The sequence below is a fragment of the Camelus ferus genome, chromosome 17, assembly GCF_009834535.1.
Source record: "Camelus ferus isolate YT-003-E chromosome 17, BCGSAC_Cfer_1.0, whole genome shotgun sequence".
In the NCBI taxonomy this organism is placed as follows: Eukaryota; Metazoa; Chordata; class Mammalia; order Artiodactyla; family Camelidae; genus Camelus; species Camelus ferus.
Genome location: NC_045712.1, coordinates 5707148 through 6264703, shown reverse-complemented (window position 1 = coordinate 6264703; position 557556 = coordinate 5707148). Strand labels below are relative to the sequence as shown.

The following is a 557556-nucleotide window of genomic DNA, read 5'->3' as shown; positions in this document are numbered from 1 at the left end:
TACAAGAACACATGGTGGTCAACGCATTGTGAACACTTGGCTGGACTATTCCCCAAACCTCGTGAGGGGCCCTGCACACAGAGTCCTGCAGCTGAGTTCAGCCTCCTTCGCATCATAGCAGGTTCGACGCTGCACATCCACTGGTGCGTCTCAGCTGCGTACTGGCAGCCACCGGTGGAGGCAAAAATAGTGCAGGTCAGTGTGGTGTAAGTGCCTGACATTAAGTTTTTGGATGCTGAGGTATTCATTTCAAAGATAATCCATCTCAAATAGACGTACTTGCCAAGTGTATAAAACAGTTACTAGCACAACAGCCAGATAAGGAACCAGGCCGCTGCCAACCACAAAGTTCTCCTTTTAGGAAGCCCTGCCCTTGGGTGACCTAGCTAACTGACCACTTGAGTGAGTGACCCTGCTTTTCACATCTTGTGCTCCAATTTCCCTCTCTATTGTTTTAAATTTGCCAAAAAAAAAAAAAAAAAAGTGAATCCACAAAATCTTAGGCACTTCACCTTCAGACCCCAGCAAAGGCAGAACCTCAGGTTCTCTCTTTCTCTTTCTCTCCCTTTCCCTCCCGCCCTCTCCCCTCGCCCCAAACCCATAACCATGCTATGTGACCCCTGATGTGTCCTGACGCCCCAGGACTTGTGAGTAGTCAATCTTGCTCTTTTAAGTCTCCCTGATGGTTGTTGCTGAGCTGTCTTGCAATCATAATAAGAATCATAAGGGCTGGTCCAGTCACAACACTGGCTTCTGTTGGGAAACGAGTGTGGGGCTGACCACAGGTAGCACGGGTCCAGGTGAGTGCCTTAGGCATTGCTAGCCAATAGCATCTCTATCATCTCTATCGCAGGCTGTGATGGACACAAACCAGCCAGACACTAAGCTTTCATAAAAATGATGAGCAAGATGCAACAGAATTTACTTTCAACTACTCTGCTTCTACTTTATAGTTGTAAAACTTACCCCAAATGAGAACACTACCAAATCCTTAAAAATATTTAAAGAAAAATTTTGCTTCTTTGAAGAGCCCAGATTCTTTCACAGGAAAGATTTTTCTGCTCAGGAAAAATCCACCCAGGAAGAGGATGAAACCTCTCTCTCGGACACTCATCATTGTAGAATACAAGATAACGATTCAAAGCCATCCCTCCATCAAAATTTAAATTCTTCTCTAGCACAGACTAAGAAATTTTGCCACATTATTAGCCCTCATGAACAATCAGTACATTGTATCAGAGAATCACCAACGATGTGTCCCAAAGAACATTACCCAGGAAAGCTGTGTTCCGAAGGTGTAAGGAAGAACAGAAGTAATGAATTTGGACAGAAAATGCTCCCTTCCAGGGAGGGTGTCTGCTTCTGGAAGACAAGCCATAAGTGGATTTTCAGTAAAGGGTGGACAAGGGAAGCTAGAATTTTTGAAGAGGTAAGAAAAATGGAGAAGGAAGAGGCAGAGTGATGGATGCTGAAATTAAATAATTTTTCTGTTGTGTAGTTGTGTCAATAGCCTGCTTTGCCCTTAGTGCCTGACAGAGACCAAGGCTACTCATGTAACACTGTGGGATCAAAGCTGTGTGTGTAACTGGAGAGGTCAACAGTCAACTTCAGTGAGTGAGCAGATGACCCCTTTTCATGCCAGAACTTTCATCAGGGGAGGTTTGATAGAGGTTTCTTTCAGGTGACAATCTCATGCCAGCATTTCCCACAAGGAAGCACAGGTACCACCTCCGGTGCGCCAGGTGATGTAAGTTGAGTGGCCATAGCTACTAGATGCTTTCATTTCACACTTCATTTACCTTAATGTGGTAAAGAGAAAATATACATATGTACCCAATGAGTTTACAGAAACCATTAAGTTTCCTTTATACATTAATCACTTAACAAGAAAAAGTGGATCAATTCAGAATAAGTAATATTATTTTAATTAGATGGTACTTAGATGTGACAAGAATTATAAGGGTGGAATGAGATTAAAGGCATCTAGAAAACAGTCGTGTCTAAGTGTCTCCTTTCTTAGGAATCTAGAGAAGAGGCCATGTGGCAAAAGACTAAAAAGAGACAAAACACATTTTTACACTAAGGAGGCCCACCCCTCAAATACCTAAAATTTTACCAAACAGAAATGGATATAGTTAGAAAACCCCAAATACAGCTAAGTTCTTTGAAATTTTTATTTGAGCAGGGGTCATGCTCCCCATTTTTCCCTACGAAGAGTTTGAGGTACAGAGTAAGTACCTTAATTCCAAAGGTGTGCAGCACTGAGTGAAGGTTGAACACAGGTTGTTACCTCCAGGTGACACAGTAACCATTACCCTAGCACTAGTTCCAGATGGCATTTTGGAAAAAATCTGATAAGGCAGAAAATCAGTGTGGATAGGAAAATGGTAAAGGTCTCAGGTACAACTAGAATATATTCTTCACTAGCTATTCCTAGCTGAAATTTAACCAATTCCTAGAGAATTGTTAACACCAAGTCTGCAGTCAAGATGTTCAACCAGAAAAATACAAGAATGATGCGTGAAAAAAATTATTTATATGTACATACGTATATGTATGCATAAATACATATACTTCCGTTACATGCATATGTGGCATGGGAGTTCACTGATAAAAATCAACATTCTATTATGCCTTAGTGGTTAAGAATGAGAGATCTGAAGCTTCATCTTTTTTTAACAATCAATAAAATTCATTAAACACTTATTATGCTAGGATAAGCAAGCAGTCTTCCCAGAAATATTAAGAGGCTGTTGCTAGTATTATACCCACTTTACAGAAGAGGAAACAAACAGATAAAATCTTTTTTTCCAAAACCACAAGTTGATAAGTGATGGAGTTGAAGCTTTATCTTCTGGACTCAAATCCTGTACCAATTATGTAACTGTGGGCAAGTTTTCCAACTTCTCTAAGCTTCAATTTCCTCAGAACAGAGATAATAATAGTAGTCACCTTACACAGCTGCTGGGAGGATTAAATGAGGAATATACAAAATGTGCTGAAAACCATCGTAGAACAAAATCAATGGTAAAATAATCATAACACTTAGCCATTTGATGATGCAATTTAAAATACACACAAATACGTAAATTGACTCTTAACTCCAGAGTTTATCTTTTTCAATCTCAGATTTACATATTAGATAGAATACTCAAATTATCTTCATACCAACATTTGACACAAAAACTGAAAAAAGTACTGAAATTGTTTTAACAATACAGGCACTTACTGTTTTTAAAGAAGACCCCGGCCTGGAAACTTGCTATCACTAGGGGTAAGTAAGGGAGTAAATGTTCTATGTGCCTGAGAACTTTCCTGCTACTTATGCACAATGATCCTCTGGTTTATTGGCTTTTTACCAGGATGTATGTAACAAGAGTTGGGGGTGCAGTGGAAGCCCAAGGAGGGGGGCAGCTAGCTCAGTCTGGGATGGAAGTGAGTCTGAATCCTAAAGGATGATTAAGAGTCCACAGGCAAAACGGCCAAGACCAAGACACAGCTCTTCCTGGCATGTGCCCACTGTGTGAAAATGCCCAGAGGTGAGAAGATGCTTCTCAGTCAGAGGACTGCGTGTGGTCCACAATGGTCTGAGCTTCAAGGACAAGACAGGGAAGCTGGAGAGCCTGAGCCTGCTCAGGTTACAATAGGGCCTGGGTGTCATGCTCAGGACTTCAGACTTTATCTCGAAGTTGGGAGCAAGGAGAGGGCTTCAAATGGGAGAATTACATGGTCACCTTTGCTAGAAGGCTACAAGCGTAGGATTTCTTAATCTGGAGTCCATGGACACCTCTAGAAATCCAGTGGGTCTGTGAACTGGGATAGTAAAAGTAAAAATAATAATAATAACAACAACAACAACATATTTTACAGTGTAATGAGTTATTCAAGAAGCACATATTTCTAAATCACAGATTTATTTATAACATACTGAAATTTTTAGTATCATGGGTTTGCTCTGTAGCCCTTTGCAGTTTACGCTTTAAGAAACTATTCTGAGAAGGGGTTTTTGGGCTTCCTCAGACTGCCAAAGGGGCCGATGGCATAAGAAAGGTTAAGAACCCCCAGAAAGGGTTACCCACATATATACAGAGACTCTGAAAGGTTCTTTCTGACACGTGCACAGGAGAAGCCAAGAGTTCAAGTAACAACCATCAATCCTAATAAGGTATTAATTAAACTGGCTTAATTAGAAACCCTAAATACTGATAGCTCTGGTACTTTGCTGTGTTTTCTAGCAAGAAAGCTCACAATATTAGCTTGTCTGTTTCAACACCCGTCACCTGGCAATCCTACATGCACTAACCCTGCACGCTGTTTCTCACTGCTTCTATACATACACAATGTCACAGTATGTGTTTACTGGAGTTTTCTCCCCGGATCCTTCCCCCTCCTTCTTGCAATAGCAACCAGTTAGTGGGTTCTCTCCAGAAGTAGGGTCTTAGGGATTTTCACATCCACCTATACACACACCAAATCTAAACCAATCACATTCCACCAACCACATAACCTAAACCTGCCCAATCAGAGTAACTCTCAAGATTTTGCAGGGACTAGCAGACAACATTCTAGCTGTTACCATCAGATTTGAACCCGAGGGGTTGTGAGAATGGAGCTCTGGTAACCACTTTTTCCTCAAAGTGGAGAGGCTGGCATCAGAGAAATTAGTTAGCATGCAGACAGCAGAGGCAGGAACTAGGGAGTCACAGTTCTGGTGGCATCATTTAACTGCTGAAGACAGAGCTTAACAGTGGATTTTAAAATTCATAAGCCAAGTGGTTTTTTTCATTAATAAAAATAAACTTGGAGTGATTTAAAATTTTATTACTAAAGAAAAAGAATCCTCACTGACATACCCAATGCTCATGTACTTCATGAGAAAATTCTATGTACTTCGTAGTGTAATGTGGAGTCATTTCTTCTCAATTCATTTGTGACTGTATGGAGTTATCACTGTTATAATCATGCTTTGGTGCCGAGGTTGTGCGGATGGCATTCCGTAAACAGAATTTTGTCAAGTGCACTCTGTGAACCCACGTGCAGCAGGACCATTCGGGTTGTAGGCTAACAGCAGACATTCCTGGGTACAAAGTCAAATGTATTAAATATCTGGGGAAAACGCTGAGGCCAGAGAACATGCATTTTGCTCAGACATCTGGTGATGGTCACACACAGAAGGGTCTAAGACCCTCTTCCTTCATGGTCACTAAGCTGCAGAGCAGACAGAGTCACACCATGAGGGTTTCTAGCATGACACTGTACTAATTCTTCACTAGATGTTCTCTGTAGTTTTTGTTCTAAAGTTTCATATTATTGATTGGATGTTTTGCCCTGTGATTTGTTGTGCTCAAACAGTATCATGTGTCATAATCTCTGAAGACCCTGGTATAAAAGTAGATTTCCAGGACTTATTCTGGATCCAGTTAAGAATGAATGGAAGGAGCCCTGGAAAACCTGTGCTTTTTTAAAACCAGGGTTCCCAGGTAATTCTGACACATCCTGATGTTTAAAAACCATTAAATTGGAAAGATCAAGCAAAAACTGAATTCTGAGCAGAAGAAAAGGAATATTAAGTTTGAAATCTTTGAATTCCCTTTTTACCTGATCAAGCCAGGAGACATGTTCACTTTTCTCTCTTTGCTGTAGGTTTTTCCTTTTTCAGCAGACCTCATCTTCACCTCTATAGAGATGTGGAACTCATGGTGATCTCTGTGTAGAACAATTCAAAGCACCTGCAGGCCCCTGCCAGTTTTTAATTAGGAATACCCCTAAGGAAAAGACTGAAGCACTCTCGGGAGCTCTGCTGTGCCCACATCTTGCTACTACCCAGCGGGGCTGAATGCTTGATGAACTTTTGGATATTTTTAAAGTAGGAAATTGAGCATACAATTGAAAATGTGGAAACGCTGCTGCATTCTTCAAATAAACTCACTGTGCGCTCTGAATTCCATATTTGGCCCTTAGTCAAATTGAGTTTGGGTTATGCACATATTTCAGGAATAGGAAAACTATTATTTATCTCTTTTTAGATATGGGTTTTGGCATCTTCTTCAAACTAGCTGTAGAAATTGAGTTGCACATAGGTGAGAAGAAATGTTGCCATTTCTTAGCGATTTTTTTTTAACAATGGTTTTAGGTAGAAATGAGAAATGAAAGTTCCTACATTATAAACTACCACTATTAGGAAGAGGAGGGGAGTGGGGGACTGCATTTATAAAAATTTTTTACCCTACCAAATGTACAGAATTGCCTTAATTTGTTAATTCAAGGGCTTTCCCCTATTTTTCTCTGTGTAGGAGATAATAGATTAGAGACTGGCGGGGAGAGAGAGAGCGCAACAGAGAAAGGTTTGCTTAATCAGATGCCTATCTCTATTAGGAAGCCATAAGGAAAACATTATAAGTGTATCTATTATTTCTTTTAATTAATAAATCAGAAGAGGAAGCATCCTTTAATGTAATATTTCTACTTCTTTTTTATGGCTGTTTTAAAAAGTTAATGCTTATACATTTTAGTACATGTTTCTCACATGTCACAACAAAAAGGCAAAAGGATCGGATCACTTCCCCTGCCTAAATAAAGGCATTTTAAAAATAAAGTCATTCTCTTGCAGCAACATGGATGGACCTGGAGACGGTCATTCTACGTGAAGTAAGCCAGAAAGAAAAAGAAAAATACCATATAATATCACCCTTATGGGGAATCTACAAAAATAACAAACTTATTTACAGAACAGAAACAGACTCACAGACATAGAAAACAAACTTATGGTTACCAGGGGGAGAAGTGGGTGGAAAGGGATAAATCGGGAGGTTTGAGATTTGCAGATACTAACTAATATATGTAAAACAGATAAACAAGATCATACTGTATAGCACAGGGAACTATATTCGATGTCTTGTAGTAACTTATGATGAAAAAGAATATGAAAACGAATATATGCATGTTCATGTATGACTGAAGCATTATGCTGTACACCAAAAATTGACACAATATTATAAACTGACTATACTTCAATAAAAATACATTTATTTTAAAAAATAAAGTCATTCTTAACACTGTATAGGGCACAGATATTATCCTTCAAAGGAACTTCCAAATCAAGTCTTGGAAAATAAAGCGGCACAAAGCATTTAACTTCCACTTAATCCAAGAAACAAGCAACATGGAACACAAGAAGTGCAGTGTTAGAATTTCCTCTTCCTAGTCACACAGCAGTAATCCATACTAAGATTTGACTCAACATTTGACTGAAGCAAGAGCCTATGTAAACCTCTGTGTTGCTTAACGACTTATTTTATATAGAGAACCATTAGGTGTTTGTTCTTATTAGGGACTATTACCCAATAGAAAATACTGTACACTTGGTTCAACCTTTCACATCTGTTCCCATCCTTGTGCATGAGTTTAGTCAAATATATCAGTGAGGGTTTGGTCACAGTAGGACCACTATGAGCGATGTACGAGGAGATGGCATTATGCAAATGTGGGAAGTAATAGGGAGGTCCATGCAAGGCCATGGCTTCTGCATCTGGTTTTGGGTCTCACAAGCTACCAGTCAGACAGGCTGGCCTCTGGCAGGGGAAGCTAGATATGAACTAGAGCATCAAGGCTGAAAGGATGAATTATAATCGACCAAGTAACTCTCTTAATTTCTTGCTGTGTGACATGTGTGTAACAAAGTGCTCTGCAAATGACAGACAATGCCCACCACGGTACTTTTTCCCTCATAATCAATGATTCTGCTTCAGAACTCTTGTTCTCACAGATATCTAGGTAGTCATTTCCAATGAAGTGGAGCTGAATGAAGAAACCTATTTGCCATCTCTAGCATCAACACAGCATTCAAAAAAGGGGTGCCCTCCCCAATGTTCATAGCAGCACTATTTACAATAGCCAAGACATGGAAACAGCTTAAATGTCCATCAACAGATGACTGAGTAAAGAAGATGCGGTATATTTATACAATGGAATACTATTCAGCCATAAAAACTGACAACATAACGCCATTAGCAGCAACATGGATGTTCCTGGAGAATGTCATTCTAAGTGAAGTAAGCCAGAAAGAGAAAGAAAAATACCATATGAGATCGCTCATATGAGGAATCTAAAAACAAAACATAAATACAAAACAGAAACAGACTCATAGACATAGAATACAAACTTGTGGTTAGCAGAGGGGTGGGGGGTGGGAAGGGACAGACTGGGATTTTAAAATGCAGAATAGATAAACAAGATTATACTGTATAGCACAGGGAAATATAAACAACATCTTGTTGTAGCTCATATTAAAAAAAATGTGACTGAATATATATATGTTCATATATAACTGAAATATTGTGCTCTACACTAGAATTTGACACAATATTGTAAAATGACTATTACTCAATAAAAGTTAAAAAAGAAAAAGAAAAAAAAAGGGGGTGCCCTTTTATAAGCGTCCCTTAACCTCTTGATCTCAATCTTCATTGATTTTATGATTTAGAGAGGCTGGGGAAATAATTAATCAAGATTTAAGACATGACATTTAAAGGAAAAATGAATTTCAAAGTTCACTGACCAACTTATGACTGCTATGCTTGGTAGATTCCCAAGAAAAGAGTTTTATTAGCAATAATAATAATAAAACCTACACTTTTAAAGATTATCCACATTTATTTTTATTTGTTTAAAACTTTTTGAGTCTATGTAAATTTTCTCAAAAAATGAGCCATCAGATCTTGACAAGTAAACCAAAGTCAAAAGGGGCCATGTTTTCAAAAGAAACAGACTGGGATGGACCTGGCCAGTGCCTTCATCCAGCCTCTGTGGGAACTCTTCTCTAGGGACCGAATTCATAAATTTCACAAGTGTGTGGACTTTAACTTCCTTCTGCTCTTATTCACATTTAGTTTAAATCTGCCTTTCCTTAGCTTCACTCATTTGATCTGAATTGCTGTCCAAACTACTTTCCTTCATACAATTTTTCACCTTTTATTTTCTCCTCGAATCTTCTCTGTATCTCAGATCTGGAAATTCCATAAAAACTCCTCTTTTACCATAAAGTGTTATTCTTCACCCATTCATACACTGATTGTTCTTCGCCAGAAGCATTCTGGTTTATTCATACTTCTTCCAGAGTTGTAAGAGTCATACTATATTTAACACAGAATGGAGCCAGATTATTACAACACTTGTTCTGGAATACACACTTCTACAATAGCCTCAGAATTTAAAAGAAATTCCTTCTTATTTTTTCTATCCTTATTATACTACTTCTCATACCAATCTTGTGGTTAACTACACTCCTTAAGGCTTCCCACACAGGGTGTTTTAAACCACAGTGCCATTCTAAATGTCACTGCACAGCTGGAATATTTAGACTCAGTATCTCTCCTCTCTCCCCCCTCCTCCCTTCAGATCAGATCATTGTATTTGTCACTGTTATAGTTTACTGGCCTCAAAAATATAAAGGGAATGAGTTGAGTCATCTGTGAAACTTTTCATTGAATCTACAATCACTTTAAGCAATTGTTACTACCTTTTCTACCCGCTCACAAGTCAACCTTATGCAACATGAGTTTGGATTTTATCTGGTCAAGTAGCAAGTTCACCTGTATACCCTGTACCATGTGTTCAACTAGTTAAGAGCCTACAAGTTACACAAGAGTAGGAATTTGTCAGCTGCTTTGTTCACTGATACATCTCTAGCAACAGGCATTCACTTGAATTTGTAGAATGAGTAAGTTAATGTAACTTTCCATACACTGAATTTCTTAATCTCTTTAGCAGCTCTAAGAGGTAAATACTATTTTTATTCCATTTTACAGATAAGGAAGTGATGCATTTACTTCCAAATTCAGAGAGGATATTGACTGGTAACTGGAAATCAGCTCTAACATGTATCTAGAAAATAAAAAACTATAGCCCAGGAAAGAGATGGCCAAACTTCCTACAACTAATTAGATTTTCTTTATATACAAAGTCTAGTTATTCATTCACTCAGGTAAATTTTGAGCATGCTTTTTGCACCAAAAACTTTGTTGGGTGCTAGGTGGAATAGGAGATGAAAGACAGCCCCTGGCCTCAAATAACTGTCAATCATGGTCAAAATAATAGAAAATGTGTACTAAGATGAGAAGAAACAGTGCAGAGATGAGGGACCACTCACATACTCATGTAAGTGTCTGAGTGGACTTGATCCAAACTCTCAAACAGGCAATTCAAAAAAAATGACCAAAGGCCCAAATGGGAATCACAAAAATGGAATCAGATTTCAAAATGAAGTATGACAGGAAGCCCTTCTGAACTGCATAAAAGCTGAGAGGATGGGTGCCATTGTAAGACCCAGACTAGGATTTATACGAAGATGTCATATTAGTAACAAAACCACTGATGCTTTATTGTCTCATAAGTAAGAGTGTGGCTGACTGTATATGTACAAAATGAAGGTTATTCCTTATTCATGTGGATGGAATTAATTAACTGAAGTCAAGCAAGGTTTTAAACTGGTCTAGCTTGACTAGTTACGATTGTATCTATTCTCCATTCTTGATCTCAGAAAAGTTCTTTTGTCACAGGACTTCCCAAATTATAAAGACCTTTTCTGGTTTTTTGTTTGTTTGTTTTGCATCCAGCCTATTGATTTTCTTTCATCACACATAGCAACAATGTACTCCAACAAATAATCAGTTTAAATAGTTTGGAGCCTGACAGATATAAAACTCTGAAATCGTAATAATCTATAAAGCCTGTGTCAAATGCTTAATACACATGGAATTCCAACAGAGCTGGCATCTGTCATTATATACTTATAAACTACTTGACTTAATTTGACATGTTATACTAAGAGTAAGCATATAATATGATAGATTAGACTTAATTTTGGACTAAAGAATACTGGGGATATGATTTATGAAATCATACAAGCCAGAAAAAATATTCTTTTAGATGATTCTATTTTTTAGATGGCATATTAATCTCACTCTCACTGCTACTTGTAATTACAGTCAGCAAAGTCATGGTAAAAGCCAATACTTCTTCTCTTAATTTCAGCCAGAAACCTGAATTTTACTCCATTTTTATTTCTATACTTTCTACTGACAGAAGCAGCAATTTGGGCTTCCTTGGTTTCTGATGAGAAGTCCACTATTAAACTTACTGAGAATCTCTTGTACTTCATGAATCCTTGCTGCTTTGATTTGTTTTGTTTTGCAATTTTTTTTAAGATTTTATTTTTTTAGAGCAGTTTTATGTTCACAGCAAAATGAAGAAGGTACAGAGATTTCTCATATACTTCTACACATGCATAGCTTCCCCCATTATCACTCTCCAGATGGTGTATCTGTTACAATCGATGAACCTACAGTGACACATAATTAATTACTCAAGGCCTATAGTTTACTTAGCATTTACTCTTGGTGTTGTATGTGGGTTTGGAGAAAGGTACAATGACATTTAGCCATCATTAAAATATCATAGAGTATTTTCACTGTCTTGTGCTTTGCCTATTAAATCCCCCTCCTAACCACCCCTAGGAAAAAGTGATCTTTTTACCATCCCCATAGTTCTGACTTTTCCAGAATGTCATAGAGCTGGAATCATACAGTACGTAGCCTTTTCTGATTGGTTTATTTAATGTAGTTATGTGTATTTAAGTTTCCGCCATGTGTTTTCATGGTTTTATAGCTCATTTCTTTTCAGTGCTGAATAATAATCTATTATCTGAATGCACCATTGTTAACTTATCCACTCATCTAATGAATGGCATTTGATTGCTTCCAAGTTTAGACAATTAAGAATAAATTTGCTATATACCTCTATGTGCAAGATTTTTGTGGACTTTGTTTTTGATTTTTGACAATTTCACTATGATGTGTCTAGCTGTTGATCTCTTTGAGTTTACTGCACTTGGAATGTCTTGAGTTTCCTGTATGAATACATTTATGTTCTTCATCAAACTTAGGATTTTTGAGCCATTATTTCTTCAAATTTTTTCTGCCTCCTTCTCTTTCTCATCTACTCTGGAACTCCAATAATGCATATGTTAGACCACTTGATGATACACCACAGGTCTCTGAGATACCGTTTTTTTTCATTTTTGTTTTGTTTTTTCTCAGACTGGATAATCTCAATTGATCTATCTTTAAGTTTGCTGATTCAGAACTTGCCGACTCAGATCTGCTGTTGAGCCTCTGTTGTATACGTTTCATTTCACTTAATGTAATTTTCAATTCCAGATTTCCTATTTCTTTAAAAAATAATTTTAAGCTCTTATTTGCTGAGGAATTATTTCCTGTAATTTTTTAGACATAGCTTCCTTTACTTCTTTGAACATATTTATGATATCTGATTAATGTCTTTGTTTATTCCAATGTCTAAACTTATAGATATTTTCTATTGACTGCTTTTTTCCTGTTTGGTGGACATATTTCCTTGTTTGTGTGTTCTGCAACCTTTTATTAAACAATGAATGATTCAAATAATTTAATGGGACAATTCTGGAAATTACATACTCTCCTCACCAGGGTTTGTTGTTGTTACTATTGCAGCAGCAAACTTACATAAAGTTTGTATTTTTTATCACATGCCACTGAAATCTCAGCTCAATTAGTTTTGTGGTCAGCTAATCAGTGGACAAAGACTTTCTTAACAGCTCTAAATGAGTAAGTCTCTCATCCTTTGCCAAATGACTCCGTGTGTGCTGGGACAAACCTTTAGAAGTTTGGCAGTTTTGTAATTCTGTTCTGTCTTAGCATTCACTTCCCCCTTGTGCAGAATTTCAATGTCAGACAGAGGTGCAAAATCACAGCTTTCTTTGGTCTTTCCTGGGCCTGTGAAAAGCTTAAACGTATGTATGGCCTTCTATATTATCCAGAATATATCAGAGCTTTTCAAAGCCTCCTCTGACATAACATTACTCAATTTTCCTTTTTAAGTCTTTTTGGCCATCTTCTTATTTGCCCTAACTAGTATCACTGCCTCAGTAAGCTTTAAAGTTAAACAATTGTTCCTAATTATTTTCAGCAAGCACCTTGAGGAAAAAGCTTTTTCTGTTGGGTAAGCTCTAAGTCAGTCCAATAAAGACAAATACTGAAAATGAAGCTTTTCTAGGAGCTGTCAGACAGATCAAATAGTGAAGGTTCTCTAGGTGTATGATTTTGGCAGGAGCTCTGAACCCATTCTGCCTGTCCAGTTACTGCTAGGCCACTACTTTCCACATATATTGTGTTTGCAAGGTTGCTGATTTTCAAGTCTACCAAAGACCTAGGGAAGAGGGGGTATAAACAGTGCAAACTTAAAAGTGTGCTGTTCTTAACAAGATTCAGCTATTTTTTTCTTGGATAAACTCATCCTGTTGTTGGAAGTCTTTGATTAATTTCCTGAGCACTGAAAAAGTTTTTTTTTTTTAACTATTTTTAAGGTATTTTTATTACCCTTCTGTAGGAACAAATTTTTAGAGGGCTTTATGGTGCTATTCTAGAAGTGACTTTACTGGTTTCCTTTTTCATTTTTGTATCAGATTAATTTTTTACATTGTTCTCAGAATATGGCTCTTTAGAAGCACCCTATTCTACTAATACTTTCACCATCACTTGATATAGAAGTCAATGAATTCAAACTATTAAAAAACACTCCCATGTATATGAATGCCATGAAATTTTTGTATGACTCTGATAGAGCTTATTATAAACAATTTTTCTACAGTGATAATGGTAAATACCCAAAAAAGTATTTACTTCACAAAAGAATAATGATAAATCACAGGGTTAAGAACTTTGAAATGTGCAAAATAAAGGTTAGAACATTTTGATCTATCTAAAAGGGTAATATTCATTTTAAAAGAATCATTTAGATACACAGGAAAAATCACAAAAAGATAAAATAATTACAATGATTCATCATTTTCTCTCAGGGAAATGCACATCAAATGTCATTTTAGTTAAATGGAATTAACCATGCACCAAAGAAAGTGGAAAAAAAAAACTGTGTGGGCAATTCTGCTCAACATGCATGAGTTGGGATTGTTAATATGAGTTGGTTCAGGTCTTACAGCTTATAATAATTTAAGTGTCTCATTATGTTGCATCTGATTCTAGTGTTTAAAGATACAGCGGTGGAAAACTACATCTGCGAGATCATTTTCTTTTGGGTGCACATCATACATGTAAATATTCCTTTTCTCATACAGAGTTATATTTAGCTATGATACCAGAAGTAGTGAGTTGAATAGAGTTCCCTCAAAATCATGCCCAAGAGAAACCTTAGAACGTGACCTTATTTGGAAATAGCATCTTTGCAAGTATAATTAGTTAATATGAGGTCATATAACATGAGGGTTGGCCCTAAATCCAGTGACTGTTATCCTCATAAGAAGAGGAAAGGACTTACAGAGATACACACAGAGAAGGCCATAGGAAGACAAAAGCAGAGTTTGGAGCCATGCAGCGGCAAGCTAAGAAACTCCACAGATTGTTGGAAGCCACTAGAAGCAAGCAAAGGGCCAGGAAAGATTCTTCTCCAGAACCTTCAGAAGGAATATGGCCTAGAGAAACGTTCATTTTGGACTTCTACCCTCCAGAACTGGGAAAGAATAAATTTCTATCATTTAAAGCCACCAGTTTGTGACACTTCGCCTTAGGAAACTATTACACTAAGTATCCCATACTTGGGGGGAAATATAAGGAATTTTCAATGGTAAACTGAACTAGACACAATTTGGCATTATTTTCACAGTAGGCACTGACTTAGAATTGCTCCCTCATATGAGTTATATGACTCTACAAAGAATGGCATAACTGTAAATGCACAATTTCTTTTGAAACTATTTAAAATATAATATATTTGTACTAAAATCCGATCTATGTTATTGCTGATATCATTCAAATGCTGTGGCCTTCAGTTTTTTCACTGGTAAAATTGGACTTCATATTTTAGTCTAATCTAATCTATTTTTCTATGGGTGCACAGAAATTTGTGTAAACACCTCTGATGAAATTTAGACTGTTAATTGAGTATGTAAACTCTCTAAGTCTTGGAATCTTATTTTATTGTCTTTTTACACAGAATAGTATCTTTCCTGTGTTTTCCAAGCACCCAGATATTGCCAATATCATATCAGGCATTCAAAACTTTGTAGAAAGGATACTATTTGCTTAATAGAAGAATAATACAAATTAAAAAATTTTTTTTCCTTTCTAGTTTTACTGAGCTATAATTGACATACTACACTGTAAGGGGAAGGTAATTAGGCTGTATTTACTTTAATGGAGGTACTGGGGATTGAACCCAGGACCCCTGGACCTTGATGCGCACTCTACCACTGAGCTATATCCTTCCCCCAGAGGAATACAATATTTTTTAACGAGTTATAGTTATTTTACAATGTTGTATCAAATTCCAGTGTAGAGCACAATTTTTCAGTTATACATGAACATATACATATTCATTGTCACATTTTTTTTTGCTGCTACCACAGGAGCTTGTATACATTTCCCTGTGCTATACAGTATAATCTTGTTTATCTAGTCTACATTTTGAAATCTCAGTCTGTCTCTTCCCATCCCCTGCCCCCTTGACAACCACAAGTTTGTATTCTATGTCTATGAGTCTGTTTCTGTTTTGTATTTGTTTTGTTTTGTTTTAGATTCCACATATGAGTGATCTCATATGGTATTTTTCTTCCTCTTTCTGGCTTACTTCATTTAGAATGACATTCTCCAGGAGCATCCATGTTGCTGCAAATGGCATTATGTTGTCGGTTTTTATGGCTGAGTAGTATTCCATTGTATAAATATACCACACCTTCTTTATCCAGTCACCTGTTGATGGACATTTAGGCTGTTTCCATATTTTGGCTATTGTAAATAGTGCTGCTATGAACATTGGGGTGCAGGTGTCATCCTGAAGTAGATTTCCTTCTGGATACAAGCCCAGGAGTGGGATTCCTGGGTCATATGGTAAGTCTATTCCTAGTCTTTTGAGGAATCTCCACACTGTTTTCCATAGTGGCTGCACCAAACTGCATTCCCACCAGCAGTGTAGGAGGGTTCCCCTTTCTCCACAGCCTCTCCAGCATTTGTCATTTGTGGACTTTTGAATGACGGCCATTCTGACTGGTGTGAGGTGATACCTCATTGTAGTTTTGATTTGCATTTCTCTGATAATTAGTGATACTTGAGCATTTTTTCATGTGCCTATTGATCATTTAGTTGTATGTCTTCTGCCCATTTTTGGATTGAGTTGTTTGGTTTTTTCTTACTAATTTTTTTAACATTTTTTATTGATTTATAATCATTTTACAACGTTGTGTCAAATTCCAGTGTTCAGCACAATTTTTCAGTTATTCATGGACATATACACACTCATTGTCACATTTTTTTCTCTGTGAGTTATCATAACATTTTGCGTATAATTCCCTGTGCTATACAGTGCAGTCTATTCTACAATTTTGAAATCCCAGTCTATCCCTTCCCACCCTCCACCCCCCTGGTAACCACAAGTCTGTATTCTCTGTCTGTGAGTCTATTTCTGTCCTTTATTTACACTTTGTTTTTGTTTGTTTGTTTTTGTTTTTTAGATTCCACATATGAGCGATCTCATACGGTATTTTTCTTTCTCTTTCTGGCTTACTTCACTTAGAATGACATTCTCCAGGAGCATCCATGTTGCTGCAAATGGCATTATGTTGTCGGTTTTTATGGCTGAGTAGTATTCCATTGTATAAATATACCACACCTTCTTTATCCAGTCACCTGTTGATGGACATTTAGGCTGTTTCCATATTTTGGCTATTGTAAATAGTGCTGCTATGAACATTGGGGTGCAGGTGTCATCCTGAAGTAGATTTCCTTCTGGATACAAGCCCAGGAGTGGGATTCCTGGGTCATATGGTAAGTCTATTCCTAGTCTTTTGAGGAATCTCCACACTGTTTTCCATAGTGGCTGCACCAAACTGCATTCCCACCAGCAGTGTAGGAGGGTTCCCCTTTCTCCACAGCCTCTCCAGCATTTGTCATTTGTGGACTTTTGAATGACGGCCATTCTGACTGGTGTGAGGTGATACCTCATTGTAGTTTTGATTTGCATTTCTCTGATAATTAGTGATATTGAGCATTTTTTCATGTGCCTATTGATCATTTAGTTGTATGTCTTCTGCCCATTTTTGGATTGAGTTGTTTGGTTTTTTCTTATTAAGTCGTATGAGCTGCTTATATATTCTGGAGATGAAGCCTTTGTCAGTTTCATTTGCAAAACTTTGCTCCCATTCTGCAGGTTGTCATTTTGTTTTACTTATAGTTTCCTTTATTGTACAGGAGCTTGTAAGTTTCATTAGGTTCCATTTGTTTATTCTTGCTTTTATTTCTGTTGCTTGAGTAGACTGCCCTAGGAAAACATTTTTGAGATATATGTGAGATGATGTTTTGCCTATATTTTCTTCTAGGAGGTTTATTGTCTCTTGTCTTATGTTTAAGTCTTTGATCCATTTTGAGTTTATTTTTGTGTATGGTGTAAGGGAGTGTTCTAGCTTCACTGATTTACATGCTGACATCCAGTTTTCCCAACACCATTTGCTGAAGAGACTGTCTTTATTCCATTGTATGTTCTTGCCTCCTTTGTCGAAGATTAGTTGACCAAAAGAAGAATACAATTTTTAAGCTAAAGAAGAACCTTAAAAGGACAGTACAATTGGCCAAATCTCAATCTCTGCTTTTGGAAGTTGAAGCTCAGAGATATTACAGCTACAGTGAAACTATAACCCAGATTCTCAAACTCCTCCTCTGATAAAAACTGCTGTTCTTATTAAGAGAGGTCGCAACAGGAACTCGCACCATGGTTAAGATGGTACACTTTTGAGGCTGACTTCCAGATACAAATTATGGCTCTACCTCATACTAACTTTGCAACTTCAACATAATTCCATCTCCCAGGAACTCAGTTTCCTCATCTGTGGAATAAATATAATCATCATACCCCCACATGACAGAGTTATATAGAGAATTAAATGAGTTAAGACATAAAGGCAGATAAGAGCACTATGGTCACAACCGAACCTTGTCTGGGCCTTTGTAAATAGCTGCTACATAACGTTAACGTACCTTGTGGCCTAATTCTGAGTGCATTTGCTTTATTCCCTCATGTAGCCCAGGGTTTCTCAACCTAGGCACTACTAGCATTTTGGGATGGATAATTTTGGGTTGTTGGTGGCTGTCTTTTGCACTGTAGAATGTTTATGGGCATTCCAGATTACTACACATCTGGAGCACATTCCCTCTCCTAGTGTGACAACCAAAAATGTCACCAAACATTGCTAAGTACCCATGGGGGAACATTACGTCTGATTAAGAACTACTGCTGTAGTCTTAAGTTCTTTGAGGGACAGGAGTAGGTCATAGGTCGTTTTTTAACTTCCAACTATCTGGCCTCAAGCCCTTCTATAAATACACACTTTATAATCAATTTGTTTTATTATGCAACAATTGATATACAGACTATAGAGAATTAACATATTACAGTCTATAATAAAAGAGTTTTTCCACTTTCAATATCCCTTCAACACATATATATCTGGTAGCTACCTCAGTGTTCGGAATATGAAAGGTTATTTCAGGAATGATAGATGAATGAATGTTGGTGGGAGAAATTGTTCCCTTCACTGAGAAGGGTAAACGTCTCTCTTAAGCAATGAAACTTTATCATGTATTAGGCACTGTACGTGATACCTTATACCTTATAACAATTAACCCTTAGTTACCATATGGTGGCAGAATCCCATTTTGTAGATGAGAAAACCAAGATTTGGTTCAAAGTCACACAACTTGGTAAAAGACAGAAGCAAAAATTCAGTGTCTATCTTCCTAAATTTTCATCCATACTTTTCATCCTTTTAATATCATGGAGTTAAAACTAAGAGTCCTAGAATGAATAGAAATATATTTACAGTATCAACCTTCTGAATTTGTTGCCTAAGATTATACAGACACAGTAGAAAATTTCATATCTAAATAAATGCAACAGAAACTAATAGAAGCATCTAAGGGTGGTTTTGAAAGAAAATTTTATAGCGTAAGGTTGAGGGAAAGCAAGTAGGCAACTTCCCCAAAGCACTTCTTCATCAGTCATGAGTCCAGACCAACTTATCTTATTTGACAGACATCTCATCACTGCTACTCATGCCTGTACCTCTCATTTCACGATGGTATGTTCACAGAGGAAAGTTAGTCTCAAAAAGATGTATTATGTCATTAATCCATACTGAGTGCCCCAGAGTAAATCAACTACAAACATGCTGAATCTGCCAGTTCCACTGTCTTTAATACTGTTGACCCAAAGTGACTGAGATCTGAGTCTGCTCATTCTGGGGCCTAGAGTGTGTACAAATGCAGGTACACCAGCAGAGGCCCACCTCAAAAAATTAAACACTACTGAGTAATGGCTTACCACCTTTCTCAGACATCTTGGATCTCACCATATTTTCATAAATTATAGCCAGTCATGTTATTTTTTAAATGGGGTAAAAAAAAATCACATGTAACCCCATGCTGTAGGAATATGAAGATTGATCAATGCATCTTAATGGATAATGCTCCCTTCAAACTTGTGAGGTCTGCAACAAGAGTCAAATAAATCAGGTAACAGGCATTTCTGTCTAATGACTGCTGGCCATTACATAAGTTTTATTGTTTTGTGAGCAGAGGGGGAATTTTGGTTCCTTCAGACATAATACTATAGGTGATGCACTAACAATCATGTATATCCAAGCTTGGTCATTTTAAACTCAGTCTTCAGCTATACTGTATAGGGAACTGCATAGCAGTCTTCATATATGTTTGTTGCTTTTTAGGAATATTTAAGAGTTGCTTAAAAGTATACAAAGTGCACAGTAATAAAACAGCTAATTTTTTCCACCTCTCCCCCTTTGAAAGGAAGAGGATTCCGGTTGTTCCTACACTAGTTAGAACCACAACAAAAAATGTGCCAGTAACTTGCAATTTAACTGTTGTAATATCTTAGTAACAATCTTTCAGGTTTATTTCTTAAATTGTATTTTCTTTTGATCAGTTTAGTGTACTGCACTAATTGTTTTAGGTATTTTCATTACATGAAATCTACTATGTGTCAGAGATGATTAATCTAGTTAAGTGTTGAACTGCTAGTGAAACTTGTACATTTATAGTAATTCAGAATTAGCAAGGAAAACAGTTCACCAGTTAGTTTTATATTAACGTGCTCAGGTTGAAATAAAGTGATATAAAAAGCAAAACCAATCAACAAGCAAAAACACTAACGTATATAAATTTATTCCCCAAATTCCATTCAAATTAAGATTATTTTCGGTCGCATACAGTCAATCAGAAATGGTTATAAATAAATTACATCCTAGATATTCAATTTTAAGGCAATTGTCTGTATGCTGAAATGCATTTTTCACTTTATCATTATAGGTTCTTTCTATAATCTATACAGCTCTAACTCATAATATATATTATATATAGCTAAACTACACAGCATTATTTCAACTATAATCAACCACTAATTGTATAATTTTTATCAAATGTATTTAAAATTTTTGGGAGAAAGACTTCAATTCCTTAACAGTGATAATTCAGTGGTAAAACTGGAATCAAGAATTTCACCAGTAACATAATGTAGAAAAAGATCATGCTACTGGATATTGAAAAGTTTTGTTACCTTTTTAATTCAGTTCAAACTTATTAAATACCTACTCTATTTTGAACACAGGGATACTACACTCTAGCTGATCACAGCTTAAAACAGGAAGCAAATAAAACTATAAATAATTGCAATAAAGTGAGATAAGAATAACAACAGACTGGATACAAGTTAGAGATTATGTAGAAAGAAGAAGTGGAAGTGGGGATGGGGGCCTAGGGTTTAACAAGGGATTCACTGAAGAGGAGATTTCCAAGATGCATATATAAGGTCACTTAGGTAGAACATACTAAGGAGATTTAATCCAGAAACAAAAGATATGATTTTACTTCCTCATCTGAAATTTGATTAACTCACCTGTAATTCTACCATTTCTCAGATATAACATAATTCTTAGAGAATTTGGTAATTAGATTATATCACACCATAATTATGAGTTATATTATAACTAAATTTTTTTGTTTTGTATTGTTTGAGTCTGAAGTTCTGAGAAATAACCTTTTGGAATTCACATTTATAATAAGAATAATGGCCAACATCTGAGCACTTACTACAACCCGAGAATTATTCCTACCACTTTACAGATGTTATCTTATTTAATCCTCACAACATGCTTATCAGGTAAACTCTAATTGTTTCCATTTTGTAAATAAGGAAAATGAAGCACAGAGTAATCAATAACTTTCCTAAACTTGGAGGGCCAAGATTTGAACCCAGTCAGTCTAATTCTAGACCTAATTTTACCAGAATCTCAGACTATTTCCCAACAATTGAAATAAACAATGTAACTACATTCTACTTTGATATTTTCCCAGTTGCCATTTTATATAAGTTCACACATCACATTGCCATTAAGGGGACTTAGCCCAGATGCTTCTGTTAAAGTTATCTCTGCTTTGTATCTACCACATAGCCCACAACTCAGGAATCCCACTTTTAGGATTACACCCATTATATCCACATGTTAACACGTTTAATAAAAGGATAGTCAAAAGTCCACAGCAACATCATTCACAACACCTTCATACTAGAAAACAGCAAAATGCCTTTCTGTACTAAAATGGATATATAATCTGTGGTAGACTCATATAATGGAATGGTATACAGCAAGGAGAATAAATGGTCTACAACTACACACAATGTGGATGAATCCACCATATGTTTGTAAAATAAATCAGACACAAAAGAGTATGTACTGTATGAATCCACATATAAATAGAAACAGAGGCAAACCAATCTAAGCTGTTCAGTTAGACTAGTGTTTATCCTTGGTCTGCCAGGTGACTAGAAGAGAGAATGAGAAGGCTTTTAAGGACACTGAAATGTTCTTTTTAAAAAAAACTATGGGTGTTGAACACACAGGTGTTTTTATTTTGAGAAAACTCATTGTGTTCTTAACTTATAATATGTACACTTTTTTGTAAAAAAATTTTTGAAAAAAATCGAATAATATAATGAACTGACCACTGAAGAGAGTAGCTATTCAACAAACATATATCAAAAGGATTCAACAATTCAACATTGTCTTATTTCATCAAAAACACTGGTTTGGACACCCAACTTTATATATTTAGCTCTCCAATTATTTAAGTTGACATTTTATAATCTTTAAGTAAAGTAAGCTAAGAATTGCACTTTTCTGGCTTGGATGTGGGAAAAGGGTAGAAAGTACACATGTGCCAGTCTTATCAGTAAACAGGACAATGTTTTGGGGGGATGGGAGCAGTGAGGTGCAGGAAACAGGTATACCAAATGAACATCTATAAGAAAATTCTGGAGCCCATTTACTTATCGGGCTCTCAAGAAATAAAGATAGCTCATTCAGGCATGAGTCTATAAAGGAGTGAAGGAGGCTGTCTTTGCTATGACTGTGGGGTCAAATTCAAGTGTGAAGGGCAGTGATAAAACGTGACACTTGCAGTAAACAGTGACACTTGCAGTAAACAGTGGTTCCAGGCACAAATCCACAGTAACCATCTTAAACATGTTCTGTTCCTGTTGGTCTTTACAACTGCACAAACTATAACTGCCTTTAAGGCCACTGCACAATCTCTAAATATTAAAAATTAGATATACGACTATCCAGAGCCCAGGAGTTATAGGGGTATTTGCTCTGTTCCCCCACTAATGGCTCATAACAAAGTGAGAAAGCACATTAGTCCTTCCATAGAATGGTAATGTAAAATATTTAGAAAGGTCACATGTTTGCAGCTGTTAAGTATGAAAATGTGAATAGTTGTCCTGAAGCACATAGAGCATTATTACAAGTTAGAAAATATTAATAAATTATCAGTTGAATTGTGCAGTTTGTGGTTCCCCTAGATGGTGAAAGTCAAAGGGCTCTTATGTTGGGCTGGCCAGTAACCTACTCACTGGTAGAAGATAAATAAGTAGACTAATCTCCTTTGTGTTTGTGCTCACTTATCTCCTTGTTAATCTGTAATTAATTAAGGGAGAAGCATATATGATTTGGGACTAGAATCAGTTTTATCTCCAACATTAGAATGGTAAATCCCTTCATTAACAGGAACAGGACATCGAACAGGTTCTACTGGATATTTGTTTCAGATTGCAGTTATGCTTGAATGGATATCATATGGTGCTTTGATGACCTTTAAAAATTCTTCTGATTAAATGCTGTTGTACTTCATTATGACATTTCTCTCTCCTTGTACTACCAGATTTGATGTGTACGGCTTAATAATGCAAGTAGACACGAATGTTAATAACTTCACAATTCATTGCTTTGCTATTTTTTAATGCACATGAAATTTAGTACAAGTTTCTCTGGCTGGAGGCTTACATGAATCATATAAATTAGAGGGTAACAAAAGAACATATTAGCATTTGTTAGCCTAGATGCACGAATTTTGTACTAACCATTTTAATATGTACTACAACTTTTCCACCCTCAAGGTAAAAAGCCTTTCAATTTTTCAACCAACATCATAACTGAATTGGCTCTCTTTCTGCCTAAGGATGACAATTTTATACTGATGGAATCTCTATTAGATTCTAAGGATTATACTGCTGGTACTGGTTTTTCTAGTTAAACAACTCCACCCAGGGAAAGGGGTATTTCAAAATCATGGTTGGGGGGGGTCAAATTTGTCTTTCAAGGGAAAAATGCCTGTTTAATTATTATTTCAAAATAAGCTGAACAGGCATCTGATAACTGATTCTCAGGAGAAATGGCCACACACTAGGAAGGCTGTAAACCTTAAAACTTCATAGAGTAAAACTGGCCCCAAACCATAACTGTATTTCACACTAGGTGGTAGTGTTATTTTCTGATGAGTGCATTTTTAAGTTAGTATCTGAAGTAGAATTTTAGAAGTCATAAGATAGAACTTTTCCTTTTATAGCTGAGAATTTTGGTTTGTGTCATCTTTATTTTTTTTTAAATAGGATTTAAATCAACAACTTCATACCGAGTTTTAAATATGTTGTACTTGATTTTCAAAGTCTGAATGGTGTATTGACAATGACCTGAAAGAAAAGCATCACGTGCTCCAAAATTTAAAAATCTAAATTTACACCTGAGACATCAGAGATGCCCTAGATAGGTCCTTGTATTTTTGAACAATGAATCTGAAATTTAGGAAAAAATACATATACAGTAAAACCAGGTCATTTTGATGGATCCCTGTGTATTTTATCAGACCTTTCTGTTGCCTTTGGTTTTTGACTTAAATGTAGAAGAGCAAAAACAAGGGTTGCTGATCATACAGGAAGAACTGAGGAATAAACAGTCACTGGAAGGAAAACAAATTCATGTGACTTACTTGACTGCAAACAACAGGAGACTCCAGCCAACAGGTGCATGGACATGTATACACACACACATATACATAAATTGGAAGAAAATAGGATGATTCACATAATCAAAAGAAGAATGACTTCTCCACACAAAGATAAATCAGGGCAATTCTGGGATTCCAAGTAGTACAAGCTAATGGGCATATGCTTCTCCTTTCCAGCTTTAATGCAATTTTCTTCTGGTAAGTGTACCTAGATTTTTCTCTCAGTATCCAACTCTTTCCTCACTTAGCGCAAGCATAGATCACGTGAGTCTGGCCTAAGCCAATCAGAGCATCACATTTTCTTAGCCTTGGCAACTGTCTAAGTATGTGCATGTAACCCAATAAGTAACACCCTTCTGAGACTTCTAAGAAATACTTTTATTCTTGCCACTACAAATATAAACCCTAGAAGATGAATTTTCAGGGTTACTGTAATAATTTATTACCACTGAAAGCAAATCACTGAAATTTAGCAAAAATTTGAGGGGAATATATAGACATATGGACAACAAAACCATTGTGCGATAAAGTAACTAATGTAGCAAAACTAAGTCAGACACTTGCTCATAAGCCTCATAACTAATACAATTTTAATAGAGTGAACGCTCAGTAAATGATGCCTGACACTGCTCAGAAATTAAATTCACAAAAGGTCTTCACTTAAAACCAAGCCCAAATCAGCTAGCTGAAGGCCTCCACTTCTACTACAATCTTGGTGATTCTCTGGAGAGGGTCTCTATTAAGCCTCTTAATTTTTTTATCTTTAGCAAAATTGTTGTTTAATTAAATCTAGGGATGAAATTTAACTAGAATATAAGTAACAAGTTGAGTTCTAAAACACAAGAATTATTAAAGAAGATTTAAATCCCTAAATAAAATAACTACCAATAATACATACAAATGTAAATTCTTCTACAATTGAACTTTGACAATAGGCCAGTCTCTGTTCTAGGCTTATTGCATAATTTTCTCACTAAATCTCCACAAGGACTTTTTCAGGTAGGCATAATCCAATCCCATTTTCAAGTCAATAGGCAGAGGTATAGCATTAATTTGCTAGGCTGGATTCAAATCTAAGTCATCTGAGTTAAACCAACATCTTTTTTTTCTACTGCCAGCCCTTGTCCTACCTATTGATATATCTTGATTATATTCATATTATTTCAGTTTTCATACTGAGGGTTTTTTAAAAATCTGTAAGCTCAAACTGAATCTGTTTCACATATTTAGAGTTTATTACTGACCTCTCTCATATCAGGTCCCCTCTCCAACAAACAAAAACAGTGTCTAGATTCTACTTTTCTAAAGCATGTGACAGTGTGTCACAAAGGTTTAAAAGTTCTTGTACTGTTTAAAAGAGCAAGGTTAATTCTAGGAATATTTTCTAGATGGCTGAATGTGATCAATTTGTTACATTTCAATGTAACTTAGAATAGTAAAACATTGGAATGCAACTGAATGTCCAAAGGAGAATTGGGTAAATCAATTATTGCTTCATTACACAATGCAATACTTAGAAGCCATTAAAAATGTTTTCACAGAATAATATATAACAAAATGAAAAATGTCTATAATATACAAAACAAAGCAAGACACTAAACATTGTGTATAATGTGACTCTTTAGTTCTATCTTAATATATACACAGGGAAATTTTCAGTTATCACCGAATAAAAGGATCCTGGGAATTTCTCTGCAAAGGCTGTTGTGATTGCAAGGAGTAGAAAACTACTGGATCTAGCTTAAGTGAAAAAGGTGAATTTATCATAAGGATCCAGGGGCGTCTAAATGAAACCAAGGGTAGAAGTACAGTTGGGCTTCAGGAGAGATGGGATTTGAGCACTGGAGAACTGTTGCAAAACAAGGCAATGGCTTGCTTGGAATCTCTCTTTTTCCTCAAGACTTCCTGGTCAATATCTTCTGCTTCGTTGAACATCTGTTTTATTTTCCTCTTTAGACTGGCTTTCTTTGCTTCTGTGTGCACATGGCAGAAGCTGAACACCCCACCTTATCCAAGTTCACATATTCTCACTTCAAGCAACTAGGGATGGCTGACTAGTACCCCTGAATTCAAAATAATATGAGCATCTCATTGGTCTACTATGGGTCACATATCTATCCTGGTGCAATGCATGGTAACCAAGGGGACCAGGTCTCAGAGTAGGAATCTGAGTGTTAGTGCCAACTCTAGGGGTTGGGAGTGGGAAGTCAAGGTCTGGGACATTATCCTACATCTTTTCTCTAAGAGGAAATGATATTCTTGATTTTGCGTTTTTATACTTTTCTTGATTTTTCAATGCAAAAGCATGCCTCTTTTGTGCTGAAAACAAAACAAAACAAAACACATGTTCTCTAGGTTGAAAGAGGCAATGAACATACCAGGTGAGTCTTCCCACGAGGGCAGCAGAACCATGGGTTACTTTCACCTTGCTAAAATTCTCATAAAGGGTAGGGGACACCCTAGCTAAGAACTCGATGCTAATCTTCCTTCATCACTACACTCTGCACCTTCAGGTTTCATCAAAGATCCTGAAGGTAAAATAACTAATGGCAGAGAGAAAGCTCAACACGAGTTCCAAGGGGCCAAGACTATTGAAGGCCTCAGCTTCATCTGAGGCTTGAGAGAAGGTGGGTAAGGAAAAGAAGATATGACGTAATGTTCACCTCTCCCTAGGAGAGAGGTGTTTCGAGCAGGGTTGTGGGGTGGGTGTCTGTCCCACCTTTAGAAAGTTACTCATACTCTACTGAGTTTTAATTTGGTAAAATGAATGGGCTTGAACTGGGTAATCTATAAATCTAAAAACATGCAGTTCTAAATATTTGGTAAGAGTAGTTCGCATAAAATAATGAGCTTCAGATGTTAACCTGGTTGTTTATGACAGCTAAAGTTTATCTTCAAGCTATTTTGGCCTGTAGACAGGAATTTTCAATATCTGGGGTCTTAGTCATTTATTACAGAATAGCCCTTGTCATTCAGGAGTCATCAGGTATGCAATACACTGAAACTTTAATGGGTTTTTAAACCTTCCTTCATGGTTCATTAACATGGATGGACATCACTTCAGAGGTCATAAAGCATAATAGCTTTCCTACACTTAGTTGATAAATAGGTCAATCAGCTTCCTTTACAGAGTCAACAACATCCAAGATAAGCACAAACTGAAACTCATACACAACTAATTGTATATGGGATGCCCAAAATGTCAACTCAAAAATAATGTCCACGCATTAAACTATTATCACCTATATGAGACTGTCTACATGTCACAATGTTCCCATTAAGAATGCTTTGACACTTCTGACATTTTGAGAGACAGAGGGTAAGAAGTCATAGTTTTGCATATCCAACCAGTTAAACCTTCCTCTCAAATATGTTTATTATGGGAGCTAATTCTCAATATGGAACACTCATTTTTCTGCACTGTTTTCCTACTGCCCCACAGCACAATATTATTTTGGTTTCAAGTTAATGTGGCTCTTTTTTAAAAAGATGTACTACACCACATAAACGTACTTGAATTCCTTCCCTGATAATCAAAAGTCTGTCAAGAGGTTTGCTGGCATTCGACTCTGATATTATACTGTTTGACATCATTCAATAACGTGTTGCACACTGAACAAACAAGTGTTACTCTTTAGTGTCTAACATATGTCAAAATGAATGGCTATTTCAGTTCTAGTTTTCACTGAGTGACATTTCTATATGGTGTCATGCTTTTACTTATCGACTTAGCTTCCTGGAATGATGACCCTCAAGACCGAATATTAGCTCCATTGTTCCCCTGCCTATTTTTAACAACTTGTCAAACCCAGAGATCCATTCCAAACAATTTCATAAGACAGACTGTCATGCCTCATCTACTAAATTGCTTTATTATCTTCTGCACCACTGGTACTAGACTAGACCCTGTCTTCAAGTTCCTGCTTTCATGAACCTCAGTTTATATTTCTATGTAACTTGTTTTTTTTTTTTTTCACCATAGCTACAGCTTTATGAATTGTTAATATACATTGACAAGATTATGTCTGGGGATAATTGAAAATAACTAGGGATTATTTAAAAGTTATCCTTGTAAACTGCTTTATAGACAGAGTGGGGGCTTATAAAGGAAGAGATTCAAAAACTGAATTATAGATGGATCTATGCCAGGCACTCAACTTCAATGCCAAAGCCTTACAGTGGGTAAGTCAAAACTACTTTACCAATTTAGTGTGAATATCTGTGTTCATTTATTCTCTCTTGGAGTGCACTTTGCAAAAGTTAATATGAAAGATACTCAGTTACATCAAAATTTCCCTTTTTTCCTTTAAGGATTTTATAGTCTCCCTTTTGTTAACATAGGGTCTTTTGGATATTTTAGGTAATGTCTTTGCCTTCCCCATATTTCTTATATATTATTTTTGCAAGTAGGTCAAGGTGTTAAGAAGAGAAAAAGCGGGTATATGAATTCTGGAGAACATTCTTTAAAAAATCATGTGAAAACAACTCACATGTTAAGAAATCAAAGTATTAAAAATGAAGCTGAGGTGTCCAGCTCTACCACATTCTCCACCCTATCTCCAACCACAAAATCAACCACTTCTAAACATTTGATATTAGGTATTTTAATGATTACTACCAAATCCTGAATAGTACACTTACAATGATATTTCTAGATTTATCGATGTGAGACACTATTAAATACCTAGTTAAAATATGAGGACTCCGTTCCTTTATTCTGCCATTCATCACCTTACCAACATGTAATCAATACTGTAATGAGCATCTCATCTTCACCATCAGGGCCAATAAATTCATTGGTTCATTCACCTGATAAACATGTGTTGAATAACTACTATGTGATCAGACCTTTTAAAAATGCTAGAAATACAGCAGTGCACATAACAAACCCTGCTCTCATTCAACTTCTATTTTAATGGGAAAAAGGAGAAAACAATCACATGATATATCAGATGCTTGCTGATAACAGATAAGAATAAAAAGTGAATGCAGAGATCTGTTTAATATGGGATCATTTGAGAAGGCCTTTTAGACCAGGTAACACTTCAGCAGAAACTGGGAAATAATGCAGAAGGGAGCCATGTCAATATCCAAGGGAATATTAGGAACAAGAGCAAATGAATAATAGAGTAACTGGCTTGGAAAGGACTCACAAGAAGCTCAATGCAGATGGAGACTGAGCATGGGGAGAGCAGTAGAAGAGGAGAAGGGAAGGCCAGTGGGCAGGGAAGAGGGTGTGCTGCAGTGCATGGAGAATGCTGTCAGCTGATAATAAGGAAATACAGGATGTATTGGGTGATCTGAGGTCCCAACAGCTTCATGCATCATGATGAACAGAAACAATGTCATCAGCCACTAGGTCTCAGGCCTGGGCCGTGCCAGCACAGCCTGTGTACAACAGAAGCACCTCTAGGTTCTTCTAATAATATAATACTATTCTTAACAATATTATGGAAAACCCACTGAAGGGACAAAGCAATATTAAGAATAAATGACAATGAACTTGTGTAAATCTATGTAAGGTGGAAAAAAGCCATGAATGAACACAGTGACGTTAGGTCAGAAAACAGTGGACACACTTGAAAGAAATTTCGTGAAAGAAATTGGTGGCTACTTAAATGTGAAGTTGAAAAGGAATTACAGGACAAGAGACTGATTCCAAAGTATCTATATTAGGAAATAAAGAGGTGTAGCTGAGAAATTCAAGAGAGGAGGCAGGTTGGCTGAGGTTTATGAAAGTTTCTTACTGGACATTTTAGGTTTTATGTATGGGTTGGGTATTTGTCTTCATAACTTTAATGTGACAACCATCATTTCAGGGAATGCTTTTTAAAGTTCTTCTTCAGAATTGAGTGTGTATTATTATTTGTTGGAATAATAATTCTCATTTAGCTTTCTGGCATTAAAACTGAGTCATGCATTTTGAAAAGGTGCTAAGGTTAAGGCCAAAGGTTACACACATCAACAAATTGACAGAAATTGGCAGAACTGTTCTGGTCATTTAAAACTCTCTACCCAGGAGGTAAACTGACCTTAATATTCCATATCTTGTTGCTGCATTTTACTCATTCAAAAAATATCTGAGGACCCACAAATATTCCAGATGCTACACCAGGGAGTAGGAAAAACATGAATAAGACACGGTTTCTACCCTATACTTTTATGACAGCATATTTCTATTAAAATATTACGGAAGGGCAATCACAGTCCTATTGGCTGCCAAAAAAGCACTTTTTAAGCAACACGAGGAGGCCAATTTTAAAATCATCTCAACTTTTTAGTATCACTGAATATGCTTTTCTAAAAATTTTAAATAATCTTTCAATGGGAAGTATTTTTTTATTATTATTTTTTTCTTCTTTCTTTTTAACAATCCATATTAACATTTGCAAACGCATGACATCTTCTCTCACCCACCCAAGAGCAGAAATCGCCTGTCTAATGTAGACCTCTTTCCAAATGAATCCTAGCAAAATCTCACAAATACATTCAATGATAGGGCACAAGAGAGGCGCAAACAAGGGTTTATTTTGAGGATATGAAATGTAAACTCATTGTCACCCAAGACTTGAGCAGGCACTTCACAAAAGAGGGTATGAAAATAGCCAACACACCTCTGCAACAAGACTCAACTTCATTAGCCATCAGGGTAGTACAAATTAAAACCACGATGAGAGACTAATGGCTAAAATGCAAAACTTTGACAAAACCAAATGTTGGTGAGGATGCAGAGCAACTGGATCTCTCACTGTAAATTGTTTAGATTGTAAATTTGTTCAACCACTCAGGAAAACTGCTTGACAGTATCAATGAGAGATGAATATATGTCCTCCTTTCTACCTAGGAATCCATACCTAGGGTCATACCTAAGCAAATGTGTCCATATGTTCTCCAAAAGATATGTGCAAGATTACTCATAGCAGCATTTTTCAGAACAGTCAAAAAACTGAAAACCCAAATACTCCCCATCATTAAATAAATAATACTTTACCTGTTTTATTATGCATCACATTTATGTAATACTATACAGTAGTGAGAACAAGCAAACTAAATAATGTGCGAGGATGAAACTCATAAACATAATACTAAATCAAAGAGGCCAGAAACAAAAGAGTATATGATACCAAATTTTGTTTATGCAAAGTTCAAAACACAAAGATCATCTATGGTGTTGGAGGTTAGAAGGGTAATTAGCATTGTGACTAGCAGAGTGTCAAGGTCACTAGCAGCTGATGATATATTCTAGGTGCTTGTTACATGGCTGGGCTCATTTTATGGAAAATAAACTGAACTGCAGGAGATAATCTGTGTACTTTATCTTATGTATGTTGTAATATATTAAAAATTATTTTTTAAAAAATGACAAGCTTTTGGCCATCCTTGAAAACTCAACAATTTTGAAGTTTCTACTGTTTCCAGTTTAAAAATCCACTAATTTTGGAATTTTCACCTCACAGGACCATCTATGATTCCACTGTTAGACACTGCTAAAATCAGTTACAAGGAAGTTGAAAAATAAAACTTTAGCTCCTGAAAAAATAACCCCAGGTTTCCAATAAAATTAATTTCCTTTCTTTCTCTAAATGAGCTTTGTTCATTGTTCTGTTCCCTTGATTTTGTCTTTATGTCAACAATTTATTGCAAATTTTTTTTCAAAATAAGCTAAGTAAAAAACTGGAATAAAATACTTTAAAAAAACATAAAATCATTAACAGTATGAGTCTGAGCATCTATTAAAGCACTTCATTTCATGAGTGAGCGAAGGGCAAACTAAAAAATAAAAAATACAATATTCAGGTGCTTTTTATTCTTATTATATAATCTGATCATTTCATACATGTTCCCTATGAGTCATCTAAAACATTTTCTATTTTTATTGATTACTACTTCTTTGGATGACAAATATAAGCCATGTGTTACATAATTTATTTGATAAAATCCCAAATATTTTTCCTTCTATAATTTTTGTACATAAACCCGTCAAGTCATCTCACTAGGTATATAACCACAAAGTTAAAAGCTATTAAAACAGAGAGCATCCCTGACATGATTTGTTTAATTCAGTTGTGGAAACTTCATTCTCTTTGATAATGATTGATGCAGAAAAATACTGGTGATCCCACTTTTGACTAAGGTAACATGTGGGGAGGGGCTAGTGGGGCTTGGGGAAAGGTTTTTCTCTGCTCAAAAAGAGGCACTAGGAAAGGTACAGGTTTCCTTTCTCTACCCCAGTATCTGGGCAGCAGCAGCAAATATGAGATCAGTGAAAGCCAAAACTCACAAACTTCATTTGACTATGATAAATAAACTTGTGATTATTCATGTGTTTACAATTAACTTAATCTGTATTACAGAACAGAGTTTACAGGATTAGAGTGATAAGCCTCATGAAAGAAAAGAAAGATGGAACAACCTAGGTCCTTGATGATGCTATTGATCTACTGAAACTGTTTTACTTGGAGCTGACATATCACTGGACATATCACTGGAGATGTGGTAATAAATGTCCTTATTTTTAACCAATTTTTATTAAAGTTATATAAGGAAAAATCAAAGCATGCTAAATAATTTAGAAGGACAAGTCTATTCTCTTTAAGACTTCCCCACGTACTCAATACACTACTCCAGACTTGACAGGTACCTAACAAATAACTTTCTAAATTTGCAATTTGCAATTTTAACTCACAATTTCAGCTCTTTAAACCTATTATCTACTAGAGCAGTGTTTCTAAATCTTTTTCACTATCAACTCCCCCCTCCACTTCAAGAGAAAAATTTTATCACATTTAAATTTATTTAAAATTGATTAACTTAATTGACTTCAATTTAATTTCTCCCTAAGGTGAGATTGTCCTTTTGAATGCAGTATCTTCACCATCTCCATTAAAAATACATACGCTAGCTAGCCCCCATGTTCACTGCAGTGTTATTCACAATATCCAAGACATGGAAGCAATCTAAGTGACCAACGAAGGATGAATGGATTAAAAAAAAAAACATGTGTATGTAGACAATGAGATATTATTGACCCATAAAAAAGAATGAAATTTTGTTATTTGTGACAACACAGATGGATGGACCTTGAAGGCATTATGCTAAGTGAAATCAGTCAAAGAAAGACAAATATTCTGTGATCTCACTTATATGTAGAAACAGAGTACAAAGAAGGTTGCCAGGGACTGAGGAGGCAATGAAATTGAGAGATGTTGGTCAAAGAGTGTAAGTTTCTAGTTGTAAGAGGACTAAGCTCAAGGCATATAAGGTACAGCAGTTAACAATGCTGTATTATACTCTTGAATATTGCTAAAAAAGTAAACATTAAATGTTCTCACCACACACACACAAACATACTATGTAACCTATATATATGGTAATCATGTGAGGTGATGGAAGTGTTAACTGAGCTTACGGTGGTAATCATTTTGCAATGTATGTGTATTGAATTATCATATTCTACCCCTTAAACTTACATGATGCAATTTGTATCTCATTTAAAAAAAGAATACATGTGCTAGAGGATAGCTAATTATGGCTGAATTTTTACCCAGGACAGTGTATGTGGTGGTGGTGTGTGGTGGTGTGTGTTTGGGAGGAAGCGGGGCAAGATGGAGACAGAGAGAGGATAATACCTCATTTAATTGCTCAGTCGTTTCTGACGTAAAAATGACAAGGACTATGGCTCATTCTCCTAATTCTATAAAGTACTGTTTTGCAATAGAGAGTAAATAGACTTGCACAAATATAAATATTTAACAAGTGTATTTTATCATATACAAGTAACTATGCCTAGATTATAAGCTTTTTAAAATATATATATATTTTATTTATGTGTTTACAAGAACACACATTTGTAGCATTTCCTCCTTGGGTGTAGTCATATTTTCTGAAACTTGTTTGAAACATTTTTATAAGATGCATTATACAACACAGCAGCAACTAATGAAGAAGAAATAATGATGACTGTGCAGTGGGAAATATATTAGAACAATAATTAGACTATTGCAGAAATGCTTACTGATGTCTTTTAAACACCTGCTTGGTAATTTCTAAGCCTGGGTGTTACTTCATTTAACAATACATGCTTAATTAGGAGACCAAGTTAAGATTAAATAATAAACCCAAGACAGCCCAGCATGCTCTATGCTTTTAACTTTCTACCTCATCCACAAAATTTAAGGAATGATAATTCTATTTACAGGGAAAGCCATAGAATAGATTTATCTGTTCCCTCAAGGCAGAGTCTAATGGCAATTATGAACTACATTTCAGACAATGGCAGAGCAGATTTAGGGATGAAGAGGGTGAACAGGGATATAGGAAAGACACTATGTGGAGTCGGGAGGGAAAAGCTGATAATTTCCAGGTATGATTTCTTCTGAGGTCTGAAAGCCCATTTCCCTGTGCTCAACAGAAACAAAGCATCTTTGGGGCTTCCGTCTTGGTGTCCTGCAGTGGGTACCTGGTATGTTATGCACATGCCAGCTCACCTGCATACAGACTTCATTTCCCTCTACCTGGACACATGAGTACAGTAGCAGCTTCCATGCTAATAAGCATGACAGCACCCAGCTGGCCATACTTGGTGAGTGGGCTCCTGCTGCTGGAGTGTTCCATGGACCAGGATATTGACTTCATTTGAGAGATCATTAGAAACCCACAATCTCTTACCCTACCGTAAATCAAAGTCTGAACTTCCAGAAAATCCTCAGATGATTTATTTAAATGCACAGTAATTTCTGACACACGGCCTTAGAGTACCCTATCGCTGACAGCCTATAAGTCAAAACTTTGATACCCAGCAATACTTTTCTGTCACTGTAACCTATACCCTTTGTCTTTTGTCTTTCAGCTAACCTGAGTGGACTTTCGCTACCTGCTACAAGCAGACCCCAGAAAGCCCTACTTTACCTATTCAATTTTATTTCTTAAAACAAACTTTAATTTCTAAACAATTTCCTTCCTTGAAGTAGAATGAAAATAAACAGTGAGGAATATTCACATTGGGAAACCCTGAAGAATCATTTGTGGAGGTTGAAAGAGTGATTCAGCATCTTAGAAAACAGGTCACTAGTCTTGTTTAGTGGCTGAATTTATTAGCAGGAAAAGCATGTCACTACCTGTAAAGGATGGCTTTAAAAATAATACTGTGCTGATAAAATGTAAGGGAGAAGGAGGACAGAGAGAGAACCCATAGATTAAGAGAGACTTATGGTATTAAAATAAAGAGGCAAGACTAACTGAAGTGTCTAGGCTGCCCATCTGAGTGATTAAAAAAAACCACTAAAAATGTTTACTGTGAAGTCAAGGTAATGGCTACTTATGAGAGAGGCAAGGAGTTGTGATTGGGAAGAAGTACAGGGAAGGAACTGGGGTTGATGGCAAAGTTCTATTTCTTAGCCTGGTGGTAGTTGCCATCAAATACTTCATCAAGGCATACACTTGCTTTGTGTGAATTTTCTGTAAATGTATTTTATTTTACTATAAAAATATATAAACAACAACAAGGAAAAGTCTGGTAGGAGACTTTGGTTCTACCCAAGAGCTGAAATATTAGCTTTATTACACACTAGCCTCTTTGCAAACATATCTAAGGCATCTGCTTTACCAGAAAAATATGAAAGTCAAATTAAAAAGAAAAATGAATACATTAATTTAAAAAACAAAGAAAAATAAGTATTGGGTATGTTTTTAGGACTCATCAGTTTGGACTCAACTGTTATTGACTCATTTTTTAAAGTGGTTCCATTTTCCAATTTTAGCATTGTAGTCACTGTTTAGTGCTTTAACACGGAAGCTCTGGATCCTTGAAGCCCAGATGCTAACGTGACCTCGATGTGTTAGTATTTTCCACTAACTCATCCTCATCTGGAGAAGGGGAGTGACCACAGGATCAAGTTTAGAGCTTTCATAAGGATGCAAGTGTTTGTGTTAAATCACTGAGCGCTGTGTCTGACTCATCTATGAGATTGAGACCTGTTAATTTCTAGAAGTTGTGAAAAGAGCAGGGCTTACGGAGTCTAATGATCTGGACTGAATCCAAATCATTTAAGCAGAGTAACTTTTCTGCCTGATTTCATAACTCGTATAAAGGTTCATTTAACAAAAGTACATTTGTATGCCATTTTTTGTTGATCTTAACATTTGAAAAATAAGTCATATTCAAATCCTAGGTTACTGTTTTAGAATACCTTACAGGCTGAAGTGCAGGGTTCAATTTTTGAACATTATAAGTCTTTTGATATGTACCATACACTTGTGTCATATCCAAGATTAGGTCATAAAATTTTTAAAAAATGTTTTTGATCAAAATTGCTTTCGAATCTTGATAAATGTTGAATATAGTTAATTGAATATAGAGAGATTCGCTGTATTCATCTCTGTATTTTTTATGCTTGAAAACTTTTATTAAAAGTTCTCAACAAGTTATCTACATTAAATAGGTACATCTTTTTGTATACTAATAATACCTTAATGGAGTAGTTAAAAATATACAGGTTGGAAAAAAGAAATAAAACTGTAAAATACGTATATTTATATATATATGTTTATATTTATATATTTATTTATACACACACACACACACACACACACACACACACACACAGCTGTTCTTAAAAATCTCTTCCGTTAGGAAGTATGCTGAAGAAAGTCTTAACACGTCATCTTTTTAGAAGTTCAAACCCAGTGAGTTTTTCCAACTGGGTTGAAATAGACCATCTTTTTCTTTAGTTAAGCACCAGGTGATGGAAAGAGCTTGCCAACTTGACAGGCAAAACACTGCATTTTTCTCTTTTAGTTTATATTTCTCAGAACAGTAGTGGAGTTGGCCTTGTTACTTTTACATTTATTAGTCCTGTGAAAATATTCTATTCATGTCTTTGGCTCATTTTTCAAGAGTCATTTGTTATTATTACTAAGAATTCTTTATACATTACAGATATTAACTTTATTGTACAATATATATGCCAAAGTTTTTCTGGTTTTGTCTAATATTTATCATATTAAAAGATGTTAACCTTTACTAAGATACATATATATTTTATATAGTTATATATATAACTTTTTCTTTTTTTGTCTTTCTACTTAGGAAAAACTCTTTCCATATATCTGTTACCTATTTACATACATTTCTCTCCTTATTCATGTATTATTAAATACTACATAGTTAAAGTATATATTTGATGATTTAGTATTTTTTCCATTTGGCACTTAGATACACTTCGTGAAGTAGAAATCTCAACTTGTTTTTTTCCCTCAAGTGGTCAAGTATTATTTATTCTAAAAATAAATCCATCTGTACTAATATACTTGAAGTATCGCCTTTATATTATAATAATTACACAAACAAGATGCTTTGTGCATACAGAATCTCTTTGTTACAATTGATCATTCAAAACTTGTAAACAGGCAGATTTAAGTCTCTATAGCTGGAAATATTATTCATTTTTCACAGAGATGTACTTTGAGAATATCAAAGAATGAACCTTCAATGTTCCCCCTTTTTTTTTTTTTTTTTAACCAGGACAAGTAGGAAGGAGAGAGGATTTCAACTTTTCTACAGGCAGTTCTGTGGCCCTTCTCTGGTGCCTGAAATGTAAGTTTAATGACACTACCATGTCATTATGGAGCACATAATCTGGAAATTCCCATGAGAGGGGCAAAATTTTTCATTTTTACTTTGAAGAGAAGACTTAAAATTTCAATAGCCTTGGAAGAGTTTACATCTTGACTTCAGTGAACTTTTGGTGTAGACTGTGATAGGCGTCAACCCTGAGAACAGGTACTGATGAGTGACTGGGGAGTCTTGTGCCTGATAGGACATACTGGAGATGAAAAGAAGTTAAAGAGAGAGTATGAAAAGTGGAGGCTTGATATCACCACATCCTCCGTTTCTAGAAAGCCAATCATATCCTAAGTACAGTCGAGCAATCCTTCTCTGGAAGACAGGAAAGTGAGTCCAAGGGAATTCTCTAGGTTGTTCATTTCATTTGACCCTTCTAATGAAAGCTCTAAACCACAGGTCGATGAGAAAGAAGAGATAAACAAGGAGACTTACAGACTCAAGATTCAAACGATGTACCATAAACACATATCACACCTATCAATCACCCCTGGGCTGTATGGGGAGCAACCTAAATTCCAAAGAGAGAAAAATAATTGTTCCTACAATCTGAGTGGGTGAAGCTTATAATGTCAGGGAGAGCAGGGATAACATTTGGTTGACATAGGTGGTAAGTTCTCCTGACCACAAGGGATGCAATGATTCAGTGGTAAGACATCATAATTTGGGTGTGTATGTAGAGGGAGGAGTTAACCCCTCCCAGAGACACAATGACCTGTACTGACACAAGTTTAATCTATCAATTCCACATAAAGCTAAGAGGTTAAAACACCTTCAATGCAACAAACTTAGTATTTAACTGAAAGAAATACACAAGAGTATGTTTATCCTTCAGCAACAAAATGATCAAGAGAATATATTTTCTATTACAGAGAAAGAGTACTTTTCTTTTCAATTTTATGTTTGCCCTCTTAAATCAACAAATTCCAAGCATTCTCCAATGTGAAATATTCTTTTACAAGACAGTGAAACATAGCCAGTCTGTAATATAACAGCTTGTTTTTCCCCCCTCTACCTGATTGTGCTTACTTCCAAATACTATGTTTTCTCATTGATATTGTCCTTCCTTGGAAATTGACTCTGTTTTAGGATGTAATAGCAAGTCAGATTTGCACATGACTCAAAGCCAAAATTAGAAACATATTTACAGTCTTTATCTAAGTGCACTGCTCTGTAGATTAAGTGTTAGTGTAGAATTCTTATGAAACAGTATCTCTATGATTGTCCCCATTATTACTGATATACTTCCACTTTTTATGTGGAGGTTAAATTGGACTGTATAGATACTTCCCCCTACTGATTTAATCTCTTTTTTTTGGTGGTGGTGGTTGTTTTATTGTGTGTGTTTACCAATTTAATGATACTCATTATATGGATAATCACCCATATCAACATCTCTGAACTGTCTTCTTAATTTGAACAAACACCTCAAACTGCCTGTTGGCTGTTTCCACCACTTCTCACTTTGACCTAAAATCTAGCATGCTGAATGCCAGCTGTGTAATCTCTATTTCCAGTGCATAGACTCCTTTCTTTGCTGGTTTCCATTATGCACAGCAATGACTGGTAGCAGAGTAAGAGTTCAACATTAACAGAATCAACATCTAGTTAAGATGAGGCTTGAAACCCTTCGTCTTTGCCTACCTCCCCACACTTCTTCCCCTCACATCCAACTATCTCCTTCATGTGGTTTTCTTTCTGTAACCTCCCCCTTAGTGTACAAAAGAAAGTAAAGACACTGGACAATACAAACTACATCTGTGTCTCCTTCTTAATGGCCAGCTCCGTAAGGTGTTTCACTACTAACAGGGTCTGATAATGTTCTTGTTCGCTCTGTGGATTCCTAACTTACAGCACAAGTAATGACACTTTTCTGTATAGCTTAGTGTTTCATCTAGCTTTCTTTTACTCCACTCTGAAATGTCAGCTTCTTCTTTTTTTTTTTTAAAGGAGTCATCTTTATTTAAGTCAACACATTTTTGGACCAGATAATGCACACCCAGCACAACAGCAGTAGCAGTGCTCACGTCCAACTAAGGAGCCTGGACAGCGCCTTCCTCTCAGAAACAGAGGAGGGCAGGTTCCTCACTGACACTACAACACAATAGGTTTATGCTGAGGTTATTCTCACAAAATACCAGCAGCCAAGACTGGAGCACAATCAATCGGCAAGATAAAAAAAAAAAAAAAAAAGGAATGTTTCGGTGATAACTGACAAAAAGGCTATCCTCCCTTAGGGAACGGGAAGATTCCCTAAAGAACACCTAAAATGAGGTAAGAATGAATTAAAATGAAAATTCAAGCGTGGCCCATCAGATTGCAGCTTTCAAGACGCATGACAGAATATTAAGGGGCAGGAAGAAGAGGACAGGATTAGCGAGGAGTCTGGCTCAAGGTTAAAAGCCCGAGTGTGATTTTTCAGGCCTGACTGGAGATTGCGAGGCTTCCGCTGGCCGATCTCAAGCAGAAAGCTGCCCTCTGGCAGCAGATCTGGGCAGAGCCAATGAGGTCTCCGAAGAGGTGCAGTCAAGGACTCAAGATCCCTGGGTGGTCATGCTCTTTACTTCTAGTCCCAGAGCCTTCATTCCTGGGTCTCTTCAGCTGAGGTCTCATGCACAAGCCTTCCTCAGGCACCTCGCCTGCCGAGGCCCCATTTTATGGACGGGTCAGCTCCCTGAGACTCAGTCCCCAGCATTTTTCTACTCCCAGATCTTCCCTCTCCCACTCCCCTCAACTGCAGGGTCCATAAAACTGCCAGAGCCTTCGGTTCCAGGCTCCCTCAGCAGGGAGAGGGCCCACGACCCCTCCTTGGTGCTGATCGCCTGACTTTTCAGGGGTACTCAGCTCCACAAGGAGAAATGGAACAGGGGGAGGGGCTGCTGCCTCTGGTTTTAGGCTTCCACTGTTACTATCACAGAAAGTGATTAAAGGCTTAACGTTTTCATTTTTGTCCTGTTGCTTTAACAGGGAGGAAGGCCCTGCCAAGTCCTTTGGTGCAAATAATAATAATAATTTTAAAAGCCCTCTCTATGGGCAGATAATTACAAGGAAGCTCCTTCTCTGGGCAAATGCCTTCAAAAGGTTGCTCTTCCTACAGGCCCATGGGGCCAGGGCTTGGAGCCAGGAGCTCAGGCTGCATTTCACCCTTGTCTAAACTGCAAATCCACAAGGGTGGGCCAGGCCCTCGAGTGACAGTGCTAGCAAAGCACATGGAAGGAGGAGGAGGTGATTTTCTGCAGACAGTAAGGGGGTGATTTTCTGCAGATAGTAAGGCTCTGGGCAGACAACATACAGAGTCCACATCCAATGCCACAGACTGAATTCAGCAATGGCTGCATCCAGGGCTGGAACTGGGCCTTTAGTTAAAAGCAGTAACAGAATCTACTCAAAAGTGAAGAAGGCAGAACACTCTTCAGTTTCCCTTCAGAAGGCAATAGTTGAACAGGCACGAAGATAGAAATTCACCAAGGCATAACACAATAGAGATGAATATAGTTATAGGTGAAAAGAAAATTGCTTAAAGGAACAAAGGCTCTTTAAAAACACTCCAGAGTTCTTACACCCATTGTGTAGTTGGACTGTGCGATTAATAGCTTGAGATGAGAGTATTTATCCAAAACTTGGTCCTTGCTTGTTTTTTCTCAACAAATAAAGGCTTGGATCTCTAGCCTTGAACTTTCTATTTCTATTGCTAAACCATAATTTCTATGCACATACTAAAGAACAGGTGAAATATAATCAGAATATCTTTCAAGAAGACAAAGGAATATGTAATAAGAGCTTTACATCAAAACAAAGTTTGAGCTTGAGCAGGGATCAATACCAAACACTCTGAACGTTTCTCTGCTGCTGCAAGTGTTGATGTTTGAATTGGGACCCCTCATTGGATAGAGATGGTTCAAGTCTCACTGAATTTAAAAAATGATCTGAAAAACTATATTTATCTTTCTTCTTTGAAAAGGATTTGGAATCTAATCTTTACCCTCTAAGTATAATTTTTCAAGTAAGCACCTTTTGAGGACAATATAATGACCCTGAGGTTTTTTTTTGTAGATATGTCCTTCCCAGGTAGAATAATAATCTGATTTCTAAAGTGCCTTTAAATAGAGCAGTACCATTTTATCTACTTTTAATAATTCAATATGAATGTAATCACAGATCTTATTCATTATTACACCTCTAAAATCCATTTTCACCATCCTAAATTTTAACAGTTACAGTGAATACAGTAGACCACTGGTATTCCCAGATTTGTATTTTATGATTTTGACAATTAGCAGTGACTATCAATGTCTATGACATGGAGTAATTTGTAATTTTCTGGAGTTCTGCATTTGAATTGCCTGCCAGGAGGTAGATGCTCAAGAACAAGTCACTTAGATAGTGACTCACTGCCCAGCAGCTGAGTACCTCACAAACATCTATCTGCGTTAATGTAAACCCTAATCCAAGCTGCTTAAAACTGCCAGAGGTGACCGCACTCTGACATGTGAGGAGTGGGCTTATGATCTCACACAATGACTCTCAAAACATCGGATGCGTAAGACTCATCCAGAGGACTTAAAACACAAATTTCTGGCCACCCCAGTATGTCTAAGTTGGCAACTGAAAATGTGCATTGTTAATGCATTCCAAGAGTTTCAAGGTGATGCCATTGATCTAAAGGATATTATCCATTTTATCACTAAGAAAAAAATGTTTAAATTGAATTTCCCCCCAATAGCAGTAGTTTTATAAATACAGTTTGTTATACCAGATAATTACAACTGAGTCAGAGCTGATATTTTGCTGGTAACACTATCTATACTGGTTGGCAAAATATAAAAACACTTCTGTACGGGGTGTTAAAGAGTCACTTCACTGAAGCAAGTGTAAGTTCTTCCCTTCCCTACACACACTATTCCCTTCAACCTACCCATGAACTTAGCAATCAGATGTTAATACCTAGCATCGCAGAAGACCTCCTCAAACCTTCCAATGGGTTATCACCCTTGGTTTTAGAAAACAAAACGTAACAGGAACCAGAACCTTTCCTTTGTCCAAAACCAATCAGACCTCACCTTCTCAGGAGATAGGTAGGCAACTTGGAGACATACAATGAATTCTTTTTGATTACAGAAGAGTTGGCAAGTTTGTTTATACTTGTTCTGTCATGGCGGCTTTTTACCATGGAATAATTTCAAGTATCTGTGAATTCTTGAAGTTCTCAAATAACCCAGGCTTGTTCAATTGTGTCAAAGACCAGAAAGGAATCTAAGAGAACTCCACCAGTAAGAGGAGTGCTTCACATTCCAGGGTGCTCTCTGTACCTTTAGAGAGCTGGAGTGGTGACAGATTAGGATTCTGATATGGGATGGAGCGATTCAACTAGATGAAAATGTCAATGATAATTTGAAAGTTGTCTCATACATAAACATACGACAAAATCATGAATGCATAAAAATTTATCATCACCATATGTTTTTATATAATCATTGAGTTTCAAGATGTTCTGAAGCAGCACTAAAACAGATATCCAGGGGAATGTCTTAGTCAAATCTTTGACATATTTTCCTCCTGTCTCTGTTGGCTAAGTTCTTCATGTGTAAACTACTCTAGTTTAAATTTAATCACTTTCTTCCTTTGGTCCTTAGAGCAACAACTGATGTACCTCAGAGAAAGCTTTCTAAATCTGAAGCTAGTAATCTACACATTTCTATCACCTTCTCTTTTCTTTCTCACTTATTCAAATCATTAAGCACCTATAGCAGGAACTAGGCTGGGAGCCAGGGCTATACATGAATGAAATATACCTCTTGTCCTCAGGACCAACACAAAATATGTGGGAAACGACAGGTATTCAGGAGAGGACATAAGAGTGGGTCAGATTTGAACTGTAGAATCATATGGGGGGAAAAAAAGCATGAGAAAACCTTGACTTGGGACACTATTTTGTGTAATGGAGGTGCGGGGCCGCGTGGCTGGGGGAGAGTGGGCAAGGTGGGGGAAGGGCATTGAAGGACACAGAATTCATGAGCTTGTGAAGATTTAAGAACAGTAGAAATAATCTGAAGACTTACACATTAGAGGTGTCATAAGCAGTTTCCATGTCAAAAAAGATATCTTGGGCAACAGTGTGGAGACAACCAACTTTTGAAGTTACTTCATGCCAGACAAGATGGTGGCCTAAGCTAAAATGATGTTAGTGAGTACAGGAAAATGTGCATAGATCTAATGTATATAAAAACGATAATTTTGTGACGATGTGAATATGAGGAATTATGGCAGAGGGAATTATAAGGGTTATGAACAGTGGTGGCCCTTCCTCCATGTTCAGTGACAGGGGAGACCAAGGGTTCATTCTCAGTTTGAGATGCCTATCAGCATTCTCAAGGAGATCTCACTGGTAAGCGGATCTAATTATATGTCTGGAGTTCAGAAAAATTAATCATGTTGGTCATTAATACCGGTAGAAGCAATATAGCATAGTGGTTAGTTTAGGCTTTGGGTTCAGAGGCTTGGGGGGGCAGAACCAAAGAGAACCTGAATTCCTAGAAAAAGACTTTGAGCTAGTCTAGGAACTGCATTTTTTTTTTAATGGCTTTCTGGCTCCAATCCATGATTATCCACACAATAATAGTAAATTTGATCTTATGGTTGACTTAGTCTTTATCTTGAAAACAAAAGAAACATAATGGATTTCCATTTGGCTCTGCTCCGACTGACCAGAGGCTGGCTAAAGAGGGTAAACTCAAAGGGATCAATAATCAAAACAAACAGTAGCTCTGTCTTGCTCTGGAAAATTCTTTATATATTTTGTTTTTTAACTCTAATTGCTTGGCACCCTAGTTAGTGATTTCTATGGGATTATAAACTCTATGACAAATAGCACTGATTCTAGCAACAATCAACTCTGTAATAATTCCTGCACCAATCTGTTTGCTCAGATGTCATCAGCAGAGCTGGTGAGTCCTGTTTCTGAAATATACATTTCATTTCAGGCTGAAGCAATAAGCAAAATTCTCAGAATATTAACTCAGCGCCCAAAAGTATCCATTCTAAGCAAAGAAAATCAATACACGTCTCATATTTGTAGATAGATCTTGCTTTCCCCTGTACCAGCCTGGGAAATTCTCTCCCTTTGCTAAAGGAGAGTATAATTTCATAGCAAAGTCACATTTAGAATAGAGTACCTTAATAGAAATTGCTAAATTGGCCATAATTAGTAAAAAAAAAAAAAAAAAAAAGTTTCTCTAACATGGTAATTTTTCTTCTACTTTAATCCCTGATTGGAAGAACTCACTCTGTCTTCTGCCTTGTCACTTGTCAGACCTACACTTTACTGAGAAATTACTTTATATTTACAACCCATTATGGTACATTCTTTGCAGTGCATTACAACTTAATCCTCAAACACTTGGGGAGGCAAGGTATATCTATATCTACATTTTATATCTACCTACATCTACAGATAGACATATATATTACTTTTATATTACAAACATACCCAATATACATTTACTTACTTAATTTATTTATTACACTCAAACAAGCTGTTAGTTTATGCTCAAGTGAAATGCTGCAGTTATCCAGCTTATTAGATAGCAATTCTAAGATTGAACCTTAGAAAGTGTGGTTCATGAGTTGTTCTTTTTTTTAAGCACTATTCATTTATTTCTACTGATGTACAGTCAGCTTACAATGTGTCAATTTCTGGTGTACAGCATAATAGTTCAGTCATACAAATATATACATGTTTTCATATTCTTTTTCATTATAGGTTACTACAAGATATTGAGTAAGTTCCCTGTGATATACAGTATAAACTTGTTTATCTATTTTATATATAGTAGTTAATTATCTGCAAATCTCAAACTTTCTTTTTTTTAAGATTCCACATATAAGTGCTATCATATGGTATTTTTCTTTCTCTTTTTGGCTTACTTAACTTAGAATGACAATCACCAGGTCCATCCATGTTGCTGCAAACAGCATTATTTTATTCTTTTTATGGCTGAGTAGTATTCCATTGTATAAATATACCACAGCTTCTTTATCTAGTCATCTGTTGATGGACAGTTAGGTTGTTTCCATGTCTTGGCTACTGTAAATACTGCTGCTATGAACATTGGAGTGCATGTATCTTTTCAAATTAGAGTTCCCTGTGGATATATGCCCAGGAGTGGGATTGCTGGATCATATGGTAAGTATATTTCTATTCTTTTGAGGAATCTCCATACTGTTTCCCCTAATGGCTGCACCAAACTACATTCCCACCAGCAGTGTAGGAGGGTTCCCTTTTCTCTACACTAGCAATATTCAGCATTTTTTATGTGCCTGTTTGCCATTTGTATGTCTTCATTGGAGAATTACTTGTTTAGGTCTCCTGCCCATTTTTGGATTGGGTTGTTTACTTTTTTCTTATTAAATTGTATGAGTTGTTTATATATTCTGGAAATTAAGCTGTTGTCAGTCTCTTGCAAAATTTTTTTCCCATTCTGTAGGTTGTTTTTGTTGTTCTGCTTATGGTTTCCTTTGCTGTGCAAAAGCTTATAAGTTTAAGTTCCATTTGTTTATTTTTGCTTTTATTTCTAATGTCTGGATAGACTGCTCTAGGAGAACATGGCTGAGATTTATGTAAGATAATGTTTTGCCTCTGTCTTCTTCTAAGAGGTTTATCGTGTCTTGTCTTATATTTAAGTCTTTAAGCCATTTAGAGTTTATTTTTGTGTATGGTGCGAGGGAGTGTTCTAATTTCATTGATTTACATGCAGCTGTCCTGTTTTCCCAACACCATTTGCTGAAGAGACTGAGTTCTTGACCACTAAAAAGCTCATACTTTCAGAATTCACTTATTTGTGTGATTTCACACTATTCATGGCACTGCATATCTCAATGAAATTAAAGATTTGAGTTAAATACCAAAAGCTGCAAGACCACCTTCACAAAAGCTTTTGTGTATGATCCTCAGTGTTTTGAGACATACACAGCTGAGTCTCCAAAGAAAGAATCATTTTCTCAGACTAAATCCAACGAAGAATTACAGCCACTTTTTCTGCAGCAGCATTTACTAGCAGTGAAATACTTGTCTTTAAAAATGATCAGTTCTCCCAGACATTCAGTTCATTTTCCAACTGTAAATTATTTAGGAAAGGTATCACCTATGCAGTTCTAATAAATCCTATGGACTGTTTCTCAAGACAGTACGTTGACATGAGAATGTGAAAAAATTTCCATCTTCTTCTTTTGAGCCAAAATATAGCAAAGCTGCTGAAAACTTACATTAAAGTACTGGAATTATATTTCCAAAAATAGGAAATATTCAAAAAGAAGTTTTTTTGGTATGTAAATGAAACTGATTAAGAGTCTAACTTACATATTTGTAAGCCAATGGGGATGTTAAACCAATGGTATAAAAGGTTTCAAGTAGGTGTCTACTTATTTTAATCTGAAAACCATACCACTCGCTGTATGTCTATTGTTTTAATGCACACGTCTTCCTTAATGAGTTCTAAGTAATAAAAAGAGAATTATACTAGAAACTTCAAGTAGAATTATGTAATGTAATGAACTGGGTTTGTATAAGGTTTCTTTTCTATCCAAGAAGTGAAGTATGTAATTCACTAAAACCCTGGATATTAACAGCTACTATATCTGGACTGAACAGCCTTGGCTACAAATGAAAATTTCACAGAAATACAGTCTAGTTTAAAATGTTGTTCTCAGAAGTTGGAAGAGGGAGAAGATAATATTTTTACTTAGATTTGTTTCTTACTTTATGTGGACAAGCTAAGGATGGTTAGATTTTTTTCTTTTTTATGTAAAACACCAGAAATATTCCTAAAGGGTATCATTTATTTTGTCTGACACACAGTGATTTCACCTTCTTCTTGGGAGTCACCTTCCTTTACTTAATCTTGATCCTATGTCCCAAAGTAAGTATGTTGAAACATTTTAAAAGTCCTTCCTTACACCACCTAGAATACTGTCCACTTAAGTTCTAAAGAGCTTCATCTTCAAAGCTCATTCTAGGGACATAGTCTAGCAAAATCTTAATTACTCACATAATCTTTAGATCTTAGGGTGTTGCTCAAGTGAAAAGTGTTATGAGGTAAATCATTTCTCAGATAAATAAGCCAGCAAATCTCAAGTATCAGTACTGTTAAGTGAACCCTATAATTCCACCTTGCAGTTCTTTCTAATAAGAAATTGTATATATCACTGAAGTGGAAATTAATTTTCAGAAATTTGGGATTTTAAGAGTGTGGTTTATGTGTATTTGTGTGAATGAACTCTGCACATCGTATTGTATTCACTTTTGTAAATTCTGACTTATACTAACATCCACAGAGACAAAGGAGACTTCAATACTCGGGCAATATTTGGGAAACTTAAACAGAAGATGGTATATTCTAGAATTCAAAATACAAAGGTCCTTTCATTTTGTTTCCAAGATCTGCTGAATGGTCTCACTTTTCTCATGTTTAAATGTTAACATGGTACTCCCTCCTCAAACAATTCAGGCCTAAACTCATTAGGTGGGGGTGAGCAGGCTAAGTGTCCAGGTGGGGTTCAGGGGATGGATGGGAGGTAACCAGAGAAAAGATGATCAGAGATGAGGAGGGGTCTTCATGAGTGAGTGTGGGATGGGATGGAGGAGGCAGCCTGCTGTAGTGTGTCAGAGTACAGGCAGGGTAATGGCAGGCTACCTGGTGTGGGGTGTGAGAGCCCAGGACAGGTTCAGAGGTCATCCACATGGAAGACTTTATCACAGAGTTTTATCTGAGCTCAAGCAGAGTGAAGGTGTCATGCATGTGGGAAAGAAGCTTGGCTCAGGGTGTCAGGGCCTTTTCTGGGTGACGAAGGCATCCTTGCAGGGGGAGAACAAGTGAGGTGGTGGAGGGGGGCGCTGCGCTCAGTACAAGGTACAGGGACACGGACGGGGAGAGGAGGTGCAGCGAGTGTTTTAGTTGGCAGTGCTCTCTTGGTTACACTCAGGGAGAGTGGTCAAATAAGTAAATCCTTTAAAGGACATGGAAGCTGGTGTTCTCCTTGTCAGAGAATGGAGACACCAAAATGCCATAGAGACGAAGAGGGTGTCCACGGAATCCCTTTTTTAAGAAGGCAATAAGGAAGCACTTGAGAAGTTCTGGTATCTGATTACTCGAGTCAGTGAAACAACACTGTTAGCTGACAGATGAGTCTCAGATGAATCCTTAGACTTTCCTGAGACCCAGTGCATAATTATGTATCATAGGCTTAAAGGCATGAATTAAGGGTCCAATTTACCCACCTAGAGACTGAGGAGCCTTAAACTTGATAATGGTGGGGACAGGAGATGCTTCTCATCCATAAGACATAGAAGAGCAAGTTACCGTGGGTCTCCTGGGACCAGCGCAGGAAAAGGAGGAATGGGTAATGCCGGAACCAAGACATTAGCATATGCTGAACTATGATCCATGCTTTGTAAGTTTCATCTCAATTCTCTCAACTCACTATGAATACTGGGACTATGAATATTGTACGACTATTTTGCAAATGAACAGCGCAAAGCTTCAAATTTAAATATACTGCTAGTTGGGACCTTGAGCAAGGATATTAATGGGTCAAAGATCTTAGTCCGATTTTGAGCCTGTATTTTTAGCTTTTTACTTCCACCTTAAAAAGAAAAGTCCTCTCCCAGATACAGTAGCCTTTCTGATGTTGCATCATTCCCAAACTTTAATAAATGTTACAATAAATACCTTATCAGTATACACTAGCCTTGTATATTCTAAAGGGAAAATTGTGATGAAATGTTTATGGCTGTAAGATAATTAAGTGTTTTCTAAGGTAATGATTTACTGATTTTATCCCAATGGTGACAATTTATACATTTTATATGAAAGGCGAGTTTAATTATTGTTTCTCTTATTTCTACTGGCCTTTACTCATGGTGCCTTATTTTCTTATGTGTTTATTGATTTTTTAACTGCTTGCTACCCATTTTATTTGTAAACTTACATATGAAACTTCTTTGAGCCACAGGTGGGTACCTCCTGGGAGGATCTGCCATCTGGTTCTGGCACAGGTCTTAAATGTTCTAGGACATGGGAAACACTTGTATCTAAACTCCTGGCTTGAAGTGTTTTGGGACTGACCACATAGTATGAATTTACATTGTGGACTTGTTCAAATGTCAGCTTCTGCTTACGTATTTTCAGGTGAGATAATTTACTCCTTCAGTCAGTACCAAGTCTGCAGATAGGAAACTTCCCCATTCTCATGTTGGTACACAGCTATTTCTAACTCACCTTTAGATGGCGAGTATAGCACTTGTGAGTCCCAGCTGTAAGAAAAGAGGACCCCTGCTTTGACTTTCCCATTTTGGCTCAGCCTTAGGATATTTCTGTCTGTACTAGCACCTACACCAGTCCTGGGAAATATCAAAAAATGGTACTCAGTAAAACTGTGGTTCTCATGTGCCCTCAAGGTCAAAGTGGGCAGCACTGTGCCAATTATTTTCAATTTCTTGCCTTATTTAGCTCTTGCTCTAAATTCTTCACTTTCTTGCTCGACTACATGTACATTTCTTTCTTCACCATTTTGTTTATTGTTCTCAGAAGAAAGATTGGTCTTAAATCCTCATCTGCTACATTGCTAGAAACAGAACCCAGAGAGCAAGGTTTTCATTATTTATTCAGTTATTTAAACTTCAGAGTTCAAGGATATGTACTGCTAAAATTCATCTGGGGGAAAAACCATTTCAGATGACATGGATTATCTCCCAACTTTAAATTTAAAGCAAAAAATTGACATATTTTAATCTTCCCCGTTACTGGATTGCTTTTCTTTTTATTGAAGATCAATAATTTTCTTTCAATATTTTAAGTGATAATGATTTACTGACACACCCACAGAGACTTGCACTAGCTTCCATACTAAAAAAGCTGCATTACTTGGTAAGTGACATAATCTCTCTAGACTACAGTTGCAAAGTTAGTAACCTCAAAAGGAAAGTTTTGTGTTTCCTGCAGTACTTAATCATGGACAAGAGTAATACCTGGATGTAAAGATTAAGTCACAAAGGGGCTGTTCTGGGACTAAAATCTCATTTGTAACCATAAGATCCCTGAGTGTGTTGATTTTAAATCAATGTATAATTTCATATCAGACACTCTCTACTTATAATTCTGGTGTCATACGGTCTCACAAGACCTGATCTAAAGTTGGTAATGCTTATTACATTAAAACTTGTTAATGCCACTTGGAAAAATTTAACTATGTTAGTTAATTAAAATATGCAGTATTTAATACGGTGCTTCCAATTATTACAGATTCTTGACAGGTGTACAAGGGCTTCAATGACTTGTCTTAGAATTCAGTGAGTGAAGCTGCTTCTTCTCATCTTATGTACAATCTCTTCACAAGCGAAGCACACTGGAATCTCAGTTTATTTTTATATCTACTTATTTTTTATGAAATATAGGTTTTTAATAATCACATAGGCAAATTCTCTTGTTTCAGTCCTGATAAAAGTCAGAAACAATTTTCCTCTTGTTAAGTTATGATAAAAACTAGAAGGGGTGATGCTTAGCGAATGCACAAATGTTTGCTTATGAATTTTATGACTGTTGAAGTAGGTTCAGCAAAGATGCTCGATTGATTGGTTTTACAACAAAACCCACATGTTAAGTAATCATATCAAAAAACATTGTTTTTAGAATAATAGTGTTTCCTGGCACAATGTCTGGTGCAAAGGAGCATTAGTATTTGGTAAAATATGTGTGGGATAAATCAATCACTGAATGAATAAACTGTATAATAGATTTATATATTCAAAATTGCTCATAAATATCTAATACCACGTTACCATTAATCCTATCAACTCGTCAAATAGCTGGTCTAAGTCAGGGCTCTTAGCTCCATGGATGGACTCAAGAGGGTCCCAGTGCTTTTGGAAATTATGTGCAAAATTATGAGTTAATGGCCTAAATGTATTGTTCCCTCCTGGGGAAAGGATCACTGCTTCCAGAAGATCCTTACACTGTCTAAAATGAAAAAAGGTTCAATATCACTATCTTATACAGAAGTGGATGTATTATTTTGGATCAAGGTATGTCTCTAATCAACACAATGCTCTTTTAATAGAACAGGAAAAAAAAATACTCTGATGTAGCCACATCTTGGGATTTTAAAAGAACAAAAGCATTATTAGGTTCAATCACTGCACTTCCTGATATAACAAAACCTCACAGGAGTGTAAACTCCTCAAGAGCAGGAATTTTTTTTTTTTTTTTTTTTTGCCTTGTGCACTGGATATATTTCTAGAGTGGCACTTGGATTACAAAAGATGGTCAAAGTTTGTTGAATAAATGAGTTAAAATTCAAATAAAAATTGCTTTCTTAAAAAAAGTAGAGCTAGACATTGGTTTTATTTCAACAATTAAGTGATCTATCATTATAATTATTAATAAACTCAAAGTAGAGAATGTATCCTCAAAAATACCAAGTTATATACATTTTAAATTTTATGTGAGAGTTCTTTTATGTGCTCAGATTTTGAAAAGGCCCTTACTAATTAAGTTCAGAAATACCTGAAGTTATTTTTAAATGACCTATCATAATTTTTGAAAATCTTGCTGGTGTTTAGTAAAAAATAGGAAGAATGTGGCCAAGTGAAAAATTATTTATAGTATCTGTGATATTATATTCAGATTTGAAATCAAAACTTAAATAATAATCTTCTGGTTTGCTCTATGAAATGGTTTCAGATGTGAGAGCCAAGCTGAGTCACACAATTTATTTCATTTATCCATCAAAACCTAGAGTGATAATGGAACATTACTCAGCTGTTAAAAAAATGAAAAAATGCCATTTGCAGCAACATGGATGGACCTAGTGATTATCATATTAAGTAAGGCAGACAGAGAAAGACAAATATTACATGATATTACTTATATGTGGAATCTAAAACAAAGATACAAATTTTATTTACAAAGCAAAAATAGATTCACAGACACAGAAAACAAACTGTGGTTACCAAAGGGGAAAGGGCAGGAGAAGGATAAATTGGGAGTTTGGGATTAACAGATACACATTACTATATAGAAAATAGATAAAACAACAAGGACCTACTGTAAAGCACAGGGAATTATACTCAATTTCTTGTGGTAACATATAATAGAAAAGAATCTGAAAAAATATTTATGTATGTGTATAACTGAATCACCTTGCTGTACATCTGAAACTAATGTAAATCAACTATACTTTAATAAAAAAAAAAAGAAAAAAGAAAAAGAAAAGAGGAAAAAAAAAACCTAGGGTGAACTGCAAGCACAATGTGTTGCTGAACAAGCTACATGCCCTTAAGAGCTTTCACTCAAGCAGGGGAAAATTAGAGATCCAGCCCTCTGATTAGTGTTTCCTTCTAAAAAGATTAAATCACAAATAATTAGATAATTAAACAAAATAAAACAAAGCAAAAAAAATTAAAAAGCTAACAGTGATTAATACATCATTCAGCATATCCATATTTACATATCAATGAAAACTTAAACCTAGAAGAGCACTTAGGGTTGACCTAATTTCAACATTCATTTGACAGATGAGACACCTAAGACCAAAGAAGTGAATTGGCTTGTCTGGGACTAAAAGAGGTAAGGCAAGAAGTCAGAAGTTGGAATAGACACCCACGTTTTCTGACAGCCATCTCAGAAGACAATTCCTCACAGAATGAGAACCTACCTGTCCCCCAATACGGTTACTGAATAAGTGTTAGCTGGATTCATTAATTAGCTACATTTTAATTTTGCATATAAAAGTACATATTATAACATGTTAAAACCATCCATGTAGTAAAGAACTAAGATGTAGGTCTTGCATGTACTGATGGGTGAAATATTTATTAACTGATATGCTAGTGATTCAAACTAAGGAACCCCCTAAGAAAAATTAAACTGTGGGTAAATGGCTATCCTGGTAAAATGTTACTGGGAACATTTTGATACACCATTTTGGTAGGTCATTTGGCAGTATCTTCTATTATTAAATATATTTATCTTTGGAACTTACACTTTCATTTCTACAAGACAAGCCTATAAACACGCACACAAATTAGCCAGGATACTTATAAAAGTGACACTTGTAATAAGGAGAAAAAAGCAAATGGCTAGCTTTACTCCATTTTTAGGATTACACTGAAGTGACCATTCAAAAAGTTTCTCTAAAAATTTTAGTTCCAGAATCTAGGACAGGTTTGATATTCAGCTGACACTTGAATAACACAAGGGTTGGGACGCCTACCCTCCACCCAGTTGAATATCCATGTATAACCTTTAACCAAATACGGAGGTACTTCTGGATCCTCAGTTTCTCCGAATTTTAGGTTCTGATTCAACCAACTGAGGATCGTGTAGTACTGTAGTATTTACTATCGAAAAAAATCCCTGTATAAATGGATCCCTGCAGTTCAAAACCACACTGACCTAGGGTCAACTGTATCTAGCAGGAGCAAAATAAAATTCAGTTTAACGAATTTTTCAAAAGCACAGAACCTGACACAACATCTTGTACAGAGAACTTCAATAAGTATCCTTGGTCAATTCATTCTACCCCAAATGTACTCACACAACCTGCTGGGAAGCACCACAATGTCGTGGTTGAGGGCCAGCACTGGTGGTTTGTGTCAAACGTTCAGATTCTCATCTAGGCTGCAAACTCTTAACCACGCCAAACCTGCTTTTCTTTTGTTTCTTTTTGTAAATCAGGGATAACAGCACTAACCTCATTCCACTGTTTTAAGCAATTATCCCAACATCAGAGGCATAGTGAATGGTCATCACCATCATCATCTCTATATGCACATAGGTGTTATATACTCCAAGCATCATATCCTCGTCTAAGAAGTAGTTAAAATAGTGTCTCCATTTTATTGGGTTGAAATGAAGCTCAAGGGAAATTTTGCAACAACAGCCTCTGTGTTTCACATAATTATAAAGTAGTATTATTTAATAATTGTATTTTAACAGAAATCCTGAAAATTTTTCATTGAGGTATGTGTCTAATATGATAATTACAGTGGACTGTGACAGGGCTATCTATTAAAGTAGAAAGTCTCTAGTAATAAATCTATTTTTAAAACTATACTAATATATCATGTGCTTATTACAGAAAAATTCTGAAATAATACAGTTAAAAGGTCAAAATTCCTTCCTTTCCTCCACAAGTATAACCATTTATTAAGCTTGGTGTATTTTTTGAAGTATATCCAACTGCTGACTAAGAGCAGGCTTTATATTTTTAAAAGGGACAGCAGTCCATGTTTTGCTTTGCAAGCTGTGCCTTCTACAACCCCTCAAATGATATGACAAACATCTTGAATTTAACAAAGTATATAAGGTCAACTAGTATATATTCTTGTGATTACATAGCTTCAAAAAGAGACAATTTTATTTATATCAGAAGTCAGCAATCTTCTCCCTATAGGGCCAGATGATATTTTTAACTTTGAGGGCCATATGGTCTCTGCGGCAATGACTCAGCTCTGCCACTGAAGCATGAAAGGAGCCCAAGGCAATATGTAAACAAACAGGAATGGATGTGTCCCAATAAAACTTTATTGACAAAAACGGGCTGTGGGTCAGACTTCACCCAAGGGTCCTGTCTGCTGAGCCCTGTTTCAGATCACTTTTTAGTATCCAATGCTAGTTCCCAGCCCCCTAACCCAGACAGCATTTACATGAATTTATATAACCTTGTGCAAACTCATGCCAATTGGAGATTTCAGGCAGACTTTTAATTTTTAAAGGCATACAACTGTCGAATGATGAGTTAAACACAGTTGTAGGGCAAATGAAAGGCATCTAGAATAGAACTGGTCCCCATGGATAGAAATCCACTGGAGAGAGTTTTAATTTATAAAGAGAGAATAGCACATTAGTTACTCTTCATTAAATGAAAAAACAAAAGCTACTCAGGAAATATTAAAAGCAAGGGGCAATTGAGTGAAAAGAGAAATAGATGAGGTATGGTAGCAAAAAGAACCATTTCAGTGCATTTTATTGATCATTAACATTTTGCTTTAGGAGACATTTGAAAACAACAGAGAAGTGTGTTATTGGTTTGGCACGAAACTTCTAATGATGCATGAGAAGATATGCTCAAAAATGTCAAAGGTCACTGGAATCACATATTGGCAGACAAAATGTTGTTGATATTGTGGTATGCAGAAGTAAAAGGGCAACAAGCTGACTTTTACTATAGCACCAGCTCTGGGAGCTTTTGTGGTATTTAGCCAAGTTAAAACTGAATGTAGTACAATATAAGCTGGCCTTCTTCCTAGACACCACCAGATAAAACTATTGCTAAAATGTCAATGTCATGGATATATTTCTTTTCAAGTATACATTAAAAATGTCAAGGATTTGACCAAAATTGTTATATATAATGGTGGTTCAACAATTAACCAGTGTAGATTTTCTGTCAAAAACTGGAGAACTGACTCATCTATAGACAATCTTAGATAAAGCTTTTCCTCCATTTTACTCTATGATTGCAGATGTCTAAAATATTTCCATGAGTGGCATCATTATTAGCTATTAATATTTTAGAATTAATTTGATGAAGCCTATCTTTTTCTAGAACAAAAATAATCTAAAGAAAACAACAGGGATTTGAAACATCTGCAGTTTTGTTAAATTACATATTTTTTATACATCACCAAATAAATATCAATATGCTAAAAAAATCCTACCATACTCAAAGCATTATATGTGTAGGCCCTCACTTGAGTTTATTAAGCTGTTTTGTCTGAAAAATAATTCAACACTATCTTTTAAAATAAACTCAATTTGCAAAATTAAGCTTTGCAGGTGTATTAATTTCACAGAGATTAAAATAAACTTTAGACCAAAAATATTAATGTGTTATAAGGGTAGGGTGGATTTCTTGATTTTTGTTGACAATGATATGCAATCCATCTGAAGAGAAGACAATATTTATAACGTGTGGCATAAATTAAAAGACCAGGTACACATTAAAAGAAAAAAAAGTTCATGTATTCTCCTGCAGGGAAATTTTTAATGATCTAAAAGGAGATGGCCTGAGAGTTTAGAAGTTGTTGTAGCTGAAATGGCCCAGAGAGGATGTGTAAGGGACATGAAGACTACTCAGAGCTGATCTCTGGGAAATACCGGCTTCTAGGAGACAGACTTCAAAAGAGGAAGTTCCCCCAAAAGATAGACAAGGAGCAGATAGAGTGGGAGGAGGAGAGGTAAGAGAGTCGAACCAGGACATCAGAAGAGAAGTTTCAGCAAAGATGGAGTGGTCAACAACACCCAATGTGACTAAATAAAAAAAAAGGCTAGAAAGTTCCCGGAGAGTTTGAGCATTCAAAAGTGGTGACCTTCCTTCCTGAGAATATCCTGTGGTGAAGGGCATCCGAGTTGAGGACGGGGGTGAAGTTCTTTAAGTAGTCTTTGCTTTCAGCAGAGCATTAGCTGTCCATTCTCCTTGCTTGGCTCTTGCAATAAAACTCCAAACTCTGACATTTTAGTTTCACCTCACATGAACCTGGATTCCACAACAGTCTCAACTCCTTTTATGGTTAGAAAATTCTCATCCTTTAGCTCTTGGCTGAAATATCCTCTGTCTCAAGTCTCCCTTTCCTCCCATTGCCATGGTAAGTCCACACACTGTATTTCCACACAGTCTGTAGTCATTCAGCTCATTTTTTGATCACTTGCCTAACGCCTGTTACTTACTACAGAATGGAAGCTTCATAAGGACAAAGGTATTGTTTTTCTTGTTAACACCTAGATCCCAGTATCTAAAAAGAAGGCCCACTCAGAACAGATAATCAGATACTAATTAATGAGACAAACATGAAACATGAACGTTCTGCAGCTTCAAGAATAAAATTATAACAATTTAAGTAAAACACACATACAAGATGTTTTATCATTAAAGCCTCAAGTCCTTACTAGGCATTTCTTGAAAACATTCTAATTACAATAGGAGATTAAATGTGGATAGACCAGGTAGGAAAATGTTACGGTCAGAACATTTTAAAAACCCTTTTGTTTATGCTGAAAAAGAACAAGAAAGCTTCAAAACAGAATGCTTTTGTTTATGCAACTGATTTTCTGTCCCAAAATTCAATAGGAGCCTGACCTGAAGCATCCCTCTATCAAAATGTCAAGTCTCAGTAAATGACAGGTACTTATCACATTCCTAACTGTACCAGACTATGCACTGAGCTTTAAGTGTGTCCTAGGTCAATCCTCACAACAACTTTATTGAGATGCTGGGACCACCATCCTCATTTTGCAAAGTAGGGAATCTCGAATCTCTTATCTCAACGGGCCACAGAAATAAGAATAGCAAGTCATCTGCAAGGCTTATAGGAAAAAAGGCACTACAGATTTTACCGCTGTGCTTAATCATTTATGAATCTTAGTTTAACTTCTGTCTCTTGCTGAAGAATCGAGAGATTGTGGAATGCTCAGTTAATTAAGAGAAAAGACATTTCATGTTTTCCCCCGTGGTTCATGCAGAAATGTCAGTTATCAGAGACTGGTAAAGGAAGCAACAGGAATGGGAAGATTACATCTGACTTTAAGACAAGAGAGAATGTTCCAGAACTCTTTTATTAAATTATTTCATGAATTCTTTTATTTATTGATTGTCTATCAATTACCCAGAAAAGTGCTATATGCCCGATATACAAAGACGAATAAACGCATTCCCTGCCTTAGACCCAGTTATTGTCATCTGAGTAGAGAAGTAAACCAGTAAAGAAACTACAGTGTGAAAACTTCTCTAATAGTTGGTATTTATGGAACCTCAAGAGTTAAATATATAGCTAACTTCTGAGTAAATGAAACTGCCAGACAAGCCAGTGTCAGATGCTTTTGAGACAGTAGAGAAACAATGAAATCAAAATTCATTAAATAAATAATTAACTGTATATACACATCTTAGTATATAGACACATAACAGAAAAAATTCTTTCAGGAGAAAATAGAAAAATTCATGTTACTGTGAAATAAGAGAATATATTTTCTTAATGTTTGTTTATAAACCTATCCCACTCCCCCAAATCATACTGTTCTTTATTTTAGACATAAAGCAGTCAAATTAATGCATGCTCTCATGCAAAACTTTATCCTTGATTGCCTGAAGTTAATTCCTAAGTGCCACTGCCCAACAGATGGTTTCAACTTTTCCATTCTCACAATGAAGAGACCTCAAGTTTACCCTTTTCAAGAAAACTATCTAAAGTTGATTTCCAATAATTCTTATGTATAAAATTAGTGTTTAGACGAGATAGCTGTAAAACATGCAGCTTATCTATGCAATATTTTTGACAGTCAATTGTCTTGCAATCCAAGTGATATCTGTACACCGACAAGTCAAATTGAAAGCATCTTTTCAAATTGACATTGCTGGAAGTATACACACATTATTGTAAACACAAATACTTGACAAAAGCATTTCCATTCATGAAATATTTTTTGTTTTTACTTAAGACATTTACAGTTTATTTCCTTTCTTACCCTTTATTCATATCTATTTCTCTTCTTTACATTTGTGTAACACTAATTATTATATACTCCCACACTTAAAAATTTTAGTCAAATTTTATTATAATCTCTATGTTCAGTTTGCAATATTCTCTTCTTTTCCAGCTATGCTATTTTTATGTTATTCTAGATTTTCAGAGATTAAAGTTCTAAAGGTTAAAGAATATACATATTATATAATACATACATGATAAGATATATACCATGTATATTATATAATATTATATGTATCTATATATTCTTTAGAGAAAGAAAAGTAAAACAGAAAGGTGTATCTACAACACCGAGATTTTGTAAAACACACCTAACCTCAGGCTCTATCTAGTAACCTTAATTTAATTTCAGAACCTCTTCCCAAGCAAGCAATTCACAAACTTCTCTCACTACTTCTGATTAATCACCCAATCTCTGCATGAGGAACTCCTCCATTCGCCACTTCCCTGCCCCAACTTTGCCTAGAGATGCAAATTTGGCCTGCACTTTATTGTTATTCAGATTCCAAGTCCATCACTGTCCTATTTATTTGGCTCCAAGAATGATTTAAGGTTAGAAAAGGAAAACTTTCCACTTACATCCTCAAACATTTGTCTGGGTGAATCAAGGAGGAAAACCTGCATTTTAAATCTTAGCTCAGTCCACCTTGCTGGCTCTCAGGACGAGAGAACAGTGGGCGTTCTCCCTTAAGACTCTCGCATGGATTTGCGTTATTGCACCCACTGCCAGTCCTGTAGCCCATAAAAGAATACACGCTCCAGCCACCCTTGATAAGACAATGCTACGGTAACCGAATCTGAAACATAAATCTGAGATGAGGCCTGAGGACAACAGAAGCCACATTCTAGAGTGTGGTGCTCAACCACCATATGAGACTTGCAAAACAGAATGGGGCAAAACAAGTTTCACGATTCAAACCCCTGACTCAAATACACATAGGAAGTTTAGAGGGGGAAGCAGAGAAAGATTTTTCACAAATAATTAAGTTTATTTATAGCTGACTTACAATGTAAGTTTCAGGTGTGCAAACAGTAATTCAGTATTTGTATAGAGTACATTCCATAAAAGTCCTTACAAGACTTTCTGAAGAGGGTTTAGGGTCTTACTATCATAACTACTCATTCCCATGAAGTGGGAAGAAAATGATTTCTTCCTCTTTATCTCAGTTTATGAGAGAGGCTCCAAGGAGACCTGGCAGTTGGGCCAGGGAAATGGTAAGAATTTAAACACTAAATTAGCCATAAGGCGTCACAGAATCTTTATTTCCTCCCTGAAATACACAGAGAACTGTATCTGATGCATACTCTTGAGTTGTTTTACTCAAGGCACTAAAATCCCAACCAAATGGAAGAAGTTAACTACTTGAGGACCATGAGCACATAGCCCCCAAACTGGCTGGAGCCAGATTATGTTAACCCCTGTGATACCACCTTGTTATATGACCATCAACCAATCAGAGAATTGTGCACAATTTACCCTATGACTCCTCTCCCTTCACCTTGCTTTTAAAAATGCTGCCCTGAAACCCAATGGGGAGTTCAGGTTTTTAGAGCATGAGCTGCCTGGACGCCTTGTATGGTACCTACCATAAACACTGCACTTTTCTTCACCACAACCTGGTGCTGGCAGATTGGCTTTACTGTGCATGGACAAGTGGACCAAGTTTGGTTCGGTAACATGTTTCCTATACACAACTATGTGAAGGGCAAGTTGTCCAGCCTGCCTTTCTGAGCTGGAATTAAATAAAAGACTTCACTGCTGCATTGGTATAGCTCATAAATCTGGAGTTTGTCAGGTCAGTCAATGCCCAAGTGTTCACAATTACTTGGATAAGATGTGCAGCATGTGAGAGAACACTTGGTGCCTTTAATCCTGTCCCCAGATGCCACCTGGGGAGCCAGCGTAGCTCAGCAAAAACAAGCTGGCAACAGATCCAAAATGTCTAGTGTTATGAGAAATATGGGGGCTTGAAGCTCCTTAGTCAAGGTATTTATTAAGGATTCCTGAGGATGGGGAGGTGGGTGGAAATAATGTCTCCCAAAAACCCAGGAAAGTGACCTCAATAAACTCTTCTTGGACCTTGGGATCCTCACAGCATGCTGCCTCTGAGGACAGTCATTTCTTAGATGGGAATACAAAGGTCCAGGAAACCACAGTGGAAAGTGCCAGTCCTCTTACAGTAAAGGCCCAGAATTGGCCCAGTGTCATGTCTGTTATATTCCACTGGTTAAAGCAGTTACCTGCCAATTCAGATGGAAGAGGAAGGGAAAGAGACCCCATCTCCTGATGGGGGTGTGTCACAAATTTGCAGCCATCTTTAATCTACCCACAGTCAAACTGAGGACATGAACGCCAAGTAGGTGGTGACACACCAAGTCCCTTCCTGCCTCCTTAGGTTTTTCTCTGATCAGAGGCCATGGTTCGTGAGAAAGCAGAGAAAGAAGTTCCAGGGAAAGGAAAGAGAGAAGCTGTGTCCACTTCTTCCTTTGAAGCCGATAGGCTGCAGTAGATAGGAGACAAGAAAGGGGACAATTTTATATTGTTTTGTTTGGATTGATTTAGGCAGGAAAGGTTAATTACTGAACAGAGAATTAAAAAAAAAAACATGAAAATGTCCTGACATGTCATTGGACCTGATATAAATCATATTCAGGAGTAGAGGAAAAAACAGCATCATAAGATACTTAAAAGGGTGATGAGCCTATTAGAACGGCTATCATCAGAAAGATAAGAGACAGCAAATGATGTGAGGATCTGGAGAAAAGGGAAACTGTGTTTCATTAGTGGGTTTCCAAACTGGTGCAGCCACTATAGGAAACAGTGCAGAATTTCTTCAAAGAAATAAAAATACGATTTACCATATGATTCAGCAATTTCAATTCTGGTAATAAATCTACAGGAAACAAAAACATCATGTTGCAGAGATGTTCACAGCAGTGTTACTCACAGTAGCCAAGATGTAGAAACAACCAAGTGTCCATCAACAGGTGAAAGGATAAAAATGTGGTATGTATATATATACACACACACACACAATGAAATATTCAGTTATAAAAAGCGAGGAAATCCTGCCATCTGCAACAACATGGGTGGATCGTGAGGGCATCATGCTATGTGCCGTAAGTCAGAGAAAGACAAATACTGTATGATCTCACTTATATGTAGAATCTAAGAAAAAAAGAAAGAGACCAGATTTGTGGTTAGAGAAGATGAAGTATGGGGGTGGGGGAGAGAAATTGGACAAAGGTGGTAAAAAGACACAAACTTCAGGTATAAGATAAATAAGTACTAGGGATGTAAAGTACCACATGATCACTATAGCTAACACTGCTCTATGGTATATATGAACGCTGTTTAGAGTAAATCCTAAGAGTACTCATCATAAGAAACAAATTTTTCTTTTTTTTTTTTTGGTATTTATATGAGATGATGAATGCTAACTAAACTTGTAATCATTTCATGGAATGAGTCAAATCATTGTGCTGTACCCCTTAAACATACACTGTGTTTTATGTCAATTGTATCTCAATAAAACTGGTAAAAAATACAAAGATGGTAAGACAAGAAGATCCTTTACAGTTGTAACCCCTGAGGCTTGCTCATCCACCACAACTTTACAACACAATTACACAATTTCACCACTTTGTTTTTCACATATACCTCAGCAAATTATAAAGTACGCAATGCATTACTTTAATTAAGGTGAGTATCTTAATAGAAATAGCATAGGAAAGGCTATATATACCTCTGACTACAACTCTTAATCCCAGCACTGCCATTTTATTCCAGAAGTAACGACTATCACGGATTCAATGCATTTTCTTCCAGTCCTAGGCTTTTAAAAATGAAGGTATACCCATTAAAAATATAATTTAAATTTTCAAATAAATAGAAACAAATTCATTTTCTCATGTTATATTTGCCTGTAACATTCAAAAACCCGTGTTGGAGGAGGTAATCAAGAAAGAGTGACTGCCAGTTAACTTTCAGCTAGATCCAGGCTGAGATGGATCCAGGCAATTGAAGGCTCCCGCCTGCCACCCTCTCACCTCCCTGTCCTTTGAGTATGTGTTCAGCTTGCGTTCCCTGCTCTGAGAAGCTGCACCAAGGATACAGCCTTGAAAGGGGATGTGGTGTTCAGGCTATCTGGACTGGGTACGTGACTAAGTCCAGTTAAGGGCTCTATATAAACATTTTCCCTTTGGCTGGTGGGAGTGGAGATACACTCCTCTTGCAGCAGCCCAAGACAACCTTCCTCTAAGCACATTCTCTTGCTCATTAAACCTGCAATCTAGCAATCTGGAGTCGTCTGCCCTTTCCTTAGATCTCTCCTGCCCTCCACTTACAGGAACCTGTTTCAGATCACACCCAGGAAGCTCTTGGGGAGGTTCTGAAGCAACAACCTGCCCTTCATATTTTTTACTTGCAAATTTCTTTTCAAGTACTGCATGCTAATCCCTAGCATCTATTTATCATATTTAATCTTTTCCTCTGGTGGACATTTAAATTGTTCTTAATATTTTTCTCCTTCACAGACAACAATTCCTTCTTACACTACGAACAAAGAATTTTGATGTAAATCTCAGTTTATAAATTCTTAAGTCTAAAAGATGGTGTTTTAATTAGATTCATTCTTTCATAGGTCTTAATCATGATGTCTGATTTTACTTTACACCTTATTTATCTTACTAAGAAATGGTTTTGTCCTGCAGCAGTTATTTTTTATTCTTTCATACTTTAGAACATTGGATACGAAATCTGATTGTTCGTTTTAATCAGTTCATCAGATGAAAATCTGTAGATTACTTGCCTCATCCCGAGAGACTGACTCAAGACAGCTGGGGAGAAGCCCAATTTTGATACTTTGGTTTGAAAACCTCTAATAGAGAAAGAAGACCTAAAAACAAACTCCTCCTTCTTCAATTAAATTTTTCTTAAAGAAAATTCTCAGGATACATTATTTCCATGCGTACCCCATGCTCTACCATGGCAGCAGCATCTAGAAAATAACCTCTGATGTTCCAGTACGGAAAACTGCGAGGCATGCTGGTATCTCTAAAACTCCGTATCAAGATTATCTACAAATCACAAACAGCTGTGCACAGCGTCTATCTCGGCCTAAGAAACACGATGTTTTCAAGAAAAAGCCAAGAAGAGAATCCCTAGTAGATACTGAAGTGAAGGCCCTCCAAGATTTTCTATCCCAAGTTTAGTGGCTGAAAAACTTCCTGGGATTTTTCTGCTCTGAGGAAAGTGACTAATCTTTTAGGAAGCGACAAGTGATTTGTCGATGAAAAAGAAAAATATCCATCTTAATAGGTTTAATTAAGAGACTTCTTAAAATCACCCAAACTCATTGGTTTTCATGTTAGAGTCTTATTCAAATTCTTAAAAACATCCCATAAATATGACTGAGGCCAAAGATAGTCCAGGATGTCACGCACGTTAAACTCACAAATATCTGAAGGTATCTAAGAGTCGGTTTTTTTGTTTTGTTTTATCTTGTTTTTGTTTGTTTGTTTGTTTTTTAAACTTGATAGTAAGGCTTTAAGACAACCAAAACACTGAGGTGGAAATACGCTATTAGAGAAGAGGGAAAAAAATTGATATTTTTGAGGTAATTTTTCCCTTAAAAATACCACTCAGTTTCAAGAAACATAATTGAAGTCGAATGCCTAGGGACACCGGGCCCTCAAATTATTTACATATTGGGAAAGTGTGCTGAACCAGTAGAGGAAAGAAGGCCACTCTTCCCTTTTGGGGCTTCCTTTTGAACGCAAGAAAACGCTACGGCATCTCCTTTCAACATGGCGTTTTCGTCGTCAGTTTTCGCCTTGGGCGGCAAACAAGCCTACAAACGGGATCCATGAACACTATAAACCATGGGATAAAATTTCAAGTATTAAGAAATGGCCACTCACCTCATTCCTGCCGTGCCTGGGACGGGAGAAGAGCAGAGTTTTGGAGTCTGGCGTGTTGAGGGCTTCCTTCCTGAGGTGGCGTCCTCACCACATACTATTACTATTTCGCTTAGTTCTCGCCCACGGGCGGAAGGCACGTCTCCCCTCAGCGCCTCAGCTCGCAGCGCTGCGTCGCTCCCTTCCAGCCAGCGGCCCGCGCAGCCTCGGGCTCCGCCCCCCGCCGCCCGAGCCACTTCCGGTTTCTCGGGAAGGTTCTAAGCTCCCGCCTGTTTCCTCAACAGCTGGGGCTCATGCGCATTGAAACGCAGCTGTTGCCTATTCCTCAGTACGGGCGCCGTAGGCAGAACGCTGGCCACAGAGCTTAACACGTCTCTGGGTGCAAGTATGGGTATGTGTCATTTTAAAGAAAATTCTCATTGAGGTATTGAACGATCTTTCAGGGAAAGGTGCATGTCCAAGTAAGTTAAAATGTTTTCAGTTGGCATTACATTGGAAAATATACCCACCACTGACTCTCTCCTTTGCCCTCTGTTTAGACTCAAATCTTGACCTACATCTACTGTTTTCTCTCTCTTAAAGATTATTTCATTACTACACGATGCATCTCCCGAGCTATGGCATGAGGCAAGTAGAATTTATTGTTTCCCGGTTCTGCATTGCTTAGCATCTGCTCTTAACAGAAGTGGGGAAACCCAGAGAGTGGCTTTCTTTCCTATTGAAAGGGCCCAGTCCCGGGTTACAAATGAAGAACAACGTGCTTCCTTCCTGGAGGAAGAAAGCTTTTCTTCACGTGTAGCAATAGCGAGAGAAATCTCCTTTGGTGCTTCCAGCCCCAGCAGGACTTGGATTGTCACTCAGAAGCAGCGGTCGTGGCAGTTGGTGGTAACCTGCTCTAGATAAGAACGCTAAACTAAGTACTGTTCTCGAAACGGGGCTCTTGGACACTCTTAACATGGTTTCTTTCCTTTTACTCAACACATTTCTCTGCCCAGGCGCTCTAAAAATTCCTCAGCCCCTCATGTTCTTCAGACTAACGTCTAGAACCTTCTCTGTAGCCCAGACGAGCTCTACCAAATCAAGGGACACTGGTTTCAACTTAATTACCGTTAATTCATGAGGAACAAGTGTGAAGTTATAAATAGGCTATACTGACTTATGGCAGAAGCTGTAAAGTTGTTAGTCTGAGATTTACTATCTTTCTGAATAACACCCTCTGAATAGTATTTCTGGCTTTGATTGCGGTGACGCTCTGAGCTATTTGCCATGTGGATGGATCTTGTTTTGAGAGAATAAGGATTGCAACCAGCAGAGGCTGAGGGCCTTGAGTGTGCCCAGTATTGTGCTGCAAGCTCTATAGGCGTGACCTTGGTTCTCACAGTTACTTGAGCATATATTCTAAAACATCTTTTTCATCCTCAAATTACTCTCTAGTCCCTTCCTCTGCTTCACTACTTGCCTCTCAGCTCCTTGAGAGGAGACATCTTGTCTTCTATCTCTTGCCCCAAGATCAGCATCTGAAACTGGATGAATTAATGAACGACCCTTTGAGGTTTAATACTATTATTATGTATGTGTATTTTACACATAACCCTTGAAGAATAATTCAGCATTTAAAACATAATAATAATAATAATAATTTATTAGACTCTGTTATTGAGTACCCATTAGCCAAACTATGATAAAAGCTTTCTATGATTATATCATGTCCTCTACCATGACAATCTTTCAAGACAGGTCCTTACATGGGTGCCTTGTTAGAGATAAGCACTGTGTCTTAGAAGGATTAACCTGCTTGTCCAAGGTTACACTGTTATTTAGGGATATGGCTAGAATTCCAACCCAGATCCATGACTGGGAACAAACATCCTTAACCACTACACTATACTGTCTTCTTCCCAATTTGGTGAACTTTCCCAATACAGATGACCTACTGCTTATGATTATTTCAAACACATTTTGAAATATCCATTATTCTCCTAACTATCATATCTTAAAATCTCTAGAGGCAGCACAGGAGCAAAAAGTAAGCAAGCAAAATAGGAGAGGGTAAGACAAAATGGTGAATAATTCATAGCTTTCTTTCGACAAATATGTACTGAACAGATACACAGGAGCCACACAGAGTAAGTGTACTTACTGTGCCAGAGTTTATGGTCCCAATGAGCATTTCCATATGTAATCTTGAAATGTAGTCTTGGAAGGGCAGCCATCCTTGGGATGCTTTGGAAAGGCTAATACCATGATCACCCTGAATGGACCTGTCACTTCCGTATTAGCCAGTCTAGATAGATATTTTACATCAGTATTGTCATTTACAGTAGTCTCTCCCATTCTACTGTCAGATGGCAAACTAACTGCTAATTTGCTGTTCTTATCATTCGTTCCTGTTTTGGGTTTTTTTTCCCCCTTTTTTTTCCCAGGTAACATCCAATTATACAGGATATAATTCTTTCTATTCCCCATAGTATTAATGATGATCAGGGTAGAATCATCAGGCTCTAAAATAATTTCAGCAGGCAGGTTAGGAGTAAAGAATAAGAATAAACATTGACAAATAATAGAAACACCCTTTCTTACAAATTTAAATCTGTATAATTGCATTTATTTCTTGTGTGAGCTCAAGAGGTAATTATCACCAGTATGTAAAGCAAGACATTAAATTAGGGCACAGGGTTCAAATGTAAACAACAGCAGAAAAACCTAACTATGTAAATGAATCATATTCCTATTTACATATTTTCTTCCAAAAGAATGGTACCATTTACTAATTGCCAAATTTGTAATTGCTGCTGTGATTTTTACCTACAATATTTACTGAAGTGTATCCAAATTATAATGAATATCAGTACAATTTTCATTTTTGAAAAGGGTAAAATACTTCTGAAAAAAATGAATTCAATTAAGATTAATTTTAAACTTAAAAAGAGATGGCATTATAAGAACATGAAATGGCAGGGGTGATTTTAATTGGAAAAAAGAACTAGTGATGTTCTAATCATTTTTCTTTTTTTAATTGAATTATACTGTTAGGTTTTCATTGAACGTGGTAAAATCACTGAAAATCAACAGAAACCTGGTAACATCACTGAAAATCAACAGAAACCATCTTCAAAGTTAAAAAAAAAAGGTATGGTGAAAATCAAGCATAAAGCCTAAAAAATATTTTCAAAACAAATACTTTTATAATTTTTACATAAAGAACTCTGAAGCTGGGTCAGTTTTAACTTAGAAAGCTTCCCATGTAAGAATTAGAGAGTATCAAAATTTACCATAGCCAAAGGCTTCTCAGGTGTTTGGTTCTCCAATTTGAATTATGACCAATAATAGAGGTAGAACAAATGATACTACAAATTGCCATTAGAGATGCTTATTCACAATCTCTAAGTCTAATGGATCTGATTTTGAGAGGGATTAAAAACCCAATCCTGCCTCAGACTCAGAAGCTGCATCCAGATTGCCTGTGTTAGAATACCCTTTGACTATACCCTTGCTAGGGTGACCTTGTATAGTGTCCTTATCTTCCTGAGCCTTGGTTTCCTCATCTGTAGAATGGGCTTGATAATAGTACCCAACTAATAATGACTGCTGTGAAGATTAATTTAGCAAAGGCAAAGTGCTTAACTCAGAGTCTGGCACATGGAGGGTAAAATTATGTTACTTTCCTATGAAACATAATCTGATACCAGGATCATTTTACCCTCTCCTCTAGGAACTTTGAGAATCATTTACCTTTCTTGTTAGTAGAATAAGATCAAAGTGGAGTTCTAAACATACAAAGCAAAGCCACCTTCAGATATTGTCTTCTGTTGTCCAGAGTCATATACTTACCTACTGATGGGAAGACTAATGCCAAGAGCAGAGTTCTATGCACTCACACACATCAGCTTATATACTAACTGCCAGTCCTTTAAGTGAGAAGCACCAATTACCTCAATGTCCATAGAAGAGGAAACTTCAGCACAGGGGAGTTTAGCAGTCACTGAAGATCTGACAGCTCTATGAGGGAAATACCACCATGGTCCCATTCCACAGACAGAGAAACAGAGACTTAAGAGAAGTTATGGAACTTGAGCAAGACCACATGACCACTAATTGGTGAAGGTGCTATTCAGATCAAGGCAGAGCGTCATGGCTGACCTGATTCTGCCATGTCAAACAGCCCTGGCTCTTGGGGAGAGGACACTGGGCTGGTTTGGGTGGTATAATCAGTTTCCGCGTATTTGCAGCTCTTTGTCCTTCATTAGGGCACACTGCTGCACCTCGTACGACTGTACTTAAATTTCACATTACCCCCCCACACACATTCACACCTGCTGGTGCAACCCCTACACACACTTTTCCCACTTAATTCTCCTGCCTCTAGATGTATCTGTGAATTTTCATGTAAGAAAATGAATTACTATTTTAGCTCTAATTTTCCTTACACCAACAATAACATTTAAAACTCTTTACAAATTAAAAACTAGTCTTTTTATAGCATATGTTTGCAAATATTTAGGCTATATCATACCACAAGGATTGTTTAAAAGCGAGTCTCTAACATTGGTACCAAGGAGAAAGTCAATGAAAGAGTTAAGTCGATATTAATCTTCAGAAAATACATGTCAAAAATGTGGGAGTAGCCAGAGCAACCAAATAAAGTCAGAAGAAACTAGATACCATAATTCTATAAAGGGAATTTTCTGCCCCTCTTTCCTGCCCCCCCCCACTCCCCAGACATGAAATATCTTTAATATAAAAGGACATTGCCTCAAACTGCTCATTTTACTCAGTCTTCAGTCAGTAGGGTATAAAAAAATCATAGGGTAAGAATTGGAAAGACTGAAAGTAGGCTGAAGTATATAAGAAATAATAGCATCAGGAAAACTATGATGGTGCCCTCTTATTTCCCCCTTAAAATATTCTTTTTGACCATAACACAATTAATCGTGCATAGGCATTTGATTTTTATACATTTTATTAGAATGATAAAAAATAATACATACAGATAACCATAGGATACACACACAGGAATTTAAAGATAAATTTTATACTTTTCAATATGAAACAAAGTACATATCTCATGGAGATATATTTTTAGAAATGCCATGAAACAATAGAGTAATTGTCTTGAAAATAAAAAGTATAGGAACATATTATAGGAATCACTAAATCATAAAAAGGTACCACTCCATTACATGTAGCATAAAATACAGGTTTTGGAGAAAATGTTTCTCCAATTTTTGACCAGAAATAACAATGGTCATATGAAATCTACTTGTCATTCAGAATTTTTCTATATATATATATACAGTATGTACAGTCCTTGCAGAGAAAGTTATAAATATTTTTCTCCTTTGTGTCTAATGACTTGATCTTAAAAGTAATCTCTCAATGTAAAGTAACACTTTATGGTGATTATCAGAATTTTGCTAATGTATTCTTCTTTGATATCTGAACTGTTGGTTTCAAATTCAGATATCTTGGCAAAGAAGAACAAGTTCCTGCAAAATGTGAAATTGGGAGGAAAGAGGTTAAAAAATGGATTTTGCAATGTCTGTAACACTCAATCTGCCAGTTTTCATACATTCTTTACATATTGCTATGAAGTCATGTCTTGGGCAACTCTTTGAACAGCACACACGGAGAGAATGAGTCATACATATCGAAGTCAGCAGCATCACCATGATTCTTCTCCAGATATAACTCAGGAATGGAAAAGCCTGCCAGCCTCACTCTGATTGACAGGTGGATTTCATTAAAAACCCATCTCCCCCATCCGAAAAAGAGCCAGTCACTTAATAGAATCAGAAATTGGAAATGAAGGATCATGTGAATTTGGGTTAAGATTCAGGTTGTTCTTTACTTTCTCCACCATGTCTTAATAAAACCTGAATGCTCGTTCATAGGTTTGAAGAAAACTATTCCTTTTTATGTTACTTTCCTTTTTAAAACTTTTGAGAAGGGATAAAACGTGATCGTTTCAATGATATAATATCATTGAATGAAAAAGAAAGCATTCCCTAGAATGGAGTGGAAACTTTAAAAACATGGTGATCCTCAGGACTTTTATATTAAATAAATCCATACTATTATTTTGTACAGATCGAGCACACTGGGGGTAACAAAGGACTTTCATGTTTCCTTCTTTAACTTTTAGCAAGTAATTCCTGGGGCTGAGGCAGATGAGACGGGTATTATTATGTCCACATTTTATGGACGAATAATTGAGAAGTAGAGGGAGCAAAGTGATTTGTCAAGAACCTCACAACGATTCAGCAGTTTGTCTGAACAAAACGGCCTCTTCCCAACTCCAGTGTAACATCTTCCAACAACACTCTTTTGAATCACATGCACTCTCTCTCAAACAGGGTAATTTTCAAAATGTATTTTTCACCCTTGAGGATTTCAAATGAACATTTCAAAATAATACTCCTTGCGTCTTCCAAACAGTGATGTTCTAATGGGAACACAGCATTTAGATTAAATGAGTTTTTCTGCATTAACAAAAAGAAAAGTACATGTGCACGTGTGTGTGAGTGTGTACATGTGGGACCATGTGAGTCTTTATCCATAGGCAGTGCTTAAAACCATAGCTTAAGAATGTCTATATCAAAAATCTGAAGTATGTAATATGTAAATTCCTTTGGTTTATCAAGTAAATATTAAGGCATTTCAGAGTCTCCTAAAAGGATTTATGGGTTTTTTAAATTCTATTCATATTTCACCTACGTAGAAAGTTAAAAATACAGAGTTGGAAAAAAACATGCATAATCACTGCATTTCATGAAAGCACTTTTTTTGTAACCCATTGATTTTCTAGTAAATAACAATAAAAAAAAAGTTAGTATCACCACAGGGCGTTTACAATAAAGAACAGTACTATAGAGATATAACTTGACACAGGGTGGACATTGGGGAGGGCGGAAGTGCAACCTCTTGCATCCACATCTGTCAAAGATGATAAACAGCTTGTTAGTAAGGATGGTACCACTTTCAGTAATCAGGGCAAAAGCAACGTTTCTTTATCACCATCAAATCATCTCATGAGCCTAACCCACTATCTCAAGTTACCATCAGCCCTCATTTTATTTATCAGTGTAGCATATATTATGTGCCAAGAGGGTCTATAAAAACTCTGATGTACTTAGGCTTCTTAAGTAATTCTGGGCCTTGTTCATCTAGTACTATTTAACATTAATTGAAATTGGAAAAACAACTTAATCATTCTCAGAACAATTATATTCCATTACAGAGAACTTTGAGATAATTCAATGGCTTAATTAAAGAAAGCTTCATTGGAGACAGACTCAGGAAATCTGTGTTTGTTTCTCTTTTGTGCATTTCTAGATACAAATTATTATGCATAATATAACACATCATCCTAAAAAAGCAATCAGTAAAAGCTCCATCTTCCTAGAGGTGGACTTGTCTGCAACAATCTTTGCAAGCTCAGCAAGACGACAGATGTCAGAGGAAAAGGCTACTCTAGATTCAGCAGCCCTCAAATATTAAAATTGTGTCTGCTTCCGCAAAAGCATAGAACTTACTCCTTTTAACAGCTCCATTTTGGCCATATTGTAATGTTAACTCTGTACCTTGCACTACCGTAGGAACAAGACAGCATGTCAATTTTAAAACCTAAATAATAATAATAATAATAATGTCTCAATTAACTCCTGGTTTTGCTTTATTTAAGTGCATACAGTTATGTCTGTAGCCCTGAATGGCTGTTATAGATTTTTACATTGTAGTACTCAGTTAGGAGATAACTATTTCCAATTTTCTCCATACAGATACTTTCTAAGTATTGCCATCTTGACGATTTTATGAAAAGATAAAATTCCCCCAAGTTTCCACATCTCCCCTTCTCTTTACTTGCTAATGATGTCCCTCATTTTGTTTCCCAAGATTACTGATAAAATGTTTAATCTTGACTGCCCAGGACTGTAGACTAGGCCAAGCTCAATGAAAAGAAACAGGAAACAAAGTTACTTAGGTTTTAAATAACCTAAACCAGACATTAGAATATGAAGACAAGATTGCTTTTGTAGTACTTAAATTGAGGCCCTAAAACTCCAGACTTGAGATTTAAAAGAAAAGATAAAGTTTTTTCTACCAGAGTCACTGATAAAATATGTATGAAAAATCTGTTTTCCTTAACTCTAAAAGTAAAATTTCTATCATGAAATAGGCTTCATTTGGATTTTGAAAGGAAAAGTTAGTGTGAACCTCCTTTGAAATCAGAAAATAAGATACATATATTTTACATTTTCTTTTAGTTTGGCCAATTGGGTTATGACCTTAATAGTGTTAAATTTTCTACTTGGTAAAGAATTGTTAAGATTCATCTAAAATTTCTAAGAGGCAAACAGCTGGAATAGTAGAGATCTTAAAAACAGTTTGTGGGTTCAATACTGCCCTTGAGAAATGCTTAAGGAATTCTGTTTTTATGACAATCTAAAGGCAAATTTATGCATAGCTCAGAAGGAGGAAAAAATAAAATTAATGAAGTTTGCTAAATATTTCTCCATGTCTTTTTGGTCTTTTCAGCTCTTACCAGTCTCCTTATTTTGCACCACTAGTGAGGAATCCCTCCTGCCCTCATATCTCAGACTCTAAAACCTTCTCAGCATTCAGATGAAAGATATGGTGGGAAAAAAACAGTGGAGAGGCGTCACTGATTGACTCCCTCTTGGGGGCTCATCACACCGATGCTGGGAATTAAGGAAAGTGTGGACTTCAACCAACTTACTGGTTATTCTTGGAATCCTGATCTGTTCACTACTGGTCCCATCCCCTCCATCCGTTGTGGCCTTAACTTCAATAATGTAGTCCTCTTTAATGGGCAGCAAAAGTTCAGCTGAAGTTTTATTTGTGTTCAGCACTTGCACATTATTTTGACTGCTAGTCCTATAAAAAACCTAAAATGCATGAACAAATAAATTTGTTTTATATCGCCCTTTTATTTTTTCATGGAACTTATTATTCTGATGTTACTTCATGTCTATCATTTGGTTTCCTGTACCCACTAGAATGTATGCTGCATGCATAGCTTTCTCATAGATCTGAGACTAGGCTGGGGATCAGCACATGGTACAATCGTCAGGTTCTTAAAATCAAGGACATGGGAAAGAGTGAACTTCTTCCATGGAAGGGTTCAGCTGGTTAGAAATTCATAAGGCTGGAGAAATGGGGCGAGGCCCTACTGTACGGATCTTGAACCAGACCAAAGAATCAGAGCCAATACTGTGAGTTGTTTTTTACGTGGTATACAGGTGAATATTGGAAATCAGAAACTAACATATAGAACAATTTACCAACATTTTGTCTAAAATTCTCACATGAGCAGAATTATTTCACTTCAATTTATATTTAAGGCATCAGACATTTTGGGAAAAAAACACCCTTTTTGTAAATAGCTTGATATCTGTATGTCAAATGTAGTTTATAGAAACCACGTCATCAGTGTTTAGAGAAGCTGTTCAAATCTAGCTTCCCTTGAAAAGTACTGCCAGAAGTAGGAAAAGAAAGCACTGCAAATGATACAACTTACTTTATATCCTGTTACTTCTGATTCATTCTCCATGGCTTTAACTTGCTCCCAATTAAGTAACACTTTCGTGTCTGTAGCATTCCAAACAACATTTCCTGGTGGCTGACTGGGAGCTTGAGATGCAAAATGAGAAATTAAAATAGATTTGAGCGTGGAGCGATATTTTACATAGAACAGATAAAGGAGGATCATAGAAAGCAGCAGAAATAGAAAAAGGAATCTCTTTGGTAACACGTAGTCTATAGGCTGAATTAGAAAAAATAACCCAGTAGCTAAATTTGCTTTGAAAAAGGCTTTTCCATTACATTGTGAGAATTTATCGTATTCATCACATACATTAGGGCATTTCTTACTTATTACAATGGTTTGGAAAACAAGTTGATAGTGGAGAGAAAGAAATTCCTTTCTCCACCACTAGAGGAATAACTGTTGATGGACCAGGAAAGGCTGGCAGCATGCCCTGTTTTGACACATACAGATAAATTGCCAACTGAGCAGATCAGAGTGGCAGGAAATGAAGTGTAGATGATTTTTAAGCCAGCCATGTATGATGAGATGAGCAAAATGGGAGGCAGTCAAAAATAAGGATTACTTTGATGTATTCCCATGAAGTAATAGCTACGCACATGAAAAATTGCAGCAGAGAGTCTATATTTTAGTCTTCGTTTTGCAAGTTTAAATCAATTTTTGAGAAAAATCAAGCAAAACACTAAAACGTTAATGAGAATTCCATTAGATAATTAATGAATCCCTCTGAGGTTTAAATACTTGGATTCATGGTTTACTTCTCATGAACACTGGATGCTGGAGGAAGGGGGTTCAATAGCATTTATCAGTAGCAACATCGGACACAGAAAATTCAGTTTCTCATCAATCCCAAAACAACAGACATAATACTATCCATTTGGCAACAGCATTACAATTGCCCAAAACAGTGCTGAAATATGTTGCACTTGCAGAGTTAGCCACAGAATGTGATGTGGCTAACTGAATTGGTAACGGGAAAATGATATTAAAGATTGGCTATGCTGCGAAATTTCTAAACATTATTGACTGACTGTTGCCATGAGGGAAAGACGGCTGGACTTACAGATGGGAAGAGCTCTCAGATAACACTTATGTGACTAATGACACTAAACAAGACTGTGTTCCCTGCAGATTCTTTTGCTCACTGTCTGGTCTTTAATACGATTCTACATTGCCTTTAACATTTGTGATCTGGTATTAACAACGAGTTTAGGTCAGCTCAAAGCCTTCAAGCTGCAATGCTTTGATAACCAAAAATATATAACAGCCATTGCTTAGGGGTGAAATACTAATGACCATGTGCTGGTGGCTCAATCCAAATGCTATAAATGCAAAATCGTTAGAACATTGTCCCAAAGTCTGTGATTTCCTGTGGCCTGGCAGCACTATAAAAGGACAGGTTCCATTTGATGCAGCTCAGATGACATACTTCAGCATGGTTTGTCCTGCCAAAAGATGTGCGCTTGTAGATTATAGAAAATTTGAGTGATTTTGGTTGAATCATTTATTCCAACATTAGTTCCACAGAAGCAGTGACTGCAAGTTTAACACTGGGGTTTATTTTGTATGAGTCCCAAAATAGATGAGTTGAATGAGTCCAGGCTGAATTGAATACTTTTAGAATGGAGAAAAAGAAAGAAAAAAAAAACTGGAAAAGAGAAAGAAGGGGAAAATAAAAGCTTTGTTCCAGGGGCTGATTACACTCATTTTCCTCATCGGTGTTTCCAAGCATCAGATAGTCACGTCCCATTTTCACCATTTTTCATATTAAAAACAAAATGAACTGGATTTAAAAACATATATATATGTTTTTATATATCTGTTTATATATATATACACACACACACACACACACAAACATCAACTTTAGTCTTGTCCTAAACACTAATATTCATACAGTCATGAGCTTGATGTGCTAGTTAACATTCTTATGATACTCTATAATAAACGAAGCATTAAAAATTAAAAATATATATATTTGTGGACCACTCTAAAATCATCCTTTACTACTACTGGTAAAAATAACATCTGGAAAATCCTAGACCAGATAAACCTTCCTTCCACATTCAAAATTCTATTATTGTTAGCAACAAATGCTTATTAAAACCTATAATATGTCAGGCATGGGAGAATGTGCTTTTATATAATAGAATTTACTTAATCCTCATTACACTTTATTTATAATGCCCATTTTGGTACATGGGTAATCTAGATACAGAACTTAAAAAAAAAGATTGTACACTCATATTCATAGCAGCATCATTCACAATAGACAAAAGGTGGAAGCAACTCAAGGGTCCATCAGCAGATGAATGGGTAATCAGAATGTGGTATATCCATACACTGGAACACTATTCAGCCTTAAATAGGAAGGAAATTCTGACACATGCTATACCATGGGTGTACCTTGAGGAAGTTATGCAAAGTGAAATAAGCTAGTCATAGAAAGAAAAATTTATATGATTCCACTTATATGAGGTAGCTAGAATAGTCAAAACCATAAAGATAGAAGGTAGAATGGTGGTTGCCAGGGGTAGGGGAGGGGGGATTGGGAAGATGTCATTTAATAGGTACAGAGTTTCAGTTCTGTAAGGTGGAAAGGGTTTGGTTGATTGGCTGCAGAATAATAAATCTTAACACTGTTGAATTTTACATTTAAAAATGGGTAAGATGGAAATATGTCATGTGTATTTTTATCACAATTAAAAATTAAAAGCAAAGAACGTGCTAAGATGCACAACTGGTAAGAGGTATCATGTGGATTCAAACCAGCTCCGGTTACATTGTGCTAACTACCTGTGACCTTATTTAACTCTTGAACAGTTGACAACAAATTTGTACATGTCATAAAAATGAGTAAGAAACATGTACATCTCAAAGTAAATTCAACTTTCACTTTCCCAGGAATGCTTTTCCTGACTTCTCAAACTAAAGTGCAACAGGGCCTCTTTCCATGTATGAGAGTGGCTGCTGCTTCATTCTGGGTCCTGGAGTGAAGACGGACTAGATCAAACCGAGTCTCACTCATGATGGACACGAAGTGTGAATGAGAAGGAAACACTCGTAGCTCTCTCCTCTGAGGTTTGGAGGTTTTGGATACTTTGGCCTCTACTCTACTCTAGCCCAAGCTGGCCCAATCTGACTGATACAGCTTTTAACCAGCAGCCTAAATAGCTCTTATGCAATACAATACATTTTTATAAAAGCACTGGGTCAAGTACTGGAGTGGAAATGGGCAGGAGAGAGTTGATAGCTTATCTCTTAGGATTTCCGATTTCATTTTTCATGTTCTATCCTGTTGGAAACCCAACAGGGAATGCTGACTGACTTCCACACTTTATTAGAACTAACTTAATATTTGGTCTACATTGTGAAGTTTTTTGTAAATCATATCTCAACTTTCATACCCTACAGATTTTTTTCTCTGTCAACTCAACTTCTGCTGTATTGACAGTATGCTAAAACAGAAAAAAAAAGATAAAAACTAATTTAATTCCAGTGGAATAGTGGTATATCACTGTATTAATGGCACAACACTAACTGACAGGCTATAACATTATTTCAACAATTTCAAATGTTATGTGGCAAAAATAATATTACATCAAAGGTTTTTATTATTATTATTGTTCTTTCAGCACCTATCCTGATATGCTCTGTGTATTTGATTATAAGACTCCTGAACATCAGCTTTATAGACTCTGTGAAGTCCACAGCCACTTGACTGCAAATAAGTGTTTACCCAAAGGCTGTTGATTGGACAAAGCTGGGACTATAAGACATGTCTACCGATAGGAAAATGGCTAAATTATGGTGCATTATCACAACAGAATGTTATATCTACACTAACACATTTATGAAAAATTATTAATAATATTTAATCATGATTAAATGTCATTAGGGAAAGTTTTGACATCAGGTAACTAAATATACGGCATAACCTCCACTGTCTAAGAGAAACATTTTATAGAACATAAATCTAGAAAGAAAGACCAACAATTTTAATGATGGCATTTCTGAATCATAGGATTATGGGCACTTTTTACTTTCTTCTATTTGCCCCCCAAAGTTTCAACAATAAATATATTTTCCTTTATATATAAAAAATAGAGATTGATAAAATTGAGAATATTACTGTCCAGAATTTTCAGTGATGATATCTTCAGAGTGGTGATGGTGAAACTTGGCATTTACTTTCAAAATACGGAATTTTAGGAATACAATCTTGCTGTGACTAATTATGCAAAACTCAACAGATTTCTTGACTACATGATGGTAATGAGATGACTCATGTGATAAGTGGTAGCATGAAGGTAGACTTTCCATCTGGACTTCACTTGAGTCAGACATCGGCATTTATAATTAAACTGCTTAAACATGTGACACTGTGTAGAAAACAAGTCACCAAAAGCCAGTTTCTCCCAAATAATGAGATATATATGTCTTGGTATCACTGTAATTATTATAAGTAAATTAATTCATTATAGGAAATTGACTCAAAGTTTTAAAAAACACAGCAAAAAAGCCTGCTTCTTAACTCATCAGAAACTCAGGAAAAGACTGTACTTGACAGTCTAATCTAGAATGTCAGTGAAAAAAGTCTTTCTTTGCTTTAAGTGCCTGGTAATTTCCTTGACCAAAATCTCTCCTACTTGGGGTAATAAAACTATGAAAATTCATAAACTATAATCAGAACACTTACAAGTTTCTAGAGAACTCATGGGCAAGTTGGACAGATTTTCAAAAAAGTGCCAAAGCTCCTACAAGTAAAGTTCATCAGAGTTATACATTTGGCAAGAGGAATTACTTGATTCTATATTAGCTGAAACTTCCTGATTGAATTCTGGTCAAATTTAATATTATATTGCTATCTTGCTTCAGAGCTTACAAAATCAGGAGTTACTTTGTTGAAGCCCATAGACAGGGAAAAAAAAAAAAACCCCTAAATCTAAGAAATGCACATTATTAATAAACAGTGTATTCCAGTGTTGATTGTGTGATTTGCGGCATATCATAGCCAGATAGGAGTAGGTGGCATACATAATGTGATATGTGACACACAGAAAAGGTAACAAATAACATTCAGTCACCTAGGAAGGAATTCCCTTTCAGTCTTCCCATTAGTTTGAAGCTATAGCTGGATACGGGGGCTACTAGGTCTTTAATATCCCTTCAATGCTAACAGCACGAAGAGGGAGCAGGTTCAGATGTTTGAACAGACAAGACTATGTTGGTAGTATTTAAAATGGAGAATAGCTTATTTTTTCATTGTATTTATTACTGTTGTCATTGTTAACTGTTTACTATTTTGTTAACAGCTATTTATCTCAATGATAATGGTTTCCATACTCTGAAAATCAGTTTCCATTTTTTCTAAGTTGATTTAAGTAGAAGTAGTAAGTTAGCTTTTAAGAAAAAAAATTAGGTATGTATTACTAGAGAAGGCTCACAGAGATGGCAAAAACTGAGAAGGCAGATCACATAAAATTTGGGAAACCATGCATTAGTATGTATCCTGAGTTATAAGTTAGAGTGGATGATAATTTAATTAAATTGTACATATGAAAAACCTAGAACTTCCAAATTATGTGTTTGAAGCAGGAATATTCATTTTATTGAAAACCTCTGAAATATTCTCTAGTGCTTATTTTACTCACATTTCCTTGTCTTTTCCGGAGGATATGCTTAACTGGTTTCCTTAAACTCAGGTAATTAATGTTGGCTCACCATACATGCATGAGCATTCAATTTGGAAAAGCAAATAATCCAGTGAGAAACTGATTTCACTGTTCAGTATTACTGTTTTCTCAACAGACACACATGTAAAATCATATGTGAAGGCACAAAAAAAATAGGATCCCTTGTTCTAGGGGAGAGTCTTGGCATGGGATTCAGGCCAGGCAAATCAACGTTTTCCACCAACTGGCCATAACAATTGGTTCTGGATGAGCCAAGAACCCTACTTGGCTCTGAGTGGAGTAATCAGGAAGGAGCAAGTTTTCCCAGCAAGTTTGGTTGAGAGAAGGAGGCCATGAGGTGCTTCATGGCAATACTGCTACTTGTGAAGACAGAAGCTGGTGAGCACAATGCTGCCAAGGACAGAGCCATGAGATGGCGAGAGTCTTGCTTGCTCAACAAATACTTGTATGGCACCAACTCTGATGACTCAGACACTGAAGACAGAGCTCTGGAGATAGAGTAATGATCAGAAGAGGCAACATCTCTGCCCTAAAGGAGTCTGTCCTCCAGTCAAAGCAGGCTGGTGAGACAACAATAAAATAAATAAGAACATGTTATATAAAGCATATGTGGTGGCTCCAAGTGCAAGGCCCCAGAATAAAGCAGGGAAGGAGACGGAGTGTAGGGGGATGAGGTGTTGTACTTTTAAATATGGCGGTCAGGTGGTGTTGAGGTCATATCTGAGCATGGGGGAGTGTGCCACATGGACGTCTGGAGGAAGACCCTTCTGTGTAGAAGGAACAGCCCAGGTACACACCCTAAAAGGAAAGTGGAATGAAAATAGTAGGAAAGTAGTCTAAGTGGGATTTGGAGGATGGATTGTATAGGCTTTGCTAGGCATTTTAAGGACTTAGCATTTATCTGGAGTGAAATGAGAAGTGACTGGAAGGTTCTGAGCAGAGAAGTGACATCATTAGAACCACTCTGGCCTAAGGGAGGCAAAGGCTGATGGGCTGAAGGATAAAAGGCCACTGACCTGACCCATGTGAGGGTTGTACCAGCTTGTACCAGGGCGACTGCAGTGAATGCTGCAAGAAGAGGGAGATTCTTGGAGAAGTCAGATTCTGGATCAGGTGGAGGGTATAAGAGAGAGGAGTTGAGGGTGACCCCAAGATTTTGGGGCCTAAGCAAGTGAAATAATGGGATTAAATTTACTGAGATGGGTTTTAAATGAGGTAGATAAGGCAATCAAGAACTTTAGTCTTAGAAATATTCAATTCAAGATGTTAGATGATTCTTGAGGATGTTGAGTGCTAAATCTATCTATATTGAAAGCCCGAATTACCACTTGACTTTTCAGTTATACAAAGCAGAATATTTGCCTTCTACATTCTTTTTTGCAGTCTCCGAACATAAACGTCTCAACATATTTCCTTTTAGAAGCCATCACATTTCGTCATTAAATGCCATCTGCAATTTTTCCTCATCAGTGCCTTTAGATAAAAGATGTTCTTAAGAATTAGCTCTCTTTGGGTTGAAAGTAACAAAAATCCATCTTAGATTATTTCAAGAGGCTAATTAGTGTTTAACTTCGAAATGCTTTAAAAAAAACACAAGTATTTAGATATCAAAAATTAAGTGTTTAATGGAAGCTACAGTACTTAACTTGAGAATCCTTGTATTATTTACATTAATCAAAAATATCACCCAAGATCTGTATGGATGCAAAGACTTGCATACAGAATTTCATGATTATAAGTACATGAAACTGGCGCATTTTAAGCAAGATGGTGAAGGACTACAGTAAGTGTTCTGAATTCACCATGTTCAGTCAAGAGGCAGTACACCTGATTAATACAGTTCTTCAGGCTGGCCTGCTCCTTTAGCTTTCATTCATCCATTTAGCTACCCTCTCAATATTTAATGAGGGGCTCCCAGTGCCATGCTGGGCACAGGGGCTGGGTGAACAAGACACAGAAGAACTTCTTCCCCATAAAGATTATAATCTAGAGGGGAAGAAAGATAGCAAGGAAGGATTCAGAGATGTTATTTTAGGTCTTTATGTCTGAGGCACGACAATAATTCTCTTTGAAGCTATAATCACAAAAGCCTTATCAAAATTCCTAAATAGGATTTGAAGCTAACACCACGTTAAAGGTTAGGATGACTATTAAGAGCTGCCAGGAAAAATATTAGAAATAGTCTTTAAAGACTATCTTACTTGTATTTTGGTATGTTTGAAAAACTATTAAAAATTTAAAAATTAACAATGTTCTTTATATACAATGTTTGAATAATTAGGGGTTTTAATTTTTTTTGTGAATTTTCCAATTAACGTAGGAAACCTTTCTTCAGTAACACGTACAGCCCCACATACAGACTCCAGTTAAATCATGGCAAAAGAAATGCATCATTTTCAGGGGGATTTTATTCAATTTTGGGGATTCCCATCACTCTGGCTCTCTGAGCACAGAGATCCTTTCCGTCTTGAACAACCTTACTTGGTTCCTAAACAAAGAGTAAAACCCAGTAAATACTGGTGTTAAATAAAACATGAATATTCTAATTATATGGGTGAAAGTGAGGCTAGTACAGTGGTTCAGACAATGTCTGGGTTTGTACAGCTCTCTTGCTACTTACTCTGTAATCTCAGGGAACTTCCATGTGCCTCAGCATTCTTGTCTCTAAAGTGAGACTACTAATAGCTTCCAAGTCATGGTGTTGCTGTGAGAATTAAGAATCAACCTAAATGTCCATGGACAGATGACTGGATAAAGAAGCTGTGGTATATTTATAAAATGGAATACTATTCAGCCATAAAAAAGAAAGTAATGCCATTTGCAGCAACATGGATGGCCCTGGAGATGGTCATACTAAGTGAAGTAAGCCAGAAAGAAAAAGAAAAATTCCATGTGATATCACTTATATGTGGAATCCAAAAAAAGAGGACAGAAATGAACTTATTTACAAAATAGAGACAAACTCAGACATAGAAAACAAACTTATGGTTACAGGGGGAAATAGGGTGTGAAGGGATAAATTGGGAGTTTGGGATTTGTAAATACTAACTACTATATATAAAACAGATAAACAACACGGTCCTACTGTACAGCACAGGGAACTATATTCAATACCTTGTAGTAACCTATAATGAAAAAGAATACAAAAAAACGTATATATAAATGAATCACTACGCTGTGCACCAGAAATTAACACATTGTAAATCAACTATGCCTCAATAAAATTTTTTTAAAAAAGAATCAATACATGAAACACACTTAGAACAGTGACTGGAAATTGCTCCATAAGTATGTTATCCATTAAAATCACCATCATCATCGTAACCTCAAATTTCTACTTTAGATTGGGCATTGATATGCTATCCCTAAATTATAAAGGGGTTTTGCTGCTTTTTAAAATTTTATTTTAGTTGACATTACTACAATACTCCTATTGACTTCTAATCAATCTCTCCCTTCCACTTAACCAATTCACTGAGTCCTTCACTGATTCCATGATGATGTCACAGGGGCTTCTACAATCATAACTTCCTAGCAAGTAATCACATCAATTATTAAGTCAGAGGAAAAAGCCAGATTCACGTTTGCATATACTTCTGCAATCAGAAATTTTGATTGATGCTGTGCTTTGAATATATAAATAATGATGCATAATTAAATCTTATTAATTCAGAATTGTTACTGGGAATACCAGAGACATTTAGTCAGAAGTTATAAATACAGAATATTTTCAGTTTATTGCCAAACCTACATGCTCCTTGGTCTAACCCCAAACAAGTGTTATGAAAAAGAGATTGGGTCAAGCTTCCTCTACTAATTAGTGAAGGATAAAATCTAATTACCACATTAGTTGGTTGCTTGTAAATGTGTACTACTAAAGGGATTAAAATAGTTCATTGTTAAAAGTTTGCTCCGCCAACTTATTACACTACTAAGTTGGTAACCAAACTCTCTTTTCTATAGATAATGAAAAGGTAAACATGGGAATTTCCCTGATCAAACTAACACTGGTTAATTAAAATCCAAAATGGTAGAATTATGTTTTATAGAGACTTTAACTTACCCACAACACTAGCCAACAATATTCAATTTTATACTATTGTTGTTCTTAGGAATTTTACACAGCCAATGTATGTTTTCATAAAAATTTGGGGATTATACACGGAAATAGAAAGGCATTAATGAAACTGGAAATCAAGCAAAATAACTGTCTCATTTCCATATAAAGCCAGTTAAGAAAACATTATTATTGAATTAATTTTGAAAATAAGAAGAAAAATTTTCTGCAAGTCAAAGTAATGCATCATTATATTAAAATTAAAGCTAATCCCTTCACGCTCCCACATTCTTCACTTTCAGAAAAGAAATAAGAATGGTACCTACGTCATGCAGAAGTTATGAAATTTGAATGTGGGAAAACACATACAGCATATGAGACAGGTATGCTACTAGCTATGATAATGACCATGACAATGCCAATTCAAATGACTGCACTGTAAGAAGGCAGCAACTCAACACAATGGCTAAATATATACTGGTCCTATCAGTTTCATGGAAATATACGTAAGAGACAACAAAATGGCAAATCACTGATTTTTCTTGTAGGCAAATTTAAAAGCCAAGTGAATGTATAGGAATGCTTAGCTCATAACTGGTGCTTGTGAATTTATTATTATTTATTTAAGCAAAGACTCTGCTTTGAAGGCAACACTGACTGACATCTCTGGTCAGATTTTTTAAAGTATCAATATATTCCTGTGGACAAACATCTTTGGATGGTAATGTTTTATTGCACATGGCCTTCTTTTGAATAATGTAGGAAATAAAAGAAGAAAAAAAACCCTCTTGATTCATTGGCCTGAACTTTAACTTTCTCATGCTTATCAAAAACTGTCAAGGTTTGGAGAACTAAAAATACACAAAATAAACCAATTAAGTTGATCACATTTAAAAGCCAAGTGGATAGAATTGACTTAAACACCCCACACTAAGATTTTTCAAATGGTGCCCATTTTCACATGGGGTTTCTACCTAAAAATTCAGAGACGTTGGGAAGACATGTATGTTTGCCTCTGAGTTTATGAGGGTTTGGAGTTGGATTTACGTCAATCGTGGGCTTAATGACTTGGGTTGCCCACTTAAAATGATAAAGAAGGCCATTATTTTCAATGCAAAGCTTTTTTTTTTCTTTTTGCCATTTAAAATATCAGAATATACATACGAGTTTTCTTGGTGGTTGCATTAACCGTGGCGCTAAAGGGACCAGCACCAGCGCTGTTGTAAGCCCGGACAGCAGTGAAATAGGCCAAGTTGCTCTTCAAGCTGCGGAGTCTGGCCGACGTCACATTTCCTGCCACTTTCACTTTGCTGGATGATTCCTCTTCTCCATTAGTCCAGTACCGTACCTGGTGGACAGAAAACATAAAAGATGCAAAGGGCTGACAAAATAGCATCCTCTACATTAAGTGATTTTCTTTGAGATGGGCACTGTAATTTTTATTTATCTGATTTCTTCAACAAGTAATTCTTAAGGACCCACTGTGTGCTGGGTGCTACATTAGGCTCTGTGCCACAGAGGTGAAAGAAAATGGACTCCAGGAAAAAAGAGATAATAGACAAGTATATAAATAAATCAGATGAACTCAAAGAGACTAAGTGCTAAATGCTACTAGACCATGGTCTTCTAAATGGGAAAATGAAGGAGAAATCTGCATATCTAATGAAGTGATCTGCTCCCTCCTTCTCAGATTCTAATCTCGCAGCCCAAGCTCAAATCCAGGAGGCTGGCAGCAATGCTCAAACACGGATGGATCGTGAAGATTCCTCCTGTGAAGAAAGTGAGCTGTCAGAGCAAGGACCATCAAAAAGCCAGCTAGCCACTGGGCTGTCCTACAGCGATGGCCAAGTGTCACCAAGCCCACCTGTGCACGCACAGCTGCTGCACAGAACAGGAAAGCAGGTAACATGGGTAAATATACCTACATATTGAAATGTTTTATTTGTATTTCATACAAATCGTGCAAAATGATCTGAGACTTCTTATAAAGATATATACATACACAGTTTAAAATATAAAAATAAGATAGTATTTGATAATAAAAAGAAATAAGGGTAGAAAAAATGCAATAATAAGACATGTTCACCAATGAACTCCAATTTACGGTATAAAGTTCTGCTACACTTCACTAGAAAGTTTGGATTGTTCATAAAGTAAAAACAGAAACAAAACCAACATGAGCAACAAAACAACCAAACAAAAATGGCTCATGAGAAGTCCAACTGTTTCTTGTGTTGGGACCAGGTATCACCATCTGACCATCCAAAACAGGAGTTAGACACTAACATAAATATGTAAAGGAGACTGAGTATATATTTTTTACTTTAATAAATAAATAGGCATTTTCCTGTTTTCCTGGTAACATGTGCCCTTTTAGTTTCACTTTCTTTTTTTTTTTTTTACTTTTAGCCTTTTTTTGGGGGGGTGGTATTTGGTTTATTTATTTTCAGAGGAAGTACTGGGGATTGAACCCCAGACCTTGTGCATGCTAAGCATATGCTCTACCACTTGAGCTATGCCCTCCCTCTCCACCCTGATTTGACTTTCATTTTTGTACTTTGATAGCAAAATACAAATCAGGAAACCATTTCTATAGTTTGTGTTAAGTAAATAGCTGCTTGAGCACAATGAAAATGGCAACCAGTCCTTAGCCTTCAGAGTCAGGAAGACCACAGAGACTTGTGGGGACTGCAGCAAAGTAGACGGCCAAGTTCCATCTTAGTAATGGCGCCTCTGTTCAGCTCTTGTTGACGGCGGGGAAGGTGGACCCAGCAATTACAGGTCTTTTTTAAGAAGAAAGAAGAAACCCTGATTTTAATGTGAAATGCCCCAAATTTAGAGTTGGTTTCATTTTTTAAAGACAATGTGTGGGCCAAACAAAATGTGTTCATGGGATGCACAAGGTCAACCTGCTTCAGTCGTCTGAGAAAAATACACTAGAAATTACTGTTTTTTGGGGAAAATGAGCAACTATAAAATTATTTCTTTAAAAAAAATAAGTAGCAAAATGTAAAATCTCAGATTTTTGCATAATGATCTGAAATTAGTGCACTAATATTATACCAGATCAATATTTTCCCTCTATATGTACATATATATGTGTATGCATGTACATTTACATATATTTATACTTACATATAGGCCCCTTTAAGTTCATGCAAAATGCTGGATTCATATATGTGTGGATGTGCATTTTTCCTGGAGGAGAGTTACTAATTTTTTATAAAAACGGATTGGTTTTTATAGAACCTCAAAAGGAGGATGTGAACTCAAATTATTAGGACAAATTAAATATGCAGGCCCTACAGCTTTAAAGCATCAAATTAACACTAAAACTTGATAACATTTTAGCAAAAAAAAAAAATCCATATAACCGACAGACTCCATTTAGTATTATCAAAAAAAACCACATAGATTTTATTCATTAACTAAAGATTAAAATGCCAAATTGTCCTTTTATAAAGCCACAGCTAAGCAAATTGTTACTGGATACTGAAAAACTCACATATATATTTTAAATTCACCAGTTGTAAACATGGAGGGGCAGTTGCTGCTAGGTTTAGATGACTCAAAAATGATGACACTCTCCCTGCCCTTGAAAGCACTGTCTAGGTATTAACAAAGAATGACACATAATCAATAATTACAATAAAATGTTATAGACAGCCTGAAAACTTGTGGCCTGGGATATAGCAGAGATTGGGGAAAAGATCACATCATTACAAGTTATAGTAACTGTCACTTAGCAGAGGGAGTGACAGAGGCAGGGGGTAGTTAAGTAACTCAGGATCATCTGTGATACACACTGGCCTCTTGCTAGGTTCCAATCCAGGTGTCATTCCTTTTGTATCCAAATCACCTCAATATAAGTTGCCTAAGAAATCATTCCTTAGGAGACTGATTTAAAGAAGAAATAAAAATAACTTTTGATTGGCATACGGATTATCTTGTATAAATCATTTCACAGAAGGTGCTTGAAGGTTCTTGCTAGCAGTTTGTTTCTGAAGTACTCTAATCAATCTCCATGTATCAGAATGAGAGATTTATTTTTAGCTATCCATTGCTCACAGATATTAAAAGTATGTAAACATAGAGAAAATTTGTGCCAAAATTGAGCATGATATTACTTAGAATGGATTGTGTAATCTTTTAAAATAACTTTCTTTAAAAAAATTGAATAAATATGCATATACCTAAAACATAAGGTAACAAAGCAGTGACATGAATAGTTCCAATTTTCTACAAGTAATGAATCAGTTATTTTCTATATGTAATATCAGTTATGTTCTATAAAATTTTGCTCAAAAATATTTACATAAGGATATTAAAAAAAATGATGGGAAAGTTAAGAATAAAAAGACACCATTTTTCCTCTCAGCTGTGCTCTGGGTTTAAATGGTAAAAGTTCCCCACCTGAGAGAACAGAATATAACTCCACACTAATTTGGATTTTATAGGCACAACCACAAAACAAGGATGAAGAAAGGAAATGTGTCTAGACAGAAGGAACAAACTCTGAAAGTATAATTGTGCAGAGAAGAGTTCATACCACATTGACAGAACATGAAGGCAGCATCTACACAAGGTGAGCAGAGAGAGAAATATTACAAAGCACAAGAAGAACCCCGCTAACAAGAAAGAGTCAGCAGACTGGACCACAGGAGACTAGGTAAAATACACTTATCTGCAATGGATCTTAAAATAAGTCTATTTAAAATGTCCACCTTTACTAAAGAAGGGACTGAATTTATAATGCGAGAATAGGAGATAAAGAAAAAAGATGGGGCGATTCTGAAAAATATCAAGCAGAATTCCGACACGTGAAAAATACAATATTAAAAAATAAGAAATCAGAGACAGAATTAAGGTGAAGGCTGGAAGGGAGAAGAGAGAATTAATAAATCCAGAACATGCAGGAAGACATAAAAATTATGGAAGCCAAGTTAAGAAACACTGAGGATGAAATGAAATTTTCCAACCAGTTCCAGAAGAAGAGGTAACAACACGATAATAAGAAAAAGGCAACAGTAAAAGTGAAAACGCCTGAGAATTTTCCAGTATGGAAGAAACACAGAAATGTTCATGTTGTAGATTCACTCTGAGGTTGGGGTGGGGGGGGGGATAAAATGCAAATCCAAAGGAGAGGGTGATTAAGACTAATTTGTGGCTCTCAACATTTTTTCATCTCCTGAAAGATACAGGCCACTCCCTCCATCAGTAGTGGGTCACTAGGCTTGGTTTGCTAGAGTGGTGGCGGGTGCACCTGTGAAATCAACTGCATTCATTGGCCCAGCAGAGAGCAGGAGGGGCAGATGCTAAGGTGGAATCACACCCCTGACGTGGGTCTGTCTTGGTCACCATCAGGGCTCTGCCACTCAGGACAAAGCCTGTACACACTAAGCACCCAGTGCTGCTGAATTCTTGAATGACTCAAACACACACTGTTTAAAAATGCCTCCCTCCTTCCCACCACAGAGGTTCCCTGTGACGTAATAAGACACAAATATTTGGTCTCTCCCAGGGTTTCCTAACATACAGCGCCTCCAAGACCCTGGAATCTTTTGCATGCTAATGAGACATCTGGTGGCATCTGCGTAGCTTCCGGATGGGGGCTGGTTGCCAGGGTAACCAACCAGGTGATTAGAGGGTTGGAATCTTCAGCTCCACCTTCTGACAAAAGGCTGGAGGTGGATTTAATCAATCCTGCCTATGCAATGAAACCTCCATAGAAAACTCCACCTGGAGAGGTCTGAAGGGCTTCCAAGTAGGTGATCAGGAGAGTGGGGGCGCCGGAGAGGGCATCGAAGCTCTGTGCCCCTTCTCATGTACTTTGCTCTATGCATCTCTTTTGCTTAGCTGCTCTTTAGTTGTATCCTTTATAACAAATGGATAATAGTAAGTAAAGTGCTTGCCTGAGTTTTGTGAGCCATTCTAGTAAATAATCAAAACCAAGAAGGGGGTTGTGGGAACTTCTGATGTACAGCCAATTGATCGGAGTACGGGAGGCCTGGACTTGTGACTGACATCTGAATTGTGTGTGAGTGTGTGTGTGTGCGCGTGCGTGTGGTAGGGAGGCAGTCTTGTGGGACTGAACACTTAATTTGTAGGATCTGAACTGAACTCCAGGTATAGAGTGTCAGAATTGAACTGAACTTTAGGACACCCACCTAGTGTCCGAGAACTGGTCCATGTAGAGAAAAAACCCCCACAAGTTTGATGTCAAAAGTGTTTTATGGATAGCATAGAGAGGAAGAAAAATTTTTTTTCCTTTTATTCACCAAGCTAGTTAATCAGGTCATAATATTCTATGTGTCTCTAAAACACTGGAACTCCAATTTCTTGATGAGGTAATATAATTTTTTTTTCCTTCAGAACCATAACACCATTTCACAAGCCAATATATTTTTTATCTTGGCAAGTAAACAGAAAACAAACTTGAGGAATGTCAGGATTTAAAATGCTATCTCCATTTCTGCCAGTAACTTGGTTATTCCAAAAACTAATGTCCCTGCTGTGAGGAGTCCTTAATATCACAGCTTCACAGATTTCACTTAACCTTAAAACGTAACGCAGTTTGTAAAAACAGCGTACTGAAAAATGGCACCTTTTTAAGCCATTAAAGTACAGGTATTAAGTCAGAAATGCTATTTTAATAGACGAAGATAATTTCATTTATACTTAGACGTTTTCAGGGAGGCAAATATTTCACCTTAGCTGCTAGACGAAACACATCTTAATAAACATCAGGCAAGCAAATGCATTCAACGGTGTTTTGGAAAACAACCAGATCTACCTTCTCCTCTTCTTTACTGGGCTCTCATCCCGGGAGGGCTGAGCCGTGTGAACTCCATGCCAGGCTCCCTGAGCCTCTGGCTTCACACTGGATGGAGAAGCCAGGAGATGTGCCAGTGGGTGGAGAGAGAGGCTGGGGTATGTCTTGCCCTGTATCCCTCAAAGCTGAGCCACGGTCTGGTGGGGACTATCTTTGCTTAACAACAAACGACATCTTTGTTTGGGCAACTCTCACTCACACACATACTCACTGCTGTCTCCAGCAGAACAGATGCTTCCACCTCTAAAAAGTCTGCATTTTATTCACTCAATTCATTTTTACCTGCTTTCTATGTATTTGCATGTGCCTGAACTGCCTCTATCCAATTTTCCTATGTATATGCGACTTGTGGTAGAATGAAGTTAATTCTTTGCCTGAGAGTAAGGATTTTGATTCTCTCTCTCCGTGTCTTTGTCTTTTTCCAGTAGAATTTTCATATTCTCAAAAACAGTATTCAAATATTTGACATCTTTTTCCATTCTAACTAAAATGTGAGAAACTACACACATGCTGTACAGCTGTTTAGAACAGGAGGCTGGAAGAAGATACCAATGAAGATGTAGTCTGGCCTCCTGTACACATTTTTTTCTGCTTTTTTTTTTTTAATTGAAGTACAGTCAGTTACAACGTGTCAATTTCTGGTGACTGGGACAGCATCATGTCCCAGTCATTCATATATATATATATATAGACACACACACATACACATATTCATTTTCATATCCTTCTTCCATACACATTTTTAGTTACGTTCCCCTGCCAAACATGAAAAAAAATCCAGAATCCCCCCATATGCTAATTGGTATTATTTCACAAGTACAGATTTTTGTTTCCATCACTTATCAAGGTCATTCTCCTAAGTTTAATTTTCTCAAGACACATAAAGACTTTAAAGAAACTGTATGTCCCATACTAGAACTTTGGAGCTTTAGACTCACTACCCACGAACTTAAGCCATCTGCAGCCTCTTCATCTTGTCTGTATCTCTTGTTCCTATTCAAAGGGCACAAGAAAAGATCTGAGCCTGAGCGTTAATGGCTGAGAAGATGAAATAAATTGGAGCCCAGGGACATGAGCTCCTTGACGACTCCTTGGTCAAATCAGAAAGGAAATTAGTCGAGATGCTAATGATGATGCGTGCTCAGCACGCCACGTGGCACCTGTTCAACCCTCACTGAGATAAGAGAAAAGCAGAAGCTATTAACAATTTTAAAGCCATGTTGGGGAAACTGCAACCCTGAAAGTTAGCCACAAGACTGCTAATTAAATTCTCTGCTCAGTCATTTATTCTTCCAGGTTAGTGTTTAAATCATGAAAACATGTATTTTTATTTTGGTATAATCATATAAATTATTTCTTAAGATTGCTCCAATTAGCACATCTTTTCTTAATGTTACCAAGGCAATTACCCCAGAATCATACTCCTGCCCCTCCCCTGAATGGAAACCAACTGCCCTTTTCTGAGTTTTAGGCTCAGTCACAGAAGGAGGAAGCTGCAAAGAGACAAGAACGGGTTAGAATTAGCTGAGTCCAAGGTGGCTGAGAACCTGACCTCCAGTAGACCTTGAGCCTTATTATAAGCTCACTTTAATACATTACCATGCTAAATGACACACCCACCGATGCCTGGTCCCTTGATAGTTGTCATGGCAACAACCAGAAGGGCCCTACAAGGACTGAAAAGGAGTGTTAACTTGTTCTAAGTCCAAACCACACTCTAGTTCTTGGATAAGCCATGAATATTCCTCCCTCTCTTTACTCTTTCCCTCCCTTGTACCTCCACCCTCTTATATATATGGTGTCTCAGCCAGAGGCAGGGTGAGAAGTTGGTTGGTGAACTGAGTTCCCACTTCTCCATTCTTTGGCCATTGAATAAAGCTTGTGCTGTTCCAGTCTGGGGCTCTGGGCTAGGACCCTGGTGTGGGGCCAGACTACCAAATCAGTAATATTCCCTTGTTTTCCTTCTCTTCATGCTTACGAAGCACTCGTGTAAGAAATTTTCACTAGCTGCTTCCTTTCAATACTGTATTCAGGCTCCCTTTGGATGTGAAGTTTGCCACTCCTTTCATAGATAGGCAAGATACCATGCATTCTAAACCACAATTAATTTCAAGGAAAGTCCCATTTGCTCACTGCCCCCTCATCTTTTTGCCTCTCACCTAATGGCAACATCAACAGCAACACAAACAAAATGCTGAGTCACATACTCAGATTGTGTTGTTTCTACATTTCTTCACTGGATTTCACAATTTTCCTTCCAACGAAATCTCTTCCCAACGACCAATATTCAAAATAGAGACAAATAGAAGCTCCCAAAGTCTCTCTGGGCCATTTTGACAATGGCTGCCTTATCTCACTTAATTCTCCAGTGATGCTGTGAGTTATTTACTGCTATCGTTTTTATTTTAACTGAGCCTTGGACAGCTTTCAGAACATGCTCAAGGCCACACAGCAGTAAGAAAATGGAGCCAAAGCTGCACTTATTCAATCATGTATTTTTGGCGTGCCTCCAGTGTGCCAGATACTGCTTTTGGCACTGGGGAGACATCAATAAACAAACAGGCAGAGTCCCTGTCCCTGGTGGAGCTTATATTCTATCCTAGTGGATTTGAGGACAGGTTTGTTTAATTCAAAAATGGTGTGGACTAAACTAGACATTATGCTGGCTTAATTCTACTTAGATTCTTTGGTTGTCTCTCTTATTCAATCAACGTCTCTTTCCCAGAGGGGTGTAATTCTACTTTCTTAAACAGTGTGCTTATGTGGATGACTCCTTATTGGCTTAAACTGGTACATTCTAAAATCAACATCTACCCACCCTCGTGTTTTCAAACAATCACCAGTGCAGTGACTGGCAATCTTCCTGTGGTACCTGGAACCCACAAAGCCCATTCGTACACAGCCTCTTGTTTATTTCTCTTACCTACGTCACAAGCTACAACCAGGCCAGGAATTATGATCCTGTCACATGGTTTGTAAAGGACCAAGTTATGAATGGGGGAGGAGCTGATCTCACTCTACTGTCTGAGGAATGCAAAATGTGTTCATTCATTTTTATTCAGCGAATTTGATTTAGCATTAAATTCCATATACTGCTCACCTAATGGGAAAATATGACTTGAGTCACTCCTGGGGCTCCCTTCCCAAAGCCCTGCTGAAGGAATTCACTTTGACACTGATCTAATCCCTTTGGTCTGGGCCGTTCTGCCACACTTGGGGAAGGAGACGTCACTGCTGAGCATAGGAAGCACTGCTGTCCCCATCTGCGGTCTTGCCCCCAACCTGGGCACTGCCAGGGAGAAAGGTGTGGGGTCCAGGAGAATTTTGTCAGCCTCAAATCTTTGTTTCCTCCAATGTCACCCGAAGTTTCTCTTTTATTTTTTCCTCTGTGGCCTTTTCTCTGTTCTTACCCTCCAGGATACATGGAACAAAGGCTTAAGTTTTGGAAACAAAATGAGGAAGGAAGGGATCCTGCAGATGACTCCCTTTGACTAGCTGTCACCAGCTCTTGTGAGGCAAAGGAGCTTGAAGATGAGGAAGTGCTTGAAAATATTTCCTAGGGAGAAATCTATAAACTAATATCTCAAAAATTCTTTGGAGACACGGCTCACCCTTATTCATTGCTTATTATTATGAGCCAGAAACTGTGAGAAGCACATTAAGTATCTAATCTCATTCAATCCTTTCAAAATCCTAATTCACTTAGCCCTCTAAGTGTTCCCACTCTGCAGGTGAGGAAAATGAGGCTCACAAAATTGATGTAACTTGTCCAGCATAGTGGGTGGCAGAGTTGAGATGTGGCCTAGGTTTGACTTCAGAACTAGGCTCCTTCACATCTGTGTTCCTCCTATCCCACCTGTGTTTCTCCAATGACTGGGAAACTACTATGGGTTGCCTACCATCTTTCATTGCTTTCATTCACTGGCATAGAATTAAAGGCATTTTCCATCCAAATGGGCTTGGCTTCCTTTGAGATGCTGATCAATTGGCTCTGCTTTATGTATGTGGTGTTTCACTCCTTCAATACCACTTCGCTTTCCTTATGTCTGGACAGCTCTGTCCATGATCAAGTGTCTCTGTGTCAAGACCAGTGCTACCTATACATCAGTGTGCAGGAAGACGTTTCTCTATAGGTACTCAGTGAAAACGTGTGTTAACAACACCCACATCTAGATGTTTGGGTTCAGTGGGTCCAGGGAGGATTCTGAGGGCTCATCTTTAGCAAAAATTCAGGTAATTGTGGGGAACGTGGCCCATGGTGCATCCTTTGAGCATCACTGCTCTATCTTATCCTTTCTTTATTTTGTCATTAATATTTATTCAAGTCTCTGCTTATTTGGTTACAAAGACCAGAAACACTCTTAAGTTCAAATGTAAAGAGAGTTGACTGAAAAGGAAGACAAGGTAACATAAAGAACATAGACAGTCCACTTGAGAATAGGGCAACAGTTGAAGAGCTGTTCTGTTTTGCTCGTTAAAGACTCCATGGCCTTGTCTCCTCCATTCTTCAGGGCTGCATGAGAGTATGTCCCCTCCATTCTCATCTCTGCAGACGAGCTTTGTCCTGTCCGCCCACAGCCTTTGCTTGCGAAGTCTGAAATAAATCCTACATTTGACATATAATGGCACTGCACTCACTAAATACACTCTCTATATTGCTTACTTCAACACAACAAACAAGAATCTGACTTGCTCAATTTAACTGTCCATGAGTCAGCTGCCTTTGCTCCAGTGGCCACCCTGGTGCAGTCACTGGAGGTTATGTTGACACGTGGCGGGGTACAGGGTCCCACATTGCAAATGTGCCTGTGCAAGCCTGCCACTGAGTCAGGAGGGGAGTTTCCTAAGAACATGGCTGTGGGTGGGGGTGAAATCACACCTCTGGCTACTACAATATCATCATCAGAGGAATCTTCTTAAGACTCTACTTTTTATCTTGTCAGTTCTCAGCTCAGCTGCTCCCAGTTCTCTCCGACTGCTCCCTATGAAACATGAGGTCCAGTCAAATGGTTCTTTGTAACATTCAAAGCTGCCTGTGACCTGCCCTGCTGTACCTTTCTGCCGTCACCTCTCCTACAGGAACCACCTTCTGCAGCTGGATTCTACTCCTTCTACTCCTCCAATGTACCATGTCCCATCTGCAATGTTTCCACGTTCTCTACATTTACGTACTTTTTATTTAAAGTCCTGTTAAGCCTTACTACCCTTATGACACCTTTCAAGATCGCTCATCCTTTAACCATTATCTGTGTGACCAATTTTGACCTTCGTTACATTTGGTCTTGTGTTATCCTGTTTTAGATCTTTCATCTTATGTCACCAAAGAGAATTCTTGGAAGGCAAGAATTACATTAGACACAGCTGACTTCTCCAGAGTCTCGAAGTAACAAGGCCACCAAAAAAATAAGACAAAGCAGGAAGAAAGTGATTTACTATTGGCACTACTGGCAGAAATATCCTAAGAACTGAAGTCAGACTTCAGCTAGGATATCATTGTTAAAAAGACTTTTAAGAGAAAAGGCATCACAGCAACATAGAAACATGAGTCAATTAATTGCAGAAGAAATCACCTCATAGCCAAGTAAACGTCCATTGCTCAACTTCCAAGGAACGGCGTTCCAGGAAACCTCAATTTCTGAGGAAGACAGGCTATTTGCGGAGACTTGAGATGGAGCTACTGTAGGCTCTATTTGGGAACAGAAAGTGAAATACAATTATAATTTTTACAGTTAATTAAAAAATTTTATTGTTTAAAAAAGCATTTTAACACATTTGAAAGTATTATAAGATATTCTGTAAAAGTATTTGACATCATGAACCATGTCTTGGTCACTTTCCATTTCTCAGGAAGAGACGGTATCACAGCCATGAGCGTTTACTTGTGAACAGTCAGAGCAACTCTACTTCCCTCTCCTGCACTTCCTTCTGGGACTCCCACTTTCCCTCTCTTTTTCCCTTTGTTCTTTCCTCCCTATCATTATTTCTCTCCTCTCCTTCCCACAGCCCCATGGGAAATCCTATGCCCACAAATGCTACTTTTTTTGTCTTGCCAAACAAAGGTCAAGGTCTACAGAGTTCATTTATTCAATAAGCATTTAGTGATTATCCTGTCTAGCTAGGGCCACAGGAGGGGCAAGGTTAAATGAGACCCTGTACTCTTGTGAAGTAGATAATCATGCACATAGCTTTCTGCACAGTAAAAAGATCCCCTTTGCCGGGGGAGGGTATAGCTCAGTGGTAGAGTGCATGCCTAGCATGTACGAGTCCTGGGTTCAGTCCCCAGTGCCTTCATTCAATCAATCAATAAATCAATCTAATTACCTCCCCCAACAACAACAACAACAACAACAACAACAACAACAAATTTTAAAAAGATCCCCTTTGTAATGGACAACTCTTGGGGCTCACAGTGATTCTCCCCTCTCAGGGCACTGCTCTGAGCAGAGATGCCTCCTCCCCTATTATCCATCTCTGTGATAAATGATGCCCTAGCCATGGCTGATTGACGCCAGCTCCAAGGATGGGTCTATTAGATTTTTTTTTCTCCTGAGAATTTGGCAATTGGTTTGGAGAAACAAGGAAGACTTGGGGCCAGTCAGTCCAGCTCTGCTGCCCTAGAGAGGCTCTAGGTTTCTGAGGGCCCAGAGCTTCTCTGACTAAGGCTCTTCATGAGGTTCGTTGTTTACTTCTCCTTTGATTCAACAAAAGGTCTGAGTATATTTCCAATAATGCCCTCACTTTTTTCAAAGACAAGTCAAATCATTTTTTGACATTTGGAACAGAAAGACCTTTAACCAACTCATCAGTGGAGGCAGGAATGGCAACAGGAGAAGGAAAGTGCAGGAGGCAAGAAGAGTAAAAGGCTCTGGCTGTCCCTCCCTCCCCCACTGCCGGTCCTCCGCATTCAGGATGCACAGTGAAGGCAGTGCCTGAAAACTCCTTGGTTAATTGCGATCACTCCCCAGACCCCTGAACTGCCTGTGTAATGAAAATCTGCCTGGCAACTCTTGCAAATGGCGTCTGGCTATGAATATAAAAGTTCTTTCTTTTGCAAAAATTTTTATAATGCCTGTTCCTTTTTCTCTCAGAACTCAGTGGAAAAAGAATAGAAATAGAGGGAGAGGGTAATAAGAAAAACTGAGTCTCGTTGTTTTTAGGAATGAGAATTGTATGCCAGTGTTTGCAATTTCCTGTAAGGTTTGGAGGGTAGAGGAGATACTGTGAGGTCATATTTCATGAGCTCAAATGTGTCAAGAGCAAAGGCCCTGCGTTAAAAATACTAGCTCAATATGAGTCTGTATGGATTTTGGCAAGTTCATTAATTTTTTTTCATCAAGCTTCCATTTTCTTTCCATTTGTGTAAATGGGAAATAACAATAGTATCTCTATGGCACTCCTCCTTGGAAGATTCATATTAGGTAATGTCTGGCTGATCGTAAGCATTCAATACATGTTAGCTCCTGCCATTCTAATTAGGTAGAACCACATGAGATAGCCGATATTCAGCTGCTCTTGAGCTAGAAAACGGCAGTTTCATAGGATTGTCCTAACGTTGTTATCTTATAAAGAAATGCAACATGGATGCACCTGGAGAATGTCATTCTAAGTGAAGTAAGCCAGAAAGAGAAAGAAAAATATATGAGATCGCTCATATGTGGAATCGAAAAACAAAAACAACAAAAACAAAGCATAAATACAAAACAGAAATAGACTCATAGACATAGAATACAAACTTGTGGTTGCCAAGGGGGTGGAGGGTGGGAAGGGATAGATGGGATTTCAAAATTGTAGAATAGATAAACAAGATTATACTGTATAGCACAGGGAAATATGCACAAGATCTTATGGTAGCTCACAGAGAAAAAAATGTCTCAGTGAATATATATATGATCATGTATGACTGAAAAATTGTGCTCTACACTGGAATTTGATACAACATTGTAAAATGATTATAAATCAATACAAATTTTTTAAAAATAAAATAAAATAAAGAAATACAATATCTGGGAGAGGTATAAAAAAAAAGGCAGAGAAATGGAGAGAGTCCAGAGTGGAGTTGGTACGAATTTACAGCATCTGGAACTGGGAAGACACATTCTCAAACATGCACATTCCACATTCTCCAGTGTCACACTTCTAGTCCTCCCTCTCCATCCTGTTACAACCATTTACTCAGGGATAGAAACCATGATAAAGCTTGAGACTAGGGCACTTCAAAGATATCTTAATCTTATCTCCAAGAAGAAAGCTGTGGAAGGCCATGTTGTCCCTGCTTCACAGGCTGGGACTCAATGTGTTCCTCACAAACAGCTTTTTAACTAATTGTTATGTCCTTCAACTATCCACTGAGTCTCAAGCAGGCATGGTTGATCTTCATTACCTGGACAAGGAATCTAACTATGACTTCATTCTTCTTTTGAAGAAATGTATCTGAAGTCACAAAGAACTTCCAAATTGGTTTTTGGAGCCCAATGGGCTTATTAGTTTGGAGCTGATATACAGATCTTCCTCAACTTATGAAGGGGTTACAGCTCGATAAGCCCATCATAAGTTGGAAATAGCATAAGTCAAAAATGCTAAAAAATCTAACTTACCAAAACAGCATAGCTTAGCCTAGCTTACCTTACACATGCTCTGAACATTGGCATTGGCCTACAGTGGGGTGAAATCATCCAATACAAGGTTTATTTTACAATAAAGTGTTGAATATCTCCTATAATTTACTGAATACTGTATTGAAGGTGAAAAGCAGAATAGCTGAATGGTACAGAATGGTCCTAAGTGTATCCATCATTTACCCTTGTGATTGCCTGCCTGACTCGGAGCTGTGGCTGCTGCTACCAGCATCACGAGAGATTATTTTACTACATGTCGCTAGGACAAGATTAAAATTCAAAACTCGAAGTACAGTTTCTTGTGAATGGGTGGGTCACGTGCGCGTCACTGTAAAGTTGAAAAATCTTAAGTCGAAGACCATCTGTATAATTGTAACGTTTCTGTACCTTCTTCTGCAGAGAATACTGTGGTCACTGGGCTAAACGGTCCTTCACCTTTGTTGTTATAAACACCCACTTTAACTTCATACAGTGAAAAGGGCAGGATGCTTTCATTCCTGAAGACATATCTCGGGGTCTCAGGAGATGTGACCACTGTCTGGATCCAGTTGGTAACTCCAAGTGGGCGGAAAGCAACAACATAACCAAAACCTTCACCATTCTGTAGTTCTTCAGGGACTGGCTGTAAAGCAAAGATACATTAAATCACGCTTACCCCTGAGGAAAGACCAAAATAAATGCAGCTGTAAAACAAAATCTTTTGTAAAAGCCATCGAATAACAGTCTATGTTTTATTAAGTGGTTAGATTAAAAAAAGAGAAAAAGGTCAGAGGAACAGTCAGCTGCTTTTAAATAGACACATGGCACTCTTTCATAGCCATCCAGATAACTAACTGAAATTCTCCAAAATTATTCAGATTTTTTGAGCGTCCTGCAGCCCCCATTTGAGTTGTGAGTAATAAAGATACACTTTCAGTTGAATATATTGCATCTCTAAATCAAATAAAAATCATCTAATCCCTAGTGTTGACTTCATGGGGCAAAAAATCACACATTGATATGATGATTAAGTGCAAAAGAGTGAAACTTAAAAAGAGGAAGTAAAAACAATGTATTAAACTCAAAACTGTATTTGCATCGTGTCAGAAATTACTACTGACCCACCATCATGATCTATTGATTTTTAAATTTTTTTCCTCGACATTTTCAGATAAAATAAATAAAACCAGTGCCTTCTGACTGTGTTAATTAACATTCTTCCTAATTATGATGTAAAGCAAGGGCTGAAACAATGGCCAGGAAACAGCACCTGCTGGAAAAGAGGGGTGTACACCATCAGCGGGGGTGCAGCTGCAGGGAGAGCCCTGAGGGCAGCTCCCGAGTAAAGAGCCAGGACTTGACTCTCACCCCACGTTTATTATTTACATGAACTTGGGTGAATTATTTAATATCTCTATGCCTTAACGTTTTCATCTAAAAAATGTTGCAAGAATGAAGTGAAAAAAATAAGCAAAATGCTGGGAACAGTGATTAACACAGAGTGAACGTTCCAAAATATTAGCCTCTGGTACCGCCACCACCGTCAGCACCACTAGCACCAACAGGAAGCCAAGACTGTGGGAAGAGCATCACCCTGAGGGGGAAGACTCTGCCCAGACACTTACATCCCAGGTTATCACCAGTTCAGACCGGCTTCCACCTCCTCCACTGACTTCTGAAGGAGGCACTTCTGGAACTGTATAGGTTAGAGAGAAGAGATGAAACCCGATTTGCATTTGGTAATGCTTGTCTGAAAGAAGACTCAGTGCGGCTTACTTTTAAAATCTGAAGTAATTTGATCATTGGCAGATTACACATGTGTTAAGTGTGTGTGTGCACAGGTACATATATATGCAATATATATGTGTGTGTATATATATATATATATCTTTTGGGGAGATCATCACATTTCTATTTGCATAAAATTTTTAAAGATTCAAAGTATCTCAAATAGTAAGAAAAAAATGACTCAGTACGAAGGTTAATAAAATAAGAAAAAGCGAGTCACCAGAAGTGATGGTAAATCAAGCCAGCATGAACATGTAACTTGTGATTATTCCAAGTAGAGATCTAAATCTCAGAACATTATTGACTGTATATAAAAATGACCCAGACTCAAATCTTCAAGTCCTGTTATGAGATATTCTCTATGAATCTTGCAGAGGCATCAGACTTCTCACTGACACTGAGAACTTTATGCTAGGTAAATCCCACGGCACACCTAGAAGACATGTTCCCTGAAGGCTGGTCTTTGTTGTATTCACAGCTGTATCCATCACACCTAGAAAGTGCTCAGCACACAGCAGATGCTCCCTAAATATGTGTTCTGTGAATAAATGAGCAAAGAACCAAGACAGACATGGTTCTCCAACTTCTCACAATACCTGACATAGGCATTATATGCATGGTCCTGAGTAAAAGCATCACTAAAGTTATTGAAATGTACTCCATAACTCTATCTTGGCTTCATTCCTAAAGTGACGTACTGGCTGTATTTCAAACACAATTCTAGTCACTTAGTTGATACTACAGATTCTGAAAAGGAAAGTCTTCAGATCTTCTCTGATACCTCAATAATGTGATAGCATGTATACTTTCTACTTTTCAGTTTTAACATTAGGATATTTTTAGCATTACAAAGACTCTAATGGTTAATATTAATAGTTGCCCCACACGGAAAGTTTCAACAATGATTCTCTCCTATTTTAATATGTGAGGGGCCAAAATATACCTATTCATCAATCGCTGAAGCTCGTTCACTGTGCTTGGTAGCAGAATGAGATTTCCTAGCAGTAGAACTCCCAAATGTCATTATCCTACCAATCTGTCAATGCTTGTTGTAAATGAAAACAACGCTTCCCCTGTTAACAGGGTGACTATGTCAGAGAGTAATTATAACCTTAAGTGACAAAAACATATTCACTCCACATGCACTAATGAATGCTGATGATACACTGAACTCCTGCAAATGTCCTGCTACATCAGAATCACTTACATATGAGTCTGTTGACAAATGCCAGATGGCCAGTCTGCCATTAGATGGGTCAGATAATTGCAACAGTGGGTCATTTGAGGCTGAACCCCTGCTGACCTGGAGACCAAGGCCAGGGGAAGTGGAAACACATACTCAGGAAAACCTATGAAACCATTACTCAGGAAACAAAAACACTAACCTGCCTCTTCAGTCCTTACTTTTTCTGAGGGTAAACTGGGTTCTCCACCTCCGATTTTGTTACTGGCCACAATTCGAAATTCATATTCCACCCACGGATTTAACTCGACCACCGTAGCTGTGTGCGTTTTCCCATCAATGACCTCAGGCACTACAAAGGAGTATTTCACAGAGGTGAAAGTCTGTATGTCTGAGCACTGACCTGAAATCCGCTTATAGTACTGGTGGCATCTGTATCTCCCCCTTTACCTGTTGAGGCCGTCTGCCAACCCACAGAGAAGGGTGTCCGCGCCTGGACAGAATAGGCGATAACCGGGCTATGGTTGTCTGTACCTTCTTTCCAAGATAGTTGAGCTGTTGTATCTGTAATTTCATCTACCTTCACGTTTTCCGGTGGTCCAGGTGAACCTGAGAAAGGTGATAATGCAAACCACGGTGAGCAATGCCATAAATGTCATCCTCTATCAAAGTGGAGAACAAGTCACGTGACACTTTAACATCGCCAATGGATCCCAATTTCAAAAACACTTAGGGAACAAATCCAGATTTAAAGCCAGAGCTCAAAGAAATAAAAAAGTGTGTCTGAAATAGTACAGAAAATAAAACCATAGCCTATAGTGTTTAATAAATTTTTTTTTGTACAATTTGATGAATTTTGATAGATGGATACCCCAGTGAAACCACCACCACAGTCAAGTTCTGACCTTGGTGAGGGCCACTGGGCACAGCTGTGCAGGGTGCCTGACACAGGGAAACCTGGCCAGCAGGTGAATGGAGGCTCTTTATCAACATGAGCCAAGAGGAAGAGACGAGGGGCAGCCCTTTCGTTAGGATTACACAATGACGTAAAAATAAATTTGAGATTTGTACAGTCTTACTTTTAGGCACTTGAATATAGTTAGAGGAGACTAAAACACAGGAAAAAAAACTTAGGAAAAAAAGGACATTTACCCTGCAAGAAAGCTACTACTTTTTAACTTTCACATTTCTGTTGTTAGATATTAAACCTGGATGTGAGTCAGGGATTCCAAAATCCTAATACTCCACAATTGCAAATGACATCTGCTTTTTGAGTCCTCTGTTCAGCAGGATTCCTGCACCTTTCCAAATTCAACATGCTTTACTTTTGGCTTGATGCCTTTTGCATTCATATACTGGTACATCTCTGTAGTTCCTAGTCTGTTATCTAAAGCTGTTTTATTCTATGATGCACTCTGGTCATTTTTCAGCCCAGCAGCAAATCAGTACTCTGGACAGGAGCTCAGATTGGCAAATTTTCTCAGGCATCCTGGATGATTCTGGTTTCTTTGGAAGGAGACACACACACACAATATCACAATTCTCCTTCATACTAAACATCGCTGAATTAATGGCATGCTCAAAAACACATGAGCTTGGCAGCAGCTGTGGGATGCTTATTACAGTGTGAGCTATTTGAATGGCAAAGTTGAGATTTTTATTTCTTTGAATTAGCCATCCGTATTGTCACGTCTTCTGGTCTATAGTGGGGGATGGGAATCAAAGCAATACTGTAACTCGCATGCTCATAAGCTATCTCATCATGGTCTTTCCTTCCGTAAGAAATGATCAGTTAAGATGCAAAATTAAAAAAAAAAACACATCAAGCCGTTAATATTTACCTCTAACTATGAGGTCGGCGGCAGATGAAACACTGTCTACCCCCGTCTGCACCATACAAACATATTTTCCACTGTGTTTCAACTGAATGTTTCTGATCATTAAATCGCCTGATGAACTCTGTTGGAAAAAACAGGTAATGAACATATCACTATATTGAAAATACAAAAAATCTTGAAGGCTATGGCCAATAACACCATTGGGATAAAAGCTATATTTAGAGAGAAGACCAAGGTGGTTATAAGGCAGAAGACTGCAACAATGGAAAGGACAGAAACAGAAACACATTAAAAGCCATACATGACTGCAGACACGGACTTCTGTAGCTAAATAAATGGCACGCTTTCCCCTGGGCATTTATGGTTTCAAAAATAAATAAGGGCAGAGATTACAGTCTCAGAGTCATTTACTTCCACCAGGGTGACAGTTCTTTTTATATCCGCTGCTCAGCACCAGCTCGACTTTTTTCTCTGGTTCCAACCTCCTTGCAATTATCTGCCTGAGAAGAGGAGGGAAGCATTTAGGTATCTGCTGGGAGATAAACGCGGCCCGACAAGGGGATTATCACGGTTGAAACACTTTTCTGAACACACTGGAGCATTTAAAAAGACTAATGCTATTTAATTCCTTTGCTATAGAATTTAGGGACAGTCAGTATGAACCCCTCAATAAAAAATAAATTAAAACATTTTAAACCAAAAAATAATAGCTGTCCATAAAGACATTGGTGGGTGCTCCACAAAGCCAATTAATGAAGCAAATGTATTTCTAAAAGCTCAACTTCAAATGGTCCTCGTTTTAAAAGAATGTAAAATCACACTCATAAAATGACTAACTGCAGGCCAGTGTCATGCATTAGTAAAAGTATGGATTGAAATAAAATGATTTGGAAAGCAAAGCCCTTGGGAAATGATCACTTACTGGAAAATCTCTAAACTGGTACAGCAGAGGAAGTGATCAGTGATTTGTTTTATTAATTAAAAGGATAGTTTTAGTCTTGGGTTTTCCAAGTATTTGTTGAAAGATAGATTCTCCTATCATGCTTTTAGGTCATTTCCTAAGATCTCCTATAGGGTAATTTCTTAAATATTGCTTCCCATCCATAGGATTCTTAATGGGGTATCTATTCTCTGTTGGTTGGATTGTATGGCTTTAGCTTAAACTTCCTGTGTACTGGGAAAAGGCAGATGTGAGGTGATTGATGGCTGTAATTAAATGATAATCCAGAAACTGTTAAGCTTGCACATTTTACTTTCATCAAGTTAAACTTTTTCCTTCCCCTCCCTCTCTCTCTTTTTCCTCAGGGCTATTTACAAATTTATCCCCAGGACAAAACCTTCAATGCTCGCTGACCTTTAGAAACTCTTCAGGTTTTATGAGCTCCATATACTCACAGGAGGTTGATTATCATTTCTATAGAAATCTCTTATTTTCAGTGAAGTAAGAATGGTTACTATTAAATTCCATCAAGGCAGTGGGGTGAGTTATTATCCTTCCCTGCATTTATTTGCTTATTCTGAAAGCAGTTGGGTAAAAAAGAGAATTGGAACCTGGACTTTCTTTATGTCCTTAGACACATGCATATAGCTTTTAGGCATATAAGCTGGTTTTTGCCTCCTGAAGGGGTGAGGAAGAGATTAATGTTGGACTTGTTACTTCTGTTCACTCTGGTATTGATGGGTGAAGAGAGACATAACTTAGCTACACTGTGTAATAACCAAACCATCTTCCTGAAGGAATGCAGCTAGGCTCACCATCAGGGGAAATATAATTTTTAATTATTTTTTACACTGTAGGGTGAAAAAGGAAGCAATGAACATGTAGACAGTAGGAACCACTGATTTTTTTTCTGTACCAACATGAAGTAGAGTGGATCAATACATTTAAGGAAAATAACAAAAATTAAGAAGGAACTTGTCCTTAATTATTGTCTCTCTCAATAGAATATATTCATGTTGTTTCTCTTCTAAGTGCTTTTTTGCTCTCACCCTATCTACTGCTGTTTAATGGAACAATATATAGAATCAAGATGCATCTTAACAAAAGGTCATTGAACACTTGCCGTATGAGATTCACTTGAGCGTAGAGAAGTGTTTTATACACGATCTCTGCTCTTTCGATGTATACCCGTCAGGGTAATAGATATACATGGGGAACAAGTTATTTTTACAAATTTAAAATAAGTTTATTTAATAAAGGTTAAATAAAATCACATGGCACACACCATATGTATACAATGAAAGAAGCAGGAAATTTCCAGTCCTGATGAGGACATGTAACAACCGAACTCTTATCATTCTAATGCCAGTGTAGACTGGCGCAACTACCTTAGAATCTTGTTTAAAAAATACCTACTAAGGCAGGATATGTATAATCTACAACCTGGCAATTCCATTCCTAAGTATATACTTTGCAGAGATATGTGCATGCATTTATCAAAGACATTTACAAGAACGTTTATAGCAGGACTGTCCATAATAGCTACTGAATGGAAACAGCCTAATGTCCATCACAATAGATTAATAAGTAGTGGAACACTCACTTAAGGAAATACTGTTAGGCCATGAAAATCAATGTACTATAACTACATATGTCAACATGGCTAAGTCGCAACATAAAAGATATAAATCAGATAGAAAACAGTACAATGATACTAATCGATTATACAACAAACCTAGACTGTAGCTACCTTTGGACGGACAGTGCCCTGCAATGAGGCACATTGGGGACTTCTGGAATATGGGTCATGTTGCTTCTGATTTAGTGTTGGTTACTTGAGTGTGTTCATTTTGTGAAAATTCACGGGGCTGTAGACTTATGATTTGTGTTGTTTGGTAGGATATAATGACTCTCAAAATGCAGTCATTATTCTTTACAACTATAGCTCTAACTGCTTCTCTTTAAATAGGACCGTAGGCTGAAGTGATCAAATAACGCGACTGTGGTTATAAACTTCAATTTCTTCCAGAAGAATTAAATGTTTAATAACAATAGAAGTGCTATTAATTAGAACATTCTATAATTTCTTATTAAGATGCAATTGATTAAGCCTAAGCATTTAATAAAAGTTAAAAAAATGAAAAGGAAATTCCAGAGGGAATTTTCACTTACATCAAACCAGTTTCTGTCCCCATCAATTTTCACTGTTAAAGGTTAGAAAATAGTTCATTACTGATTAATTATGATAAAGGGGATAGGACAGGAATGTCCAAAAAAAATACAAGTAAAATTAGTCTAAATGTGGTAAACAGTACTTGATAATTTTTCAATACATTTATCAGTAAAATTGCATCTATTATTTACATATAATTAGAGGCAAGCTTGTCATTGTTTACAGTATAAACAGAATTCACATAAAAAAATGTATGGACATTACCAACATGAATAATCTTCGAATAAATTCTTAGGAACACTAATAACTCTGAATAAAAATAGCTTCTACTTTATTGTCCATTAAACTAGTTAGTCTTTGTACTGTTTTCCTACATCCACCTTTCTCCCTGTTCCCTCAAATACAACAGACTAGAACTGGGAAGACGCAGAGGCAAAGCTTCGTTTTCTGTACTTCCCTGTCTCCCTTTCTCTTAAAAAGTCCCCCTCAAAGTGCAGCAGAGTAATTCCCAGTCTTTCCAGAAAGAAAGGCTTTCTTCTATTCTATTTCTATTCTATTCTATTTCTGTTCACAGAATTATTTGAAAATAGAGCTTTTGGCAGTGGGAGAAGCCTATTCCTATGACTTAAACACAGGTTTAAGAAGAGGAAGACATTCCCTATGTCGTATGAATTTTAGCTCTTTCTCAAAAGTAGTGCTATCTTTTTAAATAGGATCATTCATTCAAAATTATTTTTTTAAGCAACGGCTATATCTGGGGATACAATGGTGTTGGAAGAAAACCGTCTTTATGTTCATGGATCTTACAGCTGAAAGACAGCCATTAATCAAATGACTACAACAAATCAAAGTAAAATTACAATGTAATGCAAGTTCAGAGTACATAGAGGAATCTATGATTTTCTGGCATCTCAATGTATTGATAGTTGCGCTAAGATTTGCAATATGGGTATAAGCTACTGAGCAACAGAGGGTAAGAAGAAAATGGTCTACACTAGAGGTTCATATTCACATCTTCACAACAGTAATTTCTCTTATATTTGAAAATATTTTTAAGCTTTGCTAGAATTACTTAATTGTCTAATTATTTTTTCATCTAATCATATAGATTTCTCCTAGAAAAGATCACATTTCCAGACCATGTTACAGGTATAAACAGTATATGGATTTGTAAATCAAATCCAGATTTGAAAAAATGGCAAAGGAAAATCCAGTGTGCATGAAATGAAATAGAAGAGGAGCTTATTAGCTTTTCCCTGTATTTTCTTAGGTGATGATGCTAATAGAATTTTTGATGTAATTTAAAAACCGCTGTGCATTGAAAGAAAAACACTACACGATGTGCTAACCCAAGCCAGGTGAAAATCAGTAAGCAGATGGATCATTACTAATTACAGGTAAGAAGAAAGCACAAGTGATATCTACAATATGCTAAAAATCAAGGTATAACATAAACCCTGGAACCCACAGAAACTTCTTGAACAGTACAAATGCAGCATGAACGTTCAATATCACAAACCACTGGCAGAAACCAGTTTCCTAGGAAGCACTCTTGATGTAAATGCTACTGCTGGGCTGCCAAGAAGCATCATTTTTCCAGTTTAAGGGGGGGTGGAGACATTTTGACAACTATTTGGAAGGCAAGGTAGAACAGAAGGTTCTCCCCCCCTTTTTTTTAAAATCACTTTTCACAGCCTGTTATTGTATAGATTCCAATATTAATTATTCATCCCAACACCAGGTTGCCTTCCAAGCCCTGACACTGCATGTAAATCATACACAGCCTTGCAAACAGTCGAACACACAGGTAACTTCTGGAACCTGAGTGGTGTTTTTCTCTGTGAAGTTTCCTGAAGAAACTGGTGGTAGACATGACTCACCTCTGTATTTCTGACCAACCAAGTGAAACCTTGCCCCCCACCAAATGCAAATGGCTGCAACAAGACCACCTATGTTACAAATGTACACAGCGTGCCCAAGCAACAGAAATGACTGGCAACCGCTGAAACATGAAAATGGGACCTCACCCTGGGAACAGTTTTAATTTTTCTGACTGATCAATAATTTTATCAAAACTACAATGAGGTATCACCTCACACCAGTCAGAATGGCCATCATTCAAAAATCCACAAATGACAAATGCTGGAGAGGCTGTGGAGAAAAGGGAACCCTCCTGCACTGCTGGTGGGAATGCAGTTTGGTGCAGCCACTGTGGAAAACAGTATGGAGATTCCTCAAAAGACTAGGAATAGACTTACCGTATGACCCAGGAATCCCGCTCCTGGGCATATATCCAGAAGGAACCCTACTTCAGGATGACACCTGCACCCCAATGTTCATAGCAGCATTATTTACAATAGCCAAGATATGGAAACAGCCTAAATGCCCATCAACAGAAGACTAGATAAAGAAGATGTGGTATATTTATACAATGGAATACTACTCAGCCATAAAAACCAACAACATAATGCCATTTGCAGCAACATGGATGCTCCTGGAGAATGTCATTCTAAGTGAAGTAAGCCAGAAAGAGAAAGAAAAATACCACATGAGATCGCTCATATGTGGAATCTAAAAAAACAAACAAACAAAGCATAAATACAAAACAGAAATAGACTCACAGACATAGAACACGAACTTGTGGTTGCCAATGGGGTGGGGGGGTGGGAAGAGATAGATGGGATTTCAAAATTGTAGAATAGATAAACAAGATTATACTGTATAGCACAGGGAAATATATACAAGATCTTATGGTAGCTCACAGAGAAAAAAATGTGATAATGAATATATATATGTTCGTGTATAACTGAAAAATTGTGCTCTACACTGGAATTTGACACAACATTGTAAAATGATTATCAATCAATAAAAAATGTAAAAAAAATAATAATTTTATCTGAAACTGTCTGAGGCCTAGTTGTCCGAACAGGTGATGGCTAACACAGTTTATATGTAACCTGTTCACATCAAAAGTTTTTGACTTTCTTTGATCCCAACAAGCTGGAATAACTGTTCCACTACAAGATTTAGGGCCCAGCTTGTTTTGCCATAACTGTTTCGAAAGTGATGCATGAAAGATAAAAATTTGGTCAAAGATCCTTCATGCATATTTAAAATTGTATCAAATGCCCAAGTTACCTTAAAGGTATGAGCTTTTCTATTTTAACATCAAGTTCATATTAACAACTTTGGGATTTATTTTTTTCCAGCCAGTGCAGTGTTTGTGGAGCATCTTACTGGAAGCTGGTGATTTCAGGATACCCAGTGCTTGTTTCCACAGTGATGGGACCTCAGTGTTTTCTAAACATCAGTCATTAGAGATACACCTCTGTATTTTTTTTTTTTTTGCTATATTCCAGTACTAAATGCTCTATTATTTACTTAATTCTTTCCTAAGCTGATTAACTTTCTTAAACTTAAATTATATGTAAGTCAATACAGAAAATGTGTACTTTTACCTAGCACAGAAAACTGCTAACTGTTAACTGTCAGAATGAATACAGTGAGTAAAAAATAATGCAAATGGACACTGTCCAAAATAACATAAATGGACACTAGCTGGATGCTGTCAAAGTCTCTGAGACTGGAACCTTTGCCTTCTTTTAATTAAAAAAGGAGATTAGCAATAATTAGAGAATCATTAGTGATAAACCTAACACCATACTGAATTACTCTCCTTGATTTAACCTAAAAGACTGAAACAAAATTGGAAATAGAATAGGTCTCATTCTGCCTTATTTAATACTGCCTATTGAATACCTAGTCAGTGCTTTGAAAAACGCAAGGTGACCCAGTTCACTAAACCCAGTAGCTCTGAGTGTTCACTGTACAGCAAATTCAGCTGGAGAGTCTTTAAAAAAAACAAACAAACCAGAAATGCCTAGTTTGCTTCACAGAACAATTAAATCAGAATGGACTAGAAAGAGGAGACCCTTTAGCTGATACTAATGATCAATTAGGAATAAAAATCTTTAAACCTTCTGAGATTTTATATTCTTCATCTTCACTCTTGAAAATACAAGGTTCAAGATAATCACTCAGATCTTCCCTAACTCTAAAATTCTGCAGTTAATAAATGCATAACATTATCATTAAGTTAGGCTGTTTAGTGCTGGCTTTATAAGCTGAGAACAGCACTCCTGTGTATATTTTCATTCTCAAAGATGTGTAAGAAAACTAATATTTGGGAAACAGGTACTACATGTCAAGCACAAGGCTCATTTCCGTGATATTAGACGGCCCTGATGTACTTGTCATTTAAAAACAATAGTCATTGAAATAATTCAACATGGTGATAGATTTCTATAGGTTCATATAGATTCATCATTAGTCAATGTGAATCACCCAAGGGTTATTCTGAATTGATCTAACAATTCTGACATAGAATGAAACTATTTCAAGTCCCAAGAACCTATCCCGAGTAACAATTTAACTCATAGATCAAATGTAATTTTGTTTTGTTTTGTTTTTACCCTCATACTAGAGGTTTAAAATATAGCTGGGGTAGATTTGTCCCTTGTAGAATGATAAGGCTAGTATATGAAAAAGAAAGTCCACTGATACAAAGGAATAAAAAGCCTTGTTGAAACTTGACCAAGTTGTCCTAAATGTCTTATGTTTACTTTTAGTCCCAATTACTCTTGGTATGTAACAAATTACTCCAAGACTTCGTAGCTTAAAAAAATGATGATCATTTATTCTGCTCAGGAATGCACAATCTGAGCAGAGCTCAGGGAGAACAGCTCATCTCTGTTGTGAACGTCATCAGCTGGTGCAGCGTGATTTGGGACAAGCCAGCCAATCTACATGACTGGAGAGCAGTGTTGGCTACTGACTGGGAGTTCAGCCACACCTACGGGCTGGGGAACTTAGTTCCTCTGGAGGTAGACCTCTGCACAGTCTACTTGGGCTTCTTCATGTTATGGTGGCTGGATTCGAAGAGAAATTGCACCAGTGGAACAAGGTGGAAGTGCAGGCATTTTTATGAGCTAGCCTCAGCAATCACAGAGCATCACTCCTGCTGGTCTTCACTGGTCAGGGCCGTCACAAAGGCCTACTAGGGTCAAAGGGAGAGGCATACATTTTTCCACTTGATGGAGAAGAGTGTCAGTCATACTGAAAGAAGAGCATGTTGGGCAAAGCGTGTTGTTGCAGCCGTCTTTGGAAAACAGCAGGCGCCACAGCCCTCCAGATCCATCCTGTTCCTGTCACACTGTCTCTTTTGTGGGTAGCTGACCCATATGAACTATACACAATGGGTTTCCTTCCCTTCTATCTTTTCCTCGGGTTCCTCCCATCAGGAGGGAGAGAGGGAGAACAGTCTGCGGTATTTAGTAATCAAGATGCACCTTTGTAGGATTATTTTAAGCTGACTGTGCCAAGAACCCAATGTAGATTTTTAAAAACCCCAGTAACTCTGGTCTAGATCACCCTTTCTTTCATACCAGTAGTTTGTATGTGAACCAGAGAAGGGACACACAAGCAGTCTGAGAGAATAAAATTATACTCTCTCCCAGGAGAGTATAAGCTCCCAAGGAGATCACACTAACTTTATTACAGCTGCAGACCAATGTATTTCAACACTTTTCCTGACATTCCAGAAGCACAGATTTTTTTTTTTAAATCTCAAAATCTTATTAAAAGAAGTTGCCAAAAACAGTATGCTGGACGTCAAATGTGACTACCATTAGACTATTTTTCTGGTCAAGAGCATGATATAAAATTTTAAAGTCAGTGCTAAAAAATGGTTTATAAAATCAGAGTGTTTACTGTAATAATAATAAAAAATAATAATAGTAGTAATAATAATAATAAAAACAGCTGAAATTCGTGAGTTTCAGGTCTAAAATTTTAAATTGTCCTAAATGACCCATTTATTCTTCACTTACTTATTCATGTCCAGCTCAATTAAATGGTATAATTAAATATCATGTCTTGTAAAGTAGAATAATTTTCTTTCTGAAACTGGAGCATAAAATCTAAGTGACTATGGACAATTACAACTAATAATAAAAAGGCATATAACCAAGTTAAAAATGGGCCATTCACTCTGACTTCTGGTTTTTGGTCTGTGTTTAAGAATTTTAGCTGTCACCATTCCGTTCTGACAACAAGCAAAAAGCTGAACAAACTGAAAAATAAACGACTCTTCTTAGATCTGACAGAGAAGTGGGATCCCAGAGAAACCGACTGCTTCCAAAATTGGAGACACAAACAGGTAAATACAGAGGGCCACAGCTTACTAGAGCAGAAACCCACCTGCAGAAACTTCCAGGGGAGCCAGTCCAGGGGTAGAGAAACCTGAACCGTGAGTGATGAATTGTCGGAGGCTCAGAGTGGACAAGTCTGAGAGTGAACACTCCAGGGACTTCAGACATAGGTAGCCCCCCCACACTTTTGTGAGTTTCACATCCAGCACCTCTACCAGGCCCTCACTGTGAATGGTAGACGAAAATCCCCTCATTTTTCTGGCAGGGGACGAGAAAAGGAACCATTATGAAATAAGGCAGAGCATTCTTTTCTTTTTAACAAAGGTTGCCTTCAGGAGAAACTGTTTCACTATTGTCTAACCTGCTGGGGTTTTATAAGAGCCTAACACTTCTTCCAAGGAAAAATACCCCAATCCAGATCCCTCTAGCTTCACACATGGAGGAAGGAAAACTTACAGCTCCAGTACCTCCAGTCATCCTGTCTCACCAGACTGGTAAGGGGGAGACACGGAAGCATGGGTGAGTTTCACAGTCCAGAGGCAGAGGCTCACCACAACAACGAGACCTCGTTAGTGGACTAGAGAATACTCCCCGACCCCGACACCTTACCACCATACTAGTAAAGGCCCGTTCTTTTCACCTGGTATGTCCTGTCTGTCCTTCAGCAGAAGAATGATAAGGCATACTAAAAGGCAAAAAGCACAGTGTTAAGACGCTGAATACACATCAGAAAAGGCATCAGATATGACAAGAATTATCAGATCAGAAATTTGAAAGAACTACGATTAATAGGCTAAGGGATTTAATGGAAAATGTAGACAATTTACAAAAATAGAGGGTAATGTAAGCAGAGGGATGGAAATTCTAAAGGAAAAAAAAGGTAAATAATGGCTTTGATGGGCTCATTAGTAGACTAGACATGCTGAGAAAACAATCTCTAAGTGTGAACATATGACAATCAAAACTTCCGAAGGTGAAAATCAGAGATGAAAAGACTTAAAGAACAAAATACCTAAGAACTATGTAATAGTGATATGAGAACAAGGAGAAAGAGAAAAAGGGAACCGAAGTATTATCTGAAGCAGTAGTGACCAAGAATTTCTCCAAATTTATATCAGAAATGACACCACAGGTCCAATAAGCTCATAAAAAAGACAAGCAGAATAAATGCCATAAAAATTATACCCAGGTACATCACAGTCAAACTTCAAAAAATCTAAGGTAAAGAAAACCTCCTGAAATAAGCCAGAGGCAGGGGATAAAACACCTTACTTATAGAGGAACAAAGATCAGAATTACATTTGACTTTGCAGAAATCATGCAGGATAAAATATTTAAAGTGGTGTGAGAAAAAAATCCCACTAATCTAGAATTCTGTACCCTGAGAAACTGTCCTTCAAAAGTGAAGGAGAAATACACACATTCTTAAAACTATTAAGGAAATTTGTTTCCAGCAGACATGCCTTGCAAGACATGTTAGAAGTTCTCCAGAGAGAAGGAACATGATACAGGTCAGAAACATGGATTTGCATAAAGAAAGGAAGAGCATCAGAAAATAAATAAGTCAAAGTAAAATAAAAACTTTTATCTTTCTTATTCTTCTAATAAATTACAGTTTGTTTAAAACATTAACAATGTATTTTATTATGTGTGTGTGTGTGTGTGTGTGTGTGTATGGATACATGTAAATGAAATGAAAGACAACAATTATACAAAGGATGAGAGGGAGAAATTACTAATATTTTGTTATTATGTTGTACTCACACTACCTGTAAAACAGTACAGGGATATCTGAAAGTGGACTTGGATTAGCTGTAAAAATATACTGTGAACTCTAGGGTAACTACTAAAAAGCTTTAAAAAATGATATGCTAAGAAAGAAAGACAGAATTATAAAAAAAGGCTCAGTTAAAACCATAAAAGGCAAAATAATGTAGGGAAGCAAAAACAGGAACAAAGAAGGGCAACAAATAAAAAAGAGAAGAAATATGGTAGGTATTAATCCAACTACATCAGTAATCATCTTAAATGTCAATGGTAAATACACCAATTAAAAAGAGATTATCATTGTTGATCAGAAAATAAGAACTATATATAATCTACAAAAGACACACATAAATATAAGAGCATATATAGATTAAAAGTAAATGGATGGAGAAAGGTACCATGCTAACAAAAAACAAAAGAAAGTATGAGTAGCTATATTAATTTCAGACAGATCTGATTTTAAAATAAAGAAAACTATTGAGGATAAAGGAAGCATTATTCAATGATAAAGGGACCTTTTTAGGTCTAAGAAGACATAAAAATCCTTAATGTATACATACCTAACACAAAGTGGCAAAACATGCAAAAAGTAATGAAAGCAAAAATTAACAAGTGGAACTACATCCACGTAAAAAGTTTCCGCACAGCAAAGGAACCCATCAACAAAATGAAAAGGCAATTCACTAAATGGGAGCAAATAACTGCAAATCATATCTGATTAGGGGTTAATATCTAAAATATATAAAGAACTCATACAACTCAATAGCAAAAATAAATAAACCACCCAATTAAAAATTGGGCAGAAGATCTGAACAGACATTTTTCCAAAGACATAAAGATGGGCAATAAGTACATGAAAAGATGCTCAGAATCACTAATCATCAGGGAAATGCAAATACAACCACAACGCGATACAAGTTCACACCTGTTAGAATGGCTATGCTCAAAAAGACAATAAAAAACAGGTGTTGGTGAGGATGTGGAGAAAAGAGAACACTTGTACACTGTTGGTAGGAATGAAAATTGCTACAGCCACTATGGTAAACAGTATTGAGGTTCCTCAAAAAATTAAAAATAGAACTACCATATGATCCAGCAATTCCACTTCTGGGTATTTTCTCAAAGAAAACAAAAACACTAATTTAAAAAGATATACACACCCCCACCTTCGTTGCAGTATTATTTACAATAGCCAAGATATGTAAACAACCTAAGTGGTCACTGATGGGTAAATGGATACAAAGATGTGGTACACATACAATAGATATTACTCAGCCATAAAAAAAGAATGGAATCTTGCCATTTGTGGACAACATGGATGGATCTAGAGTGTATCATGCTAAGTGAAAGAAGTCAGATCGAGAAAGAAATCATATGATTTCTCTCATATGTGAAATTTAAAAAATAAAACAAATGAACAAACAGAACAAAATATAAATAGACTCATAAATACAGAGAACAAACAGGTGGTTGCCAGAGGGGAGGAGGGTAGTGTGTGGTGGTAAAGGAAATAGATGACAAAAATTAGAAGGTAAAAACTTCCAGTTATAAAATAAATGAGTCATGGGGATGAAATGTACAGCATGGGGAATATAGTCAAAAATATTGGAATAACTTTGTACATCAACAGATGGTAACTAGACTTATTATGGTTATCATCTCATAATGTATAGGAGTGTCAAATCACTACGTTGTGCACCTGGAACTAACACAGTGCTGTAGGTCAATTATACTACAATGGAAGAGAAAAGGAAATAAAACTGTCCTTTTTTTCTCAGACAATATGATCATCTACTTAGAAAATCTGAATCAACAAAATAGTTCCTAATAAATGATTATAGCAAGGTCGTAGAAGCCAATGGCTTTCCTATATGCCAGCCATAAACAAGTGGAATTTGAAATTCAAAACACATTGCTATTTACATTAACATCATCCAAAATGAAATAATTTGGTGTAAATCCAACAAAATACATATAAGAACTATGTGAAAAAACCCCACAAAACTCTGATGAAAGATATCAAAGAACTAAATAAATGGAGAGTCCATATTGACGGATATAATGACTCAGTACTGTCAAGATGTCAGTTCTTCCCAACATGATGTACAAGAGTCAATGCAATCCCAGTCAAAATCCCAGCAAGTTAGTTCATGAATACTGACAAACTGAATCTAAAATTTACAAAGAGAGGCAAAAGACCCAGAATATCTAACTCAATACTGAAGGAGAAGAACAAACTTAGACTGGCACTTTCTCACTGAAGATTTACTATAAAGGCATAGTAATCAAGACAGTGTGCTATTGACGAAAGGACAGACAAACAGGTCAGAATAGAGAAGCCAGAAACATGCAAATCAATATAGTCAACTGACAGTGATATAAAAATGATTCAATGGAACAAAGATGGACTTTTCTACAAATTTTCCTGGAACTAGTCATCACCAAACAAAAAAGAAAAAAAATCTAGACACAAACTTTACACCCTTCACAAATAATACTTCAAATGGATCATAGGCCAAAATGTACACAGCAAGATATAAAACTTCTAGAAGATAACATAGGAGAAAATCTGGATGGCCTTGGATACAGCAATGGCTTTTTAGATTACAACATCAAAGGTACATTCCATGAAAGAAACCATTAAAAATGTCTACTCTGTAAAAACCAAGGTCAAGAGACTGAGAAGACATGCCACAGGCTGGGAGAAAATATTTGCAAAAGACACAACTGATAAAGGATTATTATCCAAAATACATAAGGAACTTTTAAAACTCAACAGTAAGAAAATTAATAACCTGACTAGAAATCAGGTTATTAGAAAACAGGACAGAAGACCTGAACAGACACCTCGTGAAAGAAGATACATAGCTCACAAATAAGTAAATGAAAAATATGTTCAACATCATGTGTCATTAGAGCATTTCAAATTAAAACAATGATGAAATAACTTCACACCTACTAGACTGGCCAAAATCCAGAATAGTGACACCACCAAGTACTTACAAGGATGTGGAACACTAGGAATTCTCATTCACTGCTAGAGGAAAGCAAAATAGTACAATCACATTAGAAGACAGTTTGGTGGTTTCTTACAAAATTAAAAATACTCTAGCCATATGACCCAGCACCCTCACTCCTTGATATCTACTCAAATTAATTGAAAACATGTCCACACAAAACCTGCACATAGATGTTTACAGTAGCTTTAGTCATCATTGCAAAATATGGGAAATAACCAAAGTGGCCTTCAGTAGGTCAGTGGACAAATTATACTACATCTGGTCAACGGAACAGTTTTCAGTGCTTAAAAAAAAACTGAGCTATCAAGTCATTAAAAGATATGGAGGAAACGTAATTGTATAGTTCTAAGTGAAAGAAGCCAATCTGAAAAGGCTATATGGCAATGTACTACATGATTCCAACTATAGGACATTATGGGAAAAGGCAAAGCTATGCAGCTAGTAAAGATAACTGGCTCCCAAGGCTAGGGGGGGAGAAGAAATGAATAGGTGGGGTACAGAGGATTTTTAGGGCAGTAAAACTATTCTGTACGATACTGAAATGGTGGATACATGTCATCATACATTTGTCAAAACCCAATGAACGTACAACACCTAGAGAACCCTAATGTAAACTATGAACCCTGGGTGATAAAGTTGTGTCAGTGTAGGTTCATGGATTGTAACAAATCTACCACTGAGATGCAGGATGCTGATAAGGGGGTAGATTGTGCATGTGTGAAGACAGGGTTTGAATGGGAACAACTTTTTGTACTTTCCACTCAAATTTTCTGTGAGTGTAAAACTCCTCTAAACATAAAATGCATTAATAAAAATAAGTTAATTAAATACTTATTATGAATAATTAATAACAGATAAAAATAAATTAATATAAATTTTAAAAGTCACAAAGGACCACACACTGCATAATTCCATTATATAAAATGTCCAGGTTAAGCAAATACAGAGAGACAGAAAGTGGATTAGTGGTTGCCTATGGCTGGGAGTGGGGGAGGTAGAGGAGTTGGGGGATTATGGCTAGTGGGTATGAGGTCTCTGTTTGAAGTAATTAAAATATTTTAAAATTGATGATGTTGATGGATGCATATCTCTTTGAACATACTAAAAGCTATTTAATTTTACACTTGAAATAATTGAATTATGTAAATTATTTCACAATCAAGTTGTTAAAAATTAGCTGTCATGAGTAAAAATAATGCTATGATTAGCAGATACCATTTGCTTCATTTGGTTTGATTGGTTTGTTCATTTATTGGACTTATTAGATTTAAGCCTCTTTTTGACAAGTCCTCTTTTTCAGAATGTATTCATGAGCCTTAGCCCCACCCTCCTTTGCCAAACAAAACAAAACCGAAATTATAAGCTGCTAGTTCTTTCCTCCCCCTCCAGAGATGAGATGTTTCAAATCTGCAAATCACAGATGCAGGTAAGTATGTGTTATGGAAATTAATAGTGTGGAGGATCTGAAGGAATTGTAAGCAATACCGAATGAATTATTAGTGACTCTCAGAACTTTCTTTAGAGATTTTTTTTCAAGTATCTGTGCAAGTAACTGTGGATTTTCATGTGCCGGTATGCATACAAACATATTGTCAGGTACACAAACATACACGTTAATGTCTCTTTCGAGGTAGCTTACAGTTTTCAACTGGCTAACAGGAGGGTGGCTGCAATGGTGGAATCCCAGCATGTCCTAAGATCAACAGCAAACAACTGACACCCCCACCTCAGGAAAAAAGTCAACTCCTAAGAACTGGAGTGATGTAATTTTATGGAAGTTTTGTGGGAAAAGAAGATGAAATTCATGGCAAAATCTCCCTGAATTTCTCCTTAAATATCTGCATCTCTCCCAAAGTTTCTTTCCCAGTGGCACCAGCCTCTCTAACATTTCCAAATGTTCTTATGTAACCCCCTGGAACACTAGTTCTAAAATCTCCGTAACTCTCTTAAAATTCCCACAGCTTGAATATCCCATTCAACCAAAGTTATGAAAACTCTTAGGAAAAGAAGATAGATTTTTTTGACTATGTGAAAATGAAAACTTTTATTCTACGAATGATATAATAGACCAGTTAACACAAAAGTGACATATTAAAAGAAGATATTTCCAGCGAATTAACTAAGATATAATTAATAGCTTGACTACATAAAGATCTACTGTAAATCTGTAAAGCAATACAAAGTTCTGAATTCTGATGGAAGAAATGAGCAGAGAATACAAATTTGCATTTGCTGGATATGGCCAGTACACAATGTGAATTTGTATGTAAGTGATGGATTTCAAGTTGTGATCTTAAGGAGAATACTGTCCAACGGACACAAGAAATAGATGAGATGAAAATCTACTATACGTAAATGTAAATTTCATTACGTTGTTTCTAGAAAAAATAAAATAGGTCTTATCTGGCCAATGGCTGTCTTGAAGCTGTGTGTGCTTTGTCACTGAAGCTTTTTGAAGTCATTCTCTATTGGCAGATTTAAAATAATTTGTTGAATATCCTTCTGTACAACAATACAGGCAGCTGGGCTTTTGTGAATTTCTCTAGGTAGAAATTAGGCAATTTTTTTCTATTTTCTACAAAAGTAATCTTGCATTTCATAAGTCAGTATTAAGCCCCTAATTTTCTTGATTTGGAGGAGTCAGTTATAATTCTGACTCATTTCTTAAGTATCTAATTTATTAATAAGCAAAATGGAGAGATTGTCATTTTACTATTAATCTGAGAAATGAGAAACTGGTGATTATGAGATACCACTTCTCAACCATCTGTTTGACAAAGTATTTTAAAAAAAATAATGTGTGGAAAAGAATTTTCCAAAGAAACAGACGCCCTCCTGTTCTGTGGATGGGCACATAAATTGCTGCAGCTTTCCTGGAGAACACTTTAGAAACAACCCTACCACTAGTGACAGTAGGAGTAACCGTAATAATAATAACAACAAAAACAGCAGCAGCTAACATGTGCTGTTCTAATTATTTTATATATACCTCAGAATAAAGTACTATGATTGTGTCAGTTTTACAGATAAGAAAACTGAGACAAAGAGATAAACATCAACAGTGCATAAGAGAATGAAACAGCTTTCAAAAGCTGAAATTCTGAGTTCAGATGTTTTAATGCTGCAACTATATGTGTAATTGAAATCTTATCCAGCAATTCCATACCTGAGCAATATCCCCAGAAAACTCCCTCGGAATTATTGACAAGGTGTCATTATTCTTTTTTCAAAATACTTTTACCTAACCTTTTCCTTACCTGGTTTCTTACTCTAAGCACTCTCAGAACTGTTTGAAGTGGAATCAGATTGTGAGTCATTTTAAAACCATGGAAAAAATATAAGAAAAATTAAAAGTCTTACAATATACAGCTGTTTTATTTCATTTAGGAGTACTGAATTTTTATAATCTTTCCCCTTCTCTCTCTCCATCTACCCACCCTTCCATCCATCCATTCACCCATCCATCCTGAGAGTACTGTAGTTGTCTTTATTAAGCCATACGTACTTGTGCAAATTATTAACATGTATTTTACCTATCTTTTGAGGAATCTTTTTGCCCCATTATACTTTTCTATTGGTTACTTTTGATATATAAGTAAGTTATTACTTTATTTAAATTTATCTTGTACCCAAGCAGTTGCCTTAACACTGATATTTAAAAAAAAAATTTAGAGTTGATACTCCTGGGTTTTGAGTAGCCCTAATACCATTTCATCCTCAAGTAATGGTAATTCTGTTTCCCATTTCTAAAACTAGACTTTTTATTCTTGTTCATACCTTACTGAATTGGCTCAAACACCTCCAAATGGTTTTACCGTAATGGTACTTGTTTGTATCCTGTCTTGTTGCTGATTAAAAATATTCTTGGTATTCCCTTTAAAGATATTTTTGAGACATGGTGGAAGTAGTTTTCTGCTCCTGCAGTTGGTCATTAATTTTACCGAATGTTTTTTAAGTGCCCAGAGAGAATATAGTGGTCTATTTTATTATATTTATTGGTATGGCGCATGCATATTTCCCAGAATATCACCTAGTACTTATGAAAGGTTATCCTTTTAATATGATGTTCAGTCATTTTTGCTAAAATTTAATTTAGGTTTTCATACAATATTCATGATATCGATTTAGATTTACTAATTATTTGCTATCTTGCCAGGTTTTCTTCTCAGGAATATGTTAGACTTACAAAATAAGTTAAAATATTTTTAACTTTTTATATCATCAGATAGTTTATATAACAACTTATTTGTTTCCTAAAAACTTGAAAAAATTTACCAGTAAAATTCTAACCCTAGAATCCTCTTTTGGGGGAAGGTGGTTTGATTTATAGTTTCTCATACTTATGGATCTACTAAGGTTTCCTGATGCTTGTTAATCTTGATAATTTATTTTAACCCCCAAATTTTCATATATATGACTTAACATGGTATACTCTTATTTTTTTTTAATTCTTTGTTATCTGTTATACTCTCTTTCTCACTTCTAATTTTAGTTATTTTAACTTTTATTCTTGCTTAATAATTCCCAGAGCTTTTCTTTTACTTTTGGACATTCCATCCATCCATCTATTTCTTTTTCCATCTCCTTTCTATATCATGTTTTGTTATTTTTCTTTCCTAAAATTCATAAGAGTGTGAAAAGAATAAAAAAGAAAGGTAGTTTCTATTTTTAGGGCAAAATTTTTGTGTGTATCTTTTACTTCCATTACAATATAGTACTAAAATTGTCTTTTTCTAATTTTTGGTAAACTAATCTGTTGATGGTTGAAAGAGGAGGTCTCAGACTACATGACAATTTTGTTTCTCATTTTTCTCTGCTTTTGACTTAATATATTTTAATGGTACACCAATTAGAGTATTATATGATTGTTTTACCTTCATGGCAGAGCAAACTTTTCCAAAATAAATTTACCCTTTTTACTTTTGATGTTTGTCTTGAATTAAATTTTTTTAATTAACAATTGCCACTCTTTCTTTTTATTGAATTTGACTGATAAATACTTGCACATCTTTTCATTTACAGCCTCAGTTTTTATTGTAGCTCTGTTGTTTTATGGGTTTTAGTTCAAGTTATGTGTTACTTGGTTTGACTTCTGCTAGTCTTATAAATTTAAAGCTTACAGGGTTTCCATTAGGGGTGGATCTGGCCCATTTATCTTAATAAACATTGTATTTAATAAACACAGCCCTGGGATACCAATCATACTTTAAGTAGGAAATGAGCCTCTCTATGCCTGGCTGAGCAAATAATCAGTTAGGGAAATAAACTCTACTTCAACTACTTTGTGCATTTCCCTTTTTCCAACAGACATTGGAGTATCCTTGTTTTTTTAATCTCCAAATAGCTTTTGGGAGGGGCTGGGCTTCAGGGATGTAGGCACAAGATGAATAATAATTCTTCTGGTCTAATCCCTAATTTTTATGGGCTTATTACTGGATATACTCTCTTAATGATCCTTCGAAATCAGTTGATGTTTTGAATTTGGACAAGATATAACATTTATAAGACACTGTAAGTGGGAGCTGTTTAGAAAGGTGGCGTATCGCCGCATGTAGTGTTTGGAGACTGCTTTCACCCCAGATCTGTATTTAAAATGCACATAAAGAACTTTTACAGAATTTTGTGCTGTAAAAATAGCTGTTATTTTCAGACTTTTAGTCCTCATATCCAAATAATTCTACGAAATAAATCCAATCAAAGTGACCAGATTGTATTATTACACACAAACGATTTCTTTCAAAGATATTCTTTTCCACCACAAAGAGCTGGGAAAGACATCAAGCCTCAAGCTCACATGTAGCTGCTGTAGCTGGAGTGAGATTGTGGCCTGTGGGAGATAAATCATGCTGAAGTCAGCCAGTCCAATGAATAGCAGATTGGTTGTCACTGCTAAACCTCTTACTGCTTCCTGTGACTTTTATCCACACACATTCTAATTCATCATAGATCCAATTCCATAAAACGTCTGTGAAGCTGTTCAGCTTGGCTCTATACATGCTTCATTTCTAAAGTATCTGCCCCACATTAGGCTTATCAAAGCATATCCATTTAAACAACCTTACAATATACAGGGAACACCTGGTGTGTTTTGGTTCAAAAGTTTTTATCTACACTGACTCTCCATTATATAATATGTCTAAGTCCAAAAGTTAGCTCATCAAGGCAAGTCAAATTATTCCTGAATGTTCTTAAAAGCATACTTCAACTGCCAAGCCCTTAGATCCTCAGGTACCAAATCATAATGTTCTTTCATTTCTCTTGAATTTTGGGCTATTATCTCCTCTTTCCTGTCAGTGGAAGCTTAGGTATATTTAAAAGCAGAGAAAGATGTTATATTGGGTACCAGGTGAGTGATGCAATCTCTTTCTCTGTCTCTCTCTCTCTTTTTTTTTTTTTTTTGGCTGAGTGCATGGAGTGGAATTCTGTCGGTTAAATAAGGCTATGTTAGAATGCCACTGTATATGTATTATTGGGACTGTGTCACTTCCTATTACTGTGCATGTTTGAAATAAAAGTGCATACGTGTAAGTACATACATTCTTACCTACATATGCACAACTACATATGAAGATATCTAGACACAGGCCGAAAGGAAAGAGAATACTGTTCCTGGAAGAGGGACCAGTACGGGCAGAATCTTGTGGTGAGAGGGAACATGGCAAATACTAGAAACTGATGTGAAAAGAAACCAGAAAATGGGGAACAGAAAGTGCAGTGACTCACACGAGGACATCATCTAGCAAACAAGAGAATCTAGAGCTCATGTGTATCTGAACACAAATCCCCTGCTTCTCTGATTAAACCACACGGTGCCTATAAGCATGATTTGCTTGACAGTAGACCTAAGTGGAAGCCTTTTACTGCTGCCTTATTTAAACAACTTTGATTTGTCCCACGGAAACCGGCCTGTCTGACCCACACTTCGCCTCTGTGATGTGTCAATTTGCTTTAGACAGTTGGTTTAATAAGCTTTTCTGAATGTTACGCGTTCTGACTGGGCAGAAACCTGTAACTGCTGTTGAGACAGGAGGGAAAAGGGCAGGACACAACTGTCAGATAAATGAAGAAGGGGCTCAGCCGTGAGGATGTGATAAAAAATGGCTGGAACTGGCTGAAACCAAGAACACTGAGAACAGTCTGGTCATTGACCCTTAGCTCCTTACACCCTCATTATAATACTAAAAATCACTCCCCCTTATGCCATGACAGCTCCGGGGCGAACCATAAAAGGCCAAAAAGTGGGCAGTGGCCCAATTCCTGAAGACGCCCACCCTTTCCTGAAATAGCAAGAATATTCCTCCTACTCCTTAGCGTATGAAATTACTCAGCTCATTAAAACCAACAACCCCATGTCCTGGGGCCACGCCCACTTTATCTAAGAAGGTCCGCATTCACCCCACTTAATGTTTCTCTCTCTAAATAAACTTGCTCTCACTTTACCTTGGCTCGCTCTTGAATTCCTTCCTGTGTGAAGCCAAGGCCCCTGACTTGGTAGTGTGTCCCTTGGTAGCGGACTTGCACGGGTCCTGGGATGTGACATTTCCCCCTCCTGTAACACTGCCGCCACACTCCTGGCGTGATGTACAGGTCCTCACAATAGATCTGATCTAAATTGTTGGAGCTTCTTGAGCTTTTTGGATTTTCCCCCCAAAACGTTTTTTCAATGAATGAATGAGTACTGAATATGCAGAGTACTCTCAATGACAAGTGGCTGAAACAGCTGAAAGCTGTAAGTCGGATTTTCCATTTTCTGAACTACCCCTCCCCCTTTAAACCTGGCTCTTACACTACCCAGCTTTCTAGGCAACTTGCCCACTTCCTGGCTCCTCCTCACATTTTGCTGCTTTTGAAATCAGGGGCTACATCTATGAACATCCTGGGATAAAAGAAACGCAGACTCTCTAGGTATCAAGTGAATGCTGCAATGAATACACAATCAGAGGATAAGAGTTGTTCTAAGATTCCCTCCTTATGCAACAGAAAACCAATTTACTTAATTGCCTGTGCTTAAGGGTAATGTCATCTTGCATGGCTTACTGTTTCATACTGATGAGAGAATATTGTTACTCATGACACAAGTCAATAAAAAAATTCATAGGCCATGAAACAGCATGTTAGAAAAAGAACAGAATTGGCAAGTGACAGGGTTAATTCATGAAATTTCATGTTGCAATATGTGACTTCCGTAGAGATGACTGACCTTATGTAGAACCTATCAGTAGTGCAGAAGCAGTTAAGTTACATTATAATCCTGAATATTCTTAATTCCAAGATCCTCTTACAGAAAGCAGCCATCTAGCTCAGTTTTAACTAATGTTTCTTTAAGGATGTTTAATGCATACTAAAATCAAACTACTTTGGGTTTTCAGTCTTTCAACATATATTTCTTTAGCATTAGCTCAGAGTGAGGACATTGTATTGGATTAGATACTATGAAGAATTTAAAATCCAGGAGATCAATGAGATACAGTTATCTACATTTAACAGCAAAGGTAACTAATGTTTCAAATCAAATTCCTCATGGATTAAAGTTGGGACAAGAGCTGGGTTACAGAAGGAGTCTTTCCCCGATGGGATAAGAATCGTTTATGAAAGTAACGTTCTAGACTTTTCTGCCTTCCCTTGCTTTCTCTCCAAGGAAAGGCAAATGATAAACCCTAAGTATGGAGAAAAGAGTTGGCTGAGAATACTGGCATATGCCCTAGCCTGTTCTGATAGAAGAAATAAGTGACTTAAAAAAAACCCAAACATTTAAAGCAATAGTGAAAGAAATGTTAATGGGTTGTAGCAATTGGTGAAGTTCTTGAAAGCCTTCCATCAGTGAGAACAACACAGAAAACTAGAACTTTGAAAGTGGAATAAGCTAGATGACAGAAAATAGAGCTGGCACTGAAAGTGCACTTATTTGTGGCTAGGGATCCAAGTGCTTCTAAGTTGGGTGCATCACTCATCCAGCACGTAGATGTGTTCACCAAACCGAAAGCTCTCGTGATGAAAAGTTCTCTATTTTGGGGATTTTTATGGAAGATTCATCACAGAGGCCTCATCCGAGTTAACTCAGTCCCCAGTTGCTCTCCTCTTCCTGGAGGATGGGGTAGGATGGGCGGTGCTGAAGCCTCCAACCTCCTATCTTGGCTTGGTCATTCCCGTGAGCATCCTGAAGCTATCCAGGAGCCCATTAGAACAAAAGATATTTTATCACCCAGGAAACTCCAAGGGTTTTAGGAACGCTCTGCCAGGTACCAGAAGCAGAGACTAATAGAGTCTAATATTTCACAACTAGGCATTTGGATTTGAACATATCTTTTGAGGGGACATCATTCAAGTTCTGACACCACCCTTTTAAGCTGCACACATTCCTTGTACATTGATAGCCCTATGTATACACATACATACATTTAATAAGAAATATGTATCAAATGAATATAGCAGAGTTGACCATCACGCCACTGTGTCCTTAAGAAGAAAACCCAGACTCTCCTGTGATGCACCACTGACATCTTAGCCAAAATGAATGAAGCTAACTCTGCATCAGTGCAAACAGGCCTACAAGGGAAACTGGCCCTGTGATTCTGGGGTCACAGACATGTGACCAGGTCTGAGGCCTACTGTTAGTCTGTGTGGTCATTGAGTGTCACTTCTTAACAGTTCTCCTCAAGGTGTCCACTTTTCCTTCAAATATGTAATTCTTCCTCACGTGGAACCATCACTAATGAGGAGACAGAATGGAACAATAGGAAGTATTTATTTGAGGACTCACAGATCTCAGTTTGAATGTAAATTCCATCACTAACTAGCTCAGCAACCCTGGGCGAGTTAACAAACTCTACAAATCCTTAGTTTATGCACATGGAAAATGACAATTCTTACCACTAACATCCTGGGCAATTGTAAGGATTAACTAGGATGAAGGGCCTGGCCTGACACATAGGAGGCACTTAGCAAATGTGACTTCATTCAACTTCATTAACACGTCATGTTGAAAATAACCACCTGTAGAGAATATTTTCCTTCTATGGAATCCTAACAACAAAAATATTGTGCAAAATATTTAATATAAACACAGCAAACATCAATTTTAAATAAAATTGTAATTTATAGGTTGAAGTAAATGTGCTTTTTCTGGTAATTACGATAATAAAATTAGATCACAACAGAATCAAAAACCTCGATTCACTCATAGAACAAACTATTACTAGAGTATCACATACGTGCCAGATGTTTCTTTACGGGACAATATATCAAAGACACGTGTGAAAAGCATGAGGAAAGCGTCACAACTTACCCCACCGACTTTCTCAAAGTGAGATCCATCTTTCTTAAAATCTGTGAGGGCACCATTGAAGTACCAGGTAAACATGATGTCTAAAAGGGGGTCGTGTTGCACCTGACAGGGCAAAATGACACTTTCGCCCACCGATACATCCATATTAGATGGTGCCAAAGTTATTCTCGTTGGTTCTATTGGGGAAATAACAAAGTTTTAAGCACAACTTCAGCATTTTTTATTTCGATGAAAGCAATTTTCACAGATTGTTCATCTAAATTACAGTATTTTAAGTTTGTAGAGATATCTATATGTGTGTGTATATATATACCTCTACATAATTAAAGGCCTTCAAGATTAAAAAAGACATTTTGATGCAGACCCATAACATATTTCATTGGATCCACAAATTCTTGTTAAAAGAATTAGGTTATCTAAATTTATGGGATATATAAGTCTAAAACTTGAAGTCACCTGTAAACAAGAGTTATAATACCACTACAAAATCAATTTCATGTTAGTGTTACTGCATCATGAAATACAGGAGTAGAAATAGAAACCACCATATTTTCACCAACTTTGAATGACTGGAAAGTGCATCACTACCAAAATTTAAATAGACTCAGACTTCTGAAAGACTACATGGAAGACGTTTAGAATAGGTACAATGAGAGGAATGGTAAGTTAGAATGTAAATTGACTTGTTTTTTCCCCCAATGCAAATGTCCACATGCCCATTTCTTTCCCCATCATCACCACAGCCCTTCCATCCTTTGTGAGTTAAACTTCTCTTGATTCCTCTTCTCCATTGCTACTCCCCATTTCTTTGCTCCATGTTGCAACAAGGTCTTCAAAAAAAGTCATTTTTTATGTTGTCTACAGTTTCTCTACTTAATTTCTTCTTTAACTCATTCTTGGCAGACTTTAGTACCCACATCCCGTCTGCTTTCATCAAGGTCCTCAGTGATCACTTTGCTGCGAAATCCAGTGGTAAATGTTTTGACCTCCTCTTACTTTACTGACCTTTTAGCAGCATCTGCGACCGTTTTTCATTATCTTCTCCTTGGTACACTATCTTTGCTTGGTCTCTGGGACACCAAACTCTCTTCAATTTCTCCTACCATGCAGGACTCTCCATTTCTGTCTCTTCTTGAGTCCCTTTTCTTTTCCTAAATCTCTCAGTGTTGGACTGTCTCAAGCTCAGCCCTTGATTTTTCATATTCTTTAACTTCACTCACTGTCTTGGTGATGTTACCGAAGTCTCTTCAAGTCAAGTACCTAACCATATGCTAACAGCACCCAAATATATACATCCATCCTCCATCTCTCTCCCCAGATTCAGATTCATTTATCCAACTAGCTACTTGGCACCTTCACTCAGGTGTTATGATAGACCTTACTGTTCACCATTATTCCTTTCAGAGCACACAGTAGGATTAAATTCTCAATGCTTCTGAACTCAGGCATAGCCAAATGCTATGCTTTGGCCAATGAAATGTAAGTAGAGTGCTATTTGGCACTGGTAGGCAGAAGCCTGGAAGGACTAATGGGCAATTTGACACATCTTCTCTCCTCTTCCATGATGATGGGCAAGGTGCCAGATGGTGGAGGCACTGGGACACTTCTTTCCTGAATAAAGACAGCAGAGCTGATCCCCCATGGACTTGGAGCATTAGCAAAAAGTAAATCTTTGCTATTTTAACCCACTATCTTGGATTTATTTACTATTGCCGAATACTGTGGTCCGACTTACAGATAGAGGCTAATAAAAACTTTACATGCAACACATGCAGACAAATCTGACCCTCCTCCACCTCCCAAACCTGTACAACTTCGGCCTTGCCCATCTCAGTTGTTTTGACTGTTATTCTTCCCTGCAGGCATCCCTCTCTTTCAGTCTCTCTGACCTCACATCCAATTTGTTAGCAACTCCCACTGACTCTGCCTGCAGAACAGATGCAGGATCATATACCTTCCCAACAACTGCTCTGCTGCCACCCGCATTCACGCCATTAGCACTCCTGCCTGGGTTACTGTGATGGTCTCCTGAGATCGCCCTGCTTCCACCCTTGACTCTCCACAGTCTCTTCTAAACAGAGCAGCCAGAGCAATCCTTTAAAAATGTATTTCCCATCTTTTCACTCCTCTGCTTAAAACTTGGCACCAGCTTCTACTTCAGCTAAAACCTGAAGTCCTAATAAGGTCTACGAAACCTCTACAGGACTGTCCCCAAGGAATCTATTAACTCCTTCATGTCTGAGAAGTTTTTGTTCACACCTCTCCTTCTCAACAAGGCTGATTCTCATCACTCTGTTTCATGCTTATGTCTCCCATACACTCCTCTGTATTTTCTAATTATTGGCAACTTTTTCCCTCCTAATAGTTTCCTTGCTTTTTATTCCTACTGCTTATTTCCCTTCTACCTCTGGTAGAAGGTAAGCTTCACATAGACAGCATCTTTGTACCTCTGTTTACTGATTAACCCAAGTACCTGGCACGTGGTAGGTGCTCAATTTCTTTGAATGAACGAATGAACAAAATATATCCACAACTCTAAGTGACTCTTATAGTAGCAAGGATTATTCCATGGGCTTAAACATCTCCAGGAAATAGCAAAGACAAGAAATAAGAAAAAAGTGTACCCAAAAGATGTGACATAAAAGAATAGCATAAGCTAAAAGCAGACCAGCAGCATGTACTATTTGTAATTCTATTGCCCGTTAGGCCTGCAGAGGTTTAACTCGTGTGTTCCCTGGTGCACACTGTGGTATATAAAGAAATATCAAGAATCGTCTCTTGACTTTCACTTGTTAAAAATAACACAAGTGTAAATACAAGTCCTACCTTCTTGGTGCACTGCATGTTGTGAAAAATATTTTGCTTTGTGATGTTAGGAACATAGCACCCAGTGCATCCCTACGTAAGGCAATCTTTAAGAGCTGCACCTACCTGTAACCACCAGGTGTGTTGTACCATTTGCTTTCCCAAACTGGTTTTCTGCTATGCAGGTATAAATTCCAGCATCAGCTTTGGTCACATTGGTAATTTTGAATCCACCATCTTTTAAAAAAGAAATCCTAAAGGAAATACAAATGGGACTAATAAATGTAGAGTCATCACTTTTTTTTTTTCAAAATGCATAGAAAAAAATTAACAGAAGTATTGCCTTAAGCTTTTATTTTTAAGGCTAGATAAACCAGCCCTTAGACTTCTTGGGAATAGAGCAAATTAAAAGAAAACTTGTACACACATGCACATAGCTGACTTAAATAAGACGCTTTACCAATTTACTAATGCTTCTTGACATTTTCACACAGCTTTACTTCACAGCATTACTTAACAGTACACCTGATACGGGAGATGCCTTTATCAAATAACTGTGAAATGTCTTCCAAAAGCACATGGTGAAGTAGATTACTCATGGGTTAGCCTTATCAATTTGGAGGAAAAAAAAAAGCAGACATGACACTGTTTCCCCTAAATCTGAAACAGCATATGAGAAATAAGAAACTCACTGGCCTCTCATTATGAACCAGAGAGAGTCACATTTAACGTAGCATAAATCCAAAGTTTGCAACAGAACGTACGCATGGTCACCCATGAGCTACAGCAAAGAATCTGGGCAACACAAATGCACATCATATTAGAGTTTCTAAACATACATCAAAAGTACTTAAAGCTTTTGCATCTAACTAATTAACTAAGGGGAATACAAATGAGTGTCTTATATGTGCTAGACGCTAGTAGAGTCCTTGAGAGTACTGGGTGAGCAAGAAAGTCCCCACCTTCGTGAAAAGGATGGTGTAGTGAGTGGCACAGACAGTAAGTGATTAAGTAGGTAAATACAATAAGTTCAGATTTTTGAGAAGTAATTAGAAGGATACAGACAAGGTAATACAACAAAAGCAAAGGCTACAGGGAGTGCCTCCATGATGAGGTGCTTCAAAAAAGTTGCCTCTTAGAAAAGGTGCCATTTGAACTGAGAAAGAAGAATGAGAAAGAGTTGGCCTGTCCTTAGTCTGATACAGGAATCGTGACTGCCATTCTTGTCTACTCAGCATTATTTCTCTTTTCTTCGAATTCCTAAAATCTTCATTATCCATACCATGCATTTAATGCTTAGGATGCCTTTTATCTTTTATGGTTCATATGTTTGACAGGTGAGTTTAGCATCTATCTAAATGGATGGTAAACTTCTGAAAATGTTTGCAACTCCAGGGTCAGCATGACATGACATGTGTCAATAAATGCCTCCAACTTTTGGGCCGTATGGTAGAGGAGACAGAAAAGATGCTGAGGACATCAGAATAGACTTGGAGGATCTCGACTCAGTCTCTAAATACTATCCTATATGCTACAAGATTTTTAGGTGTGTGTCAAAAATGTGATTACTAGTACAAGTTTATGTATCAACAATACAGAAGATATGAATTTTATGTTACATGTATATGTGTGAATGTGTGTGTGTGTGTGTGTGCACGCGTGCGGGTTTTCCATAGCTTGTGATCCATCCACTTTCACATGCATCCTGGTTACGTTTCCTTGAGTGAGAAAGTTGCAGTGGAATGAGAGCTAGCACACAGGGACCTGTTCATGATGCTAGACAGAGCTATCCATGAATGTTAGCTGCTCATGTGTGTGTTTTTTTCTAACATGTCAAAGTATATTTAAAACACAAGGGTTTGAGAACAATGTCCTAGACAGCTAATAAGAAAACACACCACTGTATTTCAACTTGAGGAACTAAGCTGAAGGGTTAAAAAGCCTAAGAACTTTCCTAGGAAGATGTAAAAAAAAAAAAAGAAAAAAAGGTGTTATGCCTGGTTTCCTTCATGGAACCCTGACTACTTTGTTGGGTGTGAAATGTAATCTGATCACTTTTCACAAATAGATGATCAAAAAAAAAAAATCTCTTTAGATCTTACCTTATCAGAGAACAGAGATTTTTCTCTAATCGTGTGTGATGATAAACAAAAGAGGAAAGCCTGCAGAGAGGTGCACATGAATGAGAACTTAGGAGATGAAGACGCTTTTCAGAAACATGGGGAGTTAGTGTAAAGAAACAGAAATTTGATCACTAATCCTGCTCACTCCCTCCTGCCCATCCTGTGCTTAGACCCCCTTCCCTAGCACTACCTGGAGGACAAAGCCTGTATCCTAAGCCTTAGCCACATTCTCCCATCAGGACCTTGCCTCTCTAACTACACGAGGTCTCCTGAATTCTACCCTTCGTTTCCTTTTCTCTGATCATACAAGCCTTCTTTTAATTGCTTTTATGCTTCTTCCTATCTTAGGGCCTTTATTAAACCTGTTTTTCTATGTCTACTCCACTTTCAGATTTTGGTCACTTCCCTGAACCCATGGGTTGGATTATGTCTTCCTGAACTGATTTTACAAGATCTTTGCTTCTGTCATAGCATGTGCCAACTGGCTGATTATGTACCCTATTTTTGCTTATCTGATAATACTTTTTTCCTCTAGTAAGCTCAGAGACTGTGAGCTCTCTGGAAAGGCAGGGAGAGTGTCTGGATAGTGTCTGGATTACTCACCACTAAATTCCTGAAGCCTTCAACAGATCCTAGCATAGAGGAGATGCTAAAAAAAATAATGCTTGTTGAATGAGTAAATGATCGTACGCCCTAGAGAGTCACTATAGACGAGATCGGGTTGGTGAAGGAAGGTTGCAAGGCACTTTACAAATTATAAGGAAGTAAATTCAGAAAGTGTGCAGATCACTCTGTATTTCCACATATTTAAATACATATGTACATTAATATATATGTGGAACAAAGAAAGATGAGGCAGTAGAGGACTCGAAGAGAATTTAGAAATTCCTAGGATAAGAGGACTGCAAGTACATTCGTACTAGTAAGGAAGAAGTCAGTGATGGGGAGGAAATGAAGATAAGGGACAGAGAGAGGAGTGGAGGGAGGGAGGGAAAGAGACTAACAGAGAAAACTGGTTGAGGGAAGTCTCAGAGGAGGAAGGGTACAGACAAGGGCAGAGCTCCTGACCCATTCTGATTGCTAATACTACTTGTAAAATTTTTGGTCCTGATCCCCAAAGAACATAGTCCTTGACCCACAGCATTATTGCTCAGTAAATTTTACCTACCACTGCTGTTAAAAAGAAGTGCAGGTTTGCTGGGGGTTTTCATATGTAAAGAAAGCAAGCTGGAAGATGGTAACCAAAGGTCTTGAAGACATTTAAATGGTGAGGCAACCTTATCTGCTCTGCGTTATCAGGTGGAAATAGAATTGGAAACTCCAGGAGGCTGTGCAATCAGCCACTTCTGAGATTAGTAAGCAATAAAACACAGTGAAAATGTCTCTTGTTGACGGAACAAATACTCAGTTTAAGCTTAGAGCTTCTGATCTGGGGGCCACAAAGCAGAAGCAGGGCAATTTCAGATATCTTCCCAAGGTATGAATTAGTGTAACAGCTAACCTTTCACTAAAACATAAAACTATTAAGAATGTTGGAAGAACTAGAAATCCTTTAGTGCCTGAAGTTTAATGATTCTAAAAGAGCAGGCCTAACCTCATGACTAAGTTGAGATAAGGCATAAGGCATAGGATAAGTTTCAAAGGCAAAGCTAACACCTCAGGAATCACACAAAGACGCCAAAACAAACATAGTGACGCTCAAAGAATGCAAACTCTGTACACTGTAAAATTTTGAGCTAATTGGATATTTTCTTCCTAAATTGGTTCTTCCAGTAAGTTCTAAGATGCCCACAGGGCATTTCACACAACATAAAAATAAACAATATTCAGCAAATGGATGGAGTAATTGTTTCTCAACAGAAAACCTTCAATAACCTATGCTTCCCTACAGAGATCCGAAGTGAAAATTTTATACCACTTCACCATAAATGAAATTGCTTTCTGCACTTTCTGGGAACACGTTCTTCTGCAAATAGGTAGAGCTGAAAATGTAGATAACAATGGGTGACTTTAGTCTTGGCACAAAAAATTAAATGAAGATTTATGAGATTAGCATTCAGAAATGTGGTGCTCCATTTTGCTTTGAGAAATGTGCAATTTTAATCACTGTGGCATTTTAAACTCCTCGATTTGTTGTATAAATACACCTTTATATGTACCCTCTTACTGGTTTTGCCTTTTGTAGTAAAAGAGGTTAATTATTTCACTTAACTTTGTGCAGTCTATGGTTAGTTTGGGATAAATAACTTAATTGCTCTAAGCTGCTCTAATGGTCTATGCTGTAATTCAGAGATGGCATTGAATTTACAACTCTTTGCTCAGAAAGTAGACTGTTGTCTAGGCAACATTGACCTGTACTGTATGATGACATTTAAGCATCCATAATAACACACTGTGTTTTAGAATGGGGGAAGTGTGGAGTATTATGCATGCAAGGTAGAATTTCTGAAAACATTGTTTTTCCCCTGCCTATGCCCCGAATATCACAGTAATTTATTCAAGTTTGAATTTTAACAAACACACTGCCAACTCTACATTTTCTCAGGAAGCTCATCTCAGTGGAGATGAGATCACATGAGACTGTAATGATTAAACTGTTCTATAGAAAATAACAAGGCTATTTTGGACTTCACTTTCCGAGTACATATTGTAAGAGATGGATGCTCACAATTAGCTGTAAGAAAAAGTACTCACAATGCATATATTACAGGATAAATAATGATGGTGAAGAAAAGCAAATATAAATTGATGAAAATGCATGAGGAAATAAATGTCAGAGACAAAGAGCATATATTGTATGTTTTCATTTACAAGCAATCTCCCATATGCTTGGTGAAATAACTTCTCCCCCTTGAGTTCAAAGATAACCTACAAATAGTATTTGGGAAAATAATATTAGAATTTTCATTCTTTCAGCTTTATCATTTTGAACTTTCATCTTATAAATTCAACAGTGTTAGCTTAGTGATTTATTGGTTAGAAAATCTCCAAGGATAAGAGAGGCAGAGTTAGAGAAGATTCAGCAGTTAATTATCATATCTTTGACTAAGCACCAGGCTAATACTATGTGGCTCCATTATTTTGTTGGACACAGAATACATGAAACAGGCACCTGAGGTCCTAGTGAAATAGGGTGTGGCTCCACTTTACCGCCAAGATAAATACACATTTTTCATATCAATTTATATTTCCTCATATTCATAAGAAGAGAATCAACAATAAAGGAACATTTTCATCACATTTATAATACCTTTTCAAATGCATATCCACCATGACAAATATATCTAGAGCTACATTTACTGTTATGACGGGGACTCAACAGTCTTTCCTTCTAAAATAGACTCAAATCTATAGAACAAAAAGGCCCTTAAAAGTAGGTTTCCTGTTTGAACGATTATATAAAACTACTTAAGTAATTCATGAAGCCCAGACAAGCATCCATTTGAAACAGTTAAATCCTCATACAATACAGTATCTGCAAAAATTGTAAGTGTTCAGATGAGTGAGTCAGTAAAACAAACAAGTGAATATGACAAATCAACAATTCTCTGATGGCTCGTGGAGTCAAAGAACTCCTCGAAAGGAATACTTAATAAAATGCAAAGGGGCCTCGCACTTGACATTCTTCTCCTCTGCCTGAGACATAGACTCACGAGTCAAATCAGTGAAAATCAAGATGCCTGTTCTATTACTTATATTACAGGGAAAGGTGATGCAAAACTGCACAGGTGAAGCAATAATGATTTCCTGACACTTCATCCCAGAATTAGGCAGACCTAAGCCTCCTGGCACAGGTCGACAAGCACAAGCTCCCTTACTGAAAGGCAGAACAGCAGAACACATTCCTTCTCTGTAGGCGGGCAGACATTGAAGAGAAAAAGGGAGAGGGCTGAGCTACAATGCCAAGGTCTTCCAGCCAATTCCAGAGGTCAGACTCTTCCTCCGGGGAGGGGCTGAAGAGAGACACAGTGTTACCCAAATGGGCACCTTCTTCCTAGAGACTAACAGGCCTGGATTGGGGCTCACCTCCAACAATAGCGCTAAAGAGCCAGATACTTACTTTGTCTGCAAAAGGGAAATTTCATTCACTCAAGAGACGTAGAAGGTGCTGGATTTTTTAGCTGCCCACAATCTACCTCCATTTCTTCGGTACCCAACATTGACCTTCCTTTGGAGAATTCTCTTGCACTACTGGATGCGGTCTTGGTAAGCATATGAGTCTAGGCCCCCATCCTATCCTAGACGAGGAGGAAATACGGGACACAGGGCAGTGTTTCTCCAGCTGTTCTGTGCACCAGTTCCCGGGAGGACTCACTTCCTCAAATACCCGTTGCTGGGCCCACCACCAGATTACGTCTGGGATGGGGCCCAAGGACTTACAGTTCTAACAAGTTCCCAGGTGATTCTGATGCCGCTGATACAGAGATTACACTTCGAAAATCAGTAATTAAGCTACGTCCTTTGGATTCTCCCTCTTCAGACTTTGATCAGTGACACAAGGACGGAAATAATGGTTAGTTCATTCATTTCAGCACTTGCCCTGACAAGATGGTGCAATCCTGCTGCTGGGATTCCAGAAGCCCTCCAGTCCCGTCCTTTCCTAAGTCAGTTTCTGCAGCTCATGTAGTAAGTTTGTGCAATATCCTTGAATTTCTTCTCAACGAGAGGGCCCCAACCCCTATAGGATACAAGCTACTAAAAGCTGGTACCTTGTACATAGTATTTGTTCAATAAATATTTGTTGTCTCAATCAGTATGAAGGGTTCAGAGACAGTTTTCTATATAGAGAGGACAAGGTTTTACTGCAGATCAAGAATGGCCCAAAACACACCTGCCCTGATGGTAGAGTCTTGCAAAATAGAATGGTTTGGGGCCCACTACTCCAACCCCAGGTCATCCTCTTTGACAGATGTCTGTCAATATTTAAATGGCTCAACTGCAACCTTAGGCAGTGTTTCTAACTTTTCTGTGTCATGAAGCTCTTTGAATATTTGAAAAGTATGAGGACTATGTGTGCAGAACAAATACACACACAGACACCCATGACAATAACAAGAGATCTGATACGATTCAAGATGAATTATCTAAGGTTCTGTGGACACCAGGTTAGCAACTCCTGCTAGCAATTAACTCATCCGATGACACAGGAGTGCGTCTGGAATCTCACTGTCTTGGATGCTTCAGGATGAGCCTTTTCAGACATGCTTTATTGAGTTTTCTTTTATGATGACTGTGTACATTTGATGACTGGCTCCTTAAAAATTATTTTGCACAAAAATTGAGTGGTGATATTGCATAGCTCAAGAATGTAGAGTCTTAGTTGATACATTCATCCATACCCTGGAGTGAGTCCCATGGTTTTCTGAGAAAAAAACTCAGCCCCAATAATATGAACTTTCTTGTCCCATCTCCATGCAGACATGTAATTATCATCATCTATTCAGACACAGAGTCTGGTGATGCACCGCCCCTTTAATAAGATGATATATACTTAAACACTACTTCATTTGACTCTTTAAGCATTTGACTCTGCATTTTCATAACAGTGCCTTCTCTTTACCCCAAATTCTTGACACCGAACATAACCTCAAAATAGTTTCTATTTCCAAGCTTATTAAAACATACATGTGAGAAATGATATTCATGGAAGATTAGCTAAAAACAATGCCTATCTATTCCTCAAAAGTCTTAAGTCTTAAATTCAAAGTTACCCTTGGATTAAGGGAAAGAATAAAACATTAACACTCATACTTTATTTTAAGGACACTGACTGTTAGCCATCACAATCAATTGAATTTGGACATACCTATTTGCATACTTTTGCTCAGGAAGAGTTGCACAGCTCTTTATCAAATGGCTTCATTTAATCTTATAGGCAGTGTGGACTGTGTAATTAGCAGTATTTTTCTCTGCTCATTTGTTGAAAGCTCTGAACCAAAACTGTGGACAACTAAGTGAATGGATCTGTTGGTGTATATTTTGTAAAGTAACTTAAGACAATCATTCTACAAGTATTTATGGAACATGTACTATAAACCATGCTCTGTAATAAGCAAAAAGGATTCACTGGTAAGAATTTATTCTGTGCTAATGAAAATTACATTCTAGGCAATTGGAACTCTGGCGTATTTTTTTTTTGCTTCAGTGTTAACCTGGTGTGCCTTTGGTTAACTGTCTTCAAGTTCCTTTTGGAATGAGGCATGATGTAAGTAAATGAAATAAACTAAAAGATACAAAGTTATTAAAATGAGGCTAGAGTAATAAGAAAATAATAAATAATACATTTAGCGAGCTATATGGTGTTTCAAGGACTTAAACTAGGAAAATGTGTAATTTATATCAAGCTTCACAAACTACGATTTTCTCAGTTAAGTAAATTATAAATACTGCAGAAAATTAAACACCTAAGAAAATCTTTAAGTTAGAGGTACTTCCTTCTTTAGCATTTGAGTGTAAAAAATCAGAACATCCTTTTTCTCCCAAACAAGATAAGACTTTCATATATTCAACCTCCATTATAGATTTTTTTTTTCAGGATTACAAGACTCACAAAGGATCAAACACTCTCGTCCCCCAACAGAAACTGTTCTAGCAATGAAAATCTGCATTAAGTCAGAATGATAAAATATCACAAATAAGATTAGGAAGTAGAAAACAGGTGAAAGTACAAAATGATTTTTTTTTTAGTTTGTTAGGCAGAAAGAAATTTAATTCAGTGTACTGACTCATTAGAAAGAATATAACAGATCATAAATTATGAATAATTCCTTTCCACCATCACAATGTGGGAGGCAGCAATCATCAACAGCAATGCACATTTTTATTCCTTTTTCACAGAAGTTCAGTAGCACCTCACCTGATCACCCAGTCAACCATCCATCCATCCATCCACTCCTATTTCTGTTAAAGGCTTCAGGGAGGGTGAAGAATAAACTAAAATATAGCACTTTTCATATTTTAATAGGAAGCCTCAAGTAGAAATCTATAAAAAATCAATTTTATACATTTCTAAGAAATTGGTGCAATACATTACATAAGAAAATTATAGGTACTTGTAAGACATGGAAAACCATCCAAAAAAGAATGAAATTCACTTCCATAAAGATTTGTTGAGTACTTACTATGCACTAACAGTCTTGAAAAATATAAGTATGAGTAAGAACTAGCCCCCAGCCTTCAGAGACTTAACAGTCTAATGGCCAAGGGGGATTCATAAACTTCATGCACAACTCATGATAAAATGTGATGATCTGGTATGGAATTTTGTATCTGGGGTACAAATTCATCCAGCTCTACCTCAAAAGACACAGTATCCTTTTCTCCATTTTGTCCACTGTTGCTCTATGTCAAGCATCCAGCAAATCTGGCCCTAACAACTCCAAGCTGCCTCCTAACCAGATTCATTGTTTTCCTTCTTTCTCTCCTCCACCCACTAACCACATGACAGTCAAGAGTTATCTTTTAACCAGATTATGTCACACCCTTGCTTTAAAATACCCAATGACTTCTTATTCCATTTAAAAGAAAATCCAACATTTTTATCCCGATCTTCAAGGACCCCGTTTCTGGACTTGGCCCATCTCTAGGACCTCATATTTTATTATGGTCCCTTTCTAAGCATGACACTTCAGTCACATGGGCTTTGCTCCCGATTCTCAAATAAGTCAATTTTATCCCCATCTCCAAGACCTTGTTCTTATTGGGGCCAAATCCTGGAAGGCACATCTTCCCATTCTTGGCATGACCCACTGCTTCTTACTATTCAATTCTCTGTTCAAAAGTTACTTCCTTAATGAGGCCTTCCTTGAAATTCCTTATATAATTATCCTTTTTTTTCTTTTGTGGCTAAACAAATTATCTTTTCAATTTATTTGTATTCTGTCTCTCTCTTCTGCAAGCTCCACAAGGAAAGGACCACATCTGTCTGTTCACTGTGGTTTCTTCTGAGCCCAGCATAATGCAGGGCATGTGGAGTGGGGTGTCAGACCACATTTCCCAAGGGTGGCCACAATAAGATTTCCCATCCCAAATGCGCCCCTAGAACCTTGCCTCTCCCATTGAGACACAGAGTCAGACTCTCCTCCTCCTGAATCTGGTTGGGTGAGTGATTCACTGGTAAAAAAAGAATCCAAGGAAAGTAAGGTCTTGTGTCTTCTGAGTCTAGCATTTCAACTTACACCTTCCTTGCTTGAATATTTCCTCCTAAAGCCTTTAGCTGCCATATAAGCAATTCAACTCCCCCTGAGGCCACCATGTTTTAAGGGAACCCAAACCATCCCATATGGAGAGACCACATGGAGAGGTCATGGGACTGTCAAAGAGAAAGGAGTGACAGACAGCTCCCAGCTGCTCCAGCCCCAGCACCTGTCTGACTGCAATTACACAAGACACTCTGAGCAAATGGTGTCCAGCCAACCCTCTCCCCAATTCTGGACCCATGGAAACCATGAGAGATAATAAAGTGATTGGTTTGTTCTACACTGTTAAGTTTTAGGGATGATCTGTTATGCAGAATTGGTCAATGGGAAGAGTAGGTGCTGAATCAACATGTGATAAGTAAATGAATGGTGAAATAAATACCATGTCTGGAACAGAGACCAAGGCTGCAAAGATCAATATGGTGAGAATCCAGGTCAGATGGCCTTCTGCACAACTAGCCGGAATACTCTGTGTTAAATGATAAGAGTTGGGCCTAAAGAAACCACAAGGGCAAAGCAGAAGAAAGAGCAATTAATCTCGCCTGCTGGGCTTGGGGAAGGCTTCCCTCGGTGACTAACAATAAACTGGACCTTGAGTGATCAGTAGGGGTTTTCTTGGTTGAGAAGAAACGGTATTTCGGCCAGAGGAAATCACAAGAGAATAAATGCAGAGCGCAATGAGAATTTGGTTTCGTTCTCCTCTTTTTAAGGAATTACTCAAAAGGCAAAGGTACATACAGCAGATAATGCTAAGGGAATCAGTATTCTTACTTTGAGAGAAAGCTCCTGTTTTTTCCTACCTTCAACATTACTGCCAGAAGAAGTGCTAAGGCAGTGTGTAATGACGTTACAAAATCTATAATAGAATTTTTTTTCTTTGACTTTTCAATGAGAGCAGTGGTACAGAGCATTGATTGGGCTACATGATAATCCACATGGGTTTTTTGGGCTTGACTGAGAAATTCTATATGATCAAACGGGTGTGGTATGGGGAGCAACACCCAGTAAATAAAACAGTGATGTTGAGCGTGGATGTGAATTAATGTATCCAGTTCTAACATGGAACTGGCTTGAAGTGGATTCCAGTGCCCAGCACACTCAAATTCATTCACCTGGTTTCCCTACCAAAATCCTAACACTTAACAAATCATTTTTAAAGGGGTCTTAACTTTTATAACCCATAAAAAAATCAAATTTAAAATATGCATTTAAGAACCACATGGTCATTTGCAAAATCTAGTTGATTTAATTTTAGAAATCATTCAAAAGCTGCAAATTCTTTAATAATATTTGGGTAGAATTTATTGATTTAAGAAAGTTTAAATAAGGTAAAACTCAACTGATTATCGTAAGAAAGGTTTTTACTCACCTTTCTTTTTAACCCAGTAAAGAGTAAGCAGTCTTGTTACTCTTAATGTATATGAGCAACATCATGAAAGAAATTAACATTCAAAGCAGACAGCAGCAGGTACCTTCTTCTGAGAGGCTACGTAGAACCTCCCATAGTAAATGCTTCATACACTTTATTATTTTTACCTTTGCAACTCGGGGTCTACTGAGAGAAAGAAAGGCATTTCAGAAGGTGAGAGAAATGGGACAGGACAGAGATGGAAGGAATTTGTCCAAAGGAAACTTTGTGGCTTCTCTGCCTGTCAGGGAAGACCAGTTTTCTTTAGCCAACCTCTTTCTAAGAATTGGCTATGCCACTAACCAAATGCCACTTAACCCTGCAAGGTGAGAATTTCTGGCCCTGTTGCATAAATAAAGAATCCAAGATTCAGGGACTAAGTAACTTGCCTAACATCGCACCTAGATGGTAACTGGCAGAGCCAAGATTTAACCCATCTTTTTAACTTGGATGCTCTGCTCTTTCCATGTGCTAAGATTAAATCAAGAAGTAAATAAAACTCTCATTTAACTTCATCTGACACAGTGAATAAAGTGCACAGTAATGAGGATACTGCATGTCCATCCGGTGTAAGTGACACATGGAGATAATGATACAAATATGCAGAAACTTAAGTGGCCTGTGGTTAAGAGGGGAAGATCTGTACGTATGTGTTGGTGGCTAGAGAATGGAGAATGGAGGAGAAGTGATTATCATGATCTCCCATGAGCCCGTTCCAAACCTGAAGTCTTGAACTGCATTGACACCTCTCTTGATTATCTTCACTCTTCTCTTAAATATTAGCTGAATCCTCTCACAAGGTGTTGGGATTATGGGGCAAGTGCACCCTTTCCTCTTCTCTTTCCAGCCAGAAGCATGAGAGAAATGGAGGCACAGGTATGGGGGATGCAGATGGAGAAGGCGTCTGTTTTCTCTGAGATTCTTGAGTATTTATCTAGGTATCTCAATCTCCCCTTCAAGGAAAATGATCTTCCTCCAGTGTTCACCTCCTTTAAAGGGGAGAGATGGTTCTCTACCTGGGGAAGAACTCAGGTTAGACACTCTTATTTTCCTGATCATATGGGACCTTTACCATGGACACAACCAGAATACATAACCAGTTTCATCTCCTGTCTATGCAATCATTTTGCTTAGATGGTGCTTTCCCTACTTTTTTGCTTTGCTTGGTTTCACAGATTCTTCAAAATGCATCTTCTTCACCTCAGGGCTGAGACAGCATCACTTCTCTGTGCTTCTTACTGGTGTATAAACACTTCCATGATAGACAGGGCAGCAATGTCCCATTTCCTTGGGCTGGTCTTGGTTTATACGTGCTGTCTTGGTGGGAATTACTAACGGTGTCCCCTTTCTCTTTCAAAATATCTCAAATTATAGAATAAATTATATATGGTCACCTTAATCATACTGTCTATCCCAGAGTAATTGATGGCTAGGTTTTCCACATTCTAAACAGAATGTGTGGACTCCTTGAGGGCTCCTGCTGTTTCGTATTCATCTATGTATTCCTGGGCACAGCCCCCAGTGTGGAATAAAGATAATAAACCAGTGAACAGCCTGAGTACCTTCCCTGCAGCCAGAAAGCCAGGACATCAATCTCTATGCAACTAATATTCAGGTCCTGAATTTGGCAACATCATACTTATTAAATAAAATTCTCCTTTGTTCTTGTAAATATACCAGTGAGAGATTAATTTGGAGTGAAGGGTACAGGAGTAGAGGATTAGCTGAGATCTGGACTGTGTGCCCAAGGGGAGATGAACTGAAACTCTGAGCTTCCATGCCTATCCAATCGTGGCCAGGGGACAGTTGTGGAGACGCAGAGACCACGGAGGACGGGGAAGATAATCCAACCTGGCTTTTTGGTGAAAGGAACCAGGGTAGGCAGGGAGAGAGCAGCAGTTTGAACAGTATGAAGAAAAATCAACTTCACAGTGAGAAGAGAGAGAGGAGCCAAGAAATGTGAGGAAATGGGGAAGGGATGGAGACAGAAACATTTTGGCGAAGGAATCTTTGTTCTTCCTCTAAGAGCTCAAGCCAAGGGAAATACCACCTAACAGATTTGCCGGTTAGCAAGAGTTCCCAGACACATCTTTACAAAGCAAGACTGCGGAGGCTAGCAGCAGCAATGGCAGAAATGCCAAGTGGTTCCTGCTCAGACAGAGTTACCCTGTTCACTGGCCAAACTTTAGATTCTGCTTCAAAGTACTGTCGTCAAATTACTCAGTGCTCCAGAAGAGGCAAAAATGACCTGTTGGGGGGCATTTCTTGAGCTTTTGAACTCCTCTATGAAGCTACTCATGAAAGTAGGAGATGAATGTAACATTGCATGTAAAATTTTGTTTAAAAAGTTAAGGTATAATTCATAGACAGAATAATTCACATTTCTGGGTACAGTTCTTCAGGTTTTAGTAAGTAAATGTAGTCATGTAACCACTGTCATAATTATGATCTAGAACAATTCTCTCACCTTCCAGAACTCCTCCATGTCCCTAAATAGTCAACTTCTCCACCTACTCCCAGCCCCTAGCAAACAGCGATCAATGTTTTATGTCAGGAAAGCGTGCCTTTATCATGCATGTTGTTATTATAAATGGAATCTTTCAGCACACAATGCCTATTGCACTTTAAAGCCAGCTTCTAACTGTATGCAAAAAAAAATACATTAAGAATTGGTTACTACACTTTAAAAAGATCGTCTGGGTTATGACTATTAACATTTGGGGAAAAAATCTTTACTTCTTTAAAAAGCATTTAAATTTCTATAGCATTAAATGCTGCATAGAATCTCTGAAACAATTTTAATGTGTTTAATTAGAAGTAATGGGCCATTCTTTGACTCTCTTCTGAATTGAGGCTATTGTAATAAAATATTTACTATTACAAGCAGTAGCATTCCAGTGAAAGCCCCATTTTTAAAGATAATTGGCTAATGCATTTTAAGTACCACTAAGTGTTACAGAAAAGCTAAACATTCTTTAAAATATGCCAACTACCTTTTTTTTTTTTTTTTTGCATACCATGCCTGACTCCATTCTCTAGGATTTTAAAGAATTTTCCTTGGCTTAAAGGAGACAAAATATCTCACTTTAATTCAAGTCCTTTGAAAACATGTGGGTTTAAGTGAATGAATGCAACAGCACTAAAATGTTGACACTTAGTGAAATGCCATTGGATGCTCAAAAGGGTAGAGCATTTCTGTTGAAACAGAAACACCTAATTTCTGCAGGAGGGAAAGCACAATTGTTCTCTACATTCAGTGCCTGATACAAAGATAAAACAAAAAAAGGAAAAAAAAACCTTTACTCAACATGAATGCTAGTAATTTCAAAGGTTAAAGTATCTGTATTCCAGGTGACTTGAGTTGACTTTTACTTAATAAATCAATTACTTATTCATTGTGACTGTCAGTCACTTAAATGATACTGTACAAAAAGGCACCCTCTACTTACATTTAAGTTTCCATCAGCTTCAGAGATAAGATACAGACCTCTTTTTAATTCAGTGATTTGCCATTTAATGATATATACCTTTCTAGAGAATTTCATGCACTGTTACAGTTTCAGCTTCCATATATATATACTCATAACACCCACATTACATTTCTATCTGTAGCTCAGGCCTTTCTCCTGATTTCTAGATTCATAGAGTCAACCTCTATATATACACAGATATATCCAGTTGGTTTGTCAACAAGTTCTTCACACTGAAACAATTCCAAACGGAACTTAACATACGTGCCCTGATCCCTGCTCCTTCTGTAATGTTCCCCATCTCACAGGACAGGTCTACCACACTCCTGATGCCTGAACGGGAAATTTAGGATTCTGCCTTGACTTGCATCTTCTCTTCAAATCTTTAATCAACTCTGTCTTGCTGATTAAACTTTTTCACAAACCCCTCACTACTTCTCTCTATTCTCATTGCTATTTGTTTTGTTTGGACAATAACCCTCTCTTGTGCAGACTGGGGGTCTTGCCTCAAGTTCCGACCACTCCAATTCATGGGCTTGACAGTCACCATTATGATTTTTTTTGTTAAACATCAATTTGATCTTTTAACTCTGCTACTTTATTTTGTTGCTTTCCAGCGCCTGTAGAATTAAGTCCAAACTCTTCATTTAATTTGGCTTACCAAGTCATTCACAGTATACCTCTATGGCCCAACTCTCTTAGCAACCCTTCCTCCTAAGGTACTTTACACATGAAATGCACTGAACATTTAGTTACTCAAATGCCTGCACTGTCCTTGCCTCTGTGCCCTTGCACATGCTGTTCCTCTGCCTGGAGCTCTCTTTTCCAGTGAATCCTAGTCATCCTTCAAGTCTTGCTATAGATACTACATTCTCTAGGAAGCCTGCTCTGCACCCTAATCTGCAGATGGGGTCTGCTCAGGTAATCACGCAACATCCTGTACTTTGCCAGTTGGGTTTTATTATAACTGTCTTATGTTACCTGTCTGTATACCATGAAAAGTTACAAATAACGGGATGGGCTTCTCTGATGAAAATTAAATACCTAATGCCTAGCACATAGTAGGTGTACAAAATATTTTTAAATGAACGAATGAGCACGTCATTTTAAGAGCCCAGGAATACTATTTGCATTGGAAGCCCTTGTTATCTCTTCAGAGCAGCTTTCCTAAGACCTTTGTCGGAAAGTAATCCTTTTATTACCTTAGCTTGAAATGCTCTCTCTGCTTGAAAGCAGTAACACTGATGTCTTCAAAACTTTTCTGTAATTGAGGTGTCTCACTGACTTAGAGCCACATGACTATTGCTGATGCAAAATTACAAAACTGTAATTGTGCTGATATAAAAACTTACAAATCAGGTAGACTAAGACCACTCAAATGTACCGTGTGGTTTACATAGTAGACATATTTATCAACTTACGTAATTTTTAAAAGACATACTTAATTTTTGAATTTGTTTTTCTATTTTAGGCTTTGAATGACACTATATAATTTATGTAAATATATAAGATATCTATGTATTACATACAGATATCTATGTATTACATCTGTATCTATAGCCTACTATACATATAGGCTTAATCAAAAGTGCAACCATCAACAACCCCTATGCTAGGCTAGAGAAAGTTTTCCTGTTTGTCATGTTTCTTATTCAATGACAAACCCACATTGATCTACCAAAAACAAACAAAATAAAACAAAAACCAAAACACAAACAAAAAAAAACTAATGAAAAAAATTATAGATTTTAAATCTTGCCATAAATACCCCATGAAAAATGTTTGCCTTCTCTTATGTTTTCAAATGCATCAATGAATTCACTTGTCCCCAAGATGAGATTTGAATCTGCATGTTTTAAGTTGGAATAGCTGATGATTGAACAACCACAATAAATCTATCATTTAAAGTGCTTTCCCAATTTGGCTTAAGTCTGCAGACCGAGAGGGACAGACATGGGGCTTTTGTTGCCAAGTGATGGCTCAGACCCACTCTGATTTCACATGAACTTGGAGAAGATTCAACTCTGTAACTTGCTCTGTAATTGCTTCTAGCAGATTTTCCCCTAAGCATCAAGGCCCTGGCTCATCAGTGCTTTGACTGTCCAAAGAGATAAAAGCAAAATCCAAACCACCAGACTTGGTGCCATGTACTGAATATCTGAGCCCTCCCAAATTTATATGTGAAGTCCTAATCCCCCATGTGAAGGCATTTGGAGGAAGAGCCTTTAGGAAGTGATTAGGTCATGAGGGTAGGACCTTCATGAAGGGAATTAGTGCCTTACAGAAGAGACCCTGGAGAGCCATCTCTCTTTCTACCATGTAGAGAATATAATGAGAAGGCAGTTGTCTGCAACTCAGAAGAGGGCCTTAAGCAGAACTCAGCCATGCTGGCATCCTGATCCCAGGTTTCCACGATACAGAACAGCATGAAATAAATTTCTACTGGTTAAGCCACGCGGTTTATGGTATTTTGTTATAAAACCTTGAACTAAGATACCTAGGAAGGACTGTAACTCTGTGGACCCTCTCCTTAAATATGCTTTCTCTTCTTAACCCTATTTTTATACTCGAAAGCTTCCTTATTCATAGGGGAGATGCTAGAAATATTTAATACAAAGTAGAGGATCAGTAGGATTGAAAGGGTTAAAGAAATATCATTTATGAACATGAGACATTGCTGGAGTAACAACCATTTTTCCCCCTTTCTTCTTAAAACATAATCCCAATTTCTCATTGGGCGCATTTTCACCTACGAAAAAAGTCCATATTCCCAACCTCTCTTTCCGCTGAGTTGAGTGGGGAACTAACTAATTTCTGACCAGTAAGGTATAAGGAAAATCACTGTATAGGACTTCTGGGAAGTTTCTTAAAAGGGAGGAAGTGTACCCTGATTTTTACCTTCCTCCTTCCCGCAATCGGTAGATGACATTGCAGTCACATTGGGAAGGATGTCTTTGCGAGGCTGAAGCCCTAGCAATCATCCTGCTTCATAATGTGAGGACAGAGGAGCAGAAAGGTAAAAGGGGTCTGTGTCCCTGATGATTGTGGACTCCAGGCAACCTTGACTGCCTACCTTCAGAGAGACCAACCAGCCAATGAGCCACCCAACCAACAGACAAAAGGCTTCTGTCTCTTCTAGTCACTGTTACTTCCAACATTTTATTTATAACATAACCTCATTCTTACGGAACAGCACTTCTACAAATATCAGACATCATGTAAATTACTTCACTCATGTAAATTGCTTACTTCATAGCAACTGTAGAAGGTAGGAATTATTATCTCTGTTTCACAGATGAGGAAACTAATGTTCAGAGGGGTTACGTAACTGACCTAATGATAACAAGGTAGTATGTGGCCAAGTCAGAAATCCCGGGTGAGAATCTACAATTTAAATTTTTTTCCTGTATTACCCCAACCACTCTCTAATGTGGGAGTAAATCTCTCCTTGTGTGCCTTCACCTAATCTCTTAATCTTTTATTCCCTTTTAAAATTAAGATTAAAAACCTCTGCCTACTATAGGAACTACTGTGAGGCCAAGTGGGCTTATTATTGTGCAAAGCACTGAAGTCCTTGGAATATAATCACTGTTTAATTTACATATACAAACAAAACTACTTAAAATGTTTTTGACAACAAAGGAGTCAGCAGTTAAATAGGAAGATTTAACTTCCAGCATAGACAAAATTAACTATACTTCTTTAAACTGGCTTCCACAATTAAACTCCAAATCACTGATTTATTTCTTGTTCCAGAAACCTATTCTGTGTGGCCTAGCACTTGGTTGGATTGTGTTTTGCAACCACTCAGTCCACAACGTTGCGTTGTCACCTTGCTGTGGATGCCTTTTAAGGAGGTATCTCCTGTACAATTTTGGAGGAATAGATTGTGTTGTTATAAACAACTCATAAAAATAACTTTGGGCCTATAACCTAAAAGCAGTTCAACTGGTTGTCGATCTGCAATAAGACTTTGAAGTTTTGGAACAGGAAATCCACATTTCTTGGTCTAAGGTTTTATTGTTTGTTTTGTTTTCCCTCCACCTCCAAAAAGAATAATTTGAATTCCATGACTTCAAAGGCTGAGACCACCCTCAGATTCTAGGCTCCCTGTAAAATGTGGCATTGAAAAAGCTTCATGGTCATGCCCTCGCTATGTGACTAATTCTGGCTATGTGATTTTAGGCAAATTACATAATTCCTCTAAGCTTTAGTTTTCTCATTAGTAAAATGGAGATAATAATATGATCTAAACAACACAGAGTTGTGGAGACCTTTAAAGGAGATAATGCGTGTAGAGCCCTGTATTAGTTTAATTTTTCTTTAATAACAAATTACTATAAAATTAGTGGCCTAAAATAACACAAATGTATTATCTTACAAATCTGAAGGTCAGAAGTCCAGTATAGGTCTCAGTGGGTTGATACCAAGGTGTAGTCAGGCTTGTGTTCCTTTGGAAGGCTCTAGAATCATTTCCTGCTCCTTCAGGTTGTTGGAAGAATTAGTTCATTGCAGTTACGGGACTGATGTCTCTATTTCCTTGCTGACTGTCAGGTGAAGATTTTTCCACTGTGGAGAGGAGTCTGAAATTCCTTCGCTCACTGGCCCCCTTCCACCACCTTCAAAGCCAGCAATCCAGATCAGGGTCCCCCTCATGCTTGAAATCCCTCCTGCCTCCTCTTTCATTCTCAGACACCTTTCAAACACTTCTGTCCTCCTCTTTATCTTCCCCTTCCAAGTGCTCAGGTGATTCTTTCAGTCCCTCCAAATAATCCAGGATAATCTCCCTATTTCAGGGTTAGCTGGGTAGCAATCTCAGTTTCATCTCCAACTTTAATTACCTTCTGTCATGTAACATAACATGTCATATGTCTCCAGAACAAGGACAGGGACATCTTTGGGGCCATGATTCTGCTTACCACGAGCTCTCAGCACAGTGTCCCAGCACGTGGTAAGTACTCAATAAATAACAAGAACAGCCAATACTTATGTTTACTCTCTGCCAGGTACTGACCTACTGCTGTAGAAGCAGTTCTATGTTTTATCCACATACCAACCTTCATCACATGAAGCGTGTGCTAGTACCATCATCCTCATTAACAAATGAGGACAGGAAACACACAAAGAGTAAGTCACTTCATTGAGCTGTAGAAGAATAAAGATTTGAACCTAGGCAGCCTGGCTCCAGAATCTGCTGCTAGGCCCCATTCTACTGCTTCATTTTAAATGTTATTATAACAGCCAGGAAATCAAGAAAGCTTTTGCTTAAGCTAATACCAGTAATGCTAAATTATTTCAATAGAGGGCGACAGCAGTGTTGGTATTCATCTGGCAAATGCTGTCATCACATCTTCTCTCTGCACTGAGATGCTGGGCCACCAGGCGCTGACGAAGTCCAGGGCTGACTTTCCTTTATCATTCCAGTGGGAGGCTTACCAGGCAAGTGGGGAGGAAAATCTTTCCTCAAATAAAGTATTCTATGTTGGAAGAGGCGAAACATATCCCTATTTTTAATATCATTTTGAGAGTATTACAGAACAAAAACACTGCTATTGTGGTCTTTGAACACCTTGCATTTTATTGAAATGCAACTGCATTTTCATTTCATACCGAAAACCTACTTCGGCATCACTATAGAAAGCAAGAGCAAATAAATCACCACCTTTTTGGACAACACAGTACCTTTCATTCTCCTGAACGAGCATATCTCCTTTCTTCCAGGAAGAGAGCGCCCTGGGGGAGGCTCTGGGTTTACAATCCAAGCTGACGTTGCTGCCCACCTGCACCTGAATCAACCTTTTCATTGGAGTCTTTGAAAAATCCGGAGGAGAAGCTGAAAGGAAAGAAAGGATAAAGAATGAGAAACAGACATTTCATTTTCTTTAAATTCCCATAAATTTCAAAGGTTGACTTTATAATGATTTTTTTTTAAGTTTCTTGACACATAAGGTATCAGTATTTGATTTATTCCATTGACTGGGCACCACATACAGGACGACTTCAATGCCCAAAAAGTAATCCCTACTTACTGTGTTTTCTGCCAAGTTCTAATTCTCGAGACAATTTATACAGGGATTTAAAAAGTTTACTATGAAGTTTTAAAATAGCTCAATCATGAGATTATTAAAACTAAAAATATTTATCATAGAATGTTCTTGAAAGTTAGTTCCATGAAGGAATAGTAGAGCCAGTCTCTCTTGTGACTTCTAGGACACTGCAGCTGGCACGTGCCTGGCACTCAGTACGTGCTCAGTGACGTTTTTAGAATAAAGGCTGAGTATTGAATTCTTATTTGCTTGTATAAAAGTGATCAAGATCTATTATAAAATTTTCATGTGGTTAGGTTTAACTTCCAAGTTGGCCAAATATATTATAACATGCATTATTACACTGTTACAATATTACATAAAATATAATATGTAGAAAACACTATGTTTGCTAATAATGCATGGAACGCTGATCTTGAAACAGTAGTTGATATTCAAGATACGTAATAATGTATGCTTTGAATGAAACTATATATTAATCTGAAAATTATCCTTCTTTTCACTACAAATGTGGAAAAAAGGTAAGAATTGAGTGCATTTCCCCAAATATCTAATCCTCTGTCTTTTGGCATATCCCAGTGAATATAATTTTTTTTTATCAGTGGAGGTCGTACAATGAGTTAGACTACATATATAATTGAAGATAAAGAAGACACGGTGTCCAGAGGTTGCTGGTCTGAAGAATTAAGATCCTAAGAGAATAATTCTTACTAAAAGAAATATAAAAAAAGTTCATATATATGTATATTTTAATTTTTTAAGTTTTTTAATTGAAATGTAGTTAATTTACAATGTTAGTTTCAGGTGTACAGCAATGTGATTGATATATATATGTATATATGTATATATGTGTGTGTGTATGTGTATGTATATATATATATATATAAATATACATTTCAGATTATTTTCCATTATGTTATTACAAGAAATTGAATATAGTTCCCTGTGCTATACAGTAGGTCCTTGATGTTTATCTGTTGTCTATATAGTAAGGTGTATCTGTTAATCCCCAAAATAGGTTTATATTTGAACAAAAATTTTTTTAAATGTAAGTCAAATTTTCTTCCATACAAACACCCCATGAAACATGGGGTAGTGATCCATCCATTCTAAAAATTAATAATGGCTCGTAAGGGTAATTTAATACAAGTACAGCAGTGCTTTAACTTAATATATATGCAAATTCCACTCCTCTCGGTCAAAACACCCTACTACTCTGTCTTGGAAAATACTAATCAGATTTTCAGCCAATGATCTACCCTCCCAAAGGTTCAGTCTTCCTAGTGCAGATGATGTGTCTCTAACTTCCATGCACCAAGAGAGACCTGTTTTTCTTACATCAGTGTTTTCTGATTAGAACACTTGACATTTTGAGCTAGATGGTCATTTGTCCTGACAGGCTCTCTTTTGCACTGCAGGAAATTTAGCAGCTCCCTGGTATCTGCCCACAAGATGCCAGGAGCACATGCTGGCTTACTCCTTCCCCTTCCGCTCCTTAGACTATGACAGCCAAAAATGTTTCCAGACATTTCCCACTATTTCCTGGGGGCAAAATTGTCCTCAGTTGAGGAACACTGAGTTAGAACAATCACGGCCTTTCATCCTTCTGGCCATTTGGGTTGGATGAGCCATGGGTATGTGACCCAAATCAGGCTACATGGGACCAATGACATGTAGGACTGTGACTTCTATTTGAGCAAATAAGAAAGCCATCCTTCCTGCACTATGTTGACAGTGGTCATGAAAACTGAATGTGCTGGGACCATCATATCATGCCTCATGGTGGTGATAATGTTTGAACCCTGGGTCAGGTCAGACTGAAATCCAAATTTTCCATTTTAATTACATTGAGCAATAAATTTCCTCCCCTTCTCTCTTCTTTCCCTCTCTTCTTACATCCTTCCCTTCCTCCTTCCTTCCTTTCTTCCTTCCTTCCATCCTTCCTCTTTCTTTCTTTCTTCCTTCCTTCCTTCCTCCCTCCCTCCCTCTCTTTCTTTCTATATATTATGTTATACTCTGACAATTTTGGTTGGACTTTCAGTCACTTGCTCCTTAAAGTGTTTTTCTGGACAATTGCCCTGAACATGATATAACATTTTCTTTCTTCTCCTATACCTAAAGTACAAAAAGAAGAAGATAATTAATAATTTCAAGGAGTTGAGCCTTGGTTAATTAGAGCTTCAGTGTGTCCAGTGCTGGGTGCTTGCAGGGTTATTTAAGACAAAGACAACTCCTTTTGGATCAATAAACTATTGATTTGAATTCTGATATTCACTTTCATAGACCAGCAAAAGAGAACAGCAGAGTCACTTATTCTCTTAAATGGTATTGCTTGGTTTGTACTATTGGAGTTGGATGAGGATGTCTTAGGTCAACACTTTCTCCCTATGATTTCTCTACTTCAAACTCTGGGGCTGAATTCTGGCCATAATTCCTGCCTTTCCTTAGAAATCATTCATATGTATGCCTTGATTAGAAACCTTGCATGATTCTGCTGTAATACTGTAGATGTTATTAGATGTAGGAATCTAATATAAAAAGTAAATATTTCAGCTTCTGGAAAAAGTGGGGGATTTAAGAAAATAAAAAATTAAAAGGAGAAAGTGAGTCTTACCCACAACCTTGAGCTCAGCACTGGAATAGACAAGACCATGTTTGTTTTCTGCTATGCACTGGAACATGCCAGAATCAGTCACATTTAGGTTTGATATTGTAAGGGCTCCATTTTCTATCTGTATTCTCTCCTAGATGATAACAAAAACGTCTTGCATATAAACATACATACCATTTCAGAAGACAAGTGATAACCACTGAATGTTATTTCAAACATACACAAACCTTCTTAGTTTCCCTCCACATATTAGGCAATCTAACTTAAAATTTAAACTTTTCCCTTATTTGCAACTATGAGACTGATTCTACATAAAAGACATTGGAAATGCTAATAAACACCCTTCAGTCAAAAAGTATATCTGTAAAATAAATAACAAAGCAAGATGTACTTTCTGCAACCATTGCATTTTTTGCTGTAGATAAATTTGTAGACTTAAAAAAAGATGTACTATGCTTTCCCCACCATGAACTAGAAAGGGGTTTTCACCATTTCTAAAAATCATGTAAATTAAAGACATTATAAATTCTGTGTATTAAAAAGGGTTCTGGGAAACACACATTTATTAAGGGTTTGTAGATAGTACGAAAGGTTATGTGTAGAAATTTGAAGGAACATAATTGACTCAGTACACAATTTTTAAAAAGAGCCAAAATCACATGGCTGAAGAAGAGAAGTGATTGAGAAAATAAGTACTCAAATAACAAGGTAAACAGGTAATCAATACATGTATCCTCCAGAGGCCATCCAAGCTATCGAACAGGAAAAAGGAAATTATCTTTTAAAATTTAAATTAAAGTAAGGCCTTCTCTAATTTCGAAAAAAAAAAAAAAAAAAGTTCAGATGACCCTTACACAATACAGGTTCAGACTGCTGCTGGGGTACACTTATTTGCAGATAGTTTTTCAATAGCAAATACTAAAGTACTACACAGTCCCTGATTGGCAGCATCCAAGGATGCAGAGGAACCCAGGACACAGAGGACTGACTGTAAATTATATGACAATTAACTCCTGCATTGTTCAAGGGTTAATTGTATATAATTTTATGGACTAAATTCATAAAATCACCTTTTCCCAATGAAATTCAATGATGAAAATACTTCCTCCTTGGCAAACTTATGCCTTTTTCTTCCTTACCACTTCTTAGATGAATGTGGTATGAACTGTTCAGATGACTGTGTGCAAATGCAACAGTTTACTTTGGCTCTAGGTACTACGGAAGGCATTTATTTACCACAAAGTGGGGAGAGGGAGGCTAAATAAATCAGGCACACTATCTCACCTCCAGCACAAGGGCTTCTCCGTTTTTCAACCATCGGTAGGAGGGTTTGGGCTTACCGCTGGCCCGGCATTCCCAATAAAGATTGTCCTCCACTGCTATTTCCACATCTTTTATGAGTTGAACCCAATGAGGCTTTGCTACAATAAAAAAAAAAAAAAAAAATCAAACCACTCCACAAGTAAAAAACAAATACTTTATCCACATAAATATAAATGGATATGACTATGAGCAATAGATTAATATAAGCATAGTGGCTAAAATTGTATTTAATTCCCTAAACATTTACTAAGTGGATATATGAAACATTTCTAGATTTGAGGATGGATGTTGCAATCTGCCCTTTCCTAAGCCAAACTCATTACGTTTTCTCTGTTTTCAAATTTCTGGGCACTGTATTTCATTCTTCAGATGTCTATTAGTAGAGAGGAATGCAGGTACACAAAATAGGTTTTCTTGTCCAAGTGCATTTTTGAATTATAAGATCACAATTGATGATAACCTAATAAGTGAATGACAGCAAATACTAGTCTTAATTATGCACTAAAACTTACCATCCATAGAAGAGAAACTTCTATAGCAGAGGAAAAAAATATTTCCTTCAAGTTAGAAATAACTCTTAATTAAATACAAACCAGTGAGCATCTTATAAACCTCTGTGCGAATTAAAATGAAAGCAGCAAAAGATGGATAAATTGGTTCAATTTGAATCATATGATTTTTTATGAAAAAGAAGTAACTCAGGCAACCTTAAATTATGCATGCAAATCAGTTGCATCAAGTAGACTTACCATTTTCACTTACATTTTAGAAGATACTTGGAAAGTTCTTTTACAGATGAAAGCAACATACCACTTACAACGAAAGACACTCAAAGCTCGCAGTGTATTTGGCCGAGTCTCAGCTTGTGTTTTAGATCTGAGACTAAGAGGTGAGATGTCTTCCTAGCTTCACATTGCATTATGCATGTGATGTGTACCGCGGGGCTCACATTTGCATCCTCCATATGGAGAAACAGTTGATCTATTTCTATTTAATTTCAGCCATGGGAAGATTTGTCTCTCCCTTTCTATTTCACAAAATTGCTTTTTTTAAATAAATGAAATTGAAATGAAAATATAGCTATTTAGCTTTTAGAGAAAATACACCCAACTAAGTTTTACCTTATTTCGTTTTTTAAAAAAACATCAGCAACCTGCCCAGTCTGAAGTGTAGTTCAGTCCAAAATCACTTCTCTCTCTATCAAAACAGATTTTTTTCTTCTTTCAGTAATTATCAGCCTAGGTGCAATGAGACCGCAAACAGTCTCACACATGATCCCTTGACTGAGACTCAAGTTTCTAGCAAAAAGTGTCCACTGGCCGGGAAACTTCAACTTGGTGTTACGTATTCTAACCTAATAATGTAACCAGATGGGGAGAGTTACAACACAGAATGACTCATGCTATTAAGCCAGGCCTCCACTTTGTTCCTAACAGATCTTATAACCTTCCAACAAAGTAAGTGTTAATTTAATCAAAGGCAACGCATTCGTAAACTTCACCTTTTTTTGAGGGGGATCATAATAAGCTTTATAATTTTAATATTTGTCTTTGCAAACGTTTTCCTCCCTGCAACATTGATGTATGCTCTTCAAGTTTGCATTGCCAACTACTTCCATTTCCAGTTTCTAAAATAAATAGAATTATGTTGCAATTTGCCTTTCACAAGTGGCCAATTCCCACTTATCTTACAATGTTTCTCATGATGAAACTGCAAATATATATTTACTGGGCTTACATCTTGACATACTTTATAGTACATTTTGTAAAACCATTTATTTATACTTTCTAAATCATGCTTTAAAAACCTAATTTTTTAAATAAAAGGGATCTGAAAACAAATTTTGAAAGAAGAGATAACCTAAATTTCCTACAAATAGACTGTAAACAAAGGTAAAGTTATTAATCTCTCCTTATCCGAATTGAGCATCCATCAAATAAATATGATTACAAATTAGAGACAGCAGACACAGTACACTTACATTATTGGAAAGGAAGAATAACACTGAAGAAGTCAACTGAGCCTGAGTTTATGTGGTTTGTCTAATGAAGTAATTGCAAATTTTCCCAGTAGACAAGTTTCCTTCTGCTTAATAAAGATCATAAAGAAAGATACAAAATCCCATTTTCTAGAGGTGTGGGCAGACAGAAAGGAGATCTCTCCTTGATATGATTAAGTGGGTAAGTGCATTCTTAGAGGGGAAAAAAGTGAAATATTTCATTATCATATGAATCAGCTTAAAATGCAGGAAGAATAGATTATGCCTCCAACTTCATTGTAAAATTGTATTTTTTTATTCCTTTTATGATAATTATTTATCTTCATTTAACAAAATGTAGAACAGAACAAGTCAGACATTGGAATTCTGCTAAAAATCTTCTAACCACTTCCCCAACCCCAGTAACAATAATTTATAGAGAGCGTAACAATAATTTATTTTTTACTTTGTAAAAAAAGTAAGTAAAAAATCCAATATACCCAAAGTGAAGGCTCACCATAGTAGGTAAGACGCCCCCTGGCGACATTTCTTCCTCGTGAATTCTCAGCGATGCATTCATAGGAACCGGCATCTTCCTGTTGGAAGGTGGGGATTTCAAGCACACCACTGAACTTCCTCAATTTAATTTTACTGGAGAAAGGCAGTCCATCACTTCTTCTCCAATTAATCTGAGGTACAGGACTAAGAAGAAAACTGCCAAGTTATTTGCTCATGTAAACAGATGTCTGGAAGCCTTTTAGGCTTGAAAAAAAAATGAAACTTTTGTTAGGATGGAGCAAAAAGGGCACAAGTTTTCACATGCAGAACAATACCTCTACTTGTCTGTTTATTACATAAACCTGATGCAAAGATTCATCTCTTGAAGTTGGTATCTTAATAAAATAAACTATGCATTTTCTCGAGTTAATTCATGATTTAGAGAAAGAACTCTGAATCATACCCACCATATTATAGCACAACAAACGAACAAACAAAAGAATAGCACCAATTTAGTTTATGAAATTAGGCAGGCACAGTCATTTTCTGCAAATTGCCTTTAAAGTTTCAAACTAAATTATATATGTGCATTTCCCCTGTATTTTACTTTTCTTTTGCTTCTAACTGAAAGAAAATTTTAGAAAATAAGGAAAAGAAGAGTCTGTCAAAAGCTATCTTGATCTCTTACGGCAACCTAATATTTCAGCACATTGGAGTAAACGTTATGAAACGTACTTTCCAAGGGCAAAACATTCCAATTTCACAGTTGAACCTTTAGCTGCTGGAAGAGTTTCTGGAAACTGAACTTCTATTTTCGGTTCGTATTCACCCATCACACCTGTAAATCCACAATACAAAATTAATAATTTCAACGTTTCCTTTGGAATTGCTCCATTTTTTTTAAATAAAACTTTTTTTTCCTTTGTTCCATTTTGAACTAGCTCGTCCTAATGATTTAAATTACTAACTAGCCATTTGGTAGGTACTTTTAGGAGTAGTGCTACCTTGGGCCAAACATGCAACATTAATAAACATTCAAGAAATTTGGATTCCGGGATTCATAACTTACCGCTTACAGAGCAGTTCTGAGAAAACCACTAGGCCTTTTACATTATATAAAATGGGAGCCTTTTTTATTCTGTATTCAATTTGGACATTTCTAGTCATATTGAAATATACAATGTATTATGATTTCTTAAAATATCCTAAAGAGCAAAAATTATGGGAGGAAATTTACTTAATGGTATCCTGGTAGCACAGACACCAATCTCAAACTTATTAAATGGCTCCCTGGAGACAAGAAATGCTAACTTAATAAATGGGAGAGGACAAATTCAATTACAACTGACTGGAAAGCAGTGCTTAGATACTGTGCATTCATGGCATTGTGTTGTATCAGACATGGTTTTGTGTAAGTGGGACAGTTACCCTGGCTGACAAATATGCTTCCTCTGCAGTTCATGGGCTCCCTTGAAACAGCCATCAAGGGGCTGAAGAAACAGGTATTTTCCCTTTTTTTCCCCTTCCAGCTTTATTGAGATATGAGTGATAAATAAAAATTGCATATATTTAGGTTGTACAATGTGACTTTTTTAGGGTGAACAGTGTGATGATTAAACACGCACACACATTGTGAAATGATTACATTAGTCAAGTTAACATATCTGATATCTAATATTGTTACCATTTTTAATTTTTAAATTAAGTTTGTTTTGTAGCGTGGACACTTAAAATTTATTCTCTAAGCAAGTTTCAAGTATACAACATAGTGTTACTATAATTACCATGCTGGTGGGGGTAGGGGAAAAGGGGAGAATGTTGGTCAAATTACACAAGCTTTCAATTATAAGATGAATATTTTATTTAGAAATGCTTTATAGCCTATAACAAAATATCCAGAACTTTAATAACCTCAAGCTGGCAAAAGTCAGGACAGGTGACTTCATGGGAAGGCAACGAGAACCCCAGGGTCAGAGGGCTTCACGCTTGCTTTAATGGCCTATGGCCACCATCTTGAAATTCTGCATACTTTTTGAACAAGTGGCTCCTCATTTTCATTTTGCACTGGTTCCTACAAATTATGAAGCCGGTCTTGAGTAAGAATTATGTACATGGACCTATAGTTGATGGAATCATTTTAGTTACCATACTTATAAATATTTCTTGTTCTGAAAAAAAATGATAATTCTTCAGGATATACTTTTCACTTCCCCCTATTTCTTTCTTCTTGTATTCACAACACCATGTCCACTTAGAATTGCCCCTTGAAACATTTCCTACCATCAGAACGTAGCACCAAAGGAGTTGGGGAGCCCAGTACTCTGGCGTTTGTCACCGTACTTGTCACCACACAAGTGTAATTTCCCACATCAGATGGCTCCACCTTCGCTATGTAGAGGTGGCCGGTCTCTTGAGAGACAAATCTCCGACTATCTTCTTCCACAAAGGATGGATACTCATTGAAGATCCAAGCATATGATAGTTCTAATAAAATTTTTAGAGAAAAGAAATTCCATCATGAAGGAAAGTTTTCCACAGTATATTAAAATATACAAAATCACCTTCAGTGCAAAGCAATGCTGGGTGTTTTTATTGCAGGTCATGAAGAGAAATGGCTGTGTGAAATGACTCTGTGTTCATTCTGCATTATTATGGAGGACACTGCTGATTAGCCCTCTTGTGGGAGTAATATTATTACTGTCATCATTATCACTACTCCAGATACCTCCTAATAAGTCTCTCTGGTTTCAGTCTTGCTCCCTTTTAATTTGTATCTCCATACTACATGGTCTACGATCTTTCAAAATTACCAATCTCATCATGTCAACTCCCGACATAACACTTCCAGCAATTCTCCTGTAGCCTCTGGAATGATGCAAAACTGACTAACTTGAAAATGAAACCTTGCGTGGTTAAACCCCAGTTTAAAAGAGTTTTAGCATCTGAGAAGCCCAATCCTCTCTTTTGCATCTGGGACTTACCATATGCTGCTTTTAGAGCTTGCAATGTCCATTTTACTCTGTCCACTCATTGGTTCTTCCCCTTTCAACATCAAACCCCATTCTGTCATAATAACTTCCAAATGTTTCTCAAAGCTTGGTTTGAAAACCAGGAATTACCTCCTCAGAGAAGTCTTTCTTAACCCTGTCTACTGAGTAAGAGCTTCTATATAAGCAAGTCTACACTTACATTACTTAACATACTTAGCACTTTTTATGTAATGATCCATTTACTTACCTGTCCTCCCACCACTTGGTAAACAAGTGATGTCATTTTTTTTATCCTGCCTGTCTGCCCCTCCCTAAATTAGTAAACTGAAACATCCAAGAACATTTAATAGCCCTAGATAAATATTTATTGAGTTAATTAAGATAAAATTATGCTATCTTCTATGTAAATTCTAATATTAGTGTTTTCTTGAACTTTAGGATCCAAGGATCCAAGTAAATCAACTTTCCCCAAAGGAATTGTTGTTGTTCTCCTCTGTGATAATGATGGCTAAGTACGATTATGCTGCTTTGTTCTAGATGCATGTATTTTTCAGAAGCAACTTGTTATTTACATATAGTTACTGTGGTGTATTTGATTTCCTCTTTCTGTGGCTTTCTTATTTTTTTTTTTACATTTTCAATAATCTTATTGCACTGATTCATCTCATAATGCTTCTCCAAAAGAATTTTTAGAAAACATAGGTAATAAAGATCTATTTAATGAATAACAAGTTCAATATTATACTTAAGGCACAATTCCAATAGTGAAGGGTCTCTCCATTCAGTAGAGGGGGACAGTAAGTCAGTCTCCAAATAACAATGGACAATGTGTCAGGACTGGGTGAGAGTGACTACAGGTTTCAGAAGAAGGAGAGGGGATATTCTCATGACTGAAGAACAAGCCTTAAGGGACAGGAGGTCATTCTGACACACAGGGATGAGTACTCCAGGTGGAGTGAAGAGCATGCTAAGCACCTGGTGGAAATGAAACGTGACTCTTCCTTTCACCTTCAAAGCAAATGCGAATGTCTGATGATTCCAAGGTTAGCAAGTCCACGGCATATTGTGCAGACGTTCAAAAACATTGATTTGTAATGTCAAACTGATGTTTGTCATGCTTATAAAGGTAGAGCATTTCATGACATTCCAGTCAGTCATTTGATAGGTCGTGAAGTCTATAAAGTTGCTTGTTGGATGCTATGAAAAATATGTATCTCAAACATCCACTCCACATGTGGCCTCATGCCTACCCTGATGGTGCAACAGCACTAGTATTAAATAAAGCACACAGTTAAAGAATGCTGATATGGAAAGGTTACTTTGTTCTGCAGTTGTTAAAACTGACAGCTATTGAAACAATAGTCCTTCAGGCTAAGGATGACTAAAACTCTACAAACTCTTATCAGTGAGGAAGACAAGGTCTTAAATCTCCACAATCACCTTACCCTGGTTTACTGTACTTTTCCTGATCAGCTCCCACAACAGCCCTCGCACATGGGCCCCCTCCCTCAAACCCAACATTTTCTTGTCTTTAGCTGGAGATGTTATTTAAGGTGGTGCCTTGGGACATTTCAGGGAGTTAAGCTGTTTTCCTGGGTATCTGCTATGTATATATGAGATATAAATGTTATTCAAATTCTGTTTGTTTTTCTCCTGTTAATCTGTCTTTTATTACAGGAGAGGTCTCAGCCAAGAGCCTGGAAGGGTAGAGGGAACATTATTTTTCCTCCTCCATAGACTTCTGACCTGAAAACTGGAAGACAATATTTTTGTGTTGTTTTGAGGCACTAAATTTGAGGTGATTTGTCACAGTGGCAACAGGAAACTAATACAAATGATGATGACAGCTAACAGTGAAGGGTTCACTATATGTCAGGTACAAAACTGCAATCTAGCAGGACACTGTGCCTCCCCCCGCCCAAGTGAGTATAAATCCTTCCCACACTCCCCATTTCTTGTTTGTAGGAAATTGGCTTCATTCAGTCTCTTTGACCTTCCCTGAGTTCCAAAGAGCAGATTCAAACAGTGGGTAATCAGGGAAGGGAGGAAATGCATAAACAAAGGAGGAGCAGCCACAAAACAATAATGCAGCAATGGGACAGGGTCCTGGTTCCTCCTCAAGGAACATACATGACAATACTTTTGAGTTCTTCTGCAGGAACTAAGGCCTCCCATGCAGGTGGAGGATGGCAACTTCAGGCTGAGCACAAGATTCCTGTAGCACCACCCTGTTACCTCACCACCAGCCAATCAGAAGAAAGTCTGCACACAGTGGAAGATAAGGAAGACCCTGACTTTCCCCAAATGATTCTCCCTTTAAAAACTTTCGCCAGTGAGCAGAATCATTGGAGTTGGTTTTTAGACATGAGTTGGCTTTCTCCCCAGGTTGCTGGCCTCCTGAATAAAGCAACCTTTTCTTTCCAACCAACAGCAGCCTCTGGGGTATTGGCTTTTGAGTGGTGAGTAGGCAAACCTGAGTTCGGTAACAGTACTAAGTACTGTAGACACAATTTTCAAAGAAAAACAAACATCCAGAGACAGAAGTGGAGAAAGCCTGCACTTAGAATGCCTAAGGAAGAATCAGATTTTATATAATCTGTTTATAAGATCAATACAGTTTCAGGGAGGGGTAATTCCAAAAGAGATGTCAAACAACAACCAAAACCCCAAAGCAAATGAATCAGCGTTTGATTGTTTTGTACAAAAGACTCAAGGAAAGAAATCAAACTGTATTTACTATGGTATATGCTGTCATGAGGGGTACACAGAATTTTGTAGTACTGATCTAACTTTCTTTACAGACTTTCTCGTTGAGATGGAACAAAATATAACTTTTACGTCTTAGGGAGAGGAGAGAAAAGATTTGCATTATTTCATTTATTGCCTGCATGTCTATGTTAAAATATATACAGCATCACTCTGATTGAAAACATTAGAGAATTATGTGATTTATCACATTCTGAATAAAGTAAAAAATACCTGCTGTAATACTATCAGAGTTTCTTCACCATAAAAATCTGCATTTGCAATAAATGTTAATTGCATACTGCCAAGTAAAATATATATCAAATCAGCATTCTTTGGAGATTATTCAACATCATGTTATGCATGATGATAAATACAAAGCTATAATAAAATGATAATTTTATATACTCAAACGAGCTAGGCTTTACAAAACCTTTCACAGCCTCTTGTATAAATCACAAGCATATTATGCCAAAATTTCTTCGCTGTTGGGCTTTCTATTAACAATGCTATGTGAACATTAAGAATGTGAAATATTTTTTATTAAAGAACAAAGAGGTTTTGCCAATCAAAGCTATAAATTAACAAAATGGAGTCCTGAAACTCTGCTTTCTAAAAAATAATGTTTGATAAATGACATCACTCCTCCAGCCACATCCCTTTCCTGGGTCACTTCAGTGCAAGGCCAGTCAATTTAATATGAAATATGTCACTTTAGTGTTTACCTGGAGATACATTAATACACATACTACTGACATTTAAGGGTTTATTTCTAGTTCCAGTATAAAATTCTATTATGAGGGAGATTTAATCCTTTGTATAGGCTTTTTCTAGAAGAAATTCTGTCAAAGAAAATAGCAGTTGGGCAAATTTGTGCAAGTAACTTTGGTGACTTTCTGTGGTGCCAAGTGGAAAGTTTGATCTACTTTAAAATGAAACATATTTAAAAGGGTGTGAGAGCTTGCCTGATGTCACTCAAGATTTTTACCACTGATTCATACAGTTGGGAAGGAAGTTTTGCTATGGGGTTTACACATGACACCACGTTGATGGAGGGTCTGGGACACAGTACATATTCAAAAACCTAAAGTAATGTAGAAAACTGAAGACAATTTAAGTTTTCAAAGAATAACAGATCAATGGTTAAGATTGAAAAGTCTGTACCTCAGAGCAGAAGCATCTATCACCACCTCCAACATTTCAGCGTCTTGTCTTTCAAAAGCTATTTTGTAAGTTGTTGCTTTGGTGACAACATTACTTATGTAAGTTTCCTCGTTTAGCCCATACGTGTCTGCCTAATCTCTCCTGATGTGGAATCCTAACATGCCTGGCTTGTGAAGGTCCTAAGATTAAGAGACCAGTGATCAGGGAGGGAAAACACTAAAGAGGACATTTATTTCCTCCTTTTAGACTTGAAGGGCCAGGGATCAGCAAGGAATGGTTAAGGGGTCAAGCCCAGACTGCTGCCTGCTTTGCAAACTACATCTTTTGGAACAGACTCATGCCCACTCAACTGCTCTTGTCTTCGGCCATTTTCACGCTGTAAGAGCAGACTGAGCAGCTGCAACAAAGACTACAGGGCTCCAGAAACCTGAAATGTTTATCTGACCTTTTCAAGAAAAAGTTTGTTGACTCCTGGTCTAGGTTAGTATTATCTCTAGACCAAATTACAAGTTTGGTGATCCCTTAGCCATCTTACTTATTTAGACTCTTGTTTATAGGGCTGTCATGCTGTCCTGCCTTTGTGAAAAAATATTTCATAAAGCTTACACGAGCCCGTTAGCCTTCCATACTCCGCATTTCTTTGTTTCTCTCCCTTTATTCACTACCATTAGGGAGCACATGTGAGCCACTCCCATTGCCTAATAGAAGTGTCCAAGAAATAATGCAGCTCTGTGACCACCCCTTTTGGTTCTACTATTTTCTTTCAGAAACTGGACTATCTTTAGTGGGCACCTGCATCTTCCATCACATTCGGAATTGACTAGGCACTGCCATCCTTGTCTTCATTTTTAGTGCTTCTGCCAGGGCAGCCCCTCTCCTCACAAGTGCCTTCACCTCTTTCCTGGTACCTTGGCTGCTAAAACTGACATGGGGCCAAAGTGAAGTTCTTTCTTCCGTATTTGTTGATGCAGAAATGCAGAGCACCCTCTAGAGGTTATGTTGTATTTTCACTAGTATATATGCATTCTTCCTTCTTCTCAAGAAGAACTTTTATTTATTTTTCCAATGAACCTCCCCTCTCCCAATCTTAGTTTGAGTTATTTTAGTGGGATTGTCTCCTTGCTGCAAGGAAATCTCAGGATGAGGAAATACAGATGGGCGCTGATTTCAATGACACTCAATACCCGATGCCCTGCAATGATTTGGGGTAATGCAGGAGGCAGACTAGCAAAAACACTGGCAAGGCATTTATCGCCATACTTCCTTTGCAAGGGGGGTACAGAGCAGAACATTGCCACAGAAAGTGGTTCCGAATTTCACTAGAAAAGATGAGCTCTAATGAGGACAGAATGGAGTTACTGTGATGTTTTATGAAGACATGACAAGAACTTCATGCCACAGACCCAAATGGCAGTTACTCATCCCCCAGTATTGTATATGGACCTGCTGGTGTAGTGATGAGGCTCAGGAAGAGGGCCCCAAAATGGCAGAGTCAGAACTTAAGACAGAAGAGACTTTGGAAATACAACACATTTCTCCTAGGCTTCCTTGTTTTTATTATAAAGATGTACTTTTTCAAAGGAGTTCAGAGACCCTGAAAATGTTAGAAAGGAACTTTCAGATTAGCTCAAAACTCCAATGCAGCCAACACTAGAAGCTTCAATGCCAAGACCTGCATCTAGAAGAAAGTGCTTTGTAACAAGCACATTTTGCACAATGCTATGCTTGATACAATGTACATTTTGGTGCACAGATCTTAAATATATGCCAAATCCCTCTGGCCAGATTTGTACTTCCTTCATCACTTACACAGAATAATGGACCTTTTTTATGACTTCAGTGACAGTAAATAACATTTTCTTTTCAAGTGCAGTCAGGAGAAGATAGAGAATCCTATAGCTCATGGGAGTGCTAATTGGAGCCAATTATAATTTGATTGACCTGCCTTGCTTATTAAAATGATACGCAAAATTTACACTGCCCTTGCAAAATGGAAATTTTCTTCAGTATGAGCTAACTACAGGAGGCCCACCCTTTAATGAATCTAAAGGTGGTGCTTTTGGGTTATACTTCCCACATCAACTCTCAGAAGCTAATTCCAGAGAGGGACTTCACTGAGTTGCAAATGATACAAAAGAAGACTATGGATGGGGAAAACGTGCAATAAAATACATGAAATAATTAAGGGCTAGTGAATAAAGGAGCAGCATCACAATAAGTGTCCATTCCTCATTAGGTCTCATTTGCTTTTTTGAAAATTAAAATTATTTCCTTAAGGAAAGTCACTGGGGACTTGATATTTCTCTTCTTGCCACGTGGGTGATTTTCTAAAGCAGAATAAATGTTCATTTTCACTGGTAAATAGAAACGAGGTTATTAGCAGAAGATGAAGTCATCCTATCAAATCACAAGGGTATTCTTACTGGGGACAATAAATGAATTCTCAGGAAGCTGGAGAAATTAATGTTTCTCTCTCTCTGTCTCTCAAATACACACTCAAACTCACACTTAATCACATACACACACACACACACACACACACACACAGTACTATTACTTACCATTAGTAACAAATGTAACTGTTCATCAAAATAGAGTTAAACATCATTTAAAAACTTCTTTTAAAACAAATCTTTACCCTTTCTGATTTAGCTTTTCTGAACAACAGATTTTAAAAAGGGATGATTTTGTTATAAATTATACTATTAAAATAGCCTAACTCACCTGACTGAAAAAACAAATCAAATAAATCAAACCAAAATCAAATGAATCCAAATCAAATAAATATTTGGTTATGGCAGGATGTGCAGTTATGCCTGAATATCTGAAATAAACATGATAACAAAAAACAATGCCCAAAGAAACTAATCATCAAAAGTAATTCCCTTCCTTCAAATCTGAAGGGCTCTACACGTGCCGATTTCTTTAGGTGCTGAACGATATGCTCTGGAGATTTCATGGCAGCCTCAGGTTCAAGTCAAGTATAGAGAGTAGTTTGCAGGCTTTTTGAAAAGTGATAGATCATAGAGTCAGAAAAATAGCTTTTAGACTAACTCACATTGCCCTGCTTGCTATGCTAATAACACATATATAAAGGCATACATCATTTTATTTAGTTTCTCTTTATTTTGTTTCACAGATATTCCATTTTTTCCAAATTGAAAGTCTGTGGCAACCCTACCTTGAGTCTACTGGTGCCATTTTTCTAGTAGCATCTCTTCACTTCATGTCTCTGTGTCACATTTCAGTAATTCTTACAACATTTCAAACTTTTTATTACTATTATATTTACTATCATGATCTGTGATCATTGGTGTCATTACTATCATTGTTTTGGGGCACATATATAAGATGACAAACTGTTGGGGCCCAGGGCAGGTCATCCCAAAATACACCTCAATAGCATATTGATTATTTCCAGTTAAAGTTACCTAAATGGCCAAGGCAAGAGGTGTACTCTGGCCCTCCTTTCTTTCTCCTGAAAGCAAGAAATCAATTTCTCATGTGAAAGATACACCCCCTGCATCTGGAGGTAGAAGTACACCCTATCGCTGGAGAGAGGGAAGTCAGGCCAAGAAGCCTACATACAGAAACCGTGCAACTTCTTTATTTTACTACCCCAAGCCCAAACTTTGTTTAGATCCTTCATTAATTAACCATCCAAGCCAAAGTTTCTTTGTCCTGTCAATTCCTCACAAACGTATGGTTTCTTTTTCTAAAAAGTATGAAAGCTGCCCACTTTGGCCACTTCTTAGGTCCCATTTAGGTGAGGAGGCTGCAGAAGAAGTCTGAAGGTAGCACAGGTTGTTCCAGGAAGTTTAATAAAAGAAGGTGTCTCCATAGCACAAAAGTGCAAAGTGAAGCAGCAAGTGCTGATGTAAAAGTTGCAGCAAGTTCTCCAGAAGATCTCGCCAAGGTAACGAATGAAGGTGGCTCCACCAAAGAACAGATTTTCAGTGTAGATGAAACAGCCTTATATTAGAAGAACATGCCATCTAGGACTTTCACAGTTAGAGAGGAGAAGTCAACGCCTGGCTTCAAATTTTCATAGGACAAGCTGACCCTCTTGTGAGGGGCTAATGCATCTGGTGACATTAGGTTGAAGGCAGGGCTCATTTACCATTTTGAAATCCTACGGCCCTTAATAATTATACTCAGTCTACTCTGCTTATGCTTTATAAATGGGACAACAAAGCCTGGATGACAGCACATCTGTTTACAACATGGTTGACTGAATATTTCAAGCCCATGGTTGAGACCTACTGCTCAGAAACAAAGATTCCTTTCAAAATAGTACCACTCATCGACAATACATTCAGGAGATCTGATAGAGATGGACAACGAGATTCAGGTTGTTTTCATGCCTAATAACACAATGTTCATTCTGCAGCCCATGGATCAAGGAGTAATTTCAACTTTCAAGTTTTATTATTTCAGAAATATATTCTGTAATGCTACAGTTTCCATAATAGAGATGTCTCTGATGGATCTGGACAAAGTCCACTGAAAACTTTCTGTAAAGAATTCACCATTCTAGATGTCATTAAGAACACTCATGATTCATGTGAAGAGGTCAAAACATCAACATAAACAAAAGTTGGGAAGACGGGGATCCCAACCTCATGGATGACTTGGAGGGATTCAAGACTTCAGTGAAGGAAGTAAGCAGATGTGGTGCAAACAGCAAGAGAACTAGAATTAGAAGTGGAGCTGAACTGCTGTGATCTCATGATAAAGCTTTAACAGACGGGAAACTTTATCTTAGGGATGAGCAAAGAAAGTGGTTTCTTGAGATGAAATCTACTCCTGGTGAAGATACTGTGAAATTGTTGAAACAACAGCAAAAGATTTAGAATATTATATAAACTTAGTTGATAAAATAATCTTTGAGAAGATTGACTCTAATTTCGAAAGAAGTTCTACTGTGGGTAAAAATGCTATCAAACAGCATTGCATGCTACAGAGAAATCATCTTTGAAAGGAAAAGCCAATCGATGGGGCAAAAGTCATTGTTGCCTTATTTAAAGAAATTGCCACAGCCACCCCAACCCTTAGCAACCACCACTGTGATCAATCAGTAGCCATAAATATCAAGGCAAGGCACCCCACCAGCAAAAAGACTGCAGCTTGCTGAAGGTGATGTTGATGGTTAGTATTTTTTCAGCAGTAAAATATTTTAAAATTAAGGTTAAACTTTTTTTAAAGAAATAATGCTATTGCACACTTAATAAATGACAGTCTAGTGTAAACATAACTTTTATATGCACTGGGAAACCAAAAAAAATGGTGTGATTTGCTTTATTACAATAGCTGCTTTACTGTGGTGGTTTGGACCAAACCCACAATATCTCTGAGGTCTGCCTCTATGACAATCTACTGACTGACAGTTGTCCCTAAAATTTAGTAAATTTTATGTTTACTCCTTTAATTTCTTTCTTTCCTTTTGCATTTTTTCAAACAATAAACAGTTATAATGTAAACTTTAAGAGCACGGGCTCTTGTTTTTTGGCTCCAAATGTATTTATCCCCGAAATAATACAAAGAAATGCAAAACAAAGCCACCACCTGCTCACTCTTTCAACCATTTCTCTATAAAGCTCTATAATAAAGGAGATGGGTTTCCTTTTGAAAAGTAACAGCAATCACATGAGTATTCTTCAGTCAACATGATGAAAAGCTTTTCTTCCCAAGAAGCTAATATGTAGATCTGCAGTATGCAAGCACCAGATCGGGCCCTGATCAAAATCAAGAATAAACTTATGTAGAAATTTTAATCTGTCTGATATAAATGCTCATTGATCCTCTTTCAACAGGAGGGATACTGAACTTCGTTCCTTCAACTTCTAATTCAATATTACATCTTCTATTTATTCTCAGTAACACTATTGCACTTTTATTTTCAGAATAGATTCATATTAAACAAGTTGTCCTGCCGATTTACCCTGCTTATTTTGATTCTGTTCCCTTCACATTACCTGGGGTGATAGAAAGATCTCGTCTGTCAAATACATTTCAGCAGTTAATATTCTGTTATAAGCAAAAGTAATGCATCTATTTTAGCTACCCTGTGGGACTCTAGTCCTCCGTTTCTACACAGTTTTTCTGTCTTTTTTGAGGCCATATGTTGTATAAGGCTCTGGGAATTACTGAAACTGCTCAGATTTGTTTTATGCCACATTTTATTCCAACAACACATCTGGGAAATTTACAAGCATGTTTACTTTTTTCATCCCTTTATTTTATTAATTCAATTAGCTGAACTTCAGCAGGCATGCAAGGAAGGGATTTTCTAGCTTCCCATTTGAATGTGTTAAATCAAAGAGTGTTTAGCGTGCCATGTTTCAGATGGAGCAACCTCACAGCTATATTTTATTTCTGTCACTCACAGACACTATATTTGGGCTCTGGCAGAATTAATACATTTTATCACTTCTCTTTAGAGAAAGATGTTCGAATTCCAGTTAGAGAAGCTGTTTTTGCGCTACTTGTTCACCAAAGGGAATGCAAAAAGGCAGTGAGATCAGTCTTAGCATTAAAGATTTGGTCATTGACCCCTCGGTGCCAGATGACTTCTCACAGTGGCAGGTCAGACAGAACATGGAACCTGTTGCATCCTTTCTCCAAATTTCCTTTCAGCCTCTGATATATGAAGATACAAAGAGAAGCTTCTCTACCACTTAACAGGGAGAAACAGCAAAGATAATGTGGATAACAGAAACTAGGAGGGCTTGAAGTACTGTTTAAGGATAGAACAGTGTTGGACCAAGCTCTGACTGTAAAAACAACCTGGAATAAGCTTTTGGGGGCATCTTTGGAAAGAAGAAGGATTTCTGCACTGGACTCATGGGTTTTGAGATTTAAAGTTGACTCTGTCTCATTCTAGGTATGTGTTTTGGGTAAATTCACTTAAAGTGAATTTGAAAATCTCTGGTCACAGCTTCTCTTACCTGAAAAATAAGAGAATTGCATAAGATGGCCCTAGTTGCTGACCTGTGGGCTGTATGAGATTGCCCTGGTTGCTAATCTATAGGACTGTACATTCTCTGGGATTGTGAGATCGCCGTTAAGATTAGAATCCATCTGCAGGCTCTACTTGATGGAGAGACTGTATAATTTATGTTACAAAATGTATACACAGGTCCTACTATTTAAAATGTGAGCTACACTGTGATGAACAAAACTATATATTCAATTCAGAAGTGTTACTGAATTCACCGTGACTCTTGGACATCATGTATTTTCTCTCTCAAAAATACAAAAAGCAATCAAAACGACTGAGTTCGTACTGTGAGCCAGACACTGATCTCAGAAACTTAAACGTATTACCTGATTTAATCCTCACAAAAGTCTATGAGGCAGGTGCTATTTTCATACCTTTTACACAGACAAGACAACAAAGACAATTAAGGAAGTCCGAAGTAACAAAGAGTGTGCAAAGGATTGGAATGCAGGCAATGTGGAACAGAGCCTAACCCATGACACAGGGCTGCCTTCTCTGTGTAGCTTCTCAATTACGTGAGCGATAGTAAAATTTCGACAGTTAAGATGAATCCACAAATTCAAAAGCGTTGAAGAATACTGGTGGGTCAGATTCTTTTATCCCTAAAAATACTGACTCTCTTTTACAAGTTTCACTTCTTAACAAAAGACAGCCTCGGGTAGTGGTTAAAAACAAAAATGACTGGTAAAAAGGAAATAAACATCAACAATCAGCCTTGACTAGGATCCATCCCTGGTCCTGGTACCTACAGTTATGTAACCTCGGGCAAGGTTGTTTTCATGCCTCAGTTTCCTCATTTGTAAAATAAAGATATTAATAGTACCTTCCCCTTAGGTTTGGTGTGTGGATTACATAATACATACATGCAAAGTATTTACAGGCATGCATGACAATTAGTGAGTGTTCAGTAAATATTTGTGGTCTGGTCATTGTTTCTGTTGTTTTGCTCTTGTTTGATTGTCCTCTGTCCTCTGTGCTACAAAGACGTTAAATATGTGAAATGCAGATTTTGTGGAGGAAGCAGAAGCAGGGCTGCATGATACAGACACTGCAGTGAACCAGCCCACCTTGATTCAAGTAGTAAAGATACACTTTTCACTGGCTGATCTGCGGAGAAGACCAAACCAACTGGAGGAGCTTAAGATGCTGGTAGCGGAGGGCATGGCAAACAGGCGTCAAACAGGTTTCCATGCTTTGTTGACTGTGAGAAGGAATGATGTGCATGAAGACATTTGACTCCTAAAACCAGCTCAGCTGAGTGGTGGGCGATGCTTTTTGACAGGGTTTTGGTGTACTATCAGGAGATACTGAGATATATACTTCTGGATATATAATGACTATTATATATACAAAACAGAAGGGAAACTTGGCAAGAGTATGTTTTCCTTAAACAAAAACAACTGAGAGAACTGAACAGGGCAGAACAAAATCATTATATAGCACAACTAGGATTAAAGTTCTATTCTTATGAGAAAATGTAAGTCAAGAAAAGTGTTCTGAAACAAATCATCTGGTCTCACTTGAACAGAAAGCTAATAGGACCGAACAATGACTCTGAGAAATATTCAAAATGCGGGCATGACAAAACGCAGCATCCTTCTGGCTAAATTAATCAGATGAGCTGAAGTTTGCACAAAAGCAGGGGTTCACAGTACATGTGGTGCCAAGCATGCTGGGGAGTTGGGTATGAGGCTCCACACAGAGCTGAAAGCTAGCAATGATTTGGAGTTCTATTTCTAACTTGCTCTTGGAAATGTTTCCAAATTGGAATAATCATTTCTAAATGTCATTTGACTATCTGTGATCTTAAGGCACAGAAATAACTCCCATATCTCTATGAGTATATTGAGAGAAGGCATTGCCTTTAAAATCAGAAGGGCTGTTAATTAAATGCTCACCTCTGTGCCATTGTTTTGGGAGGTATACAGATATTAAACGAAAAGAAGAACAGATTCCCATCCCACTTAACTTCTGAACCTTAATGATGACATAATGACAAGAGGTAGGAAAAGAAACTTAATTTATATTCAACATTCTAATATCATACACATAAAATGGAACCCTGGTAATTAAGAATGTTCTCTACTTTTCTTTAGTTGATAAGTTGTCATCCTAGGGTTAAAAGGAGAATGTTTAAATGCAGATGATCAGCCCAAAGTAGCTGTCCTGGCTGATGGCTGAGTCAGAAAGGTTTATTCCAGGCTCCCTGAACAGCCAGAAAATAGTTCATCCCAGGGCCAGGAGTTTGTGATAAAAACCAATTCAGTGAATTAAAATTATCATTGTGTTTCTCAAAAGGTGGGCACCTAACAGACTGTAAAAACAAATAATACTGACAAATTTAAAAAGGAATATGAATCTAAATAAAAGTCGATGCTGCAAATATTTATGAAAACTTCACATGTTAGAAGTTTATTAAGTATATAAAGCACCTTGGAAGTATAATTCCATAATTTTTATGATCAGATACACTCAAATTCAGCAGCTGTCAAATCATTGATTTTAGAATTTCAAGTATTTTAAATATGACTCAAACAATCAGTGCCAGAAAAATTATAACATATGAATACTCAGAGATGTTTTGTAATTGTTAAAAAAAGAAGCAAAGGTACCCAGAAAATAGTTTTTACAGTTAATAAAAAGTTTATTAAAAACTTTCCTACTCCCCAAAAAGCTATAAAATAAATTTTAATCATCACACTCATTTTGACAAGTATTTCTTGATAAGTTACATTCTAAGGGGCAGCTAAAATCGTCTTTGGATACACAAAGACGTCTACCCATTTTTCCTCACAGAACATCTCACAAAATTGCCCACAGGCCCACAGGCAAGAGAAGAGTGTCCTTTCCAACTAAACAAAGAAAGCACTCTTGTAGGCCACATGGTATAAAGTCCTGGATAAAATCAGGGAAATCAGAGTTTATAAGGATTTATCCTTTACTTAGACTTACTTCAGAGAAAAGGATGGCAAGTCCAACTCATCTTCTTTTTTTCATCTCTTAGGTTGGTTACCAAGTTTTAATTCAATTACCAAAGCTAATTTCCACTGTTTTCCTTTTTAGAGATCACTATATGTACTCCAGACATTTGTCCCAAACAACCGAATAGTTTTTTACTTTGGATTCACTCTGTCAACATGCAGCTTCAACCAACTTTGTACGCAAGTTACTGACAGAAGAAATGAAGGCATTTAAAATATAATTTTAGTTATTAAAACTAAAGACCCTTATCACTCAAATCCTATAAGTTAGAGTAGATAATTTACAGACAAACTTACGCAGTTACACTGGCTTTCTGTATTTGTAGAAAGACTAAACGACAGCAAATCACCCTGATGCTGTCACTGAATTAACAGGTTAGATTAATTTTGGAAATTCACACACTGCTCAATAAAGTAAGGATTTGCAAGCTCCCTGAGAGAAAATAGGTATCACCCCTTTCTCATGGGAAGCATATGTCTGCCTCTTACAAAGTCTATTTAAAAACTTTTTACAAACTCACAGTTATAAATTTTTTAATAGATAAAAATAACTCACAAAAGGACCATGGCATTATTTCTGTGCTTTATGTTCACTTTGAGAAGTATGGTATCTGTGAGAAGAGTATCTTACAATAATTTCAGTCCCATTTTACTGATGGGAGTATTGAGGCCCATTAAGGTTAACTGAGATCTCACATATGTAGGAAGAGAGGAAGCAAAGCTGAATCTAGCCTAGTTCCTAAGTCCTGGCTCTGACTAAGCAGTTTCGACCCCACCAACTCAGACTTGCCATTATTACTGCCTCCCCACTCTTTAACACAAGATCTGTTCCATATGCTGGAGATAAAAGAGAGAAACTGAAGGCTTAAAATTTAGATCCCAGGCCTAACAACTTGGAAGGAAGCCTTATTATTCTCTCTGAAATAAATAATGAGCTGCTGACAGATATAATTAAGATTCTGGGGAATAAGCATGATAATAACTCGTAGGAGTCCACACCCACCCCTGCCTTTCTTCAATGTCTTCTTTTAAATGGATTCCCCAGCCCCATGTCTCCCTCACCTCTCCCTGTAGCCAAACAATGCTGGGAATTACATGCAATGATCTTCAAAAAGTACTCTGTGAGGTACTGAGAACAAAACTGTCATTTATTAGCCAAGCAATCTCATTAAGGGGCATTACTCCGACCGTGGGCTTCGAGCTCTAACAGAGCTGGATTCCCAAATCCTGCAGTATTTGACCTGGGGGGACTGAGACCCAGAACGCCCGCTTTTGTTAACGGCTTTGACTAAATAGAAAAATGTTAAACAGCCCTAAAAAGGTGCCGTTTTATACTTTATCTCTCTGCTGAGAGTCTGTTCTTTTTGAAGAAAAGGCTATTTCATGACAGAATAATTGTTTCTGATTCCACAGTTTTCTATGTCAATGTTCTTCCTTCCATGAGGCCCCAGAAAGCTTTGAGCTGCGTTGGGGAAAAAAAATAAAAATCAGGAAATAGACTCAGCCCATTCTAGGAGCCCCATAGCACCGTCTGAAAGTTAGGCACATGGGAAGCAAAGCAGAAGTCACAGAAGGAAAGGAGTCCTTCCTCAGAGAACTGCACAGGATCCTTGCAATGATCCAAGCAGCCTAAGCCTGACAGGAGGCCGGGTAAGCCCAGCCCAAAGCTTCTCCTCCTCATCTACAGCATCCACACACTCACACATTCTTCAGGTACTACTTAACACCGGCAGATGCTTTCCCAATACAAATTACACCATTATACAGGTGGTAATGGAATAACAATAAAAGTCAGATTTAGGTATTCAGACAAATGGGTAAACGTCACTAAGCAATCAGAGTTATGATACGAAGGTTAATTTAGGCGAAAAGGTAGAATTATAAAGGCACTGTGTATGCTCTGAAAGTATTTTCTCTCCCATTTATTAGTCTCTCTGCCACGACTCTATTTATCAAAGGATAATAAGAACCCATTCATGGTCATGAATTACCGGAGATGGGTCTTACCAGAGGAATTAAACACGTAACAGCCTGTGATATGAATGAAGGTGTTTTAATAACTTTGAGTTTGGCAGCCCAATAAAACATTATGATCATCTTGGGATTTACGCTGAAGTTAGCAGCCCTGCTTAATGGAAACAGGCTCCATGTGAGTAATCTACGCTTGCCTAACTGCATGCTTCCTCCTTACCATGATACGGGTTCAGATTAAAGAAGACAGGAAGGCAGGTCATATCATAGACATAAAACCGCTAAGAAGGCGGACATTCCGTAAACAGTAAATATTTGTTTCCTTGGATGGGAGGCAGTATTAAGTTGTGCTCAAGAGCATCAACGCTGGTCTGACTCTATTGCCCATCAACAACATGACCGTGAGCAAGTTACTTACAGCTCCACTGTCCTCACTGTGAAATGGAGAAAATAATACCCTTGACCTATATGAGGTCCTTGGAAAGATTAAATAACTTAATATGATCTCTGTGGCACATATTAAAAGCTCAATAAATGTTGGTTATCAGTATAGTTTGTTACTGTATTTTTTTGCATAATCTCATACTTAGATTCGTAAGACAGTGCCTTCTAATTTCAGTGAGGGTTGTTATGTGACTTTACTCATGTAAGTAGAGACTGGAGGTGAAATGACAAAGAAAGATGAGAAGGAATGGACAAGGAGATGAAGAGGCAGGAAGAGGAAGGGGGAAGTGAAGGAAGGAGAGGAGGGAGGAAAAAGGGCAGAGTCTAAACCAGGGTCTAGGAATAGAGAGTATTAATTAAGGGGGATTCACTAAAGACCATTACCCCAGTAGAGGGGCTATGCTTAGGCAAAGGAGGGTTATTGGTGGATAGAATTAGAGGTGACAAAGCGAGGGAGGAGGTCCAGGGCTCCACTTGTTCTCCTTCACTTTCCTTCTCCCCCTTCGCCCTCTGCTTCCTTTTCCTCCTTTCTTATTTGTTCTTTCCTTTTTTCCTTTCTGCTTCTATCCTACCCTCCCCCCCCACACTCCTTCTCTCCTTCCTTATCTCCTTCCTTCTTTCATCCAACAAACATTTATTCAGGAATCATTAAACACTTAGAACATCATAAAAGTGCATTCTACCATATAAACCCCAATGACAAAAGTCAAAAGATTAGATGTCAGGGAGAGAGGATACTGCACAGCTTATCAAGATAGAATTCAGCATGAACACGTGTGAGTGGACAGTCACTAACAAGTTAGAGGAATTCTCTGTTCTCAGTAACTCTGTCAGAATAATATCATTTGATGGGAGCTGCCATGAAGAAAGTGTTAGAAGGATGATGCAGTAGACATGGATTTGAGAGCACTCCATTGCGCAGGGTAGTCAGAAACAGGGCTTATTTCTCTAATTCTAGAATTAAATTGTGCAATTCATACACAGAGTGCAACATTTTAAGCACACAACTTGGTGAGTTCTGACATACGTCTATACCTGTGCAAATTATCACCCAGATGAAAGTCTAGAATGTTCCCAGAGATTTGGTTCATGCATTTTACTTTTTCCTAAATGACACTGTGTTATATATTTAATTCTCTTAATTTTTTTCACCAGGCACTAATTTAAAACATGGCTTCCAACCTCTGCACATACCCTGCAATGTGCATCACCCACATTTTTACTTATCCTCTAATCTAGCAAAGGCTCTAAGGTTGCTTCCAACATCCTAGAGGTCTAAAGAATGCTGAAACGAACATCCTCAAACATGAATCCTTACTGAGCTATATGACTTCTTTTTTTTTCAGTTCACATGTAGAAGCAGAAAGTCATCATTTGAGTCTATGAGAAAATTAATTTGACTTACAGACTGCTTTCCAGAACGTGCACCGCTCTGTGGTCCCCCCAGCAGTGCACTTCTGACTGTTGTTTAAATTCACATGCTCTGACATCTCATACTTCAGGAAATCTTTTCACACAATTCTAACTTCTGAATTTCTTTTTCTTATATTCACTGGTCCTTCCCTCGGCACATTTTTCAAAGTGAATGGCTGTCCCTTTCTTGATCACTTGCAAGAGGAGTGTTGTTAAGGAGGTAACAGAAGCTGAGATGTGATTAAGAGAAAGGAGCAGACCTTGCAAAGATCACGGAGTACCAGGCAGATGGAACAGCCAGGACAATGGCCCCCAGGCAGGATGGAGGCTGTGTGTAGACCACCAGTGTGGCTGCAACATGGTGTGAAAGAGGGCAAAAGTACAGATGAGGTCAGAGAGGGAGGAAGGGCTGGAAACAACTCTGTGGTTCAAAATCTGCCAGGCAGTGCAGAGTCTTCCTGTTCGATCTACAGAATTTTTAACGTTGAACCTGACCTCTTACCAGCCATCAATGAATGGAGAATGACAAGCACAATTGTAGCTGATATGCCTCTGAGAGTTTAACAGTAATGAAAGTAGATCAACAATTGTGATTCAAAGCACTTAGAATATCATAAAAGTACATTCTATAAAAAAATTCAATAACAAAGAGGTAAAAGATTACATACTAGAGGAGAATTTGTGCAGCAGAATAAGACACATCACTGAGAGAGCTCAGAAGATTGCTTACTCCTCATGGGAAAAACCAAAAAGGATAATAATAGTAATATACTTGTTTCATTAGACCAGTCTGTGGAGATGTTCATCCCAAATTACTATAGAAATGAGTCTACACAAGGTAAGGAATTTTACAATTTAAATTTAAGGACAAACTGTTCTCATTTATTAAGTAAATAGTCAAAAGGTAGTCAGTTAATAGCTATAAAATAGAAAGAAAGAAAAAAAAAAGCCTGCAGCTGATTAAAGGGAACATTATATAGAGAGTTTTAATAAAATACATAAACTTTTCAGATGTTAATTAAGTATGTAGCAATACAAAAATAATGTGATTCTAAAGCAATATATTTTAAGGCTCTTGGAGAACAGAAATAGAAGACGTAGTGTTTTAAACCAGTACAGAGCAAAATGACAAAGGATCTCTTGTTTGAGTGGCACCATGGTGTGCATTTGATTGTGACACATGATACCCAACTTCAATTTGTCTGTTTGGCCAACAGTAAAAAGTCATCAAGAAAATGATAATGAGTGTGGTTAAAAAAAAAAAAAAAAAGAACAGTAAACACTGAGGAAAGTGTATTTATATTTATCTAGAGATAAATAAGGTTTTTCAAACATTAAAAGGAAAATTAATCTCTTTTTTCAGTCATGATTTGAAAAGATGGTGTAGAATAACAAAGCAAGGGTGAAGCTAGTTTCCAAGCTTTTGCAAGAACTGTTAAAATAACCATCGCAATTAAGAAAACCTTTGATTCCCCTCTATTCTGTATCAGTGGCTTCTAATTTTAAAAGAAGTTCTCATTTAAATCACTCCTTGGTACTCGGCTGTGTTGATAAGAAATTTGATATGCATGGAAGGACTTTGAACTCATAGAAAGAAATAGTCTGTATATAAAGAACTCTCATTCTTTAAAATAAATAAATATATGGAAATGTTTAATGTGCAATGAAAATGAAATATATGTTAAAGTATTAAGATAAAAGTGCAAATAATAAAAATTGATACAATGATTAAAACAACTGTAATTCACTGAGTCACCTGAGAAGTCTCGATTAGACAGACTTGCTTGCACACACCTATAATGTTCACTGTTTCCCTGAAAACTGTTTATATTCTTTTTTGTTTCTCCTACTGGACTGTAAGCATCTCACAGCAGGAATATAATTTCACCTCTGTGTCTCCAGAGTGTGGGATGGTGTAATAGGTCAGGAAATGTATGAATCCATGTACCTGAACCACCACACCTAATCAGCAACCATGGGAAACCCACATGCTTCAGCGAATAAAAATCAAGCTTTGTAAGCAAAAGGGGTAGGGGGTCCCCAGAGAAAAAGAATCAGGCATGGCTTTCCTGACATAAGAGAAGCCAATTTTGGCCTCAGCAATTTTGTGATCTAAGTCTGGCAAAAATGCTTGTTCTTGAACAGGTCTCAGTAATAAATGATTTTAAGGGAACAAAAGAATGCAGAAACATTGTTATCAGGCAGGAAGAGTAAAAATAGCAAATAATACATCAGTTGTAAAGACCTCCAGTTCTGTATCAATGGTAAAGATTAGCTCAACCACTAGATCAAATGGAACCTAAAGGATGATGATGTTGACCTTTTCTGACCCTCGTGATGTCACTCAAGTAAAGCTTGGACTCTGTGGACCACCCAAGCCCCTTCATAACTGTGCGTGTACCCTTAGCTTAAAATTTTCCGTTTTGCTGATGGGGAGATATTGTTTTGGGAAAGAGCCCCAGCATTCCCCGTATTTGCTGCCAATAATAACTCCTCCTTCTCTTGATCATTGGCTTGGTTGTGTCTTTTGGCTCAACACCCACCAAGAGGGAAACCCAGCTTTTGGGTAATAGATTGGCTTGATTCAGGTCATCTGTAACCATCAGTGTGCTAAGCATTCACCATTGCCTGCTGTATCTTTACACACACACACACACACACACACACACACACACACACACACATACACACACACGTTAGAAAAACCGTGAAATTAGAGCAAGACAGACTTGAGTCTCAATCCTAATAAGTACATATTTATGAAACATTTATGACAGTGTCTGGCATTTACTAAGGGTTACGTAAGTGCTCGATTTATTAAAAACAAAACCCAAAAACCAATCTAGGTCATATCTATGCTGGCTATTACCTTGTCAATCCTGGAAAACTTACTTTACTGCTCTGAGCCTGGGTTTCTTTATCTGAAAAATAGAATACTTCCTGTTTCACAGGGTCTTTGTCAGGAGTAAATGTGAAAATGAATAGAAAAGTATTTAGCACGCAGGTGTTCAAAAAACCTTACTTCATTTTCTCCACGCTCTGGTCTACACATTTAAAACTGATTTAGCTCAACTGTTTTAATGTGTGTCTCAAACTTTATTCTTAAATAGCTTACTTTTGATATAGTAAGTTTTGATGATGCAAAGACATACAAAAAGAAAGGTGTGAGAGATTGTTAAGTAAAGGTGAAGTACCTTGCTAACCTGTGGTTCCCACCTGTTTACCCCCAGAGCAGTTTGTATAAGCCTCCATTTATTGCTTATCATATGGCTTATGGCCTATTATATGCTTCTCCCTCAACAGACCATGAGCAGTATCAATGCAACAGAGATGTCTTATTTATTTTAATATCCTTTGAGCACAGCATGGAGTAAAATAAACGCTTGCTGAGTTAAATGAACAAGTTTCACTGGAAGAATCTCAAAAACTCATGACCAGTCTGCTTGTGCCTGGCTGTGTCATATAAATCAAAAAGTTCAACCGCTTTGGATAGAGATGTATAACTGGGTCTTAAATGGTAAAAAAATAAATTTCTGAAAGATGTGTCTAATTAAAATTTGTCAGCAAATTTTACACAAAGAAAAGACTCTCCAAATTAACATAAGGCTCTTCTTTTCTCCTTCAAAGACCCCATTACTTTTTCTTTTAACTCTCCCATTTGTTTATCTTCAAACAGGAGGTGCTCATGATCATCTCCATTTAACAGATGGGAACACTGAAGTTCAGAGCTGCTGTGAAATTGCTTTCTCAAATAAGACCACCATCCCAGCTGGGGTCATGATAGAAGTCCTGCATCCTCCATTACTCTTTCAATTAGAATCTGCTTCCTAGTAATTAACACATTTTCTTTAGCCTGCAAAATAATCATCCTTTGTAGAGCTCCAGTGTGGAAAATTTCTATTTGAGAGAGACTTATTTTGGCAAGTTTTATACGAACTTGCAATTGCAGACCATTGTGAAAATCACCATGCCATTTCAGGTTTAAAAGTGTAATTGTGATCAACAATTCTCTGCAACCATGGCAACACAATGTGCCCCTTTCTAGCTGTTTACTTTTAAGGAATTAGAGAATTAAGATTACCAGGCAGCCTGTACTGGGTGACCTTTACAAAGGATAAGATAAAAGCTCTGGGTACTCAGCTTGGTTAATGAGTGCTGGTGATTACTTTGGGCTACGTGGGTGTACATGAACATTTCAGCTCCTGGGAACCATTTATGGGAATCCAGCAACAACTATGACATTTTAAGAACTGGTTTGCATACCCAAGGAAACTTTAATGCAGTATTTGTTTCCCTAAGTTTGTGGACCAGTGTTTAATATCAGTACTGAGATCAAAGTGAAGGATTCCCTCTAACTTGAATTTCCAAATAAAAAGACATTCATGACTTTCACTACTTCTTTCAAAGATAAATTAATGTTTATGTAAGAAGGGGAGGAAAGAAAAACTCAAGAGGGATTAACTGGTGACCTTGTAATAGAAAAATGCATCTTAACCGACAAGTTATACGTGCGGGAATACGAGGAGACTCAACTTAATTATTAATGAAAATATCAAAAAAACAGTTTAATACATTTGGCTTGTGAAATAAAATTCATATTTTATGACAAGGTAAGAAAAACTTAAACATAAAAAAATTCTCTCTGCCCTTTGGCCTACTTTGTCCCCTGACTGTGCAGTGTTTATCTGCATTATGCATCAACCAAACCTCCCTCATCAGCAGGGATACCTGCTCAGCCGTAAAGAGCATCATTCTCCCAGCAACCACAAAGCAACTCCTTAAAAGATAACAGTCCTTCTTGATCTCGTAAGGGGTCACATGGCCCACCAGGATGATGCTTAGATCTGGATTATGTAAACTGTCAATAATACTTCATTTGATGTACAGACCTCTGTCTCAAAAAACTTTGCCTTGATTTATAACCGGTGGAACAGTTCTCAGAGCTTTCTGAGAGGCTCTTTACGGGTTACAATCCTCAAATTTGGCTCAAATAGAAATTTCCATTTCTTTCTTACATTGATTAATTTTTCATCAACAAGTTCTACTATGTAAAAAGATTCAACTTAATTTACTCTTGAAGCTCAATCATTACACAAGACGAGTTTTTCTTTAACCACAACTTCTTAATTGTTCATACTAAAAAAGAAATTCAAACTGTCCTTACTGTAACCAAATTAGTTTTCATAAAAGCATGAACTCAAGATAAAAAAGATAATAGGAAGTCAGTATTTACAGAAACTTTTTTTTTTTTAGCCAATTCACTTCTAAACTGCAGGTCTTCAATCCCTCTAGGTGAATTTGAATGCTTTATTCATATTTTCATGCATCCTTCCCCCCACCACGCCCCTTCCCAGTTATCTGAAACAAGTTGATTTAGGGGTCTCGTTAAACATTAAAAAATGGTATTCATAAGAACCATTCTAAAATGTATGACACTTCTATCTCTTAATACATTGTATCTGAGAAACATAATTTAACATTTTCAGCATAAGCAGCATGAGGCAACGTAAGTTAATAAACTGATGCCAAGAGATATTCCAGGGAAGCCACAGGGATGAAGATGACGATTCTGTGATGACTGCTCCCCAATCCCTTCTCTCCCTCATTCTGTTCCCTCCACATACCCTAGGTCTCTGCTCCTCAGCGAGTCATTTTTCCAGAACAGCCCAGTCTTCCAACCACCCTCATCTCTCTCCAATAACTAAGCTTTTACAGCGGCAAGATTTTATACCTAGCTTTAAGCAATAGGCTTTGGCTGGGAAGCTCTTAGGAAAGAAGCCCATCTTCTCCTAAGAGTAAACTTTGTAAAAGATACCAGCTCTTTCATGTTTCTTGGACTGGAGGGTATGCTTCCCCAGAGCAGAAGCCTGGGTGCTGAGGATACGTGAGGCCCTGGGGTGCACAGCACACATCTTTCAAGGCCATTCATTTTACCACGTGCACGTGCTATGGGGTAGAAGGCGCCAACTGCAAGAATCTTCAAAGTAACATGTGAAAACTTCAAAGGGTTCTTGGGCTGATAGTTAGTCTCCCATGGTTATGTCCCAGAACCCCAGAGGTCTGTGATTTTTCTCTCCAATTCCCGGGAAAAAAAATACAGAGGCACTGCTGAAGGCATGGATACGGAATTGTATCAAGAATAGATGAAGTTTCTGGTAATCTAGCTGGGTGGGGTCTTTAATGATGACTTTTTACTTTTTTAAATAACAGCGCACCAAAGGAAGCCTCATCTAAGTTCAGAAAAATGTTTGGAACTGACCACTTTCTACCCTGCCTTATTTAGAGCCACGCTTGTTTCTCCTTCTTTTATATCACAAACTGTATCTGGTTAATCTGTGTGATACAAACTTCCTAGAGCACATGACCTTGAATTAGTAGGTGGTAAATAACATTTCCAGTGCCCCAGCAGTATTGGGTACCTGTTTATTGGGGGCGTGCTATATACTAAGTTTTATTCTTGGCTCTGAGGGTACAGGGTGAAAAAACTTAGCGAAGTCCTAACTCCCTTGGAAGTAGATTCTCACTGTTTTGGCAAAGGGGAAACAATTTTTTAAATATACAAAATAAATGAGCAGTAAAATGGAAGACAATGATAAATGTTATGAAGAAAATAAATCTGGGTGATATGAGAGTGACAGGGAGAGGAGGTTGCTTTAGATGCAGTGGTCAGGACAGAGGTCACCTCAGCAAAGTTGTCAATAGAAATAAGATGTCAGCCATGAAAAGATTCGGGGGGGAACACTTGAGGCAGACAGGACAGCAGTGCCACTGCCCTAAGTGCTAGGGCTTCTGGGAGGAGCAAGAGGACAACAAGTCTTGGGGAAGGAGAGGCTGGGAGAGTGGAATGAGGGGGGATCCTGAGCTGGGCTGATGCCAGATGCTCTGGGACTCGGGAGCAGGATCAGGAATTTGGATTTGATTTTATCTGTGATAAGCAACTGCTAAAGTGCTTTAAGCAAGGGAGTGAGGTGATGGAACATACATTTTAAAGCCATAACTGGCTAGGATGGGGACAATGATTGTAGGGAGAGGCTAGAGAGGAACTGGGAAAGCACCATGACCGGGACAAGATTTAGAGAATTGCAAAACTGTGGGAGAGTTTGCTGAGTGGAGCTGCTGACAGAAAACAAAGGAAAGCGAAGAACACAGCTTGCCTCACACGCATTCCCACCTGCGCTCTTCCTTACAGCCTGAGGACTCAGGGGCACACTTAGTATCAGGACGGAGACCAGAATCTGGACTCCACCCCACAAACTCTGCAATGTCAACTGATCGCTTAGGGAACTCCAGTACTTCAGAAAGGCAAGGCGAAACGTAAGAGGCTGAAGGTTGAATCTGATCTGCCTAACCGGGTGTTTGATGCCCCTCTACAACATCCCCCCACCACAATATTTTAAAATTTCAGTTTTTTGTTTGTTTGTTTTCAAGAGTATATACTCATAAAAATGCTACAGGAAACTGGGGCCTGTTCAAGGTGATCATGAAACCAAACAAAACTTTCTGGACGTGTAGAAACATTCTGACCTCCTTATCCATTGTGTGGCCATAAAACTCATTAATAAAGGGAGTTAAATTAGTTCTCCTCTGATTTTCTTTTCTCTAGATTTATTGATACTCCATACTCTGACTTTAGAGGTTTCCTCTGCCAGGAAACTCCTATTTATTATGTAAAACAATCTTTCACAAGCTGCCTCCTCCATGAAGTCTTCCCTTTTCTACGTTTATAATACTTTCATTCATTTGGCTCTTGTGGGATTCACCATTCTCTATTCTTTCCTTATTTAGATCAAAGTCTAGTCTTACACACCACAAACTGCTTCTGATTTACCTCTTTGATAGAACCCCCACCCCTAGTACAGCAGGTATAAAATAAATCTATACAAAATGAACAATTACCTAAACTGTGAGGCTAAGGTGAACATTCTACTTTAGAAAAGATGCCAAGGAATCAGGGATTTTCTTTTTAATTTCTATTTGGTGAAAGTGAAGTTATAAACATTTGTTAATTCAATAACTATTTATAAGCCTTTCCAAATGTGTTAGGGATGTTGTACACATTGGACAAATAGGAGAAAAAGAGGATGGCCAAGTCTTCTCAATGTCCGTTACTCAGGTTTCTCAAACTAGGAGGCCTTGAATATGATAAATCATTTCCACATCTGTCTTTCTTTGACTATAACCTCACCTCTTCTTCCCAACTGAAACTGAAGTCTGCTTCTTTTTAAGAAGAGCTTTAAAAAAGGATTTTCCTTGCAGAACTCAACATGTTCTTAAAATAACCTAGAAAATAGCATGCTCTAGTGAAAAGAAGGATTAGAGTCACTAGGAAACCTGGTCTCAGTACAGTCCTGCCGTATACCACATGATTTTGCTCAAATCAGACTTTGAGGTCTCAGTTTCCTCATCTGTAAAATAAAGAAATGAAATTAGATTTCTCCACAGTGTGTTTCATGCCCAGCACACTACTGCAAAACACTGACACAGTTATAAAACAATGGAGTTTGCCCAAGATACTGATTTTGTTTATTTTCTGTAGGAACATTTTTAAAGTAGGGGAAAACAACCGGAAAAAAGATGAGTTAGATAAAAGTGGTTCATATTCCAACTACAGAAATGTTATCAATAGTCCACACTACTTGTCTGTGCTCTTAAAAGAGATTTCAAACAGAGAAAAGCCTTTCACGATAACCCAGCAATGAACTGAACTCTACACTCAAAGATATTCATCATAGCATTTTAACAGCATTAGTCCAAGCAATCTAAACGACCAAAGGAAAAAATAATGAAGAATAAAGGGGTTCTTCCTTCAACATGATAATGATTATCTATCAGAACTACAGAGAATAGTAACTTTAGTTCCACGAGACCAATGAAATTCTCCTCAGGTGTATTTCAAAAATGGCTCTTGTGATTATATATCTTCTGGGAACACTTGAGTGTCACCCAAGAATCTACTGACACTAGAAAACTTGCAAATAAATGTAGAAAACTAGGTATTCTTGTATCTAATCACCATGTTTAAAAAATAATATGTAAATGGCTAAACAGCAACACAATTTAAAAAGATATGTGGAGTTCATTTGTGCAGAAAGAAACAGAAATATACTGCAAAACACTGTGATTTGCAATGCTGAAGATATATAACATATTTGTAAATGTGAAATCTCAATATTTTAAAGATATCAGTTTTCTCAAAATAACACGCAAATGTCAGATAATTTCAATCAAATTCTTAAATTTTTTTAAAATGTGGAGACTCTGAGATTTTGATGTGCATTCAGAAGAATGAGTGTATTTGAAAAAATACATACATTTTTCTTTTTTGGCAAAATGAGTTGTATAATGGGGGACTTGTCCTACAAATTGTTAAAACATTATGGAATTAAACTCGGTATAGCATTTAAAGTATCATAGTGGCACTGTAGGAATAGAAGAATAACACAAGATAAAGAGTTCATAAACTGACCCATGCGTGTATATATGTATGTATTTATGTTTATATGAATAAATCTGTATGATTAATATATGATTGAGGTGGCATTTCAAAGAAGTAGGGAAAGAATGGATTATCCACTCAAGAGTGTTGGGATAACTAGGTATCCATATGACAAAAATGATGTCATATCCCTATCTTGCATTTTACATCAAACTCCAGATGAATTAAAATTAAAATTTAAAAATATCACAGAGATACTAAAAGAAAAATACAGTTGAACATATTTTTAATTGAAGACTTTTTTAATAATGACCAGGCAGAAAAGTATATATAAAAATCAGAGATTTTACTATATAAAATTTTAATTCTCTAATAAGGCAAAATAAACTAACATAAATGAAGTCCACTAAATAAAGTAACAAAAGGTAACAAATTAGAAAAAAAATGTGCCATGTATAACAAACAAAATGCTAACCATCTTAAAAATATAAGGAATGATTTAAAGGCACTGTTTTTATAGTTAAAGTTCTTTTTTCTTACAAAAAAGATTATTTCTGGGGTCTTTATAACAGGGAGATGCTTACACTGTAACATTAATAGAAAAAAAAAGACAAATCTGTCTGTAGAGTAGCTATCAATTATGAAAAAAAAAAGAATGAGTAACCAAAAAATCGGGCAGAATACACAGACTAAAATGATGGCTAGTTTGGCAAAGTGGTACTATGGGTGATTCTACCTTTGTGAGTTAAACCAGCTAAGTTTTCTACATGCTCTATAATAAGCATCATTGCTTTTATCATATGTAAAAAAAAAAAAAAAAGCAAAACACCACAAATTCTTTTTTATTTTAAAGTACCTTCAAGGGAAAAGCTTGGCTTCATTTTGAAATCTTAACTTTTTATATGTTCCTCAGTTTAACTATATACGGAGACTGTGTGCCAATAAATACCTCCTTTCTCCATGTGTGCAATTCTCCTACGTCCAAACAGTTGTCTTCCTTAGTAAATCTATAATTTTGCCAAAAGCAAAAGAAGCTACACTTGTGCACATATGTGCATTGGAAATAAATTCCTAAAATACAACAGCTACATTATTCCTCATTGCTAATAATTATTTGTTTCTGCCAGAGGAAGAAGGCAATAAAGGAAAGATACACAGGAGACTTTCAGCTGTGAACATGTACTTATTCATTCTTTTCAGGGCTAAAATGACACCACCACCTCATTTGTTACACTGTATCTTTAAAACTATACAAAGGACTAAAAGAACAATGAAAGTTCTCTTTCTCAGCATCCAATTCTTAGACCAGAGGTTTGGAAGAGTGATGTGGCAGAATCGAAGGGGTCCTGTATTCTCCCTGACAAGTGAACACTGAAGTTGTCTTTTGGTTTTAGTATTCAACTGGGATTTGTTGTATTTTTCTATGTAATGTCCAAGAGAAAGCAATGTGGAACTTTAGAGACACAATGAACTGAGGAATACATAATCTTAGTGGTAGTAGAAGAATCATAACTGAGAAAATATAAAGGTGGGAGTGAAATATAAGTGTGGCAAATGTTCTTCGCAGAAGATCCAGCATTTTTTTTGTTTTGTTTTGTTTTTGCCCCTACAGAAGCATCTTAAACAGCAAGTTTAGAATGTACTGGTAAATAAATACTTGATGGTAAAACATCACACTACATTGCAGGCATGCAACGATACCTCAGTGTGATAAAATATAACACCTTGTTGACATTTAAAGAAACCATTTTCTCTGTCCTGTTTGGAGAAGGCGCATATCACAGAGGCCATACAAACATGGGATGTTCTCCAATGAAGGTTGATGGTCGTGAGCAACATGATGAGCCTCTAGCTAATCTTTCTTTGATCAGGTATTTTCCAGCTTAGCCAGAATGGTCCAGGCAATCACTGATTTCCTGCAGTCAACTTATAACTTGGGGTAGAAAGGACCTTAAGAGGTCATTAGAAATGCTTGAACAAATTCTGCTCCACGGTGGGAGGCTGCAAACTTCAAGCTCATGTGCTTCAAAGGAAATTAATTTCCCATTGGTCTTGCAACTCTGTGTTGTATAAATCCCTGGATTTAAGACTAGGAATATTTCTGATGTGCTTTTGAAAATCTGATCTAACTGGCGTTTAAACAAAGGAAAACAAAATTCTCCAGAACACAGCACTGTAGGCCTTTAATAAAAGGTTTGTGCTGAGTAAATCTTATCCCTGGATTATCTCCCTAGTACAGTAACTGGTTGGTTTTTAAAAGGTATCACGGAAATAAGAAAGACAAGAATAGGGCATACTCAGGGGGCAGTACATGTTTTGATTCCTTCAACTGCACTTGGATTTGGAAGTTGTCCCTGTTCTTGGAAAGGACATGACTGAGGCCTGAAGCTGGCTTGCAATTTGAATGTCTCTTGATGTATTTCCAAACTGGACCAGATTGCTGGAGACATTCTCATATTCATTCACACCCAACCCCCTCAATCTTAGCAGAGATTATGCTGAAACTTTGTAAACTGACTTGGAATTCTTCAGAAAATGTCCCCTGTTTTCCATGTGGAATCTTTATGCAACTTTGTTCAAGAATTCCTTTCTCTTCTTCAGGAAAATTACCCTGTAATTCCAAAAGAATGTTCATAGAATTCGCCTGCCCTTCTGTCTCCCAGTGAAGCCTCCCACTGTTCCAGAGATCATTTGAAGGTTGCTTCCTTAAGTCTTACTAGTATTCTGCTAGCACTAAAATAGAATAATGATTGTCTATACACTTATCAACTCTATTATATTTTATTCAATTCCAAATGGAAAGGTTCTCAAGTCCTTCTGCCAACATACTACACACAGCTTAGAAGCAGCAGTTTTCCATGACACAAATAGTTCAAGAATTTTGCATATGTGTAAGGGTTGTATGTTATGTCTCCTATCAGGATGTCTTATCAAAGCCCTAATAACCCCATTACTAGCTGTCCCAATTCCTATTAAAATAGATTCAAGGAATCAGTTTCTAATCATGCGCGTAAGACCTGGAGGTTCACAAATGTAACGAAAAGATATACGTAGATCCTGTTCTTTGGGCAGAACCCTCCCACATTTTCGGTTCCACATTTTCTCTACATAATCCTCTCAACTGAAATTTCCAGCCTGTCTGTTTAAGGCTTGCTTCCTTTGATGAGGAAGTCAATTCTAGACTTGTTTTCAAGTTCTCCCAACTTGGAGATATCTGCATATCCAGCAAGTCTTGCATTTCATCGACTCCTTTTACTTCCTGGAGATTTCCTTCACTGTATTATGATGTTCTGATCATAATGACTTGGTTTTAGCAAGCCAGCATTTCTTTCAATTTAGTTGAGAATTCTTAATGATGTCTCATAGCTTGGAATACATACCTCCAAATATAACTTCACTAAGAATCAGAAAGAAGTCATGGATGTTTTGATACCTTCCAACGCCTTTTGGAGATACGGGATTCTGCTTCTGCTATTCTTCAATAATAGAAAGATTAATAAAGCCTTAATTTTACCCTCTGGATGTTACAATTCTCCTTATGTGTTTGTATCTTGTTCTAATAGTCCTTTAACTTTCCTTATTCTCTACTCTGGTACTATAGAGGACAAAATCGTCTCACTGCGTGGCTAAGGACTGTTGAAACTTGATCTCCTGCCTAATCTATGGTGAGGAATCCAAGATTCACAACCACAGTTATGGAAAACCACAAAACAATTTATCCTGCTTACCTGCACTGGATTAAGAAAACTCATAAAGATTCTGTGTTATAGCCATGGGAAATACAAAATATATCACATGAGCATCTGTAAGGGGTTGGCAATATTAAGTATGTGCCAAGAATTAACATTTCATGTTTATACCAGATGTCAGGCATACCACTCCTCTCTCTGGGCTGTCAAAAAGCATAATACAGAGAGAAAAGGTCAAAGAATCCTGGGAGATGCTAGTGGTGCTTAAAGGTTATAATGATTGAAAAAGATTGCTTTAAGTCTACATATATCACCACTTCAGCTGTCATTTCACATCTCAAGTGGAAACAGAAGAGGCCTTCTTAAGAGATGTGTGGAATATGATATATTTTGGCAACAGTGTTGAAAGCATACTCTGGTTACTATAAGCCAGGCACCATGGGTCCCTTGTCTGAAGATCAATGATTGTAAGCTGACTGATGGACTAGTTTCCTTACCAGAAAACACCAGCCTGTTGTTATTACTATAACAGATGTAATGTGATCCACACATAATTAATTGAATTTATAAAATGCCAGAAGTATATTAACTAGTCAAAGCATCCCTTAATTTTCTTCCCCAGTTTTCATGGTGATATAATGAAGAAACCACTCCCTAACACATCCAGAATTCTACAGCCAAGATGAATCTGAGCAAATTCATGGAAATGACTCCACTTGTTCACTGACAAAATAAGATATACTTGTCCTCTATCTCTTCCCCTTCCTCCCTCCTTCCTTTCCTTCCTTTATCTTTATAATTTGTCAGTACAGAATCCTATCTTTAAAGAATATTCATATAGGATGACAACATTTAAATTATGTAAAAACAGAACTGTTCTACTTGAAGAGGAAGTTGGGGAAATTCAAGGTCTGTACACTAAGCTGTCCCCTATCACAAACTCTTGGACCATATGGTAGAGGATTTTTTGAAAATTACTGGTGTGCATGATTTTCAACCTAGGTTAGCATTTCCTGAAGTGTACTTCTCAGAACACTTGGTCCTGCAAGATGAGACAGAGACAAAGGGTCCTCTTGTCAGGTAAATTTGGGAGAAGCTGCACATTAGACCCCTCCTCTAGGATACATAAAACTAATACTGTACTAGTCAAAGCTCTGAGAAATTTAAAAAAAAAAAAAGATGCTTTTTTTGGCTTTACCCAGCATTTTTGAAAAAGTGTTTTGCTTAAAAAACAAAACAAAACAAAACAAAACAAAACAAAACAAAATCTAACTCTTTTGCATGATGCCTATTACTATTTCAAAAGAACACATAGTGAAAAATGTTGCTCAGTGTCACACAAATGGTCTGTGAGTAAAAGTAAAAGGGAAAATCAGGAGTCTGTGGTAGGAACACAGACTTTACCTTTACCAACTATATTTAATGTACTAACCCATGTATTAGCCGGTCTTGGCAGGGAGACAGTGCACAGTAAGGTCCCTTATTGGTGGACAGTGATCATTACTAGCCAGTGCAGAGAGTACGAGGCATGTTGTGTGAAAATCGAAGGGGAAATTAAAAGGAATAACAGCAGTGGGTTGCAAAATGCATAATACTTCCAAATATAATAATGTCACTGAACAAATTAAGATTATGTTAGGAAAATAAGAAAAAAAATCCTTGAATTTCTAGATTTACATAAAAATTTACATTAGGAACAACAAATTATTTACTTACAGCTACAATAAAAGAATCGGTTATGTTTCTGTCTAATTACTGCGCTTCCTTCCTCTTGGGAATGCAATGCTTCTTCATGGGAATCGGGCTTTAGCTGACACCTATCACTGACCTTCTGAGTCCATTCTTTTCCAGATAAAATCGAATGCGGTCTCAAAAATTAGGGAGTTTGTACTAACATATAATAAAATCTCACACGTGAGACACCCACATGACTTTGTTGTGTTTAGTTGATTGGTTTACTCTGGCTTTGGGGGCATAAAACATTTGCTAAGAAAAGTAATAATGTAAACTGGACGAGAAAGGGAGCATGCTTAATTACTTCAGAAAACAGATGTAAAATGTATTTGGAAAACTGTTTCCAGAAGGATTGAGATGCCACTTTCAAAAACTGCAGGCCTCCAGAAGCCCACAACTAGCGGTTTTAATTAGGTTTGATTAGAATTATTTTATGTATTCCTGAACTTAATAAACGTGAACTTTTAAAGGCTATAAACAATACTCTTAACTGTCTCTCAGATTTGTATTCACTTAGACTGTTGAGTGAATGAGGCTTTTTTTTTTCAGACTAGCATTAATTAAATGTCCTTGAAGAAGAAACTTCTAACTATGGCCCACAGGCTAAAGGTCACCCTCAAACCATGTTCTGTTTGACCCACATTGTTAACATTTTGGAAGATTTTGACAACACGTAGTTTCTAGCTTTTCTTGCTTTCTCCATGGTATAATCAGCAGGGACTGAGTAGCATTTGAACCCTTTAGGTGGTAGCACTTTGGGAGTACCATTTTTCATCATGATATATTGTCGTTCTCATGTTTTCTTGTTGGAAGAGTTGAGATAATGTAAACTACTTATTGCATCCAGATTTCTATCAAAATGGGGAAATCCAAAGAAAGACTACAAAGGCCAAATGGCTAAAGAGAAAAATGAGAGAGAATATAGAGTCAGTCATCTTAATTATTAAGATCCTTTGTTGCTCCTCTCCGTGACATAATGGTTTCTGGCCATCTGATCAGCGCTGGCTGTAAAGCATGCTTTGCAAAATAGAATGAAAGCAGAAATGATGTATATACCACCTGTGAAAAGACTGAATGGTTCCGACAATTTCCTTCCTGCCGTGCAAATGGCATATCCCAGAGAGGGGCTGCTTTTTCCCCAAATAAAGAAGTCATGTGGAATATAGCTGCAGCCAACCCATAGCCTAGAGCCTACCAAATTGGAAATAAATCCTCATTATTATAAGCCATTGAGACTTTGGAGTCATTTGTTACCGCAACAGAACCTAGTAAAATCTGACTGATAAGGAGCAAATTTCATATAAATAGTGAAAAATAGCTCTGTGTGTTTAATATGCAGAATGTGTCTGCATCTAATGAGTTTAACTTAAGAGGACAACAGGAAAAAAGCCACAGTAAGAACTGTAACCAGCAAATGGAAAATATGTGTGACAAAACTCTTAATAAACTCAGTAAAGAACTGTATTTTCTATGTTTTAAAAAATGCATACAAAGTAAATGATGCTGTTAAGCGCTTTAACTATGTTACTGGGAGAATAAATTGCCCGTCTCAAAACTGGCCCTGCTCATTTCTCTGAATCACTTGGCTGGCCTCTGCAGACCTCGGAGGAAATGGAAAGGTGATCACTGGGATGAATCCATGGATGCGTTTAGAAACTGATTCCTGTAATCTTACTGAAAACTTCAGATGATTCATTTCATAATGTCTTAGTTTTAAATCCTGGTATCATTTCAAAGCCCAACTTCCTAAAGTTAATAGGGAAAAGGAGATTTTAAACAAGAGCGAGGACTCAAAGGGAAAAGAGAAAGTGATGGGTTTTGAAACTCCCATCTACGCGATCCATCTGTGTTTTACTCCAGAGAGGCACACCCTCTTGAGATGAACACACACACAAGCACACAGACACAGTGACAACAATAAACAAGTCCAAACTACTCAGGGATGAGATGTCAAGCAGTGCCCGGAGGATTAAAAGCTGTACAAACGTAACCCGTGCTCAGTCCCTGTGATTATCCACAAGCCCAGCTGACTGCCAAGAACCCATCAAACTAACTACTCGACACCTGGGAGGGTGGGTGAGCACCAGGAACTGAGCTGTACACCTAGGAACACCAGCAACCATGCCCCCTAGGGCAGCTAATGTTAATGAAGAAAAAATTCAGTGGAGACAGGAACTGCCTGGCTTGTAAATAAATGAACATCAATGTCCCACAGAAGCTGAGTTCCACTTCCCTGTTACAGACCCAAATGTCCTACTTAATAAAATGCAACACTGAAATATTTGAACACTTATACTGGCTCCATAATAAGTGACATTTCTCTATTCCTTGAAACATTTCTTTAACACATTTAAATTTATATCACTTGATGACAGTGTGTATCAAAGTGTGGCTCGAGGCCCAGCTGGGTTGAAAATCCCCTGGTTCATCTATAAAGAGTGTGGATTCCCAGGAAAAACCCCACACTACAGAACCAGAGTCTCTGAGAGTGAGATTGTGGAATATACATTTCTAACAAGTCCAGTTGCTCACAAACATTGCCCCTTTAGACACACTGTCTTATGTCTCCGGTCCTAACGTGCTTGTGCTTATTTTCAAAAGCAAAGGTCTACCTAAGCATGGCAGAGCACGCCAGCTATACTCCCAGTCCATCCCCCCACTTCTCCCTTGGCACAGAGTGGACCTCCTCTGCTCTTGGTGTGACATGCGACTGATGACCAATCAGCAGAGTGTGCACAAAGGTGACAAGTCCATGAAAACCACCCAGGTGACTTCTCTCCCCCTTTTTTCTCGGCCAGCTTGACTAAGACAGAGGCAGTGACCATGGATTTTAGATGCTGAAATGAAGAGGCATTTTCATGGATGGAGCCAAGACCTATGATCAAAAACACTTAGTTTGGACTTTGAGCAAGAAACACAGTTTGGTTTAAGCTAATATATTTTCAGGTTTCTTTGTTACAGTAGCTCATGCAATCTTAATTAAAACTAAGAATACGTAAATGCATTTGTATGGCAAAGCAACGAATGTTTAACTGTTCCTCTTGCAAGCGGAGGAATTGATTCTTAGGTTTCACCTAGTGCTACTATGGTGTTTTGTTTTTTTCCCAAATAAAAAGCACCAACTAATAATCATCCTTAATTTCTGTTTAAGATGTTAGGAATCAAAGCCTTTACCACCCTTAATTTGTACTAAATTAACAATGCAATTTTTACTTACAGCAGAAAACATCAGTTAGAGCTCTGCTATGTTTAAGTCAACTCTTGTTGAAGTACTATTGCTGTAACAGTGGATTTAAACTTTCAGCTTACGCATATAAATGTTTTTTTTTTTTTGGATGAGCCTAAGGCTCCTTCTGACTTCTGTCTGTGGGTGGATGGAATCACAGCAAGGAAAACTCGGCGGTCTTTGAGTGGGAGAAAATGATTTTCTCACCAAACTACGGCAGACCATTTATGGGATCTGAGGAGAAAATGGGAGGGGTGAGCAGGAAGCCACACCGCTGGGATGAAATATTTGTGGGGTGGTCGGTGGTAGCCTTGAAATTCTGGAGTAACTCACACTCCCAGGCTGAATATGTAAGTAGTCATGAATGCACAGTTTCTTCAAATTGTCTTCTGTGACCCTACCTCCTTGCAGGGCTATTTGTGCCGTGTTCATTGCTGACTCCAATCATAAAAAGATGCCGGAACAGCCCAGGGACACTTGTTGAGACCTGCAGCCTCTGTTCCTTTACTTTTTTATATTAAATTTCCTATTCTCCTTACATCAGTTACGTTACTTTCCCCCTGACCCCACCACCCACCCCTACTGGTGTAGCTCTAACAATAAAGTCCTTTGCAGTAGCTATGAGGCTTTGGTTGTTGGAAACAGAAACCACCAGATTCAGTTTAAAATAAAGAAGGTTACAGAATATACATCCACATCCTAGGGCTGTTGCATAGCACCCAAGGGCAAGAAAGCAGCTGCCAAGGGAGAAGGGTGGAGAGCCTGCGGCCGGGCAGTCATCAGTCGTTACTCTCTGCCCGGTCTGTTTTCAGTCTCTGCAGGGCCATTTCTCTGCTCCACTGCGCACCAGCTTTCTTGGCATGACAGAAGGGGTCTACCTCAAACTCCCAAACTCGAAAATGTAGCCTGTCAGGTCAATTAGCAAATTTCCCGTAGAGAGCATCTCATTGGACCAGCTCATGTCAGGGGCCCTCCTTGGGCCAATCAGCTGAGGCCAGCTGGAACTGCCTACGTGTGTGGGTCCCGCCTGTGGAGGGGAGGGATTTTCCCAAGGACAGGCCATCACTGATGCTTGTACAGGACCGGCACCTCTATCTCTAAGGGTAACTGTTGTTAACTGTTGTTAAACAAAAAGTAGTCAAGTTCTTAAATCCCCAATCACAGATAATTCAACCATTATGGTTGGAGGAAGGAAACCCAAATGTTTTTTAGAACCATGTTTTCTAAAATGGGGTACAAATATTCCAGGCAAATGGACAAATTGTACCCTTGGGTACATGAAGAAAATATAATAAACCCTCCTTACAGATTTATTTATGTATTTAAAATTTTTCTACCTAGTAAACATATTAGGAACATATATTTTTATCTATATAAAAATCAAACATTTCAGACAATTCACATATATTACCTTCTTAAATCCTCACAACCATCCTTTAGGGATAAGTTCTGTGATATTCCCTATTTACACATAAGAAATAGAGATTCAGAGGTTAGGCAACTTGCCCAAAGTTTGCAGTACTGTCATTTAGAACTGGAACTCAGTCTAGTTCCTAGATGCCTGGCTTATACTCACTATGCCTCCCAGGTATGTTTGAGTGTGTGCACCTGGGTGTGTGTAGGGTGCTGGTGCTTAAAAATGTTTTAACTGTACCAGTGCATCTACCAGAGGATTTGGAGAACACTGTCCTAGAATGCAGAAAATGTGTAAATCAAAAAACTGAAGCCTATAATTTTTGTAAGCAAGAGAAAATTTTTCATCAAAAAGCAACAGATCTAGGTCTAAAGCCCAAGTTTACTGGTGCATGTGTGTCTTTGGACAAATTACCTAACCACTCTGAGCCTCAGCTTGTCAAGGCTGAATGAGAATGATACTCCCTTCCATGATGGTATGAGTAATAAACCCAGTGTCCAGATGAATAATGGCACATCACAGGGTTAACCACTCACCTGCAAGCCCTCCTTTCTCACTTCCTGTGGGACCACACCCCTGAGGACAGAGGGATTCCTATTTACCTTTCTATCTCCTGCACCCTGAGGGAAGTGCATTTCACTTGGGGAGCACTTTGGGTGGGGTTTAAAAAATAATGATTTGAATACATTCCTATCAAGTTTATCAGCAATGTTCTCAGTTTTTTCTCTATTAAATACTAAGATCATGCAAGTAAAGGGCCATGCTTATATTACAGTGAAATAGAATTATAAGATGTAAAACATCTTCTACAGCATCAACTGATATTTGATGGATGCATGAGTAAATCAAAACAGGAATAAAGTGGGTGGATCAAAGGATGGATGGATGGATGAAAGAAGAAAGCAAGGAAGGAAGGAGGGCAAACTCAACTCAGTAAATATTTTAAATTCATGGTTTCCACATTCAAGGACTTTGGAGAAACTTTGAATTCTTCATTTCCATTTCCAACTACAAAATGGATGTTCAACAATTAAGATTATTCACTCCAACAGATACTTCCTTTAGAGATCAAAATATTTTGATGTTATCCACACAGTAGCAGCTGAGGTGTATGTGTCAATTGATTCAGAACATACCTGTCTGAATGCTACTATGAATCTGTTAATATTCTGGAGTCTTGTAAATGTCAACAGTCATATCAGCACCGGCATGTATTCAAAAAAAAAGTTTTACAATTGTGATATATTATTCATTGAGTCTGTAGATGGATTCTCTAACTCTCTGCCACGACATGTTAACATACCCCCGACTCCTAAGGTCAGGAGCAATAAATTAGGAGCGATAAATTAGGAGCAAAATCCTGTAGTGCAGAGGGATGCTTATTCCTCAGCAACCCACCCGCTTTACCTTTATCTTACAATTTGTGATGATATAAACTCCTGCTACGATGCAAATTTCAGATACTCTGCTTTAGGGAAGGGGAAACCAGTGGTGCAAGTATCATGAGAGCCATAAAGCACATTCTGCCCATGAACACATTACGTATTCTTTACTTTGAAGTATTGTAAAAAGCTACTGTTTTAGGTTTGACCAAATTACAAACGTGAACAGGAGAGGAGTGTAGTTCAAGTAAAAATGAGTGCCTAAGACAAGACGGTACTAAGCTTATACATTATTTGGGGAAATTATTGTTTTGAGTCAAAACCACATCCAAGAACACTAGCTAATGTCTCGTCACCTTGACGAAAGGTCTAGCAACTGGACAAGTCTTTCTAGAACATTCCTACTTAGCACCTTTTCTTCAGGTTCCCCCATCTTGGCTACCTGAGATGACTTTTGTTTTTTGGTCTTACGGAAAGGAAAAAAAACAAACAAAAAAGATGTTGATACAGTGGGTGTAAATCCCATGCCATCTGGTTATGATGCTAACAGTTCTCACCTTTGTCACACCGGGATTTACAAAGCAATTTTTAGCATGAAGTCGCTTCCTCCTCTACTACCTGCTGTTTGGCCTCTCACATTCTCCTTTCCACATCCCAAAGGCTATGTTGTTCTAAGTGGATGGCCGTGTCCAGGGCTGTCATTGCCAGAAGAGTATGCACAGGAGCTGAGACTAAAGTTGTTGGCTTATGAGGCACTGGGAAACACTCAGGACCATTCTTACTCAGAGTGAATCTCAGCAGCCATCCTTGGACAAAAACCAATTCTATTATCATGTGTGTCTTCAATAACCTGATTCATTTACGAATCCCTATCTAATTAGTATCTATCACGCAGGGCCCACAGACTAGTCTTGTGTCCTTATTTATATGCGGTAATTTTTCTTGTGCACCTTGATTTCTAACGATCTTGTAGTGATGTCACCAACTGTGTGGTAATTACTACAAATTCCCAGATTTCCACACTACTGGTAATTCGATTAATAATTAAGCTACAGAGAATCCGTGCCTGGTACCTTATTTTTGGCTTGTCAATTTCTGGTTTTCCAGCTAATTTTCAAGAGGATGCTAATTCCTTTTGCCTTAGAGAGGTGCTGGATTATTCTGCAGGGAAGACGATGAAAAGGAAGAGGCAGAAAATGTCACAGAATGAGTGGGAGACAAGACTGCTCTCCGATGACAACAACCTGTTTTGCTTAGGAGTTATTGGGACTCCCAGGAAACATTTCTAATTGTCACCCATCCATGAAACAATTTTTCTATTTTACAGCATCAAATAAATGGCGACTGCTCTTAAGCAAAGCAGCCCCAGGTTGCTGCTACTTCCTTATAAATAATCTGCATAGACAAGTTAGTTAAGGGAGTATGGATAACATAGGCAGTTTTCATGCTTGGGACTTCTATATAGACTCTTTCCTTGCACGTCCCCCTTGTCACTTATCAGTTCCCTCCCATACTTTTAATTGAAAGAATCTCCTAGCAGATGATTTATTTCTGCCAGCACACTGCTTAGCATCTAAGCAACACTCAATAAATAGAAGGCACTATTATTATTATTTGCTATTATTATTATTATTTTGCCCTTGTGTCTACTCTGTGACTTTGTTCAAAAATATGCTGGATGAATGACACATGATGGTGTCTTCAATAATCAGAAAATAAAAACAAAATTAAAAATTTCCAACCACTGAGAAGGGACGAAGTAGAACTGGAGAAACGTGACAAAGTGAATAAAAGAAATACAGTGGTGAAGATAGAGAAGGACAGGTCATGTCCTGCAGGGATGGTGGGACTTTGTGAGAAGAGGACAAAACGGATCACAGCGTGGGTTGGGAGTGCCACATATCGCACGTACCAATAAACCCTGCAGTCACGGCTTCACCTGCTCTGTGACCCACATCCTCCACTGATTTAAAAGTTCTTCAGTCAACAAGGGGTTGAAGCAGGGTTGGTACCAGCTGCTGTGGTCAGAGTTCGCTGTGATCTGTCAGTATCTGCACCTGTTTGCTTGGCATCCAGGGCATACTGGCTGTTAAATGCTTCTACCTCCAGAAACAGAGTTTGCAGTGCATTCTCAAAAAGCATTTATAACTGGTCAAATCTAAAAAGGATTCCTTTATTCACTTCATAAATGTGTTCATTTGTTCAACTGATATTTACCGACTGCTTGCTACAAATCAGCTTTGTGCTGGGCACTTGGGTGCAGAGCAAACAGGGACCTAGGCTCTATCCTCAAGAAGCTCCCAAGCCAAGGAGTCAGGGCAGAGGATGTAAATTTTGACTCTCTCTAGGTAGACTTGGATCAATGAGAATCATATCTTCAGCATCTCAGCCTGATGTTCTGGCCCTGATCATTTTCTTGCACAATCTGGCACTAAGGAAAGGATGCTTTTGTTCAGTTATTTGCTCTCCGGTGCATGCACCACGTTCTTAAAAGCTAACGTGCCATATCTGGGGCGATTTCTTCCCTTCTTCACCTATAATTCTACTTGACTTCCATGGTCAACCCATACTATGAGCTTTAAAAATGAAAAGAGAACTATATGAAGTCCCCAAGGGCAGAGGTAGATCAGGATGTCATTACTTAGGAAAGCTGTGATTGGCCAACAGTTCTCCAATTTCATGAGAATAGAAAAGATTAATCTTTTGGAACATGTTTTATCTGACAGCTTTTTAAGCATTCTCACTGTGTGCATGTCCAGTCAACTAAAAGGTCCAGTGAATAAATCTAATCATAAAAATGTTTAAAGAAGATCCCTTAGTCAGACTCTTAAATTGGATCAACATTTTCAAAACTCATCATAGACAAGACTGTCCAGCTATTATTTTATGTTGATTTGTAAAATATTAGTTATTTTGATGCCTCCTACTAGGTGTAGTTCTAACCATTATTAGTTTCTATCTAATATATCACTCCCTCTTTTTTTCCCTCATAATAAAAACCCTTCTTTTCTTTTGGAAACTCCGTCTTTCTCATCCCAGTGCTTGTCTGTAGATGGAGCTGACTCTCGTCCTTTGCTGCAGGGAAAACCTCATAAGCAAAGCTGATCCAATTAAAATCAGGAGCCACTAAGCAACAGGTCCATTAGGATCTTTAGGACTAAGGACCATAAGAGCCTGGAGTTGCCAGGGGCCACCTGTGCCACCACAGGAGTCCACAAGACAGTGGAATCAACAAGGTGGGAAGCAGAGCCAAGAAACACCAAGAAAGACCAGTTGCTTATGAAATTGGTTGAACCACTGAGTCCAGTAGACAGGGTTCTCAGGGAGAAAATATTAGAGTTTAGAATCAAAGATTTTATCAATGATTATGATCAAAACCTGTGAAAGCAAGGAGGCAGAAGCAGGATTTGAGACAAAAAAGAAGTCAAAATGTGATGTGATCCAACAAAGCCTTGGTCATCCTGGCAGGAAGCTCTGGACTGAGTACTGTCCACCAGAACTGTCCAGTGTTGGAGAAAAAGGGCTGGTCCCTTATGTCACCACCTTGCTCAGTCACCAGATGTGGGCAGCCCCTGGAAGGGTAAGACCACAGGCAAGTGGCTCTCCTGCAGCCAAGGCAAATGGGGAACGAGTTGGGGGCTGCAGGCCACCTTCTGACCCTGTACCCACAGTGAGGTGGCGAGTCCCCCTGGGTGGCACATCTCTGTGTCCACCATACAGCTCTACGTAGAAACCACGTGATCACCCCAGCTATGTGAGCCTAGAAACTCCCTGTTTTCTTCAAGCCAGTTTGAGCTCAGTTATTTTAATTTCTAATCAAGAGAGTCTATGGTTCCCTTCAAAGTGAAAGTTCCTCTGGAACTTTAAGATTTCAGCAACACATGCACTACTGAAGTAGACTGGGGATCCCAATTTATACCCATACCCACCAACACAAGGGCAATCATGGCTGATGATCCAGTCCCAAATCTGCAGTGTGCAGCTGGCTCAGACATTCCAAGTGATCAGATACTGAAGATGGGAAATGTTGATTTTACTGGGCTGAGGGCTTTGTGATTAAAACTACCAAGTCTCTGGGGGAAAAGGATTCTGGTTGTCCAGAGAACAAATAAAGTCCAGCACATTTTCATCTGAATAAACTTTACTATGGTGGGAAGAAAACTCAGTTTTGCCTCTGGTCAGAAGGATCCTCTCTAACCTACTTATCTCTCAGTAATTCTCATCCTCTCCATAACAGAATGATTTTGCTTCTCTGAGAACAGTGATTCGTACACTAATAACGCCCCTCTTTGTTCCTACAAGTGATGAAGTTCACAATACTGAGCATGAGAGGAAAATCAAACCAGCACTCCAGGCTCTTCCTGGGGAGTGGCGCTTATTAAATTATTTTCATGTGTGCAGAAGTTCATTTTCACTCTTAGTAGCTATTTTGTTAAGCTTCTGAATTTCCAGCCATATTTCAATTTATACCAATGAGGCACAAAATTTGCAATTCCAAAAACTCAATAAAAATGATGGAATATACATACATATATAATTTTCAATATATATTATACATATATCAAGGGGTCCAACAGCATATAGCAATAAGCATGTGTAAGATTGTGTGTATGAGAGAGGGAGGGGGAGAGAGAGTGAGAGAGAAGCCACAAAGACTCCATCCTATGTCATAGCCTACAACTAAATGATAAATGATAACAATGTAAGGATAAAGCATTGTTTAGCACCATTAGGTAATTGAAATGAACTTGAACTTGCCTGCCTTTAGAACCTTCCTTGTTGGAATGGGTAAATTATGTTTATATATTTCTCTGGATAGACTATTTTTTGTAGAGTTTCTCATATTGCAGCTCAGCTGACAGAATCCAATGCTTGGGTTATCAAGTTTCTCGGGGTAATTTATGGAAGCAATAACAGTATATATGCTGTGGCTCTTGCCCTGAAACTAATTTAATAAATACAAAAAGCCAAAACAGAGCACTTTTTACCTCCAGAGTGTGGTGGGGGGCCGCAGAGCAGGACGACTCCCTGGCCTTCACGGACTGACACTGTACTTCTCATTTTGGTCTTAAAATTTTCAAGATCTGATTCAAAAACAAAACAAAACAGAATTTCAGAAAGGACCATACATTTAAAATGTTCACACAGAGACATTATTTTGTAGAACAATTTTCTTAAAATCCCTTCTCAGGAACTTCAGGGGGAGAATATTCAACATTTGTTTTGAGAAGGAAAAGTAGAATTTTGACTTCTTTATGAAGGCTTCTAGAAATTCAGCAATAGAATTAAAATACACACACACTAATCTGGTAAATTAAATCTACATATTCTTTTTTATCTGTAGCTGTGAAAAAATACAAACTGCTTTTATTTTTGCCCCCCAAATTTTTTCAAGTGTTTGATAAAGTAATCAAGGCAAACACGATTTTGATCACCGATACTTACTTAAAAAAAATTTAATTTCTTCCAATAACAATCCCAGGACAGCTAATTACAATTCACACTCTCCAGCTTAAATTTAGCATGGGGAAAATTCTATTGGCTTCATTTTGAACAAAGCTTAAGACTATGGGGAAAGAAAAAAGAAAAATCTACTGTTTCTCTGAACTCTGATTTTAAAAAAAATACTGTAAATTCCATAGTTAAAATACTGAGTGGTGTCACTTTCCATATCAGAACAATTGCACTGTCATTTTGTGAAAGGATATACTCATTTCATAGCTTTTAAGGGTTGATACAAATTGCCTGTAAAAAGCGAAGGCAGTGTATGCATTTTAGAAGACAACTTGAAAAATTTCAAGTTTGCTTTGAAAAATGCAAAAACCAAAATCATCATCTTCAGATTCATAAAACTACAAACTGCAGACACAAGAACATTCTAAGCACCATAAATCAATACATCAGAGGGAAATAAGAAGGTCTACATGTTTCATTTTATAGTTACTGAAAAATAGTATTAAATTGTTAGGTTATAAGCATGGAGTAAAAGCAAATCAGCAAAACTCACAAATGTGCAACTGCAAAAGAAAAAAAAGTTGTGCTTATTATTTTATCCACAAGTTACCCGACCAAAATGATACAACATAGCATTATATCATCTTAAATCTGTAACCAAAATGAACATTATCAAAACATTAAGGCCCTTGAAGGGCAACTGAGTTGGAACTGCAAACTATATTATCCAAATGTTTCCCAAAGACTAAATGGAGGAGTACATTATATCAGAATGTAGCCCATCCATGGAAAAATTAATTTGAAATTAGTATTTTTTGACAACCAAGTACATATCATAATTACTGATTTCCTATCCAATTCCTTGTTTTCTCCCATTACATAACTTCACACCATAGAAGATACTTATCATTGATTTTACCTAGAATATGCAAAAAAAGGATAAAAATAATTTCTAAGGAAACTAATAATGTCTCCTCTCTTCCAGAGATGCAAATCTCTTTTGTCCAAACACTAATATTGTCGGTCACAGGTTTGCCCACTGCTCAAGACACTTGCATTGATACTGTCTCTACAGTATATAAGGGCAAGGAACATTCTTTTTTGGATATACAATGTGGCCAGTTTATAGAACATACGAATCAGGAATAGCAAAGAAAAATCACTGTAGTGGACTTAAGTGTTTTTCAGGGCTTTTTCTGTTGAACACTAAGGACAACAGAGATGAAAGTAGTATCAATATCTAAAAAGTTTCAGATTACCGACATACCCTGGCAGATTATACATGTAACCCAAATCCAAGTCAACACTGCACATGGTCCAATCTTGGTAAGAACTATATTAGAACAAGCCCTGTTTAGGAGTCAAAATAATTAAGAAGTCATTCCAGGTATTATTTGGTAGAAACTTCTCAGATTTTTCTGTCTCCTCTCTGATTCTTGCAAGCTCTGATATTATTCTGGAACCTCTAATTAGTCAGACGTTAGGAAAAAAAAAAAACAATGTGATGAAGAGCATCTACAAAGAACTACAACTAGTATCGTTTGATGGTGAAAGACTGACTGCATCCCCCAACATCAGGAATACAGCGATGTTCATTCCTGCCACTGATACTCAACATCACAACAGAAGTTCTAATCACTGCAATAATGAAAGAAAACAAAATAAGAAGCATACAGTTCTGAAAGGAAGAAAATAAGACTACCCATATATCATTGTTTGCTGATGATATGATTGTTTAAATAGAAAATCAGAGAGAATCTACAAAAAACAAAAAGCAAAGAAAGAACTTCCACTACAAAGTGAGTTAAAAAGGTCACAGGATACAATTTCTAGATAGCAACAACACATGCAGAAACCAAAATTAAAAACACAAAAGGGGAGGTGCCAAGATGACGGAGTAGAGACACTCACAGCTCGCCCTCTCCCACAAGTACACCAAGAATTACATCTACAAACCCAATGAATTGCACAGAACACCTACTGAACTCTGGCAGGGTGTCTCTTGCTTCAAAATGCAGGAGGGTCCTCACAAAACCCGGTAAGAGAAAAAAAAGGAAAGAAAGAAAGAAAAAAGAAAAAATCGGTGCGGGATTGGTCCTGTAGGGAGAGAGCAGCGGGTTTTTTGTTCTGTTTCGTTTTTTGGTTTTTTGTAGATACAGACAGGCTTATCCGAAAATTTATAAATAAAAGCACAGACCCTAGAATAGCTAAGATAATCTTGACTAAGAAGAAAAAAGTGGGAGAATCACTCTGCCTAATATTAAGGCTTATTATGTAGTCACAGTGAGTGAGACAGCGTGGGACTGGTAGAAGGACAGACACAGAGATCAGTGGAACAAAACAGAGAACCCAGAAACAGCCCTACACAAAAATGCTCAACTGGTCTTTGACAGATGTGCAAAAAGCAATTCAATAGAAGAAAGACAGTCTTTCAAGAAATGGTACCAGAGCAGTTGGGCAACCATAGGCAAAAAAAAAAAAAAAAAAAAAGGAACCCTGTCCTCAACCTCACTCCTATATGAAAATTAACTCAGAAATGGATCATGAACTTAAGTGCAAAACATAAAAATAAAGAAATATTATAGAACTTTAAGAGAAAAAGATAGGAGCACATCTTTGGGATCTAGGGTTAGGCAAAAAGTTATTAGGCTTAACAATAATAAATTGGACCTCATCAAAATTTAAAACTTTTGCCTTATGAAAGTCCATGGAAGACAATGTAAAGACAGGCAACAGATCAGGAGAAAATATTTTCAATCCACCTACCCAGTAAAGGAAGAGAATCTGGAATAAGTACTCTTAAAACTCAATAGTAAAAACCAAAACTATCCATTTTGAAATTGGGCAAAAAAACAAACAAACAAACAAAAAAAAACCAGGCATTTCACTTAAGAAGATACAGAGATGGCAAATAAAGACATAAAAAGATGTTGAATGTCATTAGCCAATAGGGAAATGCAAATTAAAACTGCAACCAGGTATCAATGTACCCCCATTAGAGTAGTTTTTAAAGTAAAATACAGGGACAACACTAAAGCCGGGAAAGGAAGGATATGGAGAAACATGGTCACTCACACCTTGTTGGTGGCTGTGGGAGTGTACAGCATTTTACAGCCACTCTGGAAACCAGTTGAGCAGTTTCTTTAAAAGCTAAACACACAAATACCATCCGTCCCAGCAACTGCATGCTTGGGTATGCATCCCAGGGAAATGAAAACATATACTGTCAAGAAAACCTGTACAAAAAGTCTGTACAGCTTTATTCGTAATAGCCCTGGACTGGGAACAACCAAGCTGTCCTTCAGTGGATGAACAGTTAACCAACAGTGGAGTTTATATACTGTTGAATGCCACTCAGCAATCAAAAGCAGTGGACTAGTGATACACCTCACAACCTGAGGAAACTTCAGGAAATGATGCTACATGAAAAAAGCAATCCTGGAAGCTTCCATGCTTCATGACTCCATGTATATAATAGATTTTAAATTACAGAATTTCAGAAATAGAGAATAAATTAGTGGTTGCCAGTGTTTAGGGAATTTGGCAGCAGGCATAGAGGTGTGGTTATAAAAGGGCACTTGGAGGGGTCTTGACCATAGGGTGGATACACGTAATACACTTGTATAGAACTAAATACACACACACACACACACACACACACACACACACACAAATAAGTACATATACAACTGGGGAAATCTGAATTAAAAAACAAAGATAAAATCCAGCTCTCCACACGCTTTTACTTTCCTTCCTCTTCCTCCACACCCCCTACTGCCCTTCTGGCCACCAGCTATGCTGTGATCCTCTAAGATATCCCAGAACACTAGCCACATCTGGGGGACAGGATTTCCCAAAGTGACATCAAAGAGAGGCATAAAGAGCTAAGAGAGAAATACATTACTTATTCTGACTGTTTTCCCTGTGAACATAAACATGGACCATTCCTGGTGTATAAAACACTACCTTGACACTTGTCTGTTGATTTTTCCATATTGGGCCAAGTTTCTATGGGCTGTTCAAGCACATCACTTTCAGGTATCAATATCTTGAAAGTCTCACATTACTGAAATATCCTGGCAGATTATGTATGTAACCCAAATCCAAGCATGTAACCCCACAGATGGGAAGACTGTCCTTATAAGTAAATAAGAGTGCAGCACTATTACCTCCCCCAGGGGGAAGAATGAGGATAAGAATGTAGCACTGCACACAGAGTAAAGAGACAGGAGACTGATTCCCTCTGACGCTCACGTGCTCAGTTGGGAATCTGATTCCACTGGCTACATATTGCTGGCATTGGTTTCTCCATGTGGATTGATCCAGGTAGGCTATCAAGCAGGGGGTGTGAAATGTCACGCAGTATAGCTGCAGAGCTGTCACGCACAAGTCTACTCTGTATGACTTAAAATCAGCCAAAGAACGACTACTATTTCCCAACAAGTCAGTTTGGGAAACACTGTGTTAAGCTAAGCAAAGTGAGAGTCTTTATGTAGAATAGGCCAGAGACCCAAAATATAACACATGCTGATAAGGTCTACTAAGGTGGGATGGATGTTCCAAAATGGCCTGAACATTTTTGACCAAAGAATTCTGTGTAGGTCATTTTATAAGAAATGCTGGCAATGGGCATATGTTGGATTTGGTACACATGTGCAATTGGGTATGTCATAAATATAAAAAAGATGACAATAAGAGTTTGCAAAGTAAAATAAAAATATACCCCTAAGAGAATTAAAATGGCACACAAAAGTGGCAATAGGTCTGAAATTGTGGTCAGCTGACTAAATGGTCCCAAAGTTTAAAAATTTAGAGCTCAGTCTAAAAACACCTTGAGATCACTTACAATTCGACTGAGGAACTAATAAAATCATTATCACTGAAAATTGCATGTAAGCTTTACTACTTTGGTAACACAACCCTGTTTCATGCTGTGAGGTGATGTGCTACCTTTTCAGTTAAAATGCAAAGTATTGCCCACTAGTGATAGTAAATATACTGTAAATGGACCCAGAAATAAGCAATGTAATAGTCTCCCATGCATCATGCCTTAAGTGTCTTTAATGTTTAATGTTAAAATGCTTAGTGGTTTGTAGTTAGCAAATTAAATCATTATCCAAATAGTGTAAATGACAAGACTGACTCTGAACAAATCAGAGAGCTTCCAGTAACAGAAACTTGTGCACTTCTATAAAAAAAAGGTTAGAAGAAAACCCCAATGAACACACCCAAAAAGACCATAAAAATCAAGACTGCAGTTTGGTTAAGGTTTTCATCTGAATCTCCCTCAGACCAGATGTTATTAAAAAAAAAAGAATCCCACACAGTGATCCAGCTACCATGATCAAGAGGTAAAATTTCAATTAGTTGCACATTAAAGCATGTCCTACTACAAAAAGAAAACAAAAACAAAACTTTGGTTCAGTGGATGATCATAGCTTTTCCTTTTTTCTGACACAGCTGAAGCTTCTGGAAGGTTATCTCGAATTGGAATATAACACATAGCCAGTTGAGTCTTAATCATCTTCAGTATCAGCAAGACTTAAATTTAACTATCATTTCCTGCTCTATATTCCAACCCCCAAATTCAAACTGTCTCCTCTTATTTTGTTCCTTTTCCTACTTAACATGTCAGTCCAGTTCTCAAAACATTTAATCAACAATGTAGTTTCTAACGGAAAGTTCTACCATGGCAGGCAATAGGTGCATCTTAGGAAAATTAGAATGTCCCCTTATGTAAAAACAACGGCTTGTTCAACAAAGGTCAACGGTATCTTAGTTTTTTTTCCCCAAAAGCAGAGCCTCAGAAAGGACTTGGGTGACTTAGTTTATACGGCAGGTGATCTCAGGAGGTAGGAGGGAGGGGCTGAGGCAAGTAAAAGAGGGATGGAAGAAAAACCATCATCTGTGTGCATTACTGAAGCTGCTACTGTGGCCAATGAGGGCTAGACTCTGCATGAACCTCCGATAAGTGTACAGAATCAGCAAAGATGGGACTCTGGGGCATTTGTATCCAGGCTCCCAACCTTAACAGTGGAGGGTTTTCCCTGGAGGCAACAATACCTCCATACTCACCAGTGCCCTGACTGTGAACTTTCCTGGAACTGTGTACCCTCCACTGCACATCAATCAGAGGTGGGCAGAGGGGATATAATAAATTTGGGGGGTACCAAAAATGTCTACTGCAAACAGATATCCTACTTAAAACCTGGTCTTTTTCAAGGTTTTAAAACAGGTTTGTATTGGAAGCTTCCAAGCAGAGTTAAGTATTCTGTATTTTCTAAAATTATTTAGGAAACAGGGAAGCATTTAGTATGTTAACATCTACAGGAACTGTTTTTGTTTTTGTTCTTTAAACACATTTGAAATATGGGTGCAATAGGTGACCTCTGAGCATCTAAGCATACTTGACAAGGCCCTTCCACATGAGTAACCCACAGTTCTGCTTCCTCCCTGTCTCCCATCACCCTGTTGCTCTAGCACCCCCAACTCTCAGCCACACACACTCAAACAATAACAAACACTTGGATTCCCTCCAGCTGGTCCAATCATGCAACAGTGTTCCCACTCCTTCAATGACACTGCACACTCTTATTCATCTTCCAAACCAGCTCCATCCACAGCTCCTTCTTAAAATTCTTGAAATTACCTCCATCCTTTCACGTCTGTGTTTTCTATACTTTCATATTTTTCCATTTTTCTTCTAATCTGAGGGCTCCACCAAGATTACAGCATTGTCATTTCCATCTTTATATTTCTATATTATAACATATTTTTTGGCATTGCAGGGGTCATCAATAGACGTCTGAAATGAGTTAAATTATCTTTGCAACCATCCTATCATTTTCCTTGGAATTTCTATAGTGGGTTTCCCCACCAAAGTTAAATCCTCTGTGCCTGGGTTGCAGATTTCCTAACTTCCTACCAGTGAGATTTAGGAAAAGAACACAGGAATGGGCATACCAGGAGTCCCATCTTTGCTCCACAATAATCCAGACCTGCACGAGTGGAGGAGATACCACTTGATTGGTTTGTGCCTCCCTGCTTTTCATTTGGAAAGTGAGGACAACCCCTGCCCTCTGAGCCTCACAGGAGTTTCTGAGAGAGGAGCTCTAGCATCACAGATCTACAAGCCCTTTGAAAAATAAGAATTATAGGCGCACAAGGTCCTTTATTTCTTCTGAATCTCTGATTTTACAACTCTCCTTCAGTCTCTCTCATCTGTCCTTTATGGTTTGAAACATGCAGAGATCACCTCATCTAAAAAGTAAAACACAACTTCCAATAACTTGCAGGCTCCACTTTTCTTAAACCAGCATCCCCTCCCCCCGACCACCTCTGTTTCACTCCACTTTTTAACCTGGGTTGAGCTCATGTCTCTGTCCTCTGGAGTCAGACAAACCCAGCTACAAATCCCCTTCATGACACTAACTATCAGACCCAGGGCAGATACTTCACTTGTTGATCCACAGTTTCATCATCTGTCAATTCAGGATAATAATATCAATTATCTTTGCTACTGTTGTGAGGAAGAAATAAGATAATCTACACCATTACTTAAAACAGTGTCTAATCTATAAGTGTTCAATAAACACAGTTATCATTTTTCTTTACATTCTCTAAGAAACCTCGCCAAGTCTGGAGCTTCTACCACTGTGTCTATACCAATGATGTATCCATCAAAATTCTGATTCAATATATGCATTTTCTGCATGCCTTCTGAACGTATTTTGGATTTCCAGTTGCCATCTCATACTCAGTATTTCATTTTCGTACGCTTACAGTGGCCCTTACAAAGCCCTACCACTTCCATTGTTGTGATGTTCATCTCCAAGATTCCCATGTCTAATCTGTCACTTCTCATTCCTGCATTTGTTCATTTCATTCAATTGTATCATGTTAATTGCTTTGCGAAGTTCAGCCTCTCTCTCTCCATTTCTCTCTGATTTCTCACTACCACCATTTTAATTTTACTGGAACAATTTTATGATGCAAATTCATCTGGCATGTATTAAGCATATGGCTCCAGTATGCTTGTCTGTCTTTATATCTCAGCATCCCCAGTGTCATAAGAATATGCTTTATCAACACTGACTAAATTGATATATGCAGGACTTAATGGATGAATGGATTTGCTAGGCTCTGTGATAGAATTTCCTGGAATTTATCTCATTTAATGTTCATAAAAGCTCTCTTATAGAGGTAATATTTTTTCCATTTTCCAAGAAAGCTGTGGCTCAATGCAATTATGGACTTTGATAAAAGTGACACAGTAAGTGATGGTGTCAGTTCCACTGATTTCAAGTCCAGCTCTTTTTATCTTTATACTATGTGCTAAGTCCATCCAGCCTTTGGGCTGGTCTCTCCACCTGTGGTCTCCCCACTCCCATCCAATCCATCTATTCTGTACCCATAAAGTTGAGTTCAGTTTTTTTTCCCCATAAAACACACTTCTAGTTTTCAATGCCTGATCAAAAATTTACAAGAATTTCTCATTTTCTAGATGATGAAGTCCACTTTCTTGTCCTAACATTAAGTCATTCATTCAACAGCTGTGTATGTATTTGTACATGCACATGCACATGCATATATGTGTGATATATGTACCTCTGGTTCCAAGTATTGGGACAAGAGAGTATGGACTGTCATTTTGAGTATTTCTGCTTCTAAAACTTTACTTACGCTTCACCCTTCCCCTTTCAACTTAAGTTCACATATCTCAAGGACTAGTTAAAAACGGTCATCTTTTTTGAAGGAAAAATTCTCCGATAATTCTGAACTGTATGGTCACTGTGTTTTAGATTAGGCTGTATCACAAGACCAAGGCTGAGAGCTGGGCCCACCTCCATCTCCTCTTTTTGCCCTCCACAGACCTCAAAAAACACCTCTCCAGTACAAATGGCTTCAACTCAAGCAATATGATTCATTCCTCTATAAAAGATGCCGTAAGCTTCCAGAGCACCCAGAAAGCTTGTGCCTCCTGGCCACTCTCCAGCACCTCCTTCAGCTTCCATCAGTTGAATTCCTTGTGTTTGTTAACAGAACTGAACACTCCTGTTACATGTTTTTGTTAAAATTAAATTACTAGAGAAATACTAAAAAAGTTGATGAAATATGTGTATGATAAGAAAGGGAACAGTTGTTTATAAAAGATAAATTTGAAGATTTTTGAAAACCTCAATAAAGGAAATTCACTCTTTCCCCAAAACTAAGGCTAAAATAGGTGGGACAGACAGGGCAACATATCATAAAGGCTTACAAACACAAAAATAAAAATCTCTAGACTATTTCTGTACCCAGGTTGCTCCAGAAATATTTTCAAATTATCATTCAAATTTAAAAAAAATATATAATAACCTTCCCTCAAAAAAGAGTGCTTGGCCCTACACTGAAAAACAACAACAACAAAAAAAACACAAAAAGCAGAAGACACATACAGTTTCATATCTGAAGCAAAAATAAAATTTTTAGAATACATAGGTACTTTTTTAAAAAATTATTACCTGTTTTTAGAAAATTTTTCAGTTATTATTGCTGGTCCAGACTATTTCAAAAAAAAAATTCCCTTACATATTTGGAAAAAATAAATACAGGATTCAAACAAGGTAAATTAAGAATAAGGTTTCTGATACTGGCAGATTTGCTCTCCTAGCATGTTAAATCTAGGAAAAAGAAACGAACACAAAATCTTCCCATTTGATAATTTCATCTGTAACATTAAATTTCAAAACATGAACAGTTTAATGTAAACTGAAGAGTAATATAAATCTTTCTGAGAACTTTTTCCTCTTATACTTCATGTATATTTTAAAAAAGCTAGTTTTGTCATTAAAACCACATTTAAAAAAATGGATGTGGCAATACTACAAATCATTTTCCTTTTCTTTGAAATTAGGATCTCCAGGTATACCAGAAGTTTGAGATAATTCAGCAAATCTGCATGAAAACCAAATTTTAAAAGTCAATTTGATTAAATACGGCCATGGAAAGAGCAAGCATTCTTATACCAAATATTACCAAATATAGAAAATCTTTTTCAAGACTATTTAAGGACATTATATTTCAAAAACTAACCTTCACTAGGTATGTCACAAAGTTCTAATGATGAATTATACAAAGATATACTTAAGTCTTTTTACTTAGAAACATCTACTTGCCAATTTGGAAATAAAAAGATCACACAAACTGACAATATTCTGGATATGTTAACAAATCATACCACTTCAATGCAGTTATCTTAATTATACTCTCAAACATTTTAAAAAAGCTTTTAAAAATCTAGATTAAAATGTCCCAGTGGCTTCTTGAGCAAAGAATCTGAAGTTAGATTGTAGTGAGAGTACCTGCTTCTAAAACTAGCTCTATGGTTTTAGACAATTTTCTCCGACTCTTTGATATGCAGATTCTTCTGAAAAATGCACATAATATGACTTGCGTCAGAAACCCGCTGACAGGATTCCACGAGAATATAAATGCAGCATTCTTGACGGTATTAGGTGCTCAGTAAGTATTGGGAAGCTTTCCCCTCTCCCGGGCAAGGATAAGCTCACATGTCTCTCTATCTTCATCTATCTGGAGCTGTGTCATTCAAGACCAGCTGAGTTTTCTTTCTCCTTCGAAGCCTTCAATAACTACTCCAGTTTATTTATATTTAGCCTCTTGCTTTTTATAGACATGTCTCTCTTCCCAGGAACATCATAATTCCTCTTGTTTTCCCCCTGCAATTAGTAGAGTAGTTGCTAAGTAACATTTGTTGAAATTCAACACATGAAGGGAGTTTTCAAAGCCCCTGATATTTGCTACACTGGTTGAGTGTATCAGTCACTGAGGCTGTTTATAAATTTCATAGAAGAGTTGTCACTAAGACACATAATTTTAGCAATGAATATATGGTGTTAACTATATGCTTACTTCTATCTAACATAGAAATAATGAAAAATAAAAATAAATTAGCATAATGCAATAATCCTCCACACTACAAAAAGAAATACCAAATATTGAATCCTTATCCTTACTTACAAATAGTTTAATTTTAATGACTCACTCAGCAGCACACTTGTAGACTAACAGCCTGGCTCACAGGTGATGAGAACTCCTATGGTCTGGCATTCAAAGATCACCCTTGTCACACAGAAAGAAGCAAATTAGTTTTATTTTTCTTTAATTACATGACCACTTCATACTGAAAATTTTCATCAAAATATGTGTGTGAAAGACAAAGACAGATATCAAAGATTATTTATGGATTGCATGAAAAAAATACTTACCTAATGCAAGTTAAATGGAGGTTACTTTCTAAAGCATCAAAATAATTTATATATGTAAGAACATCTTGAGATTGTCATATTTTATCTCATATGATTCTCAAAAACAATCTGTGAGATAGGCTATATATATTAGTAGATATATATTATTATTATTCGTAATTTTAACAAGAGCAAAACAGGTTCACGAGAGGTTATATTTTGCCCAAAATCACACTGTTAATTAAGTGTCAGAGCCAGGTTGATGACATTCTTTGATTTCTAACTTGGAGAAAAAGGAAAAACATCACATCCAAATTAAAGTTTAAGCTTCTGACACCTTCTCAGTCTTTAGACATTCTACCTTAGAAAACTGAAACGAATAATTTGCAAGTCATATTTAAGGTATCTGTTCATTCTTTCAATCATTCATTCAATTATTCAACAAATGTTACTAAGTGCCAACAAGCCTGAGTGAGAGGATGTGTTTGCCCTTCTGAAATTTGCCTATGCGTTCCTTAACCACACGGTGCCTTGGCTTCCTCTTTCTCAACCAGGAAGGATAACACCTGCCCAGGAATCCCTTAGGATTTGATATAACGATCAAAGGCAATGATCAGTGAAACAGAGCTTTCAAAGTATACACGACAATACCACATTTAGTCATGAAGGCTCCTATTTGTCATCATTCTCTACAGTCTTATGCAGTTTTATGTTTCTTCCTAGTCATGATACAATATTGCAGAATGTGTTTACTGTTTATTGATTTAGTACCCACCCACACCCCATCCTCACTAGAAGTAAGCTTCATAAGATTATAGTCTTTCTTCTGCTTCACTCTTACATCCTGGGAACACAGAACAGTGTTTTACATACATTATCTGTTAAGTATATAAACAGATGTTACCATGATTTCAGTAAAAGATCACTCTCTTCTGCCCCTATATTAACAACACAAAACAACTAATTTCTGTCTTTTGGTGGAAGATTGGTAATATCTTAGATCACTACCTTGTGCACAGTTGATTTCTGTAGTTCTGCTGCAGATCTCTTGAATTATGAACTTAAAGCTTACAAAGCAAAACAGCTATAGAAAAAAAAATCTCCCACAAAATATAATTGTGAAATCTAAAGAAATGTGTATGAGTGTATTTCTCCCCAATTTAATACTTGGTGAGACTTACTGTGTCATGTACATCAATTTCAAAACTTTTATAAACAAACAAACACATGTAAATAACTTAAAACCAATGGAGAACAATAAAAGTCTACATTTTATGAGGTCTTTAAAAATATTTAACCCAGAAAAAAAATCAACCTAAGGTAAAATTATTTAAGAAGATAAACGTGTATATTATTTTGTCATTTTAACACCATACCCTAAAATAAACTAACATGTAATAGATGGTTATAAATGTTATGATAGCCTGTTTGTTGCCATGGAAACATCACCATCAGTAGACCTCTGAACATGTATTTGCCTGTGTTTCTCTGGCTAAGAAAATAAGCACAAATTCACACTACTTGTTTTCTTTATAAGTTATATCTGAGTTCCTGAATAAGCAAAGAACAAGAGTGCGATTTTGTGCTACGGAAATGCATTACACATGATGCTAGGTGACACGCGGCTCCATTAGTCTTGTAGACTCCCCACACTCCAGTACTTAAAGAGCCTTTGTAAAATGTTTCTTGGTTTAAATTTTTTAAGCACAAGCATGTATACAAATTAGAAAGCAATTAGGGCAAATGTTCTGAGGCAAAGGGTAAAATAAAGTGAAAATGGAACAAATGTAAATATATTATTGTTAGAATAAATGTGCCAACTTATCAAATGGGTTATATTATCCTTTGGACCTGTTTATTCAAAGTGGCAGAACTCATGAAGCTGGTAGGAGACATACTCCATCAACTCTGCGTATTACACACAACATTGTAAACTGACTATAACGCAATAAAAAAATGTTAAAAAAAAAAACCCACGTATGATGTTTCTTTCCATAAATACATTCTCTTTTGCTTTTAACTGACACAGTAAATTAGGCTACTGTTCTCACAGAAAATACTTCCCCTAAGTATATATTCTATAAGCTTGAATTTTTCAACACAAGACTTCGATACTCCTATTCAATTGCATTTCTTGCTTCATGATTACATAAGCAGGTAGGAGGCTGTGACAGTAAAACAGATGAGTTGGCAAACAGGTCCAAATTAAGACTGTAGAAACTAGATAGAAAGAGAAATTTCAGGAACACCTCTGAGAGGTAAAGTTAGATAATTGATACTGTGTGGAAATACTGAAACCAAAAAAAAGTGCTAGAGGAAAACCCAAATTCCTCTGCGTGGCTTCTGTGGGCCAGGGGCACCTGAACCCTGTTGGTCTCCTGCACCGCCGCCCCACTGCCCGCGGCCCACTCCACACTTTAGACAGATGGAATTCCTTTCTCTAAGTGGAAGGCACATGACTTCCTCCTGATCAAGCCTTCCTTCTACTCCCTCCCCGTGGCTAACTACCATTCACCCCCTCAGTCTCCGCTGAGACACTGTGCCCCACCCAGGAGGTCTTTGTTACAGGTTCCTTATCATAAGGGTTTGACCTACTATGTACCATGTCAGCTTCAGGAGGGAGGGAACTCTTGGTCAAGACTCAGCACTTAATAGGTGCTGTATTCGTTTCCCAGGGCTGTCCTAAAAAATACCACCAATTGGGTGGCTTAAAACCACAGAAACTTATTGTCTCACAGTTGTGGAGGTTTGAAGTCTAAGATCAAAGTGTTGGCAGGGCCATGTTCCCTTTGACATCTGTAGGGGAGTCCTCCCTTGCCTCTTCCTAGCTCTGGCGGCTTGCTGGCAATATTTCTTTTTAAAAAGAATTTTTTTTTATTGAAGTATAGTTGACCTACAGTGTTTCAGTTGTACAGCAAAGTGACTCACTTACACACACACACACACACACACACACACACACACACAGTCACAAATATGTTCTTTTCTAGATTCTTTTCCATTATTGGTTATTATAAGAGAATGAATATAGTTCCCTGTGCTATACAGTAGGTCCTTGTTTATTGTCTATTTTATATATAGTAGTGTGTATCTGTTAATACCAAATTCCAAATTTATCCCTCCCACCCCTCTTTCCACTTTGGTAAATATAAGTTTATTTTCTATGTCTGTGAGTCTGTTTCTATTTTGTAAATAAACTCATTTGTGTCATTTTTTTAGATTCCACATATAAGTGATATCATATGCTATGTGTCTTTCTCTGTCTGACTTATTTCACTTAGTATGATAATCCCTAGGTCCATCCATGTTGCAGTACATGGCATTATTTAATTCTTTTTAATGGCTGAGTAGTATTCCTTTGTATATATATACCACATCTTCTTTACTGAGTCATCTGTTGGTGGACATTTAGGCTGCTTCCACGTTTTGGCTATCATAAATAGTGCTGCTATGAACTCTGGGGTGCATATATCTTTAAAATCAGAGTTTTCTCCAGAGGTATGCCCAGGAGTGGGATTGCTGGATCATAGAGTAATTCTATTTTTAGTTTTTAAAGAAACATCCATATTGTTCTTCACAGTTGCTGCACAAGTTTACATTCGCACCAACAGTGTAGGAGGTTTCCTTTCCTCCACATTCTCTCTAGCATTTATTATTTGTGGACTTTTTGATAATGGATATTCTGACTGGTATGAAGTGATACCTCATTGTGGATTTGATTTGCATTTCTTTAATAATTAGTGATGCTGAGCATCTTTTCATGTTCCTAATGGCCATCTGTGGCATTTCTTGGCTTGTACACACATCACTCCAATCTCTACCTTTGTTGTCACATGCACTCTCCCTGTGTGTCTCCATCTTTATATGGACGTCTTCTTATAAGTACACTGCTCACATTGGATTAGGGGCCTACTCTACTCCAACATGACCTCATCTTAACTATTTACACCTACAACGACCCTATTTCCACAAAAGGGCATATTCTGAAGTACTGGGTTAGGACTTTCACATGTCATTTTTGGGAGGACACAATTCAACCCACAACAGGTAGCGAATAATAGTATGAATAAAGCAAGTGAAAGTGTCATGTCTGGGGCAAAAGGCAAATTTAAGAATACAAACTCAAGCATTTCTCACACTACCTACATGGGTGACAGAATGCTGAGCAGCATCCTACTGAAAGTCACACTTCCTACATCTTGTCCCAGAAATTTTCACCTGCAGACAACTGAGCCTGTTTATTCACATGCAAGATCATGACATATTTCTTTAGATTCTTCTTACATCCAGCAGAGGTATATCTGAGTTTTCAGTAAATATTCTTTTTCTTGGTGTCACCTACTACCAACCCAATGGGCATTTTAAAACTAAATGCGTCATATCTTCTCTTAAATTATTTTTAATTACCACTTTAACTAAATTTTGATATACTTCTAAGAAAACCATTTTAATTCAGGTACTTTTAGCAAAAAAATAAATTTTCTCAATTATAATATATATATATATATATTCATATATATAAAACCTGTGAAGAACTAGCTGAATATGACCTGTTTCTTTACTGCTCAATTAAGGGACACTGCCAACATAAAAAATTAATCTTAATTGAAATCCACAAATGGTTAAAACTAGGTAATGTCGAACATAAATGATTCTGAATATTTTTACATACTACCAAGATATCTTACTCATGATGCCACATAGGCTAACACAGAAAGATGATAGAAAACTACACACAGAAGGAATTAAATAGTTATCTTTCCTGAAGTCGGCAAACAGAATAGCTTCAATAAAGTATGTAGTGTTTAAATGTCTACTGCATTATTACTCCATGATAAATACTGCCTTTCAGCATGCTTGATGCCACAAATGGCATTCATAATATTTAATGCACTAATGATTTATGTTAGTTACGAGGTTAACTGATGTTTGCAATGCAACACTTTATAGAATGTCACAGTCTTCTGACAGTAACGTACGGGAACATTAAAAACTACTCTTGTTTTATGAGTGCCTTCTACTAGGCTCAATGAAATTAAAGAGAAATGCTTTAATAAGATATGTATTTAACTATGACAGCAAGCAAAAGTAGCGCTAGTAAGGCATGCACTTGGAAAGCAGTACATTTTATGCAGCTTCTTAATGTGTACTGCCAAAGCAAGGGTACCAAAAATGAGCAAAGCTCGTGGAGAAAGATGTGCTCCCTGCCATTAGGAATCACAGGACAAGACAGGGCCTCTGTGATGGCATCAGCATATATTCTTCACGTAGGTTAGAAAAAAGCAGGAGAGAGTTTAGTAATTTGCCTGTGCTTACTGGTCTGGGGCCCACATGGACCTGAGGTCAGGGCTGCCACCTATGCCACCTATGGTTGTGTACTGTGTAACTCAAGTGAGCATCTTTCACATGGATATGATGTGACTGGCGCCCTGAGGCTGTGTGCTGGGCTCAACTGTCAATCACACAAAGAAGTTCTGCTTAAATGCCAAGTCTCCACGGTCCTGATCTTTACACCACACTGCACCAACTCACAGTGCTGTGGCCTAGGGCAAAGGCAAGTAAATGCCAGATCTGAATTTCTCTCCTTCCTACCGTCAACCCCTAAGGGTCAACCCCCGCCCCTCCCTGTCAGACCGATAGGACTCATCTCTGACTTCTAGTGCATTGGTTTTAGAGCCAGAAGGACTGGATATGAGTCCATGATCTGTTACTTAACAGCTCTGTACCTCTGGGCTAGCTGCTTATTCTTTCTGTGACTCAGTTTCCTCATCTGTAGAATAGGAATTCTCACCTGGACTACTTCAGAAAGTCTGTATGACAACCAGCAACAAAAATAACATATGTGAAGTTTTACCATGCACCAGGCACTGCTCTAAGTGTTTCACAAGCATGAACTAATGCAATCCAATACCATAGCCACTCCCCACATGTGGCTACTGCGCCTTAGAAATGTGACTGCTCTGGATCGGGATGTGGTGCAACTGGATTTCAAAGACTTGGTGTAAAAAATGTAAAATATTTCACTAATAATTTTTATACTGAAGACATGTTGAAAACAAAACTTAGGATATCCCGTGTTAAATAAAATATGTTATTAAAATTAATTTCACCTTTTTTTTTGTTTTTATAAATGTGGCTATCAGAACATTTTAAACTACAAATGTGACATAAGTTATATTTTTACTGGATGGTGTTGTCTTAAGAGTATTTTGCCTCTGGAAGCCAAAATTCTAGTACATACCTTTCCAGAGACTGGGGGTCAGAAGGTATGGTTTTGACCTTTAGACAGAAAGATTTGCATTATAGGGCATGCTGATAAATTTCACTCTAATATCTTCTGTACAAATATTCCATACCAGGTCATACTATAAGTGAATATAATTCAAGGAGTTAGAAAGTTCCAAAGACATTTTTTTCTTCATTTGTTCCATTTACAATTATTTCATAAATGTGTATTTACAAGGCTTCTAGCAGGACGCAGGCGGCACACCTCAGTGGGGTAACTGGAGGAGAGAATGACAAAGAGCAGGGGACAAGGAAGCCAACAAAGGATGGAGCAGGACTGCGGGGCTAGTGACAGTGGGGAACCAGAATGTACTTGGGCCTGAAGGGTGAGGGGACAGGAGGTTTCCAGAACCCAGAGAAGGGAGCTATTAAGGAGAGGGTGCTGTCAGGAGTGGTGGCCTGTGGTAGGAGGACTCCCAGACAACATCGTGACCTGGAAGGCAGAGAGCTGGGCAAGTAAATTCCCTGACCTTTCCTCTTCCCACTCCACAACCGCCTACCATTGCCTCTCATTGCCAAAACCACCCAAAAGCCAGACGGCAAGAGAACCCTCGGACGCACTCTATGTGGGTCTCCGGGGGCCGACCAACATGGTGGAAGGCAGATCTGGAAGGACAGATGGAAGACATCGAGCACAGCTTATCTTTTTCATTGTTTTCTTGTCAGTGAAGTGAATAAAGGGATCAGTAATTACATGGAAAAGAAGACATACTAAGAAACTTCCCCATTTTTAACTGAATTTAGTTGAAGAAACTGGCACTTTTGTCTCCAGTGATGTCATAATATTCTCACCATCTGTCCTATGTTCAAGTTCCAGATTTACCATCGACTTTCTCTTTCAGAATGAATGATCTGGTGTTATGGATGTTATTATCCCTTAGGTGAAGATTTCATAAGACATTACACAGCTCCAAGTTTCTCAAAGCAAGAGAATGGATGTTTTGGACCCCAAATTAAATTGCTCTATTTGAAAAACATGAACCCTTTTAAAATGAAGAGGTGAAAATAATCTCTATCGGTGAATTTTTTCAGCTCCCTGGGGAATAACTCATTCTGGCAGATCGGTCAGGACACAGCCCAGCTTAAAACTCAATGATCCACTATAGCCGGCTGCCTGATCTCATTTTAGGGACAAGGCGCTCAGCTGGGAATACCTGCATTAAGCCTTGTCTTTGATGCTACATGGGACAGAACTCTAGAGTTTTTAACCAACTTCATTAACCACATGCTTAATATGATTCATGGATCTTCTATGGACAGAGAACCTTTGTATGCTATTTCAGGAATTCCATCATACACATCCACACTGACGTGCGATAGCCCAGTATCTAGGTGAGAATAAGAGGAAACTTCGTCTTCCTTCCTTGTTGTTTATATGCCTTCCAAACCCACATTTTTGCTGTGTACATGGCCATGTAAGACAAATAAGCAGACAGGCTTCTTTTAACCAACAACACAGAATAACCACACAACCACTAGATACTAGTTTCATCTCAAGACACTAGATAAACAGATTAAGACATTTGCCTTGACCTAGAAAATTAAAGACTGCGATAATGTAACTGCTAACTCTCTAGTCATCCTTTTTGTCCCTTCTGTGCAATTTATCATGTTAGTTTAGGGCATCAGCAAGCAAACCACGTGGACGAATCCGACAAGTATGAAAGTATAAAATGTAATAACAGGCTCTGAAGTCAAGGTGCCACTTGCTGACCTGAGCAACGCAAGTTGCTTAACTTTCCTATACACACTTAAGGTTCTCAGCTGTAAAACAAGGAATACATTTCTGGATTTTCTGGTGAAGATTAAATGAGATACCAAATACAGGGGCAGGACAAACATAAATACTACCGGTTATTATAAGGTATCAGCCCAACCAGAAGTGTCTTTCATGGCTACATTTAATGAAAGGCCCTCAGAGTCTACCAGAATGGTACACAAACATTTTTCTCTATCTTTGGCAAAACATTCCTCATTTTCTTTGTTTTGCAATATCCATCCACTAGACATCCCACATTCATCCTTGCTTACTTAGTTCAAGGAAAAAATGTAGCCTCTTCTGATCATCATATGTAAATTCTATATCAAAGATGAAAAATTTATAAACCAACATGCTTCATTTGGTTGTAGCTATCAGGATACTTCCCAGCTGTTAGAATCAACATCTCCCCGGTGCCTCTAATTCTTTTAAATGGCCTCCTTCAATTTTGATCTGTGACTGACCTATATTATATTAATTTCCTTCTGTAAGCCAATTCAAGTCTTTTCAGAAGCCATTAAGTATAAATCATAAAGAAATATCTATGTATTATATAATAAAATCTAATGGAGATTCACTGTGGCTTCTTACTGTGCCTGCTCTGGGGCCATTTCGCTGCCAGCTGACATCCTACCACAAGAAAGACAAAGTAAGAGAAAAGGGCTGAAAATTAAATTAATCATTTCAGATGAGGTTCTGAGTCTTAAGTAAATCACACCATTATAGTAAAGAGTTTAAATCTGAATTATTTATATGCTCTTTTAGAACACTAATCTCTTTAGTCATCTTTGCTCAATTAAAAAGAAAGCCAGCCATCATTTTTAATAGCGAGAAGAATAAAATCCACTTTGGTTTGTAAATCAGCAGGGAAGCACATTTAAAGTGAACATTTCTACGCCCCAACTCTAAAGATTCTGATTCTGCAGGTGGGGGAAGGGCTTTGGATTTATTAGATATGAAACACACATAAAATACAAATATAGAATAGATAAGTCTGGCTAATGATCTGAGGCCTACACATTTTAATATTTCGCACCAAGGGGTAGTCTACCTGATAGGCTGTAAAACCATCTGACATACTTTATCCTTCATTAAAAGGTAAGCTTGTGTTGACTGAAGTCATTTTGATTCTAACATTTACCAAAAGCCATTTAGCATTAATTGGTCTTTTCCCAAATATTCAGGAGAATAGCTGCCCACTCCATTACAGAGTAAGTAAAAAACATATTTACCCAGGACCCTAAGATCCAGAGGAATATCCTTGGAAAACTGTCATTAAACAAGAGAAGTAGTTTGAAAATTCTGGACATAAGGCAATATAATTTCATGTTTCTGAAAAGAGCATGTTAAAGTACATTTGCTATTTTTATAATAATTTTTTGTGATCATATGTAGTTACATAATCATTTAGTGCCAAGAGAATGAATTACACTGAGTCTATTCCCCTCACCCCTTATCTAAAAGATGAAAATAGTCCTTTGCTTGCAAGCTCATGAAAATTGAGTGACCCAAGTTTCTAAAACATAGTACAGACTTTTAGTAAATAGTAGCTATAAGCATCTTGTGCTTTGGTAGGGAGGGTTTTATATTATGCTTTGTAATTATTTGAAATACAGTTTACATATATACAGTTTTTTGAAACAGTTAAAAAAGAAAGGCTTTGAATCTTTCAGTTATAAGAATATAGACATACCCCAGGTATTCAATTTTCTGAGCACACCAGGGACTTAATATTTTAGACTAATTACACACATGTGCAGTCTATAAATTATCCTGAATGTGAGGACTTGCTCATTCTAAGTAGCTCAGTTCCCAGTTGGTTTGACTGGAGAACTCAGAACACAAAATACTTAACTTTAAACTTATTATTCTTAAGCAACTGTCTCTACCTCCACTGCTTTGCGAGTGCTAGATGCCTAATAGATCTTGATCAGCCCTTGTTTTAGTTGTCCACTTCTGCGTAACAACCAACCCCAATAAATTAATGGCTTAAAATTAAAACAATATATTTTTCTTCACAAATATGCAATGCAGACAGAGCTCAGCAGGGAAATCTAATCTCTGCTCCAGGTGACATCAGGTGGAGCGGCTACTTGGGACTGGAAGGTTTTCTTCCAAGAGAGTAAGTTGAGGCCAACTGTCAGCAGGGAGTACAGCCAGACCTGAGAGCCAGCAGCCTTGGTTCTCTCAATGGGTGGCTTAGGCTTCCTCTTGCCATAGTTGCTGGGTTCCAAGAGGGGGTTTCAAACGAAGATCAGGAGTGTTGCCTTTCCTGACCTCATCTTTGGAAATCATATCGAGTCCCTTCTGCCATAGTTATGGGCCTGCCCAGATTCAAGAAGGGAGCACAGACCCCAACCTCTCTATGGGAGGATTCTCAACATCACATTGTACGATGGCCATCCTGAAAAACACAACCTACCACAGCCCCCTTTTAATTCTCTCCTACTGTAATCACCTACCTACCTCTAGGATCATTTCTGCCCAGTCTTTTTTGAAGGTTTTTTTCTCCCTCACAGATCCTCAATCTAGTCTTCTTTGCCATCCACTTCTTACAAACATTAATTTTTAAAAGCTACAAAAAATAGAAGAAATCAAGAAACATTACTTCAGGAATACTACAGAAAATCTCACATATCACTGATGGAACTGTTAAATTGGTATAACTTGAGAAAGCAGTTTGACAAATTTCCATCAATCTCTTTATAAGGTCTACATACAAAGATCTTCATTGTAGCACTACTTATAAAAGAAAAAGGTTAGAAGAAAATATAAATGATTCTTAACAGACATGATTATAAAGAAGATGGTTTCATCTGAAGTCCTGATTCTCAAGCTATAGTGGACATCAGAATCACCTAAGATCTTTGTTTAAACACTGGTTCTTAGGTCCCACCCAAAAGTGTATGATGCAGTAGGTCTGAGGTAGGGCCTAAGAATCTGGATTTGTAATAAGTTCCCAGGTGAAGCTGATGCTACTGATTTTAAGTAACCACCCTTGGAATCTTCTGGTCTAGGGTATGGACACACACAGCTGTGGGGGAGAGAAAAGAGCTATATATTCTGATATGGAACAATGTCCAAAATATAATGAATGGGAATTGTAAGGTGCTGAACAGCCTGTTTGGTGTTACTGCTTTAAAGACTCTATATACCTATATATGCTTGAATAGTAAATAGGAATTGCTGCCTGGCAACCAAGTGAATGGGGGTGGGAAGGAAGCATCCTCTTCATTATGTATCTTTAAAGATTTACATGCACATATACTATTTTTTACATTGGTCTTAGTAACATTTTTTCTTCAATCAATTATTTTTTTATTTTTTATTTACATATAATCAGTTTAAAAATGTATAAATTTCTGGTGTACAGCATAATGTTTCAGTCATACATATACATACATATATTTATTTTCATATTCTTTTTCATTATAAGTTACTACAAGATATTGAATACATTCCCTGTGCTATACAGTATAAACTTGTTGTTTAACTATTTTATATATATATATATTAGTATTTGTAAATCTTGAACTCCCAATTTATCCCTTACCATCCCCTTCACCCTCCCCTGTAACCATAAGTTTGTCTTCCTTGTCTGTGAGTCAGTTTCCATTTTTATATGCATATATATTATTTTTTAAATGAAAATCTATTTACTGAACAAAAAGCGACTTAACAATGTTCAACTTTAATTACTTCTCAACTGACTTACAAAACCCCATATCACCTTCCCTGCCCAGGAGCGTCTTACTTCAAAAGTACTGCAGTAGCATAAAATTTGAAATCTAGAGAATCCTAAAGCTAGCTCCACTTATACATTTTCTTGGCAACGTATTAGAATCATGTTGCATTAATGGGCTCAGAATGAGGGGTACGAATATGAAAAATGATGTGTTTCTTTTAGAGCAGTAAAGCACAATACTAAAATAGTAACACAATGTCAGCATGTAGGAACAGATGAAAACACAGAAAGAGATAATCTGCTCATTTACCATTAGGCGGTATGTGCTGGTAAAAGCACCTGATATTCATACAGGTTTCAGAGGTGGAAAGTAAATTGTCAAAAACAGTTGGGTTATTGAACATTTCTCTAAAAGGAAGCCAACGACTGGTAGGAAGTTTCATTGCAGGTAATTTTGCATTGGCAATTTAAAGAAACACAAAACTTTCCGAATTTTCCTTGTTATGACTTAGGTTAAACTTTTCTGGCAGATGAACATGTGGTGTTCATTTCTAGCTGAGAGTTTAAAATGTTCCTTTTGTGTTGAAATAGCAAATTACTCAGAGTACATGCAAAGGAAAAATAAAATGTACCAAGAAATTTTTTTATGTACTTTGCATACTACATAAATAGAGCAAATAATTGTTAGGGCCAATAAACACTAAAGTTTTAAAACTCCTTCTACAAACATGTTACATGTTAGTGACAGAATTTGTTTTAATGTTATTAAATACTATATTTTGTAAATTTCTATGATGACATTAATATTCCAGGAGGTAATAATCTATTTAATTTTATGATTATTAAAATCTGATTATTTTGTAGAAGTCTGTGATAAACAAGATTATATAATTCACTTAGGTGGGAAAAAAGTCACCATTTAACGTAAGAGTGAAAAAATTAAAAAGTGTTTTGATTGTTTGCAAATGTTTAATGTATTCCAAATGGGTAATAGTTTTCAGAAAATAACTCGGCATTAGGACAGAATTTTACAAGTCAGATATGCATAGATTAACAGGCTTTCATTTACAGGTAAGTAGCCAAGGTTTGCATTTCTACTTCATCATCAACTGTGTGCCTAAGGCAGATCACCTAAACTCTTTTGAGTCTCGGTATTCTCATCAGTAAAACAGGAATAATAGAATAATATCATTTATTTCAACCAAATTAAGTAAGATACCCCTCCCAGAAACAACCCCAACCAAAAACAACAACAACAACAAAAAACACCTACTACTCAAATTTAAAACATTATTTGCAGCATAGAGGGTAAGAGATGTTGTGGAATTATTCCTATTGCCCTTTTAAAATAATTAGGTTAATTAAAAAACATTGCTCCTTTTACTCATTATTAAAAACAATAAATCTTTTACTTTCAATGTTTATAAAGAAAGTCTGATAGAACATAAAATTCATTAACTTTTTAATGACTTGCCTTGTTTAAGAAAACATTTTGCAAGACTCAGAAGGGCAGATAAAGCATGACAACATGCAAACCAGAAGGATCTAAGAAACTTAAAAAGTAAAAGCAGTGATATACAACATATAAAATAGAGCCAGGAACTGCTATAAAGTCCCACTTCCTTAAACTAGAGTCTTAAATTTCATTCTGAGCTTTCTAAAAATCATCAAGAAGACAAACATTTGGCTGGACACACTCAATAGACACTCAATGCACACTCAATAGAGCACAGCTTTGTCTCTTACCAGTGCTGTTTTCTACCAGCTGGAAGCTACTGACCAGCTGAAAATCTCCTGTCTCAATTCAGGTATCTTTCAATACAGGAGCTGTATTTTATTCAGTTCAAGATTGCTAAACTCATCTGCCTTGTGTGAAGATGAGCCAAAGCCTTTCTCCACTTGACTGATCTAATGCTCCATAAATCCTACACTGACTGGACTCCTCAGGGCTCCTTGGATCGTCAGCTTGTATCAGGATGTTTGTGCAAAGTTTCCTCCAGGGTGCTGGCTGTCTTTACTCCCTGTTACCTCTTCATGCTCTCCTCGTTCTCCCAGACCCAGGGGGATCTCACTAGCACTGCTGACTCATCCTTCTAACAATCTATCAAAAAGTTGTGATACTTCTATCTCTAAATACCTCCTGAGCCTTTCCTCTTCATTTCCAGGGCTAAGATCCTTATGTAGGCCACCATGATCAATGCATTCTACCAAAGAGTCCCCACAATCATCCAAGGGCAAATCTCGCTCCCCTAATGCCCGGCTTAAATCTTTCCAATTTCTTCTCACTGACCTGACTTCTTGACAAGGCTTGCAAGATTTCTACCTGCCTGCTTCCTCAGCCTCATCTTTTCCACTAATCTCTGTAAATAATAGGGTTCAACCATCAAACTTCCCTCATGTCCTTGAATGTCCTATGCTTGCCGCTTTCACAACCACTAAACCTTTACACGTGCTGCTCCCTCTGCTTGACTCTTCCTCACCTTTTCACTTTGCTCTTCCAGCCCCTACTCATCCATGAGTTCTCACTTTAAAGCTGTCTTAAACTTGAAAGTAGCTTCCCTGAATGTTCCCAAACATAATTATACCTGTCTTTCACTACTTCCAATCAGACTTTTAGTAGGTTTTATAAATTCTACTTTTATATTTTTCCTGTAGTACTTTAAAGCAAATCCAAACAGCTCATTATTTTACTTTAAATAAAGTCAGCTCTCTGTATCCATGGGATCTGCATCCTGGGATACAACCAAGCACAGATGAAGAATATTAAAAAAAAAAAAAGAAGGTCTACAAAGTTCCAAAAAGCAAAACTTGAAGTTGCCTCGAGCTGGCAACTATTTACATAGCATTTTATACTGTATTAGGTATTATAAGTAATCTAGAGGTGATTTAAAGTATACAAGAGGGTGTGCATAGGTTATACCCAAATACTACCCTGTTTTATATAAGAGACTTGAGCATTTGGGTTGGAAAGGGGGTATTTTGTTGGGGTAGTGTCTTGGAAACAGTCCCCTTGGGATACAGAGGGACAATTGAACTGCAGTGTTATTTCTGATAGCTAGGACCTTTTTTAAATTCACTTAACAAAACAGCTTTGCCACTACCACACAGTGTTTGCAATGTTCTCTTCCAGTCTGTAGGATATCTTTTCATCCTCTTCCCATGTTGTTTCATGGAGCAAAAAAAACCAAATTTTTTTTCTTAATTTTGATGAGGCCGAATTTATAGATTTTTCCCTTTTATGAATAATACTTCTGGGGTCCAGTCTAGGGACACTTTATCTAGTCTTAGTTCTCATGAATTTTTTCCTAGTTTTTAGAAGTTTTACAGTTTCATATTTCACATTTAAGTTCATGATTAATTTTGAGTCAACTTTTGTATGAAGTACGAGGTTCAGGTCAAGATTCATTGTTTTTCTTATGCATATCCAATTGCTCTAACACCATTTGTTGAAAAAGCTATCCTCTCTCTCTTGAATTGCCTCTGCATCTTGGTCAAAAATCAGTTTAGAATATATGTGTGGGTCTATATCTGGATCTTCTATTCTATTCCTTGATCTTTGTGTCTATCCATCCTCCAATGTAACAGTCTTCATTACTATAGCTAAATAGTAATCCTTAATATCAGGTACAGTGATTCCTCACACTTTATTCTTCTATGTCAAGATTACTTTACATATTTTAGAGTCTGTGCCTAGTATAACAAAACAAACCAAAGTAAACCTTGTTGGGATTTTGTTTGGAATTACATTAAACTTATCAATTTGAGGAGAACTGACATCTTCATAATGTTGGTATTCCAGTTTATGAACATGGTAAGTCACTCCATTAATTTAGATATTCTTTGTTTTCTTTCATCAACTTTCACCATAAAGGTGATGAATATATTTTGTAAAGTGTATACCGTAGGATTTCATTTTCTTTGGGGCACTTGCAACTGATATTGTGTTTGTAATTTTGGTTTCAGTGAGTTCACTTGTTATCATGTAAAAACATTATTATTTTTGGGGCAGACTTGTTTTCTCTGATCTTGCTGAACTTAGTTCTAAGATTTTTAGAGATTCCTTCAGATTTTAGATATATCTGCAAATACAGTTTTTCTTTTTACTTTCCAATATGTATACTTTTTATTTCTTTTCCATGCCTTATTGCAGTGGCTACATTTCCAGTACTATGTTGAATAAGAAAGGTGAGAATGGACATCTTTGCCTTATTTCTGATTTTATGGGGAAAGCATAGAGTCTCACCATTAAATATAATGTTACCTACTAGTGAGGTAATAATACCCTTGTATCCTTGAGATTTTTATTATGCATGACTTGAGATTTTATCATGTATAAGTGCTATATTTGTTTTAAATGCTTTTTCTGTGTCAATTGACAAGGCCATATGATTTTTCTTCTGTAGCATGTAGGTATGATGTACTATACTGATTGGTTTCACCCCTTCCCCCATATAAGGATGTAAGGAGAAGTCTGTGACCCAGAAATGAGCCCTCATCTTACCATGCCAGCTCTCAGATCTTCAACTTTCAGCCACCAGAACTGTGAGAAATAAATATCTGTTGTTTACAAGCTCCCAGTCTGTGATATTTGCTATAGCAACCCAAATTGACCCAAATGGACCAAGACAACAAGCTTTTTGTTTCCAAAAAAAAACCAAAAAACAAAAACTGATGTTTTTTTTCCTACTCTTCCTACTCCTTCTCTTTTTTCATGTCATTTATTTGCTGAATAAAATCAGTCATTTGTGCTGTTGAACTGATTACAATATGAACTAACCACATCTCTGTGGTTTTTTAAATTTGAACTTTTATCTCCTAAACTGGAGTTTGCCTTATATACTTGATTAAAGTTATTATTTATTTATTTATTTACATTAACCATTGTTCATAGGTGTTGCTGTATATTTTCTATGGCATCAAATCAAGAGGCATCTAATTCTGGTTGCCTCTTTCTTGGTGATGTTAAAATTGACTACCAGGTTGAAGTATTATGTTTCCCCACCTGGGCACATTAAGCTCCATTAATTTGGAGTTTTGGTAAAGTTGCAATTTCACTTTTCAATTTATTTGCATCTAACTTGCATCATATTATTGGATACTTAAATTATCAATCACTGAGATGGCTTGACAAAAAAAATTAGGAGTGGACATAGTTGACACTAGGGATATTACTAAGGAGGGATATTTCAATGTGAAATGCTTTTATAAATGGTCAATTCATTAATGAATATTTTCTTGTCAAAAATCACTTTGTTACCCAATTGTACTTCACAACTATAAGGAATCAGGTAATGACTACTTGTATATTAAGAAGGCATCTTATCCCTTAAATGACCTATCTCCCATGCTCCTCCATTATAATTCATCCTTCTAATTTAGAATATACTGAGGCAGGCAACAACGTGTCCTTTCCTTATACTACATGTAAACTTTTCTCTCCCCTAGTACATAACAACTAAAATATTGGCTGTTGAATTATATAGTAAACTTCTCAAAGAACAAAACCCTTTTTAACCCAGTCTTCTCTATCACAGCACTATTCAATATTACAGAAAGCTAAGAATTAAAATTAAAAAAAAGCTAAGAATCATTTTCAGAGTCATCTTGCTTATTTATTCATTACCCAAGTCTACTCAAGACTATGTTGAACATGTTTATTCTTTTCCTATTGCCTCTATCCACATCCTCTAATTAGCTTTTCTTTTTCTAATTACTTCACATCCAAACCATCATACAATCCTGCCAGATTAAACATCCTAAAACACAAATCTGGTCACCATGTCAACTCTGACTTTTAATATCTCTCCATATCCCAGAAGGTAGGTTTCTAATTCCACACAATATCATATGAGACCTATGTCATCCAATCTTATTTCTCACCACTCTCCTTTGTGTACTCAACAAAAAAACTATTCCTTTGTGGCCATACGTCTTTATTTTGTTTAAAAGGATGACTGCCTAGAATATCATCTCTAAAAATTGAAAACAGTGTCAATATTCAAAGTTTTTGATGAGCTATATGACATGGGTACCAACAAATAGACTATCAGCCGATAAATCTTACTAGTTGGTACAGGTTTTACAGCAGTCCTATTACAAAGCCTTAGCTTTCTTTAGAAAAGTATGTGCTAGGCTCCTTCCTTTGCAATATTTCTATTGATTCCTCTGCACTCCAGTAGTCCTGTTTAGATGTTAAAGTAAGGATCAAATCAGTTCCTTTTCAATAGTAATAGCATATGTCATTTCCCCTTTTAGTCTGTAAACTTCCTGAGGTCCAGAGCTCCCAGGTTCATCTTTAATGTCCTTACTCTACCTAGAATAAAGCCATTCTTTTATTTATCTAAGTAAGACCTATAAGTTTTTGAAGTTCAAGAGTAATTGGCATCTCCAAAGTACAATTTTTTCATATCCTTCCTGAAGTTGTTAATCTAATCTCTCCCTACCTTGCACTTCAATGATTTCTTCAAATTGTTATCTGTAAATCAGTCTGTCTTTCCTGGTAAGCTATGGGTCAATTAAAGGCATGGGAGTATGTCTTTATATCCCCCATATTTAGCATAAAGACTGGCACATAGAACTTGCTAATAAAGAATATTAATTTAAATAAAGCATTAAATGTGCTCAAGTAATCACTGGTTCAATGAAGGTCTGTAAAAGCTTTGATCCATTAAGTGTTTGATTCTACGATGTCTAGACTCAGCTAGTTTGCATTTTGTGTATGTCTCTTTTCTGCAAAAGACTGGAAACCACATGAGCCTGTCCCTCTTTTCTCTCCCATAATGCTTAATAGCTACGAATATCTGCAAATAATCGATAACATCAATATGAATAGACACAAATTTAGTTAGTAAGTAAAAGTAGATGGTTAAAAGCTTGCTATGCAGGATTCTGGGCAGCCTGGAGAGGGAGTGAGGCATACCTACTCTAGTCTCCTGCTGTTAGAATCCATGGTTCTTTCTCTCATTATGAAGCCGACTCCCTTCGTGAATGCCACGATGAGGAACTAATTGGTTTTCTGGATTCCAGATTTCCTCCACAAGATGTCAAATGAGTTTGCACCTCGTGCAGACATATCTCACAGCAGGGACCAGACTACCTCAGAAACATTACATGTTTTCAGTTTAAAACTGTTCTGGCTGGTTTCCTGGTCAGTCATTTAGGGAAACCTGAAAAACATGTCTGTGTTGTTGTTCTGTTCTCAGGTCAACATCTCCTGGGGGGCCAGGGCATCTTACTCACAGCCTTCACTTTCTCTCAAATGAAATGATGCTGTTGTCTAAATAATCTTCTGTCGTGTCCACCAGCATCTTTAAATCATTCCATATTACACAACTGTTGAGTCTAAAACCAAAAATCCACAGGGACATGAAAGAGTGGTTCCCAGACAAGGGTGGAGATGCCTGTTTTTTTTTTTTGTTTGTTTTTATTACATTTGATCCAATTGAAATTTGTAAATAAACGTTCTCTAAGAATCCCTTGACAATGTCAGTTTCCCATTAAATCTACCTGGGCCTTAAATGTTTTCCATAATTCTTTTCCTCTAGAGTCAAAATCTAAGTAGTGGTTAAAGCATGGACTTTGGATGAAAAATATTATGCTTCAGTGTGGGTGAAGCTGTGTGACTTCATGGAACTGTTATAAAGATTAAATGAGATGACTACATATATGACTTTATTAGCACTGTGCAGGGCCATAATAAATGCTTAACAGATAGTATTTATCATTTCTAGATCTCAAATATATACATGCAAAAAATCATAAAATCTGTGCTTCTTTTAAGCAGCACTTAAAATTCTCAGGTGAATGTATTGACCTCCAGATAAACTTGGTTATAGGACCCAAGCTGATGTAGTCTGATTTCTTCTTTGCTGAAATACTTGACAGTATATGCAGATATAAGAGCAAGAGTGTAGAAAAACAGTGCTAAGACAGACCTAAGAAGAGGGATTTAAAGGAGAGAATGACAGTAGAACATGCTGACAGCTTAAAAACTAGCTGCCAAAGACCATAGTACTTACATCCCAGTCCAGAGGAGGCCTATCAAAAACACTTACTGAAGAGCTACTGAACCCAGGGGACAGCATGTGAAATGTGCCAACTCAGGTAAAAAAAACTATTTTATATAGTAAATCCATATTAAACAAAATCCACAAAGAAAAGAAATGGTGATTTCCAGCCAAGACTATAGGTAACAGGTTTTACTGTTTTTATTATATGTGATTCTATAATTCACATGAAATTAGTAAACAGATATTCTCTAAGAATCCCCTGACAATCTCAGTTACCTATTAAACCCAGCTGATCCTTAAATGCTTTCCAAAATACTCAGGAAAGCAGCTGGTATATAGGAGGCTGTAGGTAACAGCTAGCTACCAAAAATATTTTCTGTCACGCACTGTGTACCATTCTGGGGACAGAAAGTATATAAAATGATCCCACAAAGGGTGCTAGGTATTGTACATATAGACAAAAAGCACAAAAAATAAAGGTCATTAACATTATTATTAGGCTCACAAGTCAGTTAAGGGGGATGGTGATTGGTACACCATTTAATAAAGAAAAAAATATAACCAGATAGTAAAAAGTTGTAATAGTAAAAAAATAAAAGCAAACAGTTGGACCACAACCTCAATTAGCCAACTACCTCTGAAATGGTTTCCCCTGCTGCTTCTCTAAAAGAAAGAATCTAGAAAGCACTGTAAAGTAGCGCTTGTTTCCAAGGGCATTAAATACTTCCTTATCCTTGTCCAGGAGTCATCTTTGCACACACAAAATATATCTCTCTGGCCAAGAAAATGGTTACGGTGGAATACTTATTTTTGTTCAGGTAGGATCCATCACTTTTGGTAACAGAAACTTTAATTTCCTTTCAGGTCATTTAACCCTGCCCAACATCCCTCAGTGTAAAAAGACTGAATGAAGCTTACCAATTGCTGTATTCCAGCTACTTGGTCAGAGTTGGTCCAGGAAAGGTAGGTCTCCTATTCCAGGTGGTAAGGCTTACACCTGGGAGCCATGTCTGAGCCCTAAAGGAGAAGCAAGTTCCTTTCTCCTGAGATTGCTAAGCTTGGGATTTTGGCAGTGATCCTGATAAGGAGCAGACAGAGGATGACCCAGAGTAAGGCCGACAGAGAGGAAAATAGGGATCAGAGAAACCAAGGCCTGGGGCATCACTGGAACCCTTGGATACAGTCTTGACTATAGCCAGTTTACCTAGGACCTTTCAGCTGCAGGAGCTAAAAATTCTCTTTGGCGCTTAAGCCAGTTCTTACTTGAGTTTCTATCACTTGTCACTGAAAGAGTCTAAACTAAAAGAAGTGGCGCCTGCACAAATCCGGAAAGATGCTACCAGCAGGAAAGAAAGATGAACACCAGGGAGCTTGGTGGGAGGGCGAGTGACTCCCAGCTGGAGCAGAGGCCAGGTAGGAGGTAGTAATAGAAATGGGAGAAGATAAAAATGTTAGGTGGCATAATACTAGTCTTACTGGACACTGAATTCCTTGCAAAGGAACTCAGGGCATGGTCGAGACAAAAGGATTTTGAATTGCTGACAGCAACAAAACAGTCTTAGAAAAAAAAATGATTAAAATATTAATAACAAAGCTATTCATAGTCAAAAAAGAAAGAAAAATAATGAAATTGAGATCAATTCCTAAAACTTATGCTGTAAAAACTACTATTATGCATTAGGAGACATAACTATTTTGATAGTAAGAAAAATAAGAATATGTATAATTATATGCCTTATCATTAATATCTATTCTAATAGGAGCTTGAAGACTAGTTGTCACGGAGGAAAATTTGTCTACAAACTCTGGGTTGAGTGAGACATTTTATTAATAAATTGTCTACTAGACAACCTGGAGCTAAAGATAGATTTTTAGGAAACATTTCCAGTGTACACATTAAAACAAACTTAATAATTTGAGAAGGCAGTTACCACAAAAAATGTGAATTTGATCATCAAAGTCATAATCAAGATATTAGGATAAAAAAAGAAATGTGAAAGAAATAAATGTTGTCTATTGATTTAAAATCATTATGTAAGTGTATTTGAGAAGAAAGGAATACAAATTTAGTGGGAAAGTGACAACATTGTTAGTTATAGTCTGTACATATATAGAAGAAAAACTGATTAGTGTTCATGGTACAAAATTTTTATCATTAAGTTTACCAAATCAAATAACCAAAGTAATGAAATATTCTATTTTATAAAGCACTGTCCTTTGAGATTTTGAAATTGAAGTTCTGAAGAATAATTTATAGTAAAAAAGAATTTTTTTAAAAAGACATACTGTACTCTTGAGTAGCAAATTCTTGGCTTTATCACAGAAGGATCAGGGCAGACAATTCACAAAAGGAAAAGAAAAGGTAGTATTCATATGTCTTTTGCAAATCACATCATTCTAAAACTGACAAACAAAACATACCTTGCCAAATGTAGAACTATGAAAAGATGTACAGTGTATATGTGAAAAGATGTAAAGCATATAAAAGCTATTTTGATTTTTAAAGCCATAACTCCAAATTGAACACAAATAAGGGAGAGGGGGAAGAAGAGAGAGAGAGAAAAAAATCCTCTGAAAGAGATCATTACTCTGAAAGTTATAGGATTTCAGGTATGATTTTAAAGACATTTTCCAACATTTGCAAAATGGAATCACTGCAATATAATGGATGAGCTTTAAACCAGGACTCAATTAAATAGATGCTCCCGTAGAAGAAATTACAGAATATTTTTAGCATGCTGCAGCAGGAGAACACAACAGCCTAAAAATTATGGTACATGATACACTATAAAATACCATACGTATAATAGTGCCTTAGCCTAAATTAAAGGGTTGAGTTCAATTCCAGCCTTTTCACAGGCCATTTGGTTTTAACTTTAAATATACCACCCAAGCAGCTGCTTCCTTCACCAGGCAACACTTTCTTTCACAGACAAGCCATAACAGTTCTCCTATAGACAAGAAATTGCTTTTAGAGTTCTTAAGAAGAAATGATAAAAAAGAAAAAAATCCCAGGAGAGCATCAATAAAGGAACACTCCTACAGTGACCAAAGAGGGAAAGTAAAACAAAACAACAGGCAGATGATTTCGAGGCAAGAACTTTTCTGAGGTTCAAGGAAATAAAACTGATCTATCCTGAGAAGTATCCAATCTACTACTGTAATGGCATTGTATTGGAACAGAAGAAAATCCATATGGAAGAACGCCAGTTAATCAAAGGGCCAAAAAAGGCTGATGATGTTGCCAACTTTGGGAAATTTTCAAGTCTCAGACACTGGATTTTGATTAGACAGGATTTCATGTGCATTATATATGTATATAATTGCATTCAATTTGAAAGCAGTCAGAATCAGTTTCATAAAAGAATAAGCAGCATTTTTTTACTTTTTTTGGGGGGGGGCAGGTAATTACGTTTATTTATTTATTTTTAGAGGAGGTACTGGGGGTTGAACCTAGGACCTCGTGTATGCTAAGCATGTGCTCTACCACTTGAGCTATATCTTCCCCCAGCACTTTTCTTTGATCCCTACAGTGATATGCACATGTTTTGTATTAAAGAATATTTATAGAAGTTAATAAGATATTATTACTGCTCAAGTGAAATCTTGGGTCTAGAAGTTTCCCATGACTGCTAACTGACAGAAAAGGGGAGGGAGCTAAAATCCAGCCAAGGTTTAACATCAAAGGAGATCTAATTTTTTTTTTAATGAAATGGAGTAAACACTAAAATGTACATGTAATTAAGAGATCAGAAATCTTTTAGATGCTCAGACCTGAGACATACTGTCATCATTACCAAAGAGTCTAACTTAATGAATTTCATATAATACCCTGTGTTTGGCCCATATTGATGGAGGCGATTCCATTCTAATACCAACATGTCTGAGTGAGATGCCCTAATTGAATTCTTAAAATTAATCAATTTTAATGATAGAATTAGCCAAGCCTAATTGGATAACACAAACTACAGCCAGATAAAAAGCAAAATAAATAAATACATAAATAAACAAAACAACCTCAAAAAACCAAAAACAAACAAACACATTAACAATTAACTGGGTTTCCATGAATGCTACCACATTTCAACACTGGAATAAGGAGGCTTCTAGACTCTCCAGAGTAACAACCGTGTGGTTATAGCAAATGAGAGCCACTTTCAGTGATCACCATCCATGTGACAGATGAACCTCTTTCAGATGAGATTTTTGAGGAGTTTTTACTCTCCAAACTGAATTACATCATTTTCTAGAAACAGAATTTATAAACCTGCCATTTAGTTGTTAGTTTCAACAAGTACTCCCTTGAAGAGAAAAAGGTGAGAGGATTCTAAGGACCATTGTACTCTGATATCTGGAGAATTTTCAGCAAAAACAAAAGGGGAAATATTCCATCCAAAGCTCTTAGTTGTTTCAAAGTCTTGAAGTTAGGATCTTTGCCTTGAAAGGAAACCTAGGTTCATTCAATTCAGCTTTATTTTTAAACTTAGAATAATACAATGGTAAAAAGGAGAGTATTTTCATTTTAACCCTGCTAATTGACTCTCAGCCTTTTCAGCCTACTAATCACAGATTTCTACCACTGACCCCACAGATTTAAAGAGGTGATTCAAAAACTCATCTGACAGAATGTTAGGAAACATTTGCATGTATCTGGCAAAGGACTTGTATCTATACTGTATAAAGAATTCTTACAACTTAATCAAAAAAAGACAAATAACCTAAATAGAAAATGAGCAAAGGATATAAATAGACCTTTCTCCCAAGCAGAGAGAAAAATAGTCGATAAATACTTCAAAGCATGTTCAACATCATTAGCCATCAGGGAGATGCAAATCAAAACCACAATGAGATATCACTGCATACCCACTAGGATGGTTGTAATCAAAAGGACAAATAATAACAAATGTTGTCTAACAAGGGAAAAATTTGAACCCTCATGTACTGCTGGTGGAACTGTTAAGTGCTGCAGTGACTTTGTAAAACAGTATGGCATTTCCTCAAAAAGTTAAATATAGAGTTCTCACATAACCCAGCAATTTCAGTCTTAGGTATAAACCGAGCAGAAATGAAAACCTAGGTCTACGTGAACACTTGTACACAAATGTTTATAGCAGCATTATTCATAATAGTCAAAAAGTGAAAACAACCCTAATGACCATCAACTAATGAAGAAATAAACAGCACTTGGTATAACCATATAATGGAATATTATTCAGCAATAAAAAAGTAATGAAATATTGATATATGACAATATAGATGAATCTCCAAAACATTATGCATAATAAGTCAATCAAAAATGGCTATATATTATCTTATTCCACTTATATGAAAAGTTCAAAACAGAAAAAACCATGGAGATAGAAACTGTATTACTGATTTCCAGTAGCTGAGGTGAGGGGACGCTTGGGAGGAAATGGAGAATGACTGCTAATGGGGTAGAGTTTCTTCGGGGGATGATGAAAATGTTCTAAAATTGGCTGCGCTGGTGGTGGAGTTGTAAATTATATGCAATATACAAGAGTGCATTAGTATACTTACAACTCTGTGAATATACTATAAATCACTTTACATGGGGAATCATATGGTAATGTGCATTATATCTCAATCAAGCTGTCATAAAAGAATATCATCTGAACCTGTCCCTTGTCTCGACTCACTATGCCCCTAGTTATTGGCAGAACCATTGTTAGCACATATAGTGCCTGTGTGAAAATTATACAAAGCTGCTTTCTCTGGGCAAGACAATTAGAAAGTCACCTCCTTCTCCATGCCGACCCAGCTAGAACCAGGGCAGGCAGAAAAAGAACTCTTGGCTGGAACTCATCAAGGAGCCTGAACAAACACACATGGTGGTGCTGACTGATATATCCCTCTGTTATTAACAAACCAGATGGAAGAGATGCTTTTCAGGTTACTTATATATGATGTCATCAGATTAGTCTGCTTAATAACAAATACATGATTTCCACGGAGCCGACAACTCCTCCTATCAACCCCTACCCCACAAAATATACTGGTCCTCTAATGTTGCTTATCTTCATGAACTGTTCCACCCTCCATTCACATCTATGAGAAAAATATTCCACAGTCCCCATGTCCAACTGCTTACCAAGTTATATCATTTTTGTCTCAAGCTTTCAAAATGTTATCTCCCCTTTAATACTCATCAGCTGTCTAAACACAGGGACTCGTTTCCTATGGGTCTCCTTGTTTGCATTCTTGATACCCTTTGATCTACTGCCACAGAACAGCCAGCAATTTGATCCTTATAAATCAAAACATGTCACCCTGTTTATCAGCCTCTAATGCTTGGACTAGGATAGTTTACGTGAACTTGAACGATCTAGCCTGTGAATACTTCTGTGCATCATCTCATGCCATTCTTCCCTTCACTGGCTACACTGAACTGACCTTCATTCAAGTCTAGATCATACTGAGCTCTTTCCCACCTTATGTTCTTTGAAGCTAAAGAATGAAGACTGAAGTGGAGAATTTCAGGTAACAAACAAAGATTATGGGAAAAGGTAGGCTTTTGTTTTCCTTCATATTAGGTGGTTAGTACGTATTTTTGCATTAATTTGATGACATTCTATTCTCCACGAGACCCTCAGTTCCATGAAAATAAGATCTTTCCCTGAATGCCCAGCTTCCTGTAAAATGTCTCATTAACAGCAAATACTCAATAAATGCTTACTGAATAAATGAAGAACTCCAGCTGTGGAGTCTGTTACTTCCTTTGGTGACTGACTCTTACCATGATAAACTTTACAGTGAAAAAGCTTTGTTTATATTTGGAAACTATGTTATCATGATTGGGCCAACTAATTGAATCATGGTATGCTTATACAATGCAGATCTTGATGATGAAGATTTCAACTGCAACTCAACCTCAAAGGTGTAGATAATACTGTACTCTCCAGTATTCCAACACAATGGAATGTCCTGGGATGGAAATTCATATCAATATGTTTTTAGGAGAAAATGGACAGGGCAACATTTTGATTAAATCAGGTATGTTTGTCATATGTGTTCCGCCAGCTCCATCCCACTCATTCACATATAAACATTTCAAAAACAAGAAAATCAGTGGGTAAACACAGCAAACTCAATGGAAATTTAGACTAAGATACTTGTCAATGGAATCTCCACCATCAACTTTTTCCCCAAAAGGCAGAGCTAAAATAATATTGTCATATAATGAATATCTTAAGATAATTGCAGACATTTTACAAACTAAAACATTTTTATGATTCAAAAGGCAAGCAACAAATATATTCCACTTATACTGAAAAGCAAAAAAAAACACATACTGAGAAGTTACTAAAACAATGTTGTCTTCTATAGAATCTTAGCTTTAAATATCACAACCTTCTTATGTGACTGGGTTAAAAAAGTATTGTGTTTGACTGAAAAGTTTGGTTTTGTTTTTCAAATTTATATGGAATGAATAGTGTACTGATAAAGTTATAACCTTTTGTTTGAAAGTCAACTTGTTTTTAGACCATCAGAGCAAAGCAGCTTTGAACTTCATCAAAGTCATTATATTCAAAGATGAAATTTGTGGTTTTAGCTGTATTATTTAGTTATGAGAAACAGGACTGCCTATAACTCATAGCAAACTAAGCTCCTACTAATTATAACACAACAATTTTAGTTAATTAGTCTTTAACATTTTTATTTTCAGATACAACCAGCCACTCCGGGATTCATCCAAAGAAATTTCTGTATTTCTTTAATCTTTCGTCAAACTTATTTTTCTAAGTCTCTATGTTCTTTTAAAGATTATAATCTAATTAAAGTGAATAATGTTCTACCCCCTCTGCTGGTAAAGGAGGGAGTAACCCTTTGTAGGGGCAACATGGTCAACTTCTGCTTTACATGAAGATTGCAAATGGACAGCAGCAAAAAAGGAAGGAACAAAAAAAGAAAAAGCAACTTTGGGCTCAACAGATGTGCTGCCTTACATATCTTTTTTGAGAGAAGGAGGTAGGACCATTCATATCCAATGAAATCCTTTTAAATTCATAGTCTATGTGCTCTCAACATCTAGGTTAGAGGTCACTAATGATGACCCATGGGCGATACCTGGCCTTCAGACTTGTTTGATGCCAACAGGGTTGGCCCACACAGTGTTTTCATAAAAATTAAATTTAGTAAAAACGTCAAGACATTGCATGTAAAGAATGGATTTTGGTTTATCCTGAAAGTGATTAGCTTTAGCTTTGGTAACACTACTCCTGAATTTTCTCATTCATCATTTCACTCATTGAATAACTATTGAAACAGTGAACAACACAATCTATCAGTTGCATAAGAGAGACACAAGTAAAAATACACAAGTAAAAAGATGTAAAATGTCAGGTAAGGACCAAGGCTACGGGAAAGATATAGAGGATAGTGATCTGCTTCTCACTTGTCTTTTTTAGGACTTCATTAAAGCAGTGACCTGGATGAAGTAAGCAAGCTGTACAGATCTGACAGAAGGCCCCGAGGTGAAGGCCTTCCTCGCAGAGTGAGAAAAGGCTAGGTCAGTGGGGCTGGTGGTGAGGAAAGAGGAAGGGGAAGTGTGAGGAGACCATGTACGGGAGGCAGGACAGGTTGAGAACCAGAAGCGAATGTAATGAGTGAGATTTGTTCTTATTCTTATGGAAACCACTGGAGGTTTTGAGCAGAAAGGGACTGATCTGGCAAGTATAAAATTCAAGGAATCATTCTGCTTGTTGAGTGGAGAACAGAAAATTGTGGGCAGTGCCAGGGAGAGGAGGAGAAAGGTGGGGAGTGGTACTAGGAAAAGAGAAGAATTAAAAGTCTATGTTATAGAAAACAAACTTATGGTTACCAAAGGGGATAAGGGGGGAAGGGTAAATTAGGAATTTGGGATTAGCATATACGAACTACTGTATATAAATAGAGACATAACAAGGGCCTCCTGTATAGTGCAAGGAACTATATTCAGTATCTTATAATAACCTATAGTGAAAAAGAATATGAAAAATAATCTATATATGTATAATTGAATCACTACGCTATACATCAGAAACTAACAGAACATTGTAAATCAATTACACTTCAACACAAATAAAAAATAAAAGAAATAAATTTTAAAAAGACTATGTTGGGGAGAGGGTATAGCTCAGTGGTAGAGTGCATGCTTAGCATGCGTGAGGTCCTGGGTTCCATCCCTAGTACCTCCCATTAAAAAAAAAAAAAGGCTACATTAGGCTGTTGCAGTATGTGAGATGAGGCTTGAATGCGATTCCCATTCAAATGGTAGCAGTGGAGGGGCTGAGAACGGATCTGCTTCTTGGTACATTTTGAAGGTGGAACGAACAGGACTGACTGGTGGATAGACGTGGGGAGTGAATATGAGAGAGACTGCGTTCAAGGATGCCTCTGGAGAGAAGCAGATTTACGGGGAAAATTAAGATCATGGTTTCGAAATCTAAGTGTGAGATGTCTACTGATATCCAGAGGAGAACTGGCAGGTGGTTATTTGAACCTTAAGTTTCGGGGATAGCTCAAAGCTGCAAGAGTGACTTCTAGGAGTAAATATTGGGCAGCTGAGAGTGGGTGCCCCCTACAGGAAGATCATGCCATCTGGTCCACCCCAGATCTCATTGCTCCTTACGGCTTACACAGAGTGGCTTTGCTTATTAACGTTATCTTCCTAAGTAATCAAACCAAATAGAAATATAAAGAAGCACAAGAAATGGTAGAAGACTTCTAGTGCTACAAATTGTTCTGCAATGTTGGTTAAAATACAAATTAAGTTGAATGCATAGCTAAGCAAGCAAAGTAGGCTGAAAAGCAGAGCAATAATTCTAGAGCTGGTGCTGCAGCTGCTGGGGTAGCAGAATGAGGGCATAGGGAATGGGAGAATCAGTCTTGGCAATCTGGTAGCTGAGGCTGAATTGTCCACGTGGAAACAGTAGATGATGAGGAACTCAGGAACTGGCCATTTAGAAATGAGCCCTTTTGCACCCAGCTGCATGCTTGAAGGGCTGCACTCACATTTAAACCCACCCATGGACCCAGGGAGAGGACTAGGGAGTAACCTGTCCATCTTTTCCTCCTTGGACTGAGGTTGTGGTGAAGTCAGAGGGCTTGGAGGGAGCAGATATTCTAATAAAGGATTCACTAGGTGGGGTCTATACTTCACAGGATTTGGGGCTTCACATGTATTTAACAGATAATTGATCTTCATTATTTGTGAATTTATTTGTGAATTTACCTACTCCCTAAACTATTTGTAAAGCACCTAATCCATATATGGGGCAGATAAAAGGTCATTTTCAGATACGCTCAAATTGGTGAAAAATTTGACTCAATCCACGCACATGTTCCCAGCAGAAGTTGAATAAAGCAATGCTCTGCCTTCTTGTTTCAGCTCTCAGACTGCAAATTAGGGACCTTTTTGCTATGTATTTAGTGCTTTTTGTTGCTGTTGCATTTTTGTGCTTTTTGTGAACTTCGCTATTTAAAGCAGACCCCAAGCATAGAAATGCTATCTAATTTTCTCAGGCACCAGGAAGCTGTGCCTTCTGAAGAAAACATGTGTTAGATAAGCTTCGTTCAGGTATAATTTTGAGAGCTCTTGACTATTAGTTTAATGTTAGTGAATCAACAATGTATATTACATAAGATGCCTTTAAATAGAAACATTCATAAAACAAGGTTATGTACCAACTGGTTGACGAAGACGTTACGACCAAGGTTTGTAGGAATCTAACCCTGTATTTTCTAGAAGTGATGGTGCAGTATTTGCTAATTCAGGTTTATCAGTGACTTTATAGAAGATAATGACCATGAATAATAAAAATTGACTATACACAGTGGGCTACATTAAGCCAATACATTAACACAAAACAGCTCCCAAGTTGGGTATATCCCTGAGATTCCAGGCAAAAGCAATGAAAACTGCTGGGTATGGGCATTTCTTAAACCAAGGCTAACAAGAATCTTATGTTGGCATGGGAGGGGGAAATTCTCCAAAAGATCAAATTCACCTGAAAAATTACCCCCCAAAAAAGGTAATACTTACTACAAATGAGAGCCAACAGACCAACAAATGATAGGTTAACATCAACAATATCCTGAGCTAACAGAACAGCATTATGAAAGAATATCTCAATACTGAAGACTTTAAACAATTAAATTTTTTTTTAAATGTGGTTGGTGTCAAACCACCAGAAAAAATAGGATGCTCTGAAGTGAGAACAGGAATACATGAAAAAAGAGCCAGCGAGAATGTCTAGACATGAAAAAATAGTCAATGGAATTAACAATGTAAAGGATAGTTTAATAGTAAATGAGACGGAGATGAAACGAAATTAGTGAATTACAGACTAGAACTAAGTAAGTGGAGACAGAAAACATGACAGACAGGTTGACAGAGATCGTGAGAATGAGACATTTAAAAATACATGCAGAAGGAGTAAACAGCAGGCATGGGGATAAACAACCCTGGAAGAGGTAATAGCTGTAAAATTTTCAGAATTTCCATAAGATGTATATTTCAAGACTTAGGAATCATATTCTAGAATGGTTTAATAAAAGATAACAGCTTACCCTTGCACAGCACACACTGTGTACCAGGCACTGGTCCAGATGCTTGACGTGTTTTAGCTCATTTGATTCTCACACCTGATGAAGTAAGTTCTACTGTTATCTTTGATTTACAGATGAAGAGTTGGAAACAAAGAGAGGTTCAGGATTTGTCCAAAGTCACATGGCTGCTAAGTGGTGGAGGTGGGGTTCAAACCCAGGCAGCCTGGCTCGAGTCTCTGTGTCTTGAACAGTACATTTTACAGCAGAATTATTTTTTGAAGAATAAGGGCAAGTAACACACTCTCAGACCAAAGGAGAAAAGAGAAGAAAAACAAAACAGTACTGACTGTAAAGAAAAACTTACTAAATGGATTTCTAAAAGATGCAGATCTCCAACCCCCGACAGGATTCAAGAAGGAGGGTGCACAAAGGAAACAGTAAACATGTAGGTAAATCTGAAAAAATACTGATTATATGAAATAAGAGTAAATCTCCTAGGCAAAACACACACATATACTTTTTCTCTTTCTATGAGATGTTCCCCAAACTAAGACTTGCTTGCAGTAAACAGATACTTTTTGAGACACAAACCCATGAAGACAGGAAAACAGAAAAAGCCAAGTGCAATAAAATTTTGGAAGCTAGAAAACTTGAGGACATGGTTCTTTAAAACAACGAACATCAAGATCGAGGAAGAGGTGGAGGTGGAATACTGCTGAAGGGAGATCCTGGGAAGACAGTTTTGCCCCCGATGTTCAGGAAAATCAGTGTAAACTGAAACATACAAAAACTTTCAAGACAGATTTCTCCCCGAAGGTAAAACTGACAGAACATCTGACACCTCTCACAATCTGAGAGGACATCAAGAAAACTGGCCAAAACTTTGGCTGACATAAGATCACAGAAAATTAAGAAATCAAAAAATAAGATTACTGAATTGCAGGAAAAGAAAAATTAGGCAAAGAAGGAAAAAACAATCATTATTATGGTCTGCCACAAAGTCAGCTCTGAATATCATTTACAAAGTCATAATAATGTAAACACTGAATGTTGACCTAATTCAAATTTTGACCCAATAAAATCCTGCAATAACATGCCCAGAATTAATGCATATTCAAATATTAATCAATTGGCAACTGGCTTCTTCCCAGCCCCCCAGTGTCAAACAGAGGCAGGTGAAAATGTTTACTCTCTGTGGAGGTTTGGATGGGGACAGGGTTGGGAAACTAACTGGCTTGTGATCACTTGGACTCTATCCAGAGTACAAGAAGTGAAAATATAGTGTGGACTTCCCTATTTTTAATTTTATGCTTTTGTAAGAGCTATGACTAAAAATGCTTTTTTTTTCCCATAAACCTCATAAAAAGGCAACCTCACATTTCTGAGGGGCCAAGGGTACCAGAATGTTTGATGGCCAACAGTAATGCTTAAAACAGAAAAAATCAAGCAGCAGCAGTATAAGCAAGTAATTAAAAAAAAAAACACAAAAAATGCTGAGATAAATATCAAGAGCCAGTCCAAAAGTTGGAAGTTGGTTCCTCTAGGAAAGGAGAAATAAAAAGGATTGGGCAGAAGTCTTGAAAACTTTTTCTAAAAACAAACAAAAAACCCCAAAACTATGTAGAACTTTGCATATGTTTACATTATTTTATACATAAAAGGAAAACTAGAAAATTAAAGGAACAGTGGCAATAATACCTAATACATGGTGTTAAAAAATTCAACAAAATTACTGGACAACAATAACACAGTATCCTGGAGGAGGGAAAAAAGTTTAAAATATTGCCAAGTCCTCTACTGTTGGAGATACTAACTTTAGACTTTGTTAAAGATGTGTACTAAAATTTCTAGGGCAATTAATATAAGAAAATAAATAGAGTGTATAACTTTCAATGTTACTGAGGTGGAAATAAATTTTCAATCAGTCCAAAGAGAAGAACACAAATACGAACATTTTTATATTACTATATTAATATCCAAACAGTAAGGCAAAATGCTTTATTAGAGACAGGGTGTCACCTCATATTGACCAAAAGTATACCCATTATCAATTCTTAGATATCAATAATTTACTAATTATAAATAATTTGTAATTGGTAAATTAATAAAGAAAATTAGTCAAAAATACCAGGATAAACTGAGAAATTCACCATCACCATGACAGAAATTGATAGGTTAATTGGACAAAGTATCATTAATGAAAATATATGATGTGAGCAACACAATTACCAACCTTGACCCAAAGAACATATGGAGGAAACCTCTCTGGTCATTGGACCACTAGGTTAGAAATCAGTAACCAAAGATGACTAGAAAAATTCCTATGTTTGGAAATTTTAGAAACATATTTTGATAACTCATGGGTCCAAGAGAAAATTATGATGAAATCATAACATTTATAGAACTGAACCATAATAAATATGCTCTATGTCAAAACCCTGGTTTACAGCTAAAACTGTGCTTTTGAGGAAATTTAAATCCATACATATTTAAATTAGAACAGAAGAAAGGTCGAAAGGTAATGAGTTGACCATACAACTAAGTGGTTAAAAACAGAACAAGAAAATAATCCAAGAAGCTGGAAAGAACAATAAACGTAAGAGTAAAATGAATGAAATATAATATAAAGATTCAAAAGTAAGGAATAACAACATCAAGTTCTGACAAGTTTGATACTAAAATAAAACTTTGAATGAAATAGGAATGTACGTGTAGATAAAGCACAGACAAGAAGGATAATAAAAGAAAATGTTCTGAAACAACTTTCTGCTAATGCATTAGAAAACATAAACAAAATGGATGGAATTCCTAAAAAAAATAAAATTGACCATAAAGAAGGAGTCAATATGGTTAGTCCTATAATGATTCAAATTATTCAATCAATATTTAAAATACTTCCCTACTGAAAACTCCAGGTCCAGACAGTTTTATTTATAAGTGTTACTTCTTATTCAAGGAGTAGATAATTCCAATATTTCTCAAAATTTTATAGATTTTATAGGGAATATAAAAATAAAGAGTACTCTCCATCTTATTTATAGAGATGAATATAACTTTGATACTAAAGTCAAAAAAAGGATAGTATGAGAACAGAAAATAAAATCTTCTATATTGATATACATGCAAAATGCTAAAAAACTGACAGATAACATCTAAGTATTAAAAAACTTACATAAAAGCCAAGTTGAAACTAATTCAGGACTAGAAAGTTGGCTAATACTAAAAATTGTTCACGGCATTAACAGGTTCAAGGAGAAAAACAGCATGACCATCCCAGGAAAAGTACAAAAATAAAGTATTCGTGATACAAACTAACTTAGAGAAGAACTACCTTAACTTGTTTAAAAGTATCTATAAAATCTACAGAAAACATCATATCAAATGGTGAAATGTTAATCTTATTCATTCTTTAAAATCAGGAGCAAGATAGGGATGAAGTTATCCAAGCTCAAAACACCTATTCAACACTGTATTGGACAAGAGAAAGTGCGCTCATATAGAAGACACTAAAGGAGCAAACAAAACTCTCATTGTTTGCAGATAATACGATTCTCCAAACACAAAAGCCCAGAGAAACCAGAGGTGATGATCAGACACTGCATTTTGGCTGCTTGATAATTGGCCTCCATATAATTGAACTAGTAGAATTGACTTCCCATCCTGGGATAAAATAAATGGGTACCTCTACCTCACATGATATACAAAGTCAACTCCAGGTAATTAGAGACTTACATGTAAACAGGAGAATATTAAGTTTTTATAAGTACATTTAGGAGAATGTCTTTACCATTCAGGACAAGGAAGAAAAAAACTTTAAACAACTCATGAGAGAACATAAGCTACAAGAAAAATCAATACTTTATGTAAAATTAAGAACATCTGTTCATCATTTGACAGCATCAGGAAAAAAAGTAGCCACTAAAAAGAAAATATTCTTATATCTGACAGGATTAATTCAGAGTATACAAAGAACTGTAAGTTTAAAAAAAAAAAAAAGACTACCATACAGTGAAAAGTATCTAGATAACAGAAACATAAATGGTCAACAAATATATGAAAAAGAAAAAAGAGCTTAATTTCACTATAATTATAGAAATGCAAATTAAAACCAAAATTAAATTTTAAGTTAAAAATGAACATGCAAATTAAAAAGTAAAATACAACTTGAAATTCACCAGATTTGCACAAATTAAAATACAGAACAATAACAAGGGTTGGCAAGTATGCAGATCAACAGATACAAATATAATGTTGAGGGAAAAAAAGTTGTAGATGTAGGAGTACAGTATGATGCCGTTATATAAAAGTTTAAGAAATTAAGAAGGTAAACCATGTTTCCACATTGTATAGAAGCACATACATATGTATTCAAAGGATAAAGAAAACACATTCAATTCCAAACAGTGAATACCTAATGCAGAGGGGGCTTAAGAGAGAAGGAAAAGTCATCAGGTGACTTATCAGGTAGGTTTAATTATACTTTGAATCTTTAAATCTTAAGTTGTGGCTACACAGACAGACTTTCCTCCAAAACCACTTGTATGTCTAATTTATGATGAAAAATATACTGTACCTCAAAAATGGTTAAAAGAAAAAATTTTTATAAAGACTGACAAGAAATTCAAGAATAAGTAAAACTAAGTATTAATTAAGCAAAAATATTTGGGGTTTTGGAGGTACTATCCTGACCTTTTGGGGTTAGAATTAAGAATCTAAAAAAAAGATTTTCAAATGTATTAAACAAGCTTCAAGAATTATACACATATAACATAACAGCAAATAATTGTGAAAATGTCTGCAACTCAAACACTGCATCGTTTTAGGTATTTTTTCCCCTCCCTAAGTTTTGTGACTGCTCCACAAAGAATCTATTAAAAAAAATAGAGAATACCTACCGAAAGCAGGCTTCTTAAACTACAAATAGGCTTTTCATTTTCATTTTATTACAAATATTATTTTTAACCAACTTGAAAATTAACAAAATTTCATTGTGTTTTCACTAGTGTTAAAAGTGGTGCGCTTGGGAGTTTGAGATTTACAAATGTTAGTTAGCCACGATATATAAAAATAGATTTAAAAAAAAGTGGTGCATTGAGAATACTATCATTTACTCATTTCTCCAGGAAGCACATTTTTAGTACTTTCTGCATGGCTGACAGAAACAAGTATTACTAAGCATGCAAACATACAATATAGTCAAGAGGAGATGTAACTATAGTGTAACTAACTATAGAATAATCAGAACATTTTTCAGTGACACTTTACTGACCGTTTACCTGCGGCAAAGGCAGTCACGATTCCCCTGAACTGGAGTCAAGAGGATCATAGGACTTGCATGTAGTAGTACAAGGGTCTCCTTATTAGCTAACCCCTTCTTTCAGTTACTGTATTACTTCCCTTCACGGCTGTCAAGTAAAAGCAATGCTCTCTTATACCTAGTAATTTGGAATCCCTGATGTATTAAATATCCTCCACTTCTGTCAACTTCTTTGGTTTCTTTACCAGAAACCTTTATCTCAACCATATGAATTCAAAAGTTCATTTTTTACCTTTCTAGTCCAATGTGGCATCAAGTTAAGAATACCCCATATTGCTTTTTGTAACTTCCAAAAACCACTTAAGACAACACCAAAAAAAAAAAAAAAAATGACAAACAAAACAATAGAATCTCACTGTCATCAAGACTGCAAAAGCAATCTAACAGCAAGCACAGGAGTAAATAAAACTTATCAGGCCGATGTGGATAGACTGTGGGGAAACCCAAGGGACTAAATGGTACACTCTAGGTTTTCCTTATGAAAGAGAAAATTTACAGCAAAGGTAGGAAGACATTGTGTACCTTACCCACCACATGTATCCTCATAGGGTGCACCCAATGTAGAAACTCAAGGATAGTACCAAAAAAAAAAAAAAAAAAAAAAAAAAAAACTTGTTGGGAGAGGCAATCCACTCACTATGTGCTCTTAGCTTCTTTGAAAGTTTTTTGGGTGTGCCAAGAATGAAAGGCCCAGTGACTCTCAGGGATGTGTTTTCAGAGAGCAACCAGGAGGAGTAAGACAAACTCTCCCACTAGGACAAAGAGCAGGCTTGCTTACTGCTTGCTAGAAAAGAGGTGGATTCTCTAATCTCAGTGTTCCTCAGCTGCACTTGCAGCATCTGTCCTGCCCAAATCGTATCACCTCCATGGGACTCGGGGTTGACAGCAAGAGCACACTGCTTGCTATGCTGTGAATAATAATTTGTTACTGACCCAGGAATATCACATCATCTGCCACCATCCATTGAATAGTAGCAGGCTAGCTTATTAGTTTGAAAGTACGGTACAATAAAATCTCAGACTCAATAATTTTATCCTAGTTTGCTGATAAAGTACTGGCCAGGGAGTAGAGGCAGACTGCAAGAGACATGATATAATTTTAGAAGTGTTTCCAAACAAGCCACACTCTTTAGGAAGGATAGACTGTACAGGGGGAAAAACTTGTAAGTCAATAATACTTCTTCAGTTATTATGGGGTATCAAGAACCTGCAGTAGAAAAATATTAAGAGGAATAATGTGTTTTGTGAAAGATTCCTGGAAATAGGGAATTAGACTGGGAACTGCGTATTCCCCTGTGGATCAGAGAAGAGAATCTGGTCACTGCATGTGGCAAAGACAGCAGAGCCAGGGCAGTCCATTAACATCTGTTGATAAAGCCTTAGATTGGACAAAATTTGCTTCACAACCTATTCAAGATATTAAACCTAAGAATGGAAACATCAAATGGAAGTACAAGAGAAGACTGCCTCTAAGATCCAAAACAGCATTTCAGAACACTGACTCTATCCTCAGAATAATATAATAAATCAGAAACAGAAATTCATAGGAAAGCACAGCCTGAAATAAAAAGTATTTCAAGAAATGGGACAAAAAAATAAATCCTTTAAAAATATAATCAAATCAAACATACAACTAAAAGATATAGGAAAATTTCCTGAATTGTGTATAAGATGTGTAAGAATAATAATAATTTTTTCAAGTTCTAAGTAAAGTAAATTAAGAGATCTAAACCTAGCTATATGCTGGAGATATATATACACACACACACATACACAAACACATATATGTATTTCCATATATGTATTTGTTTTTTAACTAAAAGGATGGAGAAAAAATTATCTCATTGATAAAACCAATTGAAACAAAAAATACAACCAGCTGAAACAAACAAACAAAATAACAACAAAAAAGGAGATAGCAGTAAGTTCCCAAGAAACAGAAATTAGTCCTGGACTTCTGTTCAGTAACACAAATTCCAGAAGGCAACAGAACAACACACTTAGGATTCTCTGATAAACAGTTTTTACATCCAACATTTGTACCAATCAGGTGTCTTCATATTTAAAGCAATATAATAAAATTCTTTAAAATGCAATACGATGAAATATAGTTATGTTTTTCAATGTAATTTATGAAATATTCCAAATATCTAAAAATTGAGAAATTCTGAAAAGACAGGAAAATCTTGTGGCTGACACTGCAGCCAGGTAAAACATAGATGTATCATAAATTTTGGCAAAATCCTAGTTAAAGATAATATATACATATAAAATTATTTGTAAGGAGAATATCATTTATATTTACTATATATAAACACATATTTGCATATATAAATAGTATCATATATGTTCACACAGATTTTATATATATATTAAAATGACATCATACCAATGTAAATCACTAATATGTGAGTCACTATGAATGTAAAGTGTACAGTAGGACAAAAAAAGGAGCTAAACTCATTGTTCAAAAGGAGGAGACTTTGAAAAAATAATTTAAATTTAAAATTCTGGCTACTAGAAAAGCAAACTTTTATAAACTAAAAGGTACTTCCATAAATTAAAAGGTAAACTTAACCTTATGTAATATAAATATGATATATAGCTTTTAAAATACTCAGGGAAAATTCAGGGTAAAAAAAAATGTTCATAGAGGGGGGAAAAAAGAAAAAAAACAGAGAATCAAAAGGAAGAGCAAGGAAGTATGAAAGGCAGAACACACAGAATATAATGGCAGGAATAAAACCAACCATTGCCATTATCAAAAACAGAAAGCAATAGAATAAGCCATGCATTAAATGACACCTCATCAATTTATAAATGGTTTGTGGCAATGGCGGGGGGGGAGACTGCTACCATTATAAGAACACATGCAATCTAATTTTAGAATTATTGAGGTGTAAAGAACTAAAAGAAACTGCAGAACCAAGGTAACGCTGATATTCACTGTATATGAAATACGCACCAAAAAATAAAGGAAGAGAGACTAGAGAGAAGAAACAAAACGTACAAAATAGGAAGACAAACACTAAATGCAATCTCTGGTCCCAATTCTAAATTCCCTGCTGAAAGCATGTGATTTTCTCAGGTTGGGACATGGATTCACCCTGCTCCAATTAATACAAACTTGGCTCCCAGAGCCAGGCCTCCATGAGGGTTGTGCTGAAGGTCATCCTGAGCCAGGCAATGGAGGTCAAAGGTATGTCACATTCTTTTCTTTCTCACACTCTTTGTGCCTTAATATTTTCAGATTTGTTAGATGTAATACTCTAATCTTCATGCTCTTCCTGAGCAAAGGTCATGCCTGACAATTCGTTCGTATTCTTTTCAGTTCCAACACAGAACAAAGCACAGAGTAACTAATGAATAAACACATCCTTAACTATATTCTTCCTCCTCCCCTCAACAGAATCCTTACAAAATAGTAAAACAGAAAACATGCACACACACATACACCCACCCGCACATACATACACACATTTTAAGCTCTGATTTGCACAGTCGTTAGAGTTCCAAAAAATCATACTGAATTGTTTTCTCAACTTACTTAATAAAATCTATGTCTAGTTTCTGAAATCCAAAATGACTATAAAATCAGTAATATATTTTTAAATCTTGGACTGGCTAGATGTGTGAACATAACACTTACAGGCAAACTGGAGTTTAGCTTCTCTGCTGACAATTGTTCCAAGTGAATTTGTTGCAAAACATTGATAACTTCCTGTATCCCAATTTCTGTTGGGGTTAATGACCACAAGATTTCCTCCGTTTAACTTGTAACGATACTCCATACTCAGGTTAATATCGCTTCCATTCAGCTGCCATCTGTAAAACAAATATCCAGGATTTTTCCCCTTTTCAGTATATTAAAAAATTTTTATCCATTTTAAACATCAGCTCTCTTATCAATGAAAGGCAACGAATATATCACTGAATTGTTACATAACTGAAGATCAAATATGCCCAAGTTTTTTTTAACAGAAACAAAAGGTTAAATTATACTAGAAAGCAGAACAGAAGAGCATCTAAAAGTTAAAGATTTTGTGAAGAGGTGAGAATAATTCAGTTTGTTCACTAGGGGAAAAATTAGGCTAGGTCTGTATAGGCGAAGTAGAAAATTGAGGTAATTATCTCATGCACTTCAGGCCAATCTCATATTGCCGATCAAGGTGAGAAAAACCTCATTTCTTTGATTTATCCAGACTGACTGAGCACATTTAATAAATTAATTGGCAAAGTGCTCAACTATCCATTTCAATTTGTCTGGGTAAATACCTGTCCCAGAGGCTCTCTCCACTCTTCCAAGCCATCACAGTGTTATTTCCTAAATGGTACACTGTGGTAAAAGACCCTAAATGCCACCTAGGGGGTCTGAAACAGTAAAGACACTAACCCCAGAGCCATATTTATCACTGGGAAGCCAAAAGAAAAAGAAGAAAAAAAAAAAAGAAAGCTGGTTTTTAAATGGAAAAATCAGAATATTTTTAATAGAAAGTACACCTGACATCAAAGTAGGTATCGCCTTTAAAAACTTATTAAATATCCCAAAATATCAAGAACACATCCACTGTATAAATCAAGCCAGCTACCTCCCAGAAGATTTGGTTTTTATATTAAAATTACACTGCTATCAGTTCTATAAACTTTAGGGTATTGTGACTTCTCTTTATAGTAAGTTTGAGAAAATGAGTAATAAAATGCCCATTTTATAGATGAGGATGTCAACTCTTCCCAAACTATTAATTGCTGGATCAGAAACAGTATCCATTTGAATTCTAGTCCAGAGATCTTTCATCCTGTCATGGGCCATATAAAAATTGTTGTATTCATATGTCAAATATTTAACCTGGAAATGGTATACACTGTGAAAGCATACAAAGAGAGGAAATGTGAGCATTATCACAAATGAAAGTGCGTAAAGTTAAATGAAATACTATACAGCTGTGAAAATGTATGGACTTTTGTAAACATGGAAAAATCTTGCCAATAATGATAAAAACATTTTTAAATGCAGTTTGATACCATGTATAAAAGTTTAAAACACATAAAGCAGTATTAGGAATGTATTAAACATCTTTTAAAATGTATGAAAATAAAAAAACCTCAAGTTTAAGAGACTTTAAAGCTCGCATGGAGAGGAAAGAGGGATACATTTTGGGGCAAACATTGGGAAATTTAGCTTTCTTGGTTTTATTAAAGTGAGTAGTGGGTATATGGATGTTCGTCATTATACTTGATTGTATGTTTACTTCATTTTCTATATTTGAAATAATGAATAACATAATTGTAATGACAGAGGCCACAGAAAACGAATAAATTTAGAAGTCCAGTTCCTATTGCTTAAAGTAATATTTTATCATTTGCTCATTTTCAAAATCAAGACTTTATTGAGTTTTTTCCATCTTCCCACACAAGTCTCCCAGGTCTAAAGCAACATTTCTTCTGAAAAACCAAAATAAAATTAAGAGGAAAAACTGGAGGCCTCATGTCTTTTCTTTTGAACTTAAAAGAGCAAAATTACAAAGAAATAGAAAAGGCTGTAACTGTTTTCTCACTTGGGGCAGATTTCAGCTATTGGTTTGATTTTGCTTTGTTTGTAGAGTAACCTTTTTTTGATCCTTCTCAGGGCAAGTGCATATTTGCATGTGCAGTTGAGGTCACTTTCTTCTGTTCAGACTTTAATCTTGCCCTTGGAGTTTGTTAAGTCAAAACATGAACACTTATTAAGACTCCTTCATCCTATTCCTGCTCAAATCCTAGAACTACAGAAGTTCACAAAAGGCAATGAAATCAAGGACAACTGTCCATCAACATCCTGTTTGAATACTCTGCACTCCTGATACACGAGGTGGTCTGCAGACCAAGATCATCCTCCTCATCATCTGAGAGTTCGCTGGGAATGCAGAATCCTGGGCTCTAGCCAAGATCTACTGAACCAGAATCAGCATCTTAAAATAGATCTGCAAGTGCTTAATATGCACATTTAAATTTGAGAAGAACTGGTCTATATACTATCCCCAAGAAGCAACCATAGAGGCATAGCAGATAAGAATTCCTTGCTATTGATTTAGCATATTTTATATTCAACAATTAGAATTAGAAAAGTCAACCTACTTTCCTTCCTTCCTTCCTTCCTTCCTTCCTCCCTTCCTCTCTTCCTGCCTTCCTTGTGGGGAAAAAAAAATTTATTAAGTCCCTAAATGTCAAGCAATTTTCTAGGTTCTAAGGATATGGAGAAAAAGGTTCCTGCCTTCATGGACCTTACTTTTTTGTGGAGACATTTTTACTGTTTCCTAGGTCTTGTCTCTGCATCCTTGTCTAGTCTCCGGGTCCTAGCCGATCCTACCATGTAACAGCAGAATGAACAGAAATGAGATTCAGAACCAAGTGCTCCTTGGTGAGTGGGTTGGACTCATCTCTCACCAGCAGTGTGACCAGGGGCCAACTGTTTAACTCCTTTAGACCTAAGTTTTTAACATGCAAAATAAAGAGAATGCCATCTTTCCCACTGGGCTTTTCTATCAAGTTATTCAGACACTGTATGGAAAGCTTGCAGCTTGCAGCTTATGGCAGCCATCAAACAAATGGGTGAGCGCCACTGTTAGTGTGGGAAGAGACTCCATAAAGGCTGCAGACCTGTCTGCTTTGTTTTCCTTCCATCCTCTTCAAGTAGATGTTGGTTATACGTAACCTATTTGACTCAGTGCTTTTGGTCATCTCTCATGTGGAACGGACTGTGTCTTCCACAAATGGTCTGTCTGCATTTGTACCTGCCTGAGAAGTCAGTGGAACATGGGACGAGACACATGCTGGGCTTGATCTTCAAAGGATGAATCTGACAGTAATTCACAAGTGGGTGGATTGAATTTTTAAGCTGCAAAGGGTTTGTCAGTTACTAAGTGACTTAATGCTTGCCTGGGGGGAAAACACCTCTAAATGCAAAGGAGGAAAGATGCTGTGACTTTCACGTTCTTTTTGAATAGAAGACTCTCATGACAAAGGGTCCTTGTGGCTTTGTTACCTACAAAGAACAGTTCATATGGGAAGAAAAGATTTCAGTTCTGGAATCTGGAATGTTTATGGCCTGACAAGGCATGACTGATGGTTTCATTTGAAAATTCTGTTTTTGTATTTAACTGATGAATAATACAGGTACAATGGCTATCTGGAAAATTGTAAAGATAAATAAAAATATGGAGAAGCACTTCTTCTTGCCTATTTAATAGTTGGAGATATTTAAGAGACCATAAAGTATGTGGGAAAATCCCTTATTTCAGTAAGCATCTAAGATCTAAAAGCTTTCATCTCAAAGTTCTGACTGAAGACTCAAAAGTGGAAAAGATTTCTATCATGCATAAATGTTTCTTATTTCTTTTAGCTCAGTCTTTGTCATACAGACACAATCTCGAGATTATTTCACTATGCGAAGAAGCAAAAATTATTCTCTTTTACACTTGTCTGCTACACCAAAAGTATGAGAGCATTTGTTTTAGCAAACTCTTCAGAGCGAAGATACACTTGAGATACAGTGAAGAATGTTTTGTCAAAGCAATATAATTATTTCTCTCCTTCTTAACACTATTCATCATTAAATGGAACTCATCCCCAAGTGATATAAAGTTTCTTAATATCTTACTAAATATTGATTGTTCTCCCTTTTGCTGAAAATACGTGAATTCAGAAGAGTTGTCTTGGTTTATACTCAGCAATGTGTAAGCAATATCTGGGCCTAAGCATCCAAACGTGATTTTACCCTGAGAAAAGTGTGTAGTTAAGCTCCTAATGCAAAATATTCATGTTTGGGCCTGATTTCTAAATATTTACAATATTTTCTTCAGTGTAAGAAATATTCAGGGAAACTGAAGGCACACACACATACTCCTTCCAGTAAATTTACAAATTAGACTAATTTCCTTTGCAGTAACTTGTAATCCCACTATTCAGAGTTCATGAACAGACTGCATAGTAGTATGACTGTGACATGAAAATGGCACATTCAGGTCATAAATTCAGGAAGCTTTTAGAAGTAGACACTGCCTTTTAGTTTTGCACATTTACAATCCTTTGTAAAAGTTACAGATGTCTACTCTTATGAAGAAATTCTGAAATTTTTGAGGAACTCTCATGTCTCAGGATGAAATCTTTTTGCAATATGGAAATTATTGAAAACTTCATAAAAGTAACATTTGCATACCCAAATTCCATTCCAAAAAGGCTTAATGCAGTGATCTGGAGCAAAAGACGACAGCCCTGTGGCTCTTGGGGCTACATACACCAGCATTTCAATCATATAACATTTACATTGCACTCTAGAAACAGACTAAGCTTGTAGCTTTAGGTTAGTGGTAAATGTCGCAAGATTAAGCACCTCTGCATAATCACCATCTTCTAACACTCTTGAATGATCTTGTAAGTTCAGTGTCAGCTTTCAGTGTTCAAACGTTCATTCTACATGAATTAGGATTTGCTTTCAGAATCCCCAAGTGAGAAACGGTTCATTATTCACATTTTACAAGTCACATTCTCCAGCAATGAGCTCTCATCCTCTCTAACTGCTTGGTGTGGAGGCTATATGTGAATTGGTTTGTAGGCCAATAACTAGAGGATGGGGTGTAGGAAGCAGTCCTGGGCTGCTCAGCCTGCTGGGTGACCCAAGGCAGCAATCTGATCAATCCACTTCTAAACCTCCTTTACACCTTCTACAGAACAGGACACTGGTTTGAACCTCACTGGAGAGAGGCTAGGCAGGTAAAGTGACTGAGAAAAACAAGGCCAACCCCACCACAACAGAATGGTGAAGTCTATGGCAATTTTCCGCTAAAAAATTTGAATACAGTTTCTTTAAAATATTGTGCAGGCCCTCAGGTTAACAGTTTTTGAATCTTGAACAGAAAATATAAGGTGTCTGACATGAGAGATATTTCAACTGGTAGTTATTACTTCTAAATGATGAAAACTATCATTGTTTTCAATAATTAAGAGTATATGCATCACTGCCTTCCAATACAAAGAACAAACTCTGTATATGATTGTGTGTGTGTGTCTCTGGGTAAACACAAATTTATATAATAATGAGTTAAATCCATTTTAAAAGCCTATATCCTCAGTGTTGAAAGGTGCTTTTTAAAACATAAAAAGCATTGGATGATGACTGTTTCAATCACTGTTGAATTCCCACCATCAGCTATAATACAGGATGCATGGTAGGTACTCATAGAAGTTTCCTGAATAATTTTACTTTAGCCTCTTACCTAGCTATTATTAACCTCCATATAGTCATCCCTAACCCTAACCCCAACTCTCCATGTTATTAACAAGCGTCTCAAAGATGGGGAATAAATGCATAGATATTTTCATTTACCATACCAGCTATAATTTATCGACCATATTAGCTATTACTGGATATGATGATCTCTCACGCAAAACGGCACTACAATGGAATGAGAATAATGAAGATAAACATAGATATATCGTGTTGTCAGTATAATTAAGGCACCCAGTCCTAAACTGGTCTTCCACTAGAATTCTTTAACAAGGTTAGGGAGTGTCACCTTTTGAAGTTGAAACTAACAAAACTGAGTGACAATAAATTGAGTGACATCAGGTTGTCTCAAAATAATCCCAGGATGTAATTCACTTCATGGTTGATTGTACAAAGTTATTTTCCTTCAAGATAGCTAAAATCTGGTCAGGAAAATGGAAATATAAACAATATTCTGAAGAAAAACAAATGTCATGTGTTAGACTTTGATACAAAACCAAGCAAAAAGAACAAAATAATTTACTAAAATCTTAAGGGGGATGGGCCAGGGTTTGGAAAATATGCTCATACTAAATATTTGTTAAATCAATAGGCAATACTTTACTTGGGGTCTGACAGGAAAATTAGGAATTTAATCACAGAAGCAATTTGTGGTTTTAGATGCAGCTTTCAAGTTAATAAGCAAATACATTTGTGTTCAAATGCAATGTTTGTTAATATGTTTACTGAAGTGATGAGAATAATTGCAGCCCTTGAAAGAATGAATGTCTGAATTTGCATATTCAATACTTTATCCAAAAATAACTAGTTAGGCTTCAGCAATAATTGCTGAAGATACAAATGAGTTAAATTGTGATGCTATGTTTTTAGAAATCAAGTTTTTTTAATGTGTTTTATTACACAGATTCCCATTTTTCACTCACTGATGAATTTTAAGCATATATATTAAAAAAAAAAAAAGCAACAGAGAATAGAGCTACACTGGCATTAAAAACAACTGTTCAGTTTACATTGTTATAGCCTAGTCCAGATTGATCTGTGATTGTCTCAAAATCATTCTGAGGAGCATCATAGAAGACGGCTACTATTTCTGCCTTCCCTGCACCCATTTTAGCTTTTTCTGGTACCGTCTTTCTCATCCTCCTTTGAACAGGGCACCCCTCCCAGGACCCAGGCCTGGCCACTGAGAACAGTCCATGTCTCAGGGCTTAGTGATTGGTTAAGAGCACAACTGTGACCCAATTTATTTATCTTGTGTCTGATCAGTATGTGTTCTCCTTCCTCCTTACCCCACTGCAAAAATATTAGAAGGACAACAACAACCAAAAGATGTTCATTTTTTTTAAACTGCCATCTTTAATATCTCAACTCTAACCTCCACATTTCACCTGGGTTTTGATTGCTGGCAGTATTCGCTATGTTTTCATTTCATGTTTTTCTGACACCATTTGGAGCTTTTGATGACATGAATAGGAAAGATGCCCTCTTTCTCCAGGTAATATTCTGGGGAGGATATAAGTGGACCTGGCATTCTAAGCAGTCATCTTTGTCACCTCAAGGGCAATCTGTCTTGAAATAAGAGCCAAAAAAGGGGACTCAATCCAAACTCAATAATATCTTATAGAATAAACTCTGGATCACTTCTGATCCCAAGATCCTTCATGACACTCCTGACTCCCGAATCATGATCTAATACCAGATTTCCTCTGTTTGATTTTCCCCTCTGTTAACTTCAGTCCATTTTTTTTTCATGTCACCAATTCAGCTTTCACTAAGCATTTAGCTTTTTGCTAAGCATTTTGAATGTATCCTTTATGGGACTTACATCTAACCAGGGCAGTCACGCTTCACTGTGAGAAGCATTCAGGAAGGCATGGGTGCAATGAGCAGTAAGTACATGGTTGGAGGACGGAACCAGCACTGAGAATACAAAGAAGCCTCTGGGAGAGACAGCAGTGCAGCCAAGTCTAAAATGCCCTGTAAGAGATGTTGTCTGCCTCTACTTGCCTCAGGCACTATAGATATTCTTTCTTTTTTATAGTTTGCAATGATTCCAACTATGTAAACATTTCATTGCTCTCAATGGCTGACTGTGGGAGTGGGGACCACAGCTCATCAGCTAGAAAAGTCAGGGTGTTAAAAGGAGTTGAATTTGAGGATAAACAGAGAGAATTGGGCCTAGTAATGTAGCATAATGGACTATATTTCCTTAGGGCCAAGAGAATTTTGCTCCTTGAATAAATGGTGAGCAGAAATTGGTCCATTATTTTTTCCTCTTTCTTATACTGAATGAATTTAGTGAACTTTGAGTAAATTAAACATGTAGGATGTAACTCCATGATAGGAAAGCATACTTAAAAGGGAGAATAGTCACCAGGAGAGAGCTGCATTTTGCAAAGATACGTAGTCCTTACAATGTGTATATCCAAGATGCCAGACACTGAACTTTATTAAAATTGTTTACTTGTTATATAAAGCTGGGAGAGAATGATGTTCTGCTTGCTTCCTTGTAATGAGAAAAACAAAAAAACAGAAAAACAGAAGAGCATTTATAGAAAAGAGCATTATAGAAAAGAGTTGTGGATCCAAGGGTCAGAGTAGAGCAGTGCTGTCCAAGAGAATTTCCTGCAAGCACAGAACTGTTCATCTGTGCTGTCCAATGTGGTAGCTGCCAGCTACATGCGGCTATGAGCACTTGAAATGAGGCCGCTTTGACGGCGGAAGTGAAGTTTTAATTGAACTCATTTAAACGTACATGGTCACATTTGGCTATTGGCTACCATACTGGACAAGCACAAGTAAATCTGGAGCCAGACGAAACGTTGAAAACCCAAAGCCCACATGGGCCACATGCACCTTTAAGATTTATCTCCTTTAGCCTACATTACGTTTAAAAAAAAACAAAAAACAAAAACAGAGTCAACCCGAGAAATAGAGAGATTCCAAAAAGAAAATTTCTCAGCTTTAAACATCTCTTGAAAAGGTTTTGTAATATGAGACCAGGAGTCCTGGCTGGTGACAACTGGCCAGTGCTGAGATGCAGTCGTGATCACTGGATGTACCTACAGCTGCATGTGGGACAGTTTTCAGGAATTATTGAATGTGCCCACATGTTTGTAAGGGCCACCTTTTTCAGTTTTGTTATTTGCCCAGTGCCCACTGGTATTTGCATATTATGCCCCAGGCTAGTCCAAACATGTGGTCTCTTGTAAGGCTGAACAGCAGCAGTAGAAGCGACCAGGGAACCTCCGATTTGGGGGTCTTTCATCTTAGCAAATGCTGGGTATTTCTAACCCTACGAAAAGTCAGAGGAAATCCTTCCCATTTAAAAAAAGTTATTAATACTTCCTCAGGGTAACCTCTTTTAGCATTGTCAGCAATTACGATGAGACCGAATATTAATTAACCTTTAAATACAGGCTTTGGGGCTCAGGCAGGGAGATGCAAAAGAAAGAATAAAATTCTCAGTTAAATCCTAAGACGTGTTATTTCTCTTGAGAATTTCTGAACTTTTGGATTTCTAATATGGCCAATTAAGAGTTCTTTTTACCCAGTGGGATAATAACAAAGACAAGATCTCTCATCAGACGAGTTTGCCTCAGTCTACAAGACAGGCCCCGGGCTTTCAAAGAACATACTTTTACAAGACTCTTCAACTTTAATCTGTATCTTGAGAAATATGTTTGGGTTGCTTTTAACTTACAGATTCACATGGACTGTTAATTTTTCTCCTTGTTGTTTTCTTTTCTTTCTTTCTTTCTTTCACCTGCTTAACTATTTATCTGTCCACTTATGTTTAAAAATACTGATAAAAACCTATTCTTCCTCAGACTTAATTTTTTTAATTATGTTATTTTTTATGTCAGCAATGTAACTACATACTTACACTATTTGTAATTTTTAAGTGAGAGCAAGACAAATAAGAATAAACAAGCATAGTTTCTTCTAGAACATTAAAAGAATAATATGGAATATTACCTGGTTGACTATTAAAGTCAAAAGCTATGGGAAAAAATCAGGCCATAGATGAAGATGTTGTCTAAGTAGGTAGTTATGGTCACAACTTACATGAGTCTATACCCTCACTTACTCCATCACCATCATCCATCACTTACACAGATAACACGTACAATGGGGAGTTGTTTCTTATTATAGGAAAGCCTAATATTTTCACAATGAAAAGAGGTTCCCTCGTGCTTTTACAAGGTCTCAATTTCCAGTCACTATAAAGTGACATTTTACGCTAGTTAGGAGTCTCAACTTTAGAAAATCTTTGGAGCTATAGTGAAAGCATCTGCTCTGTTTGGCTACAAACCAAATACTTTGAAACAATACCTAGCGTGTTAAATTTTTTCATTTATCAGAACTAAAAGGAGTAAATCAACTTAATTCACACAACTCTCAGTCTCAGGTACAGATTTTTGTAAAAATTGCAACATATACTATGTCAGGACACAAAATAAAACATAGGAACTACTCTACAAATTGCAGAACTTTATCAAAATGTTATACAGGTTATCAGTATGTTTAAACACATACATTGTGTTTATAAAATGGTATTGTGTAAATATCTGGTATTATTTTAAATGTATTACTCTAGTATTAAAATAAGTACCTGATATATAAAGAAATAATTACAACAAAAAGCTATTTCTGGATTTCTAAGCTCAAGACTTCTTGCTGTTTGATTAAACCTTACAAACGTAATTAATCTATTCATTTAGACACACACTCCTGTATGACTGTATCTTGTATCTTGATAGTTTTTCAGCTAAACACATTTATCACCAAATTATTCACAAGATAAATGCCAGGAAATAAATTTACTGACAGCAACAACAAAAAAAGCAGCCCACCCATGAGTCATTCACATGGATTCTTTATAATATTTACAGTAATATGTAAAAGGATGATTTTCCATTTCAGGGAGAAACAAACAGATGCACTAAGAAAGTGTGAGAAAGTCCTACAAAAATGCTGGGAAAATAAATGTTTACAAAATAATATCTTAAGTTTATCTGTTCCTCTTTCCCCAAAAGGAGAAAATATTTCCAAATGTTGTATGTGCTAATATCTGATTAATTTGAACAGGCTCATAAAACGTAGGTTTTAGTTTTTTTTTTTTTTAATCATGTTATAGTTCTCTTATTTCTATGGGGTGAGGAAGAGGCAGAGAGAAAACTTCCTATCACCTGTGCCAATTCTGACCAGTAACCTGGAATCATTACATTTATTTTGCTGAAAACACACAGCAGGTGTTCAATAAATATGTTGTTGAACAATGTTGAAAGAGATAGACCTTGATGACTTCTAGATGCAAAAATACAAAGGTCTACCTTCTTACCTAACACTGACTCAATTTAACTGACTGTTGGCCTGTTGGCTTCTATTATCTGCACGGGTTAAGAGAACAACAGAAGTTCAGTAAGATCTACATCGCTACATCAAAAAATTTAGAATGTCATTAATAACAGGCTAAAGTCGGCTTGTTCTGCGAGTTATAGAGAAGGTTTTGCCAAGCGAACTAATATTGTAAACAGAGTTTTCGAGACAAATGCTCACAGTACTCAATAGAGCATGTTGCCTTCAAGGTGCTTCAAGTACCTTCTCATCACCATTTATATGAAAGCAGCATATGCTATTTATAAATAATTCATCTCTTCATTTAAGTGGGTCTCCTAAGCACCCCTAAGAGTAAAAAAAATTGTTAATCTTGTATTATTTAATAAAGTAAATATCCATCCTATCCAAATAATCCACCATCCTCCTCCAAATGCTAATTTTTTTTTAAGGTGATGGAAGTCGAGGTATTTTTTTTTCTTTCTTCCTTATACCTCTCTGTGTTGTTTGAAGGTTTTCAGTGAACAAGTATTATTTATATAACCTGAAAATTACATACCTTTACGTGAAAAAAATCTAATACATTTATTTTCTCTTCAAGAATAATTAAAATGACTTTAGTAAGAATGTATTTTATTCTTCTATATTTAATGAACCTTCTAACATGTACCCAGTAAAATAAAAAAGGAAGGACAGATGCTGAAGTATCTTTTTCTAAAACTATGATTGCTACATACCTTTACAACAAATGTAATTTCATCCCCACAATGGATATGTTCTCAATGAATGCATGTAAATCCAAGTTTATACATTAAGTTCTACCACAAAACAATGAAAAAACATTGCTTAAGAGACTCTACTATGTTTTTCATTAATCAATAAACCTTCCTGTAAAGTGAATAATCAAACATACACAATATGGATCCAAATGTGTACAGATTAGCTCTGTTGAATATAGCAGACAACTTTAGCTTCATGTATTATTCCTTACTGATGGTATAAATACACTGAAGCAAAAAAAAAAATTCACAATTGCCACATCATTTTTTCTTAATTTGGATTTTCAAACTTTCCACTGTACCTGTAATGAGGTGAAGGGTTGCCTCGTGCTTCACAATTTAAAGTTATTTTTTTATCCTCTGAATCAACAGGAAAAATGCTGTTGCTGGGCTCTTTGATAAACACTGGGCCTTGTAAGAGCAGCTCACCTATATGGGTGGGAGACATCCAAAAAATAACCATCATAAGTGAAAGGTACTGCATAAGCTGTACTCTAGAATTGAAGAATAAAAGCAAGCAACTAGTGTCTGCTCTTTAAAAAAAAAAAAAAAAAAAGGAAAGAAAAAGCAGCATTGCTTCTTCCCTTGTCCACAAAGATGCTCTGTAGATCCTGCTTTGTTTATGAGCATCAATTAAGCTGTCCTTAACAGCCTAGTAACACTTCTCAGAGAATGAAAATTACTATCAAAACCACTGCCATATTAATAAGATTACTTAAAAGAACAAATAAGGCTGTACTAATTACATTTTATAACATAAGCTCTACCAAAATTATCACTGGTGAATTATCTACTCCAGGAAGTCCTTCTGTCCTAAGTCTCTTTACAAAACCAAAGCTGTAAAATCAGTGGAAACCCTGAGTACTGTCTTTCTCATGAAATCTGCCATGTCTACAAATCTGAAGGCTGACAATGTTATTTTGTCTTTTGACCCCAAAACGCTCAATAGTTGGTGGGATTTCTATTTTACTACTAGCAAATTGAAGAGAAGGATACAGCACTGAATAAATGTCTTTTAGAAAGTGTTTGCAATTTGGTTAAGAGAACTTGAACGTTCTGAGAATTTCCACATATGCACACAAAAAACTAAAAACTGTGTCTTTGTACTATGAATGTAAAAAGGAATGAGATAATGCCATCACCAACTGCTTAAGCTACTGCAATTGTATAATCATTGCCAGAGCATTTCGGAAAACAAACATATTCACAGGGGGAAAAAAAAAACACCTCTTTACTCTCCCATCTTGAAATGCTGAGTAAAACTTCATGAATAACCAGACTAAGACACAAAGAGGAACCACGGACAGATGACAAAGAAAATGACATGGAAAAGCACCCCAAAAGCCCAGAAACTAACCTGCTACTGAAGTAGTAATAACATTATAACATTAATAAAAAATATTTCCCATAGTAATAGGGCAGACACAATACTGAGAATAATCATTGAAATGATGAGAAATGCAACAGCTAAAGCCACCATGTGAATCCTACGTGCCCACATCTGTTCTCTAATCTTCACTGCCCTGAGAGGTAAGTACCATAACTATTCCCAATGTGCAGAAGTGAAGTGTTGAGTCTAAGAGCTGTGAGGTGACGTGAACAAGTTCACAGAGCATTTTAGAATGCTGTCCATTCTGAAATGGATACGCTGTAGATGATTTGGCTCTAGGGGCCAGACACCCTACGACCTTTTGCCCAATGAACTTGGCCTTGCCACTGGATCTGGCCTTCGACAGGTAATCTGTGTCCAGACTGACAGGTAATTTGTTTACTGTGAGGACTGCCACCCTGGGTCTGATGGTGGGACTGTCAACACCTGATCAGCTTGGATGGGGGCTGTCCACACCAGAAAGACCAACCACCTGACTGACAGTGGGAGATCTGGGTCACATGGTACGAGCTGACTTGGAAACTGAGCTCAGCCACGTGTGCACTCAGTCCACCATGACTGATAATAAAGCATCAAGAAAACTCTGGACGCTGAGGCGTGATGAGCTTTCGGGTTGGCGACACTACTCATGTATCATCACATGTCAACACCAGAAGGGAAGTACATCCAAAGAACAATAAAAGCTTAGCATTTAGGACTCTTCCAGATTCTGCCCTATGCTTCTCTTCCTTTGGATGATTTTAATATGGCTCTTTTCCCTGTAATAAGCCATCATCATGAGTATAACAGCTTCCAGTGACTACTGTCAGTCCTTCCAGTGAATTGTCAAACCCAGAACTTGCAGTTCGTGTTAGAAATGAGGGCAGTCTGGGAATGTGCACTCAAACTTCAATGTTTGGCTAACTCTGGGCACTTTCCACTAACACATCACCACTCAATTAACCCTTATACTGCCGATCATGATTTAAGAAAGCAGCGTGATATCCTCCATCATCCCTGGTTTTTATTTACCTACAAGGGGAAAATGTCACAAGGAAAAAAATCTCACTTTTCCTTTGCTAAAAAGGACAACCTCTGGGAGAAAGGGATTTTGAAATAGCTACTAATCAAACAGCCTCTAATCAAAAAGAACCAATTTTGTCATTTTCTTGAATTTTTTCCCTTCAAATAGTTTACTGCATAAAAATAAATACAAAAACAGCAGTGTTTCATTAATCAAATTTATTGTCTTAGAAATTTGAATATACTTCTAATGTCTGTTTGTAAACACTGGCTAAGAGGGTGGATATTTCATAGCATTCTTCCTAGTGCTATGGCTTCTGATTTATTTTGAGTGACTTAAACACATTTCACTCATTTATGAGATGGTATAGCATCACTGTCCTGACAAACTGATGTATGTAGCGCTTGAAAGCAATAATATAATAACATAATGGTATATGTTTGAAAATAACAGGTAAGTTGGAGAAGGAAACAACAGAAGAAAATTAGGTCTAGATTAGAAGAGAATGATTTCAATAAAAAAGACTCAGAGAGGTGTTTTGAAAACTTTCTTACAAGTGACCACCATGAAAAGTCAAATATCCATCATCATCTAAGAAAAGTCAAATCCCAAATGCTGTTCTAACTCTTCTCTAGAGACCACTATTAATTTCAGATGCCGGTATTAAAAAGCTAGAAGCACATTTTTCTGAGACCCTTTTGAGTGATGATAATAGCTAATTTGCTAACATTTATGTACCAGGCACTATAGTTAGCCATTTACAAGCCTTTCTTCCCTTATTCCCAAGCTGCCTCTGACCCAGCCCCTACCTTCTGAGGTCCAGCTGCACCACTGTCCTTGACTCTCAGACATGCTGAGTTTTGGGCTGACTTCTTTGATATTCTTGTGCTCTTGTTTCCTTTTGTCATTCAGAACTCAGCATAAATGCCACCTTCTCAGCTTAAATGTGACTTCCCCTCCCACCATCTAAAATCATTACCCCTCACTTTCACAAGTCACAGATATATCAAAGCACATCTCACTGTAACTTGCTATCAATAAACATTATACATGTTTATATATATGTTTGTTATTTATTTCTACCTAATTCATTGCTGCATCCTCAACTCCTGGAACAAGGCAGATATTCAATATCTGTCTGCTGAATGGATGATTAAGATGAATGAAAAAATTCTCACAATAATTCAATATAAAGGCAGATACTACTCTACAGCTGGTGATTGATAAAGGTATGATTTTAATTTCAGAGCTTATATTATTACCTTGTAGTTGTCTGGCCTCCCCAGAAGAAATGAGACCCAGAGAAGTTAAATAACCAATCATACTAAAACCGTTTTTTGGTGAGAGACCAAAAACTTTTAGGATCAGACCCTGTTGCTCATATTCTTGGTTTGTTTCCCTTTCCATTAAACCACACTGTTCTAAATATGATCAAAGGTGAAAATTAACCATCAGCTTGTTTTTTTCAACTTCAGTATTTCCTGATGACACTGGAGTTAACAGCCTGTGAGACATATACCCACCATTTCTGAAATTTAAGGCTCCTAAAGGCTTTTCAGAACATCAGCAGCCCTACGACTCTTAAAATATAAGTACGAATTAATAATCAAACATGACAGGTTGATCCATGCTTCCTCCTCAGAAAAAGGGACAAAGGCCACTCAATCTTGTTTCCCTGGAATGAAACAGGTGATGAGAGATTCTAGGGTATAAAATTCTAGTCTCCTGCTAGCAATATAAGCTTAAAAGGAAAAAAATTCTGAAGTCTTCACTAATCTAAAGGAAATTATCCAACAGTTTCTTCAAAACACATTTTGATCCTCCAAAGGACAAAACCTTTACTATTCACAAAGATATTCATAACTAGTGAAAAAGCAGCTTGGCAGAAAACAGAAGGGGATACGCTTAACTAAATGGATTCAATGTAACATTTAGATTGATGCTAAACTTTACTTTTTGTGACAGGGGTATTTTTTTGATATGCTGGCCTGGCTCCTGAGCTCAATTTTAAGTTTACAACCTAAAATAAAGGGCATATAACATTTCCGAACAGGATTAATAAGTCCAAAAGTCCAATCCTGAGGTGATTTTCCCCCTCCAAACACCCAGAGGCTACTAGGAGTAACTGCCTTGGAATGTAAGTACAAGCTTTATGAGCTCCTAAGGTAATGTCACTAAAAGATCAAACTGTGGCCAATCAATTCTAATGGTCGTACTCTATACAATTTTTATGAAGAATGACAAAGAGAAACAGACAAAGGATTACAGGCAGTTGTGTTACTTTTACTAAAATAAATGAAATTCCTAAAAGACAACGTTATCTCTGAAATTCCTACAGTAAAGGAAAGCATATCCCATTTTCCCTTGCTGATTTACATCCTATCTACAAGACACAAAACAGGAGCAGATTTTAAAACGAAGAATGTAAATCCCAAAAGACAGCTAAGGTGGGCAGCACTATTTCAGGCAGAACTGAAGAGAAGGTGAAATCTAGAAAGATACTCAACGTTCTCTTAATGTATTTAATTAAGAGATATCCAATCCAAACAGAATGATCTCTATCTCAGGGCCAGAGAATGTAAAATAGCATGTCGCTGATGAGGTGAGATCTGTATTCTAGGCTGTATTACTCCACAGGAAAGACAATTTAAGATGGAAACATTTTGAAGCAGTGGGACGTCATCTTTTTTTTTTTTTTCTTCTTTTTTGGCATTGACGGTTTACAGCTAGAAAATGCTAAAAGAGACAAGGAACAGCTAAAATAAAATTCCATTTATATTCCTCCAAAGTCAGGAGAGGCTGAAGAATTCAATCTTAAGATAATTCATTTCTTTAACAGATATTTGAATGCCAGACACATGCAGCATGTGAAAAATAAGCCCTGGCAGACACTGCTGGTTGTCTGCTCAACAGTTCTTCTGATTGTTCGCCTTGCCTTCAGAACTTGCCTCTCACCAGAGGTACTGAAAGCACCAGATGTATTACCCTTCGAGAACTCTTTGTTAAAGGGTTTTTACTGGGCAATAGTGTAGACAGGGGAGCCTGGGTTATGAGACCAACCACACCCAAAGACAAGTGTTTTAGTTTGCTAGCTCTGCCATAATAGAGTACCACAAACTGGGCTGTTTAAGCAACAGAACCTAACTTGTCTCACAGTTTGGGAGCTAGAATTCTCAAAACAAGGTGTGGGCATGGCTGATTTCTCCTGAGGGCTCTGAGGTAAGGATCTATTCCAGGCTTGTCTCCCTAACTTGTAAATGGCTGTCTTCTCCCTATGTCTCTTCACCTTATCCACCTTATACGTGCGTCTTTATGTCCAAGTTTCCCCTTTTAATGAGGACACCGCCCTAATGACCTCATCTGAACTAATTACATCTGCAATGACCCTATGTCCAAACAAGGTCACAATCTGAGGTCCTGGGGATTGGGACACTGAAACACAAATATCGAGGAGATACAATTCAACTCATTACAAGAAGCATGGGAAAATCTGCTAGGAGCTTCTGGGAAAGAGCCTCTACCTGGATTTTAGGGGGAAAATGAAGGAAATGTTGATCTTGCTTCTCTTCCTTTATGATATGGAAATTGTCATGTGAAGAAGGAAGGAATGCTGGGACATACTGGGGTCATCTAGACACCATGAGATGGAATAAATATACAGGTATACATACACACACATATATACACACACACATGTCACAGAAAAGCAAGCCCAGAGCCCTCACATCTTTGAGTTCTTAAATCAACATGAACTACATTAACTCTAAACATCGTATGTTAGAAAAATACCCTCTAATACATTGTTGTTACCTGCAGCTGAATCTACTGTAACCTACATGCTAAAAAAGGGAAAAGACAATATAGCATACTTTAGATGAGAAAAAAATAAAATGCTTACCAGGAATAACTAATTTATCCATTTCCCGCATTTGGAAATCTTATCAAGCCATGAGGTTAAAAGAAAAAGTGTTGAAGTGTGACAAACACCTCTGTCAAAGCATGACAAAGGCCCATAAAAAGTGATAAAAATTCTTTAAATTGCTAAATTGATAGTCCACTACATGATTTGCTCCATCTTTACTTCATACTTTGTCCATAAATAGAAATAGAGTAACTTCATAGAAAGAAATATTCAATAGCTAGGGAATTAGACCAGAAAGGGTCTGTTTAAGTTTTCCCTGGAGTGGCCAAGCTCTTTCAAAGCATGATAATTTTTTTTTTTAACCAAGAATTCTATTTTTCCTCTCATTGTAACCTGCTTAAAAAAAGCACAAGAATGCTCACACCCATACACACGTTATGTACACAACATTCGTGTCTATGGTTGTATCTCTGGATTTTAGCACTTTGGTAAACCGATTACAGATTTTGATAAAAGTTATCATTTACTTAACTGGATTGATTAATATTTAATTTGTACTATAGCTGAGTAAAATAAGAAAACTTGGGAGTAATTCTGAGGGTGCCTAATATATCGTCTTGGTGTGTTTAATCCAACAGCTGTACTTCTTATTTGTGAAATATTCTTTACAATTGAATGTGTTCAACCAATTTACATATTGCAGGAAATAATGTACTGGAGGGAAAACAAGCTGAGAGGAGATGGGATGAAGTTTTGTAGATTAAAACATTTTCATAATACCTTGTCAATTTCTTTATTTAAACCCATGTTATTGTCTTTTTATGAAGGTGAGTTCTATCTAGTGCTTTTGAACCTGCCTGACATCTTTCCATACCATAATTCCCAGCCCGTAACGTTACCTTTCTTGCTAGATGGTTTAATAGCAACTCCACATGATTAAAAAAATATTACAATGCTATTGTTAGATGCAGTGTGCAGTGCTACAATACAATCCAACCCATGACATTTATTTGAAAAGAAAAAACACCTAACATCCTCACTTTCCATTCTACCAACTTTCACTGAACATCTTTGAAGGGTGTAAATTCACAAGGTTCTCACCAATGATATTGAATTGAAAAGACTTCATTAATCAACTCTTTTAAAAACATTTCTTTAGCATTTCTTCTCTCAAAGATTTTAATAGAGTTGATTATATTTGTGGTTTCTATTCTTTACCAGAGAGACTTGGTCAAGGTTTTCTGGGGCTCAGGCATGATTCCCTTCGTGTATTTTCATAAGAGTATTTTCTATCAAACTCTAGTTGAAGGCTATTGTTTCTATGAAAAAAAATTATACAATAAAGAATTCCTATTATAAAATGGTTGTAATGGAGAAGCTATTAAGAAATAATGTGAACTGGTGATAGCATTTTGTCGTATTTTTGTAGCTGTAATCTCATAATGTAGAAGAGAGCATAATCTTTCCCACCTGCACCTCGGTAAGCAGAAGCCAGCATTGTGTTTGTAGATACCTGAGTATGTAAGATACCATCTAGCTCCCTCTTCCCACTTTTCCCAAACAAGGATCCTGCTTTTATATCTCTAGACCATTGAGGGGAACTAAGCTGGGTTGTGGGGTAGGTATGCAGGTCAGAGGAAATAGGACAAAGAACAACCACTCCCCAAACTGTATCTGGAACTATGATTTGTGGATGGGGGAGTTTCAGAGTTGCAGAAACTTGAATAGTTAAAAAATTTTTTTAATTATTTTTCATTTGATCCACAATTAAGATTTATTTTTCCCCATGATCTATTATAGACACAGTGTGCACACTCACACATACAACTGATTAAAAATTCTTACAGCATGCTGAATCATAATATTTTTCTTTTCTATTCTATTCTATTTATTCTATTCTATTCCATTCCATTCAATCTGTTTTGTCCTACTCATTTTTGCATATGTAAGCATAAACTATTCTATTAATATCATTACCCATCAATGATTTTCTACCTCTAATTTGATAATCCATGGTCTAGTAGCATCCTTCCTTGATCCCGATGTCTTAGATTATTATTTTTTGAAGAGGGGTAGAACTGCAAGGAATGTAAGGTATTTCTTTCATTTCCTTCACTTAGCAATAATACCAACCTTGGCAATGAAGGAGAAGAACCAACCATATTCAAAATAGAAAGAGTATTTGTGGTCCCAAGATCTACTGATGACAAGAGAGCCATCCCCAAATCAGATGAACTGCTATATCCTCTGTAGTCTTGGGGAGAACAAATAATATTGTGTACTACTTGTAGCTTTGGCAATTAAGGAAACATTTTCTTCTATTCTGAAAAACATTGTTCCCCAGTTCTGTACAGTATGGAGCAACATCACTCATTATACATACTTTACAAACACATGCACAGTCTCAAATGTCAACTCAGAAAAAATAAACATTCACTACCAGGCCCTGTACTAGATGCTATGCATCCACCAAGTCACTTAGTTCTAAGTGAATATTAAAACTGAATAAAAAATGGTACTCATTTGAATGGTACTGCTTTAGCTAATACTGGCACATGTTAAAAATAATAATCCTCAGGACTGGTGAGGATGAGTTACAGTGGATGCTCTCTCTCTCTGTTTGGTACCACCATTCTGGAGAACTTTTTGGTGGTATATAAGAGAAGCTATAGTCATGCTGGAAGTCTAAAGAAACTCTGATAGATTATTTCATTAGTTCTCCCTCTATATAACCATTTAGTAGCAATCTTACCCCATTCTGAATTCTTAAAACAATTTTTGTATATTATACATTATCTTTACTTGTTTTTAACTGATACCTCCTTCATCCCCAGTCTTTAAACTTATAGAAGATAGTGACTACATGTAACACACATTTCTACCACCTAGGCATACCTCTCTTACTGTATATACTAGAAAACTTGGTACATTAACATTTGAATGGAAATGCATGCATTCATGCTTCACTGTAAATGATTTTAATTCACAAAATCTTACAGCTGATCAAAAGAAAAAAATTGGTCATTTCAGAACACCATAAGCAGATATTCTATCTCCAACTGGAATATGTATGTCCAATGACAAAATCATTTATTATATGAACATATGAACTTATAGAAGCTAACTGAATAACTGCATCGATGACTAACAATACCCTGCTGTGTTCTCACAGTAGAGGTATTTGCTATTATTTGGGGGCTTTTTCTATCTGGGTAATTTGCAGGAGCTTGGCCACTACACTTCAGCCACACTCTCTGGCCACTGAAAATACAGGTACTATACAGGAGTTGCTTCCCTAAAGCCACATATGAACAGCACTTTTGAAAAGCAACAGTGCTTTATTAGTAGTCTCTTGCATAACTATGAGCGCTGAAGCCAAGCCCCATTTCTGGATTTTAATGACTTGCCTGAATGTAACAGCCACCAAAGTCATTTAAAAAAAAAAGTTGCGCTTTTGGTGGGCTGCTTACTAAACAGACCTCTAAGAAAGTTGACTGGGCTCAAAGTTATCTTCGAGAGGGTTTTCAAGAGGGTTTCAAAACATCAGGTCTTATCATTACATGGAATGGCTCTCTTTGCAAAATATCCCCAAATCATGATAAATCATTTATGTGAACCATGAATTTACTTACCAATGTAACCAGCGTGCAATTCTTACTTTAGTCTAAATCTTTTAAGGTTAGGCTGTAATGTTAGGATGTGTCAGGCACCTGTTGACTGCCTGAACTCTTTACCACAGGATTTGAGCTCTACTTAGGACGCTGTGTTCACTTTTCAGATAGAACCTGAACTAGGCTGTCTTTCTAGGACTGTGAAAAGAGATTCTTAAATTATATGAAACGTGTATGACGTGACCTATCATATATATTTGGAAACTCTGGGTTGGCCTCGTTTAAAAATCCAAATGTACTAGGCATCAAGTGAAACTTCACCTTTAAAAATCACTAAGTCTAGCAATACTGAGCTTTCTTTCCCTCTGGCAATCCTTCATCTGGGCACCGTCATACAGAGAGAGCACATTCTTAGTTTTCCCAGAAGGCAGCCCTACAGGGAGTGAGACTGCTGGGCTGTCAGTAAGAACTTCACCTGTAATTATGTACGAAATAACTGTTTGCCAGAGAAGTTCCCTCAAACTGACTGATGCCATTCTTCTTCCTGGAAGGCTTTCCCAGTTGATCTTTCAAGACATTGAGTCTCTTTTGATAGTCTAGCCAAAATGAATTCCCACTTTCTCAGCAATTCAGTTTAGTGTATGGATTATACCTCTCCCAAAGCATCTGTATTTCAGTAATTTGTGTGTATGTTTCCTCTTTTTCCTTCAACCTCTGGCCTTTTTTGATTCCCATACAGCACACTGAAAAAGACCTTGCACATGATAGCATGATAAGGGTTTGATAAAACATGATCTAAAAAAACCCTTATTTATGCTGTAGGACAGGAATCAGAGAACTATGGCCCATGGGCCAAATTCGACTGACACCTGTTTTTGCATGACCCATGAATCAAAAACATATTATTCTATGACACATGAAAATTACATGAAATTCAAATTCAGTGTCCATGAATAAAGTTCCATTAGAACACAGTCAATCTCACTTGTTAATGTACTGTCCATGGCTGCTTTAGCATCACAATGGCAGAGATGGGTAGTTATGACAGAGACCATATGGGGGGGCCAAGCAAAAAACATTTACTATCTGAATACTTTATGGAAAAGTTTGCTGATTGCTGCTTTAGGAAGAAGCATGCCTACTAGCAGAACAATGACTCTGCCTTGTGATGAAGAAGATTTTTTCTCTAATACCTTCATCAAGCTTTAGGCAAGTCATTTAGGCTCTCAGAGCCCCTGAGTTCTCTACTGTTATATGGAAATGATACCAACACTATATATACAGTTTTGATACAAGGATAGGCAAAAAAATTTTAATACAGCAGCAGTGCCACAAATGGCATTATTATTGCATATTTTTGCTTTGCCCTTGTATCAAACTTTTAATTACATGTGACTGAGGACTACTAATTTATGAGAAGGTAGTCTAATTAATGACTTCATTCATTAGAACCTCATATCTACATGGCATGACAAATAGGATGGAACTGTCCTAATCTTCATAGTGGTTGTGAACACTGACACCTGTGTTCACTTATCTGGTTTGAGCAAATAATTTCAAGTATTATGTCTAAGACAAAAGGTGCTTATTAATCTGTGGAGAGTGATAACTTCAAATAGCTAAAAAAAAAGGGGGGGGTCTTCTCTACGGCCCACTCAGCTCTTTAAGGAAACAATTCTCCAAGTATTTACTCTCCACTCTCTCTTCCAATAATTACTCACCAAAGCAGTATCAATGGAAAACTCAAAATAAGCAGCAAAGAGCTTTCAAAAACCCCATGAAGCAGAAAAAACATGAGATTCTTTTATACTGTCATTAGCTGAATGTTTATTTTCCCTATTCTCCCGTAATAGGAATAATAGCCAGAGCACTGAGGATTCTCAATTTACTCTGCTGTGTAATCAAGCACACACAAAAAGGCATTTGCAGCATTGTGTATGCTGCAGTAAATATTATTTCTTAACTAAAAGATGGATGGTCACCCAGAAACACATGTGGTACATCATTCAACAGCCAATACTTCATAATTATCTACACAATTATGCTCTGAATATGACTTCTCTATATTTCCAGTACATATGTTCCAGTTTAAATACCATGCACAAGTATGTGTGGGAGTGCACACAAACACGCACACACATACTCGTGGGATTAGAATGAAAAGCTGTTTTCCTATGGTCTAAAATCATACAAAGTATTTTAAAATCCTACAAAAGAACACTTAGTAGTGAAAAATCTTACTCAGAGACTAAAATTCCAGGAGCCCTGCTACAAAAACCTAAGGCTAATATAAAAACACACAAAAGACATGCAAATTGCCATCTGTCCTAAAAATCCCTGGGTGGCACATCAGATTGGCCCTTAAGTTGTACAGGTTCTCAGAACAAGAGAGTGTATGATGCCACCATGAACAAGGTAGAACAGGGAAACCCTATTCATGAACCAGAATTCAAGTGTCCCTTGAATAGCTGCTGAAACTTGCTAGTGTCAGGTTCATGGGTGACACCAATCAATGTCACAATGGCAACACCCGATCCCAGAGTTGCCTGGAGGTGTTAAGTCCAGGCAATGGCAGCCTTCACCACCCCTCTGTGGTTGGAATAAACAATGAATAATTCACCAGAACCATTGAAAATGGCAGCCTACAAATTCTACTCTCTCAGGTCAACAGATACCACAAAGATGTTTATGTTAAAAAAAAAAAACTGAATAATTATAGATTTAAAGAACATGGATTTGTGAGTCACTACACCATCACACACCATCCCTTGAGTTTTCTTTCTTGACTATCTTCCACAACCAATGATAGATTTTCCATGACTACTCAATAGGTCCAAGAAAAGAGCTGCTTCTTCCTTGAAACAGTCTCCCAAGGTCACTTGTCACAAGCTGGGTCTCAGGTCTACCTGAAGCAGTACTCCTTTTTTTGTTTTTTAAACTGTTTTTTTTAGTTAAAAGGAACAAATTGCCTCCTGTTTAAGTGACAGGTGGGAATATTACCTTTGTCTCCAGCAGTCTTATAAATAAGACAAGTAAACCCAAGTTGTATAAAGAGATAGTAGTAAGTCAAATACCAAGATAAGAGCTTACTCAGCTGCCAAGCAGAAGTTGAAAGAGGAAGCACATGGATAAATCCAGTGGCCAGGTAGGGGTACAGGTTTTTGTCTTTTTTTTGCCGAGATAAAGTTTGTTGTTTTTCTTCTTTTTAAGCAATAATTGCCAATGATGCAGCATGGCCAAAAAGCAGTGTTCACACTCAAAAGATGCTTTTCACAATGAGCACAATGTTGAGTAAACATTCTATTATCAGCGATATTTGAATCTTAACCATCTAACATGGAATTTTATAAGTAGTAGTATCACCATGATGCAAAATTGCACAATTGAATTTCTAATGCAGTGGTGGTTATTTCAGGCTCCAAATATCATGTCATTGATTTGAAAGACAAAAAATATAATAAATAAAATGTTGGATAATTTTCATTTATGTATTTATTTACTGATAGACAAATGAATTCTAACATTTCATCTCTTTCTAGAAGTCATGTGCCTTTTCATTTTCTCTGACACACTTCAAAGAAATTAATATGGAGTTTCTTGTGGGCATTATTAGTTAGGCTTCAGAAGAAAACAAAAGAAAACTGCCAATCACTGGACAACTAATAACCATAGTAAAATACCTTGGTTAAATCCCTCCTTGCCACGGTTAGCAAATAAAAACTCTGAAAGTTGTTCAATAATGTGATACTGCTTTAAAATTAAGGAAAGCCATATCACAACAGAGAAAATGACTATCTTCTCCTAGTTTCTTCAAATTAGACACACAGATACTTAAATATGTAATGATGCATACATAATTTGATTATTCCCTATTGCATGTTATTCTCATAAAATAATTTTAAATTTAAAATATCTTTCTCTAAAATAGCATCCAGTGTTGCGTATCTAATCTCAGAGTTCTGTCACTTGTCATTGTCTCAACCTTAAAGGCTGGGTTAATGTTCAAAAAAAGGAACATGCAGAAGTGAACACAATTGTACCTGCATGTCTCACTTATGTGGAAGAAAAAGGCATGTGGCACCTTCGGGCTCACTAGCAAAACAAGAAGAGGGAGCCCTGCCACTTCTCAAATTAACATACGCAGCCATTCTCAAGTAAGAGTTTCCCTTTGAAAGTCATATGGATGCTGAAATGGCCCTTGTGAATGGACATTTTTCTATGTCTCAGCTGTGAATTTGCAGAAATGGAGACCAGGGGTAGGGAATGAGAGAGGCTTGAAACACACAATTCCTTCCAGGAAAGCACTTTTCAGTCCTCAAGAGGGAAAGACAAAGCAGATAAACACAGATGCTAGGACTAGAATTTACCAAACACCAAGCCCATTGTACTATGAATGGAAATCTGATCCCTAAGCCACTTGGTTCACCAAGGTAATTTCGAGTCACTTAATACCAACTGAACCTCACGTTTTCTGACTTAGAGGCGGCTCTATCTCACAGGAACCATTTTCCTTGCAGGAGTCCAGCCTCCCTGGGACAATGGTTTATGCACATTCACTTGAGGCTATTCACCTGGAGAGCAAGTAGAAGAAGCTGAAAACACATGAAGATGTTCTCAGGACACAACTCCTGTCAGTGCACACCCAGCCTCATACACATCTGTCTCTCAAACATTGGGGTAAGGATCAAAATTGTCCCTTACCCAGCCTCAAGGAGGAACCATCTGGTTCTTTTCTTAAAAGGATCTACAACCCATCATACTCAGCAAAGTCTCAGTTCAGCTGGAGGCTCCACAGACAGAAATTCAGGCACTCCCTCGGCCAGTAACTCAATAACCGGCTGTGTGACAGTGAGCAAGTCCCAGAAATGCTCTAAACCACCCTGTTCTCATTTATAGTGTGAGGAAAGTCTGAAATACACAAAAATATGTACAAAAGCATATGGATGTGCATGTGCATAAAATACAACTCAGTTTTACCAAAGATGACTGTTACCAGTGTATTTTCTTCCTTTCTTACCAAAGATTACTTCCTTCACAATTTGCACTTCCTGTTCACAAGCCTCAGGAGTTTTTCCTCAGACCACATCTGCTTCCCCATCTCCTTTTCCCTGAAATGCTTCCTCAATGTTCACCATATCCTGCTGGCTTGGAGAACCTTACACATCTCCGCTCTGCCTTCACCTGTCACACCCCGGCCCTGGGTGCAGGTCTACCCCCTTGCATTGAACTCTCCACGTTTTATCCTTGAACAGTCTCACTGGGTGGTATCACTCTGAAGACACCTCCCCTTAATCTTGATCTCTTGCTCTGAAACCTACCTCAGCCCCACACACTGAGTTCTTATCCTTTGGTTTCAACAGACTACCGGCTCATACCACCCAGACGCTCTTCAAACACCTCAAAACTCCATATGCCCCAAACACCAAAATCCCTGCCTCCTTCTATGTTTCTTATTTCTGTTAATTGCCTCATTATCTTCCCACTCAAATTCAGAAGCCTGAAAGTCCCTGTTCACAATCTCCTCTCTCTCACCTGTCACACCCACCATCCTTTCAATCATGGATCTGTCATTTCTCTTATCTCCAATCTTTCTTTTGGGGGGTAGGGGTAGGTAATTAGATTTTTATTTATTTATTTATTTTTAGAAGAGGTACTGGGGATTGAACCCAGGACCTTGGGCATGCTAAGTACGTGCTCTACCACTGAACTATATCTGCCCCTCTTCTCATCTCCAATCTTATCTTTTTTTTACTCCCATTGTCCTAGTTTGAGCATAAGTTACCCCTCACTTGATGTATTACAATATCCTCCAAGCAGATCTTCTTTCTTTGTTTTTATTCCTTCCAATCTACCCTACAAACCTCCTATGGGCTCAAAGGTCTTATACAGCAAAACTAAGATGCCAACATTCCTCACTTGACAACCTCTAGACACAACCTTTTTTTCCCCTAGTCTTCTCCCTACCACTTGTCTTCAAGTGTGTGACAGGCATATAGTTTAGACCTGTAATTTCCAATGGAACTAAAACTATAGTTTATAACACTGTATTGTACAAGGGAAGTCTGCTAAGAGAGCAGAACTTACATGTTCTCACAAAATAAAGATACACAACACATACATAAGTCTACATTTTCTAGTAATAAAAAAGGAAGATGAAGCAGGTAAAATTAATCTATTCATATATTGTGTATATCCCAATATATCAAAATATTATTCTAATATGCAATAAATATAACTATAAATGGAATATTTTCTGTCCTTTCTTATGCCTTTGTAATCCAGTGTATATTTTAAACTTACGACAACTCTTGCCTTGGATTAGCCATGCTTCAAGCGATCCACAGGCACATGTAGCCACCAGATTGGATAGTGCACATCTAGAGAAATACAGTCTGGGTTTGAAACCTGGCTCCACTTAACTGCCTGTGACTTTAAGCAAAGTAATAATCTCTCTGTACCTCAGTTTCCTCATGTAAATTAATATCTAAAGTTACTGGGAGAATTATATTAAATAAATTAACACAAATAGATTGCTCAAGCTGGGGTTGACATTATCAAAGCTATTCCATGCATGCCATATAAATATAAATATAAATATAAATATAAATATAAATATAAATATAAATATAAATATAAATATAAATATAAAACTAGGAACCAACTCTATGTTACAGTTTTCTCTAAACTTGAATGACTGCTCCTGTCTGTTATAGACTGAATGTCTGTGTCCCCCACAAAACTCGTATGTTAAAGCTTCAACCCCCAACATGATGAGAATAAGAGGAAGGGCCTTTGGGAGGTAATTAGGATTAAATGAAATCATGAAGGTGCAGTCCTCATGTTGGGATTAGAGCCCTTAAAGAAGGGACCAGACAGCTTGCTTTTCCTCTTTTCCTGCCACATGAGGACACAGCAAGAAGACAGCCATCTGAAAATTACGAAGGGTGTCCCCACCAGGAACCGAATCAGTCAGCACCTTGACCTTGGACTTTTCAGTCTCCAGAATTATGAGAAGTAAATTTCTGTTGTTTAAGCCACCCAGTCAATGGTATTTTGTTATAGCAATCTGAGCAGACTAAAACCTGCTTCTCTTGATTATGTTCTCTTAGATTATGTCCAATTTTAACAAAATGGTTATTTCCATGGGCAGTGGAGTGAGGCTGTTTTAAATACTGCTGTTTGAATTCCCTTATTAACTGTGTGAATTTTAGAAAAGTCCTTAACCTGTCAGGACCTCCAGCCCTCATTTATAAAATAGGGGTCACAATAACACAAGGCTCAGAGGACAGAATTCAGGCAAGGCCCTTAGCTCTGTGCTTGGTATAAAGTAAGCACTCACTGCATGTTCACTTTAATTATTATTATTTTAAGACCCGGCTCAAATGTGCTTCTTGCCACAAATATTTTCTATCTTCCTTTCTATAAGATCTCTCTTAGAACTTAATGCCAGTCTTTTCATATTTTTCTTACATAGGATCTTAAATCTTAGCCTTTTTCTTCCTGCCATTGTTTGCACATGCCCTCTTTCCTTCCTAGACAGACAGCTGATTCATCTTGGACTCCTCCATGGCACTTATGACAATGCCTCACACAAAGCAGATGCTCTGTAAATGCCTGCTGAATGGCTGCTCAAAAAGAGAACTCCGGTTGCAACATATAAGATGCACTGCAGAGAGGAAGGAAGAGCAGGCAGAGGGAGGAGGAGCAAGGCTGGGGCACGAGTGAAGATAAGAGATACTAAAGACCTGAGCTGCCTATGGAATGGTATCCTGGAAGTGGGAACAGGGATGGGGTGAGAATAGGGGACAATGATGAGGAAGTATAAACCATAACAGTGTAACTACTGCCTTCTCCTTGCTTACAAGAGTATTTGCAAAATACATGTTAGCATGTATTAAATATACATTGCATGCAAAACACATGTAAAATATATGTTGATGACTAGCATCAAGGTTCCTTTTGTTGTGGCTTGAATAAATGCATGCATAAATGTGTGTGTATGTATCTTATACTCAAAGTTCACCACGAGTCATGAGTTAATACTTAGGAATGCACCCTTACATACCAAGAACCCAGTCCATTTAGCTCTGCTACCACAATTCGTGGGAAAACATAATTGCACAGGGGTACTTAAAAACACTTTTATATGATGAGTGCTTTAAGACCGCTGAACACTTAGGCAATAGTCTATGAAACTGGTTTGAATGAGCACCTTATTTGCAGGAGTCAGTGAACTGATCAACAGATACTTTTGAGACAATAATAGCTATTTAAAGAGCTAAATAAAATTGTGGGTTTTATTTAGCCTTCTATTTTTGTTGAACTCTAACAGCATTTCCAATACATATTATTTTTTAAGTCCCCCAAAAGCCTTTTTAGTCACCATCAAGCTTAGAAAAATCAGATATGAGGAGATCAAGGTTATAGGAACAAAACACACTAACAATGTTTGCTTTTTCCCCCCCCTGAGTTTTACATGCATACTCTGATAAACTGTCAAGATTTAAATGGAATAAATGAAAAGCAATTCAAGATTTAGGGTGTTGCAATTGAGGAAATGATTTGAAATAAGTTTACTGGTAAAAACATGGAGGATGTCAAGATTTATAAGGAGAGATCAGCGACATCTCCATTTCACCAGTACGAATGTTATCAAGTCATATCACACTGCACACAAATACCACAGAAAAAATGACAGTCATTTGAGTTTATAGCAACCATTTACTTCAAGTGCCACATCCAATGCCACAAACTCATTTTCTCAGTGATTACAAGGGTGGCAGGATTAAAACCAATTGAAAAATATTCCTCAATTATCTCAGGGAGAACTTGGAAAGTTTATTTTGCTTTCAAAGCTTTCCTTAATCACTATTTGGATGAAAGCCTAGCATGGAAAGTTATTCACATTAAGATGACAAAATATAGGACAGAGGCTATAATGGAAGGCACTCGAAGGTGCATTAGTAGGTTTGGTTCTATTCGCACACAAACTAATGGCTTTAAAACAAGCAGAGTTTATGATTTGCAAATGCAGCCCAAGCAAGTGATTCTGTTTGTCCATGTTGTCTATCACTAAATCTACACTGTTAAAGGAAGCCAAGGTTCATGTTTGGTGATCACACATTTTATCCTTAATTATAATACTAAGAATTTTTAAATGATTTTATCAAGGTGATCTAAATCATCTCCTAAAGCTGACCTGTGGTCACGGTTATAATACATTTAGAGATACCTATGAGAGGACACAGGCCTTTACTGCCTTGGTAACTCCCCAAAGAGGCAAAGGTAAATTTCATAGGTCACTGAAGCTCTGTGGAATAAGGATGACAGGTCACAGGATCTACAGGTGGGGTATTTACTGCTTTTGAAGAGTTTAAGCCAGAAGGGGGCATGTCAACATGACATCAGGGAGGAGCTGGTGTCTTCTTATTTCTCTGACCTGAATGCACTGAATCAGCTTTTCCCTCAGGCTAGCTTCCCTGATGATTGTAGGCTGGCCACCTACAGCAACCAGGGTTCTGAGATTCCTCATTCAGATGCACTAGGAGAAAGGACATTTTCCACAAAGTTTGAACAAAAGTCTTTGAATCAATTAAATCTTAAGGCCAAAAAAAAAAAAAAAAAAAAAAAAGGAAAAAAGCCATGAGCTCACTGGCTTAGACCAATCACTGGGACAAAGGAGATGAATCCATCTGTGGAGCTCTGCCCAGGGTCAGCCTCTCTCAGGCCTCATGGCTGCTTCATGGCTGCGGTAAACAGTAGACACTGGAGATACCAACACAATATACATAAAAAGAAAGTTAAGGACAACTAAGAATCATCTTCCCTCTGAGGACTAATCCCTTCCAAAATCAATGGCTACCTACATTCACAAGTAATTTCTGGGTACTACCAAAATAACAATAGATTCCAATATGTTGATTGTTCACTACAACTTTAAGAAAATAATTTGATAAAATAAGAAAACTTTAGAACTTTTACAGAAGTAGGATATTTTCCATGATGATGTTTTTAACTAGGCTTTGACAACCATTTTAGCTATCCAAAGAAATTTCTCTTTCCAAAAGACTTACATTTACCTTGCTGGTACCACCAAAAGATTAAAACTAAAACCAAAACACTTGCATTGATTGAGAATTTGTCAACATTCATTAAGCAATGATGCCTGAAACATGAACTCATCTGACAGAGGAGTCAGGATTTGCTGCTAATACACATTCAGGAAATATTTACAAATTTTCATATGAAATCAAAAAGTTCTCATTAGCTTCCACAATTTGGATCCCCTTTGGGCTATTAAATATTAGAAAACCTCTGCAAAATTACAGCTTTCTATTTCATAAATATCTAGAGTCATGCCACCCAAGAGAAATATAATCCAAGTCACACATATATTTTAAAAATTCTAGTAACTATGTTAAAAAAGGTTAAAAGAAACAAGCAAAATTAATTTTAACAACATTTTTACTTGAACAAATATAACTAAATTTTTATCAGTGCAGCATCTAATCAATATAAAATTACTGAGATATTTAAATAATTTATTTAAACTCAATATTTTTGGTAACTTCTTTAAAATTCTCTGTGCATTTTACAATTACAGCACATCTCAACTAGGACTAGCTGCGTTCCAAACACTCCACAGCCACGTGTGGCTAGTGGCTCCCATACAGGATAGTGAACATCTGAAGTATCGAATGCAGTTAAGCAACGAACTGATAGGTAATTAAGAAGCAAGACGACAATCTCCTGGGATCCCTGATGACTTTTAGCCCATGGCCTATACCTCTGACTTTATTCCAGAAGAGAAACCATCGAAGTGGTAAATACTAGTGACTAGGGAGCTCTACTTTGATTTTAGACATAAACAGAAATTTTGAGACGACTAAATAGACTAGACAAATTACTTAAACTCTTAGAGACAGTTTCCTTGTCTCCAAAATAGAAATAATATCTATCTTATTGTATTTTTGTTAATTAGGTGACCTAAGTAAAGCATTTTCATTGTGCCTGGTATACAGTGACTGAGCTTCCCTTTATTAATATTGCTGGTATTATTAATTTTACTGTTATCACTATTGTTTTCCTGATTTGAGTGTCCCTTCTTTTCCTGGTTTCTTCTCAGAATTCTGGAGAGTTCTTGTCTCTAGCTCTCTATTCTCTACCTAGGTCTGTGGCTCTTAAACTTTTTTCACAGCAGCTCAGTAAGAAATGTATGTAAGATCACGACCCAATACACATGTACTGAAAGGACAGCTCATGAGGCCTGGGACATTGTTTTGTTCACTGCTATATCCCAAATGCCCAGAAGTGCCCAGTAGACAATATTTACCAAGCGGGCAATACATGCTGATATAGTACACTCTATTCTTATTTTAATTTTAATTCATTTATTCTAATAAAAAATGCTGGCTATGATCCACAGAATTGATTTTTTAATCCACTATTTGGTAGTGAACTTCAGTTTGGAAAACTCTCATCCCTTTTTTGTGCTGAGTTTTCATTTCACACACAAGGGTGATGTATACATAAGGTGACACAGAGCCTTGAGGTGATCCTCGACCCTTCCTTCTCTCTCATACCCCACATACATCACATACATTCCATCCACAAATCCTCATGGATCTACCTTCAAAATAATAACCCAAATTTGACCACCATCCCTGCTTGCCCCCTGGAGTCGTCACCATGAGCCCTTGCCTGAGTATTGCATTAACTTCTCACAGGTGCCCCTGCCTGCTCACCTGCCCCTTTACAATCAATCCACAACGTGACATCCAGTGAGATTCTTGAGGGAAAAAAAAAAAGTCTCTGACCAAACCAATGCTCCTGAAGACATTCAGGGTATAAGCTCTAAATATTTTCAGTGATACACAAGGCCTTCCATTCTTCGCTGCAACCAACTCCATCTTACCTCTTGGCTTTCATCTACTACTTCTTTCCTATAATACCTCCCTGTTCAACCATGCTAACTTTTCTGCTGTTTCTAGAAATACTCAGCATGTCATATATTAAAACCTTGCATGGATTGCCGACTCTGCCCAGAGCTCTCTTCCCTAAATAGCCACAAGATCAACTCATTCGCCTGTAAGTCTTTGCTCAAATGTCACCTTCTCAATGAAGATGAACTGGATGATGTCACTTAAAATGGTAACCCACATGCCAGCCCCCCACACTCTCATCTTATTCTGCTTTTTTTCCTTCATAACACTATCATTTCTATATCAACTAACTCTAAGTCATTTTCAACCCAACATGATGGAATTTAAATACCATAGAGACACAGGTCCCTGTCCATTTTCTTCATCAGAAACAACGCATGACACATAATAGATGCTTAATAAATATTTTTTAAAGAATGAATGAATCTTAAATTTTTTTTTGAGGAAGAACAAAATCAAGTTCATCTTAGGAAAAACTCCCGGCTAAAAATGACTATTTGCCTCTCTGCTGCAGAGAGAAACATGCAGAGACACAACAACAGAAGAGCATGGAGAAAAATGCACAGAATAATGAATAACAAAAACCTTAAACTTGAGAAAATAGAAAACACAAATTATCAAGCATTTACTGCATTTATTGAGTTTACGTCTGTGGCTAAACTCAAAGCAAGTGAATTCAAACAATGTGTTTTTACTTGGCATTTATTTAGAGATCTTCCTTATATTATGAACAGATTTTTAACTTAACTTAAAAATGACCCAATATTGGGTAACAGAATATAACATTTACAAGCGGATCTTTTAATCTAAATTTGATATCAATCCAAAAGCAGTACCAACATTCAGTATATGAAGAATTGTATACAATTAATACTCCTTAGCAAATTGACTAGAGCCAAATTCTTTTCCATATTTTACTTGTAAAGATGACCAAATCTCTAAGTAATATCCTACATATAGTTTATCATATATCAATTAATCCAATTCTCCTTTATCAACCCTTACAGCTTTTTCACCAACATATCCAGAAAATCAGGTTGACTTTTACAATTTTTAATAATGTCTTAACATTTTAGAAAAATGGATACTGCTTTTTCCATAAGTCTGTTCATAAATATGTAGAGCATTTCTAATAAATGCTGAAGAACAATCAACACAATTCGCACATAGTGTAAAATTACAACTTAAAATTTTAAACTTTTGAAAAACTAATCTCATTTTCTTTAGCTGCATATCTACTTTCTGAGTGTTTCTCCCTGTTTCCAATTAATTGGAAAATTTCAGGGTTGTTTCTATGAAAATTGGTATTGTGAATAATAATACTGCTGTAGTATATTCTCTTCATTTTGCTCCCTCTACAACAACAAAACTCAAATTTAAAATTTTGTAAATGAATAAAATAAACCAAGAAAAACAAATGTATTTTGATATCCATATTGGTCTTTCTGCAAGACTATTTAAAAAGGCAGGCATTTATAAATAATTACTCGTTTTTCCCTCAGTGCTAGGTTAGTAGCAAAGAAAATATTTTAGGAAACAAAACTGAGGCATCACAGGGGAAAACCTGTTTCAAAAAACTTTATTTTCAAAGTTGGAGGTTTTTCTCCAACTGCTTATCGAGTGAGTCTTTCTGTGTTAGATTGTTCCCCAGAAACAAAATTCATCATGATATTACTGTGATACTCTTTACAGACGTGTAATTTCAAGAGTACTGTCATTAAATAATTTTTCATGCTTTTTGAAAAATTGTTGACGGTTTTAAAAACAGTTGACGGTTTTAATATCATTTAAATATTTGAAGGCTGTTTAAAGTTTGACTTAAGGGCTTAGACGTCTACTCCAACATAAACATGTCTTCAAATAACATGTGTTTTACCTGACAGTGTATTTGGCCTTATTCGACACCAATTTCCTCCTCATATAAAGAAAAATGACAGGCCACATTTTTTGTTAATTTTCTTATGTATCATAAAGAACTCATGATTATCTAGAAAATTGGTCTTCTCAGGAGATGGATGCTGAAATTTTTAGGGGTAAAAGATGATAACTTCTATAATGTACTTTCAAGTGGTATAGTCAATCAATCAAAAACAATACATACCCATATGTAAATAGACAGAACAAATATAGTAAAACTGTACAATAGTTAAATCTAAATGGTGCATATGTGAATATTCATTGTGCTATTCTTTCAACTTTTTAGGTGCCAGAGAATTTTTTAAAATAAACAGAAAGAAAACAGTAAGATAAAATAAACTATTTCATTTATAAGAATCCTTATCTTACTCTTCCACTCCTCCAGGAAACAAAACAAAATGAACAAAAGGAAATACATCAAATAATTTTTTAGAGTTGCTTTTGTATGATGGATATGCGCGAATTATTCCTTTATCTTTGTTTTGTTCTAAACTTCAAACTTTCAAATTAAAAAAAAATCCTATCTTTATTTTTGGTCCCTTAAATAAATTATTTGCTTAAAGAGAAATAGTATTGTTTTTAAGATTAGACATGAAAATATCAACATTCTTTAAAATTTATATTCTCCATTTACACTAAAGATTACAACATTTAGCCATTTTGGAAAAAAGTCACAGATTAACATTCTTAAATTCTGATTAATTGTTAAATTCGTAATACTACAGTAGTTCTGTAATATTAAGTTCCATTATATTTGCTATGAAAATAAAATGGCTTGCAAAAATTTAGGAGTGAAATGAGAATCCAATTAGCAGAAGAGAACACTAGAATTTTCTTTCTGGGAAAAAATTGTCTTTGCTACTGGTAGAGTATAACTTCAACATTTAAAAATTACTTAACATATGACTCAAGTATAGTTCTAACCTCAACTTAGAAAATACAGCCTATTGTTACCTCCTAGGCAGCCAATGAATGAAAGCAGGATCAGCTGTTTCCATGACAACATCATCTTTAATTGCCAAAAGCAAGAGTAACTCTTGTCCAGTCTCTGATGAATAGACTGCTTTGTCTTCAGGTAAATCCTTTAATCTGTAAAATATATTTACAAAGAAGTCAGACTTGAAAAAACAAACTGCTTTAAAAAGTAGATTGTGTTCTTTTCATAAACTACCATTCACAGCCACTCAAAACCCTCAAAGTGAATATTTTTGATGCAAAAAGGATGTATGAAATGTACACACTTTAAAAAATGCTTTATGTAACTAATATGCAGGTGGAAGCAACTTCACAAAATCAGAAATGTTGAACAATACTAAAATACTCAATATTAGTATATTAAATAATGAAGTACTGCTAGATAGTAATTACAACAAATAAAATATTACCCTGAAATTCTAACTTTTCTCATTTCCTCTCGTGATAACATTTTAATAAAACTAAAAGGGTCAAATCAGCAGATATCTTGAAGCACCACTTTTCATAGTCTCTGAATCCCTCATAAGGCATATACACAATAAACAGCATTATCAATGTTCATGTTAAACCTATTTTTTCAGAGACAAATTGCAGAAAGCATCCAATTACATATGTTGCATCAAACAGATAAAAAATGCTAATGATGAAACTGTGCAGTCTGAGAATCTTGCAAATGAAACTATTTTGTTTTTTGCTTTCTTGAGTTTTCATCGACTTGAATGAGTAAATAATTGTGTGAATATTCTGTGTCATTTTCAGTGGCCATTTGAAACTAGTTAAACTGTAAGGTTAGTAATCAAAGTAGGCTAGATGCACACACCTAAAATCATAGAATCTTTTTTTGATTGCTGGTTCCACACAGGGGATTAACGACTTTACCATCAGCCATTTTGGCAGAGAAGGTGTCAGTCAGCAGCTGCTGTGGACTAGGCTGTCTTACCTGTCCTTGAGCAAAGGAAAGAAATCTCAGTGGTTCTCAGCTATGGAGTCCCGTCATGTGATGTGAGGTATTAAATTAGAATTAAGTGTGTCCCAAACAATAATAATTTCAAGAGTGAAAATGCAACATCTTGCAAACTAAGTACCTAATATATTAAATCAGATATTCTTACAGTAATGTTGTTCCTGTTCACTTGCAATATAATATGTTTTTGTCAAGGGGAGGAGTAAGAGATGGAATTGCAGCTAGAATTCCAGGATTTAGGCATAACTCGGACTTGGTCCATGGGAATCTGGAACAGGTGGAAATACAGTTAAGAACTACTCCTCTAAGAACTGCAGGTTAGCAACTTACACCACCAAGGGGTCTGCGACCATTTCTCACTAGCCTCATTACTACAAACTGCATGTGTCTTAGTTTGGGTTCCCCTTAATGCAAATACAGCAAAATGAATTCAAGTGAAAGCAGGTTATTTGAGAGATGAACAAACAAAACAAAACACAGGGTGTGGGGAGGTGAGAGGGAGAAAGGAAGGCAGCCAATGAAGGGTAAGATATAAATCCATCAACCCCTGTGTGTACGCAGAACTTACTCCTGCTGGGAAAACCCTGGAAGTCCAGTCTGTGTGGAAGGTATGCCTCAGGGTGATCCTTGAGTTATCCTTGAGTTGTCCACTTATCCTTACCAAGAGGTAAGGGAGCTGGAGTATTTATATATCAACTTCCATTAGTCATTGTTTGGAGGCTTTTTTCAGTGAATATTAATTACCCAGCGCTTCTAGCCTCTCACTGGTGCAACAAAGTGTCTCCTGAGGCCAAAACTGCATATGGTGACAATTGCTTCAATCGTGCACTGAAGTAACAAAGGCAAGAGGATATGAATGAGGCGCATGTAGTGTTTGTTACACTGTGCATATGAAACTGAGACTTTTTGAAGCTATTTCAATAGCATCAGGTCCCAGGAGACTTATGGCCAGAAACATGAAATGCTTTAAGTATACAAGGGAGGACACACCTTCTACCTCATTCAATCATTATACTTCTCAAGCCTTCCCAGTACTTGATTTCCTCCACTTGGACCAAAGGCTTCTGATACCTAGCCTTCCTTGCTGTATTTCTGCTCAATCTGTGAGATATTTTGTGTCCATTATTATTTTCAACTAGTAACTTGAATGATAACTGAAATCACTCTGATTAAACTTCAATCTGACAGCCATAACCACCATAACTTCCCTCTAATCATGCATGTGAGGAAACGGTAGTCCAGAAATCATGAGAATGACATACACACACACACAACACACACACATAGTAGAAAAGCAAACATTTAAAAAAAACTTTCCAAATAAAATACAATGATAATTAGTCATAAAAAGCACTGGAAGCATCAAATGCAATGGTATGATACACAAAGTGTCCAATATTCATGAAAAGTTAAGAAGGTATATTAAAGTCTGAAGACATTGGGTGAGTCTCAAACACAGGAAAGGCTTGAGGAGTATAACACTGATCGAACTGGCATCTCTTTCTTTGAAGAGTAAAAGCAACCCAGTTTATACATTAAATATACTTGGAAAGAATTTGGTAGTAACAAAAAAATAAACTTAAAAACCACAGGTTGCTGGAATTTTCAGGTAAAAAGGACAAACTTTAGCAAAAGGTCCAGTAGTCACATCATCACAATCATTAAAAAGCACCCAAATAAATATGTGAGAGGCTTTGCTCTATGCCATACAGAAAGCAAAATAAACGGTCTATGTTCCAATACTGCAAGAGGGAAACAAAATATTATAAACACAAATAGGATAAGGAGAAAATTACTAGACCAATATACCTCTGAAGGTGGGACCACATCTTCTCCATCACTGGTTGCTCCAATGTTCCCAACACTCTGTACATAATTTTAGGCTTTCAAGTAATTTTTCTTACTGAGCTTTAAGAACAGGAATAAGTCAATTTGGGAAATTAAATGATTTCATTGGACATCAAGTGAGTGAGAAGCATTTCTAGTGCAAAGAAAAGGTAAGTTATAGCATGATATCCAGCCACCATTTGAAAATTATTTCAGGAAAATGTGTAAGGAGGCGTTAAGAAGATGACAACTTAAAAAAAATGTTATCTTCCCAACAATGCATTCTCAAAGTAACATGCATATCAGTTACAATCACAAAGTGTAAATGTATTCAAAGAAGTTCTAAAGTCTTTTTGACCTGATTTGCAATGAACATTCAAATCAGATATATTTTAATCTGTATTAGGCTTAAAAGGATGAAAAGGCAACACATTTTGCAACACACTAATTTCATTCTTGCCTTCAAATTCACAGAAACCAGAGGTTAGACAATATTAACCAAACTATCTGATTTAAGAGAAGAAATATGTCCATTGTAATATTCTTATATATGCACACACACAGGAATACACTGTCTAAAGTTTGAAGATAAAAGGAAACCACATTCAGGAATGTTATTTTTAAAAATCATGCCGCTCATTTTTAATCCATGCTAAAGTAAAGCACTGACTTTATAAATAGTGAAAGTAATTAATACAATCATGACCTGACTTCTCAGCACTGCCAAGTATTGTTACAGAATGAAGGGACATATAAAAGCTCACCCCACTTCTGAAATCACCAAGCTAAAATAAATACAAAGGAAGCTACTGAAACAAGACAAATACAAATCAAAATGTCATCTGCTACAATAAAAATATCCTACTATTCACAGAAAACGTTTTAAATCAAAGAAAAACTGCATGCCCTTTAGAATTTTCTCTGCTAATAGACGTTTGCATTTGGGGGCTAAAGCTTAATATATTCACAGCACGTTTCTCATGGCTATTCTTTAAATAGCCCCCAAATTTAGTACATATTGACAACTGTACTATCTATTCTTAATGTCAGCTGAACTAAAAAAATGCTAGACCTCGGACTCAAAACCAAAAATGCTGTAAATAGTTGTTCCTGGTTGCTTTCTAAAAGAAGAGACCATTTGTGGCTTTTGTCATATACTTTCCAAAATTGTGGATCATGAAATATTGATATATATTTATAATATTAAATGTTTATAGACAACTTTGAATGCAGTCTTGGCAAATGCTCAGAGTTAAGTTTCTTTACGCAGAGGAAAATTTAGATGTGAGAATAATTTGGCTTCATTTCTATCAGAGTAACAAGTACCAAACGAGCATTCTCTTTTTTGAAGAGACAAACCCTACAGCAACTTTGTTGAGCAGGATGGTTTAACACATCTCTCACATCCAAAAAAAGTCACCCCCAACTTCGATATCTGAGCAACAAATCCTACTCATGAATATACTTTGTTCCCAACCCCTACCAAAAGTCCCCACATAAAACTTGAACAGATTAGAGACTTCCAGTATAGTAAAATTTTTAATCATTAAAGCATGAAAGTTCAATGCCTACGGGTATTGTATTTTGAGTCTTCTGGAGCCTATATTAACTCACCATCATGGTATGCAACCAAAATACCATGGTAGTCAATGAATAAATGAGTTGAATGGCTTGATGAGACTGCACATCCTGTCAGTTCAGAAATCAGGCATCATATACCCACTCTGTTTTCAGTCATATCATAATCATAATCATTCCTTCATTCAGGATCTGCACATCCTCCAGAAATGGAGCTGATCCACTCTGCATACTAAACCTGTTCCTTTCCTGCTGAAACTGAATGGGCAGGGGATGAAATTTACATGAACACTGGGCTTGACAGCTCCACACGCATCCTTCCTACAGTTTACAAGTGTTCGGCAGCTAAGAAGAGGGAGGAATGTAATATGCCCTGTTTGATGTGATCTTCACACCAACGGTTCTGTGTTTACAGCAGCACAGTCAGCAAATAAGGCAAATGCCAGCTAGCAGTCATCTCACGCTCCTGAGGAGACCTACAGCCCTTCATCATCCTTCCTCCGACCCTCAACACTTTCAACACCTTTCATTACGGTTATTTAGACCATGGCATTTCTCTCCAACTTGAGTACAATCTGCAAAAGCAAAACAAAACAGAGACTCATAACCTTTCAGGGGTTGAGGTCCCTTTTGAGAATCAGCCAATCTATGGACCCACTTACCTCTCTACTCCAAAATACACAGAGTGACATAAGCTAACTTCTTTCTTGTAAACGATTTGTTTTATTACACTGCAAAATAATTTTTCATGTTGATATTATATATATATGTGTGTGTATATTATATATATGTGTGTGTTTATATATATGCATCTGTTTGTGTATTTGGAGATTTATTTTTTCTTTCTTTTTTCACGCAGAAATTAATGAGAAATTCACCAAGATGGAATTAAATATAAATTATGCAGATTGAAAAGAAAAATAATTCTGTTAAATAAATAAATTTATTTAAAAAAATAAATGTTCCTGAGAAGGCTACTGTTGAAAGGCCTGACAAAGAAGTTGAAACTATGAGACTGTTTTTGGTATGGGGAGGAATGTCATTTCTGACATCCAGTTAGGTTTTTTCTTTTGATCTTTTAGCAAGTAGTGCACACAGGCAGCAGCAAAGAGAATGAATGGGAGCTCTCGGTGGGTATACGTGGCAGTTGTTGAATCAGCCACATAAAAATATTGCCAGAACTCTCTGAGATGCCTTCCATGGATTTCAGAGCCTCTTTTACTTGGTCCTCAACTCAAAGAGGTCATCTCTTGTAACTTAAGAGCTCTCTCTGTCCTCAATTCAAAGACATTTTCACTGAAACCACCTCAGAAAAAAATGACAATTCCATTTTTTCAATTGGTTCCCCTAGTTCCATCCAAGTGCAAGCTGGAGAGATAAGACACAGCTACCAAATCACGCCAACTTATTTCCTGCTTCAGAATATTAGACAAAATGTCAGTACTTTAAGTATATTTGACAGAGGGTGTACTTCCGTTTTCTTGCCTTACTTTAAGCCTCAAACTAAATGTGTCCATTTCCAGGCCACAATGTTTTACAAACACCTCTCCAATCATGGGTGACTACTACTTGGCATGCAGCAATGGCCCTGGTAGCAGGTTGTGTTTTGTAGCAAGTCCAAGTTTCAGTAAACTTACAGGATTTTCTAACGGAATCTTCATTCCTAAAAAAGACTGGCAGTGTCTAATGTTTTTCCGAGGTGGTGAGAGCGGAAGTGCTCTTTTTTTTTTTTCTTTTTTAAATGCTTCCAGTGAAAAGAACCTTGCCCTAAGTAAGGTTTTTAAGACTTTTAGGTCCTACAACATTTAATGACAAGAGGAAAACTAAACGATAAGCAAGATCTGTGTCACACACTTATCCTTGACATTTCCCAAATTAAACAAAGAACAAAATGAACAAATTTCTATAATTATAAATGCTGCATGGGTTTTCCTTCCTTCTTACCAAATGGGAAATGACTGCAGACCTCATGCCATGGTGAGGACAAGCAATGTACCTTTCCTAAGTCTGCATCACAACAGTCCTTGCCACTACAGTTTATTTAGAATTTTTTTTAAAAGCTTAAAAAAAAAAAAGCTTAATTCATATGATGAAAATCTTTTCTTACAAAGACAATTTTCCAAATATTAGTAGGGAAAATGAATCATGATATACTAACCATGCCTGCTACTGAGTGTTTATTTGCCGGGTACTGCTTCGTACATTAACCCACTTCATCCTCACAACAAACCACGAGGCTCACCCCATTATCACCCCCCTTTCAGATACAGAAACAGAGATGCACAGGGGGTAAAACATTTGTCCAAGAGAAATAAAGACAGAAGCTCCGTATTTTCACTGTTTTTTCACACAGTATGTGTCAAGTGGGATGCTTAAGCAGTCAGACTGTTAGGGAACTGTATAATATAACCTGATCTTTTATAGATTTGTAAAGGTTTGTATTCATATAGTTGGCAATTGAAACTAGTTATAGCAGTGAAAATGCACTGAATTTCACTACATTATAAACAAATTAAACTTCTTTTATAAAGGGAAAGTCCTGGATTATTTAAATAAATAACTGTCCTGCTGGATTTCAAGCATATACATTGTGATAACGCACCACCTCTCTCGTAGGCAAGAATTAGGAAGAATGAAGCAACTCTACTTGGGATTAAATCAAGATATCTCGAAGACACACTAACCCACAAAGTTAAGGTCCAACACAATGTGTGAAGTGTGATGCTTTTTGTGTGGAGACAAAAAAGAAACAGACACCTATATACATTTACCAGCGCACAGAGTTGTCTGAAAGAATATACAAGAACTGGAGAAAGCCGTTGTCTATGGGGAGAAGACCTGTGCTCTTAGGAACAGAAAATTGAGATAAAACCCTTTTCTCTCTACATTCTTTTCTATATTTTCAATTTTCTACAATGTACACATATTGATTTCTCATATTACCAATGCTTTGAAAAAGGGAAAAAAAGTCCCACTTCATTGCTAACAGGATCATAGGTTCAAAAACATGTAAATAATTGTGCTGTGAGAGTCAAGTAGAACAGGACAAAGAGGTTGAAAAATGCTAAAAAGTGCTTTTCAGCCTGGATTAAACAGGACTCAGCAGGAAGACTAGCTTCGCACACTAAGCAAGGCCATTCTTTTTTTTTTTTTTTTAACCTTGTAATTTTGGATGAAGGAGAATGATCCTGGTGAGAAAACGCCCATCGCTGAGCGCCTACGGCACGCCAGGTACAGGCACAGAGAGAATATTTTAAAATAAATCATCATCTTTGACCTCCAGGTACTTACACTCTCAAGAAGCATTCTGACCCAGAAACATTGTAATGTAAGATTCCAGACCGGAGGAGAGAGGTCTGTAACAGGTTGTTAATATGAAGTTCCTTCTTCAGTCACAAGACACAGCAGGTGTTATATCCTAAAGGTAAGGGAAGTGCCAGAACAGAAAGGAACACATTTTCAAAGGAGAGACCGCAAAACCATTTGTCTGCCTCTGAGACCCTTGCTCACATCAGAGGTGTCTGGAACCTGAGCAGAGGATTTGAGAAAAGCTCCTTTTTGGAGAAAATTCTGCTGACTTCCACCCACTCGGGGAGGAAGGTAGATATTTCTTGAAACCCCTGGGTGAGCGTGGGCTTTAAGGAGCCCCCGGAGAGCTGTATTTAGAGGGGTGTGGTGGTCTAGGACCACACTAAGGAAATAGAGTAGGCTGAGCAGAATAGAAGACTGCAATTTATGAAGGGAATGGATCCTCAGAGGTGTTAGAGGCACAGAATTCATAGTGTTTCAGACACACCCTGAGGAGTGCCTAGGGGAACGTAACTGTCAAAACCCAGAGCAGGAGAACCACCAGGCTGGGGCAGGGGACGACTTTCCAGAGAAAAGGTAGGGTATCTAATGAACCCGTGAAAGAACTGCTGAAAGAAAATACCACTTCTAACACTCCTGGTAAGATCAAAGTGCCATGATCCTAAATCACTACAATGGAACTAACCACGTAAAACTTGCTGGCCCCTCTCTTCTCTTCCTGTGCAACACGGTCGCTGAACTGGAAATAGCCAACTAGCGGGAAGAGGTGTAGACATGCTAAGCAGAAAAAAAGCCAAGATACCCTTTCTCTGATTGCAGACTTCCCCGCTGCAGCAGCTTAGCACTGGGGAGGGAGATTTGTCTTCTCTTTAAATCAAGTTCTAATTTTAAACTATTACACAGGACAGAGTATTTTAATTTGTTGATTGAAATGAGATTGGATTTGATGACCTAAGTATCATCAAATATGCAGTGGACAGGGCTACTTGGGTTTTCTTCCAGGGGCAGGAGAGGACTAAGAGAACAAATTCACAGAAAGAATACAAAGGGGCAAAGAGAGGCAACGACATTGCCTGAGGGTCACAGCTCAAGAGCTGCATCTCTTTAACGTACAGTTGAAGACAAGAAGCATGAACAGTGGTTAGAAAATGGGGACACTCCATTGAACATTCTAGTACAGATGGCATCCGGGGTAATTCTTAAAAGCGGAAGATGTACCCAGGAGAAAACAAAGGAGCCAACAATACTGGCAAAATCTAGCACCACAGGTGATTCATGGGAGTGAGTGAAATGACTCACAGAAAGTCCAGAGAGCCCTGCGCTGAGACAGAAGGATGGAGAAGCCCAGTGTCTAGGGTGTGAGCAAAGGAAGATCCACTCCTTGAGGATGACAGAAAATGAACATGCCTAGGGGTCCAGTGCCACTCATGTGTGACCAGGTTATGAAAAGTAAGGGTACATGTAGAGGGTTTAGTCTTGCAAGGGGGTGATGGAGACTGCTTGGGGCTGGGAGTGGGAATGGGGAGTGACTGAACATGGGCAGGAGGGCTCTTTCCAGGTGATCAAAGTATTCTAAAATTGGGCTGTGAGGATGGTTGCACAACTCTGCAAACTTACTGAAATCGCTGAGTTGTACACTAATAGGAAGGTATTTTATGTTATGTAAATTTTACCTCAAGAGAGCTACCTTTTTAAAATGGCAGAAATAAAGAGAGAAAGAAGGAAGAAGAGAAGGAGAGCAACAAAGAACAAGAAGGAGAGAAAGGAAAAAAAAAAAAGAAAGACAGACTGTAAATTAAGGCGTGCAAATGCCTTTGGTGATGTCATCATGCCGTTTCAGTGGAATTGCTGGGAGGCATCAGCCTCATTGTGGTGGGTGGAAGTGTGAATAGAGGGTGAGGAAGTGGGAACAGCTAGAGTCAGATACTCTTTCAATAATTCAGAATGAGAGTGATGGGATCGTGGTTAGAGATGGGTGGACGGTCGATACAGAGTCAATGAAGGGTATTTTTAAGTTGGAAACTTCTTGGGCATATTTATAGACTAAAGGGAAGAACTCAAACTCCAGGAAACAAAAGGTATATTTTAATAGAGGAGACAATCTTCCTGGAGGGAACTGGTATGGTAATGACTATGCCTCAGGCAAAATCACAGGAGCAAGATTAAAAGTATGAGCTGAAAAGGAAACAGCTGTGATTCACTACTATTCAATGTAAAAGAGAAAAGATGGACTCTGGGGGTGGAGACCTTTTCTGGAATTCTCTCAGGCTGGTCTCTTTCTGGAGTATTTCAGACTGGTCTCTGTGGCTCCTTCTGAGTGTCTCCAGTGGATCACAGAAACATTGATACCTGGCCAGGGACCAGAGTCTCAGCATGTCCTGTCTGCCTGTTTTATTTTTATTTTCAGAGCTAAATTAATTTAGAAACCATGATTTCATCTTATGGAGTCACTCCATTTTGAGGAGCTCTGGAATCCACCATACTTTCTCCTTTTAAATCTGGAACTATTTGGAGGAAACTCTAATTCAAAAAGATACATGTACCCTAATGTTCATAGAAGCACTATATACAATAGCTAAGACCTGGAAGCAAACTAAATGTCTACTGACAGATGACTAGATAAAACTGCTGTGGTATATTTATACAATGGAATATTCAGCCATAAAACAGAATAAAATAATGTCATTTGCAGCAACATGGATGGCCCTAGAGACCTTCATTCTAAGTGAAGTAAGCTCAGAAAAAGAGAAATAAAAATGCCATATGATATCACTCATATGTGGAATCTAAAAAAAGAAAAAAGTGGACACTAATGAACTCATTTACAAAACAGAAACAGACTCATAGACATAGCAAACAATCTTATGGTTACTGGAGAAAAGTGGGTGGGAGGGGATAAATTTGGGAGTTTGAGATTTGTAAATGTTAGTCACTATATATAAAAACAGATTTTTAAAAACTTCTTCTGCATAGCACAGGGAATTATATTCAATATCTTATAATAACCTTTAATGAAAAAGACTATGAAAATGAATATATGTATGTATATGCATGACGGGGACATTGTGCTGTGCACCAGAAATTGACACACTGTAACTAACCCTACTTCGATAAAAAAAATCTGGAATTACTCAGTCAGCATACTCAAGACTAAACATTCTCAAAGCACTCAGATACATTGAGAACACTAATAACTAAACATGATACTAATATAGTACTTTAGAGAACCGCTGTATCCCTCAAGTATCCAAACCACAAATCCGGCACAACAGGTTCTAGGTAGGTTATAATAGCAAACCCTGAGTACTTAATGTGTGCCAGGCAAGATTTGAAGTGCTTTATAAATACAAACCCATGCAATGTCCCAAAAAAGGTAATGCCACCATTCCCATTTTTCAGCATTACACATGCAGTAACTAAGGTAGAGAAAAGTTAACCAACGTACCCGATTTCACACAGGTGACCCTCCCTGAGTCTGGTATTTCTAAGTCAGTCCCTAGTTATGATTATTCTGCCTGATCTAGCCTTCATTTACCCTAAAACACAAGTAGAATGTGCTTCTCTGAAGCCCATATCTCTGTTCAAAGCTTAGCTAGACTTAACACACAAGGTGAGGTAATGTACGCAGTCTCCAGGGCAGTGGTTCTCAACCAGGAGAGATTCTGCTCCTCAGGGGACATGTGTCCATGTCTGAGGAGGTTTTTGGTAGTCACAACTGGGGAGGAAAGGGACGTGGATGTACCAGTGGCATCTAGAGAATGGAGGCAGATGGGGGTGGTGCACTACAATTCGACAATGCACAGCACATTCCCCCACAACAAAGAATTATCCACCCCCGAATGTCAATTGTGTTGAAGTAGGAAACCTGACTTCAGAGCAATTTGGAATCAGAAGACTCTAAAAGCAGCTCCTGTCTGTGTAGGCTACTTATTGTCCACAACCTCACAGAAGAAAGGCCACACTTCAGCCTTCACATGTCCTGCTCTCAGACCACCCCAGCCTTGTGGGAAAAAAAGAACAAAAGATCATGGTGGCCCTCCTACTTTTTAAAAATAACTTTTTGTTACAAAAAAATTCCAATCACAGACAAAGTGAACAGAACAAGATAATGGTCTCCCATATCCCTGCCACTGACTTCAGCAGATATCAAATATCTGCCATTCTTGTTTTTTTTTTTATAGCTCCATTTATCCCACTTCCCACCTGATTATTATTTTTTAATTATTTAAGGTATAATTTGCATACATGAAAACCACTGTGTAATTTTTAATACAAAATTTTGAAGAATCATTTTTATTGTAAAACAAAGATCTTTCTATTGCAAGGAAAACATGAATACAAAGACAAAGGTTGTCTTCATCAATTTCTGGACAGCCAATGCCCTTGTGTTGTGGTCTCATTTTGGAAGTACCTCGCCTCCTCAGTCTCTCCCACACGCTCCACCAGAAATGGTTTCTCTGACATCCAGCTTCTAAGTCAGTGTTTTTTTCATACTTCAGGTTGTGCCCTATTTAGAGGGCAATGCATAGGGTTTTTTTTTTTTTAATTTACTTGTGTTTAGGGGGGCAAGTGAAATAACAGAATAGAACAGAATGAAATCAAATAGAATAGAAATGATCAAAATGTACCAAATTTAACTGAGGTTTAGTACTGGTTTCTATGCTGATACTATAGAAGTGCTAGCATATTAAGTATTAAGCCCTGAAATAACTAGTATTTCTTACTATGAAGAGTGGGCAAAAATAGTTTAAAAACATGAGAAGCAGAATGAACTGTGGTTAAACACGGTATATATGTATATGAAGCATGTGCACACTTATATATGTGGCATAAACATATGGGTACATGTATACACACACACAATTGTATCTCCTTGGGGAAGTTACTTGTTACTTAAATCCCTTTTGCCCTTGAATTTTGCATCTGTAAAATGGGGCTGGTAAGTGTATATGCAATTCATTGACTGTAAGAATTTAATATGATTGTGATTATTTGATGAGCTAACTCTCTGGTATCCAGGACATGACAGTTACTATTATTTCAAAAAAATTCATAAACCAAAGACCTAAGTACTAACTCAAACATACATCTCTAACTCATTTTAAAGAGACATTAACAGCTCAGAGACTGCTTACATCTTTTTTTAAACTAAAACACTTGTTCTGCTTAACTGTGTTTTTTAAAGTTGCTTTATCACAATGAATGGGAGCGATTTTGACACCCTTTGGAAATGTTAATCGTGGCTATGAATAGTTATCTGCTTAGCATTCACACCTATTAGGAGCTATATCTAGGTGTATAAAACATTCACTCTATCAACACAGAAGTGTAAATCTAAATTGAGGCAAACTGTGATAGCAGCTTGAATTTATATCCACAGTATAAAATTCAACAGAGAAGACAGAGAGAGAAGAGTACCCTGGGTCCCCTCCCCTACTGCAACAAACCTCTGTTTTTCATACAAATATATAATGGTTCAGACGAAGCCCGTAATCCACAATGGTGGTGGCGGCGGACATCAAACTGCCTGCCTGTACGGAATACTCTGAAATGTTCGGACACAGAACTACATGGAGGCCTGGAGCCTGATAACAGCAGCCTGTCTGCCCATCTAACAGCCTCTGGGGCTTGTCCACATGATGCTCTGAGAGCCCTGGACCTACAGAGTTTGAGATGGGATCTCCTAGCTTTCACATGTTAGCAAGCCACTATTTAAAACCACAACATCAAAACATTTGTGTGGACCAAACAAAATATGCCTGCAATTTAGGTACAATCCATCTTGAAACCACTGACCAAAATGCATCCTCCTGCTTAAAATTCTGAAAAGCGTAACTGATCACTCTGTTGCTCCTAGAGAAATTGACAACATTGCATCCTAAAACCACTTCAGTAACTTTTCTAATCAGGAATACAATTTTTTCAAATTTTGTTTCATCTTTCCACTGGGGGAAGGGTAACAGTGGAGGAGAGGATGCATCCCCTCTACTTTTCATCAGAGGAGATCTTTATTATGTAGAAGTTACTACATTTTATTCAATGAAATAGTCCTCATTCATCCACTAATGAGCTCATGCCTAAGAACCAAAACTTTTCAAGCCAAGTTCAGAGGGTTCCAAAGACTGTGCCCAGACTGGAGATTTCCTCAGCTCTGTGCACACAGGCTGCTTTGCGCCACAAAGAGCCTCCTGTCTCTACCCAGGCACACCATACAGATATTAACATCTCTGTGCATGCCATCCGGGTGCGAAATATTAGGAGAGCATTTGTAACTACTGGCAGGAGAAGTTTGAAGACCTTAATGAAGACTTTGAGGTGCAGCTACGAGCTGATACATTTCAGTTCACACAACAGTAATCAATTTGGTTTCACTTCTTCATAGTTAGACTGATTTAGGGGATGAAAGTGAATTTACCAAAAAGCTACCTGCAGATTTGTAGGTAAAGGTCCAATTCTAAATACCAGGGCTGCTTCTCCAGCACCTAGAACTTTGCCTGGATGAACACATTTATGATACATATGCTTCTGGGAATGGACTTCTGAGATTTCTGGCCTGTTCAGAGCACAGATTCTGCTTACTTCCTCCTGCTCAAGACTCTCCAGACAAAGTAACACTTGAAGACATATTTCATTTTGTAGATCCAGAATAAGTTCTGATTGTTGGACCTTCACATTTCAAAATAACAAAAACAAGTGATAGTTTTTGCGAACAGTCACATGTTTCATGAATACATACACAGTATGTATTTCTTAATACACTCAGAATAGGAGGATATTAAAGAACCAAGCAGACATCATATCAAGAGTGCCAGGTGGGGATGGCATGGCGCTGCAGAATGGCTCTCCTATCAAAAGGGACAGCCACTTCTCCATTTTAGAAAATTAAAAGTTGTTAGTATGTCTTTTTGTTTTTCATGTTGGCAATTCTTTTTTTTTTTAAACACAGGGCTGGCATAACAAAACTTGCTTGTAGACACAATGTGGCCTATGGGCCAGGAATTTGAGGTCTCTGAATATATACGTACAAACGAGAACAGAACAATAACAATAACAAAAATCCTCTGTAGGGAGATACTCTTCTTCAAATAGACATAAGCTCTGCTGCTGTGCTCACTTTCTGCCTAGACATTTCCGTGCACATCTCCACTGTATGCCCAAAAGCCTACTGTGGTGCTCGGCCCACAGTTGACACTCAAAACAATATGTGTGGAATTAATGAACATCAGATTTAGGGCCATAGCTGCCACACTTGGCTCCACAGAAGACCATCTGGGGGAGTAATGCAGAAACACTGATCCCCTGGCCTCACCACATCAGAACTTCCAGGCACCAAGCCCAGAATTGTTCCTTTTTTTTTTTTTTTTTTTAAACTTTCCAAAGTAATTCTGCTGCAGAGTCATTGATGCACATGGGAACCGCTGGCTAAGGACACAGTGAGCCGCCAAATTCTAGTCCCAGCTGTCGGTGATAAGCCTAAAGGCATCTTCACCTCTGTGGCTTTTTTTTTTTTTTTTAAACATTTTTAACTTGGTTAAGTTTTCCCTGAATATTCCCGTTTTGCTAGCTCTGTGATTCCTTGTAACAGGGAAGGACGAGGCAGAATGGAAAGTTAGTTATTCCCCTAATGAGCTGCTTCCAAAAGCACAGGTTGTTTCCAAGAAAACACTGAGGAGATTCAACAAAGGCCTCAGCTGGAAACAGATTAACAGAGAAGGGTCTGGATGTCCAGAGGGGTGACCAGACTGAAGAGAAGAATGGTTACCTAGAGTTCTCAGGGAGATGGACTTGGAACAGATTCCAAGAAACAGAAGCCAGGACAGGTAGCCTGACTGGAAGGGCACATGGATAGAGATAATCTGGATGGATAAATGGTCTGTGATCCATCCCTCCAAGCCTTGCTGATTACCACTTGCTTTACAATTCACAGGCTCTGTGAAGACTCTGGGAAATAAAATAGGACATGAGGAGGCAGAAAGAAGATTTGCCATAAAAAACAAACAAACAAAAAGACCTAAGCAGAGTTATAGAAGTATAGGAATCGGAATTTCTTGTGCCATCTGAATGTGGGAAGGGTCCCAATTCCACCCCCTAGCCCCCATTTACAGTAAGGCTTTTTATATAAACTTGGAGGTGATACTTACTTGAAAGGATTTTGTGCAGATTAATTAGTAACTGTGAAACACTTTGGTGGGTACAATAAGAATGTTCCCTATTTTGGTTACATAATCTACAAATTTTGCACTTTGAAAGCTGACTGAAGGTTTTATCACAAGAAAGCCGAGAATGCTGAACTTCAGTGAAAAATTGTCTCCCCATGAATTTCTCCTGAGCCCAATTAATTGTAGGGTCAGACATCAATTATTTTATTTAGCAAAACTGGTGCTTTGAAATGTATTTTCAAGAAACAACAAAAAAGACCGATTCTGGTTTATCATAATGAAATCTTCCTGTTTAATGTTCATTTGAGAGATGCTCTATTTTATTAGAGCATGTGTATTTGAATAGATAGTTTATTGTCATCTGGGCATTTTGAAAACTTCATATTTTATAATATAGAGGATACAAAGGACATGTGGATATTCAGGTCATTGGGAGGTGGTGTGTTTTTTGTGAGATACACTTCCTTGGTGCAGGAACAGAGGAAAGAAATCAAAAACAAAGCTGCTGGCTCTGTAGGGACTAACCACTAAAAGGTGGGAAATGGCTGAAGATTTGCAGCCACAACCCAAATTCTCTTAGCCACACTCAAGGTTGATACTTAGTTCAAGTGTACATGGCAGAGCCAGGGCAATTATGCACAGCGGTCATCCATTCTAATTGGGCAATGCTGTGTCCTTCCTAATATTTTGACGATCACCCTTGGTACCTTGAGAATAATACTTTAGTGGATTTTTTCACATTATACAGGAGTTTATAAATGACCTTTTTTTCTAGTGCTTTAAAAAGAAAGCTGCCCATTAATTTCAATGTGTGCTAAGATATCTTCCTCTCAGCACGTGGTCTCCTGTGGACACAGGCATGACATAAAAGAACACATATCTAGCACAGGATGGATGATGGCAATGAGATCCAACTATTTAATGTGCCCCTGGGGGAAGGACTGTCACTTTGAAACTTCAGGATTCGATTTACTGCAAGTATTTAGTACCGAACAGTGGTGCTCAGAAATGTTTCTAAGTATTAAGGGCAAATAGTAATGGTAATTCCTGTCATTTACTGACTGTCTTGTGCCTAGCACTGAGCTTATCAAAATCCTCCCAACAGCCCTCTGAGGGAAGTACTCTGACTACTCCCATTTCTGGAGGAGGAAACTAAGGCTTAAAAAAGTGAAGTAATATGTCATCACCCAGCTACTGAACAGTGGTTTAGAGTCCATTACAATGGAATCTGAGGACTGGAGCTGCTGTATCTCCACCTCCTGAAATATCCATGTGTCTCTTTCATCAGTTCAAAACATCCATTCCTTCTGGGATAGAACAACAACAAAATGGTCATGTAACACATCATCCAGGCAGCCCCTACAAGGATAATTCCACCACAGAATTCCGGGGCTGCTTTTCTGTTAGTTACTGGCTATTACTTCTTTTTATTTTTACATTTGAGTTGACCAACATATTTGTACTTTCCTTGCTCCTTTGAGACTCTGAGGAAGGGATGGAGTAGGTGGGTAAAGAACTAAGGCTGGAAGTGAGTAGGAAGAAAGGAATGTGTGGATACAACGCAAAGTCCCTCACAACAGTCTGAACATCAAGGCTTCACTCCCCACATCTGCACTGGATTTGTTCAGAAAGTAGGCTCTGTGTGCTATAAGAGATGACAGAATGACCTGGCAGAGAGCCTTCCAGAACCTCACACACAAAATTCAGACCTGCATGGCCTGTCATGCAAGCACAATCTATTAGGGTAGCTCACCTTCTACAAGGTTACCACTCCAGGGGATGATGTTTCTAAGAACTAGGAAAGTGCATGGCTAGCAAAACACTTCCCTCTTGGAGGGCTGGCAGCCATCCACGTTCAAAGAAGTATATTCTTGAAATAGAAAGCCAGGTCTCTGAACATCGTGACTCCTCTCTGGTTTCTATTTCTGTTTATACTTTTATTGCTTTCTTTATTATTTTACTGAAATATTGTTGCTTTACAGTACCATGCTAGTTTCTGTGTATAGTGTAGTGATTCAGTTATACATTTATATATAATCTTTTTCATGTTCTTTTTCATTATACGTTATTACAAGCTATTGAATATAGTTCCTTGTGCTATAAAGTAGGACCTTGTTGTTTGTTTATTTTTGTTCATACTTTTTTTCTCAGATTTTCTTCATAGATTCCCCTCATCTGTTCTTCAATAAAAGGGGTAGGGAATGTGGAGAAGTTTGGATAGACACATAATAAGGAACAGTTTTAGATGCTCAGGTTTGGGGGATTTCCCACATGTACTGCTTATCGGCCAGTTATTTCTATCCTTAAAACAAGACAAGTTTATCAAGTTTATGTGAACATTGATTTGATTATAAATGATGCACTGGGCTGACTTTGGCATTTAGCACATGTTTCCTATATTGCTATTTTTTTTCTGTAGTCCTGTTTCTCCAAGCAGATGGCTACTCAAGTTTGCTGAGCACTTATTAAATGCCATGTTCTATACATAATGTTTTACATGGGTTATACCAACTAAACTTCACACAAACACAGAGTGTAGGCACTGCTCTTACACTAAGGAATTTGAGTTTGTGTTTCGAGGAATTTGAGTTGGAGAGATGAAGCTGTTTTCACTTAACTAAGTAGTGACATGGTGGATAGAAGACCCCCCAATCTCTACCTCCCTACCCCCACTCCTCTATACTGCCTCCTACCTGCTAAACTTTCTTCTGCTTCTCACTACCCAACTACATCATTAATTCCTAAGTCAACAAATATACAAAAAAAGAAAAATGACACTTCCAAGTGGTCTCACTGAACCAAGTAATTTAAACTAAGCAATCATTCATTGATTTTCTACACATATATACATGTATACACACATACACACAGCTGGTGTATTTTATTTACATGTTTGCAATCATACATACACATTGTTCTACAGTCTATTTTTTACATTCAAATTTTATAAACTTTTGATTTCATTTAATAAGTAATATACATTTACTGTGTAAAGTACAAAAAGTCAAAAAGAAGAGTATCAAACATTACCAAAAATCACATAATCTAGATAAAACCACGGGCTAAAATTAAGAAGTTGGAGAATATCAAGTGTCGGTAAGCTGATGAAACAAAAAGAACTCTTATACCCTGACTGTGGGAGTGAAGGTACATACTGACCACTCTGGACAATAAGGAGACATCATTTGGTAAATCGAAGGACAGAAGTTCCTCTCCTGGGTGTAAACGCTATAGACACTCCTGTGAGCGTACACCATTCAAGATGTACAAAGATGATTCCAGTAGCATTATGGGTAATAGCAAAAACATAAAACAAACCAATGTCCTTCAACAAGTATTGGATAAATGAACTATGGTAGATTTAATCGATGGAATACTCCAGGGCAGAGAGAATTAATTGAAGTATACTTACACACATCCACATAACCAAATCTCAACAATATAATGAATTTTTGAAAAAGCACACTGCAGAAGACTAGAGTAGAATTCCATGTATGTGAAATCAAAAAAAAATTTAACAATTGTACAGAGGTACATGAATACCTAGTAAAACTAAAAAGGCAAGAACATGATAAATGCAAAATTCAAATGGTGCCAACCTCTAAAATAAGGAGAGAGGCTGGGTTAGAAAGGAACGTGAAATAGCCTTCAAAGCCACTGATAATGTTCTATTTCTTAAATTGTGTAGTGAGCCCACGAGAGTTTATTTTGTCCTTTATAAATTGTGTGTATATATATATATATATATGCAACATATACTCTTTTTTATGTGTGAAATGTCTCACTATGAAAGCAAACAGTATAGGGTTTTTTTTCCCTAAGTACTATAAAGAGGGAGACAAGAACAAAGAGTTCAGGCAGAATATGACGGCAAATTGGTTTTACTTTACATGTCAGCTCACTGGTTGTAGCTTCCTGAAAAACTATGTTAAATAAGCGTGCTCAGACCAAACTGAGTTCACCTGGAAGGAATATCATGCTTGACTGCCAATGCCCGCCATAGGTTCAAGAGGAACCCACCTTGACTCTAGTGCTTTGTGATACGGACTTCTGGTGCAGGATGTAAGTTAGAATTAAGGCTGTTTTTGTAGCATGTCCCAGCCTTCTGTAGGGTGATGAGTACTTAATGAGACGCTAAAAGATGTGAATTTCATTTTAGAAATATGAGGAAGCATCAGGTTTTGGAATAAAGATGTATGTAAAGAAATGATGTAGGGAAATTTGCCTGGTAGCAACTTACAAAATTATAATAAGATAAACCAGATCATTAAAACTGTGGATTACTGTGAGGGAGAGTTTTCAAAACCTGTGTGTCTTTGCTCTATCCAAGAAAAATCTGAGGCTTGGGAATGTACATATTTGAAAAAGTTCTTAATGCAATTCTGATCCACACAGCTATTTGAGAATCACTAAGTCAGTCATTGATTATTCCGCTAAAATGCACTAAGTGGTATTAGATAGCTGGATGAATCAGAAACAATGATTGTTCCAATCTGACGTGAATCAGCAGTAATCACACAGCCTTGACTACAGTTAACAGCATAAATTTGTCAATCATACATACTGTCTAAACAGTGTTCAAAAGATGCGCTAAGTTTGATTCTGTTTATATATTTCTACTTTACAATCAAAAAGTTATCTTATGACTTTATATATTTTCTTTATAACATAAAAAGTACTGATAAAAAGAATACAGTTCCAGGGTTACCCAAAGTGACCTAATAGTTAAAAATAGTGTGTTAAGTTTCAGAGTATTCAACAGGCAGAAAATACATGGAATGTGTGGAAAACTGGAACACAGTCTTCAAGATAAAAGAGAATAGATGGGCATTTAAGAAGATAATATGACCAGAGAAAAGGTTTAAAATTAGCATATATATTTTACTGCTTGGGAACAATAATCTCTGGTGGTAACAGATCTTCTAAGAACATTTCAAAAAAGATGTAGCCAAGCTAAGGCTTTTTGGATTAAATGCTCCTGGCAGAGTGTTGGTTTATGACACATTGTTTTTCTACAAAAAGGATATTAAAATGATAATACTCTGAGATCCAAATGTAGAAAAATAAAAATATTCATTCATAGAAAATGTGAATTAATATGAATAAGCTAAAGTATTTTCCAGGTCTAATGATATAAATTAATTCAGCAGAAGGTCACAGGTATCACATATTAGACCTTTAATACTGTTACCTAATGTTATCTACAACATATTTTTAACAGTCGTATCTTATGCAGAGATATTAATTTTTCTCCTCCACCTTCTCTCAAAACAAAACAACAGAGGGACACTTTCATCATAGCAACTGCACAAGCATGGGCAATGTAGAGTCAAACTTGTGAGTGGACCATAGACATAAACTTGATAGCCCCACTTTTCCAATCAGAAGATCACAAAAATGCCAAAGTTGGGCAGAATAACTGAGACAGTATGGAAAATGAAACTGGACAGGCCAGCGATGTGGTAATCATCCAACCAAGTCCTCAAATTAAGAGTTTTTCCGTTGGAAAGGAAGGTCAAGTACAAAGATAGCTCAAAGAACACAAAAGAACATTATCACTTCTTTGAAAATGGTTTTTCATCATATTTGACTGACAAGTTCAAGTTAAACTTTCAACTTGCAGTGCTGGATTTTGTAGAGTCATTGAGGATAGATTAATCAGCAACTCCAGGAATGCGAGAATCAGAAAGAACACCAGCTGATTTTTCTATATTGATCACAGACCACAAGGTAGGAAATAAATTGGAGAAACTGACATGGAGGTCAGGCTGGCATGGAAAGGGGAAAAGCATTATGAGAATTTCTTCTTCATAAATTATGATATGAACTCACAACCTTATGATATAACAATATACATTGACTAGTTCAAGAGCATAACTTGGCTGACTTTGAGAAACTTGGTCGTTTAAGAAGTCTTTATCTATTTCCAGATCATTTTTTCAGATCATTCTTCACTGGACATATGTCAGAATGTTTGGTTCCAATCTAACATTTGCAGTACAGTTTCATGAACACTAAAAGTCATTTAATGATAAACAGTTATCTTCATTTTGTCTAAGAACTGCTATTTAAAAGTCCATAACAAACTTCCTAAAGTTTAGAGGATGAATACAGACAATATTCTACTCTAAAATAAAGCCTCTATGAGTGCTAGAAAGATATGGCTTGAACCATCTCCAGAATCCTGTGGGTGCTTATTTTAAAAAGCAATTATACAGCCAGCTCCCTACTCTTAGATTAATTGAAGGAAGACACCAATGTGAGATCAAGAGAGGCATATTTTATACGTATAGCCTAGGTGATTCTCTGGTACAATGTGGTTGAGAAGTAATGGAAAACTCAATCTTCAAAAAACAATTTTACATAAAGAACAAGCAATCTTAAAAACCTCAACATTTTTCCAAAACACCATATACAATATGATGAAAGTTCCAAGAGAAGTGTTGGGTTGTCTGTCCTGCAGGGCTACTGTTTCAAATACCCACTAGTTAACTCATAGCAATTAGTGGCTATTACCCCAAACTAAAACTAGAATGCCTATTATTTGCTATAAATTTTCTGAACAGCAAGCTGTCCTAAACATTTATCTACTCTCTGATGGGCTTTCAGTTTAGACTCTTCAATCTTGTCAAAGTAATTTTCTGAAGATGTGGATGCTATCTGACCACCGCCTTACTCAGTTGAGGCTTTGTGAAAACCATCCTTTTGGAATCCCCTCTATCCTACTTCAATAACTTGAAATCTATTTGGTATGTTTTCCGAGATTCAGATGCCACCAGCACATCTGAAGTGTCCATAAAACCCCACCTGTCTATTCAGAGGCACCAATGTAATTATTTTATTTATACATTCACAGATTTGGTAGCTGTATTAATTTATACTACAAATTCATTAAGCTCAAGGGAAAGCTCTTTTATTTAAATTGCATTTCAAGGTCAAGTTTTTTATTTTTCTTTTTTCCTGACAAAACATATAGAACCTTTAAACATGAAATTCAACTCTTTAGGGATACCAAGTGATAAAGCAAATAAATACAAATTCAGGGTGTGATCTGCTACCAAAAAAACCCTGATAACCAAAAATAATCAAACAAACAAACAAAAAAGAACCACTTAAATCACAACATCAATAAAGCTGTCTTGATTTTACTGTAGCCTGTACTTTACACACCATCCACAGGAGGTAAAGGACAGAGTTGAGAACTGGGTCCAATCTCTGTCCTTAATCACTCAACTGCACTGCCTCTTAGTAAAGTTCTTCTTGATCTGGTTTTATTCCTTGATACTTCAAGCAGTCAGTCAATAAATACCTACATTCACAAGCATCCAAAACAATTTTAAAATTTCTGTTTATTCTGTTTATTTTATTTGTTTAAATTTTGTTAATTTAATAAAATTACTTTTTCTTTCATTACTTCTTTTCTCCATTTCACTCCTTTCTTGATCCACACACATAACTCTGTCATTCCCACCTCACTACTTTCAGGTTAAAAGCCAGCAGAACAGGTATTCTTCCATAGTTTCCCTCATATTTATTAATTTAATTTTATTTAAACATACGTGTATACATTCATATATACATATTTATGCACACATATATACTTACACATTAAGCATTTGTCATTGATTTGTAAAATTTATATTGTTTTTTCCTCAACTTGCTATTCTTAGTAACACCTCATAAAAATTTCTCCAAGTCAGTGGCATAGCTCTAACATATCATTTTTAATAGTTATGTAGTATACAATGAGATGTTATCAAAATGTTTTCAACCCTTTTCCACACTTTGAGAGCCCTCATGTAACACACCCACACACACACACTTTCATTTACATGAAATAGACTACCAAAAATAAAAATACATGTAAAATGTAATTTAAAAAATTTTAATAGGCAATACCAGATTGCTTTACTAAAAGTGTGAAAAAATCCATAATTCTACCAGGCAAGCAAATGCTGTCACTTTTTCACTTCTGACCTCTCATGAATTTAAGCATCTTTTTATATTATTTGCCAGCTCCTTGGTTTTACTATTCAATGCATTGCGGGTTTGTTTCTTTGTTCATTTTTCTATTGAACTGCTTATAAAGACATAAAATTTACAGATGTCAATTTGTAGGAACCCTTTGTATATCATGGACATTAACCCGTTGTGCCTGTCATCTACTTTGGAAATTTTCTTCAATATATTTTCCACTGATTCTCTTTATGCTAATATTTTCCATGGAGTTAGTTTCCACTAAGTTATACACAGAAAATATGTCCATATTTTACTCATATTTTCTGGGTTGCTATCTTGATTTAGAATAGTTTTTTCACCACTAAATTAAGTATGTTGCCTCTTAAACGTCCTTCTAAAATTTCATTTGTTCACATTTAAATCCTAAATCCATATAGAAACCATATTATAGTTATTTAGATAGAGTAAGGGAAGGGCCCCACCTTAATTTTACTCTGCATGAATATTCATTTGTGTCAGCACCACTTCTTAAATGAATCATCCATTTACCATTAAATTGAAATGCCATCTTTGGTACACATTAAGTTCCTACACATACTAGAATGTATTTCTGCTTCTATATTCTAGTCTACCAATCTATTTGTCTATTCTTATGCCAAATGATGTAGATTTGGTTATAACATGTTTTTGGAAATAATGGCATGTTCATCTATTTCTTAGTTCAATATTAGTGGTTGGCCATTTAGCCTGACACATGTGGCTTTGATAGTTTTTGCTACACAGATCGTATCACCTCTAAATACTCTCTGTTGCTGTTTTATCTATGTATTAAATGAGAAATAGCAACTGAACCTGATCAGACGGTTTTTCAGCGTGTATTTACTTATGGTCATATGGTTTTTCCAAAATGACTTGTTGCCTCTGATGATGTAGTAAAATACTCTTAATTCCTGGGCACAAACCTTTCTTGGTCAAAATTATTATCCTCTTAATACATTCCTGAATGCCAACTATTCATATTTTAGTTAAATTTTTACATTTTAGTTAGAATTATTTTTCCTAAAATCACATGTATATTGGTCATTTCCTTTTTATATACCATATCAGCTTTTGACATTAAAATTATGTAGGATTCATAATATGAATTGTTGAACTTTCTATATTTTTCTAGGGCATTTGCTTGGGATAAACAACAGTACACATTTATGGCCTTGCCCTGAGGATACGGCAACTTCCACTCATTGATACGATATAATTTCAAGGGAACTAGACAGTGTGTACACTCTGCAGAAGATGATGCTATAGCAATAGCACCATGTTAGTCAGACCAAATGAGCAATATAGTATATCAAGGATTTTAGAAGGCCTGATACGATACATGTGTTCCAGAAGGTGGGAGGAAAATCCAACCAACATCCAGTGGTCTGCCTCATAGCTGAACTTTTTTTTTTTCTGATGGTCTCATGATTGGGGGCACATGGCGACATTCTTACCAAAGTGAAGGACAAACTACTGCACATTATACCTCCCACCACAACTTAGGCCTCTTCCTTTTCTGAATACTTCCCTGGGCTGTTCATCATGTGGTACAAAGGCTGCCAGTGTTGAGTGGGTCCATAGCAGGAAAAGACTCTGCAGCAGACCAAGGCGGGAATGCAAGTGGCCTTTCTCCTAGTGCCATATGACCAGGCAGATCCTAGGGTTTTAGAGGTTTCAGTGGTGGGTAAAGTTTCTGGCAAGCCCAATAAGAGAATCACAGAGACCCTCTCAGGGTTCTGGAGCAAGTACATGCCTCTGCAGAGAAGTATACCACTTGAAAAACAGCCTCTGTAGTGCTACTGAACCCTGGTAAAGGGAGATGCCTGACATTATATGGGGCATTTTATGACCATCCAGACAGAACCATCCATCGTAACCCAGGTTCAGTTAGACCTTCCAAATCATATGATCAGGCAGGCCTCAGAAATCCATCATAACATGAAAATGGTATTTCTGGGATCAGGCACGAGCAGGGCCAGAGTAGCCAACCGTGTATGTGGGTGTAAATCAAAAATAAACCACTGCACCACATCTTCAGAGATGACCCTGAGAGACAGCAGTGCAGGTAAACCTTCACAATGGGCAGAGCATCAGTTTTCTGTTACAAGAGAAGTATCCCAAGATAAGAATAAATAAATGGACTGACGGGTGGCAGTAAATAGCTTGGCTAGTTGGTCAGGAGTCTAAAATAAGACTGGTAGATCAGGGACAGGGTAACCTGGGGAACAGGCATGTACCTGTACAGGAATACGTACCTGAACATACCTGAACAGGGATACAGGAGTGAGAACACAATGCGAAGACCTTAGTATTACAAGTTAACACATACCAGACAGGCACCAAATAATCGAGTCAGTTGACTTCGTGTTTTGGCAGTTATTAATAAAGCTGCCATAAACATCCACGCGCAGGTGTTTGTGTGGCCATAAGTTTTCAAGTCCTTTGGGTAAAGATCAAGGAGTATGGCTGCTAGATAGTATGGTAAGAATATGCTTATTTTTGTAATAAACTGTCAAACTGGCTCCCAACTGTACAGCATTTTGTATGCCCACTAGGAATAAATGAGAGTTATTGTTGTCCCACATCCTGACCAGTATTTGTTGTTAGTGTTCTGGATTTTGACCATTCTGCTAGGTGTGGAGTGGTATTTCATTATTTTTATTTGCATTTCCCTGATGACATATCATCTGGAACATCTTTTTATATACTTATTTGCCATCTGTATATCTTCTTTGGTGAGGTATCTGTTAAGATCTTTGGCTCATTTTTCAGTCAGATTTTTTGTTTTCTTATTGTTGAATTTTAAGAGCTCTTTGTATATTTTGGATAACAGTCCTTTATCAGAAATGTCTTTTATAATATTTTCTCCAAGTCTGTGGCTTATCTTCTAATTATCTCGAGTATGTTTTCATGTGCTTAGTGGACATTTCTATATCTTTAGAGAACTGTCTGTTCAAATCCTTTGCCCATTTAAAAAACTGGGTTATCTGTCTTCTTATTGTTGCCTTCTAAAAGTTATTTACACATGGATACATGTCTCTTATCAGGCATGTGACTTTAAAATATTTTATATTATTCTATTGGCTGTCTTTTCACTTTCTCATTGGTGTCCTTTGAAGCCCAAATATGCATCATTTTGACAAAGTCCAATTTGTGACTCTTTTTTTTGACACTTAGATGATGTATCTAACAAACCATTGCCTAGTCCAAAGTCACAAAGATTTACACTTTTCTTCTAGGAGTTTTATAATTTAAGCTCTTATAGTTATGCATATCACCTATTTTGAAATAACTTGGCCTGTTGTGAGAGGAAGTGGTCTAACTTCTTTTGTGTGTGGATACCCAGCTATCCCAGCATTGTAATGACATTTCAAAGGAATAGTGAGGCATCATCTTGGAGAGGATTCCCTGTAAGAATGAGGTACCCATCTCTAGTGCATAGAACATACCCTCAATTAATGACCAAGTAGAACACATACTTTCAGGAACCAGGGAGTAAAAGCAGAAGTGGCCTCACTTATGACTCTCATTGATCTGCACTGCAATTTTCTCCTTTATATTTGCTGAAACTGTTAATTTAATATTTGTTCCCAGAGACAGAACATTTCCACCAGGGGACACAGCCAGAGTCCCATTGAACTTTAAGTTATAGTGTGTACCTTGTCTGTCACTCCAGGGTCCTCATGCTAGAAGAGCAATAAACAAATAAAGGGGGAAAGGAAGTTCCAGCCAAAGAGAATCTAGAATGGATAGTAAAGTAGAAAGACAGTAAGTGTTGTGACAAACACTTATTTATACAGTATTTTTTATATGCTATCTGTATAATGATATACAGATTTTGCACCTGGAAACCAAATGCAGAGGTGAATAACATATTTTGTCCTATTAGCTGTTCCCTAATAGGACAAAATATTTTGGTAAGTTTCTCAAAAAAAAAAAAAAAAAAGAGAGAGAGAGAGAGAGAGTGGCCAATGAGAATCTTGAAGAAGCTGTTTCCAAAACCTATTACACAAAGCAAGTAGATGTGTTCAACACAAGGACTGGATTGCAGTGATCCCTTCAGAATGAGGCATTCATGACTCCACCTGCTGGAAATGCAGTTGACTAAGTCCTCTTACAGGAACTGCCTTCAGCTTAAAAGAATCACCTTATTCAAAGCTGTTCCTCCCTCCTTAGGGACAGCCTGAAAGATCCAGTCTCATGCCTTTATGGAGCCAAAGAGGCAATCATTAAGGGCCAGCCCAGCCCAGATCTCCCCATAAGAGGGGCTGGGCCTTTGATGTAACTGCATCACAGCTGAACGCCTTCCTTGGTCCAGTCCTCTTTCTTTTACTCTCTCACCAGAGTTGATCCTGAGAGAACTCTAAAATGAACTTCCTATATACAGCGCTCTCAAAGTTGTCTCAAAGTTGGTCTCCCAAAGAATACAATCTAAGATACCTTCCACTTTTAGGAGTGAATCTTTGCAACACTCCTCAACAACTGTTCATGAGACATCCGTGTATCCCTAGGCCATATATTAAAAATGATAATCAGTGGCATGAAGAGCCCTCATGCTTAAAAAAAAAAGATACATATCATATCAAGAGTCAAATGAAGAAAAGAATAGCATAGAGATAATATGTGTAGTCTCCTGTATGATGCATTTGGATGTGAGTCCTTTATCTTCTATTTATGGTCTCCTTGACTTTAAGTAAATACTTAACATCTCATATATACACTATCTTCTTCATCTGCCATATGGGGTTAAGTAATAGGAACTGTGTTTGGTGAGTCATCTTAAGAACTAAATAACCTAAGGCACAAAAAGTCAAGCACAGAGCTAAACAAACAGTAGCTATTATTTTCATAATTGAAACTACTAGAAAAAAAACTCATAGAAGTGGGTTGAAGCCCCAGTTCTGACACTGCTAAAACTTTACCAAGTTTCGCTGACTAGCCTACACCTCAGTTTCCTCACCAGCAAAATGAATAAAGCAGGTGAAAAGTGGCTAAGTTGATTTTTTGCTCAAAAAAACCTGATTCTTTAGATACAGGGACCCAAATGATTTGCACCAGTGGGTTTTCTGGTATTAACAACCCCAGGGATGCTTCTGATTCCTTGGCAGCGAGGAGAGGCACTGGCCACCCCTGCTCCTCTGGGGCCTCATTAGAGCCCTGCTCCCCAGCAGCTCCGAGAATTCCATGTTATCAGGGACTTCGGTGTGTGGCCGACGCTGTGGGTACCTTGTGTGGTTGTTACTCAGCCTATCTCAACCAGCAGGAAGCTTTGTGGCTGGCAGTCAGTCCTGACAGAACTGGAGGGTAAACACAGAAGACTGAAATAAACAAAGACACTCACAACCAACCTGGACCAGGATGGGGGGAATCAACACAGCAATATTTTAGCACTTGTGCAGCGCTCGAAGGAGCATAAAGAAAAGGAAGAACAAAGTCTGCCTCCTTAGAGAAAGTGAAGGTGCAGCCACCCTATCTCACTTTGATTTTTTCCTTCTCTTTAGATGGCTTCCTGACCACACTACACAATTGCTTAATATAATAATACACAGACTCTGTGGCTCCCCAAAGTGGATTTCAGGGACCCATTACCAGAATCATGGAGCCAACTGCTCAGTTCTGAGGGAATTTAATGTCTGAGACACCGGGGCACTAGAATTATCTGTAAGTCCAAACTAATTCTCCTAGTCCAGAACATGTATCTCCAAGGGGAGTAAGATTTCGTATCATTCATTCAAAGAGAGACAACTCAACAGGCATGTTATTTTTCTTGCCACCCAAGTGGACTGGATGCCAGGACACAGTGTCAGCACCACCCAGGCTCTGAAGCCGGAAAACCTGGGGTACAAATCCCAGCAGTGCCCTTACTGGCCAGCTACCATCAGTTCCTCCTCTAGAACAGGAAAAATCACAAAGGTATTAACTGGTTCATCTTTAGAATTAGACAAGCTAGTACCTACAAAGCACTAGTACCTACTAGCACTAAAGTGGCTAGTGAAGGGTGATTGCCTCATAAGGGTTAATGCTTATTATGGATGATGTTATGATGATAACCTCAACAGAACTCAGATACTATTTATACATGACTCACAGCCTTATTTTCCTATTAATGCCTTACAAGTTAAAATTTTACATTTGAAACAATATTTATAATGAGATTTATATGTGCATACACACATTTATGTGTACACTTACATGCAAACACATATTTATTGAAACTGAGATATAATCTATCAATGCCTCTCATCTCCAGGCTCTCTATCACCCCAGTCCAAACTATCTTCATCTCTTAACAGGATTACTGAAATTGACATTTAACTAGTCAACTTCTACCCTCAACCTCCTCCTTCTCATTTTCTTCCCAGGAGCCAAAGTCCAAAACCTAAATCAATACCTAGTCCCCTTTTTAAAACTCACTAATGGTTTCCCATTGTCCATGGAATAAAATCCAGACTCCTGATCATGGGCCACAAGCCTTCCATGTCTGTTCCCTCTCTCTCCCTCTCACCTCTTCTTTGACCCTCAGGCTCCTGCACTGTACTCCAGTCACAGTGGCCTCCTTTCTGTTCTTTTAATAAATCCAGTTTATCCTTACCTCAGGGCATTTGCACTTGCCAAAGGTGGTCTGCAAATCTTCCTTCTGCCCCAACCTCCCATGGCTGGCTTTTCTTCTCACGTTTCTGGTCTTTACTCAGGAGAACCCTCCTTACAGAAGAGTTCTCCTTCCCTTGCCTCGCCCTTTATGAAGCCTTGTTGTACTGTCTTTATATCCATTTGCACTCCCTGGATTTATGATCTTCATTTATTTTTACATTTAGTGCCCATCTGCTTCCCACCAGCCTGAGAGCTCCATGAGAAAGGGGTTGGGCATGGCCATCACATCCTTGGCACGTTCTATAAGACTTCAGGTGCAGTTAAAACTCACTAGGTACTTCGTAAATGAATCATTTCTTCCTTTATTTTTGGAAATGAATGATTTCTTGAAATCTTTTTTTTTACAGAAGAAATGAATTCTCATGTGCCAGGAGAACATATAATCATATTTTTTACAGAAATACATTTCATTGTTATTTCTACTGACCACACATTTCACGAATAAGAAAGACTGAACTGGATTTAGCATTCAAAATGTCGCTCTGCATGATCCTTAGAAAACGGTCCCAGAAGACACAAAATAGCTATTTTCACAAACCTGACTCATCCAGGACAGTAATTCACCGAAACCCATGGGACTGAGATCCTATAAGCCTCTTGGCATTTTCCCCATATTTCTACCAGCTACATCATTTTTTATTCTCATTCCCAGCAGAAACGACTGACACACAAAACAAAAAATTGTTAACATATTTGCAGGTAATGGATTCTAGCATATATGACTAGCTGTGAAAATAAACACATTCAGAGTTTTACACAGTCAGATCCAAGTAAAAGTAAATTAAGACCTGCTTTTGTTGCATCTGGTGTTATTTTCATAACTTCCCCAAACAATACTGTTTTCTTTCCTTTTAAATGTTTCATTTTTGTGTGTTTTCTTCCCCTTCTAAATCTTTCTTTCAGTGTCTAAAGGGAAAGCACACACCTCATTGTTATTTCTTCTCTATTTGCCAAAGAATTAGATGCTATGGCAACAGCAGCTAGAAAATGATTATTGACAATAATTAGGACTTAGGCACTAATGCAAATTATATCCAGGTAATAAACTCAAAACGGAAAACGATGGGCCTGTGAAGGTAAAGCCTTTTGCTTGGAAATGAGTTCAAGGTAAGCTGGTGAAGGCACCTATGCTCTTGGAAACACCGGCTGCACATGGTTTTTCCTCTCTGTCTCTCCCTTTGCAACCCCAGCTCAGCACTGAACTTGGCCTGGACGGTCTAAGTGAACACAGTCTCAGAGCACTGTCACTCATGTCACCTGGAGTACCTCGCCCTCTTAGACACTTTTCCAACCCTCTCCTTCAAAGCAATTTAGAGAAAAGAAAGGAGAGGGGGAAAAATTTACTATTTTTGACTTCAAAGCTGATCACTTGAATTTCAGTGCAACTAAAAGCAGTCAAAATGTAAACCCCACAGTGAGCTTCTATTAGAACGGCTAGGAGACAAGGAGGCATCCCGGGCACGCAAAGAGGGAATGTGCATTTGAGAATAAGGATAAAGCGGCTGCAGATGTTCAGTCAATTAGATCGCCTGATTAGCTCCAAGTTCCAATGCCTCATGCAACTCAATAACCGGCTGCCCCCCTGTTCCTCTTCTGGGGGAATGTCTTTAAACAGCACAACCACTACAGCTGCTGGGTACCCAACGATTCGTTTCTACACATTCCACTACTCAGCCCACCTCTTCCTCCTGCTTCTTTTGGTTGCCAAGCTGCAGATGTTTCTGCCTTCTCATTTCCCCTCTTCAAAATACCTTTTTCATTTGAAACCAAATAAACTCAATGAGGAAAAAAGAAATCCACATTAGCTCCTTAAATTGTGGGAGCTAAAAAGACATATCACTGCCTACTGAAAAGGTTACATCTGCAAGCGCCAAGTGCCCTGATGCTACTGCTGAGTAATAATGGAATCTATTTTACAGTCACCCTCACGTTCCCGTCACAGCAGGGAGTGGCAGGGGGAGTGGACTTTTGCTCTTTGGTCTGGGCAGCCACCATCCTCATCCCCTACATGAGTACTCCCTCCAAATTCTGAGGCAGCAATCTCCCAGTTACCAGAAACCTTTCTTCCCATGCTCCCTTGCAGCTATAAGGCAGCCCAACAGCTAGGCTCTGACAAGTAAATGCACCCTCCTCAGACTTTGGGACGCTTACAGCACAGACTCCCAGGGACTGACAGCATTCAGCTCGGAGGAGAGGAACAGCAACGGTGGCAATGCCATTCGTTTCCCAGAGGACACACAGAGTGACTCTAGCACTTGGATCTTATGTTGGCCATGGTATTCATGACACAAGCTGTGAGGTCCATCATGGTTTTGGTATTCTTGGCTGTATAAATTCTGGGCTTGGCTCTCTGACCTTCATAGGTATTTTCTCCTTGATTTATTAAACATTTTTAAAATAAATGCCCTCTGTGATGAAACAGATAGAGTCAGTTTCTATTTCTTAGAAATTAAGAGTCCTCACAAATACGGCCAGAATAGAACAATGATATGTGACTGTTATAGGCTGGAACAAAGGAACACATCATACACCGACCCAAATAAGACAGGAGCTGATTTTTCTCTTGCTTAATAATCCAGACTTGGATCTAGGTTCCTTAGAGCTTCTTCCATTGTCCTCTTCTGCAAGGTCCAATTTAGCATCCCCATTTTCACATTTCAACTCAGAGGAAAAAGAAAAAGTTGAGTGGAGTACAAGCAGTTTTCTCTTTTGCATTTTTCCTACTGCTGCTGTAGTAAAAAAAAAATCCACAAGCTTTGTGGCTTAGAACATTATAAATTTATTATCTTGCAATTCTGGAGGTCAGACATCTAAAGTGGATCTTATGAGCTAAAATCAAGGTGTCCAAAGTGTTTCTTTTGGAGGCTCTAGGTGAGAATTTTTTTCCCATGCTTTTTCCAGTTTCTGGAGACTGCCTTCATTCCTTGGCTTATAGCCCCTTCCTCCACCTTCAAAGCCAACACTCTAATCTTTGCCTCCATCAACACATCTCCAGGACCCTGATTCTCTGCCTCCCACTTAGAGGGATTTTTGTCGTTACACTGGGACCACCTGGATAATCCAGGATGCCTCTGAAAGATCCTAAAATTAATTGGCTATAGAAAGTCTCTTTTACCACAGAAGGTAGCACACACATTCATGGGTTCCAGTGATGAAGACATGGACATACATGAGGGACCATCATTCAATCAACCACAGAATGGAACCCAGAAGCAGAACCTATCATTTTCACTCATGTCTCACCAACCTGAAATTAACCACATAGCTACCCCAGCCACAAGGGAGCCTGGGAATTTCAGACAACCTTGTGAACATGTGCTTGGCCAAAACTCAAAGACAATGGTAAAGGGCAAAGTTTTCTGTAACTGAAAGGAAGACGAGAAGAATGGAAACTGGGGGTGTCCATTGGGGCTGCCCCATCAGGAAACAGATGGCACATTCAAACGGGGTAGCTGAGGTGAGTTCAATAAAGGGACTATTCACAAAATGTATGCATAAGGTTAAGGGAAATTATCATCAGATATTATCTTAAATTATCAGCAGCCAAGAGCTCTGACCACTCATAGGCCCAGAGGGGCAGGGGGAGGTATATCTGTCTCCTACCGTTGCCATAACAAAGTACCATGAACCAGGTGACTTAAAACAAATTTATCCTGTCATTGTTTTGGAGGAGAGAAGTCTAAAATGATGGTGTTGGCAGGGCCAGCCTCCCTCCAAAGGCTCCAGGGAAGAATCCCCCCTTGCCTCTTCCAGCTTCTGCTTGCTGCTGGCAATCCTTGGCCTTCTTTGGTTTGTGGCAGCCTAACTGCAATCCCTGCCTCCACGATCACCAGGTCCTCTTTCCTGCGTCTCCTCTGGCCTTTAAATCTCTCTCTGTCCTTATAAGGACACTGGACGTCAGCTACCAGGTTTATTTAGGGCCCACCCTAACCCAGTATGACCTCATCTTAACTTGATTCTGCAAAGATCCTATTTCCTAATAAGGTCACATTCACAGGTACAGGGAATGAGGACTTTAATATACCTTTCAGGGGAACATAATCCAACCCACAACATAAGGAGAGGTTGCCAGGCACTGGACAGGGGTTCTAGCTTAAGAGAGGACTGCTTATGAGAAGCTGGGGCCTCCAGTACCAGCCCACTGCCTATTTACGACAACCCAGCTTGGAAGCAGCTGATGGAATAACTACTGTGATTGCAGGCTCCTCACCCTCAGACATCCTGCCATCCACTGGCTGATCTCAGCTAGAATTGGGGGCTGAGCAGCAAGCAAGTCTATTATAGAAATCTACAGAAGTCAGCCTCCTATGGCACAGAGCAGGCTGGATGGAGAGGGCTGGAGAACTGACGTGGAAATGAAAACAGAATCCACACTAGGGGACACTTAATGTCCCTGCCACAGGGATCCTCATGAACACGACACCTCAACTGGCTTCTGAATCCTTGATAGATGAACATCAGACAGGAGAAATCAATTCAACATGTCTGAGTTCCTGCTGTGCAATACATATCAGGTTGAGCACTAGGGCAACTACAAAACCTGAAATACGGCACCTACAGTGACTTAGCTGGTGGGGAACAGAAGGCACCCGTGTTATCTTCCAAGAGGGAGGACCTTCTTAATCTTGAGAAGATAATGGGTGAAGGCCTCTTTCACATGATCATTTCCTTTGCTGACAACCTGATGACTGCTTCTGGGTATTTGTTTTCAAGATGCTCAGAGTTGTACAGAGGAAACACATAGCTAAACAAAAACAATTTGATGAGAGTTTTAAGAGTATGTAAAAGAGCTAAGAGAATGCAAACGAGGGAGCAGTTAGCTGGGTTCAATACACTGTTGTTTACAATTTCCCGGGTTCCTTCTCCTTGAAAAATTGGTAATCTATGAAAAGTAACTACAGGAATATCTGAGTTAGTGAGACTGGAACAACTGTGGATTGTTCTCTGTAAACTGGGTTACTAAGTGAGGTCCACTTGGAGATTATTTTCAAAAACATTCCTAATGGCAGTCCCTAAAGTTCCTAATCCAGAATAGAAAGAAATTCTTAAGCATTTTAGAAGTCATCAATGTCGACTGCCTACTTTTGAAAGATAACATTATACTGGTGCTGTTCAAATAGAAACTCATGTGTTTAATAACATCTTAAAAATTGCATATGACATTTGAGCAGGGATTCCTAAATGATTTAATGAAGGTAAATGGAAATGTTCTCATTTGTATGTAAAGAAAGCTTAATGCCGACTCTAAATACACGTGTTTGCACTTGAATGTGAGCATGTGTGTATGTGTTTGGAGAAAACAATTTCCTTCACTCCTTCCATGTGGACAAAACCTCTTTAGCTTAGGACTGCACCTTCTTCTTCCTCTGCTCCAGGGGATGTGGGAGGACTAACTCCCTGGTACAGTTGGAAACAATGAACCGCGCCCGCCAGCCACACTTCTCTGCCTTGATTCTAATCTTGCTCCACTGCTCTTCTGGAACAGAGATTGTACAGTGAGGCCTACCTTGTGCATCTCTGCCTGTAAGAGGGTAGACGCAACTGCTTATTCTAGAGTTCAGCTTTAACAAGTCCACTTAGCCAAAAGAACTAAAACTCTCCTCTTGAACTTGGCCTCTAGCAGTAACAAAGGTAACAATTTGGCTTCCATAGCCTCTTCTCTGCTTTATTTTCCACTGATTTAGAATTTAAGTGGGCAAAGGGGTTCTACTGATTTGGTGCCCTCTCAAAGGCTTTAAGCTTTAGTGAGCCATCTCATGGTGTATGAAATACACATCAAAGTGTCAAAACTGGTGAAGCAAATGGTGCTCTTATCACACTAAGATCTGTGGCTTCTAGTCCTGGACTTCAGTGTGTGGGCAAAGGAAATGAACGGTGACAGATAAACCTTACATGAGGCCAGGAGGGTTTAACAGCCCTGCCTCGAGCAAGAGGATTCAAGCCTGGGGCCATCATATTCTGAACTTGGAGGACAAAAGTCTCATTAGTAGTGACTACTGTTGTTATTCAACCAAAGTCCATGGGGATCCATTTGACAGGTTCTGTATGTCTGGCTCCCAGTTTATATACGCTTAGCATCTAAACATTCATACCTGTTACCTGTAACCTCTATTAAAGGCCTGTCTTGTATGACTGGAGATGCATCACCTTTACAAGCACAAAACAGAAAATGCCTGGAACTACATTTCCTGGTGTGACCCAGACCCAACAGCTGAATGGTGCAGGAGGATGAAAGATCAGCTCCCTTCCCTTAAAGTGGAACAGACCCGGGGGGTAATTTATATTCCAGAGCTGCCTGCAGGATCAAGATCAGCCAGGACTTGGCCCGAATCTGCCCACTGCTCAGCTTCTTCCTCTTTCCTGTCCTGCCCCTGCTTTCCTACCAGTCTCTCCTAAGACCGCTTCCTCGAGGACTCCCTAGCACAAACGTCCCCCCTCCCCAGGGGCCACGATGGGAGAATCCAACCCAAGAGAGAGACACTAGAGCTCTGCCCCAGGTGAGAAGCTGTTTTTACAGAGACAGGAACTAAAGCACAACTCGGGCCTGAAGCACAAGGGAAAAGGCAGGGAAGCCCAAGCCAGGCAGGAGGGAAGGGGCTGAGGAGGATGCAGGACAGCTCCAACCAGGTCAAGGATCGGCTGCTGCAGTTGACTAAGGAGACACCGCTGTTCCTGGGCAGACAAGACTAGGGACAAGATTTTGTTGCAGAGAAAGAGAGCATTTGTAGGCTTTGGTAGGCATAAGCATTTTTGCTGCTTTTAATAGCGTTTCTCCTCTTGCCACTCAGAACTGGAGCACCAGGTCTAAGAAAGCTCAGTCAAGAGCCCTAGGAGCAATTCTACCTTCCAGGTTAAAGGCAGGAAGATGAGGTTAGACTAATGCTGAAGTCCTTTTGCTTGTCCATGGGTTCAAGATTGGAAAGCTCAGAAATTACTCAGTGACTTTAAAGTATGATCTGAAAGGCAGGGGAATAGGTCTGGGCCCTGAGGGAACATGATGGGGAAATAAACTGAGTTCAAATGAGTCCTAAAACAGAAGCTCTGGTCTTCAATAGTTCCTGGGACAGAAGCTTCAGTCACACCAACAGCAGCCTCCAGTCCCAGGATGAGCCAAGAGGGAGTCTGCAGCTGAAGCACAGGAGAAGATGTGGGAGAAACATTCCCCAGGAGACAGAAAGGGAGCAGGACGGCTGTTGGGGCACAGAAGTGAAAATGTCCAGTGCCAGGAGAAGTGCTGCCTCAGAAGAGAAAGCCCACACTCAACTCAGAGCTGGATGGAGTGAAAATGGAAAGGGAGCTACCAGACAAGATAGAAAAATAATTTAAATAAGACCTGCTAATTAGAGCTACGCCCACTGCAGTTTTTTTAATTTTGCATATTAATTTTTTTGTTGCTGTATAACAAATTACTACACACTCAATGGTGAAAACCACACACATTTACGCTCTCACAGTTTCTGTGGGCCAGGAGCCTGGGCACATCTTGGCTGCATCCTCTGCTCAGTCTCACTGGGTGGACATCAAGTCATCAGCGGGGGAGTTGATCTCACTTGAGACTCGAGGTCTTCTTCCACGGTGACTCGGGTTATTGGCAGAATTTGGCTCCTTGAAGCTGTAGGTCTGGGTCCACATTATCTTACGAGTTCAGACGCATGTCCTTACCACACAGGCACCCAAGGCAGTCCACAACTCTGAAGCCAAAGGAAACTCATCCCTCCAACATCCTCCTCTGCAACCAGAGGGGAAAACACTCTGCTTTTAGAAGTCGTATCTGATTAAATCAGCCTCCCTGGATAATCTCTTTTGTCATCTAAGGTACGGGTATAAGTAGAGTGAGATCTCATTACATGCACAGAGTTCCACTCATATTCAGTTAGATTAGACAAGACATGTATACCAGGTGCTCAGGAGTCTTGGGGCCACCATACAATCCTGCTTATCATGCTCAGCAGAGCAACAGTGCTACCTCAAATACCATTCTCTGAGTTAGAAAAACAGTAATGCAAAGGTGGATTTTTCTACCAGGTCAACTGGCCAGTGTCAGCTTTAACGTCTCATTAAGAGACAGAGCTTCTCTTCATGGGTAGGATTCTGCAAGTGAAGCTGAAATCAAGATGCCCTGTATCAACTCCCCTTGGTCTATAGCACTGGGTCTCTGGCAACATTAAATGCTTGGTTCTGCGAATGCAATACTGCCTGGGACAACTGCTCTGGAGAGTAAACACAGGCTTAAAAAAAAAAAACAAAAAACAACAAAACTCAGATTATGTTGTAGTGGAGCCAATGTTGTGTGATAATCCTGTGTCCTATTAACTCTTTGGCTCTTTAAAAGTAAAAGGCATCAGAGTCTTGGCCTCAATTTCTGAGGTCTTTCTTAGACAGCAGGGGCTCCAGGATCACCAATTCCTGAGGCATCACTTAGAATAAACTGGAGGGAACAGACTTCTACTGCTACTTAAACTTCTGAAGTTGTAATGGAAAGACAAGGAATTGGACAGCAGGCTTTAATTTCTTTGAGCTTGAATGTATTTGCTAGTTAACTTCTGAGGAGAAATCTACTTTTTAGACTGTATATTTTCCTTGGGTATACAATAATGGACTATTCATTATTCATATTTAGTTTAAGGCATTTCTAACATAATACAATACAGAACACAACAGAACAGAATCATAGTGTGTCACATCTGCCTAGATAAGTGCTTTTACATGAAATTGTAATTTCTGAATTACATATGTCTGTATATTTGTACTTGGTTACAATATAAAATATATTTCAAACTGTAGATTGCCATAAAAGCAGCTTGAAAACCATTTCACATATTGGAAGTGTTTAATGTGGTCTTTGGCACATGATAAATATCACTGTATTTTAAACAGTGTTCCTATCATCAGTAGCTCTCACCCTGGGTTGAATACTGGATCATCTGGGGAATACTAAACAATCTGAGGATGCTTACCTCCTCACCCCAACCCTACATGCCCAGATTCTAAAGTGATCGGCCCGGGATGAGGCCTGGGCTTTTATGAAGATGGTGATTAGCTTAGTGATACAGACCTACAACTCGGTCTTTCACTGTTGTGTCACCCTGGACAAGTCACTTCACTTTTCAGGACTTCAGCCCCCCACATCTGTAATATGGGAATTATTTTATTGCCTGCTTTCATAGGATTACTAAGAGGCTTCAATGGCTCAGTATATATAAAGCACTTAGCCAAGTGCCTGTCCTAATTGTTCACAAAGTGGTAGCTATTATTCAGACATATTAAAACCCTGCAACAACAGGAAACATGGACTAATGTTTATTGATTGTTTTTGTCAAAATAATCGTGTCATTTATCTAGATAACATTTCTTAGAAACCATCATTTTACACTCTGAAACTAGGAAACAAAACTTAGAATTTGAGGTCTGCCTTTGATTAACATCAGTTATGAACTGCATGTTAACATATTTTGTAACTTTCTTCCTGTTCAACTATTAGTTGCCCAAGCTCACCTTTTCTCTTTTTGGCTTTTCAATCTTTCACAGCTGTCAATTAGGGTATAATATCAGATGTTTCATTGGTGGCTTTTGGTCACATACTGACCTTCGTCTTAACTGTCCCACCATCTGCCCTCCACCTGCCACAGGCTCCAAGCCTTTGAAAATCTTCTTGTCAGCTTCTTCTATGTTTCTGAGTTAATTCTGAATAAAATAAAGCAGCCTGCCTTGCTTTTAATCTACCCTCACTAAGAACTGCTTACACCCAAAGGTCATCAGTGTGTGCACATAACACATTTCAGTTCTCTGGGTCTTCAAGGATAAGTAAGTTAAAAGAAAAAAAAATGCCACTCTTTACCCATCAGGTTAACAAACACTGTAAAACCTGATAACATCAAACATTGGTAGAAAGTAGGCAAATGAGTACTCTCCTGCACTGCTGGAGGGAATGAAATTAGCGCTACCACTTTGGAAGGCAACTGGAAATTATCAACACTTAAAATGGACTTATCTTGGGGCTCCATACGCTTACTGATGAACCGACAATTAACACTGAATATCTGATTTGGAAGAAATCTTCCCACGTTTGAAGAAGGAGGCATAGCCCATGCTATTCAATGCAGCCTTGTCTAATAACAAAAATCTGGGACCAATAAAAACATTTATCAGAAGGGGAAAGGCTAATCAAACTGTGATATCCCACCATGGGATAAAAAAAGAGTTTAATCTATTTACAACAAAAAGTTAAGTGATAAAAAGATGATGCAAAATCATACATTACAATATTACTTTTGTAAAACAATACGCAACACTTTCTGTGTGTGTGTGTACATGTGTGTGTGTAAAGGGCCCACAACACACAATTGAAACTCTTAAATTTGACTCTCTCTAGAATAGTGGGAAATCTTACCTATACTATTTGCATTTTATTGAAGGATACATTTATTAATTACTTATGCAATTAAATATTTGTTTATAAAATTCCAATTTCTAAAATAAGAAGAGCTGAAATCTATTTTGCTCCTCCCCTTGCAGCAGACAACCTGGTAATAAATGAGAAGTTTTACGAGAAACCAGCAGAAGCCCTGCCTGCCTGCATGGGAGGATAACTGTAATCTAGAAAATGAGGAAGGTCTGAATTCACCCATCTTTCATGTAGTTCTATGCGAGTACCTGAAGGGACCGCAAGTGCCATCTTTAATTCACCATGTTGGGATATAGTTAGTGATTGGATGCGGTGAAGACAATGGAAGTCACTTTTTTGTCTTCAAAGCCAGTGCAACTGAAGCAAGTGGGATGGAAGTTTCCACAGGGCACCTGATGCCCTGCCTATATGTCCGAAGCCCAGAGCTGCATGCCTTGTACCCAAATCAACAGAAGGGATCAACATGATCCCAGTGAGCTGGGAAGGACATACTCAACTTGAAGGATACCGCAAGCCTCAGGGGAAGGAAATAGACTGTCTCAGCAGACTGTGTCTCTGTGTGGCATGAGATGGGGTGAGAGATGGCACAGGTTTAAGAAAGGAAAGACTCTTTAATTGTGCTAGCCTCATGAGCACCAGCTCCAAAACACCAGGCTGCCACAGAGTAAGCTCAATGCATTTCCTCTGCATTCGTATTTCAGAATCTATATGATAATTCACAATCACCACTGGTATTCTGATCATAGAACGTAAGTTACTGTAGGAGTGAAAGTTTAGAGCAGTCAGTGTTCTATATAATCATATTAAAGCCAAGCAGTCATGGTCTACCTATACATGAAAACGTTTTCATAGGTTCAGGACACATTAAAATTATACCCAACCCAAATATCCAACCACTAGGAACTGATATGGTATGCCTACTTCTGGATCACGCTCCTATTAAAGGGGTAGTGCAGAAATACCTTGCTCAACATAGGAAACTGCCCAACAGAGGCAAGAAGGGGTGACCTGGAGCAGACATTCTGGGATTGAGCCTAGGATGTATCATTTGTGATCTGTGGAAGCTTTAGCACGTCTGCTACCAAGACTCTTAGATAAGACTTTAGCAAGGCTTTTAAGCTGTGTCTCAGTACTATAAAGCATCTGACTTATAGGGACTTGTGAGAATTAAATTTATACAGACATACACACATACACACACCCCTTGAAAGGGTACTTGGGACTTAGTGAGTGCTCAATAAACAACAACAGTTTTTATTAATATTACCATTATTCAAGAACTGCCATTAAATGGCAGAAAAAGCTCAAGTCAGTGGAACATTTTCCAATTTTGAAAAAGTATGTAGACTTATACATAATCTATGCTGATACAGAAATAGCTCATATACACAAAACCATATATGTATGTATGTATCAAAATTCAACGATAGAGAAACAACGGAAAAGACAAACCAACTACTGTTATTGCGTACTTTTTATTTCCTCCCTTTGCTTATTTGAATAGCACAGTTGTTAGGAGCATGGACTTTCAAGCCAGATCATTAATGTTCAATCTCTGGCTTGGCTACTTTTTAGCTATGTGACTTTGGGAAATTTACTTAACTTCTCTGTACCTCAGTTTTCCTCATCTGTCAAATGTTAATAATGTTTATATCTACATTAAATGAGAATAAAATATTTATCTTACTTAAAATATCATGCTATTTACTATGCCACATGGATCACTGAATAGCAAATGGTTTGAATATATGTGACAGATATATTTTAACATCATTTAATTCACTATTTTAAAATATACAATTCAGTGGGTTTCAGTATATTCAAAAAGTTGTGCAACTGTTACTACTATACAATTCCAGAATATTTTAATCACCCTAAAAGAAAAGAAACTACTTAGAACATTTTTTTTAAAAAATTAAATTGAACTTCTTCAATCTCTGACTATGCCTCATTATGACTAAACCAAAGCCATTTAGGTTTGCTTTCAAATTTAAGGATTTTCCCATAGAATTCATGTTATTTTTTCTAACTAGCTTTTTTTTTCCCCCACTGTCATACCTATGTTTTCAATCCTTCAAATTGCACCAATCACCTTTGGAATAAGATGTTACCAAACTGAATTAATCTATCTTTGTAAGATTCTTGGAAAAATCAGCTTCTATCAGATATTTCCTTAAGGATCTATATTACCTCCTTATACTTTGTCCTACCCCTGAAAACATTAAACCTGTTGGTGAGAAAGTGAATATGAGATTTAAGAGCATACTGCTCATTGTGATGGAAAAGAAAATACATGCTTTTCTCAAAAAATAAAATGATTGATTTTTAAGATACATAATTGTGATTCACTGCTTCTTCAGTCTCTGCCACAACACATACACAAACACACACACACACAATGTTTCAAAATGTATAACCAAATCTTTTGTGGTTCCCTGATTTAGGGGGGCATATCTCAACATCTGGCTTTTCCCCCCTAAATCTCATTCATTTTTGGGTATCCCTATCTAAAATCACGTGAAATCCTTCTGAGAGGTTTCTCAGCTCATTGAGTTACTATGGAAATATGGAAGAGGTTCTGGGAACCCAGCACCTCTACTTTTTCAGAGCCAAGCCTGGGTAAACTGTTCCTAGTTGCCCACTCTAGTATCCAGGGCTCAACTTCCCTAGGTCCCCCATACATCCTCCTGCCCAACCAAACCTTCCCCACTGCCCAGGAAGATTCTACCACCTGTGGAGGGTTGCCCGCAGACACTGCTCCTTCCAACATCCCAGAACTTCACCTCCTTCTAATGTTTGGGGTTTTTTTTTGCCTCTTATCAACATATTCCCCTCCCTCCTCATCCCCCTCCCATTCTTCTTTTCTTCTCTTAAATTTAGAGTCTCAAATATTCTCTGGAAGATAGTACAAAGGAATACAGTAGGAAATCACACAGATTTGTATCTTCAGAAACTCTCCTGTCATGCATTCATGTGAAAACAAATACAGGTCTTTTATCTGAGCATATTAAATAAACTTCCAATATTTTTATTGATAAAAGAAAGAAGTTGGAGAGCTACTCTCCCTAGCCCCTTCCTTTCCATTACAAAAGAAAAAAAAATCAATATTATATATAATATGTCCAGTTAAAATGGAACAAGAGAAATTAATTCCCCAAACCTGACGAGGCTACACACAATTTCTTGTGTAGATAAAAATAATCCTTAACCTAGTCACAAGCAAGGAGGAAATAATTTCAGAAATCGATTAAAATTGAAATTACATTAATCATTTATATGTAAACTACAAAGAAGTTCTTTTTATGGCTGAGATAAGAATCAGAGTGATCGCACATTATTCTTTTAAAAAATAACCTTAAATTGTATCTATTCTTTAGAAAAGTTACTACGTTTCTCATATTATAATTTAAAAATTATACTAAGTGAAAAATGGGGGATGGAACACATACCCTGATGCCTAATAATTTTTTTTTCTATTTAGAGAAGACAAGAAGTGCTCCTATGTACTTAAAAAAAAAAACTGCATGTTCTTAGAGAAACAAATTCAAAGAAAGCCTTAAATCCTAGTTCCCTACTGGAAACATACAGTGTTTATTTTCTGGACTCACATTTCCACTTTTAAGCTGATTTTACTTCTCAGATTAATCAATGATTCCTGAAGAATCTTAGTGATCATTCTTGGCCTTCTAAGGAAACGCAGCAGAGAATTTATAAGCAGTCTTCCTACTACATCTGAGTAATGTTAATAAACACCTCCCCAGAGTTTATGGTATCTGTGCTTCATTCAGGAAAGAAAACAAAACATACACCTCTCCCTAGAGAATGATCCAGTTTCTATACCCAGATACAAAGTCAAGTCCTCAAGATCTAAAGTCAGGGGAAACACTGCTCAGGGAGCCATGCCAAAAATGTTTTAGATGAATGGATAAACTAAAATCAAATGAGTATCAAATGCTTTCATGTGCTATAAAAATGAAGAGATACTTCACTAAAACAGGTCATTAATCCAAATGATATCAGCAGTTTCTTTCCTGAAAGTTGTGATTTCTAACTGCTCAGACTTCCCAAGTGATTGCATTAAAATGCATCTGGCTTCATTCCTCGATTGGCTTCACAGCATTACTTATTCTATTATACGTTTTCAAGAGTGAAGGAAAAAAAAAAGAATGATAGTACGTGTATGTTACTGAAATGACCTCAAACCCAAATAACATAGTTCTCTCTCATTTAACCAATGCATATTTCATTTTTACTACCACACAAGGTATCAAGTTATTCTAAATTATTCATGATCACTCCTTCCCAGTAACATCCATATGTTCTCACTCACCCAAAAAAGAAAAGCCATTTCCATTTTTGATTAGTAGCATTTGCAACCTATCACCTTTATTTAAAATGAAAGAAGGTTGAGTATTTCAAAACATAATCATTGTAATATTGGCAAAAGCTAAAAACTTGGGTCACATACTAGCATTAATTTTAGCCAAAAGTTTTTTCTTGAAACAATGATGGATATCACTGACAGAAACCTATGATTAGATACTTTAATATTAATTACATTACTGATACATATGCAGTTTACAGAATCTTGAAACGTGTCTGGCACAAGGCAGGCATTCTATACATACTTGTTAAATGAACTCATGAATGTCTAACTGATGGAAATTTCATTTTAGATTTTAAAGAAAGGTATATTTATTCTAAATGTTCCATAGTTCCATTACAATAAACTTCTGTTAATTACTTACCAATTTGCAAATTAAACATTGAAAATATCGACTTGCTTACAAGGTTAAGTTAATGTTTTTTATTAACTCCCTATTAAAGAAAGCTTAAATGACTATACTTAGAATTACCTTTTTTTAAAATAAGTTATCAACAGAAGTGGAATATTAAACAACCCTGGAACCAGACTCTGGTTTTAAAATGTAAAAGAAAAAGTTGAAACTATAAAAACACTACAGTAAAGAGTTGCATAAAATAAAATCTAGCAATATACTAACAGATGCCACAGTCAAGAGTTTCTCCATTGTCAGAAATTCATGTAAAAAAATTACAAATAACACAAAACTTAAGGAGATCTTCATGCAGTGTATCACTTCCATTAGTGAGTTAATAAAATCACGTTCTGTGAAATACTGCTAGATCACCTAGAGTTAAATAAAAGGACTGCTCTTCCATACAGTGAAATATGGACATCTGTTCTCGACAAGCCCGTGCTGCAAATTCATTTACAAGTACATTCATTAACCCTTAGAGTATTCCATCAAGAAATCAAGAATCATGAACAATTTATAGTTGGCTAAAGTGGCATGTTCCAGAAAGGCTGAAGTGACATAAACAGCTCCATGACTTATTACATTTACCATGTGTTCTGGAAAGGATGTAGGGAAGGGGACAAAATCACAATGTTTTAATCACTAGTTACAAAAGACTTAAAAATTTTACCTGGCATTAACAGAAAAATCCCATGTTTGTTGATTATCTTGAATAAGTAAATAAATAAAAATTAAAACAGTGAACTTGTTCCCTTCATCAGCAGGGGTCAAGAGTGAAGTCATGTATATCAATATGTGACACTTACACCTTAACACATCAACAGCTGAATTAAAGGTAAACAGACTACTTGCTGCAATTAAGAGGCAGAGACTATCAACTAAATTAAAAAAAAAGCAACTATATACTCCCTATGAGAAATACACTTTAAATACAGGTAATAGGTTGAAAGGAAATAGGTTAAAAAATATTTACCATGCAAACTCTAAATGTACGAAAGCTAGTGTTATATACCAATAGCAAACAAAATAGACTTTAAGTCAAAGAACATGACTAAAAATAGAAAGAACATTTTCATAATGTTAAAGGGTCATATCATTAGAAACAGATAACAATCCTAAATATATAAACATTTAACAACAGAGGTTCAAACTACAAAAAGCACAAACTGACAAATCAAAGAGAGAAATAGAAAAATCTATAATAATAGTTGAAGATTTTAAATGCACTTTCTCAGTTATGGATAGAACAAGTAGACCCTGCCATAACCACCCCCACCGCCCCGCTCCAAATTCAGTAGAGATATAGAATATTTGAAAACCAGAATCAGCCCATTGTACCTAACCAGCATGTATATACCACTAATAGAATAACAACAGAAAACACATTATTTTCAAGAGCACTTTGAACATTTATGGAGACAGACTACATGTTGCTCTGTAAAGTAAGTTTTGAAAACATCAAAGAATTGAAATAATACATAGTATCTTCTTTGAAAATAAAAGTATTAAATTAGAAATTGATATAACAAAGGACAAATTGATAAATCTAGACACTAGAAAAGACAATATACTTTTAAAGAAATCAAACATTAAATAAGAAATTAAATATAAATAAAAATATTTTGAAATAAAAATGAAAACCAACCTATTAAAATTGTGCATTGCAGAGAATGCAGTTCTTATAAGTTAACAGTTTTAAATCTGATTAGAGAAGAAGAAAGGTTTAAAATTAATGATCTGAGATCCTACTTTAAGAAGCAAAAATAGATGAGCAATTGAAGTTCAAAATAAATGTAACAAAAGTATTTTTAAAAGAGAATAAATAGAAGAAATTTTAAAGCATAAACAACTGGAAACATCAACAAACTTAAGTGTTATTTCTTTAAATATATGAATAAAATTGATCAACCACTAACAATTCTGCACAGGGGAAAAAAAGAGAGAAAATACAAAATCTAACATCAGGAAATGAAAAGAACAGATTACAGCAGACACAGCAAACATTAAAATGATAATAAGAAAATGTATTGTATATTCACGTATGACTGAAGCATTGTGCTGTACACCAGAAATTGACACATTGTAAACTGACTGTACTTCCATAAAAAAGTAAAAATACATATATATGTGTATATATATATATATATATAGTAAACAACATTAATGCCATAAATTCATAGAATTTGATGAAATTTGATGAAAAGGGCACATTGCTTCAAAAACAGAAATTACCATAGTTGATGCAAGGTGAAGTGGAAAATCAAAGTTACCCTATATGTATTAAAGAAACCGAACTTGAAATCAAAACTCTTCCCATAAAGTAGGCTTCAGGCCTGATAACTTCATTAGTGAATTCCAATATCAAGAAAATAATACTTATTTTACACAAACTGTTTAAGAATATAGGGGAAGATTATTATGAGGCAGCATTATCATGATACTATTATTATATTATCATTTTGAGGCAGCATTATCATGATACTAAAAATATCTGACAAATATTACAAGAAATTACAGACCAACATTTTCTCATGAAAAAATTAAAAATCACTTAAAATCCTAATAAAAAAATCCTTAAAAGTATTAGTAAGTCAAAGAAACCAAAACATAAAAAATGTAATACATCATAAAAAATTTGGTTTATATCAGAATATAAGGATTGGTTTCACATTCAAAATACCAATCAGTGTAATATGCCCTGTTAACAAAACATAAGAGAATGAAAACATAATCATTCTGAATAGATGAAGAAAATGCATATGACAAGAGTCATGACCTTCATGGTAAAACTCTCAACAAAGTAGGAATACAAAGAAACTGCTTCAACATGCTAAGAAGTATCAACAACAAAAAAATCCAGGGGCAGGGAGGGTATAGCTCAGTGGTAGAGTTTGTGCCTAGCATGCCCAAGGTCCTGGGTTCAATCCCCAAGACCACCATTAAAATAAGTAAATAAACCTAATTACTTCCCTGCCCTAAAACAAACAAAAAACACACACACACAAAAAAACAACAAAAAAATCCAATAGCTAACATCTTTCTTAATGGTAAAAAGTAAACCTATTCCCAGTACCATCAGGAAGAAGGCAAGGAAGTCCTGTCACTACTTCTATTCGCCATTGTACTAGAGATCCTGGATAGTGTAATAAGGCAAGCAGAGAAAATAAAAAATAAAAGGCATTCACATGGAAAAAATGAAAAGCTCATTATTCACAGATGATATGATTATGTATTATAAAACTCCATAAAATCTACCAAAAAAAAAAATCACACACAACTGCTTAGATTATAACGTGAATTAGCAATGTTGCAGAATACAAGATCAATACAGTAAAATCAGTTGAATTTCTAAATATAACAATGACAAATTCGAAATGAAAGTTTAAAATTATACTTATGATAGCATGTAAAAACATAAAATGTCTGGGAAGAAATCTAACATGTGCAATATTTCTACACTGGAAACCACAATATCGGTGAGTTAAATAAAGATGACATAAATAAAAGGCTATGCAATGCTCAATAATTCAAAGATTCAATATCATTAAGAGGTCCATTCATTCTAAATTGCCTTATAGATTCAATACAATTCCTTTTAAAATTCCAGCAGGCCCTTTTGAAGAAATAGATAAGATGACCCTAAAATTTACACAGAACTGCAAAGGATCTAGAAGTGTCAAAATAAATTTGAAAGAACACATTTAAAAGACACTAATTGATTTCAACCTACAACAATTAAGATAGTGATGGATTTGCAGAGATAGTAGACAAACAGATCATTGGAACAGAAGATAGAGTTCAGAAATAGCAAATATTATGTCAATGTTTTTGTTTTTCGTTTTTATTTATTTTTTTAAATTTACTGAGTTATAGTCAGTTTACAATGCTGTGTCAAGCTCTGGTGTACATGTTTTTTGTTTTTAAACCAAGGCACCAAGGTGGTTCATGGGGGGGGTAAGTGTTTTTAATAAATGTTACTGTAAATCTGGATAACTACATATTAAAAAAAACCCCCAATACCTATGTAAAAATATCAACAAACACTTATTTGACATGGCTTATAGACCTAAATGTAAAATAGCAAACCAGAAAACTTCCAGAAGATCATATAGAATATTTTTTGTTATCGTAAGCAAGACACACAAAATATTTGACAAGTTCAAAAATGATAAACTGAATCTCTCCAAAATTAAAAATTTCTCATCAAAAGTATCATTAAGAATATAAATAGACAAGCCTGTCTAGGAAAACTAATAACAGTACACATGAATGTTGAATCTGAAAGTAAACAATATAAAGCTATAAAAATGGGCAAAAGACTTGAACAAACACATCCCAAAAGATGTATAAATGATAAATTAACATACGAAAAGAGGCTTAGTTGCATTAGTCATGCAAATTAAAACCATATTACTATACACTTTCTCACTTACTAGAATGGCTAAAATAAGATAAACAAGCTTATACTGTATGGCACAGGGAAATATATTCAATATCTTGTAGTAGCTCACAGTGAAAAAGAATATGAAAATGAATATATGTATATTCATATACGACTGAAAAATTGTGCTGTACCCCCAAAATTGACGCATTGTGAACTGATTATACCTTAACTTTCAAAAATTGCCTTAAAATAAAAAAGACTGACAAATGTTAGCAGAGATATCTCCACACAAGAATTGTAAAGAAACCTCCAAACATTGCTGGTGGGAATGTAAAATGGTACAGCCATTTAGATAACTACTGTGTGTGTGTGTGTGTGTGTGTGAGACCCTAGGATACAGAAGCTGTATTCTTAGGCATTTAGCCCAGAGAAGTAAAAGCATGTCCATAAAATGAATGGTAAACAAATGTTTATATAATCCATATTGATAATTGTCTCATCTGTACCTGTGGGATTTAAATCATGGAGGTGACTGAGTGATGACATGGAAAGGGTAACACTACTGAAAAGGGAGTCACTGCTCGCATTCCTAAGAGAAGGGGGCATGCCATGCCAGCCACACAGGGCCACGTGGGGAAGCACAGTTTGGGAGACGAAGCAGAAGTAGGAGGGAGGGGAAGGCATAAGCCAAAGCCTTTACTGGAGAAAAGGCAAGGCAGGGCTGCATAAACAGCTTAGGGGTGGCTGCTGTGAATAATTACAGAGGGCTCTGGAGCATAAGGGCTTTTCCCAGCTGTCTGGTCCCTGGTTCTGGATTGATCTAGGGCAGGGGAAACACTGGCTTGGTGTGTGAGAGGGAGATAACGGAGCTGGTTCAGAGTACGGACTCCAGATCACAGGGGAGATGAAAACAACTCTGGCCAGTAGTTTGGCCCTGTAATTAATGGATGCCAAAGAGACAAACACAGAATCTAAGAAAACACAATTAGAATAAGAACAGCCCAAGAGTGGAAAACAACCCAAATGTCCTTCAGGAGACAAATGAATAAAAGATCTGTGGTATACCCCTGTAATAAAAGAATACTTCCTAGCAATTAAAAAAAAAGGGGGGGGGGATTAGAAGTGGTTGCCTTGGGGGTTAGGGGGCTGGGATTGACTGGAAAAGGCCAGGAGGGAAATTTCCAGGGGAATGGAAATGTTTTACAGCTTGTTGTGGGTGCCCATCTGAGGCTATCTGGTAATCAATTGTCAAAATGCATCAAACTGAACATGTATCTGTGCATTCACTTGTACATTAACTATATTTCAACTTTTTACAATGAAAAAGATGTTAAGGAAGATTATACATGTGAAGCACAGAAATGCTATTTTTATTTTTTCTGCTCACTTTTCACATTTATCCTTTACTCAAGAGTCCAATAAGAGACAACTGACAATTAATTAGTCACTCTAAGCACAGGTTTTACAGACAGTCCTAACTTACAGTCCTATCTCTTGTCCTTGGTTCTCATCCCAAAATCCTTGTGACTTTTACCCAGGTACTTATCCTCTCAAAGCCTCAACTTTTTCACCTGAAAAAAATGGGGCTAACAATACCTACTTCTTACTTACATAAACTTTCTGGCAACATCACAATATAGGTGAGCCATGTATCCATAACAGTAATCACAGCAAAACTAAAATGAATGATTCTATGGTTAAAATCTACATCAAACAGGTCTCCAAGATGGACAATTATATGTAATATAATTGTAACATATAATTGTTATATGTAATACGTAAATTTTTTCATTTTATTCTTTACAATAAAATGTGATATCTCATACAGTTGTTGACACCCAAGTGAGATAATATATAGGAAATTAACATCTCATTATATAATCCTTTTTCTCAAAAGGTGTGAACTGTGGCATTGCACTTACAATGTGCTCTACATATATTATTGCGTATGATCCTCACTGCATGCCTATTAAATAGATACTATTATTATTCCCACTTGACAGCTGAGGAAATTTAGGCTTAGACAAGCACCAAGTTCAAAGATGGCAGATGAATAAGGCATAGAGCCAGGATTTCAACCTAATCATTAAGAACTCTGGTTCTTTCCATCATTCCATCCTGATGGCCTCAGTAAATCAGCTAATCCCCTCCTGACTACAAGGTCTTCCTTGATCAGGCATCACATCTACAGAGAGCCCAAAGTCCAGGAGGAAAAAGGAGGGTACTTCTGCTTTGTCCCTTTTTAATCCAACAAGTTGAATAACTGATACAAGGAGTGTTTCTTCTCTTTTAAAATTCCTTTGAAAAAAAAGGAGGAAGTGACATATCTTGCTTTAATGAAAAATTGTAGCCGAGATTTTTACAGGCATGGAGAGTCATTAGACTGAAGGATTCTGATGGGTCAGTATTCACAAGTCACAAGCCGGGACCTGTACAAATGAATCCAAGCTAGAGAGACTGGGAGAATCAAATCAGAAGTTGTAAATTCCGGACTGCTTTTATGTATGATTGAAACAGAAGCTGGAGTATCTAATTCACATGACTTTCAATGCTAAAGAATAATGGTATATAAGTTTAAACTCTATGGATTTTCTGCAAAAGAACTGTGGGAATCTAGTCCTTGCAAACTACAGAATTAATCATTTACTGACATGTGTGGGTTTAAATTGCATTAGATTTCTTATTTTGAAATCAGGTTTTAGACAAGAAGAACACTACAAATAACTGAACATCCTTTATAGTATAATAAACTGAATTAAATGTTGTATATGCAATTGACCCAAAGTCTCTTATGGAAAAATATTGGCTTTTTGTAGAACATACGAAAAAAATTTCATGCTAACTTGATCATTAAATATTAAGTATATGTACATTTTAAAGCACATTGGAAAATTAAAACTCTTAACCTTGCAAAATCTTTGAGTCTATCATCTTGAAATACGAAATGGCTATCTTAACAAAATCTAATGATTGTATCCTTTCAAATAAACAACATTAAAAATGTAATTTTAATGTCAGATAAACACAGATTAAAAAGGAATCTATTGCGTCCATTTAAGAGTCTCCTTAGCTGTCAAAATGAGATACAGGAGAACAAACGGGAATTGCATTCTATTTTATTTCACCTTTCTACAGAGGCACAGTATGAAATTCTTTTCTTGTAACTTCCTTGTTAAAATTACAATGTATCAAGTAGAATACCGACCCACTGGGATAATGGTAAAATTACTGTCTTGGTATTCAGACTTCATTTCCTCAAAGATTTTGGGAGTTGTGACAAGCTGCTAGATGTCTTCAAACTACAAAGAAAAGCAAAATATCCTTATCTTGGCTGGCAAAGGACAAGACAGCAAACAAAGTAGGGCGTGTAGCCTTGGGCTATGATTTCTCTATAGAGATTCCAGATCTGAGAAAAGCACTTACCAAAATATTTGTTCTTCTACAGTGATAGAGGAGGTTTTCAATCAAACACATAATGGGTATTTCATCAAGAAAACACATAAAGTCATTAATAAAGTGGGAGACTGGAGGGAGAATGCTAAAATATATCCCCCCATTGACTTCCTTACCTGGACTCCACCTGGACTGACAGCCAGCAACACTCTCCTGGTTCTTGTGGAATTAACACCCCTTCCCTGTCTGTCAACCCACATTACCAGTGAGGGGTATACTGTGCAGTGAGAAGCAAAACGTATTAAGAAAATATTTCAATATATTTACTGCTTGGTAAATAATTATCATGCTGGAGCACAGGGCTGGATCAGATGGATTCAAATCCCTGGCACAAAACTCTGTAGTCCTGAGAAGTCGGCTGAATTATTTCACTTCTCTGAGCCTTTTCCTTCCCCTCTGATTAAATGGGTTAATAATAGTGTCTATTTGATGGGGTGTGTGTGGGATTCAAATAATTCATATGTGTAAGGCATTTAAAAAGTACATGATACATACTGCAATAAATATTACAATACAGGTTACTTAATAATAGTATAATTGTATTATAAATGAATGAATGAATAAAGAAACAACTCAAGCAAGATGCTCTTAAATACTCCCTATGGCATACAAAAAAAGTACTAGGTCTCTTTTCTCAAGTAGTGTCTCATCTAATAGGGAACATAGGAGTGTCTGTGACATCTGCTTGCCTCTGCCTCACATCTGTTCTGCCTTGAGTTGACTGGGAGGAACTACCCTGCTCAGCTACGCTCCCCTCACATAATTCAGGTGGGCATTTCGCACTCCTCCCTGTTCTCTCAAAGATTCAAGGATACGTACATGGCCCAGACCTGGACTAAAAAAATCAATTTCAGAACTGGGTCTCTATCAGCAAGAAAATGATCTCTTTTTCCATGGAGGAATCAAAAAGCATTAAACACATAATCATGGAGTCAGGTAAAGCACAGGGGAGGGGGCATGGGTGCTGGGATAGCGCTGGCAGATAATGATGACACAAAGGAAACCCAAGTGTGTTCAACATCAGGGCTCATTTGTTCAAAGATGTCACGTTTCTCCTTTCAGTTCAGGCAGAGGATAGGACTCATCCCTCTATGGACATGAGGTTGGCCACCTGACTGTTTCTGGTCAATGAGATGTGAGCGGAAGTGGCTTGTGTCTCCTGCGGGCAGAAGCTCGGAGACAACGGCACATTTCGCCGTGTTCGATTTTCCACATCACTGCGAAAATGGAGTCGCCCGTCAAAACCTGGGTCCCTGAACAACTAGGATGAGCAGACTCTACCCGCCACATAGGTTTGATCTATAGCATGAGCAAGAAATAAGCTGTAATTGTATTAAGCTACAGTGATTTTGAGGTCTTAGCCTGCCTGACAGATACATGAGCAAAAAGAAAAGAGGAAGATACAGGCAGAGCTGGCCAATAACCACTGATGAACTAGTCTCACTCTGCCCAGTGAAACTCTCCTGGACTTTTCAGTAAAGAGAGCCAACGCACTTAGGTGGAGAAGAGGAGAGAGGCTTGAGCCAGTTTGAGTTGCATATCTGACATATGAAACCAAAAGTATACCTTTCACTACAAAAAGGGTTAATACTCATGCAGGGAAAAAATGAACATATACAACTACAATACAGCTGCTAAGTTACCACAGGATACTTTTAAGCAGATGGAAATCAAAGGGTAAGCTTGAGCCATAGATTCTAGTTTGAGAAACAACCAGATGAGTTTGGACTTTCCCGGGGAGAAGAAGGGTGTGAACAGTTAAGGGGAGTGCACAGCACAGAGGCAGTCATGCCTCTGCAGCGCTCATAGCAGTGGCTCTTGGAGCTGTCCCCTGCCCTACTGTGTGGACACTGGGGGAAATATCTGGGGACATGTTACTTTGCTCACTGGGGAATAGCAGCGTCTTTAGAAAGCAGAGGCCCTGGAGGCTCGATTTCCTGCAAAGCAATTCCCGCAGGGCTTTCAACTGGGAAGGTTAAGTGAGGAAAAAATCCATTTATCATTATCTGAGATCACAAATAATTATCTACATGGTCTTAATATATAAGGATGAAACTCCTATGCAAATCTAAGGGAGACTGAATTTGCAATGAATGTTCAGATGATACCATGAGCTGTCCATCTTGTCAGAAAAATTACATCACCACTGGCGACACCCATAATGGGAACCCGGCCAAAAATCTTAACTCACAGGAAACTGGTCTGCAGCCATAGCCACCACATCCACAGTGATTTTATGAATATATTCACATAGACATGCTTCGCTAACATGTTCAATGTCAAACAGAAGAAAACTGATTCTAATGTTTAGTTAACTACCGTCCAATTTCTCTTTGATCCAAACTTAATTATCTTAAGTATATATAAGCACAAGCAAACTCATCTTCTGGGATGGTCATAACTAAGCATTAAAAGATTAAAACAACTTATTAAATTATGAATTAATTTCCTTGTAGTTCTCCTTTTATTATACTTAAGGTCTTATGTGGGTCTTTTTGAAATCATGTGAATAATTTTGTTGTATTAATGATACATGACATTTCAGTATATAAAGGGGATGTTACAAAATACTAGTTTATATGCATGATCTTCAAGAACCACTGACTTTGAGGAATGTGACTGAGAGAATAACACTACTGTTAAAAGGTAGGAAGCCTTGAATGACAGGTTAACAGCTTTAAAAAAAGTTCCTACGAGCAGCAGGAAGATTTAAAGTCATGCAGTAAGAAAGCTGTGTTTGAAGCTAACTGATGTGGTACTATGAGGGGGCAGGAGGAGAGTAGAAATGGGGACACAGCAGCCGTGACCATGGTAACATGATACTAAGGCCTGAACCAGAGGAGTGGCTGGGGAGATGGACCTGAGGAGCAATGCAAAGAAGATGCCAGCAAGGGAAGTGCCTGGTTTGGGATGTGAGGAAAGAATCAGCAAGAACTCCAAGAGTTCAGCTTCCCCCGACAGGGAAGGCTGATAGTCCAGAGATAGCAACAGGGAAGTGGGAGTCAAGAAGCCATACCCAAGGGTTCAAGTTCAGACATACTCGAGTTTCAACCAACAGTAAGATATTCAGATGGAAATGGTGGACAGCGGTTGGCAAACTAGGACTAGTCTGACAAGTTACATAGTCAGGACTCAGAAGTAACAGAGTTCTAGAAAGGATGGAGGAACCCTCTAATGGAAGAAAGAGGGCAAGAAAAAGAAAAGACAGTCAAGGGCTGCAGCTCAAAAAACATCTATACTCCAGTAAGGGGAGAAGGATCATAATCAGCCAGACAGAGCAGATATATAAAGGAACCCCAGAAGTTCAGTGGTATGAAAGTCAAATGGGGTAAAGCGATGGTGGAGAGCGGCAGCAAAGATTAATGCATTAAGAGCTTGGGAACAAGGCCTGAGACACAACCACTGAACTTGACCTGAGGAAGCTGCTTGTGATCTCAGGAATGCCACTTATACAGGGGTGAGATCAGGCAGGCAGGAAGGCCACCCAAACCAAGAGAGGATATGAAATCAAGGGGGCAGGTATAGGCCATCTGTTGGAGAAGCTCAGCCACGGAAGAGAGGGCAACAGTTAGAAACCACATGTCACTGACTACTGACTCCTCTATGGAACATGAAAAGATACCTTGATTCGTACAGACAGGGATTTTAAACTAGAATTGAGAGCTGGGGAAAAATATATATCTACTCCACAACACATCACTTGGCAAAAAGAAAAACAAATTATATACGTGTGTGTGTGTGTGTGTGTGTGTACTGCATCCAAGGATTCTTACTTTAAGAAATTAAAGAAAGTAACACACATACTTTCTCTAAGTCCCTAGACTTTAGGGTGTGGCCATCCCATGTAGCTTGGCTATGAAGCTGATGTGCTGGGTCACTGTTTTCCCAAATGAAAATGAGGATAAACCACAGATTCTTAATATAAATTTTCTTCACAACAAACGACTGTGGGTCACATCTAACTGGAGATTCACCTCTAGTGTTCTTAACCAACTTATTTTTTAAGGAGCTTAAGCAAAACTCTGGATCTATATGTCTCACTGATCATAATTCTCTCCAGGAAATCTCTTTTTTCGGTAAGATTACAGAATAAAATATATACAATTTACTAAGGCAACAATCGTTACCTTTGATTACTTTCTAAAACTAGCAGCCATTGAGTAGCTAGTATGTTTTTGGTACAAATATAGCTTTAAAATAAATTTAACTTTCTAAAATGTAAATAAACATGTAAACTGACTCAAATTCTAACATTTACCATTAGATGCTGAGTTTCTGTTTTCATTTTTTTTTTAGAAGATGTCACACAAATTCTGACTAACAGGTCAGCTGAGAGTTTTATAGCTTGGCAAATTTGTTTTCACTTTAGAACAATTTATGATAAGGAGCCTAAAACGCATTGTGGGTAATTAATGACTTTTCTGTGGTCTGACATGCATAAAACATGAGCTCTGTGATAGCTTCACCTCAGATTCTACTGAATCATCTCTCTCAAATTTCAATGCATGTATGTAGTTGAAAGAATAGAAACTGTATTTTCTCTTCTTTTTTGTAGTAACTTTCTGGTGCAAAGGAGATTTGCTATTGAACATCAAAGATAGACATGGAAGGCTGAAAGATTACTATATGTGACTTTAAATTTCCAAAAATACATCATCCTAGCCTAGAATCCACAATAGTGTTATAAACTCTATGTGCTCACAGGAAGAGAAAATATTTTCATAAAGGCTAAGAAAGCACTACTGCTATTTGCAAAAATAATTACAACTACCAATGACTGAGTATCTCTGTGCCAGAAACTATCATTTTTGATTTTGACAAGTTGACTTTATGCATGAGAAAACAAGCTCAGTTTAACTTTCAATGTGTGTATGTATGTAGTTATGTGTATATATACATATATATATATAAAATACATTGGGTTTTTGTTTTTGTGTGTGTGTGTATGTTATATGTGTGTTATATGTGTTATATGTTGTGTGTGTGTGTGTGTGTGTGTGTGTGTGTGTGTGTGTGTGTGTATGAAGCTATGTAAAAACCTCACTTTAGCCCTGTTCACTGGTTGGTCTTGTTTTTAAAATGGGATCGATATTAGCTGCTGCTTCTGTGATTTTTTAGCATCTGCTAAGAAGCCCTTGAGAGTAAGGGACATATAACTGACCTAAAAATTCTTACAGAATAGAATGATCAAATATATATCTCTTCCCCCAAACCCCTCCCACCACCAAGCCACAGTAGCTGAGTAACTCGGAAGAGAATGGCTGACAACTCACTCTCTAGAGGAGACAGAGAGATGACACTTTGACTGGGAGAGAGAGGAGAAAAGACCTACAGAACCTGTAAGAGGAGAGATGAAACTCCAAAGGGAACATTTTATTCTCCAAGTTACATGCCCAGTGGATAAGGGTGAGCTGAGCAAGTAGGCAGATTCTCAATAGTTGGTAAGGAGCCAGTTTGTTGGAAATTTCCTAGTGCACTCCACGTGGGTGTGTGAGACTATAGGGCTGTTTGCAGGGGACAATTCCATCAGTCCTTGCACTTACATTAAACACATAGTATTACAGTTACATATTCCAAACAGCATTTCCTATTTCCTATTAAACAATGTATACAAAACCAGAAACAAACCACAATGTATTACCATTGAAATCTATGGATCTTATTCCCTGAGCAAATCAATGAGTGTAAAATAAAAAAGTGTGATGGACTTGTGCACCAAGGGTCCTTCTAGTTAGAAAGGGTCTAATTCTGTCACTAGAGGGTATTATGGTTTGTGAGGTAGAGTTCAATGTCTTCAGCATGGCATCAACATGTGCCTTGAGGACAGCAAATGAGCTGGGATTAATCTTTTTCCCTTAGAGTGAAGCATGACCAGTTGCCCTGGAACTGAGCTCCCTCCCAACCTCCTGAGTACACTGGCAGGAGAAGCAGGCAATTTCAATACACCATCCACTCCATTTACATAACATTCTAAGGCAGCAAAGTAATGGGAAGGGGGAAAGTGTTCCATCCACCATTCCATCAGTTCAGAGGTTTGACACAGGAATCCGTCAATGTAGATTGATTGTAGACAAGCTTCCGTAAATCAGACTTAGGCTAGGTTTGGTCCTGAACCAGAAAACCACCCTTTATAATCATTTCAGAAAGAAAGACTTTATCATTATCCTTGGAAGAATGATTTCATTAGATATTTAAACCTCTTCATATGACTTAATACCATATATGAAAAATCTCTGTACTCTTAAGCAAAAATCTTTCTAGAACTACATTTTATCAGGGAGATTTTTTTTTTTATGAATAAGGAATAATCCAGACTTTGTTCCTCCTAGCAACTGAACTGTGGCTTTGTGAAATGGAATTTACAATTACTAAAAAGAAAACAGCCCGAAATCCCACAACTCCTTTCACTTAATTATTCATGACATTGATCAGCACATTTATTTTTAAAAACAGATAAAGTTAGAGCAGCACTCAGAGGGGAAGAAAACTTCTTGCAAACGTGCATTCCTGTGGACCTAGGAGTTTCTTTTTCAAGGATTTGTACTTGGCATATGTAAATTTTAAAGCCAATCAAATATCATCACAACCTGTTTCAAACACGCTTACAATGCTAAAAGCCATCCTTGCAGGTGACACTTTTCAGACTAATTCACTCATTAGCATTAATTTGTTTATTGTTCTTAATCATAAAAATTAGATACCTCTAGCAATATTAAAAATAAATGTGGTAATGATGAGGAAAACAGGATGGGTAAGTCATTTAGGAGTTTTAGAAATTACTTCAAGTTTTACAAATCATGTTAACTATTAGTAAATCACAAGACATTAGATTTAACAGAATAGACTTCCTACTCCTCATATCAATTAAGGGTATCCTGGAAACCTCTAGAAGAAAACTTCTAAAATATAGAGCTCCCTTAGACTGGAAGAGTGTAAATACAGCAGTCAACAATCCCTCTTCCTGCTATCCAGCATGCTGCTTCCTCCCATCAAGTCTGTTTCCCCAACACCTGATTCCGGACTGGCCTTGTGACACGCTTTCCCCAACAGGATGCAGCAGAGGGAGGGTCTGTCAATTGCAGGCTTAGACTCTCATGGACTGTGAAGGACGGAAAGCGGAGCAAGCCCAGTTTACCGAACGATGACAAGTGAGCGGGGGCACCTTCCCCGTTGCACTCACTCCAGTAACCGCAGCAGAGGCCCAAGCTTGTGAAGGTGTCTCCGAATTTTCCAGGCTCAGTCAAGCCATCCCAGCCAACATCACATGGATTAAAGATGTGCTGCCCCTGAATAGTCCTGTTCAAATTCCTAACCCACACCCACAGAACTGTAAAAGATAAGATGAATGTTTTTTTACCATTGAATTTGGGGACGGTTTGTTACCCTACAAAAAGTAACCAACACATTCATAGTTGAACTCAATGTCATGTGGTCTCCATAGTTATACAACTTTCCTTAATACTGTAAGCAACTCGGATTAATCCTATAAAAAATCCATGAACAAATACTTTCTTCCAGGGAGGCATCTACTAGTTGTAAGGCACAGAGATAAAATTAATAATAGTAATATCAACAGGTTAACTTGAGTTTAAGCATGATTATTAATTCATCAAATGAATATAGAATGCCTACTAAGATACAGGTAGTATGCTAGGCACAGGTGACCAGCACTCAGAAAAAACTGTACAGTTAAGAGGCGTTATAAAGGTAAGTAAAAGGCAATTACAATATAGTATAATAACTGCTATCATAACAAAGAGTTAAAAATCTAGATGTGGAATTTTTTTCTAAATCTAGAAATAAATCTGTCAAAACAGTATAAGAAGCATCATAAGAAAGTAGCTCACTGCAAATGATGCCATTTACAGCAACATGGACAGACCTGGAGATTGTCATTCTAAGTGAAGTAAGCCAGAGGAGAAAGAAAAAAATGCCATATGATATCACTCATATGTGGAATCTACAAAAAAAAAGGGCACAAATGAACTTACCTACAAAACAGAAACAGACTCACAGACATAGAGAACAAGATTATGGTTACCAGGGGATAAAGAGGGTGAGAAGGGATAAACTGCGAATTCCATCACTTGGGGGAACGATGGAAGTGTTAGCTATCTTGATTGTGGTGGTGGTTTCATGGATGTGTACTTCTATCAAAATTCATCAAATTGTACACCTAAAATATGTGTAGTTTACTGTGCAGGAACCATACTATAATAAATGTGTTAAATTTTTTTAAAAATCTGTGTTGAATCTCCAGGGGAAAACAAAAAGAAAGAAAGTAGCTGCACTCCTCATTTGTTGTCAGGATTCAGTGAAGTGGTCAGCACAGCACTTGGCACACAATTAATCCACATTAAATGATGCTGGAAAACTTCAACCATACAAAGAGTTAACAAGAATTCAAACAGGGAAAGCTCATGAGTGCTTTGCAGATTTTGAGGGGAGATTTTATCTAATTGGTTCAATGTATTTGAAACCCTACTCTCTGCCAGGTGCTGGGGCTACAACAGGAGAAGCCAAGAAAGACAAGTTTCCTTCCCTCAACTACTCAATCTGGAAAACAGACATCAAATAAGAATGATGAGAGATACGGAAAGGTAGAGCAAAAGACTGTCATCTGTTCAGGAAGTGCTATTTAACCCTTGTAAGAGGAGCAGGAGTGAGCCAGACCATGGCTGCTGGGTGAATGTGCGTATGAACGCGTGCATGACAGGGGTGGGGGAGTGCACCCCAGCCAGGGGTCACAGCATATGCAAAGTCCTGCTCAAGGAAGACGTTCATCATTGCTAGAATCAGAAAACACAGGTAGGTGTTCCCCATGGGGAGGCCACTGAGGGCAGTGGGGATGAGACCACAAAGAGCCCTTAGGAGCCATGTCAAGTAACCTGGACTTGACTCTATGGTCAACTGAAGTTTACTCAAGTTTTGTAATGATTTCAACAGGGTTGCATATTTAAAAGAAAACACTGGCTGCAGAGTGGAAATAGAACTGAAATAGTCAAGAATAGATATCAGAGACAGGAGAAACCAGACTGGATGCTTCTATAATAATTGAGAAAAACAGTGACGGTGGTTTAGTTGAAGCTGTTGGAATTAAAGGCAGAGAGAACTGGGCAGTTTCAGCAGATATTTTGGATGTAGGAAAGACAAGACTTGTTCCTAATTCAATATGGACCTGAAAGGAAGAAGTCAGCAAGAAATCTCAGGTTTATGGGTTGAGGAACTGATTTGGTCCTGGTGTTGCTTTCTTGTGGAGAGAGTGGAGAATGCTGGTAGAAAGGTAACTTTGGCAAAGATGTTGATGAGCTCTGTTCTATCCATATTAAAGCTGAAGGGCTTTGAAACAACCAAGGAGAAGGTATATATTGGTCAGCATAAGCCAGATTATGCAGTACTAAATAACAACTTGTAACTCTCTGGGGATGGAGACAATGAAGTTTACCTCACTTTCATTATCTGATGTCTACTGCCGGTCAACAGAGGGTTCTGCTCACGTCAGCGACTCAGGTCCCAGGCTCATGGCAACTCCATTTTAACATGGGCTTCTGCAGCTGCAGAAGCAGATGAGAACACACAGAACCATGTAATGGCTCCTAGAGCCCCAGCAGGAAGTGACTAAATGTGAAATGCTCACATTCCAGTGGCCAAAGCAAGTCAAATGACTAAGCCTGCCATCAGCAAAGGGATGGGAAAGAATCACCCTCTCCCAAGGAGGGGTAAGTGAGTATCAATAGTTTCTGAACAGTAATAAAGTGGAAAAAAAAAAAAGGACCAACAGGTTTAGATCTTTGAAGAAAGCTGTCTATATCTAAAGAGAGAAAAGAGGTGTTCAGTTGAATTTTTTAAAAGATGGGTATGATTTTGACAGATGTGAAGAAAAACCACTGAGAGGATCCCAGATGTTAACATGCGACAAGGGAAAGGAAAGCAACGCTGGTAGATGGAAGTTTTTTGTGAGATTCTGTGTTCCTCTCTTTGAGATGAAGAGGAAAAGAAGGCAAAAATGAATAATGATTCATAGGAGGGAGAAGGCAAAATAGCCAATTAAAGACTCCATGACCAAAAGAGCAGAGTGGGGACAACTGTGCAAAGAAGGGAAGAGAGAGGGTTAAGCTGGAAAGGGAAGCTGAAAGAGGTTCTGAAAAGTAGTCATTTCAGTCCTAGAGATGAAATCCTACATATATATAGAGAGAGAAAAATGGGTCCACTTGGGGTCTGAGATGAGTAGAAAAGTTCATTCACAATCACTATGGAAGACAAGGCAATAGCTCCCATTTACAGTTATATAAATTTTTTCTTATAAGTGGAGGTTGTTCTGGAGTGAAAAAATATATTGCTTCCAGACATGGGAAATACGGTTTCCATTTCTGGTTAGGTCATTAACCTGTTATTTGACCTAAGGTATTCTATGAATCTTTTTAGCCTCACCAGTAGAATGTACTCTAAGATGCTATGCTTTATAAGGATTTTTGGACAAAAAATAAAAGCTACTTATAGAAAGATTTTACCTAAGTCCACACCATCTTCGGTCTCCTATTACCTTAGATTCACAATAGGACACGGCCTCCAATCTACCTCGATGCTCTAAATCTGACACCCCGCCCAAAGCAAGGTCTTTTATTGTCACAACGGGCCACTTGTCAAGTAACCCCTCAACATGCTCTCACCTACAACAAGCATGGAAATGACTCACTGGTTCAAGAACTTGCAGGGCGGCTCTTATCAACCAGAAATCCTATGCTTTGACTTCTGCCCTCCAAGCACTAAAGATTCAGCTCAATCCTAGATTCACATGAAGCCTTCCCTGATCATCTTCTGAGTTTCCTCAGTTTCCTTTTCTTCTCAACCCTCTCATCTTTTAGCATATATCACTATCTCCACTATTCTATGAATATATGTAAAATGTAATAGTGAGTAATAAGGACACCCAACACTAATATGAACACAAACATCAATAGGTAGCAAAACTATTGAGTTTTCCTAAAGGCCTGGCCTCACTTCATGCATGTATTACAACAAATCTACACAGTAGGAACCATTACTCCAACTTTACAGAAGAAACTGAGGCTGAAGAAAGTCAATTAATGTAGCCAAGGCCGCAAACTATTATGGGGTAGACAAAGTGTGCCAGATTAAAAAGCACAGACTTGACGACTAGGCACAACTTCATAGTACTGTTCACTAGGTTTCTAAACCCCTGTCAGTTCTTCCCATTAGACAGTACATTTGCTGAGAGCTTTCATTATATTTTCTGTCTCTCTGGATTACTGGGCCTCCTATAAGACTCCTCTACTTAGGCAGCAATTAGAGAGTTATAATTCATTCATAGGCAATAAAGTGACATTTACATTTCCTGTTTCTTATTTGAAAGGCAACTAAAATCTAGAGAGCATTTACAATGCTTAATGGATATGGGGTCTTGTGGTATGACAGACTGCCTCATTGGCCCAAATTCTTCACCCCTTCCTGTAACTATGCCCTTGGCCATGTGACTTTACAGTTCCTCTCACTGAAGTGGCATTGGATAGTTCCCCTCTCCTGACTTTGAATTTGTCCATGGTTCTTGTTATGGCCCACAGAATGCTACACAGAAGTGATACCATGACAGGTGCAAGCCAAGATCATAACAGGCCTTAAAAGTTTCCACTTATCCTTTTGCACCAGTGCAACTGGCATAAGAAGAGTTTCCACCCGGGAGCTTCTCCTTCAGCCTACACCCCAGAACACGAGGTGGAAATACCTGAACCAGACAGACCTGCAGCTTGAGCAAAGCACCCCAGCCAGGCCCAGTCAAGAACGGCCAATTCAGTTCACCCAGCCGAGCTCAGCAGTTACTCCAGTAGATCTGTAATAGCGAGAACTAGAGAAATTCCTCTTGTTTGAGGCTCTTGAAAATTTCTAGTTGCTTTCTTTGTAGAAGCACTGTGGTAACAGCTAAATCCTACAGATAAACTGTATTCTTATTCACAAATATTCCTCCTTCACCCCTAGACCTACACACAGACTACGTTTCTGCCCACTGTCTCGGGTGCGCAGCTTGTCAACAGTGGACCGAGATACCAGACATACGCCAGGACCTGGCAGAAACTATAACGTGCTAGCAATGGCTTGGTTCAGCTTTCGGCCCTTTGGCCATGAGATGTTGAGACTTTAATAAAATCTCAGACTTCTGGCCTGATGACATGTTCAGATAAAACTTCTGAGGTGTAGTTCTCGTGGAGGGAGGAATTTGTGTACATGTGAGTAAAACTGTACTTTGTGTGTGGGTTCCTACCCTCTGCCATGAGAACGTGTCCCATATAAGGGACTTTTTTTAACTTGGACTCTCTAGAAACAAAATCTGTGCTAAAGAAGGTTTATAGAGAAATGTTCTTGGAAAAAAACAGGTACAAAGAAGTATTAAAAAAAAAAAAGCATGGACAGGAAGACGGGGACCCTGAAACTTAAAAGTAGTTGTAACTGAAAGATCAGTTTGTCTTAAAGGGCTTCTGGGGCTGGAATGACCCTTCAGAGTTGTCCTAAATTAAGGCCAGGGGACCAGGTTTCTTTGCCACGTATCAGCCAGTCACTGGCCTGAGCCACCCCCGAGGAAAGGTATAACCTTGGCTGAGACATTTCCCCACACAAAAGGAAATTCTCAGGTGAGGGATGAACCTACGGGCCACAGGCAGCTGAGATTCCACACGGACATGGGTAGATATGTCAGCCCTAAATTAGTGGAGCTAGACGGAGCTACAGAATCCACTACACAGCTGTGCTTTCCACCTGGACCCCAGAATGACAAGTCACATGGAGCAGGTGCACAGTCAGTCTACAGCGTGGACGGGAACCATGCTGTCCTAGAGTCAAGCCTGGGCTTACAGGTAATACAGTTGAAGATAATCTGTCGTTAGGAGTCCCTGAGATTTTCAGATTGTTTGTTACCAAAGAAACGCTTACTAATATAGTTACAAAATAACAAAAAAAGATGTAAGACCTCACATTTTAAAAATATTTACTTATACTCTTTAAAATACACCTTTTAAATTAGATTATGTGTTTGTGTGTGTTACTGCTCCATAAACTACCCCTAAATGGAACCACTTAACCACCATTTATTTGCTGATGAGTCTGCATTTGACCTGAGCTCAGCTGAGCAGTTTATTTGCCAGTTCTGCCTGGGGTCACTCTTGTATTGCCAGTCTTCTGATGGCTTAACTGATACTGGATGGCCTCACTCACATGACTACCAGTTCTGGCTATTGGCTGGCTTTGGCTTTGTCTCTGTCTTTACCTGGCCTCTCACTCTTAAAAAGGCTTGCCTGGGCTTCTTTATGTGCTGGTCTCAGGGCAGGATGAGTATAAGAATGGAACCTCTCCAGTGGCTTAAGGCTAAGGCTCAGCATTCACAACACTGCTTCGCTCCATCCGTATTTTAATGCTCAAATTCCATAGGCTAGCCTAGATTCCCAGGGAAACAGATTCATTGCTTAAAGGGAAGAAAGAGCAAGTTACTGGGCAGAGCACCAAGAACGGTGTTCTTGCAGCCATCTTTGCAATCAGTCTCCCACTGGGCTGATGTGTGCTTTACCTTTACTTGAAGTTTTTTTTCTCTGAAGATCAAACCTGATACATTTTTAGAGCTGCCTTTCCCACCCCTGGAGGAGGTTGAGGGGAAGAACCCTGCAAACAAATATGTGTAATCTTTTCAATTAGAGGCAATTGAAAACATTTACCCACTAGGGGTCAGTACAGAAGAGTCAATTCAAAAATACGACCCTAAAGAAAGAAAACTAAGAAAAGGAAGAGGAGAGAGGAAGAAGAGAGATAAAAAAGAGCAGGAGGTGGAAGAAGAAACTAACTTTAAATAACAGGAGGAGGGGGGAGGGTATAGCTCAATGGTGGGGTGCATGCTTAGTATGCACAAGGTCCTGGGGTCAGTCCCCAGTACCTCCATTAAAAAATAAAGAAGTTAAATAAATAAACCTAATTACTTCCATCTCAAAAATTTTTTTTTAAAATAACAGGAGCACGTTAATTCTATCTCCAATTGCAAATGCCTCCCCATCATTTGATTGTATTCTCTTCTGCTTCAATGCTTACAAAATGTCTGTACTCCTTACCCTATAAATTTTATGATTTGGTTTTAATTCTATTCCCTATTTTAATCTGTCTTGGGTACTGTGTTTTGTGTGTGTGTGTGTGTAAGAATGAGGGAGAGATCAAAGTGGGTGGGAAGAATAACAAAGGAATAGTCAGATTATTAATAATCAGATGGAAGAATAAAATATCAAGATTCAGGAGGAAAACCTCAAAGAAATTTCTAGAAAAATGACAAAAGTTATTTCTAAGCAAATCATAATGCCAAATTATTTACAGCAACAGACAATTATGACCCTATTAGATTAAAAAGATAATGCTTATATTCTAGAATTTCCTATTAGATGGAAATATGCCCTCCACTTTATAAGCATCTTCACAGAATACGTGGTTTCTTTCATGATATAACAAAACCCATATATTGAGACACTTTTTTTTTTAACTAATATTGCTACTAAGTACTAAAGAACCAAATCCTCAGGGGCAATTGCTGCTTACTATTGGTAAAATAACTGTCCAGTAAATTAGTACTAAATATAAACATGTATATCTTCCCACTGCATATGAGAAAATTTTTAAGTAATGGTATGAGAAAACCTTTGACCCACAAGGCTCAAATTTCCAAATTGCACAGCAGATACACACAGTTCTTAGCTGGTCTTCCTCAGCAAAATTAAAACAAGTCCTACTAAAGCGTCACTAAGAAGAGCTGAGAAAAACAACAAATTGTCTAATATATACAAATATAAAAAAGCCTTTGTAGTTAGAGGGAATGGGCAGGGGTAAGGTAGGTACTGTCTAACGTTGCATGTACCGATTTCAGTATAAATGTGCCTTATCTGTATTCAGAGCCTTCAGAACAATCATCGGAATTAGTAACAAGGAATGGTAATCAGCAACTTTCTGCTGCTTTACATTCACAGAGGCGGCCAGCCCGATTGAGTAGCAGGCATCAGATTAGATCACTAGCTATATTGTTCGGGATGATTTTAATCGCCTGAAAAGGGTCATTACCGTTTTCTGCAATGTGTTAAGTTATTTTAAAGAGTGACTATTTCTATGTAAGAGATAAAAATGGACTATGTTTCTGTTAGAAAATACACGGAAGTATTCAGTTGAGTCTTTGTCCTGGTGCCATAAAAATACTGCAGAAGACTCATTACACTGATAAACAAATGCTTACCTGCAGAACTTTTTAAAAGTAGTATGGAAAGTCAACATAGTTTCCCAAGCTGATGACCACAGAGAACTACCCAAATGTCAAATCCTGGTTTATAAAATGCCAAGACTTGCATTTCCAGAGCAACTTTTACATACAGGTAACTCCAAAGTAAAGAAGGGCATGATATTTAAGAACAAGACAAAGATTTGTAGGAAAAAAGGTCTATGGAAGTGGAACTTCTGAAACCTCAAAGACACTTGCAAAAATATTACATCAGTGTATGCTTACAAGGAAACTAAAGCTCTCAGGATAACTGTTCTTTAAATTAAAAATCTAAACATATGGATCTATATATGCGATAAAACGACATGGAGCTATACACATATTCTTGCAATCAGGTTAAAAAAAAAACAGTGACACCCTAATAAGATCTGTTGTCTAGTTAAGTCATGCTCCAGGATCAATTTCCTGGTTGTGGAATTATACTATAGCTATATGCAATGTCACTATCGGGGAAGGCTGGATGAAGGGTATACAGAATTCTCTCTACTATTTTTGTAACTTCCGGTGAGTATAATTATTTTTAAACAAAAAATTTTTTTAAATGTAAGTTACTAAGTCTCACTCTCACAGATAACTCAGCAAGTCCTATAAGGGCCAAGGAATTTCCATTATTTCAAGAGAACTGTTCATATTTCTAGAAAAATTATAAATTGCAAATCAGTGAAAGAGAAATAGAGTATTTTCAGCACTATAAGAGGGGCTTTCTGTTTGAAGAATGGTTAGTAAAATTGTTTAATGCCCATAAGGCTTTCCTCCATTTTAAAGTAATTATTTGTAGTTAAGGAATATGTGCTTTTAATTTGCTGTGATAGAGTCATTCACTTATTTCTTTAATATGCCAATGTTTTATTCTAATAAAATGATGAATTTTGAGAATTCCAAATTACCCCCCTTGCACTAAAAAAAAAAAACAAAAACGATTACAACAAAGATGTATCCTTGATACTGACAACCTTTAGCTTATGCTTCTTTTAGGGCATAGGTCTGTCACAGAATTTTCTAAATTCAGATCATATCAAGATACTCATTTGTTATCAATGAATGATTTGTCACCCAGAAGTTATGCAAAATAAAATAAAATCTTTAAATATACACTAAAACAATTTTAAGTCCAAAAAAGAAGCCCAACATAACTAGGTGGAATTTCATGTGAATAAAATAGATCAGACTATCTTTTATTCCACAAACTTTGACCAAAATCCTAATACCTGTGTTTCACTCCACCTGGACACTATCAGGAAAGGCAGATATTAAACAACTGTACAGTATTAATTTAATTCTAATCCATTCTCCCTCTAAAGAAAGAGACAGCTTGGGGCTCAAACCTAGTCTGGGAGGACAATAAAGGCTTCTTGGAGGAATAGAAGCATGGGTATCAATGGACAAATGGAAGTAAAGAGCTTTCCTGGCAGAAGTAACAGCTAATTAAGGGTGGAGATGCGCTAAAATAGGACTGGGGGTTTGGGGTGGAAGCCATGGGTGCAAGGACCCTGAAGCTGTAAGTGTCATACAAAGTTGTCAAGAAAGTTAAAGATGGCACCTGTAGGAGAATTAGGAGGAAGAAGTCTTATACAGATAGGCTGCATCAGTGGCACTTTTTCTTTAGCCAGTGGGTATTCAGTGACCCAAAATGTCTGGCTCATGGATTAATACAGCACCATGTGTTAGAAAGACTGGGATAAGAAAGGGAGCGGAGGGAGGAAGACCATTTCTTAATCTGCCACATTTAGGTAAGAAGTGTAAAGGGGATAAAGTGCTTGAACCCTAAGCTGGTGCATAATAACCCGACTCAACGTTCTTGTATTTCTAATCAGTTGACTGGTTATAGGGACAAAGAAAGAGGATGGTGCCAAAGACCACCGGTGCCACACGCCTTGAGGATCACGATGAGAGTCAAAGAAAGAAGAGATCATCTAAGCCAGAACCAGCTTGGGAGAAAAATGATGAACCCCATTTTGACAAATTAGGTTTGAAGCAGCAGATATTCAAGCAATCTAAGAGACTGTGGGGAATCCAACAGGAAGGGCAGTCTGTGAAGTCAGCTGCAGACTTCTGCTGAACAGGGCATTCCTGACGGGAATTTCTGGTCACAAGGGTGCTCAGTCACATATTGCAAACTCAGCACCCCCAAAAGCATAGTTCTCATGGGTGTACCAAACTCCACTGCAAACCAGGTACTGGGATAGGAGCTGCTTTGCAGTAGTGAGCAAAACAGATGTGGTAACTGCTTACAAGATGGCTTAGAGAATAGTAAACAAAGAATCAAATAAGGAAATAATTCCAAGGTATGGTAAATGCTTTGGAAGATATGAACAAAAAAGAGCCTAACGGAGGTGCCCTAATTTAGAGGAGAAAGGAAATGAGAGCCATCCCTCTCTTAGTAAATCATATTTAAATTATCAACTAAGCAATGAACAGCAGTCAACATTTGTGTGTGTCTGTCTGTAAGCAGATGCGCACAAGCTTGTGCCTGTATGTATGTGTGTTTGGGGGTAAAGAGTGAAGGGAGCTACCAAGCAAAGGGACAGAATAAGCCCTAAGGTAGGAAAGAGGTTAACCATACCATAGACATGAAAAAAAAGCCTAGTAAGTTCTTGTTCCCAAAAGCATGACACGAAATGATGCTGGAGTAAAAGGCAGGGTTTAAATCTTACATGGCTGTCCAGGTAATATTTAATAGTTCTGAATGCAACATAAAGCCATTTAAGTGCTTTGATGGGAGGAGTACTAACTTAACCTACATTAAAGAAAAGAAAAATACTGCCCTGACTGCTGTGCAGAGAATGATTTGGGGAAAGAAACAAGAAAGGAGGCAGGGAAGCCAGTGCAGTGGTCCCAGGAGAGAAGATGGTAACCTGGAGTAGGATGATGTCAGTGGATTTGGAGAGAAGTGGGCAAATGTGACACACATTTCAGAGTCAGAATCAAAAGGACACATGAAATACGAGTTGCACTAGTTCCCCAAATAAGAGTTTTTAAAGTATTATAATGAGCCCAAGAATTCTTTATCCTATTAAAAATAGTATTCTGTCAGGCTCATTTATCAGCAATATAATCAAAGTGGTTTTGGAATGACAGAGCTCATCAGTTAACATTTGAAAGGCACTCAAAGTCAAGATAGAAAAACAAACGGGGCAAATTCGTTCTCTTGTTTTAGAACATAGAAAATTTACAGTCTGTGTTCCAAAGGCACCTAAGAGAGTGCTATGGAATTGCTGTACCATACATAATCTATTTCTTAAAATGTCAATATATTTGCAATAAGGAATACTCATACCTTCTGAATTATTTTATCCTACTTAACAAAATAGTCATTTTTTCTCACTTTTTTGCAAGGCAGCTTCTTGCACAGTAAAGATTCTACAAATATTTACATTCCAAGTAGCAGAGCTGTTTGAGATGCTATAAAGTTCTGCCAGCACTTCTATTACAAACCTTTATTTCTTGTTTATAACATGTACATAAAAAGGGGGGAAATAAAACCATACTATGGATTGAAACTTGGCATACAAAGTTTCAACAAGAAAGTGCATTTCTCCTACAGCAAATTTCCAAAAGGAATGTCCCATAGTGTTCAGGAGACAGACAGTGGTGGGGAAGGGTACTTGGGGGAAGGACACTTGAGGGGAAGGGACACAAAAACCATTTAGTACACATGATCCATTCTGAATTTTTTATATAAATTAGCTCTCTTCTCTCTCCTCTCTGAGATATGTAATCCATCAACTTCAAAGAAATGTTTTACCTTAAAATATTCTGTGGCCCCAACATGCTAATTATTGCCAAACATCTTTGCAAAAAGGGTATTATCTAATGCACTATTACATAGCATGAGAAAGGAAACAGCCCACCAGCACAAACTGACTAATACATGCTAATTAAAACCACAGGAGAGCCTGAGAGAAGCTCACCTTCAGAGAGACAAAGTAACTCCCTAAGATCAAAAGGCTTATTAAAGCCTTTTGGTGGTGATGGCTAAATCAGAGATGGCAAGCAATCATGCACAGCATCAACAAATCCTCTTGCCATCTGAACATCTCCCAGTGCATAAAATCAACATTATTTTACAGCTAACAACTTACTAAACAGTGACTGGAAAACACAGAACACTGAACCAGTCATATGCTTCTCTGTTTGGTGGCTCTGCAACAATATAGTGATATATACAGATCTGGCAGTTTGAAAGGGGCAATTATATTTATGTACTATTTCAGCACAAAACATATTAAGAGTTAATGAGAACTTCAACTTGGACACTTAAATTATGCAGTAAAAACAAAGCTGGAAGATGTGTGCTGAATGTATGAAGAATTAGGAACTTATAAAAGAGAAAGACATATTTTGCTAGCAGAGCAAAGAGGCTATTAGTTTGTAATAACTAGGCATATATGAAATGTGACAGTGATAAAATTGAGCATAAATCAGCAATGGAAAGGCTGCAGCTTGTCCGCAGCTAATATTTGCTCCAGTTGAAATTGCTCAGCACTTTGGTCCTATTAAATGTTTTGTTGTCATTTTAAGGAACACTTGGGCTATCTGGCTGTGTTGAAAAGGATATTTCAAAGTTAGAGTTCTCCTGGAGAAATAAACTTAATGCCTTCGTGTCTTCAGGCTGACATTAATGATATACAGACAGCAAGTAGGACATGGAGCTGAATGTTATTGTCTGAGGCAGCCACTGCCTGAATCTATTCCCCCGAAAATCAATTAGCCACTCAGTGCCTCCCTCTGATATCCCATCTTTAGACAGGAGGGCCACACATGTGTATTCAGCCTCACCATTCATCTAAAACAATGTGCACCAATTTGCTCTATTTCCCTAGTGGATATGGATCCTTTCCGGGATACTCAAACCACATGTTGGCTCTCAACTAACTTCAAGCAAGCATTCAAACACCAGTAATTCCTGAAGCCACTACTTTTATAATTTGCATAGTCTCTGCATGAAGGAGGTGGAATCCTATCAGACATGTTTTATGAACAAGACTTACAAGAACCCGTCTTACTGCACCCAGTGACTGGAGCACATTAAGCACCTTGCTGATGCTGCTCAACTGGATATGAATATTAACCTGCAGTCAATTTCTTCCCTACTACTATAGCCCACAAAGGGTTAAAACCACAGAGTCAGATGCCAGGTTATCCCAGCCAAAGTCCTGTTACAGTTAGTAAACACAGTTAACAAGGCAAAAGTAACATATTTGACTTCAATATTGAGACGTAATAGCTCTTTCAAAAGCAATTACTCCCCCTTTCAATCTCTGAAGGGCTCTGATTCATTGTTCTGGTTAATTCCCATTTTTAATCTATTTACAGATCAAGATTCTTTTTCAGCTGGTGTGATATTCATCTCTGTGGGGGCAGACAGAAACAGCAACACGTACAGTCTTCCTACTTTTTTTTTCAGTTATTCTTGCTTAATCATTTTAAAATTATTTCTGGATTTACCTAGTCTTCATAGGAACTGGGGTTTCTGACCTCCCTCCCTGCACATCACACATCTCTTGTCCGTTGCTTTCTCTAGCTCTGCTTCCCCCATATCTTGGTTTGAGGTGAACAGACTGGCTACCCCTTTCGCAGATCTCTGTTCCCCTCCCTTTGGCTCAGAACAGAGATTTGCTCTCCTCACCACAGCGGGCACCGTTTGTTATTAAATCATTCCTCTGGGCTCATCTCCGTGCTGTAAATCAATAAGCAAATGCAATACAGGGAAGGACACAAGGACTGGCGAGCCGTGGGGAGCTCCGCACAAGCAGAGACCAGAAGCTGATCGTTCATTTCAAGCAAACCAAAAAATATTCTCCAAGGTGCTGTAACTTGGAGTGCCCAGTTGTCACTTTTGGTTTTCTGATCTCAACATTCTGGTACCTGCTTGGTTGTTTTGCAGGGCTCCTTAGAGAACCAAGAAGCAGCCAAGACTAGGGTCCGGCGATTTCAATAAACCTGGACCACAGTCCATCAGATACAATCCTGGCAAATAAACGTGACCGGGGATTTCATCCAAGAATGCAGGTTTGAAAGTGGAGAGAAAATGCAGCTCGGAAAACTTGATCGCTAATCTAAGCATCCTCTACACTGGCTTCCTCAGAGCTGAGGCCAGGAAAGAGGTTTCTGACAAAACATTTAAAAAAATAAAAGCTATCCCATTTCCACCTTCAGCACCATAGACCTGGGATTCTTCCTCTATACCCTTGCAGTTCACAACTTTCCTCCCCGCCCCCCTCCCCCAACTTTCATTGCACAAATCCGCTGCGCTAAGGACAAGCCAGCGAAACCCACCTCGCATTTCCCCACGCTTCTACCGAGGATGTGGAGCCTCCCCACCCAGAAGCCAATCCTTGCCCGTGAAGGGAAAAAAATAATCTTCCCGAAGCAAATCGACCCGGAAAGGCAGTTTTTTTTCTCCACCCTTCGGGTGCATTTACCCGCAAACAAACTTTGGGGCTGAGGAGCCGTGAAGCCACTGCAGAAAGTTTGCCCTGGCAGATGGCTTATCCCAGTAACCGGGCCAGCGCGACAAGCCAGACATCCCCGACCTACCTGGTCCCTGCAGCGAGCTCACCAAGTGCCCACTCCACCGGCCGGCCAGCCCCTGATCGCCGGGACTCGCTGGGCAGCCGTGCGCGCCCGCGCGAGCCGCCGCGTCCACAGCGTCCTGGTCCGCGCCGTTCCCGGCCGAGCCTGCAACGCCCGCCCGCCGGCCAGCCGCCGCCGCCGCCGCCGCCGCCGCGCGCCAAGCTGCTGTGGCCGCTGCCGGCGCCGAGCGAGCGATGCCTGCGCCTCTGCCGCTCCCGCGCGGGCACCGGAGGGAGGGGAGGCGGGCGGGCGGGCTGAAGGGAGGGGCGGAGAGCGCGACGGAGCAGCCAACAGGGCTCTGCGCCTCGCGCCTCGGCCGCCCCCCCCCCACGCCTCCGCGCCCGGCCGGACCCCGCGTAGCCCTGCGCTCAGGCCGCGTGCGCCCACGTGCGTCCGGCCTCCGCAGGGCCCCGGGCGCGGCGTCAGAGTGGGGCGGCGGTCAGCGTGTCACCGCTGGGTGGCCTCGTGCGCGCACAGTTGGCCCCCGGGGAGCACGGGGTTAAAGGTAGGGATTTCACTTTTAGGAAAGCTTCCTGCACCTGCGCTCCCACAAGTGCGCAAAGATAGACAATTTTCGTATTAAAGCTGGTATTTATTAAGGGTTTGCTATGTGCAGGTAGTGGACTGCGCAATTTAAGTGAATTAGTTCTTGATTGTCCCCAGAGCACCCCGGATCTCTTATTATTCCCTGATTTAGTGATGAAGAAATCAATTTGCCTAAGGCCTCAATGAGTCAGGTATGAGAATAATCACATTTTTTTTTTCTTTTTACAAGGACCCTATGAGGTAGATTTTATCACCTTTATTTTCTTAAATACATACAGGCAATGGTTGGTTGGAGAAGCTGGCCTTGAATGAAAGCCTTTTGAAATCCTAACTCCATGCTTTGAATACGTCGGCTAGACTTCCTTCCCGTACCTTGCAAAGGTCTTTCAGTGAGCCTTTATTTCTAATCGAAAAACAATTGGAAACAGTCTATCTGTCCATCATTAGGAGAGTAGATGATTAAAATATGGTGGAGACATACGGTGGAACATAATGCAGCCGCTACAGAGAGGGAGGACATCTACTAGCACTGGCATGAAATGACCTTCAAGAGGTATTATTAGGAGAAAGAAAATTCAGGAAAAGGATTTACAGTTTTTGTGCTTGTATACATGTGTGCATGCAGATTTATGCATTCACCATTTCTAGAAGGATGTCCAAGGATACTGTTAACGATAGTCCTTGTGAGTAAAACTGAAATTGGGACTGCATTTTATAATTTTTTGACACTGTTTTTAGAATGTAGCATAAGTTTGCTTTCCCTTTATAGTGAAAAACTACTCATGTTTGTTTAATTAGACTTCAACAAGTGTTTCAGACCTGCCCCCTCTTCTCTTTCCTCTCTCTAATCCCTACTGTCAGAGGTACACAACCTCATCTGCCTCATCTGGGGCAGCATCCTGGACTGAAAAGACCTGAAAGGGAGTTTAAGGGAAATGACTGTTCTTTCTCATTTTTGCTCATTTTTCCCAGAAATAAGTTCACCTGCTTAGTCTCCTACATCTCAGAATGGAATTTAAACTTTTGAAAAAACTCCCCTTCAGGAGGTTTAAAAGACCACAGGTAGAATCCAGGCCAATAAGAGGCAGGGCTCTGCTCCCTATGGTGAAGCCCACATATAGGGCCCCAGTCTGTCCTGCTGGCAGAAAGAAACTGCTTCAAAGGTTCGGGTGAGGAGGGGTTCCCACCAGAACTATTTCAGCAGTGATGCCTTCTTTTCCCAGAAGCACAGGGCAGGGGCCTGGCTTACATGCTGGGTAAATGTCTCATCTTGGCCACTTTCGTCCCTGTCTCCCATTTTATCAGGAAACTGTTCTTCCCTGTAAAAGTAATTGCTGGATTAAAAAAAAAAAAAAGCTGGGGTTATTTATGTTTTAAAACGGGGGAGACAAGGATAGATAGAGCTCACTACTTTAAATAAAAATAATGTGCTTTTTCCCACCAGAATTAAATTGCAGTAAATTTGGGCTCCTTACAGTCTCTCTACTTAGCAAAAAAAAAAAAAAAAGCACAGGTACGAAAGGTTGTTTATGATCGTTTCCATTGTTATTGGTTACTGTAAATATTCTTTTTGCTTGCAATCTGGGAACATGTTGGCAAACCCCCTGAGTGTGACAAAATGTTTTATTGGGTAGAACTGTTGTATTCTGGAAGGAGCTGAGAAAACTTTCCATGCAAATTATGCATATGCCTTGCACCTAGCAGGTGCAATTACTGCCAGGCCCACATCCATCACAGGAGTGCCTCTTCTCTTAATATTTTCAGGTTGATGTCTCATAATGTATGCTCCTTCTAATACACACATACATATAGACCCTGTGTAATGGGAAAGGAAAGAGCATTTTCATCGAGGAGGGGGAGCCAGCCCCAGGCAGCAAAATGACAGAGAAAAGACAGGAGAGAAGTTTCCTTAAATTAGAGGGAGAGAAATCTTAACCTGAACCTCCCACTGCCATCTCCAAATAATTAGTCATTTTCAAACTCAGATTACATTGCCCGTGCTAGCAAAAGCTGATTAGTGCTGGAAAGGGATTTAATGGAATTTCAAATCTATGGTTGCAGCAGAAGGGGGGACATCCTAAATTTGTAGGAGTAATGATGAGACTTTAGTGTGAGCCCCAGTTTCCTAGAACAGGTAAGAGCTGTGTAAATATATGTATATGGAGAGATATGCATCATTTTATTTTCTCCCTTTGCTCCAAATGTAAAGCATAATGTGAGTCAACTGAAAACCTGATATTTACTGAAAGTTGATACACAAGAGCAGGTTTAAATAAAATTTCCATCCAATTTCTGGGCCGGAAGCCCAGGAAATTAAAAAAAAAAAATTAAAGGCACATGTGGGTCTTCTCAGTGTGAATGCCGGATGGAGTTTTTATTGAATTTGGCCTCAACTGATTGTAGCATTATAAGCAATTCTGCAGTTAAGTTTCAGCAGCCATTTAGATGGCAAATCCTTTTTTTTTTTTTTTAGGGTATTATAACTAAGAAGAATAACTTCCTTTTTATATGGCACCTTTTATATCAAAGCACTTTAAAGTGTGAGATCATCTTCCCATTATTAAGAGACCCCATCTGTGTTGGAATATAGAAGCTATTTCATGCCACTGACACCACATAACAGTTATTTGTTTGCCTGTTTATTGTGTAGCAGAAGGAAATGGAGAAAAATACCTGCTAAACCCACAGACTGACATTCTTAGGTTAAAGTATAAATTGGACTGTAGCCAAGTTACTAAGTTAAACATACCCATTTCTAGAAAAAGGCTTTGGTGAGGAGTCTTGTAGTTCCTGTGGGTGGAAAGACAAGTCCTAATGGACTTTGCTGTGTTACCGTCCCCAAGTGTGTATCTAGCTGTAGAGATTGCAGAATGGTCATCTCTCCTGCTGGGGTGGGTGGTTCTGAGAGGTTCCGTGAGTCTGACTAAGGAGTAATAGTAAGGTTTCAGCATCCAAACTGGAGTAAAAATTGAGATTTTTATAATAACTGGATAATAGTGGCAAAAATTCTTCCATGAAACTTTTACCATAAATGTCTGTCCATTGAATACCCTATTCAAGCAAGTTCTCCATTTTTCTAGTAAGAGGGTCAGACTGGAGGATTCTGGAAACATGAAGGCATACGAAATGCTTAGCACTGTGCCTGGAACTTAGCTTTGGGTACCAATCAACTATAACTAAATCAGGCATCTACTCACTTGTTTTCTCCTCTGAAGATGACTGCCAAACTTACTGCCTGGAATAGCCCTGCTGTCATTCTCTTTACTTCACAGATGTGATACTTCCCTATGTGATACTTTTTTTACATATGTTTTTTGTTGCCAGAATCTCTCACTAGAATGTAAGCTTCAGGAAACTAGGGACATTTTTTGCTTGTTTGTTTATTGCTGCATTCACAGCCCCTAGCACATATCTGACCCACACCTGATACCTGTACTGTAAATGGTTGTTTAATGATTGAAAGAGCTTCCATTTCAATGTGTCAGGCACTGTGTTCATTGCTTATACCCAGTACTCTGCAACTCTTAAAACTATTCTACAAGGTAGCTATTGTCTTACCATCTTTTTATAGATGAAGGAACTAAGACAGAGAGAAGTGAACTCAGCTATTTGGAAGCTCTACTCTTTGACAGAAACTGTAAGAGCAAGGCTTGGTCTTGAATTCGGGGTCTAATGTTAGACTCTGCTCTCTGTACATCCTCTGTGAGGTTAAGTGGACTTTGCTCCCTAGGTAGTCCAGCACTTGTAAAACTTTAATGTGCCTGCAACTGGGAATGCGGTTAAAATGCAGATTCTGATTTAGCAGCTCTGGGGTGAGGCTCTGCATCTCTAGCAAGCTCCCAGATGATGCTGGCTGGTGCTGCTGGTCCAGAAATCAGACTTGGACGAACTATGTTTTCATGCTAACATACAGTCCAGCTGGCACATCCCAAACTTCAGGGATGGAAATTAATGGAAGTTAAAAACAATATTGGAATCACTTATACAGTTATGAAATCATAGAATTCGACTTAGAATTATTTCTTCTATGTTTATAGTGACTAGTTCAAGGTAAAATGTTAATAAATATTAATTTCCTCTACAAAAGAAGAAACTGAGGCACAGAAAGATTACATAACTTTTCCCAGTTAATTGCTGGCAGAGCTGAGATGGTGACCACCTGATACCTGTCCTCTTTTTGATCAGAAAGCACTGGCTCCTATAGATCAGTGTTTTAAAAGTAGATTTCATGGAAATTTGAAATGGCAACAGACTGACAAGGTTAAGAGAGTTGGTAAACAGGGTATGCCCATGTGTAGTTAGCAACTGAACTTTGATAGGGATGAGACTGTTGCAAACTGAGGAAGAAATGAGGCCTTTTGAAGTTCAGAGCTCTTGAATTGAGAACCTATTACATAGCATGCTAAAGACTACTGTGTATAACAGTCCTTCCCCCGGGTGTGTGAGTATACACAAGTGGAAGTTTCCCATTCAGTAATTCTATTTATGGGATTCTTTTTTTTTTGCCCCAATATAAATGAGACTAACACTGTCTTTCATACTTAAATATGATCATGTTTTGGAAAAAAGGTTATATACATACATCACTTCATTGAAAATATGGGCTTTTGCACAAAGTGACTGCCTTTCATTAAGTTACCTCAACAATTTCTTTTTTTACATTTGGTCTCAACAAATATCTTATCAGTCTGTCTCTCTAAAATGTTTTCCCCAAGACTGCCAAAATTTCTTGGGAAAAAATGAAGATTACTTTATTTAATATAAAATATTCTTTATATATTTATATTTTAATTCTGCTCATACTGTTATTAGGATGCAAATTTTTTGACAGTAGTAAATATATTGTTGTTAAAATTGAGCTTCTGTTCTGTGTGTGTCTTTGAAATGCTTTATGTGTCTAAAAAAAATCTTAGCTGATATGTTGAGGCAAAAGGTGTTTTTCTAAACTGAAGGCAAAATAAAGTTCTTCACAGGGGAGTTTGAGAATGAAAAACAAAAGCTGTTTCTTTATGAATAGAGGATGACTAGTATTAGCTGAAAAAGTATCTTGGATGAGGGATAAAGAATGAAAAGAAAGATTGGTTTAGTCAGCTCTGGCTGCTAAAACAAATTACCATAGACTGGCTGGCTTAAGCAACTGACATTTATTTCTTAGACTTCTGGATGCTGGAAATGTGAGATGAGCGTGCCAGCATGGCTAGACTGGTTCGGTTCTGGTGAAAGCCCTCTTCGTGGTTTGCAGATAGCTTTTTCTTGTATCTTTATATGGAAGACAGCAGAGAAAGAGAGAGCAAGTTCTCTGGTCAGTTCATGCACGGACACAAATCCCATTCATGAGAGTGCCACCCTCATGACCTAAACACCTCCCAAAGGCTCTACCTCTTAATACTGTTGAATTTAATCATATTATAGCCAGTTATTTTACCAATGAAAGTGAGTTTATTCAGGAATAGCCAGAGGAACTGTAATTCAGGATACGCAAACTATGATGGAGCATAGGCAAGTCCAGAGAACAAGGAAGGAGGACTTGCTTTTATGGGGCAGGGCGGGGGTGGTGGTGGTTTGGGTTTGGTTCTAGGGGCTGTAATAACCAAAGAGTCCACTGAAGGAAGCTGAGAGTACAAAGCATGGAGGTTTCTCACTGGTTGAGCTGCTGCAGTCTGATTGGCTGGGCTGTCATAGGGCAGACTAATGTTTTCTCCTCCCTGCTCGTAGATAATAAAGTAGGCAAGGCCTTCCTGTCTGAGATGAGATGTCTCTTCCTATTTGTAGTAAATGACTTTGCATGGCAGACATGAGAGCTACCCCAACAGGCCTGCCCAGACTCCAATTTTAGCTGAGGTTGCTTTAGTTCCACAATACCATCACATTGGGGGTTAGGATTTCAACATATGAATTTTGGGGGGACACATTCAGTCCATAACAATGACACAAAGTAAGTTGAGGTAAATACTATGCTAGATAAAAAACACTGAAAGGAAGACCAAGAGACAAGAAAGGAGAACAAGTTTGTTGGTTTGATTGCCATCATCAGATCCTAATGAGTCTACAAGGTAGAATGATGAAAAATATTTTCACAAGATTTATAGACATCTCTACAAAATGGATCTTTTAGTTATGAAAAAAGGAACATAAGAAACAATTTTACATTTTAGCCAGTTTACCCCACTGAAATGCTTTATTTAAAATAACTTAATGTAGCATTAATACGGGTAACCATAGGTATAAATCAGCACTAAGTAATTAATTCTGTCCTAATTGTGGAACGTCTCACTGTAGCCACTTGAGCTATAAAAATAAAAAGAGACCTGTTTCCACTATTTGCTAATAACCTAGCAGTGTCTTGGGGAAGGAATAATTTCTATACTTGGTCACAACTGGCTGAAACACAAAGAACCATTTCTTTCCTCCAGAGGTTGGAGGAAAAGCAGCTGATTTCTAACACTCTAATGACCACATTTGGACCTCTCCCATGGCTCACCACACAGCATAGAGTAAAATCTTCACTGAATGAGTATGTGTTAAGTGGTAAATTTCTAAAATTCTTCTTGATTACATGCTATTTATTTTGATGACCTCTTTTCGATTTTTTTTTATTTTTGTCAATATGATTAAAGGGAAAGAGATTTTCCTCATTGAAACACACACTTCATTATGCTAAAATATACTTTCCAGAAACTGATAACTACAGTCTTTTAGCCTAGTGGTTCTGAGACTTTTGCTACATATTAGAATCACTTAGGGAACTTAAAATCTGGGTGCCCTGGTTTCACCTTTTACTGATTAGTTTGAAATCTCTGGGGTGCAATACCCAGGTATCAGTATTTTTTTAACCGCCCACATAATTCAACTGTGCAGCCAAGTCTGAGAAGCACTGTGGGTTGAAATGTGTCCCCTCAAAAGATGTGTTGAAGTCCTAACCCCAGGTACCTGTGAATATGACCTTATTTGGAAACAGTTTTTTTTGCAAAGGGAATTAGTTAAATTAAAAGGAGGTTTAACAGAATTAGGGTGGGCCCTAATCCAATGACTGGTGTCCTTTTACGAGGAGGGGTATTTAGACATACAGGGACAGGAGAATGCCCTGAAAAGACACAGAGACAGACAAGGACAGAAGGAAGACAGCCATGTGAAGGTGGAGGCTGAGATTGGCATTGTATAGCTGTAAGCCATGAAACACCAAGGATTTCCAGAAACCACAGGAAGTAAGAAGAGAGGCTTGGGACAGTTGCTCCATCTGAGCCACCAAGAAGGAACTGACACTGCTGATAACTGCGATTTTGGACAGTTAGCCTCCTGAACTGTGAGAGAATACATTTCTATTATTTTAAGCTACTGAGGTTGTAGTAATTTGGCGGCCCTAGCAAATGAATACAGCGCTTCTTAGTGGATCCAAGGACGAGGCTGGCTTGCAGTTTGTGATTCCTCCTTTTCATCTCACTTAGTCATCCAGCTGAATTGGTGGGCGGGTTCTAAATGGAGAGGTGTTTTCACTGACTGTGCCAGAGCAGATATTCTGCCTCCTCCTGTTCCCCCCTCGCGCCCCACCTTGGCCATTAAGCCAGGCAGGAAAATTCAAAGCACTTATTTGGATGAAACATCATTTCTTTGGATCATTATAGTTTTAGGGATTCGGCTTTGCCACTTGTTAGTCCAGGCATTTGTTTGCTTACACGCTTTCTAACATGGTCCATAAAATACCGTGTGAGTCAAGTGACTCCAGTGTCCTCTCTTTTAGCCAAGTCTAGGGTTGCAGGATTCCATCAGTATAACCGAAACATTTTATAATTTGAAAACTATGGAAAGGAAATGGCTTTCTTCTTCTAGAATCTCTTGGCCAAGGTGATAGGTTCCCAAATATATTTTCCCATAAAATCATCTCTTCTAATTGTTTATTCATTAATTATGAAATGACCCTACGCCACAAACTATTTTAAAGATGTGATTCAAAGAGACTTTAGCTGACTCGCAATCATTTTCAAACTATTATCACAATTATCTCAATCATGGGGAAGATAAGTATAGGCATGTTTTGGACATGAGTGCAAACAACCTAGTAATTAAAAGCTGATAAAGCAACCGTCTTCCCACTCAGCTGTTCTAGATGATTAAATAAGTAACTGCCAGTGTGACTCCTGCTAATGAGGTGATATTCTGGTTATAGCATGAATGTGTGTAAAACTTCAGAGCAGGTCTGGAAGCTTATAAATGATAATCCCTAAGATGATTGTTATGTATCTGACACCCGGCCAACACAAACTAGATCTACAAATGCAGTTATGCAATTACAAAAGCATTGGGAGAGTTATCAAGTGAGATGTTTTACGAGAGTTAAATACACAAAATAGAGGTAACTTAACAATTAAGGTTTGGTGAGTCCCATGAATAGAAATACCGCTGGTGGAGAGAGAGGGCTTCTGACTCCTGTTATCAAAGATTGCAAGTTTCTTGAAATAAGCATTCCTGGTATTTCGGCTAGTCCTATTTTGACCACTAGGCAAATTTCTCTGGGGCTATTTCTGGCTTTTACATCCTCAGGATCCTTAGCAGGGAAAACATGCATAATAAAAGGAAGGTGGAGGATTACAGTAATACTACTCACATGACTGGAGAGGAACGATCTCTCTCCCTGTGACCGCTGATGTATTTCATACAGAGCTGATGGCCTACAAAATAATTTGTGGCACCCAGTGTGAAGTAAAAATCTGGGACCCCTTGTTCAAAACACAAGAAAAAAGTGTTGTCGTGATGTTTTTTATTTGCTGTTTAATGTTCTAAGTAAAGGAGAATTAAAAATGTTAAATTTTAGCATGAATTTTACCATGCATATTTATGTTGTGTAATGCTGATTTTAAATGCAAATATAAGAGCATTTAACTCATATGTGGTATCACCGAAATTACACAATTTGTAGTTTGTAGCTTCTACTTGCGTATGAATTTTGTTCTTCCCAGCACAATGGAAATGCTGGAGAAAGCCAACTCAGCTGTTGTTAGTATATCTGATACACACGCGTTCTACCAATACTGCCTATTTTGGGCTTACTGATGAATGAGGAAGGACTGGAAGGAAAAGGAAACATGGATTGCTCTTTCAGTTTCCTTCTGTGCCACAATTTTCACATTCATGGTGGACTAGTCCACAGAATAACAGTGAATAAGAAAGGATGTAATAGGGTTCTTCGGTTGTTACTATTTCTCAGCATGCCATTGCCCTCTTTCTGCATTGGAAGCAAAATTCTGATTCCAATGGAAAATGTGGCCTCTCAGGGCTATCAACACCTTGCTTACTCAGTTGTGGATGTAACCAGCTTACTTTTTACTCAGTTTGAATCTTGCTGAATTCCCAGGCAGGATGAGTGCACTGGAAGTCTGTGCTGATAGACCTTCCAGAACGCTCTTTATGAATGGCACAAGGACTGTCAGATGCGAGGACTGTACTTGTCTCCCCTGCTTAAGCACATACTCTGTTGTCCAATGGATTTCATTAACAATACACAAGTCCAAAGATAAAATTATTGTTAAGAATTTCAAAGCAAGCATGACATAGCATTAAACCAAGAGCAGGACAACTACACAGGTCACATCACCATGAAACCCCCTGGGCAAAGCTATTATTAAGTCTAAAATTATAATTTTCAAATTTAACTGTGTCCTTCCACTAGCATATAACATTCTGGATTTATATGTAAGTTTGGGGTAGTAGCTAAAGACATTCAATCCAATAGGTTACATGAGCTGTATTAAAAAATAAGTTTATTTTTTAGCTCTCCTATTGAAATTTAGACTCATTAAAAATCGATTATTTCCTTGTATGAAATAGCTAAGCACTAGGTCCCTGAGTATATTCTTCCCTTCCTCCCTTCCTCCTTCCCTCCCTCTCTTTTTCTTTATTTTGCTAATGTCCTTTCCTGGACTTATGTTGGAAATTTGCTGCTAGGAACTACCCACACTCAATACTCTGGAGCTCCAAGTGATCTAACAAGGCACAGGCAGTTAGTATTTAGTAGAGAACAATGTAATTCCACAAGCAGTCACACCCTTCCTCTTCTGCACACATTTATATGTATTGAGTTTTTTGGGTTTTTTAAATTAGTATAATCATTGATTCTGGTGTCTTTTTCTTAGGGAATAACTTTTATACCTTCACGTTTAAAAAGTGATGATAGATTTCTTAGATGTGTGGCTTTGTGATTCATTGGTAGAGCCTTTGAGGGTAAATCTGCGTTTTCTGCATTGTTCATCTATTTTTGCCACCACTCCTTTTTAGAGAGTTCTTGCATTTAAAATTTAGATCATTAACTTTAAGCAAGAAATAGCAGAATCTCAAAACTGGCATACGTTACAGGAAAGCAGCCTGGGGGCTACACATACTCTTCCAAGTTTTAACACTCCCAGGTGCTGCTTTTGTTGAAAACACTCCAACTCTACGCTGTATTTGGTATGCTGGCCTGCTTACCAAGAGTGCAAATCTACTGAAAACCTTATTCTTAATAAGGCTAAAAGGATCAGAGCCAATCAAAAAAGGAACAGCCTTCATAAATATTCACACCTCACCAGAGACTGAGCTGTAACAAGTAATGAATAGTCATAGGGAATCTCATCATTGACTGAGACCCATCAATGCAAAAACAAAACCCCATTTCCAAAAACAAAATAAATGAAACATGTTTGTAAAATACAGCTAAGAGTAGTATTATGAGAACAATTATTTCAGTTTAGAGATGTCTCTGTTATATTCCACATATCACTTATTTTCTCCCTTCCTGATTAAATATCGATTTTTAAATATATATTTATCTGTTTCAAACACCTATTGTCCCCATATACCATTGTTTTCTCTTCTACTTGGATAATTGTGTGTTCAGATGCCACAGACGGCAGTAAGATACATGCATTTTCTCTGTATAGCACATCTGTTGGCTTGCAGGACTCATGGGAAGGCAGTAGGTGATTTTTTTAAATGTTTTCTGGCTTGTGGTAAACATTTCATCCTAAAAACTGGAAAACCACTTGGTTCAACTACCCTCAATTTGAGAATAAACTATTTGGACTTAAAACATAGAGTGGGTAGAGGCATATGGGCTACAATGAGTCAGAAAGTATCCTGGACATTAAATCTGGGATAGCGGGGGGGATATGTGTCTCTCCTTCCTTATTTCTCCCTTTACTGCTTGTTAAATAGAATTGTCCAAGCCTCCAACCTCCTGCATCTGTTGCAGTGTTTTGTAGATTAGATATTTGGAAAGCAGTGTTGTGTTTCTGAATCTGTCTTAAATGTGATCAGCTCTCTGTTCTGAAACCCATGCAAATATAAACGATTTTGTAGGTATGTACTACAAACAGGGCACCTCTGCTTGTGTGATGTACTTGCCCTCTCCACACACGCCATGTATCTACAGGATTAAACTCTAAGAGAGACTCAGAAGACTCTAAGTATTTTAATATATACGTGAAGTAAGCCCACGGACTATTTAACACTCTTATTATCCACCTCTCTCTGTCTTTTTCTTTTTTTTTAAATAAACTGACTTAGAGCAAATTAATTTCATAATCTGTCATCTTTTCCTCAACCATCTCTACCTTCAATTCAAGAAACTTGCAACTGCCTATTAAATTAAATATAAATTCCTCAACTTTACATCCTGCTTCTTCTCATTGGTACTCTCTACCATGCTTTGGGTACCAAATAACAGATACTCAAATGAAAAGGAAAATATGTTTGTTCATAGAACTAAAAAATCCAGGGCTAGCTTTAGACTAAGCTAGATCCAGAGCCTTAAATCATCTCCCCAGCACTCAGGCTCTCTGTTTCCTTTGGCCTGTACTATCCTTAGCATTAAATTCAGTGTCAAACCTGTTTTCACCATTTGGCGATTCCTGGCAGCTCCAGGCCTACATCCTTACAGTTTGAGTCCATCTGAATACGACCGCTCTTCATCCTAACAGTTACAAAAGAACTGTTGTTGTGTGCAAGCCCTAGATAGAATGAAGTCTCACTGCACTTACTGGCCTAGCTTAGGTTTCTTGCTTATCCTTAATCCAGTCTCTGGACCAGAGGAGATGATGCTCTGATTGATGGGCTTGAGTTGTATTCCCACCCTTGGAACTAGACAGAGTGTCAGTTCCCCTCAACCACATGGACTGTGATTCTCATAGGAGAAGTAAGGTCCTGTAGACAGATGAATGGAGAATTGAGTCTGGGCACGAACTAACAATAGGCATTTATCAGAAACCACAGCCTACATTTCTTATCTTCATCTATTTCCTTAAAACAACATGTTGTGGAGACCTTCCTGGTTGTCTCAGCTACTGCAGAGGGGGATGGCAGTGGAGATTCTTTGTCTCACTGGAGGCCATGAGTACCAGGCATGGTCTTAGGAAGCTATAGTCTTCTTCCCAAGAGGCTGCAGTCAGCCATATAAGATTTCCAGGAAATCTTTCTACCAGTTCTTAATCCAAAACCTAGCCTTGAAACCATGCCTCGTTCCCAAACTGGGTCTCTGTTAAGACAAAGGCTTAAATTTGGCTCAGAGTTTTCATGGTGGTAACCTCTTTGAGATGTTTAATTATACAGTCAATATAGGTTGAGTCATTTACTGCACATTGCATAGCGAGGATGGTAGGTTAATTGTTCAGACACCTGGGACCTCCAAAATTGAATTAAGCCCCTCAGACTCTCGCAGTAGTGTAGTGGTCAAATTGTTATCTCAGTGAATCCCTCCAGTTACCTCCCCATTGGTCTATCCAGAGGCCATTTCTGAAAGGTGTAAGTCTGCTAGGCAGTAGATCCCCAATAGTAAATAGGATACAAAAACATTAAAACATAAAAAAATTACCACAAATTTCGTAACCTACTTTTGGCATTACATTTTTTTTAATGTCCTGGGAGCCTCAAAAAAGGGAAGCAGCCTCTGGCCTTCTGTTCCAAACACCTTTAAAATTATACACTCTTTTTATATAAACTTTCCAGATGCCACTTTCCTCTAAACCCTCATAGCAAGTTCTAAACTTTTCACTGAGTCTTCATTATTCTCTGCTTTGAATTAGTTGTTGTGTCCAAGCCCTAGATAGTAACCTTTTGAGTTCAAGGCCTGTTTGTACCTTGCCTATGCGATATTTATATTTTTTATGATGTACTTATTCAAGTCTTCCAATAGTGTCATGGTCACCTGGAGGACAGAACCTGTGTTCCATTTATGTATGTATCTAGTAAGAGCCTGGCCCAGGACTCTGTATACAGAGTCAGTACACAATTCATAGTCATTGAGATGCCATGCATCTCAGTCCACATTTACATTAGAAAGGTCTCTATCTCCTTGTATCCTCATTCTCTAGATTGTAGCTGGTAATGAAATCCATATTTGTCTTGCTCCTGTGAATTTATAAAGGGTTGTCCCTCTGAGAAGTAGTTCTTACCAACACTGCTAACTCTCAATCAGACAGAACTGATCACTTACCTTTGGCTCATTCCATAGATCTTCCACTTCACCATGTGTTTGCTTCTATCATGTTGCATGTATTAGTTGATGTGTTTGTCGCACTTTCTTATTCTGTGAGCCCTTCAAAAGACAAGAACTATGTTTTTTTTTTTTCATTTCTGTATCCTCAGCACCTAAATCATAAGTTTTGGTCTATAATTATTTTTCATGTTATATTAAATAGGATGACCTAATGAACATAAGACAATTAAGATAATTCCTTCAGAGGTGTAACAGTTAACTGTCGACATGATAATACTTCATAACAAACTATCCCAAGATTTGGTGGCTTATGATAACAGTCATTTATTCCTGCCCATGTGTCTGTGGTTTGGCTGATCTATCTGTGCTTCCAAGTGTGGGTCCAGCTGGACTAGGCTCCTCACCACAGACTGGGCTCAGTCTATACCACATATGTTTACCCAGGGAAACCCTTCTCCTGGTGCCGGCAATAGTGCAGAGGAAGAAGTCCTACTGCATAATCATTCCAAACCTTTGCTTGCATCATGATACTGATACCAAGTTGGTAATAGTAAGAAACAAGGATATATTGTACAGCATTGGGAAATATAGCCATTATTTTGTAATAACATTAAATGGAGTATAATCTTTAAAAATATTGAATCACTATATTGTACACCTGAGACTAATGTAATATTGTAAATCATTTATACTTCAATTAAAAATAATAGTATCACGTTGGTAAAAAAAAAAAAAAAAAAAAAAAAAGAAATGGCAAAGCCTAAAGCCAATGGGTGAGTGAGTACACTTTGAGTCTACGAGAAGAACTCAACAATCTTGGAGCAAGGGGCATGAGTAAGTACAGGCAGGGGTGAAGAACTGTGGCCAACATTCCCATCTGGCATCTCAGGTTATAAAGAAGATTCATGAAAGAAATACCCTAGAGTGGATAGTTTAATTTAGCCATTGCTGTTCTGGGATTTATCTATGGTTGCCATCCAAGATACCTAAGGATGATTCTACTTTAAGTCATATTTGAAGATCTCCTGAGTTGATGCATAGAGTTGTCTTTACTGCATTCACAATACAAATTGTATACATTTATGGATATCAAAATGTTGCTGTTCTGTGCCTACTAAATCGAAGGTTAGTTTCTATCATGACTAGATTTTTGTCCTTATTATGACCTTCGTTTTGAAGTTTTGAAATCCACCCCCACCTCAGTGAAGTCACCTCCTTAATGATTACTAACAATCATGACCCTCTCTTCAGAGAGACAATGTTATTTAATTGCTTTCTTCCTCATAATCAAGTCAGACTCCATTAACAGTTAAGGATTTTTTTGAATTTGTAAATGAGTATGATTTTAATACAAGTTTATGCAGTAGTTTCAAGGTTTAATATTTTGCACCCTCTGCTGGGGAAAAAAAAACACAAAGAGAATTATAGCAGATGTGGAAAAGCAAGTGATTTAGAACATGAAGTAAAAGCCTTGGATTAGAAGAACCCTTGGCCCATAAAAGTCTTTCATTTTGTAATTAGTTTGAGAATATGTTTCTATAACTCTCCTTGCATAAACAATATATTATGAAATTTAAATTCATGAACATTAACCTAAAAATATCCAAGCTTATGATTTATGGGATGCAGAGATCTGAAAAAACCCCTTTCAAGCCTTCCCTATGGGTGCATTTTGGAATATATTGAGGTTAAATCCCATTGATAAAGCCCAAACTATCAAGAAAAGGAAATACTAAATATCTGAAAAACTGAGACTTAAATGGTACTTTCCATTAAGAAATCCACAAGCTAGTAATTTTCTGTTCTGCATTCCACAAAAGAGGTTGTCAGCTTATGCAGTACTTGAATTATAAGGAAACAAATACCTTTTTGTTTCAGAAGTAAGTTTAAATGCTGTAACCTCTTACAGTGAATTACTAAGAATGCTAATGGCAACATCCACCGGCATGAACTTTAATTTAAAGGTCTCCACATAATGGCAAAGACAGCCTAAAATTTCTTCCTGTTAGTTTTAAACATAAAATAAATCTGAATGTCATAAAGTCTTTCATAAGATGGAAGAAAGTAGCTATGTCTGAACCATTCGCCACCTCTTATTCTTAACAGGTGAACAGTTTCATCAGAGTGAAATGATCACTTAGAATGACAAATGTTTTAAATGGAAATATATGAGATTCTGACGGATCTATTTCTTTATAAAGCCTTATACCTGTACACACATCTGTGTGACTCTCCCAGTTTATGCTGAATGCACTAATGTATTGTTGAAAGTGGTCAGAACTATCCATTTCCCACCCTTCTATAATTCACTCTTGAAAGACTATTTCAGCTGACACGGCTGTCTCAGTAGCCTCTGGAGCAACACAAACCTGGTGTTTTCTAATCTGAGGTTATTTTTTTTGGTCATCAATTCTATTTCCAAATATCTGACAGTCCTTGGTGTTCTTAATTAGAATGGTAGCACATCTATTGATCATTATCTTTATGACTTCAATTTTCGCCTCAACTTGTAACAAGTTCGTAAGCAGGTTTTCAGAGACCTTGTCTGTTGCTCTCTGAATCACATCTACTAGCACTTAGTAAGCCAGTCTGACATCATTTGATAAGTAAAACATGTATTCTTAGATTGTAAATCAAAAATAGAATGGTTTACTTCCCAGGAAGCGACCTTGAGGGCAAAATGGTAAATTCTGATCACAGCCTTTCTCTTCCTTCCTCTCTCTCTTATTTCTCTCTCCATCTCTCTATTTCTGTCTTTTTCATAAAGCCACACACTTACAAAAAAATTGAAATCATATATCAAAATGTAAAATAGTAATATGAGTAAAATGACAAGTCCTGATTTTGTTGCTAGTCTTTAAGTGGTACAGGAGGCATACAAGTAACCTTTGTAAATACAGCCCTTCTAAACTGTGCCATGTATGGGAATACGGGGAAAAGAAGCTTAAAGTTCACTTAATTGTATTTTCCACAGGTTGATGTTATGTAAAGATTTCATATAACCCAGTCTTTCCTTTTCAGCTTTCTCTTTCATGTTTTGCAACATAATGCTGTTTTAGTAGACCCTGTGCCCTTAATAGCATTTTCAAAATGCTATCCTTGTTCAGTTATTCATGTGTTATAACCTTTCCAGAGTATCTTCCCTTTTCATTTCTACTTCTTCACATTATCTCCAGCTTATCTACAATAATTAACCATAAAAATCTTTTTCAAAAATGTCAGCATAAAGTGATATTTTTTCCTAAGGCTAGGACTGATCTAATGAATTATTTAATGAATTCCAATTAATTAATTAATTATGTCACATATATGTCCTTTCAACACAAATTTGGATAGAGTTGATGAACCTTTATGCTTTTGGATCCAGATCCCCATTGCAGTTTTCTCCTGAGGTGGGGAAAACACTTCGGTCCATCAGTAACACTCGTTGTGTTGATTTCTCAATCCATTTTCTTACTACGTAGAGAAAGACTTTAGAGTCTGTCTCATCTTCATTCTTGCACTAGTGCTTTTCCATGAACACTCCCACCCCCTGTGAAACTGAGGACTCTTTCAGTTGCATGTAACAGAAAACACAGTCAAACTAGATCAAGACAAAAAGAAAAAAAAAGGAGTTGATTTATTCATGATGTAGCAGGGAATGATACAGAGTAGTTCTCAGAATGAAAGGAAGAGATCTAAGGACTTAGGTACTGAAAACGAATCTCAGTGCTTCCCAGATACTGTCTGTATGTGTATCTTCCATATCTGCATCTCTCTATATGGGCCTCTTCCTGTATAGCTCAGCAAAGCTCTTTCCATGTAGTGAAGATCATGGCTGCTTAAAACACCAATTTCAAAACCAACAAAGATCCAGGTTCTCACTGTCTGGTCATCTGGGGAAGGCATCGATGGGCCCTGCTTTGATTCACATGTTCACCTCTTGAACTAATCACAGTTGCGTGAGTTTAAAAAACTATGAATCACATATAATTTCTGTTTCTGTGGGTTCTAAATAGTCAAGTATGGGCAGTTTCTTATGGTTCAACTGAAAAATGATCAGGCCAGGGTCACAGGCTACCCTTGGGGTGAGGTGGGCTTTTACTGTGAACTGAAGAAGGATGAGAAAATGACCAGAGAGCTGAAAAATCAGTTACTATATAGCTCCAATAAAATATTTTATATATTTCAACAACTTAAGGCCAGTAATATAATCTTTATTATATGAGGACTTGAACCATGGAAATACACCTGGAGCAACACAAACCTGATCTTTTCAAATCTGATCTTTTCAAATATGAAGTTATTTTGCAGGTCACCAGTTCTATTTCCAAGCATCTGAAAGGCTCTGGTAGTCTTAATTAGAATGGTAGAGGCAGTTATATGTGTGTGTTTATATATGTATATATAGATGATGTTCATGCTGCTGGCTGTGCTGTGAGTAAATTCATATATATAAATTTATATATATATATATATTTTTTTCTTATACTAAAGTGGATTTTACTCATAATGATCATGTTTCATATGCTAAATTTCTTAACATACTAAGCATTTCATACCCAGTTCTTAACTAATTGAGAACCATATTCTGAAATGTTTTATATCTTCTTATACAAAGTCACTATTCTGTATTAGAAAATGAGTGTTTATTTATTTAGGAGCCTATAAAAGGATATATCTTCAGAAGTCTTTTAAATTGAGGGATATGGAAGAAATATGGGCCAACCAATTGAAATAGAGAGGTGAGGAGTGTATTCTCAGAGGTTACATTTAGGCTGTGACCTGAATGATGAAAGGGAGATATTCAGAGATTTAAGAGAAGAACATTCCACCAAAAAAAAAAAAAAAAAAGAAAAAAAAGAATATACAAAGACCCTGAATAAGAAGTTAAAAACATCAAGATGTAGTGAATGGAAGCCAGAATGGCTGCAGTGGAATGCAGTGAGCAGGGACATTGGGGAGAGCAACTAATGTTTTGAGGATAAAGATTAGGCTTGTTTTTACCAAGAAGAGTTTTCTTTCTCTTCCTTGATTCTTCTTTATTATCAGGTCTGTGTTTGAGGAGGCCTAGCCTCCTTGGGCCTCTTGATCTCCTCTGTTTCTGGCTGGCTGTGCAAAAACTACAAGCTTTTACAGCCCTTCTCAGGTATTTCTCAGTGTTATTTATTCAGCCAGTAACCTTGAGAGATGAGCTTGCATCTTGTCTGGACAAAGAGCAGGCTTGCTTATGGTTTGCTATAAAAATGACGGATTTCCCCAGCACTCAGCTATGACACAGATCCACTGTGTGTGTAGCATCAAACACAATGCCCCCTGCAGGACTTGGGAGCAGGGGTAACTAAGGCAGATATGTTGATGTTCATGCTGCTGGCTGTCCTGTGAGCAATAAAGTAATTTGTCTCTGAGCCAGGAAGCTTGTGTCTTACCCAGCATCCAGGAACAGTAACAGGGTCACACTAGCTTGTAAGCAGTGTAAAAATCAATTCCCAGACCTAACACTATGTTTTTTAACTCCTCAACAATTCGGAGGAAATAATGGAAAAAATATGATTTCGCCTTTTAAAGATTTTAAGCTAGAGATTTGACTGAATACAGTCACATTAACTTTTAGTGTGATTTTTAATGAGGAAGAACATATGAGAATATTATTAATGTTTGGTTACCATCTGTGACTAGGTGCAAAAATATCATTTGATTACTTTCATAGGGATAATAATACATTACTTTGCAAAAAAAGAACTTCTATTCTATATGAGTGGATTTTTCATCTTGAATTTATAGTGTTAAAATCAAATAAACACTAGTTTTATTATATACTACTGGGGAAGCTTTCTCTGTTTTGCCATAGAGAAGTACAGATGCCAAGTATCTCTACCATAAATGCATTTTTTTCTAAGATATTCCAATTCCTCTAGTTTCTATTTTTCATAGTAATGCTATATTAAAATACATAGAGATCTAAGGACTCATTTCAATAATATGAAATATTGGACATTATGACATTTTATTTCTTTAAAAAGATGTCATTTTTAATAATTTGTTTTGAACTCTCAAAATTCTCTGAGACTTACACTGTAAGGGCATGGGATTTTATTCAGGTCATTGCAACAGGAACTCCCTGGAAGGAAGGAAGTATCTCCTAAAACCTGGGGAATCAGAGGGATTTTGCAGGGGAAAGGGCCAAAAACAGCAGCACACTTGCTGCAATTTGGTGGGCTTTGGTGAAGCAAATGCTTCAATTGTGCGTGAAAGGAGAGGACTGTTTTGTGTGTGTGTGTGTGTGTAATTTGACCCACATCAGTCCTTCACATTCTGTTCCTGGAACTTTTGACTTAAAGAGGGAATTTAGAAGGAGGTAGTTTGTTTATTAATATGAAATCACAACTGAGCTAATTTTTCCCAAAATGTGCCCTTCTGTTTAAGATTCTTTAGAAGACTGACTAAAGGGCCAACATCATTTTTTCTTAAATGTATCCTTTAATATTACAGATGTTGTAGCCAGATTGCCAATAAACTCATTTTAAAAAAATAGATGAAACTTCTAAATAAATGTAGTTATTTAATATTCTGCAAGATATGTTTTGAACCTCCCCTTGTGAAATCTTACATGAATGAACATTTCACTGATTAACTGTGGAACAATGATTTATTCTACCTCAAACCTAGAGTCTAAATATAATCATTTCATTACTGGTAACAAATCACCTTAAGAGTGGTTACAGCTAGAATGTTTCCTCACATCTGGAATGAAATGTTGAATGCAACTTTCAGTTCTATCTCCCTTTATCATGCTGCAATGAACCTGAAGGTTAATTTAGTTCCCATCTGCCTTTATTTCTTATTCTGTTGATCTTACACTTTTTCCCTTTTTTCTTTCATGAGAATATATTCTGTTTCAATCTCTTTTTTTTTTCCACTAGCAGAATTGGGGAGCTGATTTTCAGTAAGATACCACACAAAAGGATCATATTTTCATTAGCATAATGTAAACACCTTCTTCCAATTAATCATAAGATTTAGTAATGAATTTTTGAAGCAACTTTTTTCTTAATTTTCTCCTACAGACAAATAGCTCTTTGAAAGTTATTAAAAAAAAACAAATACTATTAGTCCTATCAAAATGAGTCATTCTGAATGATATTCACATAACTTAGGCATATATTTTTTAATAATGGAATTATCACTCTTTTCTCCCTTTAGACTTTGTCAATACTAACTAGTACATGACACAATATCTGCATCTAAATCTATTCAAGGAGAGAGGCAGTTTAATAACATCACTTTTACATTGCACCTGGAGTCATGATCAATGAAAAATGACTTGGATAGTCTGATAGGATGTGTGCTGGGTTTGTATGATGGTTTGGTCATCCTCCATCACGTCGTATGTGTTGTGGTACAATGGTTAATGACACAGTTTTGTGTCTCACCAGGTGACCCTAATCTTAACTGTTTAATTCCTGCATCTGTGAGCTTGGGCAACTATCTAAGCCTCATTTTCTCATCTTTAAAATGTGGACCATAACCTTGATCAGAGAGTTGCTCTAATGATATATATTCATTGCTTAATAAATTTTTTTCTTTACTATTACTATTACTGATACTAATGCAGGGCCACCATAATGTGAATATTCACTGGCCAATCTCAGATGCCTGTTCTGGAACAGCAGGACAATTATTTAGCATCTACCTATTATAAACACAACTCCTTAATTACCCTATTTGAACCTTAATAATAAGCCTAAATAGATATGTTATCTTGGCCTCAGTTTAGGTTCCTGGGGCATATGGATTATGAATTTTGACATTTTTAAGTCATCCATCTTAATTAATGCATCAAATATTTTCAACCTTTTTTTTTAATTGAGTTATAGTCAGTTTACAGTGTTGTGTCAATTTCTGGTCAACCTTTTTGTTTTAAATCTTTTACTGTGTAGTTTTGTTGTTATTGTTCTTTAACTGTTCTTCAAACCTGACATCAGGGCCTTACATTAATATGTAAGTTTTTGGCATTTTGTTATCACACTTATGACGAAAGGCTTCATACTCTTACTTTTTATGTTTTCTGCCTACTTTCAAGTATTACATTGTTATAAAATGTTTTCTTCATTTTAAAAGCCTGAATAAATAGTGAAGGTGGCAACATAGAGTCATGGGAAAAGATGATACATTGCAGTTTGAATCTTGGAATCACAGTCCAGTTTTTCTGCTCATTGGTCACAAAGTCTTGGGTTAGTTAGTTATACTGAAGAATGTCAGTTTCCTTGTTTATAACCTGAGGATAGTAATATACCCATAGATTTATAGTGAAGATTTAAAGAAGGAAAAAATAATAATATTGTAAATAGTAGAACATATCTAAATGTAAATTGTTACCACGAAAGTGACTCACATCCCACCAACTTGCTGGTAAAAAACAGAAAAATAACAAGCATTGGTGAGGATGTATAGAAGTTATAACCCTTGTGCACTGTTGGGGAATGTAAATGGTCCAGCTGCTATGGAAGACAGTATGATATTTCCTCAAAAAGATTAAACAGAATTACCATATGATCTAGCAAACCCACTTCTGGGTGTATATTTAAAATAATTGAAAACAGGGTCTCAAAGAGATATTTGTACATCCATGTTCACAGAAGCATTATTCACAATAGCCAAGAGGTGGAAGCAACCTAAGTATCCACTGACAAATGAATGGATAAATAAAATTAAATATATATGTACAATGGGATATCATTCAGCCTTAAAAAGGAAAGAAATTCTGACACATGCTACAACATAGATAAAGCCTGAGCACATAATGCTAAGTGAAATAAATCAGTCACAAAAAGATAAGTACTGCTTGATTTCACTTATGTGAGGTAGCTAAGGTAGTCAGATTTATAGAGACATGAGGTAGAATAGAGGTTTCTACAGACTTAGGGTAGGAGGCAGTGGGCAGACAATTTTCAGTGAGTATCGCATTTCAGTTTTTCAAGATGAAAAGAGTTCTGGAGGTTGATTGCATAACAATGTGAATGTACTTCACACTACTAAACTGTACACTTATGCATGGTTAAGATGGTAAATTTTTTGTTATGTGTGTTTTGTTTTACCACAATTTTCTTAAAAAGGTCAAATTGTTTTTGACCATTCTAAAGCTATATAAAGTTGAAAAGCATAGCATAGTATTTAAAAGTGCTGACAGGGGTGTCAGACAAACCTTGCTCAATTACGTACCCCAGGGCACTCCTAACTCTGGAGTAAGTAACTCTAAACTTGAGTTACTGCATCTATAAATCGGGTGGGATCAATGCATCTACTTCAGTCGTGCTGTTTTGATGTTTCAAAGAGATCTTGTTCTTCAAGCACAGCAGGGTATCTGTATTCATTTGCTAGGGCTGTCATAACAAAATAACAAAGACTGGGAAGCTTAAAAAAAAAAAAACTTATTTTCTCAGAGTTCTAGAGGCTAGAAGTCCAAGATCAAGGTGTTGGCAATTTTGGGTTTTTTTCTGAGGCCTCCCTCCGTGGCTTATAGATGCCACCTTCTTCCTGTGTCCTCATGTGGTTTTTCTTCTGTGCACAGGTCTATGTCCAGATTTCCTCTTCTTCTAAGGATATGAGTCATGAAAGAGCCCACCCTTTTAAATACCTCATTTAACTTAATTACATCTTGAAAGACCTTACCTCCGAATAAGGTTACATTCTGAGGTACCGGGAGTTAAGGCTTCAACAGATGAACGTGAGGGGCCACACTTTAGCCTAGAACAATTATCTCATATGATCTTAAGTGTAGACTAAATGTAAACTGGTGTGTATTTTCTGTTTTCATAGATAGGTGCTTTTAGTGTGCATATAAAGTATGATATTCTTCTCATGATATGTTTTGGAAATGAAATGTGATATGGACAAGTTTATTCATTCAGCAAAATGTGATTCATCAATCAATTGAATAGATAGGGGCTTACTGTAAAATAGGGAATTAAAACATGGTTCATGTTTCCTAAAAACTCAAAATGATTGTTATTATTTTAATCATAATATTTATATAGCATTCTATATTTTATACGATTCTTTTATACACTGTCCTATTTAATGCTCATTAAATACCTTGTGAGGAGGATGTGGGCCTATGTTTCATATGTTTAATATTATGTATTTCTTTCTATTACATCTGTTTCTGGGAATGAATTGTAATGGTTTTAAAATGATACCCATTGTATCATTTAGAAACAGAGAAGTAAGTGAGGCAATCTTGGCAATAATCCCAGGGTGAAAATATATGCAAAATACTGAGAAATTTGGATTCAGATGACAAGACGAACACGTGTCGCTAACATTCCCTTCTGTTCCAAATCCCTTGAAATAAGAGAAAAATATGTCTATATGTGTATGTGCGTGTGTATATATTTATATATACACACACACATATATAGCATGTTCTGCTCCTTTCTCCAGACTGCCAAGGGCACACACTTGTAATCACAGTCAGCTTCTCAGTTACAGTGTGATAACAGACAATTTTCACGTATCTAAGGAAAACTCAACACAAGGGGAGAGAGGCACTAGCGCTGGGCTGAGGGGTTTCGGGGGAAGAGTTAGCAGAGGATTCAGGAAGTGCTTTATATTAAGTGGTCTCCGAGTCATCAGGGAGGATTAGCATCCTAATCTCAACCACAGGCTGGAAAAGTAACCTATTGAAGACTTTAAAAAAATTTTTTAAGAAACTCTTGTGAAATGATTAATAATAATAAAGTTTTGCTGAATATGAATGGATACAACTACAGAGGAAATTTAGGAAATTTAGAAAAGGAAGCCCAGGGATTTTCAGACTGCAAAAGATGGAAGAGATGGGTAGCAAGGACTAAAAGGTAGTAGGAATGAGAGGATGCATCTGGAAGCTTCCATGAGATGAAGAGATGATGAGAGAAAATAATGAAGGAAAAATTCCTTAACGGGCAGCAAACAGAATGAATGAAACAAAAAACAATTCATTTTTCAGCCACTTCAGTGAAATTCCAAGGAGGAAAAAAAGGCACACAATGAGTAATAAGAACCAGTACAAAGTAGAACAAATTACCTACAAGTAAATGAAAATTCAGATGACATCAGGGTTATTTTCAGTAACAATGAATGTAAGAGAACAGTGAGAAGAAAATAATTTAAAATCCAGAATTTCCTCTGGATTCAAGTGTATAATCATTTTTATCTTGGAAGGACTTTGAATTTTATCTTTATGTCTTTGTCTAAAAGAATTACTCAGGATATGTAACACCAATAAATAGATAGATAAAAGAAAAAAAGAAAAAGAAAATAGAAGCTTGGTTACAGGAAATTGTGATAGGCAAAGAGCCCAGTAAAAACTTCCTTACAGTTAAATCTAAATATTGCTGCACAGGAAAAATTTTACATACATGTGAACATGAAAGTCAGGTCTGAGATAGAAAAAGAAGAAAAGACAGGAATAAAAAACAGGAAGGAAATGGGGGACATAAATTGTATAGAAGAGACGTAAAAATAAGTGAATGCTATCTAGCCAAAATGCACAAGTTTCCAGACAATATTTTGGGGAAGAAAAAGGCAAAGGCCACAGATAAGAAAATGTGATAAAAGGTTTCTGTCGTTTGTTTAAAGAGACACCACCCTAAAATATAATCCCTGGGCATATTGAATATTTTAAGTTGAACGAGTTTGAGAAAATGGCAGAAGTAGGAAGTTTGCTTTGATCTCTCTGCCACCCATCTCCCTTGAAACAGGCCATCAAACTCTCATATGAGAGCTACCCTCCCTATACCCAGAAGAAAGGAGCATCCTTATCTTTAAAGACAAATGGACACCAAGAAGAACTCTAATAAGCAGGCCTTTGCTGTTTCACCTGTTTACTACACGTAACCTTATACTCTTTTACCTGTCATATTCCGCCACAACTTCATCAAACCTACTCAGGTGCAACTGTTACTTAGGATCTTAATTTCCTATTGAAGGCTCTCATGTCACATAAAACTTACATTAAATAAATGCAGACATTTTACAATAAGATGGTCTCTATATATGAATACAGACTAAGATTAAGTCACTGAAAAAATAGCATTTTCAATTTATATTTTAAATTAATTGCATACACATAATTAAATATACATAGAAAGTTAAATTCATACATGTCAATAGCATTGATTATCTCAGAGGAGGAGAAAAGGTGGTGTATGTGTTAGTGTGTGTATTAAGGAGATGGGTTAGAAGATTAGGTAGAATTGAGACATTCACATTAGAATCTGTTATATTTCTATGTTTTGTTAATGCTTTAGAATCAGAATCTGTATATACATCAAGAGAGGTAAAACCTACTGAGCTAGTCATTGATGGGGCACATCAGTTGAGGATACCATCACAGTTCCTCCAAGACAGATCCTTGTTTCCAGATATGATGATACCACCTTAAATGTCCTGCTCTTTGCTTGTTTGTGGCAGGTTTTGTTTTTTTTTTTTTTTTTTTTTTTTGGCAGCAGAGAAGTTATTCTTGAAATTCACTATCATTTAAAACTTTACAGATGTTACTGCATGACATTTATTGGTGAAATCTGTTGGTTTGTCAACCTGGATAGACAGGCTGTTGTTTCTCAGTTGTTTCTCAGTTTATTAAACACAGCTCTTCAGCATCAAAAAAAAATTTTTTTCTTACTTTGTAATGAAAACATACTTAAATTAATGAGATAAAAGGGAGTTCATTTCATTTTCAAACAAAGAGGGTGCTGAGTCTTGGGCTTAACAAGGTCTTTGCTAACTCAGGAACCTGGAATATCACCTGAACTCAAGTCCAGGTTTTGGGAACTTATTACCTCTCCACTTTAAAATGATGTACTTATTTCTAACTTTTATGTTATTTTTATTTCATTTTATGTGCATTACATATTACATGTGAGGAAATTCTGATGACAAAGCTACTGTGCACACATACTTCATACATTAATTGCAAAAAAAAGCACAAAGATCACTCACTATTGCATCACTTACAGGTAGCTAATGTTAAAAATTATTAGGTATAGTCTTTTAGAGATATTTTAAAAATTAAAGTTATATATACATATTTATATATTTCTTGTTCTTACATATGACTATGTATATGTTTACAAAATAAAGGTCATAATATACATTATGGCTTTTTGATCATACTGTATAAAAATTTTTCCCAAGCCATCACAGGAATTTTTGCAGTATATATATATCTGAGCATTTTTTTTAATAGCAAATCCTTAGAAGTGAAATTTCTTGGTAAGAACTCATATTTTGAAGGATTTTGATAGATTTTGTAGAACTGCCTTCCAGAAAGTTTTCACCATGCCAGTTTAATAAGGAAACTATTTTCTCTTACCCCAGATAAAACTAGGTAATTAAAATAAATTTCATTATCATGAAAGGTTCCCCAAATGATGGGTGCAAAATGATATCCTTCTGTCTCTCAGATTCCACATTTAGTGACACTTGAAGTGCCTGACAGAATACTCTGGGCAAATTTTTAGTGTAAAAAGCAAGTAGATTTTCAAACTTTCATAGTATCCATTTACAAGTAGGTCATTCAGGAAAAATTCCTGAGGGCTGGTTATGTTCTAGGTATAACTCAGATAACAACTAAGGTCACTCACTGTGTCCTTTGAGATGCAAATAAAATTAGTTCAAACCTCCCTTGCTGTCTCTGGGAAATGTAACATTCCCTCTGAGCTGTCTGAAACTCAAGGAACACAGCTTTGTGGTTACTCTTCTATTCTGATTTCTTGCTCCATCCACACTTCCCCCTCTCACACTGCACCTGTGGACTCCCATCCCTGTGACCACACTCCTGACATCATTCCTACAGTTCAGTGCTGTGTGTAACGGAGCATTGTGGGAGGGAATTAGAGTTTCCACCCCAGTTCTGCCTAGCAAGTGACATTTATAAATTATGAATTTATGAACTGAATAAGAAATGAACTATGAGCCATCCCCGTTTTTAAGTTGCTACACGCCAGGCACGTCTCATTGCCTTGCTTTCTCTTGCTGATGTGCTTCTTAGACCCGCAATCCTTCTCTCTCTATGCTGGAGTCTCATTTCTTCTGTTTCTCCTCACTCACGCCCCCACTAACCCAAACCTTAGTCTTCTGTGGAGAACAGTTTACTGATCACCTTTTCTACCTCAAAGCTGTCCAGCCAGAACCCAGGAGACTTCCCTTCTTAAGTAATTGTACCCATTTGGGAATGTTTCTGGGCAAAGATAGTTTTCTCCCAGATATGCATATTATCATGGGCACTTAAAAGAACATATTCATCCCCTTACTGTTTCAAAGACACAATGCTAAGAAGGCTCGGTCATACCAACCGGAACAAAACCTGATTGCTACTCTCCAGGCTCTCCTAATACAGGCTCTGTCTTCTAGCCTTACTCAGGACCCAGATATTTTTGCAAAGCCTCTGACCAGTGAATGCCTACTTTTTGCTGTGCCATCTGCAGGGTCATCGTCAATAGTAACTCTCTCCTGTTACCATCCTCGACTCCTGATGCCAGAGAATTTCTGTGCCGAGCCAATATATATTGAGTTCATCCAACTTGAGTTCTGTCTTTATCCTACTTAGCTTTCAGAATGAGTATATATTATTTAGGATACTTTCCTTAGTGACAGACCTAACTCAAATTATCTTAAGTAAAAAAAAAAAAAAAAAAAAGAATTTATTGATTAATGTCTTGGGAAGCCCAGTGGTAGAACTGACTTCCTTTCTCTGTGTCAATGAGATTGTTAGAATAAAGAAAGCATCAAAAATGAGATATTAAATGAATCCACCTCAGGGAGGTCATTTGTTTTTTCCACCTCCTAGTTTTCAGGTAAGTTTCTGAAAAACACTTTGGTTTAAAAGCAGGGAACAAATACAGAGATGTTCAGGTCTTCAGGAATATAGGATATTGCTGAAAGATTAAGGAAAGTGAGATATAACTTGAATATATTAGTTTGAAACATCTTAAATTTACTTGCTTTGTTCTTTAACCACACACACACACACACACACACACATACACACACACACACACTTTTTTTGATGGAAACATCAGAAGTGAATGTTTCTTTTTATCAGAATCAAGACTGATGGCATCTTTTGGATGATCAATTCCTTTTCCTCCAGAAAACCCAATCTTTCTTTATTCTGTGTGCCTAGACTATTTTTTAAAAAATAGATTCCAAATCACAATAAAACTCACCTGAGAACAATGAGGGGATAAAAAGCAAAACAAAACAAACAAAACAGGAATCCAGCTACACAACTTAGCATCAGAAAAAAGGTAGGGATGGGTACCCTTCCTCAGGTCTGTGTTTTACCACACTTAGCTGGTTCCCTAGCAAAGGCCAACCTCTTATTGTTATGATAGTAAACTTTTTATGTAGGACATATATGACAAGAGCAATCATTTTTACTTTCACTGCCAAGCAGTATTTTAGAATAAGATTTAAAGAATGGCCATAAAGAAAAAACGTAAACTCTTCTCTCTCCAACAACATATTGCAACTTATTGGTGCAATATACTAGATGGAGGATTTTTATTTTCTGAAAATATTTTCATATATTTTCCATTACTTTTTGTGATGGTTCCCTTCTGAATATTTTGAGTGTGATTTAATGAGAGAGTAGAGTGGCAGTGATTAGGGTGGCTTAAAGCAGAGGATTTTTTGCTGGCATATTTGAGAAATGTTCTCAGAAATCCATCATTCTTTTGAACTCTACTGGACTGCTGTGCATAGTGAATGTATGTTTTTAAAAGTGAATATATTCATCTAATAAAGCATATTTTATTTGATATATTCCATAGGAAGACATTATCTAGTGTGGTTAGTCTTGTCATGACTGACATTTCTCTAAATGTTACCTAAATGAGATTGATCACATTTTAACCAGGTTCCTACTCCATCAAGAGATTTTTACCACTCTAGGGGGTATTTCTTCATCATTGAAATGTTGCTATGATAAGAGATGGGGTACTTGGAAGCGATTAAAAACAGTGTTCAAGATTAGGCTGAATCTTCTTAAGGCAAAATACAATCTTATTAGAGTAACATACAAGCAACTTTGAAGTGTTTTTGAAGCTAGATATAAATATATACTTTCAAATATATTAGTGAATTTGACAGAATGAAAGTATATTGTATTGTATAGGGTTATGGATATTTAGATACAGATTTTAACAGTAAAAATATGTTATCATACAATGTCCCTTATGGTTTTAAAGGAAACTAGTTTCATTTACTTTTTTCTACTTTATAATATTGAATTCTTAAAGAGTTTTCTGGAAAACTTTTCAAATTTAAACCTGTTTCCATGTGTACCTAACAAACAGATAATTATCAGAATAATATGGAAATTAATTTTATTTTTCCATTTATTCATTAAAAGTATAATTTTCTTCAAGTCAAAAGAATTTACTGATTCTGAATTCATCTTTGAGAAGACGGCATCATGTACTATTAGTGGTATTATACTCCATTGGAGTTTTTAAGTATCTTTTTTCAACTAACATTTCTATATTTGCTTTACCAGAAAGGGTATTCTTTATTTTGTCTAAGCAGTAAAATGTCCCAAGTTTTGATCAGCTGTCAGTAATGTGGGCAAATTAATTTCTTCCATATTATAATTTTCCACATTATAATCCTCCCAATTGATTATGTACTTATTATTTTCTAAGGGGTGAATTTTATAGTAAGTCTTCAGAAAGACTTAATTATTTTCACTAATGTTTAATAGCACACTGTACTTATCATCTATAAAAGAAGGCAATGGTTGACACTATTTCCAGTCATTGGGTAGCATTTGTGTTTCTATTTCTATGTCACGTTCTCTAATATTTTCCATCTGGAATTTTATTTCTAACTATTTAAAGTTAACTTACTGAGCTGAAACTGGTAACATATAGGAAGCTGCTTTTACAGGCTTTGACCATGCTTTAAATAGATAAAAACAAGCAAACACTTTGGAGATTGTGGTGGTTGATTATTTTCCATTCTACCCAAAACTTTTCTCTGTGAGTATAACCACTGAAGTAATTTGGTTTTCAAGTATTGATTCTAGATCAATCCCAGGCTTCAGTGAAAATACCAAGAAAGAGGACTGATTATAGTAAAACTTCTGTGTTTAGCAACCTTAAAAACACATCAATATGTTAAAGAACATCAATTACAGAATCAGCATGAAAAACTGGAAAATTTTTATTTCAAAAAGTTTAAAGCCTCCCGCATACTAGAAGTTGGAGGTCTATGTGGTGTCATTACCCTTTGATTGTTGAGCCTTTCTTTTTCAGGAGGGATACTGTGATTAGAAGCAGAGGCTTTGATGTCAGATATAATTAAGTTTGGGTCCTGTGTCCCCCTCCTTCTAGCCTTGATCAATGTCCTGATTTATAGAATGGAGACAGTAATAGCTACTCCATAGGGTTGTTGTAAGGATTAAATGACAAATATATCCAAGCCCTTAGTATACTGTCTGGCTAAAAATCAGGGAACAGTTAATGGTACTGCTGTTACTGTGTTGTAGTTGTTACTGTTGTTGTCTCCTGCTGGTAAGATGGTTTCTTAATCAGGGAATGACACCATTTTGATCTTTTAAGATAATAATTAGTTACCTGTGAATGCCTGGTGGAAGCTAGTAAGAACAAAGTATATTAGCAGATTTTCATTTTTATAAGCAAATTCTAAATCCCAACCTCCAGTAGAACTCGCTGGCATTTTCTTAAGCACAGAAAATGAGAGTGGGTGGGGGCGATGGGGGAAGGTAGCATTTGCTGTTATTTCAACCACCTGGACTCTAATAGAGTAGCTCCCAACCCATCAGTGGAGCTCCACACACAGACTTTAGATGTGAAAGACATCTGACTCCAATGAAGTACTCAAACCTATTTGTATTATATACATGCCATGGGGACTGAGACCATATCTGTTCTGTTTTCCACTGAATCTCTAGTATCTAGCATAGAGTCCAGAATATAACAAACACTAAATATATATTTACTGAATTAAAAAAAAAATATATATATATATCAGAGAGGACATTAAATCACTAGGCCATTGTGAAGCTTCTGCTCCCCTCTTCTTTTCTTAACATTCTGAGAAACATTAGCAAATCTTTTTTCTAATTTATTTCCCAGTGATTGTTTTCCTCATTGCAGACATATAAATCTGTGCTCCTTGGTGTTAATTATTATTTTTAGGGTAGAAAGAGGAGAGTCTATTAGAAAGATACTAGCTTAACTCACTGAATCCGAAGGGGGAAAAATCGACAAGGAAGGACAAGAATAAGACCAACTTCAAGAGCTTCCACATAATGATTTAGCTGCCAATAGTGCCCAGTCTCTCTGTCTTTAAATTTTCAGGAAGGAGAATCTAGTTAGCCCAGTTTGGATTTGTTATCTCCCTTTGGACCAATCAGCCATAGCCAAAGGTAGTATCACTCATTAAGTAGCATGTTTGCTGAGAGTCTACCCTGGTGGGTAGCTTAAGTGGCTTATAGCAGCTGAAAGAGCTGGAAGACCACCCACATTTATCAGAAAAAGCTAAGTGATGCAGTGGTAACAACTCCAAAGTCCCAGTGACTCAAACAAGACTTGCTTCTTGCTTTCATCACATCCATTGCTGACCGCCTAGAGGCTCTGCTCTGCATTGTCCCAGCTCTAGGGCCAATGCTGGGACATTGCTTAGCAATGTACTCGGTACTTAGCAATTTGCTGTCCAATATAATACCATTTGGCCATATGTGGCTGTTTAACTTTAACTTAGTTAAAGTAAAATAAAATAAAACAAAATAAAATAAAGTATATAGCTCCTCAGTAACACCAGCCATGTTTTAAGTACTCAGTAGCCCAGTGTACTGTGGCTAACGGGTAATATATTGGACAATACAGAGAACATTTCCATCTTGGCAAAAAATTCTGCTAGACAGTACTGATCTATTGCTGATCACTATGGCAGAAGAAAAGAGAGCTCTGAGGTGTCTTAAGCTGGCAATTAAACGCTGTAACTGAGAAGTGACATACATCAATCTCCTCTGCCAACAATAATGACCCTACCAAATTTCATGGTCCCACCCAGCCTCAAGAGGGTCAGGAGATTTAAGACTGCTCTGATGGCTAGTTTTATGTCAGTTTGACTGGGCCATAAGATGCCCAAATATATGGTTAAACATTATTTCTGGGTGTGTCTGTGAGGGTGTTTCTGGAAGAAATTAGCATTTCAATTGGTGGACTGAGTAAAGCACAGAGCTCTCCCCACTGTGGGAGGGCCACATACAATCCACTGAGGGCCTGCATAAAACAAGAAGGTAATAGAGGCAGGCTGAATTTGCCCTCTACCTGACCACACTGGTCTTCTCTTGCCGTTGGTGCTCCTGGCTCTCAGGCCTTCAGTTCTGGACTGGAATCTACCCTCCGCTCTCTGGTCCTCAAGCCTTATGCTACACCACTGGCTTTCCTGGGGCTCCAATTTGCAGAAGGCAGATTGAAGGACTTCTTTTATAATCATGTGAGTCAATACCTTATAATAAATATTCTTCTGTACATGTATATTTATGTCTTTTATAAATGTATCTATATGTCTTACTGATTCTGTTTCTCTAGAGAACACTGACTAATAAACGTACTATATGATTAGAAGTAGAAACCAAGAAATATTTGGTGAACTAGACTAACGACAGCCACACCAACCAACAGGCCTTTTCTATAAAAGCAAAATTAAAAACCGTGTAATAGTTAAAATGTTTTCCCCTTGGTAAAAGTAAAATATTTGTGATTTCTCCTTTTTTCTTGGACATAAAAGTCATCATTTTTGATCTGGAATGGTCACACCATCCAAGAAGGTAACAAACTTTTCTTGTGTGTGTGCATGTGAGAAAGACAGATAGAAATGATGCTGGGGTGGCAGGGGGTTGGTGACAAGAATTGGTGGGCTTTGTTACTTGTGTGTAATTTTACTTGAGGACAGTAAATGATTTGTTTTTGCTCTCAGAACACTGATTTCATATGACAATAACAGTTTGATAAGATAAAAGGAAAAATAATCTGGTCTTAGGAAGACAAGGGGGACAATAATGCTGTTGAGGAAAAAGACTTGATTTTTTAAACTCTGACAACAGCTATACTAACAATAGTTGAGAATGCTCACTATATGCCTGGTATACTAGTAAGTCTGTTATAATTAAATTATTTAATTTTCATCACATCAGAATTTTACAGATAGAGCTGTTAAATAGCTGGCCGAAGATCATAAGGCTAGAAGGTGGTGGACATGAATGAGGCTGAAATCATGTCTGTCTCACCATCTGAATTCCAAGTCCATGTACTTGGTGACTTCAGAATACTGTTCTTCATTGCTTCCTTATGTTTTCCCTTCTAGGCACTAAGATAATGGCTATAATTAAGGAGGAAATTTTTAGAAAGTGAGATTTGCTGAAGACCTTTAATCTCTTTCTGAATAACATCTTACAGATGGAACAAGATGGCTACATGAGGTTAAGGCTGTTGATTAAGGTCACACAGGTAGCTATTAGCAGTGGCCGGATGGAGACCCAGGCCTGCTGAGCACTGGCTGTTTACATTTACAGGGGCAGGGGAAAGGATGATGATTCTACAGCTACCTGATATATTTTCATTCATTTATTCACACATTAATTTGCTCAGCATATAGTGGAGAATATGCTACATTTCTAGTCCTTGGATAGGTCATAAGGACATGACTCTAACCAGATATGGTCTCTACACTTATGGGGAATGTTATTAACTGTGGCATAAATTTCCTTTTTAAAACGTTGACACATTTTCTATCCTTGAAGCTTTGGAGACTTTAAAATAAATGCTAGTTGATGCTAGCACCTTTCTTCTATAAAATTGTTTTTTTTTTTCTCTGTGCTCAGAAGACCACAAATGCTTCTTTAGGATGGACAGTGTCACTACAGTTTTGTTAGGCTGCTTAACATTTTACTCTTAGCAAGTCTTCTGAGACCCTCTGCCCATTTCTGTGTTGTAGGGTTTTCTGGACTTGAACCACTAACACAGAAGTGATATACTTTATATTCCATATCTGACCCAGTTACAGTCTCTGACACCTCCTCTTTTTCTCCAGAGGGTTGATTTATTATTGCACAACAGATCTTTATACATTTCTTCAGTCACAAGATATGCACTGGTGGCTGTTCATGCACTTGTTGTTTGAAGACCTTGCTTTCTGAATTCTTTTAATGCGGAGCCATCTATCTTGAATGCTCGGTTTAAGCAAACTTGACTCCCTTTTACTCTCATATACCCTATTTATAAGGGTAATTTCATGCCATTTACACAGGAAAAGCATGGCATTTGCTTTTCACATAAAGAATTACATATTGTTCTTAGTGCTCCAGAGATTGTGAAAATGTACCCTATTGCTTTGGAGGCTTTTTCTCTGGAAATCATTAAATCTTAATCTACTTTCTAAGATGCTGTCTTATTATTTTGACCATAGCTATTCAAAATAGATATCTGCCTGTCTTCTGCAAGGTTAAAAAAAAAAAAAAAAAGCAAACTATTCTCCAAACTAAAATCTAAGTTTTTTTGAAAAAACAAAGAAAAGGAAGGCTCTTATTAATGTGTAGTATATCAAGCATATCCCTTCTTTAGTTTTGAAACCATGCATCAATGACGTTTTAAAAGCACATGCACAATAGCCATTATAATCTTGTATATGGACTGTAATTTATTCTTCATAAATATTTGGTCATTTGAATGGAGAGGTAAGGTATACAATGTAATAGACACTGTTGGTTCCCCTCCCAGATCCTGCTTTTCCAGCCCATTGTGGCCATTCATCAGCTGTTGTGAATGACGGCAGCTAGTGGCTTGCTACTCCCAGGAATTGGCACCCCTTCTTCAAAGAGTTAGCTTCAGCTGATAGGAGACATGTCACCCAAAAAGTCACACAGTGAATCACTGAACTTGGGGTCTCATGGACCATCACCTTACCTCAAGGTGATTCATCTCTGTGGTACAACTTATGTTCCCAAGTCCCCTGTGAATCAGACAAGGTTAGACTTAAATAAAGCAATATCCCACATCCTTGCTTATCTCCTTTCTCTGCCCTATTCTTGCTTCTCTCCTTTACATATCTTACCCATATCAGAGATGCAAGGCTTTTAGGAAGGCTTTCCTTTATAATTGATCTTAGAAGGCAATAAATAATCTGGAGGAGGGTGACATGATAGATTTTTTTTTTTCAGGTTCTTGGGGACAGAGAGCTGAGTGGAAAATCTGCTCAATGGCTAAATGATGGAAAGGGCTACTTCAAGAGCAAGGCCAAATTTCCAAATTGATCCTAGTGATGGATTAGATTTATATATTCATGACCAATAATGATTTCCTCTTCTATTGTCTTGATTTCTCTCATTCTCTTTCAGATGTAAATGAAGCATTCTTTAAAAATGAGAAATCTTCCTTGCAGAAGAATTTTATATAATGTATATAGATATTCTCCCTTTCAGGAAGGAGAAATTAATTCTACTTCACTTGAGTACAGACTAGACTTAGTGTCTTACCTCCAAAGAATAGGGTATGGACAGGGAAAAATACCTTTGCAGTGGAGAAACTTAGCAGACGCGACCTTAACCAAGGTTAACATCTTTCCTGACAACTCATGTTGTTATCACGTACCCTTTGATTTGGTGTCATGTGTAGGGCACGTCACTTCTCTGTTATTCTCCCCTCAAACCCATAACCCTAGTCTAATCCTGACAAGACATCAGACAAACCAAATTGAAGAACATACTACAACATACCTGATCAGTATCTTTAAAAAAATATCAAGGCCATGGAAAAGAGAACAGATTGACAAATGATCACAGATCAAAGAATAACAAGGCAATGTGGTATTCTGGATTGGATCCTAGTGCACAAAGAGGGTATTCATGAAAACACTATGACATCTAAGTAATGGATGTTATTCAGTTAATAGTGTTGAACCAACGTTAAGGCTCAATGTTGAACCTTAGTTTTGACAAGTGCACCAAGGTTACGTGAGATGGTCTTGGGGAAACAGGACAAAGGGTGTATGGGAATTCTCTGTACTATCTTTGCAAATTTCCTGTAAATCTAAAATTATTCCAACATAAAAAAGTTTTATTAAATAAAGAGAGAAACATTGCCTCAGGGCAGACACTTTTATATCCAAAAGTCAATGATTAACTGAAAGTAGCAGAACCAATGTAATGGAATAATCCTAGATACAATTGGCTGACTTTAGTCTAGATGCTCCAAAATGAGAAATACTAGATTAACTTGGAAATTAAGGGAAAAAAAACTTTTAAAATATTTTAATCATACAAAATAATTTTTGAGGTCCCACTTTGTGTCAGGAGCTAGAAATAAATAGCCATACACCTACATTATATATAGTATGTGCTCTAGAGACTGGCTATCTGAGCTCAAATAATCAATTTTCTTCAAATAATTGAACTATTTTTGTACCTTAGCTTATTTCACTGTAAAATGTGCATGATAAGAATAGTAATTAGCTTTATAGAGTTGTGGAAAGTAAGGTGACAGTTTACATTCAACAGTCGACACATGGCCATGAGCCACATGATGAAACACATGTTAGGTATTATGTTGTTATTATAAGGATCAGACACATCAATTTGGTATTATTAGCACTACTACAACTACCCTTGCATTAATTATATCAACTGTAAATTTTAACATATATTCACACATGTGTACATATATATAACTTCGGTCTCATAACCTTTATATTTCAAAATAAATAAATTTCAGTTTGTCTTTCTGCAGAGGTGAAACTTTGGGATATTTGAAGGAAAAATGTTGCATGGTCCTGCCACTGTACAAATCATTCAACAGTGTGATCATTTGCTAGAACATAAATCATTAAGAAGAGTAATATATTTTGGATCTTGAAATCATAACGATTTAAACTTCCATGGTAGTTATTTGTAATACCAGTTTGGGGATGTTTATTATGACCATCTTAAAGAGAAATTGAGGCCATGTGTGAAAACTACATTTAAAGACATTAAAATAGATGGACAAATTATTATGAGATTATATAAACAGATTACATTTAAACTAAGGAGCTGAGAGCACACTGGCACACAATCAAAGAATCAAAGGCAGTTCTCTCTTGCTGGCTGCAATACAGAAAAGACTGTTTTCCCAGTCTTGCCTCTTGCATGTCACCCTTAACAGCCGGAACCAGATAAAACTACTTTGGGCCATTTGTTTACTGACATTAAAGTGGATTTACTGAGACTGAAAGCTTTTCTATTGTCCCTTCTGGGCTGAATCAACTTTATTTAAATGGTAATTCCCTCATATATTTCTAATCCCCGTCAAAGGCTTTCTTTGTTTATAACAACCAAAGATATTGAGGATTTAGAAAAACAGTTTGCAAATATTATTGAACATACTGGATAATAGAAGTCTCGTACTGATACTTAGTAAATTAGACTCCTAAAGAAAATGGAATATTTCCATTTTCAGACTAAAGATTTAACATATTAGACAAAGGATTTAAACATAATCCTATATGTATAATTAATCACTAATTCTGGTAGATAGTTAATAACTACTCCAAGAAAATAGAGTCTGTTATCATAACTTCCCAAAAGTCATTTCTGTTGTGTTACCCCAACCATTACCTTTTCCTCTTAGTTAAAACTTTTCCACTGGCAATAACTTAATTCTTTTCTCTTCTCTCTTCATTTGGATCTCTTACCTTGTGCTGTTTTAGTTTATTAAAATCTTTTTCTGTTTTCTTTTTTAATAAAATACTTAGAGTTTAGTTTGACAACTGTTCTATTCATTTGACTTACACACTTTGTAGTTTGGTGAGTGTTTTCTATTCTTTTAAAAAAATGTTTTGAAGTTTTTATGTGTTTGCACTTCATAGTGACACCTATGAAACCATAGTGTAAAGTCAACCCCAATTTATATTTACACATTAGTGATGTCTTCTTAACAGCTGCAAAGACTGCTAAGTTGACGTGTAAATATGGTCAGAAAAGGTGGAGAATGTACAGGCAACTGGATGTGGTCTTGGCATATTTTCATACATTTACCAAAATTTGATTACAGGGACACAACTTTTAAATTTTGTTTGGTTCAAAATGTTATGGTCTAACACTCCCAATTAAAAATCTGGTATTCTCTGACTGGATGAAAAAGCAAGATTCAACTCTGTGCTGTTTATAAGAAACAGACTTTACATATAATAAAACAGGATTTGAACAAAAATAACTATCAGTATAATATCATGGACCTATACTAAAACTGTTGTGTTGAGTGCAAGAAGTTAGACTCCCCCTCCCCCACCAATTATGTGAGTGATTCTGTTTATAAGAAGCCAAGGGCAGGCCATTATACATTTATATATCAATTTAAAAACAAACAAACAAACAAAAACACCCACTGTACTCCCTGCACCAGAATTACCTGCTTGTTAATTTAGCCGGCTATATCAAGTATTTTGAGTTAGATTATTTTGGGAGTAGAGCCCGAAAAATCTCTATTTTGAACAAGTGACGCTTTAGTGGTCTGAAATTTAAGAAAGAAGGAGTGCTAAACAGTAGACAGACAAATAGAAGTACAGAGAGGCTAGATGACTTATCCAAGGTCACACACTGAATGAGTTGTAATGACTCTCTCTTGACTCTCAATCCATGGCCATTCCTATTATATAACACGTGATTCTTAGTTTAGATGTGAGGTCAATTAAGTGGATCTGTGGAACACATTGTGATGCTTACATCACAAGTGGCCTTAACCCATGGCTACCTCTACTTTGAATCCTGGGAGTAATCTCACCATCATGCATTTCCAGGCTTGTAGGACACATGACATTCAGTATCACATGGAGAAGTTGATATGGGATTTATTAGAGGAGAGTGCTTATCAGAGGGAAGCAGGCTGCTGTTTAGGAGAGATGAAGAGAAAGATGGCAGATATAAGCAGCAGAAAAGGAGAGAAAATAGACTTAAGCCTCTATGGCAAAAATAAAAAAAACAAATCTTTTAATTATATTAAAAGATGATTCTTTTTTATTTCAGAATTAATCTTTTAATTTCTAGTTAAATAGATCTGTATCAGGTAATAATTTATGGGCATAAGTCTATTGATATATTTACTGAATGGAAATTTAAACTAAATATAGTACCATCAGGAAAGACAGTTAAAATTAAAGCTTTGTTTGCAAACATTTCAAAGAGTCTTCTTGTCATTAAGGTAGGTGATATACCCAGAAGAACATTAACATCACATTCCTTTCATTCTTATAGGAAAGAAATACTGCTTTTTAAGTTGAGGGCAATAAAAAATAAGGCTACAAAGTTTTGGGGAGATCATAAATTTTGATCCTTGATTCTTATAGAAAAATATTACTTTATTTTAACATACTCCTTTTTATGAATCTAGTTACTTGACATTAATAAGTTTAAATTTAGTTTTTTTCTGCTAATTGCCATAAGGAATATTCATATACATCTTAAAATAATAAATTGTCAGTCTATTTTATTAACATATATACCTGTAATTTAGGTACAAATTAAAAATATAACTTCAGTTATTTCTCAGAAGCAAATTGAAGTCTATGAAGAGGAACAAGGTATAATTCATTAAATTTAATCAATTCAACTTGTTGAATCCACTGAATTCATTAAAACACATGAACCACTTTTCATCAATGCCTTTGAAATCACCACTGCTCAAATCCATAATTTGAATATAACCCTTAGAATGCCTTTAAACATGAGTGTGTTAAAATAGGAGACTGAGAGATAGCTAGTCAATTTTTAATTTTTTTGGAGTGAGGTAAATGTTGGCAACAGGTGCGTGAACAGAAGCATAAATTTGAAGATTATTCAGATTTTAAAGTCAATATCAACAGCCAAATCAAATCCCTAAGTTCTGAAAATAGTTAATAGAGTGCTCCGTAATTTACACAGTACCTTCAGTCATTAGGACAAATCACCTCAACAAAAACCATGACATAAGAGGAACAAGTCTGATAAACACATGACTGCTGAAGTTACTAAGGCTTAGCTTGTCATGATGGGGAAAAACAATGTAGGGCTTTCAGATACTTTGCAGTTATTAATTATTTTCCTCATTTAATAGCTGGAGAAATTAAGGGATACAGAGTAGAAGGAGCCATGGGGTAAGGTCACTTGTGATGTAAGCATCACAATGTATTCCACAGATCCACTTAATTGACCCCACATCTAAACTAAGAATCCTGTGTTAAATAATGGCAATGGCCATAGATGGGGAGTCAAGAGATATGTATTGTAACTCATTTGGTGTTTGGCCTTGGATAAGAAGAGAAATGATTTGTAGACAGACACAGGCTAGAGGTCCTGGAGACTGGACTGGAACCCAGGTATTGCTGTCTGGTCAAGGTTACCTTCCACAGGAAGGCACTGACTTTGGCTGACTATAATGGTCACATTGAGAGGACCAACGTCTGATCATTTCACTTTGTACCTTATGGGTATAGCCACAGAATTCAACTCCTACTTTCTTTTTTATTCTAACTTTACCCAATATTCCACCCTCATAGTCTTCTCTCCTCTGAGTGGCTTCTTTCTTTGTCTTTGATTAATGTGTCACAGAGAGATGACTGAGATCATAAAGTTGCTGATAGTAGCACAGATGAGAATGACAGCATATTCTAAAAGAAGAATATATAAATTGTATTTAGGAAGTATGGGGGTTTCTCTCCTGTCCACCATTAATCACCTTTATGAACAGGAAAGAGGCTCTACATGGAAGGGTTCTTGCAATATCTGTATTATTTCCTTCATAGGATAAGAACAAAAGGAAACCGTATGTTAATAGAGTTTATAAAAATAAAATGCCCTACACATCCGATTTATCTCTGTAAGATTCCATTCCTATTAGACTTTGAATAACTAAATTGAGAGACAAATAACTTCTCTTAGGTACATGCTGATTTATAAATATCACCTCTGTTAGCATCACCGAAAACAAGGTTTGGAAGGAGCCTTAAATTATTTTAGTCCAACCATCCCATTGTTGCTTAGATTATTCAGCATAAATAGAAATTATGTAACTAATGAAGATATTTGAACTTATATCCAGATATAGCATCCTAAGGGGAGTCTAATTGTTTTTACACAGTAGTGACATACTATGATGGAAGTTTTGGAATCATGAAAAGTATGAATATATGTACAATGGAGCTATAGCTTACTTAGGGAGTAAGTTAGCACTAAATAACTGAATGGCTAGGACCAGGGCTGTCAAGGTTTAAGAATTGTAAACTAGCTTGTTTTGTTTCTCTGCATTTACGATCTGGGTTATTGGAGGCTAACATGTGCCCTGAGGAAGAGGTTGAAGGTGGTAGGTGCAGGTGGCAAATAAAGGAATTGTTTCTTGTTTTTGCTGACTTCTTCAGGTTTAATTTGCTTATGTTGTATGTGTGTATTCTTGGACTCAGTTGGACCTAAATTTATGTCTGATATTGTTAAAAATCATTAACTGTAACACTGCAACCTGTTGCTTGCAGCCTCAGTAAGCACACATGTCCATGTTCACATACCTTCCATGCTTCTCTGAATTTTCTTTAATATGGATCATTTTTGTAAGACTTCAGCAACTTCATTTTAATATGGCATGACTGAATGTTTTAATATCCTAAACTTGGTTCTGAAAACCTTCCAAATTAGGGCTAGCTCATTTTCCTTTATCCTTGATGGCATTGACCTTTAATTCTCAAGACTTAGTAGAGATCAAAGCACTGATGGTGCGTGTATGAAGTCAGAGGTATAAAGTAAATTTGAACAAAAGAAAACTGACCCTGTTTCTTACAGATTGACAGTGCCAGGAGGTCTGAATGATGATTTGGTATTTGTGGGAGGATCAAGTACTATGAGCTGTGGTTCATGTTTTAGTCATGTTTTCTAACTCATTTCCTGTTTACAAAATCCAGACTTAAGATTTTGGCAGCTTAAAGTCAATGATTTCTTTGACATCTCTTCAGGAGTTTTGGATAGATAATTCCCAGATAAGAAGTCAAAATTTCAAGTTATTTTTATACATATGCCTATGTTATTATGCGTGAATGTGCATCTGTAGAACAAACTCAGTTTTTTTTCCTTTACTCTCATACTTAAACACTTCTGACACCAGATGTGTGGGTTTTCTAGATCAAACAATCCTGACATTAACTGCCTGAAGTTAGGGTAGACCCCACAATTAAGGATCAGTCCCACAAGACTGCCCCCTACTTCAGACACCAGTCATAAGTAGCAGGTCCCAAGGTCACCCACAATTTCTGTCTGACTTGGCAACAAATGGGAGGTCCCCCTAACCCCCTTCTAAAGTTTGATAATTTGTTAGAGCAGCTCACAGAACCCAGGAAATACAGTTTACTTATATATTGCTGACTTATTACAAAAGGTATTTTAAAGGACACAAATCAACAGCCTGATAAAGAGGTATGTGGGGCAAGGTCTAGAAGGGTCCAAGCACCAGAGCCTCTATCCTCTCAGAGTTGGGGAGCAACAGCCTCCCAGATATGGACGCGTTCACCAACCTGGAAGCCTTCTGGACTTCCTAGCTCAGGGATTTTTTGGAGGCTTCATCACATAAGTATGATTGATAATTAATTCAATCTCCATTTCCTCCCCAGAGGATGGGGGATGAAACTTGAAGTTCCAAGCTTCTAATTGTGGCTTGGGCTTTTTGGTGACCAGCCTGCATTCTGAATCTACCCAGGAGCTCACCAAGAGTTGCCTCATTAGAACAAAATATGTTCCTACCACCAAGGAAATTCCAAGGGATTTAGGAGCTCTGTGTCAGAAATTGGGGTCAAAGATGAAATACTAGAACAAAAGCAGCTTTCAGCACCTTTATCACCTAGGAAATTATAAAGATTTTAGGAACTCTGGTCAGGAGTTGGTGATGAACACCAAAATATCTATTTTGTATTATATCACAATATCACAATGAATATGTATATCTATATACATTTAAATAATATATTTTTTATGTCTCTACCTCCCTAAATGGACATTCATTAACTCACACTATCTGCTTTCCATTGACTTTGTGCTACTTTTATTAGTTAGCAAGGTGCCCCTGGAGTCTTTTTGCCTGCAATTTTCCCCAAACTGTTATTCCCTAGATGTGTGATTTAGAACAAATTACATAACCTTTCTGAAATTTCATTCTTGCCATCTGTAAAATGGAGACAGTAATTACACTGATCTCATAGGATTTCTGAGAGATGTTGAGTGCCTAGTACAGGACTGACATCATGTGAACAGTCATTACATATTAACTCTTAAAGAAAATGTAGTGTGTGTGTGTGTGTGTGTGTGTGTGTGTGTGTGTGTGTGTGTGTGTGTGTATACACATATATATATATAATTTAGCCATAAGAAAGAAGGAAATCCTGCCATTTGCATCAAGGGTGGACCTTGAGGACCTTATGCTAAGTGAAATAAGTCAGACAGAGAAATATAAATATGGTATGATCTCACTTTTATATAGAATCTAGACCATTTAACTCATATAAACAGAGTAGAATGGCGGTTGCCAAAGACTGAAGGGTGATGCTAGTCAAAGAGTATAAATTTTCAGTTAAAAGCTGAAGAAGGTCCAGGGATCTAATGGATAGCATGGTGACTACAGGTAACAATACTGTATTGTGCACTTGAAAGTTGCCATGGGAAAGTTTAATGTTTTCACCATAACAACAAAACAGCAAATTGGCAATTATATGAAGTAAAGTATGTGTTAACTAATCTCATTGTGGTAAATATTTCACAAAAGATAACGTGAATCAAACCATCACATTATTTATCTTCAACTTATACAATGTTGTATGTTAATTATATCTGAATAAAGCTGGAAAAATAAGTATTAGCTTGTATTACTCTCCTTTTAGGGTTGTTTTTGTTTTATCAGTTGTGTACTCATTTAATTTCCTCATCTATATTGTAAGCCTTCTAAGGAACAAAGGTTTTATCTCACCTACATTTGTTTTCTAATGACTATTAGCATTTAGAATTAATGAGGCTTTGTGGTCAGAAAGACATGGGTTCACATATAAATTCAAATCTAGGTTCTGATACTTAAGAATAAGCTCCATTTTTTTCATGTATACTTTTCGAGTAATAAAAATACCAAGATCATAGACAACTATTGGGTTTCATAACAAAATATATGAAGAACTTAGCTTAGTACCTGGTACATAGTACAGTATCTATTAGTGTGGTGATTCTCTTATTATTACTTGGAAACAAAACAAAAATTTATGTAAGTTTTGAAAATTATCAAAATTACTAGAGAGGAGATTTCTTAGAATGTGAACTGACTACATATAATCTGCTAAAATCATTTGCCATGCATACAGTGAAATTAGTTGCACTTTTAAAAATGGGGTAGAGTCATAGTCTAGACTGTAGCATTTCAGAGACAACAAATTTTCCCCTCGATCAAGTAGGTCAGAGAATGGAGGTGCAGGAAGCAGAATTAGTTTGTAAAAGAGAACACACATCTTTAATGATGCATTCTTGATGACCTCGTTTAATATTCATTGGCCTTCATTTCCTCCAATGGTAATCTCTAACCAACATAAAAGTAGTAATTGAGAAAAGATTTCTAACTCACCTTATCCGCTCTCCCATGCTTTTTATTCTTGTCTTTCTTTCCTTCATATCTGGGACAAGAGATCTAGCTCATCATTTAATTTGAGCTTCAAAATATCCCTGTGTGGTATATAGGACAGGTATAATTATAGTCAATTTAAAAATGAGAACTAGCCTGAGATAGGTTAAGTTAACTGTCCAAGGTCATTCAGCTACAGTCACCTGTAAGGAGGGTAGGAACCTTGTCCTTGGACTCCAGATTCAATGTACTTCCTACCACATCAGCTGGTTGTGACTTTCAAGACTGCTTGGCCAGGCCATTGTGCAATGAATAGTTTTTAACTTGGGATGAAAATTGTGCCTTTTGCCATCAACTCTCCAGTCAGTTGACAAGTGTTAACTTTGTTGTAAGCATAACAGTGCTTTATAATACTGGGAGACAGGAACAATTCAAATCCCAAAGCAAATGTAGCAAAAGCAGAAAAATGTTCCTATATAGGACACAATATCAAAATAATATGTTCTGCTGATACAGCAAAATGAAAGTCTGTATATGGTTAGTTTCCTGTCTATTTGGTTCCTCTTTGGAATTCCTAACACAATGCAGAATATTTGGTTAGGAAACACATGCTTTTAATGATAAACCCAATTTTAAAAGTGCAAATCTTCCAGTAGAAATCAGTCTATAAAGACACTATTCACTTGTATGAGATACCAGGGGTTTTGATGTGCAATTATGCTTTGAGCCCATTCCTGAGAATATAAATATTTCAGAATTCTTATTTTTATTTTTGATTTCTCTCCATAATCCTGAATGTAAGCATTAAGTTCTTATACATTAAAAAAAATTGAGAAAATATTATTCACTGACTTACAGCAGAACAAAACAAAACAAAAACAAAAACTTCTAGAACAAAAACACCTCCCAGTTTCTTGAAAGGGCTGGAGCCAATTATTCTCTCTGTGTAGACACAGTGAAAAGCAACTCTCACCACAGCTGCCTGCTTCTGCTCTGAGTGGTGATTGATGGCAGAGGAAGTAGGCAGAGAATGCTCTTAAGGATTTCTTGCTGGCAGGGTTCTTAACCTCAAGTTCATGGACAACTTGGGGCTTCAGTGATAAACTTTATAAGGTCTAATAGTGTGTAAATATACCTACACACCTTTATATACCCTGACTGAAACTACTTAGTCCCTTGTTAATAATCTCTGGTGTCAACCACCAATGTAGCTAACTCAGGGGAATAGAGATCACAAGTCACAGAATTCTGTAGCCCACTGCTTCTTTTATAGAATCACAGGGAATAGCTGAAATGTTGAATCATTGCTATTGTGACTTCACTTCGCCAGTATCTGTGGATTATGGTTAAGGCAGACTATTGTGATAATGTGCTTTGGCCATAACTTTCAAATGGAAATTGCAAAGGTAAATAAGATTATACTGCCTACTTCTGGTAAATGTCCAAAAATACCCCATTACATTCACTATAAGTGATACCCATGAAAAATGTGGACTGAACAGCTATATCGGGAATGATAAAGTGCTGAGAGAGCTGAGAATCTGAGGGGACAATAAACTAGATATGTTAGGAGTAGAACAGGTCTCCAGAGAAGGGAACAGGGTGGAAACTTGTATCGCGGTTATTAAGATCGTAATTTATTAAATGTTAGAATTCTTAATGTTCCAGAAGATACTGATTTATTTCCAAAAAATTTATCTTCTGTATTGTATTATTTAGTAAACTTGAGATTTACTATCTGCTTCCATCACACTTCCTTCTCTTCTTTTCTCACCATTGAATTATCTTTTTATTTTCCTGAATTCTGTTACATTGCAAGCTCCACCAAATATATTTATTTTGTCATCTCCTATATATATATGTATGTAATTTTTCTATATATAAACATCTGAGTTGAAAAGAAATCGATAAGAGAGAGTATCAGCTTCTATGCTGAATGTCACTAGATATCTCTTTCCTGCCGATTTTCAAACCTACAACTATCTTTTGTATTTTTTTTCATTGTCCCTATTAAATGCATGTGATTTATAGTGAAATCTGCAGAGGTAAATCAGTATCACAAAATAGAGTGTACTGTAAATGCCATGGTTCTATGATAAACAGAGTAAGTCATGTTTGCTGTTTTGGCAAAAAATTTCTTTATTTCTGTTCTGGAAAGATAATAGTTGTCAGTTACTTGGAATACCTTTTTGTGTTAGTGGATTCAACCTATGATTTATATTGAATTTCTGAAGAGAAAAATGCAGATTTCACTTGATTATGACAAAGAGTGTAGGGAAATTACAGAAATGCCAACTGTGGACAATTGTCAAATCAGGGCAGCCAACTCTATTGATAGTGCTTTTTTGTAGATTTGACACTATGTTTTCCTAATGATGAGATTTTTACAGGCCACAGGATATACTGTAGTAGAGGGTCAGTGCTTTATTGTAGAAGCTAGAAGGAAGAGAATTACCCCAGATATCAAGCAGAGGATAATCTATAAAACAACTATATTAATTTATGCACACACTTGCCATTGCTATAATTAGAGGTGAGAATCATCTTCTTAGCAATGAGCCTGTTCAACCCCATAATTATCAGTGTCCTTGAAGGGTAGTATTTATTGCAGTTTTTTAAAAAGTTGTAATAAGTGATTAGAGTTATGGATTTTTTTGAACTTGTTGTGCTTTGGAGTTCTGTGCATGAGAATTAATCTTTGTGTAGGAAGCCAAACAAAGTGTAAGCTTAGCGAATATATAAACATTTTTCTCTTTGACAGGTTTAAATGTAAGTAAACAGATTATATTGATATAATAAAAATACCCTGTTTATATAATAGAGGACCTGAGCTGTTATGAATAATCTGTTATGGATAATAGTAGGTAAGTTTTGTGGTTTTATTACATTCAATAAAAATAGTGTTGACTGGGGAAAAAACGCACAATGTAAGAGCTGTGAGCTGAGTTTATTCAGTATCTTACTGAGGACTAAAGCGTGGGAGACAGCCTCTCAGATAGCTCTGAGGAACTGTTCCAAAAGGGTGAGGGGCAGTATTTATGTGGTACTGGCAAAGGGGTATCTGCAATCAAGCATACTCTTGGTAGGCATTTACTGTTAGTCAGGAGGAACAGATATCTCAGCTCATGGTTTTAGTGCTTTTTTTAAGTATAAGAAGATGCAAGAATTTGGGTTCATAAAAATTTCTGCTAAAAAACTATCTGAGGGTCTGTTGTGTCTGTTTTCCCAAAATACGGAGTGCCTCATTATTGATCTTTGCCCTTGGAGTCCTTTCAGGGTGTACTGCAGGTTAGTGACTGCAGTAACTTGTAGAACCAGATGGTGAACAACGTTCTTTAGTTTCTAATAGTTTTAATTTGATGCATGTTTCTAAGTTAGTAATGAAGGAGTTTAATTAGGATAAAGGTTTCAACTATTTGACTTCAAACTTCAGATAATTCAAAGTTTTGATTATATTCAAGTCTGTTGATGCTTTTCAAATAATAGAACACTTAGTTAAAATTTGGACGGTTATATAATTTTTAATATAAAATAAGTAGACTTCTTCCTAGGCCTGATGAAAGAGGAGTAACAACAGTTAAACTCTCAAATGACAGTAAACCAGGTAAGTGTAGTTCTTTACAAAATATATTGATGTTATGGTAGGACAGGAATAGCTGACTGGGTCATTTCTATGTTGGCAAGTAAATGGTTTTAGTTTGAATCGTCTAGGTTCAGTGTGTTGTGCTTTTTAAATGTGTCATCAATTAAAATACCCTCTATTGCCTGAAAACCACCAGGGGCGTTTCATCTTAACATAATAGTTTCTAGTACACTATGAGCAGTTAGTCAAACTGTGGAAGAAACAAATGCGTTTTTTTCCAGTTGCTTATTTCATATTATTTTTCTTAATAGATCTAATTTCCATATTGAAATGGTGCACATAACTTGTCAAAATTTTAGACCATACTTCATTTTGCATCTGGCTTATTCAACTGCTGTGCAGGCTTCCCACCGAATCCCTTCCCTCCCCCTCTTCCTCTTTCCTAATTTCCTTCCTTTCTTTTCATTAGAAATTGGAGAAAAACATCTGATATAGTCTTTCTTTCTATGATTATTTGTATGTTAGGGCTGGAGCTTGGCTTTCAGATCCCACTTTGGGTAACTTTCTCAGTAGTAAAACTCTTAAGATGTTAATTGACTCTCAGAGCCTTCTTCACCAAGGCAGCATCTATCACAATAAGGTGTTGCGATCAAAAGGGGATGATTGTTGCAGATGTCTTCTTTTCCCCCCAAATAGGAAGAACATATCTGATTCATTACTTTGTAATGATGCAATCTTACCCAATTTTATTTTCTTAAATGAGTCATAAATAATTCTGGTTAATCTAAATATTCAATTCTAGTATTAATTTACAAAAGACTTATGGAAAATTTTTTTAAAGCTGAGAGTTGGAAATGAGGGGAGTTTGCACTTTCTGCTCAGCAATCAAGCCCTTTTCTCAGCACTTTAACCTCCTGGGGGACCTGATGTTTTCCCCTTCTTGCTTTTCTTGCTTAAATCCTATGACTTCTTTTCCCTTCCTCAACCATTCCTTAACATCCTCCTCAACCATCTGATGCCTGGAATGCTCTTACCAAGAATCTACGGGGCTAACTCCCTCACCACCTTCCAGTATGTCTTCAAAGACCCACCCTGACCAATTACTGAATTCTGGAACATACATTCCCGCCCCAACCGCAAACTCCTAGTTCCTCTCATACTAGTTGTCTTTTTCTTTTACCCATAGCACTCATCACCCTATACCCTAGATTATTTACTTATTTATTATACTTCCTCTATATTTCTTAACTCCCGTGCTAGAGTGTAACCCCTATAAGGACAGGAATATTTTTCTGAATGCCTCATGGATGTATTTTAATTACCTAGAACAGTGCTCGGGATACAGTAGGAGCTGAATAAATGTTTGCTGAATGAGTGAATGATTTTACATGACCTATTTGATCTGTTAGATTTGTCTCCATTGCAAAGCAATACCATAAAAGATACCCAAAATATTCTTAATTATCCTTAAAAGTTAGGGTGTAAAGCGTAGACTCTGGCAAAGAGGGTAAAACGATTACTGAGGACTATGGTTAGTTACTGAAAATGTGATGTGATAGTTCAGTTTCTGTTGTTAGCTTCAAATCATAAGAAAATTCGAAACACCTGCTTTATTCTTTGGAGCGAATACTATTAGAGAATTGTATTTATGGGAGTAAAAACATTCTAACATTTTAACATCAGTAAAATTGTAGATCTTTGAAACGCTTTCTGAGCAGAACCAGAAATGTTGTGAAAGTTTCATAATGCTACATATCTGAAATAAATGGCAGATTTTGATTCCTTAAAGAATAGCGGGACTCTTTCAACCAGAGTAGCAAATAACTTTTGTTTTCTATATTGGAGTATTTTGTCTAAATTACAGAAGCCATTTAAAAATGATTTAAAAAAATTTCATCTCTTTAAAATTGTACTCTAGTTTATATTCAAATAAAATCTAAATAAATGTAAACTTTTAATCTGAAGATAAACTTTATAGAATATCTTTTGATATTTTCACACAGTCATTTTCACACTAAACACATGATAAGCATTTATCCAATAAATGCAGCTTTTTGTCAGGCTCTATATTTGCTGATTGAAAAAAAGAATATTAGAGAACTATTGACTGAGAAGAAAGGTTCAATAGCAGTCTCAAGTTTACCTTATGAAGAGAAAAAAGAATGGTTTTCTTTAGAGAGTAGGGGAGATTTAATTAAACATAAAATAAGAAAAAGGTAACTTTCTATTAACATTTAAAAGGTTAAGAAAGTAAGTACAAAGAAGTCCATGACACCATTTTTTCAAATTCTCACTTCATTTGCATCATACAAAGCAGATAATCATGCACTGCCGCTCTCCCACCCCCCATCAAGTGAGTAACAGAGATATGTTTATAACATAAAAGAACATCTGTTAGTAGGTCTCTCCTGAAAAAAAGTGGGTAGGGCAAAAGCTCACTTCTTTCAGAATTACTTTGATAATGGGAGCTCTCTTTGAAATTTCAGATGGCTCAACACAGAACAGCACAGAATGTCGAAGCATAGAGGGAATTTCCAATGTAAATTAATAGGTTGATGGTAATAAGTAGATGCAGTGCTAATTCCTCCTTTACTAATTGCTAATATAATCATAATATGGTGAGACAATATGGGAACATATGAAAATAAAAAAAGAAAAAAGACTTGTCTGTTTATTATTAATTATGTCAGTATGAGATACAGCAGTAAATTCAGGCATCAGGGAAAACTCAGCTACTGTTTTCATCATCCTTCCTTTGAGGGAATTGCTCTATTTCTGAAAATAAGTTTTTAAAAATGGAAAACCACAGCCTGTACTTTGAAATCAGGTACAATTATCCTATTAGCAATTGAAACCTTCCCCAAATTAGAAGAGGCTTAATTTGAACTTCTTAGGTCCAAGGTAATTGGATTGACTACTCACTAGTAACTAGAATGCATTTACTGGGATGGTCAGTCATGTCTGTGGTCTTATGAGCGTAATCGCCAATTCAGAATCATCAGGGAACATCTATGGAAAATTTCTAGCTTGAGATTATTTTGTGAAAATTTAAATAAGGCCTAAAGAAAACCTAAAAGATTCTCTGAGTTCCCTCAGCATGATGGTGGGAGTTAAGGGGTTCTCTTGATAGAAATATTCTTTTCATAAGGAATTTTTATTATCATATATAATTATCTCAAATAAAACAGACAGTTAATACATGTTATTGGAGGATAATGGGAGGCAATAAGGAGAGGGAGTAGAAACATTATGTTTTTGCATATTGAGTTGTTATTTATTCATAAGCTGCTCAACGCCCCACTTTTCAACTAATTATAAAGAAGAAAGAACCCATAAAATAAATCATATTAAAATATCAGTGACTAATATTATACAACAAATTTTGTATTATTCTTTCCAAGGTTGTTCCCATCTTCAAACACAATGTCTAAAAGTGGGGATATTTTAATTTAAACAAAGCATCTCTAGATAGTAGTACAAGTGGGAGATGTATTTGGATGAATGCTATCTTTCGACTCAAATATTGAAGGACAATTTCTGTTATGCTTATATTGAGTATCCTGGTTGCATATTAAAATGAAATTTAGTGGGCCCTAGTTATGGATAATACAGAATAAGGACACTCTACCGTTATTTGGGTTTCAGTGTCTCCTATTGAAAGTAACTGTAAAACCTGGACAGCACACATGACTCATGAGTTTTTTGAGGTCTCTTAAAAGTAAACATATTTACAATAGTCAAAAGGTGGAAACAGCCCAAATTACCATTGATGGATGAATGGATAAACACATGCAATGGAATATTGCTCAGCTTTAAAAAGGAAGATTATTCTGACATGTGCTATGCTGTAACATGGATGAATCTTGAAGAAATTATGTTAAGTGAAATTAGTCAGTTACAGAAAGTCATGGGATTCTACTTAAATTATCTAGAATAATCAAATTCATAGAGGCAGAAAATTGTCAAGGGGAGAATAGGGAGTTATTATTAGATGGGTTCAGAATTTCAGCTTTGCAAGATGAAAAGCGTTCTGGAGATGGATGGTTGTGATGATTTTAAAACAATTAAAATGCACTTAACACTATGTTACAGTACAGTTAAATTTGGTTATAATGGTATGATAGACTGAATTATGCTCTCCCCCATTCACAGGTTGAAGTCCTAATCACCAGTACCTTACAATATGACTGTATTAAATGATAGGGTCTTTAAAAAAAGAAGTTTAAGTTAAACGGGGCCCTAATCCAATAGGACTGGTGTCCTTATAAAAAGAACAGACTCCAGAGTTGTGTGTGTAAACAGAAAAAGCCAAATGAAGACAGAGCCACGGAAAAGGCCTCCAGAGAAACCAAATGTGCTGACGTGTTGATCTTGGATCTCCAGCCTCCATGAAGTCTGTAGTATTTATGATAGCCCCCACAGACTAATGCAGATGGTAAATTATGTGTGTATTTTACCACGCTGTTAAAGAAAAGGTAAATAGTACTGGGCAGATTGGGAAAGAAGAACAGTTACTATCTTTCCCCTTTCTGGTATCTCTCTCACTTGAACTCCATGAAGCTCAACCCAAAATGAGCATTGATAGAGTGAGACAGAGCTCTAGGAGAAGTTTTCTAGTTCTGGCTCAAGGAGCAGAAAAGGGAAATCCTAACTCTCAAAGCAAGGAAAATCTCCATGTTTATTCTTTGTCTCTGATGTATATGTTCAACCCCTAAACAATCCTATGAGCCCACAGAAGCAATAGCAGCAGCAGGAGCCTGCAGGAGTCAAAACTCTGAAGGATGGTAATATCTCTCTTTAATCTGAGGAAATGGTGCCTCAAGAGGTGGGGAGACCTCTGTTGATTCTCCCTTTTTCTCACTCCCTTCCCATTGCTTGGCCTGATGCAAGAATTGTCAACACATGGTAGAGTAAGATAACTGAAAGCCCAGGTTTTTGCTGACAAGATCAAAAAGGACTCATGGAACCTGGAAGCATTACAGAGATTACAAAGAGAGAAGAAATTGGGAAAGCAAAGTCTTAAACTTGTTTGTGGACTCTTGCATTCATCCTTAAGCGTGGAGGTCTGGGTTTGACCCTACAGAGCATACAGAGAGTTTGAGATCTTATCTATGTGGTAGATCGCTGCACAGATCCCAGAATGAATACTCATTAGTGCAGACATGGACAGATCCAAATAGCACAACAAAAGCTTTGAAAGCAAAACTGACGCTGGAACCACATCCTAAAGAAGGCTCTTTGGAAATTGAAAACTGAACCTGACCAGGTACATTACCTTTCAAAAGAAAATTATAAACATTCCCCATTGGATTTATACAACACCCAGAGTCTCATACTATATATTAAAAATGTCCAGGATATAATCCAGTGTGTCATGTGAAGAATGAGAAAAATTTCAACTCATTTGGAAAAGAAAATTAATAAATGCTGATGACAAGAAGACACATGTTGATATTATCTGACAAAGATTTTAAATCAGCTGTTATAAAAATATTTCAACAGTTGAGCGTGAATACTTTTAAGAGAAATCGAATGACAGTGTCAGTTAGAAAATAAAGGATATGAAAAAACAAACTGAAATTTTAAAAATGAAAAAATATAACAGAAAGATTTAAAACTTACTAAATAGGCCCCAAAACATAATATAAATGCCAGAGAAAATAATCATTGAACTTTAAGATAGATCAATAAGATGATCCAATCTGAACAATAGAGAGAAAATATAAATATTTCTAAAAAATTGAGCCAATCCTCAGAAACATGTAAGATAGTATTAAAGAGACTAGATGTACATGTCATTGTTGTTACATAAGGAGATTAGAAAGAGTGTGGCAGGGAGAAAAAAAGATTAAAAAACTAAAACTTCCAAAATGTGGTGACATAATCCTACAGAAGTACAAACATACTTCAAACAGGATAAACCCAAACAAATCTTCTTCCAAATGCATAAAAATCTAAGTATTAATTAAATTAGTTAACTATTAAAACTATTGAATAGTTGGAGAGAGCAAACTGATAAATTACACACTGCTTGCAGTATAACTATAATTTGCTGAGTTCTCATCAAAAACTACGGAGGCATACCATATTTAAGGTGATGAAAGGAAAGAACTGTCAAGACAGAATGCTATATCCAGCCAAAGTGTCCTTCAGGAATGATGGTGAAATACAGACATTCTCAGCTGATGGAAAATAGAACTTCTCAGCAGATCTGTTCCCCCCAAAATTGCTAAAGCAAATTTATCAGACAAAAGAAAAATAATACAAGATTGAGGAAAGAAGAAAATAAATGGTGCATATCTGAGTAAATGTAATAGACAGTTATTCGATTATCACAGTCTCTAAAATATATTAGATGGCTGGAAACAAAATAAGATTTTCTGATGAAACTTTCAATATTTGTAGACAAAATACATAACACAACTACAACATAAAAGGGATAAAAATAAAGATAATTATATCATGGCAAGGTTTGTATACTTTCTCTGGAAGGGGCAAACTATTGATTAGAAGGAAACTATGGAAAGTTAAGTAACCACTTAACAAAATAGATATATTAAGATGACATACCAAAATATGTTCAAACAACCCAAAAGATGGCAGGAAAAAAAAAAGGGGGAAACAAAAACAGAGCCATCAAAAACTAATAATGGTAGAGATAGATCCAAATACATCAGCAATTACATAATATATAAACGTTCTAAACACAATAATTAAAAACCACAGAATATATAAAACACATGACCTAAGTATATGCTGCCCACAAGAAATTCACTTTAAATATAGTTATATAGATTAATTAAAAGTAAAAAGATACACCATGCAAGCAGAAATCAAAGGAAGCTCAACTGACTGATTATAGTGCTTTGAAGCTACTTTAGAGCAAAAATAATTTGCAGAGATAATGATAAAGTTCAATTTATTATTCACTAAGAAGATATAGCATTCTAAATATATGTGCACCAAACAATGGTATATTAAAACATATGAAGCAAAAACTAACAACTGAAAGGAGGAACAAAAATGTTTGTAGATTTTAATTTTTTTCTCATTAATCAATAAAGCTAGTAGACAAAAGATTACAAAGTTAGAGAACAACTAGAAAACAGCATCAATCAGCTGGATCTAGTTAACATACCTAATTTATATCATCAGCTGAATGCAAATTCTTTTGAAGTATACACTGTAACATTCACCAAGATAGCCCTAATCATGGATCATAAAGCAAATTCAAAATAATCAAAATAGACTATATATACAAAATCTATACATAAATCATAATGGAATTAGACTAGACATCATTAAGAGAAAGAAAATAGGAAAACTCTTAATCCACAAGAAAACTGAACAATACGCTTCCTAATAACCCATGGGTCAAACAGGAAGTTTCAAGGGAATTTAGAAAATATTTCAAAGTGAATGGAAATTGAAGCACCATATACCAAAATTTTGTGTTATGCAGCTATTACTGTGCTTGGTGGAAAATTTATAGCATTAAATGCTTATATTACAAAAGAAAAAGATTTCAGTTCAACACTGTAGGATTCCACCATAAGGAACTAGGAAATAAAAAGTAAAATAAATCAACACAAGCAGAACACAAGCAGAAATAAATGAAATTTAAAATAGAATAATAGAGAATAATCAATAAACAAACTATGACTCTTTGAAACGATCAATGACATTAATAAAGCTCTCCCAAGACTATAAAAGGAGAAAAGACACAAATTAGTAATATCAGGAAAGAAAGACCATCCCTACAGACATAAAAATGATAATAGGGAATACTACAAAAATACTATGAACATTAATTTTCCAACTTCAATAAAATTGTTCCATTTCTTAAAAATCACAAACTACCAAAATTTATCCCAGATGGGTTTGGTAACCTTAGTACTGCTAGATGTATTAGAGAAGCTGAATTTGTTGCTATTACCTTTAAAAAAAGAAATAACCAGGCTCAAACAATTTTACTGGTGAATTCTACCAAACAGTTAAAGAAGAAATAACACCAATTCTATACAATCTCTTTCAGAAAATAGAACATGCAGAATACATCCAATTTGTGTTTTGAGGCTGGCATTACCCTGATTCCAAAGCCAGACAAAGAAAATATGGAGGAAGAAAACTACAGACCTATATTCCTCATGAGCCTGGAATTAAAACTCCTTCCCATTAGCAAATTAAACCCAACAACATAAAATGAATACTATACCATGACCAAGTGAGATTTTTCCTAGAATTTCAAGGCTTTGAAATATTAGAACAGCAATCAATAAAATTAATCATACTGTAATAGTCAAAAGAAGAAAAGCTACATGAGTATTTCAGTTGATGCAGAAAAAGCAACTGACAAAATTCAATATGCATTTAAAAGAAACTCTTAGCAAACTAAGAATATTCTTATAACTTCTGTTGAGTAAGATCCAGTGTTATGTGCTGCCTTGTCATCTGGTGAAACTGGGAGGGCCTTGAGTAGCCTAAGCACAAGTTTCCTTCTCTCCTTTGCTTTTCTGGACAAAGTCCCCCAGCCAAACATTTGTCTTTATCAAGGGGATTAGGGACATTTCTTTCTTATCCCTGAGCAATGGGTTTCAATTCCTTGCCAGTTCATGGAATTATTCAAACAAGGCAATCTTATCTTCAAGGGAACCATTCTTCCGTCACTCCACCCTCTTATTACTACAAACCCTGTCTCCCGCTGCCTCTTCTTGATTATACTGTTTCCAAGCTCAAATTCCTGTGGCCCTGCATGGTGTACAGTGTCCTTCTCCCTGATGCTGTGAATATACGTGACTAATAAACTGCCCTTGATCTCATTTGTCCATTGTTGACTATCCTGGGTTCAGCTATTCTCATAACCCAAGGGCAGGAATCCCTCCCTCACCAGTGGGATGAAAGGATGCAATTAGAACAATGTTCTCATCGTAACAAAAGGAATCTAAATCAAACCTACGGCAAATATCTTAATGTTGAAAGACTTAAAGCTTACACTCTAAGATTAAGGACGAGGCAAGGATTTTGTGGTAGGCAGAATTTGGAGACGGTCCCAAAATTGCCACACTGTAGTGTAAATATCCTATATGAGATCCATTCATTGAGGACGGGCAGGACTTGTGAACATAGTTAGGTAGTCACTCTCTTGATTAGGTTAATGTTAAAGGTTAATTGTAACTTCCAAAATAATAGTAGAGTATATGAGAGTCTGTCTTAAAAGCTGCACCGAGATCATCCTGTTGGCTTTGATGAAGTATGCTGCCATGCCAGTGGCTTCTAGTTTCTGAGACCAACCCCAGCCATCAGCTAGCAGGAAGATGGGGACCTACTCTGAATCCTACAAGGGCAAAGAACTGAATTTTGCCAATAATTTGTATGAACTTAGAAGAGGATCCTCACATTTTCAGAAGAGAACACAGCTAACATCTTGATTTCAGACTTGTGAGACCCTTGTAGAGAACCTAGTTAAGCCACGCTTAGACTCGTGACACACAGAAACGTAGCAGGTTATTAGTTTGTAGCAATTTGTTTGTTGCAATATACAATTAATATAGTTGTCCACTCACCACTACTGATCTACGTTGTACTGGAATCCCTGGCCAGTGAAAAGACATGCTGGGACATAATATTTACTATAAAACATATTATCATTAAATCTGAGTTTAAATAAGAATGAAACATAGTATACCATCAATTCTAACTATATGGAGATGGAAAACTTTGGAAAACTTTTTGATATAAAGAGAGAATTAGAAATGTTGTACTAATTGTATCATCAATAAAAATTTGTTTCTGTAAAAACAGGATCAAAATTTCCAATAGTGTTTATTAACAGAATTAGGGATTTTTTTCAATTGATATTGATGTTTAGATGTATCTATTTAAATTTTATGTTCAGTTGACTAAACAAACAATAATCAAACCTTTTTATCAAAATTGAGTTTTGTCATAGGTTTGCTTTTCTCTTTCATAAAATATGGATTGCATAATTTCAACTTAAAAATTCATAAAGTTAACCTATACAAATTGACACTCTTAGAGTCAACAGAGATACAGAGGTTAAAACATTCTCTGAAATGTTGACCCAACAAAGCTGGATATAGTAACATTCTCATTAAAAGATTCTTTCCATCTTGGCATCTGTTTTGGAAGATTCAGTTTATGCCAGTATGGACGTGGATATGTGAGAGAACAGTTATGATGCTATTTCGCCTATGTGACGCCATCAGACACCTAAGATTTTCCTAACTGAACGCCCTTTTTGTCTAACCCTAATCCAGGTATCTAAAATTGATGCCAACAACTACTTTGCAGAATTGCCGTGAAGACTAGAAATACACACGTGTCAAGAATTGGGCACAATGCATGTAGTAGACAGCTCAGCACACAGGGACTTACCATCTTATGCATTCATTTACAAGCTAAGTTATACTGTTTGCTAATGCCATAAGTTAAATTTGACTTTTTTTTTCTAAATATGTCTCACCAACACAAGGTCTCAGTAATGACTTATTCTTTATAGGAAAGTGGAATATTGGCTATTATGCATAGATTTTCTAACTAGCTATATGACAGGTTGTTCTTCATCTGCTTTTCTGTTTTGAAACAGAAACAATATTATCTGTTTACCTGAGCAATATAGGTAGACAGTAAAGTTATAAGGCACTACTTGCAAATAACTTTCAAAAATAAAACATATTTAAAACTATCTGTTTGCTTTGCACATTTTATCAGAGATTACAGATTGTTGGCCCTTGGACTAATTGACCCCTAAAACATTTTATTTGTCTTTATATGTGATTTCTTTTAGAAAGAGCCTGTGCCTTCCAGCTTACCATATTCTTCACAACTGCTATGTTCCTATTGACCCATTTTATTAATTTGCATTTCCTGCAAATATTTGAGTTGCTACCACAGCTCTTAAGAGTTGAAAAATGAAAGCTTATTTTTGTGGGAACATTAGAAACTTCTAGTCATTTCTTTGTTAAAACAAGTTTGGGTTAGAACATCCTCAGGGTTCTTTTAGCAATATTTATCAATGTCATATTGTTACTAAAAAACAAGAATTCTCATCCAGTGGTCCTGGATAGAACTCAGGAGGTTTATGAATTTGAGTGGGAAAATATAATCTATTGCATCTTTGCTTTTAGCATGTCCTTTAATTATGATTGTAGGGAACAAACCACTCTAGTATTAGTATTAACTAATAGAAATTATAGGTAATTTTTGTATCATATTACATGTTTTGCAGATATCTTGAAATTTTGCTCTTTACTTCGAAATTATGGTAATTGTTAAACCCACTGCTAGACTGTGTTATTTAATATGTTATTAAAGAAGTGCATGTATTGGTATATTCCAAATATGTACTATTAACATTTTGATAATTGTATTTCAGAATAATGTGTTTTCTTTGTAATTCTGTATATTTTAGTTCATGAGGTTAACAAATTATTCTGAAAGCCATCTTGGTGAAAGAAAAAGGAAACAAGAAATAAAAACAACAAATATTACTCTAAAACAATGTACTTTTATCTAAAGAAAGTACTTATTAGTTCAAAACAATGTACATGTCAATATTATGCTGTCATATAATCTTTTAATTTTAGTGGAAGAAAATATATTGGAAATATTTATCTTCCAATTGCAAAATTATTCCTCTAGTCAATGTTTCTTTTCTTAAAAACACCCTTCTCACAAACAAAATTGTATGCACACTTTATCTTTTATCACACTTAGCTAAAAGGAGCACAAAACATTTTAAAATTATGTATTAAGAATTTATTACACCCACCAATATATTTACATAGACTTGAAAATAGCAAAATAGCACTGTATAAATCACACACAATAGGAGTTTTCAAAACTTGGATAAAACATTCAATTATAAGATTTTAAATACAATATCCAGATTTTTAGAGTCTATTACTTCAATAAAAGATAGTTGCTATTTGCTGCAACTGTCCAATTTATGTCTTCTATATGTTGGAGTACCAGGAAGGCAGCATTTTAATCTTAATGTCAGCTCTGAGTTTGTGCAAAAATGCAAGCACTCTAGATATACCAGATGCTTCTCTGAGTCTTTGGAACTATCAGTGTAATGATATTCTGTACTAATGTAGCTTTCATCAGATCAGAGCATGAATATGAAGGATTATGTTCCTGCTGAACAAATTATGTTTTTTCTTACCTGCCTCCCTGAGAAATGATTATCAGAATTCTGATTTTCAAGAGACCAGTACGGCATTAGAAAATATCTAAGATATTAAAATACAGGTCAAAATATCAAAGGAATTTATTTAACACTATTGTAACATTATTGTCCTCCACCCCAGCAAAACAAAACAAGAAAATGGGAGAAAAGAAAAAAAAATTAAAGCCAATATGGAGAAAATATGCAGATACATTGTAAATTTATATCCCAATCCTGGTTTCTTCCTTCAACTCCTGACCCTATTAGTGTCTAAGAGAATAGTAGTGTTTTGTACATTAATAATAATTTCCACTATTCACTGTAGATTGTAAACTCTAGAAAGTGCTGACCTTTCTTTTGGCCCATTATTCCAATGCAGGATGCTTTGGAATGCTTTCTTAGTGAAGTGATCATAGGGGCAAGAGGAATTGAGACAATAAAGGGAAGAAAGCCAATAAGTAGGTGCAGTGGCTCATTACCTCTGGAAAACTCTGGAAGAAAAGGTGGGAAACAGCCCAGAAGCTTGAATAATTATTCTCTAGCTCTCATCTGTCACTGACCTTGGGCTGCTTTGGAGGCATTAATGCCTCTGCACTTTCCACTTTTTGTTAATCTCATGCACAGCTCAACAGGACAAGAAGTAGCCCTCAGGTAGAGAGTCTCACTGATCATAGGATATAGCCTTCCACACCCAAAGACTGATGAACACAAAGATCTACTGGGGAGACCAACTGTGCTACCTGCAACTGTCATATCAGGGCATGGTTAAGATGAGTTTTGTATGATTCATAAAAAGGAAGTTATATGAAGTTAGGAGGGAAGATCTCATAGAAATTCTAAGAAAACAAGACTAAAAATAAACAAAAATCATCTTCCAGTGCTTCTTACATTTTTGCTGTTATCATAATCATTTAGATTTTCTTCAACAGAAGTGTGTATGTCCGTTAAAAAAAAATTAGGGAGAAGGTAGGTGGAAGGTACTGGCTAAGTACATGTAATGAAGAAAGAAAGAGTAAAATTGCAGTAGTGAAAGAAAGCAAAATGTGCTCAGTCTCCCACAGTATTTCAGCACAGTATTTCAGCTCAGTCTCCCACAGTATTTCAGCATGAAGCGAGAACCAAGGGCAAATTCTCATTCTTTACTCCCACCAGGCAGAACTTGTACTGTGAAAATTAACAGTCTTTTGCTTCATCAGAATTAAAATCATATACAGTTTGCAGACATGCACTCACACTTGAAATTATATATATATGTATGTCTTTTCATTTTGGAAAGAAATGATTCATTTTACAGTATCCATTGGAAAATGCCTCAGAATTATGGGCTGTTTCTCAATATGAGGTAAGTTTGTTTTAATTATTTTCCTCTGACCAGAATATAAACTCTGTGAAATCAGAAACTATATGTGTTTTTCACTGTCTCCTAACACAATTCCTGGTACATAGTGTTCATTCTATATGTAGTTGGATGAGTGAATTTCATTGGGTACATTAAATTAAGTCATTTCTATAATTCAGTAGTTTTAAAAGGAGATAATAGGAGATGATTTTGTCTTTCCATGTCCTGCCCTCCCTGGGTCATTTGTCAATGTCTAGAGAGATTTTTAGTTGTCACAACAGGATGGAGGGTGCTACAGGCATCCAGTGGGCAGAGGCCAGGGATGCTTCTAAACATCTTACAATTATCCATCTCAAAATGTCAACAGTGGCAAGGCTCTCTAACCCTGCTGTAATACCTAGCAGTGTTTGGTCATTCACATATTCTATTTACGCTTTATAAAATGCCCTTTTACTCAATAACCACCAAGTTGGGGATTTTAATTTGTTTTTTGGTGTGGCTGTCTCACACATAAAGTTCTGTGATTCATTCTAGAGTTAATGTCTGCCTTGAGTTTGGGTTTCACTAGAAGCCAGTCCAACACCAGCAAGGAGTCCTATACAAGTAGTTTAATTGGGAGGTGACCTCTGAGACACCAGTGGGAAGAAGGGGATTGAGGTAGGGAAAATAGGAAGTCAGTCAGTGGTGTAGCATCCTCAAAATATTTACCACTGTGGGCAACTTGAGCTAAATACTTCTAGAGAACTCTGGGAGACGGGGTAGAGTACAGCTCCAAGTCATTCTGACTGAGGGGTAAGGATGCTGGGGTAAATATCCACTGACTCCCTTTTGTCACTGGCTGAAGGCTTTTTGCAGGGGTCTTAACTCTCAAGGATTTCTGGCTTGTCTTCCACACAGGCTGAGTATAGATAAAGACCTTAGGCTGAGAGTTCTGGGTGTTAATATTAAGAAGCTTGGAGTGACAAGGTAACTGTTGAGAGTCTATGGCACCCAAAGACAGAAGCTACTGCATTCTGATATGGCAGGTTTATGACCAAATATGAGTTCACGTGGGGAAACTGCATAACAAAAATTGTTTACAGTGAGTTTTTTTTTAACCAAACTCTTCCTTTTCTTTTTGGCAACTTAGTACTCTTTGGCCCTTAATCATATTATTATCCTCGTGATATTTTAGAATCTTTGATTTATGAAGCCTTTCAGTGTATCTCACCAGCTTCCTTCCTCCATAACTTGAACCAATGGATGTTTAGCTTCTGTTTCAGCATTTATGTACTACTACTGTCTAACTACTTGATTAATTAAACTGATATCGAATAAGAAATAGTCTGTTTTCCTTTGTGTTTTCACTTTTCATTATGGACTAAGTAATGTCAGACTCTCCATGACATCTACATCTATTTTTAGAAATGCCTTGACATTAATACTTGATTTATTATTGGGGAGAGATATTAAACTCAAAAGAATTGGCAAAATTTTACGTAGAAAATGGTGGCTGTTTGAAGGTCTTTGTATTTTATTGTACACTTATAGTTTAAATATTAACGCAAACTTTCCATTAAATACTCATTCCAATACGTGTGTGATACTAATTTATAAGGAAACACAAAATTAGTTTTATAGAAACTTCTAAAACTAGTATAAATCAACCCTCTATGTAATATTCATCTCTGTCCACACATTATATTAAAGTGTGCTAAAATGTGTAAATTTAACCCTGAAACATACGGGTTCAAAGCTCTTCTGCATGATTTATGGGATCACTGAAAGATTTATGTCTACTCCTCAGTCATTTTTCTACCATCATCTCAAGATTTATATTATCCAATCAGGTAAAGACCACTTTCTACCCTATTTGAATAACTGCTGATAGGTTATAACTTTTCTAGAAAGGTATATCAGATACTTTAGTGATGTCCTTTGATTTGACAAATCTTGAACAGGAAAAGTCTGGCTGCTGAGATTTTCAACATCAATGCACTTTTTGTGTTCTTACAGGCCTTTTTTTTCAGTCTCAAAAAACAAAAATAAACTGTCTACAACAACTTCTCAAAAGCCATTACCAAAAAAGCCCCAAAAGCAAAAACCAAACAAACCAACAAAAAACAAAAAAACCCCACTTCGATTCATTTTAAACTTAATTTTAGGAAAGAATATCAATATGAATGATTGTATGATAGTTACAACAGTTTACTGCCATGCCATAAATTATTTTTCACTTAAATTTATTTTTCTTCAAACTCTGATTAGATGCAATACAAATTTTGTGCAGCTATATTTATCTCACATTTTATTGACTACTGTTAGTTATATCACTCTGTAGAGAGTTAACAAAGGGCAAGAACACTGAAGACTTTTTGCACATTTTAGATGCTATTTTATAAATATTTTATAGACGGATGATCTAAAATGAAAAGTTTGGTACCATTAAACACATAGAAAATGCTATTTAAATCCTTTAGATCATGCTACTGGAACTATTTTTCAAATGTTTTATGAAAATCATGTTGTAGAAGAGATTTTAACACTGTGAAAGACACTGGTTTTAATGGTGTTTTACAGAAAGATGTTTCTTGAAGAATTAATTTATATATTTACAGTGAATCTGGAATGAGTTTGCCCTAGTTCCATTTTGATATATGAATTTCATTTGTTATCTTTGACAAAGTGCTATAGCAATCAACCTGGTTTTTATTTAGCGTGTGAAAGGACAATCAGCCAAATTCTAATCTCAAATGTGTGAACTTATCACATGTTTCATAAAAATATGCTGCTTTGCAGTATCAAAAATGGATCTGAGACATTTATGGCAAAGCACAGTACATGAGAGGCACAGGAGGGTGGATGAATTCATTTTCAAGGAATGAACCTGGGCTTTACTTGTGCCTTCAAGAATACAAGACTTTTATTTTTCTTTTCAGGTTCTAGTCAGCTCAGGAAACTCATAATTTATCAGTAGGCAGAACAGAGAGGCTAACCACTCCAGGTGGGAAGAAAGGAGGGCGGCAGAATTTGGTCTTGGACTATCTGAGAGCTACTTAGTGCACAAAATGTTTGTGTTTTCCTTCAATGATCCCTGACTGAACTAGTCACTGACTATTTGCATTCTCCTGCACAGATTTTCATAAATTGCAGTTTTGCTTCCTTTTATATTGGGCTGATACACTGCCAAATATGATCACAATTTTTTCTTTAATATAGTCTTTTTTGATTTGATTCTTTCTTCTCACTCTCTGCACCTCAGAATGAGTAAAGTTTCAGCAGTATTAGAAAGTGGCAAAGAACCTTCAAAATTTTATACACTTAAATCAATCTTCTAAACTTCTGATCATCCATGAAAGAAAGGCAGTCCAGAATGTTTCACCCTTTGGTGCTTGTCCTTTGAATTTCAAAGTGCAACTTAGTTGTATCATTAAAAAAATAGTTACTGCAGGAACTCACATTTTGTACATTTTAAGTTATATTTTGTATCCTGATCATCTATTCTGTACAACATATTTCCTGTGTACTGTATATAATTATATTCAGTCGATTGCAGTTTTTTGACAAGTTCTAATGAAACACTCACTTGTCAATTTTTAGCTTTCTTTACTGGAGCTATGGCTCTTAAACATTATTATTTAATATAACTAATTATACCACTTTTGGCTGTAGGCAACATTTTGATAAAACGCAGCTATTCTGAAGGAGGTAGCTTTATTTTTAAACATGCTATTCAATTGAAACTGACATTATGCAGTTCAAAATATATATATTTAGTCTCCTTTCACTTTGAGGAATTACAATACTGGAATGCATTTCTTTCCATTGTTAATAACCACTGTGCCTCAAGATCAGGTCCTATAGGCAAATCATGTGCCAAACTTCACCACATACTGCCTCTTTAGAGGATAATTTAAAACAACTCAAGTATGCTTCCCTCTTAGACACTGTCTGAGTATCTTATCTGAAACAGAGTCTAAAGCATAAATATTTGGTGTTTTCTATTTTAACTAGCCCTTTTCACTCTTCAATAACACACTCTTTGCATCATATAGTAAATACTCTTTGCAAATCCAGATGGACGGTATAAGCAGGAGGGATCAACATTACCTTCTAAGTGGCTATGGAGAAGACTGGGAAGCTTGAGCCTTGGGAATCTTTGATATGTAACAGAGTCTTGGGAATCTTTTATGTGTAATAGAGAAAATTGTGTAATTACTAATTGCAAAATTTTATAAAGAGGTCTTACATCTTTTAAGAATGTTTAGAGTTATAATGTAATAGTTTTACACTTTTCTATGAGTCATGTTGCCTATAAACATTGAAAAAAAAAACTTAATGTGCTGGCCAGGCTAAACTCATTTCTGGAGCTGTTGTTACGGTTTTTGTTTTATTATTGTTGCAGGAGGTTCAATACATAGCTACATATACTCTTTTAAATAGAAAATTTGCTTCCCTGCCATTTAACACCATACAAAGTAATTCTCTGAATATGAAACATAGTTACCTAAGAGTTTATAATGTAAAAATCCAATGTGCACAAAATTAATCTGAACAATAAGGTTGGATCCTTCCTTCAACCCTTGGTAAGGGAGAGAGAGAAAAAAAAAGGCTGTTGCTTTGGCCTTCCTGAGTCTCAAGGAAAAAGGGGAAAAGCTGGTGTTTTGATGTCATGAATTATGGGAAAGGCGGGAGGGAGGTGCTGGCTAGGAAACCAATCAGTTGGAAAAACTGGCAGATACCAGATGGTGCATCTGAATGTCCTTTGAGTTGGAATCACTCCAGTATGGTGGCTGGGGGGGTCCCCACTGTAATTGGATGATTCAGTAGTGGAGATTCAGACTTTTTCAAAATCTAGTCTAGATATTGAATTTTTGATAAAGTTACATGTTTAATATCTTGGTTTCATTGATGAATCCTGTTTTCTCTAAATCAATTCTTAATTTGGTCAACTAAAAAAATATTTAGCATAGCATTTCAATAAACTATGATAATTTGTTTATAAAGATACCAGGAAGACACCATTACTGACCTCAGAACTTCTTATTCAAATAATCACAATCTATAATATAAGAGTCATGATGAAGGAATAAAAAAGGAAAGCAGTAATGGCACAACTGTGAATTCCAATAAAGAACAAATCATCAAAATCCTTTGTGATCCTTTTTTTTCAACACATATTTCTTGAGTACTTACCATGTACCAGGTCTTATTCAAAACACTGGAGATACGCCAATGAACAAACAGATAAAATTCCTCTCCTGGTGAGGCTAACATGCTAGTGGGAGAAAAGAAAAGCAAATTGAAAGTATCATAAATAAGTAAATTACGTAGTATGCAATACTTGATTATCCATTTTCCCTCTTCAAAGCAAATAAACTTACATCCTGGTAAAGGGATATCTTTGGGACAATTAAAAATATTTAACTCAAATTATTCATGTTGAATATTCAAGTATATTAGAAAAATATGAAATAATTTCTAGGTTGACTTCCCCAAATTTCACATCTTATTGCTGCTAAGATACACATATGTTTACATAGTTCGTGACTCTAAAAAGGGAGTGTATCAGTTAATAGGATGTAACAATCATTGTCAAAGGGCAGCAGGTGGAATGCAAATTGTCACGTGCTCTACACGCACCAACCTGAATTGCATTCATGATGACATGATGGTAAACAACTCTCCCTTGACCTTTCCATTAACATACCATGTGAGAACACATTAAAGAAAGAATATGATTGCTAGTTGTGGTCTGACACCTTCAATTAATTCTTTGTGAAAAGTCAAGAAAGTGCTGAATACAAACTTACAGAAGGTATGTCAGAAGCTTAGAAGGAAAAACTGGAGACAACAGGGGAGCAGTCTTTTGAGAAATGCTGTATCACCCCTGTATCGATGGCACAGGGGATGATATTGTGGGAATAAAAAAGAACATGGACATAGATATGACTCTGAGTGAAAAAAGAACTCAGGAGAATGGTGCTTTGAATATGAAAATGTTTTGAGAGCACTCTATACAATTTATTTGGTTTATATTTCCCTTTTTATGTATACTCACAGTAATGTTAAAGATGTTAGCTAAGTCTAAAACATCTCTGCAGTATTTTTAAATAGAAATTTCAGGTTGTTTGAATGTATAATTCATCAAATTGGCAACTTCTTTCTTTTTTTCTGTGGAACATAAGTTATTGGTTTATCTTACTATTAATGGTGTCAAATTTTATCAGATATAATAATTGTATAATCAATAGCTGGATTTTCACTTTTATTCATGGAAGTAATTATTCTCAAATGAGGAAAAAATTTTCCTTATATTTGAAAACTATCACAGAAAAGATCATCTCTTTGGATGTTTACACATGAACATTCCATGATCAGCAGGTTAAAAAAGACTGAGACCATCTGCTGCAATTAAACATGGAAAGTTTCATTCAAATGACTGAATAATCCCTATAAACTCTCAGCAGGAAAATCAAAAGCCAATGTATTAGCTCTTTTTGACATTCAGAATATTCAGTCAGGTTTTTGAAGATCAGGATATTTCAAAAGATGCATTTTAGCATAATTTAGAATTTTTTCATCTCCACCCCTCTGATTTTTTAAAAATGTATTCAAGTTGATTTATAACAATGATGCAGTATTCTTTGTAAATTCAATTATGTGTGTATAGCTGTTGCTCTGTTGTGCATACCTAGCAGGCAGCCTCAGAATTTTCAACCACTATTATCATGAGGATTAAGCACAATTGATTGTCTAACAGCATGCTTGGAGATAAATGGCAAGGTGGTACAGAATTGAGTGCACACCTCAATTCCTGTTTGGTAAATATCACAATTTCAATCTCTCTTCAACCTTTTGGGTTCCTGGTCTTCGGTTATTACCCTACTTCCTCCTTTTGTTCCATGCCAAGTCATATACACAGTGAGTAATATGTTTTTATCTGAAAAACAAAATGGTAGGGAACAGCCAGGTTTTTGCTGTACATTTTTTGGTATGTTGGGATTCTTCCTGATGCTCCTCACATAATACCCAGTGGCTACTATTTTTAGAGAGTTTTGATCAATTCTGGTGAAAAAGAAAGTTTAGCTATTGACAGATGGTAAGTCATTTAAAACATCAGATAAAATCTGGACTTTCCATTACTGTTTTTTGATTTAAGAATGTAGTACTTTTCTGCTTTGGGAGCTAATGTCATTTTAGGAAATGTATGAGAATCTATCATTTATGTACATTATTATTTGTGTTAAAAATATCATTGATAAAATACATGGTTTACATACCAAATGGTAAGATATCACTAACATTTCCACTGTAATTTCTTTCTAAAGTTATTGATAGACATTTCTCATTTTAAATTACATAATTTCCTTTTGTCATCGAGGATATTGGTGAAATTATAGAAAATCTAAATGATGCAATATGAGACCCATATCTCAGCAACAAGATTATACTGTGATGTATTAGTTCTTTGGTGTGCCAAATTTACTAGGTATTGTAGAAAAATGAAAGTTTAGATGAATGAGCATTTTCTCTTTATTTGGCATAACTGTAGATTTTATCCACTTGGATGCATTTTTTTTTCTTTAAATGCAGTATATTCTGGTCTACTTTAAGACATAGAACATACTTAACTTTATTTGACAGGACCCAAAAATCAGGGTCATCTTTAGTAACACTGATTCTTGAATGGCAATTATAATTGAATTTAAGGGGGAGCTATTAAGGGGAAGCTAATTAGCATATAAAAATACTTTTATTAATTTTTTCTGCTTATGACCATCTCTTTCACCTCTTTTATATTCAAGTCATTTTTTCCTAGTCCCTCTACATCTCTACTGGCCAGGACTATCAGATTTATTACATCCATTGGCTTCTTTTTTTCTATTTTTATCTTTTTTTTTCCTTTCTCCATCTTCTTTTCTTTTATCTTTGTTACTTATTTTTTTTCAGATTCTGGCTTTCATACATTCCAGATTGGACTGATAGCTATCAACAAAAGCAAATTCTTGTTTGGATTAACATCCCTTCTTTAGTTCTTCTTGTCTAAATTTATTGGTAGGGTTTTCTATTCCTTCTTTTTTGAAACCGTGTCAGAATACTGGCAATGCCTGCTGTCCAAGTGCTAAATACACACATTGTTCCTGTAATAAAAATGAGAGCCTCTGGATACCAACTTTATTAGCTTACCAAAATGCAAATTCTCTATTCCAATTTTACATAACATGGCACTTGGACACATAACAATATTTTATGAAGGATACTATATGTTGTTGCCAAAGTTTGTATCTGATCTAATGTCTGAGACTGCTGTGCCAACAATATGGCTAATGAGTAGATAAAAAAATCAAATCTGACATTCATCTGGAAAGAAAATGGTTAGTTATTATAGATTATAATTTACATGATTCCTGGAGATAAGAAGTTGGAATTGAAAGCACTTTCTTAAAAATTTGAAATTTATCTTCTGTGTGATTGACACATCTCTGTACTATCCCAATCTATTTGGGTGAAGTCACCAAAATAATAAAAAAGTCCATAACTTAGAGGTTTTACCATTAGTGTCTAATATAACAAGGACCCAGGTTTCATGGTGAAGTGTATTCTGGCCAAATAACGTCACCAAGTCGATGCATCTTTTGTTTAAGCTTTACCTGTTGTGTAATTGCTAAAGTATGCCTTTCTTCCCAATTACACATTTATTTCCCAGTTAAAACATAATTTTTGGAATCTCCTAATTATGAGATGTGAAAATATGTAAAATAATGTTATGAATCAGGCCTGTGTCTCTCTTTTTCTGTGACTTCCCATCTCCTACAAAATTTCAAAGCACTTATATTTTTAAAGCAAGAGACAATGTTATGGGATATATGAGCTCTTTCAAATAGCAGTATAATGTAAAGGCTAAAAGGCTGACTCTGGAGTTACACTAACTTAGGTCAAGCCTCAGTGCCTTTGCCTTTAATTGTGGGTCACAGGGCAAGTCAAGCTTAATTCCTGGATTTCATTTTCCTCATCTATAAAATGAGAGGGGTTGGGGATATTTATAGACCTTCGGAGAAGATTGAATGAGGAAATGCATTTAAAGCACTTAAATATACCTGGCCTATAGGAAACACTTGATAAATGTTTAGATCTTATACATATATTTTCTGAGTAGCTATGTTATATTTACATATGAAATGTAGGAACAAACAGGAATTTACAGATGTATTTTTTGGAGAAGTCAGGATTACATGTCAGAATCACAAGTGAAAAAACCAGCATGATCTTTTCTTTTATATATATTTCTCTGAATAATCCATCTTCCACACTATGCAAACTAACTTAGCCCCATATGGAAAAATCTTCAGAATGTAGCCAGGAGGCTTAGGTTTTGTTTCTCTGAGTATTGCCACTGTGCTGGAGAAAAAACTGGGAGTGATATTGAATGGATTTGATTTTTTACTATCTAGAAACTTACTGTCTAAAATGAATTTGTATAAACAGAAGTTTATCTTTTAGAACTTAAAATGATGCGTAGAGCAGGGTTCAGTTACATGCAGGGAAATCTTCATTACTTCTGATTACTACATGTAACCCACTTTAATTTTAACATAATATTTTTAAATCTCTTACCTGCCCTGACATATGCTGTCTAATATCAAAGATAATATACAGGACATTTTGAAAGCTAAAAAGTAATAGAACTTTCAATGTCTGTTGGTATCCTTATACACAAAACCAAAAAGCAGTACAGGCTTTGAGGCTGTTTTCCAGAAATGACTGTTTTAAGTTATTAATAATTCAGTTGTCAGATCTAAAATAGAGTATTTTTTCACATGCTTCTACATTTGTCTCTCTCCTTTAAAAGTGAGTTGAAGTATTTTGTGAGTTTGAGGTGAACGGTATTTAGTAATTCATTTTGTAGTAATGCATTATTTTAGTACAATAAGATAATGACTCATTTAATCAATGGGGTACTAAAATATAGGTACTTTGATCCATGCCTCAATTAATTAGTCATCCAAAAATGTACTCAGGGAAGTTAGAAATTATAGGGAATTCTGAAAAGTGTAATAAATATTTTCAAGGAGTTTACAGCTTGAATGGGAGGGCAATAGTATATGCATATGGCATAAATAAAAACATAATGAAAAATAGTAAACATGCTATTTTTCAAGAACTCTAAAATAACAGACAAATGTACAGTGTGGTCAGCATTTCATGTGAGTCATGACACTTTACAGTGCAGCACAGCATCACCAGAAGAGCTATAGAAACTGGCTTAATATTTGAAGTTTTTCCGCTGCACCAGCCAGGTCATGCCATGTCACTGCAGCTCACAATTGTCTGCTCTACATGGGTAGAGATTGCTTCAACAGTGAATGTGTGAATACCCTACTTTGGAAGGCTTCATGGGATATACAATGCTTTTTATATTCTATACAGTGTCTGCATAAAGTTGTAGTATAGCCAAGGGAAATGTGAAGGCAATGTAGAGTATAGTAGCCCCTATAAAGGAGAATGGAGAATCGGCAGTCATTAGTGGATCATTTTCTATTTCAAAACGCTGATGATATGGACATAGTCACCACATGTGGTAGTTCAAGTTGTGCACTGCACAACTCTGATGGATACCATTTATATTATGATCTCTGGAGAATGTTGTGCACATGAAGAATTCTACAACCATATGCATTGGCCTTGTATGTGTTAGTAACTGTCATTTGCTTACTTAACTCAGGAAAGCTTTTTTCCTTACAAATATTTGATTAAGAACAGAGATGAATCCCCAGAGCAAAGTGCAGATTCAGTACAAAGTAAATCGGTAGGCTTTTCAAAACAAGTGACTGTCAGTACAAGTGGTGATGATGTGTGTGTACTATCAGTTGCTTGCATATCCTTTAGGATCCATGTAGCATCCATGTAGCAGGATTCTGACATTAACTTTTTGAAGGGCTAAGAAAATATTTTCAGTTTCTCTTGTTTGCCTAGGTTCTATATCAACTGCTTTTGAGAATTGAATTGGTGAAAAGAACCTTATGTTTTTGTGTGTCTGGATTGTTGAAAGATCTTCAGTGAAGCTGCAAGCAAATCTCTCTGCACAAAATGTAACAATTAAATATTAGCTTAAACTCTTCTGTCACCTCCTGAGTCTTTACCATCCAACAGCAAACTAACTCAACAGGACATTTCTAATAACTGGAGATGAAAATGCTTACTTTATTTGTACATTCTGGATGAATGCATAGAAGTGTATAGTATATTTGGATATACATCACAGGCTGAAGAACTGTGAACAGAGTAAAGAGTGTGCAGGTGTACTAATATATGCTGTGTGCAGATTCAGCTGCTGTGCCTTTCCTTTGCTACGTTTCTGCATAGAGGAGGGACACACAGATGGGACTAGTGTCTTGAAAAGGTGAAATAGAAGAAAGTCTTTTCTGAATTACATCTTACCTCTTATCAGTTGAAATCATTTAACTTGATTAAAATGGAGATGAGAGATGCCTGGTGTTTTATGGACATTGCAAACTCAGGTCCATGATCTATAATAGTGACAAAAAACAATAGTGGTGGAATAGCGCTGGGTGTCGGGTGGGGCATTGATTGGGAAGGGATAGACAGGACTTTTAGAGGTGATGGGCATACTATGTCTTGAATTGATGGGAGTTACATGAATGCATATATTTGCCAAAACTCGCTAATTGTACATATATAATGGGAGCATTAAATTGTATGTAATTTATATTTCAATAAAAGTGATTTTTAAATACTACCTGCTTATACGCAGAAGGAACATTTCTATATCCAAAATACAAAGTTGGTATATATTTTGAAGAAACAGTAGTACATCTATGTATTTGAGAACAAAAGAAGTCTTGTTAAGAATTAATTCCTGAAGAACTGTGAAATTAACTGAAAGTAAAATATGACAGCATTGTTCAAAAGTGTTCCAAGTCATTAAATTTCGGTGATTACATGTGAGTGTGTGAGTATGTGTGTGAGTGAAGAAATATTTATCCTTATTTCTAAGTAATCTAAAAATGTGTAATCTGTTTGCTATAAACATTGAAAAGTTCCCTTTCTTAAAAATTTTAATATTGATACAAATAAGTACAATCTCTTAGAAATATTTGAACAGTACAAAATACTTGCTCCTTTCTTATCCGTCCTTGCCTCCTAATATCCACTGCTCAAATAAGACTTCACAATTGGAAGCTCACACTTGTACTTTGCTGTGTATCATTTCAGATTTTATTCATTCATTTACTGAAGATTTTGGGTATAAATGAGTAAATTTACAAAGTAGATACACACACATGAAATTTGCAACTTGATCTTCACTTAAGTATTTTAGACATATTTGAAACATCAGTAAGACTATGCCCAGATCCAAATTCACTTGGCCAATTTTAAAGCATACGTCTCATGCAAAGTATATTACAGAGGGATTTTTAAGTAGTTAACATTTTAAAGTTGTTAATTTCAAAGGGATGTTAGAGCAAATATTTTAAACATTTTAAACTTATGTATAAATCACAAAGCATATATTTTAAATTCAGTGGATCTCAACAAATGCATACACATGTGATCCACAGTCCTATCTAGACACAGAATTTTCTCAACTTCCTAGAAACTTCCCTTATGACCTTTCTCAGTGAATACCTGTGGCAACTGTTCTGATTTCTTTTACCATAGGTTAGTTTTGTCTGTTCTAAGACATCATACAGACTCAAACTGTTTGCACACCATATCTAGTCTCTTTGGCTTACCAATATGTTTTTGAACTTCTACACATATCAGTACTACGTTTCTTTTTATTGCTGACTAATATTTGATTGTCAGACTATATTACAGTTTGTTTCTCCATTCCCCCTTTGATGGATATTTGTGTTAGTTCTAATTTGGGGTTATTATGAGTAAGTATTTATAATCATTTTTATATAAGTCATTTTTGTTCCTGTATGCTTTCTTTATTGGAAGGGGATAAATACTTAAAAAGAAGTATAAGCAATGTCTTATAGAGTTAGTGTCTAGTTAATTTTTTGAAAATTCACTGAGCTCACTTCTAAAGTGGTTATGTCATTTTACACTCCCACCAGCAGTGCATGCTAGTCTGGTTAACAGCCTGTATTTTAAAGCTATTAACTTCAAAGGGATTTTGGTACCCAATATTTTAAAAGAACCATGAGTCTAAATGGACAATTTGACCACTACCATCAGGGAGCAACTTTTAGCTCTAATGGGGCATTTTGTAGGGCAAGAGTTAAATGTCAGAAAGCAAAGGACACGTTAAACTTCTGCTAATTGGCAGGTGTGGTAAGAAAAAGTCCTTGACTTTTCAGTTGTCTTTGGAAGATTTTACATCCACCACATGTGCTTTAATATTACATACATTTTGAAATAGCATATAAATTAGTAGTTACTTAAAACAGAACATAATTTTCTGTGTTTTCCCTCTTAAAAGCTGGTACAAGCCACAATTTCTTACTGACTTAATTGTGCATGATCTAGCCCAGAAATAAACATACCCTCAATTTTGTCCCAAATCTTTGAGTTCGCACCAACCTTGACATTCTTTAACATTTTAAGCCTTCCAATGGGGAGTTTAAAGTCATATAGACATCAGATTCTAACTCTGCTTCTTACTTGCTTTAGAATTTGGGTTAGTTAACAGAGAAGGGGTCAAATGAAGTAATGCAGGTAAAGCACTTAATTAATAAATGATGCCAGGAATTTGTAGCTATCAGATATCACAGTAGCAGGAATATCTTTCTTGAACCTCATGCCACCGACGAAGTTCAGTACTTCATGTTTTCTAGATGCATCCTGTCCTCTCTCTGAAGTGCTTTTATCCATACTATTCCTATCTTCTGGGAAGGTCTCTCTTCCCTATTTTAGAAGTCTAGTTTTCAGCTGAAAGGCCACCACTTTCTGAAACTCTCCAAACTTCCTCCCCGAAAAGAAACAAATACTTTCATGTGAAGTCTAACTGTCCTTTAAAAACAAAGCAATTTTGTTTTCTTTGTAACTTGTCACCATTTTCATGCTATTAGAGAGTAAGTTATAGTGAAAACAGAAGTTGTTTGGTTTTGTCTGTATCTTCCTCTTTGAGAGGTAGAAAGAGTACCATACTACATAATATTGCCATCTTTACCATCACCACAGAGCTAACATTAATTAAGCACTTCCTACATGCCAGACTCAGGGCTAAGCATTGACATTATTAAATGAATGAGTCAAATGTGCTTGGGAATTTTTTTAAATGTCGTATTAGCTCCCTTCCTCCAAAGTTTCTTTTGAATGCTAGTTTCCTTTAATCTATACCTGAGACTTAGGGTGGACATTACATGAAAGATCAGTACACAGAATGCTACGTTCACCTTGAGTTGTGACAGAGATTAAAAATCAACATACAGTAGTAATGTCTAATTTCCACTGTTTTTTAAAGTGTTATTTCTCCCTCCCTCACTTTTTTTCTCTCTTTTAACACCAGCCCATATATGAATTTCAGCATTAACATTCATAAATTGGACTATGGTAAGGATGAATCACTGAAATATTATATAAACTCTTTAAATACATATCTGCAGTATAGGATTGAACATGTCAATCTACTGGAAAGTGCATCTATCTTTAGCATTGAACTTTTGTAGGTCATCTGAGAAGACAAGGCAGTTTTTCAGGTATCAAAGAGATAAATTTGTATCAAAATTTTCCTCCATGTCCTGGAAACTCTCTGATTTAATAAAAAATGAGTTGTCTGTATAGTAACTCATGATTGAAATATAATTTGTTTACCCACTTTATTGTAATTTTAGACACTGAATAATATTTTTTAACAACCTCATTAAGGTATAATTTATATACAATAAAATGAACCTATCTAATTATATAGATAGCTTAATTACATTTGTCATATGTGTGCCCTTGTTAATTTACCATGAATAAAGGTATAAACCATCTCCATCACTTTACAAAGTTTTCTGGTACCCGTTTGCAGCGTTTCTCTTGTTTCCACCTCCAGCCAGCCACTTATTTGGATTCTGACACTGTAGATCAGTATTGCCTCTTTTACAGCTTCACATAAATGGAATCACACAGTCTGTACTCTTGCATCTGGCTTATTTAGCTCTCCATAATATTTTTGACATTCAGCCAAATTCACTTTTTTATATGATTTAGAAGCTATCATAAAATTATCTTTGTATAGAAAGGATATGAAGTGAAATATGTTGATTTTTTCTCATGTGGATATTCAGTTATTCCAGAGTCATTTGTTAAAAAAGTTTTTCCCTTTTCACACTAAACTAGATTGGCACCTTTGTCAAAATTTCAGTTGGCTGTATACTATGGGTCTATTTCAGGATTCTCTGTTCTATTCCTTTGATTTAATTGTCTAATCTCTCATGACAAAACTACACTGTCTTGATTACTATAGCTTTATAGAAGGTCTTGCAGTCAAGTGTGAATTTTGCTCTTCTTTTGAACTTGACTTTTTTCCAAAATTTTTGACTATTCTAGATCTTTGATATTTCCATATAAATTTTAGCAGTAATTTATCAAGTTGTACTAAAAAAGATGGGAACATTTTGAAAATGACTGCACTGAAACTAGACATCAGTTTGGGAAAAACTGCTATCTTAATATTACTGAGTCTTCTAAAACATGAGAAGTATACCTATGTATGTATATATATATATATATAGGTCTTCTTTAATTTCTCTAAAAGTTGCAGTTTTCATTGTAGAGATATTGCTCAATTTCCATTACATTCATTCCCAGGAAGTTGGTCTTTTTTAATGCATATATAAATGATATTCAAAAATCTATTTTCTAATAGTTCCTTGATAAGACATTAAAGTTTGATTTTTCGGTATAGTGATCTTGTATCTGGCAGCTATACTGAATTTACTTATTATTTCTAGTAGTATGAATTTTTTGTGTGTATTCTTTCAGGTTTTCTATGCACATGATCATATCTTCTGGGAAAAATGACATTTTTGTTTCCTTTTTCAACCTTTCTAGTCTATAAACATTTTTTTTTCTTGTGTTCTTGCAGTGACGAGGACTTTTAGTACAATGTTGACTGGAAGTGAAGATAGTAGACTTCTGGCATTGTTCTTCTGGCTAGAAATTCTAGTACAGTGTTGAATAGAAGCACAGGCATACTTTAGAGATATTGCAGTCTTCGTTCCAGAACACTGCAATAAAGTGATTATTGCAATAAAGGGAGTCATGCAAAATTTTTTTTTTTGGTTTCACAGTGCATATAAAAGTTATGTTTACACTATACTGCAGTCTGTTAAGTTACGTTTACACCAAACTGCAGTCTAACTGTGCAATAGCATTATGACTGCAAAACACAACGTACATATTTTAATTAAAAATACTTTGTTTCTTAAAATGATAACCATAATCTTGCAAAGTCATTGTTAACACAAACTTTTCATTTGTGAAATACACATTATCTGTGAAACACCATAAAGTGAAGTGCAATAGAGCAGAGCATGATAAATGAGGAATACCTGCAATGATTTTTGTCTTAAATTCTTTTTTGTTTGATATTAATATCGCTACTCTTTCGATTACTGTTTACATGGAATATCTTTTCCTTTGATTTACTTCCAGCATATTTATGTTTTGAATCTAAAGTGAACCTCTTGTAGACAGCATATAGTTGTATCATTATTTTATACCTATCATCTTAATTTCTGCTTTTTAATCAGTTAGTTTAATTCGTGTACATTTAACGTAATTACTGATAAGGAAGGACTTCTGCTACTTTGTTACTTGTTTTCTGTAAGTCTTACATATTTTTGTTTCTCAGTTCTTTCACTATTGCCTTCTTTTGTGTAAAATAGTTATTTTGTAGTGTACCATTTTAATTCTATTATCATTTCTTGTATCATATTTTTAGTTACTTTCTTAATGGTTGTCTGAGGATTGTAACTGACATCTTGATTTATAACATTCTAGTGAAGACAAATACAAACTTAGTTCAATAGTATACAAAATCAGCTCTTATGGTTCTGTTTCTCATCGTTTTTATAGTGTTACTGTTACAAATTTAATCTTTATATATTTTGTGTTCATCAATATATAGTTGTATTTATTTATGCAGTTGTGTTTTAAATCATTTTAAATCAAAAATATGAGTTACATACAGAATGCATTAATACTGCCTTTCATGTATACCTATATAGTTATATACATGGTCTCTATAGTTTCTGATAAATATTTGTTGTTAATCTGAGGATTCCTTTTATAGAGGAATTGTTTCCCTCTTGCTTTGCTCAGTATTCTGTCATTGTCCTTGATTTTCGACAATTTGATTATAATGTGTCTCAGTGTGGACTCTTTGAGTTTAATTTACTTGGGTTTTGTTGAATCTGCTCATGTGTATCTATTTTCATCAAATTTTGGAATTTTTGGTCATTATTTCTTCAAATATTCTTTCTTTCACCTTATTTTTCTCTCCTGGTGCTCCTGTTAATGTGTAGCTTGGTATACTTAATTGTGTCCACTGGTCTCTTTGGCTCTGTTCATTTATCTTTAATCTTTATCTCTTTTGTTCCTCAAACTGAATAATTTCAGTCAGTCCATCTTCAAGTTTGCTGATTCTTTTGTCTCCTCAGAAATGCTTTTGAGTCCTTCTAGTGAATTTTTCATCTGTTATTACACTTTTCAATCCTAGAATTTCTGTGTTTTCTTTTTCAAATTTCAATCTCTTTATTGATACTCTCTATTTAATGAGCTGTAATTCTCATGCCTTCAGTCCTTTTGACAGTTTTCTTAGCTTTTTGAAAGTGTTCTAAATAGCTGATTTAAACTATTTGTCTCATAAGTACAACATCTGGATTTTCTCAAGGAGTTTCTGTTGATTACTTTTTTCCTGTGCATGGGCTATACTTTCTAGGTTCTTTACAAGCCTCAATTTTTTTTTTTTTTTTTTTGTTGAAAACCGAACATTTTGAACATTATAAGGTGGTAATTCTTGAAATAAGTTTCTTCCCCCTTCCCAAAATTTGTTGTCACTTCTGGTTGGTGGAGTTTGTTTTAGTGACTAATCTGAATTTTTAAAGTCTGTGTTTTTTGCTCTTTGTAGCTAATCAAGTCTGTTCTGTTACCCTGCCAGTCAGCTAATGTTTGGAGAGGGATTTCTTTAAATTCCTGGTGTCAAAAAAAACTTCCAGTTTTGCAGATCTGCTCCATATGTGTAAGGGCACATCTTGAACACTCAGGCAGTTTCCAATTCTGTATTAACATTAAGTTCCTGCTTGTGCAGTTCCTGAACATCATCCAGACATGAGACTTAAAAGCTTTTTCAGGCCTTCTCTGAATGTGCACCCAGCCCTAAAAATGCATTTGGTCTCCCTGTTGCCTCAAATTTTCAAGGCCCTTCTTCTGCAAACATCTCATTTCCCAGCTTTTCTTCATGTTATGTTTAGGTAGTTAGTTGTTTCTCTGTCTCACTGTTATCTTTTGCTTCAGGCAACAAATATTAAAACATTTACCAGAAATTTTTCCACAGATGCCTTCTGGATGGCTTTAGCATTGAGCAAGTTCTGACTAAAGTAAGATAAAACAGACCTTTGAGACAGTCTCCCAGGAAGCCACCAGACAGATCAACCAAGTACCAATCTTTGCAAATGAAGAAAGTTTTGCTCTTTGGAACATTCTAGTACCTAGAATGCAAGCTATTTTTAAAGTTACTACTGAGCTGGGGCACTGGGGTGGGTTTGGGGGATCCAGTGGTAGGTGGGAATAGGGTAAGTTAAAACATTACAAAGTTGACTGTTCTTATTGAAATTCACTGAGTTAAATAAGCACTCCTGAATAAACTGCAAGCATTTCATTCATTTTGAGAGTTCTGAAAAAAAAGCTGATTTTGACAGCTTTTGCCAGTTTTCGTTGTTGTTGTTGCTTTTACATAGGGGCAAATATTTGAAGTTCCTTACTTTTTTTTGCTGACGTTACCCCAAAAGTCTTGCTTGTCTGTTTCTGCGTGTTGTTCACTTTTCCAGTAGAGCCCTTGACATATTAATCATAGTATTTTAAATTTATCCTCTGATAATTCCAACATGTGTGTTGTATTTGAGTCTCATTCTGTAGTTTGCTTTGTCTATTCAGACTATGTTTTCCTCTTTGCATATCTGTAATTTTTTGTTGAATACTGGATATGTTTTATCATATGATAAGAAGTGAGGTAAACAGATTTTTTTCATGTGTAATGATTTTTTCTTTCAGTTTTATTTAGATATAATTGACATATAGCACTATGTAAGTTTAAGGTTTACAGCATAAAGACTTGTCTTACATATATTGCAAAATGATCACCACAACAAATTTAATTAAATTCCATCCTTTTGTATAGATACCAAAAAAAAAAAAATTAAAAAAGATAAGCAGGCTTTTAATGTGGATTTATTTTAATCTGGCTAGGACATGGGCTGTGTTTAATGTTACCTGAAGCTATAGATTATACAGGGTTCAAATTTCTCCACTGCTATTTTTGACTCCTTTGTTATCTGGCTTTTCTACATACTACTCAGAGACGCTGTGTCTTTCTGTTCTTTCTACTGTAATCCAGTTATTATATGGAGCCCTGCTGGTGTGGTAGTAATGTGGGGGGAGGGGAAGCATTGTATAATCTTACGATTAAATGTGTCTTGTAGTGGACCTGTGTTTCTGGGTTGAACTTTGACCTTCAAACGTGTTTCTCCAGTGGTATAGCCTTTTTCCTCCCTTTAGAGGGATGCAGGAAGACTAGAGGGGGCCAGAATGACTTTCTACCAGCTAGGAGGCTCTGATAAGGTCTTTTCCCTTGGCGACCAGCATTTGTTATGAAGAATGCTCTAGGCACATTTTACAGTGATTTATCTTTCCTTCTGCTTTTCAGAAATATGAGAGAGTCTTTCTCTGATCTTCACCAGTTGGGTTCCTGGAGGTAAAGCCCATTGAAGTGTCAGGGATCCCTGAGTAAGGCCCCAGGAGTTTCTCCAACAATTCTTTAAATGTATCACTTAAGTGTTCCTACTAGGTTATGTCTTCTGCCTCAGTTAAATCTTGGCTGTGATTCCTATTACTCTCCTTTCTCTCTAGATTAAGGAGTAGTAGTTTGTTCTCAAGCTTGGTTAACCGATGAGTCCAAGAAAATTCATTGATTTTCAGTTTTTAGCTTTTTCTAATTATAAGGACATGAGTGATGAGCTCCAAGCTCTTTATATGTCAGAACTGAAACAAAGTCTGTGCATTTATTTTTTAGTCTTTTTCTGTCTGTATTTTTATTCAGGTAGTTTCTATGATTTTAACTTCAAGTCTGTTTATCTCTTCTTTAGTATTTTATATGATGTTAAGCCATCCTATGGTTTATTTATTTATGATATTTAAATACATTATTTAATTGTTCATAGTACATATAAAGACACAGGTATTCAGAACTGGTTCAGTTGAGGAGTAACATGTTATCCAATACTTTTGTTTTTCTATTTTCATATTATTTTTCATCATAGGTTACTACAAGATATTGAATATAGTTCCCTGTGCTATACAGTATAAACTTGTTATTTACCTATTTCATTTTAAATACACAATAGTGTGTTTTTCATTTGCAGAATTTCCATTTGGTTCTTTACTATACCTTCTCTTTTTTTCCTCATTATGGTAATACTTTTATTTACATCCTTGAGCATATTTAGGATACTTAATTTTTTTTTTTTGCATTTTTTTAATTGAGTTATAGTCAGTTTACAATGTTGTGTCAATTTCTGGTGTACAGCACAATTTTTCAGTCATACATGAATATACATATATTCGTTTTCATATTCTTTTTCTGGAATGAGCTACTACAAGATCTTGAATATATTTCCCTGTGCTATACAGGCTACTTTAAATTGCTGTTTCAAATTCCTTCTCTGCTGTTTCCATTTTCTTTGCCATTTCGTGGTTTATTTTTATTGACTGTTTTCCTTGTGATACGGGTCATGGTGTATGTTACTCTTTTGTACATCTACTATAGAAGTTTCTTTAGTCAAGCAGTTCAGTTATTTACTGGCCAGCTTATCTTTTTCCTTTTACTTCTTAAAAGCCTTCTTTTTAAGCTTTGTTAGAGCATATTTACAGTAACCTTTACACTAAGGCTAGTTTGGTCTTACTATTTAGGTGGCACCTCTACTGATTGCTTCAGTGTTCAAGATCTCATTTCCAGTGAGTTTTGGAAGTTTCCACATTTAGATTTCCAGCTTTGTTTTGTTTCAGCTGATGAAATACTTCCCTTTGAAAATGATGACTAGTATTCAGCTGAAAACTCATCAAACCCTATGCAGACTACTGGAGCCTCCTCCTTTTTTTTTTTTTTTTTTTTTTTTTAAATAGCTCCCTCCCATTCAGTACTCTGTCCCATAAATTACAACTGATTTAGTTTCCCCAAACTCCAATTAGTGTCTCTTCATCTTATCAAGATCTCTGTTCTCTGCTCAAGTTTGTCCTTCCAGTGCCATTGTTCTGCAATTGGCTCCCGGTTAGAAGCTGTGGCACTTTTTAAGGTGCACAACTTCTTTCTCTTTCTTCAGGGATCACAGTCCTGCACTCCTTGTTCAAATGTATGGAACCAATTGTTTCCTACATTCAGCCAAATTTTCTAAATATTTATTTCAAGAAGGCAAGTTTCATACCAGCTGCTCTTTCATAGTCAGAAGCGAAAGTTCTGAATTATACTTCCATGTCATTGAATTTCTGTCATATAAACTACCAAATTATTGGAGACTCTGGGATCACAAAATAACCTTAATTTTATAGGGTTTTATTAGATAAGTTGTAAAGAAGTTTCGTTTCCTTTCAATGTTGTTCTTGAAGGTATTTTCTTAATTCTATGCACATTAAAATAATAATACTGTTTTTTTAACTATTCAATTACTTGGCAATGGATCAATTTCTTTCCCCCAAATTTCTCAGCATACATTCAAAATTAACAAAAAAAAATAAATTGAGGTTAACTGGGATAACACTAACATTAGCTAATATTTATAGAGCCCTTAATATGTGTCAGGTGCTGAGCTAGATTGTTTATATAGTTTATTTTATTGAAACTAAGGTGTCTTTAAAGGCAGGTGTTATTATTGTACTGATATTACTGATGAGAAGATAAAAAATGTAGGTAGTATCATCATACTCACTTCACATAAGGATCTAAATGCTTAGAAAGATTATATGCTTATAAGGATATGAACTTAGGTTCATCCCAGAAAAGTACAAATAAATGCTACTTTCTCTTTAAAAAAAATTGTGAATTTAATATGTATGATTTAGGATATTCCTGAAAGAGTAACGTTAAAAGCTAAAGCTAGAGGCTTATTTGGGAGTGTGAAAAACATTTCTCTGTTAAAATTACTTTCAGTGTCCATTTGAGATTTCAAAGGCTCATATTAGAAATATGAAGTTTACCTCACAATCTTTTATTTATTATCACTTTCATAGTTACTGACATCAACATTTTGTGGGGACAGATATTTTCCCTGTTTCTAATTCTTTTGTATATCAGTATTTCTTTGTAATCAAGATCACCACCATTTCTATTTCTCCAAAGATCTTTCTACCATTGCAAGCTGTTCTGTTTTACTCTAGACATGGATTTATTTATATTCTAGCACTTCCCAATGCACTTTGCACATACTGTAGTGGTATTCATTATGCATTTGTTGAATAAGCAAGTAAATGCAATAAATAAGTAATGAAAGCCTGAAGTCCCATGTCTGCTCTCCAAGTTCACTATGCCAATTACTTACTCTTTTTGCTCACCACAGAATTCTGCATCTCTAAATCACTAACAGTGTGAGCAAGTTATTGCTCTTCCGTAGAGAGTCTAAATTCTAATACTGATTCATTCTTTCCTCCCTTTTTCCCTTTACCCTTATCTCTCTGAGTAGTAGATGTGCACATACATACAAAACACAGGCACACATGCAGCACTCACACATACATTTACTCACACAGTTTACTTATAATTGTGTTATAACTTTCATTTACTCTTTCACTAATGGAAAACTCCTCATAGACAGGAAACATAATTTTTCTCTTCCAACACTTTATTCCTAGGTTGCAATGAATAGAATCAATGCATTTATCAAAAACTGCCCACTCCCAAGGAAAATGCTATCTGGTATTTTTTTTTTTTTTGGCTTACTAGAGCACTATATGCCACCAATTTGGTCCTATTTAAGGATTCTTATACATATATATACATGTATATGTATATATGTATATGTGTGTGTATATATATATACATACTGCCCAAACCAAATACTGTCTGCATATAGCATATTATATACTAATTTTATTTCACAGCATAAGTAAGCAGACACAATCCTAATTTATAGAAATATACATTATAATATGAAAAGCTTTTCAAAAAGTTTAACCCAGGCATAATGATAGAAAGGATATTTAAAATAATATTCACAGAGTACAAAGTAATGTGATTGAAATGGATTAAAATTTGGAAAAGTTATAAATTATCCTGTTAATGATATGTGTGTGTGTGCATATATGTATAATATAAATATATAATAATTAACTATATATATATATAAAATATATTTCATATACACATGAAAGGTTGACCCTGGAACAGTATGGGGGTTAGGAGCACTGACCCTCCATGCAGCCTAAAAATCCATGTATAACTTATATCTGGCCCTTCGTATACGTGATTCCTCATATCCACAGATTCAACAAACCTTGGATCTTGTCTACTATAATATTTATATTGAAAAAAATCCATGAGTGAACCATTCAGTTCAAACATGTGTTGTTCAAAGGTCAACTGTATATCTTTTGGGGAAGTATAAAACTAGAAATTCAGAAGAAAATATAAGAAAAGATTAAGGACACTGATTTAGGGATCAGCTCTGGGTTTAAATGTTAGCTCTGGACATACAAACTGTAGGGTCTTAGGGGAGTTACAGAAATTCTCTGACCCTCAGAGATAACAGCTGCTTCATTATGGCACTATTTTGATGACTGAGTGGTAAAAAACAGTTTATCTCAAATATTATTTTCCCCTGTATACTTTGAAAATTGTTGCCATATTTACATATCACCTATTACTTACTTAATGCTTCTATAAATGTACCCATATTTTGACCTTTGTATTTAAAAAGAAATCTACAAATAGAAGCAGTATTTCTCTATTTCACATGGAAATAAATGCATACATATTAATATAAAAATGTTTATGTATCTTCAATGATACACATACTATTGTACTTGGGGAAACCCTGAGATAATACTAAATTGTGCTGGCTTGGAAGAGAATGGGGTACCTAGCCACTGCTCAGGAAATTAAAACTGTAATTATTGCTCATAACTAAATGAGTACAATTGTAACTGTTGATGCCAACCTCTGGAGTAAAGACAACTCTGAGATGAATGTGGATTTCTCATTCAAGGAAAAAAAGTTGATATTTAGGTTCTATTTATAAATATATATATGCAATTTTAAAATTAAAAATAAAACTTGCATATGATAAAGCAAAACATATTCAGGTAGATCATAATGATACTAAAAATATATATAACATACCATCCTTGAGGTAACCACTTTTAATTTTTTCAGTTTGAGCAATTATTTTTAAAAAATTTTAAAAACCTAAATAGATCGAAACAGATATTCAGATATTCATCTTTTCCGCAACATTCCTTAAAAGATTATTTTCTTAAAAAAAAGAATTTGGAACTTTGCCAACAGTCAGTTGGCAAAATATGTGTGGATAGCTTCATACTCTCTATTTTGTTTCATGTATATATTTACCTATACTTAAAACCAATACAATGCTGTCTTCATTATTGTAGCTTTATACACAGTCTTGAAGTAAGATAGTAAAGCTTTCAACTTTATTTTTCTCTTTCAAGATACTTTAAGTAGAGTAGATTGTTGGCATTTCATTTTAAATTTTAGAACCAGTTTGTCTGTTTCTCTAAAAATTCTGTTAGGATATTGATTGAGATTTAGTTCCACCAATTATTGGTTTGGGTGAGAGGAGATATTTATGTCTTCTAATCCATATCATGGTACATTTTTCCATTTATTTAGATAATCTCTGGTTTCTTTCAACATTGTTCTTCAGTTTTTATTGTAAAGAACTTATCCTGTTTATCCCTAGGTATTTGGTATTTTGTCATGCAAATGGTTTTGTTAAAATTTTACTTTCCCACTGTTCATTAACAAGATACAGAAGTAGGATTGAATTTTGGTTATTGACTTTATATCCTTTGGCTCTCCAAAATTCACTAATTCTAGTGTATTTTTTAAAAATTATTGATATTTTCTATATATACTATATGTCATCAAGAAATCATAAAAATTTTAATTTCTCATTCCACTATATATGCTTTTTCTTTTTTTGTTATTGTTTCTTGTTTAAGTGTTTAAGTGATTAAGACTTCTAGTACAATGTTGATAGAAATGGTGGGAGAAAGCATCCTTATCTCATTTGTTATGCAGGGGCAAAGCCTTCAACATTTCATCATTAAGTAGTAGTTTAGGGGTTTTTTTATCAGTGTTTTTTTTTATCATATCAAAGAAGTTTCTTTCTGTTTCTAGTCTGCTAAAGGCTTTTATTATCCAGTTATTAGAATGATGGTATATTTTTCATTCTCCTTTTATCTGTAAACATTCTAATATTGGCTGATTTTCTAATGTTAAATTAACCTTACATTCCTGGGATAAGGTCTACATGCTTATGATTTATTATCTTTTTACATATTGTTAGATATTGTTTGCTATTATTGCCTTATCCAGTCATATGTCCATGGACATTTAGGTTGTTTCTATATCTTGGCTATTGTAAATAGTATTGCTACAAACATTGGGGTGCATGTATCTTTCAGAATTAAGGTTCGCTCTGGATATATGCCCAAGAGTGGGATTGCTAGATCGTATGGTAAGTCTATTTTCAGTCTTTTGAGGAGACTCTCCATACTGTTTTCCATAATGGTTGCACCAAACTACCTTCCCACCAACAGTGTAGGGGGGTTCCCGTTTCTCCACAGCCTCTCCAGCATTTCTCATTTGTGGACGTTTGAATGATGGCCATTCTGACTGGTGTGAGGTGATACCTCATGGTAGTTTTGATTTGCATTTCTCTGATCATTAGTGATACTGAGCATTTTTTCATGTGCCTATTGGCCATTTGTTTGTCTTCATCAGAGAATTGCTTGTTTAGGTCTTCTGCCCATTTTTGGATTGGGTTGTTTGGTTTTTGTTATTAAGTTGTATGAGCTGTTTATATATTGTGGAAATTAAGCTTTTGTCAGTCACATCATTTGCAAATATTTTCTCCCCTACCATAGGTTGTATTTTTGTTTTGCTTATGGTTTCCTTTGCTATGCAAGAGCTTATAAATTTAATTAGGCCCCATATGTTTACATTTGCTTTTATTTCTATTGCCTGGGTAGACTGCCCTAGGAGAACATTGCTAAAGCTTATTCAGAAAGTGTTTTTCCTATGTTTTCTTCTAAGGAGTTTTTAGTGTCTTCTCTTATATTTAAGTCTTTAAGCCATTTTGAGTTTACTTTTATGTACTAATGAACTTATCTACAAAACAGAAACAGATTCACAGACAAAGTAAACATACTTACGGTTACTGGAGAGAAACAGGGTGGGAAGGGATAAATTGGGAGTTTGAGATTTGCAAATATTAACTTCTATATATAAAATAAATAAACAGTAAATTTCTTCTCTATAGCACAGGGAACTGTATTCAATATCTTGTAGTAAACCATAATGAGAAAGAGTATGAACAACAAGTTCATACTGTATAGCATAGGGAACTATACTCAATATCTTGTAGTAACTTATGGTGAAAAAGAATATGAAAACAAATATATGTATGTTCATATATGGCTGAAGCATTGTGCTGTACACCAGAAACTGACACTTTGTAAACTGACTATACTTCAATAAAAAAAAAGAAAGATAAAATGCATCCCAAACCACACACACACACACACACACACACACACACACACACACACACACAAAACAAAAGAGAATTGCTGCCAAGAGCATGGGATGAAGGAACTTTGGAGAGGAGAAAAGATGAAATGCTGTTTTTCAAACAAAATATTGCACTGTAATATGAGGATATGTACTCACTCCCAAATCTCAGTAAAGGCCATAAAATTCTCAAAAACAATCTGACATCTTTAGACTTCTTATGGAAGCTACTGAAGGGACTGCATTCCATGTCTTAGTCCATGTGAGGGCAAACCAGACTCAGTCTGGGCAGGTGAGAAGGCTGACATGTCTGTGATATTGGAAATTGCTGTTTAATTAACATACAACACATCCTTAATCAGTTTTGTGATGAAAATGTTTGGAGGACAAAATTGCAAATTCCTTTTCTTTCTTCTGACTACTTTCCTAGCTATAAATTAGGTTAGCTCAGTGACACACTGTATTTTTGTAAATATGTGACTCGTTCTTGTACTTCTTAAAGGCTTAATGGCAGGAACAATTTGCTGCTGAAAGTAGAGTTTCCAAAATGTTGATTTTATTTTATTAAAAAGTATTTCTGAATATTTACAAAATTAAGAAAAGTACATAAAATAAAATAGTACTCATCCATATTTTCCATTGCTGTGAAAGTCTAAGCCTCTTTGCTTGCCTTCTTTACCTCCATTCTTCTTCTCTTCATCCTTATCCCCCAACCCTCCTCCTCCTCTTCTTCTTCTCTCTCTCCCTCTTTCTACCTCTCTCTCATTCTCTGTCTCTCTCAACTTCTTACTCTACTGATTTTGTTAGAATTATATTTGCATAGAATAAATAATGAAATAATCCAACAATTATAAAGTTATTGTTAAGACCAAAAAAAGGCAATAAAATAAACTCCAAAGCCCACCCATCACTATGAATGGTAGGTGATTATCATTTCCTATTTACATGTGGTAGAAGGGTAAATAGAATGATAGGTAGGTAGACACACAGACATATAAAAAGAGGTCATATAATTACTGCTATTTTAAAATTTGATAGTATTAAATTTAATTTTTGAATTAAATTTACTTGAATGAACATCAAGTAAATATTTCTTTGTTTTCAAGAAACATTTCATAAATGACCTTTAGTTTCAAAAAAGTGATTATAAAATGCACTAGGTTGCTGGATTCATATTCTTTAGCTTGGATTTCTCTATCATGAACAGTTCAAATATGGGCATTCTCGCAGGTCTCCTCCCCAACAACACGTTTGTTTTTATTTTTGTTTTAAGTAACTGATTGACATTTCCAATGTGGATAATATTCTCGATTTATATTTTTTTCTCTCAGACATTAGTAGATGTCAGTTATATTCTGGCATTGAACCTTGCCACGAAGGTGAGGACTGCCAGGGTGTGGTATTTCTCCTGTACAAGTTCTCTGTTTTTCTTTCTTGGTGTTTAAATAATCTCTTCTTTATCTTTGAGGTACGAACTAGGTTATTTCTATGTGTGGAAGGTCTACATCAACTTTTTTTTTTGGAAACAGGATAGGTATTTCAACCTGTAGTTTTCCTTCATTTAAAGGAAAATATTTAATTCTATCACATTTCTGGCTTGTTTTGTTTTATATCAAGTCAGGTCTGTATAATTTTAACCCTTTTGACTTTTTCATTTGGATTCACTTTGCTTGTCTTAAGTCTTCCTTTTATATCAGCAATTCATTTTTTAGTGTGGCTTCTATTTGGTCCCTTCTAATTTTTTAACTTATTTCTTAGCTCTGTAGTAATGATGCCATTTTGTCCTTCAATGTGTTTTTTTTTTTGGGGGGGTCTCCAATCTGATTTTCATTTCATACTATTATTTATTTTATTGTTGTTTTGACCAAATTCTTGTTCTTATTGATTTCCCTCTGTTGTGAAAAGCAGTTGAGGAATTATATTCTTTTCCTTCACATTTTAATTTTTTCTGATTTGAATGTCTTGTTTTCCTGTTACACCTTATTTCCCCTCTTTCTTTTTTATTTCTCTCTCCCTCTTCCCTTCCTCTATCCTTTCCTTCCCTTCTCCCCTGCTTCCTTCTTTCCCCCTTTTGCAGTATATCTGCATCACTGTCATGTTGTTTCTTTCATCTTGTTTAAGCTTAGGCTATTCTGCCTATAAGTTCTTTTGCTTGTGTATAGAGTGAATGAATCCTGACTCTCCTCTTGACACTAGTTTGTTTTCCCTTCCAAGGTAGAGGTAGGGGCTGAGGATTGTATACATTAACCACGTTTCTGCAGATTGAGATGGGATGGTAGGATGAAGAATGTGAAGGAGAGGCGCATGAGAACTTAGTGGAGTTCTCACACTGTTGAGCTTCCGGTTAAGGTCTTGGAGCAGGTTTCACTCTGTCTAATTTGAGGGCTGATATTTTTCTCATGGCGGGGATTTCTGGCTTACCCTTGGGCTTTTTCCTCAACCTAATATGTAGTCCTGGAGACTTTAGTTGATTGAGTCATTTCTTTTGTTATATTCCTTCTGTTTACCTTCAGACTCTGATACTCCTCAGTATAAAAAGGAAAAAATAAGGGGGATATTGACTCAGGTGCTTCATTCCAGATTTTTGGAGTCATTAATAGCGAGTAATAATGGGATTTTGTTAATTCATTAGTGGTGCTTCTAGAAGATGAGATCAGTGTTAGAAAGCAAGTGGTTTGTCTCTTGTAGCCACTATTAATTGCCAAAGACTATTAATACATGAACCAATTAAACTTTGTTTCTGTGTCACATAGTGTCTTAATTTGGGTTCCCCTAGAAGAATTTGAGACAAGAGTTGACTGCAGATAGTTTATTGGAGAGGTAACTCCAGGTGCAGAAGAGGAGAAATCAGCAGAGAAAGACATTATCAGTGCTTCCTTTTCAAGGCAGATATTCACATTATTAGTTGGAGAAGCTCTGAAAGCCACTTCTCAGTTACACCACCTGAGAAAGGAGAGAGCAGGGGGTATTTATACCTGAAACAGCTGCCAGTTATTGTTCTGAGTGCTATTCCTGAGGTTGTTAATCCTCAGCACTTTTAACCTGTTGCACAGTCAGAAAAGCAGGCTTCTTTCTGCCAGAGAAAACTTTCATGTATAGGTGCTGGAAGTTGGAAGATGCACCAGTGAACACTGAATTAGTAGTGGTGAAATGGGCAGGGCCCTGGACAGCATCTATTACAGGCAGATTAATTTTCCACTGATTTGCTGTCATGTGCAATGGTGATACAGTAATATGGTAGCCAAATAAAAAAATAAATAGTTTTAAAATTATATGTTAAAGCATATCATTATACTATATCTCAGGAAAGAATAAAAATTTTTAATGCCCACATAATTTATAGTAAACCCCAGTACATTCTAAAAAAACCTACTAATTTATAAATAATAAGGGTTTACCAATTTTACTCAAGTATTTGGCTTAATGTGTGCTTTTATTTCTCTCAAGTGACACTTAAAATGCAAAGGTTATAACAAACTACTCAAGAGTAATGTGTAACAACAATATGATAAAGCACATTCCAGAAATCACAGCCAATGATACAGAAGGAAGAAATTCAGCTATAACATTACAAAAGGGATGAAAATTTACTGAACATATTAACTTAAGTTTAGCTTCTAGCGCAATTTTGGAGGTTGGGATACATATCGTTTACCTTTCTTTCCTCAGAGATCCCATTATGTTCATGGTGTTGAAGTGCAGCTAATTATAAACCCAGAATGACAAAAAGAATTAACACATGTGAGATCTCAACACATTTCTGGAAGCTATAAAGTCTGTTGTTTGAACAATCAATGTATTTCAGATTCTTGGAAGCTGTTGCCCAGAATATGGCCCTAGAGAACTCTTGCGGAGGTAGGATTTGGTATGCAAAATAAAACTTCAGAAATATGCTCAAATTGGCATTGGAAGAAAGGAAAGAGAGAAGTCATGAGAATGAAAGTAGGATTTGGGGGATTAACTGATGATCTGTAAAGGAAAGATTCGTGCCAATCTGTTCTCAACTAGGAAACAATTAACCCACTATAAACAGCTACTACCAACCCAAGAGGATCTTCTATAAAGAAATCAGATAGGTTGGTCTCTTGGGAGAACTAATACATTTGGTTCATGTTATGGTGCCTTGGAATAAAACCTTAATTCTGTCCTTTAATAGAACCATGGTTGGCCTGATAGCATTTTCTTGCCTGATCATCTTAAAATGAAGCTTTGTAATTAACAGTAGACTTCTTAATCTGGCTTGCCACTCTGAGAAAAAATCTACTAGAAAAAAGCCAAATTTATTAAAAAAAAAAAAAAAGAAAGAAACTCTTGCTAGCTCCCTAAGATAAGTCATCTCAGCTCTTTATTCTTAAATAAGAAATGGTTGTTAAATATCACCTGAATTATGAAGAAAGCTATCAGTATGAAAAAGATAAGCCTAAACTGAAGAAAAGCTGACTCCCCCTTAAGATACAGAAATAAATCTTTAAAATTATCTCTTAAAAATAAAACAGGTATCTTCAAAACAGAATAAAACAAAACCAGAAAACCAAATTTACCCTTCCTGAGTGGTAAATGATTGCATTCATAAAATTCATGAAGAGTAAGCTATGTGATATAAAGCATTATGGAGTATGAAAGTAACTGCTATAAATTTAAAATATGATTACAAAAAACTTTTTAAATCAGCTGAAGATTTGGAAATTAATGTAAATAAAATATCCCAGGATGAAGAGCAAAAAAATCAGACTTTGAAAATATCTGAAAAAACTTGCAAAACAAGTAACTAGTATAGAACAATCATCATCAGAATTATAGCCCTGGAAAAGGAGTTAAGAAAACAGAGAAGAGAAAATAGTTAAAGAAATTACACAAGAAAATCTTCTGCAGTGGAAGGGAACTATGAATCTTTAAAATGAAAGGATTCATTGATGAACGTGAAAAGAGCTACACCTTGTCACATTTATGTGAGATCATAAATGATGAGAAGATCCTGAAACTAAGTTGAAAAATACTAAAACACAAGATAGGATATGTAAAAAGTAAAGATAAGCAGACAGGTATCAATAACATGGAATGATAAAAGTTAATGAGGCAATGCCTTTAAAGTTCTGACAAAAAATATTAAACCCACAATTCTGTATTCATCCAAAATATCAATCAATTCAAGCATATAAAATGTTCCAGACTCTCAACATTTACCATTTGTGTATCTTTTCTTAGGATTTTCTTGAAATACTCTACCAACAATAGGAAGAAAACCAAGAAAAAAAGAAGCTTATGAGATCCAGTAAAGTACAGCTATAACATAGGAGATTGGAGAAGTTCTAGGTTAACAGCTTTTGACCAGGTTACTCAAAGATTGGAGAAGATGATAGCACTTTAGAATTCGTATATTTGGAGGAAAAGACCTTATATAATATATGATACTATTATCAATAGGTATGTGATAAATTGGAGTTATGGTGAAGCTTTTTGTTGTTTTAGCTTTTGGTCAAGAAGAAAAAGGAAAAGGAATTAGATTGTTCAGGAAAAATCAAATTTTATATAGGAAAATCATGATCCAAATATGAAGCAAACTAATACATGAAATGCTTTGAAGCAAAGGAGTAAAAGAAAAGTTATTTTATTTGGCTTACTCCTTGGAGCTACTCAAGGATCAAAATAAGATACAGTAAAGTAAAAAGTTATCAATCTGGCAAAGGCTTATATGAGATTAAGACATTCATAATATTGATAAAGCCTATTGATTTTCAACTTTATTAATAAATCTGTAAACAAGCTCAGCTAAATTTAAGAATATAGGATATAATGTTAATTTTAACCTTAAAAATATGTAAACAATGAAATATTTGAGGAAAAGTAGAAGGTGAAAAGTAGTGGCAGAAGATGGAATGGAAGGGCAAAGGTGATGATGTCTCCATCTTGCCTTCACAGAACTGTTATACTGACTGAGGTTAATGACACAAGAAATAGAGCTATAAAAATGTTATTCAAATTTACCAAAAAATGATATAAATCGTGTAGTTTGGAGGGTGGTTGTTTTTCATTATACATTTTATGTACTCTTTAATTTTGTCATTTCCCTGTATTACTACAATGAATACATTAATTTATGTATGATATGGAGAAGCAATTGCTTGCTTTTTATGTTACTTTATCTGCTATGTGACACTTTATTCAAAAGCAACATTTTTCTAGGCATCATTATTTCATGATAGGTGGAGGATGGCTCCATTTATAATTGCTCAAAATTTTTAATCCATTTTATTATCAAAAGAAATAATGAAAAGGTAAAGGGAAAAACCAAGGCAGACTTAAACTCTAAAACTCATTGTGAAAAATATTTAAGGGCAAGGGGAAATGACTGAATAAGTTTATAACAAATGTGAATTCCCAGGCTGCCAATAAATCTGTTAATTATTAGGCAATTCACTGTGAAATATTTAACTTATTTAGAAGAAAAATAAAATTTCAACAATACTTTACTGTATATTACTAAAGTAAACAACTTTAATAACAGATGGTTTTCACGCTCTAGTTACAAATCTTATCTTTGCTGCTGTCTTATTTATGATCTCTTTTCAAATGTACTGTTTAGATAATTTCCTATTAAAAATAAATTATTGGAATAATCTATACTTCCTAATATACGAGTCTGCAGTCAGTTGTAGTTGTATTATGACAGAGCTTTCTACATATTTGTAATAATGTTTATAGACTTATTCAGATAGTGATATCAAACATTTGTAATATTTAGGCAAAAATATTTTAGGGATATAATGTGAAAAACTGCAGGAATCTAACCTACTGTGTTTCATTTTGGTATGCTGGCTGTTATTATGTACTATGTGACATGCTTTGAGCTCTACAGCTTAACAAAAGATATGAAGAAAATAGAGAGTCAATGAAAAGGATTAAAGAATTGACAAGATAATGGTTGGGTATAGAAACTGGGATTTAGTTTGGCAAAAATCATTTTTGGAGGAATTCGTGCCATTTTAATACGGTGACATTGTGTAAATCACATTGGGAGATTTGGGGGGTATAGTTTCTCCATTCGTGAAATTAAGGGACTATTTTAGAATATCTGTAAGATCTCTTCCACATCTAAATTGTGTAATTCTAGGAAACGTTAGCACAGAGAAGGTATTAGCTTAAAATAGCTTAAATTGAAGAAAGAAAAAGGCTACACATTGCAAAGCAAAAAAAAAAAAAAGATAACTCAGTTATATTCTTCTGAAATAATTTCTTTATGGATTTTTTTAACAATAGGAAGCTAATTTGTGTGGGAGAAAATATTTGTCTCAGATGTTGGGAGAGAATGGACTAAATCCATTAAAAAACTGATAAACCAATCTTATAAATCTAAGTCCTGAATAAACGAAAGCCAGACAATAGCTTTAGTCACGGTACCATTTACTCTAACTAGTCCAGACCCACAGACCTCCTCCTGATCCTATATATTCTTCATCGACCCTCTCATCTTTACAGGATATTTGCACATGCTATTGCATCCATTTAGAAAACTTTTCCATCACCTTTTATGTCTACTTATCCTGAAGATCTCAATTCAAGTATCATTCCCTCTTTGTACATTCCTTAACTCTCATTACATCAAATTGCCCTGTGATGAACTCTTTTAGCAGCAAAATATCTCCCTTACAAAGTACATGTCAGAGTTGGAATTTTCATATCATTTGTGTACATACTTGGATGTGTTCTGTCTCCTTCTGTTAACTCTGTAAGGACAGAGACTAATTAGGGTTTGATCTTAGTTGCATTTCCAGTGTTCTGACACCAACCCTGGCATGAAGAAGGCACAGAACATACATCTGCTGAATGAAGGAATAGATATTTTGAAACCTCCATCCATAATCTTGGAGGTCCTAGCTCTCTTTGCAATGTCATTATTTTTCTAGACTTCTTATTTTAAGGATCAAGTTCTTTATAAACTCATACTATCTGCCTGCACTTTTATTCTCACATGGTAGGTAATTAATATTCAGGAAATGAACTTTTAGGATTTTGAGACAGTTGAAGGGCAATGCCATCTAATATATATATATTAAAAAAAATACTAGATGTTAACAAGACACGGATTCTAGTCCAAAATCTGACTTACGAACTTTGTCCTTTGTTCCCTGTTTATTTATCTTTAAAATGGAACTAATAATATTTGCCTTGCCTGCCATGCTGGATGGTTTTATGTATAAAACAGAATACTTTCAAGTTCTGTTGTTTTTGTTATCTGTTAAACTTGTTTATCTACCTATATATAGCCAGGGAAAAATAATAAACAAATCATGAACAATTATGTATTATGTATTACTAGAGCTCTTTCAATTAATTGTAAGTAATGCAAATGAAGTTCAAATAGGCTTGAGAAAAAAGGGACTATATTAGCTGCCACAAACTGAAAAGTTCAAAAGAAATTCAAGTGCAACCAGATTCAAAGGCTTAAACATCATGAGCTCTAAGGCTTCACCTTTACTCTGCTTCCATTGTGTTAGCTTTAGCCTCAGGTAGGACCACCACATATGTTGGCCAAGATGGCCATATGCAAATCCATTTCCTACCAGAGTAGCATCCCCAGCTAGAAAAAAAAAAAAAAATCCTTAATTGCTCCCTCAAATGGCCCAGCAATCATTGGCCTGTCTTGCCTCATGTACTGTTCCCTGAACCAATCATTTCGAGATTTGATTAGTTAGGCCTGAGACAAGCACATTTTTTTTTTTTTTTTTTTTTTTTTTTTTTTTTTTTTAGTAAAGGGTAGGGAAAGTCAGACTCACACTTGGATTGAATTGCAGAGAAGAGACTGGAGCTTCCTAGAAGAAAAATGGTGGGCTCTCTGGGAGAATGGAATACTAAGAAAGCAAAATAAAATATGCCTTCTGCAACATACTTTTTATCTTGTTACTAGGATTTCCTATACTCTGTTATCTACTTTTTGCTTCTCTGTATTTCTCAGTAATTTTACAATTATTATGTACTGTGTGGGCAATAACAAAAATATAAATGAGGTACTATATACAATAGTGTACCGTAAACTCTAGGGAGCTATATAATGAAAGGGATTATTAAGATGACTGGATTTCTTGTTTCAAATGGAAGAAATACGATAAGCAAAAATCTCAACCAAAACACCTTTAATCCCCAGCATTTTAGAGTTTTGAGAATGATTATGCAATTTTTTAAAATGTGCATGACCCAAGAAAAAAAAATGTGAGATGGTTTTTCCAGCATAAATCTGTCATTGCCTCTTAAGGAAGATTTGGTCTGTTTGCTGTGAATGCCAGTGAATAACTATGGTTCCTTATGATAACTGAACACCCATTTCTCTACACATTTTATGGCTTAAGAAAGCATTTTCTCATTTTTTCATACATTTCTAATTGTGTTCTATTATTTTATCTTTGGCATTGCAGACTGGTGGTAGACGGAACCGATACATGGATCTTAGAGTTGGTAGAGCCTGGATGGAAAGTGGGTCTCAACACTGTCATTTGCCTTTCAACTGGGTCCCATGAATATGTTTTATTTAGCCAGTCACAGTGAGAGAAACAACCTAAATAATTATATTCAACTGAAAGTTACTGTGATGTTTGTTCTTTTCTCACCCCTCATCTTTCACAGTTTGTTTTTGTTGTTGTTTTTTGTTTTCTGGGGTTTTTTCCCAAAGGACTCAACTATAGAAGGGTTCTGTGTATGGTAAATTCTCTTAGGTCAGGTTGCCCAGGAAACAGACTAGGAGATAGAGGTTTGCACGCACAAGGTTTGTTGGGGAGTGCCTTTCAAACAGCATCTACAAGGGAGGGATGAAGTAAGATCATGCAGAGAGAAATTGGGTACTGTGATGTGGTGAGAACGAAGGCTGATTCTGTGAGAAGCTGTGGAGCTGCAATGAACTTTCAGACTTGTCTTGAATTGGGCAAGGCAGTTGGACTTTTATGTCCAAAACAGACCAGTCACTGATTGTGGGGGCCCCCTGGGAAAGAGACTCAATGAGGATAAGGGAGCTCCCTGTGAATGAGAACGACTCACATCTCTCCTGTGAGCTTTAGTAGCCAACAAGTCCTGGCAAATGAGGAAATGAGTACTTTTGTCCTAAAAGGAAGCATCAGGGTAGCACAACACAGCTTCTACTACATGTATCTAGTGAATTGATGGTTTCATTTATAATTGAAATTAAAATAACATTTGATTAATCTCAATAATTAGGGGCAAAAATTTAATTTAAGGCTTTGATACTTGTATCTAGCTATCAAAGTCAGAGTGTCCAATTCTTTTTTTTATATACATTTTGCTACAATTTTCTCAGTCATTCATTCATTCCTGGAGTAATTGTTTTCTCCAGTATTATTTTCCATCAGCCTTAAAAAGTTCTTTAAATTTTTTATTGCACTTTAGCTTGGCTGGCAACAAACTGTTGTTCCTTGATTTGACAATGTCTTTATTTCTCTTTCATTCCTTAAGGATATCTTTGCTAGATATATAATCTGAGTTGAAAGTTCTTATGTTTTTGTTTTTCCTGTCAGCACTTTAAAGATATTTTTTCACTAACTACTCTTCTTCATGGATTTCTGAAGAGAAACCCAGTGAGTTAAACTGTTACCCTTCTGTATTTAACATTTTTGTAATGTCTTTGTTTTTTTGCAGTTTGATTATTATGTATCTATGTATGGTTTTCTTAGAATTTATCCTATTTGGAATTTACTGAGCTTCTAGATTCTATTAATTTATGTATCTCACCAAATTTAGCATATTTTCAAATGTTATTTCTTCAAATACACTTCTGCCCTAATCTCTTTTTCCTTTCCTTCTGGGACAACAATGCAACTTATTTTAGACTTTTCACTATTGTTGCACAAGTTCCTAAGTCTTGTTCAGTCTTTATCAATCTTTTTTTCTTTTCTGTTCTTAAGACTGATTAATTTCTATTGATCTATATTCAAGATTACTGACACTCTCCTCTGTTATATATATTATTATTGAGACTATCTAGTGAACATTTTTGGTAAGATACTTTACTTTTTCACTTTTAAAATTTTCATTTATTTTTATAGTTTTATTTCTCTGTTGATATTTCCCATCTTTATGTTCATTTCAGTGTATTTGTTATGAAAGTTATAACAAATAGTAATAGTTACAATAGCTGCTATAAAGCTCTTGTCTGATAATTACAAAATCTGGGTCATCTTGAACTTGGCATCTGTTGTCTTTTCACTTATAAAGAGTCACATTTTCCTAAGTCTTTCCATGTCAATTTTGGGTTGTATGTTGGTCATTATTAATGTTATATGTTATACATTCTAGTTTCTATATAATCCTCTTGGGAGTGTGGATGGATTTGTTTTAGGAGACTATCAATCTGGATACATCTGGACTGTAAGATATGGTTTTATCTTTTGTTAGTGGTGGTTTAAATTTCAGCTCAGTTCTTTCAACTTTTGCTATGCTGCTTTGGTTGTGTTTCGTGCATACATGTTTCAGAGGTAAAGCTGAGCGTGATTTAATTAGAGCATCTTGCTTTATTCTCAATAAGTTACACTCATGAATTGCATTTTTCCTTATCATCAAGCAATATCATAAATTACCAGTTAAAGACTGACATATCTCAGCTAAAATTTTTGGGTATCAGTGAACTGATTCTACATTAGGAAAACCTTGTCTCTTAGATTTATCAGAGAGGATAATATTTTTTGAAAGCTGGTCCATTAACTTCCATAAACATTTATCTTTTAAGAGAAATTCTGTTTCTAGCAGTGACTAACTAGGAGGTTTCAAAATGGCCTTTTTGCTGAGAACAATGAATAAAAGCTAGGAAAATGTTTAGAAGAATATCGATTTTAAGATATGAAATTAGTTATAACCACATAACTTTAATTCATGTGCTCAGAAATTGTGACAAGATGGAGAATTTTGGCAGAAAACTGAAAAATTTTTTAAAACAGAAATTCTAGAACTTAAGAATAAATAAGTGGTTAAATGTCAACAGTGGAGATTTTATTAAACGAAGTGGTTGGTTTCATCACATATCAGATGCAGCTGAATAAAGAATTTGGAAAATAGGTCAAAAGAAAATATTCAAACTGAAGTAACGAGCTCCAAAAGGATAGAGAATGTTGAGAATATAATGGATATTTAGACTATAGTACAAATATCTAACAAATACGAAACTGGAATCTTAAAAGTGGACCAAAGAGTCAATTGAGCAGAAGCAATAGTTGGGAATATTGCAACTAAGAATGTTAAAAAACTAATTAGAAAATTCAAGGCAGAGTATCAAGAGGTAATGTAAAACCCAAGAAGCATAGATAAAAGAAAAATGTACTGAGATATATTATGTTGCTGAAAACAAAAGATAAATAATAAATCACAAAAGCAGTCAGAAATCTGTAGATCCAGCTCAGTCCCAATCAAAAGTCCAGCAATAATTTTTGAAGAAATTCATGAACTTATTCTGAAATTAAAATGCAATTGCAAAGGATGCACACACACACACACACACACACACACACACACACACACACACACCTTAATGAACAGAGTTGAAAGACATACATTAGTTGCTTTTGAGAACCACTATAAAGCTGCATTAAGACTGTAGTATTGGTATAAGGAATGGCAAATAGATCAGTAAGACAAACTGAGTTGAGATATAGACCTATATATTCATCCAACTATTTGAAACCAAGATGCTAAATGAAATCCATGGGAAAGGAAAGCCTTTTTAAACAAATAATGCTGAATCAATTCCATATCCCACTCCAAAATTAAATTAATTCAAGACAGATCAAAGGCCTACATATAAAATCTACAACCATAATAAATCTTCCATAGGAAAATGTCTTTTTCATTTTCAGTAGGCAAAGATTTACTGGACAAAACACAAAAAAGCACTTGTCATTACAAAAATTGATAATATGGACTTTATCAATATTAAAAATAAAGTTTCTACTTATCAAAAAAATAGGAAAATGAATAGGCAAGCCACAGACTGAAACAAGATATTTACAACGCATAAATCTGACAAAGGACTTTTTTCTAGAATATATAAAGAACTTCTACTCATAAGTGTTATAAAGACAAGTGACTCAATAAAAAAGGGTAAAACTTTTGAACATACGTCCCACAAGGAGATATAAGAATGACCAATAAACACAAGCACGTAAAAAAAGTTCAACACCATTAATCATTAGAGAAATGCAAATTAAAACCACAATCATATATCATTTTTACACCTACTACAGTGGATAAAATTAAGAGTGACAGTGCTAATTGTTGGCAAAGATGTGAAGCTACTATAACTCTTAAATACTGGTAAGAATGTTAACTTGTACAAATACTTTGAATAACTGTTTGTCTGGCATTTCCTTCTAAAATTTAAATGTACATTCTATCCCACACCCTGAAAATTCCTTTCTAGGTATTTACCCAAAATAAATAAAAACCTATGTCCACAGAAAGATTTGGAAAATGTTCACTGTAACCTAATTTGAAATAACTCAAATGCTCATTACCAGGAGAATGGAATAAACAATCTGTGGTATATTCATACAATGCAATATTGCTTGACAATAAAAAGGAAATTAATAATATTGACACATGCCCTGATGAATATTATAAACACAATGTTGAACACACAATGTTGAACATACAACATTGAGCAAAAGAAGCCAGACATAAGTGATTATATGCTGTAGGAATTTACTTATTTTAAGTCCAGGAAGAGAACTATAGTGATAGAAATCAGGACAGTGATACTTCAGGTGGGAGTATGGAACTGAATGGAAAAAGGCAAGAGAATACCTCCTGGGATGATGAAAATGTCCCAGACTGTATTTTACTCTGGGTAGTAGTTGTATGGGTAAACAAATTTGTCAAAACCCATTGACACTTAAGATACGTGCATTTTGTTGCATGTATAGTATATCTGAATAAAAAAGAAACTCAATAAGATGTTACTACATATAAAAATGGCTAAAATTAAAAACGAAGTTAACGTGGTAATACTAAGTACTGAGGGTTTATGAACCCATGGAAACATCCAAGCAGTGCTTGCAATCAGATAAGTTAGCACTACCAGTTTGGAAAACTAAAGGATGAGATTCACAAAGCTTTGACCCAGCAATTCCACTCCTAGGTATATTCCAAAAGTAAGTGAGTAGAAAAGGCTGGTCCAGTCTCTTTATAACAGTACTATTTTAATGGCAAAACTTGTGATCTATAACATTACAGCAATGAAAATTACCACTACGTGTAACAACAAGGAAAAAATTCTCATAATCATAATATTTTGTAAAAGAAACCCAAAGGAACGAATACATATGTGTGAGTCCTTTTTTATAAGCTTCAAAAATGATTATAAATTTATATGTGCATTTTTCTGTTTGTATGTTTTATTTCAATTTCAGAAAGTGCATTATAACCTAGAGAGGTTACAGGTTGTCCTGTGGATTTGAGATAAAGAGGAAAAGGAGGCTTGGACAAGAAGAATGGACTTTATATTTAATCTCCATTTCCATTATCAGAAAAGTAGGATATCTTCTTTATACTTTTGTTCATTGATAAAGAATAAAGTCACAAATCTTTAGCCCACTGAAATTTTTTTTTCTCTTCCATATACACTCTGCATTACACTTTTTAAAGTTGACCAATGCCATATTACCTTATTGCTGAACATTTTACGCATAGGCATTTCCTTCTGTATTTGCTTTCACAACTTTGCAGGTTTTTCATTAACTTCCAAATGCTACCCTCCTGCACTTCTTTCTGTATTCGCTTTCACAACTCTGCAGGTTTTTCATTGACTTCCAATGCTAGCTTTCTGGGGAGGCTAATAACTTTCTCAAGTCTGTTAGACCCCATCAGCTTTTGTAAAGTACGCTGACCTTTATGATTGCACTGTTAAACAGCATGGTTAACATATACATTTTCAAAATTAGGACATAAACAGGCTCTTAAAAAGCCATAATTTAAGTAGATTATTAGTCTGTTTCCTTTATGCATATTATTTACTCATAAAGGCACCATTGCCTCAAATTGTTGCTCAAATCCAATTTTGTTCTATGCCATTTGATAATTTCAGTGTGAATAATTGCTTTATAATAAATTACCAGATTAAGAGGATGAGTTAATTAGATATTTACATGATTCTAAGCATTTTTCTTCTGAAACTCCAGTATTTAAAACAAGACAACAATATAGGATTCTGAAAAACCAAGACTTTTCCTTTTATAGATTGTTTCACGTATTTTTTGGGGGGGAAAATTAATTTCCATTTACAGAGAAATGCAAATGTAATTAGCAAACAAATGTAAAATGTGTTTATAGAAAATACAGCAACTATAATTTAATTAGTACCTACTGTATTATGGTGGCACATCGATAATTTTCATATATTATTTTATACTGACTGTAATTTTCACTGCAAATCTCTGTAGTGTATTTCTTCAAAATTTCTGTCTGATAAACATATCATAGTAGAGTTTTTATTACGTTTTGAGCATTTGTAAAAAATACTTTGTATTTGTGACTATTCTCTACAGTAACCCATCTCTAAATGGCTTAAGCAAAACATTAATTTATTAATTTCAACTAACTGAAAAGTTATGGTAATTCTTCCATTATGTAGCAATTCACTCTTGGAATTAAATGGTACCATTTGGGATTTATCTTTCTGAGTCCTCTAACTGCTCTCTGTGGTGATTGTACTCTCAGACAGACTTTGCCTTTTTGGAGCAAGTATGCTTAATGCTTCAGGGTTACCTGTGAGCAGCTGGGCATCCTCAGTGGAAAGAGACTGCATCTCTTCTAAGAGTTGTAAAGAAAGACCTGGGGTTCTTGAGTCCAGCTGGTTTCTTGATCCCATGCTGACTACTAGAACAGATCACCACCTCATGCTGACACAATCTTCTCCTTGGATGGATGCTTGGTAGGGGGAAAAAAAAACATACATTGAACACAGTGTATTTTCAAACAAGTCTTAAGGCAGTTGTATCAAGATGTATGTAACCTTAGGATTAGTGAAAGCATTTCTATTTGCATTTTAGCAGTTTCAGCACCAGAGAACTGACATTTCAGTAGTGGAATTTACAGATAGGAAGGCTGATGCAAATGCTCTTTTGGAGTAGATGGAGTTTAGAGTGGGGGGCAATTTTCTGTAAGTGGAGCAGCATGTAGCAATGAATGAATTGTTCTTAGTATGATTTTAACTTGGAGATATGATTTTCTCACCCACATTGCAATCCTGTTTTTCTTGTCAACAGCTTTCTTGTGCTGATTTTAAAATATTCTAAGGATTGTAGTTTGTTTTGCTTTTCTGGTAGCCATATGGTTTCTTTACAACCAAAAATGTGTTCTTCCTTTGAGGGGGATTATATTCTGTTCAGGCTTGGGGTGAACACTTCTTGCACATTTTCAAATTCATGTCTTTACTCTTGAATTTGTTGAAAATATGAAAATTCTTAAGATTTGTGTGGCCAACAGTGAAACATGGTGCACAATGAAACATGACTAGTTTATTTAAATAGCACAAGTGAAATGTCTGCTGCAGCTTGCAAACCATTAGATATACTTCTCAGTGGTATACCTTAATGCCTAAAACATTGCATGTAACTGCTAAAAATTTGATCAGGGATTCCCTGTGCAGTCTAGAGTTGAAGATAAAGGATCAGGACTTGATTTTCACATCTAAAATATCCTCTTCCCATTCAATCAGATGAAGTTGGAGTAATCAGTCTGTGTGTAGAAAACGGAAATATTATCCCTAGAGTTTAATTCAGAATCAGGGAAAATACCGTATGCTCTGTGGTTAAGCAAATAGCCTTCTTTATTGAAAGTGGGTCATCCAGAGCCCAAGCTGCTTAATTAAGGAAAGCAGATGAAATACAATAATTCCAAGTACGGACAAATAAAGGCCAAGTACCCAGTTAATCTTTCAAAGGACAAGTCTCTCAGTAGCCACATTGTGCGTGAATGCCTGTTAAGGGTTCAATGTGTCTAAATTATATATGACTGCAGGGTCAACATGATTTAGTGGGAAGGAAACAAGATACGGTTTGTATAAACCAATGCAAGGGAGACTGTTAAGGAAGCTTTTAAGGTTTAAGATTTTAAGGAAACTTTTCAAGAAAGAAGTCGTGTCACAGCCTTCAACTGACAAATTGTCCCAAATAGAGCAAATGTAGAGATTCCAGTTCTTTAACTCCCCCTTTTTTAAAAAAGGCTTAAAGACAAATAGTACAAAGTAAGATGCCCTAAAGCAGGCAAGGACACTCCTGGTATTACTGGGTGAACTCTCAATTGTTCTAGAGCAGCTTGCCTGGTAAACACTTCATTTACACTTCAGCATCTTCAAAGGTCAGTTTGAGGTGTGGTATGATGTTCTTATTATGGCATTAGAAATTCAATGTGGATGTAATAGGGAAGAACAAATCTGACTCCATATTAGATCTGTTCCTTCAGCTTTAATCCTGTGCTCTGTTTTCTGTGCTTAGTCATGCTGGTTCTGCATCTTTTGTAAAAGAATGTTGCGTATAGCCTGAAATAGACAGGATAGCCCATTTTCAAGGCTCTGACCTTTGAGGAGATAATACTTTTCCATACATATAGAGATAAAAATTGAAAAAGAGAGAATAACATTTGTCTTGTTGGAGGTTTACAGGAACATCATGACCTGACCTACGCAGACAGCTGCAAGAACAAAGGATTCTGACAGCAACCGCATCCCCTCCTCTTTTTAGTATATAAGGAGCTTAAATGCTGACTTAGGTAAGGTGGCTGTCTAGGACATTAGTCCCCTATCTTCATGGTCTGCTGACCTTCTGAATAAAGTCATCATTCCTTGCCCCAACACCTTGTCTGCCAATTTACTGGCCTGTCCTGCAGTGAGCAGGAGTTTGGGCTTGGTAACATGTATTTGTAAAAGATTAGTTTCCTTCCTGGTGATTTAAAAAAATGGGAGAAAAATTTCAGGGTTTAGGAATTTTTATTTACATACTTCAAGGAGTATGCCATGTATATGCCATGTTCTAGAACACAGGTTGAGAGCTCTTTCTGTAAAGGACTACATAGTAAATATTTTCAACCTCTGGGGAGAAACAGTCCCTGTAGCAATTGTTTAACTCTGCCATTGCCGTGCAAAAACAGTGATAAGCAATATGCATTATGTGCCTGGCTGTGTTATGTTCTAATAAAACTTCGTTTAGAAAAACAGGAAGCAGCCTGAATTTGACCCATAGACCATCATTTGCCAACCATCATTATAGAAAATTGTTTAGTTTAGTGGAAACTTACTGACTGACTATAGAGGTTGTTGGGTTGCAGGCATATGAACAACCAAGTTTCAAATGACTGGTTAGTGATGTCCCAGTATGACTTGGGATAATTCTGGTATCACTAGTAAGTAACTGGTATAACTAGTGATTTTTATATAACTAGTATAAGTTGTGGCTGGTTCTCCTGATTGTTAACGTTTTGAGGAACACTAAGTTCTACTTTTCTGTGTATACACACACATACATCCATACATATACACATATATTATGAAAATCACTTTTGGAACACCATTCTATTTTGGAAGTAAGGTAAGTGAATTATTTAAAACACTATGATACTGATTATGTCACAGATCTGTTCTGGACATTGTCAGTAAACTAAATTCTATTGTACTCTTTTGTTGTTACAAACAACCTTTGTTTTTTGAAACCACATAATGAAGTTATTTTACTTTGCAGCTCCTATTTTCTTCTACTTTCTGAAAATAAGATATCAAGTTAGTTCTTACGGAAGCAGCGTAGTGGTTAAGACTCTTAACATGAACTGGGACATGAGATAAATCCATATTGTATTTTAGCTCAGCCTCTTACTAGCTTTTGGGATTCTGGGCAAATGACAACTTCTTTGAGCCTCTGTTTCTTCATCTGTATGTAAGATAAAGTAGACAATCCTTATAAAACATTTAGTACAATCCCTGCTGTATAGAAAATGCTCAATAATTTACAGCTATTATTATATTATCCTTAGTTAGATGGGGAAACCACTCAGTACTCACCATTATGTCTTTACTACTATTATCTTTCTTGAGAAGGTGGATGGCTACTAATTTTTGCTTGCCAAGTATTCATTCTCTATTTTTACAGTAATTTTACTGGATTTGCCTTGTGGTTTCTAGGTGCTTAGGAGTGAGGCTGCCCTCATCTTTGGTTTGAAGCATAGGCATATGACCTATCTTGGCCATGGGACTGATTCAGATATGATACATGGCCATTTTTGGCCAATGAAGTTTAATTCTGGGGCTTTTTTCAGAAAGAGAAGTTGAGAGTATGTAAGCCTAGAGCTGCTGGCAAAAAAATATCTGCCTGAAGCCATACTATACATGAACTTTGTATTTGTATGAGTCATTAACTTTTGTTGTTGTTGTTTGCTTTATCCTTTTTAAAATAGGTTTCTGTCACTTGTAACTGAATGAGTCCTAACCAGTACAACTAATTATTTTACGTTTGCTAGCAGTACAAATTCTATTAGCTAATCAATGGCTGAACTTTTTTTTTAGTTGTTTTTTAAGACTAGCACATATGATTAATCTTCCTCCCTTCTTTCCTTCCTCCCTTTTATCCTTTCCTCTTTCTTATTTTTTGACCCTAGAGATCAAAATTCAGAGTAATCGAGTGACAAGACCTAAACCTTTTATAAAGATCAAACATTTTATTTTGCCAGCTGAGATAATGGATTTCTTGATAAGACTTTCTTTGAGAACAAAAAGCAGAGGGTGTTAACTCTGGGGAGAATGTTAAAGATCAGCAGCCCCCTTTTCCCATAGGGGAACACTTTGTCCTAAGAGATTTGTCCTAAAGAGATCTGCCCAAGGTACCATAGTTAGTTACAAAAACGGATTAGAATTCAGGTTTCCTATCCATATGGGACTTCCCTTTTGATGTGCTTTTGTATGTTTAGCAGGCCAGCTTGTCTGTGTTACATGAGTCTAAATGAGTAAAATTTCTTGGATTAAAAACAAGGGATATATACAGATGTATTTGCTTTGTACACACAACCTAATGGTACCGTAAAAATAATAGCATCTGTTTAAATGCAGTAGTAGCTTAACATAGCTGTCAAAACTTGTTAGTGGTTACAAGGACTTGGAGTGCTTTGGATGGCTCTAGAGCTGCTACTCTAACATATGTATTGCTTAAAGCTTTACATTGGGTATCTTTGGACTCAGACTAAAAGTAAATAGGAGATGACTTTGGAATAATAAGAGTGAACTTGGGAAGTTACTAACCTCAGTGAGCCTCAGTTTCCTCATCTGCAAAGTATTTATATTAGTAACTTTAGCTTGGTAATGTAAGTAAAGATGAAATGAGACAAAATCTGTGAAGTATGTAGCACTGGGCATGGCACATAGTTTCTTAGTCTGCTCGGGTGTGGCTTAAACAACAGAAATTTATTTCTCTCAGTTCTACAGGCTGGAAAGTCCAATATCAAGATGCCAGTCAGACTGGTTTCTGGTGAAAGCTTTCTTCCTGGCTTAAAGATGGCTGTCTTCTCACTCTGTCCTCACATGGCCTTTCCTCCATGCGTCTGTAGAGAGAGAAAGAATGCACGTGTGCGCGCGCAAGAGAGAGATCTTCTCATTATACCACTAATTCCATTATGAGACTCCCACCCTATTAAAGACAAAAATTATTATGACACTTGTTAAAGGGGTAAGGAAGACTTTTTTCAGGACTATCAGATAGGTATAGGGGCTACTGCAATGGGGTTCTTGAAGTAAGAGAGACTGGGCTCAAATCCAAATATGGCAAGGAATGGTGGAAATTTGTAGTGAAGGATCAGGATGAGGGTCAGTGGATGGGAAATTGCTAAGAAGAAACATCAGGGATAAGAGGGGATTCTAATTAAATCAACACAACAAGTATTCTTGCCGAAGGGGCCCAGGAGATCAGATATCACCTGCGGGGAGAGGGGGATAAGGAACCCAATTAGATATTGAGGGTGACCAGATATTGAGGGTGACCAGATATTGTGGGTGGGGAATTCTGGCTAAATTGACTTAGCAGGACTCTTGCCATGCAGAGGGCGAAAGCGTAGGACAAAAGTTGAGGTCTAAGAGGAAGAGGGAAGAGGACTCAGAGGAGCCTGACTAAAGTGGGATCAAAGAGAGGCACTTTGTCAAATCTCATGAACTAATCTAACCCTAATATCTCCCAAAAGCACTATTCTAATACTGTTACATTGAAGTTTAGGGCTTCAACATATGAATTTTGAAAGGATACAAACATTCAGTCCTTAATGATTAGTAAGTGTTCATTATAGATTAGTGTTCATTTTAAGATTATTATCATTTTGTTATTATATTCTCTCTTTAGCTTAGAATTAAATCTTAGCCTAGGTTAGCTATTTAGAAGTTTTTTTTTCCTGTCCTAACATATGCTGTAATGCTTTGTTTACAAGTCTATGAGTTTGGTGAGCTTCCTCAGGTATTTTGTCATGTAACAGACTGTGCAATAAAAGTGGAGTGGAGTGCGTGTCTGAAATGGGTAACAACCACAAGTTGATCTATTTTTATGATAATAGTACAGTTAAAAATAAATAGGCAACCATACTCCTGAAAAATAGAACTACCATTTCAGGAAGTCAGTGAGTTCATTAGTTTCTTTTAACGATCCGACAAATAACATTTCATACGTTATAGCCTTCCACTGGGAACCCTAAAAAAAAAATTCAGCTGTTTGTGTCACAGCCTGTATTCTATTGGTATGATATGCAGCAATCCTGCTCACAACAGTAAGACATTAGTGAGGGATAGAACAGGGGACTGGATGGGAAGGGAAGACAGCGGGGGGATACCTCGAAATCATGCTTGCAAAGAACTGTAAGGCAATCTTTTTTTTTCTCAATGTGAAGTATTTGATTGGAACGAGGTGGTGTGCATATTTCACTGAGTTCCTAAAGGGATTTGAGGAGATGTCATGAAATTGATGTCCAAATTGGTACTTGGCAATATCCCCATCTTTTCAGTCATTCTCTACATCGGAATTTTCTCGGTGCTTTTTGCCCCTTTCAGAGTAGCGAATTATTAATTGGATTCCATTTAAAAGGTCAGTTAGTTTTTAGAATTATACGTCTTAGACTTTAATATGCATATAGGTCATCTAAGAATCATCTTCAAATGCAGGCTGGGACTTGACATTGTGCATTTCTAACTAGCTCTCAAGGAATGTCCACTGTACTATGGTCTGCAGACCACACTTTGAGCAGCTCTGCTAATAGAACTTTCTGTGACAGTGGATATTCTATACCTATGCTGTCTAATAGGTAACTATCAGCAACATATGGCTACTACACACTTGAAATGTAGTTAGTGTGATTGAGGAATTGAACTTCTAATTTTATTATGTTTAAATGTAAATAACCACATGCGGCTAGTGGTTACCCTACTGGACAGTATAGCTCTAGCATCAGTAGGACTTATCTCAACTATAACCCTGCCAGTGTCCTCTCCCCTATTAAATTCTATGCATTTGTAGAGTGAAGGCAGAGTTAGTCTACAAGACTCAGCTGCTGCCTCTCTAGCGTCTCACAATCTGCTCCCCCTGCCCTGTCGCCATCACATCATGGGCTTTGTGAATTATTTCTTTTCTTTCCTTGCTCCTTTCCATCCACGTGATTTATGACATCATTTTCCTTTTGCCTGGAACACAACCTCCTCTCCCCTCCTTCCTTAATTCATTTATGCTTAGCTTTGGGTTTCAGTTCAGAGATGCTTTCCTTGAAATTCCTGGCAAGGCCAAATGTCCATATTTCTGAACTTCTCTCCATCATTGCCCTTGTCCCAGTTCGGAGTCTGTATTTGTTTGTGTGGTCATTTAGTAATATCTGGCTCGTTACTAGGCTGAAATTCTGTGAGGACAGAGATTATAGCTCTTTCTGTTTATCACTATATTCCCAGGAATCAGCATAGGAAATGGCACAGAGTAGGTGCTGAACATTTGTTTGCTGAGTAATGTTTGATGTACATGTCAGTACACACACGGATTACCTGGGGTACTTGCTAAAAATGCAAACTTCTTTGTCCTGCCTCCTCAAATTTCAAATCACTAAAATGTTAGGATGGGGCACAGCAGTCCTCATTTTTAACAAGCACTCAAGCTACCTCTGATACACATATTGTCTGTGAGTTCTACTTTGAGAAATCATGTTCTAGGTAGTCCTAGAGGATGGCTAAGTTTAAGTGTATTTTGGTTTTCTTTTGGTGGGAGGGGCAGTGAACAGTAGTTTGTATTTGGAACATGGCAGGCTTTTATTTCCTCTGTACATTTCAGTATTTTCCAAATAATATAAAGTAATATGTTATCACATTTATAGTCAGAGAAACAGAGTATTATTTTCTAAAATATAGGTGGTAGTTAAGCAACCAGAAGTGAAAAATTAACATCTGACAATATAATTATCAAATACTTGGTCACTTTACTGATGGTCACCTAGGAAAACTTTTCACTGAGTGGAAGCAATCTGATTAACTAATTGAAGTAAGTTTCCTTTACTCAATTACAGGGGAAAAAAAACACTTTACCTGTATTATCTAGAAAAAAATAGATTTATGCAGACTTGACTTTAGGATAGATAGAGTTTATTCTTTCTGTCATCAAAAGTGTTTTTGTATCTTGCTTGTAAACCTGGGATTAAACCTGCTCATTTTAAATTTAGTAGAATTTTAGATAGTCCATATTTCATGTGAAGTTTGGAAGATTTTAAATTTAGTCTGAATTGATAAAATATTTTGTCTTTTAGGAAAAATATTATAATTCTATTATATCTTTGAAATGTTAATTTCACATTAGAATTTGGTTAAACTATAATTATGTCATAATGATACTTTTACAAGAACATTATATGAATAGGAGGAGATTTAAGCATGTATTTTGCATATGCTCTTATAAATGTTCTCTTTCTGCAGTAAATTCTTTCTATACACATTACAGAATAACTGAGTTTCAGTTCAAATAAAGGAAAACAGTGTTTAAAAAGAATATTTTCTCTGGATAAATACCCTCAAGTGGGATAGCTGGGTCATCAATAGTAAACTATCTTCCATCGTGGCTGCACCAATTTACATTCACACCAACCTCATCCTCAGCAATGTTTATTTCTTGTTTTGTGAGCATATTTCAGGGTATAGAAAAATAATGCTATAGTGAAACTCATATAAATGTTATAAATCAAGGTTACTTCAATACAAATTAATTAATTAATTTTTAAAAAGCCAGACTAAAAAATATTTCCTCTATTTTCTATCCTTTAACTTGTCATCATAGCTGTTGTATCCCTTATGAATCTATCTGTTCTCAGTGACCAATAATGACCAATAACTCAATTAAAATTAAATTAAGGAATGAAAGAAAGTAAGCACACATATACAAATTCAGAGCAACATTAATTCTCAGGTTTAGCTGGGTTCAGAGACTGGGTCACATTGTCAGAATTGTCTTCTTTCTATCTCTCAACTCCAGTTTCAACTTTGTTGGCTTAAGTCTAGGTAGTGCTAGATTTATTTTTGTGTCAGGAAGATATCTGTAGCAGCTTAAATTTCCCATTCTTCTAGTAAGAGACTAGGAGGAAACAGTGAAATTATTTTCTGGTAGTTTTTCCAGAAGTCCTCAAATGTAGTATAATTGGTCCAACTGAAATCTTGTGTCCATAAACAAATCAAATTACTGTGACCAGAGGAATGTCAAGACTCGGTTTACTCCAGCACATCTTCCTAAATATATGAAGTGAAGGTGGATCTTCAATTAAAAACCAGGGGAACAAGTGCTGGGGTGGTAGACATCAAGCATCCATAGTATAAATATAATTGGAAAAGCCTATAGTAAGTGAAAAGTAGTTTTCGCTATTTAACAAACAGCCTCAAAAATCTCATTGGCTTCCAATGACAAATATATTCCTTGCTACGAATTTGTGGGTCATCACTGTATTTCTCTAATTTGTTAATAGCCATATGAGACATGCTACTCTGACGGTAAATTACATGAAAGCAAAAAAATGGTAAGCAGAATTATGAAATGCCTCTGAAGGTTAACTTGTGTCTAGGGCCCATCACTTCAGCCCACATGCTATTGGGCAAACATGTCATGAGGCTAAACTCAATATTAACTGAGTGAGAAAACATACTCTTTGCACTTAGTGGAAGGTAATGCGAAGTCATGTGACAAAGGGCATGGGGTCTGTAATTCTAATACAGGACAGGAGTGAGAAATTGTGAGCAATGAACCAATTTACCAGAGGATGTTTCTAGTGCTCACTTGATGACAAAGTCAGCTCTCAGAAGATTTTTCTTCAATTCAGGTCTTTGTAGAATTTATTATTAAGATCCAAGAGGGTAATATTCATCACATTTCTGTTTCAATTAAATTATATGCTAATATCTCTATATAATTTGTTTTATAATAAATAAGTAACCAAAGCAATAACAGATATAATTTATTTTTAAGCATTGCTGACATTTTCCCATATTATATTATCTCCTATTACTGTTTTAAATTATTCCCATATTATTATATTATTTCTGATATTATATTATCTCATATTATTATTAGTTTTTGTGTACCAAACTTTATTGAAATCTTTATAATAGTTATGGAAGAATTCAGAAGTCAATTTCAAGTTTCCAGTTGAGATTTTTATACTACCTTTGATTTATTCCCTTGGAGTATATTTTCTAAAACCCACAAAGGAAAGTTAGGTCAAATAGCCATTAATTCTGAATATACTTGTGTTTGATTGGTTACTGTCACAATTTTAATATGAGCTAAGTGTATTTTTATGCAGTAATTTGGTAAATCATCTCAGTAGATGATAGCAAATTATCCACCTTTGTTCTGCCTGATGGATATGTTCTAGTTGAGTAATTAGGTGTTAGTTGTACACAGCTGCTTGTGTTCAACAAGTACTTTTTCAGTCATACATTTCTCTCTCTGTAGATTTATTGGAAATATGCCTCATATAGGTCTTTATTGTACTGTTTTTATGTAGCTATGGGCTGCTTGTCCAAAGGGTATATGTATACAGCTACATATGTGTATAATACCATCTCTGAAGAGGAAGGCCAATACTTATTAAAACTTATACATGGTATTACTGATACATTATTTTTAATATTTCAATTATACCTATGTAATTCTCCATTTTAGGCTATCCTTTCCACTGTGAACGTTTAAGGGTTGTATTTCATGACTTTGCAAGTAATAGTTGCCTATGTGTAACTAGTGTGTTTGAAATGTTGGTGACTGTATCATTAACTGAGATGCCATTGTGCCACCATGGTGTCCTCTGAAGCAGGATATCTCATCCTGGGCACTACTGACCTTCTGGGCCAGAAGGTTATTTGTTGCGGGAGGCTGTCTTGTGCATTGAGGGATGTTTAATAGTATCCCTGGCCTCTACCCACTAGATGCCAGTAGTGCTTTTGCCTACCCCAGGTTGTGTCAACCCAAAATGTCTCCAGACATTTCTAAATGTCCCCAGAAGGGCAAATCTGCTCCCTTTGAGTGATATTGCTTTAAAGTGATTTCTAATGAATGGTGACATACTATGGCAACCCTCCTCTAACCTATCTTACTTAAAACTGTTGGCCTGAAAATTGATAAAGGAATGAGAGGAAAATGAAGCTGTGTGTTATTTAGCATACATCTATGAATTTGGACAATAGTAAATTACATATTAGGAAAAAAAAGTTTATATTCTCTTATTCAGGTTTTTCATGTAGACCTTTATAGAATAATAAGGTTCTGGTCTACCAGGTTTCTCTTTCATTAGAAATGCCTCTCTCCCATTGTTATCATTGTTATTATTGTTCCCTTAATGGCTATTAATTTAAAAGATTGCATTAATTCATTTTCTTTGCTGTGCAGAATATTTTAGAATAGATGCTGTTGTAAGTGGTTCCCATTATGTCTATGAAAACCTACTCTGAGTAGGTGTTCTCTGTAAATTAGATGGGCCTGGGGAATAAGTGTTTTTGCATTTGGAGAGAGAATGATTTTGGATTAATTGAACATAGTTATTAAACTATGTCACTCCTTTAGTGTGCCTGTTGGCAGGGATGACAGACAAGGCTTGAAGATTTCATTTTTTCTGCAAAATATTTTGTCTTCCAAGTTCTCAATTACTAGATTCTAAATAAGTTCTTGAGACTTGAATTCTGGTCCCTCAAACTTAAATTCTAGGGGACTATCCAAACTAGCAAAAAAAAAAAAGTGGGTTTTGATAAACAGAATTGGATTCTGTTCTGACTCCTAAGTCCTTGCTGTGCAACTTTAGCTAAGTTACTCAAAATCTCTGAATCTCTGATTCCTCACCTGTCAACTGAGATAATACATTTTATTGGTGGGACTGGGTTGGGAGTGAGTTCGTGGTGCATTTACTCTCTCCACTTCTTTTTTATCCACTTTTTTTTATATATTTAACTTCAACCATTTTACTAAAAACTGCTCTCACAGAGTCACCCAAAACCTACTTGCTGTTAAATCCAAAGGATGCTTGGCAGTGCTTTTCTTAATCAGCTACTCCTTGCTTTAAAAAAACAACTGGCAAACATTTTCTTTAAAGAGACAGACAGTAAATATTTTTGATTTTGTGAGATAGTGTCTGTCTCAGTTACTCAACTCTGTCATCATATGTAAAAATGGTCATAGATAGTACATTAATGAATGAAGTGGCTGTGTTCCAATAATACTTTATTTACAGTAGCAAGCAGTGGGCTGGATTTGGTGATCCCTATTCTAAACTCCACATTAGCTTCCCATTTCATTCCATATCCTTTAGTTTTCTGGCTACAAAGGACTCATCTCCTGTCATTGATCACTCCTCCTCTATATCCTTCACTCAGTTTTGTTTCATTGCTCACATATTAATTGTATAAATTAAGAGAGTGCCATTTGGGAGCAGGAAGCAGATGTTTATCAAAATGGGACTATCATTTTCTCTCTCAAGCCTTTATCCTCTTCATCCTCTGTATGAAGGCCAAGTCTCAGTGGCATATAAGGCTCTTTGTTGTTTAATTTCTGCTTAACTTTGCATCTACTTTTCCTCAAATTCCTCATTGCCTGTTATCCTCCCAAGCTATTTGCATTTTCCCAATTTGCCTGGTGCTTTCTCTTATCCCTGGGGTTGACATATATGACTTCTTCCTCTCACAAGATTTTCCCCCTTTTTTTCCTGGAAGGGGAAAGTTCATCCTTCATATTCTACCTTAATTAGCTTCATCTATCAACAGATTTCTTTAAATCTCCACCTAAGATTGATTGGAGCTTTTTCTACATGTTTTCTTAAAGCATTTCTCGTACTGTATTGTGGTAGCCTGTTTACATTTGTTAGTCAGAATGATTAAAACAAGAAACAAACTACCAACACCAAATGCTAGGGAGAATGGGAAGAAAATGGATCATTGATGCCTTGCTATTAGGGATGTAAAATGGTACAGTCACTCTGGAAAATAACTTGGTAAGTTTTTGAATGCCCAAATATAAAACTACTGTATGACCTAGCAATTGCACTCTTGGGCATTTATTTCAGAGAAATGAAAATTTATGTTCACACAAACACCTGTACATGAATGTTTATAGCACTTTTATTCCTAGTAGTCAAAAACTACAACCAGCCCAGATGTCCTTCTGACATCTGAATGATGAATGATTAAAGGTGACTGATTAAACTAATGGTGACACATCCATATTACTGATACATAAAACAACCTGGATGAATTTTCAGGAAATTATGCTTAGGTAAGAAACAATAACAAAAGATTACATACTTTATGATATGTTTATATAACATTATGGAAAAGACAAAGTTACAGAAATGAAGAAAAGATTAGTATTTGCCAGTTGTTACAGAAGGAGAAGGGGAGTGGAGAAGTGGGAGGGGTGCAGATGTATATATGAGTGATCCTTTTGTTGATGGAAATGTTCTGTATCTTGACTATATCAATGCCAGTATTCTGGTTGTGATACTGTACTACAGTAAGATATTATTATTGAAAGAAATTGAGTAAAGGGTACATGGGATCTCTCTCTCTGTATTATTTCTTAGAACAGTATATATATTTAATATTATCTACAAATAAAATTTTAATTAAAAATATTAACTAACATAGTCTGTTCCATGATACAGTTATGGTTAGATTTCTATGGAAATGCACAGAAAGAGTACTATACCTATTCCTGGAGACCAAACTGCCACCGAAGACACCAAGGGGACGGTGATTTTTGAGTTGGGTCTTGAATATAGAGGAAAGATCACACAGAGGAGTTGGGGAGGAATGATCTGCCATGCTGATGGAATGTCAAAATTCAAGACTATGGAGCACTGGGCAGTTCATGGAACAATTCATGTTCTGGAAGACATTCACTCGTCTCTATTCTCTGCAGTGAAGCTTCACTCAGATAGTTGATGCTTAGTAAATGCTTGTGGGTGGTCAGATGACACAAATTTATTCTGGGAAGTTACAAGTTAGACTATTTTTTTTAAGTGGGCATTTACTTCTGATTGATCTTAATATATTCATCAATTAAGAATTTAAAATACACTGACCTTTAATCACTGTGCTCTAGATGAACTTTCACAGATATATGTATGACTAATTCATCTCCACTCCACCCGTCCTCTCCCCTCCATCAATACTCAGCATAGTGTACAGAGAAGGTCCTCTCAAGTATTTCTTTAATAAAAAATCCTGAATGTTGCAAGAAGGTGGCACCAGATAGGAGGCAAAGAGTAAACAATTTGCCAAACTCAAGAATGTATGTATGTAAGGCATAAAATAGATCTTGAGTACTACTTGTGTATAACAAAATAATTACCTTTTAATCATAAAATGTAAAAGCAACTAGAATATTAAGCAAATGAGAAATAAAATAGAGAAAAACGATCACGAAAATTCTAAACTCTGAGTTAAGACATTAACTTTCCATTTTAAGTAAGGCAATCAGTGATACTCATCTTTTTCTCTTGATGTTTATTCATTCAAGTATTCAAAAAAGAGCTACAGAATACTACTTACACGAAGGCACTAATGCAGGCTCATTATACTTCTAGTTAAATTCTGAAATCTTAGTATAAACTGTGTGTATATTTACACACACATATACACATACACAATTATGTATATACACATATGTATCCATATACCTGCATTCAGTTTCTTTAACTAAAAAACTAGCTATTCAGGCTGAAATTGTTTTTCAACACCCGCAATTACCATGTCTCCTGTCCTGTACATTCCTTGACTACATCTTGCAAAACGGCCTTATATTTCAAGCTAAGCTCTTCTAAAAGCTCAAGACATACTTATGAAGGGAGTAAAGTTAATGGGAGAAAATAGCATTAAAAAATACCTCCTTGCAATGTGACCAAAATGCAGGAAAATAAAAAAGAGGAAAGCTGAATTTTCTTACAGACTCCTACTGTTTATTTTCAGAACTGGAATTAAAGAGATATAAGTTATGGAGAACATACGCTGTTGAACAGGTGCCTAGAGAGTTAGAGCTGACTTCCCATTTCACTGGGGTGAACAGTCAGTCCCTGACATATGGGCAGAATTCAAATGTCTCCTAGGTATTTTGTGTCCTGTCAATCATGGCTGCATCCATCTCTTTCTAGGCCAAAATATTAAATATAGTTCAAGTATCTTATGCTGTATTTTCCAAAAGAATGTTCTAAGAAAACAATGCATATTATATACATTCATAACCTATTAAAGAGTTTATCACAGAATAGTTAGTTGCTCATTAAATATTTGCTAAGATCCAAAGAATGCACTATAACCTTAGTGACACAAAAGGTTAGTCAAAGTCCACAAATGAAGCAGAAGTTATTACTCTTTATAGAAATTTAAAATAATGTCTAGCTATTGACAACATCTTAATAATTCGCAGGTCACTTATGTTCAGGAAATAACAAGGGAGTACACATAGTGTGATCTGATTTGCGGTGATTAAAAAATGAGGATGTTCTATCCTAGGATAGAAATAGTAGTAGAATTCAGCGTCTAATTTCAAAAACTCTGCCAGCTAGCTGTAATCCCTCTCAAAATAGGAATAGTAATAATTTCCTAAAAAGTATTTGGTGAAATTGAAGTGAAACAATGCAAGTAATGCTTGGATTCAATACTTATCATATTGTAGAATCTGATATAAGAAAAATACTAAGATAAAATCATAAAATCAAAATAAAATGATAAAAATTGTGTTCATCTCTAAATGTCTGTATTATAGTTTCCTGTACTTTTTAGTAATTTTCTATAAAATAAATTCATGCTAATAGTTGTCAAGTTTGCAGTGGTCTGATGCTCTGGGGATGTAATAGTAATCATATAAGATGGGAAAAGATGACAGTATTGGTTGTGGCCTTTTCTGTAATTCTCAATGGCTGTTTCTTTCCTTGCATCAATCTTGGGACTCATGAAGAATGGGAATAAAGAACAAATAAAATCTTTTAAAATGTTGTCAGCTTGAAGGTTTTCTGTTTTATGTACATCTCTTCATCACCCTAAGTGATCAGTGCTGGAGAAGGGGTCATGATCTGATTGGGAAAAATGAATTATTTTTTATAAATTTGAGGAGAAATTCATTTAAATTAAGTTATATAGAGACTGATAAAAAGAAATTCCTTGAATATATAAATATTTACTGTACATTTTTCTTTGAGCCCTTCTGTTTTTTAATTTTATTTTAAGAGAAATGATAATCATTTTATGTTCTCCTTATTTCTTGTTCTAATTTTCCTAAACCTTTCTCACTTCTCATTTTCTCATTTCCAACTACTCCACCACCACAGCACTAAAAAAAGAAAAAAAAAAAAAAAAGAAACAAAAAGGAAGTCAGATTTGTCAGACTGTTACCATTGTCCCAGAAGGGAATTAGTTATCATAACTTCTTTTCTGTTCAGTCCACAGTTAGTTATTTAAAATTTCTGTTGGAACGAGGAATATTACTTTATTCTAGGATCTCCCCTAAAATAAAAACCCTGGTAACCATAGCAGCATCTCCATCCAATCTCTTGAATCCACAACAAAGCGTGGCTTGAAATGCTTAGCACAGTCTCCCTAGGCAAACATTGCTGTGATGAGTGACAAACTGAAACAATAGAAGCTGCTCCTGTTGCCTTGGAAACAGGCCTTTCTGTCTGAGCAGTTCCATCGCAGGATTCACAATCTAAAGCTTTGCAAAGGTATGCTGATCTTAACTCCCCTACTGGTTAGCACTCACCACCAGACTAATACTGCTGAGATGACTGACAAGGTAAAACAATGGGGACTGCCCCTCACAGGAACAGTAACCCAGGTTTCCAGTAATTTGCCTTGTCTAACAGTAGCCAAATCAAATGTTAAAAAGAACAAATGTGGTAAGTTCTTTAAAAGTTAAATGCACACCTTTCGGGGTGTCACTGGGGCTGTGTTTTATATATATAGATGCTCCACAGTGTTTTTAATGAACACAATTTAGATCATGAAGTACTGGAACAAAATATGCTTTATCCACTTGCAAAGACGTTTTTACAGAATACAAAGCTTTCTGAATATACATAGAAAGCACTGAGTTATTAAACATCTTTTTCTCTGGGAGTCCTTTTAAGGGAAAGATTCTGTTAAACAATATAGGACAGATATATCTCATTGAATTAACTGGCATATTTATGACTAACAATATATCCTAATGGCATTTTATTAGCAAATCGTTCATCAAAGTAATAGATTTGGAAAGTTAATGATGAGTTGTTAGTCCATTATCTTTATTTTAAAAATTAAGGTTAAAAAACAGATTTAAAAAATACTCCATATGTAATGGATTATTTTGGTACTTGTCAATGATGTGATCTATGAGGCTGACATTAAAATCATCCTCAAAATAGGTGAGGCAAACTCTAGGAGGATAAAGTGATCTACACAAAGTGACCTAGCAATGGTGAAGCTTAGCCTTGAATTCAGTCTGGTTCTACATTCTTCTTTCTTTTTATTTTACCATCTTACTTTAATCTGCACAACATGTACCTATTAACTATCCTCAGAGAATTTAACTGAAGTGTAATTTTGGGCCAAATTAAATGAATGTAAAGTTCCAGATGTCATAGGCCACACCTCTGTATATATTCTGCATTTTTTACTATGGTATGCTTTGAAGACATGAATATGGAGCAGATCACAATTTTCCCTAGAACTAATTATGACTGGACTTTGAGTTCCAATCAAGAAATAATTATGCAGTATGGCATAACATAATTTATCCGACAACCTGTTAGATAGGCAGATACAAAACTCAGAACTCCAAGATGAGGGAAAACTCATGAAAATATGGTTCTAAGTCTTTGGAAATGTGATTAAGGTATAGTGTGCATTGGTTACTCAGGATACCAGGTTCACTACAAATTGTACACAGAACTTCCACAAGACTATGGGGCCATATGCATGTGCTATTAAAAAAAAAATAGACCAGCTGTTATTTATATGAATAGAATCTTTTATAAACAGCAGTATAGGGATTATAAATGATGAGTTTGAGTGACAGTTCTAAAATTTACTAGCTGTATGACATTTGGCAAGTTACCCAACCTCTATACTCCTTAAAAAATGGTGGTAATAATACTTAATCTATAAAGTTGATATGAGGATTAAATAAAATACTAAACATACAGACATCTAATATAGCAATTGGCCCACTATAAGGACTCAATAAATAAAAGTTAGGTTATACTTATTTGTTCTTGTAGAAGTAAAAGGTCAAGTAAGAAGGGATCCTTTGCTGCTTCTTCAATGAGAGGAAGACTAGAGAGGCAAATATCATTAACACAGTAGCCAGGCAGACATGGCTTAGAAGAAAAATATAAAAAACTATTGCTATTTTACTCAATATTAGCGACACACTTTATAAAAAGAAAAAAAAGAAACTTGCCTCCTAAATAAAATTACATGTTGCCTTGTAAAGGTGTTTAGAAAGGATGAGGATGAACACTTAGGGCTCACTATTACTGAAGAGGTATTTACAGCTGTTGGTATGCACATGGCCTTCAGACTTTACTTTTAAAATATCTGGCAATGAAGGACAGCTCTTTTTCTTAATTTTTACTAGTTCCCAGCATCACTGTTGCAAGTTGTAAGGAGCCCTAGAGCAAACACCATCAAGTGAGTACAGCAAGGCATGTGGAAATGAGACTTAGCACGAATTAGGCAACTATAAAGGAAAGGAAGTGTGAAATGTCAAATGCAGAAAGTAGTAATTACTGGCCTTAATAAAATCATCAAACTTTAAGTTAGGAATTCAGAGGTGGTTTGAAGACAACAGGAGAGGTAATGAAGAACATTTGTCCTTAACACACCTCCAAATAGTGTGGACTTTCCTAGAAAAACCTCTCCATGTTATATTCCTTTTTTTTTTTTTTAACATTATTTCCTGCTGTTTTTCTGAACACACTCTGATGTCTCCTACTCTTCTAACATACTTACCCTTTGCTGCCTTTAGTCCATTGTTTATGCACTTCTGTCACCAAGAATGCCAACCCTCTTAGGAAGAAAACCAATATTGTTAAAATTTTACTTTTCCTTTAATGCCAATCTCAAAAGGTGGCTTCTTCATAAACTGTCCTTGACATCTCCCACTTGAGTGTGTGTTTCCCCCACCTTTCTCACAGCTCTTCAGATTGTCCCTTGGAATCCAAGTGTAAAGTATAATTGCATACAATAGGGGAGAGACGGAAAGAGAGAAATGACAGAAAAGTTGGAGAAAACACAACTATAAACGTCCTTTCAAATCTGTTGGGGATTGATTCCAGGATGCCCTCAAGATACCAAAATATGCAAATGCTCAAGTCCCTTATATAAAATGGCATAGCAAGTTTGTGTTCCTTCTGGATTCCTGGGGCCTGCATCTGTGGACCTCAGAATTCAACTAACCGGGGATCCAACTGGTTGAATCAGCAAACGTAGAACCTTCAGATGCAGAGGGCAGACTGTATGCAAATTGTCATCCCATATCAGTTCAAAATTTATAGCCCAAAGTAAGCTGAGATGTAGGTTATCTGTTGCTGCTAAGGTGATCCCAGTCTTTTACATGCATAGCTTAGTTTGACCATCTCATCCCTTTGTAATCCAATATTTAAGATATACATGTAAAGACATATATTTCATGTACATGAATATATTATATATATATTTACTGCATTGCTCGCAATCTCAACCAAATGTTTTAAGATATGTTCCGCTGAAAAACAGTGATTTTGGTGGTGTTACTGTTCTTATTCCTGATGTTGGCTGCATTGGACTCCATGCTGTTTTATTGTTGAAGCAAGCTGTTTTCAGGCTTTGGAGTTATTTAGAACCCTCTAGAAATATTTAACCCTTGAGATAAAATATACTGATGTCAAATTACAGACAGTTGAAAAATTGAAATGGGTCAAATGGATTAATGTCTAAAAAGTGTATGAATTCAACTTTTGTAACTACAAAATTAGTATTTGTAATAGATTTGCACAATTGAAAATAATTTTGTAATATATTTTCTTTATTTGCAACAATTCATGAGTATGCATGACCCAAAAAAAGAAAAATTTAAATTGAATTAGTCAGTTGTAGCCACACCTTATCATAATGCAAAAAATGCAAATTTTCTCATTTAAAAAAAAATCACAAGATATTTAGCATGTAAATTGAGTGCTTTACAATGTATTAGATAGTCTATGGGATGGGAATTCTAGATGAAAGAATTCTAGGACTTTGTAAGACTTCCTTGGTTGTCCTTATAGAGAGTTAAAACAGGAACACACAGTTGTTTTCCTGAGGATTTTTAGGAGTAAATTTGACTACACTTCATTTTCATCTCACCTGACTATGTAAGACAGGACTCAGCTCTGTCTCTCTTATATAAGACACTGCCATATCTCCTCTTGTAAATCTCATTTTTGCTATGACATTTATATAGTTCTTTCCTATTCCTTTTATTTAATTTCCCCTCTTTTAAATTATGCATACTTTCTGTACTTTAGATCCAAGTTGCTAGATTTTTTTCAATGTAGCTGGGTTGTCAAAGTGTACATATTGCCAGATGTGCTAAAAAATTATGACTTATTTTATATCCAAGTAACCTAAACTTTTCATAGACTCTTATTCTGCTAGGCAGTGAGGAGAAACAAGTTGTTCATCAGCACTAACTCAGCATCTTCCAGTTTTAATGACACCTTTCAGTTCTAAGTTGACCTTCTCTGTTAAATAATGTCAAGTTAGAATTCAAAGTTGTAGCAGGGCTGTCTCACCTTTCTCCTGCAATCTTCCCCAAGATGGTATCTGGATGTAAGTGACAGGTGTTCACTTTATTTCATGGAGGAAAAGCTGTCTGGGGTTTTACCCGCTATTGGTCTCCTTTCCAGGGTGATGGATCTGGTGGTGTCTGCTGAGGTGCAGTTAACTGAGCTTTATTCCTGGGAAGCCAGCTCTTTCTTCTTTTATAGTCTAAAGCTGGTGATGTTGGGGTCTGGTCTCTTAGCTCAGTCTTGATGATTTCACCCCACCTCATTAATTGCTGGTGTTACAAATCCACCCTGAAGGCAGTTATGACTGCCTCTGAGCTTCACCCTTAATGACCAACCTTACTGTTCATGGCTACAAGGCCACTCTGGCCACACTGTTTATAACGGTGATTCTCTTCTGGTAATTCCATCAGCCAGACTTTCAGTTCCTTACCTCACTACTCTCAATTTGGGATCCATTATCACATATTTCTATTTATAACACTTCTCTTTCTCTTTATATTTTTCTAAATTCAAACTCAATTTCTGATAAAAAAGAGGGAATGAAAAAGACACATACAGACAGAGGTTAGCTTATGTCTATACAGCTTATATCTGTTGAATGAGGTAACCTGTAACTTTTACAATGCCTTTTGGGCTCTATCCAAGCGAGAGGATGACTGACTTAAATTGGGCAATCATATTCTTTTTCCAAAGTTGCTATGATGCAGTCCTTATTTGTCAATCAGAAGCAAAAGGAAGAATGGGTACTTTTTCAGAGAAGAAATTAAAATACAGATTAAATAATTCCTGTGTTTCAGATACCTTTCTCTTCCTTGTTTCCATCCTCTCTGGCCTTGCTCCATCCTCTCCCTTGGATATAGAAGACATCTGAATCCTCATAATTAATTTCCATTATATCTCTATACGTTAACTCAAGTTGATTTCTAGCATATTTAATTAAAGAGTTTAAATGAACTCTTCTGTGGTGTTTCTTTCATGGCCAAATTACCTCATCAAACATGAAATGAAATTTGGCCTTTATTTTGGATACCATCAAAGAAAAATGGCTCTAAGATATTAAAGGAAGAATAATCTCAATTTGTAGTTCAGAAGTGTGACAACTCAAAAGAGTCTTCTCGCAGCTACAGAGGTGAGTAGAATTTTTCTCTGTTCTTCGTCTATGTCTACATGTTGCCTGCTTTATATTACCACCTTGAGTAAGTTAACCACTTACTGCAGTTGCAGCAGATGAGAAAATCCATTTCTATTGGCTGGTATTTGGACATTTCCTACCTGTCCCTATTATGAGTATGCTGATGAATATTTTGCTTTAACTATTGCTGGTATTTTTTAAAGCAAAATCTTTTTTTTATTCTTAATACAGTCTTAGCAATGATCTCCTGCTGTCTTGGAATACTGATGCTGGTACCTAATAGTTTTTTCTAACGCATCCATTTCACATTTTTTCCAGTTGCTACAACTCCATTTTCCTTTAGGGAACTGTTCCTCCTCATTTCTCATAGCCTTCGTGAGGCTGTTAATCCAGATACCCCAGCTTGATCTGAGAAAGTCTATCAGCTCTCATTCTCTAGATCTCGATGTAGCTCTTGGACTTTCTGAGCCCAGGTTGTGCTAACTTTTCTTCAGACTTTTGCATTAATCCATGTTATCCCTCAAAATGCAACTTACTTCAAATAAGGCTGTTTACAAATGAAGAATGCTAAGGGAAATAAATATTTTCTTACTAGGAAAATGACCTGCCAGTCTATGATCCTGATTTACCTTTGAGTTGATAACCACATATTTTGACTGAACTATTTATGCCTTGGGCACTTTCTGTCTTCCTTAATTAATATTCTAGATTTTAGATTTGTCTGTGCCATGTCTGCTTTTATTTTGTTTTTAGAGTTTAAAAAAGTATTTCTTAGAGTGTTTTCAACACAGCAGAATTGAATGAATAGAACTTATCTACCTTCAATTTACCATCAAGTTGTTACCATGCCTTAATTCTTTTTGACAACACTTAAGATTCTGAAGAGGACACAAACAAACAAAACAAAAACAAAAACAAAAAAACACCAAAATATAGTGTAAGTTTCATGACAATGTTTAAAGTATCCAAAGTAGGGTTATTTCAAATTGTTTAGACTATCAAAGAACAATCAATACCATTTTCTGATAAATGCATTTTCCTAGTAGAAATCTTGTATCCAAAATTACTCAACATAAAATACTGAGATTTACATTTATTTTCTTTCTCTCTTTCAAACTGTTTGGTAAGTACTAATTTTATACAATAATATAAGTATTTATAGATAACTAATATTTACATAAAGCATTTTCTATGTTTATAACATTTAAAATATTGGAATAATATTTAAACATGCAGGAAAAAAGAAGTAATTTTTTTGTGTACAGGTACATGTTGAGGCTTTATGTAAGTGTGTACGTGTGTGAATGTGTATATGTGTGTGTGTAAATATGTGTGTAAGTAAGTTACTATTTAACTTACAAACAACTAATTGATGAATGACTTCTTTGTGTAAAGAACTGCCCTGTCCCTGCTCTATACTTTTTCCTATTTGTTTTTAAGCTGTCCCTTGAGATGGGCCTTCACACACTAGGTATGCTTTTAAAATAAATAGTATTTTGTTGAGGGTTTTTGCATCTAGTTCATCAGGTATATTGGCCTGTAACGTTCTTTTTCCGTAGTGTCTTTATCTGGTTTTAATATTGGCCTAGTAAAATAAGTTTGGAAGCATTCATTCCTCTTTTACTTTTTGGAATAGTTTGGGAAGGATAGGTACAATCTTTTTTAAATATCTGGTAGAAATTACCTGCGAAGCTGTCTGATTGTGAACGTTTTCACTGAGTCCATTCATTCTTCTCCTGAGTTTGGTTAGCATCTTTATGACTAATACTTTGGATTCTTTCCTAGTACATTGCTTATCTCCATTTTGTTTAGTTCTTGTTCTGAGGTTTTGTGTTGTTTTTCCTTTTGGAATGTGTTCCTTCTGTATATAAGTTTGGGGGCATAAGTTTAAAAGAGGGAAAATCACCTCTAAGTCCTCTCTGTAAGGCAGAAATAGTGGTCCTGAATCATGCTCATACCTGAGTTGAGACTTATTTTTACTTTCATTCTGGTTATGATTTAACCTGGCCAATCAGTTTTTTAAATAAGAAAGAAAGGTAACAACTGGTAAGGTTGATGTTATTTAAATCAAAGTAGTTCAGAATCCACTCTCCTTTTCTAACAAATTTCTATTCCTTCTCTTGCTACACATAGAACAGGAATTTCTAATGATGTTTTGAAATTAGAAATTATGTATTGAATGTTTTAAAACATTGGGCTTTGTTTTTGTTTTTAAGGAAATCCCAGTCTATTTTTCTTTCTACTTAATGGGCACGATCCCATTATGGGTAAATTAATCTTTTTTTAGAAACATTCAGCTTTTTCTTCACTTATAATCTTTTAGTCAATAAATAGTGCATCCTTTCACTTAGTAGAAGTTGATATATTGAACAGATTTTACTGGTTTTAAAGTGACAGAACATGGACAGAAGAAATGACATTTTAAGAAACAGTGTGTGAAATACTGGTGGCTTTCCTTTAACATTACAGGAAAAAAATATAATTTTCTATCTCTTTAAGGACAGAAGAGATTCCATTTTCATTTTAAAAATTTTATCAGTAAGTCCTAAGTACTATTTAATCAGGCCTGATTCTGTTTTGAAAATTACAATTCTTGATATACAGATAATTTTTGTTTTCAAAACAAATGTCATAAAAATTTCTTTCCAGTTTTCAGAGCTGCATATTTGACTGCTTCAAATATCTTTCCACTTTCTGAATGAGAACTGAATTTGTCCCTAGAGCGCCCATCCATTGGTGATATTTACCTTCAGGGAATTTATTCCAAAGTACATCAACTGTGTACATCTGGCTAGAAAGTCTTTGACTCAGCTGATATTTGGATCACCTCTTTACATGGAAATATAATAAAAATAAAGATCTAGTTTAGCTACATTATTTATTTTCCTAAGGCTAAAGAGGAGCAGTCCTATGATTTTATCCAGCAAAAGAATGTTTGAAGGCATTAAAGAGGAAGCAGAGAGAAATAGGAAGAAATGGAACTCTTGAAACGAGAAATAAACTGGGTGAGATTTACATTTTACCAACTTTTCCCTGAGGGAATTCCCCAGTTTGTGTGGGAACACAAGAGTTTAAGGTGAGAGATGCAGTCTTACTTGACGGCATAGCTAGATTATCACAGTGTGGGGCTGCCAGAGAGATTAAAAATTGAGAGAAAAATTACAGAAAGTAACCAAATTTTCCTTATCCAGTCATTTGTCTATGGACTCTTAGGTTGCTTACATGCCTTGGCTATGGTAATAGTGCTGCTATGAACACTGGAGTGGATATATCTTTTCAAATGGGAGTTTGCCCTGGATAGATGCCCAGGAACGGGATTGGTGGATCATAAGGTAAGTCTATTTTTAGTTTTTTAAGGAACCTCCATACTGTTTTCCATAGTGGCTGCACCAAATTCCATTCCCACCAACAGTGGAGAGTTCCCTTTTCTCCACACCCTCTCCAGCATTTATCATTTACAGATTTTTTAATGATGGCCATTCTGACCTTTGTGAGGTGATACCTCAAAATAGTCTTGATTTGCATTTGTCTCATAATTAGCAATATTTAGCATCTTTACATGTGCCTATTGGCCATCCGTATGTCTTCATTAGAGAAATGTGTGTTTAGGGTTTCTGCCCATTTTTGGATTGGATTGTTTGTTTTTTTGTTACTGAGTTGTATGCGCTGTTTGTATATTCTGGAAGTTAAGACCTTTTCAGTGCATCATTTGCAAATATTTTCTCCCAGCTCATAGTTTGTCTTTTCATTTTGTTGATGGTTTCCTTTGCTTTGCTAAATTTTATACGTTTAATTAGGTCTCATTTGTTTATTTTTGCTTTTATTCCTATTACCTTTTTAGACTAATCTAGGAAAACATTGCTATGATTTGTGTCAGAGAATGTTTTTCCTATGTTCTCTTCTATGGTGCCATGACCTATTAAGTCTTTAAGCCATTTTGAGTTTATTTTTGTGTATGGTGTGAGAGAGTGTTCTAATTTCATTGATTTACATGGGGCTGTCCAGCTTTTCCAACACTATTTGCCAAAGCAAATGTCTTTTCTCCATTGTATATTCTTGCCTCCTTTGTTGAAGATCAATTGACCATAGGTGTGTAGATTTATTTCTGGGTTCTCTATTCTGTTTCAGTGATCCATATGTCTTTTTTGGTGCTGGCACCACACTGTTTTGATTACTGTAGCTTTGCAGTATTGTCTGGGAATGTATGCCTCTAGCTTTGTTCTTTTTCTTCAGGATTGCTTTTGCAATTCTGGGTCTTTTGTAATTCCATATAAATTTTAGCATTTTTTGTTTTAGTTCTGTAAAAAATATCCTGAGTAATTTGATAGGGATCACATTAAATCTGTAGATTACTTTGGGTAGAATGTGCTTCCCCAAACTCTTGACAAATAGAGCTCACGTACATGAAATATTTTAACATCTGTTTAAGAAGGCGTGAGATTGTTACCAAAAGTTATGATGGATTATTGTAATATGGAAAGACAAATTTCATAAATTTATACTTTTGGGTCAAAAAACATTGTGAAAGGTTTGCCTTAAATGGCCATGATTTGTGCTGATTCTTAGAAGTTTTCCTATCTGAGAGAATATGAATAGTAAAACTCAAAATTGTTTCCTCACATTCTATTTTTATTAAGATTTAATTTACTGGATAATAAAGTTCTATGAATTAAAATTACCTTTGCTATCATTATCTCTAGGAAATGTGGAAAATGAAGTAATACTGTATACATGTTTTAGTCACAGTTTCTGGGTTGGAAAAAGATCTTCTGAGCCCACTACCTTTTCAGTTGTTGAACTTACTCTACACATATCTGTTAAATGTTTGCCAGGATTGTTCCTAAGTTCCACCGGTGACAAGGAATTAGAATCAGTACATTTTATCTTCTAACAATATTTGACTTACAATAACTCTTTCCTTCAGTTAACTAGAAGTAGGTACTGTGTAGTTTCTTCTCATCACTGTGAATCCTATACTATAGGAGTAGTATTGGAAATGTACAAAGATAGCTATTTCCTCCCTATTTTTTTCCAGTTTACTTTTTTCCAGTTCTGAAGAATAGATTTATAGGAAAGTTTTTAAAATCTTAGTCATTTGTGAGCTACCTTAATGTTTTTTCATATCAACTAAACTATCATTTATTCAATAACTTAATGTGACTCTTTGCTTTACTTAAATCATTCTAGCTTCCCTGTAAGAAGTAAAAGATATTAAGTCACTAATTTGATCCCATAGTTACATTTTTGTAATAGGTATTATAATAAACAAATATTAAAATAAAAATGTTCACGTTCATGCATAAGTAATATGTGTAACACATATTAAAAAACACTGCATTAAATATATTCCTATAAAGATTTTGTGTCTGAAAACCTTTCTACTTCCTCTGCTGACTATGTTGAAGCCTCCTTTCCATTCTTCCTTCCTTCCATTCTTCCTTCCTTTTTCCCTTCTTTCCTTGTGACAAAACAAATTAAACTTATTTACCATGAAACTGAAAAGTATAATGAGTTTGAATCTTTTGGCTTAAAGAGAGCTCTCATTTCATGATTACAGACAGGTAGGTTATTTTTTCTTTTAGTTACTATAGTAAAATTCAGATTCTCTATATTTGTTGAGGTATGCACTCTTTATATATAAAGTAAATGTTTTTTATTAAACATTAAGAAAATAGGTGGGATAATTTTTATCCATATGTTATTTAAATTAAAATAGGAATAATTCTGTTGGAAGGATAGTCATTTTAATAATATAAATTCTTCCTGTTTTTAATATATATCATAAGATAAACATGGTTGAAATTATTTTCTAGGAAAGAGTTATGGCTGTATCAAGGAAATTAAATAGATCTTAATGTAATATTTTTCAATACGTTTTTAGAATCAGATCCTATATTTTTAAATAAGAATAAGAAAATGCAGTGTGGATTATAGCCATTTTCCTGTGTGTGATGGCTCCACATTGCTTTTTCTTGAGTCAAGCTTCACATTTTCTGATTAACTTTAGGTAGATGCCCAGTGATGCTTTGGCAGCCTCTAGCATGTCATCATCTTGTTCTGTGAAGATACTAGACAGCCACTCACACAGATTCTGTGATTGCAAAGAGGGCTGAAGGTAAGGCTTTAAGAATATCAGTAACTTAACATGGGCCTCTGTAAATCCACTCTCATTTTCATTTGCAGAAGCAAAATTTTGAAACTTGATTTCTAAGGATTTAACAATAAGTAAGTTCCCTGCTCTCAGGATCACATGATATGGTCCAGGGACACACATCTTAATGTAACATTTTCCAGATAAATATCACTGACTTTTTAGTGTCATTAATATTTTTAGATGAGAAAAAATATTCTATGATGTGAAATAATACACAGCAATGCAAAGAAGGTCAACAAGAATTTTACAGATATTGATAAACTGGAATAAAGAAAAACTTAAAAAAAAGATGAAAATTATGCTCTTAGAATGAAGAGAAAGAAATCTACATAAACAAAAAGTGAATTGGTCTGAGTGCAAATATTTCAATTGGAAGGACACATAATTTATACTTATTTTGCAGATGAGAATATTTGGATGTAAAATAAATTGAGATGACAGTGTTGAACTTATGTTGTTAAGATACATGGATTAGCCACAAATCCTGTTCCTTTCATCTAGATTTGTTGTGGGAGGTAAATAAATGAAAACTATTCAGATGCTTGAATAATGAGGATTTAAGTAAACAGTTTCTTTTGATACTGCTTATTCTCAAAAGCACAATCTGGTCATGAAATTTCAAAGCATAACAAAAAAGCACATTTATAAGTTATTTACATGAGGTAACTCTAAGAATCTTTTGAAGATATCATTAGTGTGCTTCATCATGAGAAGCTGAATTCTTCAAATTGCACAATATTTTTTATGGTTGTTATTTAAACATAAGCTCTTGGCTTAGGTTGACTCATGGGACAATCCTGCCTTATCCTATTGGCATTTATTTAAAGCAAAACAGAGATTTTCTGGTTGAATCTTGTTTTTTGTTGTTGTTGTTGTTGTTGAATCTTGTTCTCATAGGACTAAATGCCCCTTTTAATTGATTTCACAACTAGCCTCTGTGTGTTGGTGAGAAATAATATATATTTTTTCTCTTCTGTTTTTATTTTTCTCTCCTGTTTATGTGATGGATTTTTTAACCTAATTAAAGTAGGACTTATCCATTTGCCTCTGCTTTATCCCACTACCCATGCTGCCTTGTGATATGGAATTTGCTTAGTTGCTTTTATACTTTGGGTGCAAGTATCATATTTAAGATTATATAAAGATGCGGTAAAAGATTTGTTTGGTGTTCCATGGAAAGAAATTGTTCAGAAACCAGAATCAAACATGATTATTATCAGTAGAACTTCTCTGCCAAAAAACAGCAAAAAATTCTTGAATTTAAGAAACAAAAAACTCTGAGGAGGCAATATCATGATCCTGTGATAAGTATTTGTACTGAATTAGAAGTGGATGCTCTAAATCAAACAATTTTTCAGCAGATATGATATCTAAACTGTTTTTATTAAATAAGAAAGACTTATTTACATTGATTTCTCTATACTTTTCTACTCAGGTTCACAATGGTAATGACCTATATATAGAAATCAAAGATAAAAGTCAAAACATAAGCCAAAACAAAACATGAATAGGAAAATCTACCTGTTACTTCATTAAACTATGATCTAACCATCCAAAGTTAAGGTTTAAATATTATTATGATCATGAGAGTGCCGAATCCTAACCACTAGACCACCAGGGAGGGTTTAAATATTATTATTATGATGGACTTAATTTTCCCTTCTTCTTAAATCACATTGTTTCATTCATGACTTTTACCACAATGTATAACTAAATTGTGTTAATTTATATGTTTACCCCAGTAGAGTCTGTTGCCTGTCTACTATAAAATAGGTTTCATAAGGACAGACACTTTGTCTATTGTGGTCTCTAGTACACCACTGGCATCTAGCACAATGCCTAGCTCCTGACAAATGTTTGCTTGAATTGAGTGCACAAATGGCTTAGGATAACTGTGCCATAAACTAGGCACTATCTATGTTTCCAGACCATAACCCAGAGTCTTACGCTGGACAGACATTTAAGCTCACCAATCTAATTCCTAATGCAGGAATTCTACCCATTGCCTAACTAAAATACTGTCATGTGGTTTTTGCCTCATGAAGCAACAGAAATGAAGACACTACTGCAACTGTTGGAAGGCAATTCTCATTGGTCTCCCAGTGTCTCCTATTTTTTCTCTCAGACTAAGTGTACTAAAATTCCATTCTGCTCCTCTTTTTGTATTATCAAGTATAATGCTCTAGTGTTTCAATACTTGAATGTGAGAGAAGCAGAGGTAAGAGTCCTTGCTTTTAGATACACTATGTTGCTGGATTCAATTAAAACAGGTGACTGATTTGGTATCCACTAGGTGATTAAGTCTAGCCGGATCCAGAAATGGAAAAAGTCTTAAGAAAAACCTTTCGCAAGGTTCCACAATGGAGAAACACCAACTTTGAATGGCTTTATGTTACAAGTACAGGCAATAGAAACTAAAGATATTATTAAAAGAGTCACAGAAGTTTTTCATTTTGATCAAGACATCTAAATTCCTGATCTCTTTGGATCTCTGATTAGGAAAAATGTACATCTTTACACATTTATATATTAAAAAATAGGAGTAACAGTTTCTATATAAAGTTCTCAGAGTTATTTATAATTTGAAAGAAGGACATATTAATAATCCAAATGCCTCTCTTATTGATTGACTTTAAGAATGAGAAAAACAAGAATGATTAGAGAGGAATTCCTTTTGAACAGTCATCTACTTATGATGACTGGTGAGGTGAAAAATAAGCTTCTTTAAATTGTGACAATAAATCACAAGCTAAAGTTTGAACACATTTACACAGAGACAGAGAACAGCAGCCCCCTGACATCCAGGTAGAGCATGGTGTTCTGATGCTCACTGTTAGGCCTTGGAGTTTCCCTGTTGAACACAAACTGGTTCAGAGAACATCAGCATCAGACACTGCAACTCCGTGAACATGATGGGTCAAGACAAAAATAAGACCATTCTGTAATCACATCTGAACACATGTACTAAACATGAGCATTGTCCTAACTGTGAAATACCAAACACTTTCTTTCTCCCATATGATATGAGTGACTATTGCCTTTTTACCCATTAGAACTGAAGGATTTTGTCTTCCTTTCTTCTACATTAGATTTATTAAATATCCATTCATAGAATTACTCCCACTTCCTGAGAGTGTCCAGTCCACAGCAACACCCCACTTCCTTGAACTCTCCCCCAAATCACTTAACACAATCCCAAATTCTATAACAAGTCCTTTCTAACACTCTGTTACTGAGTCATCCCATGGTTCCCACAGTAAGTATTGTCTCTCATTGCTGTGGATAATAAACCTAATTTGTTCAACAGCAGCTGTCATATTGGTGAGTTTTGGCTGGGGGCTACTGGCAGGAGATAGATACCTTGGGTCAGTTTTGGTGAGTGATTTTGGCTTGTCATAAGGGTAGGAGTGAATACTCTCTTACAATTTTTTTTTTTGGAGGGGTAGGTCATCGGTTTTACTTATTCATTTATTTTTAGAGAAGGTACTGGGGATTGAATCCAGGACCTTGTGTATGCTAAGCATGTGCTCTACTGCTCAAGCTACACCCTCCCCTTCTTACAATTTTAACTGACGTCATCTTCCTAGCTAACAATTAAAGATATTTGAGCCATAAGCATTGTCCAAATACTCTGTGCCTTAAGCAGATCTGTCAGGTGTAAAGACAAATTTCTACAATAGATAAAGCAGCTAAAGATTTTGTATTATCTCCAAGGATTATTAGTTCTGCAGTTCACTCTTAAAGGAGAGTCCTTTAAATAACAAATTCTCCTAGTACATTTAAAGCATGATTGATTATCAGAAATTTGATTTAAAAGAAACTTCTCATGAACACATTGAAAGCAGGATACAGCCATAGGGGAATATTAGAACTTGTTGGTCTAGATAGTAATTTGATTTGCATTCATTTTTTAGTATCTAGGTACACTATTCTAAACTTAATTAAAGCCAACAGGGAAAGAGTTCATTCGAAGAAAAAATGTTTCTTAAGGGCTCATGTAAAATATGAAAACATTTCTGATTTTTCAGATGAACATTTTATAACTTGAGGTAGAGAGAAAATGTACCTTCTCTATATTTTCCAGAGAATAAACTGGCATAGAGCATTTTTAGTAATTCAGTTTTTAAATACGCAGTTCCTGTTTTCTTTCCTATCTATCTTATTCCCTCCTTCCTTTTCAACATTGTGTAACACTAAGACATTCTTCACAGCAGATATGAAAGAAAGTGAATGAAAGTTGCTTTATTTCAAAAGTTCTATTAATCTTGCTTTACAAGAATTTTATTGGAAATATGTATACATTTTTAATATTGCTGAAAAGAATTCATTGCTATGAAATGGTTCCTTTCAAACTGTTTCCGTTGTTTCTGACGGAAATTCTCCAATCAGAAGTAGATACATTTCTGCTCTATTCTGCTATAGTATACCTGACAAAAAGTGAGTTCTCATAGAATCTGTGCACAACTTGGTAACTAGATTTAATTCATCACATGAATGGCAAATAAAATAACCATACAGTTCATGTGAGTGAGCCTTTAAAATGTGAGAATGGAAATGGCAAAGTGAAACTCTACGTTTCAGATCTGTTTAGGGTCAATATTGTGTTCTGAAGAGGTGGTATTGGTGACCTGAAGGATACCTAGGATGGCCAGGATGGAAACAGGATTACTGCATGGACCATTTGCAGTAGTCAAGACACGGAAGCAACTTAAATGTCCATCAGCAGATGATTGGATAAAGTTGTTGTATGTATGTGTGTGTGTGTGTGTGTGTGTGTGTGTGTGTGTGTATGTATGTGTGTGTGTGTATAAAATGGAATACTACTCAGCCATAAAAATGCCATTTGCAGCAGCATTCATGGACCTGGAGACAGTCATACTAAGTGAAGTAAGCCAGAAGGAGAAAGAAAAATACCATATGATATAGCTTCCATGTGGAATCTAAAAAAAGAGGACACTAATGAACTTACTTACAAAACAGAGACAGACTCACAGACATAGAAAACAAACTTATGGTTATGGGGGAAAGGGTATGGAGAGGGATAAATTGGAAGTTTGGGGTTTGCAGATACTGACTACTAATAGCTAAATAATAGGTCCTGCTGTACAGCACAGGGAACTATATTCAATACTTTGTAATAGCTTATAATGAAAAAAAATGAAAAGGAATATATATCTATGTATAAATGAATGACTGTGCTGTACGCCAGAAATTAACACAACATTGTTAAACAACTATGCCTCAATTAAAACATCAAGAATCACTGCATGGAAGTAATTGGTAGGTGGTGCACAAAGGCCCTGCGGGAAACATAACTTAATATATGCAGTCATTTGTGAACTGAACTTTCTCTACCTTATTGTTCCCCTTTTTTTCAGATAAATTTATTTATTTAAAATGAATTTAACATTATTAACTTAAAAATGATTGAAACTAATGATTTAACTAAAATAATTTAACCAGTGGTTTAAACAAGTCATCCTAGACCATCTGGAGATTATCATTACCAGTTTATTTTTATCTCATCTTAAGAAAACGTTGATACTTCAAAATCTTAGTTTTGAAGAACACGGTTTCTTAAATTGCTGTTTTGAGTCTTCAAATCAACTAGTCCAGTGGTTTACAGAGTCATTTGAGACACAGAACCCATTCTTCTTATTACACCTCACTCAGCATCCCAAAAGGTAAAATACATAACACCAGAACTTATGTATTGCATTATTTGTATGTATTGAAGTAGGAGAAAGGGGCACAAAGTGCCACTTCAATATCCCTCTTATCCCCTCTCTCTTTCCCCAGTTGGGTGGTCACTGAGGCAGTCTACGAAATACTAGGATCTTCAGGAATGTGGGTGAAAGACTTCAGAGGAACAAGGTACTCATCAGGGAGGAGGTCCAGTTCTTCCAAGAAGTGAGATTTTCAAGAGCCAACAGCCATTGAATGATAAAGATTGAACCAGAATACAAACACCTTCACTCCAAGCTTGGATATTTTTGATAAATCTTATTACATGTTAATGTGATCTTTTTATCATTAGGTCATTTTTAGAAAAATAAGATGCATGCCAGAAGGAAATGAAAAGTACATCCCATTTGAGTAGAAAAAGAGAATTATGAGGATAATGACTTGTATCTTGTTCTTAAAATCTTCCATTTCTTCTTAAAATTGTATCTATAATTGCTTTGATAAATAATGAACAATCAGTTGCCCATATCATAGAATCTCCTTGTTGAACAGATTTTGCTCTGGGACCACAAGAGCAGGTTAAGATTTCATAAAACAAAAATTTTGTTTCATATCTCACCATAACTACTAGTAATATATTTAGTACAGAAAATAACAAATTGGTGTCTTTGCACAGCCAGCTCCTTTCCATCCCTCAGGGATCAAGTTAAATTTCATTTCCTCACAGAGGCCTTTCTGCAGGTTCTGCTTGTCACTTTCTATGATGACACTTGTTTACTTCCTATAAATGAAATAATCCAGATTTATCGTTCTTGTATGTATTTCTTTACTATTCATCTTTCTGCACATTTGTACTGTAAGCTCCATCATGCCAGAGTTCATGCCTTTCTTTCTTGGTCACTATTGTATCTTTAGCAACTAGTATAATTCCTGTCACATGGCAGGTGCTCAATATATAATTATTAAACAGTAAATGAATATATTATATAGATGGCTATCTCATGTATATCTTAGTATCAATCATATATAAACACTTTCTAAGATGTGTATCATGTATATTTATATACACACATTTCCAAATTGATATTTAGTTTTGAAAAGTTAGTTGTATGTATTCCTGCAATTAAATTGTTAATGGTAATTGCTGGATGTCATCTTGATGTGAATTTCTGGGGCTTATATTCAGTTACAGAGTTCAGTGAACAAACTTCATGAGGAAATATTCAGCCATATGCTGCTTCAGAATTGCAGTAAGAGTGTGACTAATCTCTGCAGCTTTTTCTTTCAATAACTTTGAATTTCCAAATGGTTCAGTTACTTTCATTTTAGGTTTCATTTTTGGCTTTCTCTCCAATTATCATAAAATTACAAGTCAGAATTACAAGGAAAGATTGGACAACATAAGTGGGATGTTTTCCATCCCCTGGGTACTTATAATTTTGAAAATAATAATGTACAAAAAGTATTTAAATTGTGTTTAATAAACAGCTCAGAGTGTTCTATTCAATCAGTTAATTAATTAATTAATTAATTTACTATCTCTTTATTGAGACCCTATGTGGGCAGCATTTTTATAAAGAAACAAAAATATATAAAGGAAAGTCCCTTCCTTTAGAGAATATATCTATTATTGGTAAATGCTACCCTGCAAGCCAATTAATTAATTGCTTAAGCCAATTAGCACTAATTATAAGTATAATCAATGTAACTAAAAAATGAATGACTGCTGTAAGATGGAAAAATGATGGAAACTTTAATGCAAGAGTTAGGTTTAATCTCAGCTTTAAGGCATGGGTAGTATTTGGAGAGGTGATAGCTTTTTCAGGAGCTGGTGAGGGTGGGAAGGGAGGAAGCAATGCACAGAAGTTGAAACTTCAAAGGTTAAAGGGAAATTAAAGAAAGTTGGTTAAATATGGTAGAGCCAGCCTTCTGAGAAGTAGAGAGAAATGAAGTGGTGTTTTTAGGGTAAGAAAAGTTTATGGAAGACCTTAAAAGTGAAACCATCATATGTAGTATGTAATAGGAAGCATCTTTTGCCTTTAAGTAACTCAGTGACATGATGCAAAATGTATTTTTTACAAAAATGAATACGGCATTGATATGCAGAATTAATTTAAAAGCAAAAATGGAGTTAGGGAGAGGAAAATAAAAATATATATGCCTACTTCTTTTCTTAAGAATGTCTAGCTTTTAAAAACACTCTTTAGTCATCCAAAACATAATTTCTGACTAGAGCAATATATGAATCACTCAAAGTTTAAATATGACAAGGGTGTAATAAACGAACCCCAAACTGCAGATGTATGATTTAGAGACTTTTTTGCTTATGAAGATATACGCATTTAAGCACTTCCCTTACCTACTGTTATATTGAAATAAAACAAGCATAGACATCCCTGTGACAGTTCCATGTAGGTGAAATGTTTTCATTAGGCTTATGATAATAAACTAAGTTCAGAACAAATTCATAGCGTATGTATAATGGTAGCAGATAAAATGAGAAGAAATTCATAACAACAGCATTCAAACTGATCAGTAGATAGCGAGTGGGTGATTACCATTGATCTACTTCATATGCACATACAACAGATGTTATCTTTAAACACCTCCAAAAATATGTTGCTTGCTGAAATCCATAATCAATAGCTTCAAAAAGACTGAAGACTTGAGATGGATGCCAGGGACAGAAAGCTGCTGGCAGCATCTGGGGCCATGTCAGGAGGAGAATCAGCATTTCCAAAGGTGACAAAAAACAGTTCAGTCAATCTGTTCTTGGATTTAATTCCAGGATTTAAATGTAGTTTAAAAAAAAACAAAAACACTACATTAGATTTAGTGACATCAACGGCTAGGATGATTTTATTCCCAGAATTAAATAGTTATCTATTTATCCAGCTGAGCAAACCAGAAAGCTATGAGTTATTCTTGATGTGTACTTTACCAACATGGCCCCATCCATCTCCTTACCCAGTGCTGTTGGTTTTACATATATCACTGTAATTAGTCAGCTTATCATCTGCACTGCCTCACCCTTGTTTGAAACATCATCTCTTCTGTAATTTTGTACCCTGCATTCCTGCTGGCCCTATTCGCCAAATAACAGCCAGCATCGTCTTTTCTGTACCTCTCCCCATTCCCAAATTCAAATATTTCTATAACTTCTCATTCTTAGGAAACAATCTCAAATCCTTAATAATGGCTAAAGGTCAAGTGTGTTCTTATCGCTTCCCGTCTCTGCAGACTTACTGCTCACTTTCCCTCCCAGGTCTTGTCATAAGAGCCATTCTCCTCACCCTTATGGGTTCTGTACACATACCGTTTCTTTTGTCTGGAAGGCTCTCTTATGCCTCCTCTTTCCCTGCATGACTGTTATTTTTTCCTTGAAAATTACCTTCAACCTGCTTCCTGAGGGAATCTAGTTTAGAACATATAATATTATGTGTTATATGATGTCCCAGGATCATGTTTATTTTATTTAAAGCACTCAACTTGTCTATAATTAAAAATCTGTCATTCTGACTTTTTAAAAAAATATTTGTCTCCTCAACTGGCTTTTGCGCGCCATGAAAGCAGAGGTCATGGCTGCTTTCTTTTGCCATTTTATCCCCAACACCTGGCAACACCCCGGCACGTGTTATTTGTTCTGCTTTTGTTCCCATGTTTACGACTGGTACTTCTTAGACCCATTGATAAGTCCCTTAACTATATGTTATTGTTTTCCCATCTATAAAATGGGTAATAACTAAGTCCCATTTCTGTTAAAATATATTCCTTTTGACAATATCTGCTTAAGCTAAATATATGCAGTTTGACTCAGGAATTCCCCTAGACCCTCTAACTCAGGAATTCCACTCCTAGGTATAAACTCAACAGAAGTACATATATATGTCCCCTAGTCAATATGTGTAACAATGTTCATAGCAGCATTATTATACTAAGTTCAGAAAATAGCCCAAATTTGCATGAGGAACAGAATGAATAAATAAATCATGATGGATTCATGCACTGAAATACCACTCATGACAAAAATGAAGATAACCAAAGTGGATGAATCTCATGAGCATAATGTTAAGCAAGAGAAGCCAGAAACAATATGGGCTTCCAATTATAGAAATTTAAAAAACATGCAAAACTAATTTCTTACAGTAGGAGTCAGAATAGTGATTAACGTTAAGGGACTACTGACCAGGAGGTGGTGTGATAGCTGCTGGTAAAATTCTGTTTCTGGATCTGAATGGTAATTACATGTAGGTATTCACTCTGTAGAAAAATCAATGAGTTGAACATTCATCACTGTGTCTATTGTCTATATGTTTGTTATACTTTACTAAAAAGTTTAATGTATAAATTGCATGACTGTAGATAATTTCAAGACCTTATGTAATTGGTGATCATAAGAAAACAGGTTTTATCTAAGGAGTGTCAGGATATTTATGAAGGTGTTAAGGTAATCTTGTCAAGAAAAGACTATAGGAGACTTAAAGATTAAGATATTTGAAAAATAAACAAGTTATTGTTCTAGATGGAGTAAGCTATTTACATTTTGAATCATTTCTATTTTGTTATATTGTTTTAACTGGAAAATGATCATTTATATTTTCAAACTATTAACTTAGGTACATTCTTCTGATTGTTAACTAATGAGACAGATGTTTATTGTTCTGTATTTAGACACTGGTTAAGCTCTGTATTACAGGCCATCATTAAATGAGCACTTACTGTGTGCCAGGTATTGGGCCAAATACCTTACATGCAATATTTCATTTAATCTCCATAACAACCATGTACACTTGGCACTGTTATTTTCATCATCTTATGAATAAGGATGCTTAAGTTGAGAACTTAAATATCCTGAAGAAGCTGACAGAATGAATAAGTAATGGAGCACTAAATTGAACTGAAATTGAGGGTTCTAGCCTCACTATCTTAACTGTTACTCTGGCTCTCAACAGATGCTGAATAAACTCATTAATATTGGTTTAACAGAAGAATTAAACTGAAAAATGTTTACATAGTTTATTTATTAAAGACTTCTTTATATGACCTGAGAGATAGGCCATACAAACACCTGCATTGTAAGTGTTTACATGACTAGACTACGTATGAATTTTAGAGAATTAAACTAGTATAATTTTTAGTTCAGCCTGAGCCAGAACAGAATAGCTAGAGCTGAAAAGATCTTCAAGAATATGGGTAAAGCTACAGAATATTCCCAGTGTTTCTCTAAAACTGAAAAATAACATTTATCTGATTAGTGCTACATATTTTATGAAGAGAATAAGAAAACGAATTACATATTTGAATAATGATTTAACGTAATTTACCAAATTTCCATATTTCTCTAGCTTGCTACAGAATTAATAGCCTAGTTTTCAGGGAAAGTGTTTTATGTCTATACATGTTCTCAGTATGTACATTTTGGTGTACTCCCACCAAATGATTTTTATAAGGATACATCTGAAATATATAAGATATATTATTAATACTCTTCAATAATTTTTTGCAACTAAAGCAAACTATTGAAGTCTCCATATAATCTACAACTGATTTTTGAAATGTATGGCTAGGAGCATAAAAAGACACAGAGCCAATAAAACTGGATGCATTAGCAAAAGATTTGTTAGCACTAACATTACAATCGTATTTTTTATTCTGAAGAACATTCTAAAATAAACTAAAATAATTTGTTAAGTTTTCAACTGTAAGAAGTTATTTATAACTGCTTTTATAAAACTAAGAATAAATTATTTATTAGAAGGTGAAAACTGCCAACAGTGATAGCACAGTGATCACTGTTGATATTAATGCAAAGATAAGAATAACTGGCTATTCCACTGAGAGTTTCCTCCCATTATATGGGGGAAAAGAAGCACATGAGCTACAGACAATCCCCTGCAATCATTGAAGGCAGTAACAGCTAATGGGACTTTAAGAAACCAATCCCTTAATTCTGATTTTCCCCCAATTTGCTATTGATCTAAACCCAGAAGTCTTCTTGGGTTTAGTGAACAACCAGTATTTACGCTGACAATCAACATATTTCTGTCATTATCTCTGAGAATTGAACTAGCCCTATCATCTTATTATTGCTAATAGAATATATTACATATCTGTGTGTTTATATATGTACACATATCATATATTCCACTGCTAAGTTATTTCAATATGTCCTTGACTACATTAATATATCAGGAAGCTAAAAACTTCAAACAAAATGGCATATTTTTATTTCATTATATTACAGACTTGGTTTCTTATCAGGACTAATGTTACTCAGATTCTTATGCTAGCAAAACACTACAATGAAATTATCTTTACTTTCCTGCAACTCACTTCCCCGGGATTGATGATGTCTGCTGGGTGGTAAATAGATTGCAATGACCATGAGTTAAGTGAAAAAATAGATACTTCAAGGATTCATTGGAGGGAAATTGGGACAAGTATTACAGTCCCTAAGGATGGAATGACTAATCAGTCATCTGTCTCTTGGGACAGAGACAAAACAAAGAGACAGTGTGTCCTGCCTTTTCTTTTTCTTCTTGTAGGTATTTTGTCTGGAAATAACCACTATGTTAATTGATCCAGCATCTACTCTCAACATTAAAACAAACATACGGATCAATGGAACAGGATAGAGACCCAGAAATAAACCTACAAACTTTTGGTCAGTTAATCTTTGACAAAGGAGGCAAGAACATACAATGGAATAAAGACAGTCTCTTCAGCAAATGGTGTTTGGAAAATTGGACCGCTGAATGTAAATTAATGAAAATAGAATACTCCCTCACACTATACACAAAAATAAAGTGAGATTGGCTTAAAGACTTAAATGTAAGACAAGGCACTATAAACCTCTTAGAAGAAAACACAGGCAAAACATTATCTGACATAAATCTCAGCAGTTTTCTCCGAGGGCAGGCAATAGAAATAAAAGCAAACATAAACAAATGGGATGTAATTAAACTTACAAGCTTTTGCACAGCAAAAGAAACCATAAGCAAAACAAAAAGACAACCTACAGAAGGGGAGAAAATATTTACAAAAGATGAGACTGACAAGGGCTTAATTTCCAGAATGTATTAATAGCTCATACAACTTAATAAAAAAAAAAAAAAAAAAAACAAAGAAAAACAAGCCAATCCAAAAATGGGCAGAAGGCCTAAACAAGCAATTCTCCAATGAAGATATACAAATGGCCAATAGGCAAATGAAAAAATGCTCAATATTGCTAATTATCAGAGAAATGTAAATCAAAACTACAATGAGTTATCACCTCACACCAATCAGAATGGCCATCATTCAAAGGTCCACAAATGATAAATGCTGGAGAGGGTGTGGAGAAAAGGGAACCCTTCTACACTGTTGGTGGGAATGTAGTCTGGTGCGGCCATTATGGAAAACAGTATGGAGAATCTTCAAAAGACTAAAAATAGACTTACCATGTGATCCAGCTATCCCACTCCTGGGCATATATCCAGAGGGAACCTTAATTCAAAAAGATACATGCACCCCTATGTTCATAGCAGCACCATTTACAATAGTCAAGACATGAAACAACCTAAATGTCCATCAACAGATGACTGGATAAAGAAGTTGTGGTATATTTATACAATAAAATACTACTCAACCATAAAAAAGAATAAAATAATGCTATTTATGCTATTTTATTTTTGCTATTTACAGCAACATGGATGCACCTGGAGATTGTCATTCTAAGTGAAGTAAGCCAGAAAGAGAAAGAAAAATACCATATGATATCACTTATATGTAGAATCTTAAAAAAAGACAAATTAACTTATTAATGAAACAGAAACAGACTCACAGACATAGAAAACAAACTTACGATTACAAAGGGGGAATGGGGTAGGAAGGGATAAATTGGGAGTTTGAGATTTGCAGATACTAACTAATACACATAAAATAGAGAAACAACAAGTTCATACTGTATAGCACAAGGAACTATATTCAATATCTTGTAGTAACTTGTGAAAAGTATTTGAAAACTAATATATGTATATTCATGTACGACTGAAGCATTATGCTGTACACTATAAATTGACACAACACTGTAAACTGACTATACATCAATAAAAAATATATATACAAAAAAAAAACCCTTTAAAATCTTGTCATTGATTTCCTCCTTCTGAGACCTTGCAGGAAGAAGTGAAACTTTTCTTCTCTCTCCTTCTCCTGTTATCCTTTAACAGAAGCTGAATGTAGCGAAGGTGATGCAGGGATGAGGAAAGTTAGGACTGCCTACAGAGACTCCCAGTTCTGGGTCTGGCCAGTCCCTTCCTTATTCATTGTATGAGAGTGGTCGGCTGGAGTTGATTTGCATAGAAGAGTCTTGGCCCTTATTATTCTTCCCCCTCTAATAACTCTAACTCCCTGAACTCCCTGTGACCAGAGCATATTTGCACGTCTCTAACTAACGCCCCTTTTGTTCTGCTCAAATTTCCAGGATCCCTCTCAGATCCTTGTTTACAGAATTGTCATTAGGTAGACAAGCTGCTTCCCTGGGAGAAGCATGGGAATGAAGCCCCCTCACTGACCCTAAGCCAATGACTTTTCAGCAGGATGTACAAAAGCTCAGCTATTTGCTTCTAGGCAAAAGAGATTTCCTATGCAATTCGTACTCCTTTGTGGGATCAGACTGAGGCTAGACATACCTGAAATCACATCCTTACTTACATTTTCCCTTTCTCCAGAGAGCACTCCTTTAATGAATTTCTAGAGTGAGAATCCCCATCTCAGGCTTTCTTTTTAGGGAATCTGACCTAAGACAATACACAAATTGTAGTTGTATGTTTAAAACCCAGGACAAATGGGACTTTGTCAGCAAATCTTTCACTAATCTCATAGAAGGAAAAAGTCACTTTCTCTCTGTGAATCTTGTACATCCCTTAGAGTTTTATTATTTCCTATTGTGAATGAGAGCTATCAGTAATGTGGTTTTGCTCCTCACTGGACGGGTGCTCCTTGAGACTAGGAAATGGTAACATCCATCCCATGTTCACATCTTCTTCCTCTTCTTTTCATGCATCTCAGTCTTTTGAACTCTCTCTTTACCTGCCTGTCCTCCAGGCTCCACTGCCCTCCTTTCACTTCCTTCAGCTCTTTTCTGATTCTTGACCTTTGTTCTTGCTATTCCCTGTGGCTGGCATGCTTTTCCCCTCTGTTTTTTGACAAGGCTGACTCATACTTCAAATCTCTAATTAAGTCACCCTCTGGCAGATGCATTTCCCCTGACCACTCTGTCCTAACAGCTCCTGCCACACTGTTTTCTGTTACATGCATCTATTTATTTCCTTCATGCCTTCTGTATCAGCTTCCCACAGCTGCCTTTTAAAAAATACTAAAAACAGTGGCTTAAAACAACAGAAATTTGTACTCTCACAGTTCTGGAATGTAGAAGTCACAAATCAAGTGATGGCAGGGCAAGGCTCTCTTTGAAGGGTCAGGCGAGGGTCCTTCCTAGCTTCTTCCTAGCTTATGGTGGTTGTTGGCAATCTTGGACATTCCTTGGCAGGTGGACACATCATTCCATCCTCTGCTTCTTAACATTTAACACAGTCTCCACTTGTGGGGGTTAGTCTCCTGTTTAATTACCTGTCTCTTGGCTGGGAATGCTATGTTCACAGTTGTATCACCAGCCCCAGATGAGTACCAGACATATAGTAGGCACTCGGTAAACACTGAATGAATGAATGAGAGAAAGCATTTTTGAAGCACCAGGCATTGATTCCTAAACCAAAATCGTCATATCCACTAGTTACATATGCAATTAGTTGATAAGTCAGTGCCTGTATTATAACAAATAACCTTCCGCAGGCATGAGTTTTCTCTATCTGCTTTTAGAGAAGGAACAGTTCAGTTTCAATCATGTAACACTGAAATTTAAGTGATGTTTATGACTAATTTTATCAGCTTACTGTTAAATAGTCAAAAAACATGTCTTTTGCTTGGAACTCAATTTTTCTTCACATATATTAAATACATATATTCATATGTCTCTATAAATAACAGAATTTTACCAATAGAAGTAAAGGCAGCTCAAAACAACATCAGGGTTTGTGTTCTGGATGTTATCAGACATGTGACTGTTAGCTGCCCCAAACCTTTATACTAAATCTACTATGAATATGTACTTTTTTTGAGAATGTATATTTTTCTTTCAACACAGAGAATGATTTCATAAATAGACAAGGGCTGTAACTTGCAAAAACAATGAGATGTATTCAGAAGCTCAATGGGGCTGTTGCTAATAAGAGAAAAAAACAAACACAAACCTTGGCATATAAATGATGTTTCAGATATTACTTTTAACTGACTAAATTAATAGCATTCAATATATGGTACACTGGCCTCTAATTTTTATTTTAGTTCTTTTTTTAAACAATTCTAAGCCCAAAGGATATATTCAGGTTCCTACCATCAAGGTCACTGGCTACATACAACATGGAATTAGCCTGAATAAAACACATGGATTCTAATCACAGAGCCCAGGAGACCTATTGCATGAGTATTTGTCGGTACTTGGGAGTAATGGTAGATCTGTTCAGCTACAGAACTGGAAGTATAGCTGTGTTACCATTAACAAGATTTATAATCTGTCTATAACTATTCCTCTTTTTTAAACTAGAAATAATACCAGTACTTCTCCACAGGGTTGTTGTGAAGATTTAACAAGTTAATACATGTAAAATGCTAAAAGCAGTGCCCAGTAGCCATCAGAGTTCAATGTGAGGCTATTATGATCATTATATGATAATGATGATAAATAGCATTAGAAGTTATTTCCAAGAGTGCAAACGCTTTTTATCTTGATGCAGGATAGCTTCTGCATGTCCGTCTGGATGACACCATAAGGTTTATGATGTGATAAAAAGAAGTTTGTTTATAATTTTTTCCCTCAACAATTTGACTTTGATGTTTCTGTTTAGTAAACACTATTTCAGACCTTTAGTTTCAGTTTTAGCCATTAGTAAATGATGGTTGTAACTGAGTGGGAAGAGTGAAGAATAAGACTGTTTCCCTTCCTGGTATACAATTATCAAGAATTTGGGGGTTTTGAGGTTTACCATGAGGCATCAATGGAATAGCAAATGGCAGGATAAAACCTGGCAGACAAATGTGAGGGCTCAATTTGCAAACTGAATGGATGTGGCAATATAAGATGAATATGATTTCAGGTAAGTACATTTAGGAAGCTCTAAATTTGGAGCTTATTAATCTTTGTGAAAAACTTGTTTTTTGGGGGGATGGGGAGTCAGATTTAGTCTTCAATGTGTCTTGACAGCAATGGCATGGGATATAATTCACATCGAATCACTTTAGACTCTAGCATTTGCTGGCCAGCAGTCTGTCCTCGATGATATCATTGTGAGAACCCACAACAACTGAGAAAGGGGCTTGGGAGCAAAGCAGAAAACACTATACAGGGTATCCAGTTCTGTTCTTTCCATCTGGAGCTGGCCTAAAGACTGATTATATTTGAATATTTTTTACATAACATTAGAATGGCATGCATCATTTTGACTGGAAGTTTTACTATTCTGACAGCTATCAAGTTTACTCCTTGAATTTTTCCCTTTTAGTCCTATTCTCTTCAGCTACAAAGATGAAGTGTTTAATCCTAAATGTGCGAAAAATTAATCATTATTAATCTGTTTCTTCCTGCGACCCACTGCTTTTTTTCAAAAATATTTTTGTATTTCCTTTTGCCTCTATTCTCATGATAATATATTGTATCTATACTCTTCCTACCATCTTACGTTCTTTTTCTTTAAATCATCTGAGATTTGCTTCCAAGAGCAAATATATTTATTCTATGGCATTTATCATATAAGTATAGCATTATATACTATAATATACTGTATTCTAATATTTCAGGATTGCCATGTGTACATCATAATAACATGCTTTTTTCATTATGGTCTTATATTTTTGGATTTAATATGTCATAAATGTGTTTAAAATATTAATGACAATTGCAAGCTATCTTGATTGGTAAAAATAATCAACTAGTTTCTTTCATCATGTTATATTCTATGAGAGTCCAAATATCTTTGGATTCAGACTTTTGGGAGTCAAATTCTAGTCTGTTACTTAATTTCCCTATAAATCTGTCTATCATCTGTCAGAAAAATGGACATAAAATTATTGGGATTAAATCACTAATTGAGACAGTGAATGAAAAGGATTAATGTGATATGTATTCATTTCTGGCTTAGATTTTGTGCCATACTTCCCAGTGCCCATTCCTCTACTTTGTATCAATTCTTCAGTGTCCACTTTGTAACTGATACAGATATCTGAGGTACAAATCTGAACCAGGTCAAAAAGTTTATAATTTTAGAACAATGTTGGTGGTTGAGTGACGTGTGTTTTTCTCGTTATTTGCTGTCATCTGTGTTTTCTTAAAGTTTTTTTTTTTGATTCACAGTTTTTTTTTAACATATTTTTATTGAAATACAGTCAGTTTATAAAGTTGTGTCAATTTCTGGTGTACATCACAATACTTCAATCACATAGGAACATACATACATTCATTCTCATATTCTTCTTCACCACAGGTAACTGTCTTCTATTAAACTTCCTTTGCAGTGCATTTTGTTTTGTTTTTTATTTGATTTTGCTTTTAATTGAGGATTCTTCTTCTAGGTCGAAAGACTTGTGGTTGGAAAGTAAGAGCAGAACAGACCAGGTGCTATTTTTTGGAATCTCCAAATTCTAAATGCTGAGATTAATCTTTTACCAGAGTGCCCTAGGTACTTGGTCAGTAGGGCTCTTTATTTTTCACAAAACTGTCAGGGCTCTGAAATATTTCTTTCTCTAAGCACCTGTCAAAAGTCAATGAAGAAAAATAGGATATAAAAACAGATGGCTGACTCATATTTATAATATTTATAATCTTAATGGCTTTGATAATTTGCTGAAAAGTATCTTGCTCTTGGAAAAAACTGACAAAAAAGAGAACACCAAATGCTGGTTATCTGGAGGTCAAATAAAAATAAAGGAAGATAAATGTCCCTTGTGGACTCTGTTGCCTTTTTGGGATACTGTGGGTTTCTTATGAAAAGATACATAGTCCATGGGTCACTTTTAAACATGCACTATGGCTTTTATTTTTTATATCTATGAAAAATGAAGTGAGGTCTGATAGCTTACAAGCAACCTAAATTATCTGGTGAGATGGAATGATAAATTTTGCTGGTGGAAGAAGGGGAGTAAAATAATATTCAACTAATAATCCATTTTGTCCTATATAACTCATTCTTTATCTTCCTCTTTTTTGTTATGGAATTAGAGGGTTTTCAGAGAAATAATACTTTGATTCATAGGTTTATGACGTGATAAATAGAAGTTGTCAATAGTTTCAACCAAAGATGTGAAAAACAGTAATACCTAAAACTTAAAGAATATTTCATTGTTTTAAAAACTCTTTTAGATACACAGTATGATTGATATACCCTGCACAACTATGAAAGCTGTGGGGTGTACATTCTCCTATTTAATAGATAAGAATGCAAAAGCGAAGAAAGGCTCAGTGTGTTAGTCAGGGTCACCCAGATAGACAGTGCCTAGTTGGGAACCAAATTTGATTATTTTATTTTTTACCCAATGTTCTATTTCACAGAACTATCTCCCAGAACATAAAAAGAGACATCACCATGGATGAACCCAAACCCTATTTAAAAATCCTTATAAATTGTTTTCAAATATGTAACAATCATTAGCCAATGTGAATATTAGCAAGCTGCAATCCCTTTTTTGTTTAAACTTTTAGAAGGGAATTCTCACCATACTGAACTGCTAGAAATCAGATTTAAGTTCCTAAGACTGTGATTTCATTTATGTTTTCAAAAGCTGGTGAGCTTTGCACAAAACAATTTTCCATCTTTTAAATCCTACTAATCCACTTTAAGCTAGGGAAGAGTCACACATCATCTCAGCTGCTGTGATCACACAGAAACCACCTCTGCTAATCCCTTCAAAGGGGACTTTCCTTTGCACAGGCATACTATGCACAGCAAGGGACTTAAAGGCAGTACCTTGCAAAGTTTTACAGGTTCATTTATAATTCAGCCTTTATTCTAAGACTATGACATGGAAGATCTCTTCCAAATAATTCCAGGCTCTTTCACTGCTGCCTTTTGGTTGTCTTCCTAGCTTTTTAATAACTGATGAAGTCAAGGATGCAGTCATTACAGCAAGGATTAACTGTGATCTGCATCATTTATTTGCAAATGGAAATAGAAAACTCCCCTGATATTTGACACATTGAGTTTACAGGATGTATCCAAGGGTTTTGGTCATTGGGTTTTCTTAGTTTAGTAAATTATTTTTAAAAACACAGCAATTTTCTTTTGTGTCTCTAATTGCAGTTTCCATTTTAGATCAGATATTTGAAAGTCTTAAGCATGATTTAGGTAGCTTTTAGTACATAATGAGTAGTAGTATAAATAAATTTGATTGCTAAGGCAAAATACACAGGTTTTCTTTAACAATTGGATAAAAATCTAAAGCTGAAAAAAATTAACAAATACCAGCTTGATGTATTTTTAGACAAACGTACACCACTGACATATATTCTAGGAAAAAAAGAATGTTTTATTAGTGAATTCAAAGATACGGAAGTAAAAGCTTATTTTGCTATAACATTTGTAATGATATTCTGCAACTATGTAATTTAATTCCTCAAATTATAGCTTGGGAGATTACTTTCATAGTCCTCTGTATTATAACTTTGGAAAAGTTTATTGTTTAGAATCACGTTTTTAATTCATTGTAGCCCTTCCCACATGACTCACTTCAATTCTGGTGGTAACTTAATAAAGCATGCTATCATTAACAGGATGGTCACACACCTATTTGTTGCTAGTTGGCAACATATACAGGATTTTAATCTTAATTTAATGCTTCTGCTGAGAAATGTTACTTGAAATATTGGAAAATGAGGCAGAAGGTCATTGAACATCTTTTCTAGAGGACCTAGAACCACAGCACTGCAATCTCTTACTTCTCTAAATAAAATCATTCAGGAAAAAGTCTTAGCAAGATACATACTTTTGGAAAAATTCACACATTCTTGAAGAACCTTGAGCTGGGAAATGCATGTATTCTCAGGTTATTTTCTTTTTTAGAACGTATGTTGGCAATCCTAAGAGCTACAATTGGCTAAAGAAAAAATAGTGTTTTTTAAATCAAAATTATTGATTGCAATATTTTAAACATATTTTTCTTTCTTTCTTTCTGTTTATCTATCTGTCATCCCTAAGAAGGAGTTAACTGGAGTCCCTACCTAGAAAAGAAAAAGAAAAGGATGAATAATTATCTCATAATCTTATATTCTTAATCCATCTTCTTTGTGACCAGATTTTAGATATAAAGCTGAGGACATTAGAGATGCAGATTTCCTGAGACATTAAGTTCTTAAGTGACACAAAATGCCAGGATTTGACTTCTTTATCCAAGGGCTATCTAGAATGTAGGAGAAAAATGATGCCCAATTGTAATTCAAGTCTTAATCACTCTCCTGCTCGTTTCTTTGTGGTCTAGTCTTAGAATAAAAGAATGGACATGGTATCTTCTAAAGCCTTTTTCAGTCCTGTGATATTTTTTCATTTTCGGATGTGATACAAGTCTAAAGAAGATAAACGTGCCCTGCTTTTAACAGGTGCTTTGTGGTAAGTGCCACAGTGATTTTATTTTACTATCAATTCTCATTGCTATCTACACTGCTCCCCCCCCCCTCTTTCCAGGAGGCAAAAAAGTAGTAAAATACATAATAACTTTGCTGCTCTTTACCATCTTCTCCCTTTAAATCGTTACTTATATAAGCAAATAGCTCATCGGAAAGTGAGATTACCTTGTGGGAAAAATGTAGAACGGAATGATGTTAGAAAAAAAAAAAAAAAACTCATCTCTTGCTTTCTTGAGCTGAAAGAATGCCTAGTATCTTTGGTCAGTTATCTTTGCATGTTTGGACATAGTAAATATCACCAGCTTTGTGTGTGTGTGTGTGTGTGTGAAACTATCTTTTAATAGAACAGGGTAAAGAGTTTTTCATATATTATGTCCTTAGAAAACCAGGTCAGGTTACTTCAGTTACATCACCAAGAAGAAAAGCCAAGTGACCACAGAGGAGTGGCATATGTTTTGCCTCAGCTCTTAGTTCAGTAGGGATAATTCTCTGGAAATAGGCAAATAATCTCTTGATTTTGAGTGCATCTCCCTGACTGCATTCCCAACATCTGTATTCGAAACTTCAAGCTCCATTAGCATGTAGAATACTAGGTAGAGTCCTGATGAAGGTTTATTTGGCAGTGTTCATCCTGTTATGCACAAGTGCATAGAATTAAAATAATAATTTCTAGTTGATTTCATGCTTCCATAGCTTAATGGTCTCCAATGCTACTAGTAGATCTGTTACACATATTTTTTTGCACAGAAAAGATGTACTGAAAGAAAATGCCAGCTTTTGAATAAACCTGTATCCAAATTTGCTCCAAAATGAAATTGAAAAGAAAATTGGAAATATGACTTTTAGAAGGATTTACTACTCTCTCTTTTCTGGGTAATTTGATATCGTGGTATTCATAATGATCAGTGAAGTACTAAGGACAATTCTGTGCTCATCTCTACACCAAACTGACATCTCCTGTTTTTCCTTTAAGTGCAGTGGAATGTAATTAGCCAACAGCTTGGGGCTTGATTAAAATGTCACATTTTATAAATGTATGGTCATCTTCTGTGCCTTCCTGAAGTTGAAAGACTTAGAATTTGACTTGACCTACATGCCAGGTAAAGGTATTCGTTCATTAAACAAAAGGGAAATGTACTCTCTGATGGTGTTCAGTAGTTCCTATTTATCTCATCAATTATTTAAAATTAATAGTAATAAAACTAATAATAAAATTAGAGCCTGATTTCTGATGGCTCTGAATCTCCTAATATGAAAGCTAGAGATGGTATGATAGAGTCTTTGGGCCCAGTTTTCTATCCCTTCCCAAATTCTTGCTCTTTGCCATGAAACTTTGCAATTCTTTCAAAAACAGGTGAGGTGTGCTTTCCACTTCCTGGCCTTTGTACATAGCATGAGACTTGCTTTAGCCAGCAGAATGTGGAAAAGTGACAGTGGTCAGTTCTGAACCTAGGCCTTAAGAAGCCCTGTATATTTCCACTGGCTTTTCTACAATCAGATGAAAGTATCTTTCCCTGGGAAACTGTTGCCCCTTCATAAAGAGTTGACATAAGTAAGGAGTCAAATTCAATGTGACCTGCAGCTTGTTGTAGAGTCACTCAATCTCTCTTTAGATCAGTCACCCACCAACCAGTGGACCCAGAGACATGTAGTAAATAATTGCTTATTGTCACCAACAATATTCTATAGTTCTTGGTTAAGCAACAATGGGTAATTAGTACAGAAATCAAGGAAGAGGATATTTGGAACTAACTAAATAGTGCTGCTCACGGGTAGCAATTCTGTTATTTAGCACAAACAAGTAAATTACTCATTTTGGGGGATACATGATTTAAAAATTTAGCACACTTTTTAAAAAGGCACCTAGGGGTGCTGGGAGCATAAATACTCTATATCAAATTTTATATCTCTCTATAAAATATATAATTGTATGTATATAACTTGTTGTTTGCTGTTACTTATTATTAGTGTATATTACATATAAATATATGTATGTATTTAATTTATATGTATATTTTATATATATATACATACATATATATTTAGAAGTAAGCACTCCTGAGATATTAGATATTTGCCTGACTGAACAGTAGGACAGCTTGTTAAAGTGAATACAGAATAACTTCAGGATTTTCTTCACCTGTATCACACTATATCAATCAAGCTTCTCATTTGAAGAAACAGAATCCATACATTCTTACTAGATTAAGCACCCAGGGATTCATTACGGGGCTTCAGTAGCTGATACAATGAGCGGGAAGATTGAAGAAACAAACTGTATTCTGAGCTTCCGGGAGTGATTCTCAAAAGTCATTATAGTACTGAGTCCCAAAAGTAGCTGTTGCACCTGAGCCCTGACAGGAAGGTGTTGTCCTTACTGCCAGCTCCAAAACCACTCAGCCCAAGTGGTGAGTCACACAAGTAACCTGGTTGCCTTTTACTCCACCTGACTCTAATCAGAGTCTGCACTACTACATCTGACTCATGGAAAACAAAGATAGACAGAAGTCAGTATTTGTAGAATGACTACAGCGCCTGTGATATGCCAGACATTGGCTGAGGTCCTGTCCTCATGGACCTCACATTCTAGAATGGAAAGTAAATAAAGTATAAAATATATAGTGTATTGGATGATGATACGTACTGCAAGACAATAAAGGAAGAAATAGATAAACGGGTGTGCTTTGAATGAGGGTATGCGATTTAAACTCTTTGGTCAGAAAAGGCCTCACTTTAAAAGTCGCAGCTGAGCAGTTTCAAAGGAGGGGAAGAAATGAGTCATGCAGACATCTGGAGGAAGAGCACTCCAGGAAGAGGGAACAGCAGATACAGAAGCCCTGGGGAGTAGGTTGGGGGAGCATACTTGCGTGTTTAAGGAATGGCAAGGAAGCTGGTGTGAAATGCAAAAGGATGAAAGTAGAACACAAGGGCCACAGAGAAGTAACAGAGGAGCAGATTGGGTGGGTTCTTGCAAGGCATAGTAAGGACTTCGTCTTTTACCATGTGTGAGATGGGAAGCCATTAGACGGTTTGGCAAGATGAGTGATTTGAACTGCCATTTTTCTCCCTACTTGAAAAAATATAGTGAAATCTACATAACATAAAATAACCATCTTAAAGTGAACAATTCAGTGGCACTTACCACATTCACAATGCTATATAATCACCACTTCTATCTAGTTCCAAAATATTTGTTGTCAACCCTAAAGAAAACCCTTTCCCTATCCAGTAGTCATTCCCCTAGGCCCTGGGAAACACCAATCTGCTTTCTGTCTCTATGGATTCATCTATTCTGACAATTTCATATCAGTCGAATCACACAATATAGGACCTTTTGGGTCTGGCTTCATTCACTTAGCAAAATGTTTTCAAGGTTTATCCACGTTGTAGTATGTATCAGTGCTTCATTCCTTTTACGACTGAATAATATTCCACGTGTATAGATTATGTTTTGTGTTTATCCAGTCATCAGTTGTGTCCACCTTCATGTACAAGTATTTATTTGAGTACATTTTTCAATTCTTTTGAGCATATGTGTAGGAGTAGGATTGCTGGGTCATACGGTAATTCTACATTTAACTTTTTGAAGAACCACCAAACTGGTTTACCCTGAAACTGTGCCATTTTACATTCCCACCATTACTTTATGGTGGTTCTAATTTCTCCACATCCTCAACAACACTTGTTATTTTCTGTCTTTTTATTAGACTTATCCTAGCGGGTGTGAAGTGGTCTCATTTTGTTGCCATTTTTCCAAAACAAAATAACTCTAGTTGTTATGTTGAGAATAGACTGAACAAAAGCAAGGGTGGAAGCTATACTAATTGAAAAAGTATATATCCTTTTCAGCAAAACTACTCTGGTAGAATGGAAAACAAATTTGCATTATCTGTTAAAGAGATCTATGAATATGAATGTATGGAATGAAAAATCATGAACTTATAGATTTCCTTATAGTGAAAACTTTGAAGTGTTAAAAGAAAGAAAAGCAAATGTAATAGCATCCTCAACAAAATGACCACAGAATGTTGTACCCTGCTTGTTTCAAAGAGGTAACACAGTTCTAGAAGACAAAGTCTGTGATTGCAAGTGAATTTAGGCCTGTGCTTTAGTCATTTTCTCTTCCATTGTAAGAAACAGAAAAGCTAAACTGGATTAAGTAATAATGGAATTAACCGTCCCATGCAACTGTTTTATTAGGGGAGTAGGGGTGGTATTACACTCATTCAGTGAAGACCCTCAGGTGATATCCCCACAGGACCCAGGTTCTCCATCTTGTCTACATCTAGTTCTCCTCCTGTTTGTGTATGACTTCAGCACTTGCAAAACTTATTTTTTAACTCAGCTTTAAATCCTTCAGGAAAGATGTGAGTTCCTTTCCCAGGTGTCCTAGTAAATGTGCCATGACACATCACTGACCCCAATCAATCACAGACCAATTTCATGGGCTGACACTGCATCACATGCTCTCCCCATGAAGGTCCCACACCTATGCAGAGATGGTAAATGGAGGAAAGATGGACTGCTAAGTGACTGTGAGCAGAAGGCAGAATGGGTTTAAGTTACCAAAATTCAGCAAAGTCAAATATATCTGGATCTATTTCCTGACTCTACTTAGTTATTTGTTCTCTAAATTTGACTGTGTTAATATTTCTGAACCTCAGTGTCCTTTTTTAATAATCAGAGATGAAATTCTCTGCCCATATATTTATGGGAAGTTGAAGTAAGATAAAATATGAAAAAAATCCTTCATATATCTTAGGAACTGATCAAATGTTGCCTGCTCGTATTATCATAACAATGATTATAATAACCAGAGTTAAGTTGAATAGCACTAATGTTTTATATTTCATCACCTATTCTTGTGTTGTGCCGATAAGCTACACTAAGTAGGTACTGTTGAATTGGAAACTGTCTTTGATTTTTTTATTTTTTCCACTTTTATTGAGTAATAATTTATACACATCACTGTAAGGTTAAGGTACACAGCATGATGGCTTGATTTACTTATATTTGAAATGATGACTAAAATAGGTTCAGCTAACATCCATTTTCATATAGATACAAAAAAAATTCTCCTTGTGATGAGAAATCTTAGGATCTACTCTCTTAATAACTTTCCAAAATATCATACAGTAGTGTTAATTATAGCTATCCTGTGGTAAATTACATCCCTAGTACTTATTTATCTTATAATGGAAGTTTGTATCTTTTGACCATCTTTCTTCAACTTCCCCTTCCCCTATACCCCAGTTCTGGTAACAAGAAATGTGTTCTCTTTTTCTATGAGTTTAAGTTAGCATAATGCCTTGAAGGGCCATCCATTCATGTTGTTGAAAATGGTTGGATTTCCTAATTTTCTAATGACTGAAATAATACATATGTGTATATATTATATCCCATATATACATATATCCCAACTTCTTTATCCATTCATCCATTGATGGACACTTAGACTGTTTCCACGTCTTGGTTATTGTAAATAATGCTGCTATGAACATGGGGATACAGATATCTTTTTAAGTGTCTTTTTCGTTCCACTGGATGTATATTTCTGGAAGTGGAATTGCTACATGGTAGGTTTATTTTTAATTTTTTGAAAAACCTGCATACTGTTTTCCATAGTGGCTATACCAATTTACAATCTCCCATCTTTGCTTATTTTGACTAATACTGACAATGAATTTGTCATATATATATTTACTGAGTAGAGTTCCAAATTCTCTCTGTATAAGTGCCTTTAAATAAATTCTTCTATTGTACTTGTTACTGTTATCCTTATTCAGAAGACAATCAGTTATCACATAGAGATTTCATCCATTCTTAAGTTTATTCCTTGACTTCAGTGTTTATTTCTAAGCTATTAAAATAATTTTCATTTGTATCACTGTTTCATGGAGACTTTTTACAAAGGATATGTCTCAGGTTGGTTTTCCTAAGAGGAAGTACATGAGACAAGGATTTGAACACAGCCAAAGTCCTGAGAGACTTCAGGAAATCCTGAAAGAGTGGAGAAATGTGAAAGAGAAGGAAAGGCAGCCAGTGAAAGCTGCATTTCAAATATCAACTACTGTGTGAGTAAATGGAACTTGATGCTTACTCAGAAATTCTAAGAGGCAGAGTGAGTTAACTAACCAATGGGCAAGGATTTATTCACCAATGCTCATGAATCTGTATACTAGAGCTCATGAGTCATTGGTTGAGGATGCTCCCAGTGGAGTTAACTCTGCAACACTTCTAGAATATGGTGCATGTAGCAAAATGGGGTCCCGTGAAAATACAAAATCCTCAGAGAAAGAAATGTAGGAGTTATAGTTAGAAATAGGTTTTTATAGGTGGTGACGGTCAAGAATATGAGTAGGACACAGTTAGCATCTGCTAGTAATACATCTTAGAAAATAAAAAAAAATGTATCTTTCTGTGGTCATGTGCTTTACATACATCAATTATATATATATATATACACACACACACATATATACACACACACACACACACACATATATATAGTACTCCTTGCTTGTCAATCATAAGTAGTTATATTTCTCAGGCATAATATGTGATCTTGTTGAATGTACATCTAATTTATACATTATTAGGAATATTTGTACAGTACAAACAGATTCTATATATTAGAAGAGAAGTAACCATCTGTCATGAACAGCCACCTGCCCCACCACTTCTTATATATTTTGGAAAACCATTTATTCTGAGAAGAGAACACACTCTTGAACACATATCTGTAACTATGTTCCCATCAGCAGGAAGACAGTAGCAGGGACTTGCAAAGTGAAGAATGTATTCAAAATCAAATTAGAATGAAAGGGAAGAGTCAGGAAACAATAAAGAAAATCCATGTAGGTTTTCTTTATCCCAGGTGGGAAGATAGAGAGTGGGGATAGAAAAGACTGAATGATGAGGTTGCTCACAGCTCCACTGATTTAGGAGTATCTGGGCTATAGGCTGAGAGAGTCAGAAGAATCTGAGCTGTAAGGATCATTTAAGAATCAGGCTGAAAACCTACCTACTATGAAGAAGGTTCTTAACCGGTGTTCCATGAAGTCCCTGAAATTGTGTATACATTGTGTATGTGTATTTGTGTGTGAATGTATTTTTTATCTTTAAAGAGAACCCATTTTTTTCATTATACTCTCTGAAAGCCTCCAGGCACCAAGAAAGATAAGGATTCCAGGTCTTTGGGAAAGTTAGAGAATTTACTCATTTGTGGACTTGGAACGGAAATCTCTTGCAGTGACTTACTAAGCACAATGTTACTAGTGATGGGCTACAGGAGAGAGTGCTGAGTCTGTCATACTGAGTGTGGACCAAGATAAAGACAGAACAGTAGGCAACTGCCACAATATAGATAACTTCAGATAGGACACCCTGGAATCTCATTCATTTTTTTTTTCCAACAAACTGAACCAACATATTCAGAACTTACTCTGTGTCAGGATTGTTCCAGATTTGGCTTCTCTAATGCCACTGTCAATAGCCACATTTGGCTACTGAGTGCTTGAAATGTAGCCAGTGCCACACGCTGAAATGATTTTTATTTATTTTATTTATTTATATTTTTTAAATTTTTAAATTTTATTTTTATTTTTTACTTTTCTAGTTTTTATTTATTTAACTTTAAAATATTTTATTTTATTTAAAACTTTTAAAATTTTAATTATTTATTTTATTTATTTTAGAGCTACACTATATTTTCACATGTAATAAATATATTTTACATGTATTTCACCAGTTGTCTTTTATTGTTTTAATGAAGCCTCCAGAAAACTTTAAATTATATATATGGCTCTTGTATTTCTATTAGATAGCATTCTTCTAGATATCCGCAAAGAGTCTGTCCTTTCGGAATTTCAAGTCTAGTGGAAGAAATGAGACAACAGTAAATCTAAATGAATTATATAGAATGGAAGAAGTTGATAAGTAGTATAGGGCAGCATAAGAAATGAGCGGGATAAGAGGAATCAAGTGTGATGTAGTAGACTGTGTTTGTCAATGTGAGTGTGAAAAATGGAACTGGAACAAAGAATCATGCAGGTAGGAGGAAGAGTTGTGCAGGAAGTAGGAAAGACCTTAAAGTGGAAGTTTGCCTGACTTGTTCGAAGAATAGCAGAGACCAAAGGGGCTGGAGCAGAGTAAGGTTGAAGAGAAAGCAGGACTAACGTCAAGGAGGCAAGTGTAGGAGGTAGGACAGACCATGGGATGTTTGAAGACGTAGACATTGATTCTGAATGAAATGGGGATCCAGTGGAGAGTTTTAAGAGGAGGAATAGCCAATTAACCTGCATTTTAAATGGACTGCTCTGGCTGGTATATTGCAGCCAGATCACAGAGTCCAGCATGGAAGCAGGAGACCCGTGTGTGCAGGCTCTGCAGTAATCCTAGTGGGAGATGAAGATAGCCTGATCAATGGGATGGCAGGATAGATTCTGAGAGAGGGTCAGATCTCCAAACCATTCAACTCACCAGAATGATACTTTCAAACTCTCAAGCTTAAGACAAACTAGAGAGATCCTGAAGTTGCTAGTGGGTTTTCTTACCAAAATAATGTGGAATTTATTTCTTGGCCTGCTTGTGTACAGATTTGAGCTCTGTTCCTTTTATCCCAACACAAGCTTTGAGTTATTTATATGTTACTTAAATAGGTTCAAGCATTTCTTGGGAAAACAATTATCCTTAGGAGTCAGGAGCTTTGCATATTTGATTATCAGATATGCAGTTCCTGTTTGGTGTCTTTCTATTTTCTAAAAATCATCAGATGGATGGTAATAATAAATGTTTGTTCAGCAGCAGCTGGTCCCAGAGTGTTATTCTGTAGAGAACATATTTTATTTATTCATCGTCTTTTTTTTAACCTCTTTTGGTAGCCTTTCCTTTTCTCTAGGCATTATATGTGAAATAAAAATGTGTAGCACTTACTGTGTTCACTTTTCATTTCTCTCACTGAATTAAGTACAATTGTATTTATACAGGAGGCCTTACGATACCTGCTGCGCATCATTGCCAATTTAAATAAGAGCCTGAAAAATGAAGAAAAGATCTTTCAACAGTGCATAATATTTAGGACAAATGCTGCACTTTTTAAAGCATCTTTCTGGGGAGGTCTTTAATGTTGACTTTGTACTGAGAGGGTCTGTTGCTTTCAAAAGAATTAATCTAACATTAGATTTGAAAGAACCTAGGGAAAGAATAAAAGGAAGAACCCAAATCCATAAAGGCTACTGTAGCATCAGTACTCTTCTTATCATGTACTAAGTGATATTAAATTTTTCTAAACCAGACCATAATGTTCTGTTTATGCTTATTTCACCTGGGCTTCAAACTTTATCTTATAATCATATTATCTTATATAATCATATTATCCAGGTGCCTCATTGGCTCAGTAGGTAGGGCGTCAGTCTCATATAATCATATTATCCAGGTCAGTTTTAGATAGCATTTAGTGGCCCAAAACCTGAGAAGTTATTTATTCTAATGCCTGTGTGACTCATGGATTATCTTTTCCTGACCAGAATTATCTAATCTTAGTGTGAATGACTCAATTGTTCAAATCCATTAGGAAATACCATTGCATAAAACAATACATTAAGATAACATGTTCTAGACTTCAGATAGCTTGCCTTTTGAAGGCAGAATTGAATAATTGGTAAGGCTATCATCTTTGGTAACCAACAGATCTGAGTTCTGACCCCAACTCTCTAGCTTATCAACTTTGGAACCTTGATCAAGATACTCAGTATTTCTAAATTTTCTCAATGATCAAAGTAGAAAATCTTCCCTTGCAGTTCTACCATGAGCGTAAAGGGAAACACTGCACTTATGCTAAGCACTGCATTATGCTAAAATTCTGCATTTATAGCAACAGCGAGGACCACACATCCATGATGTGGGGATCTATACATTCTAAATGATCATGCTACCCTGAAGTAAATTCCCTAAAGGCACATTCATTAATTACTATGATTGTATTTAAGATGCCTTGTTATAAAATTGGATGGTAACAGAGTATTTCATCACAACTTTATTCACCTGAAACTGAAAAACTAAAAATCAGGAGGTACTAATGCTTACACAACTTTTCTGAGGTTTATAGGAGCTGGGAACTGAGCAGATTGATGATTAGACAGTGTCCTGCTCACAGGGAAGGGAACCTGCGTTCCTGAAGGAAGCCCTCACGTTAGAAATCACTGGATAGAATGTGACAGGAGACACTGGGATGGTGACAGCAACTTTAGCTACATACAGCAAAGAAAGATAAGGGATTTCTGGAAGAGCAGGTTGTCTCCCATGAGAGAAAAGGACATTCCAAGGACTCTAGTTGAAGAGAGGTGAAAAGAAAGCTTACCGAATGAAACTCTCTCGCCAGAGTGAAAAGATTGAAGGCTAACAGCAGTGTGTATATGGAATCTGAATTGGTTCATCGACTCTTTATTAATGTTTGCAATATTGGAAACACAACAGCAGTGGGAAGAAAATTAAGCACACAAAAATGTGAAATTTGTAATATGGGAGATACTGTTGATACCCGGCCCTTATTTCTTCATCACTCCCCATTCCCCTAAATTAGAGTATTTCTGAAATTGTAGCCATTCATCTGCCTTAGAAATAATAATCACATTCATTCCATGGTGTTTTTTTCTTAACTTGTGAATTGGAGTATTGCTAGATTAATTTCTGTAAGATCTTTGAAGTCATTGTTCAATTTCCAATGGATAAAATTTTATGAAGGATAAAAAATGCAGTTAATGCGTTAATAGTTATTTTTGAAAGTCTGCCTTTCCTTTCTTTCTCTCATTCTCTTTTAAGGGAAAATAACCAGCTGTTTGTTATGTGTGTTTAAAGTACATTCCAGGTTAATGTATTATGCAACTGTCTATGTTCAGCAGAGTGTCCTATAGATGTCCCATAATGGAGGTGATCACCAGGTTGTTTCCATAGAAATATCAAACTAATTTCTAGTCGAATATTGCATTACCATTGCAGAGCTGGAAATTGGTATATTTGGATAACTGTTTGCAACTTTTGTCATCTTGTCCATATTGTGATCAATGAAAGATATTTCAGTATATCCAACACATAGGGCATTTTTTTCCAGTGTAATCTTCTGAAATATTGACTGCTAATGAAAATTTTAAAATCAATTGATGTGAAAAATTAAGCTTGATAAAAGTGTAATAAAAGATAACTGAAGAAAGAAAAAAAATCTACAGAAAATCAAGTGTTCTCTTTTAAACACCAAAGTTTGAGATAAGTAAATTAACAAGTCACTGATTTAAAAAAGAATAGGAGTGGGAGAAGGAACTGAATTTGAACACATCCTTTAATAGTAATTTCTCAAAAAAAAAATGTAAGTTGATCATTTCAATTTTTAAACTTGACTGTATCATTTTCAAAAATTCAAATGTTATCAATGTTTTAGTAACATTTAAATTATTTTAAAATCTTTTTATTTATCGGAATTCTGACGTCAGTAACTGAAGGTTTAAAATTCAGTTCAGTATTTCTTTGTTAACATCACATAGCCTGGAAGGCTGTTGTTGTATGTTGTATGAAATGCAGCTGTTAAATAATTAGCTACAAGTAAATTCCATTTGTAATCATTATTAAAAAGAAACTTCTTAATAACTGTAGGTTGCAGATTGAGAGAGGTCATTCTATGTCACGGAACTTGGTTCTGTCAACTTCTTCTTATAAAAATGTACTCATAAGACAATCACTGTTTTTAAAACCATAGATTATTTGTGCTTCCTCGTATGGAAGACAGTGTTTTACATTACAGCTTTTCTAGATACTATACAGTGAAGTAACATAAGTGCATGAGCAAGAGAGAGGAGGGAAGAAGAGAGATGATGGATGAGAATGGTTTGGTGAGTCTAATCAGGCACAAAGATTTTAGAGAAAATATCCCTGCAAAAACCTTAAAAATATGTTTTACTCTATGAAAGACTTTACTTTTTTCCCTGTGTATATATGAACCAAAGTGAAGTGATTATCTATCCAATATCACTCAGGAATTATGGGTAAAATAGTATTAAATCAGAACCTATTTACAAATTAAAAAGAATAAATGAAAACATTTAAAAACCTATTTAATTTAGGTGAATAGCTATTAAATATACACCTTTCATTTGATTTTTTTTTTAATTAGAGTAAAAAATTTATCAAAAAATGAATTTCTGAAAGTTCAATATAGGATGGAATAAGAAAAAGAAAACTAGCATTCTCAGTGACAAAAAAACCTTAAATACTCCAATTTGGACATGCCATTTCACTTTCTGTTTTTGTTTTATCCTGACTAAGATGGATACGTGTCCCAAGCTCTTTGGACATGCTTTTCTCCAAGTCCACCAAAACCAGGAAGATGATGACCATGCTCATAGCTTTAGACAAACAGTAACGCAAGGCAACTGCTCTGGGAATGATCGTATTGAACTTGAAGATGTGCAGTTGATGAATGTAACATAGCCTGGAATTTTTGAAACACAGTGACCATTACAAAAAATAATCTGAGTAAAAATGTATTTGATATGATTTATACGTTACTATGTCAGACCAGCTCATAAGTTTGGGGCATGCATTAATACAATCTATCACCTCTTGAAGGTAGCTTTGGAAATCAGCAGAGTTCTATCTATCCAGAATAGACTAATCTAAACAAATTTTAATGTTTTCCCTTTTTGAAAACCACAGTCTTCAAGTGAATGGTGGGAATTCTAATCTTCGGAGGGGAAAATCTGTTAGACCAAGAGTGAGATTTGTCTCAGAATAGCCATACATACTATGGCAAATCAACCCACCATTCAGAGAAAGAATATTACCATCTGAAAAATGATATGCTAACTAAAATTTAATATAAGGTTACCTTGCTAATAAAGAAATGTGATCAGATTCTCTGCTACTCAGTGCTTATGCCAGTCCTTGGTAAAATGCATGTAGTGAGACATGCCACTTTAAGAATCATGCAATAAATAATATTTGCTTCCTGCAGAGTAATTGTACACTTACAAGCATTCAATATCTACTGGAAAATAGGGAGACACTGGCTGTATTTAAAGGAATAGTTTGAACATTGTGCAAAAGGATGCAAGGTGTGCTATTGTTTTGATTATTACTATTCATTAGAAGATGCCCTCAGTGGATCAGGCATGCATATGAGACAAAGGTCCAGCTAAACTCTGCTTGACCGATCTTGCGATGACGAATTCAATAAAGTGAAAGTCCAGGATGGACATGTGAACACAATACTTGTCCACTCCTACCTAATCTCTGAATTAGACATGGAAATTGTTGACTTTCTTGGTTTTAGAACTGTATTTAATGTGGTAGAAGCCATTGTTGAAATATGTCAAAATTAGTTGCTAAGAATTATTTTGAATTTCTTCCTTGGAGGGCTCATTGAGAGAAAAGATGATGGATAAGTAAGAGATTGGAGAAGGGGCTACAGTGGCAAAGTAGAAATAGACGTGATTACGAAGTCAATGGAGATGAATGGAAAAACTGCGATGTTTTGAATTAGTCAGTTTCTTCAGTCATTAAAAGGGTCTTTTAGGTCAGCTTCTTCAGCCTGTAACAGTGATGTTTCTATTTAAAGGGAACTCAGATGCATTAATGTGAATGAGATTTTCCAACAAGTTGGCTAATATAGATCCAATGGAATTATTTCTATACTGTAGGGGAGAAAAAGTTTTTTCCCTCTACTATTCTGAGTTCTTGGCTGAGCCCCTTAAACAAAAAGAGAGATTAAAGACAAACAAAAAAGTTATTAACCCATGCAGCACACACCTCCAAGAGATATCTAAACTGAAATTAGTCAGAATGGTGTTTAAAATTATAGTTTATAAAGCATCTTCAACAAAGAACAATAAATTTATAAAGAAATGACAGGACAAAGGGAAGCAGTTTTAAGCATCCAAGGGTGGAAACCTGTGGATAAAAATATGGGAGGGAACTAATGGAGTAAGGTTTGTCTGTAGATTCCTCTAGTGTTATCTCTGGGCTGGTAAGAATGTCTTCTTTTCTTCTGATACAGGGAGGGTACTTTTAACATGGGAATATTATTTCCTAATTTCAGGAAGAAAAATGAGGGTCAGAGTGAACTTCCTGCACATGCTGCTTTATAAGTGCCCTTAGTTCAAAATAATCAGTGTGCCAGGGTAGCATATTTTGGGGTGACACTTTCTGATTTCCTTCAGTATCTTAACTTCATCTATATGAAAAAAATATACAAATAGCCGTGGCTTTTTCAAGTTTGGGAATTCTGAGAATTTTGAAACATTTGGGTGCCTTACCTTTATGTCTTACATATTACTAGTTTTAGACTGAAATAAAAGTAAATTTTTGACACATCAAGCCAAATTTTTTATGCTATTGTTCAGTGAGAGGAACAAGAGGACTGAGATAAAAATATAACACATTCTTTTTACATCTAAAGCATGAGATCCATTTTCAATGTGAAGGGTAAAACCAACCCTTTTGGCTAGCAGGTATTATGCAGCTTCATTTTTATTTCAGTCCTTTGGCTACAAACAAACAAAAAACCAAGTAATTTCATTTCTTTGATTTTCTGCTTGGAAGGAAAAAGGGGATGAGGGTCATTAGAGGCAGTATTTGGACTGAGTTTTTTGTTTGTTTCTTATGAAAAAGATTGCAAAATATTCTGGATGATAAAGTGGATAAGGCTGGAGTAAAGAGTGGAAAGTGTTTTTCAATCATAAAATTTTCTTTCAAAACCAAGACAATCCTATGTGCGACACTGAGATCTCAGACTATATAATCAGAAGCCATTAGAAATGAATGGATAAAGACTAATTTGAAGAGATGAGAATGCTCTTATTGCCTAGACCTAGGCTTGTGTTTTCTGTCGCTCCCCTACAACTACCCCTAACGCTCTGTGCGCTCAATTGTAAAACAACCATTCAAATCCGTAAGACAAACATTAAAGAGGCAAAACAAAAAGCCACAAGAGTTAAACCTGCTACTGGTTGTAATGTGGATCAAGCAATTGTTTAGATAAATCCCAAATGCTAAGTAACATTTTACCAGACAGCTTTTCCTCAAAAAAGCCTTCATTGATTTATGTTTTAGTATGCTCACCCAGTTCTGAAAAATCCAGGGCATAAACCTCTAGTTGAACTGAAAGTTAACTGCTGTTTTAATTTTAAAGGAAATTGCAAAGGTTAGTGGTACGTTTTTAGGAGCATAACATGCACAATTACAGCAGGCATGACTGGCCAGAGTGGATTATATTTTACACATAATTAGTCTAGACACGTGTTGGAGCCACTGAAGAGGGCAGTATGGCTGATTTTTAACTCTGCTTCATTTCTTGCATACTTATTTTTTTAAAAAAGTATTTGCCTTTAATTTTTTATAGTAAAGCAGTTTCTGTAATAATATTAGGTAAATAAATAGGTATCTTCCAAAGCTATATGTTATCTTAAGTAACCTAACTCACTGCTGTTGTTGTTTTTTTCCTATAATAATAATTAATAGTTAGGATTATATGTAGTTGCTATAGTAACTTATGCGAGTCTGTTTCTCTTGAGGGGGAAGCATACAATTAGCTTGTCTTTTAAACTATTTTATTATGAGAATGTCCTTGAAATGCACTAAAAGAGATCTGTAGGCCTAATAATTTAATTTTTTATAACACTCTAAATAATCTTTTCTGATTAAAAAATGTTAATTAGTAGAATTATTTTGAACTTGAGGAAAAATAAGTATATCTTCTGTTAAAAAAAGACTTTTAAAATATTCAGAGTCCTTTGTATTATTTTACATTTTATGGAGTTCATTAATGTTCCACCCAAACAAATTTTAAATTTATTAATCTTTTATTACTTCACATAATGCTTTCATTTTAAGTAAAAATAACATTCAACTTAAGGTGGCAAATGTAGCTTTGCTTCAGAATATATTAACATGTCTTATTTTTATATTGTGTATCATTTGGCTTAAATTTGCATGGGCATATGTCTCTATTTCTGTGTAAATATGTAGATTTCTCTCACAAATATCCCTTGCTGGAGTCTTCATAGTCTAAAGTTAAGTAGTTTTCTAACATTTTTGATAATCTGGTATTAACCTCTATTTTCAAACCAGAGTTGTAAACTTAAATGGCTATAGCAGGCAGCCAGGCAATGAAAGTGAGTGATATGAACCAGGTGGAAGATAGAAAGGAGGCATGGGAATGGGAGATGACATACCCACTATAAAGATGGTAGCTCCTTCTCAAACCCTGATGAGTATTGATGTATGGAATGTATAGTAGTTTTTTTCCCACGTTTTAAAGAGAAGCCAGAATTCTGAGTGTTGTGAAATCTGTTTGCATATAAATCTAGGAAATCAAAGTCATATAATTTTTGAAAAATGTACCGCAAAGAGTCAAAACCATTTGCAGTTTTAATCTGGATCATCAGCTGTCATTTTGCATACTCTGTTTACCTCCAGGGGCAACTCCAGCCTTGGGAGCACAAAATCCTGAGCTGGTGATATCTGTTGAGCCATTGTATAGCACCAGTATTTACATTCTTACTTTATAGATGCAGAAAGCATCACTGATTGGTTGAAATTCACATCATAAGTCAGAAGCAATCTTATAAGAATGAATTCCCTCTTGCTCTTTTAAAGCAAATTATGATTTTGGATCTAATGATTAAAATTGTATATTGAGATGAATGGAGGCCTCTGAAGAGGGTGAGAAATAATGAGGAACAAAAAAATGGTCTGGGTTTGGGCTATTGAGGCAGATGAGTGAATAATGCAAAGGATGGTGTGTAGAGATGTGTCGAGTGACAGGGCAGAGCGACTGTAGGGGAGAAAGGAGAGGAGGTGAGGATATGACTGGAGGAGGAATACTGGGAGGGGAGTTGATTAAAGAAGAGAAAGAATTTCACTATTATGAGTACAGGTTAACTTCCTCCTAGTCTTCTAATGACATCTTCCATAAAATCTAGATTATACTTCAATGCTTTCAGGTGGGTATGTGTTGGTAACTGTTTCTCTTTAATCTTGTAGTTGCTTAATATTAGAACATCTTGAAATTGGCCACATGGAAAAACCAGGCTACTTGAGAATGCCAAGTCATTCCAGAGTTACTTTGGATTCTATATCATGTTATTTGATTAAAGAAGACACTACTCAGAAAGAAAGAGTTTTGAAATGATAAGTTACAGAGATATAAGGCTCCAGATTTACTGTAGTAGCTGGGCATATGAGGAAGGGAGGAAAACTGAAAGGAGAGGGTGGAAGGAGTCCCACCGTATGGCATGATTTCAGGAGTTACTGTACCAGCCCTGGTGGAGGTGGCATCTACCACTACTCTTTTTATCCTTCCACCTATTATGATTTTCTTAAATTATATTTCCCTATACTTATACTTCAGTTCATTACAGAATTATGAAATAAGACCTGTGGGATCCCAACCTTTGAGACTGACAGTCCATTCCACCCTCCTTTCACTCTAATAATGAGTAAATGAAGTCTATGGCAGGACTTCAACAAGATAAAATGTGACTGTCAATGGAGTGAGGTGAATTACGTCCTAGGGCTGAATTTCATTGAACTTGTTAAGCACAAGAGTAAAGGCTTTGGCGAGAGGAGGATCAAGATGGTGGAATAAGAGTACATGGAGTTCACTCCCCTGACAAGCACATCAAAAATACATTTACATGTGGAACAATTCTTATGGAAAACTAACCAGAAACTGGAAGAAGAAAAGCTATACAACCAAGACTGCAAGAAAGATTCCCACAAAACTAGGTAGGAGGGGGAAAAAGCATTGAATCTGGACCTGTGCCCCCTGGTAGGGATCTAAGAAGATAAAGGGAGGACACATGGGCAGACATTCACCCTGGGGAGCCACAGACTGAGCATCCCAATCCTGAGTTCCTACACAGAGGAGACAAGACCCAGCAGCTAGTGAAAGAACCACTGGGACAGACAGAAGGGCTGGACAAGCCTAGACCCCACTCTCCAGGAGTGTGCAGGTGGTGGCTTACAAACAGACAGGGTGGCGAGAGCTCTGCATTTGTAGCTGCTGCCTCCCCAGTGCAAGCTGGGTGAATATCCTGGCTCCACTCACTTTATACCATGGCTTGGCATGGGATCTGTGGCAGCCAAGTCCTGGGAAAAGACTCAATATAGCAGCACAGAGGAAGCAAGGGGGCCTGGGGTGTGGTCCAGGTTGGAAGGCAGCAGCCATTGCTGACATGTACACAAACAGCACCACAGAGGCAGCCCAGACCCCTACTGGCAGAGCAGCTGCTTCAGTCCCATGACCAACATGCCACAATCCCCACTCTCAGCCTGATGAATGCTCTAACCCTGCCTATTCCATGTCATTAACCTTGCACTAAATCTGGGTTGACCACAATAAGGGGAAAGGACACAAGATTGATCTGCTCCTGAGTAGAGCCGCAGATGCCTAAACAGGCAGTATCTCATACCTCTGTGAGTAGATGAGCTTCACTTCCTTCAGGATACCCCTCTCCAAAGGCCCCAGCATAGGGAGAAGGAAAAGTACACACTTAAACAAAATAGAGTTTGCTTGACCCTGACCCTCAGGGCTTCTGCTCCCAGCATGTGGGGAGCAGACCTCGCCCCTGTGTGCTGATAGCCATTGAGAAGTAAGGAAGACTCCTCTAACACAAACCACATATCCTATTAAACTGACAGTGACCAGCACACCCTGAGGAAAGACATGGCTGGCATCCATACCAAATCCTGCTCTGGTACCAAAGATATCAGGCACATGCAGTCTACACTGGGATGCTCACAATAAAACATAAAAAAAAAAATCCCTTCAAGACCAAAACAGGTTAACTGTTTCACCTAAATTCGCAGAGACTTCCCAAACTTAAAGATGGAAACAGATATCCAGGTACAATAAGCACAGAGGGTTCCAAACAAGACGAACCCAAACAGACCCATGCCAAGACATTTCATAATTAAAATGGCAAAAGTTAAACATAAGAGAGAATTCTAAAGGCAGCAAGAGAAAAAAAAAAAAAAAACAGTCATATACAGGGAAACCTCCATAAGGCTATCAGCTGATTTCTCTGGAGAAACTCTGTAGGCCAGATGAGAATGGCATGATATATTCAAAGTCTAGCCTGTAATCTAGGATACTGTACCCAGCAAGATTATCATATAGAATAGAAGGAGACATAAAGAGTTTCTCAGACAAGCAAAAACTAAAATAATTCAGCAATTCTAAACCTACCTTAAAAGGAATGATGAGGGTCTTCTCTAAATGGAAAAGAAGCAAGAATCCATATGAAAGGAAAGAGTCCAACAGGAAATATATAGTAAGGATTGAAGATAACTTAAAGTAGTATGCACATTGAAAAACAAAACAAAAAAACTGTAAAAGCAGCAATGACTACAACAGTAAAGGGATAAGCATGAAGATATAAAATATGACAACAAAAAACATAAAATGCCAGAGAAAGGAGTAAAAAAATGGAGATCTGTTAGAATGTGTTTGAACTTAAATGCTTATCAGTTTAAAGCAATAAGATAAAATTATGCATGTATATACGAACCACATGGTAACCACACCTCAGAAATCTACAATAGATACACAAAAACCAAAAAAAAAAAAAAAAAAAAAAAAGGAACTCAAGCATACTACAAAAGGAAATTTTCAAGCTACCTCACACCTGTCAGAATGGCTATCATCAAAAAGAACACAAATAACAAATGTTGGCCAGGATGTGGAGAAAAAGGAACCCATATACACTGTTGGTGGGACTGTAAATTGGTGCAGCTACTATGGAAAACAGTATGGAGGTTCCTTAAAAGATAAAAATAGAACTACCATATGATCTAGCAATTCCACTCTTGGTATGTATCTGGAAAAAACAAAAACATAGATTCATCCCAATGTTCATAGTAGCACTATTAACAATAGCCAAAACATAGAAGCAACCCATTTGCCCATCAACAGATGACTGGATTAAGAAGATGTGGTATACATTTATATACAATGGAATATTCCTCAGCCATAAAAATGATATATTACAATATGCAGCAACACGGATGGACTTAGAGAATCTTATACTTAGTGAAATAAGTTGTACAGAGAAAGACAAAAATTAAATATAATTTATAAGTGGAATCTAAAAAAAAATACAAGTGAATGTTTATACAAATCAGGAACAGATTCACAAAAGTAGAAAACAAACTTACGGTTGCCAAGGGGAAAAGGAAGTGGGGAGGGATAAATCAGGAGTACAGGATTAACAGATACAAACTACTACACATCAAATACATAAGCAACAAGGATTTGAGCATAGGGAACTATATTCACTATCTTGTAATAACCTATAATGGAAAATAATCTGGAAAAAAGATATATATATTACCAAATCACTTAGTGGAACACCTGAAAGTAACACAATATTGTAATATAATATTGTAAATCAACTATACTTCAGCCAAAAATTTAAAAAGAGTATGTGAAATATCAAGTTCTAAAAAAAAAGAAAAGGAAAGAAAAGAAAGAAAAGAATCAAATGAAAAGAAGCCCAACACAAAACGCTGCATTCCATTTATATGAAACGTCCAGAGTAGGAGAATCTGTACGGACAGGAAGCAGATTGTTGTTTGCCAGGGACTAGGGGAGGGGGATAGGAAGTGATTACTTCCTGGGTTTGGGGTTTCCTTTTGGAACCTGTTCTGGAACAAGGTAATGGTGATAACTGCACAACACTGCAAATATACTTAATTGTACACTTTAAAATGGGTACATGGGTGAATTTTATGTTACTTGTATTTTACCACAATAAAAATAAACAAATAAAAAAAATAAGTGATATATGAATAATAATTGCTCAAATTTTCTATGATGCTATTTATTAAAATGTTTTTTGGACTAGGATATCTATTTCCTAACTGAAATATAACTTTACAACCTGTAGTTTTTTAGATGTTGTAATCAATCTGTAAAGTACCATTATCGCTCATCATCTTTGATCCTGCTAGCATCTTTATTTTTCCCAAAATCATAAAGTAGACTCTCAGAAATTTTTCCAGAACGTTGACAGAGTGCCCCCTGAAACTGTTTCCTATGGTTTTAATTTTCAACTGCTTCATAGACTTGTTAGGACTATATCCAGTTCCCCCAGGGGGAGTATCTCATCATCCTGCAGTTGGAAAGATGTTACAAATTACATCCAGACCAGAGGAGAGTAAGACAGAAATTTACTTTTAAAAAGGAAAATAAAAAAAGAGGAAGCCTTCACAGTCCATTTTAGTGCTTGGCCTTTCAAGACATGATAAAGAATTAATTGGAAAACATTTTATTACAGCCACTGAATTCCCATGTTTGCACTGTCTTTTCTATATCATTAGTAATAATTAATGAGAGAAAATAGTGCCATGATGTAAAATTCCAGCTGATTAAAGGGAACTGAAATTGGATTTTTATTTTTTATTTTTTAATATAGTTCTCAGAGCTCTCAGACGACCAGTTAACTAGCAATAGTCTAGCATGCCAGCTTGGTCTGAGACTATTCAAATACCTGTTCTTGTTTCATGGTATGTGTTAAGCATTGAGTACATACACAGCGGCAGGAGTTTGTGAATAAAATAATACTAGTATTTATAGCATATACAAAGTACTTTATATAACCTCATCATGAATACCATCACTTTATTCTAAGAAACCGAATTTCTGAATGTGAAAGCAATGTGCTGAAAATTATAAAATGACTTAAGAGGCATCACCAGGATTTCAAGTCAGGTCTCCTAACACAAAATGCTGCCATATTTCTATTGCACTACCTTGCCTCTTCTATATCTCATTGTCAGGTTACAACCTAGACCTCTGAAGATTTTATTTTAGACCTCTTCAAATGGGATTGACATGTAAAAATTGATTAGAATATGTCAAATTACAGCTGGGTCTTCAGCTAGTCCACACCTTTACATCTACTGTGCATATCTCTCTTCTGAGCTACATAACCACATACCCAATCACATTTTAGACATATTTATTTGTATGTCTCAAAGGCATCTCAAAGCTAACATGTCCAAAATCCATCAATCCAAGTTCAAATCCCACCAAATCCCACTTTCTCCCAGTGCATTCTTTCCAAATGAATAACACCACCATCCACTCTGGTGGGATCACCAGAAACAGAGCAGTCATTGACACCTCCTTCTCACTCACTCTCCCCTCTCCACCTCAAAGCTAACATATTCTGAAAATCTTGGTAATTCTAATTCCTAAATACTTTTTCAAGCATTTACTCTTCGCATATTTTTATTTCTACCACCCTAACCCAAACAATCATCACACTTCCTGGACTGCTGCCACAGCTTCCTAGGTGGAACACTAGAACCTATTCTGGCTTTTCTTTACCATATTTTTCACTCTGCAGATGGAGGATTTTTTTAAATGCAAATTTTATCATGCTTAAGACACTTCATTACCTTTTATTATTCTTTGGATAATGATCAAAGTCTTAACATAGCTTGTAAAACCCTGAACTGTTGGGTACCTGCTCAATTTTCCAACATCACATCATATCAATTCAAAATTCCCAGTCCTCGTCCCTAAGTCACTGCTTTTCAGCCTCCCTTGTGTTCTTCTTTTCCTTTAATAGATTGGTTTGCATTTTAAAAACCTCAGGGTTTTTCAAAATCTGCTCCTCAACTTGGTGCATTCTCCTTTGCCACCACTTTACTGATCCTTTACCTGTTTGGATTCTATTATTTCCTCAGTTCCTATTGTAATTGCTCCTTGTTTAAGGAAGTCTTCCTCAGCCTTGCAGACATGGTCAAATCATCCCTTTACCAAATTCCATTTTGTAGCACTACTTGAAGTTATACTATTCATTCATTTGTGTGAGTCATTATGTAATGACTGTCTCCACCTCTCAAGTGTAATCTCCAGAAAAGATGAAATGTTCCTGCTTATGTTTAGCTCACCTTTGTGGTCCTCCCCTCTGACCACAACACCTAACCTAGCATCAATTGCATTTGATGAAAGGAGTCATATAAAAATAGCTTTAAATGGGCCTTTTTCATTGAGTGGAATAATCTAGACACTAATGTATTGGTATGGAGGGCACTTGTTCTTGGGACAGGAATGGGAAAAGATTTACAAGGAGTAGTAAGTACCATACATTAGGGAGAGTGTAAGTTGTAATTCAGTAGAAAGCAAAAATCAAAAGGCAGAAGAAAGGTAAGTAGATCTCAGAAGTGGTTCAAGATGGCAGTGTAGGAAGATCCTGAACTCACTTCCTCTCACCTACACACCAAACCTACAGATATATATGGACCAATTCACTGTGAAACAGACTTGAATGCTAGCTGAACATCTCCTCCATAAAAAGGATAAAAGGACCATATAGAGGCAGGTAAAAGAGGCACAGACCTGGTCTTGCCAAAACACCACCCTCAGGGAGGCAACCCACAAGTTGGAGGGCTCTCACAAATATGAACCTTCTCTCTGAGGAGCAATGAGTCTGTGCCCCACATTAGGCACCCCAATCCTTGAAACCTATACTGGAGAGATGAGCTGCCAAACATCCAGATTTGGAAATCAATGGAACTTACATTCAGGAGACCCAAAAGACTGTGGTTAACAGAAAGTTCACTTTTAAAGGGCTTACATGCAGACTCACCCACCCCAGGATCACCCCAGAATGAAACCAGCAGTTTGAAAAGTGCCTATACCATATGTGAAGAAGATTTATTAGCTAATCTTAAAGCACCTGCCAGAGCACAGGGTCTGTTGAGACTTTCTCCAGTATGGAAGTGCTAGCAGGCACCATTTTTGTACTCTCACTCCTCTTTGCTAGAACTGGCACTGGTGGGCATCATTTTTACACTCCTTCTACTTTTCTAGCACCGGTGGGCATGCCCCACCTCTGCAATGCTGAGGACTTAATCCAGCCTCAGGCTGAAGCTGGCAGGTGTGTGCAGTCTACACAGGCGGTACCCCTTGAGTACCTGTCTCTGGAGGCCAGGGGTACCTGTGTTTCTGAGACTGAAATAGAGAAAGTCCTTGGCAGACTATCACCCCCAGGGGACCCCACACCAGACTGAAACATAACCCCAGACTTTTCGTAAACAATGTCTTTTCACTTGTCCTAGAGCTTCTGCTAGAACAACAGGGTTCAGGTTTAACACACATTTAGAGGTTACAGAGGAACTCTCAGGGAATGTAGGCCAGGGGATGTCATCTTTGCCCTGTCTCTCTTGATCTTGGTAGTATCTCCCAGAAGGGAGCTTACACCCTCATTCAGAGCAATGTCTTTTGCAACTGTTATCAAAGGGGACACAGCCAAATCACCTAGTCTGGGTTACAATGGTGCTTTCTCAGGACTGTATATTTTTGCATATTTTTAAAGCTGCTGCCCAAGGGCTTGGCTTCCAGTGAGCCTTAAACTAAATGCTAACTGAGATACCTCCCATTGGAACACTGACAGAGCTTGGGACAATCTTAACAACTGAGACCCATAAAGAATAAATTATGCTGCTTAGACAATCACAAAGTTTCGAGAGATAACCTAGAACTAGGGCAAGGATGAACAAAAGGTTCATTGTTTATATGTGGCCAATTCTTTATGGCTGGGAGAGGTAGCTGTTTTTATAGTTGGTCCTTGAACATCATGAGAGCTGGGGTGCCAACCCCCATGCAGTCAAAAATCCATGTGTAACTTTACAGTCAGCTCTCCATATCCATGCTTCGGCATCCATGGATTCAACCAACCATGGATCATGTAATTGTGTAGTATGCATTTATTGGAAAAAACACATGTATACGTAATTCATGCAGTTCAAAACTATGTTGCTCATGGGTCACTGGTACATAGAAACAAACACAGAGGGACAAGCAAAATAAGGAAACTGAGAAATACGATCTAAATGAAAAAAAGTAGACAAAACTCCATAAAAAAACTTTAACAGAATGGAGAAAAGTAATTTGCCTAATAAAGAGTTCAAAGTAATGGTCATAAAGATGCTCACCAAACTCAGGAGAAGAATAGATGAACACAGTAAGAACTTCAATAAAGAGGCAGAAAGTGTAAGGAAGTACCAAACAAAAGTCAAAGCTGAAGAATACAATAACTAAACTGAAAAATACACTACAGGGGTTCAACAGCAGACTACATGAAGCAACGGAAAGGATCAGTGATCTGGAAGACAGGGCAGTGGGACTCACCCAAACAGAGCAGCAGAAAGAAAAAAGAATTGGGAAAAAATGAAGATAGTTTAAGGGACGTTTGTGACAACATCAAGTGGAATAACATTTTCATTATAGGGGTCTCAGAAGGAGGAGAGATAAAGGGGCAGAAAAAAATTTATTTGAATAATGGCTGAAAATTTCTTTAATGTAGGAAAGAAACAGACATTTACATCCAGGAAGCCCTGAGAGTTTCAAACAAGATGAACCCAAAGGGATCCATGACAAGATGCATTATGATTAAAGTATCAAAATTTAAAGATAGAAAATATTAAAAACAGCAAGAGAAAAACAACATGTTACATATAAGGGAACCCCCCATAAGTTTATCAGCTGGTTTTTCAGTTGAAACTTTGTAAGCAAAAGAAAATGGCATGATATATACAAAGTACTGAAAGGAAAAAACTTTCAACTAAGTATACTCTACCAAGCAAGGCTGTCATTCTGAATTGAACAAGAAATAAACTGTTTACCATGCAAGCAAAGCTAAAGCAGTTTATAACCACTAAACTGGCCCTACAAGAAATGTTAAAGCTGAAAAGAAAAGGTACTGAGTAGTAAAAACAACAACAAAAACAACAAAAAAAAAGTAAAAATCTGATGGGTAATGGGAAATATATAGTAAAAGTAATAGATTAACTGCTTATACAGCTAGTATGAAGATTAAAAGACAAAAGTAATAAAATTCCAAGCAAATATTCCTGCCAACAGAAACCAAAAGGAAACTGGGGTAGCTACACTTATATCAAATAAAATCAACTTTAAAACAAAGACTTTAATAAAAGACAAACAAGGACACTATATAATGATAAATATGTCAATAAGAGCATGTAACATTTATAAGTATATACACACACACCACAGGAACACCTAAATATGTAAGCACATGTTAACAGATCTATAGAGAGAAATTGACAGCAATACAATAGTAATAGTAATAATAATAGTAATTTTGTATACTTCAAAATACAAGAAAAAACTCAAGATTAATTTTATACCTAAAGTAATTAGAAAAAGAAGAAAAAGCCCATAATTAGCAAAAGGAAGTAAATAATAAAGACCTGAACAGAAATACATGAAACAGGCACACACATACAAAAACAAACAAAAAAAGAAGGTCAGTGAAAGGAAGAGCTGTTCTTTGTAAAGATTAACAAAATTGGCAGTCCTTTAGTGAAATTTACCAAGGGAAAAAGAGGGCTCAAGAAAATAAAACAGAAATAAAAAGTTGAGAAGTTACAACGAATACCACAGATGTACAAAGGATCATAAGAAACAAATATATATAATTATATGCCAACAAACTGGATAATCTAGAAGAAATGGATGAATTCCTAGAAGCATGCAATCTTCTAAAAATGAATTAGGAAGAAAAAAGAATATCTGTGTAGACCAATTACTATTAAGAAGATGTAATCAATAATGAAAAACAAGCAAACAAAAAACTCCTAACAAACAAAAGTCCAGGACCAGACAGCTTCACACAATGGATATTTAGTATATATCTTCTCAAACTCTTCCAAAACTTTGAAGAGGTGGGAATGCTTCCAAATTCGCTTTACAAGGCCAGCATTACCCTGATAACAAAATCAGACAAGGCCACACAAAAAACAAAAACAAACAAAAAAATACAGGCCATTTTCCCTGATAAAGAGAGATGCAAAAATCTGCACAAAATTTTAGCAAACTGAATTCAACAGTATGTTAAAAGGATCATACATCTTAATCTAGTGGGATTTATTATAGGGAATCAGGGATGATTCAGCATCCACAGATCAATCAACACGATATAACACATTAACATAATAAGGATAAAATAATTTGATTATTTCAAAAGATGCAGAAAAACTGACAAAATTCAACATCTCTTTATAATAAAAACTCTCAACAAAGTGGGTATAGACAGAACACACCTCAATATAATTAATGCCATATATGACATACCCACAGCTACCATAATACTCAATGGGAAAAGCTAAAAGCCTTTCCTCTAAGATCAGGCACAGGAATGAAAGTCACTCTCATCACTTTTATTGCACGCAGTACTGGAAGCCCTAGCCAGAGCAGTTAGGTAGGAGAAAGAAGTGAAAAACTGGAAAGGAAGAAGTAAAACTGGCATTATTTGTGGATGGCATGATTTTATATGTAGAAAACCCTGATGACTCCAACAGAAAAAGTTAAGAATAATTCCATTCAGTAAAGCTTCAGGATACAAAATCAATCTACAAAAATCTTTTGCATTTTATATCCTAACAACAAACTATTAGAAAGGGAAATTAAGGAAACACTGCCATTTACAATTGCATCAAAAAGAATAAAATGCTAAGGAATAAATTTAACCAAGGAGGTTAAAGACCTGTACATTGAAAAATATAAGACAATGAGGAAAGAAACTAAAGAAGACACAAAGTAATGGAAAGCTATTCCATGCTTATGGATTGCAAGAATGAATATTGTTAAAATGCTCATACTACATAAAACAATCTACAAATTCAATGCAATCCCTATTTAAATAATGACATTTTTATAGAAGTAGAATAAATCATCCTAAAATTTGTATTGAACCACCAAAGATGCTGAATAGGCAAAGCAACCTTGCAAAAAAAGAACAAATCAGGAGGCATTACACTTCCTTATTTCAAACCATATTAAAAAGCTCTACTAATCAAAATATTATGGTATTGGAATGAAAACAGACACACTGATCAGTGGAATTGAATAGAGTCCATAATTAAACACACACATATATGATCAACTGGTTTACAACAAAGCATCCAAGAATATACAATGTGGAAGATACAGTCTCTATAATAAATAGTGTTGAGAAAAGTGGACAGGAGCATGCAAAAACTAAGACTAGACCACTGTCTTACAACATACACAAAAACGAACTCAAAATAGTTAAAGACTTGGGTATAAGACCTGAAACCATTAAAGTCCTAGAGGAAAACATGGTTGGTAAGCAACTTGACAAAAGTATTGGTGTGGAATTTGAGGATGTGACCCCAAATGCAAAGGCAACAAAAGCAAAAATAAACAAGTGGGACTATATGAAACTAAAATGCTTCTGCAAAGCAAAGGAAATCATCAACAAAATGAAAAAGCAACCTACTGAATAGGAGAAAATATTTGCAAATCATATACCCAATAAAGGGGTTAATATTCAAAATATGTGAAAAACTCAAACAACTCAATAGCAATAAAAACTCAAATAAGCTCTTTATAAAATGGGCAGAGGATCTAAACAGACATTCTTCCACAGAAGACATACAGTTGGCCAATGGGCACATGAAAATATATTCAACATCACTAATTATCAGTGAAATGCAAATCAGACCCACAATGAGACACCATCTCCCAACTGTTAGAATGACTGTGATCAAAAAGACAAGACATTACAAGTGCTGGTGAGGATGTAGGGAAAAGGGAATCCTTACACCTATTGGTGTGAATGTATATTGGTGCATCTAGCATAGAAAACAGAATAAAGAGTCCTCAAAAATTAAAAATAAAACTACCATATGATCTATCTATTCAACTTCTGGATATTTATTTAAAGAAAATAAAAACACTAATTCTAAAAGATACATTCTTTATGTCCATCGCAGTATTATTTACAACAACCAAGCTATGGAAAAAAAAACCTTAAGTGTCCATTAATAGATGAATGGACAAAGAAGATGTGATATATACCTATATACAATGAACTACTACTCAGCCATTAAAAAAAGAATGCAATCTTGCTATTTGGGACAACATGGGTGGATATTAAGCACATTATGTTATTTGAAATAAATCAATGATGAATGCCATATGATTTCACTTACATGTGGAATATAAAAAACAAAACGAATAAAACAAAATTCACAGATACAGAGAACAAATTGGCATTTGTCAGAGGAGAAGTGGGTAGGGGGTGGGTAAATGGGTGAAGGAGATCAATCTTATGATGATAGATAATAACTAGACTTACTGTGCTGATCACTTTGTAGTGTACACTAAGATCAAATTATTATTTGTACACCTGAAACAAATATGATATTAATCAAAAACAGACATGTAATTTGCTGTATTTAACATCACAGTTGAAAAAACTAAAGAAGATAAACTCAGATAAAAATATATAAACTATAGATGAAATATTAGCCCAAAGTAAGGGATACAATATGTAAGATACATCTTTTGCAGGAGATAGTTCTCTTTCATGTATAAAAAAAAGTAAACTAAATTTAGATTTTTCTTGCAAGTAGACCTTTTATTTCTGTATATATTTTAAATGAAATTATGATGATGAACTGTTCAAGAATGTTGATAAAACATCTTTGACAGCTCAAAGGAATAAGAAAAGTTTAACTGAGAGATGTCAGCCCCTTATTCAGTGACACAGGAAGAGAGGAGAATGTTGGGGGTCACCTCAAGCTCAGACAGCACCTTTGACCATGTGGAAAATTGAATTCCTTTTTGTTTTAAATTCTCCTTTCAACTTAACTTTCAACTCGAATGAAACTTCCAAATAATTCCACTTACTTATCAATCATCTGCAGGCTTCTTTTTAAGCCATCTGTGTATTCACTTATGTTACTTGATTCTCTGTTCTTGGTGTCATCCTCATATTAGGAGCTCTCCCATAGATGAGAGAGAATCTAGAGAACAAAGTGATGCCCTGTTCTATCAGATGACCCACATTAATAGACATTCTAAAAGGGGAGCACAACAGAAATTTCTAGTTTAAATGAATGACATCCTGTCTTAAACACAAAGACTTTCAGTTACTTCTATATGAATTCAATAAACCTCAATTACTACACACTTGAAAAGTTGTTAATCCTATGGAACAAATATTCTCAGACTTCCTACCTCTTCAAAGTCTTCTACAGTGAGAATCCTGATTGCTATCTATTTGCCAAAAATCGGTGGAAAAGTGTTGGCGTTAGCATGATTGTTCTTTCCCCCACTATTTTGAAAGTTGTTCGTTCATGCATTCATTCAACTACCAATGCTGGACAATCCAATCTATGCTTGGCATTGTATTTGACACTAGCTACAAAGATTAGTAGGCTGGAGTGTATGTCCTCAAGTTATTCAAAGTTGAATTTGTTACAAAGAAATATACGTTATGTTTTTATTATGAAGCTTTTGGCTGCAAGAAACAAAATTTACACTTTTGCACAGTAAAGGTTGGAAAATTCAGTAGCTTGAAAGTGAGAGCAATGCCTCAGATTTTTTTTTTTCATCTTTTGGCTCAGCCATACTTAGTGAGCTGTCTTTATTGTAGGCTTTACATTCATAGCATCAAGATGGCTACAGCAGCTCCAAGAGTAACATCCTCACACAACAGTATCTACAAGAAGGGAGAGGGAGACTCGTGAGTCATAACTGTTTTGCATTCTTTTTTTAAAAATAAATAAAAATTGCTCAGATATCTCTCAGCAGATATCCCTCATTTTTTCATTATCAGAATTGTATTCTATAGACATTTCCAAACTCATCATTAGCAAGGGTGATAGAAATACTAACTGGCTTTCAAGAGTCATAATTTGATGTGGTGTTGGGGAGGGACTCAAGATCATTTGAAAAGCACGTAAGTATTAACAAAGAAGAGGGGTATGGAATGGGTTTGCATGTTAAACCAGAAGTCAAGTACATGTAGTTAACTGTAATTAAGATGATTAGTGCTTTAGTAAATGTATGCTCAAGAGCCTCTGAAATTTTAAATTTTAAAAAAAATTTTAAATTTTGTTTAAGTTGATCAGTACTGACAATAAGTGCAACAGGAATTCACAGAAAGCTGAACAAATCTAAAATCCTAGCCAGTTTTGTTTATTAAAATATCGTTTCTTTATTAACAGAAATCTCAATTCCAGTAGAGTGGAAAAAGATAAAAAATAGATGAACAGATTTTCTTACTCAGCTCTATTTCTGAGTCTGTATCAGTGGTTAATGTCCCCTAACCATCTCTAAAATCTGGATAAAAATTATTACCTCATGAGAGGATTATAAGACAATGTATAAAAGCAACTGGTCAATACAAATTTCCTTTGAACACAAGGGATACTTTTTTAATGTGGATATACCACATCCATCCCTTTGTCCACTTATCCATCTTTCTCCCCAGCCTATTTAGTCCAAACCAAGGTAATGCCATACCTATTTTTACAATATCCTCTTGTTAGTTAATGCCATGTAATGAATTCACAGAGGTGCCTGCAGTCAATTCCATCATAATTTTCAGAAAATCAAAACTGTTAAGAGGGAACAAAATCAAAGCGTCTTTTCAGCCAGAGAGAACTACTGCATCTAAATGGTGTATTAACAGCTCCGTGTTCCACAGACAGGAACGTGATTCTCTGCTGTATCACGGTGCCTTTAAAGAAAATATGAAAGCACTCTGTAGGTAATTATATACTTGTCCTTGTCTTGCCTTGTGCATTCTTGAATTTTGGGGGAATTTTTTTTTTCGAGCAAGTACTACCTTTAATGGTAAGACAGTAAGGGCTGGTCAAAGAAACACTTACAAAGAGCCCCTGAGGCCCTGTGTTATGCTTTCAATTATCCAAGTCCTGAGAATGAGTTTTATTTACATTTCTCTTTTCTCTAAGGAGCCAGAGTCATCTATTGAGACAGTTTCACTCTTACAATGAATCTGATATGTTTTGTTAAAGAGACCAGGAATTAACATATGTGAATTGGATGTCTACAATAATTGTGCAAAAACATCACAAATTCATCCACAACCCATTGTTTCAAATCTCATTATTTTTTCTCATTGAAGTATAATTTACATACAACATTATGTTACTTTCAGAGGTACAACATAATTATTTGATATTTGTATATACAGTTGACCCTTAAACAATGTGGGGGTTGGGGCACAGTCCCCCATGCGGTCTCAAATCTTTTGACTTTTTATTTGGCCCTCTGTATTCTTGGTTCCACATCCTTGGATTCAAACAGCTGTGGATCTTGTAGTAGTACAGGATTTATTATTAAAAAAATCTGAGAAGTGGACCAGTGCAGTTCAAACCCATGCTGTTCTAAGAGCTGACTATATTGCGAAATGATCACTGCAAGCCTAGTTAAATTCATCACATGGAAAGTACAGAATTGTGTGTGTGTGTGGTAAGAACTATTAAGATCTACTCTCTTAGCAACTTTAATACTAATACTTTATAGTATTATTAACTATAGTTGCCATGCTTTTTATTACATCCCTCTGATTTATTTATTTTATAACTAGAAGTTTATACCTTTGACTCCCTTCACCCATTTCACCTACTCCCCACCTCCTGCCTCTGGCAACCTCCAATTTGTTCTCTATATCTAAAAGCATATTTTGTGCTGTTTGTTTTTGTTTTTAGATTCCATATAT

At 36.5% G+C, this 557556-nt stretch overlaps 1 protein-coding gene and 1 long non-coding RNA gene across 4 annotated transcripts; both read right to left on the bottom strand.

Annotated features, from left to right (window-relative positions):
- Positions 1-70489: 70489 nt before the first annotated feature.
- Positions 70490-370445, bottom strand: CNTN3 (contactin 3). 3 transcript variants are annotated; one of them, XM_032458082.1, is made up of 23 exons: positions 370261-370445; positions 294887-295021; positions 270510-270636; positions 258476-258651; positions 206513-206608; positions 162216-162419; positions 160671-160773; positions 159955-160139; positions 157421-157557; positions 156140-156269; positions 153161-153311; positions 132406-132533; positions 129475-129650; positions 105084-105201; positions 103693-103851; positions 103445-103594; positions 101897-101967; positions 100680-100914; positions 97248-97363; positions 86010-86193; positions 75066-75178; positions 74265-74433; positions 70490-72460 (listed from the first exon to the last, which is right to left on the bottom strand). In XM_032458082.1, the coding sequence occupies exons 2-23, from the start codon at positions 294939-294941 to the stop codon at positions 72360-72362; spliced, it is 3084 nt and encodes a 1027-aa protein (XP_032313973.1). In that variant the 5' UTR covers positions 294942-295021; positions 370261-370445; the 3' UTR covers positions 70490-72359. The 3 variants fall into 3 exon arrangements, with proteins under 3 accessions (XP_032313973.1, XP_032313972.1, XP_032313974.1); XM_032458081.1 differs by having other exon boundaries at positions 70490-74433; XM_032458083.1 differs by lacking the exon at positions 74265-74433.
- Positions 143014-150674, bottom strand: LOC116657072. Its single transcript, XR_004312004.1, has 3 exons — positions 150665-150674; positions 145182-145186; positions 143014-143296 (listed from the first exon to the last, which is right to left on the bottom strand). It is a non-coding gene; the product is annotated as an uncharacterized LOC116657072 (long non-coding RNA).
- Positions 370446-557556: the final 187111 nt, after the last annotated feature.

Excerpts from the sequence above, each read along its gene's own strand:
- CNTN3 (XM_032458081.1), bottom strand. The coding sequence starts at position 294,941 with ATGATGTTGTCATGGAAACAGCTGATCCTGCTTTCATTCATTGGCTGC. Across the intron at positions 206,609-258,475 it reads AGCTAAACTCCAGTTTGCCT|ATCTTGAAAATTTTAAGACC; the intron begins GTAAGTGTTATG and ends TTTTTGAATCAG. Across the intron at positions 103,595-103,692 it reads TTGGCAGACGGCCTCAACAG|TGCCTGAGGTCATTGATGGG; the intron begins GTAAAGGGGGAG and ends ACTCCTTTGTAG.